General features: G+C 41.4%; 21 protein-coding genes, 1 long non-coding RNA gene and 3 other non-coding genes across 40 annotated transcripts; 9 read left to right on the top strand and 16 right to left on the bottom strand.

Annotated features, from left to right (window-relative positions):
• Positions 1-31,787: 31,787 nt before the first annotated feature.
• kiz (kizuna centrosomal protein) lies at positions 31,788-55,383 on the bottom strand. Of its 3 annotated transcripts, none has more exons than XM_022192471.2 (15): positions 55,215-55,381; positions 54,668-54,730; positions 53,949-54,111; positions 52,622-52,696; positions 50,643-51,258; positions 50,241-50,514; positions 47,072-47,191; positions 46,212-46,376; positions 44,911-45,061; positions 42,748-42,904; positions 42,226-42,288; positions 40,774-40,866; positions 40,218-40,287; positions 32,862-32,908; positions 31,788-32,101 (listed from the first exon to the last, which is right to left on the bottom strand). In XM_022192471.2, exons 1-15 carry the CDS (start codon positions 55,286-55,288, stop codon positions 31,998-32,000), a joined length of 2,235 nt encoding a protein of 744 aa, XP_022048163.1. In that variant the 5' UTR covers positions 55,289-55,381; the 3' UTR covers positions 31,788-31,997. The 3 variants fall into 3 exon arrangements, 2 of the variants coding, with proteins under 2 accessions (XP_022048163.1, XP_022048164.1); XM_022192472.2 differs by having other exon boundaries at positions 50,241-50,499; positions 55,215-55,380; XR_002595618.2 differs by having other exon boundaries at positions 32,083-32,101; positions 42,770-42,904; positions 55,215-55,383.
• LOC127534675 (uncharacterized) lies at positions 47,378-50,231 on the bottom strand. Its single transcript, XR_007942932.1, has 2 exons — positions 48,292-50,231; positions 47,378-48,198 (listed from the first exon to the last, which is right to left on the bottom strand). It is a non-coding gene; the product is annotated as an uncharacterized LOC127534675 (long non-coding RNA).
• Positions 55,384-123,832: 68,449 nt separating the features above from the next.
• ralgapa2 (Ral GTPase activating protein catalytic subunit alpha 2) lies at positions 123,833-233,146 on the top strand. Of its 6 annotated transcripts, XM_022192468.2 has the most exons (43): positions 123,833-124,122; positions 150,035-150,145; positions 150,552-150,601; positions 158,810-158,867; positions 160,321-160,364; positions 160,520-160,700; positions 160,908-161,023; positions 161,737-161,875; positions 165,708-165,916; positions 166,590-166,835; positions 167,093-167,275; positions 167,425-167,559; positions 167,727-167,875; positions 168,015-168,126; positions 168,498-168,735; positions 169,978-170,157; positions 172,611-172,757; positions 173,149-173,271; positions 175,301-175,386; positions 175,489-175,579; positions 175,708-175,881; positions 176,600-176,779; positions 177,545-177,738; positions 178,044-178,142; positions 179,431-179,586; positions 183,399-183,527; positions 184,806-184,934; positions 186,084-186,142; positions 186,446-186,554; positions 190,709-190,819; positions 191,058-191,126; positions 191,364-191,501; positions 193,806-193,983; positions 195,558-196,392; positions 197,051-197,122; positions 197,904-198,027; positions 198,152-198,307; positions 200,995-201,153; positions 204,645-204,772; positions 223,888-224,009; positions 227,246-227,305; positions 228,308-228,348; positions 230,442-230,570. In XM_022192468.2, the coding sequence occupies exons 1-42, from the start codon at positions 124,017-124,019 to the stop codon at positions 228,310-228,312; spliced, it is 6,090 nt and encodes a 2,029-aa protein (XP_022048160.2). In that variant the 5' UTR covers positions 123,833-124,016; the 3' UTR covers positions 228,313-228,348; positions 230,442-230,570. The 6 variants fall into 6 exon arrangements, with proteins under 6 accessions (XP_022048160.2, XP_051801746.1, XP_051801761.1 ...); XM_051945786.1 differs by lacking the exon at positions 228,308-228,348 and having other exon boundaries at positions 230,442-233,146; XM_051945801.1 differs by lacking the exon at positions 227,246-227,305.
• Positions 233,147-234,919: 1,773 nt separating this feature from the next.
• Positions 234,920-238,265, bottom strand: insm1b (insulinoma-associated 1b). The gene has a single exon (XM_022192465.2). The coding sequence runs from the start codon at positions 237,507-237,509 to the stop codon at positions 236,034-236,036; it is 1,476 nt and encodes a 491-aa protein (XP_022048157.1). The 5' UTR covers positions 237,510-238,265; the 3' UTR covers positions 234,920-236,033.
• A 12,736-nt stretch (positions 238,266-251,001) lies between these two features.
• Positions 251,002-256,571, bottom strand: LOC110950039 (kazal-type serine protease inhibitor domain-containing protein 1-like). The gene is made up of 4 exons (XM_022192422.2): positions 255,464-256,571; positions 255,180-255,340; positions 252,565-252,712; positions 251,002-252,435 (listed from the first exon to the last, which is right to left on the bottom strand). Exons 1-4 carry the CDS (start codon positions 255,942-255,944, stop codon positions 252,323-252,325), a joined length of 903 nt encoding a protein of 300 aa, XP_022048114.2. The 5' UTR covers positions 255,945-256,571; the 3' UTR covers positions 251,002-252,322.
• Positions 256,572-259,501: 2,930 nt separating this feature from the next.
• On the top strand, positions 259,502-265,674 carry gale (UDP-galactose-4-epimerase). Of its 3 annotated transcripts, none has more exons than XM_022192464.2 (11): positions 259,502-259,673; positions 261,604-261,733; positions 262,085-262,194; positions 263,473-263,586; positions 263,902-264,078; positions 264,152-264,265; positions 264,381-264,447; positions 264,570-264,655; positions 264,773-264,850; positions 265,067-265,181; positions 265,270-265,674. In XM_022192464.2, the coding sequence occupies exons 2-11, from the start codon at positions 261,613-261,615 to the stop codon at positions 265,332-265,334; spliced, it is 1,047 nt and encodes a 348-aa protein (XP_022048156.1). In that variant the 5' UTR covers positions 259,502-259,673; positions 261,604-261,612; the 3' UTR covers positions 265,335-265,674. The 3 variants fall into 3 exon arrangements, with proteins under 3 accessions (XP_022048156.1, XP_022048155.1, XP_022048154.1); XM_022192463.2 differs by having other exon boundaries at positions 262,082-262,194; XM_022192462.2 differs by having other exon boundaries at positions 262,079-262,194.
• A 571-nt stretch (positions 265,675-266,245) lies between these two features.
• On the top strand, positions 266,246-271,591 carry zbtb8a (zinc finger and BTB domain containing 8A). Of its 2 annotated transcripts, none has more exons than XM_022192461.2 (4): positions 266,246-266,497; positions 267,750-268,624; positions 268,794-268,963; positions 269,073-271,591. In XM_022192461.2, the coding sequence occupies exons 1-4, from the start codon at positions 266,433-266,435 to the stop codon at positions 269,388-269,390; spliced, it is 1,428 nt and encodes a 475-aa protein (XP_022048153.1). In that variant the 5' UTR covers positions 266,246-266,432; the 3' UTR covers positions 269,391-271,591. The 2 variants fall into 2 exon arrangements, with proteins under 2 accessions (XP_022048153.1, XP_051806420.1); XM_051950460.1 differs by lacking the exon at positions 266,246-266,497 and adding an exon at positions 266,520-267,094.
• A 3,895-nt stretch (positions 271,592-275,486) lies between these two features.
• hmgcl (3-hydroxy-3-methylglutaryl-CoA lyase) lies at positions 275,487-278,603 on the top strand. The gene is made up of 9 exons (XM_022192459.2): positions 275,487-275,622; positions 275,813-275,896; positions 276,115-276,222; positions 276,336-276,431; positions 276,590-276,738; positions 276,840-276,903; positions 277,000-277,188; positions 277,312-277,437; positions 277,818-278,603. Exons 1-9 carry the CDS (start codon positions 275,527-275,529, stop codon positions 277,917-277,919), a joined length of 1,014 nt encoding a protein of 337 aa, XP_022048151.1. The 5' UTR covers positions 275,487-275,526; the 3' UTR covers positions 277,920-278,603.
• A 689-nt stretch (positions 278,604-279,292) lies between these two features.
• Positions 279,293-282,127, bottom strand: gjb3 (gap junction protein beta 3). The gene is made up of 2 exons (XM_022192460.2): positions 281,984-282,127; positions 279,293-281,283 (listed from the first exon to the last, which is right to left on the bottom strand). Exon 2 carries the CDS (start codon positions 281,211-281,213, stop codon positions 280,350-280,352), a length of 864 nt encoding a protein of 287 aa, XP_022048152.1. The 5' UTR covers positions 281,214-281,283; positions 281,984-282,127; the 3' UTR covers positions 279,293-280,349.
• Positions 282,128-285,997: 3,870 nt separating this feature from the next.
• Positions 285,998-289,195, bottom strand: LOC110950065 (gap junction beta-4 protein-like). Its single transcript, XM_022192458.2, is given in 3 exon segments — positions 285,998-286,871; positions 286,874-287,512; positions 287,975-289,195. Coding segments are annotated over 2 exon segments (789 nt in total). The 5' UTR covers positions 287,478-287,512; positions 287,975-289,195; the 3' UTR covers positions 285,998-286,686.
• A 104-nt stretch (positions 289,196-289,299) lies between these two features.
• Positions 289,300-293,367, bottom strand: ppie (peptidylprolyl isomerase E (cyclophilin E)). Its single transcript, XM_022192457.2, is given in 11 exon segments — positions 289,300-289,514; positions 289,915-290,057; positions 290,198-290,353; positions 290,356-290,382; positions 290,533-290,656; positions 290,748-290,851; positions 290,935-291,016; positions 291,104-291,130; positions 291,522-291,565; positions 292,756-292,854; positions 293,295-293,367. Coding segments are annotated over 11 exon segments (906 nt in total). The 5' UTR covers positions 293,326-293,367; the 3' UTR covers positions 289,300-289,445.
• A 2,377-nt stretch (positions 293,368-295,744) lies between these two features.
• Positions 295,745-306,983, bottom strand: pabpc4 (poly(A) binding protein, cytoplasmic 4 (inducible form)). Its single transcript, XM_022192456.2, has 15 exons — positions 306,331-306,983; positions 303,782-303,975; positions 302,832-302,947; positions 301,680-301,819; positions 301,496-301,590; positions 301,278-301,415; positions 301,081-301,176; positions 300,686-300,955; positions 297,692-297,782; positions 297,472-297,564; positions 297,213-297,343; positions 297,036-297,126; positions 296,808-296,938; positions 296,228-296,352; positions 295,745-296,140 (listed from the first exon to the last, which is right to left on the bottom strand). The coding sequence occupies exons 1-14, from the start codon at positions 306,521-306,523 to the stop codon at positions 296,251-296,253; spliced, it is 1,881 nt and encodes a 626-aa protein (XP_022048148.1). The 5' UTR covers positions 306,524-306,983; the 3' UTR covers positions 295,745-296,140; positions 296,228-296,250.
• A 2,090-nt stretch (positions 306,984-309,073) lies between these two features.
• zpcx (zona pellucida protein C) lies at positions 309,074-310,992 on the bottom strand. The gene is made up of 6 exons (XM_051945510.1): positions 310,986-310,992; positions 310,739-310,910; positions 310,550-310,655; positions 310,390-310,461; positions 309,202-309,398; positions 309,074-309,095 (listed from the first exon to the last, which is right to left on the bottom strand). Exons 1-6 carry the CDS (start codon positions 310,990-310,992, stop codon positions 309,074-309,076), a joined length of 576 nt encoding a protein of 191 aa, XP_051801470.1.
• A 2,930-nt stretch (positions 310,993-313,922) lies between these two features.
• Positions 313,923-319,113, top strand: tmem54a (transmembrane protein 54a). Its single transcript, XM_022192455.2, has 6 exons — positions 313,923-314,068; positions 315,935-316,131; positions 316,396-316,455; positions 316,698-316,892; positions 316,986-317,126; positions 318,724-319,113. Exons 1-6 carry the CDS (start codon positions 314,056-314,058, stop codon positions 318,859-318,861), a joined length of 744 nt encoding a protein of 247 aa, XP_022048147.2. The 5' UTR covers positions 313,923-314,055; the 3' UTR covers positions 318,862-319,113.
• Positions 319,114-319,115: 2 nt separating this feature from the next.
• Positions 319,116-324,178, bottom strand: LOC110950061 (probable histone deacetylase 1-B). Of its 3 annotated transcripts, none has more exons than XM_022192452.2 (14): positions 324,040-324,178; positions 323,221-323,333; positions 323,019-323,136; positions 322,835-322,909; positions 322,562-322,700; positions 322,252-322,393; positions 322,083-322,175; positions 321,879-321,987; positions 321,612-321,752; positions 320,930-321,038; positions 320,638-320,768; positions 320,353-320,523; positions 320,173-320,224; positions 319,116-320,083 (listed from the first exon to the last, which is right to left on the bottom strand). In XM_022192452.2, the coding sequence occupies exons 1-14, from the start codon at positions 324,089-324,091 to the stop codon at positions 320,056-320,058; spliced, it is 1,473 nt and encodes a 490-aa protein (XP_022048144.1). In that variant the 5' UTR covers positions 324,092-324,178; the 3' UTR covers positions 319,116-320,055. The 3 variants fall into 3 exon arrangements, with proteins under 3 accessions (XP_022048144.1, XP_022048145.1, XP_051809536.1); XM_022192453.2 differs by having other exon boundaries at positions 320,371-320,523; XM_051953576.1 differs by lacking the exon at positions 324,040-324,178 and adding an exon at positions 323,798-323,910.
• A 1,763-nt stretch (positions 324,179-325,941) lies between these two features.
• lck (LCK proto-oncogene, Src family tyrosine kinase) lies at positions 325,942-342,977 on the bottom strand. Its single transcript, XM_022192451.2, has 13 exons — positions 342,699-342,977; positions 340,604-340,713; positions 339,926-339,986; positions 338,678-338,768; positions 337,170-337,268; positions 336,947-337,050; positions 335,247-335,396; positions 334,997-335,149; positions 332,643-332,822; positions 330,440-330,516; positions 327,523-327,676; positions 326,736-326,867; positions 325,942-326,648 (listed from the first exon to the last, which is right to left on the bottom strand). The coding sequence occupies exons 2-13, from the start codon at positions 340,706-340,708 to the stop codon at positions 326,452-326,454; spliced, it is 1,503 nt and encodes a 500-aa protein (XP_022048143.1). The 5' UTR covers positions 340,709-340,713; positions 342,699-342,977; the 3' UTR covers positions 325,942-326,451.
• Positions 342,978-344,880: 1,903 nt separating this feature from the next.
• fam167b (family with sequence similarity 167 member B) lies at positions 344,881-347,755 on the bottom strand. The gene is made up of 2 exons (XM_022192450.2): positions 347,374-347,755; positions 344,881-347,005 (listed from the first exon to the last, which is right to left on the bottom strand). The coding sequence occupies exons 1-2, from the start codon at positions 347,671-347,673 to the stop codon at positions 346,742-346,744; spliced, it is 564 nt and encodes a 187-aa protein (XP_022048142.1). The 5' UTR covers positions 347,674-347,755; the 3' UTR covers positions 344,881-346,741.
• Positions 347,756-349,746: 1,991 nt separating this feature from the next.
• On the top strand, positions 349,747-361,538 carry zgc:154055 (uncharacterized protein LOC556036 homolog). Its single transcript, XM_022192449.2, has 10 exons — positions 349,747-350,301; positions 351,065-351,173; positions 351,376-351,501; positions 354,195-354,368; positions 354,442-354,659; positions 356,351-356,512; positions 357,356-357,497; positions 360,710-360,930; positions 361,033-361,184; positions 361,297-361,538. Exons 1-10 carry the CDS (start codon positions 350,117-350,119, stop codon positions 361,395-361,397), a joined length of 1,590 nt encoding a protein of 529 aa, XP_022048141.1. The 5' UTR covers positions 349,747-350,116; the 3' UTR covers positions 361,398-361,538.
• A 943-nt stretch (positions 361,539-362,481) lies between these two features.
• Positions 362,482-368,499, top strand: tdh2 (L-threonine dehydrogenase 2). Its single transcript, XM_022192420.2, has 8 exons — positions 362,482-362,743; positions 363,342-363,384; positions 363,470-363,540; positions 363,663-363,812; positions 363,899-364,071; positions 364,156-364,246; positions 364,338-364,607; positions 367,567-368,499. The coding sequence occupies exons 1-8, from the start codon at positions 362,563-362,565 to the stop codon at positions 367,710-367,712; spliced, it is 1,125 nt and encodes a 374-aa protein (XP_022048112.2). The 5' UTR covers positions 362,482-362,562; the 3' UTR covers positions 367,713-368,499.
• Positions 368,500-372,127: 3,628 nt separating this feature from the next.
• On the bottom strand, positions 372,128-372,209 carry trnas-uga (transfer RNA serine (anticodon UGA)). Its single transcript has one exon. It is a non-coding gene; the product is annotated as a tRNA-Ser (tRNA).
• A 4,526-nt stretch (positions 372,210-376,735) lies between these two features.
• trnam-cau (transfer RNA methionine (anticodon CAU)) lies at positions 376,736-376,807 on the bottom strand. Its single transcript has one exon. It is a non-coding gene; the product is annotated as a tRNA-Met (tRNA).
• Positions 376,808-378,181: 1,374 nt separating this feature from the next.
• Positions 378,182-378,263, bottom strand: trnas-uga (transfer RNA serine (anticodon UGA)). The gene has a single exon. It is a non-coding gene; the product is annotated as a tRNA-Ser (tRNA).
• A 3,055-nt stretch (positions 378,264-381,318) lies between these two features.
• Positions 381,319-391,790, top strand: srrm1 (serine/arginine repetitive matrix 1). 4 transcript variants are annotated; one of them, XM_022192446.2, is made up of 17 exons: positions 381,319-381,459; positions 383,197-383,286; positions 383,446-383,568; positions 385,745-385,915; positions 386,219-386,319; positions 386,417-386,641; positions 386,742-386,927; positions 387,011-387,130; positions 387,293-387,501; positions 387,800-387,880; positions 388,700-388,786; positions 388,996-389,131; positions 389,242-389,331; positions 389,429-389,911; positions 390,032-390,218; positions 390,626-390,799; positions 390,940-391,790. In XM_022192446.2, the coding sequence occupies exons 1-17, from the start codon at positions 381,439-381,441 to the stop codon at positions 391,048-391,050; spliced, it is 2,595 nt and encodes an 864-aa protein (XP_022048138.1). In that variant the 5' UTR covers positions 381,319-381,438; the 3' UTR covers positions 391,051-391,790. The 4 variants fall into 4 exon arrangements, with proteins under 4 accessions (XP_022048138.1, XP_022048139.1, XP_051802513.1 ...); XM_022192447.2 differs by having other exon boundaries at positions 390,918-391,790; XM_051946553.1 differs by lacking the exon at positions 388,700-388,786.
• Positions 391,791-395,127: 3,337 nt separating this feature from the next.
• clic4 (chloride intracellular channel 4) lies at positions 395,128-414,441 on the top strand. Its single transcript, XM_022192444.2, has 6 exons — positions 395,128-395,502; positions 407,088-407,197; positions 409,202-409,327; positions 410,170-410,276; positions 411,372-411,553; positions 412,602-414,441. Exons 1-6 carry the CDS (start codon positions 395,434-395,436, stop codon positions 412,764-412,766), a joined length of 759 nt encoding a protein of 252 aa, XP_022048136.1. The 5' UTR covers positions 395,128-395,433; the 3' UTR covers positions 412,767-414,441.
• Positions 414,442-437,782: 23,341 nt separating this feature from the next.
• On the bottom strand, positions 437,783-467,138 carry runx3 (RUNX family transcription factor 3). The gene is made up of 6 exons (XM_022192443.2): positions 465,987-467,138; positions 465,170-465,326; positions 463,724-463,828; positions 451,241-451,387; positions 445,404-445,475; positions 437,783-440,994 (listed from the first exon to the last, which is right to left on the bottom strand). Exons 1-6 carry the CDS (start codon positions 466,242-466,244, stop codon positions 440,513-440,515), a joined length of 1,221 nt encoding a protein of 406 aa, XP_022048135.1. The 5' UTR covers positions 466,245-467,138; the 3' UTR covers positions 437,783-440,512.
• Between the last annotated feature and the right edge of the window lie 109,578 nt (positions 467,139-576,716).

Raw genomic sequence — 576,716 nt, 5'->3', positions numbered from 1 at the left:
AGTATGGATGAATTTTAATCCAAGTGCTGAACTGTGGAGAATGGATTAGGTAATTACCATACTTTCCAGTGATATAAGGCCATAAATTAAAATCTCCAACAACTTCTCAAGTGACAACTCATCTAATCAGGGGGACAATCATAAAGAGGCCTTGCTGTTTACTGATTGCTCTAATCAAAAATGGCTTCTTCAAACACAGCTAATTGGTCAGTTTACTCACGGAACGGGGAGGCAAATGTGGAGGGGCTACAGTCGTGATTTAAAGGACCCAAATATCTCCCATTTGCATTGAGTGCCACCAGAACACACTTGACTCCCACAAGTTATCAGCAAACCAGACAATTATTCATCAGGCACAAATTGGCACATCAAAGTCAAATCAGAGAATTACCGTCAGGAAGACCCCAAAGCAAGAGCTGAGAGAGGAAGGTGGTCTTTGATTGACCGCGTTGCCCTTCGCTCAGTCTACCAACCCTGCACTGTCAAGCTCAGTTCCTCCCAGAAAGCTTCACACTGCTTCACAAGTAAAACTACAAAACATTTAAAGTAAAAAAGGCTCTAAGATAATACTGCTTTCATTTTCAACAACAATTTAGGGAGAGGATCAGACAGGTCAATGTCCAGTGATGCTGAGATATACTGTCTTAGCATACCGAAATGATTATGATTTAAAGACATTTTTTTATGTGATAAAGTCATGAATGCAATATTTGTTTATTGGTTATTGATGATCCGAAATCACAGCACTATAGAATTTGGCCATTTAATGTAGACGTATCGACGAACAAAATGACCTTGACAGCACAGGCATGTGTTATGCATGTGTACATTTTGTACTGATATCGAATCGCATGACCTAAATATGTAGCGGGTGGTGGGAATTGATGGGACTTGGAAACACCCCCACAGTTTAATCAATTGTTCCTTGTATCATTTCCAACGGATAAGTCCTGATAAGTCCTCAGCGGTGGATTTTTAGTAGGATGGCATTCATGTGATTGTCAGCAGGCAAATGACGTAGTGTTCACTTGTAGTCATAGTTACAATGACGCCATGCCGCTATCACACAATGATACAGAAATCTTTAACAAGTCCGTGGATCGAGACTATAAGCCGTATCACTGCCAAAATCCAATGAGGACGTCCTTGTGCAATTTTTTACCTTCCCTAAAAATTTCACCCAAATCTGTTGCTCTATCTTTGAGTAATGTTGGGCACAGATGGAACAACAGATTCACAGATTTACAGACAAACGTACACCGATTGTCACATAACTCCACCACATTCCTTGGCGGAGTAATAAACACAACGGATAGAAGTTCTAAGGTTCCAGTCCTGTGTAACTGTTGGACAATCAAGGCTCATTATTGTACTCTGGGGTATAGACCACATTGATAAATTGGCCAATAAGTGCTGGGGAGAGCATCACTCGTTCTAGCCCACAGTTTTACAGCCAGGGCAGTTAATCAGCAGGCTTAGACTTCCTCATCTATAGGTTCTCACTGGTCTATAAACATGTGGGCTGCATCTCAACAAGATAGGAAACAGAAATTTGAACAAGAACCTCATCTGAGCAGCTTCTACCTCAAAACCAACTGCTATACTTTAACAGATTTTAAAGGACATGAGGCCACTGACTTATTGCACTTCTATAGCATTGTTGATGTTCAGATCTGTTTTGATACACCCGCTCTTTTTCCTTGTCAAAACCTGGGGCCTACATTACCCACAATTCAATTCAATGCTTCAATCCAAGTGTTATGCTAATAACAGCTAATGTAGCCTGCAGCCTGTAGCCTCAAACAGAGATGAGGAGCAGTCATAAAGGTCTGAAAAGCTCACTTCTCCTCTCCAAACGCTCAGATTTATTTCATTTTAACTTCTGCTCCAACAAAGGCTGAATCAAGATTACACAAAACAATACACTTCATTTAAAAAACACTAAAGGTAACAAGAAATTGTGCAAATGGAGCACAAAATGCAACCACAAATGTATAAATAAGTCACTAAATTACAACAATGAGTTGATAAACATGTAATCATGATGCAAGCATGGTGCAAGATTTAAACAGTGAGGACTTGTTTACTGTATAAATCTATCCTTAATAACTGAGAGAGTACCAAAAATGACTAAAATTGCTAAAATTCTCCCCATTTATAAATCTAGGGACAAAAATGATATTTACAACTATAGGCCAATTTCCATACTGCCTACACTCTCCAAGGTACTGGAAAGGATAGTGTACAATAGACTAAATGGTTACATTAAGAAGTTTAAGATCCTCACCTCCTCCCAGTATGGCTTCAGGAAACACAGTACTCCATGCATGGCAGTTTTAGATCTAATTGAAAAAAATGATGCTATTGATAATGGTGAACATGCCATTGAAAATTTCTTTGATCTGTCAAAGGCTTTTGAGACCACTGATTTTGAGATTCTGCTTGGCAAACTGCGCCACTATGGCATGAGAGGTATTGCTTTGAGCTGGTTCAGAAGCCACTTAAAGGACAGAGTGCAGTATGTTCATATAAATGGCCATGAATCCCAGGGAAAAATAATTAATCATTGGGGTTCCCCAGGGCTCCATTTTGAGACCTCTATTATTTATCTTATATATAAAATCTCTCCATCCGTCCATCCATCCATTTACTACCGCTTATCCGGGGCCGGGTCGCGGAGGCAGCAGGCGAAGCAGGTCGTTCCAGAGATCCCTCCCCCTAGCAACGCTTTCCAGCTCTTCCTGGGGGATCCTGAGGCATTCCCAGGCCAGACGAAATATATAATCCCTCCAGTGTGTTCTGGGTCTGCCCCGGGGTCTCCTCCCAGGTGGACGTGTTCAGAAAACCGTCAGAGGAAGTCTCCTCGGAGGCATCCGAATCAGGTGGCCAAACCACCTCAACTGGCTCCTTTCGACGCGAAGGAGCAGCGGCTCTACTCCGAGCTCCCTCCGGTTGTCTGAGCTCCTCACCCTATTTCTAAGGCTGAGCCCAGCCACCCTACGGAGGAAGCTCATTTCAGCCGCTTGTATCCGCGATCTTGTTCTTTCGGTCACTACCCAGAGCTCATGACCATAGGTGAGGGTTGGAGCAGAGATGGACTGGTAAATTGAGAGCTTTGCCTTACGGCTCAGCTCCCTCTTCACCACAACAGTCCAATACAATGTCTTCATTACTGCTGACGCTGCACCGATCCGCCTGTGCGAAGGAGTTCAAGTATCTTGTATATAAAATGATTTTGCTAATGTGTCTAACAATGTTCATAAAGTCCTGTTTGCGGACGACACAAACTTGCACGTCTCACAAAAGTCCAATTATGCTTCAGGCTCTAGCTAATATGGAATTGGAGAGAGCTGATTCTTGGTTGAAATGCAATAAATTTTCACTCAACATCAAGAAAACAAACTGCAAAGTATTTTATTCTATTAGAAATTCAAGTACCATCAATCACATCCCTCTCAATATAAGTGGGAAAACATTAACAGAGTAAATTCTACAAAATTTCTTGGTATCTACTTGGATGAATTTATTAATTTCAAGGTATCATATTGATGTGTTAATCAACAAACTATCAAAATATACTGGTTTATTCTTTAAACTAATACATTATCTCCCTCTCTCTGCTCTTCTTACTTTGTATAGATCCATCATTGAACCACATATCAACTATTGTAATATAATATGGTGTAACACTTTCCCAAGTCATCTCATCAAACTACACTCTTTACAAAAGAAAATAATTTGTGCTTTTACATGGTCTGCTTGTGCAGCTCCTTCTGGCCCTATTTTCCTCTCTGTTGATCTCCTGAGGCTTCCTGATTTTAACATCTATCACAATGCCTGCATTATGTATCAGGTTATGAACCAGCTCAATAAACGCTCGTGTGAGCTCATCCCAATCTACCGACCCCTGAAGACTCATAACATCAGGAAAAAAAAAAGTATTTTGGGGAAGAAGTGTAAGCTTAAATGTACCAGCCTGAGTGTTGTTGCAGAGGTCCACAGATCTGGAATGAGATAGATGTGTTCATTAAATTATCACAGTTCTTTTTGGTCTTCAAAAACAATGTTAGAAAAAAATTACTGTCTTCCTATGCATAATCTTCGACAAAATCATGTATTGTTTGGAAATGATGCTGTCTGTATATGTGTGTATGCATGATTATGTGTATGCTTGTGTGGGTGCTTGTGTGTGGTGTATGTTGATGGTGTGGGGAGTCGGGGGTGGGAGTTGAGGGGAAATGTGGGTGACAATGTTTTTGGTTGCTTGGGTCCCCTAATTATAAGCATGTATAAGCTTCCCTGGGGTTCCCTTTCATATACATCTGCTGTAAACTATTATGGGAGAATATATTTGTCTTTCTCTGTGCATAAATTAAAATATATCTGAATCTGAATCTGAACCTGAAGCAATAAACACTACATCCCTCAGTAGCATTGTCTGTTGAACAGTCTAAAAGAGTGCAGCTAGAAGCTTGAACAGAGTCCATCAGTCTGAGCTCTCGTGCTGCAGAAACGTCTGTCAAGCTCCAGCAGCTTAAGCAGTTTTTACTGAGGTGAGTAGCATCCCTGGAGATCCTGAGTGCTCTGGCCAGACATCGCCTGGAGTAGATGTCTTGTAGGGTGGGAAGCGTGGTTCCGATCAGGCATAAGACCTCAACTCTCTGCAGTAATTTGTGCTCCCGGGCAGAGCAGACTCTGGTGGCACAGCTTGAGGCAATCTGCAGAGCTCACTCTAGAACCACAAAATGCTTTTTCTCATATGTAATATAAGACATGTGAACTGAGTTTTGCAAAGCTGGCACAAGTGTATTTTAGTATTAAGTCAGTAAGTAGGATTGCAGGAGCATGCAGCACAACTGGACAACTACTATACTATAAGTAACCAGCCGAGTGCACCGAGGGAACAGTGCTGCTCTGCTGTACTGCTGTTCACCATGAAAGAGCAGCAACAATGACAACCACTATCTGGTTAACAGTATATCAGTGACGTTTGTAACAAAACAAGCTGTGATGATGCATTTAGTACGTATGATATGTCCTGCCGAGGAGGGGTTGCCTGGGAGACAGTTCCAGAGGGGGGAATGGGCAGTGGGTGGCAGAGAAACGAAGGTGACAGCTCTGGAGGGGAGGGGGAGATATTTCTCAATCTCAACACTCAATTGTTGTCTGGCCTGAAGCCTGACAGTGAAATGGGAAAGCAAAGGATGCTGCAAATGCTATTATAGTATAGGGGAAATTTGTGTGTGTGAGAAAAGCTTGTTCTGACTTTCATTTCATGATGTACAACACTATTTAGACTGAATTTAACAAACGAAATGAATGCCACTGTTGAAGTAATTAAAAGTGACTATTTAAAGGGAAGATCGACCCTTAACTTGTTCTTATGAATCTATGAAAGGAAAACGTTCTGAAAATTATTATGACTTTCATTTCTTTCAATCCACCTGCTGTTCCTGCACATTTTTAGATTAAGTTCACCTTTGCACTCATTTACAATTTTTGCAATTGAAGAACCAGTTTTGATTTTGCAGCTCTGTCAAATAAAAATTGCAGTCCTATACAGCTAATTCTCAAATACATTTCAAAGAGAACTTGTTTTCTCTCAGAATACGTTTTGTAACACATCACAAATGCATTTATAATTAACATACCTTTGCCACTTATTATATCACTACTTTTCAGCCAACCTATCATATATTAGACGTGAATTCATCACCCTGGTAACCCTGTAAATGGAGGAGAAGCCTCAGATATGTTGCAAAGGGGTTGTATTTTCACCCAAATCATGATATTTTCCTAGTTCTCACCCATAGACTGTATATAAAGATGGACGTAGCATCTGGCTCCAAAATTGAAGCACACCCGGAAGTGTCAAAAACTTGCAATATCACACCGTCCGCTAGGGTTGGCTCCAAAAAGCTTTTGCTCCATAGACCCCAATTCATTTTTGGAAAAATAAAATTTGATAGACTGATTTTCTACAGCTCAGGATTTTTTAAAAATAAATCAATACTGAATTTTAAATAAATCGTTAAAGTTGGCGGAGCCAGGGGGTGTGGCTATACTTGATTGACAGTCCCATATACTGGTCTTGCCCCTAGTTGCTCTCCGGTCCAGCCTGTTTGATGACGCTTTTTACGTCACTGGCTCCAAAAAATCCAAAATGGCGACCAGGAAGTAGCAAAATCCGGGCTTCATTTTCTCGGCGTTGAAACCAACGGGTGACGTCACGGTTAGTTCACGCCTGATCTCACCATGTAGTCTTGGTGCCTAAATCTATCCAAGCTTCTGACATGACTGTTTCAAACATATTTTACTATACCTCAGCAAACAGTGAGTTAAGACAAACTATATTTCCTTCAAAACATAACTGAAAATGCAGTGTCTCTAGATTGGACCATAACCTTTGCGAGACAGGGATGGTTACTGACATGTGTAATATTTAGTTGCAGAGTGCAAATATTAAGGTTTTCTAAACACATTTCTGTGAGCTTTAAGTTACATTGCTGTTAGCCCAAAGAACAGCTACTACCAGGTAAAAAACCTCATTCTTGAAACACTGAAACCTGCCTGCTGCATCTTGCTGCCTAATTAATCTGCAGTGACTGACGTTTCCTGTATTGTTGTGGAGCGTTTAATGCAGACAAAACCAAATAGGGCAGCAACAGACTGGAAAGACATTGTGGCCAACCATTTAAATTACTGCACTCCACAAACAATATTCTCATACAACTGCAAAGTTTATCACTAGACATATTTTTATCTGCTGGAATGTTTTCAGGTGGAATCTTGTGGCTACTTACAACCAAGGACTGCGATTCACTCACATACCTGTAAAGCTTTGGGTCTCGAATGCACACTGACACAAGCATCATCAGGCGCGACATCGCTGCACGAACTCAAAGAGGTGATTAAAGTATTTTCAAGGACTTTTCACTTTTCACTCTGTAAATTTAATTTTGCTTTTAACATATCTGACTTTTGGTTTCATTCCACACATCAAAGAAAGCCTCAAAACTTTTTTTTTTAAAACGTATATCTCTTCATCTGATGCTCCAATTGGAAGAGGATAACTGTATGTTTGGAATTTTTGTCTGTTTTTGAAAAGTTGCTAAATATTTTCTTTACGGTCAACGGAGCTTGTTCCCCAGAAAAATTGCGAGACAAATGTAATCTAAGATGTCTGTAGCAAGGAAAATGTGACCTTCTATAATACAGCTGGTAAAAGATCAAAGTTATTTTTAATTATTAGTAAAAGTATGTAGCAGCTCAGAGTCATTGCCTGTATTTTGAGTTACTTAAATCTAATTAGGACTGATTTACAGTAGCTTGTACCATCGGCAATGTAGCACAGGGCTTCCACAGGGGGAAAACATGCACAATGTAGAGAATAAAATACACATGGTGACATTAAAGCAACACGTTATTGACAGAAAAAGCACAAATTCTTTACATGACATGACCTGACGGTGGCGTCAGCTTGTAGCTGATGTCATGACAGTTGTAAGTGTATGCATGTCTGGTCGTTGTGCATGCATGTACATTTGGAGACATACTCAAATTGCACTTACACTGTGTAAACATAGAGAATGTTGTAAAAAGTAATTAGCTTAATGTTCAGAGAAGTAGAGAATGTTGTGTGTTTGTTTTGATAGATTTAAGTGGATCAAGTGCGTGCACACAGCACAAGTAGCATATAGACTGTAGATGATCTGTATGTACTGGAGAGTTCCTGCTGCTGCCTGGTATAGATTACATTACTGCTTAGCCTATTCTCCTTATCTTTGCTGCAACAGTATGGATTTACTATTCACAATTGGAAAAATGTATATGTGATGTTGAAAAATCCAAATTTTCTAAATTACTGTGGCCAATATAAAGTGTTTCATTTGGAAAAGGTATGACGGCTGAATCAAGTAAGTGCTCTTTTGTATATGTAATGCATGGAGTCTGGGTGAACAGAAATAAAAGTGCAGTTTTATCTTGCATAACCATAAGTGTAGCTACAACATTTTGCATCACACGTTGGTTTATTTGTAGCCTCAAATGACCACATTAACAGTAGCCGGGAAACTGTATTCTATTACATTATTCTTTTGCAACTTTGTAAAATGGAACTTTGTGAAATGTTCCACAAAATGGAAAACATTTAATTCCATGAAGAACTGATGTCCCTGACATTTTCTGATTTTATGCTGATTTACTCCTCCTCTACATTGGTAATTTGCCACAAATGCAATGCAATAAAATATCGCCATTTTGACTAAAGCAAAGCAAGAAAACTTCATTTGTTTGTTCAGCATTTCAAAATACACTTGCTTACAATTTCAAGGATGTAATTTAAAGGTCAGAAGTTATTAATAACAACATGAATATTCAATATATTTAATAATAACATAGACTTAGAAAGGTGGATGCCTCATTTTGGAGTGAGGCAACATTTGTCCCTTGGATTGCCTTGAAATTGCTTGTCAGCTTTTCAAACATTTCTCACTTAAACCATTGTATATAGCTGGCAAGGTTAACAAGGTGGCTTTCACAGAAAACAAAGAACAACTCTGGCAACCTATTTTGAACAAACCGGTAAGGGAAATTAACATTACATTTCCTTTTAAATTTGAATTTCTGAATCTAGAGAGGATACCCTTTATAATTTTAATAGCAGTACATTTTGATCCTTAGCCTTTATTAGGATCAGAGGGGCCATGTCTGGGACAATGTCTACAGTTGCTCAGACATTCTTTGACAAAATTACAAACAAGAATTTCACAACATGACTTTTACTTGATCAAGGAAAACATTTTCCACCGTTATAATAACATGTAATTGAATATTGACTAGCTCATCCTAGCTTACTTGACTGCATAAATTTTATCCATGCCAGCGGTGAGGATCTGCATTGGTTGGATGGAAGCATTTTGGTGATTTCAAATTTTTTACACATCCAGTGTACCATCTGAATATCTACTACAGAGGTTTGTGCAGACATTATTAGTTCCTACACAGTATATACCACTAAATTGTATATGTACACCGTAAAATATATATAGAGAGAGATCATTGACAAATTCAAAGAAAAAACTGATAAATGACTGTGGAAACACAATAAATGCAGGAGCTCTCAGTGCACTGCACAGTAAAATTAAGCAGTTAACATCCCATCACTCTCTGTGGCATATATAACAAGATGACATGGTCATCAATATCCCCCGACACATGTGATGCCTATGAGTCTATATCCAAAATAGTGATAAAGGGCCATAACTCTGTTAAATATTATCGCACAGGTCTCATTTTCGAACTCGATCAAGGTGTCCATGGTGTGAAGCTACACACTAAATTTCATAATCCTAGCTGTAATAGTTTCCGAGAAAAGCTGTCCCCTTCATCTCGGACGCACAGACGGACGCATGGACGGACGGACGGAGGCCAAACCTATATCCCCCTTTTCCACTTCGTGGAGGCGGGGGATAAAAATTATATAGTACAGCAAACATGATCTTAAAATGACCTGCCAACTCTGATTTTGCATCAAGACTCATAAAGGAAAAGATACAAGCAACTTTTAAAAAGGGTTCACTGCTGGGGAACGGATGGCAGGAGCTTCAGTCACAAAGTAAAGTTCTTATTTATTTAATCAGGGACCATGCAATTATTACAGAACTCATAGAACTGATGCGTTACATATAGAGTGTATAGCATTGAGCTAATTTTCAACTCCCATCCTTGGTTGGGTTTTTAAGTAACAGTAGTCAAAGGACCAGTGGTGGCTGGTGGTGAAATTTGTTGGGTGGGCTAATAAATGCATAATACCGATAAAATGGTTAACACAGCTGCAAAAGCAACATCACCTATGATACACAGTTACATCAATTACAGGTACACTATACTTTTTTAGTGCTCTACATCAACACTCTCTCTCTCTCTCACTCACTCACTCACTCACTCACTCACTCACTCACTCACTCACTCACTCACTCACACACACTCACACACACACACACACACACACACACACACACACACACACACACACACACACACACACACACACACACACACCACTACAAAACGTGTTCCAACTGCAACAACTGCCTACAGATAGCCTGCTGCAACTGTCTTATTACAACTGTTTGGCGACATGTAGTACAAAACACGCCTTCAGTACAACAGATGACCTCAGCAAAAACAAGGTGTCACAGTCCTTTAACAGGTCAACACGGGCCTACCTTATTTGAAAAGAAGTTCACATCAACCGCCGATGTGATCCCAGTGTCTTAACTTCCAGCTTTTCCTCCAAAGACATTGAGGAAAATGGACATGAAAACAAATAATCCACCTCGTTCATGCTAACGCTCGCCATAGCTTAACCTTTTCTTGCTGCGTCAAAGGCCTGTGGGCTGCCTGAAGTTAGCCCAAATGATCAGTAAATCACGGGGGCGGGACACGACACCTGTCAATCACTTGCAAGAATGAAATGAATGAAAGCGGACTGCATCTGCTGGGGCTGTAAAAAATAAGCCCATTTAGAGATATTCTATGTTTTTCTTTTGACTGATTGTTGCTGTTGCTACCTTTGTTTTCACCTAAACTTAAAACAATCTGTTGTAAGTTATTTTTAAAAAAAAATTTCTCATCTTTTTTGTGTTTGCTTGGGAGGGCTTAGCCCTGTTAGCCCATTTATACCAGCCGTCCCAGCAAAGGACCAACAACACAAATAAAAACAGCACAGACAACATGAAAAACCTATAACCCCCACCCACCCACATACACACAAACACGCACAATGACACAATCCACAGGCAGTGGGACCTTATAGATGTCATAGGTGGATACATTTTTGTTTTTCTTTCAGCCAATACTTAACTTTTCACTGAACTTCAACAACTCTTGTAGCCTGTTGCAGTTGTTATGCACAGTTTTTGTTGTTTTTTTGTCACACTTATAAAACCTATTTTGCCTTTCTTTGTCACATTGATTCTGATTGTGGACCTTTATCACAGCAGGAATTCGAACATGAGATTACATTACATCATTCCAGGCTCAGTGCCTAAATAGAACAGAGACATCGATTAGTGTCATTCGTAATCACTGTTTTTACCTGCCATTTTCTGTCAAAATGGCTGCTGTAAAAATGTTCTATTGCAGGTAACCTATTTGAGCTGTAACATCTCTGGACAAGTGTTTGTTTCCACTTTCTTTAAGTGGGGACTCTGTTGTATGGCCACAGCTGTATCTCCATTCTATCATCATGAACAATGTGAGATGACTGGACAAGGAGACAGACAACCTCACAGGCCCAGTGAGGAATGGATGGAATGTAAATGACAGTGCTCTTTCAATGCAAATGGTCCATCAAAACAATTCCCCTTATTGCAGGGGTACCATTGCTGAACCCTGGGCTTTGCCCCGCTCAGGACAACTGGAATTGGTTTCAAGAAATACAAACAGGCAAAGTGTTTTCCCCACAATAGCAAAAGAATAATGAGGTGTAGCCAGACCGTTGCCCAACAATGTCGCAGTGCTGTAGAGAAAGTTCTGGGTGAGTGCGACTACTATTGATGGCTTTCAGACAGGTCAGACTGACAGGAATGGATCCAAGAGTGTGTTGTGAGACAACTTCTAGTCTATGTAAGAGCTTTTAAATGCCTTTTTGGTTGTTGTTTACATCCCTTTCTGCATTAAGCTGGCAGTAATGTGTGACATCATGTCATTGTGTGACATCAGTAAATATGTTTGAAAGTTGTAGTTAACAAAGCACATTTGAAGACTGTGATGCTTGTACATGAGCACCATATGGAAGGGAAAACAAAGAGCAGTTCTTCCTCAGGTGACTGTGATTGTCAGCGCAGGACGTGATCTGACTGTCAGCAAAAGAGTCTGCCGACAATTACATAAAGAGGGGCATTATAGTAGGGTGGATGCACGTAAACCCCTCATCACGAAGTTGAAAGCACATTTGAGAGTTTAGTGGTGCCAAAATCATAGACACTGAGCTACAGAGATGAGTAAACAAGTCATATGGTCTGATGAGTCACACTATAATATTCTCCACAAGTGGGGGAGTGCATGTGTGCTGTACATCAAGAGAATGGTAGTGGCCTGAATGCTTGAATCCTGCAGTGAGGAGATCTGACAACTCCAGGGGTTAGGGTCACTGCAAATCAATACAAAGATGCTCTGAGTTAACACCTTATCTTATTATATCTATTAGATAATTCCCCTATATGGTATTGTCAGAAATGCAGCATATATTTGTAGAAATACAGCATTTTTTTAAATTATTGATGATCAGAAAACATGGCAACATAGAATGTGGCCATTTAATTTTTTTTTAAGGTACCCACAAACAAAATGATGTTGCACTGAGCACAGGCGTGTGTTATGCATGTGTGTATGTTATGTATTGCTACCAAATGGCGTGATCTAAATATGTAGCGTGATGAGCATTGATGGGACTTGGAAACACCCCCAACAAAATTTAATCAGTTGTTCCTTGTATCATTTCCACTGGATACGTCTTGATAAGGGTGCACAGTGACATGATGGTTAGCATTTTTGCCTTGCAGCTAAAAAGTCCACGGTTTGTGCCGTGGCCTGATTTATCTGCATGGAGTTTGCATGTTCTCCCTGTGCATGAATGGGTTTTCTCTGGTACTCCAGCTTCCTCCCGCAATCCAAAAATATGCTGAGGTTAATTGATTATTAATAGATTAAACTGCCCTTAAGTGTGAATGTGAGTGTGATTGTTTGTCTGTATATGTAGCCCTGCGACAGACTGGCGTAGCCCTGCCTTCACTCCAAGTTAGCTGGGATAGACTCCAGCCACCTGCGACCCTAATGAGGAAGAAGCGGTGTATAGAGAATGGATGGATGGATGAAAGTCCTGATAAGTCTGCAACGGTCGATTTGTGGTAGTATCGCAATCATATGATGGTCATAAGGCAACTGATGTAGCATTCACTTGTTGTAATAGTAACAGTGACGCTGTGGCGCTATCTCACAATGATGCAGAAATCTTTAACAAATCCGTGGATCCAGACTATAAGCCACATCACTGCAAAATGTAATGAGGTGGTCCTTGTGTCATTTCTGACCCTGACAATTTCATTGAAATCGGTATTTGAGTAATGTTGTGCACAGACAGATTCACAGAAGGACAAACATAAGTCGATTGTCACATAACTCCGCCACATTCCTTAGTGGAGAAATTATTTTTAATCCACATTCCATCAACATTTTAATCATTTATGTCATTATCATTGCTATTATGCAAGTTTGTCCCGGTAAAATCACTGATTAATTAGAATCTTTAATTACAGCTATACATTTTGTAACTCTCTATGGGTGAGTTGAAGGACCAGCTATTATTGAATTGATTATCATTGAAATTTGGTTCAGACATTTGTGTCATGCTGAGGATGAATGACTGTAACCTTGACTATCCACTGATGTTTTATCTATGGGCATTATAAGGGCAAATTTTTAATTTGGTTTACTCAATTAATGTGCTAGGTGTTAATTAGCAATTGGTGACATGCTAGCACAGTGTAGTAAGATTGTGAATTAGAATAATTTGTCGGTCACCAAGTATATTCACAAGCATAAGGAGCTTTCTTTAGTAGGATCCAAAATGTTTTCAAATACAAACTCTTGATTTGAAACAAAAGACAAATTTGTGATCCTGGCAGCCCCAAGAATAAACTACGATGAAAAACAAACCTTCTCTGTGTTGTATTTAGGAGTGTAACTCCCATTTGGGGGCATAGCTGCAAATTATAAAGCCTTTTTTCATAGTCCACAAAAACGCAAATGTTTGCCATTATTTCATTGCAGGTGACACTCTTTATAAAACAGTAATTTAGAGAGAAACCAAAAAAGCACAGCACAGGTGGCCGAAGCAGCCAAATATGGCCTTGAACTGTTGCTCCATGACTCTTACTCACCTGACCAGCACCGTCTATCTTCTTCCCAAATGGAAATCCTTCTTGCACAGTTGCAATTTGAGTGATGATGAAGTCGTACATGCTGTTGAGGAGAATCTGGAGCCTTAAGATATGACCTTCTTCAGCAAAGGGATAGCGAAGCTTGAACATTTGTGGACCTAGTGCATTGGAGGTGAAGGAGACTATGTTGAAAAATAATGCAAGAACAAGCTTTCTCCTGTGACATTCTTTTGGTGAGGCCAAGAACTTTTTAAAGTGCCCTCAAATGTTCTAAAATTCAAGTAGCACTAATTTGGACAGCCTTGATCGCTTGCCTTGTTACCTAAAAAAAAAGAACGCTGATGTCATTGCGAACTATGCTCTAGAGGTATATTTTAGAACGTCACCTTGAACATCATCTTATTTGAGAAAGAACAGTTTTTCAGGTCACCAGCACAGCATGTGAGGGATTCTGTGTACCTCTTTCCAGTTGACTGACAGAATTGGATAATGTGGGATACTTTAAATTAGGACTCATGGCAAACATGAACTCAATAAATAGTTCCAATGAAAAATTGCACAGGTGGAATTGGGTGCTTTTGACTGGGGTCCCACAGGACCCAAATACATTGGTGTTTTTAAAAGCACCAATTAAAGCAGAAAACAAAAAACAATGATGTGTAGTGATCAGGAACAAAATGATTGACATAGTCATGAAACATTGGAATAACAGTATTAAACAACCGTGAGATACAACAAAAATAAGTGGAGCTCTGGAGTCTGCAGGTATCCTTAAAAAGCTTCACAGAGCCACTAGCATGGTTGGAGACTCTTTGTTGTGTCAAGGACTTACTTGAAATTATCATTTTTTTCTTGCTGGTGGTGCTTTTACTGGATTTAAAATGTATTTGTTGGTTTTTGTTGACCCCTCACACAGTGCATATTCATCAAAGTGCATATTTATCTTGTTTTTACCTGGTTTTCATTGTTGATTGTGTGGTCAAAATGTGTCAGCAATCAAATGCGAAAATTTGGGTATTAATTACATGGAATTAACTGAAGAATAGTTTGGGGTTTTTCATGGATAGAAAATGTCGATCCCAGCTGTAGGACTTCGTGATTTTCTTCTTTACGCAAGGTACCGAATTCGTTAAAGCCAGCAGATTCACAGCTACCTCGGCTTATTCTGGTTTCCCTGCATACTAATTCCATTGTGATGAAACAGCCTCTGTAACATCATACTTCCAAAGACAGAAAATCCACACTGCCCTTCTTAACATAATGTATATGACTACCGGAGACTGATGAGTGAATTCACTGAAGGATTGAAGGATGAATATTCTATTTATGTGCCACATTACTAGAGGTCATGTGATGTAAGAGTCTTTGGTATGGATCTCTGTGAATACTGTAACGCCACAAATTAGCAACTGACTGTTGGAAATGTGTTGCTGTATTACACTGAGTAGCTGCAGGGCATTTAAAAAGGAAATATCTAAAGCAGAGTAGTAGTAAATGGTAAGGGAATTTATCTAAACCTCACATTTTACAGGTCACCACTAAGGTGACCCCTAAAAAAAACCTAAGTTTTGTTTTCCTGTGACGTAATCAATAGCACTAAAATTCCCAATTGCTTGTTCCCTGCTTTCCTTGCATAGACTGTATATAAAGTGGACGTAGCATCTGGCTCCAAAATTGAAGCACACCCAGAAGTGTCAAAAACTTGCAATATCACGCCGTCCGCGAGGGCTGGCTCCAAAAAGCTTTTGCTCCATAGAGCCCAATTCATTTTTGGAAAAATTAAAATTTGATAGACTGATGTTCTACAGCTCAGGATTTTTTTCCTGTTAGTTTTCATGGTCAAAATGAGACATCAGGTGGCCGATCTTAGAATAAATCAATCCTGAATTTTAAATAAATCGTTAAAGTTGGCGGAGCCAGGGGGCGTGGCTATACTTGATTGACAGTCTTGTCTGGAATGATTGACAGCAACAGAGGCCTCTGCGGTAAAATGTGGGCGGGATAAGAGAGTCTTCAGCTCTCAATCTGGCCTGCCCATATACTGGTCCTGCCCTTAGTTGCTCTCCGGTCCAGACTGTTTGATGACGCTTTTTACATCACTGGCTCCAAAAAATCCAAAATGGCGACCAGGAAGTAGCAAAATCCGGGCTTCATTTTCTCGGCGTTGAAACCAACAGGTGACATCACGGTTAGTTCACGCCTGTTTCCTTGTCATGTTTTCTTCCACTGCATGTACGTAAAATTACTAGCATGAGTTAAGCCATGTATCACAGTCCGCATTTGCACATCTCTGTGTATTTAAATAATTTTTTTTGCATACCTCACATTTAGACTTTAGAACATGCTAAAATTGCGGTCACATGCAAGTAAATTAATTTTTGATGAATAAAGTGGAAATGAGTGGATTCACGCTTGACTAACAAATCTAACAACACAAGGACTGTTTCAATATATGAATAGACAAAACTAGAAACACGTGGAAACATTCTTGCTTCACGTCAAACGCTGTAAAGTTTACATCTGCAGTCTTTACTCAAAGAACTCTGAATAGTTTGTTCATCACCAGATCTGGGCTACTTTTATTCCTACTGAATGATGAAGTAAATAGAGAAGAAAAAAAAAAAACATGTTTACCCATGGAAAATTATTTCTTGAAAAGCATTATCCCCATGCAATACTGAGCAAACACATATCAAAAGCAGGGGGACTAATGAATAGGCCTACTGCTTGGCCTTCCTTCACAGAATATGGAGCTTTTGAATAGAGAACTAACTGAATGTCATACATTGCTGCGCTCATGTCAGTGTTTGCATACAAAGAGCGAGGCTTATTTTCCTGCGCCTGACTGATGTGTGATACACCAAACAAATTTGGCTTGAGTCTGCATTTAGAGGCTGGCAATAAAAAGAGGTTTCAAAATTAATCCGACAACCTGGAGAGCTAAGCATCAGCTGAATAGATCTTTGAACCTGATATTACCTGTCCGGCCTGAATGGAAAATGTTGATACGATAAACATCATAAGATCAACATTTATGTGGGCTTTGCTTGTATTCGGTAGAAAAATGAACACGGCCACTGTGGTAGCTATCTTTCTGTTTATACACAGTGAAATCCAGTGGATGTTTATCTCACAACTTCTACAGTCGTTAATATTTTTGTTCATGTTTTCCTTCAGCTTTCAGTACATATTATATGTTGTCTGCACATGTTTAAACAGGCCGTTGCATATCCATGTAGCTACTATGTTTTTCCTATTCATATATTTTGTGCTATTGGCTGCGGCTACAGTGACCCGGTTGCGATCTCTTTGCCACCAGGTCAAGGCTGCTGTTTTTGTTGCTATTCTGCTTCTGCTCATCTCACTTAAAGTCAGTCTTTGTGTAATATCTGTATGTTTGAATGAGAGACAGGAAGACAAAAGAATGTTTTATGTATGCATTTGCAATTTGCCTGCTAGCACCTGAAAATGCGGCTGGTAATTCTTCCAGCAAAGGGCTTGTCGAATAAATGTGCACGTTTTCTGGATGTCAGATGTTTTACACATCTTGCAGTTACTGGTGATATGCTTATATGGGAGGCTGTTCATATTTTTTTATGATATAAAATATTCAAGTGCTCTGTTTTGTTGTTGTCAAGGCAAGGCTTTGATTATAATAAGTCTTGTTTTGAATGATTGATTGACATTTTGCAATGCTCTCTTCAAATGTTCACTTGTATTCTTTATTCCAGTACTGTACTTACAAAGATTTTATTTATTTAATCTTTATTTAACCAGGTAAGTTAGATGAGAACAGATTCTCATTTTCAATAACAACTTGGCCAAGAGGCAACACACAAACATGATCTGATTGTAAATATTATATTTCAGCCTGTGCAAACCTCCCCTCTAGATATAGTACTCTTATATGATGATTGCATGTTACACAGGTAATAAATACTAATAAAGCAGCACAAACACTATTGGCTGAATGATGCTGTACTCCTATAACGTGCCTCATAGCAAAAGCTATTCGAATATCTGCTATGATGGTAAAATATTGTCACTTGTCTGGGAAGACCATGTGCGTGTATTGTGTTGATAGCACTCATGTTTTGATGCCGAGGGAACCAAATTCATAGGGCTAATTGTCAAAATACCTCTTCCCACTCAAGCACTGCAAGACTTGAGGGTACTTGTTTGCCTCTTCTGCTCTGATGATACAATAACTCCAAACAAGTTTGCAGCCTCAGGAGTGATGGCTCTCATATGTGTGTTCCTGGGCTTGTACTTCCTTTTATCGCCGTGAGAGTCGAGGGCATGTATAAAGCTCTTAGCAAAACTACTATGATCTAATAGTACATTTTCACCTTCATGTCACACTCACAGCTTGCAATATTTGTTATGCTTTAGGTTAAAATGTGTCACATGAAAAGGCCAAGTGGTGCATGTGATGTTATGCTTCAGTCGTGCGTCTGTTTTCCAGACTATGACCCTCATGTCAAAAGGCCATTCCTTACTTGTGTTGTAAATGACCTTGTGTCCCCTTAAAGCAACAACTCGCAAAGCGTAGCAGAGCTGCAGTTCACCTGTTTGTGTCACTGGTTAATAACACCTTTGAAACCCCCAGCAGTAAATAAACAGTGGGAGGCAGTCAGGGGTCTGTTGATTCAAGTTGAGCATTAGCATTTCTCCTCCATGCTAATGGCTGACCCTGTATTCCCCCAGTGAGGACTAGCGCGTGTGTCGGCTCCTAGATAACAGCCCGTGTTAATGACAGGGAGTCCAACCAATCCCCCTGCTGTGTCTTGGGCTAATCTCCTTTGATCACCTTTGCTAACATCTCTATTATCAACAGATTTCAGTCATCAACAAGGAATTACATTAATGCCACTTCCTTTGACCCAGCTGCACCAAGCGTGGACATGTGTGCGCCGGTAAGTTTGTTAACATGTGCATTCCCCTGGGAGAAAGGGAGAGTGGGAGAGGTTGTGAGGGTGAAGATTTGTAAATGCAATAACACTCACTCGCCTGACATTATGCATTGTCTTCATTTCAGTGAATCATACATGGAGCAAAGGGAACTCACTCACCCAGAGATCACCGGGTCCCCAAATGCACAGGAATACAAGACATTGCAACAACTCCCTCAGATCATTTAGTATTATTTGTGCATTCAGGGAAAGATGCAGAGCAGGAAATCTGTGGATGTGTGGCAGGCGGGCACAGACACGTCTCTAGTGGCTATGGGAGAGCGTACCATGAATAAATTTAGCGCTGTCCCCAGGAGATTGCCTTCAATCACGAAGCATAAGGTGTCAATGCGGCGCCCTGTGTGCATGCACCAAATTACCTTCCAGCAGATTGCTGAGCTGGGTCTAATAGGAATGGGGAACGGACTGAAGAGGACGGACTGCTAATTAATCTGGCCCAAGTCTGAGCCCATGTTCTGGGCCTGCTGACAACCGGTCAAGTTGAGGCCAGGGATACATGTATGATCAGATAGCTTTATCTTGCAGAGACTGGAAAGATGAAAAATGTACATGTATTTAAACTTTCACGTCTACAAATCTTTGGGATAATTAATAATATGTGTATATTTTGTTTTGATTATGATGTCTGTATTAATAAATGGATGTATGATCGTATGAGCTGAAGTTATTTCTAGCAATAAACAACTACAAAAGTATGCAGTTTTCAAACCAATATTAGGAAATGAAGTTGACTTAATCACACATTTATGCCGTTGAGAAACTGACTAGCTATAATAATATGGATCCATAATCACCGGAGCATTTTCTGTAGCATAACAGCTTCAAATGTTTTCACTGAATTCTATGGTGTATGAACCATAACATTAAAGGCCATATCCAGTATTCCGCACAAGCTGAAATATTAACATCTCAATTTACATACAAATTTCCATGCATCTAAAAGCGAAAAACTCTTTACCAAGCCATTTTCCCATTTTGAATAATAGGTGGTTTTCTGAGATCCAGTTGATTGACTAAACAAAGACATGACTAGTGCATTAAAGCAATTGTTTATTGCCACTGAATCGTGGCGTATGTATAATTTTGCTGTAAATGGTTATTAACTGATACAGAAACCCTGGATTTGTATAATAGCTGGTAATCATTCTACCTCAGGATGTGTTTTCTCCCTCATACACAGGGTTAAAGAATTAGAGTGTAGTCAATTACATTTAACGGGTCACAGAAATTGATTTACTGCCGAAGGAATTTTCTTCTTTTTATTTTTTTCTGCTGGGCTGTGGCTCTGTGGTGGCATTCTGCTCACATAATCAAGGATGAGCGTTGCCTGTCTACCCAATCTACTACTTGGTCCCACAGGGAAAAATGACTTGCAACAGGAAAACCTGCATGAATACTAATTTGCCTACTTGGCTTTAACAGCTTTTGCAAGCCAATCTCATAGGAATTTTGTAGAATATGATGTCTTTCCATCTTTCCATATTAATTACCCCAACTGAAAATAGGGACAGCAAGAGATGGGGAGAGTGACAGAAGAAGAGTGTTTGAGGGAGAGAAAGAGGGATGGAATCATGGGAATAGCTCTAAGCAGGGACTCTCTGCTCTCCATCCTAAATGCGGTTAATTATAATGTGATTTGAAGCATCTCGAGCAGGAATCTGGCAATCTAGATTTGGAGCTCTCTGACCAGAGCTCCAGTTTGGGTCTCTTCATTATAGCTCAACATGGCCAGTCCTTCTCACCCCCTCAGCCTGAGGATCACAGAAATGGACTACATGTAAGAATAAAACTGGGACACGTTGGTAATGTTCACTCCAGTGTGTGATTCCTGAACTTTTACTCCTTTTCTTCATTCCTTAAAGGCAGGACAGACATTAAACCTGCATAAATGGCAATATCAATACATGGGAATATTTCATGTTCCTGTGATCTAATTACATCACACTTCTTAACACATATTTTTCTGATTTCTTATTTGTAACTAGAATTTTTTGACCACTGAAGTGTTGGTGTCTTTACACTGTTGGCTTAAATGTCCCTGGAAAAACCAAAAGCACAAACAGCATCATAGACAAACCTTTGTTTACAAGAACCGAATGCATCTTTTACAATTGTGGCAGCAACTTGAAGGCGATCGAACATGTCTGACCTGAAAGAGCAACAAAACTAGAAAATATCATATCTCTCAGTGTAAGAAGAGAAGGCTGAACAGCTGATGACTGTGGAACTGAAATGGATCGAAACTGTTTTTCAGAATAGGTACTGTGTAATTTTTAACACCTTTGTAAAAACTGACTGGAGACTGCATTTCACAATTGAGACGCTCACTGTTAACATGAATAGAATGGAGCTGGCGGGCAAATAGATGATATTTGTTGGGATTCTATAATGGTTGTTGGAAAGTGTTGGAAGTACTTTTCGTGTATTTAAGCTCACCTATGATTCTGCTCAAACTCTACTCTTCATTACACAGTGGCAAGTGGTAATACTGGAGAAAGTCAGCCATATATGCTGGAACTGCAAACTGATTCCGAAAATGAATAATGGTAGAAAAAAGCCCACCTTGCAAAGTGATGGAATTGGTTCCTCAGGTTTGTTATATATGAAACTCTGGTTGTCTGAATCTCAAGGCAGTCTTTTAAGGTGGCAATAGGTGGAAATACGACATAGCCATTTGACTGAAGACTTATGTTGCTCGTAATGTGTAATCCAACATATAAAAAACACCATTTAAACATGGTAACAAGGTAAAAAACAAAAACAAAAAAATACCCATCCATTCATCCATTCATTATCTATACATCACTTATTCACTTAATCACGTGGGGCGGCATGGCTCAGTGGGTAACCCTCTGTAGGGTTGTCAGGAGGCTGGAGTCTATCCCAGCTGACTTAGGGTGAAGATAGGGGACACTCTGGACAGGACACCAGTCTATCACAGGACTAAATAGATAAACAATCACACTCACATTCACACCTACGGATAATTTAGAATTATCAGTTAACCTCAGCATGTTTTTGTTTGTGGAAGGTGGAGAACTTGGAGACCACATATGCACAGGCAGAACATGCAAACTCCTGCAAAAAACTGCAGCGAGATCCCAGGCCTCTACAACTTGGAAATGTGAGTACAAGTATGTAATGCACAAAAGGTTTAGGTAGATGTGGATATTCATGCCTGACATGAAGTTACCCCACATTCATTTTGCAACTACTCAACAGCAACCACAGACATACAGCCAAAATCATAGAGAGCTGCCTTTTGTGACCAGAAGAACAAGGAGTCCTGCAAGAGACGGTGTTGCCCCACAGAGCCCTGATCTCAAAATATGCAGTTAGTCTGGGATTACACGAAGAGACAGACAGTGTGAGGGGCCGTTTACACGAGGACGCGTGCAGGTAAAAACGTCAAAATATTTCAACAAAACACCCTATCGTTTATACGAGGACGGCGTTTTGGGGGCTTAAAAACACAAAAATTTGAAACCGGCCTCCAGAGTGGAAAAGTTGAAAACTCTCCGCTGTTACGTTTCCGTCTAAACAGCAAAACGCAAAACTTTGCCGAGATCTGACCACGTCGCGTACGCGATTACGTCACATACGTGCGCCGGTGCTTTGGTTTGCCGGCCGGTACAAGGAAGTAAACAAAGATGTGTGATTATTTCCATCCTTCGTACCTTCAAGCAACTCTGGCAGCTCTATGTACGTTACAGGAGTCGTACCAACAAACGTACAGAATCTGTACAGATTCCATTCATGAACATTTACCGTGGCGGAGATTCGAAAAGGGAGATAGTATGCATGCGCGTAGACATGGCAGAGTTTTATCACAGCACCACCTAGCTGCCTGGCATGCATATCCAATCGAATTCCACACACTATAGAGTCACCGTATATACGCAGATTTCCTTCAAAACCGCTCGTCTTAACGTGAAATGACAAGACGCCACTTTTGCGTTTTCTGTTAAGATGGTCCTCGTATAAACGCAGCCTCAGATAGCACAAATTGCAGAACTGTGGCAAGTTTTTCAAGATGCTGGAAATATGTTCTTGCCACAAATTTTAAAAAAAACAAACTGTGTGCAAGTATACCAAAGAGAACTGGTGCTGTTTTAAACATGTATTAATTTGTGTTAGATGTTTTCTGTTCTACTTTATTTGTATGGATTGAGCTGATACCCGATGACAACGCCTGCCACTTCGGGCCTGTGCAATCTATTTATGACAGAACATCCAGAAATGCAGTTGAATCATGTTGACTCTATTAACCAACTCAAACAAAAAGCAACAAAGTTACCAGTGGAAGAAGTATACTGTCATATTTAAAATTTAAGTGAATTGGCTTTGGCTGTTAATATGTTTGTTTATGCTGACGCCTATCTTGTCATTTTATTGCCTTGTTCAATAATAAATGCTAAGAAATGGCAATAAGCGAATCAGAAGCTGATTTTTGGATCAAAATGCAAAAATATAACCTACTGTGAACAGTCTCAGCACAGAGGGACTTTGAGCTTTACCTTGGTTCACACTTAAATAGGGACTGTAATATATGTTGTGCAATACAATCTAGAAAAGATATAGGCATGTAATCAAAAGATGAAAGCCTTGTGGACATGTAATATCAGTCCATAAAGACATGGCATCCAGCTGTAGACGGGAGCAACTCGGTGCTTTTATATATGTCCACCGAAATCCTCCCTAAAGCATCATCATAATAAGGGTTTTAGGCGTCCATGTCGAACAGATTTTCACTTGGCCCTTTGTGTCAGAGAATCTCACCTGGCCTTTGGAGTGGGGGCAGAGGGGAGCAAACCTTCCTGGCCCAGCTATGGAGAGACAGCCTTCCTCTGTAACCCACTCTCATTCACAGACATCATTCATGTGCAAATCATCCTTGCACCTATTGTTCACCCACTGCGCTCTCAGATACTTGCTGAATCAAGTGATAAATGTAATGGCAGCGCTGGAGATATGTTCCATATTGTGAAAAGGAATAGAGAGACTTATCAGAGCACTTAGATTGGTTCAAAGGGGTAAAACTAACTTGATACAACTAGCTGGAACATCAGACAACTTCCATTTCTGAATAACAGTGCTTTTCTTCTCTGTTGTTTATGACACTATACTCTTTCCATATTTAATTTTTAGTTGGCACATTAAAGTCAGACTATATTGTAATATTTTCGCTGACAGGGTCAAGAATAACTATTTTTGTGCATAAATAGTGTTCTGCACAATAGCCGACTGAACACTTTATTTAATTTTTGACAAAGTTTATGAAGCAATTTGAAAATGCAATAAATAACAGAAAACAGAATTTCAAAGCCCCAATCTTGTTCTACAAAAGTGATGAATTATCTTTTTCACTATGATGCTTGAAAGCAATTTAAAGGTTAAGACTGGCAAATCTGTTGAGTAAATTAAAAAAACTATTGTTAAGACATGGCCACTGAAATGTTTAACACATAGTAAGAGCAGTACAGTAAAATGTATTTTTAGCCATAGTATTACTTGAATAACAGTCTAGAGTTTTGCCAGTGATGCTTAAATGCTATTGAGAAGAGAACAGACCTTTTCAAAGAAGATATTTTGACATGTCAGAGGAGAAAAAGCACAAGTGTAAATAAAGTCATTAAAGATGGCCAAATTTCATTTAGCTGCTTCAGTTTCAAGGTCCAGGACTGTGTGAAATCATTTCCTCATTCATTACTCCATATTCTGAGACACTAAGTTCACTAGATTTTTAGCAGAGAGCAGTGTGTATATTGTGTATTATACTTTTTTTTTTTTTGCTTAATTCCAGAAATATGTGAAAAAACTCAGACTCAGAAATCAGATTTTTAAATAAAGTAGGAATAATACTGTATATATTGTAACTCTGAACACAGCCCTGTTACAGATGTTTTTCAAAGCAGATGTTTTGGCATGTCACAATAGAAAAAACTGATGGAAACTGATAACATTAAACTGCTGCAGTCTGTTTAGGTGAGGCGCAGGTTACGGTAAATTTTTCATCTGTGCTTTTCCAACTACTGTATAACAAATTAAAATGTCCAAGAGGAAAAAAGTTTATTGTGGATGTTAACAGAGACAGAATTGAGTTAAGTGGGTCAGTATATAACATTTACTCTTTGATTGATTTTAATATTAACTGAATTTCAAAATGTACTGGGGAATGTGATCCATTATATTCTGATTGTATTTTGATAAAAAAGAACTGTTTGTCAAATGTTACAGGATCAGTTTTCTGGAGCTCTCTAACCAAGGTTTCCCAAATGTTAATTTTCCCTTTTAGCTTAAAATTTAGGTTTGATCTTACAATCAAAAAAGAGGGTTTTGTGAAGGAGAAATTACTCACATCAAGTGTAGGTACCAAGTCACACCAAATTACTCTACAGGATGTCACCCTTAACCTCTGTTTCTCCAAAATTGAGGATGCAAACATGTTTATGCTGTCTATGCCCCTAATATGACCCTGAGACAGACAGATGCTGATAGCATAGGAGTAAAAACAAGGTTATATTGTTATATTTTTGTCCAAATGGCTTCTGAACTAAGAGTCCTGTCACCATATTTGAATTGTAACATAAACATGGCATGCCTTCCAAATGGTATATAAACCCAAGGTCAGACAGACTCTCTAGAATTGGTGCTGACAATGCTAGCATGAATGCTACTTTGTTGTATCACTTCTCCTGACGTCAGTAAACTCTACTCTCAACACAAGCATCTGAGTCTCCAGAGTGTCTCTGAGCTTGCCTCCTGATTTCCTCTCCTGACATCGCAGAATTCTCCAACAGCGGGACGTTTTGTAATATAGCTGACAGGTATCATAGTTGATATTTTTGCTCTTTTCAGGCCTAAAATCAACATATAACAACCAGGGGCGGTTTTAGACTTTCAGCTCGAGGGGTGCTTAGCACCTGGTTGGGCGCACATCTGACCAATATTAAGCGACGGCTCACCCAGCTCTTCTGCATTCATAACAGAGCTCAGTCATTCTCTTAGATACTATTTGTTGGTTCAAGAAACAGTCAAAATAGTCCTTCTCAAAATGCTGACCGTTTGAAGTTTGATTTTTAAAATATGTCTGCTAGCAATTGAGTTAACGCCACAAAATAAACATCTGAACACATGCAGTAACGTCGCTCGTGTTCTGTGCTTTGCCCCCCAAACCTTACCTGAAGCTTTTGCTGGAGTTTTCTTGGAAAAAAATGCCCTAATATCCATTGTGACAGTCGGCCTACAAACAACACATTGATAAAACAATGATATGGCACCAGTGTGAAATTACAATAGCCTTTTTTTCACCTTCATGTTTGGCATAAGCATTGCTTGCTTCATTTTGTGATTTGCGAGGCTAAACGAGTAAAATTTGCTAGCTAGAAGGCAAGCTAGCTAGCTGGATTGTTTGTTTAGACAACTCAGGCTTATAAATGCAGATTTCATGGACAAACTTGTGAGTTCACTTCAGGGTATAAATACCAAGTAAATGTTGCAGTCACCTGCAGTTGCTGGCTCTGTTGGCTAGCCTGTCAATCTCTCTGCCCGATCCATCACACGCACACAGGGGTGGGAGCAGCATTCACCGCAGCGGCAGAGTAGAAGGGAACTTGCGCTCTCTTAATGGATCAAACCATTATCCAAAAGGGGGGTCAAATTAGGGAGAACTTTGCCAGATTTTACATTTGGTTTGAAACGGTAAAATAAATAACACTGTTAATAATTATTTCAGCATTTATTATAAACATAAATAAATAACGCCCAATAATTCTATGGGTGCTTAAAAAAATTAAGGGGTGCTCAAGCACCCCTGAAAATGGTCTAGCTCCGCCCCGAGAACAACTATAGCCAAACACCACAGGGCATTTTTAGAGAAAGATTCTCCTAAATATTATATATACAATCGAGTGAAATTGAAAGTTATTTCTAAAGATATTGTAGTAAACCTGTTGACATGCGATAAATCCACACTTGACTCACACACTACCTTATATTAAATAACTAAGAAAGCATTGGAGTCTTCCAAGTCTTTTCTTCAGAAGGAGATGACATCATGTGGAGCAGGTCATGTGATCTGGAATTACCATGTTTGTTGAGAGGTGTTTTTGTAATAGGTAGCTTAGTTGAAAGTGATTTCTCGGACACAGATACGAATTATTTTCCATATGAAATTTGATATATTGCCAAAAAAGAAATATCTGTCATGATTATCTTAACTTAACAAAACAAACACAATCAAAACAATTTTTGAATAAGCTCTTTTTTATTATTGTTTAGATCATTAGAAGGTGGCTGTTAATAAATGTGGACATTTCTTTAGTTGACATTTTAGTGATTTTCAGTCATTTTTATTAATAAGGGACTGCTCCCATAATTAGTAATTTTGGAATTTGTGAAGACATGATCATAATGAACATAAAAAACATTATATTTTCTATTTTTTAATAAAAATGTATGCAAGATATATCCCAAGGACTTCTAAAGTCTCTCAATTATATACTGACCGAAGTAACACCACTACTTATGGTAGATGTCCATACCATGTCATTGCCAAGCAAATCTGAAACAGATTTCTGAATTGTTGCAACAACAACAACAAAATTGAAATGGGAAACCATGAATTAGGGCAGCACGGCTCAGTGGGTAGAGTGGTCGTGTTGTAATCGGAGGGTTTCCGGTTTGATCCTGGCCTGGAGAGCTCATGTTGAGGTGTCCCTGAGCAAGACACCTAATTGCTCCTGATGGGTTGTGGTTAGCGCCTTGTGTGGCGGCTTCCGGAATGTGTGTGTGAATGGGTGAATGTGATGTATAATGCAAAGTGCTTTGGGTATCGTTTCAGGCATAGTAAAAGTGCTATATAAAGAACAGACCAGACCCCGAATTACGCTTATCACCATTTTCTGGCATGGAGCAAGAAATTAGCTTGCGTTGTCACGTTTCATGCCGTCTGCAGGCAAGACAACTAAAGAAGTAAAAATAGTGGTTTAGTTTTGTGACATAAATGTTTGGTACATCAGAACTCATTAATTAAAAAAAAAAAAGTGTCTCCATCTCCAATTATGCACATTAACTCCATTTAGAAAAAGTCCCAAGCCACCTCTGGAGAGTGTAACAACTGTTTTTGAATTTTGCCATTTCCAACAACTTTTTGTCCAAAGCAGTGTTTAAAAATGCATGTAAAACTACACTAAGTACAGTGGACTCTGTAGGCAATCTAAGACACACAGTCTGTCAGGTTAATTAATACAGAGTAAGGGATAAAATGGAAAGCTCTTTTTGAAGTCAATGATTTATCCTCTGCAGACTATGAATGTGTATGTCAAATGCTTTGCCAGTCCACCCAAAAGTTATTGATCAAAGTGTTGGATCAGTAGAATTCCTTCCCAGATTGTCATCCCAACACCTGTAACACTAACATGACCAAAAATCAATGGTGGTAAATAACATAGTGTACTCATTCAGGTTCTACTAGTATTTTAAATTATGGCAAACTATGTAAATCAATATACTTTAACTCCCAGAGTGAATATTTTTGTCTGCAGGCAACCAAATAAATCTGGATGTAGCTGCAGACAAACCGCTGAATTCAAGATGTAGCAGTGGAGCACAGAACATGAAACAAAGGCCTTGGAGACATAGCTTGATTAGGCTTTGCAAAGAGAATAAACTGTTTTTGTTTCAATATTCAAGGACAAAATCACTAATCCTGGCCAAAGTAAACATTTTACCAAAACGGTTGATCAGTGGAAAAGATTGTTTAACTCTATATAATGGTGCCGGATCTCTTTGAAAAAGCCCAAGCTTGTGTAATCAAAAGCAAAGCCTTTTGTCTCTTTAACACACATACCAAAGAAGCTGCCGAAGAGGCCACATCAGAATGAATGAATATTTAATTGAGGCCTATTGAGGCAGGAGATCAAAATGACCTTGCTTTAAATGATTATTCACTGATAAAAATAAAAGTAGGGTACGGTAGAATGGAAGCCACACACTTGAGAGGCTCGGTTTGTCCAGCCAGCAGAAAATATACTACACAAACATACGAGAAGCAAAACCACAGCAGTGTTGATGCACAATAAAAAATGAATAATAGTCATTTTAAAAGGACATAGAGGAAGAGAAGATCGACGAACTGTTCAAATGAACCACTGTTAACAATATGTTCTCATTCTTTCTACATGGTACACATTAAACCTGCAGTCATGGAGGGAGAAATCCACGATGCTTCAGTGTCTTGGACTGACAAGTTAAGCATGTGCATGACACGTAAATCCACGACGCCAATGGGAACAGTGACCCTTTGTTATTGGAAGCTGTCTTAACAAAAAACAGGCGAATCAGGCTTGTGTGGGTGCAAGACCTACAAGACTCACAATCTGGTGAGGAAAAAAGGGCTGGATATTCATATGGGCTCGACATGAATGGATTTAAACTCATTACGCCAAGCTAAGAGGAAGAACAGTTATTGTTGCATGTTCACATTCTCATGCACTGTGTTATTCTGTGCATTTTGCAACTTTGTGTCAGGTAAGTATTTGTGGCATCGTTGACCTATTTAGGACAACATGAAAACGACACTGTGGGCCACATTACTGTCAAAGCAGCATCTTGTGTAAAACATACTGTATGTACCGCACAACTGCAGCTGATCCAACATCGTCTCATATTTCATATGTAATTTAGGAAGCTGGAGCCTGGGAGATCTTGCCATTTCTGCTTTCAAAATTTTCTGTCAATCATTCAGCTTGTAAATCTATGCTTGCCATTTTGCAACACAGTTCAACAATCACCCATGAGAATCTATAGCACAGGCGACAATTTCTCTGCCAGTGGTGTGTTATAATGCAGTCACAAGGTATACTGTGTTGTGAATAACAGACTCAAGTACAATCACAAGACATTACAGTATGTCTCTGCGTTTTGGCTTTGTGCATTATTTTGTGTGAGAAAACTCACTACACTGGAGGCGAACTGCCATTACTCCCTGTTTTCTAATTGCTCTCTGGTAGATGGTTTGAGATGTGTAGCTCTCCTGTTATATCGGCACAGACATACTGCTGTGTTGTCAAACACAGCCAGCAGGTTTGCTTCTGTAGACACTACATTTAACAAAACTGCATCGTGTCAGACCTTGACCTTTGTTACATGGTGGATATGGACATCTATGGGAGCGTAAAGACTGAGTTGCAGCATTCAGGGAAAACAGAACATGTTTTCATTCGATAGATGTGGTTGTGTAGGTTATTGTTGTACTCCCTTATTTCTCCAAACTGTGTTGTCAACTGCTACTGAAGGCTAAATGATTTACAGAACATCATGTTCAGCACATTAAAAGTTCAGAAACAGTTCTTTGGCAGCGTTGCAACTGTTCTATAGTATCATTGTAAACTGTGAGTGATTTGATTTTCTTGCCAATAATGCAACAATTATAAATGATGTTCTGCTTAGGTTTTCCTTGTAGTGACAATTATACTTAGCTGACATGTCAATATTGTGATCAAGGACAATCTAGATTTGGCAGCTTTATGTTTGATTAAAAAAAAAAATCAATACCTCGAGTTTGTCATTTTATAGAAACATCCATCCATCCATGCATCCATCTATATCTATCTAATCACAAGTCTTGTAGCTGTTTTAAGAAAACATATTTTCATTTCTTCTGCATCCTTGAGACAATCTGTATCAGGAATAACATCAATGTACACATGGATCACCTCAACAAAAACAATACTGAAAGAGGAGAATTGTATCCATTGTATCAACCTGACTATGGGAGATAGAGTAATGGACAAAACGTATACAACAATTGTGTAAATGAAGATGTGAATAACATCTTGTCACTGCAAGATTAATCGTTACGCGTCCTCGCTGAACAGTATGACTGCACCGTCTAAAAAGAATGAGCTGAATATTAACACCACCATCGTCTCTCTGGCACAGACTCAGAGAAGTTCTTTTTTTTAAAAAATTGTTATTGTGTTAGTACACATTAGTACAATATAACTCCACTTCCACCATGAGCTATCTGTCGCACACAAGTATCTGTTGACATGCTCCTTAACATGGATATTATGTTAGGGAGCCTTTTAGCAAACTCCAAATTATTCTGCCACATTCCCTTTTCTGTGGTGGGTCAGGGCTGTCTGAAGCCATTATTGGTAATGAATGTGGAGTCCTACTTTAAAAGGTTCAGGCATGTAAAGTCACCTAAAGCTGACTAATGGAATCCTGCTGACACTAAATGCCAGGGGCTTTTACCACATCCCAGAATGGCAGTTTTGGAAATTTACACTACAGACATAATGAACTATAAATGTAAACCTTGGAATGTAGCCTCCCACACAGTAGCTGTGAGTTATTAATAGACAGAAGAACAGCCAATATGCTGGAAAATCACAAACTGCAGAGGACTCCATTGTGTGGTTTCTGTACCAATTCTGCTACTTGTGACTCATTTGCGCAATAGTACACAGGAATGTAAACACGTCTTTGTATTTCCGATGCATAGGCACGATTATTAAGGAAGCAGCTGTGAAAATATGTGGAGAGCATTTGCTGGAGGCTCTAAATATTCTGAGTTTGTTAGCGCTGCAACACTTTGTGCCCTGGGAGATGGGCCTCTTCAGCAGGTTCACAGGTCGCGCAGAAGCGTGCAGAGTGGCCATTGTGCTTTGTCATTTCACAGGTGACTCACATCACTACACTCGAGCATGCTGGAGGTAGAGCACTTGGAGATGCTTGCAGCATTCAAAATGCATGATTTTCAGCCTAGTGCAAACAAATCGCTTTAAAAGATCAGTTTAATCTATTTCGAGCTGTTATTATGAGCTGGGAGAGTTGTTCAGATAAAGAGACTGAAGCAGGGTTAACATCAGTGTGTTGGACAACTCTTCACATACTTTACCCAGCGTGAGAGCTGTCAACTTTATTATTTGTTTTTACGATACAGTGTGCATATGATTTACAATGCAGACCACTAAAATCATGGTCAGGGGTGAATTACCACGAGTCAAACTGCCTCAGATCTAGCAGTGATATAATGTAGTGCATTTCAAAAAATATCTCAGTGGAAACATCAGTCGTAGAAGTCATCGGTGTCTTTGCTGTTTGTGTTGAAAGGTCGAGGACGTAAGGCTGCTTCAATGTCTGAGTTGCTGTCATCCGATTCCTCCCAGAAAGCTATAAAGGCAGAGTGAACAAAACACAGTATTTCACTGTTACTGCAGAATGTTCACTCCATGCTTCAAATGGAGAGTTACCTCGTACATCTTCAGGATAATTTCCTTATTCAGCCACATCTACACTCTCTTTATAAGCATTCCAGCAGGGAGTGAATACACAGAAGCTTGAGCTTACCTTGAGTTCAGTCTGACAATGAAAATCTTAAGATTCTAACTTTTACACAGTCAAACAAGTGTTAAATGTGGATCTTCTGCACTGAAAGCCATATAATACATCTTCAGCAAACTGATCACAGCTAGAAAATTCTTATAAAAATCACAACCTTTGTCTGGCTTGCTTTACAATTAGAATTACCAATCTTCTTTTAACATATTTTCTACAACAACTAATAAAATGCCTTCATTGTCCTTAGATTTGGTTTACAGTTTGATAAGAAATGTAAACACTCAGTGTGTTTCATTTAGATAGGAGAGTCTTAGTTGTTTATTTGTAGTATTTGGTGCTTGCTTCAGACGAAGCTTTCAGTAACGTGGACTTGGTTTCAAGGTCATTTTTTTCATTTACACATCCTCAAAAGGTGCAGCTGCATTAACAGAGAAATTTAATCACACTGTTGGTATTTTTATGCAGCTTAAATTTTACCAAAACTTCATGCATGTTAACACACAGACAGCTTTTCAGTGATCTCTTTGGTGTAATTAACCTATTTTGACACCGTGTCTTTGCACCCAATTCAAATTACTTTGTCGATACTCACCTTTTGACTGCAGAGCAGAATGGAGCTTTGATTTAGTCTTCTCTCTCCTGGAAACACAAAGACAGTTAATAGCCTTGTAAAGTTATTACTTTAGGCCTTTCATTGAGAAAGGCCTAAAGGACTACTTTTTAAAAAAAACACTAAACAGCTAAAAGGTAGATTAGGAATTTTCCAAAATGCAAACCTACATACTAAAAAAATAATCTGAAATTCATCTATTGTATCCTGTTTATGCACTAAACACAAAATAACCAGAGTAACACAACTGAGAATAAGAAACAAAACAAAACAAAAAAATCAGCTTACGATGCAAAAACACTGCAGCTCTATGACAAAGGTGGCTTATGTGAAGACACCCATTTTAGACTGGAAGGCTGAGACTTACTGCGTACAATCAGACAGTGCAGCATAGGGAACTTCCTTGACTCCTGTTCTAATTGTGCCAAAGGACTTCCACAAGTCCCTCTTTATTCAAAAATAGTCTGAAGACAGGGTTGCCAGGTTCCCATAGCTCTGGTGATATCGCTATGTAAATGTGTGACCTCCGAAAAGGCTTTGATCTACCTCAATGCATATGCAATAAGGCCCCCCGTTCCACTTTTAAAGGCCTCCTCTTTAATTTACATCATCACAGAGCCTATTCAAAACCCCACAATATATCCTCATCATCTCCCAGGTTAGCATACATATCCATATGGCTTATTTGTTTGGATCGTCTACATCAGAGCTGTTTTGACACTTTTTTGGAAATGCTAAGAAATGATGCAGACTTTTCAGCCGATACGCACTACCAAAAAGCAGTCATGTGGCGTCTTCTTCCATCTGCATCAATTTAAACCCGTGACCTCTTTGATTGTCACCCTCTCAATCACCTTCATCTCCTCATCTCTCCCTCAGCTAAATCTTGGCACATGTGACTGTACATTGAGTGTAAGGACCAAATTACTCTGGCTGCGTTCCAGTTGCTATCTTCTAAACTATATATTGCTGCTTTGCACCACTTAAGACAGAATGAGAGAAAAAAAGATGCACCTCCCATTCCTAACTGTGAGCAGATTGCTCTGCGCTGTAAACAATGTCGCATAGAGCCGGTGTAATCATTACAACATAACCTTTAGATTCATATGCTGATAGGACAACCTACAGGACATTTGGATGATTCTTTCATCTGTTCAGACAGCATTCTGAACTTTGGGCACTTAAAATGCAACAAAATCAAAGCAGGGGATGAATCAGAAAAGCAGCAACAAAAAATAGAAACAAGAGACAAGAAAACACACAAGAGCAGAAAATCAGTCGGCTTACAAACTGAAGGTGCACTGCATATGACGGTGTTACTTTTAGTTGAAATGGAGGGTGCATATGTAATGTAAACATATATCATGAAATACACACATTTTGATAAATGGAGGGCAGTACAGATGGTAAAATCTCTCCGTGTAGCCTATTTTAAGTCCGAAAAAATAGTAGGTGATGTTTTTACCATAGGAGAGTGTCAAATGGTCATATATGCATTTTTAGATTTTATGAAATAATATTATAATCAGCACCCCCACGACCCTAATGAGGACTGAGCAGTGGAAAGATGATGGATGGATGGATGGATGGATGGATGGATGGATGGATGGATGGATGGAATATCATAATCATGTACTGGTTTTTGTGATTTTACTACTGGCAAAGGTGTCTTCATATACACATATCACATAGACAATTATTCTTACATAGCATATGAAGTTTAAAAATAAAATGATGGTATGTTCAGAAGTAACAATAGGAGTTATTTCCTGTCAAAAATGCAGCGCAAAAGTCTGGACATGTTGACAGATTTTGGGGCAATCTAACGTTGTGAACAAGAGGGAATAAATACATATCTACATTATTTTAAAGGCTGTGAATCCACCTGCTATCCACATTTAGCTTTTTAAACTGAATAAAATCTGAAACAGAGTAAAACTACAAACATCAAAGCACAACTAAACCACATGCTAGTGCCACGAGTGCATCCATTTACCAACTGATCTCAGCCACACCCTGCAGCAGCAAAAATACAGCAATAATCTATACGATTACTTCCTCTCCTTTCCCACAATAATAGCTGTTACAGAGAGTAAATTGGGCTTTTCTTTTCTCGAACTTCCCCCCCGGGATGGGAATGGTCTATCAGCTGTTCCACTTCAGCGAGGGACAGGACTGATTTCAAGACAGGGCTATTACCATAGAGAGCCCAGTCTGGATCTGACCCCACCAATCTAATATTCCGTTTCCATAAACATTTATGCCAGTTCATCTTCTGCTGAGTTTCCCTTAATTGAGGCAATGATCTGAATATGTAAGACTGGGCTGGCCAGTGTTTTACAAGCTGTGGTAGAGAGAGGTGAATGTAATGTGTAAAATGATGCAAATTACAGCTATTGTAATGTCCTTTTTTCACTGCCTCGCTCATTCGCTTTCACTGGCCTTTGCAATTGTTTCATATTGTTGTTTATCTCATGTTTTTAACAGTTTATGTCTGCTATGTGTAGCTGAGTTCACAATGACCTTTAAAATTGTATAGGCTTCATACACATTACACAGAGGTTGATAGAAAATATTGGCACTTCTATTGTTGACTGCCTACATCTACTCCTTTGATGAAACCTTGTTTAGTCAACAATGGTTTTCTATAAGCCGAGTTTAATGTCCTGAATTATTGCATGATTTCAGTCAGATTGTAAAAATACACATTGTACTGGTTGGTAATGTAGTGATGTATGATGTGAAAGCTCCAATGACAAGAACAAAAACACGGTATAGAATGGTGACAACTACTTCATATACAGAAACTGGTACTATTTCTACGGAATGGTGAAAAATAGACATGCTTCTGGAAGATGAACACAATGATCCATTTATGGAAGTTCAAGTCATCATGATGGAAGTGAAAAGTCCTGTTGAGACTACTCTCACTGTCAATGACATTTCGCTTTGTTTGAGTGTGCTATATTACTAGCTATTTCCTTATGAAACAAACAAAAACTCTTTCTGCAAATTTCTGATGCAAGTGTGCTAAATAAGTGTATTAGATCTGTTCAGCTGAAATGCGCTACATAAAACATTTTCATGTGCTACAGTTAAAGGAGCTCAGAAATGAATAAGTACACAAAGGCTGCAGTCACACATCTGACCGGGATTTATTATTTCAGTATGCACTTAAAAAGAATAAAATCAGTGTTATAATTATGCACCAACAAAACAGTTCTACTAGCACAAGGACAAAAGCATCTTCATACTGAACATACTGTCCTCTCAAGCTGCAGTTTAAGGTAATTGCAATGTAAGACTAGGTCAAGCTCCCTGGAATCACTGAAGATGTATTTCATTTATAATCCTGGAGTCACATTAGAAAATATGACAACTGTCAGAGGAAATAATGCTTACCAAGCATTTAATACTGCCTTGCCGATAGCTAGAAAACTGCTTTTATTTACCCTGGCTTTTTTTTAAGCTCCCGCCACCCACACACAAATGCTAATAGCACAATAGCACTTTTGCGCGGCTGTGCTTGTCTAAAGGTAAAGGGAGACCCATCACCTCATCATTCCCATCAACTCCTACTCCCATCCCAGCTATGACCCCGCAGAAACATTGTTTAGGCTCCGTTTAGATGTACTCTAACAGGCCTGAATGGTAGCAGGATATAGCCCTCAGTGGGGGCAAACAGTGAGAGGCAACTGTGAGTGCACTGTGAGTGGGCGCTCTCTAACATGTGAGTGCTCTCTGCTGGCAATGAGTAAGTACTGCAACTCAGAGGATGAGCTTCTGGGCCAATGAATTCAACACAGTGCGCTCTCTTCCTGACTGGTAGCAGTCTAGTGGAGACAGCCAGCAAGAGGGAAGGTTGAAGGACAGAAATTCATCTCATGTTGCAATTATTTGTTGAAGTCTATTTTAAAAATGTGGGGAAAATAATGTGAAGTTGCGGTATAAAACAATGCAAGAAAACATCACCACAAACTACAGACTAATAAATTAACCCAGATCTGAAAATTAAATATTTTAACAATGCTTAGTCTTTCTTTGCTTCAATCAGGCTCTAAACAGTAACGCATTGTATTTATATGAGAGATGTGATGTTTGCACAGTTGGGCTTGATTGGCCATGCACTGATTTGCAAATCAACATTAAAATTAGCACAAATGAAAGTGTCTAAATGGCCAAAAAAAATTTTTTAAGGGGGGCAATGAGATAGGCCATTATTCCTTTCAAACAACCAGTGTAGGACAGTGACCTCCTCTGGTTGGAGTCTCTCAATGCTGCCTTCATCTATGGTCAATTGTTGCCCTGTTTGGCAAGATGTCAATCTCTTTCTTTAGTATAAGATGAAGCTGTAGCTCAACTACTACAGTTAGACATTTGTTAAATGTTTAAAAAAAAAACAGAAAACAACAAAACACAAATGTGTTGGCTGTTTTCCCCCTAAAAGAAATAATCAGATACATATTCAAGTATATACTAAATGCTCCTGATGTGCATCTACTGCCTGAAACATCACTGCACTGCAACTAGTATATTTTCTGTTGAATTGTTTACATGTGTTCCTTAACTCACTGTTGGATTTTAAAACTAAACATTTTTAACCTTTCAATACTGCTTTGTCCGCTACTGTCTCTCTGTCTCCCTCTATCTCCTGCTTTCTCTTTTTCTCCCCTCCCCTCCACTCCTCTCCCTCAGCTCATGTCCCTCTAACCCCTCCATCTCTCCTCCCAGTGAGTCGTCAGATTCACACACATAGCCTCCCCATGAGGGGGAGGGAGAAAGAGAGGGAGAGGGAAGGAGAGGGAGAGAGCGCTTCTGATTTTGACACTCTGAGTGATTTGAGGTCGAATGCTTGAGCACATCCTGTTGTCCAAAGCAAAGCTGTAAACCACTAATTGTTGAGTCAAGGTTTTTGTCAAGCAGGCACTAGGCACAACAATCATCACACCGTCTGATGGCTCCAGGATTTTGCTTTGTGTGTCTGTGCACATGTGTTCAAGCATTTTTTTAGGATGAAAAACGGGGGAGGGAGAATAAAATGGTATTAAAAAATCCTAAATAAAAATAAGAAAGGAGTGGCATCTGAAATGCCTACAGTAGAAAGGAGCACAATGATTCTTTGCACGAGAGGAAGCAGTGGCATGCACTTGCATACAAAGGGGAACAAGTGGTCTTTACATGGAGTGCAGCTGCTTATTAAGACTCACTCCTTCGTGCATTATTCCTTTCATCCCCACTCAACCACAAAGTGATTTTACTTTGCTCCTCACAAAGACAGCAAAAGATTTCTAATGAACAAATCCTTAATAAATGTTGCAGATCAGTCGCTTCCCCACGAGTTACAATACAATAAACAGAACATTCCATAAAGTATCTAACTGAAAAACACTGTGTGGGAGAGAGCAAGGAAGAGAGAGAGACGGAGGAAAAAAAGAATATGAAAGACCCCAATTCTCTCAAACTCCATAATAGTGAAATGAGCACATATAAATGTGTTAAGAGTATCTCTTTGCATCTTGTATAGACTGCATGTATTTAATCTGTAAAGCTTATTAAGGCCCTAGTCATTGCTATGCAAAGCAGCACCCAGTGCTTTTCTCTCGCTTTTCAGCCGAGTGCAGTGTTTGGCCAATAGGACTGGCCCCCCGCCTCTCATTCTGCATTCATAACATGCAACATTTGCACAATGTATCTCTCAAAGGCCCTGAATAGAAGGCCTTAATACTCATGTAAACAACTGCAAACCAATTACTTAATGAATCGGGCCCACACATAATGAGGAGCCTCACAAAGGGCTATAAATGCATTTTTTGCACCAAAGCCTCTGCTTTAAACTACAATCCCTCTGCTGTAGTCTAGGCTTAACTGGCAAATCATAATTATTGTCTAAGACAACAGAGAGGAAGCCATTTTTGTATTTTGAGTCCAGCTCCATCCTCCTTTTGAAGTCACTCATCAGCTCGCTGACAAAATAAAGCAAATAATTAACAAGTAGGATGGAGAGGGGGGGAGAAGAAAATACAGGAAGACAGAGAGGAAGAGGGGCAAAGAGATGGAGAAAGGGCAAGAGAGCGAGAGAGAGTGAGATGCAGAGGGAAGAGAAAGGAGAGAAACAGGGCAAGAGCATGCTGCAGTGTTATGCTTCTGCTTAAGTGCAGGGCTTCCAGACCACTTGTGGAAGCAATAAAGCGCAAGAAGTGACTGTGGTAAGTGGAATGCTTAAATCTAAGCGTTGAGGAGAAACGGAGAAAAGACAGGGGAAATTGTTGTATGACCAAAGAGAAGATGATGATGGTGACTAGCTTTGGGCTGCTTCCGTCCTGACTTTAGTTAGATTACAGTGTCAGGAAAGCATTTCTACACATTTTACCAATCTCATTTACGTATTCAGCTTGTGTCCCATCACTGCTTGTGGCATTCTCTGTTTCGGTCTAATTTTTTCTGCAAATTTTGTTTAATCACATATATTGTGGGCTTCCCATGCACATCAATGACAGGGAGACAGGCACCATCTGAGAGGGTCTGGGCCCAAAATTGGCTCATGTTTATTAAAGAGGGTGGTCACTGGGGCTGGCAGTGGCAGACATCAGCAGCTATGAGGACCACAATAGAGCCAGGCCATTAGGCCCTTCCCTGGGCTAATAGGCAGACTGGGAGCGCCTGCTTGCTAGGCCAGGGAGATATAGACTTCAGCCCTTGTGTCAGCGTGGTGCCCAGTAATCACATGAAATCAGAAAAGATTATTCCTCATAACGTTTACCCAGCCATTACTACAACCCAAATGGGTTCGCAGTGAAGAGGTGCTCTGAGGACCTGACATCCAATTGCAGATTTGATGAAGTCGGGTTGATATTCAAATGTAACAGTGATGGTGTTAGCTTCCACCAAGCTATTTATCATTAGATGTTCTTTTCCCACCCACTTAGAGCTTTGATTTGAGCAGCCTAAATACGTTTCAAGGGTGAAAAATGAAAGGACATTTGTCCTTGTCAACACTTGAGTCCCCTTCTTCCAAAACAGTTGTCCCTGATTCTCTTCTTGATATGATCTGTTTGCATTCTGGCAACAAGCCTGAAGACAGTGAGATTATGGCTCCAATTTATTTTTGTGGTAGTTGATTTGCTTTTGAATTCTAAAACCTGGTTGAACCCAGCAAACAGTGAGTGAGAGGGGCTTTAGGGGCCTTTTGTCTTTGTAAGCGAGTTAATGGGTGGCGCCCCCTTGATCTTATGGAAATGAACAGGGAATTATGAGAGCAGCCATGCAAATGTACATCAACCACTTTGGTGTCTGGTGGCCCATTTCCTGTGGCCCGTTGAATAATAACAATGTTCTTACCGAGGGTAAGGGTCTTGATGTGAGGAGCGTTTGGCCCTCCCCAGGTCCTCTTCATGGCCATGATTTATTCCTTAAAAGAGCAAACAGAATCAGATAAAGACATTTGATTTCTTGATTGATCTCATCACAAGTGAACTTATCATGCATATTTATACAGAAACTTATGATGAAGCTCATGAGAAGCTGTGGGGGCATTTCTCCAATTTGGCACTGGGGCCTTGATATGCACACACGGTCATGGGAGTAGACTAATATTTTTATTGACATATTATTTTTGAATCCACTCTAACCATGCATCGTGAATTTGCCACACCCAAAATTAAATTATTACTGAGATGTTTGTTAGGCATTAAAAATTAGGCTATTGGCTGAAAATGGTTGCGAGAACTTGAACTAATTGCTTTGAGCTTTACTTTCATTTTGCATGTATTTGTGTATACAAGAAATACGGTTTGTCCATGGTGTCCTTGTGTTAAGAGGATATATGGCCCAGGTAACTAATGATTAAGCTTCAGTTGCTTAGTACTTGGCTGGTGGAGAGGACTGCATCTCTTACCTGAGAGGCCATCCTCCTCCTCCTCCTCCTCTTCAGAACTCTGCAGCTTTTCCTGCATGGCTGATTGTTTAAGTAACTGATATGCTTTTGTTTCTATTCAAGGACACACACCAACATACACACAGACACACACAAAGTCACCGTTAAATATTTGCTAAGAACCCAGGTTTCCAACTTTCAGAGGTTTCTGTGTTTGATGAGACAACACACCTCAGTAGCTGAGTTTTTTGGTGTAGGTGATGAACAGAGTGAGTGAAAACATCGCGCTCAATCAGCTAAGCTGTTGATTCAAGCCTACGGTATGTAGCAACAGTTTCCATGAGACAGCAATCAGAATCTCATATTATCTCAGCATTCCCTATCAGGTAGGCAATGATTGATTTTCTATTTGAAAAAAACAAACAAACAAAAAAAACACTTGTAATTACTTTCCAGCACACTAAAATAGATATCATATTTGAGTGGAGCACAGAGACTGCGCTGGCAGAAATCAATGGAGCAGAAGTACATAATAAATGGGCTGTTGTTTCAATGATGCAGTAAAAAGCACACATACCAGATCAAAGGACAGAGCAAAATTGTGACCAGGTCCTACCATTTTTTCCAACTTAATTTCAGAATAAAAATACTGCTTTTAATTATTTTTTCGAAAAAAAAAAACATATATTGTTTACAGTACACAGCAATCGCAATCTCCGATGATATTCCGCCCACAGCACTTTATACAGCCACTGTTTTTACATGTAGTCTAAAAAAACCCCCCACAAAGTCTACAGATGTGCATGTCTTGGCAATTACTATCAGTTCCAAGGTCATGGTATTTGATTGTAACATCGATGTCGCTCAGCACAGCGAAATCTTTTCCTTGCAAAATCTTTAGTCATGTTTTTTCAGCTGGTTATGGCTCTTTTGATTAAGTGTAGCAATTGGAAACTGGACTCATTTTGCTGGCTGTGCACCTGAGGGATGCGGACACATGAAACACCCAGTAGGAAATCTGATAGCCAAGGGTAATATAGGATTGCTTTACATTTCAGAGGTGAAGCTGAGGGATGGGCATACCAACTGCTTCCAGGATGCCGTCACATCTAGTATTTTTCAAGTCCAGCCTTGCCGGAGCATTGTTTAGAAGATAATGAGAACCGATGACAGATCTTTTGCGCTTCCCACCCTGGCGCCCTGACAATTAAAGCAGCCACATTATGCTGGGGCAGCGAATTATCAATTTTGCTAGAATGCCTCAGACCAGGCTGAAAACACAGCTAGTGTTTTCTCGGAGATAATTAGAGAGAACTAGCACAGCTCTTCAGGTGGGACTTTGACCCTGGATTCACCTTGATCATCCTGCCTCAGCCATTGTGTAAAAGAGCCCATTATTCACTGCAGTGGGAAGAAAACAAACCACAACATAAGGACAGTGTGAATGCTGGGGCACCGGCAATGCCTTTTTACCTCTAATAGGACCACTTTCCACAGGGCTTTCGTCCCGGCTGTCCTCTTCAGTACTTTGTAGTTCTGTAAGAAAGGGAAGCGCATAGTGAGAAGCAATGGCAGGGAGGAAGGGAGTCTAGGGATAGAAATGGGAATGGGGGGTCTTTCTTTAGCTCTGAATAGAAGGCTGTATGAAAACTGGGCTGTGAGGGATTCATAAAAAAGCTCTATGGTGAAATTGATTTCTTTCATAAAAGGGAAGTTTTAGTTCTCTGCAAAGGTGGTTTGCAAAAAATGGCAGAAATCTACATTTCTTCCTATTAATGGCCTTGCTACATACTATATAAATATTATAGAAAGACTGTGGAATGTGTTAGCTGTTTGTGAGAATCTACTGGCAACCATATTGAAACACTTCAGTTTTTGAATGCTACAAAATGCAGGCCTCCCTCTACATTTAATAACTAAATATTATTATTAGTATTATTCATGTAAAAATATTTAACTATGCCTTGTACAATCATACTAATAATCATCAGTAACCTTGGATCTGGTGTTTCTGTACCGGGCAGGCAGGCTTCACATCTCCATCAGCCAGGAGAGAAGAAGGACCACACAAAGAAGATAAGTCACTCTCGTCCTCTGCTGAGGGGCACTCCTCACTGGACCGGGACAGAAGTGTCCTCAGCAACACTTTGGCCTGCGAGCAGCACAAATTAAAACCACACTCTTAATTGTTCTCATTTTGTGAAGGAAGTGTCAAATTGAACTCTCGGCGATTAGGCAAGTCATTTACTTTGGCCATGGCTGCTGCACAGAGGTGCAGCTGTAATGCGTGTTCAAACGGCAAGCGAAAATAACTTCAAATTCTCTCACTCGTTTAACTAAAAAAAGATTATTTCGCACACTTTCGCTCCCGCTCTCCCTCTCAATCACACTTTTTTTCCCCCTCTCCCTCTCTTCTCATCCATGAGATTAGAGAACTGCCTAAAGAATGCAATCACCCTGGCGTTAATGTGCAACACGTTTCAGATATCTTCCCTCTTGGCTGAGAGGATTGAGACAAACTACTCTCTTCCTCCCTCTCCAGCTCATTTTTATCTCTGTGGAGATGAGGATACACAATTAAGAGGAGCTGTTCCGGGAGATGAGGAGCAGGGAGATGCCACACACCGATTTCCTTTCTCTGCTTTTTCCCTCCCCCATATCAAATCCTGCCATCATCATCTCTCTTTTGTGATCAAAGACTGCCTCTCAGCCTCAGATGGCCATTTGCAACTTTTAATGAGCGCTAATATGGAGGGGATGATCAGGAGGATTTTGACAGTGACAAACTTTAAGTACACTGTAAGTTGTTATCAGTAGGTCACAGTGAAGATTGACAATGTACATGCTTTCATTTTCTGAGAGGGGAAGAGACGAAAACACATGCCAATCTGAGTTTGCCACTTGGTATTTGATGCTGCTGCACAATAAAAACTGTCTTGATCCTTGTCCCCGATATCCCCCTTTGTTCCTTTTTTTAGATTTAGTCAAATGTACCGTGGGTTGAGGGCTCTCGCAGACCCACTGCATTTTAAATATCAATGAATGCAACTGTTAGCACTTGAATATTCAAAGGGCCTCTTTGAGTGTGTGCATGCGAGCTGCATGCTCCCATTTGTCGGAGTAGCCGGGCTGTGTGGCAAGACGTGAATGGAAATTTCTGTTTGCTCTTGTGTGTGGAGAGTAAGCTGTTGTATGAGAGGACAGAGAGGAGAGAGAGACATAAAGGGAGAGATAGAGAAATAGAGGAAAGGAGAGAGAAATAGATGGAGTGAGAGTGAGAAAGATAAAGAGAGAGAGAAACATTTTCACTCAGGCTTTTCCTGATGCACTTGGATACAATGATGTAGATGGCAGTACCCCTCTTCCCTTTGTCAGTTCATATTTTCAAGAGGCTCTACAGTCTCCCTCTTTGCCTCTCTCATTGCGTCGGGGACACTGCAGCAAGATCTCCAAGCCACAAGAACCCCATAAGATGAGTCCCCAAAAATTAATAACACAAAAACCTGCATATGTAGATGATCATTCCTGCAGATAAAATGGCCCATAGTGGCACTGCTGACATATCTCTTGACATCATCTTTGGACTCTGAGTGGGAATATTCTTTGCAATTTCTTTCTATGTTTAATTGAGCATGAGCTGGACAATGTCAATGAGTGGGAAATTTAAAATAATCCCATTGAGGAGAAGGTCCAAATGGCTCCCTCATTCAATCGGCCCCAGCTGATGCCGATACTTTTGGCTAATACTAAATTAAAAGCAAGTGTTTCTCTGATGAATGCGCCACATGAGATGAAAGAAGCCAAGCTGAGGCTGTAATTTGCGATTACTGCATGGGTCAGGGTTTCCCTTCTGTCTAGGTCAACGTGTGGAGCAATCTGATGAGCAGGAAACCAGGGCTTGGTTTCAAGCACAAGACACAAAGAGGGCATTCAGTACCAACTCCACCTCTCTTTTAAAAAACATGCAAAGAAACAAGTAAAGAAACAAGAGCAATAGTCTGTTTGGAAAGAGCACAAAAAAGAAGCCGTATCTCTCTTTCAGTCGTCGGGGTGTGTTAATATCTGCTTGCTTTTGGGACTGAGTGATGCAAGTGTGTGACCTTCTGTTTGTTTGTGTGTGTGTGTGTGTCGTGGCAGAGCATGTGCCTTCGACGCTACCTGGTGGCTGTAGGTGGCATGACGCTCCAGTAGCAGCGGCGTGAACAGTTGGACCAAGCGCTCAGTGCTGAGGACACGTCGCTCCTTGAGCACAAGGGCGTGCTTGAACCAGCGATCCCACAGCCGAGCAGCATTAGGAGGGAGGCTGGTGCTGCAATGAGGGAGGGTGATGGAGAAAAAGAGAGGCTTTCTTACTGAACACACTGTAGGAAACGTGAAAATAAGTCAGAATTATATCTACATACAGTGACAGATTCTGTGATTATCAAGAAAATGGATGAAGCTGAGGAGGTTGGCTAAAGCAATCAGAAATAATACATTTATGACACAATTTTTTTCAAGAAGCTTTCTAAAAAGAGTGCTCTCTGTACCTTCTTAAAACAACCGAGGAGATATGAATTACAAATGAATTTTAGTTAACGCTAAACAGACGCAGACAGCGACATAGCTTCAGGCTGAATAATGTAACAAAAATAAAAGGTCAAGGTCAGCCAATAGGCACCTCTGGAGGAAAGAGAGGGACAGCGCGAGATGTGTTTCTTTGAATTGAGTATATAGCAGGAAAGGTCTCAGTGAAATCAATAGAGTAGTGAAGCAGAGCATGGATTTGGCTCAGAGTATAACTACTCATTATCCAAAGGACTGGAAGTCGCAGATAGGGCATTTTAATTTACTCATGACATTCACCCATGCAGTGTTGCCGTACAAGGTGACACCAAAGATGACCTTTTACATTTGTGGACAAGGGAGACTGTATCAAACGGGAGAGTGCAATATTTCAGAGGCTGCTGAAAGTGCGTGACCCCTCCCCACGGTCTGGTAAAAAATAAAATAAAATAAAATGCACATGCAGCTCTCCAGACTCTTTTTGAAAAGTGGAATTCACCTTTACTGCAAATCTGCTCACTGATTTTTGTGCTCTGAATTACTCAATTGTAAAACCACTAAAGGTCAAACATGTCATTGTCCACACCAAACACATGCTGTATTACACAATACCTCAATATATTCCAAACAATATTTTATTATATAACTATATATAATAATTTATATACAGCATTTTTGCAGCATCTCAGCCATTGCAATGTTACAAAAGCAGCATAATTCAAAGGAATTATGAGGGGAAAAAACACTCTATTAAATGACTCACACAACTTCACAACATAACCAAACTAATTATATCATTGTGATTCTTTTTAAAATTCCACAATTACATTAAAAAACACACACACTCACGGAGAAAATTAAAACACTGACATGAGTTTTTGCCATTGGATTCCCAGAGAAACCAGGAGCCTTACCTTATTTCATTAGGCTCAGTGCTGGACTGATGAGCACTCACTAGATCCTGTGGTAGCAGGCAGCCCTTTTCTGTGCTCCATGACAACCTCTGAAGCTCATGAAGGACGACTGCTCCACACGCTTCAAGGTCCTCGTCATTCAAGCCCGCTCCATCGTCACAAAGGCTGCACAATATATAGAGAGCAGTCAGCTATTGCCATGGAGCCCTGGGCTTAGCCTGCAGGTCAGGAGTACAGCCAACAGCTGTTAACACTTCATACATGAACACACACAGACATACTATACCTCCTATAATCATAGATATTAATGCACATACACACAAGTGCACATAACATCACAGCAAGACTAAACATTATACTGGGGTTCATGACAAAAACATGACCACCGCTTTCATTTATGAAGATGTTATTAGCATGTACAACAAGTTATGTTAGCATGGATGGGAATAAGCAAATTTATAAGGCCTGAGAAAGCTTTCTTTTGCTAGACATTTATCCATATTTTATAACAGAAACTCCAATTATGATGAATTAGCCATGCTATGAAACATAAAAAGTGTATGAAAAATAAGCCCAGTTAAATGAAACACATTCTCATCCTCTGTCTCTCTGACTCCCAACAACAATTCAACAGGGTGGTTACCAAAACAATCCCATGTGTTTGAAAACCCCTCAGAAATAAAGACGCATGCATGGCGGTGATGACACTTCATCTAATGTGAGAGCCCTTGGCAGAAGGATATTATGTTTTCCTCATCTGCACAAACTGCTCCACGGCCATTAAATAAACAAATATATAGCATTTAATTTTGATGGAGGGCTAAGGCTGTAAAGTTTGAAGAAAGACACCAAGAGTATACCTGATAATTCTATTGAGTTGTCTTGCAGAAAATGAAGAACTGCCATACACACTGGTCTGTTGAATGTGGAGTCGTCCTTCAATGCTGTCTAGCAGATTAAAGAGCCCTTCCTGTGACAGACTAAAAAAATATTACCTTTTACTGTGAGGAAGGAAATAAAAATGAAGGAGGTCATGTGATCGATAGGCCTGCATTTTGTAAAAAAATAAAATAAAATAAATAAAACCATAATAAAAATCTGCAATACATTTTCCAGGCAATTTCCTTGAGGCACTCAAGGACTTCTGGAGAATCTGATCATTAAGATTTTGCTGTCACAATACAGGATTTCAGCAGTTCAGTGTGTCTGTTGATGGTGCCACAGGTAATTACAGGTTGCATGGGAAAGCTTTTGAAACCTGGCATTCAAAACAAGAACTTGCAGAATTAGCTGTCTGCTGCTAAACAAAAATGCGACTCCATATGTATGTATGTATATATATATATACAATTAAACTGCACAGAAATGTTCAATAAAGTCAGTAATATGATAATAAAACTGAACAGTAATGAAAATACTAATAACTCAGATTGCCAACACACTTAAAAGTGTCAGAAAAAAAAATGTTTCCAAAAAAAAAAAAAAAGAGGGGCTTCTGGATGATTTCTTTTGGTGAGAGATTTACACTTTAATCTGGTCCTGTGTGAGGCTGCAAAATGAGAAATGGATGCCTAATGCATGTGGACATTGAGAATCCATCTCTTTCTTGAGCATTAAGCTCTGGGTGGCCCTCATTGAATTCTCCCAGAAGCCCCAAGCCGAGAGATTCTGAGCCCCCTTACATAAAAAGAGGCCAAAAAGAATTTATGACAATCTGTAATGGGCTCTTGGGTTAGGGGTCAGCAAACAATTGCTCCTTCTTTTTTGCAGGTTGTTTCCTGGTAACATCCTGATTAAGCTGGCAGCTTGAATTATATCCATGACATTCTGTAGTGTGCAATCCATCTGTGCCAAGTCCTCTTCAGTGTGGCTGAAGTAGAATAGGCAAAAGCTCTGTCTTTTTTTCTTTCCCTTATCGTCAGTGTGGGCCTTGAAATAGTTATCTTTCTCTTTCCACTTTATTTATCACTGCTCTTCAAAAAGAGACCTTTAGAGGGGGAGAAAGTGAATTAGTTGTGTTTTTCTGCAAACGTCTCTCTCTGTTTGTATTGTTGCCAGCTTTCATGTCAAGGTTTCTAACCTCACTTTGGATGCTACTGTTGTCCGCATGTCGACATCATCAGGAGCGTATTGTTAGCCAGGAGGAAGAGGTCGTCCTCTCTGCAGCAATATTGCTCTACAGCGTACAGTAGTGACTCCGGGGTGATTTACCACATGGAATGGCCTCACTACTGAGTGATTGGTGTCAGAGGAATCTCACCGTGCTGGCACAGACAGCGAATATACCACACAAAGAAATTGAAAAATACAACCACAAGTAGCAACAAACTAAGTACAGTGGTGCCTGACTAAATTTGGGGTATCTCCCACCACACTGTCAGCATTCACTTTAGAAAGAACTGCTTGACAATCTGCGAGACCTTTACTCATGCTTGAATTTAAAGCAGAAAAAAGGGAACTGAGGTATGTTTTCAAAAAATTATGATGCCCTCACGACACTGCAACAACAGCATTTTTCAATCCTATAGTCTATGTGTTCTACCTCTAGACTTCAACTGTATGACATGTCACCAATTAAGCAGAACCTTCATTCAGACGAGAGACAACATATTCGAGAGCAGGACACGGTGAGGCCATTATGATACATCTCGAAGAAGAAACCTAGACAATTTTTCAGTCTCACTCACCCAAGCCATGCTGGAGGAGAAATATAATGGGATTATCTAATGAATTGCCCAGGCTTGTTTTTCCTGACTGTGAGCTGAATGGAAGGAGCGATATAAACTCTAACCTTAAGAGAGACAGAAAGAGAGAGGGAGACAGAAAGAGAGGGAGAGGATAGAGACTGGATGCTCTCTGAGTTTTACATCAAAGCCTCTGGTTTTCTCCTCATACACAGAAGCTCTCCGTGTTAACAATGAAAGCTGCAGCCCCCACCATCGTCTCCCCGGCACAGGCTAACTGCAGTTCCTCTTGGGGGTCACAGTATAAACATGATAGTAGACCACACATAAACACAGTCAGACACAAACACACATGCTGCCCTCTCCGGGAGAAAATATGATCCTTTACCGTACTTATGATACACACAGAGTGCAAACCAAATTTTAAAAATAGAACCTTTCACACTAGATAATGCTCAGAAACTTTTTTTCATGTTTGCAATTACAATAAAATGATGTATTAAATATTTTTTTCTCTACAAATGTAAAAAACTAAGCATATAATAGCAAACACAATATAACTCATAAAGTGACTCAAAGACAGAAAAAAAACACAAACAATAAACACTGGCTCTTTCCCCAAGAACATGATAAAGAAAATAATGTACACAAAATAAAGCTCTTCTTTCTAAAAAGAACATAAAAGGGCCTGTTCATAAAATACCATATAATGTGGGGTAAATGCAGAGGTTCTGGGTGCAAACATTCGCATGGGATTTTCTGTGGCTCTAACCCCATCCAAAATGATCCTTCAACTCAGAGGCCATCATCACGCTAAGGATTTGCGGCTGTAAGTGCCGTCCACATGCCCACCCTCCAGAACACTCTATGGTGCCACAAATTTCCTCCTCCACTGGGGACTTCCTGAGGTCTCTCAAGCAGAAAATTGCTCTGTTACAGCATTATCTTGGATTATGGCAATATTGTTGGTGACAGGTCCTGAGCTCTCCCTATAAGATGCATCACTGCCACCACTGCAGCTGCTGCTGAGCTACAGAGAGCAAGGTGGCATGGACCGTGACTCCCACAATCCTCTCTGTCAGCCTCAGATGTGATGGTGGCAAGTAAGACTGCACGGTGTCTTCACCCACTATCATTAACAGCCCTCTGTGGTTCAGCATGGCCGTGCAGAACATTCTCCTTTCTTAGCAGGCTTAGCTTTAAATCTTTGGGGAAAAATATAGACTGCATTGTGGACATTTTAAGAAGAGTATGTGCTATAAAACAATAAAAAAGGTTGTGTTTTCTCCACTGACCCACTCTGAAAATTCCAAACAACAAAGTATGCAAGTCAGACATACTGTACCTTTTCAAGGTCACAACTGGTGCTGAGGTTTCACTGTTTAGCTGGGGTGTGTTCTTGGATCCATCAGAGTGGACGGATGATTGCGGACTGTGCTGATTGGGATCATCACTCCCTCCATAAGAGCCATTCCTCTCAGGTGCCACACCCTCTGGTGGATCCTCCTCCAGCTCAGATTGTGTCAGAGAAATCGTCAGGTCACTAACACTGCTCTCTGACAACTGAACATCAGAACTCGGCGTGCTGATACTCTCAGATTTCCCTGAATGTAAAGACACTGTGAAGTATTACTAGTCTTATTTAAAATCTTTAAAAGGGCAAAATAGAGTGCTTTAAAATGTCAATTTGAGTAAAGATGATAAAAAAGAAATTAAAAGATAGTAAGCAAGAAATATCACTGCAAACCTTGAGTCTCTTGAGCTTCTTTTCCAAAAGTAGTTTCAGGCTTCAAATGGCCAAGACCTCTCTCTTCATCTTCCATTATGTGTGGCTCATGAGCCACCTCTTGGGAGTCAATATGTTCTGCGAGGGAATTCTCAGCCCTCATGGGACTACCGCTGCTAGGAGATGGATTCTTCTCAGGGCCCGTCAAGGTCACCAAAGGTGAAGCTTCTTGTTCATCATCACCTCCAAAAGCCACATTGCCAGCTGCGCCTGTTAAGGCACAACCAGATGGGAGCAGCCCCTTCGTTCTTTCATGTTTGTCACTCAAATTACAGCCGTCGGGGGAATCGTTTGAGCCTGAAATGTCATCTGATAAATGTGCTCGGTTGCTGGCGGCATGCTCTCCGCCAACTCTGAAGTCCTTCAAAAGGCCACTTGGTAGGCGTTCGCGGGAGTGCACGCTGCGATTGGGTGAACGATGCAATGCTTGGTGTGAGTGTACACTTGTGGTACCAGCTTCAGCGTCAGACCCTCTGGAGGTCTGGTGGACCATACAAATTTCCACCGGTGGTTGCGTACGATCCTTAGCAGGATGAGAAAGGTATCTGTTCTGGTATGGTTGATGCACAGCTTCAACCTGCACACATGAAAACAAAAAACAAAAAAACAGCATGACATTCATATTGGTAACTTTTTATTACTTCATTAGAAAGATTTTTTCTTGGCATGAGTATGATTTCTCTACAATCTCAAATTTCTTGCAAAAGTTAAATAAGTGCTATTTTGTTAAAAACAACAACAACAACAACAAACATTCAACTCAAGCATGCTAAATATCCACTTTACAATTTTGAATAAGTGTAGTTTATTTGGGCCAAGGTCAGAATTCTTTTCACAACATTTCTCAAAGGAATGTCTCAGGATCAATGTTTTAACTTTTAATCTTATTAGAAATCCTTTAGACAAGTTTTGATTCATGTCTGCAATGTCACCAAGGGGGGGAGAGAGAGAAGCAAAAAAGCCTCCCTCCAAACATAATAACAAAAAGCATAGCTTCTGTTTCTTTTCTGATAAGCGTCTTAAATACCAAACAGTTAGCTGCTTAATAACATTCACTGTAAACCATGCAGCCTGCCCAGCAGATCCACAAAGTAGGTAAAAAAAAGAGGAAAAGTTAATTTCTTGGCTGAGTGATTCCATCGGTAGCTGCAGGGCAAAGTAGAAAGTGTTTCACTAAAGTAGCAATTGATTCTTCTATCAATCTGCGGCACGCGTGTGCTCTTCCAAGGAATGTATTAAATATGAAAATCATATCCCGTTATCATCTGTCTCCAGCTTTCAGCCCGGTAAGCTTCCCTTAATGAATGCTGCAGCCTGAGGGACATGCACACTGCCAGCCAATGGCTTGTATGCATAATGGAGTGACGGTACCATTTTGCTCATTACAATATCGACAGGCTGAGGGGGGTTTTGCACACAGTTACAAGTGACTGCTCTAGACAGCATGCTCCAAGTTATTATGAGATGTCTTAGACATTTCATCTAAAAGAGCTTTAACTGCTTTAAGTGAAGGGAGAAAGCAGCTATGGGCTTGAACTACATCGCTTGTACAGATTCACCAGCTAGGATTAGACACCTGTGCTATTACAGATACACAGTTTAAATGTAGACTCCTCTACAGATTTACCAGGCATAATGTCTACTTCCCTTTGTTATTGTAAACCTGAAAACACAGCTTGATAGAAGTGAAATTTGCATAAACCTTGTAAACATTTCAAAAAAGAAGGCTCTAGCATGAAAAAGAAGCAAGTGCCATTTTTTAACCACACAAACAAATAGTGTAAAGAAATAAAACCAGTGCAGGTCACACAATACATGGAAGATGTAATGTGTGTAAAATATATTATATTGTTAGAATTCCAATTATGATATTTCCAAATAAGAATATTGTTTTCATTACCATGGGAGTATGCATTTTATACAGGTCATATTTGCATTACCTTTGCTGCTTTGTGCACCTGCTCCATTTTCTTGTTCGCTTCCATAAATCTGGAAATCTTTTTCGTAAAGTCAGCCTGCAGGAAATGTAAAGACTGAATTATCATTGTGAAAAAAATGCTTGACAACAGTCACAATATTGAACTGCAATGTGTCAGGTGAACTTAAACTCCATGCAAAGACTAGAGACTGTCTCCTATAATGCTGTGATAGCGCTGTTGAATACTATCTGTATCTGATATAAAAGCAAAAGGTATGAAACCAGTAAGTGGCAATGTCAATCATCAGTCAGGGCTTTCCCTAGTGAGCCTCCTTTTACTAGTCTGACCAGGCAGAGCGCCCTAATCCCAAATCTAACAAATAAAAACCTAATGACCTTCAGGTTTTAAAGCACTTGGATTTGCTCAAACATGCCGCCCTTTTTGTCGGGTTTACAGAAACAAACTCTCTTTATCTACTGTTGTATTTGAACACACCACATGATCAGAGCCAATGATGACTACACTCAAAATTGTATAAAAATGTATGCAACTCAAAGTATGAATATGTACTAACTGTCCATTTGAAAATGGATGTTTTTCATTGTACCAGCCAAACCAGAAAAACTGGGGTGATTTCACACAATGGAAGCAGAGTGCAACAGGGCAACCAAAATAACTGCAAACATGCAGGACTCATAAAGCATCAAGAGGAAATAAACCAACTGCTTGAGGGGAGAGAATGACTAAACCTCTGGAGCACTTCAGAGTCTCTATATTGGGCAATTAACTCAGTGAGTCATAATTAGCCAATTTTGTTAATTTGATATTAAGCTGTCAAGCACTGTCGTTGAGTTTTAAGTGATAATCTGACTGGCTCATTGTTTTCTCCCTCGTTCATTTGCCTGTCGTGATAAATTGCACAGTTTGAGTGTTTACTATTGTCACATCGAGCCATTGTAAGCAAATGTTACTGCTCAGTGTTAAAATAACAGCATGGCATTAAGGCAAATGTGTATTAACATTCTTCATCAATAAACGCCCAGTCCTTATAAAAAATGTACATAAGTATAAGACCACTGAGTCTTCCTATTCTAAAGTCACAGTACATTTGGGTAACTATGAGAACTGGTGCTTTTCTAAACATACAGTATTCAAAACAATAATTAGTGATTATCAAATCTGAATTTGAAATTTTTAATAAAATGTGCAACTATTTAAACCTGGAATATCATCAGTAGGCAGAGTGCTTGTTCATATGAAAAGCCTCCATATTAAGACAAACTACTTCACTGAGCAAATGAAATTGTGTGAGTGTATGTGTATGTGTGTGTGTGTGTGTGTGTTATACCTTTTGTTGTTGCAGGGGGCCATGGTCAGGACGATATTCCTTCATGCTAATTTCTATGCACTCCACATCTCTCAGAAGCTCAAGGTTTCTCATTTTCGCTCGTGCTTCCCTGTCACAGATTTCCTTGAGATAACTGTGCAGTTTGGAACACTTTATCTGTGAGCTGAAGGCAGTGGAGAAGTATTATTCAAAAGAAATATTATCTAAGAGCATTGTCAAAAAATAAGAGCCAGACTTCTCACAAGAAAAGGTTAAGCACAATATATTTTAAATTTAAATCTCATTCTCAACTCTCCTATCAACCTAAGCTTTGCTGTTTTGACCTGGCATGTTAATATTTATGAGAATCAATTTACAGTGGAAATGAAAACAGCTTGTTCTGCTCAGATCTAAAGAGGCAGCCTACTGAACATGCAACACATGAGTACATATTTCTATTGAATAGATATTTCAGATGAACACAAATATCAGGATTCTTCATCCAAATGAAAACATTAGTGTGGATCTGTAGTGATTAGTTATACTGGTTAACTTTGTGTATATATATATATATATATATATATATATATATATATATATATATATATACACACATACACACACACTCTACAGTTAATATAATATGAATGTCAAGGCGAACACTGCAAAAATCTTTCAACAGTAAGAGTACAGTAAATAAACAGTAAAGTAATTATCATACAGTAAGCAGTGTAACTCACATTCTTCTATCAGATCTGGAGTAAGCAAACAGTTCCCTCTCCAGCTCCATCCTCCGTTTCTCCCTGCATACACACATACGAAAATAAAACTGCTTACCCAAATAGAGCACTGTAGCTTCGCCGTGGGATTTTAGGCTAACTATTGGCGAATTATTAGCTTTATTAGCATTACTCGCCCACTCACTCATTGACGAACTGCTGTACTCACCGAACAGACGGCACTAACTTCTCGCGAACTTTAGCTAGCACTAATATCCGAACGTTAATTGTACACACTCATTAGTTTTTATCTTCCCGGTCTTCTAAACGCAAACACCGCTAAAGCATAGCTGTTATTAGCTTAAGGTAGTGTCCGAGGTAAATATGCTAACAAATTAGCTGTCTATAAGGCATCTCCATTGACCGGCACTTAGCTAACTAATTAGCCTGTTACTTCACTGCGGTAAGCGGCAGGAGGGGGCTCTCAGTCGGCAGAGACCGAAACTCGAGCCCGCGGTCTCAACCAGGCCGTTGTTCCTGTTAGTATAAAAAAACCGAAAAGTCTTACTTTTTGTACATGCTTTGCTGAATCGAGGTTATCGTTTCGTAATATCGGTCCTCGCTGCGGGGCAGTTCTGCCATTTTAGTGCCGCTGCAGAGACGAGCCGAGGAGGAGGAGGAAGAGAGGGAGGGCAGCCAGTGTTTACGTTGGTTACCATGAGCACCGCTTCCCAGAAGTCCCTGCTGATAAACACAGAGAACACGTGGTGTGACCATGGTCTCCCATGGATGTGCCTGTGTTTATGGTAACTACATAATATAACTGTGCAGTTTACAGCAACAAAGTCTATGTCAGGTAAGAAAAACTGGAGTATTTCTTCCAACAAACTCTTGAATGTTTACTTAACCAGAGAGCCCCCTTGTGTAGAAATACACACATAAAGGTGCCTAAATGTCAGTGTTGTTTATCAGTTTTTGCAAGCTGGCTGGGCTAAATACCAGCCATCAAACGTCTGGTTTTGTCATTTGCTTGATAAGCCTCCACCTTTCTGTCAGATGTAGTTTGATGTATCATCACCAGATCTTGTCTTGCATTATCAAAGTTCATCACTGACAGTTCTCATAATGTCATGTTTTGACTGTAGCAGCATGTCATTTTCTCAAAGCAACAACACTACATGTCCTTGCTGGGATTCTGGAATTGACAGCTCCTCCAAATGCACACCCTAATCAAGCAATTTCCCCCAATTCCAGTCCCATCAAATTGCTCTTTAGCTGTTGAACTGGGGAGTTTTGTTGTCCTTTTCTAATGCTAATCTACCCTATTCAGCATCTCTCTATGAGGCTATTTGTTGTGAAATAAATCCCCTTGTTTGCCTCCTGCATGTATAATTGATATTGTTGCCAGGCTTTTTGTTTGTGCCACAGAGAGCTGAAAGGCGGTACTTTGGAGGTGATAAAGAACATGAGACTTGCAGCATCGCCGTTCCAGCTGAGCTCAGCCAAGGTTGATGCTTGTGATCAACCTTTGTTAGATACCATACCGTGCATTCATGATTATTTTGTAGCAGATTGTGGTTGACAATATAGAAAACATTCCCAGCCACTGGTTTAACACATATAGGTTGCTCAACCCTGCTTTGTGTGTCATTCAGATGTATCCATCACATTGTTAATCCAATACATAACTTTTAGCTTCATGCATGCTGCTGAGTAAAGTTCCAGTCACTTAATAATAACATATAATAGACAGATGCTTACAAAAATCCACAATGCTGACATATTTACTTCCACTTGCACACTGCATTATTATCTTCATATCTCATAAACAGCATTAATTTTAACTTTGCACTGAATTATCTCCAGTATAGCGCCTTCCTAGTTAGAAAAACTTATACAGCCCAAAACAGTGCAAAACAAAAACAGTTCAGATGATATAGTAGGTATAGTCTTTAAAAGTGCTTATCGGTATAAACAAAAAAGTGCCATGCATACATTTTTAAAATCCTACTACATTAATGGCTGCACTGAAAATATATGTCTACATTTTGCTGTTTGTAGTTTTACACATTGTTTCTGCACTATTTTTCGGCGCCACTCCTCTGAAGACATACAATGTGTATGGCCATTGATATGCCCTCACAGAGGTCACAATTTGCATGAGAATTAACAGCTAGTAAATTAAATTGATATTCAGTGCACATCTCCGTTGAATCCTTCAGACCTTTGTTCCCCTGCCTGGCAGAGACCACGTTCAGCCCCTAGCTAGTCAGAAACATCTGTGCAGTTAATAATTTGATAAACAGCTTACACAAATGCTAAATTATCTTCTCCATCCCCTCCCCTTTTCTTCCTCCCCTTGTGCGAGACTTGGAACAGTTGGCTCACCTCTCTGTGGTGTTGGGTTTATCAGTCTTTTGTGACTGTTCTTCCACAGCTCTGGTTTTCATGGCTCTCCCTTCCCTCCATTCACTATCACTTAGATACTGAAGCAGTGTTTGGGGTTAATGCAAATCCTCAATGCTCATCTGTGAAGAAAAAAGGCGTGGGAGTTGCCTATTGTGGCAAGTTTAAAATGAACTTTGTCTGAACATTTGTTATTCATTCACTGTTCTGTCCGGGTAGCATTTAGAAAAATGTTGAAGAAGAACTGTGACATTTATCAACACATTTTAACATTTGCAGTGCCATTGTGCTTCCATTCAGTTAAAGCCCATTGTTTGCCCAGAACTCAGGTGACTCCCTGTGAAATTGCAAATTAAGGTCTGACATATTTTTTTCCAGAGAGCATTCTACATTAGAGTGCAAAAGCTTTCAAGTTCCATGTGTTAATTCAATGGTCACTTGTTTCTATAATTGGCTGATACCACTAGCGAAAGAGATTTGACCGGGCTTTTATAATCGTTTCAAAAAGTAGGCACTTGTAGTTGGCACAGGTATAGTTTGATTTTCACAAAGTTATATTAAAAAGATTAAATGTGTTCAGGCAATGATATTAGTAGTATCTGTTCAAAACCAGGTCTGATTCAATTTTAAAAAGGATTGAAAATATCAGTCAAGTCTTTCTGTGTTTGTGTGTGTGCACATGTGCCGGCGTACGGCTTATTTGTGTGTCCAAATTTTGTGAGTGCATTTTTGTCTATGAGAGGACAGCAATTAGTTAAGTGCTATCAAGGGGATGAAAAGCTGCAACAAATCCCCTTTATAATTTCATGGAAAAGAAAGCTGACAAAATAGGATGGGATGGAGGGGAACTAGTTTCCAATGCTTGCCTTTTCAGTTGCGACTTAAGAAGAAATTGGACACCAAGAGGTTGTGCTAAGCTGTGTAGAGACACATTGTGTAATGTTTTTTTTATTGTTTAATTTTTTAAAGATACACAGTTCTTTCTTTAAGCTTCAGTTCTGTAGATATTGTCTCTTCTGTTACTAACTTTGAATGAGGAGATCAGATTCACCGCGGTGCTGCACTTATTATTTGAATAAACATCAGGGCAGTCTCGAGTGCTGTCTGAGAGCACAATGCTTCAGTGTGGTTCTGAACAAAGAATCCCAGGTCTAATGACAGTGGCTTGTTGTTAGCACATGCACGCCTTGTGATGTCGCAGTTTGCAGAGTGGATTCATTCTCCATGCTGTTTACATTTTTTATTCGTTCCTTTTGGACGTCTGCCACTAGTGTCATCCAGACTCTTGCCAATCATTTTCACCTGCTTGTGGTCCATGGGCAGATCCTGTCAGAGAGACAGGAAGGAGAGGATCATCTCTCAGTCTGACAAGAGTTTTTGAGCCTGGAGTTTGACTGACGGCTGATAGGAGGGGCGGTGTGACACACAGCAGGAAATAAGGGCAGTGTGTGTGGTTGTCAGATGATGAGGTTCATGTGGGCTGGGCTGTTCGGGTCAGACATCTGACAGCCGGGGCTGGATGTTTGCTCTGGTGGTAGACCTGGTTGGTTACAGTGGTCTCTGGCCTCGTTAAGACGGTGCCCCCTCACCTCCGTGTTTAATAACTCAGGCTCGGTGGTAGAGGACCAGCTGTTGTGCAGAGGTTGACTCTTACTGAAATGAAGCCATTACTAATGCTGAAACAGACTGTAGCTTGTTCATGCTTTTTGTTCACGCTGTCTTTGTATGAATTAGATTTACTCAGTTTTGGAATGCATTACAGTTATTTTACACTTCGAGCTATGATATTGTGGAAAAAATTACATTGTGATGTTTTGTTTTTCTGTGATAAATATTGTGATTTGAAAATATATAGTCATTTTCACCAGATGACTTGAATATCTCTCTTTGGATAAAAATTACTCATTCTAGCATGATTAGGGTGAATTTGTAGAGCAGTGCATCTGCAAAGAAAAAAATGGTAAAATAACAGTTTGGAAACTTTCTCATATGATGTAACACTGGCAAAGGCATCCAAAATATATATATTTTTTTGCATTGGATTGCATTCAGATCTGGCTTTGCACTCATACAGAGCTTTGTGGTGCTGGTTTAAATGACCAATCAAATTAGCTGTGTTACAAGACACTGCGGACAGCATGCCTGTTTTTGGTCAGCATCATCCTTTCTGTAGCCGAAATATTTTCCATGTATCTGATGTTGCATTTGATTTTGCAACCAGATCTTCCGTTTTGGTGTTTTTCTCTCATTTCTTGTTCATTTTTGCTGTGCAGTGTGCACATGTGGAGCCTGAATATCAACAAACTCTGTGTGTGTAGTGAGTAAAGAAAAAAAGAAGTGTATCCAAGAACCCTTAAATCAGAATAAATAATCAGTTATAGCAGACAGAGTTCTTTTGTGGATTAGCCATGGAAAAGTTTTGTTTCGTATGAAGCAACATGTAACATGCATTGTGTGAGTTAAATCGCCTCACTTCACATTGAACATCCTACGTTATGGTTATTGCTCATGCTAACATTGCTATCTGAATACTGAATATATGTTGTGTAGCCCTAGTTACACTTATATAATCAAGTGCTGCACCTTGCATTGCAAAAACATTTTGTGTACAGTAAAACAATAATACATGTGGATGTAATGCAGTACCTTGGTTTTGATATGTATGCTGACAACATGTGTAACTTTGTACCTGAAGGCTCCATGGAGCTGAGAATAGACAACTTATTTAATGAACACCTCTTCCTACACCTAAAGAGCCAATCCAGCCCTGGATGGCCCATTTGACCCAATCCTCTAGGAGAGGCCCGCAGGGCACATGTCACATCCACGTTACGGCATTAGGGAATGCTTTATTTGTTTGCGTGAGGGGCATCCTTGCCTGTCTGTTCCATGGGTCACACTCAGTTGACACTGCTATTGGAAGTCATTGCCCTTATGTGGCTTTAGTCTTCCAGGTCAAATTATCCTTCAATTTGAGCTGAAATTGAGAATGGTAGAGGCAAGGATCAGCCCGGGCCCAGGCCCTCTCCTCAGTATTAAGCCATCACAGTGTTGTAAGGTGAGCTCCTGTAATGAACCCTGTCACCGCTACCACTGCACCAATATCCCCACAACACAGCATGCATATTGATTGCAGATTGTGAGTGCGAGAACATGTGTGCGTGGCTGCGCGCATGTAATGTATGTGTGCATGCTCACGCAAGCTCACCTTTTTCTAGCAAGAAGCAAGGGAATCGTCTTACTCTCTGACTGATTAGAAAGCTCATGCATAGGAAATCACGACAGAGACACTGCTCCCCATCTGCCCGCAGTGCAGGTGAAAACAATTTACACATCGCCGGGCTAATGGATACATTCATAGGGAGCACAGAGAGAGGGAAAGTGGGATTGAGGGGGAGAGGGAGAGAATAACAGAGAGCGAAAAAGAGAGGGGTTGTAATGGGTCCAGGCCAATGCAGGCCAGTGGCCCTGTTCATGCGGCCAAGCCAGATAGCAGCGTATCAGATAACACATAATCACCAGGGTCAGGGACTAATGAATGCGGTCATGGCCCACCAGAGCAGGCTTTTGCCCGCACTAAAGACACTTGTAAACAATTCGGCTGGGTGAAACATGGCAATAATATGTTGATTCAGCAGGTAATGAGGTTCTCCCTGAATCAATACCCCCAGCTAACCCCTCTCCCAGGTGGGCTAGTGAAGAGCAGCGTGCAAGGTTGGTGAGCGCACACCTCTGCCGATGACCTTTCCATGGCAGTAAGGACACGAGGCAGTCTGAAGAGGACTATTCTCGTATTGCACAAGGCTCTGAGTGTCAGAACTTTCATTCGCAGCAAGCAAATGAGCAGGCAGGCGCTGCATGCTAATGAGCGGCAGGCTATTTTCCACCTTTTTTATCTGCACATTATGCTCTTGACTTTGGAGAAGGTGGGAATTAGGTTGGACCTCAGTGTCAGGCTGCCTGATGGCTCCGCTCAGGAAAAACTGGTAATTGAAGCCGATGGCTGCCGCGGAGGAGGTCTGAATTTGGAAATAAACAGTTTCAAGCACTGCACGTCATTTCTAGAGAGATGACAGGGGGAATGGAAATGAGCTGTCTGGATCTAATGTGCTTTCGCAGCAGGGAAAAAGGGGGCCATCTTTCAGATAACAATTCCACTCATTAGGACTTCAGTGCCACTGTAATGACGAGAGACCAAGTTGCTAAATTCAGAGAGGACAATTAGGAAAAGCTGGCACCCAGACAAACCAAGTAAACAAGGACACATGGCTCTGAATTCTACATACGTATACTCTGGGTTGACATTGTGAGATACATCTAATAGCTTTCAAGGGGAGCTGAAAAAGGAAAAGCAATAAATGGTCTCCTACTGGGTAATTCCCATCGTAGCAGAGACTTCTTTATTTTTGCCTGTTCAGTAATATAATAGGCAAATTAATTCCCCTCATTGGTGAATTGAAGTGTTTACATGTGATTCTGCTTGTTAAAGGGGAGTGGCGATTTAGCATGGGTTTTTTTGTGCATTGCAGCTTGTATACTGAACTGTATCTTTTACTATAAAATATTGAATTATTATTTGGCTGTAAAGTAGTTTAAATCTTTTATAATATTTTTTTCTTTAAAAAAAATCATCATTCATAATCACAGATGCAAAGCTGTGATGGAGTTGTTATCAGAACAGCAGTTACAAGTAAACAGACTACATGAGGCGTTGCTAACCTGAATGAGTAATTTTTTTCTTCTACGACACAACTCTGCAGTTTTGGCAGATGTGGCCTATTCACCTTCCTCTCACTTGGCCCCAATCCACTGTACCCCCTGCGGCTACCACCGGCTCCTCAGGCGCCGCAATGCTCTACCATTTGTGTGTCCACTGCATCCCTCTCCCTATTTCAATTTCCAAAGGATTACCGACAACAATGCGTTTCCTTAACAGTTGTGCGAAGTTCCTCCACTCACCTCCTTCACCACGTCGTCTCCTGTTTGCCCAAACAAAGCCGTGAACCCCAAAATGTAACTTGTGGATATTTGGAGCAGGATTTCATGAGGTGAATGAAAGTTTGCTCATTAAAATCTTTCAACGTGGCTGCTTGGTTGAGCTCTTACTGCATTGGAGTGATGTTTATATACTTTCGACTGACATCAGCCGTTAATCTCTGATGCTTTTTAACGTGGCATCAGTATGGCATGCAAAAAAAAAAATGCAACCTTCCTTGGACGCGGCATGCAACCTTGATGTAGCGGGCGAGACCACAGGGGTTTCTTAGACTCCGATAGCCTTCATGCTCATGAATAAAACAGGGGTTTAGGGGGCTTCCTGTGCAGCTAATTCACAGTGCTGAGCTTCCAATCTGTTTTTATGGTACTTGGGTGGAACAATTTCTCTTCCCCTGCTTCAGGGCTGCATACAGCACGGAGAGCGGATTCTCGGGAGCTCGTACAGGGATAGTAATTTGCCATAATCAGTCATTGTGCACTGGTGAGTTTAGCACAAGCTGAGACACATGATACTTTGTGATGTTTCTTCAATTTTATGCAAATAAACAAAGCAGCACTGTTTGTAAAATTGCCCTTGGTTACTAACATGAAAATGTCTGTTGGTATGTAACTACCAACACAAATTCCATGTAGCTGTTGGATATGAGTGATTTATGCGTTGTCTAAGCTCTTGTGTTCTTTTACATGAGCCGTGTATTTGGCATTTGTTATGAAATGCAGTGGATTTTTTTCAGCACAAATGACAGATTGCATCACCACATCCTTTGAAACCGAGGCTCTTCCTAAAATACCAACTAACACATTGCTATCTCTCACTGCAATTAGCAATGAGGAACGTGGTTCTCTTCCTCGTGAGTCCTGTTTGCAGACTCATTACCAGGCCCTGCTGGTTTCTCCAGCACTGAGAGGAAGTTAAACAAAGCGCCACTCACACGCAGCCTCTCTGCGGTGACAACAGGCTCCAGACCCATCGCCGAGCGCTGAGAAGTGAAGGGTCTGCGAAAACAAACCACTATGACACCCTTCACTCTTTCTTCTACTCGACCGCACCCTGTCAATGTCCAAGCCGATCACTAGTACCGGGAGCCACGTTAATAACTGAGAAAACAAACCACCAGGCAATAAAGCTTCAAACCTCTCCATCTTCAATCTTCCATGCAGTTCATCGTATCAGGCTATGAAATAATGCACACCCCTGTTTTTTACTTTGTTTGATGTGAAATCACAATTGCACCTGCTTTCTGTGTTACTGCCAACAATAGATTATCATTTCTAATGGTACAAATACAAACAAGAACCCACGGACATGTAGAAGAGGCTGAAAACATTCAGTCAGATGTACATATCGATATACTGTGCGCACACACACACACAGACACACACACAGCCTACAGTACAGACACACAAGAGGCAGAGGGGACCTAATTAAATGCAGACAGCGGCTGTGTGGACTGGCGTACAGTGGAGCTGGGCCTCAAGCTGCCACAGCAACAGTTCATCTCGGCCAATTAGATGTTGCATCAAAGCTGGGGCGGCCATAAAGCAATGGGTTCACAGGCGATATTGTTGTGTGCGTGGTCAGCAATCAGCAATGCCCCCCACTGGGATCTGCCGCCACCGAAGCTGCAGAGAGTCACCTGACAACAGCCAGTATAGCAGAGGCCTGCCTGCCTGCTGTGTGATCTTCTCCTAATGTTTATGTGATGGAACCACAGGCCTCGGGGATGGAAGTAATGCGATGTTAGAAAAAAATACATATCTGAACCCCCAGCAAGTTTTCTGTTTGTCATTCCTCTTTGACACAGAATATGTGCCCTTGATCCTCACAGTACCTAAGTGTGATGTAACCGCTTCTGTGCGAATAATTAATGATACAAAGCAGCTGTGCTTTACCTTTTGTTTGCCCAGCTTACAAACAACATGTATAATGATTACTGTCTTGCCGTGAAGCTTGACATTCATATTTTCTGATTCCACAGAATCAAATTGTGTGGTTAGTCTTTTTGAGAATTTTTTTTCATCTGCTGTTGCATTGTTGCATATTCTGTCAACAAAGATGATTATTTCATGTGAGAAAGGAAGCAAAGATTTCTACTATCATTTTCATTGTATAGTGAAAAAGCTTTAGCAAAGATCTCTCTCATTCTCTGGTACTTATATCTCAGTAGTGACTCCTATCTAATGTAGATATGGTTGATCCTATAAGAGCTGTAGAGACAAGAGAATGACAGCAGATGGAGTGCAGTCAAGAGTAAGTCCAGTGTTTAACCTGTTGATAGGCTCAGGTACATCGTTTCTACTGGAAACTGAGCAGCAACAGTCACTCTGTTTCCCTCCTCAACCCTATAAAGCTGCAAGTGAGGCAAGAGTCGGCCAGGATGGGTTTCCCAGGATTAGGAGGGGGTCAGGGCTGGAGTGCTGCCACTCTCCCTCTCAGCAGCCGAGCCACAGCTCCCTCATTATACCTGAGGAGTCAAAACATTACCCATGGTGCACTGGGGCCTCTGGGACAGGCCCACCCCTTACACCACACAGGGCAGGGTGGATCCACTTCCGTAGCAGTGACAAGGAATAAGCAGAAATTTCTAGTTGTTCAATAATTCCAAAGAGCTGGAAATATTCTATTTGAAACAATTTTCCAGCATTTAAACTTACTGAGAGCACTTGAGAACACTCATTGTCTTCTGTCTAACATTCTCCTGAACGTGTCTATTGTAGGTCACAACGTGTGAGTTGGCTGTATACATGGCAAATAGACCTCGCCTTCACAACATGTAAAGGCATCCATTAACCAATCACATCAATAGGCTTTTGTTAATTTATGTCTCTTTATTTATTTATTTCTCCCTTCAGTGAAACATAATTACAGATTATGTAATGTTTAGGCCTGGCATGTTGATTATTGTCCAGTGTTTGAAAGGCTACAGTTCTTAGCGAATTAGAGAATGATTAGTGCATGGCAAATCTACTTCATTCTAAATATGTTAATTAACAGTCAGTGCAGTGGGTGCAGTAGTTAAAAGCACTAGTAACCTCAGACAAGCTTCAAATGTAACCACACTCTAAATTGCTTGCCGTGGATTTCTTTGAAAGGCTATATTTAATTAAATGCCATACAGTAGCCATTTCCGGACTAATGGAACTTATATTATATGTAAGAGATCTGGTGAGGAGTCACTTAACCGTCCATTACTACTGCGGTTTCAGTTCTAGACACGTGTAAATGATGGGGATTAAATCAACATTGCAGCACAATTTAGCCTCAGTATAAAAGATGTGCTCTCCAGCGAGGTGAATTTCATTGATAAATCCAATTTCGTACAGTCTGTTTCTTCTGCGTGAAGTGGCTGACAATGATTTACATTCATGATTACATATGAATATGATGCATTTTTCTTTGCATTTCACATTCAAAGTTAGGAGCTTTTGTGAAAATCGACAGTATGTAAACACGAGACCAATCCAGTATGACTGAGAGGCTCTTCAGGAGCACTAACAGAGCACAGAGCCACCTAGTGTTAGCACTCAACACACAATAGACTCATCTAGCGGGCTCACATCCTGCGCTGCTGTCACTGGACGGCCAGAAAACACACAGACTGATGTGTTTCAGCACATATTGGCTCACCTGTATGGGAAAAATCAGGAAATTCCAAACTGACATCTCAGTTTATTGTGGACATCATACAGGGAAATTTGCTCTTGATTCAAACAAATGTATATGTTTACATTTTCGGTGCCACATATGTTGTTTTGAATAGTTTTAAGCTGAGCCACAATCATTCCCAGTCCTCTACACATCCTTGTTTCCCCGTGGCAAGCTGCCCCCCTTGTGTAGCATGCTTTTTCATATCTTGGTTAAGGGTGCCCCCATCTGGCCAACAGCTCACTAAAGTGCTCACTGATTCTGTGAAGCAGTTTGGTTGTTCCTTTGGTTCCTGATACCCTACTGCTTGCTCTTTGCACCAGTTTGTACTATCAAGGCTAATTGTTTTATGATGTGGGTCGTCTAGGTGAACTAGCAGAGTTAATGTTGAATCAACATGGAGTAATTTTAATCATAGTGTTTATAGTGTGGTATTGAAGAGGGAAGAAAACACTCAATAGTTTGTGTTTCCTCCCATTCAGTTTCTTTCTCTCGCCGACAACCTCAGGATGCCTGCAGCAACAGTTGTTCTGGGGCAGTTCTCGGTGTATCGGGTGAAATAAGGGTGGCGGTGTGCAGCGGTGCAATTTACAGCCTTTGCCGGAGGAGCCCATTTTCTTGTGTGTGGTCACTGGGCGCTGGCTGCCATTCATCAGTATGGAAGTCTATGAGGTGAGGAGAAATTGTAATGATGGACACTGAGCGGCGAGAATCAGCGGCTCAATAAGCCCCCCTAATTGCTTAGCAACAGTGTTCCAGGGTCTCTCATTTGAGATCAAGAGTTTAGTGGACTGAAGACTCCGCTTTGGAGAAATAGAGCTTGTGCCATTCGATAAGACGACGGAGAAATGGGCTCTATCTTCTACTTCCTCCGTGCCCTCCCTCCCGTTCGTCCTCCCCCCCTCCATCCTCTCTCTCTCTCCCTCCCTTTCTCTCACACTCTTTCTCTCTCTGTCTCTCTCCCACCGACACCCCCCCAACCCTTTCCTACCAGGATGATTATGTTACCTTTCAACTGCATGATGTATTCAGTTCACTAGATTATTTTCTGTCATCTCAGTTAATTGAATTCTGTCCATCACATATAGATGTTTTCACATTTGCATAAAGGTTAGAGTGGTGAAGAGTGTCAAACTTCAATTTAGACAATGTCACTCAAATAAATATACTGGCCTCTTTCCCTCTGTCTCTCCCTCCCTCTCTCCTGGTTCTCTGGAGGTGGATATTTCTGGATTCTGTCTAAATTTAAATAGATCTGTATTCCTGGGATGTGCCGGCTCTCATATACATGTAAATATGAATATGAAAATGACCGGATGGCTCTCTGATATGGGGTGCATGACCAAGCGTGGTTGGGCGTTTGTGAATCTTTTCAACAATCTGGCACATGTTTGATTGTGTGTGTGTGTGTGTGTGTGTGTGTGTGTGTGTGTGTGTGTGTGTGTGTGTGTGTGTGTGTGTGTGTGTGTGTGTGTGTGTGTGTGTGTGTGTGTGTGTGTGTGTGTGTGTGTGTGTGTGTGTGCGCGTGCGCGCATCTGTCCGCATGGTCGCCCTCATGGCAGGTGTGTGACACAGACAGTATGTAGGCATCGCTATCCTCTACAGATGCTCTCAGTAAGCACTTCCTCCTACTCCCCTACTCACCGTCAAGTGCCTCTAACATCCAGCCTACAACTGTCATGTGAAAATGTAGGACCTTGGCGGGAGGGGTAAGAAAAGGACTTACCCGTGTATAATGGGTAAATGTATCTAAACAGATGCACATGCAGACTTAAATATACATACGTATTCATTTTACACACACTCTCCCCCATTGAGATTTTAAAGCAGTTTCCCCGTGGCAGGCAAGCAGTTAAATGGCTACAACTGACAGAGGGAAACAGAGCATAATAACATGTCACACAAGGAAACATAGCAAAGAGGAGGGAGAGAAGCAGACTTCTCTGACAGACAAGAAGACCCAGACCAATTCACATTTAATAAGTGTCTCAGAATATCCAATTATGTTTGGTTTTGAAAATTGATTCACGTGTCTTTAGCAGCAATTTTCATATTAGCCTCTTTCAAATAAACATCTATTAGGTTTATGTATCACATTGGCGTGTGGCGACAGCGTGCACCCAGAGCTAAAATAAGTCTGTGTCAGTTAGTCGATAAATGGGAGCACGAAGACGACGGACCGATTAGAGTGCTTATCTCTTTTCATCAACTCTGAATGCAGGCTGAATTGAAGGTCAATATCTGAGGATTCTCTGAGCCGAGCAGGTGTCTGGAGAGTATGGATTGGCTAGTGCTTGCAGCGCCTCTTTCCGTCTTTGTGGGCAGGCCAGGGCCAATTTCAAATGTGTCACAGCTGCATTTGAGCCAACAGTTACCTGGACAAAACCACTATGCATTATACTGCATTCCTCTTTAACACTCCTTCCCCCTCTCTGCTCTCTTCTTCATTCTCCTTTCTTCCGTCAGCGTCTCTGAGTTCTCTCCGTTGGTCTAGATATGTCACGCTGTGGGCTTTGTCACGCCTTGTGACACATGGTGTGAGTTATCTGTGGAGAAAATGTCTGCTGAGAGACAAGCGAAGGTGGGTTATTATTTATGATAACATGAAAGACAATTGTGCGGTGGCACTGACTAGAGCATTTGCAATCTCTTTTCAGGAACAGATGCGGTCAAAAGCTCAGCAATGGAGAAAACTTCTTTTCTTGATTGTAAATTAGAAAACACAAATATAGGGGGAAAGAAGGTGAAAGCCTCCCTCCTTTCAATGGGACATCTGTTTACAGCCATTTTCAAGGTTGTTCATTATTGATTACATCTCTATTTCTCCTTCCAGGAACGCAGTCGAAAAACACTGTAGATAAAGAACTATTTAAAACTTATTCAGGCAGTGTACAACTCTATCTGGCTTCTTTTCTCTCCCCTGGTTTGCGATGAATGCAGAGGTTTTCTTGTTGGAAATGGACAGTGAAAGCCTGATAGGCCGTGAACGGGGCAGATGGCCCTCTGCTCTTGCCTCCAGCTCCTATGTTTGTGTTTGAGTTTAGCACTCTGTTCAAACTCTAAAATCACACACAAAAAAAAACAGTAGATAAACATTGGCTCTCGTGTGGTGCCATACATGGGTGTATGCAGAATGCGTGCACGTGTGTGTGTGTGTGTGTGTGTGTGTGTGTGTGTGTGTGTGTGTGTGTGTGTGTGTGTGTGTGTGTGTGTGTGTGTGTGTGTGTGTGTGTGTGTGTGTGTGCATGCGCATGCAGTCGAGGTTGGTTACGAGGCTGTGGAGGTGGCGCTTGTATATTGAAGGCTCTTGTCCAGTGTGTCAGAGGGCCCTTTCGGCTACTCTCTTCTCAGACAAAGCTTTGGTGAAGGGGCTCACTCCAACAGGACATGGCTGCTGGGGGGAGAGAGCAGCAGCAGCACTCCAGACCTACTCGCCTGCAGGAGGAGGCTATCTCAGCCACCTAGTCCACTCCTCAGGCTGGCCGATACCCTCCACCTCCACCACCGCCACCACCCACGGGGAAGGCCATATCTGACCTTATCGCAGCATGTGCGCAGCTGTCTATCAACACACACTGGTAGAGCGGCGGAAAACAACCTTTCAGGGAGAGTGTAGGAAAATCAGAAAATCGGCAGCACTTAGAATGTATGCAGCCCAGCCAGTCTTGAAACTGGATATTACAGAGTGAGAAAATGGTATTAGACAGTCATTGGTCTCACAGAATCGCTGCTAACATTGAACACGAGCAGAATTATAGAGGACATGAATTTATTTTGGTACTTTGAATTGAACTGCACAAAAAAAATCATATACTTTTGCAGCACACTGAATAAAGAGAAAACGCCTGCTGAGTATTACAAGGAAATGAATGGCTGGCTTTATTTGTGTACGCATCTGTAATGTTATTGTGGCCATTTTTATTCATGCGGGCAAAGTTGTGAGCTCACCCTTGGCTTTTATTTACATGGTAGTCTTTCGTCTGCTCAACGGGAGAGCCTAGCAAGCTGTAGATAGGTCCTTTCAGATACTTACAAAGGCCGCTTCAGCGGCTTTTTGTTGCCGTAACTACCTCTTTCTTCCTCACATTCCAAATATCTTTGGTTCAAACCTGGTGGCCTTGATGAACAAGGTTCTATGGAATCAATCAACTGCTTCTCTCAGAAGATCTTAACATGGTTTAATGTTGGCCTTGCCACATTGTCCTTTTGAGATATAAACCTCATCCAACTTACGCCTGAGATCCAAGTTTCTTTTCTGAGGGGTCTTTTTGTGTAGAGTGGATTTCAGAGAGGCCTCAATGTGGGGAAAAAACACAACCAGAGAGAGACAAGCAAGGCTGAGGCATATTGTTCTCTTTAATAATGAATGACAGCATACCTCAAGTATTTTTTGTGACTCATTCATTCACCACAGTCAAAGAAACATCTTTAAATCAGTCATTTTTAAATTTATATTCAACTTTTCACACAAATAATATGAGTGCTGTATGAGTGCATGGCTATTATATTAAATTCATGCATTTCTTCCACTATTATGTATGTATGTATATATGTGTGTGTGTATATATATATATATATATATATATATATATATCGATTTGACAGCAATTCACTAAACTTTCACTTTTCCTTTAAAGTAATGTTATCAAGGCAGTTGTTACCAGCGGCCACATATTTTTAATAGAACACAAAAATATATATAAAACAGTGATGGACTGACTGCAAAAGACAAGCTAGTGTTTTAATATAAAAAAAAGCTTCTGCTGTATTTGAACAGATAACAAATACACCTGTAATTGTTTTTCTTTCTTTTTGTTACGTGCAGCAGGAAGCACTGGTTGTGAAACAGACAGCTATTCATGGTGGACATATGTGCGAAGCCCCATCAGCGTCTACAACCTCTCCCAGCTTCAGTAAAACAGCAACATCTGCCTTCAGTTTTTATAGCCCACAACATATGCCTCTTCTTTGGTGACAAAGCTGGCTAAGGCTCTCATGCTGTTCCTGTCCCCTAGTCCAAACATACATCTTTAGATACCTGTCAGCCTTTATTATTCCATCCTCTGTCGCCACAGATAAGGGAAGTTAAAGTTTAATGAAATGCAGGCCGGCTACAGAGGCCCGGCTTTTATAATTTGTCACAGGCTGTGTGCTGGGAGCCCACTCCTATGTAAACACGGAGGCAGTGGTCACGGCCATTACTTCTAAATGACGGAACATGGACGAAGTGGCAAAAATGTCACTCCGCACCAGCCATTTTCTCATCCTCCCATAAACCAAGCTGGAGACATGAAAATCAGAAAAACACAAACTCTAATAAAGCCCGTGGTAATGTTTTCTCAGCAAATTACCTACAAAAGCCGTATCCAAATGCAGTCATTTCCCGTCTGTATTTTCACATAAAATTGATAGCCAGCATGTTTCTCAGGCTGTGTTCTGGGCAAGAACAAATGTGATAGTTGTAGGTGTGATGAGAGCCCTGCAGCAATGGAACCACCAGCAGTGTCACTGACTATAGCTAACATACTGCACTGAGGGCCTGGGGTATAAGAGAGAACCTATTCCCTGTCTCACGCACAAGGGCCACAGCACTACTTACACTGTGTCCTTCTGTATAACCTTAATGACAAATGAAGATAGGAACGCGATGCCTGCAGCTACAATGGTCAAGGAGCTCTGATGCACTTTATATCATTGGTTTGAAGAATCTGAGCTAGCTGCCTTCAAGTATTAGTACATTAAATGTATTTCTATTTCTGAGTAACAGCCTTGTTTTTCTATCCTGTAAAGCTTTGTTACAGAAAAACATAAAACCAGATTGGTTAGTATAGAAATAAAACAATCCGTTTTTAGCATAATCTCTTATCAGAAACGCTGTAGTTGCAGTTTATTTGCTCTAAGACAATGAGCAGCACAGTGTGGCATATGCAAGGAGGACCGTCCCTCTTCACTGGTTTGTTCTGCACTAGACAGAACTCTAGGAAACAGCTTATTCTGCCACTTCAATTTTGAGCTCCATTTTAGCCTGGACTGCAGTCTCGCTGAGAGCAGAGGTCCACACACCGGAAAAGATACACACAGAGCACACACGCATGCACCACACACACACTTCAGCTGCAGTTGATGTCTTAATACAGGCAGGATCTAATTTAGCCGATCCTCTGACATTTATCCTTTAGGTAAACTCTAGCCCTCCCCTCTCGGTCCCAGTGGCACCCGTGCCAACAAAACGGAGCAGGCATATTTTAGAGCACCCGCTTCACACCTCAAAGTGCCCTCAGGGACACTCAGTGTCTCCTCTCTGGTTTCTAGTGAAATACTCCACATTTGATGTTATTTCTTGGGCCCTTTGTGATCAGACGCAGGAAGTTAACTGAGAGTACACCCTTGATGAAAGGAGGGGGGCTTTTATTTATTCTCAGCTTCAGCCATTTTCAGGTGGTGCAGTAACTGGCGGGCTGTGGCACACAATAACATAGGCGCTCACTTATGGCAAGGCACACACCAACAAAGCTGTTCAACAGACATGCGCAAATATACTCAGAGGTGGGCTGTGTGTGTGTGTGTCTGAGTGAGGACCGGTTGGGCTATAATCAGTAGCTCTGTGACAAGTAAGGGAGGTGGCGGCTGGCAGGAGGGACAGAGGGACAGGCATGATAACAGATTGAGCGACTCTGATAAACTCTCCTCTAATGGTTCTGCCTGTCCCTCTCCCCCTTCTCCGACGGCACCTATTTAGTGGACTCTTTCACTGGCGGCGGATTAGAAACCTGGATAAGGAGAAGCAAACACTGGCAGCTTCTCTGAGTAAGCAACAGAGAGAGGGAAGCAGAGGAAGATAGAGAGAATGAGGGAGAGAGATGGGAGGAGGAGAGACATGAGGAGAATGAAGGACAGAGGGAGAGAGGCAGAGTGGGAAGGGAGCCGGAGAGGATATTCAAGGAGTGGCACTTACCCGTAGCCATCCATCGTTTCTCCTTCCACACACCCCCCAATCCCCTTATAGCCTCCTGCTTTATTTTTGCTTTCTCGGCCCTTGACAATGCAGTAACTGCTTACGGAACACTGGAACAGCTCTTTGAGCCTGAAGTCGATGATGGGTTCAAGTGGCGGGTTGCAGGAGGTGTCAAACACGGTCTAATTCTGTGTGGTTAACGGCTAGGCATGACACAGGCAGGACAGTGTAAACATGGATTAGGTTGATGTCTCAATCACAGCATGGCAGGCTGACAGACAGGCTGCTGACAGAGGCAGCAACACCTGCTTTGAGTTCCTACGGGGGTTCACAGTGCACTGTCCTGCATCAAAACATACCATCACTGCTACACTGTTTCCAGTGTTTAAGTTGTATTTATGGTTATTTTTTACAATGAGAAACAATAATAATTTGAAATAATAATAATAGTAGTGTCAGTTGATTTGCTTGCATGAACGTAAGTAATTCTGAAACATTTAAACTGCAGGGCTTCAGATCAAGATGTATATACACACAAATGAGAGGAAAAGCCTGGAGATCCTTAGTTGTAAAATCAAGTATGGGTGTGTGCTTTGTTATATATCTGTTCTGATTACTTTCTAGTCCATAAGTCAGTGTGGAAAGAGTGACAAAAGTCAAAATAACAAATGACATGTTACATCATTTTTACTGTTGATTCATATTACTTGGATTAAGAAAAGCAATTTGCCATATAGGCTGAAAATATATTTGTGGTGGTTGAACCTGGTGGAGTTTGATGATACAAACGCACTGATTCCAGATAAACCCAAGATTCAAAAGATTGCACATTCATGCACCATTCTTGCAGAATTAGCAGTAAATCTTTACTTTCAGCTCCATTTCCATATAGAACATTGAGCAAAATAATAGGAAGTACAAAAAGAAACAACATAATAAGACATCTGTGATGGAAGGAAACAATGAATTCTGAAATATTTTTTCAAAAAAATGGATGAGGGCAAATGTATTTGAATGTGCCTCACAAATAAATTCTTTACACAATAAACAAAGTGTGAACCATGGCGTTAATTAACAGTTTGGTTTTTAGCAGTGACCAAAATGTGACCCTACAGAGCATCAGTAAAGAATTGGATTTTTATTTAGTGAGATGCTGTGTTTTATTGAATGTGAATGGATAGAACCCAAGACTGACTACTATTCAACTGAGAGAAGGCTCCAAATAAAGAGGGATAATGTAACCATGCAAAATGGAAAACAAATAATTATATCCAGCTTTAAAGCCTCTATTAGTGCATTCTGTACAGACAAATGGAAAATTGTACACTTAGCAATTTGTCCATTTGATTATGACTGCTGAGTATGTGCGATTAAAATAGTGTAATTATATCTACTGTATTGCCTTCATGCTCGGAATGAGACAGAAATATCTGACAACTGTATAACTGTAGTGACAGTTTGATTGACTGGACACAATACCATATACTGCCATAAATTAATAGAATGTTCCATTTTCTAAATTGATGCATGAAAAGGATTTACACAGTGGAGTTCAAACCACACATAGCTTATACGGTGCTGCCGGGGTTAAACCATTAAAAAGACAACTATTGACTTACACCACAATGTTTCTTTTCATATTGTGTGAATTTGAAGCAATAAAGCACCACTCCAGACAGCAGTTTAGAAAAAAAAAACACCGCCATTATTGAAATTCTGCCACAATGTCAAAGAAGAAATAACACAAATTGTCAAACACTGGTGGTAATTATGTTGAGTAGCATCCTAGTCGGCAGGGTCGTCTTTCTCCACACGCAAGACGACGTCACGCTTCTGAGGGCCAGTGAGCGGCTTCTCTCAGCCTCACGCTCTGGTGTCAAGTGCTGCAAACAATATGCACTCACAGCAAGCACTGCTCGACTCAGGAGACGACATGCTCCAATGATTGTGCCTTTGCCACAACTATTTGTGATTGACAAAGGCCCATGTAACTCACCATTGACTTTACCTCACAATCTGGTATCTCCGTGTATCTCGGTGCTAGAGCAAACAAACGAGCAGTAAATAACTCGCTTCCTCGGTCCCCGCAGGCCGTCAATCAGATGGACAAGTGTACACTATGCTGTGTTAGAGAGCTCAGAGCTGAACTAATCCAGTAAATACAACAAAAGCCCCGACCAGAGAAAAATCCTGTCAGAATATCCAGTCTCAAACCACAGGAGGAAATCTGGGAACACAGAAATCTAATGACTCCAAAGCAGGCATGAAGTGTGAAATCCTGCTCTTTCCTAGGAACAGCTGAGCCGGCTTGTAAGACGGAGCTCGTGACATTTGTTGCCGCGACAGATAATCATATTTATTGATTCACTGAGTAGAGTTATTAGCTGGTTAACAAGTCTCTAGCAGAAATATTAGCCATTATTGTGGAAAGCCATGTTGAAAAGAATGTCACTTGAAATTCATAATAGCCAAATGAATGCAACTGTTGGTGGGTATTGAAGTCTTTCAATAGCTGTCTTGCCATCATCGCACTCATCATACCAGTGCATTACACTAAACAAAAGAGCTAAAGACTAATTATTGAAAGATCCACACAAACTAGTGAGCTAGCTAAATATTGTCTACTCTAGCCAAATTCCCAATCTGCCTCTATTAATTAAGCCATTTAATCATCCACCACACTAATTGCATAATTAAATCACTGCCTCCTGGGTGCTACTGATGTGCAGTGGGTAATCTGGCGCAAAAATGCCACTCATCAACAATGTGGGCTGGTTGATAATGGTAATGGATGGCTAGGACCACAGCAACTCAGTGAGGACACTTGCTTTGTATACACAAATAGGTTATGGTCAGTTTTTTATTATTTGTGTTGAGTGGCATTAGAGAAAATATCTTGCATTAGTGCTATTACACATGCAAAAGAAGTTCCTTGAATTTAAATCCAATTTAAAGTAAGAACCAAGAAAAACGCTATAATTTATGATTAATAATTATGCAAATATGTCATTGATGGTGTGTATTTGACAATCAAATAAACACCATCTCAACTGGTTTAATTAGTAGGTTTCCTTATAGTATGTGCACACTGATCGGTGTAGATAACAATACTTGAAATAATGTAATCAGTATGTTTCAAATACCAAGCCTGAGCCAAATAGGACAACTGTGAACACCTTCTAAAGCGCAGATGCCATTTTGAATTTTGAAAGCTATTTCTTACATGATGGCACACTGTTTTATCTCATAATTATACAAAATTATGAACAGCAAAATTAGAAAACAATCAGTATCATTTAAAACAGATTCCAGTGCAGCGCCTTATCCAAATACGACAACAAGCTGCGGCCCTCCAATTCAGCACAATTATGGTCAGCGGACATGAGTGTGACCAGCACAAACACCTTGTGTGTTGGCATTGTCGGGTCTCCCCCGTCTCAGCACAAGACTCAGCAGCTCCAGCCAAGTGTTTAAATTCCTGAAGAGCCTCCAGAAGAAATTAGTATGTAATGGCCACACTCTGCAAGAAGAAAGACCCATTATGGCTTTCCACTGACTGTACTTGGCTTTCATTTGTGAGCTAAATGGATGCGCGTGAAGGTGAGAGTTCACTAGCCATTCAAGTATTTGGCTTTAACTGGCTCCAGCACTCTTGCTTTAATTCAAGCAGAAGGACAAGTATGAATAATCGCTCTGGATAAGACTCATCACAACCAGCAGCATGAGTTTCCCCCCACAACACACACCACCACCACCTCCTCCCATTTCCCGCCCTCAAAATGGCTGCTGAAGCTTAATGACAAAATACCATTTACATCATGCCTTTTAATTTGCAATTTGCCAGCTTTTGTTGCTGCTATCTGATTTTGGTTTGTTAGCTGCACACTGTATTATTTTGATGCAAATTTCCTCCCAGCTCATCTCAACTTGTTCTAATTTCACATTTGTTTATCAGAGCTAGAGAAAATAGCTAGGGAGAAATGGGTAACTCTAATCAATGTAAAATAGAACACAAAATATCCAATGATTACGAATCCACGAAGGCTGGCAGACTGTGCAGAGAATTGAGGCTGCAGGATGCAATAGCCCATGTGGTATGATGGAGACAAAGAGACCACACCCAGCTGACACTGTGGGGATGAGTTGTAAAAAAAAAAAAAAAAAAATTGAGGTTTTGAAGAGAAATGTGTGTTAGCGGGCCCATGGCAAAGGAGTGACTGCTTTATTCAAATACACAGAAGTGTACAGCCAAAACTGCTAATACGAGGCCCCAAGGGTGTTCGTCTCGTGTAATATATGCACAGGCTAATTTATTACACCAGGACTAATTTCCATTGCTTGTGCTTGGAGTTGCCTTGCTAATTATGGAATGTTTTTTTCTTTTAACCGTGTTTTTTTTCTCCCCGATTCATAATTGCACATCCACATTCAGGGCCAGCGTCTTTGCAAATGAGATGAGGCCTTGCCATTTGGCATTCACGGCCCCCCACACCCAGGTGAGCCCACAGCCCACACAGGGCAAATGCAAGGCTCCGTTCCCTTCCAAAAAACACCCACCCTCCCAATCACCAACGCTTGGATCTTTGATGGGCTCTGCCCCCAGAACTGCTATGACCATCTCAGAAATATCAGATAGGCTGGTGTGTAATTAGACTTGGGACTTTAATTAGGAAAAGTTAACTGTTAGATGAAAGCTGTCACATCTGTGATACGTACTGCTGGTTCAGTGGATGGATCCCAGGGGGGTCTGCATCAAAAGGCCCTTCCCTGCTGAGCGGGCCCACTCTAGCATGTTCTCATGCGCCAAATCAGGCCCTCTGAGTGGCAGCGGATGTGAGGGGATGGAAAAACAGAGGCGCAGACACAAGTTAACTGCAAAGGAGAGACGAAGAGGAGGAAGACGAAGAAGAAGGAAAAAGAAGCGGAGGAAAAAGAGAAGAGGGAGAGAGAAGAAAGGGGAAATATCGCAGAGCGCTCGGCTGCTTTTTGTGTGTGTGTGTGTGTGTGTGTGTGTGTGTGTGTGTGTGTGTGTGTGTGTGTGTGTGTGTCTCGTTAAATGGAGAACACGGCACAGACACAAAGGGATCTGAGGGAAAACAATGTCGCTTAACAAGACATCACTGGCTCATCATTAGCAATTTGTTGTGGGCATAATTTTCCCCTGCCCCTTGCATAATAGGTGCCCTGGGATATTGCCGACGCTTTTGTGTGCCCTCATTTGGCTATTTATTTACTTGGCTCATGTCACAAAAGAGATCTGGCCACCTCAAGCGAGAGCCAAGATAACGCTGTTATGGCTCCACATCACAGCCCTATTAAGATGGAGCTCCTTTAATTGACTCCCCTAGCTCATTGCCTGACCTGGAGTCCCACTGATCCCACCCAACCAATAAGAGGCTTCGTCTCGTAGGGTAAAGCTTAGTGCAATGTTTTTGTTCAACTTGTTTTGGATGTTGTCAGATAGTCTCGTTATTGGGTGCACTTGTTTGTTTTTATGCATCCAGCTCTGAGTTAAGGTGCTAAAAGAATAGGGCAGGAGTGATTAAACTGTATTTTGATTGAGCTGCTCTCTCTCTCTTTCCACTGTCTGTCTTGTGCTCTCTGCACTGAAAAAAATACAGCTGCAAACTGCTGGAGCAGTGTTAAATATGGTGAAACGGCTTGACAGATATCACTTCCATTAATCACAAAAGCGAGGGGGAGAGAGAGAAAGCCTTATAATTTCATTGTGTGCGTTTCCTGTTTACCCATCCCCACAGATGGTACTGCCAGTGCTCCATAGAGGAGCTCTCACACTGTTGTTCCATCGCCCCCGCTTTCTGTGGCCCTTTGTGACAGTATAGACATTGAGCTGTCATTTACATTCAGCAGACACATACACTGGGGATGGATGGATAGTGGAAAGGATGGATGACCCGAGTCATGGCAACAACGTAGCTATTTGGAAAAACAAAAAGCAGTTTTTCTGAAAATGGAAAGAAATTGATGAGGCTAGCTCGCTTCAGCTCTGACAGATTGTGATGAGTATAATGATGTGCATACACAATCCAAGCGCCCCCTGACTTCCTGTGACTTGCCCCTTTTTCCACCCATCGTTCTTGATGAATGACAGCATTCACATTAGTGTAACTGTAATACGATTGTATCTGTTGTTCAGGAAATGAAAATCAAGTATTTGACCTTTGTATCTTACAAGTGGCTTAGTGTTATGCTGTGGTGGCCTTCAAACTGATGGTGCTTTAGCATCCTTTCATGCCACCATACTTTCTTTATTTTTTTTATAATTGTTCAGCCTTCATATTAAGTCTAAACAGCTTTAATGTATTCTGTTCATAGCATGGCTGGAATTTGCATGAATTTATCGGGCTTAATGCCAGCCTGCCTGTTCTTAGTCCTTCATTGCATGAAGTGTGTTATATGCATGCACATACACACTTGCAGACCCATGTCTGCTGCTTTGACATAAAACTGTGCTTTGGCAAGGCCAAATGAGAAGATAGTGAAATCGATTTCCACATTGTATTTCACACCCTTTCATCAGGCCCAGCCCTCGTGGCTGGAACGCTTGTGATTTCAAAAGCACTTAACATACGCCAGCCCCTTTGTTCAAGAAGCAAACTACTTCTGAGGAGACATCAATGCAAATAAAACCAACTAGCAGAGCGAAGGGAAACTCGAGCTGAAGAACAACCAAATTACCCGTAGTTAATACGTCTTCATTACAATTTCTCTCTCTCTCTCCCTCCTTCCCCCTCTCTCTCTCTCTCCAGCATACCAAAGATTCTCAGAGCTAATGATTTTCTGGGTATTAAAGAGGCACCCACTGCTGTCACGCTGGATATGAAACAAGAAAACAGATTATTGTCGAGATCACCCACTGTGAACACCCAAATGATACTTAAAATATAATGATGTTCTTAACCATACTCATTAACAGCACAGTGCAGGAAAGAACAATACTCCTCCACGAAAGCCAAACAGATTTAAAATTAGAGCATAAAGCAGAGAGGCAAACTGTTTGGAAAAACTGAGGACAGAAACAAAGCAGACAGTGAATTGATATTCTGTTCCCACGCACAAGGATTTGTGCACACTAGCAGTGGTTTAAAGTTACTGAACATTTGGTCATGGTTATTCGTGTAAACCCTGCATCTTTTGTATTTTTCAGTCCTAGTTAACACATCAAAGCATCCACTGGGGAATATAATCCTGTCCCACAACTTTCTGAAACAAATGTTGACTGTCTGCTTGATCCGTATGTTGTTGATGCCAACATCAAATCATAATGATAATTATTGGTCCCCGACTGTTCTTCGCTTCACATATCTTCTGTATATATACTGTATATTAACATACTGTACATCTGTTAGGTTTTTCCTGCTGGAATAATTGACAGCATACGGTGAGAAAAAGAGAAATATCCGTTGGTATTTTTTTGTGTGGAAAAATGTTTTTTTTTTTTTAAATTTGGATCATTTAAAACTGTAAGTTTAGAGCTCACAGCTTGACACAAAGTCCATTTTAACAAGTTGCCAATGAATAACTAAGGCCTGATTTCCACTACATAGGAGAGCGATTCAAATGTTGGCCTATAAACAGACAGTAAAGGAAGTCCAATGCTCCATAACTCAACCCTTGTCATGGCGTACTTTACTGAATAGGACAACTAGGGACACAGTGGGATTGTTCGGTTCTCGCCAAGCCAAAACGATTCTTTGTCAGCCAGGCATAAATAACATAGTGTTGATTGTTCTGTCAAAGTTAATCTGACAGCTCGGGGAAGCAGTCATTTATCTAATGACAGAGTTTCTATGACGACAATCGATCCTTCTGCAGTCTTGTGGTGCGTGCGTGCGTGCGTGCGTGCGTGCGTGCGTGCGTGTGTGATGAGAGGGAGTGCCAAACATTTGCCAGTGGCTGTGTTAGTGGAAACACACTGAAACACATTGAGGAACAGGGGGCAGAGCTACTTAGTGGTGATGTGCAGCTTTGTTTGTAAAGGTATTACTTTAGTTAAGCTACCACAAAGTTTCAGTGTTCATTCTTCAGTCTACACTGAATACATAATATTTCACATTTTTGCAGGTAACCAAAAACTACCAACTTTGACACCATAACAATATCACAAATTGTTGTAGTTATATCATAACTGCAACTATGCCTACTTTCCACAAGGGAGGTTTACTTGTTATATTGTGATAGAATTTATTATCCAGGGCTACAATGTGTGAATTCTTTGGAGGAATTAACACTAATTTATTTAATTCAAGTGTAGAAAATTTACCTTGACATTACGTGGTCAAATATCTTCATTCTTGCAAGTTTCAATTCAATTTTAAAGCAAGGGGATCTTTTGAAGCGTCTGCAAAATGCTGTCGCACTGTGGCATCAAGGAAAAGAATTACTCGATAAAATAAACCTTTCACACATCAATTAAGCTTTGCTTTTGGTGATGCACTGAAAGTTCATACTGAAAAAAACACACTTTTAAAAATAATGAAATTATTAAAATAAATGTGTTAAATCTATGTTAAGTGTTTTCAGAACTGCTGCTTTATTCAATAACAATAAGCTGTATTTTATTTATGTCTGTATCACCAATGGGAAGTTTTTTTTTCCCCTTTCCCTCGAGATAGTCCTTTCTGTGTCCTTCTCTTTGCACGTTTTAATTTTTTTTTTTTTTGCATTTTTGAAAATTGAATTCCTGTGAATAAAGGAACAAAAGAAACAAAGTTAATGGTACTTTTTTTTTTTTTTTACTGTTCTGGGAGTGTTGTGTGCTGCTGGAAGGGAGAATATGTAGGAATAGTTAAGCAGCTCACATTATATGTAAGTACTCATGTGTAAATGGAGTCAGTAATATCTCCACTCTTGAACTCTCCAAAACACTTCTCAAACAAATTCTCGCTGTTGGGTTCTTGTTGCTCCAAACAGGTCACCGCTATGGGTGTCGGATGACCCTGATACCTCATAACAATGGCTCTGTGGTTTTAGCTAGTGAAGAACAGGCAGAGAATAGAGTGCAGTATTCTTGGAAAGGTGTCCTTGGATGCCTCTCTCATCAAAGAGTTGCATTTGATATACATTTGTATTTTCCTTGGACTTACCCCCTGGAATTATTGCTTGTCCCCAGAGAAAATTAATAACAGCCAGAGGAAGCACACATGCTTTTATGATGATATACATCCCTCGTAATAAAAATGCATTTCTATTGTGAGAATGCTGAACATTGTCAAATGTATTTTGGATTATAATGAGTTGAAGGACACTGTGGAGCGCTGAACGACCCGGTAGCAATGGGTAATAGCTAGCAGTGGAGAAATTAAAATATTTTCCTGTCAGAAGTCTGGTTGCATCTGCTTAGCTCTGTCAGTACTTTTAACATCCTATTACCCTGAGAAACATTCACAGTAGTATCCATTTAAATTCAAAAACGGCATCACTGTTGTTTCTTATACGAAATGAGAAAATTAAGAAAGACTTGCTATCTGTGCCTGCTTTAGCTAATGTCCAAGTGTCCTGATACCTTGACAGAATGTCTCAAATAGGGTACATGCTGGAAAAGGAAGAGGGTTGGAGAAAAAAAAGAGACGAAGACAGAACCTTGACAAATATCATCCATAACATTAAAATGCCCCCTATTGTCATTACGGACAGAAAGATTAAATTCATCTCATCAGACGTAAGTATGACAGGTGCCTCAATAGGCTGATGCCAAGCGGCAAGCCAAGAAGATTAGCAGGGCACTGATATCATTATTTCCGCCTATCAGGGATTCAGCAGGGAGGCAATTGTAATTTCTAGGCTTATTAGTCCACACTCGGAGGAGAGAAAGCCCAGTGATAAAGCCGACTGTGACAGTCGGGCATTCCAGCAGCAAGTGCTGTCACTGTGACACTGACCAAATGCCAGTGTGCCTCTGTCCCTGTAATCCTGCCTAATGGAGGTTAACACACAATACAAAGAGGTCCTCATCAATGATCACAACAATCCACACATTTGCATTTTTAAGTTATAAGAGCGGTCACAGAGAAAATAAAAATTAGAGAGGCGGTAACTTGTGGAAATGAAGAGGAGCAGGGAGGAGGGGGGAGGTGGGGGGGTGAGAGAGATTTATTGGGCGGCACACCGAGACACAAAGCGCACACATACACACATACAAGTGTATTTCAAAGTTGCGTGGAGAAGTGGAACAGCAATCTTGAGGGTGGCAGGCAGGCAGATCCTCTTGGCAATTTGAGACATCTGCCTCTCCTGCCTGGGCAGTCTGTGCCAACGCCAGCCCCTGGAGAGAACCCTGTTACCAGCACACTAAAGCCCAGAAGTGTTTGTCGAGCCTAATAAATATTGCACAGCGCTTCCTCTTAATCTCATTAATGTTTGTGCATGTCTGTTGGTGGCTGTAGATATAAACAAGGGATGAGCATTAAGCCCTTAAAAAAAAGAAGGGCGTCATCGACTCTACTGGCCTCCTCCCTAGATATACAACTTCGGTCGGCTTCCTTTAAGCCAGCGAGACACAGAGCGGCTGAAAGACTTAAAGCACACAGGCATTACTATCTGCTGCCTAACACCAGAGTTTATCCCCTGTTCGATTTGTCTCTGTAAATCCAGGCATAGGGTGCTGTCATATTTGGGCCAGATGAAGATATCTGCGTCTCTGTTTGGCAACATGTCTCCTTAATTATGCCTAATTTGTAGACCAAATAGCCGCTTATCACTCCCACTGTCTGTGACAGCTTAATAATCTCTAACCTCAGTGTGGGTGTGTGAAAAGAGAGAGCCGGGGAGCGTGACCGGGACCTTAATATGATTTGTGTGTTTTGGTGTCATGGTTTAACAGTTTTATAAGCCAGTCGGGTGATAAGTATCATGTTATTAGGGAGTTACATATTTGACTTTATTTTTCTCAAAGGAAGCCACATTGTGACCAATTGCATTACAATAATGACATTAATCAGGGTCCCTTGGGAGGAAGAGAAAGGTGATTTGCATTGCAGCAGCTAACAGTCTCCTATTAATAATGTTGTATGCATAGTAGACTCTCTGTGTTGGCTCTAGGAAAGGTTATTGTTAGAAAAACAGGAGCAAACTAAAGGCGTTTGAGCACTGTTCTAAAATTACAAACTGTCAGCGTAGTATGTGTGATGACAAATAGTCAAATGGGACTGGTGATTGCTTTTAAAATCATCAACATTTTCTTTCTCTCTCTTGATACATTCCTTCATTCGCCGCTGTTTCTAGTGTGATTTTGTGTGTGCGTGTGTGTGTCTGTGTGTGTGTAACATAAGGAGGGGGTATGGGAATGGAAGTAGAGGTGGGCGAGAGGGCCCTGATGGCCCTGCAATGAAATCTGCCTGAGCTTGCCTCTACCAGCTGCAATTATCATTAAGCCTCCAATGGAACTGGTCCACTCCAGAGACACCTAAAAGCCGCCGTAGACCCACACATAATATTGTATTAAATGGGACCAAAAAAATCAATACACAATGCAAATGAAAAGCAGGGGAGTAGGATCCACTCAGTATGCATATTTCCTGTCAAGTACACTTTCTGACCCGCTGAGCGCCGTTCGTGGCGGAACTCAGTACTTTTGAAAATTACTGATGATCTCTTGTTATGAGCCCCTATCTGCCTGCCTGGCACTATTTGTGATACGCTTGTCTAGCGGCGTGTGCTGAAAACCCGCTCGCTTCCTCGCGGAATTAAAAGAGTTTGTCCATGAACTGAGGAGAATGTGCTGCTTATGTCCTTTTAGTACACAGTAAATGGAAATGTTGATAAATACCTCCTCCCGTGAAGCACTTGTTTTGTGGCGGCTGTGTGCGACGCACAACGGCACACGAGAGCTAATTATGAGAAGGATGAGCCGGGGTGAGGAGCAGGGTGGGCAGCTACTTATTTTGCTGCCTTTCTTTCCATTGTATGGAGATATTATTTCCAGGATGTAAACATTTGCACTGCATTTGTGCGCGTATGCGTGTGCATCTTTGGACGGAGCATGCAGCACATGGAAGACACTCAAACAGGAGGGATGGAAGCCTCTGAATGCATGTGCTCCGTTAGTGCAAACAGATAAGTGCTTATCATATACCTGTAGCCACAAGGCCATATCCAATATAGCCATGCAATTCCTCCAAGCCCACTTCCCCAGGTTGAATTTGCAATCTTAACTGGTAGGGTGGTCCCTCTATTGTGAACACGGCACACACTGGGTTGTCAAGGTATTCTCTCAGAGGCCCACATTCACACCGTCCTGCAGAAGCTATTTATTCCCTCCCTCTCTCTCTCTCTCTCTCTCTCTCTCTCTCTCTCTTTCCCCGTCTGTCCATGTAGACACAAACACGCACATTTTATTTTTCCTCGACTTATTCTTAGATACTAGATTTTGATATCATCCACCATGATATTTGTTGCATGATGTAATATTATTTTCTGCGGTGTATTTTTTGGCGTCTGTGTAAAAAGAAAAAATCTCTTAGCTATAATGTAAAATGACACGACAGTTGGATAGAAGAGCTTTAGAATCTAGACAATCAATGATGAGAGTGACTATTTTGAATGTGTAAGTAGTGTTTTGTGTTGTTATATTCTGAAGTGAAATGAAATCTATTTAAGGGTTTCACAGTGAAGATCAAATCAGCATCACAAATATGGAAGAACTGGTTTTCAAACTCGTCTTTTATTCATTTCAGTATGTCAATACAGTAATTGTATCTTTAATGTCAGACTTTTTGAACTAGTGTTTCTATATCAGTGATGACAAGATAAATAATTTCTACATTATTTTGCCAACATTAATAGATTTTTTAAAAACCAATTAGAGCTGCAGCAATTATCAATTAATCGATAAGTTGTCAACTGTGAAATTAATTGCCAATGAGTTTGATAGTCGACTCATCGGCTTGAGTAATTTTTAAAGAAAAAAAGAGATTTTAAATTCTCTGGCTCCGGCATCTTACTTTACTTCTCTGTGAAAATAAACTGAATATGTGGGTTGTGGACAAAATAAGTCATCTAAGGAAGTCATTTTGGGCTTTTGGAAACATAGACTGACATTCTTCACAGTTTTCTCATATTTTATTTTATAGACCAAACAATGAATCAACTTGACAGTAAAAATGAAATTACATTAAATACACGATAGATAGATAGATAGATAGATAGATAGATAGATAGATGCATAAAAACTTTTCACTACCAAAGTTTACATTTCTTCTAGTCCACATGTACAGTAAAGATTACATTCATGTTTAAATGATTCTTATCAGTTTTATCATCACAGAGCACAGATAAAATCTAATTAGCTGATACCTAACATACTTAAAATGGGACTTCACACAGGAACGATGTTCGTCACACTCACTGATGGAATTCTCACTCCGTGTCTCTCTCTCTCCTGCTTTCTTTCTTTCTTTCTTTCTTTCTCACACTTTCTTTTCTTCAGCTGCACCTCAGCAGTGGAGAACATTTTGTTGAATTTGTTTTAGGTCAATGGTTATGATGTGAACTCATTATAGCAAAGGTCAGACCCATACATAAATGTATACCGGGCTACCGCGAGCGTGGCCGGTCTCAGAGAAGGATCTCAGGATACTTAAAGGACCTCGCCCTGGGAAGAGTGAAGGGCAGACCTCACAAGAGGTTCACAGGAGCTGACTGTCTGTCTCAACCAGTCAGCCAATCCCGAGTCTCACTTCACTGATTATGCACACTTCCCAGGCCGCACTGGAGATACTCCACAGGGAAAGGGCCGAAGAAGCAAGGTTTTCTGTACAACGCCGTTTCTAAATAATGATGTTGGAGCCATGAACAGGGGTACCCGCTATTCCCCTTGGAGTTTTGGTTCATGGCCTGTCGCATCTCTAGTTAAGGCTTCTGTCTCTAATGACCCATGTCAAAGACTACCCCGCACGGCTGTAATGACATATCATACCTCATCACTTAGACCCCACAGTGACAATTATAATCATATATATAGCTTTTGCCGCTGGATCAGGCCACTATTATGACAAATTGATATGGTGATGAGCAAGTCGGCGAGGGAGCCGGGGAGTGGAGGCGAAAAGGAGGGCATGAGCAGGGGAATATGTCCGAGCACAGAGCATAGCACTGAGAGATGACTGAAGACACCTAGTGAGGAATTGCAGTATCAGTGTTCCTGACACAGGGTTTCATTCTTCACGCAAGTTATTGTTCATTCACCCTGTTGCCCCTTAAAGAGTCATATCCTGCCCTGTTTGGCTAAAGAACACTTTCTGTCTGTATGGGCCCTGTCACTCCCCTCTTGTTTCCTACAATGGGGGGTTTAAGCTGCCTCACTAGATGTGTAAAACCCTTCCCTCTCTGATGGAGCTAGGGCAAGGACCACCAGCATACTTGGCCCCTCTGCCCCATGATGCACCCAAAACAAAAGTGCATTGAGAGCCCCCCAGTTTTTGTTCCCCGACCTTGAGGTACCAACACCCACAAGACACTGGACTCACTTCCTGTGCTTCACTTTGCTGTATATTTATTACCCTGTTCTGCCAATAACATGTCCTTCAAGCTGCAAGATGGATGTTTGCTGAATGAGTTAACCTTGTGTATATTTGACAGTAGCTATTGGTGGTCCACCTCTTTGAGGCTGACTTGGCACAAAGGGGCTTTTTGTTCGTGATTTTCTGTGTCTTTTCCTTGTGTTCTTCTTGTTGTCCATTGTACCCTGTTTCCCATCTCTTTTCCAAAAAAAAAGAAGTACCCTTAAGGGCAGGCTTTTCAATTCAGCATCTTTTTATTCCCTTTACTACACAATTTTTATGCTTTCACAATATCTGCCTCTAGTCCCAGCCCCCATTTTCTATCCTCAGCCCAGCCTCCATGCCACAGCCTTGCCTGTCCTGCAGCAGATTTAGCTTTTGTTGGCTAGTGTTAATAGGATTAAAATGGGTTACTAGCTCAATCACAGAGAGCTTCAAACCATCCCTAAATGTAAGTATCTCATGGGGGTCGCGGGCATTGTGGTTCTGTCTTTCCCCCTCTGGCAGCCCTCCTGATCGGAGGAGAAACCCCAGGCCTGATGGGGGTGGCAAAGGTTTGGCCTCCAGGAAAATCCGCAGGATTATGTCAGCACTCATTACAATGTACACAAAGACCACAGGATCAGTAGGAGCACAAACGGAGCAGTTAAGTCAAATAGGGTGGGCCAGGGGATTCTCCGCTTCCACATTGACATTGATTAGCCTTTGTGCTCTGCGACTCCCCACATTCAGGCTACAGCCACTGGGTTACTGATAGGCAATGTCTAAAGTTAGCGCTACATAGCTTTTATTCTGAGTAGTGCCTCTGTTTTGCTTGTTTGTCTTACATTTTAGCCTGGCCCTTACCGTGAACTGCAGAATTTAGGCTGCTATTGCATTCAGAGCACCAGATTTTACTAAACATGCAAAAACAGATAAAATCAATTCAGCCTTGGCAAGGTGGATATTGTGGGTATAGTGCACTGTGCCCAGCACCCATACATAATTAGACAGTGGATGAGAATAGTACAGGATCTATTGTGATAATGTGAGGTCACATCACTCTTCAACATCCATGATAATGACCATATCCAATGAAGTTGTATCCATTAGGCGAGCTGAAGTGTCCAGTACCACATTCACACAGCCCTGAGACTCACACATACACACACATGCATATGCTGCAATTTGCATAGCGCTTAAGCAAAAGTGAAAACAGGTAATTAAAAAAATAAAACCCTGTAAACAGCGAGATGGGATTAATATTCTGCTTGTCATTAAAGCACCACAGAAGCATCCTGGGTGGAGCATGTGCGTGACAGTGTCACCCTCCAAGGTTGGAAACATGAGGGGCTGGCCGGTGATTGATGTTTGTGTTCATTTGAATAGGTGCTCAGGGGCGGTGTTTCACCCCATGTTCAGCACACATTTTCATGAACACACTCATCTATTCGGAGACACATACACATTTGAGGACACAAATGCATTGTGTTCATGCACATACACACTCACCATGTTCTACCACACTCGAACGCTTTTGTCGATCAGTGTGCACACTTGTGTTAAGCTATGCAAAATGGCCACATCCACAATTCACTAGTGCTTGTGCTTGTTAAAAAGGGCTGATGTGCCAGCAGTGGTTGTGTTTGTCCACTATGGAGGCATCACGGCTGCACTGATGATACAAAATATGCACTGAAGCTGAATCTACAAAAAACATGGATTCATTTTACTGACCAACAAATATAATACAATTCCCATGTATTCTGCACTGAACCCATTGCACAGATGTTATATTGCCAATATGTCCTGGCTAAACAACAGGAGGCGATTGAAGGGATTTTGTTTCCATTTCTGCTGCATCAGGTTAGAAAACAATGCACTTGGTCTACACATAGAGTACACAGTGATTCCTGTTAAAGTAGCTTCTCAGTAGAGATTGCTGAGGTCCTTTAAGAATATTACAGCCATATGGCTTTTCCCTCCACACATATCTGTTTATTTATTTACCTAGATTAGATCATAAAATCATGAAATTACCCTAAAATTGCTTTTTCGAGAATGTGCACAGCATATATATATATATTTTGCCCCTATCCTCTCCTGTCAGCGCATTCATAAATGTTGCTGGAAAATTTCTTATTTTAGCAATCCTCCAGATAGCCAGAGCCCATTTCCATAGCTTTAAATAATGTCAATCTGGGCAAACCCTGGATTGAAGCCCCTGAGCCGGAAGGCACAATTTCTCTTTGCCTACAGTCTGATAATTTTCGGAGCTATTGGCAACTTGGGAATTTTGCAGCCTTATCACTTGGGCTCAGCGAAGTTCACTGGCACTAATCGGTCCAGGGATCACTCATTCAAGGATTGCATGATCATGTTTTTTTCCACAGCAGTGACAGCTGTCTGCACCGGGGCATTAGCAATGCAGATGAACCAGCCTAATAGGTTAATGTGTAACACATGAAAATTAGGTTTAATCCCCAAGCGAAATAATCTAACATTTTCAAATTCCTTGATGTGGGAATAGAGACATTGCCTGTGACTCAATTAGGTGCAATGCGGATCAAAGCAAATTTACCTAGAGCATGTGCCCTAGATCCCCAGCACGCAGGCATGTGTGTGTGTGTGCGTGTGCAAGTGTGTGTTTGTGTGCATGTGACAGTGAGGGATATGGCAGTGTGCCTGTCCTCATAATGCCGCAGGCAAACCCAGGGCGGCAATAACATCATCATGACAGGACCTCTGCCTGCTTATTTATTCCCTTTACTTACCTCACTGCTCAAATAATGTCAATGCACACAAGCACACGGACATACACACCCTGACATGCTGACGCACACACACACATTTGAAAATGAATAGCCCTAGCTGCGGAACCTGCAGAGAAGTGATAACTGAGATGGTGTGAGCAGCCTTCGTCACAGCAGCAGTGTTTTCAGCCTAATTGGAACTAAGTACCAGACACATGTGGGAGCAAATATATGTGGTGATTCATATGCATGTGGTCAGGTTGGGATATATTTCTTATTCAAATCTAAATTGAATGGGGGTTGGCTGAATCCATTCCAAATGTAGCACTAATGTTATATTCTATCCTGCATCATGCCCCATGATTACTAATAATAAACTCCTGCCATGTGTACATCGGGAGACCATATACAGTGCCCTGTAATGGAAATGGAGCTTTGGGGGTGTCTGTGTGTGCGCACGTGTGTGTGTGGTTATCATTAGCAGGGTGCAGCTGGCCATTAGGGTCCTAGGGTGGGTGTTGTTTTGCTCTTCTCCTAACTGTAGCCCTGTCAGTTATTCTCTAATGTGTTACTCTGACCACCGGCACTTTGTTAGAGGACAAAAACATTTCCTCATTGCCTCTCGCACAAGTGTGTGTGAGTGAGGTCGAGACTGATTTCTCAAAGCAGGTAGCGAGTAATGAAAGACACACTCTAAGCCTTCACGAATTGGCAATTGAGAGAGGAGAGAAGACTTCAGAAATAAGCACTGTTTGGGGATGGGAAGCGTCAAAATGCACCAATTACTATCCCCAGACAGTTACCCCTCCAAAAAAAAAAAAAAACAACAACCCACACACACTGAAATCAATGAGGACACAAACTGAACAATCAGCTGCAACTAGCTATCAACAATGGAGTGGAATATGCAAAAATGCCAATTAAATGTGTTAGCATACGCACAGGTTTTTTTTTTTGTATGATATCCCAACATCTGTGGCATTAGCCATGGCTCTCTTTATGTAAAATAGAGACAGGGAAATGAATACGCAATCTACCACTGTGTTTTCATCATTAGTGCGCTCCAACTCACGGCTCTGCTGCCTTCCAAGCTGCCTGAGTGGGGAGCGAGAGGAACATTTGTGTGCCCTCGCTTGCCAAATTAATTCTTGTCTTGACATCTTAATTCTCAGTTCTTGTGTGTGGTCAAATCAGCCTACTATAGAAAAGCAATCAAGCAATTATTCCCAAATTATATTTGCCCAACACACACTGATTGGTTATTCTTTTCTTATTGAGTAAGCTCATTAATTCTGAGCAGCTTGCTTGTTATGCCTCTGCCATTACTCCTTTCCCCTCTCATCCCCTCTCTCTCTCTCTCTCTCCCGCTCTCTCTCTCTCAGGCTCTCTCACCCCCTGCTCCTCATCATGCACACTCACTCCCAGCTCTCACTCCCACCAACCCCCCGTCTACACACACTCCTCTTTCCTCCTCTCTCCAGCAGATGCACCCTATCTTCCAGCCCCAGTCTGCTGATGTTTTGGAGATGACATACACTACAAAAGCCCCATGATCTGTGGCATTGTCTAGTCGACCAATTACTATTCCCATCTCTGATTAACTTTGATGTGGAACCTAATGAGATAAGGCAGCTTATCAAGGCAGCAGCTGATAGTGGTCTGATTTATTCCTGTGCCTGGCACCCAAGCAAGTGACAAAAACTAATGAGGAGGAGTTTGTATGTAAGCTCAGGTCTGAGAGAAGTGCAAAATTGTTCATCTGCAGTTCATCAGCTCCCGCCTGAAATGGCCTCGGCATCGTCAACGTGCAGCGCCGAGACACTCCACATAACAGCACTGTGGCTCACTGTAGAACAAGAGCCACCGAGTTTCTCTGTGTCTGACACTCTCTCTCCCTCTCTCCCCTCCTCTTTCCAGCATCTTTCTCTTAACAGCTCCTTTTCCCTTCTCCAGGCTCTAATGGTGCAGCTAATTGCTCAGGTTGTTTCGTTGTGAGGAATGCAGGAGTGTGTGTACAAAGCTATTCTCTTTGCCTGATCTCCAAGAGGTGAAACCTTAATTTTCCACTTCTGTCATCTGTGTCTGTTTTTTTTTTATTCGTTAGTATTTTTCTTGCGTGTGCCTGTGCGTGTTTATTTTTTAAATTTTTTTCCACACACTGAAAAACAGTGACAAGAAATAATAATTAAGGACCAATGCAGGAATTTGCTCTGCCGTTGATTGGATTTCTCAATTAATATTTAAAAAATAGTTTTAAGGATTCATTCAATGTTAAAACAATGTGCTTTTGAAATTTTAATGAAAAAATTGACAATGTCACACACACTGAATTATGGATGGCATTAAAATACTAATTTTCACATTGCACCAATTGCAGCATAAATCAGCTGAGGAGTGGTAAAAATAGTTACCGTTTCTTATTAAAATTGAAATGCGGTAGCTTCTCTATTTTCTGCGCCACCGCAAGGCAGTGTAATAATTATTGCCCTTTTAAAGGGTTGTTCTTATCAACAATACCATTACATTGTAATGAAACAGTCCTTTTAAATAATACTTTTGTTGTGAAGCAGCAGCACATTCTTATAATGCGGCTGATGAAGAAGGGGGGAAAAAAACACCCTGAAGTGAACTGAACTGTGAATTCTCCTGCACGGACTGTGTGTAGAGAGGCAGGAAGTGTGTGCCTTTTGATTTGGAGTATAAAAGTAAATAATATTTGTACATCTAACACATACTCGAAGTGAATGAGCAGCCCCTGAATGTGTTTCTATGAGCAAGTGGAGAGCTCTACAGACTTTAAAGCCGGAGCCCAATTAAGCCTCGCCTCATCGGGAGAGGGAGAGGAGCTGAAAGCTGAATACATAAGATAATGCAGCCGCACTAAAGCAGCCAGCTCGCTCAGTGTAAAATTAGAGAGGGAAGAAAAAATCTTGATAAAGAGAGAAGAAAAAGCAGGGACAGACAGTAGGGGGAAGAAGAGGAAAAGAAGTTCCTTTGGGCCAATTTCCTTTGAAACTGTTTAACCAAATACAGCTATTCATATTCAACACAATTAATAGTGTCTCTTTCTTGTTCAGACGGCACATCATAACGGGCAGAGGGGAAGAGAGAGAAGAGGATTTCTTTCTCCCTCCAAATTGTAGCCAATTTAAGGACAAAGCAGTACCCTCTAGTTCCCCAGAATAGGAGTCGCACTCATAAAGGAAGACTGACAGTCGACATCCAAATCTCATTCAAGGACGCAATTTCCAAATGCTAATCATAATCTGCAGATGTTGGCAACTGATACATCCATTTATTTATTTATTTTGGAAGCATGTCTGTGCCCATTTGGACAGCCTGTGAAATTTGAAACAAAGAGGGAAAATCCCTTCTTTTTGAGGCATGTTGAACAGTGTGTGGGACCAGCCACAGCATGGACATCTGCACCATCTTCAGATGGAGTGTGTTAGAAAACACGCACACACAAAAACAGTTGCGCACACACACACACGCGCGCACACACACACACACACACACACACACACACACACACACACACACATGGATGCCCAGTGAGGCAAAAGCACAGAGGGAAACGTACACACACGCAAGCTCACATACACACCCGTCTCGTTCCTCTTTTCTTTTTTTTTTACTTTTCTTGCTCTCCCTTTCTCTCCGGGTCGTTTTAGAGTACCTCAGATGTGTCATAAGACATTGGTTTCCATCAGAACCTGAGGGGAAAAAAAGAAATACTTGACAGAAAGGTATATGAAAAGAGGACACTCTGAATTTTTGACATTCTTTGCACAGCTGCTTCAAAATGAGTAGGATGGAGAGGCATGGAAAAGCAACTCCAAGATGCGTTTTTGTTTACTTGCTGCCTTTTCTCCCTTTCCCCTTTCAGGGAGATGGAGGCTAGCACGAGGCCACAACTCACTCATCCTTGTATAGAGGGACTCAGTGCGGGGCCGTGAAAGAGAAATAGGCATGGCTAAATGAATTCTGGGATCTGTTCTATTCAGCCAAACTCAAAAAGGATAACCCCTTTTTTCCATTTAGATAGCAAATGCAAGGTGAAACTCAGCTCAACTTGTCAGTTAAGTGACATTTAATATGCTGCTTCATTTAATAGGTAAATAGATACAGTTGTACAGTAGCTGCAGCTGAAAAGTAATAATTTGAATTTATTCAAATCATAACACAAAGTGTTGATTTAGCGGTGTGTTAATGTTTGTGTGTGCCTCGAATGTTAAATTGTCCCACCTCACCCTTCCCAACATTTCCAGCTTAATATATTGATAAATGTCCATGACAAAATAGCCATTTTTGATGCTTTACTATCATTCGATTTTGCTTTAAATACAAATATAGACAATAGAATTAAAAGCTGCAGGAGTGTGTTGACAACATAGTGAGCCTGCAGTCATGCAGCCCTCCATCATCACTGACTGGCTACCCTCTGCTTATGTAAGAATTAATATTCCTGCTTCTCTATGTGTGAGCTATCCTTCGATGGTTGCTAATGTTATGTAGCTCATTCTGGCTCAGTGGGGGTTAATACTTGACTACAAAAGCCATTGATTGAGGTGCCACTAGAGAGATGAGTATTCTGTTGCTATTTGTAATATTTCATGGTGGCTTGGAGCTGCTGTATAGATGCTTGTTTCCTTTGAAGACAGTCTCTGGACGTTTTCAGAGCCACTGTTGGCTCCTGGTTCTCTTTGTTGATTTTGTCCTGTCTCTACCCCAATAAACAATCCTCCCAGCTGATAGCATGCCAGGTTCTGTTTGAAACAATCAGCACTCGTGCCCTTCTCAAGCATGCCAGGCCAATCAGGAGGCGAGGGAAGACAAACAGAGCCGTGCAGCTGTCCTCCGAACAAAATGAAGCACTTCCGGGGCCAGTGAGAAGCACCGGAGCGCTGGGTGCACCCTAAATCAACCATTGTACTCTCCCAGAAAAACCTTCAGGATCACACAGCACCCAATTGTCAGCCGAGTGACACCCCTGCACACCCACTACCCATACCTACAAATCACACATTTACCTTCACCCACCCCTACCCTGCTTCTCCATTCATTCCCTACCTCCCTCTTCTGATCGGTGAGACTTGGTTGTATTCTTTGCCGGGGAAAGAAAAGACTCACCCTGCTCCAATGGATGGAATGGCTTCGGCACTCCCACCCACCTATTCTCCAGTCAGCAGCAGACTCTGAGCGAGGCAGACTCTGCATGTCTAGCCTCCAAAGCACTCAACATGCCACAGCAGTCTGACTGGGTTCTGAAAGCGGGTCTGCATTTTAATATTCAGTGCACCAATTCATTAACATTCTATTCGAGCCTACAATAGAGACTGGAGAGGCTCTGACCCTGCAGTTCCCCCGATCAAGGTCAGTAACTAAGAAAATAAAATCTGAATTGCATCCAAGCACACAATTGGATTCTCCAGCCCTGCCATATCCCCGCTTAAGAAAATAAAATTACCCCGCATTCACTATGTTCTTAATAGAGGCACTTTGGAATGAAAAGACAGTGCTTCAAAAGTAAAAATTATTATTTTGATCTTACAATATGAAAGGCAAATTCATCTTCAGGACAAGCATTTTGCGAAGTACTTCTGTCATCGCATTGACCCTTGTAAATTATGGATTTGTTAAAGTTTTTTTTTTTTCCTTTTTGTCCTCTTTTTTTTAGGCTCCATCGTGCCCGTGCACACAAATACACACACATTCAAAGAGCTGTTAAGGCACTCACAAAAGCTCCATAGGTTTTGTGCTTCACCCCAGCAGCTTTACAACCCGTGCCAGCTATGCAGCGCACTGTCTGTAAAAGGTCAGTCGTACTATTTACATCCCTGCACATATGGACACACACAGAGCCGAGAGAATAAATCTAACCAACCAGTCGATTATATGATTGGGTGCTGTGACAAGGGTGAGCATGTTGCTAACACGTTCCCTGTCAGTAGAGGGGCTATATGTGGGCAGACACAAAGCCTCATTAAAATACATACAGAGCCGGTGCTGCTCCAGTGGGTGGGAAAGATGCTCCATCAAGATGTCGTTACAACAAGGCTATCTCCACCCACTGGCATGTATCTCCCTCACACTGTCCTCCCCCATGCCTGGACAGCACAATGGCTGGCTCCTTTATAGCCAATGTGGGCCATTCCCTCCATTCCCTGCTAGGTCAGGGCCTAATCCTTAGGGAGTTCTCGCATTGTGTTTTACTGAACTGGGGTCAAACTGTTTGAAATGAGGGGGTTTAGTTAAACATCTATTAAGCAGGCCCAGTGTGTTAGGGTGCGCTTGATTTATGTGTAAAGCTGTTGTGCTCAGCTGTCCTCATACTCAGCAGCATGTTGGGCTGCGTGTTCCACAAGTCCTGAATGTGTCACCGTCAACAAAAGAAAAAGAGCCTCATATACGTGTACGTAAGTAATACGCACTGACCCGTTTGTTCACCTCAACACATGTCCACATACACGAGTGTGATGTGTCTTCCACAGGGTAAAGAGTTTTAAACAACTGTGCCAGCTTCACTCAGTGTGTCTGTCATCTTCGCTGCCACTGAGAGGCGCTGTGCTGGGCAAAAGAAGGGGGGAAAAAATTAAAGAATAAAAGTTGAAAGTGTAGCTGTGTTGTCAGCAGTGCCGTGTAGGCCAACTGCCCTGTTAGTGAGGCTGACATTCAAAGAGAGTTGGGATGCCGACAACAATCCCACAACCTCCTGCTGCGAGAAGACATTTCGCATGGTGGCCAAGTGCTTTGATACTGCTCTTGTGATCCTCACTGCCGTGGCTTTGAGAAGGCACACACACACACACACACACACAGCACAGAGCCCAGGCCATCACCATTATATACCATTTGAACACAGTGCTTTTTTATATATTCCAGAATTTTCCATTATTATTGTCATGAAACCACCCTCTTTCAGCTTGGCATTAAACATGTGTTTGTATGGAAATCTGGCTTATTTGGCACTCTGTGTTGCATTCTGCACACCAACATTTGGTTTCATCGCTCATGTGTCCATTTCTGAAATGACAAAAAAACGTAAAAATCAATCCAGAAAAAAGCAACTATTTTTATTGAAAGTGCCCTCTTGCCAGAACCAAAGAGAGAATAATTAAATGTGGCAATGTCCTCATGCTACCCATTAATAGCAAGTCTGTCTCTATAATAGCAAAATGTGACTGCGAGCAATAAGCAGTAATGCAGGTTACTGAATATACAGCCCACTTTCAAGACTAAAGGCAAACAAGCTCCGCTAATTACTGAGGCACTATGCAGTCATTTTTCTGAGCAAGGGTTACTGAATGGTTGCCTATTACTTCACTCTCCCTGAACCAAATGCTTAAGATAATGACCAGTTACTAATTGGTGCTTATACCTTATATCAGTTTGTGCAGAATATAATTGCAGCTATTATGGTACTAAATAATCATTGGAATTAGCATCTTTTAACCAAAAAAAAAAGGCGCTAAATAACAGTATGGAGCATTTTCCAGGAAGAGGTCTTAGTGTCGATGCACCACCGGTTGATTCATCATTAACTAGAGGGTTCAGGGCAGAGAGAATGCCTTTCCTATCATATTGTGGTGTCAGTGCATCTTCTGCACCAGCTAATGGAGGCACTGATGTAGCACATTCACATCTGTGTGAAGTCTTGTGTGCTGCTGAATGTGTGTACCTTCTTCAGAGGCACATCAGGTATGTTTATGTGTGCGTGCGTGTAGATATTTGCGTGTGCACGACATTATGTGCACAGTGCAGAGGGAGGGAGGTCTATATTCCATGCCGATCACGCTCCCCATGCTTCAGCAGCTCCTCCTTTGTGTTGGCCCTTCCGTCAGCTGTTGACTTCCTAAGTGTCTGAGACAGCCGTGTTTCTGTCTGCGCCTCTGTCCACTGCCTTGTCCTGCTCACATTTCTGAAGTCCACTGACTGCTAATGGCTGTGTCCAGACAAAGAGCCCACTCTGTGGCCACTCTGCATGGCCAGGCCAGGGGCCAGGGACAACCAGGGGGAGGGCGGGGGTGCATGGAGGTCGTGGGGGAGGAAATGCAGAGAGGGCCGGGTTTGGGAAAAGGGAGGGCTGAAGCTGGGGAAGAGCACCCGGCACTGCCTGCCACTCTACACTCATGTCACGCTTGTGTGACAACCACTCCTCTGTGCTTGTTTGAACTGTCATTCCCAATTAGCACTAATAAGTCACTCTGTAAGGATGAGCAAGCATAGTGTGCCCAATCACCCCCAGTTCACATATGCGTAAACAGATTTGTGCACAAAACACAAACACACACATTCTCTCTTCCCCCTAAGCTTAGCAGCCCATGAAAATCCCAGGAGCACAACCCCGCTAATAGACAGAGAAAGCCCAAAACGCATCTCGTTCCCAGCAAACAAGTGCCAGTAAAGAGGCAAATTAATGACAAGTCGTTTGAAGGGTTTGCCTAAGAATAATTTTACTCTGGCGTCTCACTACCACTGAAGAATTGATTAGATCCCTGCACAATCAAAGTGCCTGAATCAATAAAGAGCCGAGCAGGCATGCTCCAGTCCAATTTATTCACAGCATCACTCTAACATAAGAGTCACAGTGAAGCAGAGAGGGAGCATCTCTGACAGGTGACGGCGTGAAGGCCCAGCTGAAAGTGAAAGCTAGTGTCAGTAGCAGGAAGACAGGTGTGCTGCACTGCTGATTACATTAGCTCGAATGCTCACCATCTTCTACTCACGGAAGTGAAACACAACTTTGAGACCTCACAGATTGTTTCACTAATAAACACTATGTTCATAAAATACGAAACACCTCAGAAATAATTGCTGTAGTTTAGTTTCATGATGCAACGTTCGGTTGTAAGACTAGACATGCTGCATGGGGGAAGAAAGCTAAAGAACTCTAGAATAATGACTTCACTTGTGTTTTCTCAAAGTAGAGACTGGAGGACTTAGTCAAGCTCGGCTGTGCTCGGCTGTTTATTGTTGCCTGCTTGTTTATTGTCATGCAGAAAGCAGAGGAGGTATTAAAGGCAGATTTCGCCCTTATTTTAAAATGTGGTGCTGAAGATTAGAGCTCTTGCCAAACACTGTGGAAACACTTAATTGATTTCCTTTGGACTGTTTACCTCTACTGTAGCCCTCCTAGAGCCCAGCACTCGCTCGCACGCATGCACACACAAACACACGGACCCGCACACACGCATGGAGTACAACCCTGGCCCCATTTACGCCAACACAGGCCTGCCAAGAGCCTCATTAGTATTCACAGCAGTGGCATTTGCCAGCCTGAGCGTTGCCGTGGTGATGCTGCCCACACAAGTGATGATAAATGGTGCTTTCAGCTTCTCTGCCTTCCATAGAGCAGAGCAGGGAGCTGAGGAGTTGCTGGCTAGGACCCAGCTACAGCCACAGCTAGCAAGGCCTCATCCCCAGCGCCGGGCAACTGACGCATGACTACACAAGCCCAGGGCTGCTTGAAGGCTTTGGGGGCAGGGGAGTGGTGGGTAAGAGGGGTTTGGTGCCGTATGGGTTTTACTGTGTGTGTGTGTGCGCGTGCAGGGGTGTGTGTGCGTGCGGAAACGGGGCGAGGAGGGGGCATGTTGGGAAGAAGTGTGTGCTTGAACTTGTTATTGTTGGCTGAAAAAGTGATGTCAGCTTCAGTGTTTCTCGAGTGTGTTTTGTTCCCTGTATTTTGCAGTTATGCGATAATCTGATCACAAGTTGGTGATATAAAACATTTGACTTGGAAAATTCCTTCAAATTGTATCTTGGTATTGTTTACTTTGCTTTATGTAATTTAGAAAAACCTGAAGGAAAATTGAAGAAAAAAATCGCTTTGCACTGAAAAATTGAGCCATGGAGAAATTAAAAAATGCATATTTTATTTACAAAAATCTTTAAAAATGCCACAGCTCTTATTTAAAATCAGAAATCATATTTTGTTTGACAGCAGATACACAGACACACTATTATATTTTTTCCTGAAAGTAATATCTTTTAAAATTAAAGGCTTTTACGCAAAACTGTCATTTTTAGAGGGATGCATTTACATAAAAATGTTCTGTCATAAAAACAAAACCCTACAGAAAGTTCATAAATCCAATCTCCCACTTTTTCTCTTCTGGGTAATACGATTAAACCATGCCAGAAGGTAGACAGATCTGTTTCACACTTATTACACACTAAAGCACAAATAACAAATCGTTGTGTGGAAAATTCTTTTATAAACTACCTACTCGGTGTAACAAATAGAGCGTGAAATGATTGTTGAAGCAACTGCAGTCCCTCTCATGTTTCTTCTCCTGCAGGTGTCACAGCGAGGGCTGTTAGAGCCTTAAATCAGCGTAGACAAACAGAGGGTTAAGGTATCCAGATACTTGCTTTCCCCAGAGCCTGCACATACAGGTGTGTAAGCAATGAGGACGAGGAGGCTGGACCAAAATCCTCCTGATCCTTGTTAAACACAGAACGACGGTGTTATTCCCACATTATGGTGCGCCGATACGTAGCGCATTAAGGGCCTGGCTGATTTGAAATCACACAGCATCTTATTAAAAATAGTGTTACGACACAGGTGGAGAGAGTGTCTTTATTTGATGCACACTAGTGTCTGTTCATTATCGATAGCAGAATGTAAAATGTATTAGATTAATATGAAGTGCATTCTCTATTTGTGTCTGTGTGTTTTTTTCTTTTAAAAAATCAATTTTATTTTGAAAAGAAAAGAAAATATACGCAAAAACATGTGTTTGTAATTTGTCTAAGTGAAGATATTCACCGTGGAGAGAGGAGTTCTCACAGAAATATTTCATGTATTATGAAAAAGAAGCACACAGGCGATCACACTGTGCCATTAATATAGTCTTGAATATTTGTTTTATTTTATCTTTTTCAATGTCAGAACTCTTCTGCCAGCAGCTGTGTTAAACAGGAGCAAACACAATATTTCCACCTTACAGTTACCCCACAGCTGGCAAGGTTCATTATACAATCTTCTTACACAATCCTGCTACAATATTCATAGCACGAGCAGTCTTGGTCTGCTTTATTTTCTCTTAAATTCAAAATTGGGCAGTGAATATGTCTGATAAAATTACTGTAATTCTTCCACACACCATGAGCGCAGCCCTCCTTGGTTGAACTTGGGGATGACCGCCCCTTCAAAAGATGGCCTGACCCTTCCAAAATCAAGCCTGATTACCCATCTCTAGGACACTAAGAAGCGCCCAACTTCAAAAGGAGCAGAGACAATCACGGGTGGGGTGGCGTGGCACGGGGAGGGGGTGTTCAGAACCCTCAGCGCTGTGCTGCGGCGGTTTGGGCCAGACTGAACGGTCTCAGCCAGGGGGCCGGGGCTATTAAAAGATAAATGTATTTCTCTGTTGCATTATTCATGATGTGAGGAGGTGTGGAGGGAGCAGGGAGCCAGAGGCTTAGCGCAGCAGTGGCTCCCTTCTCGGCCTCATCAGGGCCAAGGCCCCCACTGCACCCGCTGCACCCGCACCGTGATGCAAGAGAAGGGTGAGCGGGGTGGGGGTGAGATGGGCGACAGCTGTGAGGACAGAGAGGGAAGTAGAGAGATAATGCAACAGTATGTATTCCCACACACACATATTAAATGCCATAATTGCATGCAAATCTAAATAAAATGGTAACAACTGCGCATACAATACATCTTTTTCCCATCCACATAATCATGTATTATTATTATTATTTAAAATCTGATTCATTTATGTTTTTAAAATCAGTTTTTGCACCATTTCAATTGCTGGAGGCGGTTTTGATTTTTGATTCTCACATTCATTTTATGCACACACACACACACACACACACACACACACACACACACACACACACACACACACACACACACACACACACACACACACACACACACACACACAAACATATCAGAAACCTAGGAGTATCAGACTGCGGTGCTGAATAACCTCTCAGCCGCTGATTAAGTAAAGGGTTTCAGCAAATATTTTGGAGACATATTGGACTGCTCTACCAGAGTGAATGGCGAAGTGAGCTTTTGTCCAGCTCATCTCTGATCTGTAAGAAAAGCAGATTAGGATGACCCCAGTGTCGCTCATTTGGAGATGAGTCACTGTTGAGAGAGGCCAAACAAACTGGAGAGAATGTCAAACAGCAGAAACGGTTAAGCCTCCTCTATTTGCTGCTTTTCTTTTATTATATGCAAATACTCATTTTCTTTCTCCCCGTGTAATGATAGATGTTTAAAAGTATATTTCTTATTCTAAATTTGGATGATTTACTTTACAGAATAATATTGTCACCAACTATGTTTTTGAGAGATTGAAGGAGAAAAACAATGGTTACATTGTGTTTTACAAAAACATTTATCTCACATGCGTCGTGATGGGAGAAACTACCTGTTCATGTTTTAATCAAATGCTTTCCAAATTGTTTCATAATTGCCTATAATTGAACACACACTGTGCAATTTTGCTGTTTCATGCCAGTATCTATTTTCTGCAGTAAAATCACACACTGACATTGTTTGTCTCAACAGTGACAATCACTCTGCTATTCATTTCCAAACAAACCATATTATTTTTTGAAAAAGATCGCAAATGGAGGAAAACATTTGAATTATATTTACGGAAATATGCTTTGAAGAACGTCTAACCAAAAAAACAGTTATTTTTAGCGATAATTTATTGAATCTTAAACAATCCAAAGTTCACATCCTTTCAACAGAAACACTGCTTACAAAACAAACCAATGTAGTTCTCATGTCTATTAAAAAGTGCGCTCAGCACAAGTCGTCCCCATTGCTTGTATTTACAAATCTGAGTTACATTATACCGGCATAAAATGCACACTAATGCTTGGGAGAAAAGACCAGCTCTGTGGCAGAGTGGAGGGTGGTCTGAACACATCAGTACTCATGATTCCATGCTGGGATCATTTGTTTCCAGACAAGAGGGCACAAGGGTGGGAAAAAAGGAATATAAGACGGCCAGGAGATGTGGGAAGTTGGTGTGTTGGGAGGAGGGGAGGTGAGGGGGGGGAGAGTAGGTGATGAAATGTGTGTTTGTGTGCACTTGGACAGATGAGTGTGTTTTATCTGTGTCTGTGTACTTGTTTATATGGATCACTATTCTTGCTTGGCCACTTTACACATTCTGTCTTGAATTAGACACAAGAGACAAAAGGCTTCATATTTGTGCTTGCATGTCAAGGATTACTTGTTCTATTGAATGTGCCCCCCCATTATCTGCTTATCACTCTCTGTGCTCTTTAATCTCTTTCTTGTCTCTGCTCAATGGCTTCCTCTCACTGTCTCCCCATCACAAATGTAGCCTTTCTCCACTTCTATTTTTTAACACTTACAAAACTGAAAAGGCCGAGCCTGGTGCGGGCCACCTGGAAGCACCAGTGAAGCTTTCTCCCAGGCCTGGCTCCCTGCCACTAGCCAGCTGTAGCATTGTGAGTGGCCCATCTCAGTTAATTCCATGCATTGCAATTGTTGCTGGGCACTGTTTACAGCCACCTCCTACTCCGCCTGGGTAGCCTCTCCGATTGTCCTGGGGCCTCCCTTGTTTAATACTGTTTTGCAAGTTATTAAGCCCTGGAAGTCCATTAATCACAGTTCACGGGCTGTGTAAGCCCACACAAGGCAGCCAGAGGTGGGGGATGGGGAGGCACACTCGCTATCCTCAATGGGCTTAGACGGTGGTCCATTCAGATCCCTAACGAGATCATTACCACTAACTAAATACAAACCTGACCCCACGACCTGCTGGGAAATTACGTAGGAGCTCCCTGGTGCAAGACATTAATATACACCCCCCCTCCATCTCCACCCCTCCCATTTTCCTGCAGCAGTGCGTAAACGCCCACCCCCAAAGTCTCCCAATGCAACCCAACCCCGCTCCCCAACACCCCCCCTCTTGTCCATTCTCACTTTCTTGCCAATGGACAGAAAACTAAACCTGTCATCAAAAGGGGCCTAATCACTGCTGTGATTGTGGTAAACCAAGCCTGACAGACATTTCACTGAGGCCTCAATGGCTACATCAGTGCCACCTCCCTAGCCAGCCCCCCTTCTTTCTCTCGCTTTCTCTCAGTCCCCCGCTCTCTCTTTTTACCAGGCCTCTGGCCAATGAGCAACAAACACCCGGGGGCTTTTCAGATTACTTGACACACTGTGTCCACTTTTGGGAGGGAGACCACCTGGTAAGCTCATTTTAATACAAAACCAGTTCAGTCTCCTCTCTCTTTTTCCCCTACTCCTCTAATTCCTCCTCTCAAGCCAAGCTACCACCATGAATTCTGTCTAATCCAGTGACCCCCACAGAACATTCCTGGTTTTACACTCCTCGGAAGAGGCTGGATTTGGGCGGATTACATGCTTCCAGTTCTGTTTGGAGACACCTGTGACTGGAAGTGGAAAGAAGGACCGACGATGACAGTGAAACACAGAAAAGAGAGGAGAAGAGGAAAGTTCTCTCCCTTACTATCAACTTTTCACCTTTTGTTTTTCCTCCTTGAACCAGGGATTGCCCTCGACGCTGTTGTCTAGCTGCAAGTTTTCTACTGCAGACGGCAGGTTGGATGTCCAAGCAGCCACAGCGTGGAAGGCCCAGGCATGGTGGTGGTGGTGGTGGTGGTGGTGGTGGGGGGTTAAGAGGGATGACAGAGCAGGAGTGTAAAGATGTGGGTGGAAGGAGAGGTTGGTTGGGGGTTCGCACTGACTTTCACTTTAGCCCCTCAGCTTATGTTAAGATGTTGTCACTTTCACCATCTCAAGTGTTGCCACTTCAGATGCCGGAGCTTAGTGTTCGCAATGGGCTCTCGGGGGGTGGAGGGAGGGAGCGAGGGCAAGAGGGAGGAAGTCTGGGAAGATTTCCATTTTAAACAAGCACAACTTTGTCACAGTGTCACCTGACTACCATGGCACCCCCTTTTCAATGTTTCCCAACTTCCCGTCTCCTCTTTGCTCCTTTCGTGTGTCCTTCTCTTTAGCTGCCTCTCTTCATCTTTCTCAAGAACTCTTTAAGGCAGCATTTCCGCCCTGAATTCTTCTGCCAATTTGATGAATTGTATCTCACAGCCTTTTGAGTTTTGTGGGCAAGGCACTTAATTGTTTCGCTCTTTTTTTCCCCCCACAATATCATGGCAGATGCTTAAGCTGTGCGTGCAGTCGTAGATGTGCATATTTTAAATTAGGTGTAATATCCCCCACTTTAATCCTTGATAAGATCTCAATTGTTCCATGATGTGAAATGGAGATGCAGCGACAACCAGGGCTGAATTAAATCGAAATCTTAATTTACCTGGATATTATCCTTCAGTGAAATATAATCACTGACTGAATAACTGGGCACACCAGCAAATTCTTAATTGACTCTTAATGAATGTCATGGAACATATGCTTCAGTGTAGATGCAGAGATTAGCAGAAGACAGTTCGGTTAGCGTAGAGAGCGTAAAAAAAGAAAAATGGGAGCCAAAACATGTGAGCATGACCACATATGTAAACACACTCATGTTATCAAATTATCCACTTTGGAAAACACAACTATAAATACAAAATTACACACAAAATCTCACAGCATAGGCTTGATGGTTGAGTGTCTACCTGGCGCTGCATTGATTGTTCCTCAACACTGACCAATTGTAAGCTCATAATGATGATCTCTGGCATGACAAGTGATTTTAACCTGCCTGTGGGCCGCCCCCGCACCGAGTCACAGATCAGCTGCCCCACGTAAACAAAAACATTAGGAGAGCGTTCCACATTTAAGAGCATGCTAATTACAGTCATTCCTATCTGAAGTACTTTCTGCTGCAATTTGCTCAGATCACCAAACCTCCAATCCCTCTCATGTAAACAAATAAACTCTCACGCAACAAAGAGATAAAGCAAATAATAAAATAGAAACGGGCACTATCGGAACTCGCTGGGGGCACTGTGTTTGAAGTAGGCTTCAAATAGTATCATACTACTCTACAGCGTTGAGTCCTAGTGTTGTGCAGATCCCCAGTGAGGAATAATTACAAGGGTTGTTGTTGATGTGCTCAGGAAAACACATCATTTATTTTGTAATGGCAGAACGGAGATGAATGCAACCCCCAATGAAAGGGAGAGAAGAAATTAAATCTTTTTATTTGCAAAATATTTCAAAAGCAAATTTCATCTGCGGTGATTTTTAATACTCCCTATTTACAGGTCATAATCCCATGTCTTTCTTGATATGCTGAAATAAGGGGGAACTGAGTTCAGCTATAGTTGATCCAAACCCAACAGGTGTCAAACAATTCAGCTCTCCCTCTGGTTGCTTCTCAACAACAATTATCTAATTACCAGTTCCTGCTCAGCATCCCTCCATTCATATTTGGTCTCAACCTCTCAACCTTGGCCCGTAGGCATCAGGGCTGATTCACAGCAACAGATATGGGGGGGTGAATGTCACCGCAGCCCTCTCCAGCCCTCCAGGTGAGTGTGTTCCTCCGGCGGTGGAGGAAATGAAGCAAAAATGATGGAGTGTTTGTTTTCTGACATTTTGTCATTCGGCGGCCTCATCAGGTCTGAGCCTCGGAGACGTCAAGTGTTAATTTAGGGCTCCTGCCGAGCGTGAGCCTGTCAGCGGCAAGGCTTGGAGGAGGGAGGTTAGCTCTTGCAGAAAATGACCCTTCTGGTCTGATTGTCTTCTGGTCCGCAGACTGGCACTGAGAGGAAAAACAAAGACACAGGGAGAGGGAGAGAGGTGGCTGAGTGTTAATGCACCTAGCAGCAATTAGAGAGGCTTACCTGACTGTGTGAGCACAGCACGCAAACACACACACACACACACACACACACACACACACACACACACACACACACACACACACACACACACACACACACACACACACACACACACACACACACGTACACACACTCACACACATAGAGGGTACACACTGTAAAGTAGCCCCCACCCCAACCCTTCACTTATATACGCCAGCTGATGTCAGCGCATACACACCAACAAAATGAAAGACTGGAGAAGTTATTTGCTCACACACACATGGACACACACTCTGAGCATGGCCTGTTCCCAGCGGATGGCTTCCTGCCACCTTTTAGCCCAGTGATTAATTGGCCTGAGCTCACGATAGTCCAACCCTTTATTCTGTGAAACTTAAACAAAAAAGACAGGCCTCTCTAAAGATTACAGCAGCACATTAACCACAGAGTGAACCATGAAATTGCTTTTTCCCCTCCTGCAGTGTTTTGACTCTATAGTGGTCACTGCCAGTCACAGGGAAGGTGCACGGACATTAGTGTTACATCACTGATAGAAAACAAAACATGACATCGGGGTGGAGCTCGGCCGAGCTATGCAGATCAGCAGACCGGCTCGGGCCAATGGTGGCACAGACACAGGTGTGAGGGGATAATAGGAAACACTCTTTTATTCGTCAGAAGAGTCAAGTTTGTTTCCAGCGGAGTCCAATACATCAACTTCATTGTGATAAAGAGGGTTTAGAGGGCTGTCACATGGGAAGGGAAGGTTAATTCTGTAATTATTTCAGTGTGAAAAATAAATAATATACCCTTTTCCGTTTCCATCATTTCCTAATTCACTTGGAAATTCATTTTCTTTCCTTTTTTTCACTCCACCTAGCCCAATTCAATCACTTGAGTTCATCTGTCTGTGTTATGCAAATCTGAGCGGCTGAGACTGAACCCATCAGCCCCTGCGCTCAACTCGTGAGCGCAGGGGCTGATAGAAAAGATGAATTCTTCCGTTTCAATGTGGCTCCCTTTTTCACCCAGTCGCGTTGTATCAAGGCTACCTTTTTACATGGTGCTCTCATTTATTTTAGCCCATTGCACAGTGCTGCTCTGGTAGTCAAATGTATGAATAAGGAGAGGGAGTCTGTCTCTCTCTCTCTGTCGCGCTCTACGCTGAGGCGAGGTCTGTTTCTAAGATCATGGACACTAGCGGTGGGGACTGGAGAAGATAATTTCGACAAAGTGAGGAGTGGGTTTGTTTAGAATTGAGGGCTCCAAAAATATCCTCAATATCCGTTGGTTACATTTTTTTTATATAAAAAGGGAAAGGAAGGCTGTTTCTGTGGCCTTTAGTCTTGGCAGATTTGCTAGCTGTGTGTCACCCTTCTCTCTGGTCAGGATTCTGATTGACAGCCAGCCCTGAGTATGAGCAGGCCTGGTGTCTTGGAGGCATGCAGACATAACACTATTATTCCAACTTATCCCTAGGAATAAGTCCAGGCAGCCAGGGGCACAGCGGGAGGCTAATAGACTAGCCCAGAGGAGCCCCCCTGAAGCTTGATGCATTGTGTCAAGGCCTTGTCTACTTCACGCACATTAAGGATCACATGCCACAATTTCACAGTACAGCAGGGGGACCGGCCCCCATCCCAGGCCCAGATTGGCCAGTGATGGATGGTGTTGACAGTTACAAGCCGAGTAGCAAGTGGAGCAACACAAAGGTCAAGGTTGAAGCTGCCAGTGTGGTCTGGTTAACAATGGAAGGTCTCCATGGCAGGAAAATGGTGTTTATACTTAACACTAACTATGCAGTGTGTTATTGGGCTTTAGTCATTTGAAGCCACAGTTTTTGTTAAGCTGCCAGAGCTGCTAACCACAGTATTTAACATTCAGATTCTAGACTACTTAAAATGCCCAAGAGAATCATTAAAAAGGCACTAGGGCTGCATGATTGTTGGAGAACGCTGACCTTGATATTTTCTTTTTTTCTGCGATATTACGATATGAGAAAATGCAGAAATTTGGAAGGAATTCCTCATTCTGGATGATTAGGGGAATGCTGTAGTGGAGTGCATCTACATAGAAAAGAAAAATAATTATATAAAAGCTTGGAACCTTTCTCATATGGTGTCACTCTGGCAAAGGCATCCGAAATAGTATTATTTTTTTCTTTGCTATGGATGGTATTCAGATCTGGCTTTGCACTCGATACACAGAGCTTTGAAGTGCTGGTTTAAATGATCAAACAAATTAGTTGTGCTGCCTCTACAGTGCAAATTTAATCCAACTACCATTCTCACTGAATTACTGCAATACAAAAATAGCATAACACATTTGAGAAAAGGGTTAAAAAGAAGCAGCAGAGTTGTTGATCCTGGGTCCATTCGTAGATTTGTTGTAAACTGAGCTGTCTCAAGGTAAAATAAAGTTGTCTTAGAAAGCATGAACTTAAACAATGTTTCTTTACCCAACATGCTTCATAGGTGTCCTCGCAGTTTGATCTTTATTTGATTCTCACTGCTCCCATGAAATCTTTGAGACTTGAGACGTCACAAAATGACCGTCTATTTTATGAGTTACAATATCTAACTGACCCATATTATCATGGTTTTGACTCTTCTAAATAATTACCATCATTATATTTCAGCTTCTATGATTGTGTATTTCAGCATATCTATTAAACATGTGCAAACACAGTTAAAGCCTGCTTAGATATACCGTACTTTTGTTTTTTCTGTCACCTCATGCAGTCGCAGCAATTGCAGGACACAGCTGGAAGAGTACCAGATTTTGGTCAACATCATCCTTTACATAGCTAAAATATTTCCGTACACCTGACAGGCAGTCAGTTTTCATTTTCCTGTGCACATGTGGAGCCTGCATGTCAATAAACTCAGCATCTTGAGAATAAAGTTGTTTTTTTAACTCGGCATATCCAAGAAGCCCTAAATTAAAGTAAATTGTGTTTTATCAGACAGACTTCTCTTGTAAATTAGTCATACAAAATGAGAACGGTGTGGGTGTTATTTGTATCAAGAAGTGGAAAAAAAAAAAGTTGATGTGTTTGAGTTGATTTGCTTACTTCACACATCACAACGTTGAAACAATATATTGTGCAGCCCTAAAAAGTACTATTTTGAAAAAGAAGAAACCTGTTCAGGAATGGGCATTTGCATAAGGAAATTACCTTGTTCCTATCACAGATATCAGTGGCCGTTGCACCCTGTGCCACATCACTCAGAGGTGCCGAAAAAACAGTTGTTCCCACTGCAGTGTCCTGCAGGAGTGAATTTTTTCAATATAGCACTTCAGGTTGAAGACATTTCTCCTGTCATTTTCCTCCAGTACTTCAGTGTAATTCTTTTTTTCTCTCCCCTCCATTTTTTCCCCGGCGACTGCAGTATGTGGCAGTCTGAATTGTGTGTTATTACCCAGCAGGAGACAATATCATTACCACATATTTGCTGTCAAGGGTCTGCAAAGAATGGTGCTGTCTTGGGCCTCAGTGATCTAACAACCTCACACAGGGCTCCAGAATTACCCACTCCTGGCTGGGGGAAGTCAAACACTACCAGTTAGAGAGGGGAGTGAACAAAAGAGAGGTACCCTCTCTCTCCCCCCCTCCTCTTTCTCTCTCCCCCTCTTGTGGAGATAGAAGGGGACACACCTCCTCTGCGCCAAACGGAGGATGCTATTCTCCCCACGCCTTGGTAGAAATATATGTTTGGTTCAAGTGCTGAATGATATGAGACTGCAAGGTAGATGTGGACGGGAAGTGTGTATGACAGTCTGTCATTTCAGATAAAGAGACAAATTGTAATCTCTGTGGTGTACTATTAGTGTTGGATGAGTAGCTCATAATTACCAGCATTTGAATCAAGTTTTTGCTTGATGCCACCGCTGAATTCTGCACACTCTGTGCACAAATAAGAGGACAATGTGTCGCACTGTGTTCAGTCAGTAATAGTGGGGGTGTATATGTACACAAAAAATGTCAAGCTACTTTTCCGTTTTCCTCTTAACATATCACATTGTGACAGGGGTTTCAGCATTTGAAAGGGTTCATGTAGATATGTCATATAATGTCTGAGGAAAATAACTTCAGAATGGACAAACAATCCCTTTCATGAAAACTACTATTCAGACTTTGTAACAATGTCTTTCTCATAAGACAAATAGAATTGCTATCATTTCCGTTGACAGCGTACAACAAACAGACCAACAGTTTATGCATACTGAGTGACAAAGCCATCTATTTTCTTTCCGGAAAAACAGGCAATACACACTCTGGCAATTGAACCACAAATGAGGAGTGAAAAATTCAAACTTCCTTTCCCATCACCATCATTTATACAAGTCATAGAAATATTTGATTGCTCTTGCATATCTCCTCGCGCTTAAGGAGGCAGCCAACCAATACACAGCCACAGTAAACAAAGTCTGGGACTCTATATGAGCCTATCATTTAAGAATCCAAGCGAATCAAGCTTGCAAACAATCAGGAGGGAGAGGAAAAGAAACTCTGTGAGAGCTTCTTCTTCCAGTGCTTTGAAGGTGTAAACAGAGACCCTTATTTAAGGTAAGATGTGGCTGTGCATCCTTGATACACCTCTGCACTGAAACAAGGCAAGAGTCCTTGATTTTTAACGACAATAGGGGCCTGCTCTTGAGGGAGACACATTCATATTCATGAATGAAGGATCTATAGTGGTGAATTATGAGCATGCAGCTACAACGTTCTCTAGGAAAGCTTGAATATTTGAAACTTGCAGACCTTTTTAATATCAAAACCATGTAGTGTATTCATGCTAGTTAGTAGAAAAAGACATATTCTAGACTGTACACTATAGATAAGGCAGAAATAGGTCTGATTAAATGTAGAGTCCTTATAGAAAGGTGGAGGAATGGGAATAAGAAATACAAAAACAAGGTATAGTGATATAAGAAGTATTCAGAGCTGGTAGGTAAAAGTAACAATACATCAGTGAAGAAATACTCCATTACAAGGAAAAGTCTCGCAATAAAAACTAGTAGCAAAATGTGTATTAAAGCAAAAGTACTGATTGGTGCCCTCTGATTTTTTTTTATTATATATGTCCTCATTACATTATTAATTCTGAAGCATCAGTGTGTCTGCAGCATGTTACTGTTGTAGCTGCTGCAGCTGGAACTGATTTGAATGACGTTATATATAGTTTTATATAGAGTGATAGTAGATAAATCTGAGAAGTCATGATATAATTAATGGGGGAGGATGAAAGAAAGGACAAAGTTGTGATACATATAACATTTCCGTTTTCTGACTTTCTCTCTCATCTTTGATTACTGTGACATATTGGATCATTTGTACATTTATTGAACTGAGCTTATGTGAGAAGTTTAGTGGGAGAAGAAGAAAAAAAAATCAGTGTTTGGAGGAGCTGTTAATAACTCATAGACATCTAAATGTGACCCTGATGACACGCCGCTTTATGTGAGATGTCAGAGGGCAGAAAGGTCGAAAAGCGCTGGTTTATTTTTTAACAATGTGTCATATTTTAAAACTTGTTATATTATTTATTGTGTAAAATCTTCATCTTACAAGTAAGCAAAGCTAAAGCTAGATGAATGTGTTGGTGTAGACAGTACAGTATTTCCCTTTAAAATGTAGTAGAATGGAAGTAAAAAGGAAATCCTCAAAGAAACGCCATAAGGTCAAGATGAAGTTTATGGCTTACTGACTGTAGTATGTGTGATCTTGAAAATATCCAATGCATATTGTGTATGGGAATATTTGGGTATGTGTGTATAAGCATATGTGAGTCTGTATGTGGGCTTCTTGTAAGGCTGGACTCTTGCAATGTCTACGGATGTGTGTTTACCTTCATTCTGCCTCTGTATGTTTTTTTGTAAAATGTGAAAAACAATGAAAAATAACAATCATAAAACACTGTATTTAACTGCACTACCTGAGTAAATGTATTTAGTCACTTTCTTCTACTTTGCAAGGACAAGCTGAGAGTTGGATGGTAAACTATTTGGCATTTTGTACTACCGTAAAATAAAGGGGTATCTTCTTGAATACAGCTACCTTCACTTAATTGAAGAGGAGAACCATATAGTAAGCTTGTTACTACTGAGAATTTAATTAATGTGGTCTCCCTGCATTCGCCATTCTGCAAGCGATATCCAAGATCATGCATCAGTCAGATGCGGTATCTGACATGATATTAAATGTGAACAGTTACACCTTACAAACAGAGAACACTCAAAGACATTACCTGATAGGACAGCATGATAACGTTTTGAAATCGTTGCCACTAAATTAACCTGATTCTAATAGGATCTGAGGTAGATAACATGGAAAATTACTGTTTTCTTTTCAAGGCAATATACAAAATGGAAGCGCTACAAATTGATTTCTATTTCCTCTCTAGATGCCCTCCCCCCCCATCCACACATTTTCATAATTTGAGATGAGGCGATATGGCATTAATATTCTGTATCTTATCTTGTCACATCCTGAAATTGTTGGAGAGGATATGATTAGCTGAACAATAGCATGAGAAATGCACTTTATGAAGGCTATCCAGGTTTTTATGACAGAGAGTGGAGAGGTGGAAAATGGGCCAGGAAGCAGACATGGTGGCAGTCAAATGCCCTCGTTTCTGGATCTTGATTTGTCGCAGCAGGCATTTAGAAGAGCCCAGGAATTGACGATACATGCATGCCCACCGGTGTTGGCCATTCACACATGATTAGCATTTTATTATTGTTTATGGGCCATTTAGGAAGCAGGAAGACAGCCTCGAGCCAATGGTGCAAGGAAGGCTCCAAAGCACAGTGTTCTGGACTGGTTAAATGCACCATTAAGCCTTTTAAAATGAGCTCCACCCGTCAGAGACTAAAAACAAACGTGGCTTTCTGGCTATCAATAGGCACCACTTAGAGGAAACAATGCCCTGTTGAGGCCCACCAGTTTCCTCATCAATGAACATCAAAGATGAATGAGCCCTGGCTGACAGCTTTGTTTTGACTTTGATACCCACAAAGCCCTGCTCAATATCATCCTGGTCCTGCTCCTCTGGGCTGCCCTAACAGGTGCGACCCCTCTTCTCAATGCACCATTTGACAAGACCACGGATGGGCAGGGGTGGTGGGGGGCTTTGGTCCACATCCTCCTTAATCCATCCTACTATAAAAACACTTTGAAAAACAAACGTTTGTTTGGCCAAAGTCAAAAGCCCTGGAGCCTGGGGCTCATCCGTCTGTCTGCCCAGGCTTTCTCGCCTTTATTCCTGCCAGTTTTTGTCAAAGCTTCAACTCTTCCCTGCTCATTTGGACAGGACATTAAACAAGACCCAAGAGGATCTGATTCCCAGCCATTTCCCACAAGAGGAATACATACAGTTACAACAGCCAATTGTTTGGATTATGATAACACTGCCTCAAGCTGAAGAAAGAGTGGAAAAGGAGGGTTGAAAAAAAGTCAGACCATCTCACAGAGAAAAACATTGTGTAAAGAAAAAAACAACAACTGCTAGCTTCAAAAGATGCAGAACGCAGATCAAACCTGATTATCATTCAAGTTACTCTTTAGGCAGGAAGCGTTTTTAGACGGTTAATTTCTGAGCTCACCCCTTTCTGCTGTAAGAACTGTGTGTTTTTCTGCCAGTGATAGGCTCCCACTACTTCATGGGGAGATTAGAGCTCCTCCACTCAGGGACATTGAAAGGCCTTCAGCCTGGCAGAGAGAGAGGGGGAGAGCCAATGTTGAGCATTTTAATCTAGAGTCACAAAGATAAGATGCAATGGCAGATCAATATGTGCTCTATGGTGGCAGCTCCCTGAGAACTTGTCTCTCTGCCTGTGTACTAAGAAGACTTTACCCTGTGTGCCCCATGGCTTCATTTCTCCACAGACCAGCTATCTGTAGTGACTGTCTCTCAGTGACATCTCACACCGGGGCATGTTTAACCCCAGACGCCACGCAAAACAGACGGTGAATATCTAAATAAGATCGCCTGTGAAATTTGCCATGATAAATCTCTCCAGGTATCATCCATTTTGAATATTTGATATCACATCTGTCCTTGGCTACCTCAGGGGGCGAGGCAGGTACGATAAGGGATATTCAGAGGTGTGATTAGATAAAAGAAAGCTAAATTCTTTTTTGATTGAGGGAGATGCATAGAAATGCTATTTGCACTCTGCCATGTCTGTGTGACTGAAGTAAAGTGTATAGGTAGCATTCAGGGTGTCATTTTTACTTAATTTGCTCTCCTTTGCATCATTGCGGCATTCCATCATTCCAACACCATCAGATGAACTGTCAGTGGTGAGGCATCATAAAAAACAGAGATAAAAATGAAAATTCTTCTGTGCTATTGAGAAAAATTGAGTAAAAACTGAGACACCTTGAACTCCTTTAATTTTCAGCCAGATAAACAGCTCTCTCCCCCAGCATGCCATTATGCTTTAAGGAGACACAAAACTCTCATCGACACGCACTCATACTGACATCATTAGCACACACAAGTGGGCTACGACGCGTCTCTTTCATGTTGATTTCCAGCAGCCCACATCCTCCTGTGCTGACCCCCGTCCTTCACATATCAGCATCATGCTTCCAGTGATGCCTTCGACATGTGTGGCTGTGTCATAAACAAAAACTGATCATTAAAGGAGAAAACGCAAAGCATTGTCACGATTGTTTGTTTTCATCCTGGGCAGCAGCTCAGATACAGTAGTGGCTCAGAGCCAGACTCGACCCTGACAGTTCACAGCAAATGACTGCATAAAAAGAAAAGCGATGAACCAAATCTGCATTTATGAGCACAAAACATGCACTGTAAAAGACAACTGCGGTGCTTTGGGTAAAGGGTGGATGCTGCAAGTTGTTTGTGCATATGTGCCTGCACGGATGTGTGAGTGTTTGTGTGTCTGTGTGTATGTGTGTGTGTGTTATGTGACAGCAGACCTCGCTAAGGACTAGCAATCACTCCATTCAGCATCTGCTGCCACACAGCTCATATTGTCATTCCCCAGTTTAAAGGAACCTTGAGCGGCTTCAAAGATCTTTTCAAAGCCTTAATCCTAATAGGTCGCGGTTTGTTCTGTCACATCAAAAGGGGGAGAGAGGCGGTGGGGGGAATAATGCATCGGGGCTGGCAGAGATTCTTAAGGGTGGAAGATTGGCAGAGGATTTGCAGTACGGGGAGGACCGAAATCTGAAATATCGGACACAGAATGCCTGCTGTAATAGATATGAAATAGGTCTTCTCAACAGCATGAAAGGCTGACATTTCCAGAAAGTTTGTCATGAGAAGGCCCTTTTATTCCCCTGCGTCTATCTGCGTTTGTGCTGCCACCATGTCCATAGTGGAAATTCGCAAGTGTCACTCTAACGGGTTATAGAATAAGATTGGACATTTAAGATTTTTTTTCCCCACCTCTTCCCTTTTTTTATTGAATGTTTAGAATTTCCACTGAGAGACCAATTGAGTCCGAGTCGTTTTAGAATACTGCCTTCTGCATGGCACTCAAGTTAAAAATCCGCCTCTTGCACTTGTTTCCTGGATTTGTGGTAGAACAGGTGAATGAAATCTGGTCCTAAAATAGATTCTTTATCATTTCCTGGCATTACAATATCTCATTGCGCATATATAGTGCATGCATTACAAATATCATTGGGGGAATTTCTGAGATAAGAATGCTTTCTTGATAAGCAGATATTGCCCTCAGCATGAAATGCTTCTGTGACATGGACGATAAAGTTCAAATCAAGTCTGCCAAAGCATATAGTGGGTGTGAGACGTGCTAGACCATAAGTGTCACTTATGTGTTTGCTCCTCACCTCTCTGACACTTTATCAGCCCTGAAGGTGTCTCTCATGCATTTCACCTGATCGACTTGGCAGACAAAGAGATGTGGCCCGTGTTTCAACAGTGCACAAGTGTCCAGCTAATTAGGTGCTCATGGGAAGCCGAGCATTGATTTTTTGTCGGCGTGTCTGCCCCCCCCCCCCCCCCAAAAAAAACAGGGCTGTTTGTCTTTTTCTAATGATGCACCGTGTGCCACTGATAACGGCGATAAAACAGGTCAGGGTTGTAGCATAAGCAAACCTGGACACATCATACCCGTGGGAACCCATATATAATGATGTGGTTTAATTGTATGGGCTTTTAGGAAATAGGTAGGCTGTGAGTAGTTGGAAGTAAACAAAGTTTGTCGGGGATGGAAATGGACGGAGTTGTCTGACAAAAACATATCTTTTCAGCTCTGCAAAGGCGTGAAATCCCTCTTGTGCTTGTTATTTCACACTCCTGTGGCTCCAACTTGGGCCAGCGGTGGCACTGTAAACAAACAAACACATGTGAATTCACGCATACCACACACACATGTACGCACACAGTATACTAAAGAGAAGGGATTTCAGCAGAGAACTTGCTAATGACCCCACATTTCCAGGCACCTCAGTCACACGAAATATCCTAGAATCACACTGACCATTTTTTTTACATTATTCCAAATACACTACAGCTCCAGCATATAAAAAGAGCTACAATCTATTTTTTCTAATATTATGAAATAAGCAAGGATGCTGCCTATCCTCCATACATTCTCACTGAGGTGGGAAATGTGGCTTTGCTGAGCACACGGTGAACTGCTATGTATAAATAATGGTTTCAGTATCACAGTGGACAGTGTGCCAGCCACCTGCTGATCCAACCACACACAGGTAGAGCCAGCCCGGGTGACTCGGGGCTATAGACATGGGCATTCAATCTGCCAGCAAACTAATCAGTGAAAGGGATGAACTCCAAGCTTATCAGAAGGGGTCATGGATGTAGGTGGAGGAGGCAGCAGTGGGAGAGCAGAGATGTTTTGCACAGCCACAGCAGGGTGACACCGGCCGTAGAATGGGAAAATTCACAAATCTCAGTGTGGGAGGTTGGAGGAGCGCAACCCTCAAGGAGGTGAAGGAAGCTTTGCCGTCTGCCACCCACACATTACCTGAACATGTCAGAGTCTGATGCTAACACCTTCAGCCCAACTATGATATCATGAAAGCCAGGTTCACTTGCGTCGCAATGGATATCTGGCAGCCACTATATTATTGGTAGTGGGCATTTGTGGGTGTAAATGCTGTATCATGATAAAGAGTAGAGTATACCATGTCTGTGAAATGTCAGTTTGATCAAGAAATCTTAGCAGAACTATTAGATGGTACCTTAAATCCCATGCGTGCTAATGCAGATGCTTAAGTATTGCATTGTCTCTCAAGCACTACCCTGTTAAAAACAACAATTCATTTCACTAGATAAATGCCTCTCTTTGAAATGCAAGGCCCCAGATTGAACAGTTTGTCTTTAATATTCAAGAATGTTCTTTTGCCTCGGCGCAGTGATGCACCGCTGAATGGAGGCATTATTTCAGCTCCTTAACTGATCACCGCTGGAAACCATTCTGTATCAGCATTTAAAGGTACAAGACTGTAATTCAGGAGGTAATTTCACATCTTAACAGAATCCAATTAAAAGCATGGACATTTCAATTAAACCTCCCCCTGGCTTGTCGCGACGATGTCACACCATAAGTGAAATTGGAATCAGATTACGGGGAGAATCTGAAGAAGTATTTTTCAGCGCAATAAGGATCACGCATTCCTGATAGAGACCCCTGTCATGCATACTGCAGGAAAAAAAATAGCCTTTCTTTGCCAACATTAGTCATTTAATTCTCCCTCCTTATTAATTTCACAGCAGATTACCTGAGAAGATACAAAATGCTGTCAGCAAAGAGTTTTAATTAAGTATGGGGTATGTTGCTATGAGTGCCTTATGTGAAACTGCTGCCTTATAATGCTCTTGTTTTAATTACTTCAGAGTGCCCCCTCATTAACCTCTATGGAGATGTGCTCCAAACTACAGTGTGCATTACAAACACTAGACTGGGAAATTGCTTATATCCATATTCAGATACTTATATCCATATTTGCACTGTTACAAAATAGTAAGTCTGTTTCTCATTTTAAAAATGTTGAATTTTTTTTCCGATTAAAGAAACCAGCAACACATTTAGGGATGTTTTGCTTTGAACTTGTGCATTATGATATAACCTTGGTAGCTAAGGGCACTGTGACGACCCCTGGTGGGAGCTGTAATTTCAAATTGCAGGCCCTTGTTTGTGCCTTATTTTCAAAAAAAATGCTGTCAACAAATAGCATGTAGGTTTCAAAAATAATATGTCTAATATAAGACCGAAATGTATTTAGGTTATTAAATATATTTCTTAGAATTTCATTAACATAGATTTCCAAATAAATTGTGGTTGTTAAAATTAAAGCTTGTACAAAAGAAACCTAAAATACAGATAGTGCCATTTTTTAGATATTATTATTCTTTGGTTGAGTCAAACACAGACTGGTTTTGTTTCATCATTTCATTGCTCCGTAGCTCATCTATGTCAAGCAGCTGTGGGTGGTCTCACAGTCTGAAAAATCAGCAGTCCTGTGGACATTTCCCTTTTGATCCTTTTCATCCTGAAGTTTCTGAATGGTCCGATATAGATTTCAAAAAAATGCTCCAAAAGTGGGCTCCTATTCAAAATATGCGGATGGGTAGCTGTGCCACTGTCCACCCTCACACCTTAATATGGTTTAACAGGATACATTAGCTTTTAATGGCACTTAATTGTACAAAAAGGAAATCCATAACCACATAAGGAGAAAAGTCAAGTATTTCCAAGCTCTTTATAAGAACAATTTAGAGCAGACAAGTGCTTTTCAAACCTTGGATTGGAATCAGTCCGACAGTCTGGCCATGAGAAGGCTGCACTTACATTTGTGAGCTTACAGTGCCACCATTTGGTCATGATGAGGCCTTCACTGCACTGCCACGTCCTGCCAATTGGCAGCACAGTGCCTAAATGCAAAATAATAAATTGCTTGATAATTCTGTGAAAATCTTATTTCAAGATTAATGATCTCATTCAAAATTAATGTCACAGTTTGTACTGTAATTGCTGTTATTCTGCACTGAACTAGCTTTAAGAAAGCAGTGCAGGGCTCTACAGCAGGCTATAAAGTTGAACTGCCTTAGCCTACGGTATATCATTTCAGAAATGAGCTGGACGCGAACTACTTCCAGGTGCAGAATTAGAGAGGGAAGAAAACATCCAGTCCCGTTGTTATTGTTGATAGATTATCGGAGGTCCATGCCATCTTAGATAATGAGCAATAACCTGCACTTCAAGAACAGGGGAGGTTTGCCAAGAAGGAATGGTGATTACAATCAATTAAGACTGATGACAAAGCACCAACAATAACCCAGTTTGGTGTGTGTGTGTGTGTGTGTGTGTGTGTGTGTGTGTGTGTGTGTGTGTGTGTGTGTGTGTGTGTGTGTGTGTGTGTGTGTGTGTGTGTGTGTGTGTGTGTGTGTGGGAGAGAGAGCTTGTGTTTTATTCACTCATCCTTCCAAACTACCCGGTTTTGTGTAATCAACATCTGTTGTGACAGGCAACCTCCTCCTTTCTCAGAATGGCCCACTTCAGATAATGAGTGTCATACCAAACTGCAGGGCAAAGGCTGATTTTACTCCTCTTTTTACTCCTCATCTCTGGCCTCCGCTCTCACTACCCTCTGTTCCCTCCTATCATTCAAGACATCCATTGTGGAGAACCTTGAAAAAGAGACACAAACGCTCTCACAACATTGTCAGTGCTCAGTATGTGGGGGTGGTAGATAAAATAGAACGCAGTCTTGTTTTCTTTATTGGACAGAATAGGATCCTTCACAGCTGACTCCAGAACACTGTCATTCTTGTGAATGCCTTTATTGTACTTTCAGAATTTTGTTACTCTAACAAAACATACTCTTTTATCAGACTTTCGACATTTGCTTTGGTTACAGCTTCTGTTTCTATCGTCATATTCTGTCTCGTTTGTCTGCACTGATACAGCCATACATGGAGGCCATTCATGGGGAATGTCTCTACGTATATATGTTATTTATGAAAGCGTAACATATTCTGTAATGTGTGTAGCTTAGTGTGTTTGTTTGCTTGAACTCACCACAGCAATGGTTTAGGCGCCATCTTCTGGTAAATTTAGTCCACTTGAAGTAGTCAACTGGGTCACTTGTGGTTTTTGAGAGTACAGCTCAAGCATTTTCTTGTTCCTCCATATTAGTAGACTTTCTCTAATAACACCAAGTATGGAAAGGTAGAATTGCTTCATAAGACATGTAAAAGGAGCACAATGGTACACTTAGGAATAGATTATATGTCTGTTTTTTTATGTTTGTAGACTTCATCTAACACTAACTCAGAAAATGATTTCTCCCTCGTGAACTTGAACGCCACATTCAATCGACAGTCTAAGCTCTGTTTTCAGTGAGATGTGTCTAAGATGTGTAAATAAAATAATTTTCCCAGCTTAGCCTCAAAATTAATTGCCTCCAAAATAAGACAGATAGGTTCAGACAAGCGAAAGTGTGAGATTGCGCAGAATGTCAGTTTAGTGGGGTTGATTAACGGATGCATCCAATTTCTTCAAACTTAAGATTCATCTCAGAACATAAACCCTTTTTTTTCATTTCCAAGATGGAATTTATTCCCTGCACAACCATGTAGAACAAATTATTTTGAAAACCCATTAATGCCATGAGCACACTGAACTCTGTTCAATTTAGCATAACCCTAAGTTTACTGAAAGTACGGGAGAGTTCTTCTTTTTTAAAAACTCCCCTGTATTCTTATATTCATTCATGAAAACCTCCAGTGTAGAGTGTGAAGAGGCAGCAGCTGGAATGAGCATTAAAGCTGTTATACCTTTATTCTCTTGAGTGTCACCATAGCGGGGTGTGAATATCAAAAAAAGTGCAGGTCTCTTTCATCTAAAAGTTCAGTTCCCTGGTTCATTCATAACTGTGTTGTAACAACTGCTGCATTCAGCTACGAGAATTAGCAGAAAGACAAGCAATATTTTTATACAGACTTTGACTTGTGACCAGGAGTTAATTACAATTAGACACAATGTCGCCATGAGAATAGATGTAGTACAAGGCTATATTGTTTGAGACAGAGCACTTACTGTAACTTAACTGCTGCAATGCCAAACAATAGTAGAAATACTAAGGCAGATCTCACTTTGATTTTCAACATCAAAAACTATGTCAAAATGTTTGGTATCCTTAAATTTGTAGACCAGGTAACAAGCAATAGTATCAGTTAAGTGCTTTACCTGTCATTCAGTACTCAAAAGACCTTAGATGGGTTCATCTAGTCACAGCAGGGGGACACAGATGTAATCAGTAACATCATTGATGACTCTATTACATGGAAGTGTCCGAGTAACCGTGTGTCTGAGAGGGCATGTAGTTGAATGCATGTGACTGAAAACTGAAACTCCAAAACAGAAAGCAGCCATTGTTAAAGTTATTAATTGGGTATGTACTCATCATGCAATGACATGTGCTTTTTGTATTGATACAAATCTAAAAATAAACTTGGTTTGAAGCACAGAAAAGCCACGTAAATGTACCCCCATAGGTGCCTCTGTAAGAGTGTGTTCATTTGACAGTAATCTAACCATTTAATGAAACCTTCTTTAAATGGTGCTATTCTAACTAACTCTGGAATATAGGAAATTAGCATATAATAAAATGATGTATGGCATTCATCCGTGTGTCATTATTTGCACTCAGTTTTCGATAATTTTTTTGCTTGCTAAAATTAAACCTTACTTAGGGTTACTGAGTTAGTTTGCATGCACAGTGTCTTGAATCACTCAAAGTTGATTTTTAAAAAATGTCAGAAACTGTGATAATCAAAAGATTGTTTAAGTCACCTTTTAAGCAAGAATGCTCAAAGAAATCAGTAGTTCCAAATTCTTGAAAGTGATAATTTGCTTCTTTTCTTTTGATTTAGATTGTTGGTTGGAGAAAGCATTCAGTCTGAATATGACAACCTGGTAATGGAGAGATCTCCATACATCAGATCGTTTAACTTAAAACATGTGCTATTTCCATTAAAGAGATTCACCTTTACAAGTCCTGTGTGAGCAGGAAGCGATGATGAGAGATGGGGTGCTGTGGAGGACCGGACAGGGGCTTCGGGGAATATAGTTGGCCTCCTTTCATTGCTCACTGTGTTTGGTCATTTTAAAGTAAATAAGTCCTAGTATCCATAGTATTAGTGAGAGAAAGATTAAGCCTTGATGAAAACTTTCATGATCTGTTTCTCTCATATGATGATTGGAAATTGCCAACCTTCTTACTGTATTTCCATTCATTAACCACACGTGACTGTGGTTGTAGCAGTGAAGTTGATGAGCTGCTTGATGTATGACTGCTTAACCTGTATCTTTGTATGAATTATCACGCGAAGTTTGCTGCACTCATTTCCCATATCATAAATAGATGAAATCATGTGGAGACTGTTGATGTAAAGACTACTTAGTCTACAAATATTTCTATAATTTCAGTACAGCAGTTGTATGAGTAAGACTTATTGTCATCTTGTTAACCTACCCTGTCCAAGATTTTCTCAGGGCCACTGTCTGTTGGACTGTAGAGAATGCTCTTATTGTGTGAAATTATCTATAGCTTTGTAATACCTGGGCCAGAAGTATGCTAAGCAAGTTTATTGAATCCAGTCAGAGCACTGGTGGTATTGTAGCTGAGAGGATAACGTATGGCCAGGGCTTTTTGAAAGAGTGACCTTGTGCTAGTTTTCTTTCTCTTGCTCTCCATTCATATATATAGCGGTTCCCAGTGAAAAGCATTAACAAATGCGGTATCAAAATGATGCATTCCCATCTGTACTGCACTATTAATTTCAGACACCAGAGGGCGCTTCGGTGCTTTGACAACAATCAAACCCCAACCTTCATTAAATTGCTGTCAAAGAAAGTACTATCTAATAGACCCTCATACTAACTACAGCTTGGTGCCAGTATTCAAACTTTACTAGTCTTAGAGAGGAGAGTCAGTGCATTCAAACCAGTTTTCTCAGGTTCTGAAAAGGTATGGAACCTAACCGAGACGCAACCTTTCTGTATAATGCAATAGGGTGTCCTTAAAGTGGAAAATGGAAATAAAGTAGGTTGTTTTGTGATGAACAAGGATGAAAACTCATTGGAAGTGCAAGGTGGAACTGTTATAAACAAGGAGGTGTATTCATGTAATGTAACCACTCCTCTCTGTCAGTCTGCGCTTCCGTGTTTACACACCCACAGAAAACAGGACACACCAGCGGCCGTCGGCCGAATGTTTACCGAGCAAGCATAGAGCGGTGGTGAGGAAAGTGACAGTCACACTGGAGGCTTGGTGTATGGTGAAACACAGGTGATTTCAGCTGCCACAGTTGCATTTTACAGCGGAATGTTCACTCGAAGGGGGCATGGAGACGTCAAGAAATCTACACAGAAAGTTCTGGACCCAAAGAAGGATGTACTGACCCGGCTCAAACACCTTCGGTCTCTGTTAGGTGAGTGAAATGTCACCGGGCTCTGGATGCTGCATCGCCGTTGCTTAGCTAGCAGTGCTAGCTAGCTGGCACCAGCCAGTGGCTAACGTCAAACAAGGCGTCAGGTTAGCTGGCAGGCTGCGGTTACTAGTCCGAGCTAGCTGACAGGTAGCATGCACCCCCACAGTGGCAAAAAACACCATTTTATATTTGAAGTGTTTGACACTCCCCACCAATTTTAATTATTTTGTAAAGAATACCAATATCAGACAAGCCGCACTGTTATGAGGCATGGATGCTAGCTAATGTAAGCTAGCTTCCTTGTGGCTAGCTAGCCAGCCAATAATGCTAACTGATGCTGCCTTGTCAGGGCATCAGTCGTTGGGAAGCAGATGCCCACCACAGTCTTTGTGTCATTTAGTTATGTGTAATAGTGATTGTTCTAAAAGCGTAGTTGCAACTCTTTATCTTATATAAGTCACTGTTGCTTCACTTCAGGGAGACCTGGACTGTCTTCTAGCAGGTTACCTGGTTGAGCTGCACTCAAGTTACCCTTTTCTTGAGATATTTGATATGAAAATGATAAAAAAAAAATGTAAATGTGCTACACTGGTGGAGTCCTTTGTTTCTCTCATAGGACAAGGAAGTGCTGTATTTATGTCAGTCATAAAACTGTTGTGTAGGTGTTGTTCCTATCTTCCCTCCCTGCACTATGATAATCAAAAATAGTAGTCTGACTGGTGTTACACATCAGAATTTTGCGTTATGGAACTTGTTTCCAATATGATGCAATGATTATTCGTCGATCAAGTATTCAAGTACCCAAGGATCCTATACAGTGGATTTCTTTGCCTCTTTGTGAGGCAGATTACTCAATCTTCTCTACAATTACTCTACGTTGCAGAACATGTAAGTCAAAGGCAGACAGCAAGCAAGTTTAGTATTCAAGTTAGTGTTGTTAAACCACATTACAGATGAACAAAAATTATTTAAACAATATGGATGTGTGTTTTGGGCTCAGTAGCATAGCTTCCACTGTATTTTAGGCATGCAGGTGTAACATTTTCATTGCATCCCACCAGAGTCGACTCATTCTGTCACAACCACCATGACTACTGTTGTATTGGGAACTATCGTACACTATACTGTGTCTTTCGTCGAACACTTCTGTTATTCTCACCGCATCACTGACAAATCGGGGTCAGTGAGTACTTTGGCAAAGTATGGAGAGGAACAAAGTTGTCAATAGGGGATTGTGAGATATGGAGAACAGCTGCAATGGATTCATTATAGGATTATATGGGCAACATATTATGTGATTTCTCTCCAGAATTTCAGCCAGAATAGGTCATTTACGCTTAGGTATTGCTCTGTAATGTGTAAGGGTGAATATCTAGGTAATGCAGTTTGATATGTTGTCTGATCCACTTATTATTTATTTGTACGTGATTATGAATGGTTATAAGTCCAAAATAATAGTTCAGGATTAATGAACAGTATTGTTTTTTTCTCTCTACATATATTTTTGTTTGTTTGTGTTTTACATTAAACAGAATCTGAAAGCTTTAAAGAGACAAAACTTCTTTCTTGTGTGAGTGTGCCTTAGAAAGGAAATTAGTGTGAAATAATGACAAATGACGAAAAATATTTATTATGTATTTGAAATGACAACTTAGTTATATTGCTACTTTCAAAAAACTTTCACATTATCTCGTCACATTATTACTTATTTTCACCATAGCGTTTGTTAATAGTGAGGTAAAGCTTGACATGTCTATAGTAGCAGTGGAAGTCAGTGAAATGGAAGGATTTCTCTGGGATGAGTCACATTCGAGAGAGTGAACCATTTGTTGACTGATGCATGCATGCCTGTAACCTTTTCGTAGTGACATGTTCTCTGTTTTATTGATCTCTTCTACAGTAGCACAAATGTGAAAGCCACTGTCAGTTTAATGGTATTTAGAAGCTTGAACAAAACTGTGGGGAGTAAGTGTGGTTAGATTTCTCTGCTATCATAGCACAATTTCAATGTCAAGAGTAGTCAAGCCAAGGTGGAGGTCAATACAGAGCTCTGCGTGTCCTCTGTGTTTTCCCTTCCCTCATGTGCAGCTAAAGATAAGGCTGGTCTGTTTGTGCAGCAGCTGATAGTTGGGCCTGCATGTTGATGTCCCCCCAACCTCCAGAATTTCATCGTGCTTTCAGCTGAGGAAGGATTTCCTTCTGGTGCTGCTGGTTCCTGTGTGGGCAGGAAACGATGTTGAGAGATGGGGTGCTGTGGAGGACAGTACAGGGACTTGGGGAAATAAAGCAGGCCTCATTTTATTGCTCACCGTGTTTTGTTTTTGCAAAGTAAGCATAGCCTAGTAATAGTAACATTCGCAAGAGAAAGGCCTACTCTAAATGAAAATTTGAAAAGGTCCATTTTGCTCACATGATGATTGTGAAATGTCAACAGTCCCACTAGATTATCAGTCTTTAAACATGACTGTAATAGCTTGTGTTGGTAGCAAATTTTGTAAGTCATTTGATGAGAAACTGTTAAATCCAAATGTTTTTCTGAAACAAGCATCAGCAATTGTAGTTTGCAGTATTCATTTACCACATCCTAAATCGATAATACAATTCAGGCATTGATAGTGTTAGCATTTTTACAAATTCAACATCTCAGACTTAAGATATTTCTATAATATCTGTACAAAAGTTGCACAACTGAGAGTTATTGGCAGCTTGTTAACTTGTCCAAGACTTTTCGCTGTTTCTTTGGCTACATGAATTGTTATTGTGTGTTACAACCCACTTGCTAGGGTCAGCTGGGTGTGACAAAAACAAGCAGATGTCATTAGTTAGGTAAAGCAATTCATTGCTCAGTGACAAATTTAACATGAAAGTGATCAAACAAAGGAAAACAGGGCTGGTGGATGTTGCTGAAGAACCAAATCAAAACAAAACAAAGGCTTACGATTTTCCAATCTAACTAAAGAAAAAGCAAAACAACTAAACTCCTTGTCCAAACCTAAACACAATGCCAACACCCTCACCAAACAACACAAACTAAGACAAATGAGGGCCGATTGCGCAAAATTAACTAAATAACTGATGCTTTAAAACACATATTTCCAACAAGACATAATATGTGAATCACCTTCCTTCAATGGCTACAGGACACGAGTAGCTACTCACCAAGTCAGTCAGCTGCTGCCAGACGCTACAGTCTTCACCAAGACACATGTAACTCCTCACCAAACCAGTAGCTGCTAACAGAAGCTATATTTTCCGAGTAGCCACCCCTCAGTGGCAACAGAACACACAAATACTTAAGAAGCACCAGGACAAACTGGTCACGTTTTATCCCAGTCACAGTGACTGATAGTTTAGTTGAGGATTTATACTCCCCAGGTGTGATGATGCCTGCGGATGGTTGGATAAAGGTGAAGTGAACTGGGTGGTGGCCCAGTCAGACGTATTGGGAGGTGGGGAGAACAAAGACTGGAGTGTAGGTCTTCAGTTTCAGACTCATTAGCTGAGATGACTGACAGCAGAGGTTCTGGAAAGGCTCTCAAACCAGCCACCTGGGCCTACAGGGGCCGTCTCCCTATACAAAGACCCAAAAAAGTCCACCACAGAAGCAAGACGGCATACAATCACCAGTGGCCGTAGCATTGTGTCTAATTATATCTATGGCTTTGTAGTACCTAGACCAGAAATTTGTTAAGCAAGCTTGTTGAATCCAGTTGTATCAGTGGTATTGTAGTTGAAAGGACAATCTGTGGTCTAGGCTATTTTCGGAGTGGCCCTGTATTGGTTTTCTGCTCACTGAGCAGATCTGTGGGATAGAGTGTGAAAGCTGCTGCATGTTAATTTGCTGGTCATGCCTGGCTGGATTTGGCTGAGGTTGTTAATTACAGGAACCCAGAAAACCACCTGATCACTCCGTGCTTCTCTCACTGGTGGTAACCAGCTATTCCTCTGAGCGCGTAGCCATTCTCATTCTTGGTTCTAACTCATTTTATATTCACTGTTGCATACCACTGCCCCAGTTCTTACAAAAATAACCCTGAAGATGATGGTCAAAGTGCTAGTGGTGCTGCTGACTGTGGGAAATCCTTCATTGATTTGACTGTACACAGGAGTGTTTGTCTAGAGGAGTACCCACTGAAACCCAAAGGCAATGTTTCTTTTTTCACTTACTCCCACTGCTGGGGGGTCAAAGTGCTCAGTCAGCTGTAGTCCAGTCATCGCTGTTGTCATACATTAGGCTTTTCTACTTGCCTACGTCATCTTATCAAGCGGAATAGAAAAAGCTGTATCCTAAGTAGATATTGTTTATTTGCTCTCTCGGCTGGGGCAACCATGCTCAGCTTGAACCTGCATGAAACAACAGTGAAAGTGTGCAAGTGTTGCTAGTAATAACAGTCAGGTGTGTTTGGGAGTGTAGGTATCTGACTTTGCAGCCAAAGGTAATGCTTTTTAAAAGAAGCTCTGTAGTCATCTTTCAGTAGAAATGAAATGTAGCGTCATTACACCCTACCTTTTTCAATGTGCCGGCTGTAAGCGTTGTATGGGTCAGGGTCAGCTGAAAGTGCTGCTGTTAGAAGAGGAAATCACAAGCTGAAGCACCAGGGGAAACAATGAGCACAACACTGGAAGGGCTCTCAAGAAGGTTCTCTGTGTGGCTGAAGTAAAGGCTGAGATCACTCGACTTCTGATTCTCCCCCTTTTGTAAAACACTCAGGTTAGACTTGTGAACAACTTCAGCCTCTTACCATCTTTTAGCTGACATTATGTAGACACAGTATCAACACTTTAAAAGTGTAGTGTAGTTCAATGTAGCTGTTGTAGTAAACAAACATTGAGAGCTTTTATTAACATTAACATCAAGGTTTTGAGGGTTTTTCTGTCATTTCTACACATGCTATCATACACTAAAGTTGTTTAAAGTTACACCACAGTAAGGTTTGTGACCCTAATTAGTAAAGTCAAGCAATAAATCAATTTCAAATCACAATGTCATTAGCAAATTGCAAAGGTTCCACTTTAGGATACACATCATGCAGCATGTGTGAACCAGGGTTTAAACTGACACGTTAAAGATTTTTTTAATTCATGTGGTCCTACTTGTATGACAGTCATGCTTTTGATGATAACTCATGTGGTAACGCTCCATCACATGTTTTAATTTTTTTAATTTACATTTTACAGTCCTCGATTTAGACGGTCGCCACATCACCGCGATGATAGGAGATTGATGACATCATACGAAGTGGCTGCCTCCATGAAGAAAACATGATACGCGGTTCAGCCTGCCCGAGCGCTCGACTTGGATGGTCGCCGCGACCGTCCAAGTCCAAGTCGACTAAAAACGTCGCAAATGGCGACCCGGCGACTGTCCAAGTCGAGCGCTCGGGCGGGCTGAACCGCGTATCATGTTTTCTTCATGGAGGCAGCCACTTCGTATGATGTCATCAATCTCCTATCATTCCTGGCGACACGCGGCGACCTGGCGACCGTCTAAATCGAACGCTGTTTTATTTAAGCAGGATAAGGGCTCATTGAGGTTAAGAATCTCCTACAAGAACATCCCAGCTAAGACAGGCAGCAGCACAATTTAAGAGTTGACAGACATTCACATATAAAATTATTTTAATCAGGTTTGCCTAAATACAAAGACTATATTACAGTATTCTACAATTGTAAAAGAATGTATAAATAGAACATGTGCCACAAGGCAATGGCAATAACCGAGCAGAGATAACGTAAGCCACCCATAACATGTACATTCAAATGTGTTTTCCCACTGTTACAATGTAATTATTATATGTAGGAATGACTAAAAAATTATACATTGAATAAAATCACAGCATCTATCAGAAACATCACTATTAGCTATTTGCCCCAATTCAATCAGCTGTATATCAACACGAGTAAACATTTAATCACACAGTTGAAACAAATTTGTCCGCATTTAAACTAAACCATTGGTTAAATTGTGAGTCAGTCTTGGTTAAAGATCACAGTAGATGGCCCTCAACAGGTCTTTGTCTGTTGGTGCTTATTATAGTTACAGCTTCAGTCATTATTGTCCTGACATTTACCATCTTGACCCTTTCATGAGATCTGCAGAGCTGCTGTAGAAAGAGGTTTGAAAGTAGAAATAAGCTACACAATCACCTGTTTAGAACATTTTGAACACTGGGTTAAGTAAGGCTGTGCGATTTTTAGCATAGATTGTGAAAACCTATGTAGAAGCTGAAATAACTGAACTCAGATTGACTGTAGTGCTGTAATATATGTTCCCTGGTGGAATTTATCTGTATCTGACTGTCTAAAACTATCTGGTAGGAAAGAACATCAAACAAAACGAACAGTACATTACCATAAATACAGAGACAGTACTAGGGAGCTGAAAGATCTGTCCTTTGTGCTACCTAGCCTTTAAAGGGATTAAATAGTATAATAGGATGCCTTCTACATTCTAAAGAGTCAAAATAATGTTTGCTTTGTCATCATACAAAACAACAGCTTTTTCATGAGGCTATTAAACTATGAAAATTACTACTGCTTAGGATTCGTTGTTGTTAAATGCTAATAACAATTGTTGGACTGAGTATCTGAAAATCTCAGCCACATATTTCAGTTTCAAAACCTTTTAGGAGAAAATTCTTGAGATATGCAGATGCTAGTGAGACAAAGGTGAGCTGGAAGAGTCAGGTGCCTCTCGTAAGACAGAACTATCAGACAACACTTAACAGAGAGCTGGTGTACGCAGAAACTGATGTTTTGCGAAACAGTTGTCAAAAGCCAGTTTTTGATAATTAATGACTTTTCAGTGTTTTTTCTTACAGTTAGACTTGGAACTGACAGAGTTTAGAAGTTTTAACTTTCGCCATTTTTGGCTATTTATTCAAGTTAGATTTTTTTTTAAATAACTGTTAACTGAACTAGTCAGGCAATGCAGAAATATTCAGGTATCAAGAACAAGGTCAGAAATTTGCTCTGCTACATAGTACTACACAGAACAACTTCTCTTTAAACCTACTTCTGCTGTGTGTCACTTCCAAACTGGCGGCAGTGTCAAGATAAGCATTTGGCAGTATAAAGAAGCCTTTTGCCACAATCCCTGGATCATTAGAATTGCAAATCATGTTAAGATAAAGCAGAGAAGCTAGCTATTGCACATTACAGTTATTACAAGTGCTAGATCACCACACCTCACAGTGTCTGAAGGGCTCTTACTTGTATTGCTTGGATGCAGTGCGTTAATACCACAGTAATGGCAGTTTGTTAAATTAGTAGCATGACTGGTCAATTACAAATTTTGCAGGGGTGCCACTGTGGGTTATGGGACTCTTGCGCACTTGTATTTGAAGCACCAGAAAACCAGCTGAATCATTTATTATCATTCCCATTTCCCATCAAAGAGCAGACTCTGCAGTGTTCTGGGCCTGTAAAACAAAAGAAGGTTGAAGCGTTTCACTGACCTATGTTTCAAGGTTGCATAACATAACTACGTATTTCATTTTCTTGTTTCCAATCTCATTTGAATTTGAAATATAAAAAGTCAACCTTTAATAACACTTTAAACACTTTTGTACCTAAATACTTTTAACACTGTTGGGTAACTTTTATGTTTCATATCTATAAGGGTTTCAGACTTAACTGAGTACTTGTGTTGTTGTGTTTTAACACATGACTTCTAAATATAACCGTATAATTGATGATGTATTCCACTTTTATAAACCTTGGCAGTGTTCTTAGCCTTGTTTTTCTCTTCTCAGTCGGTGGCATTACTGTCATGTGTTTTAGAGCTTCCTTAAAATCCAAATTTCAAAAATGATAAAAATCACATGGTGTTGCATGAATGCCTTTTTTCTTTTAGCCACTGGCCCGTGTGGGAGCTAGACATAATAAAATTCTACTGCCTCATGTTCTGCAGTGGATGATGTCTGTGTGACTTTACATAGCATATGCAAAACCAGTTTGGCCAGTTCCACTGTTTGCTTGTCCTTCTTATATTATAGCTAACCTACACTGAGAGCTGTTTACCAGAGCAGCACATGTTATCTAGACCTGATCTCAAAGCGGATTTACATATTTTGTTTCCTTTGTGAATGCCCAAGCTCCCACTAATCTTTGGTGGATTTAAAGCCCAAGCAAAACAAACACTTAACTTTGACTTGTTCTATTGCAATTTGCTACTTGAAGGTGTTAAATAGCAATTTTGAAACTATTAACCACTGACGTGAAAAAGAGATTTTTTCATGCATAGGGGAATTTTTGGCACCCCCTCAAAAAGGTTTTAGGTGCCCCTCAAAATATTTTTAACCTGGTGCCTAAGGAAAATCACTGGAGACAAAATGATAAGAATTGAGAATAATGCCTTTTAAGTTGTTTTATTTGATGTTTTATTTACTCTTGGAAAATAAAATTTATGTCTCTCATTTGGTCAGAAAGAATTGTAAAATGCACTAAATGCATCATTTAGTAGGTAGTGTTCCTTGGCATAACACAACTATACTATCCATGTAACCTTGCCCTGTGGTGTATTGTGTCATTTTCTACCTCTGCTTGAAGGAAGTATTACTATACTGGCTTAAATTCTGTTTTATATACAAAAATGAAATTAGTCTCATCCCTGTCTTCATAAAGGCAAAAAATTTAGGGCTGCCAGAAAAGGAAGTGTGAAAGTTGCCAGTTTAGCAGCTCCTCAGTGTTAAGCTGCTGAGATAAGCCGCTGTCTAATGTGTGGGCTCAGGCTGGGATAAGGTCAGACTTTGCCAGTTCTTCCATGACTGTTTCACACTGTGCTCTGTGTAGACCCATACGCCCCAATCTGTTACACAGCTAGACGCTGACTACAAGTCAAGAGGGATTCATGCAGTGTTTGGCACTGTGGCACCAGAATCAAATTACATGCACCAAAAGTGATATGATTGTAGGAAAGACCCTTTTAATAATCATTACATTCTTGTGTTTGTTTTAATGCAGCTTTACACTGATACTGCTGTTGTATTATCCAGAGCATCTTGTTACATATTTAGAGGCAGAACATGGGGAGCCTTAGGAGATTTCATTGTACAGACATTTTAGTTTTTATAGACAGGCATATATTGCCTTATATGAATTGTAGCTTGTGCTATGAGAGAGCAGTATGCTTGGCTTTTTTGTGTTAGCCTGCTAGTATGTTAATCATTCTCTGTGAATGCACTGGTCAGAGAGGACGATGCATGGCATCGCCAAGGCAGTTATCAATGTTTTCTCCTGATTAACTGTGGCAGCTCAAAAGCAGTTACCCTACTGTGGGTTTGCATGCTGCTATGCTGCCAACAGAAGGCTTTCTAAGATAAAACAGACCAATAGAAGATGAGTCTCTTGTCAATACTGATAGAGAAAACTAAGTCAATTGGCTGTAATTGACCCCCCCGGTAAGAAGCATCAATTTGTCCCAGTAAGGGATGAATTATGATTGACATCTCCACACTGGCACTGCTTGAAGAACATTCAGAGGTATTAGAGGCAGCTGTGTGTTATCAACACCTCAAATGAGGTTCATACTGACTGCTCCCTGTTGCATCAGACTCACCCTGCTCAGCTGGTTGCAACAGGTTTATGATTAACCTTGTTTGCTGAGTGGTCAAATATCAACCTTCCATGGGTCACAAAGCACTCTGCAGCTGATCTGTTTTTCCTCGTATAAATTGTCTTTTATAGAGAAGCACTGATGTGAAATTTCAGTGCTAACTGATAACTAGCGATTTGTTGTGGCCGTTGCATACACAATGGGCGATAATGAATTATCTTACGAAGGCTAAAATGTGAAGATGTTGATAGATATTTTATTTATTTATTTAGTCTTGTCCATCTCTAGAGTAAAGCATGCATTGACCTAACAGAAGCACATGCAGGGTACAGAAATATTAGAATAAATTGACATATTTTTGCTGCTGAGCTAAACTGTTTAGATAAGACTGCAGTTCTTTAACATTAAAGTGGCTAGCAGACATGGCAAGGCAAGGCAAGGCAAATTTATTTATATAGCACATTTCAACAACGAGGCGATTCAAAGTGCTTTACAAAGACATTAAGAACAGAGGATGACGATAATTAAAAGAAAAACAAAAGAAAACATTTATGAAATCATTAAAAAAAAGTCAGAACAGTAAAGAGATCAAAAACAGAAGTCAGAAAACAAGGGCAATTATTAAAAGAAAAACAGAACCGTAAAAAGATCAAAAACAAGAGTCAGAAAACAAGGGCTGTTTAAAAGATGTGTCATTATTATCTCCTCTGTGTGTTAATACTGTTTATTTTTATGTCATTCATAACTATTTGCTCTTACGGTGACAGTCTCCATATGGTTGTGCACAGCTTGTTGAATTTGTAAGTAGAAGAATAGTAAACAACATAAAACAAGAATAGTAACTCATTGCCGTCATCTTTTCACCATAGTACACAACTGACCAGCTCTACATTGTACAATACACCCATCCTCCTAGCACGGCTTCAGTAACTACTACGTCACCTTCCCTCTCCCTCCCTAGTAAACATTAAGTTTACTAGGGAAAAGGTGCTTAATGATATTGTATTTTTGTTTTTGCATGTTTATTATGCCCTGCTAGTTCAACTGGTATTTGATAAAATGCTTGTGCCATTTCCCTTACTGGCATATTTTGTTGCACCTATTTACAGTAAGGGGCTGCACAGTGGAAGAGTGGTTAGCACTTTCGCCTTGCAGCAAGAAGATCCCTGGTTCAAATCCTGGCCTGGGATCTTTCTGCATGGAGTTTGCATGTTCTCCCTGTGCATGCGTGGGTTTTCTCCGGGCACTCCGGCTTCCTCCCACAGTCCAAAAATATGCTGAGGTTAATTGATTACTCTAAATTGCCCGTAGGTGTGAATGTGAGTGTGATTGTTTGTCTGTATATGTAGCCCTGTGACAAACTGGCGACCTGTCCAGGGTGTCCCCTGCCTTCGCCCGAGTCAACTGAGATAGGCTTCAGCCCCCCCCGCGACCCGAGTGAGGATAAAGCGGTGTATAGAGAGAGGATGGATGGATATTTACAGTAAGCATTGTCATCATAAACTCACACAAACTGCAACACAGAGTCCATTTCATTAGTCATGCTGTCTGCTCTGTTTGTAGAAGAGCAAAATAGGCTGTGGCACAGAGCAGGAAAAGAGGCAAAATCACCACTCAAAAAACATGATTCACAGATTATCAGAAGTAATTAATGGTTCCATTTCTATGTTTGGATGACTAATCTTCTCACTTATTGGTCAATAGTATATCAGTCACTGATATGTTGTGCATCGCTATTCTTTTTTCTTGAGACATCACATAAAATACAATGTAGCCTTCTTAAGTGTGTCATGTACATTTTAAGTGGGAAAATTTTGTTGCTTGTATTAGATTTTTTTAATTTTTCTGGATAAGATATCAGCTTGAACCAAAGTAATGGTGGTGAAGAAAGTGTGGTATTAATACTAAAAATATATAATCAATGAAAAATGGTATTTTGGACTTGGTTAAAGTACTGCATACTCTGTGAAATGTGGGTGTCCCCCTCATTCATATCCTGAGATGACTGAAAAAACGTCTTTAATCGTTAAAATTATCATTCTTTTGCAGTCTCTTGAATTTTGTCATGGCCTTCTTTTGTGTTTATTTAGTATTTAGAGTGTCAAATGCCTTCTATGGTGCATCTTTATGCTTCAACATTAGCTGCTACCCAATGTCTCTTCTTCTATGTGTTGGCACCCTCCAGGCATCCCTCTGCTGGGGACCTTAAAGAGTCCTCTGTGTCTAATCTGAGCATACAGCCAAAGAAACATATCAGTCTTTTCTCTCTCCTTCTCTCCTTTCTGGCAAGAGTATCGTGCACCTGCAGTGTAAGCTAGCCCAAAGCTAATGCAAATGAGCGTGAGTCCGATCAAAGACTTGATTAGACTACTTTCCGTGTATGACCTGGCATATTAATGATTCAGCTTCAAGTGGTATAAACAGCATGTATTGGAAGTTGCCCAAGAGTTAAATATTGAATGTGAGTTCTTATTGTATATGTTGTGTGCTGATTAAGTTTGAACAGGGGCAGAGAAGCTTGACATTTGTTTAAATGTATCATAGGCTTCCGCTGGCTAGATGACCTTCACCTGTTTGCCTAACAAGCCCAGTGTGCTCACGACTGTGTGCACTTTCTTAATGCTTGCTGGTCAAACCCAGTTTAACGTCAGTTCATTAGAACAGTAGACCACCGAAAGACTCATTAATCATTCAGCTCAAGCTTAAAATTATGTTGGATGGTGCCCTTTTTTCCATTGTTAAGATATGCAAAGTTCTTATGCAACAAAGCCATACCACAGACTTCTATACAGTATGGGCCGGTTCAGTTCTCCCTTTCACTCTTTGCCCAAGATGTCACAGTGAAAAACTGTGAGACCTTACTGACATGACCTGAAATGGCACCACAGTGTTTATGCAGCCAGAGGTTGGGGAAAAACAGGATAATCATTCATGATGTTTTTTCTCTGACTTTTTTGGAAGTGACAGTGAACTGATATCTGCTTTCTTAGAACATTGTGAGAAGACGCTGTGTTGGTCTGCCCCCCGAAATATATAATTATGGCTCTCAGCTTTGCCTGCTGCACAATATTATTTTCCAGCTGGTCCTCTGACATGGAGGTGGAACATTCCCTGACAGCTAACAGGAAACGTATCACAATGGAGAAAACACTCATCCAACCCAAACCTGACATGGGTAGTCTGTTTGGCATGTTTTTAAGTCCACGATAGAAGATTACAAGTCTCTGGCCCATTAACTTTTCACTGTTATGTGTATCTGCAAAATTATTCAGACAGTTTTTAGTCAATTAACAGTGGTGTTGACTTAATGACCACCTTGCAAAATAGTCAGTTTTTGCTGAATTTTAATCAGCTAATGGGCACCAGCTTAGTATTGACACTTATTGAGCCCTTCATTCAGAACTAAGTCTGCAACTAACTACTACAACGTGAATTGGGATTTTTTAACAAAAATCCCAATTCACGATTTATTCAAATTTTTTTTACCCCTTACCTAAAATCAATTTGCAGATGACAAAGGAATTGTTCAAAACAAGTGATGCCACATAACTCAAACCAATTCCAAACAAGAAAAGCAATCAGAGAGCGCAGTACTCTGCCAAGGATGCTCACTTGACGTATCATTTCCGACAGATGAAATCTTCAATAAACAATTACCTTGTGCTAAGTACAGGCATGTGTTATGCATGTGCATGTCATGTATTTATACCAAATCACCTGTAAATTACTCTTTTAAAGGTCTGTTGATCAGTTCATCAATTTTGGCAAGCTCTTGTTTTGCTCCTGTTAAAATAAGTGTTCCCTCCAGGCCTTTATTTTGAAGGCGTATTTTGAATGCTACGGGATTTTATTTTGTAACCATTCCACTGGCACAGGAAGTGATTCTCTAAGAAGAGGTTTCTTGACATGACGAAGACGCAGCCGAAAAGTCCCGAAAAAGGATGTGTCTAAACTTAGAAGCATCTGGAATGAGGACAAGGTCTCACGGTGAAGAAATGAGGAAGGTGAATTTGTGTTCACAATAAGGCTGATGGCTGAGCTCAACGTGCCTGGCTGGGGTTTGCTACATCGTGACCTAAATATGTAGTGGGCAGCAGGAATTGATGGGACTCAGAAACACCCCACAGTTTAATCATTTGTTCCCTGTATGATTTCCAACTGATAACTCACAGTCAATTTGTAGTAGGATCACAATCATGTGATCTCAGAGCGTAACTGACAGTGTTCACTTCATGGTTACAGCAACGCCGTGTCTGCAGCTACATCTCCCAATTGGAAATCCCAAACAAAGCCATGGATCCAGATTATAAACCGCATCACTGCCAAAATCTAATCATTTGGTCCTTGTGCCATTTCTGAACTTCCTTGAAATTTCATCCAACTCTGTTAGTCCGTTTTTGAGTAATGTTTCACACAGACAGACAGTTTCACAGACAAATGCACGCCGATCGTCACATAACTCCGCTGTTCCTTGGCGTAGTAATAATGACTGAAGATACGTTTTCTTTCTTTGGAGTAAGATCTGCACCGCTCGCCGCCATGTTGGGGAGCGGGGCAGCACTCTGAACTATGGGTGCCCAGCAGGCAGGCGTTGGTGGCGGATGTTGATGAGAAAATCGATTTTCATGAAAACAAATCGACATTAAGTACAAACTCGAATTAATCGATAAAATCGATTTATCGCCCAGCCCTAGCTGCAACTAACAATTATTTTCATTGGTGATTAATGTGCAGACAATTTTGTTGATTAGCTGATTAGTTGTTTGACCAATAAAATTTCTGAGAACGATGAAAAATGTTGATCTGTCTCTCTGAAAGCTCACAATGGGCTCAATGGTCTTGTTTAGTCTGCAGTCACAGAGGAGTAAAGAAAAAAAGATGTACGCCTTTAAGAGGATGGATGCTTTAGAAGATGGTGATTTTTTTTTCTTAAAGGGTTAATCAAACTGATGAATCAATTATCAAAATAGTTGATGATTAATTTGATAATAGATTGATTAATCGTTAAAGGTCTATTAGGGTCACCATGTGAATACTAGTATTTGTTCTCAAAATGATTCTTTGTGACGTGGACTCCACTAGAAAGGCTGGATTGTTGACATAAGGCAGGTGGAATCTGTGGATGATACTAAATTGTGTGCCTCAGAAGAAATTGAGTTTAGAAAAGGTGTGGTCAAGACGCGGATGGAGTAGTCTGCAGCTCCGTCAACTCCGGTGAAAATTTTGCAAATTACTACTCATTTCTGCCTTTTACAACACAAAGTTTTCAGTAGTGTGCACGTCTGAAAGTATTTCCCTGCTTCTGGCGAGAGAAATATATCAATTACAACCTGTAAACAACAATGCCACCGCCAACCAGAACTAAATCGAAGCAGTCGCCTATGGAGGCGGGTGCTTCTGATTGTGAAGCTGCTGCTGAGGGCGGCTCATCGGCCATGATGGAAAAAATTATGGACAAGTTACTCGAAACGATGAATAAACGTTTTGATCTAATCGAGCAAAAGTTGGAATCAATTTCCCAGGGCCAGGCCGCACTCACAAAGAGAGTGGAGGAAGTGGAGAAGCAGGGCTTGGACCATGAACGCCGCATACACAGGCTGGAGCAGGAACTGGTCTCAACGCGCAGGATAAATGAAAAGCTTTCCGCTAAGATAGTGGACCTGGAAGGGAACTCAAGGCGCAACAACGTGAAAATTGTGGGAATACCAGAGGGAGTAGAAGGAGGAAGACCCACTGAGTTTGTTACACGTCTCATACCGAAGCTATTTGGGGAAAACAATTTCCCAAACACTGTGACAGTGGATCGTGCCCACAGAGTCCCTCTGCCACGCCGCAATGTAGATTCTGGGCGCCCCAGGACCATCATAGCCAGGATCCACTTCTACCAGGAGAAAGAGCTGCTCCTGCGACTAAGCCGAAACCAGGAGCTGACATACAACGGCCTGCGTGTGTTTATGTTTCCGGACTACACAGCAGAGGTGATGGCGCAAAGACGAGCTTTCCGAGAGGTAATGAAAACGCTACGTGACAAGGGGATGAAGTACACGTTGCGTTATCCAGCCAAACTGCATGTGCAGTATAACGATCAGGTAAAGATATTTACCTCTTTTACGGATACTGAAACTTTTATAAAGAATGAACTAGTCACATAGCCATGATACTTTTATGCAAAATACTCTACGGCTTGTGACTAGGGTTGAGTTAAAGGCAGTGTGAGAAAACATCAACAACTACTACTTTCACCGGGGGAACGAGGAGCGGAAAAGCACATCGTTGCTGGGTGTATTCCAGCAACTACAGCCTACTTCCATGTGCCCTGCGCCTTTGTTGAACGCTAGGGGCAGGAGACGGTTCAGGGATATGGACCTGTCTGTCAGAGAACTTTCCTATAATGATAATTGGACACATTTAGAACTGAGATTTTCTGGCAAACAATGTCTATTTTACTGTCCAGGTGGGAGGGTGTTACAATGGGCCGGGGTGTGGGTGAATGGTCGTATGTGTGTGTCTGAATGTCGTTTTGAGTGGTTGGATGTGGAGGAGCGAGATGTTTATTGCGAACTAATGGTACATGACTGCAGAATGGTTACCCATCCACTTACTTCGGAAATACTTCAATGGCTACTCATAAGAAGACACTTAATTTAGTGTCATGGAATATTAGGGGACTGGGGAACAATATTAAAAAGGAAAAGGTCTTTTCACACTTGAATTCCTTAAAAGCAAACATCATATTTTTGCAGGAAACCCATCTCTGTAAAGATAAAGAACATATCCTGAAGACTAACTGGATTTCTCAACTTTATCATGCGTCCTTTACTTCACAGGCCAGGGGTGTAGCGATTTTAATTCATAAAAATGTTCCCTTTACTCTCAAATCTAAAACAATTGATCCCAATGGAAGATTTGTTCTAGTATCTGGGCACATAGCTTCGTTTCCAATTACTTTATTAAATATATATGGGCCTAATATAGATGATTCTAATTTTTTTTATAGGATTTTTGATTTACTTCCAGATGATAAATCCTCTCACATTTATATTGGTGGTGACTTCAACTGTTATTTGGATCCTTTCCTAGATAGAACTTCAGTTAAGCCACCAGTGATTAAAAATTCATCAAAAACACTTAAAAATTTAATGAAATCAAGAAATATTATAGATATTTGGAGATTAAAGAATCCAGATAAAAAAGAGTTTTCATTCTATTCTCCGGTACATAATTCATATACAAGAATTGATTATTTTTTATTAGAGGCAGGAGACCTTTCCACTGTTCAGAAATCTGAATACCACCCTCGCGTTATATCTGATCATAGTCCTATTAGTTTGCAATTAAAAACAAATTTATCTAAAATAAAATACCAATGGAGATTTAATACACAATTATTGTTATCTTTAGATTTTAAAAACTATATGAATCAAACTATAGAAGTTTTTTTTGATTTGAATGACAACGGAGCGGTCTCCAACTCTACTCTTTGGGAGGCCTTTAAGGCTACTATGAGAGGATATATTATATCATATGAAAGCTCAAAAAGAAGGGAACAAACAAAAAAGAAGATAGATCTAGAAAGAGAGATTAAAAGGATGGAAGGGATCCATGTAAATTCACTTGCGCAGTCTGACTACAATAAAATTCTAAGATTAAAAAATGAGTATAACATTATTATTCAGGAGGAGATATGTAATTTTCTTCTAAAAAATAAACAAAAACATTTTGAAATAAGTGATAAACCGTTAAAACTTCTTTCAAGACAACTTAAAGGAGAACAATCTACAGCAGCAATTCATAAAATTCGATCAAAGACAGGAGAGATTTACACAGATCCTGAAGATATTAATAATGTTTTTAAGGATTTTTATGCAGAATTATATAAGTCAAAATCAGATTCTTCACTTTTCCACTTGAATGATTTTTTTGCCAAATTATCTTTACCTCAATTGAAAAAAGAACAGCAACACTTACTAGATAATGTTATCTCTACGGAAGAATTGACAAAAGCATTACTCTCATTTCCACCAAATAAGAGTCCGGGCCCGGATGGATTCGGAGCAGAGTTTTATCAAGCTTTTTCGGAAAAATTGACCCCTTTTTTACTTAGAATGCTTAATCATTCTTTTCATAAAAACAGGCTCCCTGAATCACTATATGAAGCCAACATATGTGTTATACCCAAAAAGGGAAAAGATCCTTTAGATCCAGCTAGTTACAGGCCTGTCTCACTTTTGAATTTGGACCATAAAATTCTTACAAAAATTCTTTCAATACGACTAAACAAGTTTATAACAGATATTATTCATCCGGATCAGACCGGATTTATACCAGGCAGGCCTGCTTTCGGTAATGTGCGAAGACTACTGAATCTGTTGTATTCAGATTGCAACGGAAATAATAAGGCAGCCATCTTGACTTTAGACGCCCATAAAGCCTTTGATTCAATTGAGTGGGAATATTTATTCATTGCTCTTAAACACTTTGGTTTTGGAGAAACCTTCATAAAATGGGTCAAAATGATTTATTTAATGCCAAAATCAAGTATCATATGTAATAATACATTATCAAAGAGCTTCCAATTATATCGCGGCGTAAGACAAGGCGACTGCCTTTCTCCTTTACTTTTTAATATAGCCTTAGAGCCATTAGCTATTGGCTTAAGAATGCATCCTGATATAGAGGGTTTTACAGTTGGTCAATCAGAGAGTTTGGTGTCACTCTACGCAGATGATCTTCTTTTGACTTTTGCTAAACCAGAAACTGGAATCCCAAACCTGCTAAAATATGTGGATGCTTTTGGTAAAATATCCGGTTACAACATAAATTGGTTAAAGAGCGAACTTATGTTCATTGGCGCTAATAGGACCATAGATAGCTGCCCAATTAAAGTGGTGGAAGATCATATAACATATCTTGGGATAAAAATATCTAAAAATTATGAATCCTTGTTAAAACTCAATTTTGAGGAAGGACTTGAAAAACTGAAACGATCTATTGACTACTGGAAGACCTTGCCTCTCTCCATGGTGGGCAGAGTGAATGCCATAAAAATGGTATCTCTGCCCAAGTTTATATACCTCTTTCAAAATTTGCCAATTATTATACCTGCGGATTACTTTAGAAAAGTTGAATCAATGATTTTGGACTTTGTATGGGGATATAAAAAACATAGAATATCTAAAAAACACATATTAAGATCCACAAAGGAGGGCGGTCTCGGTCTTCCGGTACTCAAAAACTACTACTGGGCAGCTAACATACAAGCATTGACCTATTGGAAAATTGGTGCTCCTAACGATGAATCACTTCCTTCTGCTCCATTATGGGTGAAAATTGAACTCCAGTCACTTATTAGACCTTACACCTCTTTGTCAGCTTTACTTTTTACTAGAACAATTTCCTCCGTAAAGTCAATAAGTCATAGTGTTATTGTTAGGAATTCAATCAAAATGTTAAGTCAAATTAGAAAAAATTTTGATGTTCCCGGTGTCTCTTTATATACACCTATATGTTATAATCATGCTTTCACGCCTGCTATTATGGATAAAACATTCTTTGATTGGTACTCTAAAGGTATCAAAAGTATAAAAGACGTCTGTCAGGAAGGCAGACTTTTTACATTCGAAGAATTAAAAACAAAGTACAGACTTCCTCAATCGGGTTCATACAGATATTTACAGTTAAGACACTTCATTAAAAGTAATCTAAATAATTATGAAAAGCACCCTGTTTTGGTAATACTTAATCAGGGCCTGTCTAGTAAAAAAATTATTGGTAAATTTCTAAAATGCTGTAGTTCGACACTGGAATCAACAAATGACGTTAAAATGGCATGGGAAGGGGAATTAAAAACTACAATATCCGAACAACAATGGAAACATTCCCTTTCCCAAATCCATAACTGTTCAATTAACAGTAGACACAGACTAACGCAGTTTAAAGTGATTCATCGTTTTTATTACTGTAAAGCATCACTTCATAGGTTCTATCCTGAGGTGTCTCCATTCTGTGACAAATGTAAAACAACTGAAGACTCACTGCTACATTCTTTTTGGGAATGTCCAATTATTCAACCGTTCTGGTCTAGTATTTTTTTTTCTTTTCCGGAGTATACCAAAGGAACTGTGCTCCGGATAGAGATATGGCATTGTTTGGATATTCAAAGGAAACACAAAACCTACCACAACATATAAAGGTTGCTATAGTTCTTGGGACAGTTTTGGCCAAAAGACTACTTCTTAAAGAGTGGAAATCATCTTGTGCACCGGGTTTTAGAACGTGGTTGTCTGAATTAGTCGATGTTATATCATTGGAAAAAGTACGTTATATAAAAACTGGAAATTTGAAGAAGTGGGAAGAAATATGGTCTCCGTTATTGAAATATTTCAATGAGTAAATGTGAATGTTAGACAGCTAGATTCAGTGTACTGTTGTGGGTATATAGATAAAAATGTATTGGGGTTTGACACAAAGTTTCTTCGCTGTTTGACAGGCTCCCTACCCTCGCCTGTTAAAAAAGAAGTTGACAGTTATCATGACAAATTTAAGAGAGAAAGAATTAGATCATGATAAATAAAAATAGCCATGTGTACACAATTGCAATCTTTAGGGTACACATACAAAACTTCTTCTGAAATCTTGATTGTGTCAAACCTCAATGAAGAAAGGAAAAAATAGTGTCCAAATTGTGCTATATGTGTAAAGTATATTTCGCTCCTCTGGTGTGTGCGGTCGGGTTTGAAAGTAGTATGAATGTGCAGATGTAAGTGGGGCCCATTCTGTTTTATCTTTGTTCTAAAATTAATAAAACATTAAAAAAAAAAAAAGAAGAAGAAATTGAGTTTCATAGGACCAATCTATGATTGTCAAGTCATTGGCTGTTCAGTTTCAGTGAGCCTGTCCCAACTGCAGCCCCAGATTTCTGTTATTGGCTTATAGGAGTGAAACCAAATGTAATCTTTTGGTGTTGTAGCCCATTTCCTTCAAGGTTTGACATGTTGTGTGATGCTTTTCTTACCATAAGTTAATACTGCCCAGCTGAAGGCAGTCTTCACTGAAGACTGGATTAAATTTTTCTCACTTTTCTAAGTAACCTCTAGAGACTGTTGTGTGTAAGAATCCTACGAGATCGGCTGTTTCGGAAATATACTGATCAACCAACAATGGAGCCAACAATCATACCATTGTCACAGACACTGAGATCATGTTTTGTCCCCCCTCTGATTTTTGTGGGAATTACTGAATGATGGCATTAATTTTGCTTCCTAACAGAGGGAGACTGAGTAAAAGAAAGCCAAATTATCATGTCATTCACCTGCAAGCACAAGGTTTCCTCTGACAATAACAGCCCACTGTGATCCCAGCTTTATACGGCTGCTGTTCATCCATGTCTGCATTTCCTTGACACGGGATTCTCATAGACAGAGGTTTGTCAATTGAAGGAAACTGTTATCTTGTTGAGCTCAGAGGATATAGTGTCATCCTAGGCATTCCCAGGACCTGGAGAACAGGTTCTGTCTCTTTTAGCCTGCATGCTGCAACCTGAGAAGTCAGCAAAGGCCATTTTGTGAAGGATCTCTCTGGATGGCTCACAGTGCTGACAACCATTGAAATCTTCATCCTTTTAGCCAGACATCTCTTTTGCCAAAAGCAAGACCTGAAACCGAGATGAGCTTCTTCTCATTCTTTAGATCATTACTGGTAGAGTCTGCCATTAGTGACTGATAATATCATCAGATCTCAGATGATTCTCATTACTGGCTTTTAATAGGTTTGCTATTAGGCCTGCGCAATATGATGAAAATCTGCTATGCGCATTATCATTGTTCAGTGCTGCAATGACTTATGTCCAATATGTATACTGAAGTGTATTTGCTGTACAATTCCTACGTTCTTTTTCAGTAGGCACTCCGCTAACACAGACATCAAACACTGAGCAGCCTATTCCCAATAATGAAAAAAAAGCTGAAAAAAATATTACACAGCTTTTATTGAACAAACTACACATAAATACCCAACCAGTTAAACAGAACAGTAATTTAAATAAGACATTATAATTATAGGAAATTAAAGGGGTATTATCCCTTGGTCCTTTTAAGATCTTTTCTCATAAATTTGATAATAACATCTCTTGACATTTTCCTCACACTTCTCTCCTCCTCTTCAGCCATCATACTAGCCAGCCTTGAAACTGCCGTCAAATTGACGCGAATTAATGTGAGGGTAACTTGACGGCTAGGTGAAGCTTCATTTGACTGGCCAATTGGTGTGACTGCATGGCTGATAAAATGAGGGCTCCATCTGATAAGTCAAATGTTTGCATGCTGAATATGAGTGCATGGCACATGTAACTACAGTTTATTTCTTATTCATCCCATTTCAGACAGTCTTATACAATGAGCTTACTGTGCATGTCCGTGTCGTGATGACCATGATAAAAACAACTTATCGGTCAGCTCTATTTGCTATATACGTGTATGTAGCCTTGGCAGTAGGTCTGTTACTCATAGCGATAATATATTCTCTGAATCACGTAACAGCCATGTCTGAACTTCACTACTGGAAGGCTGACTAGTGTTCTGTCAGCCTTCTCCAAGATGGGCAGTGTCCACCTGAGTACTTGTCAGAAGTCCTGTGATCTCCTTTAAAACATTTTTTTCTTCCTCTTAAGGCCTCTTCACCATCCGTCATGCTCCAGTGACTGGTTAGGGGCATTTAAGCAGATGGGGAGCAGTGAGTTTGAAGGCTGGAAAGCACAGGATGACAGGCTCTGATAGCTGTTTGACATGCAGCTTGATGCATGAAATTGACCCACCCCTTCAACCCAACAGTATTCAAATTAGAATCAGGAAAAAAATAATTATAGTAGAATTCCTTTCTTTCGTTCTCTGCCTCTCTCACATACAGATGCATCATTTTTACTGATCAGACCTTTTTGATAATCAGAAATTTTATTTTTTCAGTTCAGTTTTCATCATATGGAACCAAATCATAGCATATGTCATCTGGGCACACTTAACCCGACTATTCCTCCTTTGAGCAAGCACTTGGCTTCCTCGCTTGTGGTGAGAGAAGAGTGAAGAGAGAAAAGAGAAATGCTCACCAAAATTATATAGTTGTAGCATATGAAATAGCCTTAGCAAACACCAGTGAATAGACTTCTCTTTGTACAAAGTCCCCAAGTTAACCACACACTTTTCTGCTGTGATATTTGTAATGGACATGCTGCACTCTTTTCTGTGTTTACAAAAGCTGCGATGTGTTCTCACAACTCATACAGCTTCTCTTTTTGTACCAATGCTTCCTCATATGCACCTGTGGCTGCTTTTGTTGCTCCAACATTAGGCTGCTCATAGCCGAGTCACACAGGTGTAAATTGCTCGCTTCGAGCCAGGCATGAGCATGCCAGGTGCTTCTGTGAGTGTGAACATAATCTTGCAAGCTAGTGCTAACTGATAGCGGCTGAATTTTTTGTTTAGTTTGATATGCTTTGATTTGCTCTAGAAGTTACAGGCAAGTTAAAGTACTTCCAAAGCCTTAACTCTCTTATTTTTTTTACTGCAATATAACACCCCTCTATGGAAACGACACAGCCATGGCTAGAAGTAGAAAAAACTCAAAAATGCCTTTTGTGCAGTATAGCAAAGTTGTAATGCCATAAATAATAATACAAACAAAAAACACAATTTGAATTTATTTTATTATATATTTTACAGCATTTTTGAAAAAGCTGGAAGTACTCACAGGTGTTTGCAGTACTGGCCAAAAAATAGTGTTTCTTCATGCTATAGAGATTTTACAGATTACATTTTTGATTTCTTTCCATACTTGTCTCCTATCTGCTCTGTGTAAACAACGCACCTTGCAGTTCAGCCTAATTCAGCCAAACTGTCCTTGAGTTGTTGTCAACTTGTTGTCATTTGTGACTTTTCGGTTGTGCTTTTTACGGTATCTGGCTAGTGCAAACGATTTCTTTTTTGGCAATTTTTAAATGAGACATCTACATTAAAATTATTTTGATGAAATATTACGATTTTAATTTTTTTCCATATGTGATTAGTTCAAGAAGCAGCAGATAGTAGAAAATGTTTTATTCTTTGAGTTCTGATATTTTATTTTGCAATTTCTTATATATCATGCTTTTCAAACTGGCCAGCTGGTTTGAAGGTTCATAGGGTTAAGGGAAAACTGAAATGAGGTGATTACTATGTAGCACATACCTAAAAGTAGGCCAGTTACAACGTTATAGCATCTGTTCATCAATTTATTTGATTCATCGTCCAACCCCTACCTCTGAATTTGTTGAATTTTATTGCATTTAGGAAACATTAGTTATATTGTAGACCTTTTGTCTCTCAAACAGCCAAAATATTTCTGAAGTTTTCCCATATTATGCCTTGCTAATTTTTGCCTATATCGAGGCTGAAAACTCAGAACAGTCATGTCTTTGACTTGATTTTCCCATCATGCATCTTCATTATCCCTGCTTTAATCTCAGGGCAGAGATAAGTCATCTGAGTCTTTGTCACATAATACATCTTCATTCCAGCACTCCACAGGAGCTGGACAGCTTCTGGGACTCTTCCAGTTTGCCATGTGGTAAAGGGAGAATTGCAACAGAAGGTGAACCTTAATTGCTGTTATTTTGCCAGGACTCCTCCTGGCCTATATTTGATTATTTAGACCAGGCCCATCTCAAGTAATAAAAGTGTGGCACATTGTAGCAGTTCTTTGCATGGAGAATTGGGATTTTTGTTATTGCCATTTTGTGAAAAGTGGTTAATAAATCCATAGAAAAACAGATTTAGCATTGCTCTAAACAGAAATAAATATATAATAAAATAGATAAAAATATATAAATCAACTTGTTGCTTCAGAAAGGGCAAGCATATCCAACAGTCAAAAATTATTCAAACAACAGAAGTGGGATCCTTTAGTATCATAATGATCCAAAGCACCTGACTTTTTATCACTGTGTTTATGATACCCTGGTAGTCATGACTTAAATCTTAGACCTACCTATGCGATGCCATAGAGAACAAACGTGCCTGTTAATTGATGCTGCAGTGTAAATTTCCTGAACTCGTTGTTGGGTGAAAATGAAGGAAACTTTCATCACAGTTATTAGTAGCTGAATCCATGTCCACATAGTTCTGCAAGTTTAACGCTGGCAAACTGTTAACTTTGATCTTTAGTGATGCCTTTGTCGGGTGTCCAAGTATCTTTTTGTCTTCATTTTGATATGTGTGAGCTTTATTTTATTTCTGAAAACTTAAACTTGTTTTTGTAGAAACTTTTGCTTGGCAAGTGTGCTTGCACTTAGCTTTACATAACTTACAATACATGTAATTTGCTTTGACATTGTGTAACCTAATGCAGCGAAGGTCATGCATTAGGTGTCCAAATATTCCACTGTATCTTAGCCTGGCTTCAGACTGGAGCATTTGCATATGCGTACTTACAGCATTTCCTGTATTGCTTTAGCTTTTGTTAAAACACATCCTTGTAGTCAAAAGAAATCTACATATTCTGAAGCAGTGTATAGGCCTACAGCAGATACACATGTTGAGCCTACATTTAGTAGCAAATTTAGTTCTTGTTCATGGATGTGTGTCTTTAAGTAATAAATTATGCTACCTCAAACAGAAATCATTTGTACTGCATCACATCATATACAGAGAAGGAATACTTTGGAAATCTCTGCACTTTTAAAGGGATTGTGAAATGATCAGTTAGAAGTCAGAGCTGTTTCTCAACACTTCAAAAAACAAAACTAGCCATCATCCTGCTAATGGTTACAGGTGAGGCGTGGGTGAAGTTTCGTTGCGTAAGGAGTGAAGTAATTTGCCTTGATGTAAAACAGATGCAGTCTGCAAAATGGGGAACAAACAGGAAGTCAACTGTGCAACAGCAGTGATGTGAAACGGTCATTTATAAATTAAAGAGACAAAAAAAACATAATTGTAAGTGATAATTAAAGAGAGATGCTCACTATTTGAATGCATTCAAGTATGTCAAAATGGATAGATCAAATGTGTTGGTAGGTAGTTGGTTAGAAAAACTCTTCACTCACAAGCCTTGACACTTGGATACACACTGCTACCATTTAAGACATTCATATACAATTGATTGCACTAAAATTGTGTGGCAGTGAAGTAAATGCAAAAGATGTGCAGGAAATTCTTAGGACATTTTCAGCCAGTTGTTTCCACAACCAAACAAATAAAACCATTTATTTTTGCTTTAGATGAATTTGCATTCATTAACCATTATACTGTTTTATGACCGTTGGATCACAAATGTGAGCGAGTCCACAATATTGCAGTTTGCCATTCACTGACTGTTGTTCTTTTTTCGCAGATATCATTGACAAGAGTGAACTGAAGGCGTTCTTTGAGGGCAACTGTTCTCAGATTTATTTTATCTTCTATGAAAATTTCATTACACTGGAAAGCAACTTAAAACAAAAAGGTGAGTACAAGCTTTATTTTTGTAAACTACACGCTCACTAGTTAACCGTTAGTCTAAATGGTGGTTCAATAATTAACCCTCTCCCTGCTCCCTTTGGCACACATTATGGCAGAGGTTATTTTCCGTCTACCCCACATTTTCAGTACACTGAGCATAAGCCCTTAGAGAAGACATTGTGCGTATGTGCAGTATGACTGTGTGCATTGAACCCGCCTGCAGCACTTGGGGGTCGTGAATTCATTCCCACTGGGAGTATGTTCTCATGGTAACACAAATTTCGTTGAATAAGTGTTCACCAAATGACCCATATTATTGTTAAATTATTGATGAGCCTAATGCAGTGTAGCTGCAGGTTATGTGTTTAAAAACCTTCTGTAGTACTAAAAGTACTTTCTTTCCGTTTCAGGGAACAAATCTCAAAGGGAGGAGCTGGACTCTATCCTCTTTATTTTTGAAGTAAGTCATCTGTCATTTTGTTTGATGATCTCCATATCTGATTTCCACAGATAGCTAGTATAACCTCAGCCTGTTTACTGCTGAACTCAAGAGTGGGATCCTAGTTTTCATGGCGCCATACCGCAACCCTGAGTACTTCCTGATTTCTCTCAAATAGCCTGGAAATCAGTGGGAGATTGTGTAGATGAAGAAAAAGCCTAAGCTTACTGATTTCCTAGTCTTAGCCCAGCTCTCATTTCTTGTTTTTAAAACCCAGGTGTGTATGCAAATTGGAGAGTGTCTGTGTGTGTAACATGTTGTTGGCTCTATGGCCACTCCCTCTGTTTTTCCGAGCTCTTTAATGCTGAACAGGTTAATGTCTCCTACCTTGTTTTCCCACCTGACTGCGAAGGCAGCTTGAGTTTCCAACACAAACAGTCGGCTCTCCGGTTACATTTGCTCAGGGCAGGGCTGGAAGGATGGCAGCAGATCAAAATGTGGGGCAGTCTGGTTGTCCCTTTTTTTTTCTACAGTCTGTATTGTCCTACTTTTTCCAATCACCTGGGAGCAGTGTAAGAGTTTTCCTTGAATAATATCCAATACTGAGTAAGTTATTCCAGCAAAGAAAGAACAGAAGACAATCTTTAATTTTGCACTCAGACTCACTGACATGTTCATGAGTTTGTTAGCATCAAACCAGACATCAAATCAGATACTGCTGTCTGTCTTTAGCTATGGATTCTTAATTTGCTAGTCAAGCATATCTAATGCAACCTGCACTCCAATTATTTTCTTGTTATCACATTACATTTGTGGCCCTGTCTGGGTGATGCATCATGCACTTAGGAATGGATTTCAGAGCATGCATTATGTGCTTTGCTTGTTTGTCTGCTGATGTTGATTGAGGCTAGCAATCTTTTGTACAATATTGGCTTTATTAATGAAGCTGGTGTCTATGGCCCTCTGCTGCTGTTTGGATGTTAAGTTAGTTTCTAATAAGAAACAATGACATCGAGATTGGTGTACCTCATCGGTTTTAAAGGAAAGAAAACTAACTCACTAGATTTCCATTTAGTTTTCTCAACTGTTACATAAGAAAGCCACCCTGCCTGTCCACACACATCCAGTCATCTGACCTGTAAATAAAGCCTGGATTCATGCCTTCTACATATTTATGGAGTCATCTTTTCAGATAGAACTAATATTGAAAGCAGCTTAACCCTCATTTGTCCCCTTTTAGCCCCTGTCTGTGACAACGTGTGCTTTTACCCGTGCACTGAGAAGATAAGCTTGCTTTAAGTGGTGTGTACAGGACAGATACAGGGTGGCTTTGATCCTGAGCTCTGGTACACTGTGCAGACTTTCTCTTTACACAGTATTAGATTAGGTATGTTGGATCATATGTAGTCATAAATATGATATCAATGGATGCGTTGGTTCTCGCAAATATGCACTACTAATATTCATCATGTTATCCCAGAGGTTATATTATGTAATACAGGGACATGGCAGATGCAATGAAAGATAAACTAATAACAATATTTTGAGCAGATGTATTGTCTAACCTAATAATTCTCCTTTCTGCTGCCAGCACAGTTATGCATGTCGCTTATTTTAAATTTAAGTTTAAGTAAATGTATCACAAATCTAGTTGCTCAATGCAGAATAATGTGTTCTATAAATATGTATCATTAGTTTTAGTCACGGAATCAACCAACCAAAGCATAAGCCTGAGCAGTCTTTGTCCAGTGAACCTCAGAGCTGTGTGTAGAATAGCCTATAAATGGATGATGGCTGGGACAAAAGCCATTTTGTTGCACAGTGCGTTGCGACACACTTTAATGGTGTATGACAGGTTAAGAAGAACAACGCAGCCCGACATCGCCGCTCCTGTTATTCTTTGTAGGAGTTTTTCTGAAAAGCCACATTTATATCCTCATCACTCCAGGGAAATGAGAAACATGGTCCCTTGCACTCTTCATCACCTGAATCCCTCCTTGCATTCAAATCTGTCTGACATATACAGTACATGTCTCCATGTGTGTTTCTTTTGAGCTGGCTACGTAGGGATTACTTTGCTGTCATGATGAGGTATGTGACCCCTTTTTCGTGGGTAGCTGTGGGGGAGTATGATCTCCCATGCTGAGCCTGTTTGAGTAATGGATATCTAGAGGGGGTAATCTTTTGTCCCTCTCCCTAAACTCTGCTGAAGCACTCCACCCCCACCTCACCAGCAGCCATTCCCTTCCAGGATTTCTTTGTGTCTGCTGCACAGAGGCATCGTACCATGGCAGCTGTTGATGCTGCACAAGAACTGACAGATGAGAGACCTGATCTTTGTGAGAATGCAACAACACTGCTGAAGATACAGCATACAAGAGTCCTCTCTTATCTTGTGAAGCTCCTTTTATTTTTAGATACGTGTACTGTGGACTAAGGTTTTTAAAACATGAAACCTACTAAAAAATATTTGATGCCATTTTATGAAATTTGATTCAGTATTGACTTATTATCATTTAACTAGTATTATCACAATAAGCTCTATTTTGTTTTTAACCCTCTGGATCATTGGCCAGTGGTTTCATTGTAATGTTCCCTTAGATCTCTTACATTTTATGTAGAAATTCAGTGCAGTAGATTGAAAAAATTTTTTCAGTACAACCTGAACTATTTTATTTGTTTGCTTTTGTAATACTACACATTGTAATTATCCATATAGTAAAAACTAAAATTTCATTTTAGATGTATATCATTAGATTTAACACAAAAAACGATGTTTATTTGTAGTAGATTTCTTCCAGCCTGAAGCCTCGGGTAACAAACTCAAAAATCAACTGCCTGCATTTTCAGTTATTCTAGATTTGAGAGACCACAGAGGGTTCAATTAGAAGTGCTCTCTCATTAATACAAATCACTGCATTGCTTAAGCTTCCGCTGTGACACACTTAAATCATCATCTGCATCTGCACATAACAAATTCAGCAGAGAGGGTGTGTAATGAAGATGTGGTAAGTGATTGTAAGTTAAACACACTTCTTCATGCAACTGCTTGTTTGTCGGTACCCTGGCAATAACTGTCTCATGCAGGAACAAGCACATCAACAGCAAGGGCACAGGAAAGATACTTTACAAAGTAAATTCTATTGCTTCAACTGCTTGAGCTCATCATAGAAAACAGAGAGAATATTTTCAGACTGAAAAGCTGCTTCAAACAGACCATTCTTAAAGTGTTAAAGTGAAAAGGCTAATGGAGAGAGGGACCACAATGAAGCCTATGACACCTAAGGTCCTGCAGCTGACTCAATGGCTCAATCTGAATGAAGATTCTTTGGTCTGATAAAACTGAATTTTTTCAAATTAAGGCTTAATAATAATTATACTAAGTGCTACAATTAGAGTAATCCTAACATGACACATGAGCAGAAACACTTCATCCCCACCATGAATCAGCAGGGTGGTGGCAGCATCATGTTGCAAAGTTGCTTTCTTGTAACCGGCTCTGCAAAACATCAAATCCATCAGAAAAAGAAATGGCTACACTATCCAAGAGATCTTAGAAGACCTTGGAAGAAGATTTATTTTACAGCAAGGATCACAATGAACTCTAAGGTAAAGCCCAAGCTTAAAAACAAAAATTTGGTGAACGTTCTGAGTTGATATCTCAATCCAACTTAGAACTTTAGAATTTAAGGTTGGCTCGTGTCCCTCATGCAGTTTGAGTTCATGCAGTTTAGCAGAAATTATGGAAAAGCACAATCCAGATATGCAATGCTGTTAAAGACCTACGTACCTACAAAGACTCAGGACGGTGTTATGCTTTGCTGGTGAGTAAGTATGTGAGGTCCCACATCAATTTAGTCTTCTCACAGTCTACGAGAGCGCAATATTTGTGTCAGTGCTTGCAGTCTTTGCAGTGACTATGCTACAAATGATGTCAAATTGCGCTAAATGGTCTGGGCGCAACTTATTACCTTTCTTTTCGAATGGGGAAAAAAATGCTCTGGCTCGTTTGTATTTCTTTAAAGCAATCATAATCATCTTGTGTAGCGGTAAATATTACAGTAGTGAATTGCTCATTGTTTCAGTGGAGCACTGTCAGTAAAATGGCCATCTCATCGAAAGAACCAAGCAGACATGTCTGACTGCATGATCCTGATCTTCGGCATAACTTTGATAACACATACAGAGTGTAATACATACTAGGGGTGGGAATTTCGACTAATTTCCCCACCGACTAGTCTCAAATTTTATTTGCGACTAGTCGACTAGTCTATGAAGCCAGAAAACCTGCTTTACAACTACTGTAATTTCTGTCTCATTTTTATGCAACCACTTCTATATTATGTTGTCCAGATGTATTCTTTCAAATCGCTTCTTCTTTCGCCTCTTGCTGCTCTACAGCTGCACTGCAAGTATGTCTAGTACATAACAGGAAAGTTGCTGAAAATTTGTTGTAGACCAAGCCTATTTACACAGCAAGTGTGAGACCAGTTTCTGTTTTAGTAGACTGTTTTTGCTGTCACAAGATCAGAGTAAGCTTCTCAGACCTTCTGGGACTCCAGTTTGTTTATGCTCCCGTATGACCGTACATGACCTCTCATGGTCTGAAAGCAGTTCAGTCCTGGTGCCAGTGGGGTTGTGGGACAGGTTAAGGGACAGCCCTGGGACCAACAAAATTCAGAGGAAAGTCTGTGCATATCCCTTTTCTTTCCAGGATATGACCTCACCATGACCTATCGTCTGTCAACCGGACCTGACTCAGCATTTTAAATAAGTCTTTGTCATCCTCTCTGTAAAACCCCCCATCTATATTTGAGACTTGACTTGCTGAGTTCCCTTTTATGGGTAAATCTGCCCTTTTAAATCTACGTTTTGATTGTTTTCTTTATATACTTTATTTAAGAGTTTCTTTTCAGAACAGCTTTTGACTGATTCACCTTTATGTAACCAGGTTTGAGACTAAAATTTCATCACAGTACTTGCCAATATAGCAGCACAGTTACCTTACAGAAAAGTAAAATGGTGCCTGTGAGCAGAGGAAAATGGGACTTTTGAAAGGAAGATCATATAAGTAAGACTGAGGCTTGTTATTCTTTACTTCTCACAGCTTATGGAAAACATACGATTGATTGTGACTTATCTGGACTTAAATACCATGCTAAAATGCAACATGTAAGTACTGTGAATGTAAATGGTTGGTAATTAGTAATTATATAATTATTCACACTGCGTAGTCTTGTATAATGAACAGCCATCTATTATCCTGCCTGTTTCTGCCTTTTAGAGTAACTAAAGCATTCCTCGAAATATTGGCTGACATGTCTGAGAAATCTACCAGAAGACGTTTAATTCTCCTTCATGCATCCCTTGTCATAAATCACAGTTCACCAGAAAGGAAATATTGGTTAATGCTTAAATGCAAATGTACGAAATGTAACTTGGGTCTGCAACTGAAACTGGTTGAGTTGATGGCTCTTGACATTTCAACTTCTGCTGAACATGTCACTGTTAGAAAACATTTATTTTTTACTTTAACAAGAGCATTCACCTGCCAAATTTTGATAAATTAATTTGTTTAAAAGTGAACTATTTACAAATAATTATTTTAAAAAAATGGCATTAACATTAGCTTCCTAATCATCTAAATGCTCTCATGTCTGATCATGAAGAGAATTTCAAGATGGACCTGGGGGAAACATGCTGCAGCTTGGCTTTCACATAGACCAAAGAGGAACCTAAAGCTGATGGCTGAGCGAACTGGCTCTGAGAAGACAAGAGAGTCTGATTGCACTCTGCTGCTGCCATCCACTGGCCACAGAGGAGAATGAAAACATTTTAGTAACACTGTTCATGCTGTGGTATTTTGGTAATAACTGTAATGTAGAAGTGAGTGTTTTAGGTTTTCAGCTATAATTACTTGATGTTCCATTAGGTATATGCAACTAGTACTATTATTAATTTACTAAGGCCTATGTCAAAACCAATGAGGGCAAGTGAAGAAATTTAGTCAACATGTAAATAAGTAATCTTGCTGGGTCCACAAGCATTTTAAAGAAAAGCAGGTGTTCTACTACTGTAGACCCACAAATGATGGTAGTACCTGGGTCTCATGCAAACAATACTTTTCACTTTATTTCCTGCAGTATTTTCTGTGTTTTCCAGTCTATATTTTGGCTGTGTTTTGTAATAGGATTGTCACACTCATAAATTTCTCATTACTGCATTCACACCTATCTGTGTATGCATTTGTACTTCTGCGTTATCCTAGTACGTCAGTGCACTGTGTCTCCAGTGTTTTGGTGGAAATTTCTTCATCTTTCGTCTTTCATCTCCAAGTTGTGAAAAATCCTAAGCAATATGTAAATGGCTAAATATTTTAGTGTACTGCATGTCTACTGCTGCCATCAAAAAGCCCTTGTAGACCACCTCTGAGAGCAGTATATTCTGTGTCATGTTCAGGCTCTGCCACTGGAAACCTAAGTGCGGATCATGTAAATGTGTTAAGACTGCAGTTGTACCACAATAATGCCCCTATCTTTATGCTGGAGTATGGCTGCAGATTAGAGTAACTCCAACAACCTCCAGTCTGGCAGATTTTGCATTTGCCTCATATCTGTCAGTAAATTCCTCATTGTTGCGGCTGCTATTCCAGCTCCACAGGGAGTTTTTTCTGAGCTAGCTTCTCCATCTCATTCCCACTCTCCCTTCCTGGTGCTCTGTGAGGAGAGAGAATGACTATGGTATTGTGTCTTCATGTGCACATCTGCGCGCACACAGAGAAAGGCTTAAGCAGGCTACCCTGCTGTGTTACTGCCTAGCATAATGTCTCTGCTGGCCCAAGGAGATGGTGAAGGAAACCTGTACAGAGCCTGTACGGAGATGTAATAATCCCATGTGGGATCAATACCAAGGTGCAGCCACACGCTTGTACACGAATATCATCACGTCTGTGGATCAAAGAGAAGTTGAGCAGCACAGATAGTCCATCCAGCGCCCCCTTAAAGTGATGTATGCCTTTCAATATCTCCGCTGTCACTGATAATGACAGGGATTTAGTCTCAGAGGACAAGAAGGGAAAGTTAAAGATGGAGGATGATAAGGGAAGAAGGAAGTTGTTGACAAACTGAGACACTCCAATGATGGGATGACTTCTGGGCCAGCAGAGCTCTCAGCATAATGTGACAAAGCACAGGACACAATAATGATATCAGGCCACCTTTCAGAGTAATTTCACTCTGATCATATGACAATTTTAAACTAGAGCATAATCATTTGGTTCTTTAAAACAATAAAAACCAACAAAAAGGCATTAAAAATATTGTTAGGTCTACCATTTTACAGTTAATTTAAAAAAATCACTTACATGAATTTAAAAACTGTCGGCTTATTTTCATCATTGAATCTACCCATTGTTGTTTTAAATAGAAAAAAATATTGAGATTCCAAAAGTAAAATAAAGGCTTTCTTTCAAACTCTGTCATCTTTCTTTTTGTCTTTTTCCCCTCTCAGATGCTGCTGTAGCATTTTACATCTGTGGCTGGAGCGGACTTAACCTTAGTAGTTCTGTCATGCTCTGGATCCTTCTCTCAGCTGTGTTTCTCACTCTCCAGGGCAGATGAGCTTTTTATCATGCCGACCAGAGTTCGCTGTTTGGTGGAGTGGGTCAGAGCTGCATATGTAAAGCGGTAAAGGACAGGCTTGACCTCTACATTGCAATCATAAAATCTTACTGGGTCAGTGATTAGGATTTGATAAGTGAGCCATTGGGGCATCAGTTGCTCAAAGTGAACTGACTATTAACAAGCTGTGCGTGCACAGGCGCACACATCTGCTGTCACCCTGCCTTTTTTCATCTCTCCAGAGGGACCCAGTTAACCTGTCGCTGCATTCAAGAATAATGATAGGCTGCTGAAAGGTTAGAGCGCACTAATTGAGTTGTAAAGCGGTTGTTGGTGAGGTGATGAGTGCTGTCACCAGATTCTGTGGACATGCAGGGTGAAGTGGAGAGAAAGGGCAAGGATGGTGTATTCCTTGAATTTTGGTCAAGCAGCGCCACTTACCAAGGCAAAGTCAGTTGTGTCCTCCCCTTTAATTTCATTTTAGGATCATATAAAGAAGATGTTTTGCCTAATGCAGCCCTTACTCCTTTACGATTCCTGAATTTCACCAAGTTTTAATACCTGATACTTTAATAAACCTAATTATAACTTCTTCTATTATTTGTAACAGAAAATTCTACAGCATCTGCCGGAGAAAATCTACAACCGATGGCAGTTTCACAGCATAGGTATGTACTTGAAACATTTTTTAGCTCTATAAAATACTTTGCAAAACCACTGTTAACATTGTCTTTTGTAACACCTGATGGGAAGTTATGTACTGTGTATTTGGCTGTCTTTGTTGAGCTTCTGTAACCTCTGAGATACACTTCAGGACAAAAAATGTCACCACAACCATGCCTAAGCCTTCCATAATGAAGAGAAAATAATTAGTCTTAGAAGGGGATGTAAATGGAAAATGCAAATGAGCACTTCATTTGAAATGCAAATAAGTAATTGAATTATGCTTGCATGATTTCAGTCCTGCACAAAAAAGGAAAACCCTTGCAAGAAGCGATAACCCCAATTATGGCTGTTGTTTCTCAGCCTCTGGCAGCCAAACAGTCTAGGTCTAGATCGCTACTGCAGATTTGCCTTCCCCTCAGGCTTGTAATTTCAAATATCAAGTCTCATCTCTGGGTGGATGCCCCAGACAAATTCACCATTTTGTCCATCAGTGGACAACAAATCATCTCAGGTTTCAAGCTGCCTCTTAGCCTCTTGCTGCACTCGCATAGAATTTTCTTTAACACTCATCAGTTCAGGTGTCACTGGTCAAGATGCGGTGCTGTTATTTATGTAGTTCAGCCAAGATACCTTTTTCTTTGACGTAGCTTTTTTTTTATCACATTTTACGTCCAGTGCCATTACTGATAGATATTCAGTGTTTTGTGACAAATTCCTTGTGGAGGATGGAGCAGCTAGCGTATATAAATTGGTTGTTTTGTCATTTTGTTTGGGGATTGCAAAGTCACACACTTGTCACACAGACCATTACGATGCTAAAGAATATCCTGACATTTTTTATCATCCTTCTGTCCTGAGCCTCAAGGATTCCTTTACACTTTTATATGCCCATCATCTTGATGAGCGCACCACACAAACATGATCATAAACTCACAGGCTCAAATGCAAACACGTCAGCTTTGCTATACTTTACTCATTTAAGGGCCTTTTTGATTAGGACTTAAACACATCTGTGGAGTAGCTTGCCTTTTAATTTAACATAGCCCTGTTTTTAACCTTTTCCAAAAGTTAAAATCACTATTAGCACCTGTTAAAATGTCCTCCAGCCTGCAGTGTCCTCAGAAGAACAGTACTGACTGAAGCCTGTCAAGAGCTTGTTCTAACTCACACACACATAGACCTCTTCCGCCCAAGGTATTTAGCAATCAGAGTAGTGTCTCATTTGATTACAGTGGAACCAGATTGCCTTCATGAATGCATGTCGCCGCCAACTGATGTTAATTTTCATCAGGGAAATGTGAAGCCTTGCCACTCTATCCACTAGTTAGTCAGGACCACCCATCAAGGTCAATTTATCTCAGTGTAGATGACAGCTTTGTGCTGTTTGCTGCGTCGTTTTGTTCAATATTTGGATTGTAGAAATTCTTGACAATTGCCCTTCTTCCCTTTCTTTAGGATCTATTCTGAAAAAGCTTCTACACACTGGAAATTCCTTCAAAGTGAGTGCTGTGCTTTGCACTATGTCATTGCTTTGATCGGTAACATAAACAGAGTCTTAAATCAACATTTTATGTTTTTGTGTTAATTCAATTAAAAGAACAAAATTCACTTCTTTTCTGTACACTTGAATATGACCCCTTCTCCTGCTGTGTAGATCCGCTGTGAGGGGATCCGTCTCTTCCTGCTGTGGCTGCAGGCCCTGAGGGACAACTGTGCCGAGGAGCAGTTCCTTATCTTTGCCTGTCTGGTGCCAGGATTCCCTGCTGTGCCCTCCTCCAGAGGACCCTGCACCCTTGACACTATCATTTACAACCCCTTCTCCAACCCCCCTGATGGTGAGACAAGGCAGACACATATGACTATGCATGCTTCTGTGTAGTGTGCACGTTTGTAATGTTACATATTTTCTGAAATGTACATAGACTTATATTGTAAGGGTAATATTTCAGGTCATCTAAAACATACTTAAATGATGTTATATGGGTAGATTTTCTCTGGTTAATAACTTAACTCTGGTTTACTGTATCTGTCAATCTGAGCAGCCAAGGTGGTGCCTGAGGAGATTACCCCACTCGTTCCAGCTGTAGTGGGAGAAAAAACTGCAGATGACCCAACCTGTTACATCCTTGAAACACTGCTCAAGTACATGGTCATCCAGGTAATAGCTAACTTTGCAGGTAAAACTGATGGCAGATTCAGTACTCACAATTGAGGTTATCATAACTTTATGTTAAGTTTGGACTGATTCCTCTGTTAGCATGGGACTGTCACAGTGGGACAGGATGTTTTGTCTGACAGATTCATCTTAGATGGATTTCTGTTGGTCACAATTAGCACCAGTGAAACTAGATTCTCTTATATTTGCATCAGAATGATTCAATACATTGTTTTCTGTCACATGCCAACACTTTCAAAAATGTGCATAACAGACTTTATTGTTTATTCTAAAATGCCATGAGAATATGCCTTTAGCATTGCTTTTTGGATTATGTTGGTGCCTTTTTTTTCTCCATTGTTTAATGAACAGCTATGTTGGAAGTGATGAACACGGCAAATTGCAAACTGTGCTCTGGTTACACTGCATGTTTGTTTTCACACACATGATGTGAGTGCTCAGGTAGTTTGTAAACTACATATTGTACAACAATAAGATAACAACTAAATTCAGTATCGGTTGTGGAGTCTATTAAGTTGTCATTCTTATGTGTACCTAAGCCAAGCCATTTTACCACTGTAAACTGTTTCTTATCTTAAAGGAACCTTCAAACTATTGTGTTGCCAACAATACGCTGTCACTGTGTGAATGATGCTGGAACCATCTCGTCTCCCTGTAGCCTGACCTTGTCTGCCTTTGTGCTGTCTGTCTGCCAGGCATCCAGTTTAGAATGGAAGAATAAAGAGAACCAGGACACAGGCTTCAGGTTTCTCTTCAGCCTGTTCAAGAAGTACTACCTTCCACATCTATTCCCCTCCTTCACCAAGCTAACAAACCTTTACAAGCCTTTATTAGGTAAGTTGGCCGATAGAATGTAATGTGTATACAATTTCCTTTGTGCTGAAGTCTTTTCAAAAGGAATATTTTCTTATTGCAAAGGTACACACTCTCTACATGGACTCAGGAGCTTCTTTTTTTAGTTATTAAAAGCGGAATTTTGCTACTCAAAATTGGCTATTTAATACAACGATTTTACTGTTTGGTCCCTTTTTTTTTACATATAGACTATCTAGCAATCAGGAAATCCATTGCAGTGATTTTCAGTGATGCATTTGAACACATTACTTGTCATGGGAGTCATGCAAGCGTATTTTTGAGCATTTTGAAAGGCATGAAAAACATCTATATATGATGCAAATGTTGATGTGATGTTGCTGAATGAAGAGCAAATTCTGACATACAGAGTTTGCATTTAACTTTGCTGTGGTTGACATGATTATACCCTAGTTTTCCGACCACTCCGCCTCAGGTCTCAGCTTGTCATCAGTAACCACCAGAACATGAGCATAAAAACAGATTTATGATTTCCTTTATTTAAAATTCCTTATATTTTGCATAGGTCATTGCATATATAGTTAACCAAATCTGAAAAAAAAATTCCACTCAATCCCCTCAGAATCAACAGATTTTTTTGTACAGTCACTTTAATATCTTTAATGAAGCCATGCAAAAATCATACTATAAATATTTACAAACTTACAGACTTTGATGTACATAGGGGTGTCTCAAAATGTGCTGATTTTGTTAGCTTATCCAGCATTATTATGTCGTCATTACTTCAGACGCACAGGAGATAGCTACCTAAGCATTAATACTCTGAATGTGTTACCTGTTTTCTGATAATTCTAAACTTTAAACACACATTTTGGGTGAACTTTAACCCCTTAAGCTTCAGTGTACCTCCGGCGGTACACCTACTAATTTGCATAGGAATTTCAAGAATGTCCGACGGCTGCAAACACGATTATACAAACACTATACGCCGATGGAAAGCTTAGATTCTCATGAATCCGCCGGTATAAACCACTTTCAGATGTGATTACTACAGCGGGTGAGAAAAACACATTTGTCCGACAAAAACGAATATTCATCCATCCGTTCTCTATACACGGCTTCAACGCACACAGCGCGACTCACCTTTCCGGGTTTATTATTACACACACAAAAAAAGATTCCACAAAAAACGGCCATAATCCAACCTTTTACATCCAGATGACACAAGCCAGTAAACTATTTTGTCCAAAACATGTCCTGAAGTCGGTATAAAATCCCCGAATCGGTCATTTTCAAGGAAATGCACTTTGCGATGCCCTTCCAATATTCCCCGTATTTTTCGTAATTTTTTTTATTTAAAAATAGAATATTAGCGATTTTTTTGTACTGAAAACGGCTGGAATTGACTGAAGCTTAAAGCTGCTGTCCGGAGTTTCCGTTTGTTTTCAATCTATGTATCATTTTTTAACAAAGCTTAAATGTGTTAGTCTAGTTCGATACTATAATATAAAGTTAGTATAACGCGATATGAAAATTTATTCCTGAGCTCCGCCTTCCTCTCATAGACCCCCATGTTATTCCAAAAAGCGCCGGTTGCTGCCGACCAATCAAGTTCGAGCTTCAGCTTTGTCATGCTGTCAATCAACGGTTACGCGCACAGCAAGCAAGCCCTTGCAGAGGTGGGCGAGCTACGCACTACACAACCGCGCGCACATTTGTTTTGTTTGTGGAGGAGAGAGCATCAGGGATCAGCAACTTCCAGAAAAGTTACCAATCCCACGGCTTGTCAGGCCAAGAGACTGCAGGACGTTTTTTGGCTCGGGGTGCTCGCGTCGCTCTCCGACCACGGCCTCCATAGCCCGCCTGACGGCTTCGTTTAGATGCCCGACCTCTGGAGGAAGATGTTGGGGCGTCTGGGACATACTCTTCGTCAGAGGAGTCATGCAATTCTGAACTCTAGATAGAAATAAATAAACAATGTAACACATATACACGCGTAAATGCACTAAGTTTGATAAACAACGTCATCGAGAGGGATACACGAGTGTAATCACATATTGAAACTTTACTCGTTTGTCCTAGCAGATTCATGTTATTTTGGTATTAGGACAAGTTAGACTCAATACAGCATTCTAACGTAATTCCTTTATTATTTGCTAAATGTACTAAATGTAGAAGAGTGGAAAACGGCAAAACAGGCAAGATGCTGCAGCACTCCGGGCACTTCTGTCATGTACTGCGCGCGTGCACAAATAAAGGGGCGAAATCAGAGGGAGGGACCAACAGTGTTTTGGGAGACGCTGCGATTCAAACTCCGGACAGCAGCTTTAAAGGGTTAAGGGTCACCTTTGGTATAGACAGTTGATCAAAACAAGTCATAGCATACAAAAATTCAGATTTTTGGCTACATTTAAAGCCCATTCTCATATTCTAGCCTTCATTCCTTCTGCGTCAAAATCGATTTCTATTATATTTATTCTAACTTGTTGTAAAATTTTAGATTCTATTTACTCAATGAATAAAAACTATGATAATCCTGAGTGAGTGAACACTATACATATATAGAATGTATAAAAAAATGGTATCGATGTGTGGTTATTGAGCTTAACTTCCAACTCATGCTAATGTCCTAAGTAAGATGCTCAGTCTTGATAATCATGATGAAAATAATGTCCAAACTGATTATCAGTTGGTCGGGGAATCTAATTTGAAGAGTCGACACCCAACAAGCATCGTGATAAAACATCACCATTGTTCACAATCTGAGGACGGAATCAGGCCGACAGAACAACTTAACAGAACAAGAAGTTAACACTGTCTGAGTAGAATTTGAAAGGCTGTTATCTTCCTTTATTCAGTGTGATTTACCCAAACTATTGTATACAAAGTGTGAATGTCATTGTCGTTTCTCAATTTCACAGACATAAGCTATGTTATGTGTGTTAAAATGTGACTATTATAAGAAATGTTTTTTTTTTACACAGAAGAAATCATGACTGGAAGATGGTGTCTTTCATGTGCTCTAAAATGTTCTGACCAACCACCTAGCATGGTGATATGACCCTTGAAAATGTGCCCAGGGAATTGTCATAAAACAGCTTACATGTTCAGGTTATTAATACTGGTTTCTTTTAATCTGTTTCATAGACATTAAATTTGTGCAGTTTTTCTATGCCCTGAAAATTTTATGTGCTATCATCTTTACATATGAGGTTATGAGGATTACAATTATGAGTCACAAAATTTCAACTCAGACCTTGTATTTTATAGGACTGTAACTCAGAAAATCTTGACATTATGAAGGTAGAATTTTGCAAGGTTTTATTAAACGTATTAAAGGTATTCTTTTATTCTTTACTTCTGCAGGCTCTCATAGTTAACGTCTTTAAGCCCAGTAGCACTCAAGGTCACACAGCAATTAAATAATAAAATCACTGAAAATCAAATAATTGAAGTAAAGCAATGCTAGAAAGCTTTAATTTTTACTGCTGTTACTGAAGTACTTCTTAAAGTTATTAAATCCCAATTTAAACCTTGTTTACTTTGTTCATTCTATAGTGATAATTAAATGGGGTTTTTTTTAGAAGCACTTAATTTATTCCCTTGTGTGTTGCTGTGACATGAAATTCCAACAGTTTTGTTACATGTGTAACAAGTAGACTGTATAGATTTGGGTACAAAAACATTAGGCCTTGTGATTAAATTAACAATTCTGTCATGGATAGACATTTGGAGTTGATGTTTAACACCAGTCTGTTTTTGTTGCTCTCATGTTCTGTTCTCTTCCGGTTTTTTTTTTTCTCCTTTTTTTGTCACTGTCCTCTACTCTTCATCCACTGTCCTACTTGATCAGACCTCCCCCACCACAGACCAAAACCCTTGTATGTGCCAGTGACGCGGAACAATGAGAGCACCTTCTGCACTAGGGACCAGTACCTGGCACCTCGTGTGGCCTTTATCACCTGGCTGGTCACCTTCTTCCTGGAGAAGAAGTATGTCAGCAGTGCTGCAGCGGCGCAGAGCGCCAAGAACGGCACCGAGGTCATTCCCAAACTCATCCAGGTGAACATGACAGAAGTCCTGTGTTGATTTCTCATTCTGTCATTTGAGGTTGAGGGCTATTATGAAGGTAGTTTTTTATAGCAAAATCCCAGAGCACTTGTATCTGTATAATGATACCTTGGATGGAGGTTCCTGAAAAAAATACTCACACATTTAGTCATACACGTGTTTTCAAATTTCTGCTTTGTTGAAATCAGTTAATTTAGGCCAAGTAAAAGAAAACAACTCTCTAAGTAATATAGTATAGTTCAACAGCACCGCAAACATCTTTACCCATCATGAAGGCTGTGAGGAGTTATTGCTAGACTATTGTAGTGGAGTGCATTAGTTTTAGCTAGGTGTACCTAATACATTGGCATCTGATTGATATAGTGCTATGCCTATAGTATACTTTTCTTATTTTACTTTTTTTTTTTAGCATTTTGCATGAAATGGAGTTGTTGAAATCATAGGCAAAAGCTCAGTGGATATCCTCATGGTTAGACAGGAGTGAAAATAAATTATAACTTATACAGTAGCTCATCTCCCGTTAAAAATACTCATACAGCTAATCAGTTAAGGAATTTCTAGTAAATGAGGCTCCAGCAACCCATTATTTAACTGTGAGGAGGCCCCCTGTAGCACACTAAGGGATTCTCATTCCTCACTGATTCTGTCTCCCTGTGATGGCCAGACTGTCACTGCAGGCAGTAGCAGCCAGGAGAAGGAGAAGGATAAAGCTTCAGATGGGGATACAAACGGGCCGGTGGGGGAGCCTGAGAAGAGCCACTCCAACAGCAGCACGCTGTCAGATCGACGGCCCAGCGACTCCAGTTTGTGTAGCATAGAGGAGGAGCACCGTCATGTCTATGAGATGGTGCATTCCATTCTGCTGTCCACCAGGGACAATGTCAATTTTGTCAACGAAGTCTTCCACCAGGTACAATGAAGTCACCAGGCATTATTTCTTTCTTTGATGTTGCCAAAGTAAATTATATTGAAAGTGTTGTTTATTTTTCAAATTGATTCTCAGTACAGACTGGAAAGCTACACTGCTAAAACATGTACTGTGTCGCCCTCTGCTGGTTGTTTTTATGAACACAACTTCAATATCCTTCCATTTAACAGGTCACCCTTGAAAACTATTTAGAGCATCAAATTAGTTGATAATAAAAGTCCGTGTTTTTTGTCTTGAAGGCTTTCTTGTTGCCGTCCTGTGAGGCATCAGCAACCAGGAAGGTGATCAAAGTGTACAGAAAGTGGATCCTGCAGGACAAGCCCAGCTTCATGACAGAGCCTGAAAGAGCTAACCAGGAAGATGAAGTGGATGACAGCTCTGAGCAGATGCTCATCAAAGAGACAAACAGCATACATGCACAAGTAAAAACTACAGCCAGACAGTAAATTTATATTTTGTTTATTATACTATGAAAAGGTCAATGAAGAATTGATAGTGTAACGTAGACTGAATCTTAGTATCTTGCTGATTTCTACTAAACAATTGACTGACCTGCCTTTTCCTCTGCTAGACATTGGAGAGTCATGGTCACAGACGGTCGTCCAGCTGGGGGAGGACCTATTCGTTCAGCAGTGCCATCAGTCGTGGTTTTCTCACTGAGGAGCAGAACAGGGACGTCAAGGCTGGCATCCAGCCCACACTACAGGTCTGTTTCTATGTCCATGGGTGTGCTTTTATCCAGAGATCATGTAGTAAACACAATCAGTATTTCTTAAATATATTCTTTTTTTTTATATCACTGTTGTCTTAGTCAGTTTCTGTCTTACTATCTGCCCAACCTTACTGTGTGTCTTCCTATGCCTGTAATTGTAGGTGTTCCTGACCAACTCATCCAATGTGTTCCTGTTGGAGCCATGCCAGGATGTACCTAAACTCCTGGATAATCAGGTTGAAGTGTGCAAGGGTGTTCTCAGCATATACCGGCACATGATAATGGAGCACACCATGAATACAGAGACGTGGTCAGTATTTTCTTGTAATGGTTTTGTAGGATTTGTGTAGTGCTTTTCAACACTTGTGCTACTTATTTCTTCATGGTGGTCAAATGTTGTCATTTTGTGTGGGGTTCCTCACTGTTCTGCTTCACTGTCTGTTTTGCAGGGAGCAGATGCTGCAGGTACTACTGAGAATCACAGAGGCAGTGATGAAGAGGCCACAGGAAAACCAAAGAAAAGACAGCTTTGCTGAAAGTTTAGCATCTATCCTATTTAGGGTATGCCTTCATTTAGTTTGTTCCATATTAACTGATACACAAGGCATATCATGGATATGTGATCATACCTACTCTGAGTATTTTTACCTAGAGAACACTTAAATGTTTGAATATCGAAAGTATTAACAGATTGTTCTACAAAGTTTCTTTGAAGAGCAGCTAAGAAAATGTGTTGTTTCGGAACCAACTGTATATTGAGTGTGTTTGTCTTAGTTGACGTAATTTGTTGTGGAAAAGACAAGGAAACAATACACCAAATTAGATGTGTCAGGGTGAATTTCATGTTGCCACATTATATCAGAAGCTGGAATTTCTTGCTACTACCCTGTCTGTCAATGCTCATTTTTTTTCTTTTCTCCTCTTGCATTCAGACCATCATTGTGGCATGGGTGCGAGCCAACCTATGCGTATTTATCTCCCGGGAGCTATGGGACGAGCTGCTGGCAGTGCTGTCCTCTCTTACCTGCTGGGAGGAGCTGGTGACAGAGTGGGCCAGCATCATGGACTCGCTGACGGCTGTGCTGGCACGCTCTGTTTATGGTCTGGACATGGCCAACCTGCCTCTGGACAAGCTCAGTGAACAGAAGGAGAAGAAGCAGAGAGGACGTGGTAAGGGACAAAAATGGCAAAAGATGGGAAATGGGATGGCTATAATTTGATTGAATAAAAGGTTTGAAATGATTTTCGGAAAAAATAATTCTGGTTTCTTTCCATCTGTATACTTTTTCTTTTTACTGTATGATTTATAGTTGTATTAGCTTCTGTCACTTGGTCATTAAAAAGTCATTTTTGTTGATCAGTGTTTTGCAGCATTAAAATGTGAAAAGTGGAGATTTATGCTTTATGGACACCATTGTTGTTCTTCCAATCGAATAAGTGGCATTTGTGAAGCTTTTAAACTTAAAGTTGCCATAAACTACATCTACCTTACTTAAATTGATCAGGCTCCAATTTGTGAACATAGATCTGTGACATACTGCTCGATTTACATCCTTCAGTCACGCAGCTGTCTGCCAACCGGTTCGGTTTTTTTAGTGAAAATTTGAAATTCTGTCCACTGGAATTCTAAAGTGTGCACTTGTGCTTGCTCATGCTGGTTTAGGGAATTTATACACTACATGAACGTGTAACCCTTTAAGCTTCAGTGTACCGCCGGCGGTACACCTACTAATTTGCATAGGAATTTCAAGAATGTCCGACGGGTGCAAACGCGATTATACAAACACTATACACCGATGGAAAGCTTAGATTCTCATGAATCCGCCGGTATAAACCACTTTCAGATGCGATTACCACAGCGGGTGAGAAAAACACATTTGTCCGACAAAAACAAATATTCATCCATCCGTTCTCTATACACGGCTTCAACGCACACAGCGCGACTCACATTTCTGGGTTTATTATTACACACAAAAAAAAGATTCCACAAAAAACGGCCATAATCCAACCTTTTACATCAGATGACACAAGCCAGTAAACTATTTTGTCCAAAACATGTCCTGAAGTCGGTATAAAATCCCCGAATCGGTCGTTTTCAAGGAAATGCACCTCCCGATGCGCGTCCAATATTCCCCGTATTTTTCGTAATTTTTTTTATTTAAAAATAGAATATTAGCGATTTTTTGTACTGAAAACGGCTGGAATTGACTGAAGCTTAATGCATTCATCACCGACGTTGAAAGCCACTACTGTACTGTTTCCATAAAACTGAATGAAGTCAAAAAGTACCATTGTCTTGCTTGTCTTGCTTACTCACTCATCTGTGAGTTTGGTGCTGCTTTAGCTGATTTTTAATGGTAAAACGTGCACTGGCATTTCAGTACCAAGAAAGTGTTGCTCTGTGCTTGTCAGGAGTGATCCAGGACTCTCAAAAGGGGACAGCTGTCGCACGCTCATTCTCGCTCAGTTGGAGGAACCAAGGGGAACAAAGTGGGCCGGGAGTCCAGGAGCCCATGAGGATTCGCTCAGCCACTACTTCAGGAGCACCCGGTGTTGAAACAGCCCGTAACAACGTCCGACAGAAGGCATCTGGTAAGTACCTGTGATTTACTGGTACTATTGCAGTAGCCGTATGTTATTGTATTATAAAAACAAATATTAGAATGAAACAGTGTGACATTTAAAAAACAGTCTTCCTGTATGTAGTATTCTATACTTGCAGTACTGATACGCTTTTGAAGCACAACTTCAGGCCACAGGGTTTATCAGATATTTATTGCGTGTGAAGGTCTTCAGACAGGTCCATGTGTACACTAGCCCAGGTGCCATTGAAAGACCCAACACCAAAGACAAAGGAGCCAGCAGATGGCCCCCATTGTTCCCCTCAGATGTCACTAGCCAATGTCAACATGTTTCCATGTCAGCTCGATTGCAGGCATACAGCACAATCCCCTGACAGCATGTCAAAGGCCAGCTTTAGACGCTGCAAATACGCCTTATCTGATGGGAAAGTGGCAGGCTAATTATAAGTTGAGTCGGAAGGCAATGGAGTTATAAGTAGCTGCAGTGCCTGTCTTGCTTGTCTTAATTTTGTCTAGACAGAATCTTAATGTGGAGGATAAAAGAGACGATCCCTTTTTGTTTCTTGGCCTTCCGCCTCCCCAATTACCACCAATGTTCTGAAATGACGAGCTTGTTGAGCAAGGAGCAGATGTATTTGTGTCTGCAGGATGAAGTCTTAGAAGGTGTGTGTATGTGCGCATGTGCACACTTGTGTGTGTATATGTGGGCTGACACATCTATTATAAGTCTTGTGCATGTTTATGCACCTATTCTGTTAGTGTGTTTATTTGTGGTTGCGTGCATGCAAAAATGGGCATTAAACACTACCGCTTCAAATTCCCTTCCTTTTCTTTGGCCTAATTGGATTTCTCCCACATTGATCTTCAAAGGCCCAACAGCCCTCCTCCCCACTCCTCAAGAGAAGGCCCACACATCAATTGCACGGCAGTTTTTGATAGTTTCATTAAGAGTGTAATTAATGCTCATTAATATGCATAAATGGGAAGCAGTGGTGGGCTGTAGCAGAGACGATGTATCTCTCACACTAAAAGGCGTAATTAAAGTGTGCTGAAAGCAGAGAATAGAACTGTCCTCTTTCATTGCTCTCTTTCAGATTAAGCCTGAAGTGCTATCCAGACACAATGGCAATGCCTCAGCATTGACAACTGTCAAAACTTGGTTACACTTATGCATGCAAATTCAAACTAATATTGTTCTGAGATCATGTCTTGATAATAGAGGAAAAGGCTCAATATTTCATTATGGTGCTCATTAAGCTTCTACAGCTACAGAGGCCTAGTTGAACCATCCGCTCTCACTGCCATTGTGGTTATTATTATTTGGCTTAATTATACAAATTTATGTCAAGATTGTAATATAAGATAATGTAGTGGATAAGATCAAATGTAATAGAGTTGGTCTGTACACAGGTAATTTTTTTTTTCTCTTTTGGTCAACCACAAAATTCAGTATCTATTTAAATTACATACTCATATTTATCATGAATGCATAAGCACTGCATGTATTAGTCTAATAAACAAAAGCAGCTTTGGAAAAGGTGATAAGCAGCAAGAAACTGCATGGTATAGACATACCGTAGAATTGTACTTTGGTGATTTTTTTCTATTTTTTATTGACAATTGAAAATATTTTTTGTTCATTTAAACTTATCCACAGTATGCCATTATTGTTCTTGATAAATAGTTCACAGTCTTTTAGATCACATTTTGTTACATTTTGGTTTATCCAGAGCCGAACAAACTATCTCACTAATGAGTCCATACATATGACAGCTACTCTGCTTTTAATGTATAAATGATTTTAATAAAAAATGAAATTGATTAAGCTTTTCTTTTATTGAAAAGTTTTTATTATTGTTGTCCTTTTACCCATTTTGTTTCATGTGCATTTCTATTACTGTATTTAGGACATTTCATTATAGTGCGCTCTGTAATATTTATCTGCTGGATAGATGTGGTTCTAACTTTGTAAATTATGTTGTAATGTTGCTTTAAAAGATGTATAACTAAGCTTGTCAATATCATAAATTTTTAATCTCTCAAATGTTAACATCAGTCTCCAGTATTGGTCAAGCTTTCATATTGTGATGCTACACTACATTGGTTTACAACAACATTGTGGTCTCATTGTTCTGAATTTACAATTTCAGTAACTTCAATCGGATTTTTTTTCTTCTGATATAGGACATATTGCAGATCACTCTCAAAATCACAATTATTGTTTTGATGCATTTTTTTCTCTCGTTTCCAAATTCCACTCTGAATTTGGACATGTTATGGTCAAGCTCTTGTCTTGCTGTGCTTTATTTGCTTGGTGTTGCTGTTCAAATGTATTCAGTATTGAAAACTCCTTTGTAGCATTTCGTACTTTGCTGTTCCTGAATATTATCTTCTTCTCTTTACCTCTTTTCTGCCTCCACTGTCTCTTTCTGTTTTCTCTTCTTTCTCTTTCCCTGATGGAAGCTAAGCGAAGCCAGTCCATCAGCAACTGTGTTCATCTATACGAGGCTTTGCCCACTACTAAAAGTGTTCCTATGCTGCTCCACACTGTGAGCTCTTTCTTGCCTGGTATCTCTTCTGGTAACTCTACTTGCTCTCACAGACTCTCAGGTAAAGTGTATTCTGAGAGCTGCATCTGTTTGTGTTTGTGATCTCCGGCCTGCTTTTCCCACTCATCACTCACAATCTCTCATGTTTTCTGTTTGTTCTGACAGTATTACCATAGGCTGAACATACTTTTCAAAACTGCTCTGGACAGCCCGGCTGTAGTTTATTGTACAGCCAGTAACAAGAATATGTCAAGCGTATGCATCACCACTGCATGACTGCATGTCTTACTTTCTCTCCATGTCCTCATAAATGTCAAATCCTCACCTGTGCTGTTTCTAAAAATCCCTACAAATAACACATGACATATCCCAGTGTGTTCCAATTTTAATGTTTACCTTGTGTTTGGTCTCTTGGCTCTGTCGAATGATATCCTTTTCTCCTTAACTGTCAGATGTGGAGGAATGTCAGCTATCAGAATGTGGGGGAGAAGAGGAGCTGGGAGGCAGGGAGAGCCCCCTGCCACGTAGCAGCAGCACCTCGGACATCACCCAGCAGCTGTCTGACACTTTACCAGGTATGATTTTAGTTTCTGGTCAGTCTCTGTTTTGACTGGAAGTATGCCCTCAGTAAACACAGGTCGGCTGTGATACAAATTAGTCATTCAGTATACGTGAAAAGAAAGACAGTTTCAGTTCATTTTTAGTTTTGTTGTCACACCCTTTGAATTTTAATACAGTCTAAAGTAATTTAGTGGAAATCACTCTGTTATTCTTCATTGTTTTGTTGACACTGACAAATACTGTAGATGTTAAGCTAGTTAGTGGTACTGGAGTTGTATCATTGAACCCCACTGAGGCACTCCTTTGATGGATAAACATTTTCTCATATTGTACGAATGAATATAAACACTTGAAGGTTTCCTGTGAATTATTAGACCTTCATTAGCGCTTTGAAGGTGTTTTCTCCATTAGTGAGTTCTTGGTTAGTTCATCTTTGTTCATCTGCAATACAAAGTTTTACCAACAATGTCACCCTACTGCACTGAGCAACAGTTGTCAGTAACACATCAAGTTATGCTGCAATGGACCAACGAAGAAGTACCAGGAAATAAACATTGGGTTCTTTCCATTCTGCTAATGGATACTTAATTGTATATTTTCTCTTTATCACCTGACTGTGATTTCAATTTGCTCTATGACTGAGGACGACTAACTCCCGTTTAATGCATCAGTGAATAGTCAGGGCAAGAGGAGATTCATGAGCACAGGTGTATCCTATGCTGTGTTTTACTGCATGGTAGCACCCCTACAATCAGAACCTAATTATTGATAGGTTAGCTAATGTCTAAGCTAATTTGATGGGAGAGTCAAAGGCGGGAGTGGGCTGTTGTGGAATCAGTTTTACTGTAATTAAATATATTGCATGATTGCAAGACTAATTACACAAACTTCCTGTGGAAATATTGATGATGGCACCAATGGCAGCTTTGTGTAGTCATAAATTAACTACATGTGTGTAGAATATGAATCATACTTTGGCTTGTTGTCTTAAGTTACAAGCTCAAATACATTCAGAATTTTTCTGTTTTCTGATTTATTTATTTTTTTGTTCCAAAACTTGCAGCTACAGAGTCCTGAAGCTGAAAAGGACTTCATACCTTTTAGCCTGTAAATATAATTTAGAACACTTAAAGCTTTTTATTGCTACTTCTTGTCATCATATCTTCTGGTGTCACTGTAACTGAAGTCTCTACTCTTCACAGTTGAGATGCTGTACGTCTTGAGTATATCAACTCGAAAAATGAAATTGAGGTGAATGATTATATATAGTTGGGCAAATACAGTTTTTTGTGCTCACTGTTCATCCTTACATCTCTTTCTGTGCCTTCTCCCCACTGGGAAAAGCAAAGACACAAGCAACGGACACGAGTGAGAGAAGTGAAGAGCAATGTTAGCCAAATGGAAAGCACTGATAGAGCTAAACTATGCAGGGTGTCAATACTTAAAAATCAGCTTTTGTAAATGTTTAATGAGGAAGCAAATGCATTCAACATATTTAACCTAAATGGTTCACACAGAGGATTTGGGGGAGTACCACTGAATGTAAATCAAGAGAAATCCTCATGATCCTTTTAAAAGTCCTTCTACACTCAAAGATGTAACATTTCTAGTTTAATTCACAGGGTTGTCTGCTTTCTGGGACGTACATGCAGTGTTTGACACTCAAAAAACATTTATAATTTATCCACTGAAGGAAGAAAACTTCTCTAAGCTACCTTGAAACTGATTTTGAGACGTTCACATAGAAGCACATTTTGTGACTTCAGGTCAGCAGCAATTAGGAAGAATGTTGCATTTTGTGGAAAAGCCATATTAGACACAATTTACTATTAAAGAAGAATAATTCCAATGTCTTAATCCATAAATGTTCCTTTACTTTTTGACTATGCATCTCCTGGGTTGTGTTGAAGTAGTTTGCAAACAATTTGTTATCATCTGGGGAAACTTGGGATCTAGAGTGTATTATCATCCCAATTTTTAATGCATTTGAGGCAGTGGAATTAAGCCCAAGGGCTCTTTGCAACGTCTCATTTTGCCTTTCAGCCCAGAAGAGAGAGTACTCCCCTACTTCCTGTGGTTCTGACAGCAGGATGTCTGAAGGCAGGAGAGAGAGCAATGAGCCACCAGTGGTGAGAACATTGATCCTGTACTATACTGTTATGTTAAAGTAATGAAGCAAGAATCCCCCGTACAAATTTCTCCTCTTTTAATGTTTGTGCCTGTATTCCTAGATCCTCATCCGACAGAGCAGTAGTCCAGCTGAGACGGAGTGCAATGCTGAGGGACACGCAAACTACACAAGGCCCAAGCTCAGAGAGAAAAGTTAGAAATTACGCCACTGATTATTTCTTTAAAATGACAATTGTTGTGATCTTTATAGCTGTGTTTGTATGTATATATGCATGCTTGTCTGTAGTAGACTTCTTTTCTTTTTCTTTTTTTTTACTTAGGTGAGAGTGTGAGTAGTGAGACGTCCAACGGCTACCTCAATGAAGCTGAAGTTACCTGGCAGGCATTTGATGAGGAGGCTGACACACGGTCCACACAGTCAGCTCACATGGATGTCACAGCTGATCCTCAGAGCCAGGGGAGTCTGCTGCTCAGCCACAATGAGGCTCTAGCAGGTATAGGAGCTGGTAGAACTCACCCCATTCACCTAAAATCAGATTTTTCCCTGTAATTATTCAAGTTGTCAATGTATTTGAATGTTTTTGTACTTTCCCGCTAACAAATAATACAGATACCTTTCAGGGTGCATAAGATAATTCTGATCAAGTGTCTGTCTGTGGAATGAAAGCAGGTTTGATGCATACTAAGCAGCAGAACAAATTATACAAGTAGCTTCTTTGTAACCAAGAGTTAAGCAGTTTTATAGGTTCACCTGGGGTGTGTTGCATCTATATCAGGCTTTGATGCTTCCAAAATAACCTCACCCCTGATGGATGGATTAGTCATAGCTGGGTAAAGGGACCTGGTATCTGCTACTGTACTTCTTTGGCTAAGCAATTTAATCTTTTAAATCTGATCACAGCATGTGTTCTTGGTTATTTGGGAATCTTATGAAGGAAAAGTGACCTGTGGTTTGATAGAGACGAATCTGTAGTCTTTTAGCTGCACTTATCTATATTGTCATGGACAAAAAATCTAACCATCCCCTCAGCTTTAAACCATTCGACTTTTAGTCTACTCACTCCATCATTATTGATGGAGAAATTGTAGCCTCCCCTCTACCCTTCCCACCCTCGTATGTGAACTTCTGTCTGTTTCCTACATTGTGATCATAGTGTCCCTGTGCTCCCTTCCTCAAACCCAGTTTTATCCCTTTCCCCTTGTCGTTTTTAGGTCCCGAGTGTGCCTTCCCTCCCCACTCTGCACCCTCCTACCACCACCACCAAAACCACTACCACTATCCCCAGAACCCCCCCGCTTCACCAGCCCTGCTGGTGCACACAGAGTGCCCACGGGACTACCCCCTGGACGACACCATGCATCAGTCTGTCTTACACATGCCACACCACTTGGGTACTGCTCCCTAGCTGCTACTCATCATATGGACCATAGAGTCTTCATTTACCATTGACTCTCCCTGCTCTATATGTCAACCTTACCGTGACTTCTATTTCTCACATTACACTTTTCCGTTTTTTTGTGTTTCTTCTCTCTCACTTCGTGGCAGATCCTGTTCAATTACCTGACTACATTATAAATGAAACTAGTCTTTTGGTTCTTTGGAAACATACATGTAATTTTGTAAGTCTTGTGTTTGCGGGGCACCAGATTTTAGTCAAAGAGTTGAGAAAAGTTTCCTTTTAATATAACACCTCAGATCTGCTACATTTCTGTAATTTCCAGGCCTTAACTCCCTCCAATTCTTCTGCTGCCCACTAGGTGGCACTGTCCTTCCACACTTCATTTGGATGATGCATGTGATTTGTGCCTGTTTCCCAAAAGTGTTTCAGTGCATTAATCACATGAGTAGGACAAAAATCTTAATGCGCAAATGCATTTGGGAAAATGCACGAAAAACTAAGGATTTGGTCAACAGCTGCTCAAACAATGACAAGATGGCTTTGAGGATTTTTAGTCTTTAGTATATTTTAGCAAGTATTAAATCATAAATTGTTTAATCATGGTTCTTCTGCATTTGTTGACTGAATCCAATCTCCCCGATGAAATTTTATCTGGGGTACTTTGTATTGGGTACTAGCAAGTACAAGTATAGCTGTTGCCAAATAATCTATTGTGTAACCCAAACCATCCAAACCCTCTGTCTCTCTGGCCATGCAGATAGTAGTGAGTGTCTGGCTGATGATGTCAGCATCATAGCTGGTGGGACTCTGACTGGTTGGCATCCTGATTCTGCTTTCGTCCTGTGGAGGAGAATTTTGGGTATCCTGGGAGATGTCAACAGCATCCGCTGCCCCAAAATCCATGCCAAGGTCTTCTCCTGCCTCTATGAGCTCTGGCACAAGCTGGCCAAGGTACAGTTAAGAGACAACACCCCCCACCCTGTACAAAATTCAGAAGAAATATATACCCCTATTAAGATATACATACTTGGCATTATATTTTAGTGCACAGTGACAAAACGAGACTTACTGTTAAATGATGATGGCTTCCAAGTACTCATTGTATGAAAGACAGTGATGATCAAAGATTTAATTAGGTTGATGGATGAATGACATTTTAGCTAAGAGTTTATCCTTTCCTTTCTCACACAGAAATTCTTAGAAAGATTGCATATGATTGTTATGTTCATTTACTGAAGTTCAATGTGTGCTTACAGATCCGGGACAACCTTGGGATCAGTGTGGATAACCAGTCTTCTCCTCCCCAGCCTGCCTTCATTCCTCCTCTTCGAATGCTCGCATCCTGGCTCTTCAGGGTATAAACAGCAAGCACATAAGCACAGAAGACAACATTTAGAACACTCACAATAATCAACCCACTGAACCCCAAAGACGTTTGTGGCAGTTTCCTGCTCCTGTCACATTGTTACTTGGTGTGGGCTCATTTTCCACTGCCATGTAAAGTTGCGCACCTCTGTGGAAACAGCGCAGCCATGACTAGAGCTAGAAAAAAACAAATGTCTTTTGTGCCGTGTGTCATAGTTACACTTCCATAAATCATAAAACATAATTAACTGAAAGCTAATTTGTTGTTGTAGTTGTTTGAACTATAGCAACAACTTGGCAAATCCTGGAATCAACATATACAATATTTTTCCCAGTGTCCACAGCTGTTGACAATACAGAGAAATAAAAGGTGACTCTTCATACTATACTTACTACTTAAATTTTTAATGTATTCCTATTTCTTTCTCCTTTCCATGCTGTGGAAACACTGCCTGCAGTCTTGACTAGGTCACACAAAAATCATTTTTGTCACATAACTGTTCGTCACTAGTCACTGTTGGACATCTGAGTCATTAATGTGTCCTCAGTTTTTCACTGAGACTACGAATAAAGTGACTTTGATGAAATATCATGATACGAATTTTAGATTTGGTAAACATTTTTAGCGAGTGACAGGTACGAATAGTCGAAAATAAAAAGATATAAAGAAATAAAAAATAGGATTCTTTGTGTTTTAATGTTTAGTAGGTATACAAACTGCAGCTTAAATAATATATGAATAATTTCTGTCAAAATTTCAAGCAAATTCTTGCTTTAAAGCTCTAATATTCAGACCGGCTGAAATGTCCCAAAAGTAAAAATCCCAGCATTTTCATTAAATGCTGTTTATGTTGCTCCAACATCATTGTACACCTCCATCAGGTGTTTTAAGGTGTGGTCGATGTTTCTCTTGGAGAATCCTTTAATGCTCAGGAAGCAATAAAACTGCATTGCTATGAGCAAGTAAAAAACCCAACTGAATGGTTAGCTTTGGCAGCTACAGACAAATTAGCAGGAAGTTTGTTAAACAAAAGCTTTGCATTGTTAATTTAAATGAAGCAAATTTGTGGTTTTTGTCTCTGTTGGAGAACAGTGACAGTTGTCACAAAGAATTCACAGTGGTTACAAATGACTCCTGTGGTGGCAAGTTTATGCAGAATGAAAAATAAGAAAATACATCAACTTCTCAAACCATTTCTTCAGCATATAGTGGACATGTCAAAGTCTTCAGCACCTCACAGTCACACTGACCTGAGTGACTCGCTCTGTCCTCCACAGGCCACCATGCTACCAGCAGAGTACAAGGCTGGCAAGCTGCAGGCCTACAAGCTGATCTGTGAGATGATGACCAGGCACCAGGATGTGCTGCCTAACAGTGATTTCTTGGTGCACCTCTACCACATCATGCACAAGGGCTTCACCAGTGATGATCAGGTACAACCAGCAGATGGCTTATAATGTAAGGCTGCCAGTTTTTTTTCTTTTTTACCAATAGATGGCGCATCTGTCCAACTGATGTGCACTGGTCCTGATTAAAAACTGGAAAAAAGTCATTTGTAGTTGCCAATTTCCTTTTTATTTTTTAATGGAAAAATTCAGAACTACATAATGATTCTTATTCAACTAGTATTTTTTGCCATAATTCAGGTAAACAATTTTCGTTTTGTGTGTATGCTTAATGAAATGTACCAGTTAATGTATTTTTGATCAACTTGTGAATAGTTACTATCTGGAGTGAAGACACGTCCAATAGGTGCATTGCAATGTATGATTGTGGCTCAGTATTAAAAAACATCCCGCCAACCAGTGGTGATGAAGAATGCTACTGTGTTTTGGCATCCTCTGCCTCATTTTAGCCACACCCTTCCTCATATTTAAATCTGGCATAGCTCCATTGCTTCTATACAAAGCTGAGTGGAGATGAATGGAGGTCCCTAAAACAAAAGACAAGGATAAAAACGCACGCCTGTGTGTGTGTGTATGAATGTATGTACATGTGCTTGTGTTTGGGGAAAAAAAGAAATATATTTACATTATTGTATAATTTACAAACGTATACAAACGCATAGAAAAAATATGTGCCCTCCTGGCTGGGTTTCTGTTGCCGCTTGGCAGTGCGACAAGCTTATTAGAATGTTTTCCATGTCGTTAAATAATGTTTTGAGCCCCTGCCGTGTATACGTGATTAATTAAGGACTGACGTCTGTCGCGCTCCGTTAGACTGACACGTCGGCCAGGGGCCCAGAGTAGACTGGCCTGCCTGGCTGCTTGTGTGTACGCGCGTGTGTGAAGGAGTGGGAGGGGAGCCTAGGGAACGTAGAGTAGAGTAGAGCAATGAGGGGGGCACACTGAGGGACCAGGCAGCATTCTCAAGCTTTTGTTGTGGCTCTGTATAATGCGTTGGGGGGCCAGAGCCAGGCTGGCTACTGAAGCATGCTCAAATTGGCCGGAGAAAAGAGTCCTCACGCCACACAATAGAGGACAGCCGCACGCCTGCTTAACATAAGAAAGTGGCTCTTATTCTCCCCCTCCTCCTTCCTCTCTGCCTTCACCCCCACCCCCCACTGCACCTAAAAAAAGGGGGAAAAAATACTTTTTCTAATATTTTCAAATCACGCATGTGTATATTTAGGCATATTTTTTTAATCCACAATCTATCAATGAGACATAACATGATTAAAGTTACTATTCTTACAAGCCAGTGAGCAAGTCACCTTGCATGATTGTGCATGTGCTATTTGTGAGTTAGCATATTGTTTGTGTTTAGTTTAGTTTTTTCCCATATCGTTATTTCTCTGTATTTGTACCTTTAAATAGTCTCATTTAAATGTTAAGTGTTTTCTTCAGCCCACCTGTCTGTCAAGTAACAAAATCTGCCTTAAACAGCCATGTTTTATGGACTACTAGGGGAATCCCAGTGTAAATCCTCACCATTAAAATCAACTAAGCTAAGAGGGAAATGACAGTTCCCTTGGAGGGAATCTCCTTCCAACTGACAGAGTGCCAAGGTCAGGGCTGTTGTCCTGATTGCCTGTCATTCTCTGGTCACTGGTCTCACAAAGGCATGACCGTAGCACAATAGCAGTAATCTGTCTAATAGGTCTACAATCTGGACTGCAATAGTCAACAGCGTATTTTGTTAAATGTAGTGAAGTGCACACAAATCTTTATGTATTTATTCACTGTGCATTCTGTAGGTGAGAGAAAACATCAGTCATTTACTTAAAACGCCCATTAAAGTTGAAAGCACCTATACATAACACCATAGTAGATAAACAGTTTTTCCTGCCTTCACAAAACTAGTTACACCTTAGCTTTCTTTCTTTTGTCAACAAAAGAGAAAGGTGCTGTGTAAATTATATCCTGTCAGACTAAAATGTGAAGGTTGACCGCAAGATCACTGATGTGGCTTTTAATTAAACCTATGACCTTTTAATCATGCGCTCGGGTTATGTCCCTTCCCACCAACTTGTGAAGTGAAACAGGGTGTGAACTGCAACAGGAAATCTATCCCATACTAAACTGGAAATGACCATGTTTAGCAAATGAATGCAAAAAATGTCTTATACTGTGCAGAGTGATGAAATGCCAGAGTGAACCCCGTCACCCCAGAGGCCAGCAGGTGGAAAGCGTGTGCTTTCCTGGAGATGAGGCCACATAAAAAGGCCTGAGGTGGCTCTATTCAGAGTTAGGTTAATGCACCTTTTGTTGATGCGGGGGCCATTCCTACTGCCAACACAGCACCACATGCGGTTATTCCCATTCCACATTTCTCAATTCTGATTTCTATACACACACCTCAAATCATGTTCCCTGTACTTACACATACAATTGAAAGCACTTTGCATTCTACATTTGTGGCTTCCTCTAAAATGCTCATCTCAGGCAATCAAGAAACAGTTTGTTGCCTGCTAATTACCTCTGACTGCACTGCACATTATGCTTCAGAGGTCAATTACCAACAAAATGAAGGTAAAATGGGCCCTCAATCCTAAAGCTCTTCCCACCAATTTTCCACATGCAGTCCTGGTGTTGGTTTGGCTTCCTACTTATTGCCTCTGTGTGTTTATTCTATTCTTCTTTTGTTCGACTGCATTCCCTGTTTACCAAAGCTTTGGGTGATTAATGTCACAGATAGATAAGTGGTACACTGTGTGTGCGTGTCTTTGTGTGTGCGAGTGTGCGACTGAGAGAGAGAAATTGTGTACGTGTGGGTGTTTTTTTTTTGTTTGTATTTTTTGTGAAGTCGCCCTTTGGTTCGGCTAGAAACAGGCTGATGTTTGAACTGTATGATTTACACAAGTTTATGGCCAAGACGGCAGGTGTTTCTAGCTTGGACCTTGCCTTTGTACACAAATATGCACATGCATTTGTAAGATAAGAGGGTGAACAATCTTTCTGCTTTACTGCTGAGATGCTGAATTCTCATACCAATATTCTTTTGAATGAACAAAAGTATTTCCTCTGTCACTGGAGAGTGAATAAGAAAAAAACTCTTTGCTTCAGGTCTAAATATAGCGTAGACAACCTGTTGACATTGTTTATGCTTTTGTCTGGTGTGGTATTACACTGTACATACTTGAGCAGTTTGTGCTGAACCCTCTGCAGTACAGCATATGTCTGTATTGAAAGAGCACCCATCTGCCACTGAGCCGCCTGTGCCTCAGCAAAACAATGCCATGTCTCTGTCTTTAATTACAGGTTTGCTTGTGTGTGTACATACATGTGACTCATGAAAGTTGAGGTCTTTTGTCCTCTCCGTCTTATCCACTGTGAGCAATCCATCTGCTCTCTCTCTCTCTCTCTCTCTGTCTCTCTCTCTCTCTCTCTCTCTCTCTCTGTCTCTCTCTCTCTCTCTCTCTCTCTCTTTTTCTCGTTCTGTGTTTTTTTATGTCCTTTAGTGGCATGTACTGTTGAGTGCTTTACTCTCCTTTACACTTTTAAAAATGCTTACCCTACCTGGTGAAGTGAAAAGCCTTCTCTCTGCCACATCTCTTACATGGCAAAAAAATTTCTTACTACTTCATTCCACATTAACAAAACCCAAATGCTCATGCCAAATGCAAAAACCCCAGCTGTACCTGTAAACATACTGGGGAATTGCGAAGAAATTCACTTTTGGTTGAGTTGTAATTCAGTGTATTCCTGTATCAAGTCTGTCGTCTGTGTCTAATAACAGAGGCATCAATGCAGAAATGATTGTTTGCCTCCTATTAATATTTATGTGTGTCTGTTCTTGTTATCAGGATGTTTTGAACACCATCATCCGCTCCTGCTCTCCTCGATTTTTCTTCCTTGGCCTGCCAGGTTTCACTATGCTGGTTGGAGATTTCATCACTGCTGCTGCCTGCGTCCTCACCTCTGACTCCTTAGAGGTAAAACACTCAGATTTGTTACGTGACACACACACAAATTTATTACTCAAAAAGGAAGCTATAATATATTCCATATATTAAAAAGTTTTCAGGAATGTCACTGAAATGTTTTGAGTAATTCTGGTAGAACAGAAGGATAAAGGAATTCATGGTTACAAAGATCATTATAGGTAATGATCTACAGACCTGTTCCATCAATAACAAAGTACTCTGTAGTATTTTTTTTTTGCAATTATATCTATAAATAATTTTTACTAATATTACGTTTAATTATTCATCATTACTTTCCTCCATCTTTGGGACCGAATAAACTAAGCCTTTTGTGCTGTTAACAGAGAAACGTGAATATTATGCATATAAACAAAACTTGATGATATGAATCTGTAGTAAAAGCCTGCAGCTGTATTAGAGGAACGACCAGCAGTTAATTACAAATGAAACAAAGAGCTGTGATTCTAGAGACACCTTGAATAAAGACACATGAGCATTAAATGCAACGTGTTTATTTTTTAGCTAAGTATTATGATATTAAACTAAGTAGGTACCGTGATCTTTTTCTCAAAATGAATGCAAACAGTTGATGGCACAATCTCGTGTAATTATTTGATAATATACCTTCATGTGAACACACAGGCCTGCAGTGGACTGTGACCTGATTTGGAGCAATTAATTGAGATTATGTTGACAGACTAATACAATAACCACTCAGTGTTTACTTGCTTCCACTGTGCACAGATTCAAACCTAAGCATGGTTCAGGTAATGTAACCATCTCCAACTACACGATATATAAAGAACACTTTAGATGGACATTTATACGTGTTGTTTCTTCCTCTTTTGGTTGCCTGAAATCTTCAAATCTTCCAGCGTAGATTTATTACCTTTTTTTAGTTTCACAGCTGCTCATCAGGTGCAGTATGTTCCGTCTGCTTCAGAGCTGCATCCACCGTGCATGTAATCATTCATTTTGTTGTCCAACGCCTACCATGTGTCACGTCTCTCTGTTCAACACGAGCCGAATCATGAATAAAGATCAAATTAATTCTGCTAGATCCCTTCAATCCTTTTCCCTTGGACAGTGACCTTCCTGTTTCCTGGGAGTGGGTTGTTTTCATATTGGTTTAGGGAACTCATGATAGCTTGTTTTTTCTTTTGTGTGTGTGTGTGTGTGTGTGTGTGTGTGTGTGTGTGTGTGTGTGTGTGTGTGTGTGTGTGTGTGTGTGTGTGTGTGTGTGTGTGTGTGTGTGTGTGTGTGTGTGTGTGTTTTCATCTCTGCCAGGCTCCGAGGATGGAGGCTCAGACAATCCTGGGCTCCCTTGTGTGTTTCCCCAACCTTTACCTCCAGATTCCTGTACTGAAACATATGCGTGGCTCTGATGAAATCAATGTAGGCAATGAGGATATCAAGGTAAATAATCAAGATATGTGGTGCTTGGAGTACAGTGATGACTTTTAAAAGCAAACCTGCTTTATCTTTGCATATGAACTGCTCATCACCTGTATCAATATAATTCTATCCTAAACATTAACCCATTAACACATATGGGATATGTAACATTGCTGTTCAAGTGAGTGTATTCTGTCACTCAGACATGTGTTACTGATATGTTAATGTTGCTCATGGCTTAATTCCGCACATTATATATGCCATACGCAAGAGATTTCACATTAAGGGGCGTATAATGCATGAGATTGTGTTGCTCATTGTATGTACGAATATCCTACATCAGTAAGTCTCTGTAATCTTGTTGCGTGCCTACCTGTTATTGCGACCGTATGGGGTGGAAACTTGAAGCTTGTTGAAAATGATGCATAAATGTTGCTGGGTACTGATTGACCTAAGATTGCCCTCACAACTTCGTGAAAAGTGACTAAGGTGTTCATTCAGATGACAATGTTCAGATGTCATTAGTGGAAATAAGTGCATGGTCAATCTGCAGAGTGGAACTTTTGTCTACCTCTCTGGCAGTGAGAGTAATTAGAAAAACACTGCCAATGCATGCATATGACATAACCCTCATCTTCAGTCCCTTTCTATTCTAGACCTGTAATCCTTCCTTGAAAGATTGAAGTTTATTTTATTTTTATCTGAAACACCAGAAATCTCTTGGATGTTTTCTTAAACACTTTCCTGCAAGTCCTAGTTGCTGAATCATGACTTGTTTTGGTTGCTGCAGTTGTTGCCCTCTTCAGCTCTGGCAAACCAATCGTTGCTGTTTGATGACAAAGGCATTGCTAACATTGCATCAATGCTGGACTGTCACCACAGAAAGAGATTTAAAATTCCTGTATACTCTGAAAAATAGAGAAATTTACCTGGTGCTGATGGATTTGATCACAGCATTTCGAAAAACTCATTTGGTTAATGCTTGAATGTCAAAGATAGTCAGTTTTATGTAAAAATCTCATACTTCCGCATTAGGGGTAATTGAATTTGAATATGCAGTTGCATGTTACAGTGGATGACATCACATTCCTATGAACATTAAGTTGAGAATGGATTACATTGTTATTTGAGCATTAATAGCATACCTGTTGGGTTGTCTTTTCGATTTAGGATTATCTGGTCAACATCCTGCTAGAGACAGCAACGAAAGAACACTGTGAAGGGGCAAGGTATGATTGGCAATAGTTGTGATGCATTTACTCTTAGGTTGCATTGTCTATATTAGTTTGATATGGCTAGGTTTTTAAGTACACATATATACACATAAGGAAATTGAAATAGTTAATGAATACTGAGCATTTACTACCCATCATTTAAAAAATCTGTGCAAAGCTTTTGAAGCGTCTTGCCTTCAATAATATGTTTGTCCTTGATTTTACCTGTGGTCTAGTTTTCTGAATATATGTAGCACTATTCAAATTTTGTGTTATTCTTAAGTTAACACACGTTTGTACTCTGCTCCTGTCACTCAGGTGCATTGCTGTGTGCAGTCTGGGTCTGTGGGTGTGTGAGGAGCTCATGCAAAAGAACATTCACCACCAGGTTAAAGATGCCATCAATGTTCTGGGAGTAACACTAAAGGTTAGTGACCCCCTGATCCAAGAAGGTTTTATTGCATTGTATACACATTTACATAATATCTGCTGATTAGTGTGTGTAACGGGATTACTCTGTCAAGGAACAATCATGTGACGATCAGTGTACGTTTGTCGTTCTGTCTGTCTGTGCACAACATTACTCAAAAACAGACCAGCGGATTTGGATGAAATTTTCAGGGAAGCTCAGAAAATGACACAAGGACCACCTGATTAGATTTTGGCAGAGATACGGCTTATAGTGTGGATCTACGGATTTGTTAAAGATTTCTGTATCATTGCGAGATTGCGAGCTATTGACACAGTGGCATTGCAACTATGACAACAAGTGAGCGCTATGTCACCTGCCTGCTGACGATAACATGATTGCAATTCTAACACAAATCCACCGCTGCAGACTTATCGGGATTTAACCATCAGAAATTATACAACAACTGAGCGGTCTCTGAGAGCTTTTCTTGTTTACAGTATACAACAACACTCACACCATTGACAGTGTTAGCAAAAGTTCTTAATAGAATAAATTACTGGCCACAGTGTTTTAAAATGAATAGGTGCAGGAAGCTCTTTTTTGTTTTACCATACAAACCCTATACTGTTTAGCTCTAACACAAATGACAGTTGATTACATAAAAGGACTGCAGAACAATTTCAACATCGTGAGGCGAGAAAAAGTGTGAGAATAAAACATGTCCAGTGATGTGACTCAGGGGTGTATTTTGGAAGAGCCCTCTTTTCTCTCTGAGTGAAGAGATGCAGAGAACCAGTAGAGGCTGTGTGTGTGTGTGTTTTTTTTTTTCCAGGGAAAAGGGTTTGGGGCGGCGGCGTAATTTCCAGGCTGCTCGCTCTCAGTAGATGTGGGCCAATTTAAGCAGCTACATCTCCCAGCTTCCTGCTCGAGCAACCCCCTCTCCCCTCCTCCCCCCTTCTCTAATGGAGCAGTAATCACTTCCCCGTACAACTTGACACACAGACTCAGCCAGCCCCAAAATAGAGGGTATAGGCTGGGTGGGGGATCTAGGGGGAAGAGTGGCACTGAGAGTCTCTTTTCTAAAAGCAGGTGCTGAACTCTCAGGGCCCCTTTTTGTGTTTGGCCATTTCTGCACTCCCCACATTGTCTGCCCTTGTTACATGTTGAGAGGCATTCAGCTGGAAGAAATGGGAAATTCTATTTCTTCACAAAGAATTTCAAATCACTGAAGAAATCCACATTTGAAAGAAAATTGTCAATAGCTCAATTCTTTCCTCCAATGAGTCTGGAGAAAATGAGCCATGGTTTGAAGTGAAATAAAATTATGCTGATTATCTGCACAGTGAGTGAAAAACTAAATTTACGGAAAATTACCCTGAATTTTGTCACAGTCAGAGTGTTCCTAAACTTTTGTCACCATCTTCAAGCAGCAATTTTTCTCTGCTGTTTTAAAATTTAGCATTGAAGTAAAACAGATGCATCAACAGTAAGTGGAGAATGGGTGACCCTCCCAAGGTGTTTTTCTCATGAAACTTCGAAGTCTAGAAATTTGAAATTACTTAATGTACATAAGTAATACTTTGTACATATGTAAATAATGTGTACATGTGCTTATATGAAGATTGCCCAGTTTCGAAATATGTAAAAAAAAATTCTTCTGACTACACAAACAGCATTAAAATGATTTTGGTGCGTCAGCATTAGGCATGCCTTAGTGTGGATGTCAGTTGTCTACATATTGTTCCAATTTAATTCCAACTAAAGAACTCATTGTCTAGTAAAAAAATTTTAAACAGGCAAATCGTATATACTATAATGCTTTATTAATGCCTTTTTCCACATTGATTACAATTAAAATGAGTTGGCAGCCGAGCTGATTTTTCTTCACAGGTTTGCTTTTATTTTGTAACTAGGTGGATGCACTGTCAGTTAAACTTATATTTTTAGGAGAACAAGCAAGAAAGCAAAACTTCCTCAAGACTACACAGTAGGTTTCAAAAGTCTGAGGCCACTGGAGATACTTAAAGTTCACGTGCGGAGTCCTCAAGATGGACAGCACAAGTTTCTGTAAAACCTGATAACCTATCTTATCCCAGCATGACGTTACAATGTCCCTAAGAGCTTTTTGTGATGTTGACTTCCCATCTCTCAAAACACGTCATGACCCTACCAAAATGCATTACACAGATGTTTACATAGACGGTGAATTGGAAGCACTGAGCTGGCGGATCCTGTGGACACATATCATAAGGCGGAGTATCAGTACAGTGTTTTTTTTTCTTCAGATTGTCAGCAAAAGTAAAATCGCTGCACCAACTGTCTTTTTTCAGAGTGTTCTGCCTATTTTGTGCAGCCACTCTGGTAGAAAATCTGTGAACTTTTCAGAAAGGCACTGGTGTCCCCACTTGTGCTCCTTTTAAGACAACCAATCATATGGGTGGGACTCGTCACCCTGGTTAAAAAAAAAACAAAAATGGACAAGAAGCTTTTTTGCGTGTCTGTGTGTCCCAAACTGTGTGTTATGTCAGGCAGAAATTATCACAATGATGATGCTAGTCTACCATACAATGGCAGTTAGAGTGGTGATTTGTTGTCATAGAAACAAAACCTCTTCCTTCCAACATTTTTTTGATGAAGGGCTGGGATGAAGCGCTTCCCGGTTCTCTGCTATCACTTTTCTGATGGACAAAAAAAAACATATGGATACATGTCGTAACGCCACCCCAAGCATTTGTCCTTTCTTCCCCTCCTGAAAAGTGATTTTGAGACCACTACTTATCCTCAGAGACCACTGCTAGACAGCCTTCTGGACAGGACTTTTGCTGATTGAAGTCATACATTCTTTATGTGGAAAAGTCTGTATCTATGATGAAGTTGCCTTTCTAGCTCTCAGTAGGCAAAGCTTGCTGTACTGATCTTCACATGGTGTGCTTACTTTTAGTCTGCCTAATCCTGCTTTTGATGCAACTAATCCATTTTTTCAAAGCATTTCAGAATGCTATAGACCTTCCGAACCTTCTGCTAGCTCAACCTATGATTTGACACTAAGAAAGTCCCTCTTTGCCCCTCTCTGACACTTTGACTTCTTTCTGATGCCGTGTCTCCTACTATCACAAAGACATTAAATCATCATCGTTTTGCTAAAAAATTTGAAGCATAGCTGTATTTTCAACAGGGGAACAATGGTTTTGGATTAGTTTACTCTAACAAAGCCCCTGATGAGTCCATCAAATCTGGTGTCAAATGACCACTTGAACTCAAGGAAACAACTAAATCTGATGTCTTGTACAAAGGAGTTAACAGGGCTTTTGCTGCAAAGTTGTTGTACTGTTGTGATACTTTATCAACTAGACGAGCCCTCAGTAGAGGGCAGAACCACGCCCATGCATGATACTCTATCAATTTTGATCATCCTACGTATATCCCTTCCGACTTGATCTGCTGACCTCTAACTCCACAACAGAGCAGGGGACCTTAGACTGATCTTCAGTGCCAAGTTTGATTATCCTGACTTCAGCACTTGCAGAGATATCTGAACGGACATACACACACACCCACCCACTCACCCACATACATACTTACCCAGCCAGATACTGAAGCGAATGCAGTAACCCCGCTGACGTACGTCAGGCGTGGTTAATAATCTGGAACCAAATATCATCGTTTTATAAAAACATGCAGGCACTCTAGACAGATTCCTATTGCATGACTACCTGTGGTGGGGCTTTTTGGATGAATCAGGCTCAAGTGAACAGAATATAACTAACCTGTTGTGAAGAAGGAAAAGCTCACAAGGGGAAATTGGCAGCGGGAGAACGAAAATCAGAGACCTATTAACTGAAGTACCACATTATTACAATTAAATAATAATAACCATACAGAGACCATGGCACCACCATGCAGTGACTATATACATAGTTCCAAGTTGCTGCATTTTTAGGGCTGTTTTGTGTGAGTTACACAGATAATGTTCTCTGTCAAAGATGACTGTCCTGTATTGAGTATTGTAGAATTGTTTTATCAGGACACCAACATTATCAAGGGCAGTGTACAATGATGTGTTGTATCATAGGTTATTCTCTACTGCTAGTTGCTTTGTATTTTTTTAAACAATAATCCAAGTCTTCTAAATTATTTTCAGTTTTTACAGCATTCTCTTGTTTTTCCAGTTTGGGAACAAAGCAGTGGCTCAAGTGGCCTGTGACGTGTTTCAGCTGCTCATCGCTCACTGGGAACACCTCCAGAGGTTGGAGTCCAATCTCCCGAAGAAAATTATTGAGGTGACATACAAACACGTGCACCCATGCAGCTACGTTGCCGCTAACCTGTGTTAACATTGAAACATTTCCGTCAATTAATTTTACCTTTTACATGCAAATCTTACATAAGTTAGTAACTCGTACATATGTATACTCACATCCCATGGTTTTATATTGATTTCAGCACACAACCCTGACTCAACTAATGAATAGGAGTGTGTCATCCAATTATCTTTATCCTTGTTTTGTCCCAACACAGATCTTTGTGGCCACAATAGCCTTTTTGTTGCCAAGCGCAGAGCACTCAACGGTGGAAGCAGACAAAAAGGTACATGTTGGAAAGGAGGGGACATGAAATGGCTGAGATCTAAAGGCCCTTGATCTGTCATATTGGAATGGTGCATTTGCAGAGGAATGTTTCTACTGAAGCAATTTGTTGTCTTTTTTCATGTCTGGCTCTCGTCTTTTACCTGTTTCTAGCCTTTTTTCATAGTAATAATAAATATTTTTATTTTGATGTTGATCAACTGAACCGAATAAGCAGCCTCTTTTTTTCTGTGCTCAGTTGATGGTGTCGCTGCTGCTCTGCCTGCTGGACTGGTGCATGGCCGTACCCCTAAGTCTGCTGCTGGAGCCCATCACCATGCCCTCACTGGATGACCACACAACCCAAAAGGCCCCACTGCTGGACTACATCTACAGGGTGGGTTTCCTCATGGGGTGGGAGGTGGGAAACGCTGAAGGTCCTGAAAATGGCCGCTTTTTGCTGATTTATTTTTGTTGTCTTTTAAAGCATGCCGAACCTTTGCTTGCAGACACAACAACTTTAGCGTTGACACCTCCACCCCACCGTAACACATGGGCTTGCCACTTCAATTAGACTCACCTCCACCGTGACCTTATGACTATGCCTCATTTAACATTTTAGTGGTACAACAGCTTAGAAGCACCCTCCATGGCTGACACGTGTGATTGGTGGTCAGCATATGTAGGAGACCCTCACAGCATTCTTTGCATTTAGTCGCCCTTGTTTAAAACATGCAAAATATTCAGTATCTAATCTACGTCTGTTTTCGTCCCTCTCACTCTTTATTTTATGGTGTGACCCTGAGGATGAGGGCCAAGCTTCAGGCACAAATGAATGAGGTATTATTCATTCCCTCCTGTCTGGGCAGATGCGGTCAACGGCAGATCTTTGTAAGGATGTCACCCCTGATAAGAAATGGTCCAATTATTCAAACAGGACTCTTTGTCCATTTGATAAGCTCAGGCTATAAACGCTTGTCCTGGAGATTTGAATGGAATATGTCTTAATATGAGAGAGACTGCAGCTGCTATGAAAGCAAAGACAATTAGGCATGATTGGTTGTCTATCAGCACACAAAAGACATGGCCCCTCTCAGTTTCATTCAAGGCATCACAAGGTGTGATAATATTAATGTAATATCAAGACCCAAATCTGTACATTTGCACGGATCCGTTGGCTGCTAATTATTATGTGTACAAAGCAGAGAATATCTTCGTGTATAGAATGCATCTCACTTTTTGTCACCGGTGAGTGTTACTGATGGTTTTCTTATGCACCACCTTCCTTTAAGTACATTTTTAAGTTTTAAAAAGCTTGAAATAATCTTGTCTTTTTCAAATTATCAAGCTCAATGCAACTAATCAAAAGGCTGCTATGCTTCCTGAGGTACAGAGAAAAGTGAGAAAAGTTGGTTTTGGTGATTAACAGCATGCACATCATTGTAAAAAGCAACATTGCACTAGACCTTATTGGTTCACTGAGGTTCTGCTCCAGCTTCTCCATCTGCTCTCTGCCTGTCTCAGTAGCCAGCTGCACCACCCTTGTGTGTATACGTGTGCATGCATAGATGTTTATGTGTGTGAGAGAGAGAGAGAGCAAGGATACGTACATTTCTGCTTAGGCGTACATGTCTCTGTGTTTTTCATTTATGTGTGTACGTAGTGTACTCGCATCTCCATACAATATGTGCCCTTCTATCTACAGTATGCTTATTTCACTGTGTATTACCGTCCAGGAACTGTTGCTATGTGAAGTGAAGTCACTTAGTTGTCAAGCACAGCCGTGGGTTTTCCCCCCTCCCTTTCTACCTCTCCACAGAGGAAGCTCTTTGGGGCTTTGGTGTAGCAGCTGTTTGGTTCAGGTCTTTTCAGCATCAAGCCTCCAATCCCTCCCCCATGCACCCAGAGGTCTGCTCAGTGGAATCATCCACATACTGTCTACATTGCCCCACACAATACTGTTTCACATGGCAGAGCCAGCCTGCCTCTCTGAGTGTCTCTCAGCCAAATGTGAGCGTATGTGTGTATTGAATGGGATTAGCCTTTGCATGGCTTTACCCAAGTTGCTCCACTCTGAATGAGAGGCACCCTCATCTACATACATTAGGCATATGTCTTACTCCCTCAAATGGTATCGTTCCTTCCACTCATATACATAATACAGGTGTGTTTGCGCGTGTGTGTGCACACATGCATGTATATGTGGATAAGCGTGCATATTTGTGGTGGGAGTTGAGTGCAAGGATAAAGTCTTAATTAAATCAAACAGTGTAAACCTGTCCAATGACTGTAATCAACTGCCCCAGTGCGCCTTATCTAGCACTGCCAACGGATGCTCTGCCATCTGTTATGTAGATCGATACACTCACACATCACAGGAGAAATGGATTAGTGGCAATAAAGACCCTCTTTTCTTTCCCTCTCTCCCTCCATCTCACCATAGCCTTATGATGTAAATAGACCATATATTCCCCTTTCACATGCTCCTGGATCATGCCAATCAATAGCAGGCCTACAGCAACATCACTGTACTTGGTTTTATTAGACACCGCCATATCAAACAAGATCATGTTTTTACGTGTGACAGTTGAAGTTCAATCCTAAAAGTACCTCCCATGTCACTTTGTAGAAAGCTAGCCATTAGGCATTCTTTGTGTGGATATAATCGCTAAGTTCTACTTTATGTTTTACCGTTCCTCAGGTGCTGCACTGCTGTGTGTCCGGTTCCACCCTGCACACCCAGCAGAGCCACTATCTCCTCACTCTGTCAGATTTGTCCAGTGACTATGACCTCATGTTGGGTCAGGTTAAGAGCTTCGAGCCACCACCCTCGCAGACAACCAACACAGAGTTTGGCAACTTACTCACTGTGGCTGAAGGTAAGGTCACGTAATAGTGCCGTCTCTCTGTGATGTGTTTTGGGGGGCATCTGAATATCCTTTTCAATGAACTAGACTACAATTATGTTTGGTTTCTAGAGCTAACTCCAACACAACACTTTCTTAAAAAGCATTTCTATGTGCAGGTTTTGTATATGTTTAATTAAAGAACTTTTCAACATTTTTCTTTAGTGTTAATAGACTTTTGCGTGCGATGTGTAACCACTCAGATAGTGCTGTGGGTGGGACATTACTTAGCACCTACTGCAATATGTGTGCATGTGTACATATGTACAGACAGTTGTGTGCGAGAGTAAAAACTTGCAGTTAGTTGTTACTGCCATCTCATGATGACAATCCCTCTTCACACTTTGACAGACTACTCTCAGCTCCATACTATACTTCTTACAGTATGGAGCCCCCCCCCCCAAAAAAAAAAAAAAAAAACATCATCCAAAAGGTTACAGGTAAAAGCTATCTCTAAGTAGCCCATCCATTTGGAGCCTCTCCATTAAATGTCAATATCTTATTAAAAGTATAAAAAGGAAATCAACCATCACAGGGAATGGAATGTTCACATTAGTGCTCAGCCCTAAAGAGAAGACCCATTATGAGGTTTAGATAAAAATGTTGGGTTTTTTTCTTCTTTTTTGTGACCTTGTGATTCCATTAGGCAATATATTTGTCTCTCTCCCTCATGTCCTCAACTTCTAAAAAGTCCCCAAAGCCCAAATACACAGTACAGTGTGTAATGACACAATGTAAGAAATTTGAACAGTAGCTTTTGTCAGGGAAAATTTCATCACACTTTTGCTTTTTGGTGCAAAGCTGCACAGTGTCTTGGTCAAAATAACAAAACACTATCAAAAGGGCAAACCAAAGAGTGCCGGCCTTGTTATATTCATGCCCTCACCTCATATTGATCAAGTCACATCAAAGGGCCAGCACATCTCTAATGCAGCTTGGCCTGCTTTCTAAAGAGCTTTCTCCACTTTGATGGGGGATGATGGTATTGATAGCACTGTCACAATGCAAGAGTACATCTTCTTGTTTTTCCCACATCACTGCAGAATAAAGCATGCCACGTCTTTCACTTGGAAGTAAAAACATGTGCATTTACATAAATGCAATCCACAAAGTAGAGTTCTATTCAGTAGCCTGTAAAGATGGTGGTTCTCATTAGCACTTGGCCAGTCTCAACGCTTATCCATTGTAAGAAGACTCAATGGGCTTTTCAAAGTTGTCTCATGATTAGATGCTACCTACTTAGAGGTGTGCTGGCCATTCATTGTGAGAAATGAATAAAGTACCCCCATTAGTAATCATAAATGAGATTTGGCTTTGTGTAAAAAGAGCTAATAGAGATGATAGCATGTCTACACACAAATGTGGGGCTTTTTAAGTATGGTTAGCAAAGTCTTCGTTCAATATATTATAAAAGATAGCCACATGAGCAGCAGCATTCTAAATCCAACAGTAATTTTTGCTATTGATTACGTTTTACACTCTCACATGTGTTTTCCTGTAGAGGAGGTCTTCGTATTTTAATCTTCCTGCCCTCATTGTCCCACCAGAAAAGCGTCGCAGAAACATGGAGCTCATACCTCTGACAGCACGGATGGTCATGACACACCTGGTGAACCATCTAGGTCATCATCCTCTGATCGGTGGCCCTGCTCTTCTGCACAGCCTAGTGAGCGAAAATCATGACAACCCATACGTGGAGTCATCTGAGTTGTCTTCTGAGGTCTTTAAAAGCCCCAACCTGCAGCTGTTTGTCTTCAATGACAGCACGCTGGTGTCCTACCTTCAGATACCAGCCGAGACACCTACTGTTGGACAGCCGCCACATCCTTCCTCCCAAGTTCGTGTCATTGTCCGGGACATCTCGGGCAAGTACTCTTGGGATGGTGCAATCCTCTACTGCACCACACAGGAAGACTCTATTGATTTGGGTGTTTTTAGTGCAGTTGACCATCCTCTTTCAGTTACCACTACAGTTCCTCACAGCAGAAACCAGCCCAGTTCTCCAATAAAGGGGCCATACAAAGATCACTGCTCGGTCTCAGACTCTTTGTCTAACTGTTGTGAGGAAGATGAGATCGATGTCCTGGATACACTTTTGGAGGACCTCGGCCACAGCAGCCCAGAATGCTTGCCCCAGCCTCGACTCAGACTCAACCAGCCAGCCCCGTCACCCCACGGCATGAACCTGGAGCAAGAGAGCGCCATCCTGGAAGCCATTCTCCGGCAGACCCAGCAGGAGGAGGAGCAAGTGAGGAGATGGGATGCTGATGTCAGCTTTCGGGCTGCTTGCCAGAAGGAACCCTCCCACCAGGAACCAAAAGCTCCTTTTTACTTCTGCCGACTGCTGCTCAATGATCTTGGCATGAACTCATGGGATCGCAGGTATTAACAACTGAAATTGGCTACAATCATTAATCTGGTTTAGAGTGTACAAGAGAAAGAAAGTGACAGAGGAAGATGGAGTGTATGATGCAATTCAAGGATCTGTGGCCCATTTGTCACCTAGGTTAGTTTTTCATCATTCTGTCTACAAATAAGGGAAAAACATAAAACACAAAATTGTGTTATGGATAATCTTTCCAGTGTGATACTAAGGTTCTTCCGTCATCTTTAAAGTAAGTCAGTTGTTGGCTCGTTACTCAAACAGAGAAAGAGTGAAGGTAAGGACACATTGCAGTCTGGAGGAGTAATCTCCTCTCCACAGGATAAATGTTTCTAGCTGTTTTCACTAACATCTACCTTGCAGAGCTACGTCTTTGCAGTGCTACCCCGTAAATTAAAAGCTTGCACCTCTTAGTGGTGATGGTGCAAGACACACACAGCAAGTAGGAGATTGTGGTTTGCACCTGTGGCTTTTTGCCTTTGACAAACAAAACTGCAGCATAAAACTTAGGTGGAAAACTTCTTTTTTCAGCATTTCCTCCTGGTAAATTATTCCACAATTGGCTATTCATGCTGCTGGAGCAACAGATTCTTGAGTTGTGGTTTATATGCATGAGGGATATTATTAATTCTAATCACAAATGTTTTTGTCGAACAGGAAAAGCTTCCATTTGCTGAAGAAAAACTCTAAACTTTTAAGGGAACTGAAGAACTTGGATTCAAGGCAGTGGTAAGGCTCACTCTAATACTTCATATCACATTTGTCCTGTAGAAATGAGATTTGTCTGTCATATGAGCATGGAAATGTCTGTAATTTAGTGACCTTTGCTAATCCTTAAACTGCCACTGCAACCTACACACAAGCTTGTTTATATTCAATGAAAATTCTTTCTGCCTATAAGTCATGCAGTTACTCGAATAGCATTATGTTGCCCTCTTCCTCCCCCATGATTTTCCTAATCTGTTCCAGCCCCTGCTGGTCACAGCTCTGGAAGTGTCCCACTACCACTCTGGTTGTCTTTCTCTAACTGTCTCTCTTAGCCCAATCAATAAGTACTCCACACATTGGTAATGACAGCAGCTTATTAAAGAATGCCCCCAGGATTGAACCTTATTTTCCCAGATGGCCAGACTTGGTTGAGAAATAACCTGTGTGCAAGCATGCAGAGTGTCCTAAATCTACCCCAGCACAATGTACTACCATGGCAACAGGGAAAGTAGAGAGAGGGACTTTGCTTCCATTCTTTTTAAAATCATGTTAAAGTTGAAGAAATAGTGGACAAATTTTGCTGGGAACCATGTTTTTATCATATTCTGATTTTATTCAACAACACAACTGCACTTAGAGGCACGATTTACTTTGATTAGCAAGTTGTATCTGTTTGAGTTATTGGATTCCATATTACAGTATTTTCATCTGAAGTGGTTATAGATTTTCAAGTTTAGACATATTTATAAAATTTGCGCTTGTGTTGTTCTTTTAACGTTGATTGCTCTGTTTTGTTCTCCAGTCGAGAGACACACAAGATTGCTGTGTTCTACATTGGAGAAGGCCAAGAAGATAAGTGCTCCATCTTGTCTAACAGCGCAGGCAGCCAGGCCTTTGAAGACTTTGTATCTGGACTGGGATGGGAGGTGCAAACAACATCATCTTTAAAAACAACACACACTATACTCACAGTTGCAGCCTAAATATGCATATACTTCTTGTCTGCATAGGCACACTCAGAACACACTAAATTGTACATGCATCCTACAGGTGGACCTCGCCACTCACTGTGGCTTCATGGGGGGCCTCCAGAGGAATGGCAGCACAGGTCTAACTGCTCCTTACTATGCTACCTCCACTGTGGAAGCCATTTTCCATGTCTCCACGCGTATGCCATCTAATTCTGATGACTGCCTCACCAAAAAGGTAAAAAGTTCAGTTGATGTTTATGATTTGTTTTTAACCTGTATTACGATACATTTTGGCAGTGACATCTGGAATACTCTTCTGAGTATTGTAATTAAAAAGAAAAATAATGCTTTGTCCATTTAATGCAATGAAATGGCTACACAGCCATGCCTGTCCACAGCAGTATGTTGTTGTAGCCTTCAGCTCTGTGTTAAGCTGTGATCAGGAGGTGTGACTCCAGAGTGCGGGCATTGATTAGTGACCCTGGCCAGGAAGGCCTGAGGAGTAGAGAATCGCAGGCGCGTGAGTGAAGAGAGGGCATGTGCTGCTGTGGTAATGACTATGATTCTGCTAGCCCCTGCCCCCCTCCCTGTGTGCTGTGACCAGGGCCTGGATTCAGCCATTAGCTCTCCCTGCTAGGGCAGGCGCCGGCCGGATGCCGGCAGGATCCTTTTATCCAATTCCTGCTGCCGCCACAGGAGCGATCGATTGAGTTCTGCAGTGGGATTCTGAGCAGTAGTGCAGCAGTAGCAGTTAGCACGAAGAAATGAGCCGCAAGGCCCCTGCCCGTGCTGCCAATCTTCTCATACAGTACCCTACTGAGAAGGGAAATTCATCAGTCTCTCCTCATATCCAACCACACTGCAGCCCTCAACAGACTTCTCCCCCTTTCTTTATTTCACAAATAATCACCTACTCATTCCAAACCCATTCTGAACCTGTAATTAGTGGCCACGAAATTTAGTTAGACAGGAAAGATTTTCACTTAACTTGGCCAGAGTGAGGCGCTGGAGGGGTGACCATGCTCAGAGGGGAGAGTGCTGCCACTCCGCTTCCATTCATTTCACCAGGAACTTCTGTAATTGCTTGTGCGCACCTTGCAAAGATCTCCACACCAGCCACAGGTCCAACAGAAATTGGCAGGCTGGCTGGATGCTCAAATGCTTCAGAAAAGAATGGGAGGCAAAAGAGAGAAGAAAGTGGTATGAAGAATTGGAATGAGAAACAGGCTTTGTCTGTGCCCAAGTAGGATGTTTCTCTGTCAATTTAAAAATAACACTTTTAGTCCAGCAGTCACCCACTTTACTGCTGTAACCATAGAGGCATACTGTGGGGGAGAGATGGATGGGGTAGCTCTTGCTGAGCAGATTGCCTGTTTGAAGATGATGGAGGGGGGGAAACGGCTAAACCAAAAAGAAAAGAGGGAAAAACCATGAATTCCTCAATCCAATTGTGGGTTTTAGGGCAGTGCAGGCTGCAGCAGTAGCAGCTGGCTTCAGTAATGCGGTTATAGAAGCGACCTGCAGTGTTGGGGTCAGGCCATGTAGACTATGTGCATGTGTATGTGTGTGTGAAGGAGAGGCAGATAGACGGGTGCTGTAGCTATCACATTCACCCCCAGGCTGTACGGCTTAACTGGGTTGCTGCAGGTTGTTTTTTATAAGAAGCCTCTTGTGTTCTGGGGTCCTCTGGTGTGGTGTTTCTATGTGTGTGACGCCTATTGGCTGGGTAGGAGGTCAAAGAGGGCTAATTGGACAAGAGCCTTTGACTTGAATCACATTTTATTTAAGAAGTCTCAAACATTTGGATGTGATTAACAAGGGGGTAAATAGATTGGTGCAGAAGATGATTGACTAGAACATAAGCATCCTCATTAAACTTGTCATTCAGCTCATCCAAATGCTAATATCTTAACCCAAATTAACATCCCAGTGTTGATTGTCTACCACAAATGCATATTCAACATTTTCTCTGAAATTGTCCCAGTGACTGACCTGGTTGGTACCTGCTGATCCTTGGACAGACAGACTGAACTGGTGAGCTCCAGTAATCAGCATGCCGTGGATTTGTTTAAGATTACCGTATTACCATAATTAGGGGCTTATAATAGAATGTGCTAATTGCATTTTTGGTGGCGAGGGCATGTTTCTTAATGGCTCATTAGGCCAACAGTACATTGGCAGATGTTTTCTACTGAGTAGAGGCTCACTTTTCAGTGTCCATGATACCCCAGAAATGGAAAGACTGCTTGATCCAACATCACTGGACTACCAGCTCATAAGTGATCTGCACTTGTCAGAGAATATGATGTAGATGTGTTCATCGTTTTTGCCTTGGAAAGGGAAAAGCTGTTTACGATTTTTTTTTTAAACTAGCATCATTCAATTTCCTGTCATTTAAGTGTATCTTCTTGTCCTGCCCAGTTTCATTTGTGTTTGTGAATAGAGTGGAAATGGGAAGCAATTTAATCTCTGATGGGGAAGGTTAATTGGATTTAAATTATTTGGTTTTAAAATGTTCAATTTTGTCCATTTTCTGTTTTCTATTTGAATTTGTAATGAAAAACTATAAAAAGCCTAGAAACAAGAGCACACACCCCATTGTTTTCATACAAACTTTGTGATTTTCCTGTAGACAGTCACCTTGCTCTTGCACCTGCTGCATACTGTGATGAAAGCTAGTTCGCTTTTTTGCAGAACCTCTACTGGCTTGGCTCCACACTATGTAGTATTTTATTATCAGTCATCCCCTTCTACATACATCAGTTCACTCCTCAACATTCTGAAGGCGATGTGGGCCTAAGGTGCAGACTGTATAAACTCACTGATATGCCTTAACCACATAAAGTGTTTCTGTCAAAATCATCATTATGATGACAATTACATGCCCAGTCCTTGAATAAACTGATTTTCTTTGTTTGTCAGCTGCGTCACCTGGGAAATGATGAGGTGCACATAGTGTGGTCCGAACACACCAGAGACTACCGACGTGGCATCATCCCAACTGACTTTGGAGACGTGCTGATAATCATCTACCCAATGAAGAACCACATGTACTTCATCCAGATCATGAAGAAACCACAGGTAAACCACTGCACTTAGGGGACTTCAGACCTTTTTGCATTCTGACTTGTGACAGCAGGAAAATTACAGGTGTATTAATGGTGACTGCACTCCACTAAGGGAAGGTTCTGCTTTCATGCATGCCTGTTTACTGTCATGAATTACTTTTAGACATTCACTTATTTCCATTAATCTGACATCATCCAAGTGTCTCAGTTTTATGTCTGAATGAACACCTGCTTATCAATAGACGTCGCAGCAGACATCTTACCAGGTTGGTCAATAACATTTCTGTATCGCTTTCAGCACAGCACAAATCTGAGCTGCATGCTGTCGCATTAACTGAAAGGCACACACAAGAGACAGACTTCAAGTTGTGTGAAGCGATTTGGGCTTTTTCCACATTTCAGCATCAATATTGGTCCGAAAACATCACAGAGAGTGCAGATAACAGATTGCGTGCTGAAATCACACCTTTCTCATTCACTTTGCTCTACAATTTCACATCAATCCCAAGCTGAAAGGCCCTTAAAAATATAACTTTACTACAATGAAGACCAACTTTAACAGGTCAGAGTGATGAGACTCACCAATACTGAATGCAGCTTGGATTTGGCAAAGTGCCAACAGGAGCTTAGTTAAGTTTCTTGCTTCCAGTTGTTGATAGAAGTCTCTCCTTTGCTGCTTTATCAAACCACTGCAGGATGCACATAAGCGTCCCCAAAGAGAGAGTTGCACAAATTTATGTGCTGTAGTAACTTCATTAATTTCTTGTACTTATAAATTGTCTCCGAGAAGGAGACAAGTCACACAGTGGATCTTTCTTCCCATTAAACTAGTGAGCTGTGGCTGTTGTGAGTGTATCTGAATGAAGACATGAGGAACATTAACATAAATGTGACCTATGTCTGAATGACAAAATGTCACCACTTTAACAGATTCATGAAACAGCACAGTTTCATTGTTTATCAGACGTTGTTAGAAGGGGGTTTAATGAAAGTAAGCCATCATTAACTCCATCTATGCTGTCTTTTCAGTGGGAAATCAAAATATCTGTTGTGGCATATGCATGCATACAACATGTCTAGTCTCTGTTTAGAAGTTAATACAGTTCTTTTTCCTTGCTTTCTATTCAGACTTTGCTATGAATTTCATAGGTTATTTATCCTGTTGCAGTGCCTGTCTGAAGGCTCTCAGTTTCCCCTACTCCAACAGTGCATTATTACCCACACTGTGGGTATGTGCTCTCAGAGATGGTTACTGTCCTTTGTTTGCGAGCTTTCATCTTGGTTACTCCATAGTACTGCACTCCATGTGTGGCCTCCCTGAGGACAGTGAAATTTCTTTGTCCAAGAGAACTGGCTTCAGATCTTCAGATATATGCCTAGTGCTGTCTGCATGAACAATATTAATATAATTCCATAATGTAATTTGTGTTGTATTACTCACTGGTAAGGCACTGGTTGTCTTTATTTTAGTCGTTCTAAAAAATTTTAGGGAGATGACTGAGAAATAGATAATATAATTCAAGAAATTGTAGTCCCAGCTTATATTTATTCGCCAGATATAGCAGCAACCTCAGAAGACCTATCGCCTCTCTGAAGACACGGCTGTAATTTTCGTCTTGTCCTTCACTGTTTTTAATAGCAATGCTTTGTTTACCCACCTGTATTAGTATTGTGCTCTGATGATTGTGGACCTTCTGACAGTTCAAACTGATGTACTACTGTGGTGGACATTTGTTTTTAAGGTGTTGACTCAGTTAGTGTATTTCCTCTTCATGTATCTATCAGTAATTATCACCTTTACACATAGTCTTTTGTGCAAGTATATATGATCACAAAACCATTTTTGTCTCTGTTTGGATGAGAATTATCACAGTCAAAGTATTGTGTTTAAACTACAGCTAATAAACTTAACATGGCAGTGTGATTATACTTCCATTTCAATATTTTTCTCAAAGAAATGCAACAGCTTCCCCAACAATGCACAAATACAAGTGAGAATTAAGTTGTAAGCTACAGTGGTTGAAGATGGTTCGTGAGAAAAAAAAATATACAAGCCAAATAAAGTGTTAAGTACAGGGAGGAGAACAGAAGAAGAGCTGCTACTGTAGTGCCCTCCGGCCTTACCCTAGGCAAGCCAGCATGATTTTTTTCCAAAACTACCTCCTCCTTACAGAACCTGTAAAACCATCTACTCAGCTTTTTGATATTATTTATTCATTTTATTTTAATGTTTATTTGGCAGGGACAATACATACAACATTGCCACAAAAAAGAGAAAATGCGATTCATATAAGACATCTAGCTTCAGCTAATTTGCGGTCTTTGTCTCTGGTCAGGCATTTAAAATACAATGAAATATACTAAATACAATTTAAAAATACAATGACACAAATACAGTGAATAATACAATAAATAAAAACAGTTGCAGTTGGCAATTACTGATAAAAAGCTAAGTTGAATTTAACACTGAACATTAGTAAAATGCTGTTATGTTGACAGTGACTTGTAAGAAATTAATGTTCACAATTCTGCTGCTGCATGAGCCAGTATTTCACTCTAAACCTCTTCAATTCTATTTGGGATTTAATTTCTGATGGTAAGGAATTCCATAGGGGTGTACTTTGCACTGATAGAGATAATTGGCTAAATGTTGTTCTGCATCTTGGAATTTGGCGGTTCTGCTTGGTTCTGCTGCTTGTCATTGTGCTGGAGCTGTCTGTCGTTTTAAAGATCTGAAACATCACTTATGGGGCCAGTCTATTTAAACAATTAAAAATCAACTTTTAGGAAAGAGAACTTTAAACAATTGGAAAAAGTCAACATATTGTATTTTTCAATAGTGATAGATGATGGCATTTGATTAGTTTGCATAATATCACCACAGGTCTCTAGCACATGATTAAGTTAATTGGTATGTATCATTTCTTTTTAAAATGTATTATTGTTTAATTTGACTGGTCATTATTCTCACTGAACTGCCAAGTTGAAGACAGCAGGACCTTTTGGAGCGACTTTGACATTCACGTCAACTTCCAGGTCAATGACTATTGAGCTTCAGTGATTAAGGGCCCCCTTCCAACATGCATGAACAGACGCGTGTGCCCACACACACTCAGGCTGTTGCTAAAATTCATATTGCTCCTTTGTATTTGTTCAGTAGCTCAATATGAAGGCATTGTTTAGTATTGATTGTCATTTTAATTTCATTTGCCTAACATTGATTCACATTAGATATGTGTGCTTGTCATGCAGAGTTAGGTGAAATCCAATTTCAACTTGAACCCTTGCCCTAAACAGATGGAGGAACCGTTTTTAAAAAAAAAATGAGCAAAAAGATTTTAATTTAACCCTCTCTTGTTTTGAGGCACTCATATATATATATATATATATATATATATATAGACACACACACACACACACAACAATGGGATCCGTAATCTTGTATCAATGTGTTTTAATGGCAAATTTTCTAATTCTTCTTTTTTTCCCTCTTAACTTCCTCAGGTTCCTTTCTTTGGGCCTCTATTTAATGGCGCCATCGTCACAGGGACACTGCTGCCAAGCTTAGTACGGGCCACCTGTATCAATGCCAGCAGAGCTGTCAAGTCCCGGCTGACTCTCTACCAGAGCTTGTATCCTTTAGCCCTCGAGCCTTCTGCTTCATTTACGCTTCACCATTCTATACAGGGAAAGCTCATCAGAGAAATGCAACAATTAAAAAAGATCAACTACTCAAACAGCTGAGATCATTAAGGTTATGAGCATAGATTTAGCAATATTTTTGTGATTATTCCATTAGGTGTAAAACATCAGTAAGCTTAAGTTTTCAGTACCCCATTTGGGTAAATTCATTGAGACATGTGGCGTGCTTGTCACGTTAGCCAGTGTGCACAGCTGAGTGCTGACACTGATCTTTATGGGCTACCTGATTTACATACAACTATTAGACCCGGGCTGTTTCACAGCCTGGAGCAACATGGGAGGTTGTGGTGCTGTTTTGGGTATGAGCACAGATAATGTGTCATCATCTATCACTGCTGTTTTATGGAGGACAAGGAGAGCCAGAATAAAAGCACTATCAACAAATGCATACAAGTGCATACAGACACACACGCACTCACTCTCGTCCCTCCACCCATTCATCCAACAGTGTGCCGTTAAGAGCCTGACTCCAGCTGTAGTTGTCAGTTGGTTTAAAGAGAGTGTAATTACCAATGGAGATGAATTAGCATGTGAATGCCAGCAGCACAGAGTTGGGGGGTGAGATGGGGGGCAGAGTTGGGATGGCCCCTGGAGGGGGAAACCTGATCTCCCTTAACGCCCCGCTCCTCCTCGGACAGCATGTACGGCACAGCCTCACCAGAACCACGCTGCCCCTCTGGCGGTTGCTATAGAAACCTCCCCCAAGGAGGTTTCATTTGGGTGGAAGACTAGAATCTATTGGTTTTAATACACTGGCATATTTCAAAAACGTATTGTCTTTAAATTATTATCCATGTATTATAACTGTTTGCAACAAAGATTTTGGATCTTTAATTACACTGCAACACATACTGCATGGGGTATGTGTAAGTATGTGTCTGTATGCGTTTCACAGTGCATCACATCGCCTGGCCCCCCACCCCAATATCAGGCCTTGTCTGTCTGTCCCTCGGGGCATCCTGAGTGACAGATGTCTGTTACCCGACGCCAAGTGAATTAGCCCAGTGTGACTCTGAGTGCCAGAGGGGGGCCAGCCACAGGCCTGCCTGCCTCTGTGAGCCTCGGGGAGTGGGGGAGGCGAGGGGGGAGTTACAGGCCTATGCTGGGCCACAAAAGCCTCACCTGGCATTCCTTAGCAGAGGAGCAGTCGGCACAAAGGCATGATCTATGAGAGGAGATAAGCGCTGCCTCTGGAGTTCTGGCACTGATAGGTTGCCAGGCCTGACGCACTCCAAGAGAGTAGATGAATGAATGTGCCAGGCAAAGCTCCCTGCCAAAATAAATATCTGCATGTCTGTCTGCTGTGTGTCAGCCTAGCTAGAGAGCCTGCGAGGACAGAGGCAATGTATATACTTATGAGTAACACAAGTGTTTAGTGTTAAGTGGTAACTCAAGGTTTTATATTTCAGGAGAATTAGTCTCACTGACTGTCCTGAGTGACACAATGTCCAGCGGTGGCATGAACCAGACGAGTGCCAGGTGGAATTACTCTTTTAGATGCTTTGATCATTGAATTTGCTGTTGTATTACTTCAGCCTTTGCACTTCTCCCTCTTCATCTGTTTCAATTCTTCCATCTTCTTAGGATATGCAGCTCTTTACCTTTCACAGGTTGGAACAATGACCCAGCCTCTTTTTTTCAGGATGTGTGTTTTTTGTGTGAGATGAAAATCCTCATCCTTAGTTTACCCCTTCACAATGCCTTAACAATCCACAGGCTGCTCTCTGCCTGTGAGGCCACTCTCCAAGGTAATTAGTTGAATATTTCTTCAAAGAGAAGCTATATGACCCCTGTGTGTCCAGATAAAAGGCCAGTATGGCTCTGCAGCCCCCTCTCTCGCTCCGTCACAAGGCTCGAGAGGACTCCAGCAGTCTGCTGCAACGCTCACAGGATCTCTCAAGCTAATAGGATTTGATATTGAAAAATGACCACCAGCAGCATTTTCAGAAAATACACACAGATAGGCTATGAAAGTGTTTTTCAGATGGATACCACCCCTTGCTATCTTTCTCCCATCACATCCTGTGGCTCTCTCTCTCTCCTTTTCCTCTGTCTTTGATTTGTAAAATCTGCGCAGTTGCATATGCCTTCTTGTCTTGTGTACAGCTTTTAATGTCAGTTAGAATCTGTCTCTATCTCTTCTGTCAGGACACAACCTTGGCCACATAGGCACCATAACACAAGCCTCTCATAATGTGTCATTTATTATTTATATGCCTGATACAAAATGCAGCTGGTCTGGCTTTATGTTCTAAGTGTATTGTCTGCAACTTGTCTGCCCTTCACAGCTGCATAGTGAATACTTATGACCACAAAACATTCAGTCTAAAGCAACTTGGATTTTTATTAAACCACAATTGTTTTTATTGATTTATGAACAAAATAGTTGCATAAGTGAATATCATTTTGCACTTCTGTTATTGGAGCTTATCACTTTACACACAAAGTGTATGACGTTGGCTCGAAACAGATGACGGGTTTGTTTGTGTCACCTGAACCCACCCTGTACCTGGGTGGCTTTCCTGTCTGGTGCCATTTACGGTATGATGAAGATCCTTCATACTGTCACTATAGAATAATGTCTTCATCCAGAAGGTGGGATTCATTTCTCTCTTCAACAAGCACTTGAGTTTGATGTGCCATCCATCAGTCTTTGTGATGGGGTATTGTTAAAGGTAAAAACTGTGTGTGTGTGTTGGGGAGATGGCAAGTTACTAATAGGTGAGACAATGCGAAACTGACCTTGATTCAGAGACATAGCCTCCCTACTGGACAGAATCAATAGCTTTTGCACACTGCCCTTCGTCCCCATCCTCTGCTCTGACACACAAGTAAACACACACACCCACACACGCACAGATCCATCTCCAGGCAGCGATCAATAACCATAATCTGTTTCTGCCCATCGCCAGTCATGCGAGCCAGGCTTTTAGGTGGCGTGTGTGTGTGAGTGTGTGTGTGTGTCTGTGTGCAGTAGCAGAAAGAAGGGAGGGAGGCTTGATCCTTTCAGTGGAACCCAGAAAGCTGCTGAAGTCTGTCATGTTCCCTCACAGGCTCATGTGAGCATATCTGCAGTCCCCCAGCTCCCAGTGGCCAAAACTAGATGTACATAATTTCAAAGGATGTATACTGAAAACATAATGGATATGAAATCCTGTATGCACCCCTTTGTGTGCTGTTGCTGCATCTCCAGACGCCGTCATAATTATTACAGTCTCTGCATTGACAGTGACATATTCTCACACCCCTTCTGAGCAAGTCATTGTCCCACTCTCACCGTGTCTTTGTCTGACAGCAGCGTCTTCTTTTGTGTACTGTAAGATTCTTCACCTAGCGGAGATGAAAGTGCGCCTGTATGCATGATAGGGTGTCATGAATAGGATCTGCCATGTTAGTGTTGTCTCACATGAATTATTTAGCATCGTTGATAGGTCTAATTTGCCAGCTGTTGTGCCATAACTGTCGGCAGTCTCATGGATAATACTCAGCAGTCTATATCACTATGGAACACAGTGCTTGACTGGGCACAGTGAGACGCCAAGCTAGTCATTATATGCAGGGTTCGTGTGATGGTCTGAGCTGATGTGAGCATAACTAGCCAACTTCCTGTTCCTTTGGAGCAGGTCTGACCAACTAAAAGTAATTTGTGAATTAGTAGAGGGCGACACCTTGACTTGTTGCATGATTTTTAAAATTTCCAGATATGTGTTATATTAATGGCTGCAAGACCTTTAGCTGGAGGCTAAAAATGTTGGGTGAGTAGGTAGTTGGAGGGTAGGTTGAGGGCCAGTTCTGAGTTGAAGTGTCCCTGCTTGGAGTTGGCAAGAGGAACTTGGGCGGAGGCTGGCATTGGCTTTGATAGGAGTAGTTGAGAGTTTACGCAGTATTTGGGGGGGCTACAAAGAGAGGAGGGGTCTCTCTCCCACTGAATGTTTTAACCTAATCCCATTATCAGTGTAGCGCACTGCCTCCCATCTCGTCCCCCTCCTTGTCCCTGCCCCCTCCCACCCTTCTCTCCAGCTGACCAGCTGTTCCTGCCGGGACTCACGACAATGTTCGATGTGTTCAGATCACTGAGTACCCCCCCCCCCCCACACACACACACACACACACAAATGAACAGAGCGCAGTCCATGCACAAGCAAAGCAATTGCCAAGCCCATTGCTGGAGCCTAGGAAGGCCTAGAGGGAGGAGGGTGTTAGTTAGGCAAGAGTGGGGGTAGCTTTGGGGGTGTGGAGGGGGCAAGCACAGGCCTGTCAAACCAAGAGCCCTGACTCAGGAGGCAACCCAGCTCGGATGGCATATGGCGTCTAGCTTCATACAACATGCAAAAGTATTCTCTCCCTTCGCCCCCTCTCATCTACTCCCCCCTCTCCCTGTCTCCCTCTCCTGCTGCTAATGCAGAATGACTCATAGCATTACTCATTTTTTTCCTCCACTAGCCTCCCCCCACATTAGTTCCTCCTCCTCTTGCCACCCAGCCTGTAACAAAAGACGTACACTGCATGGCACCCACACCCTGAAAGCCCTGGGGGCCCAGCCCAGCCCAGCCTGCACTCTGGGGTCTGAGCTTCATGGGGGCCGCCCCTTTTAAACACAGGTAGAGCAAGCATGGAACCAGACGGCCAACAGCAGGGACCCAGAGCCCCGCCTGGGGTAGTGTACACACACTGCTGGTGTCAAACTGTTGTGCCTGTTGGTGTATGGCAGTTTTTGTTTGTATATATACTGAGCCGTGTTTATTTGTTGTGCCTCTGGTATTACAAACCCGCCGTACTACTTGTGCACCGATGTGCTTAATCGTTTGTGTGCACCAAGTGCCCTGTATGTGTAGAACTGCAGTGTTTCTGGCATGTAACTATTGTGTTTTTTATTCCTATTATTATTTTAGTCTGGTTCATCTCATTCATATTTATTCGTATGTTTACTTAAATTTGAACATTGACTATTATTGATGTATTGAATAATACCATGGAGCTTTTGAGTTCTTAAAATAATCTTGTTTTTATACAACGCGCAAAACAGTAAGAGACCATAGTTATCAGCTATCAGTAGTAAAAACTGCATAGCCTAGTGTAACCCAAAGAATTTCATGCTCTGTGTATTTTTAAACTTGAACCCCCACCCTCATGCCCCGCCTCTTCTCTCTCCGTCTGTTATGCATTCATGTCTGACATCTGTCTGTTTGTGAGCTGCAAAGTGAAAGCCAATTTTGTGTGAGATCACCTTCTCTGTCCCAACTAGGCATTGGTCTGTCGGGTAGAGATGCTTAAGAAAAAATATTACACTTGTGTATTGGATTTAATGTATTTTTGGCAATTGCATGACTTATCAATTATAGGAAATCTGAATAATTTTAAGTGTTTTGATATATATTTAAGTACAAATTATTTATAGATGATTTTCACTAAAATCAAAGTGGGTTCAAAGTTTTCTGAGCTTTGTTCTAATGGTCTGACAAAATATTTTAAGTGAAAGCAAATTATCATGTGTAAGGAATTTCTAAATTCCCAGGCAACTTTTTTTTCTATTGACAAACAAAAATACAGCACGGAATTTTCTGTTTGCTTGGAATTTTTAAATAATACTGCTTTGTCTGTTGCAAAAGAGAAAAAAAAGGTTTTAAATGTCATACTGCCTCTTCTAGAGAATAGTGTTCTGTTTGTCAAGTTTTTTTTTTTTGGCTTAATTTAGCACATTTCCACAGATTAAACAGTCAAATAAGATAGCTTAGTTCTTATTACATTGTTATTATTTGGACCAGTGAATTTCCTTTTCAAATAGGCCATTAATACGTTGGGGAATAGCTGTGACTGTGTTTAGCTGGATATCAACATTACTCTCCAAAAATTCGACAAATATCTTTAGTCAGTATCAACAAAAAATGTAATGGCTGTAATAACTGTCTTGCTGATAAGTGTTTGGACCCATGGCCAAGATACCCTGACCCCAGTGTCACCACTGAACCTCGCACTGACTGCTCTGCTGTTGAGAAGACATGTTCATTGTGATTGATGTGTGATGCTGCTGCTTCTAGCTCGGGTGTAAAAACCTGTCTGTCTGCTTTAAGTGATTAGCATCCAGCTAGCCATTCCATCTGTTACCCCTAGCCCTGTTTAATTAATGAACTTTCTTTTTCCACCCCACAGCCAGCCAGTGCAACACTAAAGCAAAAAAGCTGTTAGCCCTCTCAGGTTATCCAAATGGATGCGTGTTCTTACCCCCCCCCCCCCCCCCCCCCCCCCCAATGGGTGCGTTCTCATTGATTAGTTATGTTTTGTTTTCCCCTCTTTTGTCTCAGGGTTCTTGAAGGGAGGGTTAATGAGCTTTCCTGGCAAGCAGCAGAGCTTGGAATCTGGGGAAAAATGGGAATAATTTTGTTGTTTTTTTGTTTTGTTTTTTGTGATGGACTTGGCAGAGATGTGAAGCCTCGTGCCACTGTGTGTGTTTGTGTCTATGTGAATGATGATGTGTGTTTGTTTGGATTTGTATGAATGGCTTTGAGGCGGGGTATATTGCATTTCGTCCCTGCTGGTCCATTATTCCTCTTCAGAAGCAGGGAATCTGGAACACTCTTTAACAGTCGGGTCTGTCACTATTCATCCTTCAGCCATCTCAGAAAAACTCTTGTCCTGTCCTCTTTTTACCACCAAGTAGTTTCTCTTTCTCTTTATGTCCCCTCTTCCTTCCGTGTCTCTTGCTACAAGGCAGTGGACAGCCTTTTGTCCAGCTAAAGCTGCCCTCTTTTGTTTGTGCGGCCTTTTTTATCCTTGTGCTAATCGCCATGGTCGTGTGCCTGAGTTGGACCCCATATTTCACGCTCAGCTCTCCTTTGTTTGACACACCGCCCCTGATAAGAATCCCAATTCTAGGGCCTCTCTGATATTGAAATCCAACAGCGGCGTAGAAAGAGCCTTCAATCATCCATTATCTGTGCTTCAGTGATTACCATTCAATCTCGCGGGGTCCAGGCTCCTCATCACCGGCCCCAGAGCTGAGGCCGTCCCCTGAAAGAACCCGCATCCCTTAACGCCTGTGTCACATTCAGGCATATCCATAGATATTTCTGACGCCGTCTTGAGACAGCCCCACATTGAATGCTGCTGGGAAATGTCAGTGAAATGTCACTCGTCGTTCTCCGCTGGAATCTCTTGGTCTCTGATGTGGCCCTGGTTTTTGGAGACTCTTATGAAGACACCTTGTGACATTATTGGGTGTCTTTGTCCCCAAATGGCCATTAAATTTTCTACTCTCCTTTTTTGTTCAGAGTCTACGATTGCTCTTTTTTTAATCCATAAGGCTGCATGGCTTTTAATGTTGCAGACTTAATTGGCTGTTTTACGAAGGAATTAGTTGATTATTTATAAGTTGCACATTAATGCCTCTTTAAATGGTTCAAAGGCAGTGTCTGCTCTTCTGCTGGCCTGTGGCCATTGTTCTCTTTCAGAGGATGTCCTTGTGCCTCGCAGCATTTGCATTTTTGCACTAAATGGAATTTTCTGCATTGACAGACAGGCGAGACAAACAAAGCAATAACAAAAACAAAACATTTAAGTGTGCATCGCTGTGCATTGTCTGCCTCTTCTTACAGAGAGCAGCCTTTGATGTGTTAATACTGATAGTCTGTGTTTCATTGTCAAGTGGTGGCTGTGGCTGAAAGCGAAGCAGTGAGAAATACTGTTCAATTCTTCCTGTGTCTCTGCACTGCAACAGGCTGTAATAATATTGAGCTTAATGTCAAGCAAAGAAAAAGTATTTTTGGTTGTAGAAGCATGCCCAGCACCGTCTTACCTTCTTACCATAAAGCTTAGGCCTTTTGTCGCACAGTGTGTCATACATTCATACAGTATGTGAGTGTCATTTTTGTTTTCATCATTCCACCTGTGTATTCTTGTTGTTGTGTTTAAAATGTAAGAAAAGCTTTGTGCAACAGACGTCCACTTACCCAACGCTCAATGTTTTGATACACAATAGCTCTCAGTACCTTTGTTTAATGTAGCGTACACATCTTCATTAGTTATGTATAGCTTCTAATTACTATTGATGAGTCTCTAGCTGATTTGGGTACAAATCTATAGCTTTTGTTATTCTAATGAGTGTTATTTACCCTCAGATCTCCAAGCCAGGGGGCTTTGGAATGGGGCTTTGTGCAGGCAGATATAGCTGGGCCCGCTCAAGCTACACCCACTTGTTTTTGTATCTGCCGACTTTGACAAAATCCAGTTTCCCTCCCCCCACATCATCACCCGTCTGTGTGGATGTATAGCACTTCCCGCTCCTCCATCTGTTTTTGTCCACCCATGAAAAGGTCCATTATAATCTGCAGGATGCACAGTTGACGTGCTGCGAGCTATGCTTTAGCCAATCAAGGCAGTGCACCGAACTTAGGCCATGAATCCAAGGGGCCCGAACCCCTCCTCCAAGTTCATTTTGATTATGTGGGGTCTCTGTCAGAGATCTTCAGTTGAACAAGTTTTTATAACAACATTGTCTCCATCATCCCTTTTCCCAATAAAAGCATCCAATCTGAATGGGGCTCTATGCATGCCTACTGGATGATGGCAGGCTCCTGATTAACCCTGGAGTGACTAGCTAATGTCATTGAAGGAGGGCCACCTGGCTGTGAGACTGTACAGTCAGCTGCCACTGAAGGGCCAAAATAGGAGACGACCAGGTGTTGGGCTCCAGCCCCCCTAATTGTTACCATGTAATAGCCTGCTTGACTGCACAATATAGCCCAGGGGCGAGGATTAGGAAAAAGCTGTTGCCAACACAGAAGTCTATTTTCTTTTTTGCCCAAGGTTTTGTGTGTGGGTTTCTCTGTTTGTGCATGCTTATGTGCGTATACATATTTGCATCTTTCTTTACTATCCTCCACATTAAGTACAGTTAGAACAGGTATGAGGCTGGGCCTTGTTCAAGGCCATGTCCCAGCTACTTACTAACTCAGAATGTTAGTTCCAGGTGTACATTGCTATAAACTCAGAAAGTGAGCTCTTTAAAAGATGAACTGACAGAAACTCACTGCAAGGAGAAACTTAAAAAAACCTTATCATCTTGCAGAAATATTTGCATCACACCCTTGACCCTTCAACAACATTTTCATTCATCATTATTAACACCATTTTGACAAATTAGCATGAACAAATTGGCCTGATCATCTAGTATGTACATTTTAGATGAGTACAAATTTCATTGTAATAACAATGGCATGAATTAAAAAATGTCCAAAATGCAAATACGGGGGCAAATGAAACCACTTTTGCCCCCAAGTAACTAACCCTCTGTGTCCTGTGCATTCGCCACAGATGTGATCATATGTAACCTGGTGCTAATCATTATCATTCCCGCTAAATGTCTGGCATTTTGCACAAGGCCAGGCAGCCTAATTGATCCAATGATCCTTTCACAGAGGGGGCAATGGGAGAACAAAAGACTTTATGTTTAGTATGTCTTAGTGGTGAAGTAGGCAGAGATTCTTGGCGTTAATGCATCACGGTTATTCTGTTGCACATGCCACAAGCATCATTAAAATTGCAGAAGCCTCTGTTCATTTTGTTTTAATATTTCATCAGTACTTGTCTGAGCAGTGTTATCGTAGGGTTAAAATCAGAGTAATTTGGCATGACCCAGAGTTGGCAGACTACTCCTGCAATTTAAGTGCCAGGCTGTTTTTGCACATGTGTCAAATAGATTATAGAACATCAAGGTAGTTTGATTGCTGCCATGCTTTGAGGTGGGTACAGGTGGGCAAAACCTGCGTGTGAGTTCGTAAGCTGATAATAATTATCACGCTCTAAATTTCATCATAAGAGCAGGAAGAAAGAGAAGGTGAAATGCCTTATAAGTTGTCAGATTTCAATCACAGTCCAGGTTCGGCATGCCCTTCCCTGTTTCATCTTTGACTTTTTATTAAAAGTTCAAATTGAGATCAGATAGATGCTATTGCTCCCTGTCTCGACTCTAAACAATTCAAATTTCAGGAACTGGAGGAAAAATATGACACATTCACCCCAGATAACTCATAAGATGCCCACCTTTGTCCTGACCTAATAATGTTTCCAGAGGGCGCAGACATTCATGTCACTCTGGTCATCATCACTGACAAAGGAGACCTTCAGAGAGAACTCTCACCCAGCCCCTCACCGAACTGTATCTGTTAATCTTCATCCTATCAGCCTTTTGTAGCTCATCTTATTATGACTTTCTGTTAATACACAGTGGAGGCCTGTGTGACTGTCTGGCTATAATGGGTCTGTGTTTGATTAATCATGTCGATCTTTTGTGTTTCACATCTAAGGCTGCTGTGTTAGGACTCATCAATGGAGGCCAGAGTCCTTTGAAAAGGAGATTGGTTACAGACTCAGCTCATCTGAATACACAAGCCCGGGAGGCTTTGATGGCAGTCATGTTGTGTTGAGCAAACCATGCTTCAAAAAATTATGATGTCATCAGGTATCTTGCGTCTCTGGCGTGTAAGGATGACTTGTTGCTTCACCATTTATATTCTGTGAACCTCCAACAATCATGTGGTTGTAACATAGTTTAGGGGTCAACATTGACCTTGGTGTAGGTGCTGCACTTATGATTTGTTGTGAAGAAAAAAATCGATTTTTAGTGTCCCCCAGTGGAATGGTGGGCTGCCAGAGACTTGAGAAAATGGGTGACTACTTCCTCCAGTCACCTCATAAATAACCCGGTCATGCCAGCTAGCAGACATCAGATTTTGTCTGCAACTGTGGCAAACCTGTGTGAAATCACTGATGGGCAGTGATGATGTCACAGGTTAGGAGTGATGTCACAGCCATAACTCCCCATCCTGCTGTCTGAATGCCAGATGGACGGTAGAGAGGTGTGGAGGTTGGAGCTTAGAAAGCTCTTTCTGTAGGAAAAGTACCCCTCAGGAGATGTCATTAACCTGGGCTTACTGTTTGACCCAGCTCCTGAACTCCTTTATCCTGGACTCACTAATTAGACTACTTGTTAAAACTCTCTGAAACCTGCTATTCCTCAGGAGCATCTGATGTTGTGAGAGTCTATGCTCACCCAGAAAATGGACACACAAACACCTCCATTCAACTTAATGCATCTGTGACACATTCAGGCATTTTCTGTTCTGGTGTTACAGCTGTCTACAGCAAAGAAGCTGTTTAATGAGACACCAGAGTTTGAGTAGCTGCTATATAAAACAGGAGTGGGGCACACACACATATACACTATACATACACGCTCTCACTTTATCCATCTCAATCTGTTGTTCCTTCCCACTCTGCCATTATTCCTGCAGCCAGCTTTATTGCCACATTCACCCTCTCTGTCCCTCTCTCTTTCCCTCTCTGTCTCTCCATCTTAATGTCTTCCTCTCCGTTTTCCCATAATCACCTCACACCTCTGAGGGCCTTTGCTGAGACGAGCTTCACACCTCAACCCTCACTGTGACAACAGGTACCGCTGGCACTCACTGCCTGGCCTCTCTCCAATCAACACCTGCTCGGCTTTATCTCTCTTTCCTTCCTTCCTCTTTTCCATCTTTGTCCCCTCCCTCTTTTATATCTTCACCTTCTTCCTCCATAGTCATATCCCTTGCTTTGGTGGCTCCAACAGTCCTTTGCCCTGTGTATTCCAGTCCTTTTCCCTTGACAAATGATGCAATTTTTCTGCCCCTTATCTCCTTTTCTGCATTGAGTCACAGTTCATCCACATGCAATCTGATTTGTTTCTCCATACCAATACCTCGTGGAGATTGCACTCTGTTCTTGATTCACTAATCTGCATTCATTACTTCGTTTAAATCCCCAAACTAATGAGAATTAGCAATTGTTTATATGCAAGTAATTTTAAAGTGTACCTCCTTTTGCTACCAATCTTTTTTTAAGTTCACTTTTTCCTCTTAGCTCTCCACCTAAACATGAAACTTAACCTCCTAATGTATCCTTAGGGTTGGTTAGCATCTGTGTGATATGAGGCAGTACTGTTTAGAGTTTCCATTTGATATGGAGAGTCGGGGTACTCTGCCTTTAAACAAAAAGCCTAATGGCCACATCTTCTTTTTACCCTGTTTGCACCGGCACCCCGGCACAACCAAGCAGCCCCCCCAAACCTTTCCTCTTAACAGACCAATTATGTGACTGCTGGGAGTCAATGGCACTGTGAACTACTCCTGCGCTCCTCTCCTCACCAAGGTCAAGCTGATTGGCCCAGGTTAATGGGCAGATGTGGGGCTAAGAGAGGAGGGGGTCAAGCACCTAGAGGCACTCTCCACCTCATCTCTAAACTGTCCCTCTTCACTACAAGAGCCCCTTTTTCCACCACCGCTTCTACAAACAGGATTAACCTTGGCTGCTGCCATGGAGGCCCGAGGACCAGAGTAGTGGTTTTGTCCCTGTGCATGGCAAAGATGTTTTTAAGGGGCATTTAATATTTTTAGAATTTGTTTTTAAAATGTTTTTTTGCTAAAACTTCCAGAGTCATAGGATTAGATGGTCAGTTATGTACCCTCTCTGTGGAGACTCAAAACAAAGTATACACTGACTGTGGCTTGGTTGGGTACAGATAGTTATTTTTAACTTAATTGAAGTCCTTGTTAGACTAACATTCCTTCACAGACAGTGTTTCTTTGGGTATGCTCCAGAAAGGACAATTTCATTTAGTAGACACTTTTGTCATGCATACATACAACACGAGGTAGTCAGGCAAGACAGCACTAAGGACATAAGGATCCCCACTGGACAAGTGCACCTTGACCAGGATTCGAACCACCAATCTCTTGTATCAAAGTCAGGGATGCTATTCACTGAGCTACCCAGCTGTTCTTATAAACTGAAAAACTTCTATTGCCAACCATGTGAAAGCAGTATCTTGGCTTCACAGCTGATCTTGTGGCACTCTTTATTATTCTTTTTTCTGTCTTCCTATGCCTCGGGGCCAACAACCACTGTGGCTGAAGACATTAAGTTGTCTGTTCATCTGTACATCCATCTGTACATCCATCCGTCCATCCATCCCATTATTGTGAATGCAATAAATCATTCACGCCTTGAGGAAATTTCTTCATATTTAGGGCAAACTTTCGCTTGGAATCAACAATGAACTGATTAAAATTGTTGGTCAAAGGTCAAAGATTTATACACTAATTATGTGTACTGGGATCAAATGATGAAGTGATTACATTTTGTATCCAAAAGGTCAAAGATCAGCTTCACATGATGATGTTCTGCAAAAGCATTTTTCTGGCCATTATTCAACATCTGAACTCAGGCACAGAAGAGGAGATTGTGACCATATTTGTGATTGTGTAGATCTTGATAGGTGTGAGGCATCCTTGTTTTAGAATTTGTAGCTTTTTTTTTTTACAGCAACATCCCTAATCTCAAAAGGTGAAGACTGCATGTCTTTAACTGAAAGTAATTAACTGCAGTCATAAATGTCAATACAGTGATCATTTAAACTGTTAAAAAATACACTGTTATTAAATTCCTTCAAAGTCCTCAATATACGTATTTGGGCAAACATGGATGTTAACTGCATTCAGCAGGAGTAAACAATTACAAGGCCCGTATTGTAATTTTAAGCAAAGACATTGCAGCTTTAGGCAGTACTCAATATGAAACTCAACATGAAGAAGACATCTTTGACAAAGGAGGAGGAGGAGGCCACCCTCCCTACACACATCATCTGACTTCTGTGACTGAGAAGTGGATAGAAATAGGGCTTAAGAAGTGAAATGTCAGTATGGGGCATCTTAAGACCCCTTCTAATGCTCCTTTGCCTAATCTGGACCGTCACCCCCTACGCTGCCTTATCAACAGATTAGCAGTGTGTGGGAGTCTCTATCACTGTCTGGCTTATTCACGTTGTTCATTTGTGCAATCAGTGCACAAATCGTCTTTCATGGTCTTTAATATGAATGTGACTATGATCTTCCATTTTTCATAATAATAAAGCATAAAACAGTTTTCCGATCTCAGATTTTGGCAAGGCTACTCTTGGACTCAAGATCTGAAACCATCCTTGTCTCAACTAGTCCCGCTGCTCCAATATCTATACAATGATGCTGCAACCAACGCGATTCCCTGTTGGGATGGTATTCCTGAGGCGTCTAGCTTTATCTTGTCTTCACCAGATATAGCATGGATCTTCACTTGGTATTCACACTGAACAGTTTTTTTCCCCTCATTGTGGTCTCAGAATCACAGAACTAACATTGGCCAACTTCCAAAAGTTATTAGGTTTTCGGGTCATCTCCTCACCGCAACTCTTATTGTGTGATTGCTGAATTTGGATGCTAGTGATGCAAAGTTAAAGCTAATTCTAAAATCCAAAATTTTAGGGAAAAGAAAATGCATTTGTAGTTAATATGCTGAAGGATAAGCACAGTGTTGGTTGTAAGGAAACACTGGATGTAAAACATTCACTTTCAGGGCAACCTTTAGTAAAACAATGCTTTCTGATGCATAATCAGCCCTGTTGGCTGTGTGTGTTTAAAGGCTCTGTGTGTTTGAAGGATGTGTCAGAGGCCATTGGTGGTGTGAGGACTTTTGTCAGCGGGGAGTATGAGAACACAAAGACTGAGGCTAGATGGTCAGGATGCTGCTCTCCAGAGAGACACCAGTTCAGAGGTCAACTTAGGCTCTTTTGGGGAAACGCGAGTGTGGATGGAGGGTGTCAGTGTGTGTATTATGCACAAACGCCAATGTGAGAGCATGTGTATGTGTCCGGGTGTGCTGTATGGGGTTACACACAGCTCAAAATGGATCCCAGTGGACTGGCATTTTCAGGACAGGTCCCTGTGGATGGAGAGAGAAAAGGGAGCGAGATGATGATGAGGGTTGGTGGCGGTTGGCCGATGAGGTCCAGCAGGGATGCAGCAGCCTGCTAATGAAGAGCCATCTGAGGCTTCCATTCACCTTGAACATGGGCCACTGCAGCTGCCCTGACCTTGGCTTTGATCCACAAAGATGCTTGACCCCCACCATTCCCCCAGAGCTACCTCCCTGCCATCTGGACAGCACGCATGCATATGTATACATATGTGCGCACACCCACAGATGCATATGCATGCACACATATGTTGGTCCGTATATACATACACACGTCTACACAGGTAGCAGTAGTGGGACTCTGTGTCTCTGGTTGTCACACCTGCACTTACTTGCTACATGCAGCCATAAGTCACTGTCTTTGTCACCAGTAATGACAAAAGAAAGAGAGGGCAAGTCGGGGACAGGGTGAAAAGGGACCGTTTCCACTCAGACACATTATTGGATTGGATTTGTGCTCTTCTCTTTATAGCTACCACTCCCACCCCACCCTCATAACTCCATAACGACAACCTTCCAGCCTCCACATATCAGTCTCCTAACTAAAGTTGTTTTACATTAACTCAGAACTGGGAGGGTTCTTTTCTCATTACTATCCCAGTGGTTGCCACGCTCCATAGACATTACATTGGTTTCCCTCTCTTCTCCCTAATAAGAATGCAGCCGCTCGGAACATAGGGGTTCCTTGGAAATTCCCAAAGTGGTGCAACATGCCCTCCTCCCACACACTTGCTTGTCTTGCTTGTCCGCCCAGTTCAGCTGTAAATGACAGTTATGTCAAGGGTGACTTGAGTTGCAGTCCATCTGTGGAAATGTAGACCTGTCTGAATTTTCCTTTTTATATTCCATCCCTTGCTTTATGAGATTTTTTTATGGCACAAAATATAGTTGAGCCCTCTGTGATGCAGTAATACAGTTCATCAGGAAAGCTTTCATAGCAGGTAGCATTTTCAGAGAGTGTAATGTTTTATATGTTATCATCCACCTTTCTAGCCTCACAGACATAAAATGTTTTCCAGGCACTCATCAGCTGTAGCCTCAGCTTATTTTTTCCTCAGAAGTAGGTCAGTGTCAGCGGGTTTGGTGTCCGTGACATGGACATAGTCTTTGCGTCACTGTTCTGGACATGTCCCTTGATTAAGTTACTCCATGGAGGTAGCAGCATCTGTGCATATGCAGGGGAACAAGCTGTGCCCATGGCTTAGTAATTAGAGACAAGCATAAAAATGAGAGAGTGCCAGAGAGAAAGCAAGATCACCCCTCACTGTGCATCAGGTCTCATTTCTGTGCAGCAATTTTTTTACCCACAGATAGCATCGTACATTTACTTAAGTGAGCTGATTATGGCTCTCGCTTTCACTCATCTCCAAAATGCCTTTTATTAGTCTCCCTCCCTCACCACCTGTCTTTCACCACCGCTGCCTGTCATATTTTCTCTCGTCTCTTGATAATTCTACACTATCTCTCTTCATTTTATTCTTTGAAGTTTTTTTTCTCACCCACTATAATCCATTTGTCTAACTTGGATAGAGGGCAGCGGAAGGAAGTAGTGGAGGAGAGGCGTGTGTCAGAGTCGGGGAGAGCGTCTGCTCCAGCTGGAGTCAATATTTGCTTTAGGAATCTCAATAACAGGCCTGCAGTCATCTGCATCTCTGATAATGGACAGCCATATGGCTCTGTTGACCCACGCTGTGCCGAGGTTCTCTCTCCCTATCCTTCCTTGTTTTTCATTTATCGGCTTCTTTCTAAGTTGTCTCATTTCTTTTCATCAAGTCCTTCCTTCCCCTATATTTTGTCCTCTACTTATCAAGTCTTTGGGCACATTTTGTTCTTTTTACAAACATCCTTTCTCTCTATCTGTCATCCGCAAAAACCTGGATATGACCCACCTCACAGAGCTGTGACCCAAGTTTCCATGGCAGCAGAGCGCGGGATGCCCACTCTTTGTCCTACACTGTTTCCAGCAAGTGACAGAAAACAGTGACGTTGCATGTCTGGCTATGACTGGAAGACAGATATTGAGTTCCTGGGGAACAGCATTTACATGCTTAAAGTCAGTGCTGCTCTGCTTCTCTTAAATTGAAACGTTGCCACTGTGGAGAGTGATCAGTTAGATAACAGTTGACACATCTTACAGTCCACTTGCTTTGTCTAACTAATTTATTTTGTCCCCTTGTTCTCTCTTCTACCTGTGGTGGCAACCGTGAGCTTTTATTGAATGGATTTCTATGTGTTTTGTCCTGACAAATGTCCAAATCTTATGTGTTTATCCATGGCTCTCATTTTGCAGAAATGAAAATTCTAAAACAAATCACTGACCAGTGTGGACTGTTAATGTTTGCTTGTTCAGTGGAGTAGGTGAAGTCTTTGATTCTATAGAAAAATTGTTGATATTTAGCTTGTAGCACAATTCAATAGGCTGCAGATTTAGCCAGATTTAGCATTTCTGTAGCCCAAACTGTCCCCTTTAGCCCCATCCCACCCCTCCCCCTACTTTCTCCTCTGTCCTGTACACAAGCACAAACATGCATGAGCTCAAAAGGACACGAGACATGCTGGAAAAGTGCTGTGTGGATCAGTCTGAGTCACTCAGTTTGTTTCCCATTTACAGAGCCAGAACTGTGTGTGAACACCTGATTTTTTTTCAGCACATACAAATCACAAACAGCTAGTGGACTGAAAGGAGATATTCACTCTGTTTGACAAGAAACTGTATTAATTAGAATCACTGGATTTATGTTTTGACTTTTGATCCAGAATAAGTTGAGTATTTCTGTTTTTTTTATCAGTGGTATTTATCGTCTACATGTCAGAAGAATACTAATCAGGTTTTTTTTTTTTTAGTTCTTTGCTGTCAACAGACAAAACAAATTCATCCTTTTCTCTGTTTTCATGTTTTACTTTCCCCTTTGTGCTTTTTGTCTGAATCTGAAACTCTGAGCAGCTTGGCCATCGTACTCTCTGGTGTGTCCCGGCTCAGGTGCCCGTCATCCCCGCTTTGCCACGGTTCCCCTCAAAGCCATTGGTCATGGCTGCCTTGGCCCCTGCTGTGGCGGCATGTGCCCACGGCAGGCCCCCTGCCCAGTCACTGTCTCGTCCTATCTATCTAACCCAGACCAGAGCCACTCGGCCCAGTCCATCCTATCTCAGCTCAGCCTGGTACATCCTTGGCGGCAGCAACAGCCTAGTGTCACTCCACCCTGGCAATCAGAATGAGATGAGGGGGAGGTGGGCATCAGCGTTCAGTAGCCATAGCTGTGTGTGTTTTAGAGCGAGAGTGCATGTATTTGTCAAGCAATTTGTCAGTTGTCGCCTGTGACAGAAACATGGCCACAACAGACAGCTGAGAATAATCAGGCTCATTGTCAAACATGCGCTCACACACACTGCTAAATCTCAGAGTGCTTACTATCATTATGCCATCAGATAGACCTTTTTACTCCAGTAGTTCCGTCCACCATATTTTATCCCGTACTTGCCTCCATTCCACAACAGACTTAGCACGATATATCTATGATAATGATATGATAATGGCCATCAGAATGTTTTCCACCCTCACCCAGCAGCCATTTTGCAGGCCTATTTATTTATTTATTTATTGGAGCTTTCCCATTTCAAATCCAGCCATCCATCCTGCATGCTGGCTGCCCAGGCCCCAGTCACTGCTTGTCACTCTGAATTTCAAATGGCTCCAATTTTCCCCCTGATGGCACGGAGAAGTGGCAGGCAGCACATCGGGGAGGGTGGTCCTAGACATGCTGCCTGCAGCAGGGGTTCTATTAGAGAGAAGAGAGGGACGAGAGGCAGGAGAGAAGAGGTTTTGAGCATCACGCCAGTAGTGATGTATTCTGTCTTTCTTTTTTTTTTTATGATTATTTTGGAGACTGCGTTCTCATTTGGTGCTGTGTGGCATGGCTGATTGTTCCATCTTTGCTTCTGGCTGGGTTGCTGATGGTGGAGCTGTCCTGCCCTGGTGAAACCGGCTCTCACTCTCATAGCTCACTTTCACAGCGTGTGCAGTGCAGCACTGAAAAAATCTAACTGTTGTGATGATTTGTTCTAACTGTTGAACTGTGCAATGCGTAAATTGGTGTTTTTGTGTCTGAAATGTAATTACTTTGTTTGAAATCATCAGTTAAATTACAGGTAAAGGCTTTACCCATTGCCTTGTTGTTTTGTTCTCCCATATGCCATTATGTTTCCCTCTTTAACGAGACCTAACAAGCTATGAGGAGCGGGCACTCTACTTGGAGGCCATTGTTCAGAACCACAGAGAGGTCATGACCTTTGAAGACTTTGCCTCGCAGGTCTTCTCCCCCTCTCCTGGCTATCCGATAAGCGGGACAGGTGAGAAATGAACCACACTGCACCTCTATCCTCTTTCCACTCCATTTCTCTTTCTGTCTCTCTATTTCACTGCTGCTTCATTACTTTTTAGGCATTTTTCTCTTGTGCCTTCTCCTTTCTTCAGCATCTCTTTTCTTAACTCTCTTTAAATATCAGTCTATTCTCTTCCTTCACATCACACCTGTTTTCCCCATCCGCCTCCTCCTCCACCCCTCTCATTCTCTCCACTCTCCTTCCACGCCCACGCTCGCTGATGAATATCAAACGACGGGCCCTGGCTCTTCACGCTGTCCAACCGACTTCAAACACTCTGCTGTCTCCACTTCCCTAAGCCCCACTCTCACTACTTTGTTCATCTCTTCTTTATTCTAACTGCATCTTTCCATGCAATTACTGTCCTATGAATATAAGCAGCCTTTTTAAATGGCAGTTGCAGAGTGTGCGCATGTGTGTGTGTGTGTGTGTGTGTGTGTGTCTTCATGAGCTCATTCACCAACACTTAAGAGATCCGACCGACAAACAGCTCGCGGATGTCAGCACAGCACTCTTATCAGTCCATGATGAATAGAATGGAAAACGTGTCTTATCTTGTTCTTCCTACTTGTACCAGCTCTGATCGATCTGCAACAGCACTGAAATCAATACTGGATTGCACTTTTCCACTCTATTGGATCCCGACACACGTTCTGTTTTGACAAGGAAGGCACTCCACAATACCACACTGTAGATGCCTTGTCATTTTCAAATCTGTCAGGGCTTATATGTTTTGAAACTGGTTTTAGAGGGCATGCAGTATTTCTGTCGTGTTATGTGAGCATGTGAAAATTAACTGTCTACAATTTTTTATTTTCTTTTTTTTTTCTTGAGCGTGTGCCTGTCTGTGTGTGTGCTGGACTTCAGATACTCAGACAGCAGGTGTGATATTCAGGCAGGCAAGAGGATGTCAGCCACATTACCATACTGGTGGGCCATCTCTCCTGCAGAGGTGTAAAATCTCCCCGGTCTGACCTGTAGTCGCCTGCTCTCATCCTCAGCACAAAAACAGCACACAGCGAAGATACAGGGGAGGGGGAGTGGAAAGTCTTGTAACTGCCCAAAGCTCGGTCCTTCATGTCTGTTAGCTGATGCTGTGGAGTATTTCAACCACAGATTCCTTTGTTGTGGTTGCTCAGAAAAAAAAGGTTAGAGAGGTTAGCCAGAACTGAAAATGGAGCAGCATGGGACGCATGCTGCAGCTAATGTGAGAGGCCGTCACATAATGAAGTCTGTACAGTCGCTCATTCAATGCGAATGGCAGTTTGTATTTCTTCAGAATTGCTGCATGTTAACAGATTAATAGATTAATGTGAGGTTATGTGTATGTCTGTCCATTCACGTGCTATTCAGGACATACTTGACCCCGTGTAGCATGCTCAAATGCTCAAAACTGCTCTGCACGCCATTGTAACAGTGCTGTTGAGTGATTTAACAAATTATCTTCTTCTGGTCAATCCAATGTTTCTGAATACTCCTCGAGAGAAAATCTAGTCTTTTACCTTGTTGACATCGAATGTGTTTATATGCTAGAGGACACTTCATGGCTGAAATAAGCATTCAACTCCATAACTGAGCCTTTCTGCCTTAGAAACACAGCAGTCTCAAAAATATAGATTCAAGTTTGCACAGTTCTATATGTAGCAAACCTAAGGAGCCCATCTTGCCCCCGTCTTGCCCCACACAAGTTTACAGGATTGGTGGGACTTTCTGTATCACTATTTCACGTATAGCTGAAGTACATCACCAATCACCAATACAACTTGCCTTTGTGCAGCGTAGAGTAGTTTTACAATGAACAAAGATGTTCCAGTTGTCCTTAAGATACCGACTGTGACGGAGAAAGGGTGAGTGAAAATAGGAGGATGAACTTAAAAGATGTGCACACTCAAGGGGACACAATGGTGTAGAATTACATCTAAGCCATTTTAAGGTAGGAAGGGATTATTGTTACAGGAAAAAATAATATGTAACTGGGATACACAGTCATGAGTTTTAGAGGTTAAATCAACGAAGAAAAACTTTAAAACTTGGACAAGCATTATTCATACCCACAGAAATGTATGTCAGCTCTGCTAGATACCAAAGTATCCCAATATTTCAAATTTACAAGGATAAATTTTGTCATTGTAAATAAAAGTTTATGCTACGTGATCTAGAATCTCCTCTTTTATTTAGTTATATACATTTCAAGCAACATAGTTGTGCACACAAATTTTACTGTGTATTTGGACTGAAATGAATTAAAATAGGTCAGAAATCACAAAATGTGAAAGCGAAATATTTAAATTACATGAGCTGCAGTTTTCAATAAAGGTATAATGGGCCACAAAATATCAATATAAAAGAAATTTTGTGTGCAGATCAGAGTAAAAATCACAGATTTTTTTATTTGTTTCAGTGGAAAAATGATACAAACATGACCTTTCCCAATAATATTATTCAATGTGTATGTGAATCAGTCATATATTGTTTATTTCCTTCTAAATTTAAAGGAGTTTAAACCCCTCTGTGACTGTTGCTTCTGCCAGATAAAACAGAATAAATCTATCAGATCTGCAAAATGCTAAATAGCAAAGACATTTTTAAAAAAAATTCCTTCAGGACTTTTAATATTCAAAGTTGACATGTTCAGGTAGTTTTTTTTGCTTGTCACTGTCAAAAAAAAACCAAGGTATTTTCATTTGAGAAGATGGGACCAATGATAGTTTTGCATTTCTCTTCAAAAGCTTAAATTATTGTTTCATAATTAAAATGGTTGCAGGCTATTTGAACTTTTTTTTCAACCGTGGCAAATACTCAGTCCCTGCAGAATGCGTTTTTGTTTACTCTCTTTGCCGAGCAGTAAAGCTACTCCAGCCTTTCTAAAACCATAAGCATGATATGTGTACAGCTTCAGATCTCCTACACTGTATAGAATGCATCTCTTCTATTACTGTTGTCCATCATGACTCATCCACTCGTGTCTTATCAGGCATATAGCTTCCATGTGGTTGTGATGGCTGGCTGACATTGCTTCTCATTCTCACCTTCTCAAACACGCTGCAGCTCTCCCATGTCTGTTGTTTGTGCAGGAGTGTGTGTGTGTGTGTGTCTGTGTCTGTGTGCATTTATATGCGAGTTTGTCCATCCATCTGCCTATCTGTCCATCCTGCTCTGGCTCCCATTGCTGCCACTAACATGTCATCCATGCTCCATGACAGCGTGCAGGCGTTGGCCGGGGATGGTTTGGGACATGGAGTACCCCTGGGCCAAACTGGACTGTAAGACTCTGCCTGCTTCCTCCGCACTAGGCATGACGCCTCAACCACATCCCGCTAACGTCCATCCATTCATTTAGCTTCCTGTGAGCCCGACTGTCGTCAAATAACTAGAGGTTGCGCTTGATTTAGCCCTTTTGTAAATGCAGAAATGCAGAGCAGGTCTTGAATTTATGTAGAAATCCTGCATGCTAATTGCTAAATAAAGCGCTCCTGCAGTGTTTCACCAATGTGCTGTGAGGCATTTAGCCCTCTCTTGTGAATCATCCATCTCTTTACCCTCTTGGCTAACCCTCCATAGCCTCGTCCTCCATGACCGTGAATGTGCCGCCGTAGCCTCACTCTCACCCTGCAGCCTCAGTCCAGCATCAAGGCTTCCCTGCATGAGCTGGTCCATCTGTTGTATGGGCCAAAGCCTTCATCCTCACTGCTGTTACACCTTGCACTGCTTTGCTCAGTGTTTTGTTTTGTTTTTTATCATCATTCGCTGCACTTGTTGAAATAAGTAAGTGCACATGAAAAAAACCTCTCCTCTCTAGGTACAACTACATAAAAGCTCAACATGACCCCCTGAGGTGCCCCAGCATCTTTTACTCTCTCACCCTAACCCTCTCTACTCGTAACATCGGTGGTAAATGTTTCTCAGCCTGTTGTTTCCATGTGAACTGCCCACCATCCGTGCTTTGGATTTCAAAATGCTCTCACTTTTGAAATCTGTGAATGATGAATTCGTCAGGTAGAATCAGATATTGCGGTCGTCCAGGTATCTTCAGAGAAATAACACTTGTTGATTAACTCGTCACCCAAATCAGCTAACCTTCTCTGACTCTTAAACCTTTCCAGTGACGACTAAGCACAACGCCACACACGCTGTCTGAACGTTCCTCCATCCGCCCGTGGGACGTCAGGTGTCTCAGCAGCGTTGTGTTTAGTTCTGCTGCTCTGTCGTATGGTGTGTGTCCACTGCTTTCTCACATGATGCTCTACTCTGTTTTTCCCTTTTAGATTAAAAATACTTAAAGGTCCAAATACTGTATGTGGCGAAGGTAAGCCCCAAGTCAGACCGGAAGCTTGTTTTTGGTCCAGCAGCCTACCTACCCTTCGCTCAATCACTCATCCTGGCTGTGCCCCCCTCCCCTCCCCTCCAATCCCTCCTTTTTTTCATTGAGTACTAACCAAGCTTTATTTACTGAGCGCTGTGACAAAGGGAAAGGGACAGAGAAACCAGGCTGTTTATTTGGGGGGATGTCCTACTGTTTAGTCCAGGCTGGTAATTGAGAGTGATGCATGGTGGGGACAATTAGCACCTGACTAAGTAGCAGCATGAACAATACGGCTACACTTCTGGCCCTCGCTTTTGCATGTGGCGCGCCTTTATCTCTTCCCCCAGCAAACACTTTTCTCCTTTCTTTCTTTCTTTCCTTTTTTTTTCCCCCTCAATCCCTCCACCCTCCCCTCTCCTCATTTCCTCCTGTTGGAGTGTGCCTGTTTGCCTGGGGCAGACTCTGAGACTAACACCTGCCGCACTGGAAGACGTCTTTGTCATCTAAAGCCTTGTTTGAACTGCTGCGGTGGGGACCAATGGGATAGCAGGACCATTTAAAGACTCTCTTTGTTTTCTTTCTCCCTCCATCTCTCCGTTCTTCTTTCCATCAGAAATGAAACTCACCGTGAGGCAGTCTTGGCAGAGTAAGAAGCGGAAGTGCTGGGTTATAATGATGATATTAATGACACATTAGCCTCTTCTGGATCTGGGTTATTTTTTTCACTTAGTAACTTACTAGGAAAATTCATTCTTGCATAAGACCATACAGTGAAGAACATTATGTCAAAACAAATGCAACCACAGTCATTAAGTGCCTCAGTGGGAGCAATGACTGCGTAGTGCAGCATGCTCTAATAGCTGCTAAACGAAAAGGGAAGTCGGTTGTGTGGGAGGTGAACTTTACCACACTGTTTTCTGTGTATATTACCTTTAATAGGTGGTTGTCTCCCTTCAGGCCAACATTAGAGTGGATGTTTAATTTGTAACACAAAGCGTTTACTGTAGGAATGAGTAGAAGAATACGGGAATGCAGGATTTGTTCTGTCCAGAAGGCCGCCTACATTTTTAGCCAAGCCCGTCCCTTTTTCATATTCATATGCAGATTTGAGAATCCACGTTCAGACCCCCTCACCTCCCCTCTAGCCCGCTCACAATACACACACCGAGCGTTTCATCCACAGCCCAGCCTCCTCTCCCAGTGAGCCACGGCCCTGGATGCTGCCGGTGTCCACTGTGCTGCTGAGTGTCTGTTACTCCAGCCATCTGCCATTCCTTTTAGCCGCTGCAACTTGAGATGCCTCCGAAAAAATGGCAGGAAATAAAAGGATAGGAAAGAAAATAGGCAACCAGATGCCATCTCAACAAAGCAGAAAAGTTGTTTAAACTCAAAGCATGGGGCCGAGGTGGGCGGGTGGGTGGGGGGTGTAGTTGGGGTTTGGTCAGGGGCACAGTGAGGAAGTCAGCGTTCACAATACTTGATTGTCCTCGCCAGCATTTCATGCCCACCTCCCAGCTTATTGCTGTTTGCCATCCCGTAATCATTGATGTGAAGTTTTTGTGGAAAAGGACAATGTTTGACAATGGGACGGCTCCACATGTTCACAACAAGAGCGTAATGTGTAATTTTATTTTCATTCAAAGCATTCTGCTGTCACACTGTGAACTGAATACTTTTTTTAGCTACAAAGGTTGCCTCTCATTTTTTATATCATATAAGCATCTGGAAAAAATATTGGGAATACAGGTGGCTTCTCTTTTAACAAGCTTTGCTCCTCTACAGCATGTGAAAAAGGCATGTCATTTCTAAAATGCTGTGCTCAGCATCTCAATTCTAATGAATTGAGAACTAATTCAAATCCTAACACTTGTCTTTTTTTCTTTTTTTTTTACAGTTTTTATTGTAACTTTTGTGAATGTTGGTGAAAATCCTGTGAACTGGATAGTCTTGGTTTTGGGAGCAGGCACATGCATGACAAAGCATGCTGGGATATACAACAATCAAACAAAGCCCAGTGAACCCCTGCCACGTCTAACCATCTCTGTCTCTCTCCATCATGTTTATTTTTTCTGTCTCTCTGCCTCCATCTCTCTCAGGGTCCTTCACCGGCAGTGCGAGCACTGAAGCTGGAAACACAGCGACGGACTCAGCCGACCAGGTGTCTCCCACGATGCCCCGTGCCACAAAGAACAGAGTTTCCGGAAAACTCCGCCGATCAGCCAGCGCTATAAGCAAATCCTCCAACTGAGCTCTTCAACCCGTCCCCTTTTCCCAGAGTGCAGCCTTTAATCTCCTCTTGAAGAACCTCACACCCAGCCGTGACTGCAAGAGTTTTGTTTTTGCTGTGTTTTTTTTTTCTTCTGTGTTTTATTTTTCATCATAAAACAACATAACTGGAGCATATTGCAATTTTTAATTTAAGTGGCAATCGTTGATTTCTGTCAATACATTTCAGTTTGTTGTGGTGTTTAATTGCGTTAACTGAGATGGACAGGAGACTAAGCTATTTATGTTCATCCTGGTGGTTTCAGCGTAAGAATGAGCAGCATAGGCAGACTTGAATGAGAAGTCTTAAAGGAATCAGTGATGAAAATACAATTTTTATTCTCATTTTCTAGTGCACTCTCAACGCACTAGAAAAACACTTCATGTTCTTACTATAGTAAGGGAACTGTTTTACCCTGTTTCTGCATCTCATCCAGCTCCATGTTCATTACAACGAAGCACTGAATGGCACCGCTGTAAAAGACATGCTAAAACTGCACAAGAGTTTCGTTTCCATTTTTACATGTCTGCCTTTTCACTTCTTTTTGCATCTGCCACGGCCTTCCTGTGTCACAAATACCACTTCAGTTAGTGACAGAGCGATGAAGATCCTGGACAGTAGCACCAGTTTGGACTTTTCTTCTCACAGCGAAAAGGAGAAAACACTGAGAAGTAGAAAACACCTCTCCAGAATGATTCCTACTCACTGCACTACTGCACAGTCCATGTAGCAGTCGGAGGCTTTTTAATTGTTTTGAACCCAGAGTGGACAATCGATGACGTCTTTCTAACTTGAGCTGAAACTAAATTTGTTTTTTTTGTTTCTTTTACTGCTCTCATTTTCCTTTTTAAATGAATTCCAATGGATTGTGTCACGATTTGATTTATGCAACTCTGCTGGAATGAGAAAAGACTGCGTTTGTAATTGTTTTCTGATGTCGTTAACATAGGCTCATGTCCGGTAATTGAATAAGTTCCTCCTGTCTCTTTCCTCTGCGATCAGTTTCCCTGTCCTGTGAAGCGAAGACGTCGACATTCCAACGTTTCCAACCAACCATTGTTTTTGCACTCGCTCTCATCAGTTAGCATTGAATGTGTCTCTTTGTTCTTGGATGTAAATTGCTTTAAATTTTATTTGCGTTTGTCTGTTTGCTAGATGTATATAGAGAGGTCTATTTGATGAATTATTTTGCTGTTGTGTTGTACTATGTATTCATGTGCTGTTTAGAGGAAAAATACCGCCAGAGCCTCAGGTGAATCTTAACTTCATGCACTGGTGTGTGTGTGTCTGTGTGTGAGCGTTTGAGTGTGTGCATGTATGTGAGTTTGTGGGGGAGCTTCTCGTAGTGCCTGTCTGTCCTCTTAGATGATGTCCCACATCACCTCCCCACCCCGTAATCGCATTTACCTTCACTGTGTGAGACAAACCATGGCCACCCTGCATCTCACCTCCTCGTTAGCCATCTTAAACAAAGTGTTTCCCTCCCCTCCGCGTCTCTAAAGGTCAGTGTCTCGCACTTCCCACAAAAACATCAACAGATGGATTTAGAATTATGGAGTTCTTGTGTTCAGTCTTCACTCATTGGGGGTGCGCTGCCCCGTCTTTATCTGTGAATGGAATCGAGTGGCACCGACTCCTCCTCTTTCCCATGATCTTCTCCCCACGTCGCCTCCTGAGGCTGCAGGAGGGGAGGATGGCTTTAGGTGGCATGCCAGAGCTGAACTCTCAACAGCCCTCCTAGCAACAGCCAGGCCAGCGCTCTCACTCCTCTAACCTGCCCGCACGGGTTGTCATGGTAGCCAGGTGTCGTCCTAACCCCCCACCCCACCCCACCCCATCCCATCCCCTTCACACACACTCTATGGACTCACACCCTCAGAGGGCTCCACCCAAGCTGCAACACTATCCCCATCTGTTGCACTACTATGCCTTACTTTCCCCATGCTCCTCTGCCATTCTCTCTCACATCTCAGCTCCTTTTGTTTGTTCGTTCCCGAGCAGAATATGGGGAATCCAAACAGCAGGAGGATTGACAGATCTGATGTTGTGCTTTTTTTTTTTTTGAAGAATGTATAGATTTATAGGCCTGGATCACATCTATGGTTTTTATTTCCCCCCAAAGCCACTTGAAGGAACCACCCAGGATGTCGATCTTAAAGATTGTAGGTTATAGAAAAATGTCTGTTATAGGGGTTTGTGCTCCCCTTTTTGGTGGCTTAGGAGGTGTTAGTTTGGACCAAGACTGTATGTCTTACATGCGTGAAGAAAATGAGCTAGTCTTAGTATGTTATTTCTTTATTCTCGTTTTAGAAATCCTTGTAAATTGTGTCAAATTTGAGGGCGTCATTGCCCTCCGACTCTAAATATATTAATGCCTGTAATATAATCTTTGTATAAGAGAAAGAGGGGAAAAAAAGCTTGAAAATTTCATCATTACTTGTCAACATATCAAACTGTTTTTAATGACCGAAGTCCTGCTATCTTTATTAGAAATGTGAAAATTGAAACATTTCATTAAATCAATTTGAAATTCTACACTTGGTGTGTTGTTTTTCTGTCTCAGCAACACACCAGCTCTGTGATGTGTGAGAGATTTGAAGTTGTGAGTTTTGTCAGTGTGTGTGTGGGTGCTGTTACCATGGGCTGTCTGACCCTGGCCCAGCCATGCTAACAGCAGCAGCAGGGGTAACCTGACCCTCCTCCCATCTGTCTCCCCTGCTGCTCAGCCCTGCTTAGAGGAGGCCAGCATAATGGAGCCTCACCAGGAGGTACAGGTGCAATGGTTGCAGCACCTACGGGTGCCCTGCCTCTCCTTGGCCACATAAAGACGCCACAAAAGCACTTGACCATAATTGGAGCCTTAAAACTGAATGTGTGTGAGAAAGAAACCTAATGTTGCCTCATTTTCACTGTGGCTCAGCAGTGTTTGCCTCAGCCATTGACTCTGGGATAAGTTACTACAGAACAGGCTGACATTGTGATTACTGCCAAATAGTATTATTTCAGGTCTTACACTGCTGGCTGTAGTCAACTTTCACTCTTCAGATATCTCTCTTTCTTGATATTGTCACTGTTGCCTCAAGGAGGAGTGACACATTTAACAAAAACTTATTCTCTTTGACCTTGCAGAGATGTACAGCATTAATAAGCAGAAGAAGCAAGAAAACACACAAAAGTTTGTGTAAAGGTGAGATTTGTTTTACTGTTGCACCAGGTTGATTCAAACTTCAAGTTGGTCCACTGTTGATGGAGGTCAGCTCTGTACTGCCGATGTCTTTTACCCTCAAGTGACACAATGAGAGGCTGCCTGTTAAATTACAACTAACTCGATGCTTTATGGCTTCTTCAGGTCAGATATGAAGCCAGCTGTGCCCTGATGCGTCCTAAATCAGCTGAAAACCAACAAAAATCGAGCCGTGTGAGTTTCCCAAAGAAGGCAGATGTTTTACTGCTCCAGAGGTGAGCTCTGATCCACCACCTCTTTGTCCTCCTGTCATGTCCTGACATGGTATTAAGGAGGCAATTTATGATTAGGCCCTAAGTGCTTCTCTATGGCAGCGAAACGGCGTCTACTGAGCCACTGCAGCAATGATTTATGGAGGATGAGTTTGATAAACGGGGGATCGAAGGCAAAGGTTTGTCCAGGTGGGGGTTAGAAGGTCTCATGTTGGTGAGGACTTCATAGACTGGCATCATGTTGTGAATGTTGGCGTTGTTCAAACTTTTAGAGAAATTCAACCATTTCTAAGTTGCTCGGTAACATGAAATTAATTGATTTTAAAAAAGCCACATTCAAACTGCACTTTTTCTCCTGTTTTTGCTCACAATGGAAAGTAACAAAATGCATCTGTTTGAGTCGATCTTAAAATCATATAGTTTAACAGTAAATGTGCACTGATTCATTTTTATTTGACTTTTCGGATGTTTTGAGCTTTTTCTATGCGCAACAGATAATTATTTCTAATTGTGTTTTGAAAATAAAACTACACAATTAGAGGCCTTTCTGCAACGCCTTAGAGTAACTCAAATCAAACACACATTTCCTGTTTTTATTGTCGTCTCGGTGCGATTGTTATCTTAAGAAATAATTCGTCAGTCAGACTTTCCGATTAGAAAAACTTCCGAGAAACATATCAGCAGTAATAAAATCAGCGTATCGACACGCCTATCCTGTTCATTGAATAATAATCAATGAGGCCATTATACTTAAAAAATATCCATTATACAAGAGCCCTTAAAGAAATAAGGAGCTTTTTGTTCGTTCAGACAAAAAGTTGATTAATACTTGAAACACACTCAGACCATGTGTCCTTTTGAAAATATTTTTATTTCGATAGACAACAACGATATACACATACAATCAAAGCGCTATAAAAGCCAACATTTAAGAAAAATAACTTGTCCTTAAAAAAGATTGCATCTAAGTTAAGAGCTTTACGTTTTTTTTTTCTTTTTACAAGAGCTGTGGAGATTGAAGATTAAAACCCGACCCACGACACATAAAATCACAACTCAGAAATTTGACAACAAAATAAATCAAACAATAAAATAAAGAAAACAAAACAAATAACGTTTTGGCTATACGACATGTAAACTGCCAGACCGATTCACAGGAGAGAAAGTCACGACAAACACAACAATAAGTTACATTAAAATAATTCCAATAAATAAATAAATAAACATATGATGAAAAATATTGCAACAATCTTCAAGAATAATAATAATAATAATAACAATAATGATAATAAAATATGTGCCAGCATTCAAAATTAAAACAATCTATGTTGACTTTTTTTCTTTTTTAAATTAAGGCAGTTATACAGCGGGATTTGGATGTGTATGTAGGCTATTTCGGACTATCTGTATACTAAAGGCATTTGTGGTTTCTACTAAACAGGGAATTCTTCAGTCACTCTTTCTTTTTATCCCCATCAAGACAATGAAGTTCTGTCATTCACAAACTAGCGTAAAGCTACAGTGATGCAGCAATCACGGTCGGTGAATTGAAAAAAAGGCTTTGATGGGGGGTGAAGAGGATTTCTGAGAATTTTAAGACATTTCTTAGGTCTAGAAGCTATCATTGAGCATGTGCTGTCCTAGAAAAATACCCTTTAACAGTCAAACTAACGCTTTGTATTCTTTTTCTTTTACTTGATAAACTAATTTGAGAAAGCAAATCTCAAAATAGGCCTATATGTAGTTCAAATATAGAGAGAAGCATTCAACAATCACTGATTGGCATGGAAAAGACACCACTGAAACATCAAATCGCTCTGCCTTTCATTGGCCTAAAGTTATGGCAGCGAGCATCACAAACTCTTTGTTTTTTTTATTATTTTTTTTTAAACCTCAAAGCCACTTTTCTTTTTGTTTCTCCTCTTTTTTATTTCAACCCATCAAAGGCACAAGTTCTGTGTTGTCTTCAGCAGGCGGGGCGCACCGGCATTTGGAGCAGGATCACCTGCCTGTTCTCCGAGGGGTGGCACTTGTTTATGTGCCTGGTGAGCCCCGGCGAGCTGTACAGAGTGGCGGGGCAGTATTTGCACGGGTAAATTTGGGAGGAGTGCATGAGGCGCAGGTGTCTCTCCTGGCCGGCCCTGCTGGTGAAACTCTCCCCGCACACCGGGCACAGCAGGCAGTCCACCGGGCTCAGATTGAGGGGGCTTTGGTTTGACGCTTCCTCTGAGGATGATGAAGAAGATGATGCTGAGGAGGAGGAAGAGGAGGAGGTGGGGGTGGAGGTGGAGGAGGTCGACACCGGAGCCTGCTCTGCTGCGCGGTCGCCGGTTTGAAACCCGTGCTCCTCCAGCACTTTCTTTTGCAGGGCCTGGTGTCCCATGATGTGTTTTCTTAGGTATGCCTGTCGCTTAAACCTCTTCCCGCAGAACTGGCAGTCATATGAGCCGTCTTCAGAGCCCGACTCGGACAGACCTGGGCTCGGGGTGTCTCTGTCACTCATGTCTTTGGCTTCGTCGGAGACTGACTTGGCACCCAGCGGTGGTATTTTGGCCATTTCAGGTTTGATGCCCTGTGCTGGTGGCATCGCCGATGCGCCGGTGGTCCTCGGTTTGTGCCAGCGGCGGTGAGAGGCGAGGTTTGCCGGGCAGCTGAACATCTTGTCGCACTCAGGACACCGGTACTCGACCCTGACTATGCGGGAGCACTTGTGCTGCGCCAGGGAGAAGGGATCCGCGTACGCCTCCTTGCACAGCTGACACACAAACTCCCCCAAAGGCTTGTTTCCTCCGGAGGACTGCGTCCTCGGCTTCATCTCCACCGGCCCCTCTTTGATTTTGAGACCGAGCACCGGAGAAGTCGTCACCTCATCTTCAAAGTTGAGTTTTCTAATGGCTTTGGGTTTCTTGGAGGGGGGTTTCGATTTACGCTCTGCTCCATCAGCTGCGGGTCTTTTGGTGGCGACCCGGTTGCTTGGTCCCGGGAGGCTGCTGGTGGTGCCGCTACGGCTGCTGTTGCTGGTGCCGATTTTCAGGTCGACCGGAGCGTACAGGAGATGGTCCAGGCCGGAGAGGGAGGCGGGTGTTGGGAATGACTCGGCAGAAATAGGCGAGCCCAGATTGAAACTTCGCTCAAAATATCCCCTGTCGTGCTCCTTGCTGATGGGCCGGGTGGGGCTGTAGAGGGCTTGGCACACCGCTTCTGGGTTACCGAACTGTGCCGGCTTCTCCAGTCTTGGCACCGGCGCTTCAGCTGCGGTGAAATCTGGCGATGCTGAGGCGCGGTCCGGACTGGACGCCACGGACATCGGCGGGGAGGGGTCCGTCTGACTCGGCAAGGCAGCTGGGGTGGGTGGCTCCTGGAGGTCATCGTCGTCTGACCGAGTCCTGTAGGAAACATGTGCAGATTTCTTGTTTCTTTTTACCAGGAATCCTTTGGGCATCTTGGCGAGTAACAGCGGAAAGGCACTTCGGGGAGGTGGGTGAAGTCTGGAGTATCCAGGTTGGTTAAAAATATGGCAACACTAGAAGCTTATGGGACTTTATCTCCCCAGTATATCGATCCTTCTGTTGCTGAAATGTTTTCGTCTCCAAGGCATAGCTGCACTCTTTTTATGCCGGAATGATGCTATTGTTCTCGCCCCCCCTGTTGCAGCATCCCCGACCAATCGGATGAAACCAAGATCCCAGTGGATTTTATTGTGGGAGGGCTCAGAGCCTGGGTTTGGTGGATTTCGTTGGAGGATGTGCAGATAGCTTAGCAGATGTACTGGCGGTTTATTACATTAATGTGTGCGCTCAGCCCCTCCCCAGCAGAGGCACACGCCGGGACCCTCCTCTTTTTACGGTCTGATGGGCCCCTACACAAATGCACACGTGCCACTGCTTTGTGGTTCTCCTCTGGGGGCCACGGAGCTGCCAAAAGGAAATGTCCGTCACTGTCACACATCATCCCAGTTTAGAATTAAGATAGGGTGACACGAGTTTGGTAAAATCCAAACTCATAGCTCAGGTTCTTTCTATTTTCCATTTCTACTGTGATGCTGCTCAGAAGAGGCAGAATTGCTGAAACCATGTCTCTAGTGCACATTCTCCCCACATTGGTTGCTTATAACCTCGAAAACGGTTGTCTATCTTTTCTATCCATGCTCCAGGCACTTTTACGCACGACCTTTACGCACGTTACGCAAACAGCTTTTTATAGAACTTTATTTTATTGTGTCTTAAATAAACACTACAGAGGGAGTGTTTCTTTATTTTAGGGCACGTGTCTGTCTCGGTAGTTTAACTCGACATATAAATCAGACATCTCGCTGCATACATAAGTAATAAGAAGGCCCTCTGGTCTTTGTGCACAATAGCCACGTCTGCCCGTGCTTCGATATCCTGTCTTTTTTTTCGTTTGAAAGGCAAATTGACCTCTTAACTGTGAAACGGGACTCACGGCCAATCTGGCCCACAGCTAGACGCGTGCTGGGCGGAATCAGGACTCCAGACAAAGAAGGCCGCAGCCGAGGCTTGTGCTGGAAAATGCTGCGCAGATATTCAGAGCACAAATGTAGCCGATGTGCAGTTTTCATTTTTCTAAGAAATCCACCTGTCTGCGTTGTATTCAACCTGATAATTAAACAAGTCAAGATTAGAATTTCTTAAAACACAAGTTAATTTCATTGAAACAGTTAAAATGCAAGGCCTCCTTTGTTCCAACTTTTCCAACAGCTGTGACCTATTTTCTCTATCTGCTCTGGTTCCTGTGCATATCTCATATATTGTACATTTGTCTGCTTTTTCCCCTTTATGACTAAATGTATGCGGCGGTGCGACACTTGGCAGAGAGTGCATTCTTTTCCCTTTCAGTCCGCAGACCAGGGAGGAATTAATCTCCATCGTCGTACATTGTTCCCCTCATTTGCATAAAGCTGCAGTATGACCAAGTCAAATAATTACACAATCGGAGCTGAGCCGCAGGCCTGTGCCTTCCTTTCAATGGGCCTCTGTGTCCCGGTGCCTTCTCACCTGCCGCCAAACACACCGTTATGTTGCTTAAATGAAAGATTGGGTGAAATAAAAATAATAATACATACATTTGAAAGACATAAAAGTTGTTATTTGAGTTTAAACTAAATGAAAACTTTTTAAAAATTGAAGTTCATAATAATCACATTTTCTGTGAAGTTTAAAGTCACCTAATTTTAGTTTTATTAGTTTTAATGGCTTTCACTGACTTTCCTGGTGTGATTTCTACACTTCCTCTGAACTCAGACTGACTCGCTGTGGTTCCAGCGTGTTTGGCTCCTTGCTCTTCTTTCAGGCTGCGCTGCTATTAGTCGTGGTTTGTTGGGACGACAAGCTTTGATGGCATTTTAACGAGTTCCTCTTTCCCCCGACATTATTTCTGTGGGGCGCGTGGGCTGCTCTGCTGGCCTTGGCCACACTGACGCATGCGCGTGTTTGCTCAGTGGCGCGTGCTGCCCCGCGCGGACGGGAAGCATAGGCGCCTCATTAGCATACAGCTGCAGCAGCTTTAAGTCAGGCTGCTGCACATCCTCCTCAGGCCCAGCTCATGTATAGGATGGAAATGGTGCTCTCATTCTACTCCTGCATCTAGGTTATGTTGTCAGTACTTGTTTACACGCAAAATATGTAAACAAAAGAGTGTTTTTCAGTGATTTGAAACCATATGTCTTTACAATAGATTTAAACTTGTGGAGCTCTCTGCAAGCAGTGCACTTAAAGATGAAACCTGAACTGTTGCAGTTTATGGCTTAACTCTAGAACCACAAGTCTGAGCTGAAGACTACACTCTAAAAAGTCATTTAGGGCACCTACACTGTAAAAAATGTGTTAGAGCTGCATTAGAGTAAAGTAATGTGGTACTTTGGTGATGCAGGTTTGCTTTTGTGTATTCTATAAACTTGAAATTACACCTTGTAGCTCTAAACTGCTATTGTGATGTCAGCGAAGGTGTAAAAATTAGAACTGTGACCTCAGTTTTTTCTGCTGCTACTCAACTGTTGTTTCCTTGAACTTAGAATGAGAGAGTAAAGACAAAAAAAACCCACATTAAATCTAATGACAAAATCATGTTTTACTTGTGGGTAAAGCAAATACTTAAAAACTGGAAACTTCAAGTTGACTTTCCTTAACACTGAGTTGCAGCAAATCTAACTGTTCATTTGAGAGGAATCAAATTATTTAATATGTCTAACATAAACCAGCGGTGTTCATTTAACCTACTAACATAATTTGGATCAACCTAATTCAATTGTGTGTTTCCAGTTAAAGCAATTCATTTAAGTTGGTCTAACATTTATCTTCTTTCAGTGTATTCACATCACCTAATTTATTGCTTGATAAATAAATCTAATTTATAGCTTATTATATCAACTTTTAAGTTGCAAGCATTTCTTTAATGGGATTTGCTGACATTATATTGTTAGTAAGTAGTTAGTAGTTAAACTTAGATTTCTGCATTAGTTGATTTAAAACTAAATTAAATTTGGAGCAACTTCACCTTTTTTCACCTTGAGATCAGGATTTCTATTTTAATATACCTGGTCAGTTAAGACTGGTAATTAAAAATACATTTGATTGCAGAGGAAAAGCTAATTCCCCTAACTTAATGTAGTTTGTCAGCTGAACAGTTTTATACCTCATAAAAAATAATGTGTTGATTGTTTTTGTTTTGTATTATTATTTTTTAGAATAAAGTCCATTTGTGAGCTCATCAGAGTTCAGTTGTTACTTCATTGCACCACCTACAGGATAAAGGATTATTCCGGAGGACACAGGGAAAGTTTACCTCCAGCAACCAAAGCTTTCTACTCTTGTCCTTTTGCAGCCATCCCCGTGTTGTTTCTGTTAAATACTGGTTACCAGGGGAGCTGTGTAGCAGTTTGGTTATTTCACAAAGATTAGATTATAGTTATTCTCACGTAGTCGTACAGAAACCTCCAGTATTTCCCAGATGAGTGATTGCCTCCTTGTGCCGTGCCAACCTCAGCCAATTTGAAAGTGCAATAGGACATGACTGTAATTGGTGCTCATGACAGGACCACCTTCAATGCACTGTCAATCAATTATTGTAATGGATTAGCTGAGGTCCTATTCTGGCTGCTTGTAATCTGATAGAGGGCTCTTTCAGCACCATGGAGAGAGCCAGCGAGGGCTCCAGATTTAATCAGACTGGCTGCAGAACAGCACAGCCTCGGCTTCAGCCTTTGTCCCCAAAACTGAGAGCAGGCAGGAACCAAGAAGAGAACAAAGACACAGTAGAACAAAAGAGCCCGAGTTTAATGAAGTGATTGGTTTTTAAATATAGCTCTAAATGGGTTTGTTATTTTAAAAAAAACACATTTTAACTATTTCTACTTGGGGAGGACAGTTCAAAGCGGCTTCATTTTGGCTCAAATCTTTTTTTTTATCATTTTCAATCATATACTGTTTAATTCTTTTAATTGATATTTTGTTTTTGAGTCTATCTGTTATTGTGTTGCATAAAAATTAATGTATAATATAGTATTTTATGAGCCTTACTGTTTCTGCTCTTTGAAATGTAACTGTTCATTGCACTGCTTGACTTGGGAATGTGTAAATTTCCCCACAAAATAAAGTAATTTTTGCTACTTGTTGAAACATCCTTTTAGGATATGGATTGTTTCCAGTGAAGCCTCTGACAAAATAATGCTCAATATGATCCTTATAATGCATTAGACCAGAGTTTATGGAGCTTGGTTCACTGCTTTATTTTGAAGCTTGGGATCAAAACTGTAAATACAGCTCTCTGTTGTACTGTAAAAGAAATTTATGAAAGAAATACTAGCCTTTAAATTACTTTTTTTTTTTTTTTTTTGCAACTGTGCAGGTCATAGAAGCCACCTGTACATGCTTAAACCAGTTTATACATATGTTGAATGTAAGCAGATTTGGTTCAGATGATACCTGAAATGACTTAGTCTGCTGATCGTTGTCATAATTTTACCACAGTTAACCAGGAGCCACGGTTTGGCCCAAAAATCCTTTATTCTCTGGAAAACCATCCATAGGTAGTGCTAGAAAAAGTATTCAGATCTTTTAAGTAAACAAATCAATACAACAATTTAAAATCCAACATAAACCTACATTCAGCTTAAGTATCATCAACAAAATGCACTTTAAGTTCTCTATTTTTATATGTTATACTATAGGATTATTATCACTGATGCATGAAAACACAAGCAACATTTAAATCTAGTTGCTGACAGGGGCAGAACTGACACTGTTTATATAAATCATTACATCCTTGTAGGGTTTTCCTACAATATCCTAATGTGTTGTAAAGTAACTGTCAGATAAATTTAGTACAATAAGAAATACAATATTCCCTCTGAAATATGGTCGAGTCAAAGAAAGTGGCTTAAAATCAAACTAATCAAATGAAGTATAAGTACCTTAGAATTGCATAAACTTGAATAAATTGATTTACTTTCACCACAGTCTAAAGGCAATCTCTGGGAATTCAATATGTTACTGTGAAACCACAGTCAAACTGCACCTGTAAAGAGCCTCTGGAAAAGAAGTCAGACTGTAGCACCCAGAAGATCAATGGGGAAATTGCCTGTTTGGCCATGAGAGCAGCACAGAGGTCACTGTCTAGACTTTAAAGTGTACTTTAGAAGGATGCCCATGAGACCAGGTTGCTGTGAAAAGCCCTGTAAAGTGGTATAGCTCTGAGCATAAGACTAATGGACCTCATGGACTTGACTGGAACTGTCCCCAATGCCATCTGTACTTTTGACAATGATGCTGATGACTCGACAAGGACGAGGACAGATATTTTTGGGGGGGCTTTAATGACATTTCTGAAAAGGTTCTGCGGAGCTGGCTAGTAAAATGGTCATTTGGTGAGATATATCCCATAATGCAATGCATCATTAGAGTGGGATTATGATCAAATCCAAGGCTAATGAAGTATAAAAGGGGAAGTCATAGATTCTTTTAGTGGTTATATGTGATATTGTGAGTGCACAGATGTATGAACAAAGGCTTCAAAAGGGACAAAACCAGATTTTTTCTTGTAAAGAGCCTCTTATTAAAAAGAGATCTTCCTGCATATCAGTTGCTGGAGTCCCAGGGGTATGTTTAGCTCTAATTTACTCATCAAAAACATCCGAGTGTCTCTCAATAATCTCTGCAGTCCATTGGTTGTTGGGGTGGAGTCCCCTGTCAGAAAGCATGCCCTGGAATGTTAAACACTAATTCACCTCTGAGCTGTGGAGGTGGATAAAGTGATTGTTCTATCTGGGAGCTGATTAAAGCAGGCTCTGGCCTGTTTCTCCCCTCTGCGTTCACCTCTGACGTCCATCACATTCATTTCTGTATTCATGAGTGGATGAGAAAGCGCAGGCTGAGCGGCTGCCGTATTACAGATAATAAGTCCAGCGGGCACCACATTCACTGCCACAGGTTTCCCCCCTGCCCCAGCTCATTCAATTACTTCACAAGAGTTCTCTGAGGCACAGCTGCACTATGGGGGTAAAGAGGAGCAAATTGAGGTACATTCATGTAGACCCACACACACACTCACGCTCACACACCTCAGAGATACAAAGAAGTGCAGGAGGCTGAAGCACACTGTAGCAAGAGCAGCCAGCAGATAAAGGATCTTCCTGGCAGGCATTTGGCTGAGTAGTCAACACATTTCTCACAACACACGTGATAAAGGTCCATCCTATGTTGCTCACTGACTCCCTGAATATTGTAATTATATTGATAATGGCTCCTGTGTAAAAGAAATGAAATCAAGGCCATTGCTCATGGACTCCATATATGAGGTCGCCATTATCTTGATGAAAGTGTAGACAGCAGCTGTATCATCTGGGAGCATGAAAGATGGCCTGTGGCAGACCTAATGGGCCATATCCTTTATCTATTGACTATTATCCATTCATCTGAAGATGCATTAGACCCATGTGAAAATCCCTGTTTAACACATAACTGTCTTTTTCCTGAATTATTCGCAAAGTTGCGTTTTAAACAATTACTCTGAATGGGTTTGTGCACCTGGTGTTATGGCTGCAGAGGAGACCGGTTGTTGTCCATGGTACTGAACTTCTGTCCTTGAGTTTACAGTGGCAGCTGGTGGCTCTGTGAAACACAGCGGGCCGCTGGGAATATAAATTGGTGCCCCGTCAGTGGTTTTAAGCAGCTGGAGTGATGAAAGCCAAACTAAAGAACACTCAGGGTGTCATTTCTGCTCTCAGATGAGTGATACAGTACACTTTAAATAAGTTTATTTTGGCATGATGCTGATCAATGATTAGAGACTTATATTGCTAACATGTCCAAATGATGTATTTTATATGCTAGAAGAATTATCATGAGCAAAATAAACAGTGAGCACCACACCTGAGTATTTCCACCTTGAAGCTGCAGCGTACTGATGACACTCTCTAAAACACAGATTCAGACTTTAGTGGTTTCAAATGTAGCAACAATAAGAAATCAAATCCTGTCAGCTTGCAGGATGAGACTTTCTTTGTGATTATTCTTCTCCTGAATTGGTTCTTGGTTTGAACTCCACATGTGTATTTTGGATTACTTTATTATTTCTGTACTATTTTACAGTGTTTGTGCATACCTGTAGGTGAACTGTTGTGCTGAAGATGCAGCGATAGGTTGAGGTGACTGAAGACAGAAGTGGACTCTTCATAGATCTGCATATTCTAGAGGAAGCAACAATGCAGAGTTACATGCAAGTCATTTTAAGACAAGGATGAATAATTTTTATGGATAAAGGTCAAAAATATGTAACTCTAACACACAGCCATGAGTTCTTAGGGGTTTAATCAATGACTGGAGAGGGACCTAAAATTTACAGCATTATGAATCCTTTGTTTTGTTTTGAAAGTTGAAACGATAGTTTCCTTTTCAAACATCACAGCCTATAAACCATTTTGTTTCACCACATCTTAGCAAAGAGACAGAGAAACCAGGGAAATCAACAGTAGCAGTATAAAGCATCACTTTTTGGTTTTACTGGGGCAGTGGGACACTGGAGGGTTACTCTATCTGGTCTAGTCCAGCAAGTAAACAGTTGTAAAACCAAAACTTGTGCTGTCATTTGTGCATTTTGTTGCCTCTGGACTGTCAGAGCCAGACTAGCTGGACTAAGCTAAAGTCTCATATTTCCTTAAAACCATGACAACTAAAATGATTTTCTCTTAACACTTAACAAACTTGTATGACAAAATAGCAAAGCAAATATTTAATGTCAAGATTACGCTTTCATTTCAGCCTTCACCTTTTAGTTAGCCACTATATAATATGAGCTCTTTCATAACATATTTCACTGTTTTTTTCTTGTTGTTCTGTCTGTCTTTCATAGAGATTTGCGAGACTCTAATAAATGAAAAGCATTAGAAAGATGCAGGGCTCAGCCGTGTAAGTACATCCTTAACATATGTATGTCAAGAGAAGGACCTTTTCTTGACATTTGATTTGGGAATGCCACATTTTCCAAACAAAGAATTCCCAGAATTGGCACACTCTTCATTAGATGGCATAATTTGCATTCTCTTATAATTGTGCTGCTTCCTTGATTATTAAATGATCACCCCTAATTAGGGAGCATAATAAGGTTAATCAGACTCTGCTCATCACACTTATTATTATTCCTGCAAAAAATGAAGGAAAAAGATACAGTACTTGATTAATTATATCAGCCTTTTCATCAGCTGGGCTGCCATTCCCCCCTCTGAAATTAATATCATGTTGTAAATGGAAGGAAGGAGCTGGCCGGACACAGACAGATGAAAGATTTTACTCAAATTAATTAAGCACTAATTATGCGGCGGGAGTTGGGAGCAGTTTTGCATAATGAGCTCTATCAAAAGAGATCAGTCATGGAGAGTTTCTATACAGCCTTCAGATGATACACAGACACCACTGCACTGCATGAAGAGGGCTAACAGAGAAGTGGGAAGAGGGTTAAAGCACTCTGAGGCTTGAGTCGTGAGGTTGAGGAGTGTTTGTTTGGTTTGTCAGCATGCCTCGAATGTGACGCTTCCTCACTTGTACCACAAATGAGGATTATTCCATTGTCACTTAGAGATATCACGTTTGTCTTGGGGCTGTGGGTGGGTGTTTTTTTTCTCTCTCAGCTTAAGAATCAGATAATGAATTCCCTGGTCCAGAAAGAGGCAAGAAGAACAGAATGTACCTTTAAGTTCAAGCTAATCACGAACAACCTGCATGTGCACTCCAGGGAGCTTTAAAGACCTAATCACCTCCCACTCCAGTTCTTGTGGTGTTCAGTTATTGTAGATCAGGGACTACACTGTGGCTATCTGTTTAGACAATGGGAAAAGGGATTAAACAGACAAAAACTCTCTATGTCTTAATCGCCTTTTTAATCACTGCCACTGTGTAGCATATGGAGCTGAGTTACTTGAACTGATTTGTGCCGTTGCAGCAGCAATCATGCATTGGCTAATCAGGGTGCACAGCCCGGCACTGCCCTTCAAGGTCTCCGAGTGGAATTACAAAGACTATGATTAGTTAATCAATGAAGAACCCAATGTCCTTTCTTTATTTGTGTGTACACCTTATCTAAATGGAAATTGTATAGCTGAGGCACTTCCAGAAGGACACATCTACATGTGAATGATCCTCCTTGAGCCCTTGGCAGTGAATACAGAATAAGATCTTTCACTCCTAATCATCGTGTTATGGCATTGTGGAGACTTTTACATGTCTGAATGATATTTGTTGACAATGCCATGTGAATGATGCAATCACTCAGTCTGTTGTGAAGTAAATCAGGAAGCACTAGACCGCCACTCTTCAAATACACATGATGGTGTGCGGCAGAATGTCAAGACTATTTTTGAGAGAGCAGAAAGGGAAAGCAGACAGGCAGCTTAATGGTAGTACATAAATGAGTTAATCAGAGTGAAAAAGGCCGGCGTGCATGTGTCACAGCTCAAACAGCACAGATAGGATTTTCCTCTGTCAGCTTTACAGCAAGCGGCTCTATGCTGAATATTTCTAGGTCCAGTATCTTTGTATGGCATCACCAAACTGGACAATATGCCATTTTGCAGCTTCATTTGCTTACTAGGATTTGCTACATGTTTTAGGCTTTGTTAGAATGTTAGACTGCTCGCTGAAATAAAAAAATCTTTTATATAAACTAAAAGAAGGTAGACTTGTTGAGCTGTTTCTGCCTGATTCCACTCCAGCTGCTGCTTTGGTGACCCTTCAGCTGTTGATTAATGTTTTAAGTTGATCTAACAGGCTAACTAACAGATGCTAACTGACACCTGGGGGCTTAATTTGATTCCTGCATGTATCTTGCTCTTAAATGCTCATGCTGAACAGATAGGGATAGTTAAATTGCTACAGATAGTCTAAGTAAAAAAGAGTGCTGTTCACTGCGCTCTGCTTAGATGAAGCCCTGTAGCTCTCCTGTCTAAAAGAAAAAAAACATACAAGCTTCTGTTGTCTGCACAAATCTAATTCTGAACCTGGCAAAAGGTTATTTGATTTAAGTACTAAGCTCTTATGAGTGGTACAAACCAACAAATGCCTCAGAAGACCTGCAAATTCCACTGTTTATCACTCAAAATGTGCACTAAATTGCACATTGATATATTTTAAATCGAGTCATTTTTAGCATCAAAGCAACCCTTTCTCTACCTTCTGTCAGACGTGCTGTTAGACATTGAGACGGTTGTTCCTAAGAGAAAAGGATTTCCCTCCACCACTTTGTGATAACTTCCTTCCAGGGGCAGCAGATTTGACCTGCACACTCCTCCTCGAATCACCTCTATTATTTGTTAGTGACAGCGGCCCTTTGGAGGACGGGGGCCTCCCTGAAAGGTACAGGGTCGAGGACGTCCCAATCCATCTCTGTCTGCCAAGCGATTGATTGTGATTTAGTGCACGGGGCAGGAGATGGTGGGGTTCCATTCTGATGAGCGATAGGTGGGAACCCTTTGACTCCCAGCACATGGCAAGCAGAGGCAGCGCTATGATGAGGGGTCAGAGGCAGCTGGTGGGGTAACCGGGGTGGATCTGGGGGCTGGGTGGAGCTAATGTGGGGGTTGAATGGATCACAAGATAGAAAGTGTCAGAGATCCAGGACAAAGCCCTCCAACCGACCGCCTGAGTCTATCACTTAGCCCATCTATCACCCATCCAGCTTTGTGGTTGGCATAACAGTTGCTAGCTAATCGTTTCATCATCAGGGGATCCGTCATCAATTGAGATGACGGAGCAGCAGGGAGGCCGCACCGCAACTATAAGGGGCTCAATGCCAGCTGGATGAAATAAGCGGGTTTATCTGCTTCTAGAGTCCTGACTGGAAAATAAAAGATATTAGCATTTCAAATGGAGCTTTGCATTAAAGGTTACCTCCAGGGTGTGCAAGCCAGAAGATGTCTGTTTGAACATCACTTAATGGAGCTGACAAGATATTTCAGAATGATCAGCGTCTTCAGTTTTAATTCTGAGTGAAGATATTCCCAGTATTATGCTCTCAGACACTCAGAGGACATATCCGCCCTGATTAGGAGGCTCAAATTTGTCTACTGTGAAGAGGATATGCTTGACAACCTGTCAGATGCTGTAATTTCCCAGTTTTCTTCCAAATACCACCAGACCCCAGACAGATATGCATAAGGCACAATATCTGACTGGAAATCAGAGGGAAATGGCTGAGACTTTTTCCATTTAGTTTTAAAATCTCAATACTCAGGAGCAAAGTTCGACTAGAGTGTTCATCCCATTCTTGACTGAGCTTCGGTTCCCAGTTCAGGCCTGGTGTTAGATGCAAGCTGTCCTTGGGAGGATGCTAAGCCCAGCCACAGCCTCGCTTCACTGGGCCGCTCTGGCAGCTTAACCCCATAATCAACCTGAGGCCAGCCCTGTTAGGAAATACACTGTGATGTGCTGCATTTTTATGTAATGGGGGGTTATCTGCTGTTTACTTTATATGATCTATCCAGCCATCCATTAGCTCTACTCCCTTATCCTTTTAGAAGGTCGTGGGGGGGCTGAGCTCTTCATATAAAGGCCCCAACCAGCCAGCAGGTTCAAGCCCAGGGTCTTCTGCATAATCGAAAAGGATTTTTTGTTGCACAGATCATTTGCATTGTATCCAAAAGTATTCTAAAATCTCATGTTTGCTGAGTCGAATGTGTAAAGCAACTTTCATTATTCCACATGCGGCTGCAGTGAACAAAGGCCTGTGCATTGCCAATCACAGGAACTTGTGTTAGCCAGGTGACTGTGTAGTCAGTAACATGATCTGCTGTTGACAGAACAGGGACAGGTGCTCCAGCCAAACTAATCCATACATGCATGCTAGACACAGGTCATCCATTAAGGCAGATTGATTCAAAGCTTTAAAAGACTGTTCTTCAACAATCCCTGGCCCGGCATTACCTTTGCTGTTGCCATGATACCAAATTGCAGTAATTCAAGATGCCCTGAATTGGACGGGGGAAAGGAATGTTCAGTGTTTGCCCAGCTAATGCTGGAAACATTTTGTCACACAGGGAGATGAGGGAACATTTCTGGAAATAATGTCTGAACTTCATGAAATGAAAATTAACTGGCTGGGTGGTTGGTCATCTGAAGTATCAGATACTCAGAAAGATATTTTGGCTTGATTTAATCCAAGTTACTCGCTGCAAAAATATTGAGTATATAGGACTCATGTGCTCAGCAGTGGGTATGAAGTGGGTTAGTGTGAGGACTTATAGCCTGCATGAACATTTCACATAATAGCATTGAGTAAAAACAGAAAAACATATAAACCAGAACTCACTTTGATTCAGTGTCATTATTAAACCCACTCCCATAAGGCCCCAAATGCCAAATAAAGGTTTACAGGCAGAGGCCAGACATCTGCTGCGCTCTCATTGGTTGACAAGCCAGCAGTAGTCTCACCTGTTATCCACAGCCCAGTGCATGGTAAACACCCTCAGTCAGACCTGCAGGGGGAAGGAGCCCATCTGGTCCGCAGCATTAACAACCAGCTCTTTAACAATGGCTTCCAGGAAAAGGAGAAGGGCACAACAGGCCATATCAGCCAATAAAAACAGGCTATGCATGACATTTAGCGCCTGATGTGGGGCTTAGCTGTATACAGGTTACCTACTGTCCGCACCAGCCCCTGGCAATAAAACAAAAGGCAATCTCAGGGAGCGAGGTGGGGATGCTATGCATAAAGCTGCCTGTTTCAGCTGTTGATCTCATAATTTCTGTGTAAAGATGCAGACAGGGCGTAAAGTTAAAAAGCAAGCAGGGAATCATTTTCAAGGAGCCTCACATAAACCTCAAGTTGATTAACAGGCAAAATCTTTAGTTATGCAACACTATCATTTATTGTTTTCACAGGCAGCCCAATGTGGACATATGAATGTATCTATGGAGGAAGCATCATGATAGCAATTTTTTTGTGTGTGTTGTGAAGAATGGCTCGTTTGGAAGGATGCAAAACAGGAAAACGTGAGACTGATCAGAGCCATGTTAGAAGATCTACACATCAAACCTGAAGCACAATCAGTGGGGAGGTTATCTGACTAAACAGTGCCATCTTGTGTTCTAATGTCAAAGTTTAAAAAGTGCAAATATCAGATAGAAAAAACTAAACTGTTGAAATTTTCGTCCCAATGCCAACTTTGTATCTTTGCTTAATGACAGCAGATTATGAATTATCTCCTAATTATTGCACACTCTGGCTGTTTTCCTGACTTGGCTCCCTGTTCAGTCCTCTAGAGGATATTTCTATGGAGCAGAGCTGCAGAACAGTGCACATCACAAACCCTCATCTGCACCAAATGGGCTCTAACAGGTTAGGAGGAAGGGGCAACTCTGGTTTATTAGATATTTGATGGGCTCTATTTTTATAACTGGGATGCAAAGGATGGAGACAAAGTCTTCTAAATGAGATCTGGGGAATACAAAGAGCGATGTGAAGACAGAAAGGTTCGGGGTGGAGTTTGAACAGCATGCAATGGGTTCTCTACAGCTGCTGGCACTAATGAGGATAATTACCCCAGTAATAACATTAGCCTATCTGAGGGAATGGAGGGGAAGGACAAGTGGTTGTGTTTGTGTGTGTGGGTGGGTATGCAAGTGTGCACGTGGCTCCTGTATGTGTGTGTGTGTGCGTGCCTGGCGGTGCACATGCCTTTTCCTTCTATCTCGCTCGCGGTCTCTCCCTCATTCCCTGAATCTCAATATCTCTTTGTTAGCCCACAATAATTGTATTTGGGCCTCATATCCGCCATATCAGATTCGAGTTTGTACAAGGTAATTAGCAGAGGAAGGGAAGCCTCCACACCAGGAGGACAAATGCCCCCATGACATCATTCTGGCTCCACTCAGGAGGGGAGGCTTTTTTTTTCTCTCCCTCTCACCCTTACTCATCTTCATCTTTCTTGTCATTCAGCTGTCAAGAAAGAGGCAATGAATGGGGGCAAAAATGTAATAGCAAGCAAAAGTTGATGACATTGAAAAGGAGGAGATTGAGATTAAGAAGATAAAGAAGTGAAGAGAAGAAGGAGAGATAAAGGGGTGGAAGATGAGATGGAGGGCAGTGTGTTTTTTTCTTTTCTGTTTTTTCTGCAGCAGGCCTGTAATCTCCAATCAGCTTTTACTAACAGACAGCGGGGGAAAGTTCCTCGGCGTTAATGCAGCTTGCCATTCAGAAGGAGCCGGTGAATCCAGCTGGGAGTCGGGGGATGAGGGGAGGATTAACTGGCACTCAGGTGGAGAGAGATGAAGAGAATCAGACGGAGACCCCGCGGATGGTCACACCCTCTCTCGCCCCATCCATCACTCTCTTTTTTCCTCAGTGAATAAATGTACTGCGCTCTGGTGTTTTGTGGGTGGAGTGGTGAAAGCAGGAGGAAATGATAGAGGCTTTACTTTAGGGGTGACTTCTCTCTGTGTTTGCCATACCACAAATTTACTTTCCACTTGGTGTGAAATCGCTTGCAAATTTTCCTCACACTTTTTGACAGATTTAAACAGGCAGCAGTGTGTATCAAAATACTCAGCGTTGCCATTTAAAGTTGATTTATTCTTCTGCCGTGTTATAGCTAAAAGGTAGATATAAGCAGAGGCAATGTTAAATGACTTATTCATGTCATAATTCAGCTGAAAATCATCATGTCTTCTCATTTGAATAATATTAACTAATCCAATGTGTTAGCTGAAACATTATTTCCTGAGGCCTCCTTGTCGACTGCTCCTATAAACTGATTTAAATGAACAGCAGGTAATCTCCAGATGCCAGCTGTGCATCACCACTGCCTTCCTCTAAACGATCAAAGTGTTGCTCCTTCTCCTGTAAATGGCCTCTCCTCACCTTCACCCCTGCAGAGGAGATTAAACAGGAAATATTGAAGCACCAATATGTGTAGTGTCTTTAGAAATGACAGGTTTGGCAATTAGCTGAGCCAAAGGGAAATGTGATTCACCGCTGGCCTCAGTGTTGATGCTCACCTCGTCTTGACACTGTGAGCTGTGCCGAAGCAGACGTTTCTCCCAGAGAGTTGTGGGAGATGCAGGAGTAGACCCCCGTGTCAGAGACGAGGAGACCCTCTATCTGAAGCCACGTGGAGACAGAGTAGCGTTGGGGTCCACCTCGAAGCTGGAAAGAGATGAAACCTTCACATATCAATCTATTCAACTGTAAGAAAAACATGCATAAGACTGAGACTGTCATGTGGAGCTGTTAGAAATATAAAGAATCATTCTATTATGATCACTAGAACTGATACTGACTCCTTTTCTTTAGTGTTTATTAGCAACAGACTTGTGGCACAGACTCTACTGTAGCAAGTGCAAGTGAATGGCAACACAACACAATTCTGTACAGATTTTGTTTCATCTCAGTATTAATGCAGTTCTGTTAAAATAGAAGCATTTTCATGGGGAGTGATTCAATATATTACTAAACATCTACAATGCCATTTGTGTACGTATTTCTTTTCAGTTAGACGTCTTCATGTGTCCTGCAATTTATGATATATGACAGAATTTCTTACCACATAATATCATTGAAATCTTTGCAAATACACACTACCAATCAAAAGTTTGGACATATCTTCACATTCAATGCTTTTTATTTAATTATTTTATACAGTGTGGATTAATGCTGTAGATATCAAAACTATAAACATATGGAATTATATTGTAAACAAAAACATGTAAGTCTTCTGTATTAACCTACAATGTAAAAAATAATACAAATTTTAAAAAAGCACTGAATGAGAAAGTGTGTCCTAACTTTTGACAGGGAGTGTATTTCAATAACATTATGATTGATGATGAAAAAAAAAAAACTACTCCATCAGATTCAAGCTTAAAGGGTTATTCTGTGATTTAGTTTGTACTTTCACAAAGATGGAGGGTTTTATAAGAGGCAAAAGGAGAGTTCACTGACTTTTATGTAAGATTATTTCTAATCAGAGTTTAGCAAAGCTGAGCTTAAAACTAACTTAATGTTTACTACAAAATTGAGATGCTTGCTCACTGAAATCATAAGAGGTTGAAAAATAAACTCATTTGAGTGCTATCAAGTCCTAGTGAGTATAACAATCCCCATGACTGGTTCTTTCCAGTTGTAGTGCCTACAGACACTCTACCCTGATTATTCAGCAGTGGAATTGTGTCTGTCAAACAACCCAGTTAAGCCTCTGGAAACACTGGTTGGCATGAAGTCTCAGGGCAACCAGAAGAAGGAGTATCAGTGCCAGATCTGAATTTCTTTCACTGCCATGTTTGACAGGGGATCCAATCTTCTTCTTCTTCAGATCTGTAACAACTCCTCTGCTGAAACTGCAGCGTCATTGTACTTAACTGTCCCTTAGTTTTATCCAAGCAACTTAATTATTTTGCGAAATCCATCTCAACAGGCAGTCATTTTAAATGTTACGCCTCTTTAAGTTCAAACTTAATACTGGATCACAGTTTAAATTAGAGGTTAAAGCCGAAATGAGGTTTATAGAGAGGCTTAGATTTGATCTTTCTGAATTTAAAACTAGTTTTAAAATGTGATCTAACATAGTTTATCATTAGACTATGATTTAATTAGGCTTAAAAAATTAACCTATTTTGGTGCAACCGAAACTCACTTATACTAAACATGGTAAGAGCCAAGCTCCAAAAACAGTGCATTGATTCTCATTTTACAGCACTTCTCATGATAATATACTAAACTATACTCAGAATAACTTCCTTTTTCAGCCAAAGTGGGACTAAAGCAATCTAAAAATTCAAATTACACACCCAGCAGGACAGGATTTAATCCAGTGGTTGTCAGACTTTTTCTGGCAGGGGTCCTCCAAAGCCAAAAACAATTTAAACAATTTTATCGATCATTCACTGCAGTATTGGAGGCCACTACTAAAAAACAACACAAATTAATTTTTTCTCAAATAAGAGCCAGTATTTCCTTATTTTTCCAACACAAATCATATTCACTCAACCATATTTTCTCATCCATGCAGTGACTCTCTGCCCCTCCAGAGGGCCTCACCCCTCAGTTTGAAAACCATTCATTAAATCAATCATGAGTTCTTAACTCTCCTGTTATGTTAGTTTCTCAAGAACAGCAATGATGTTCTTGTGTCATGATTATCCAAAAAATCCCAATAAATACTGTTTATATCTCATTATTAAACATTTCTATCAGTATTTAGTGCAGTGGTGTTCTTTGCCTCTCACAGATCATGGTTCAATGAGGATAATTCACTCGTTTTCATTAAAATAATGCATGTTCAAACTTTTTCTAATGTACATTGGAATGACCTACATATAAAATACAATAGTTTTTCATGACATTGATTGTAAATAGTTTTTGAAATTTTGATAAACAAACACAAGATACCTCCTTGGTTCAGGGTGGATTTACAAATATGTGAAATGAACCATTTTCATTTTATATGTGGATTGCACTGACTAAGCCAAGCCGAAGAAATTTTATACCAAAAAACCTCTTAACTTTTTGTTTTTGATATTTTTTTTATTTTAAATTGGGACAATTTGACCCATAGCATAACAGGAGAGTTAATTAAACTTTCACTAATGCAGAATAACTAAAGCTTTGTTCCAACCTGGACAGAGATGTGAGGATCATCTCCTGGTAAGTACTGGTCACTGCCTGTCTTCCTCCAGTTCAGGACAGGAAGAGGATATGCTGACACCTCACAGCTGAAGATGATGTCATTTCCTGTGAAGTTGGACAGATTTCTGGGACCCCTGAGGACTCGGGGAGCTGAGGCAAACAGAAAGGAGCACACCAACGTTTAATGCTGGGCCCCCTAAAGTTCAAGACGTTGTGTATCAAGACAGTGAAGCGCATGCACTGATAAAATATGTAGGAAATGAGTGCGGTAACCAGAGTAGCAGGGTCCTCTCCCGGCGTGTGTTAGGTTTGTGTTACCACGGCTGGCAGCCTCTCTCAGCTGGCAAACATTTGTGTAGGTCCTCCCATCTGAGCCACACACAGGACCTTTCTCCTGACACACACATGTAGGCTCTGGATCAGCCCTGCGACTCTTCTTCTTCACTTTCCTCTGGCACACCAGGCCTTCCCCGCATTGTCCGTAGAACTTCTGTGCCCCGTCTGGGTCACACTGCTGCCCCTCCACGTTGGCACACTGGTCACAGCACCCACAGTTGTCCTGAACCCGGCCTGCGGGGCAGTTGTCCGGCACCGAGGGGCAGATGTGCTCGTCGCACTCCCCACAGCCCTCACCTTCCTCCCACAGCCGCAGCCACCCACGGTGCTGAGGAGGCAGCCCGAGGGAGCTGTGCAGCCAAACGCTCACACAGATACTCACACACATGCAGAGCTGGGCCATGCTGCTGGCCCACATCACAGCACAAAATCAGAAATCTGAAGCTCAAACGTGGCCACAAAATGAAACCGGTTACAAAATGAGACACAAAAAAAAGATGGAAGTCCTGTTTTTTCCCGTCCTCTCACAGTCAAACGGTCACATGGTGTTCCTCCTCTGAGTTTTAAATGTTTCCTTCTGTCTCCTCTCCTCTGTCCTCTTCTGAGTGGCTGGATTGGTTTTTGTTATTATTACCATGTACCCCTGCTGGATTATATTGCCATGTTGTTTCTCCCTCTTGAGTTTTCTTCATAAGCTCCAAGCCCTTTCTAACAAAGAGACAGCATTTGCAGTGAATGAATTGAGCAAACTTCATCTCTCAGGTATCCGTTTCATTTCATCTTTCTCTTCTCCCATTCTGCTGCCTTTCTTCGTGTGCCAGCCTTCTCTGGGCTGGGCAGGACTGGCAAACGGGCTTCAGAAATGGCACAGGATATAAAAGAATCCTCCTCAATCTGCAGGATTCTGTTAGCCCAGGATGAGTATTTGCCTGTAAATTGAAAAATATAGTCTGTGGGAGAGCAAGTGGGTCATTTTAGGAAAATCTGAAATAAAATGGGGATTTTAAATATGATGCTATTGTCTCACAGAACCAGGAATAAAACAAAACTGTGACAGTCTTTGGAGGTGTTTGGTTTTGTTCCAGCTATATTTGAGTAGTCCTAAAATACTTCTACTGTAGGTCATTATGTCTACACTATTAATTAATTAAGCCAATAGTACTAGTGGATTCGTTGCATAGGATATACATGGAAGGAAACTCTTGTCTTGCGTATTCATCAGCTTCAAATGTGCTGCGATTTTGTGTCAGCATTATTTTTTCTTTGTTTGTGGATGGCACTCAGGTCATAAGCACATTTACCATGAAGAAAATAGAGCATCTGTACTACATGTACATCGAATTTTATTAACTATGAACACTGCATTTTGCAAATCTCAGAACACAAACATGTTTATACAAAGCCCTCCACGGTCAGTGAAATTATAATCCGTTAAGTTAATTATGTTTTCATTTTAAACTTGTCTACATTGCAATTTGTATGTGGTTGATATGTTACAGTTTGTTGTCTTGTATTTTATTTCAGTTTTAGATCATTGCAGACACACTTTTTACATGTGTCCATCAAATGTGGGCCAAATAAAGTGAGTTTATTTACTGGTCAATAATGACAGTTGTGACTTACGTATTCGGGTTTAAGATGAGGGGCAAGGTGGAGGGGATTTTTTATCTACTTGTTTTAAAATTCTGTAGCTTATAGAACAACAACAAATATGTGATACTTCCTGTCCAACCAAGTCTCAAAGTTATTTTCTGCATAAAGATAGGTGAAAAATTGAAGGAAACCGCAAAATAAAATGTCTTAGTCCTTACTAAGACATTTTATTTTGGGTTTTATTTTAGGGACCACCAGAAGAGCTTCAGTACTCCTTGGCATTAGTTCTCCCAGTCTCTGGAAGAAGGAGAGGTAAACAGCGATTTTTTTCCCCAAAAGATACTGCCACATTTGGTGTTTTGATGATGGTGGTGGCAGAGAGAACTGTTCAAAATGACAGTCCAAAATCTCTCACAGGTGTTCAACTGGGTCAAGACGTAGCGACTGTTAGAGCCATGCAGAAATGATTCATGTTATTTCATTAATCCTTCCATTGACCTCTTGTGTCCTGTGGATGGGAGCATTGTCATCCTCAACCACTGCTATCAGGATAGAGATGTTTCATCATCATTTAAAGGTGATCACTCAGAACTAGTTTGCATTGATTTGCAGCAAGTCTTCCCTCAAAGGGGATGAGTAAATTCAATTTATTCCAGCAAATTGTCCCCCACAGCACAACAGAGCCACCAAAGTGTTTCACTGTCAGGGCCAAGAAGTCAGGCTTTTCCTTTAATTTGTCACCAGTCTGTATATGTACTGTATGTGTAACTGTGAATGACTGAAGGCATGATTACTTTCTATGTGAGAAAAGTCTAATCTTGGTAGACTGCAAAATATACTAGTATAGCTTCACTTACACTACTGTTCAAAAGTTTGGGGTCACTTAGAAACGTCCTGATTTTTGAAAGAAAAGAAGCTTTTTTCAGTGAAGAAAATGGTTGATTTTTAGTGGAATATCTACACAGCGGTACAGAGGAACATTTCCAGTAACCATCACTCCTGTGTTCTAATGCTACATTGTGTTAAGTAATGGCGTTGAAAGTCTAGTTGATGATTAGAAAACCGTTGTGCAATTATGCTAGCACAGTAATAAAAGTGGGAGTTAAAAGTACTGTAGCTGAAGCTGCACTTATTAGAATCAGAATCAGCTTTATTTATCAGACCTTTGTTCATCGGATATGACATGGCAGCTCGGCACACTGTCAAGGTAAAGCATAAAAGTAACAGTTTTGTTACAATATCAACAAATGGACAGGGAACAAAGAAAACCTAACAACACTGCCTTTGAAAAAAATTGTTGTAAGACATGCTCAGAGGATCCTGAAGGCGCAATCACATATTTAGTTTCAGACTATTACCTTCATTTAGATGCTACAGAGCCTGCAAATACAAGAACAGTAAACCGTCTTATATTTCCATTTCTGTCACACTGGTCAACAAACAGCTGCCGTTGTTAGTGCAATATGTACACAGGAGGGTGTGGTGTATGTTGTGTTTTAGATGGTAAAGTGTCATATATTATTCTACATATAAGCCTTAATCTGATCCTTTCTGTGTGTTTTATTTCTGTGCTCTCCGTTGTTACAGAGAGCTGTTAAAACTTGCTCCACTGCCACAGGGAAATGTCCTTTTGGGACCAATAAAGTATATCTTATAGTATCTTATAGGCAAAGTATGTGTACACAGAAAAGACATTATATTTTCTTTCCTACTCTGGTACATGAGGCTTTAGGATGTTTTAGGTAACGTGGCACTTTCTGCTTTGCTATCAAGTGTCCATGTCAAACTGTGGGCTCCACAGAGCTGGATGGATGCTCAGCACAAACACTCTCCTGTTTGAATGGAAGAGGGCGGGGCTTCATCATAGCGCTGTCCGACGTCACGGCATGTGAGCTGCTGACGTTGCACGGTTTTCTGATTGGAGGACTGTGAAAGTAGCGAAAATATGCACTGTGGATCCAGCTCAGGCTTCAAAATAAAACAAAAGTTGAAATCGTCTATATATTAACACAAGGCTATGTTATTTTACATGGTTTAACATAATAGACTGACAGGTCGGTTTAGGCTACTTGACACGATGATAAATTTACTGGTGTGTGTTGCAAATCAAATAATTTATTATCAAACTTTATCTGTGTAGCACCTTTCATCGAGGTTAGTGCAGTTTGAAGTGCTTCACAGGTGACTGAATAATGAGACAGAACAAGTAGAGGATGCAATGAAGATACATTTAAAAAGAAAACATCAAAAAGATTAACAATACAAAACATGAAAATAAAAAATAACTATTAAAAACTCAATAATAAATAGGCTTCTGCTTTTATTTTGAAGGAAGACGTACAGAAAGCCGTGCGTCCATCGGTGAATTCACTCTGTTCCACGTTTACCAGGAAGCAAGAAATGTCTAAAGGAAAGAAGGGAAGAGTTCAGAGAATGTACTGACAGAAAAAAAGCCTCATTCTGTTTCTTCTCTGACTCTAAGGGCTTCTTCTCACCGCATTTCTCAGGAAAACTTCGCCCGGAGCAACTATTTACACTCTTAAAGGGACACTCGGTGAGTGTTGTACACACCGCCTCAGGTATTCTCTAAGATGTAGTGTCATTTAGCAGTTTACCTGAGAAGTTGTGTCTTTGCTCCTTTAGCAAGACTTCAAGGTTTGGTTCTTTAGTCTGGAGTGGAACTAAAAACATGCAGTGATTACTGTACGTCTGGGTAATTATATAAAAACCGCCCGTAAAAGTGTGATTTTTGAATTTTTAAACGCATTATTTACCTATTAGATATCACTTTATAACCTGTTGTTAAGGTTGAGGTGTTTTTTATTTTTTATTTAAGTATTAAATCGCAGAGAGATGCTGAAATAAACTACAAATGTGAGGATGTAGTCTGAATCATATGAATAATTCTAATGTAAATCAGCACTAAATAACTACCAGTCCTGACATGACAATAGTTAGACTCTAATTTAATTTTAATTAACTAGACTGTAATGTTCAAGTAAGTTACAGCATTGTAGGATTGTAGTAGATATGTTCTCTCAAAAGCTAAAAATAGCGTATGACAATGGAAAGTTTCTCTTACTGATGACACAATCACAGTGACACTGGTGTCACTGCGATTGTTTCAGTGGGTTAGGCAGGTTTAAGCTTAAACTTGCTGACGTGGATCACAGGTGTGTCACATACCTGTCAAGTGGCCCGAAGAAACCTTTCAGGATGTCCTGGCTTTCCCCTGGAGGATGTGTTTTTTTTTTTTTGCTTTTGCTCAGATTAGAAATAACAGGGTTGGAGTGCAGCATGGGTCATTTTAGCATCTCGAGTGAACACATGAAGGGGGGTCCTCACCCAGCTTGACTGTCAAACACTTCATTTCCTGCATTCCGGCGAGTTTTTACGCATCAGTTTGTGTCTTTTCTGCATAAATTTAAGGTGGACATGCCTTAAAGCACCTGGAGACATCATGCAATAAGACACAGTGTATTGATTTCAAACTTTTATTCTTCTGTAGATCGGCTTTTCTTATGTGATATTATCCCTGCTGAGTCAACACATGCACAAGCATGATTTATCCTTTTGTCCTCTTTTGTGTCTTTTGTTTGAGGAAGTAGCTTTTTTAAATGTCCATGTGACACATCTTTCTGTCAGTGGACTTTAGTAGCTGCTCATGTTGAAAATATTCTTCACAAGCAAAAGATTTCACACATATCTGTGTTTTGTGAGAATCTTTAATTTTTTTAAGCAGACTGAAAACAAGAATGCACACATTGTGGCCATAACTGATTAAAAAACTGATCAGATTTAATAAGACCCGGTTTAAGCTGCTAAATAAGTCCAGAAAACAAAACCATTCTAGTAGTAAGCAAGTTAAACTTACAACTTACTTGGACACTCTAAAAAATCATCATATATTCTCTTCCTTTCCCTTCTCGAAATTGTGTCGCTGCATAATTTGTCCTGCAGAGCGCACTCTGACTCCATTGTGTTCAACATTCTCTGCAGCACATGTAGCAGAGCATGCATTGCAGCTGAGCAGACTGTGGTGCAGAGTCAAAGATGTCTTCACTGCTCAGTTGGTAACTAGTTTGTAAATGGCTTTGCTGAAGAGTACATTAACACTGGCCACGTTGTTTTTTCCTTTTCAATATAACTCTCTATATAAAGAATATCAGCTTGATTTTGAACTCCCTAAAATTAGCATGGGCAAAAATCCGGTATGGGTGGGACTCTACTGCTGAGTGAGATTGCAACACTGCGTGTCTGTGTGTGGGGGATATATTTATGTTTGCCACAAAAGATTAAGTGGTTGTATGAGCTGATGATTCACATTCATATTTTGGGACCCACCCCTGTCTGAGGGATGGTTGGTAAAGGTTTACACAACAAATGGGGAGACACGTGCATGTGCACTAACTATGGAGAGGTCCCAAAATGTCTGCCTGTAGGTGGTTGATTTCACTTCTTAGAATTTCTGTTGTATTTGACAGGCCTAAAGAATGGCAGAAAAGGTGCTGGTCACAGGTGGAGGGGGCTACATTGGGAGTCACTGTGTGCTGGAGCTTATTGAAGCAGGATACCAGCCAGTCGTAGTGGATAACTTCAGCAACGCTGTACGAGGTAAGTTCCATTAACCTGGGAATACAAGTTCTACAATATCATTTAGCAGATGCTTTTATCCAAAGCGACGTACATCTGAGAGTAGATACAACACAAGCTAGGGTCTGGTCAGGAGACAACAACCTGGATAAGTGCCATCAAACAAGTTGAAGTGTGATAATAAGACCTTAGTGTCTACAGGCAGTGTGGGAGGTAACAGGAAGTTTTATAAGTTAATGAGTAGGTTTGCTGATCACTATAAATGAGCAGTTTCCGAATGTGTTTGTTTAGTGCAAATGTAATTACATCTGGTGTTAATATGACTGTGTGTCTGTGTGTGTGTTTTAAATCCTGTTTTGGATGGAGGAGAAGGGGATGTACCAGAGAGCATACGTAGGATAGAGAAGCTCTTGAATACCAGCATTGAGTTTCATGAACTTGACCTCCTGGACCGACCTGGCTTAGAAAAACTTTTCAAAAAGGTAAGAAAGTTCCTACAATGTATTCTAAAAGAGCTGAGTCAGCTTCACTCTTGCAAATGCACCAGATATTTGCTGTTTACAGGTAGAGATTTTTTAGTGTAAGTTGAACATCTTTGGAATTTGAACTAATTAGAGTCTAAATATTGTTTTCACTGCTTTCTGACATGTCTACAGAATATTTGGCAAAAATATCTGTTAGCTACAGCCCAAATTCTGATTTCACCAAATGTGAAAATAGCATCTCCATTCAAATCAACTCTGATATATTTTTTAACTCATAAATCAGCCCTAAAATGTATGCAATTTAAAACATCTTAGTAGAGGAAAAGGAAAGGAAAAATGACTCTCTTTCCCCTTATTTAGGTATTTCCTCGCAGCTGTTAGCTGAAGACATCCCAGGATATCATGCAGGTTGCATCTGTCAACTACAGTCGCCTTAAATCAAGTTGTAGATCACCTCAAATTATCCTACAGGTTATCAGCTTTGACTCCTGTTCCTATTTGCTTCTCCCAAATTGAGGCTGGGAGCTCATTCAGGCCCTATCTGTCCCTAATAGGACCCTGAGAAAGACAGATGTTGCAAAAGAAGATACATGAGAGAGAGAGAGACAAAGGCTATAATAAAAACATGACTTAGTTAAGATTAGATATTGTTTAGTCTGACGTTACAAGGTAGGCAAGTTGCCTCCATATTGGACCGCAATCTAAACATGGCATTCCTCCTAACTCAATATATACCCATGGTTGAAGAGAATCACTTCTCCTGATATCAGTAAACCTTATTCTCAACCTAAGCCATCTGAGTCTCCAGAGTGTCTCTGAGTCTGCCTACTCATCCGTCTCTCGAAATCGCAGAATTCCCTAACACCAAACAATCAGTTCTTCAACTTCTGAGTGACACTTGAGCTGAAAATTCATAAAAGAAACACTTGCATGCAGAAGCAGGTCACAATAAAACTGACTATAGAGAGCATATTTTCATCTGTGAGTAAACACAAAGTACATTCTCGTGATCTGAAATGAGAATAACATGTTAAGCATTTAGTAAAAGCACAGGCTCTATAGAAACATGTGCATAGATGGTACAATATACTATGTAGTTTTCAAATATACACTTTTATACAGGTAAATCATTTTAAAAAAACTCAAATTCCTGAATAGCAGTTTAAATGGGTAGATGATATAGTATACAGTATATAATATTTACATACTGGTTATATGAACTCCCTCTGTGGTGCCAACGCCTGTCACATGTGTAACTGTATATCTGTGTTGCAGCATTCTTTCAGCGCTGTGATGCACTTTGCGGGCCTGAAAGCTGTCGGGGAGTCGGTGGAGCAGCCGCTCCGCTACTACAGAGTCAACCTCACCGCCTCCATGAACCTGCTCGAGGTCGGTTTCAGCTTGTCATCTGATCCGGCGCTGTCTGTCCTCCATTAAATCTCCTTCATTTCAGTGTCCACTCTGAACCTATATGCTCTGATCGTCACCCTTGTTTGCTGAACGCTGAATGTTCATTTGAAACTGAGTTGGCAAATTCTAACACTGCAACCTTCATGAGTCTGAATGTGTGCCTGCCTGCCAAAATCAGCCTTTCTGCTTCCTCTTCAGTTGCATATATGTGTGTGTGTGTGTGTGTGCTGTTGACTGCTGTCTCGCTGGCCGCTGACTGTGTGTGTGCCGTGTGTGCATCTGCATGTGTCCCAGGTGATGCAGGCTCACAAGGTGCACAATGTGGTCTTCAGCAGCTCAGCCACAGTGTACGGAGACCCCCAGCACCTCCCTATTGATGAGCAGCACCCAGTAGGGGGCTGCACCAACCCCTACGGCAAGACCAAGTTCTTCATCGAGGAGATGATCAAGGATCACTGTACAGCTGAGAAGGTGCCGATCAAAAACACATTTCGATTTTACTCACACTATACAAGTTGTCTCATCATTGCCTCTATGTGAGCAGGACTGGAATGCAGTGCTCCTGCGTTATTTCAACCCAATTGGAGCTCATTCCTCTGGTCTGATTGGAGAGGACCCTCAGGGTATCCCTAACAACCTGCTGCCATATGTTGCCCAGGTACACGAAATCTCTGCCAAACACATGGCCACATCAGAGGGGCTTGATGAATGCCGATTCCATTATGGCATCTAGTTGAATCTAGCTGATGATTTCAAATTTATCTCCCTCGCAGGTTGCAGTTGGGAGAAGAAAGTGTCTCAGTGTGTTTGGAAATGACTACGACACACCTGATGGCACCGGTAATGAAGAAGAGTTTCAAACTGCAGTGCACGGATTTCATTATGGTTTTAAAAAGCTTTACAAGAGCCCTCAGAGTAGAAGTCACATTTTCAGAATCATACAAACAAAACTCTCTTTCTAGGTGTGCGGGATTACATCCATGTCGTCGATCTAGCAAAGGGACACATAGCAGCTCTGAAGAAGCTGAAGGACGACTGCGGATGCAAGGTATGTTTAAGAACAGAACCCCAAAGCACTTTCTAGCACATTTTCCGACCATGTGTGCCAACCTGAGGTGTTTATTGCGGCTCTGGAATTTGTGCATTATCGTGTTTGTGTCTGCAGGTTTACAACCTTGGAACAGGAAGAGGCTACTCTGTGCTCCAGATGGTGAAAGCCATGGAGAAGGCATCAGGGAAAGAGGTGAGTCACTGAAGAGCTCTTCTCTCTGCAGATTAAATTTAGAATCACGGTTTGTATTGTATCCTCTGAGAGTCATGGAAGTGACTTGGAGCAGTAGCCACATGCAGTGACGTCATTCAGTGAGCAAGTTAGCACCGACAATGAAGATGTCCTTTGATTTAGGCTAAACCCCTCTGATTTTTTTGTTAATGTATTTGAAATATGTTTTCTGCATAGATCGCATACAAGATCGCCCCTCGTAGAGGCGGAGACATCGCATCCTGCTACGCTGACCCTCAGCTAGCCGAGAAGGAACTCGGCTGGAAGGCTCAGTTCGACTTGGAAAAAATGTGTAAGCAGCACAGTATTATAGATTTACGCAGAATTGTTGAACTACTTCCTCATAACAATCTGATGCTATCTTTTTTGCCTCCATGTAGGTGAGGATCTGTGGCGCTGGCAGTCCATGAACCCCACCGGCTTCACCAACGGCACGGCCTCTTGATGCAACTCCCGCGAGTCGTCGCCATTCTTAGATCCTCTTCTAAATCACCGGGCCAAAGCAAAACCATCAGCTTCCTCGTTTTTGCATTTCACATGAACACCTCAAGAGGAGCTGTAACTTTTACATTTTGTTCTGTTTAACTTTCTAATTGCTCTATTTTAATGGTCGGCTTGTTTTAAAATTATTTACATTAGAAGAAAATGTCTGAATATCTTTGTTTTGTTTTGTTTCTGTCTGTTTATTTCAGATTTAACTATGGGATATTTTTTCTATGAATGTATCGATCTGGGAGCCATAACAATGACAGAATAAATTAATTTTCTTACTGAAAAAACTGAAACTTGCATTTGCTCTGTTTCAAATCAAGGACTAAACAATTTGTTTTAAAAACACAATGCATTTATTTTGATTGATATTGCAATATGAATGTTTTTTTGCATTTATTTCAAGTGAAACAATAGAAAAATTATGGGATGTGTTGCTTTGTGTCTAGGGAATAGGATTTATTGACAGGGGCATGTATGTGGTACTAGGATGCTTTATTTATAATATCATGATGTCACAGATTTGTATTTATTAAAAAAAAATACCTATTTTAGTTTAGCCTGATTTAAAAAGATGGATTGAGTGTTTTAAAGAAGGCTGACTTCATCAATAAATTATAGAATAATCCTATAATGCAGAAAACCATGGGAATAATCTCAGTGCACTCTCAATTAAATATACTAAGGGTGCTGTAAAGTCACGGTAACAGCACAGGTGAAATTACAAGCCCCGTTAGGAACAGTCCAGTAATGCAATTGCAGATTAAAGGCTCTACCTGTGCTGTGTGGTCAGTGGAGCAGAATCCCTGCAGAAATACAGTCTAGATATTACCCAGTTTAAAGTGAGGCGCTCGGACTGTGCATAAAGGGGGCACTGGGGCTTTAAATGGCTCCTTGAACCCTCGGGCACCCAGTTAATAAACACCCACGTCAGCACAGCTCCGTCGCTCTAACCGGGTTTCGGTCTTTAGGGCTGAGCAGGAAGTGTCTGCCTGTGGACCCTGGACGAGAAAAAAGCGCAGAGGGGGAAAAGGCGAAAGGAATTGGAGAAAAAATGGATATGGTGGCTGACTTGGGGGCGAGTAGACTCTATCGGGCGCCGGGTGAATCAAGCCACCAGTGAGTATCGATGGATTTTGTCAGGGGGGTACCACGGAGTGGGGCGTAAGCGGGTCCTGCCGACACCTCTCGCCTGGGAAGGAGTCGCTCGGTTTGGGCAGCAGGCAAATCCTCCCCGCTGCTCGCTGCGCTCCGGACCTCCGGCGAGAAGTCGGGGTGGTCTGAGGAGGAAAACGGGCGTATTATTAGCGCGTCACACAGCCCACACTGATATACAATGTGAATGTATTTGTATTTGTCAGCTCGCAGCAGTTGCGGGAGGTTTGTGTCTGTTTTTCTATTGTGTAGCTGGCTGGAGCCTGAAGTGGGCGTCGCTCCAGGACAGACTGGGCTGCTCTGGTGCGCCGCTGCCCGCTTTTCTCTCGCAGGACTGCAGCACTCTCATGTCGGTTTTTGTAGGTCGAATGATGTCTGAATTTACAGGCAGTAGCTCGGTGAGGATCCTCCACTCTGGATCGTGTGCCATGAGGAGCACCGCGGAGCGTCGCGGGCGGGCGTTGCTCTGTGGGTTATCGGGCGCTGCGGAGCTTGTCACAGATGATCGCTTTACTAATTAAAAACGTGGAATTCACACGCCGCACAGCACGGCTGTATTAGGTCAGTGTAAAATAAGAATTATTCTGCAAATGAGGTTGCGGCAGATTTTTTTTCTTTTCTCTGGACAGAATGACCAGCTGCAGTGTTTTAATCTGTTCTCCCACCAGGCTGCTGCTTTTGGATCCGTCAGATATTTCTTGTGCGCTTTAGCCCTCAGGGATAGTTTAAGGTTTTGTCACCCGATGCTCTCTGACTGGAGTCGGGTGTAACCTATTAGAAGATTTTTGATTGAAGGCTCGTCCAGCAAATCACAATGCAGAAAGAAGTCAGGTGGGTGGGGCGTCTGCGCAGCTGGAGACAGTCCAGTGCAGAGACAAAGATGAGATAATTGACAGCTACTTCAATGAGGAGTTCCTCTGTGTTTGTAATGTGACCTGCAGTTAACATTTGAGGTCTGTAGAATCATTATTTACCTCAGAAATACATCACAGGAGCCAGTGTTTCCTCTCTGATATGTAAAATGCCACATTATATGAGCTTAAAGGTCCATACATACTGAGTCTTTGCTTATAAATTCAGAATCATGAAGATAGAAGTGACTCAGTCTCACTAATGAGTCTCCACAAGGCCTCTATGATTTTGCTATTTTCTTACAGAACAAGTCAGTGTATGCTGCACACAGCCAGTGAGCGTGCTGTCATGTTGTCTCCTGCAGGCAGCCCCAGAGGTGGTTCAACACGGCCGACATCACAGTGGCTCACCAAAGCAACCTGCTGAAGCAGCTCAACCACCAGCGCCGCCAGGAGCTCTTCTGTGACTGCAGTGTGCTGGTGGAGGGCCAGCTCTTCAGGGCCCACCGCAACGTCCTGTTCGCCAGCAGCGGTTACTTCCGCATGCTGCTGTCCCAGGGGCCTGACGGGCTCCCTGACTCCGTCAGTGCCACCTTCGACGTCTTCAGCCCAGAGACCTTCACCGTCATCCTGGATTTCATCTACTCCGGCCAGCTGGATCTCTCCAGTCACAATGTGATTGAGGTCATGTCTGCTGCCAGCTACTTGCAGATGAACAATGTCATCAACTACTGCAAAAACTTCATCAAATCCTCCCTGGACATCAGTGTGAAAGATGAAGAGAGCGAGCGCTGCCTCAGCTTGTCTGAGACCTGCAGCTTCACCAGTGGAGCTGGAGAAGATGCTTCAGAGCAGCAGCAGCAGGGCCCCTGTTCTGTCAGTCCACCACCTGCTCTGTGGACCAGGGACAACTCCAGATCCCAGTCCAGCTTCATGGGGAAAGACCCAGACCAGGATGCTTCGGCCTTAGCAATAAAGACTGATCCGAGCAGCCCTGCTAATGAGCTCAGTGCAGAGCCAGAGGACCTGCACGACCCTCAGGACCCTCTGTATACCCTCCCTGGGTCAGAGCGCCGGCGTGGAAAAGGGGGGACCAAGAGGAGAGCACCCAACAGCAGTCGCTCCAACCAGCATGACGATTTGGACATTCAGGAGGCGAGGACACAAAAGGCTGAAAAAGCAGAGGAGCTGTACGCCACTCTTCCACCGATTGTGGGTGTCATCGGGCACTTTAATAAAGGTGTGTTTGGCTCTGTGTGACAAAATGAGCAATCAGCTGCTGAGTTCTGTGTTAGAGAAGTGAGAATAGAACTAACTTACTTCCTCATAAACACCTCGGCACTGACAAAAAGCCAGTTTTGTGTTACGGAAATGCCAAGTGTCTGAACAGTTTCTCTTCCTCTTTGCAGATTCCAACCCTATCATGCGCTTCAAATGTCCCTTTTGTACACACACGGTGAAGAGGAAGGCGGACCTGAAGCGACACCTGCGCTGTCACACTGGGGAGAGACCGTATCCATGTCAGGCCTGCAATAAGCGCTTCACTCGCCTGGAGCACCTCCGTAGCCATTTTGAGACGGTAGGTTTATTCACAACAAGGAGAAGATACAACAAATACAACAAACCAGGCCAAAAAGAAATTAGATTCATATTTAATACATGATCTTATACTGTTTTTTACTCCACAGATCCATCAGGCCAGGAAGCTGGTGTGCAGGAAGTGCAAGTGTCAGGTGACGGAGGAGACGGGTCACGTGGTGTGTGAAGGGACACGGCGCTACCGCATGTGCACGGCCTGCATCCAAGAGGTGGGCTGCGACGACATCCCCATAGACGGTCTGGAGGGAACCAATGAGGAGCCGGCGCTGCTGCTGGGTGTGGACGGGGAGGAGGAGAGCGACACCAAGAGGAGCTGGATGGTGACCGATGACGATGACCTGGCCGAAGACTCGGGGGCCGACCTCATCATCCAGCAGGTGGACGACAGCGATGAGGAGCTGCAGTGAGACAGGACCAAAGTGTGTGTGTGTGTGTGTGTGTGCACAGATGCATGCCTAAATATTGACTGTGTGAGTGTGTGTGTGATAAAGCCATGAAAGAGAGTTTATGCATAAAATATGGGATCCACTGATGTAAATATACACATTTATGATATATTAGTTGTCTATTAGTTAAATGCATCTGGTTAATCTTTACTTTTAATGACCTTTGTGACACAATGGAAAGCTTTTTGCTCATGAAGATATACAGTATCCAAAGCATGCATATTCAGTGTTTCCTTTGCTTCAATTATAGTTCTATGATATCCCTTTCAATAAGTGTTTTTATGTGCATGAAGGAACACCACTTCTTCACTACTTTTTGGAACTTTCTACCACCATTTACAGTGGGTACGGAAAGTATTCAGATCCCTTGAAATTTTTCACTCTCTGTGTCATTGCAGCCATTTGCCAAAATCAAAAAAGTTCATTTTATTTCTCATTAATGTACACTCAGAAAAACAGAAATGTAGAATTTTTTGCAAATTTATTAAAAAAGAAAAACTGAAATATCACATGGTCATAAGTATTCAGACCCTGTGCTCAGTATTGAGTAGAAGCACCCTTTTCAGCTAGTACAGCCATGGGTCTTCTTGGGAATGACGCAACAAGTTTTTCACACCTGGATTTAAGGATCCTCTGCCAGTCTTCCTTGCAGATCCTCTCCAGTTCTGTCAGGTTGGATGGTGAACGTTGGTGGACAACCATTTTGAGGTCTCTCCAGAGATGCTCAATTGGGTTTAGGTCAGGGCTCTGGCTGGGCCAGTCAAGAACGGTCACAGAGTTGTTGTGAAGCCACTCCTTTGTTATTTTAGCTGTGTGCTTAGGGTCATTGTCCTGTTGAAAGGTGAACCTTCGGCCCAGTCTGAGGTCCTGAGCCCTCTGGAAGAGGTTTTCCTCCAGGATATCTCTGTACTTGGCCGCATTCATCCTTCCTTCAATTGCAACCAGTCGTCCTGTCCCTGCAGCTGAAAAACACCCCCACAACACGATGCTCCCACCACCATGTTTCACTGTAGGAATTGTATTGGGCAGGTGATGAGCAGTGCCTGGTTTTCTCCACACATACCGCTTAGAATTAACACCAAAAAGTTCAATTTTGGTCTCATCAGACCAGAGAATCTTATTTCTCATAGTCTGGGAGTCCTTCATGTGTTTTTTGGCAAACTCTATGCGGGCTTTCATGTGTCTTGCACTGAGGAGAGGCTTCCGTCGGGCCACTCTGCCATAAAGCCCCGACTGGTGGAGGGCTGCAGTGATAGTTGACTTTGTGGAACTTTCTCCTATCTCCCGACTGCATCTCTGGAGCTCAGCCACAGTGATCTTTGGGTTCTTCTTTACCTCTCTCACCAAGGCTCTTCTCCCACCATTGCTCAGTTTGGCTGGACGGCCAGGTCTAGGAAGAGTTGTGGTCGTCCTAAACTTCTTCCATTTGAGGATTATGGAGGCCACTGTGCTCTTAGGAACCTTGAGTTCTGCAGAAATTCTTTTGTAACCTTGGCCAGATCTGTGCCTTGCCACAATTCTGTCTCTGAGCTCCTTGGGCAGTTCCTTCCACCTCATGATTCTCATTTGCTCTGACATGCACTGTGAGCTGTAAGGTCTTATATAGACAGGTGTGTGCCTTTCCTAATCAAGTCCAATCAGTTTAATTAAACACAGCTGGACTCCAATAAAGAAGCAGAACCATCTTGAGGAGGATCAGAAGAAATGGACAGCATGTGAGTTAAATATGGAAGTCGCTGCAAAGGGTCTGAATACTTCTGACCATGTGATATTTTAGTTTTTCTTTTTTAATAAATTTGCAAAAATTTCTACATTTCTGTTTTTTTCTGTCAAGATGGGGTGCTGAGTGTACATTAATGAGAAATAATATGAACTTTTTTGATTTTGGCAAATATTTGCAATGACACAGAGAATGAAAAATTTCAAGGGATCTGAATACTTTCCGTACCCACTGTAGGCAAAACATGGTGACAAAGACAGACTGATGGCTCTACCAGTCACTTAAGGGAAACTTCAGAGCTAATTTTTTTATGTTTCACAGTTGCTGTGCTGGTAATGTCTGATTATGATATGCACTATGATATAAACACAAAATTTAATTTATTAGTTTTTTTTTTTGAGTTTTTACTTTTTTGACACATTAAAGATATTTTTATACATTTGTTTCTGGGTCTTTGTCATGAACAGGGAAATTGCAGATCTCATCTCCTCATCCAGAAGAAGTTTCTGTGTTTCATCTATTAAAAAAATTATTAAATAGTGCAAAGGGTAGGAATAATATATTTTCTTTAAATATAAAGCATAAAGGAAAGAAAAAATATCATTCTTGTGAAACAACAATGGTCCTGTTGTTCTAATAATATTAGCAGTAAAGTTGCTTTTCAGTTTATTACATTTAAAATATGGCAATATGACTTCTGTAGCGCATCATTTTAAATGCTGACTTTAACTCCTAAAGATAGACCCAAATCAAGCTGCAAGATTTCAGTTGTAGATTGAAGTGAAGTGAGTTTCAAGTGTATGGAAGACCTCCCCTCCTGCAAACTGTGTTCTTTTTCTTATCCACCAGAGGCTCTGTAACACACAGACCAGCACACAACAAGAACTTCTTCCCTCAGGCTGTCAGGTTCCTTCACACCCTAAGGAGACAGACTTGACTACTAAAACTACAGAACCATCTGGAGACATCCATCTGGCTCCCCAGTTCTTATTCATTTTTATTCTATACCTTTGATGACCTTTGTACAATACTGTATTTATAACGGTACTACAATGTTGCAGTATATTGAAATTTGGGAAAATATGAACTTATTATTATTGTGTTATTATTATTATTATTATTATTATATTTATAACTAACCCTAACCCACACTGTATCAGTAACTACAGCTGCTTGTACATTTTAAAACCTCTGGGTTTCTTACCGCAGTGCTGCTACCTCATGTACCACTTTTGACTTGCCACTTTACATTATTACTGTAATGTACTGTTGTTGGGTTTTTTTTGCATTTTGAACCCTGCATGCACTATATTTGTGAAATCTGTCCCAATCCCTACAGTTTCCTTTCTATGTTTGTATGTCTTCTATTTAAGTGTGGTGTTTACAGAGTAATGTTTACTCAGTGTCTGTTGTACTTAGAAAAAAAACTGCACTGCAGACCTAAAATAACATTTCATTCTCACTGGAATGAAAACAACTTCACTCAACTTCACATTAACATTAGCAACATTAGAGGTCTGTCAGTTTCTCAAAGGAATGTCAACACAACTACAAAATACACTGCCTGTCCAACAAAAAAAGTCGCCACCTGGATTTAGCTAAGCAAATAGGTAAGAGCCTTCCATTGGATAATTATTGCAATGATTTCTATGTTTCAGCTGCAACAACCTATTTAATCCTAGCTGATGCAGTGAGGAGCTTCTCATTTCTTAAACAACGGTGTTTGAAGAAGTTTCCTGTGGTAGTAGAAAGGATGTTAAGGGTCAAGTTATTAGCCTGCATCAAGCAAAAAAAAACAAAACTAAGGATATAGCTGAAACTATTAAAATCAGGTTAAGAACCGTCCAACGCATTATTGAAACCTGGAAGGATAGTGATGAACCATCATCCTGGAGGAACAAATGTGGTTGGTCATGTGGTCTGATGAGTCCAGATTTATCTTGTTCCAAAGTGATGGGGGCATCACAGTGAGAAGAGAGGCAGATGAAGTGATGCACTCATCATGGCCAGTGCCTACAAGCCTGTGGGGGTTAGTTTTATGATCTGGTGTTGGTCAGGTTCAGCACCGTTATGTGTCCAAAGAATGAGGTCAGCTGACTACCTGAATGTACTGAATGACCAGGTCTTTCTATCAGTGGAGTTTTTCTTCATTGATGGAAAGGCCTGATGGCATGGGCATAATCCAAGATGACAATGCCAGGATTCATGGGGCTCACATTGAGAATGAGTGGTTCAGGGAGCATGAGACATTATTTTCGCACATGGATTGGCCTCCACAGAGTCCAGAACTCATCCCCACTGAGATTGTTGTGATGTACTAGAGAACACTTTGTCCGAATCTCCCATCATCAATACAACATCATGACATCTTGCTGTGACTTTGTAGAAGCTTATCGCAACGATGCCACAGTGAATGTGTGTTGTTCTCAAAGCTAAAGGTGGTCCAACGAAATATTAGAGTGAGCCACTTTTTTTGGACGGGCAGTGTAATTTGACAAGATCATAGCTATACCCAGTATTTTTAACTGTGAGATTTCTGCTTGTGTTTTTGTTTGTTTCTCTTCTAACTGATCTGAAGAGGGTGGACCTCAGTGCTAAAAAGGTGATGCCACCCATAGCTGTGCACCAGTCTTGCTTTAGTCACACATAACATGATCTGAAAGGAGCCTTTTTCGAGGGAAACATTTTAGCATGCCACGCTAGGAAAAATAAATAGTAAAAGATGCTGACCTCAAAAAAATGTAGCTGGTTCAGTTTCAGGTCGTGGTCATGCACAGCTACAATCTCATTACAGATTCAAAAGTTACATCTATTTGTACAGATATTTGTCACGTAGTCAAACATTCACACATTCGCATATGGTGATGCACAGATTTAATATTTTAATTCTATAAAGTTGAATTATTGTATTCTAGGAGGCAATTCAGAAAAACATTTTAATGGACTGATTTAGATAAATCTTTAAAACTGCAAACATTATTTTAATGAGTTGTGTCAGCATAATAATACTGGTAATTGTGTCAATGTAGCATTGTGTGAGATTAGAAATTACATTTCTGCGTAAGATGAGTTATAATTAAATACAAATTTAGATAATTTTATACAAATGACTTAACTAATTTTTTCTTCACCTTGAGATGAGGACTTCAAGTCTCCTAGCTACTTAACAATACAGAAACTTAGTTTTCCAACTTCAAAGAAATGTGCTCATAGTGTTGGTGATTAATTACATAACACTTAAAATTCATTTTAAATAACATACTACTTCAACTAGTACAGCTTGTCTTTCTGAAAAATCCACTTAGAAAGTTTTTTTTTATGCTGTCAATCATTAGGTAAGTAATAATTAACTAATTCCTCTAACCCAACGTAGTTAGTTGGTTGAACATAGTTTCATTAGAAGTTATTATAACTAATTAAAATTGATGCAAGCTGTTGCATACATTTTTCTTGAGTGTGGCTTACTGTCATGTACAAAATAATTAGTAGCACCTTTTGATTGACTCTGTTTGTTCTGTAGCTTTCGTTATTGTTTTTTCAGTTATCAACACTATAATTCTAATTTGAAAAGGATCATTACTAGCATTTAATCATAGTAATAATATAGCATTTCAAAAATGATTTCCAAAGGCTGCGAGTAACTTTTCACACATTATTGTACATGCAGAATTGATACGGTAATTTTGTATTTAAATCTTTTTTTTTTTTCAACATACACAAACATGTATGGTACATCTTCCTGATTAGAGAAAAAATCCGTGCAATGGTGTTATTTCCCACACTCAGTGGAATCTGTGCAATATCATGATTTTCACCTATTGTAGAATCTGTAGAAAGTCAACAGTACTTATTTATATTCCCTATTTATTTTAACTTTATGCGATGAATGTCGCTACATTTTTGCAATAGCCTCTTCACTGCTGTAACACTGCAAATCTTCCTGCAGTGGGATTAATAATATGAAGGGATTAATGATTTGAACAGAAATGTGTTACTCAAAACTAAATTTTATGACATATTAAGAATTTATATTATTTTATTTGGATAATTGCAATAACATTTTGAATTAAAATCTTGTAAATTGAAATTGAATTTATTAAGTTGATCTCATTTGAAAAAAAAACTTGAAACATAGTTGAATACTTTGAAATTGAGTTGAGTTGCTCTGAAAGTGCACTTTATCCTCGCCAACAGTTTAGCTCTTGAAATTCAGGTTCTTAAAATTCAAACTATTATTTCTGCCCACATTCTAATGTATAAAACAGTGAACAATATAATTCCACTCTCCGGCCTGTAGGTGGCGCCCGCGCGGTGCAGTTAATCAGCAGCGACGCTCCTGTGAAGAAGACGTGACGTCAGGCTGAAGGCTAGACCAACATGGCGGCAGTTATGAGGCTGGTCAAGAGAAGCACTTTAAGTTCAGTGATGGGGCAGCACTACCTGGCTTTCAGCTCCTCAGCGAAGCTCACAGCGGTGAGTTTTCTTTTGCTTTTACCCCCCAGCTGCTCACTCTGTGGGGCTTTTGCTGTCACCGAGGACCGCGGTGTTTCTCCGACAGCTGTTGGCGTCCTCTAGGGTCGAGCTAGTAGGCTAGCTGTCAAGCTTGTTAACTTTTACTAATTAAACACTCCTTTTTACCTTTGTGTGTCTGTGTGTGTTTTAGGCTGGTGTCAATACAGGGCAGGCTCTTCCAGAAAAGGTGAAAATAGTGGAGGTGGGACCCAGAGATGGACTCCAAAATGAGAAGGTAATGTTATATAACAATAAATGGTTCATTAAGTACATATGAGACACATAGGAGTTATTCAGTCTAATGTTGTTAAGAGACAATTTCATCCATCAGTGTTGAGGCAGATCAGGTGCATAGTTCATGTGTTTGGTAACCAGAGGAAACATATGAGTCATGCAGTATCAGTGTTATTCCAGGTGTTCCTCATTTTATTGTGTCATTTTTTTCTCTCTCAGGCTATTGTTCCAACGGAGGCAAAGATTAATCTGATTGACATGTTATCAGAGTGTGGGTTGTCTGTTATTGAAGCCACCAGCTTTGTTTCCCCAAAATGGGTTCCACAGGTGAGTATGTTCACCCACAGCAATACATATGGAAACGGTGACACACCCCTCTCAGAACCGTAAAGGAATAAATGGACTGTGTTTGGTAACTGTTTCTGTCATCCAAATGTCAGATGGCGGATCAGGTGGAGGTGATGAAGGGCATCAGTAGGAAACCTGGAGTGTCTTATCCAGTCCTCACCCCTAATCTCAAGGGTTTCCAGGCTGCTGTGAGTGTCACATCACAACACATTTTCTCCATTGGCTGCATAAAAGCAGTTCATATCCAGCATGCTACACTTTAGGATATATGTCTATAAGTTTCACAAATTAGACAAATTTTCACTAAAAGTGCTTTTCCCTGCTTTTTTTTTTTTTTTTGCTGCAGGTGAAGGCAGGAGCTTCAGAGGTAGCCATATTTGGTGCTGCATCTGAGCTGTTCAGTAGGAAGAACATAAACTGCTCAGTGGATGAGAGTTTACAGCGCTTTGACGAGGTCATGAAAGCAGCGAAGGAGGCTGGTGTGCCAGTTAGAGGGTAAGATGGCTGGTTCCTCTCAACTGTCAGCAAACCTTTAAATCAGTTAAACTACTGTTTAATTCTTGCACGAGCTTCATCTGTGTTTAATGTCTCCCCAGTTACGTCTCGTGTGTCGTTGGATGCCCATATGAAGGCAAAGTGGCACCTGAGAAAGTTGCTCATGTGGGTTCAGCTGTCACATATGCTACTTTATTTAAATGAGCAAAAATGACAAAACAACAGTAACATAACCACTCAATCTTTGTTTCTGTCTCACAGGTAGCCAAGCGTCTGTATTCTATGGGCTGCTATGAGATCTCTCTGGGTGACACCATCGGAGTGGGGACTCCAGGCAGTATGACTACAATGCTGGAGGCAGTGAGCAAAGAGGTGCCAATCAGTGCGTTGGCAGTGCACTGCCATGACACCTACGGTCAGGCTCTGGCCAACATCCTTGTAGCTTTACAGGTCAGGCTCTGTTCTGGTTATTTTACTCAGAACATATCTTTGAATAATACAAAGAGTTCAATAGGATGACCTCATAGATGATCTGATTGTGTAGTTGACTTCTGTTGCTTCTGTGTTTTTCAGATGGGAATCAGTGTGGTAGACTCATCAGTAGCTGGACTGGGCGGCTGTCCGTATGCACAGGGGGCTTCTGGGAACGTTGCAACTGAAGATGTAGTTTATATGCTGCATGGACTTGGGATTCAAACAGTAAGAATCCACCCTTTATCTTTCTGAAGATGCTGCACTTATGTATTACCAATGTATTTACCTCTGTTTTAAAAAAAAGAATTCATTTACTTTAATTTTTTTAATGAGAAACTGCCCTCCCGTGGATTTAATGAATCAGTCTTTGCAGAAGGCAGACATTCCAACAAAGTAAATACTAAACTGTGGACACAGATGTTGATGATTCTATTGCTCTAATTTTAAAAAAAACTGTGCTGCTAAAGAATGCAAAAGTTGTCCTTGTTGCTGTGAAATAATTCCTTTAACAAAATGCAGAACCCGTCACCAGTAGGAAATGATTTTGTACAATCTGAATTTGAAATGCTCAGGTTTGACCCTTTTCCTTTCTGTCCTCACCTCAGGGAGTGGACCTCTCAAAGCTGATGGATGCTGGAGCTTTCATCTGCCGAACCCTCAACAGAAAGACCAGCTCTAAAGTAGCACAAGCCACCTGCAAGCTGTAGGCCAAGCTTTGGGCTCTTTCACAGACTCTATACTGCAGCAGCCATGTTACTGAGAGCCATCCTCTTCTGCACTTTATCAGTTCTTCCCACTTCAATTCCACTTTGATTTATCCTCTGTCACGGTTTGTGATTACTTTAACGTTCACATGGTACTGACACCTCTCTGTTTAGAAAAAAAATCTGATCAGATGTTCATTACTGGAATGGTGCCTTATGTGGTGTCTGTAATTACACAGATACTGTCAGAAGCCTTCACCTGTTTTTAATGATGTGCTTACGTTACACTTCCAGCAGTGGGTAAGCCAAAATGAAACATAGACTTTGTTTCTAATAGTAAAATTATCCAGTTAAAATGTCCTAGGAAGGGATAAACTTACTGTTGATGTCAGAAAAGACAGAAGTGTTGTTTTGATATTGTTTTGTAATCCTGTGTATGCAGTGATCACTATTTTCAAATGAAATGTCTTCATAGGGAGCATCTGTAGAAACCATTAGTCCTTATGAACACGGGCACTGAACGGGATCATGAAAAGCTATGGAAAAATATTCCATAGATTCTTTATTTGGGTAGGATTTCTAATTTTAGTATAAGTGTATTTATTTTGAAATACGTCTCTTCAAATTCAACATGTACATATCCCTCTCTTGACGGAGAGTTTTAAAAATAAAAATAATTTAATTCAACGTGTCTTCACTGTTGATTATACAGCAGTGTAAAGAATCTACAAGGACTGAAGTATAGTCGGAGAAGCTGTTTCCTTCAACTTCCAGCTTTCATATGATGCCACTTGTACAGACTTTCAATTCAAGAAAAACGAGTTGAAACCATTATTGATTATAGAAGGTATCTGAAGTGAGACGATCTTTTGAATCTATAGTTATTTTAAAGTTTGCGGAAATGATTCAGAATAAACGAAAACTATTGCCTTTGCTGCACCCCTTTAAAACCAGACTGACAAGTCTGACAAGCAGACTGAGATTCTTCGTGCAGTCCTCCACTACACCTAGAAACACATGTATCTGAGACGAGAAAACAGCACGTCATGATGACTCACAGCAAGCTGAAATGAATAATTTCTAACTGCTGTTCAAGCCTGGTATTGGTTCTTGTATTAAATTTAGGCATGAGTCAGTTGCAATGGAAAAATTCAGTTGCTTAAATGATAGGCAGGATAACAATCAGATAGTACTGTGGGAGTCAAAATATATTTAGATGGTTGGTTTTGTCTTTAGAAAGGTAGCAAGTGTAATGGTAAGTCTTAAATCATTTTCTAAACTAAATCTGAGCTACTTCTCCAAATGGAAGCCATGTTTTAAAAATAAGATAAACATAAGATATCACGACTGTCACTGTTAAAACACCAGACACAAACTCGTATTCAATAGGTTTATTATATTTACATGTATAAAAAATGGCACGTCAAATATTAATTACAAGTGCAGAAAATGCATTTCCATCTGATGTCCGCAGTGGATGATCATAAAAATAGGAAAATAGTTAAATGAAACATCTGTTTGTCCAGCCTGCCTCCCAGTTCCTCCACTGTGCTCCAGCTCTACCAACACAGAATTAAACAGCAGCATTCCTTTGGTCTCATTTAAATCAACAGTGGTCCTGGATCAGGCAAGGTTGTGTACAAGCACGTCAAAACACACACAGTCTATTTACAATGTGTGGCTGTGCAGCATAAACCTGAGACCAGCAAAACACCTACCAAGGATGTGGATGAACGAATAAAGCAACAGTATATGCATTTTGTTACTGTAATTAATATTACCTCACTGATAAATGGCATAAGGTCATTTTGGGCTGATTTGCACACCTTCAAGTATTGCTCAGCCATAGCTCTGGAGCATCCTCGCTCTAGTGCATTATTCACCATACTTCATGAACTTGGGATCAGCAGGACATCACATTGTTAAGACGAAACAATGATTTGAGTTTAAATTAAATAAAAGGGATCACTGCAGAACTCAACAACTCTGACACACCACTGTAGCCACCGGCAGAGAGGCTGAATACCTTTGCCAGGTGTGTCCTGCCTCCTTTCCCTCTCGTCTCAAAACTCCAGTGACAAGGAAGACTGAGTGAACCTTTACTGGAATGCTGTAATAGTGGTGAAACTAAGAAGGCACACAGAGTCTTACTGTATTCAAAAAGGAAAACCAAATATCATTAACAAATCAGTTTGACTTTAGTGGACTTGTGATGTGGGTGTTGACTTGGAAACCAAAGTTCACATGCTCAGTAAGAGTCTTAGAAGTGGACACAAGGGCACACAGGATGAATCCAGTTCTGATGATTCAGCATCCAGGCTCTGACACACTGTAGTCTGGCTCATAGTTCTGAGTCTGTTTTTTGAGATTTGTCACTGGGATCTCAACCAAGCACTGCTGAGCTCTTGAGTCTTGGCTCGATTTCAGCTATGATCATGAAGTTGTGGACAGGTTAGGAGCGGAGGCTCGTATCTTGCCATCAAGCTTGAGTGCAGACGGCCTGTAGGAAGATTTGTTTGCTGTCTCGAAGGATGGAGGCTTGTCCTTCAGGTCCTGCCTTGAGACAGGCAGCTTACAGCTGTTAAACGGGTCGTCATTGTAGCCTTCCCGATGCATGGGAATGTTGCGGTTGCGCCTGTTGATCTTGTTTGCACACCGTACGATACGCTTGGAGATGAGATAGATGATCTCGCATATGTTGAGGACAATGCAGAGGGCCGAGGCTCCTACCATGAAGTATGTGAACACCTTCTTCTCAGTGGGGTGACCAATGTAGCAGTCCACCTGGTTGGGACACGGAGCCACCTCACACTTGACCAGCCTTGGCAGGTAGAAGCTGTCGTAGACTCGGTGGAGGATGTAGAGGAAGGAGACCTCGATGCCTGTCTTGACGAAGAGGCTGATCAAGTAGGTCCACCACAGGCCACCGTGTTTCTTTCCCGTGTTGTTGTACAGCTTGCTGCTGTCACCGTGCTTGGCCTTGTGCTTGCGCTCGCGGTCATCACGGTACGCCACGTGCATGACCACCATGAAGGACGGGCACGTGACGAAGATGAGCTGCAGGGCCCACAGGCGGATGTGGGAGATGGGGAAGAAGTAGTCGTAGCAGACGTTGGCACAGCCGGGCTGCTTGGTGTTGCAGTCAAAGTCCTTCTGCTCGTCTCCCCAGACTCTCTCTGCTGCCACCACGTACACCATCACCCTGAACACAAACACCACAGACAGCCATACTCGCCCGAATGCTGTGGAGTATTTGTTCACCCCACTGAGGAGAGCTTGGAAGGTCTTCCAGTCCATGTCTTTGGCTGGCAGTCAAATCTTGCTTCTGTGGAAATCTTCTGTTACTGGTAGCGGTTTATCTTCTGTCCTGAATGTGGCAGAATGAAGAATAGGTGAACAAATTTTCACTTCCATGTCTGAACAAATGTGGCAGCCTCTCCTGTTTGTCACCTAATTAAGAATAACCCATTATTCTAAATGGTACAGTCAGTAATCTATATTAAAAAGCCGAGTTAATGTGAAAACTTTTCCAATATCTTATTTATCAAACTCAAAAGAAACAACCACAGACAATAACACAGTTATGAGCAGGCCTCAAGCCAAACTGCTCGCAAAGGAAACAAGCTGGACCAACGTTCCTAACACACCCAGGACTTTTAGGTATATAATGAAAAAGAAAAGTGAAAAGTGTATTTATTTCAGAATCTTCACGTCAATAATTATTGTCAAAACTAAGTAAAATCATCAGTCTTCTGCTGTGTATCTATTGACTTGGAAAGCAGAACTCAGTCACTTGAATTCTAAGTGTCTGTAACAAATAAAACTGCCTTTTACGCACAGTGTTTGCGTTATTTGGACATATTTGCGTGGTTTTCTGTCGATATGTGGTCGTTCTAAGTCATCACTAATCATACTTATAATACACATAGTTTCATTAACTGCTTTAGGAAAGTCAGCGAGTCAACACGCAGACTGCATTCAGTGCCAATTGGCTAAAACGCGCAGTTAGAACGTTTAACTCGTATGAGACCGGCCAAAAGTTTCTTCAAAGTGAGTTTTTTACTTACCAAAAGCGAATTAATCCATAATTAGCAACAAGAGGCGTTAGTGTGTGTAAATATCCAGCAGATTTCTTGTTGTTTTGATGCTGTTTGAATCCTTTAGCGCACAGATTTGGCTCCCCTCGACAGGTAGAGGAGCGCAGTGTTGAGAAATGCGGCTGTGGGTGTGGTTAAAGAAGAAAGACTGGAGCTTCCCCAGATGTTCCTCTCTCTCTCCCTCCCTCGCGCTGCCTCTCTCTCGCCTACTCACACGCCAGTGACAATTCAAATATATTTTTGCACAACAGTTATCACAGTTCATAAACACCATTTCATTGAATTGAATTTGTAGAGAGGCCTGCACATGAACAAGCAAATTTGGAACCAAGAAACCAAACCAGGCATTTCAGATCACATGTGGTTTAGGCCTGAGGTTGGCAAAATGAGGACCGACCAGGAGTCCCTGTGAGGCTCTTCAACAAACTGAAGGACAGATTGTTTAGAACTATTTTACTATGAACAGGTGAATTGAAAAGGCTGAACATTTACTATTTCCGCACATACAAGTCTGAAGCATTCAACTCTGTAATAAGATTGTCTTTTCAGACAGAGACAAATGGAACAAGACATCCTCATACAGGGTCATTGTGCCCTTTTTTAAGTTTTAGGGGCAAAATAGCTTCATTGTTTTCATGTTCCATGTTTCCAGAAACAGGACTGACTCCTTGTCTCAACTTGTCGCCTAACGTAAGAGGCAGGCACACCCTAAGGTGAATGCATTTTTTTCTTGTTGTGCATGTCCTCGATCTTTTTTGTTGCAAGTTGCCAAAAGCATGACAAGAGCGAGGCAGCATTTTTTCTGATATGCTCAGAAAGAAGGAAGGTTAATGAGGTGATAGGTGATAGGTAGGGAGATTTGTTACCAAGGAACCAAAAAATATTCAGGTTCCTTGTTCCTCTTCTTCTAGTTTTAATAGCATCTACTATTAAATTTTCCCCCACTTTTTGTGACTCAAGACTTTAAGGAAAGAGTATTGTATTTCCTTCATCCTTTTCAAACTTGAGCTGTACTCAGATAACACTGTCACAATTCATGAACTCCCAGCGCTCTCAAGCTCATCCTCATTGTCACATCATAGACTATAGCTTTTGTCTCCACTCCACCTCCTACTTTTATAACCGGTCTTATTGTTCTTACTTACAGTGGTGTGTATCTGTTTAAAAACAGTTCATAATAAACAGCATTTGTGGATGAACTGAAGCCACCAGATGCTTTGAGGGATATCAGATGTCTGCTTTTGTAAAATGTCTGGGCAGAACTTGCCAGTTCTTGCAGACCACTGCAGTCAGAGCTATTGAATCCAGTGTTTACATAATATGACTGCAAATAAAACCCATGTATCTTTAGTTCAAGTCAAGTCAAGTTTATTTGCACTGTTCAGTCTAACACAATGTCTCGGTGGGCTTATTTCAGGCTGACATAAGCAAAGCCTCCTGAAGAAGACCAAAATCTCTAAGAAGACCTGCTAATGAAGCTAAAATACTGTTTTATTTTCCACTCTGCTAACTTCTCTGACACAAATGAGATGAGAAACAGATGTGGATAGAATTCAGTTGTCTGGAGCCAGGCTATAATGTAACCAGCTTAGATCTCTGTTTGCAAATGTTAAACGAAAGCCTGAACATTGTTTTTCCTGTTATAAAAGGAGGATTTTGTCTGCTGCTGAAACAAATTAACACTAAAAGCAGATCGCTCTCTCTGTGTTTGAAACACGACACTGTGAAGTCTTTAACTCTGCACTTCAGGAAAATCATCTGTGGCCTTAAGTTCAGGCACATCAACACAACATCTGTATTTGAAGGACAACAATTGCCTTCGATGGTGGTGGAGGGTTAAAAATGTTCCTTCTTGGCTAGAGATGAAGAACTGGTCCTGGCAGTCCGCTGCAGACACGCCTGCAGAAATGCACACTGTGACTCAACCTCTGTCAGCTACAAGTCCCAACAAGACGGCCCAACACAACAGGACAAACACATGGCTTTTTCACTGTTGCCACTGTGAAAGGAAGGAAATACACCAGAACAGAGGAAGCTTGGAAAAGATGAGAAACGATACCCCTGACGAAGTGGGAGGGTCTCCTAATGAGAGGGATTACTGGCTCATTTACAAAACCACACAGTCAGGCTGGAGGGAAAAGACAGATAGAACTGCACATACTCAGGTTTTTTAAAATTATTTTAATTATTATAATAATTACAGAAATATTATTATAATAATTACATAAATAATAATTTGTAATAACAATAAACTTGGATAAAGTTGTAACCTTCCATCACAGGACAGCTGTAAAGCAGCAACCAAGCATCTGTCAGTTGTTTTCTTATAAAAGCAAGTCATTATTCTGTGTATAAAATCTCAGCAAATAAAGGGAAAATAAAATATTTGAATAGCTTTTGTTTTATGACCAACAGTGCAGAACCCAAACATACTATAAAACATATATGAATATATAAAACTAGGGACATTATTATATATTAACATGAGAAACAGGTACCTGTGAATTTGGGGTATTTTTTCTTTACCTCATCCTTTCATGTACATATTTGGTATTGCAGGATTCAAGAAGTCTGTGTCTTTGCAAAATAAAATGCATTTTTCTTATATTTCCCATGTATTTTGCACAAGAGCCGCCTAAACACACTGTCTAATGTCGTGATGACCAGTGTAAATCTGGTCTTGCAGCATATTGATAGGGAAAGTTGCAGGATTACAAAAGGTTAAAGAATGACTCAAACGATTAATCAAAATGATTGCCAGTAAACTTTCTCTCAATTAAGTAATTAATGCATGAGTTATTCAGTTAATCTCTAAAGTGCTGGCTGGTTATTGGGTGGTGGATTAAATATTGGCACTAACATGTACAGTGGTGGGTCAGTGGGGGCCCACAGACTAATTGTTGCCCTGAGTCCCTCCAACAGTTTCATCCAGCCATGAATATAACAGTCTAGTGCTTAGATCCTGTTCAGATAATTCCACTCATGCAAAGGATGATCTAAAAGTGATTATTCACTGAAATTCTGAAGGATCACTTGACCTAATTTGCACACACTACGCCCATTTTTCCATTCAGTCATTGTGGTATCTTGACCTCCATCTGAAAATGGATTGAGATATTTATCTGTCACATTTCTGCTGCTCTACCATATAAAAAGTGAAAAAATACATTTCAAGAGCAACCTGCCTTTCCAAAAAGGATGATAATCAACAGACCTCACTTGTTACTAGATTTCATAGGAAGCACCATCAGCTGAACAGCTTTAATACTTCCACTGAACTGTTAGTGCTGCCTGCAGATTATCCTGTCAGTGTTTGTAGAAAGACATTTTTCTGCTTGAGTGTTGTAAATATCATTCTACACTGCAAGGTGGCGTCAAGGTAGACGCAGATATTTCAAACCTTCAGCTGTGCCAACTGGAAAAAAAAGTCTGTTTGGCTCGATACTAGAGGGAGAGAGTGAGAAAATATGGCTTTCTTTACTCTCACTACATCTCTTCTATGGCACTTTGCAGAGTAAATACTGGAACTATCCATTGAGAGGCTGCCCGGGCGAAAAAAATTCCTGTGCTGGGTGGATCCACACGTCAGCACAGATGAATCAAACCGAGGAGTGGGAGACTCCTCCTCTGTCTTTCTCAAAGTACCAATCAAGCTAAACAATGAGGGCGCTGCTCATGGCAACAGAGCGATCTGTGCAGCCAGTGGGAAAGAAGGGTTTTACTACACACATGGAAAATAGTTAAAGAATAAAGAAAGTCGGACATCTTTGTCAAACCACAGTACTTGTGCAGAGCCAGCAAATCCTGTTCTATAGACAGGATGGCTGGTTTACATTGTTCTTTAGTGCATTGCCCAAGTTGAGACTTGCCTGCAGACGGTTAGTTGTGTTTACTACAATTAGAATTATTTTTCTTTAGTTAATACAGGATGTACTACTGTGTATGGAGCTGTTGTATCAAAAAGAAAAACACTTTTTCAAAACGTAAAAATAACGATCTTTAATGAAAAATATTAACAAATATACAACCATGTTGCACCTCAGTGCTGTGCACATCCTCATATTATTAACAACTGTGTTTGCAAAACTGCATTTCTTTGCACTCTACTGCCGATATGCAGAAAGTAGTTTAACAAATAAGGACAGTAACATACACAACAGCACAACCTCTTAAACCTTTTGATAAATTATAAAAAGTACAAAGCTCACAGAGAGTCCAATATGAACATCTGAGTGATGGGAAAAGACTCAGTACGGTCTGAAGTAAACATTCTGAGGCTGGGCTTGAGCAGAGGGAAAATCTTACACAGAAAACCACGTGTTCGTAAAACCATACACTCTAAACCACGGAGTGACTCATGTAGTTGAAATCAAGGCTGAATCTGGCACTGCAGCAGCAAACTTGTCTTTAATGTTTGTAAAGAACTTCATCTGTAAATCTCTGTTATAAAAAAAACACAACAGTGCACACATTCCTGATCAATGACACATGTATCCTGTAGTCCAGGGCTTTAAATTCTTAAACATTAAGGAACTAACTCCTTAGTTCAGTCTCTGAGTAGATATTTTTCTGCTTACAAGTCTTTAAGGAAGCGTCTGTGGAGTGAGGAGAGACATCTTTCCTTTCCTCATACCTTTGTTTGTTATTAAGTTCTTACTTAAATTCTCAGTATCTCAAGATATGGCAACACTGTATGAGGGTGCAGGTGTTTCCGGGGTGTTTTTGCCTGCCAGCTTCATAGTGTTGGACTCCATCAGGTTGCTCCCACTGGACATTGTGTTGGTGTCGATGTGGCGAGAGTGATGGACTGCAGTGAAACATTCGCGGCAGCGTTTGCCGACCAGGTAGAGAATTTCAAAATGGAGAGGAGGATGCAGGCCAAGCTGGTGACCACCATGAAGATCGTGAAGATCCTCTTCTCAGTAGGCCGAGCGATGAAGCAGTCCACCTTGTTGGGACACGGCTTCTGCTCGCACTTGACGAGCGATGGGAAGTCATAGCCCTCATAGATGTGGTACAGCAGGTAGACAAAGGTGGCATCCACGCCTATTTTAAAGACCAGAGTGAGGACGTACGTCCACCACAGGCCTCCTCGCTTCTTGCCAGTGTTTTGGTAGAGACGGCGGCAGTTCTCGCCATACTTGAGCTTGTTTTTCCGTTCACGGTCCTCCCTGTAGGCTACATGCATCACCACCAGCAGTGAGGGGCAGGTGACGAAGATGAGCTGCAAGGCCCAGAGCCGCACATGGGAGACTGGGAAGAAGTGGTCATAGCAGACGTTGTGGCACCCAGGTTGAGCCGTGTTGCATTTGAAGTCTTTCTGTTCGTCTCCCCATACCTTCTCCGCTGCCACCACAAACACCATGACCCTGAAGAGGAACACAATAGAGAGCCATACTCTGCCAAAGGCTGTGGAGTACTTGTTCACCCCGCTGAGGAGGCCCTGGAGGAATGCCCAGTTCATGACGAGGTTTGTTCACAGTCTGTCCTCTCTTCCTGCTGATAGAAGACAGACAAGCTGTTTTCAGCTGAAAAGCCACAGGCAAACTTCAGGTATCTACCAGCATGAAACACAAAGAAAATACAGAGTACACATATTTAAAGAGGGCAAGACAACGAAGAAACAAAGTGAGGTGGAGCTGGGTCATTACCATATAAATCAGCGCGTTTGCAAAGCTTTATGGCAAAAATTAAAGAAGCGTTAAAGAGAGAAAACAAGTGAATATAGCCGTTTAAGTTGTGAGTTTTCACTTTTATAAGCAGTAACTTTCACCGTCCTCGCCTTGCGGAGATAAAATCTTGTTCAAAACTTCACTTAAACGAAGCCACTTACTTCCAAAGTATTCAGATTTATACGCTCCGTGCGTAATTACGCGTATCCAAAAGCCCCGAAGTCTAAAAACTAGTAAAACAACAACACGACCCGATTCCTTATCTGCACATAAAGATTTGAATACTCACAGTTTTAATGTCGTTCTTTTTCGGTCAGATTTCGGAGCGGAGGAGCAGTCGTTGGATGAAGCTCGCCGATGACAATCTCAGTAGATTTCTCAACGGAACGGGACAGGAGTGGAGAGGGGGTGGAGTTGTTTGCCTGCCATTTCTTCTCTCCACTCAACCTGCTCAGGTGTGGCAGCTCCACTCCACCTAAGACCTGTTTGACCAATTAAGTGCAGTAATATAGCAACGTTTGATAAGTCATTCAACGAGTTTTGATCAGTTGAAAATGGATGTAATATATGACCAAAACAAGTTCTCTACACTTAAAAAGTTGGAATTTAGCTTATATTTCCGCATATAACCAACAGAATGAGCAATACAGTTGTTTGACACTTACTAAAGGGTTGTTTAAAAAAAATCTGAGATTGCTTTGTTACTGTTTTGTAGATTTGGGATACTTGTGATTCAAAACAATCAGGTTTATCCTGATCCCAGCAGAAGGCTGAATTCAGAGCAGATTTTAAAAAGAAAATGTAATAAATTTAAAAAAATGCAAAAGTAATTCAACATTTGTATCATGAAGTGCATACACATTTATCTATATTTTGCACTTGATTTGTTTTTACTGTTCAGGTAGACATTAGGAAGCCTATTAAGCCTACCAGTAAATACAAGTCAGTAGAGATAAAAATTATTATAAGATAATTTTGTCCCCATAGAAATACTCCCCCAAACAACTGTCAATGTCAAACAAAAACAATGTATTTAATTTTGTCATTAATCACTGTATATTTGCAATGACACAACATAGACTGGATGTGACACAATCATCACAATATTGCGTTATACGTGATTGTGTCATTGTGCGTGTGGACTCCCAACAAACAAGCCTGTTTTCTGTTGGACATTTATCCTTTCTCTGCTTGAGAAAACATGTTCAGAATATCCAGTGTGCTTGTGAATAGTGTATGTTAGTTTATATTCACTGTTCTGTTAAAATTAAAGTGGATGTTTGTGTTCTTTTATTGTACTGTTTTCTGTCCCTATAAATAAAAACAGCTAAATTGTCCCCTCATTGGAAGTTCTGTTGTTATTTACACAGCTAGTAGCCTACATTGTCATATGTGCTCCAAATTAAAGCACAGACAACTCAGAGTTAGTTTTCATGACAAACTTGTATCTGATTCACGATGACGAGTCCAATCTGGCTTTGAACAACCAGCCCAAGAGTAAACTAGATAACCTGATACTGGATAGAAATACAAATCAGGATCATTCTGGTTTTTAACTACTGAACAATGGAGATTATTTTGACATCATGTCCTCAAAGAAACAAGAAACGTACATCAAGTTATGCTTTCTTTATAAAAATGTGTTTACTGAAATATTTACATGGCAGAAGATGTACAAAAGACCATGAACACACTCTTGCTCTCAGACGCACTCTGCCTTCATACACGCATACAAAACAAGCACACACTTTGTTTTTCATTCACACATATTCTCCACAGTCGGAGATGATCACTTTCTGCTTCGGCTTGCCGTCTTTTGATCCCTGCGCCTGCAGAAAGAAAACAGATTTAAATGACGCGGAAAGTACTCGACATGACAAAAATTCAGCCTAGATACCCTTAAAATCTAAATGTTTATATTACAATATGGTCAACAACCATGTTTCAATTCCATGCTCATGGGTAAAATTATAATCCAGAACCATTTCAGTTTTCACTTGATCTTAAAAATTTTTCTAATTTACAAAATGCCTAAAAATGAAGAGAAGTAAGAAACAAAAGTATAGCTGAAGAACACATTGCATAATAACTAAGGTTTGCTATTCAGAGCATGGTCTTAGTGTGAGCGATGTTAGAGGTTTGTAATCACTGACTTCACCTTTTTTTATATTGGAATAGAAACCTACAATTTCATGACATAAGAAATCATATTTCAGCTTCATCTCTTACCTCCATTGCTCGGAGCACATCCATTCCTTCCACCATCTCTCCAAACACCACATGTTTGCCGTCCAGCCAGTCTGTTTTGTCAGTGGTGATGAAGAACTGAGAGCCATTAGTGTTTGACCCAGAGTTGGCCATAGACAGCTGTCCTGTGTGCACGAGACAAGGAATAGTCAGTTACACACAGGATTTGCTAGTAAACACACAGGACCTGCGGGTAAACACACAGCAGGAACTTCAATCTCAGACTTCAGCACACACTGTGAGGGCTGCCTGTACAACTGTTCACCTGGAGCGGTGTGTTTGAGGACAAAGTTTTCATCATCAAACTTCCGGCCGTAGATGGACTTGCCGCCGGTGCCGTTGTGGTTGGTGAAGTCTCCTCCTTGGCACATGAACTGAGGGATGATGCGGTGGAAGCTGCTGCCCTTGTAGCCAAAACCCTTTCATGTGTGCACAAGCAGCGGAAGTTTTCTACTCAAAACGCGACAAAAGACAGGTTTTTATTTATTTAGCCACTAGCGGTTTCTTTTGACACTTTTAGCGATCAATTTATTGAATTTCCCTCTTTCTTTATGAAGGAATACACAGTGATGTGCAGCATGTATGTATGTATACACAGACCTGCAGTCATGGGAACTATATCCGCCCGGAGGAGGAAGCGCAGTCTTCCTGCCGGCTTGTTGCCGATCTTAATGTCCATGTAGACCTGTGGATTTACTCTGCCTTTTTTCGCTGGGGGCTCAGCCTGCCAAAACAAACCATACTCCACCTAGTATCTTAATATGTTTAGAGCTAAGACTCCACAACAACATGGGCTTAAAAGAAAGCCACCTCACCTCTTGTGCTGCAGTGTTGGTAGTTTCTCCAGCTGCTGTCTCTCCCTCAGCTTCCTCTGCAGTCTTTCCCGAGAACTTCTTCAGCCAGTCATCGTCCGACCACACTGAGAAAAAAGGCAGACTTACGGTCAGAATTTTGGAAAAAAGAGTGTACACGAGGCATTCATGAGCGAGTTTTATAAATCACCTGGTCGAGAGGAACCTTCTTTGATTCTCATGGGCTTGGCAATGTTGACACGGATAGTCCGTCCAAAAAGTTCAGACTCATTCTAGTATTGAAAAAGAAAAGAAAAAACAATATTAAACTTCAAACAGGAATAAACTTCACTGGAATTGCAGTAAAATGAGTCTCTTACCATGTTATCAATAGCTGCTGCAGCATCCTGCAGAGAAGTCATAAATAAGTTAAAATACAGAAATCTTTACAGCAAAAGTCCCACTATTTGACATTAAACAACTATATTTATGCCGAATCCACTACCATAAACATTATTCTAAATGACACACCATTCTGTCAACATTATCCCAAACAATTTACAATGGCATACACGTATTTACATTTTTTATGTTCCATGGCTGCACATTTCAGACAGAACTTGGACTACTATGTGTTGAAAAATGTAGCTGAACTATGATCGTCTTCATTCATACAGATTGAAGCAATGAAAATGTGCTGTTTTGGTGTCGGTTCATTCAATATCTCATTCAGAATGTGGTCATGTATGTGTTAATATCATATATTAGAAGCCCTGCAGCAGTAAAACATAAACATACCTCTGCCAGCTCAAATTCAATGAAAGCAAATCCTCTGTGCTTTTCTGAAAATTGAACACAAGACACACGCAAAAAAATACATCTTGGTTATCCACAGTGTTTAATGCAATTAAGAATCATCCACAACTGTGTAACAAATAACAGCAAAACTGTTGATCTCAGTGGTGGACATATATTCAGATCCTTTACTTTATTAAAAGCACCGATACAAACGTGTGTCTTTACATGTAAAAGCACATACGTATAAGCAGAAAAATGTCTTTATAGGTATTCAAGTGAACAATGGTTTAGCCCCTCTGTCTGATGTATGACATCATATCAGTGTTTCTAGCAAAGCGTCAGTGTGCCAGCAGCATTTTACAGTGCAGTTTGAACTACTTTAAATATAGTTTTATATGCAGGGACAACGGTTAAATTTGAGGAGGGCTCAGATGATTGATTGGAGAAGAAAGAATAAAAAATAAAGTAATGATACACAGATCTGTTGTCATTTATTCTCTGCTCCTTGACTTTGACAAGATACTTGCATGTGCTTACATGTGAGAAGTTTAGAGGGAAAAATCACTGTATGGCAGAGCAGTTAACAGATTCTGTAATGTGGCCCTGACTACGCAGTGCTTTTCTTTAAGATGCCAGAGGATAAGAAGTTGGGGAATCTGTAGCTTTATCCTCAACTATGTGTTGTATTTTAAAGGTTTGTTATATTATCCATTGTGGTGCAGTGGTTAGCCTCGCAGCAAGAAGGTTCTGGGTATGAACCTGCTGGTTGGCGTGTGGAGTTTAAATGTTCACCCTGTGTCTGTGTGGGTTTTCTGTGAGTAGTCTGGTCTGTCTCACCGTCCAAAGACAATTCTGCTGACATGCATTTTAATTTGGCTGTTTGTGTTTGTCCTGGGATGGACTGGTGACCTGTCTAACATGTACTATGTCTCTCACCCAATCTGAGCTGGGATAAACTCCAGCACCTTGCAACCCTCTACAGGAAGAAGTGAGTAAAGTTGATTGATAAATATTGTGCAATGTGCTAAATTTAGACCTTTAAAATAACTAAACCTGTTAAATAGATGTGTTGTAGTAGAAATATATGTAGAATATGTAGAATATTTTCTTCTGATATGTAGTTAAGTGGAATCATAAAGGAGCATGAATGAAACTACTGAAGGTAAGCACCTTAAATAAATATCATACTTGAGTAAATGTATTTTAACTACTTTCAACAACTGACTCATCTCACCTGTTTCATAGTCGAGAGGTATCTGGATGTCTGTGATGTCTCCAAACGGAATAAAAGCAGCATGTAACACCTTCTCATCCACTTCTTCTGCCAGACCACCTGACAGAAACACACAGAGCTGATATTGAGCAAATAAACACTGGAAATATGAACTTTATTGTTCACATGTAAACACGCTGTATATGTGCAGACTCAGAGAATAACGGAGCATGTTTACGTGCTGTGTTCAAGGCACAGAAACAACTCGGAAGATTGAACTTTACAGGTTAATTAAGGTTGTATTTTAATTTGATCAATTCCACTATACATCGTGATGTAACATACTTTTGAGAAAGAGTCGGAAATCTGTATGAAATCAGCAAAAACTTGACAATTACTTTTTACCGGCTAATTCTCGCTCTAATATTCGTTACATGCACCTAGTTCTTGTTTGGGAACGCCTGCCTTTATTATTCTACAACAATGTCATGAACACGCTAGTTAGATATACATAAAAAGCACCACTTTAACGTACTTTAGTGAAAAATACAGCAACTCACCGACATACAGCACTCGTTTGTTAGCCGCCATGTTGGATTTAACCCTTCAACTCTGACCTCGGCGGTCTGTGATTGGTTGAGAGGAGCTGATCCCGCCTCCTTGCTGCTGCAGCACAGTGCCCCCTGTCGGAGCACAGCCTCCCCATTACAGGCTGTCCTGTTCAACAGAGCTCCCACACAAGGTCTGGTGTCAGCGTTTTGTAGGTGTACACTGTACATTTGGCTTAAATTATTAAGATTTCAAAACAATCAATGTGTCAGCCGCACTTTAATACAGAATGCACTGATGTATCAATATTTGAACTCGAACTCTGTGTAGGCAGATGTGTGGTTGGATATTGTAACATGGGGAGTGAGGCTACAAATCTTTGAGTTTTCAGCTGATCGCTGGACCATTCTCAAGTTATTTTAGAGAGAAATGCATATAAAATGTGAGACCCTGTGCTCAAAGGAAAGTAATGTCATCCTGGTTCTTTCTATGCTATCTCAGCGAGTTTCTATCACAGTGAGTTCTCTCTGGTTATTGCAGTGACTTTCAAACTGTGTGTTTTGGAATTAGCCTGATTTATAGTGATTTACAGAGGTATAATCATATGCTAAAATGTGCATTGGAAATGCATCTTTTCATAAATAGTGGTGCCTTGTGGCCAAAACATTTGAGAACCACAGATCTAGACCAGAGTTGCCAATTTTACCCACCAGCATGTGTGAGGTTGGTATTTCTTATAGGTTATTAATTCTCAATTTAAGTTTTAGTAATAGGAATATTTACTAGTAATTTGGGTGACTCTTAAAGTAGATGAGAAAAAGAGATGCAGGTGCTGGTAAAGAGAATAAGTTCACCCATAAAGTCCCATAACACACTAAATGAAATAATTAATTAGTAACAGTCAAAGCACATCAGCTGCCTGTGTTGCTATTAATTTTTTTAAACCATGAAAACTCTTCTGTCCCTGACAGCTCTTCTTCCTTCTCCCCTAGCTTTACCTGCACCTCTCTGCCTTCATCCTTTTTCTTTCTGACAGTGCTTGTTATATCTTTAGCCTTTAAGTCTTGCCTTAGTGACTTACCTAGCAAGCTACTGCCAGGTACCGACAAGAACAACCTTGTAACTGCTGATGCCCTGACACAAAATGTGCAAATGCCAAGTAGAGTCAAGTTGATGGTACACAGATGACCCTAGACACAGGCTGTTGCTGTTTTTGATCAGCATTTGTCTTTTATTTTGGAGGGGTTTATTGTCGGATTGGATGCGAAATTAACACATTTGGGGCTGTATTTTCCTTATTTGAATTTTAAAGATCTCGAGCTATTCATGAAACATTTGTTGCTATAGCTTCAGATGCCCAGGCCTCACAATGCCACTGGGCAATAGTGTAAGTGATATCACTAACAATAACTCTGTTCTTTGTGCCACCAAATCATAACATGGTGACAGTAGGCCACATTGTTAGGACCTTGAAATAGAATTCAGCCATTATTATTTTCAATATTTACACATTACTACTGTGACTTGCTTAAATGTCTACAGTGAATTTGTGACTCACTGAAGCACTTTTATATAGATGAAATATGTAGGTCATCTGTAACACCTTTGTCTTTGTTTCAAATATTTCACCTTTTGTTCACACCTTAAGGAGCCTCCTCCTTCCAACTGACAGAATGCAATCAGAAAGTTGTTTGTCATCCACCTCGTTGACATTGTACTTCTACTATTGTGTGTTTGCTCCTTTATCTGCAATCAATGTGACAGTGGCCCTTGAGGAATTTGCTCTAAATCTGGGCAAGTTGCACCTTTCTCTCCTGCCCATGAACAAAAAAAGAAAATCTGCTTTTGTTCATCTACTCAAAACTAAAGAACAGACAGCAGAATCACATTTGTGCCCCAGATTTTGTAGTGATAGTCTCAGGCTGCAACATTTTTGTAGAATTTAATTAACAACAACAAGAAAACGAATGACAATCGAATTTCCAATGTCAGGAAGGTATGCTATTTGGACAGCTTTTTAAAAAAATGTGATCAAAAAACTTTTTTCACTTCAACACATTGCTTATATTACAAATCATATAAAATTAGCTATTTAGAATTTATCCGAGCATGATATCAAAGCATGCAAAAAGTAAGAGCTTAAAGTAATGGCAATGATATTAATGTGATGTTTCTATTCAAGGCTCAGTGAAAAAATCTCAAACTGATCACTTACACATGAGAAGTCCACCTTCATTTTCATCTTTAGTGTAAAAACAAAATATTTTTTCATTTCTTATGTTGCTTTATCAGTCATCTATCCAGAGACGGAATACCTTAAATGATATCAGTTAAGCATTACTGATAATTAGCATTACATATGTTTTGCTGTTTCTTTGTCACACACCTGGCTACCCCTGACATACCCCTTAAACTAGAATAAAGTAAGTTAGATATGACAATTAAAGTAACAAAACACTGGTAACCTTGATATATCATCCCTTTATTGACAATACCACACACCCATGATAACATGATAGGATGGAGGAGTCCATCATTTCAAATCAAACATAAAGCTTTCAAGCAAAGATAAAGAACAAGGCTCATCTTCCTTTTAGAAAAAACTTTCTCTTCGTTGCCTCAAAATGAAGGGTCTTCAGTCAGGATTCTTTGCATTATTGTTTTTGGCATTCAATTTAAAAGTATTACAGAACTAGAAAATTATGAACTGTAATATTTTTCAAAATATTCAAGTACATTTTAAAATTACATTTTCTATTTTTTTCTGGATTTTTGTTTTGTGTAATTGCTTAGAGAACTCTGGTGTTTTAGAGCAGTGTAGTGTTTCTCTCCCCATCTCTGCCTGTTTTTCTGTGCCCTGAAACAACACAATGACTTCTCATTAGTACCACAACATTAAGAACAGTCAAATCAGCAAGTATGAACAGCTTATGTATCTTCATACCTAGTTAATATTTTGCGCAGCCTTCAGGATGTGGCAGCAGCAGCGGTAGTAGTCAAGCCGCCCACTTTCTGGGTGGCGTCTTTCTTTGCCTGGTGGGCCTGTAGCACTGCAACAGCTTCTTCTACCTGTACATACAAAACATCAAGCATGAGTAACTAGATGAGCCCTCAGTAGAGGGCAGACCACGCCCTCTGCTGGCAAAAACCCTGTCCTCCCTATACAACTGATGCAATATGTATCAATTTTGATCATCGTACGTATATCCCTCCCTACTTGATCTCCTGTAACTCCACAACTGAGCAGGGGACCTTAGACTGATCTTCAGTGCCAAGTTTGATTATCCTGACTTCAGCGGTTGCAGAGATATCGGACCAGACATAGCCGCATACATACATACATACATACATACATACATACATACATACATACATACATACATACATACATACATACATACATACATACCCAGCCAGATACCGCACCGAATGCAATAACCCCGCCAACGTACCCGTCGGGCGTGGTTAATGACACAACGCAGTATATGACAGACATTTCAGATGCATGGCAAAGACTGAGGTACCTTTGAACGCAAGGATTCATGAGACTCCAGCATGTGGAGCAATTCAGAGTTGTCGATCTCCAGCAGCATGCCAGTAATCTTTCCAGCCAGGTTGGCATGCATGGCCTGAATCAATGGGAACAGACGCTCCCCTATTTACAAAAAAACAAAACAAAAGAGTGATAAACCTAATAAATATGGTAAAACATCCACCATCACAGCCCTTTCATTGTGACATGGGAGTCTTACCTAGCATCTGTTTCTGCTCCTGAGGCGGTGCAGCAGCCAGCATGGAGGCTGTGAGAGGCTCCTGGCCCTGAACGTGCACAGCTGGCTGAGCCTGGAAGAACAAATAAAAGACATGGTGTTATATTTACATACATTTATGGATCTGATTGCTTACTGTGAAAAAGATAATATCCATACCTGTTGTAAGGCAATGGGCTGAACCACCTGGGGGTTGGGGTTGCGGACACCACTGGCGTATTTGTAGGGAGGCATGGCCCGGGGGCCGGGGACCCCCATCGAGGGACGAGGACCCATGGCCTGGCCAGCAGCTAGCAGCAAAGAGGAAAATCAGAGCAGAATTTACTGGATACTGAACAAAAAGAGCATCTCTACATAGCATCATATGATTTCAAAGCCAGAAGCAGGCAGTTGAGGTCTTTTATTGTGGTAAACGCACCTCGTGGGCCCTGAGTGTTGCTAGGAGTCATGTGTCTCAGGTTGGATCGGGGTCCTGGCTGACGCAGTGAGCCGGGGATTCCCTGGAAACCACCTGGGAATGAAAAAAGCAGAGATAAAAACAATGTAAATGAATGAAAATGTTGTCCATTTCAGCATCTTTGTAATGGTTTTGTTTACTATATTACAGACAGATGCACCATCATGTGCCACATGCGCACCTTGACCTCTTCCACCTTGTTGCTGCCATCGTGGGTTGGGACGCATTTGGGCCAGCTGATTAGGTGCATAGTATGTCGTCCTGTTCTGGGCCTGATGGGCACAAAAAAAAGTAAAATCACTTAATTTAGAGAAAAAGAAAAATATCATACTAAAACTGCTGATGTTACTTGGACAAACTAGAAACTGCCCATTTTAGCTAGCATTCACATTTTTGCTTAACTTCACTTGGCAGATATAAGAGATATTGTATGTATATTATGCTACATTAGAAGGACATATTTTAAACCTGCAATAAATTTTGGGACATTTGGAGGGAACAACTTGTAACACAACACTGACTTAATATCCAATTTTAAGTTGACAAAGTTGTTAGCAAACAGTCCCTTATTATACATCACACGCACACCACACAGTATTGACATTGATTTCAAGTACTGATCCTTTCTACCTGAAGAATGTAAGACAAATATTACATTCCTTTTAAGCTCTATTTTTAGTTTTGACCAAATTCCATAGGAAATATATGTTCTCTCGCTTGTAAATGACTTCGTCAGTTTGCATTTTGATGCTTGCTTGGTAGTAGGCTTGACTAATCTGGGGAAAATATCTAACTGCAGTTCTTTTTAACAGATATTGACATGTGATTTGCAATATGTATGTTTTTTAAGTCAAGAATCAATTCCATATTTACTGTGTAATCGATTTAAAATATGTGATGAAGCATTGCCACGAGACAGCAATAAAGGCACGACTGTCACACAGGGATGAAGGCATGAAAGTTGTGGAAACTACTGACACCACAGTTTAAACCCTGTGTCAGATGTGTTGCATATGTACGAGGTCTGGCTAATAAATATCAGCACTAGGTCTGTGTCGGTCCAACCACAATGTACATGCTGAACCACACAGTATGTATTGATCAATGGCAATAGTAAACAACCTCGAAGTTTCAGTGTGCTTAAATTGAATAAAATTGAAATGCAACATTAGTCTTCTTAAGACTAACAGCCACATCTTCTACACACGTGGACAAATTGTTGGTACCCCTCAGTTAAAGAAGGAAAACCCACAATTCTCACTGAATCACTTGAAACTCACAAAAGTAACAATAAATAAAATTTATTGAAATTAAATATCAAAAACAGCCATTACTTTTGAATTGTTGATTAACATAATTATTTAAAAAACAAACTAATGAAACAGGCCTGGACAAAAATGATGGTACCTCTATAAAGATTGAAACTATTTGACCAGAGTGACATGATTAACTCAGGTGTGTCATTTAATTGACATCACAGGTGTTTCCAAACTCATAATCAGTCAGTCTGCCTATTTAAAGGGAGACAAGTAGTCACCCTGCTGTTTGGTGAAAAGGTGTGTACCACACTGAACATGGACAACAGAAAGCGAAGGAGAGAATTGTCCCAGGACATCCGAAAAAAAATTATAGACAAACATCTTAAAGGTAAAGGCTATAAGACCATCTCTAAACAGCTTGAAGTTCCTGTGACAACAGTGGCTCATATTATTCAGAAGTTCAAGACCTACGGGACAGTAGCCAACCTCCCTAGACGTGGCCGCAAGAGGAAAATTGATGACAAATTGAAGAGACGGATCGTTGGAATTGTATCCAAAGAGCCCAGAGCAACCTCCAAAGAAATTAAAGGTGAACTCCAAGGCCAAGGTACATCAGTGTCAGATCGCACCATTCGTCGTTGTTTGAGCCAAAGTGGACTTCATGGGAGACGACCAAGGAGGACACCACTGCTAAAAAAAAATTTAAATAAAAAAGCGAGACTGGAATTTGCAAAATGCATGTTGACAAGCCACAAAGCTTCTGGGAGAATGTCCTTTGGACAGATGAGACCAAACTGGAGCTTTTGGTAAGGCACATCAACTCTATGTTCATAGACTCAAAAACCAAGCATACGAAGAAAAGAACACTGTCCCTCCGGTGAAACATGGAGGAGGCTCAGTAATGTTTTGGGGCTGCTTTGCTGCATCTGGCACAGGGTGTCTTGAAAGTGTGCAAGGTACGATGAAATCTGAAGACTATCAAGGCATTCTGGAGAGAAATGTGCTGCCTAGTGTCAGAAAGCTTGGTCTCAGTCGCAGGTCATGGGTCTTCCAACAGGACAACGATCCAAAACACACAGCCAAAACACCCAAGAATGGCTGAGAGAAAAGCGTTGGACTATTCTAAAGTGGCCTTCTATGAGCCCAGATCTGAATCCCATTGAACATATGTGGAAGGAGCTGAAACATGCCATTTGGAGAAGACACCCATCAAACCTGAGACAACTGGAGCTGTTTGCTCATGAGGAGTGGGCCAAAATACCTGTTGACAGCTGCAGAACGCTCATTGACAAATACAGAAATCATTTAATTGCAGTGATGCCTCAAAAGGTTGTGCAACAAAATATTAAGTTATGGGTACCATCATTTTGTCCAGCCCTATTTCATTAGTTTGTTTTTTTAAATAATTATGTTAATCAACAATTCAAAAGTGATGGCTGATTTTGATTATTTAATTTTCAATAAATTTTTATTTATTGTTACTCTTGTGAGTTTCAAGTGATTTCAGTGAGAATTGTGGGTTTTCCTTCTTTAACTGAGGGGTACCAACAATTTTGTCCACGTGTGTATGTAACATGCAGTCTTTGCAATGTGCTAACTGTGTTGTTTTAAATTAAATTTCAATTTAAAATTGATTCATTGTTTGACCCTAGCTAGTAGTGTTGTCAAGCTTTTCACTAAAAAGACCTACCCTCTGAGACTAAATGAAATAAATAAAACAGTAACATTTGGAGTCATTAAACCAAATTAATGGGCCAACATGCTAAAAAGCTCCACAGAGCTGAAGGGAACTGCAGAGTAAAGAGATAATTATATGTGGCTTTGTCACTACAAAAGATCCCTTTCATATTCATTTTTTAATATAAAATACTGATTACAGACTCATTAAAATACAACTGTGAATTTGATTCTCACACCTGTGGCACGGCTGGCATGAAGTAGCCGCTGGTGGGCTGGAACTGATTAATGATGGCGTTAGCTGGCATAGCCCTCATGCCTGCTATACGCTGCATGTACTGGTTGGTGAGGTGGGCTTTGCGCTCCTCTTTGCGCTGAGCAAGAGCCACATAGAGCGGTTTGGAGCCGACGATACGTCCGTTCATCTCCGTAACGGCCTTGGTGGCCTCTTCGGGTGACGAGAAGCAGACGAAGCCAAAGCCCTTGGAACGGCCCTCCTCCAGCATCACCTAAAATACACAAACATCGTATCTGGGTAACTTCAAGCATACAAGTTTTGTTGCCATTTTAGCAATGCAGAGATGTGTTTTATTTTATAGTAGTGTATTTGAGCCATCGGTCTGATTTGTCTCACCTTAGCACTTGTAATGGATCCGAATGGAGAGAACTCCTTACGCAGTTTCTCATCATCAATGGTGTCATCCAGGTTTTTGATGTAAAGATTAACTCCCTGACACAAAAACAATCACAAATAGCAACTTCTTTAATATCATTAAATTTAAAAAGTGAATTATTTGGAACAATACGATAGAAGACCAGACTTCTGCAGACCTGATAACGACTGATCCGTTCCTGCTTCAGCAGCTCAAACTTTCTCTTCAGCTCCGCCTGTCGCTCCATTTTCTTCTGAGCTCTGCCCACAAACACAGTCTTGCCATTGAGTTCAGTGCCATTCATGTCCTCTACAGCCTTTGGATGAAACCATAGTTATCAGCAAAAATTCAAAGAAATAAGGATACACTTGGCACATTTCCATAAGTCCAAAGTACCTTGTTAGCATCCTCGTGTTTCTCATAACTAACAAATCCAAAGCCTCTGGATTTGCCGGAGGGATCTGTCATCACCTTCACGCTGAGTGTTTTACCTGCAAAGGCCCAAAATCTGGATGTAAGATGGCAGAACTTGACAAAACCAGGATTTGGAGGAACACGTATGAACCAGGCTTTAATTTACCATATTTGTCGAAAAGCTCCTTCAGCCGATCATCATCCATATCATCCCCAAAGTTCTTGATGTAGACGTTGGTGAACTCCTTGGCTTTGGCGCCAAGTTCAGCCTCCCGTTCTTTGCGAGATTTGAAACGACCCACAAACCTGAAGATAGGAGGGAGAGCATCGAAACACACTCTTGTAAAACAGTCTTGGCAAAGCTGAGAAAGCAAACCAGGCTCCATCTCTTTTGACTTCCTTTTTCCGATCTAAAATCACTGCTTATCCAGGTTTCCAGGGACAGAACGTTCCGCAAAAACCTGACCCCACAAGCACAAAAACAACGACAACATCCACAAGACAAGTTCACAGCTACATTTCATCATCATCATCATTCCTTGAGGTAACCAATAATCAAAAAAAACCAAAAAACATCCAACTGCTGTTAACATCACCAGAGGCAGGCAGATATGTTGGCATGCTAGACAACACAGTGACAACCATCTTAATTCTTGGTCCAAAACTTGATGAGGAGGTGGATGGAGAGGGATGGGTGGAACAGAGTCTCACAGTACAAAGGAAAGCTGAGGAGGACCAAATGATCTTATATACCTTGCTACGATGACCTCTCCCCTTCCGCCATCCAGTATTGCATTCCTGCATTCGATCCATCACTAAAACACACAAGCTTGGTCATACACACACACACAAACACTCTAAGATGGGTGACCAGCGAGTGAGCAAATGAGGCAACAGAAAATGCGTCTGGTAGGAAAGAGAATGTAAAGAGGTTTTAGTTGGTTATCTCTTAGTTCAGAGGTTGTCTTCAGACTGGCAGTAGTAGGAGATGAGCATATTAGTCATATTATTCACACACAAACTCACCAACTGAAAAAAGACACGAGAAGTCAGTTCACTCAACACAAATGCAGAACAGTCAAGTCAGGTTTATACATTCGGCACAAAATACATCAGTATTTGATGCACATAAGCTATTAATATTATTGCGATAAGCTCAACATCCTGTGTATTGCAGCTTCTACATCTGAACTCATCACGATAACTTTCATATAATGTCAAAGTCAGTCTAAAGTTTAGGCAAACCCTTTAAAAGCCTTCCAAAAACACTACCCACAGTGAACACCCCATTTCTATTCAAAGATGATCAGACACTCACACCTTGCGGTCATTCAGAAGCATGCCGTTCATCTTCTCAATAGCACGATCAGCTGCATCCTGGGTCTCGAAATGGACGAATGCGTAGCCCTTGGAGCCGTTTTCATCACACACCACCTAGAGGAGTTGAAGACATGCCTATAAACGCAGGCAGTTCCCGAAATGTAGCGCAGCAGTTGAATATGTTGGGAAAAATGTAGATTTGATTTGTTTATGAGAGTGAGCTAAGATGACAGATACCACTTTTGAAACCGTCCACAAAAATTAAAGCTACAACCAGCAGTCAGTTAGCGTAGCACAAAAGAATGGAAACTGAAGGGAAAAAGCATGCCAGGTTCTGTCCAAATTAACATGTTTTATTGCGTTACACGTTGTAGTACAGTACATTTAAGGCAGTCTTAATATCACATTTTTCACTACAAAATTACTGCCACAATTAAAGAATTCATGACATTATTGTAATATTTTTGAAAGTAAATATTTTTGATTTTGTTTATTGTGTGTTTTATCTCTTTTGTGGCAAATTAATTACAAATGTAAGAAGGTAGAAAGAAGACAGACGGTAACCATAACTCTGGGTTACTATTGCTGTTTCTATGTGTGTATGTCAAACAAATACTTATTGGTACTGGACTTATTAAACAAATAGTAAATGTGACATTTTGTGGGCTTACAGATGTCATTTATGGTTTATAGCTTTTCAAATGACAAATGTCTGCCCTTCTATACTTTCTACTTACTACAGAAAGTGAGATAAACAGAAGTACTCATATTGTGTTGTTGCTAATGAAAAATCTAATCAATATTTTTTCTCCCTGCAAGATGCAATGACTATCTTCTTTAATTTGAACTATGATGCGAGAAGGTGTATGTTATGCAAGTTGTTTTCAGGATTAAAATTTCTATATCCAAACAATATTCACAATTTCTGACCATTTATGACAACTGTACCTTGCAGGAGAGGATGTTGCCGAAGGCAGAGAAGGTGTCGTACAGGGCTTTGTTGTCAATGGACTTGTCGAGGTTCTTGATAAACACGTTGCCTACGCCCGACTTCCTGAGGGAGGGGTCTCTTTGGGACCACATGATTCTGATTGGCTTCCCTTTGACCACGTCAAAGTTCATGGTGTCCAGGGCTCTCTCGGCTGCAGGGGGGGAGGAACACATAGGTGAAGGGAAAGGTCACAGGTGGTTGTTTACACGGAGTCTCATGTCTGAAAAAACACCAGTCACTAGCATGTGTGGTGCTTCTGTCACGTACAGTATTCTCTGTATTCTAACAACACGGTGCAGCAGTGATTCTAATGCAGCTTGTACAGCAACAACACCTGCACTGCATTAACAACAGAGGAACAGCATGGAGCTACAGTTGATTAAATTCAAACAGTTTGTCCTTCTATGCAGTGTGTGACACAATGGAGAATTCCTGCCGCCAGGCCGTTAACAAAGCACGTGTTACACTGTTAAGATACCGCAGTAGAGCATGTGGCTGATGAGCTGTCTGCGAGCAGCTGGGGCAAGTGTGGGGGGCAGCTGCAGTGGGCAAGCTGGGAGCACATGTCTCCCCCTTTTTGAATAACCACATGCTGCTGGGCCACCAAGGCCAGTTGCAGTAACGGTGCAGCAGGCCCTCGCATACATATTTTCAGAATAGAGCTTTAAATGGTTGAGTTAAGGAGCAATACATCTGCAGTGAACTTTGCTTTGCATGTGCTCAAATGATCCAGCGCTCCGTCAGCCCAGTTAAATCCCCCTATACCATTTTTCTCTCTGGCTATTGCTTTAACTCTCACTGTGGGCACACATGCCAAACATCCTTTTGTTCGGTCACTCCACAGTAGCCGACACACACACACTCACTCGCACACAGGCCGGGCTTTCCAGCTAAAAGTGTCCGGTAAACAAAACGGAGCTGCCTTGCGTCTGCTGGCATCAGCAGTTTGGCTCGCAATTGTACTTCACAACCCGTGTGCTCAGAGAAGGTGTGTGACCACTGTCAAATATGTGGACTTCTGGAAGGTTAACAGCAGGAATCTTCATTTAAAGCTGATCTCTGTAGTACATTTGTTCATGAAGTCATTTAGGAAGACAAATAGTGAAATAGTCAGTGCAGTGGTGTCAGTCTTGAAATACCTTTTATTGTTAATCATTTGTCATTTAATGGAGCAGGCAAATTTTGGGCTGCTCAGAGGGAAGTTCTATATTTAGAGAGGGGTCCTGAGAGGTATGTGCTGGCATGGAGTGTGAGTAGAGCATTCTCTGCCATTGATGGGGAGGAGACACATTCAACAAGAATGCTCAGATGAGTAACACCAGATCTCGTGAGTGTTTACACGCATAACCGTGACATGAAGAAATCCAACAGGGCTGAATAACAACATGAAATCTTACTTACTAATCTCTCATCCTTCTGCTTCAGTATATTTTTCACTACTATCAGTATTGTTCTAGCAGCAGGCTGTTGCCCCACAGACACGTGTTAGAACTCCATTTAATTACCCCACAGCTACTATCCCCCCTCCAAACATCTACACCTCCAGTAACAAATGGTGTCTTCTCACTTCGCGTGTAGATCTTCTCACATTCAGACGTAAATGATTGTACCTTCCAGGAAGCCATCCAGCTGTAACCTATCACTACTTTGGGCTTTTGACTGGAGCACAGATAAGTTGTGACAGGTGTTTTCTGTTGATACGACGGGAAGAAAAGTTCACACAATGTAAACATTGTCACCAGAGCCCTAAAAGACGACCACAACACCTGCTACCTTTCCTCAAGGCTTTGAAACCGCCGAGTGTGAATGGAAGCCACTTACAGCAAAGACCCTAAACAACATTGCTGTTGCATTTGTATACATGTTTGCACAGATATTCACTTTTGCACATCATGACAGGAAAATGGCCCAATAACCAATATGACCCCCAACTGTTGAAACTGCATTAAATCCAAATAGAAATAAGATCAAGTCTTTAATATTGTGAATATATCGGATTATACAGATAAATGGAGTGTGCAGGGTTTCAGCTCTTTTCTTGCTTTCAGTGAATATGGCAGCAGAGGGCAGTGGGAATTCTTACACTCATTGGCCCTTAAAATAGGAGCAGAAATGGGTCATTTTGGCTTTAAGATGAGGAAAAGGGCTTTATATTCCAGAATTTGGTGTTACAATTAATGCCAATAAGGGGACATTTTTGGCAGCTTTTAAGGGTAATTTACATGTGCTGATGGCTCTAATTATGTTAGAGACATATATTAACAAGAACTGGGACATTGTTATGTAGGTCAAATGACTGATCATGCAAATCTGGAGAGCTGCCAGTGGTTATTACAGGCTGTAAGAATAGCATAATGCTCCACCAGTTATGAATCTTTGTATTTTATTACATAGGCAGCATAAGGGCTGACATTGAGAGCATATGGTGACATTGGCAGCTTGCAGGATGCACGCTTTCTGGCTGTTAAAGTGGCACACAGACGGCATGAGTCCACTCATCTCTTACCGTCAGCCGGCTGGGAGAAGTTCACATAAGCGTATCCGAGGGAGCGCCGGGTGATCATGTCTCTGCAGACCCGAATGGAGAGCACCGGTCCGGCGGGGCTGAATTTCTCGTACAGCATCGCCTCGGTGATGTCTGGGTGCAGGTCGCCAACGTAGAGAGAAGCCATCGGATAACTCCCCGTCGCTGTGTTCATATCTCGGACTTCACAGAATGAATAAACGCAAAGCTTCCCCTCCGAAAAATATGAGAAAAATAAAAATAAAAACAGCCGATATGAAGTGTAATCCGGGTCCGAACTGCGCTAATAAAGACAGCTGGCTCTGTGGTCCAGCTATGTTGAGAGAAAAAATGTCAAACCTGAAGAAAAAAAATACCACGCTGAAGATCGATGTCTTGTCAAGTATTTCTTCCTTTAAAGACGCCAACTTCGGGTTAAGCCCGAGGCCTCTTGTTTAGTGTTTTTTTTTTAAAAATTAAGAATTTTTGCGATTTTTTTTGTATTTCTTTAAAGTATTGCGGTGCTTGTTTTTATGAAGATTTTGTAGATTTTATATTTTTTATATAATTTTTATTTTAAGTTTTTCAAGAACAGTGAGTTAGACACTCACGGTTGTTTTGTGGCCGGGGAAAGAGACTGCGTGAGGAAAGCATGGGCACTTTATAGAGAGTGTCGGTGCGGAGGAAATAGTGGCCAGGGTCAAACTCGGGCTAGAAAAAAACACCGAGCATGAGGCGTAAAAGGGAGAGCGCACACTGAGCTGTCCCAACTACAGAGCCCAGCTCCCCACAGCGACATCTGGGTGGGAATATACAAAGCTCAGAAAGCACAGAGAGATTTTCTCTTAAGGCTCAAAAATATTATCAGTAACCTTTATTTGTGGGGGAAAAAACATCTAAATCCAAGTTACAAAGTTCTCAAGGCAGAAAAACAGACAAAACCAGATCTGAAAAGACACAAAAACACAATCTGGTGTATAAAATCTAACATATTGTTCGGAATAGTAGGGAAAAGAAATAAAAGGCTGTAGACAGGCGATTAAAACTCAAGTATAATCAGGAAAGGCTCTGATAAAAGTAAGAAATTTAAAAGAAATCACTTTATACAAAGTAATTTAACATATGCAATCACACCACTTAATTAAATCTCAGGTTGTAAAACAGGAATCCTACTATAATGATTTGAATGCATATTTTAGGTTGCAGATAATATTTTGATGAGTCCTTTTGAAGTAATTACAGTAATCACAGCAAATTACATTTAGTGCAACTGTTTTTTTTTTAAATTTTTGTTACTTTGCATTAGTTGATTTAAAATTAAATTCAAATTGGGGCAACCTGATAATTTCTAATTAAATAATCTATTTTTTTATTTGCCAACATTAAATCTTGTGTTCATTACTATGGTAATTAAGTCTACTCACTTGAAAATTCCTTTCAAATTACATGGAAATACTAATGGGAACAACTTATTTTTTTATAAGTATTCAGCTTAAAAATTGCTTATGCTACCAATTATTAAGCAATTAATGAGTTTTATTGTGAAAGAAAGCCTAATTACATCATAAGATGTTGTCATTTAAAAACTGGTGCAAATTGTGTTTTTTACTGTCCAAATACGCTTTAGAGACCACTGACACAACCTGATTTCACCAGACTGATTTTTCCAGGGCCTTGACCCCCTGAAACAGACAAAAGGCCTAAAAGATTAGAAACAAACAAAATCCATCCTGAACACACCAGTGTAAAGAGGCTAGAACAGGAGTGATATTCTTATGTTTCCTGGTTCTGGTTGAAAGACTGGCAACTGAGTCCTGTAGTTTAGTCTGGAGCTTTCTGGCTAAGGCATGTAAAAAGGCTGTGGTCAGTGTGTCTGTAAAAGCTAAGAATGTTTTTTTTCCATACATTTCAAAAATAACATGATTTGATTGAGGCTTGGCATAATTTAAAGGAAATGGCTGTGCCATTTCTGTCCTGTGAGCCAGCAAGAATCTGTTCTGTGCAAGTTTAACAAAGCCATGGAGAGGAGCTCCTCTCCGCTCCGACTTCCTCTTAAATTTAAAAAAAACAAAACAAAAAGCAAGAGACAGCATATTCTTGAATATGGGCTGCACAGTCACCTCCCTGTTCACATCCTGGCCTGGGATCTTTCTGCATGGAGTTTGCATGTCGTCCCTGTTCAAGCATGGGTTTTCTCCTCGTGCTCCAGCTTTCTCCCACAGTCCAAAAACACACTGAGGTTAATTGGCAGCTCTAAACTGCCTGTAGGTTTGAATATGATGCTTGTCTCTATATGTAAGCATGTGATAGACTGGTGACCTGCCCAGGATGTCCCCTGCCTTCACTGCAAGTCAGCTGGGATAGACTCCAGCTCCCCCCCCCCACAACCCTTATGAGGATTAAGTGGTGTATAGATGATATTTATGAATACTGTTCACCTGTGGAAACAATAAGGAAATTGACTCAAACTAACCCCTGTGGTAAACCTAGCAGAAGAAAACAAAGATGCATTGTTGTTCAGAGACACAGAACCTCCCATTACACAAATATGAAATTATTCTGGAAGCTGTCACATGAAACAGATTTATTTTTTCAATGAGGGTGGCAGTTTTGGTTCACAACTTCCTTTATTTCTTGGGGAAAACTTGTGAATCTCATTCAAATGTTAAAACAAACCAACAGCTTGATAATGAGTAACTTTATTAAATTAAAGTATCATTTTGAAAAAATTCTCCTAAAGCTGCAGTTACTCTGCTTTGTCCATCCTCCTGATAAGAGAACAAGAAACAAAATTAGTTCACAAAGATGAAATATTTTGACAGACTGGAAACAATGGGGAGGGAAAAAAAAAAAAAAAAAAAAAAGATTGTATACCTCAACAATTGCAGGAAAGTTGAACGCATCCCCTTTAGTCCATGCTTCGGTTTTCTCTTGGTCTCCTCTTGTTGCTTCACCACTTCTTCCTCATAACTGAGCGACTGCGACCCATCCGAACCTTTGGAGAACTCAAGTTTTGAGCGAATTATTGGTCGGTCATTTGCTCCTCGTTCTGTCATCACATCTGCATCCAGCTGCATTTCAGCCAGCTCATCTCTCATTTGGTCAAGATAATTTACAACAGTTTCAGCTGGAAACCATCTTTTCCTTTGAGATTCTTCTGCAATAGCTGCATTTTCTGCTTCTGCTGGATTCGGCTTTTCAATCACCATAAGGTAATTTACACTAATCTCAGCTGGCAGTGACAAGTCCACTTGCGCTGCTTTTGTGCCAAACTTCCCAGATGCTTCAAGTCTTTTTTTCCTTCTGAACTCCTCTGAGCTGACTGTCTTGTCTAGCTGTGGAGGAACTGGCCATCCCTCAACCATTGTAAGCAAGTTCAGGCCTGACACAGAAGCTTTGTTTAGATTTTCACCTTCCTTCTCATTTGTGGATTGTTTCAGATTGGACTTTTGATCTGTGGTTGAAGGCTGCATCTTAGGATCATCATCCAATATGTCGGCACTTGGTTGCAACTCAACTGTCAAACTTTGAGAACCAGTTTCGTATTCATTATCCTGCAGCTCTTCAGGTAGCCAGAGCGTCAGCCTGGAAGCTGGGTCCTGACTCACAACCACTACACCCTGTGGGAGGCTTCTAGATACGGAACTACCAGCAGCGATCACATCTTCAGTCACATCAGGAACATTCGACCGCACGGGGATGGAAGCAGGGTTGCTGGAGGTTTCTTTTGGTTCATTGACTGGAGGTGCAGAACTCCTCCTGTCTCTGTCCACAATGACAAAGGGACCAGTGCTGACTATAGCCTTGGCACCTGCAATGACAAACTCAATGAGTCACTGTCAGAGATTAGAGAGTGATTTTCTGTTGAATCTGTTTTTATTTTTCTTACCATTAGGAAGGTTGTTGACTGACAAGCCTTTACACTTGGATTTACAGCAATCGCACACCGCTACATCACCACTTAGTTCTTCCCATCTGAAATTGAAGTCTTAGTGTTACTCAGGATTTATATTTAAAAATACACGTGCAGTTGTGTGTAGGCAAATACCTCGATTGGATCACATTGTAGTTGCAGGATTTAGAGCCAGAGGTGACGCCCTGGTCTGAGATGAGCACACTGCAGTGGATGTACAGCTTCAGAGCAGAAGAGATTTCATAAGGTCACAGTGCTGAACAGCAGAAGTCAGAAACATGCCAGGGAAACCAGTTTATAGAAACTCACCTCAGAAATAAGATTAGATGTGTTCAGAATAAAATTAACCACGTCTGCTTTGTTGGAGACCACGAATTGGACAACAGCATGGGGAGACCCTAAAGGGGATGTGCACCTGGCAGAGAGCGACGATATTTCAGGCGACTGGAAATTAAGCACAAGAAAATAGTGAAGATAAATACCTGACTGATCGCTCACCCTTTGTTCATTATGACTGCATGCCTGGGTCTTGTTTGGGGCTCAGGGGATGCAGAGACAAAGCAGGACTGGATGAAAAGCTGTTCATCTGGCCTCATTTCAGCAGAAACCTGGAGGTTGACAACCTGACCTCTTTTGTAGATATTCGAGTCTGCTGTGCTGGTCCAGGATGCTGCAGGAAATACATCAGTGTCACATGAAAATAATCCAGCCAAACGGCATCTCGTTGAATTGTGGCTTCACTCACAAGTCATGGCCTTCATACGAAAGCTCTTCTCATTGGCACGAGACGTTGAAACCAAGGAATTTGGATTATAATATGATCTGAAACAACACAAGACTTATAGTATGATTGGCGATGAGGCTGTAGATGTTATTTTAATGAATGAACACACCTTGTTGGGATGCAGGAGACGTAAATTGTGGACGGAATTTGCCACCAGGAGGGAAACGTATTTTTTAAATTCAAGTGCAGAGAGTTGCTGAACACCTCAAAGCCATTCTGCATCTGTGAGGCAGCATGTTGTCAGAAAAATCTTTAACAAATATGTGGAAATATAACCAGGGAAGAGTTTGGTGCACTCACCACCTGTGTTGTTCCACACTGATCAAAATCGTAAGTGAAGACAAACTGGTGTGGCAGCTCTCTGTTGCTATAGCACCTATCACCCAACTGTATTTCCTCTCCATTCAATTTGAAACCATTGGCTTTCTTATCAACCAGCACAGTTAACTTTGATTCATCACAAAACACCTGTACTCTAGGAGCCTTCATGAAGGGAGGGAATCCAGAGAGCATGTTAAAGTCAGGGGTCCAGGTCCGCCAGGAGCTGAAGAAGGTGTCATAAGGAGGGATGTCAAAATTTCTTTCAAATGGAAAAGGCATGAAATTGTCAAAAAATCCTGAAAAATCCTGGGAAATTGTGGCATCCTGAAATGTTATTGCAGACTGGGCAGAAATAAAATGTCCAAGAAGCACGCAGATGCATATAAGTATTGTCCCCATTGTGAGCCTCACACAGGACCAACAACTGTGATTACCCTCCTGCCACAAGTGTGTCAATAAGAAGCTTCACAACCAGAGTGACATGTGTTGGCAATCACGCTGATGAGGCTGTCAGACAACTGTTCTACATCCTGATTGGGAAACCAGTGCAGCTCGTAGTATTATGTCTTTTATTTAAGTATTTAAAATCAGTGATTTGAAGCTACAAAGAATGTTGTGTGTTTTGTTCATGCGATCTTTGACTCTGTCTGTGCTCAATCTGAGCTGCAGCAAAAGCAGCATTAGTCACTTGAAGAAAATGTGCATCGTTCATGATGAAAAGTCTGAATTATATTGCCTATTGTGCTGAAGTTAGCATTACATTTGTTGTGACTTTATTTTGGTATCATCAAAAAAGCATCTTTAGAAATTAAACTTTGTGTATAAATAATGTGTTCCTTTCAAAAGTAACTTTTTTCAGTGTGATGATTTTAATCTCACACCCTAAAAGAACTATAAAAAAGTGGATAAGTAACTCTTTTGAATTATCACAAAAAGTTTTGATACACTGGTTCATATTCTTGTTAAACAACAGAAGAAGTTATTCATACAGCACATTTTAAAACAAACCCGAGTTGCTGTATATGGTATAAGACAACCAACAACAAATATATGTGCAATAAGTACAACAGGCAACAGGTGAAGACTAACATTTATGAAAAATCAGAAGAAATTCAAAATACTAAAATGAAACAAAACTGGATAACAGCTTGTAAGATTAAACTCTTTTCTAAAGACTTTTCTAAAGCTTCGGAGCGAACGCAGGATCTTCTTTACTCACCACCTTCAATCTGAAACAGTTTACAGCAGGTTTGGGGATATAAGAGGTCTGGAGGTATAGTAGAGACACAGAAGTTCTAAAATGTACCCTTCTGCCAGCCCATGCAGAGCCTCATAAACAAAAAAGAAAACCTTAAAATCAATACTATATTTAACAAGAAGCCAGTGCAGGGAGTACAGGTGTAATGATTTCCTTTTTGATACCAGTTATGAGAGCAGCAGTATTTATCGTAAGTTTTAATCAATAATTGCCCGCGGTAAAGTAATAAAATCTTCCTGCTTGGCAGTGAAACATCAGTTCTCAGACAATTAAAACATTATAGCCTCAAAATGTGGAACAATAAGACTCCCATACGAATTGAAATTTTCCTTTGTGAACTCTTCATCATTTTGTTTAACTTTTAAATTTCTAATAATTTAAGATCAAATCAGATCAAATTTATGGATATAGCCTGTTTAGAAACAACCCAAGTAGACCAAAGTGGTGTTTTCAGACCGGCATCAAAGAATTATGTGCCTATATCAAAACAATATAAAACTTTTCAAATCTATTTGTAAAGCAATGCAGAAAATTACAAAATACTAAAACAGGCACAAGAGTATAGCAACTTGTAAAATCAGTTTCTAAAATAAAAACAAATATGAAATAGGATTATTATTTATTCACTTACTTATTAACTTTTATTTAACCAGGAGAAATCCCACTGAGATTAAAAACCTCTTTTTCAAGGGAGTCCTGGCCAAGATAGGCAGCAGCAAGTACAAAACACAGATACAAAATTACAGTTAAAACACAATTAAGACACTAGCAAAAAACAAATAAAAAGATTAAATTTACAAGAAGTGCATGTTGTGGAGTCAGTCCCAAGAACTCGTAGTTTGGATTTTAAAGCGCTCAATGAAACTAACTGAGTTAGTTTCCAGTCCTTCTGCAAAATATTCCGTGCAAAAAAGTGCAGAGTAAACAAAAGCCCTTTTTCCCAATTCTGTATAGGCATATGAATCAGAAAGCAACAAATGATCTTGTTAACAGAGAGAGTGAAGATCAGAACTTTTCTGTGCAGTTAGAGAACAAATGTAGGTGGGCAGTAGTCCAAGTATTGCCTTGTATATGAAAGTATACCAGTGACAGATCCTACTGGTGGCTAGCAGCCAAAGCCATTGAAAACATGTACATCTTGAAGTTTTTCAATAAAACATCAATAGAGGAGCAACATTTGAATGATATAGAACTTGTTTTTGATATACCATGAACTTTGAATCCTCATTGGAATAGATGGCTTGAATAAAGCTGCATTATTAACAGCTGATGTACCTCCTCCTGCCGCAGGGGCGGCGCTGTTGGGGGCGGAGCCTCCACTCAGGTAGCTCCCGTCTGTCAGCAGGTGAGGAAGGACAACGAGCTAGAAACAGAACAGTGCCAAAAACCTGACAACAATGACTTTACTATTTCTGTAGCAGTAATATGATCTGAGGGGACATAGAAGGCACCATGGTGAACTTAGGTGAGTGAACTTTCATGTGTTTTTCCTGAACTCACAGTCAGCATGGCTGTTGTGTCCTCAACTTTTAGGCGTGGTCAGAACGGTTGCAAATGGAATGAAGAAGACACGGAGAGTTTTGGCGCATTTAGCTTATTATAACTTATTTTTCTCGTGTTTGTTCTACTTTTTATCATTGGAGACTTATCTGAGTACCTCTGTCGGTAAACTTAATAATGAGTGGACTTTTCTTGAGATTTATCTGGTAAAAGAGAAGTCTGGGGGTGGCAGTTGATTATGAGATGCAAATAGCTCAGAGATACACTCATATGGGGACTGTACTGAACATCCTGTCATTACTATGAACCTAAACAAGGTAAAATTATAGACATTACCAAACAGAATGAAAAAAATAATCTCAAAGTTATAACAGCACAATATCATATGGAATATGACCATATAATAAACATTTTAGTCAAGTTAAAATAATATTATAGCACATTTAAAACAACAGATGCTTTACAACAGAGAAATAGGATTAATATAAGACCCTGCAAAGTTATATATAACAAGCTAATTTACCTCACTAATTTCAGAATTAGGGCTTAGACCCTTAATGTTAAATATAAGGAAAATTTAAATGACTGATTTAAATATTAATGTGAATAGCCTACAATATTATTTATTACACAGTTTTGTCAAAGTTAAATATTAAGGCTTAAACCCTACAGTATTATATGAAATGCTAGTCTAGCCTAAGATAGATAGATAGATAGATAGATAGATAGATAGATAGATAGATAGATAGATAGATAGATAGATAGATAGAAAGCACAAAAACACACATGCACTGTTTTAAAAAAATATGATCAATGAAAAATTCTAATAAAATAAAACTGAATAATATAAAGGAGTTAAATAACTAAAGATACATGGTTAAAAGGTTACCATCCAAATTACCTGACTAGAAAAAAAATTAAAATTAAGTTATTTTTCTTCACAAAATTATACATGGAAACCCAGTAAATCCATAGATTCCATGCAAGCAAACATGGTGACATTATCACTACATTAAGTTACATAAATATATGAAAATCATGTATTATATCCTAGACTTTCTGTTGGGGTTTGTACACTACAGTGACACTGTGTAATACTGTGTACGTGAGTAGCAACAAACATGAGACTCACAATATTTTGACCAACAACAGCACCCACCAGTAGAATGAATGACAGTCCAGCAGCAGAGATCAGTCTCTACCTGACCCTCAGGCAGGATGAATGAAGGAGGGGGAAGTGTTTGAACACCCCACCCAAAGCTTTGTGTTATTTGGTTAAGGATTGGCTTACAAGGCCTCCGTAGGTGCTTCACTTTGCCCCAGAGGGAGGAACAAAACAGTGCAACACAATCCCCCACAGACCAGAATTGTCACCATAGCTGCAGCAGCATTTTACTGCATGCTGTGGATGAGATTTTCAGCCATCTCTGCAGGCATCATTGCGGTAACTGACTTGTTCTCAAGTACTGTCGCAGTGTTTTAACCGCTGTCCCGCTTCCTTTTTACTTTGCTGAAACCACAATAGACTGCAGTAAATTCACACAAGTTCCCAGGGCTCTGCACTCTCAGTTTGTTCTATATTTTAGACCACATTTGTTAAAATAGTGTGCATGCTGACTACTTTTCTGTCAGCAACACATAATGGTGTGCACACAGCTCATATTTACATACTCTAATTTGGGATTATTTCAACACCAGTCTGACAGTATGGAGCATTGAACTCACAGTGTAATGACGACTTGGTTTTATCTTTTAGATTCTAGCAGATGTCACAATGCTCAAAGCTACTGTAAGTTTATGAGGTCAAATAACACGATTCTACCTCTTCTAGGAGTATGTTGTGCCAGCCTCAAGGACAACAAAGCCTTGATGAAAATGGGGCTGGGGCTGGTACTGGTGGGCCACGTCAACTTTCTTCTCGGAGCGCTGGTGCACGGTGCTGTGCTCAGACACATCAATGTGCACGCTCAGGCCCGGACTATGGTGTACGCCATCTCCAATGTCATTGCCATTGTGGCAGGCCTGGTGGTAAGTGGTGGGAAATATGCAAAAAGCGCTTTCAGTGTAAATGGATATTAGTTTAAAACAAATATTCACTATACAAAAGAAGTAGAAATAAAATACATATTTACAGGTGTGCTACTGGAAATCCACAATGTGATGATAGTGAAGTGTGTAAATTGGGTCAGTGTATGTAAATCCTTAAACTGCCATTTTTAGTCAGAATATTGTATCATGTGTCCGTGATGGATAATCTGTCCCTCTTGTTGAAGTGTTATCTTGTCCTTTCAGGGAATTATTAGTGGAATAACGGGCATCATCCTCTCCAAAAACAAGAAAAGCAGGATCCTGGTAAACAGTGCTCCCCTGTCTTTGGCACAGCTTCTCCCTCTTCCATTCAGCACTCGTCTGCTATTTGCTGGAGCCTGTCAGAACTTGCCATTTGTTTTTGACTGAAATTACACATTTGTGAAATACGGAATGCAGACTAACCTGTGATTCCTGCCCCACTTTCCTTATTCCCTCTTACATCTTTTCTTGAGAATAAAACAACTTTCACTTTCTAACATTCTTGTGTCACGTTGTTCTTGCAGCAGTGGGTCCTGTTGGTCTTCAGCTTCTTTTCTGGTCTCCTGGCAGTTGCCTCCACTTTAGGCTTGTCAGTGTCTATGGTGAAAGCCATATTAAATAAAGGATGGGGCCTGCTAACGCACTGCAAGTTTTCTGACAGTGATGTTGGCTCTTCGAGCGTCACCTACGAGTGTCCCTTTGACCCCACCCGCATCTATGTAAGTTGGATATAAATATTTTTCCTTCAGCCTGTTTTGATATTAATGTGGATTGTGTTCAGTGATCAGCTACGTGTCTTTATTTTCACTCAGGGGACAACAATCATTCTGTGGGTGCCGCTCATCTTGATGTCTATTGTGGAAACAGTGTTTTCCTTCCGCTGCTTTGCTGCCAGCACTTCATTCCTCTACCTCTGCCCGTGCGTTAGGAGGAGGCCGATCCGGCCTAAGAGGGTGAGCAGCCGTCAGATCAGTGACTCTGTAGACAGTTTCATCCTTAGTTTGGCTGGTGTTATTTCTCACAAGCAGTGTCTTTGTTTGTAGTGTGCAAAAGTATCGACTCATATGCTGTATTACCTTTAATCTCCACATAATAGCGAACCATTTCAGAGCATTGAAATGGAAAATATAACTAGGTCAGTAATGATTAAATGAAAAAAGACAAACTCTAGATTTCAGAAAAATTCTTACAAAAAACAGAAATGCCATAGGCTGCTGTAACCTCGACTAACCTACAAGTGAAATGTGTACTTTGACAGCAATAATTAGCACTTTTGCTGCCTGACGCTGATGTTGTTACTCAGAATGTCATGCAGTCATGTTTGAGGTCGCGTAGGAATGTCTTAAAATGACTAACAGCATTGCACTAAAAAACTGATAATTATTAGGTAACGCTTCAGTTTGTTTACTGTATCATACCAGATATCACAAAATGTAAGATATGGCAGCCATGAAAAAATCATAATATCAAGTCAAAGTTTCAACAGTGAACTGACTTGGTATCATTGCATCCACAAATAGCAATGAGACAGTGATTTTAATACAGACAAATGGAAGTCGGTGGCGTAGACTTGCTGATGGGGCAAACTTGAGCAGGGCCGTGTGGTAACTGTGACTGTCTCAGTCTACCATCACACAGTTTCATGTTGGAAGTGAAATCAAAGCAGTAAACTGAAAAAAGACCACATTATTGACACTAAGTTTATTGTCTGTAACTTTGCACATTGAGAAGCTCATCAAATTGTTTTCTTAACTGATGTATATTACTACCACAAACTGTTTCCAACCTGCTATGATCTTAATTAAAGGAATGTTTTAATTTCAATCTAAAACATGCTAACACAATGTATTGTCTAATATATTCTAATTCAGCTCAAACTGTATTGTAAACATTTTGCATGTGTTGTGAGGTCTGACAACTTTTACTGCAGCCCATGATACAAGTCACTCACTGCTTAATTTTTTAACATTCGTTTGTGGTCACAAGTCTTGCAGGGTCGTGTAACAGAACAATAAGAGCCAGACATGTTTTGACGGGGTATCTCTGAAAAGAAAAACAGTTGTGCCATGTTGTTTACTCTTCGTGCCCTTGTGTGTGTCATGTTCTAATACAGATAGGTGATCATTTACAGAACAGCCGTGCTCCTTAGCATTGATTCTGCAAGTGTCTACATAGAACTCTACTTCAGAGATGAATGCTATTCTTCCCAAGTATATCCCCTTATTTAGTGTTTTGATAAAGAAGGTACAGCATTGTCGAGCACATCGGTCCAAAATCTTTCATAGGTGTTCAGTTGGGTTGACATCTGGTAACTACCGGCAGTATCATATAATTCTATTTTTGTAGTTTTCTCATTTCAAAAAAGCAAGTGTAGACAGACATTTGGTGCTTCACAGTAAAATCTTGTTACTGCTTCATACAATTAAATGTGTTGAAGAAAACATGCAAGAGAAATATATGAATGTACTCAGCTGGTTCATTCAGGTAATAAATGTGTCATCTTGGCTTAACTGCTCTTTAATGAAAATACACTTTATTGTAATGTTTCAGGTGCGTATCAAGAGAAGCGTTGAAACCCCGACACCACTTCCAGCACGAGATCCAGAGACTGATGCTGAAGCCGAGCCTGTAGAGCAGGACGGCCTGCTGGACAGCAGCACTGCGGTGGAGCAGAGTGAATGGCTGTGAAGCGGCTAAGCCTAATTAGATTGGTTGCAAAGTGCTGAGCTCAGCTGGATAAAATGCAATGTCATCTTTGTGTTATAGTAGTCTGTTACACCTTAAATGTCCAAAGAAGGCATTTGTTGGACTTCAGCTAGCAAAGGGAAAGACCTTTTATTTCCCTCTGTCAAAATGTATCTGATAAATATGCTGGTTTGGTTTGAAATTTTCTGACTTTGTTTGTATTGATGTCTTGAAAATACAGAGCTGCCTCTTGTATCTTGAGTTTAAAAGTTATTTCAATTATGAATTTATTCATTATTCCATCAGACCAGACATGAAATTGCACATTCTTATTTAAAAAAAATACTTAACTGAACATAGTTACAACTTTTCATTATGTTCAAAACACTGCGATCTGTCAGATTTCAATGCCATTTGGAAGCTTTTTTGTGGAACACTTTTACTGATGTTTTCAGAATACAAATATATACAACAATGAATTTTGACATTTGTCTTGCCTCCCATTGGACATTCAAGTCCAAATTTCAAGGGAATCCAAGCCCATCAGGCATCATTTCACATGACTTGAGTCTCACAAATTAGCAAAATACGTCCATGTGTCTGTAAAGGGTACATGCCAAATTATACCTAAAATAAAAGAGTGCAATTTGCTTACACTGTGCCATGAAAAAGCTGTTCAAAAATGAAACCCTCTCACTGACCTTGGCAGGCAAGACCACAAATATATTACAGAAAAGGATCTACTGTACCAACATGCTTCAACTACGTATTCAAAGACACAGGACAAAAGTGGGACAGAAAGACATAAAACAAAGTAGCCAAAATATCTATGATTTAAATAAATTAAATCCATCAGATATATAAAAGCAGACATGTGCTAAGCCATTTTTACAGTTGTCCACATGGAGAAAGCAAGTCTCGTAGCATAAAAAGAGTCGGCACAAAAAAAGAGAACGTATACAAAACCAATATTCAAAAACACTCAGTTTGACTTCAGTCCATAAACTGCAAGGTTGAAAAGGTGTCCTAGAAAAACACAAACCCTAAAATGTTTGGATCCCCATCCCGTTTTGAGGGAATTGGATCTCATTTTACATGTACAGTCCTTCACTGAGTTCCACTGCAGCAGCTTGGAAAGACAATGTATCCAAAATATGTTGCTTTAAGATCCGTGTTGGTTTGTCCGTGCAGAGGACTTCAGGGTGTCTTGGATTCCTCTTTTGGCCTAAAAGACCCAGAGAAAGAAATCATTGATGCTACCAATTAGCCACTTCCTGAACAAAGTCAATATGCATATGTGCAGTGTTTTCTCACTTGGACGTGTCCATTTTCTCCTCCTCTGGGACCTTCTCTTCTTCTTTTACTTCTATAACCCAGAAAAAAATACATTCATAGCCATCACAGTAATATACAATTTGTTTTTTAAGATTTTACTTCAAATAAAATCTGACAAAATATCTTGCAAAGGATGAGAATAATCAAAAAAACAGATACCTTTTGTTTCCTCCTCACCTTTCTTCTCCTTTTCTTCTCCCTCTTTCTCTCCTTCGGTTTTGGCTCGCTTGGCTTTCTTGAAGCTGGCTGCATTTCTGCGGCCACCTTCACCCTCATCCTCTGAGTCAGAGAACTCCTCCTCACATGCTATCCTCTTGTCGTGAGCACGGACTGAATGTTGCCAGATGATAACTTAATTAATGCACTGTTTTCCAGCATGAACGGCAAGACATCTGATCTGTGGTCAGTGTGGAAGTAAACTGTGACTAAGTCAGAAGTTCTTACTTGATATGCGTTTGTTGGGGTCATCCTCCTCCTCATCTCCACTGTCCTCCTGCACAGCATCCTCTGGAATGGCCTGCATCTGAACTCCAGGGGCATGAGGCAACATGCGCAGGTTCTCAAACAAGCGCTGCCTAGAGGACAGAATGCAGATTTAATATACAAACCGCTAACAAAGACAAAACTACACACAAGACATAAAAGCTTCCCAAACTAACGAATCAGGACTCAGGTGATGCAACTTGGCATTTCATAACACATATTCAGACTAAGTAATGTAATTTCATGGGCTCACTTGATCTTCTCCAGGTAGTCATTGGTGTTCTGATTGGTCATGTTGGAGGGGCTGATGTGAAGCTTGAAGTCTGGTCCAAAGTACTCGAAGTAGTCATTGTATGGGAGCTCTGTGGAGTGGAGAGGAATTGTAAAGCTAAGTACACATTTTTAAAATTGGTTCAATTCTTCTAAGCTGCTGCTGCTTCATATGTTTAAAGTTAGGTTCCTTTTTTCTCCCGCTATGACACTTTTATATTACAATTACAGTTTTGGGCCAATAAACTCAAATGTCAAATTCAAATAATCTACTAAGTAATGTTAATTTTTGTACTGCTTAATATACTGCTGGTGCATACAATGTCAAGTCGGACACACCTTGACAAGTTAGCGCATCCAAAACATAGGTGCTGTTGTGTTAAGTTACATGACAATAAAAAAGAAAAGATATTTAACTTACATGACAAAAAAAAAAAATAGCGGTGTAAGCTAATCATTACATTTAGTAAGCTCTCTAATGGATAATTTAAAAAATGTATTTGTATCAATTGAAAAATTATTTGTTTAAACTATAATATCTCTGATGTTTAGTATCTACGTGTATCTATATATGAATTGTACAAAACAAAGAAAGTTTTCTTTTCCTACCATTTCAAATGAAAATAAGAAAAATTAATCAGTGCAACCAGGGCATAAATACGCACCATTAGGGATGGAGCTATCGAGGGCTACGGCAGTCTCATAAGTCCAGCAGCGCGCCACATTACGGATAGTATAGCCTCCTCCACCCAGCATTAGCAGCGGCAGGTTGAAGCTCTTCATGTACTCCACACATTTGGCATGGCCTAAACACAATGTGGAAAAATAATTAAAAACTGGGAGCAAACTCTTTGACTTCACAGGCAAATGTAATTTCAGACACTTTCAAACCAATCTGCTTCATGGGGAAAGAAATGTTTCAGTTGTCTTACCTTTAATGGTGAGGTTAAAGCAGCCAAGTCTGTCTCCTGACAGAGAATCGGCTCCACACTGGAGAACCACTGCACTGGGCTGGTACATCTCCATTACTTTGGCCATGATCTACACAAACAAACAAACATCATCAGCTCTCAAGAACACTTCTGTACAACAAACGAGGTCCCAACTATCAAGGCACAACAATATTATTTACTCACAGGTTTGAATATGGCCTCATATGACTCATCGTCAATTCCATCCCTTAGTGGGTAATTCACAGCGTAATATTTACCCTTTCCAGCACCAATGTCCTACAGAGAACAAGACATGAGTCAACTCATTGTACTACTGCTTTAAAATGTCAATTTGTATTTACTAAAGACGTACCCTAAGGTCCCCAGTACCAGGGAAGTACTCTCCGTATTTGTGGAAGGACACAGTCATGACTCGGTCTGTGGTGTAAAAGGCCTCTTCAACACCGTCTCCATGATGGATGTCAATATCTATGTACAGAACTCTCTGGTGGTATCTGTAAAAAGAAAAAAATCTTATAGTCCAGATATGTTTCATCCCCAGACTCGTGGTCCTTAAATATTTCAAAACTAGATATTCATCATTTATTGAGAGAAACTCAATCCATCATCCATGTCGAGAAACAAAACTGTTTTTGAGCTGCTGAGAAGGGCTCTGCACTCACTTCAGTAACTCCAGAATAGCCAGTACAATGTCGTTGACGTAGCAAAACCCAGAGGCTTCTGACTTCTTGGCGTGATGCAGGCCTCCAGCCCAGTTGATGGCAATGTCTGTCTGCTGTTTGTTTAACTTCACAGCACCAGCTGGAGCACAGTGAGGAGGCAAGAATTAGTAGTCTGCTTCTACTGAACTTAACAGACTACTGGGGCAATGACGGCATGATTACAGTCCAACGCAGCATGTCTGTATGAGAAATATTTAAATAAAGACAACTTACCAACAGAGCCCCCTGCTGAGAGCTGGCAGAACTCAAACAAGCCATCAAAAACTGGGCAGTCCTCTCCCACATTAACTGCAAAGCAACAGGACAAAATTAACCATAGCTTCACTGTTGCTCTTGTCAAATTATAGTTGAGCTGATTAACTTTAGCTACATAACTGATCTCTGTGATCACACTTACATCTCTGCATTTGCTTGCTGTACTCCGACATGTTGTCTGGTCGGATTGAACGCAGGAATTTGATGTAATCATCGCTGTGATACTTGGTCATCTCCTCTCCGCTGGCTTTGTGTGGACGCTGAAACACAGAGCAAAAATTAGGTCCACAACTAATTCTCTTTAAGTCTGGTTATTTAACTAAGCAATCTGTAATTTTACATACATATATCTCCATCTTTCTGTAGAGGCCATAGTTGAGCAACAGGTTGTGTGTCATACGGATCCTGTGGGGCTTCATGGGATGCCCCTGTCCATAGTAATAATTTCCAACATCACCTGTGAAGAGGACAAAAACAAAACGAAGCAGAGAATTATTCGTTGATTTTACTTTCACAATCTCAACAAAGCAATGCAAAACTAAAGTAAACATGGATTACTCCTCTGCGCAGAAGACAATAAAGCACTGGAAAGGTAGTGGAGGAATTCCTCAATACTATCATGCACGTCTGGCAGGGACTTCTCGCTCTCGTCTCATTGAAAATACTGAAAATAATTTAAACTAACTGCCTAGGTACAGTAGCACTTCGATACACGTCAATAAGTGTCGATTTCTCACCCCAACTACCGACATTTTAAGGCTGCACGGTGGGCTATTTCACTGTTAGCTCGGTGTTGACGTTAACTAATTGCGGCGATAATAAAGAACTCATATACCCATTGTTAGCTCGCTAGCTAGTAACGTTAACTAACCTAGTTAAAGTACTAACGTCTGGTTAAAATGGCTCAAAACAGTAATTTACCGGTAAGCTACGCATTTAGGGAAAGTGGACGCGCATTATTAGGCATTAACTCTGTGTGTGGACCCGTCGACATTGTGTCAGGCTGAGATGATGAGAGCCGCCTGCGACTCAAGCTAGCAGCGTTAGCTAACGTGCCAGGTTAGCAAGAGGTGAAACAAACTGTAACCTTTTGTTGGTGCAAAGTGGCGGATTTCATTCACCGGTGCGTCCGCTGTGCGGGGTGCAGAAGCGTCAGTACTCACCGTCATAGTAGTAGCAAACTTTTTTCTTTGTTCCTTGGGAAGTAAGCGCCATTTTTAGTCCTTTTTGGCTGGCTTTCTCCGCACGCGCACACACACACGGCAGGAGACAACAGCGACAAGAGGCGGAGAGTTTGTATCGCGGACCGTCTGTGGAGACAATGATACCGGCTGTCAACAGGGGGCGACAGAGAGACACTGTCTGTTCTATAGTAGTTTTATTAAGTGTACTGCGTGTTTGTCTTTAAACTGAAAATCTGTTGCATTCACGATTTATCAGCTTTACTACCTACTCTGTGGTTATGGTATTTAGAGGTCTTAATTAATTAAAGATAAAAATTCACAATTTAAAAATTCAATTAAAAGAAAAAGCACTGCATTCAAATTCAATATTAAAGTCCCTCCCTGGTCATCGACTACACCCTTAAAAATAATTTCTGTGTATCAAACTTAAATATTTAGATTTTTTTCCATGACAGCAATTCTTTTCATAAAATGTATTTTCAAAACGATGGATGTAGTAACCAGCTCTCAAATGGGAAGCCAATGCAAAATACTTTAACGTGCAATACCACTGACTGCCACTTGGCGCTGGCTCTAATTCAAAAAATCATCACGAAGAGCCAAAAAATCACATTCACATTCATACCTATGAAAAAGTTTGAATCATCAATTAACCTTGCCATGTTGTTGGACTATGGGAGGAAACAGAAGTACCAGGTGAACACCCATGCATGCACAGGAAGAACATGAAAACACCACAACAGAAAAATCCCAGGCCGGGACACGAGCCGGAGATCTTCAATCTGTGACACGATTGAAGATCTGTGCAGCCCCACAAGTAATTGTGATTTACTTATTTTTTGTTAAATTCCTTCCTTCTTATTTCCATAATTAAATTGAAGTAAGGCCTCAAAGTGTGAGATGTTTGGCTCCCTTGATTGATATGTCTGCTTAAAAATGATCAGATGCTTCACACATTTTCCAGTATAGGTCAACAGACAGAATGTCCTCCAGTTCTCAGTTAGTCCCACTCCTCTGTCCTCTCCACTTCAGCCTCTAAAAACTCCAACTGGAGGCTGCAAATTGAGAGTCCACAAACCAGTGGGTGACATTACAATGCATCCATCTTTTTTGCAGTCTATGATCCCTTCCTACCTTCAAATGACTAAAGCCTTGATTTTGCTTCCTTGTGGATGAATGCATAGACTGCTAGTTGTTGCTATTATACTGCTCTTCTAGTCCACTTGGATTCTGCTGGGAAGACTCAGCTCCATACATATGCAGCATATTGTATATTCCTCTGTACAACTGCATAAAGTTTTCATTTTATTCATGCCTTGAGGTGACATACTATGATATGAACTTAAAGCTGATTGAGGAAGTATATGATTAGTTCCTTAGGTATGTTACATATTAAACCTCAGAGGTCTGAATCTATGTTTTTGAGACTGTCATCGGTACTCTGCAGTTGCAAAGCATGATGTTTAGCTATGACATTGCTCTTTAAGTGTCTCCTAGCTTAGTAACAGCATTTAAAGGATGCAGCCAGCCAAAGAGGAGCTAATGTGAATTACTTTATGCACGTGCACATTATATAATTCTACTATGGCAAGGCATTACATTTAAGTTGAGAGGTTTTGCATGTAAAATCTTATATGTAATTAACTGTGGCTGTCAAATAGGTATATGACTCCCAGATGAAGTGCAGTAAAAGTTTGGAGCAGAATGGGGTAAATGGAGGTACTCATGAACAGCAGAGGTACCTTAAAATTGTACACAAGTTGAGTACTTCAGCAACTGGTCCCAGACATATTAGAAATGTATATTTTTGGTGCCTCTTTTTTAGTTGCACCTTCAAGCCCAAATAACCTTCAGAGAGTTCATCAGTAATGAAACAAAGCATCAATAAGAGTGGTTTATTTTATGTGGTGTTGATTTGTCTGAATGTAATGTGACATCAATAACATCAATATAAAGCTTTTTTTTACTGTAAGGAAAACAGTTTGAACACATTTTTAGAATGCAGAGGTAAAACACAGCTGAAGCAGTTGACAGTATTTACATGTTAATAATGAGCACCAGGAGAACGGCTGCTTATCCAGCTACACCAGACAGTCCCCAGTTTATTCAAGCAGCATGGCGATCACTCTCCTCTCTGCTGTTGGCTGTGATCCAGTTGTTTCTGGTTCATCACTTCACAGGCAACTGTATCATATCTAAGAAGCCACTTCAGAATAAATCTGATGCAGAAACAAAGTACTCTTACTTGAAAAATCTTAGTTTGTAACCTATCAGTAGAAAGGCATGCATTCTTCAACGAACAAAACAAATTCCAGCGTCCACTTTCACGGGCTGGGCCTTTAGTTTGAATATATTTAATGTATGTCTTTATGTCTCTCTGCTCCATCACAGTTATTCCTGGTACTGCCTCTCTGTGGCAGTGAAGAAATCCTCCAGAACACTCCTCAAGTACTCGAAAGTAGGTCTGTTTTCCGGTTCCTCGGTCCAGCACTGACACATGACGTTATAAAGGCTTTCGGGGCAGTTTTCTGGCATCGGCATTCTGTAGCCCCGCTCCAGGTTCTGGATCACCTCTGGGTTGGACATACCTGAACACAAGGTAAAATATTTTCAGCAATTTGAATACATGCTACACCAGGAAAAGATTTTTGTGATTAATTAGAGTGAGTATTCACCAGGGTAAGGAATGCGTCCATATGTCACTATTTCTGTGAGGAGGATCCCAAATGACCACACATCAGATTTTATGGAGAAGGTGCCGTAGTTGATGGCTTCAGGAGCTGTCCACTTAATGGGGAATTTTGCCCCTGGAAAAAAAGGAGGAAACAATTTCTCAATGAAGACACTTGGCGGAGCTAAAGCACCGATTTTGTCTCACTTCACTGTAGTGTGATTGAAAATATTTCAGTGGAAATGCACTTCAGATAAACTCATAAAAGCAGATGGAATATTTTGTTTGATTTAAACTGATAAAATGGTTCTGAGGTTAAGGGTTGAAAAGATTATATGTGACATGCCCTGCAAAACGAGAAATGTTGGACCAACTTCAACTGGTAACACACAACAACTGAATTAATTTTAGTGGAATTATGTCAGAAAGTATCAATTATTTGATTCCTCTCAAATATACAATTTCAATTTTTGCAACTTAAGTGTTCGGAAAGTCGACTTCAAGTTTCCCGTTTTTCTAAATTAAAGTTTTTACTTTATCCAAAAGTGGGCAAAGCAAAAAAACATGGATCTGGGTCGTAATATTAAAGAGGTAGAGAAACTAATAGTTGCACTCTTTCTGAAATTGGAATATTAGTTTAGACAGACAAAATGTAATTTCAAGTTAACAGAATCCACAAAAAATACCACCTTTGCTGAAGCAGAAAGATAAGTGAGATTCATCCGAAACAGCATTTTATTGAAGGTACAGCTCAAATACACTTTCCACGGTGTAAGTAAATGCCTCCTTACCCTCTCTGGCTGTGTATTCATTGTCTTCAATGAGTCTTGCAAGTCCAAAGTCAGCGATTTTACAGATGAGCTCGTGAGAAACCAAAATATTGGCAGCTCGCAGGTCTCGATGGATGTAATTTTTCTGCTCGATGAAGGCCATGCCATCAGCCACCTGCAGGGGACAGCACATCGTCAAGCAAGCCAACAGTTTGTGTGCGTGCGATCAAACCTGAAATCTAGAGCTGTGAAGGGACGTCTGTGTGTTTAACCACTGTGTAATGTTTGTGTATATTGGACAGATGAACAGATAGATTCCCAAACGAGGGAGTTTACCACTTCCCCAGGTCAGTTCCTTATACCTCTGTGTGGTACTCCACCCAGGTACACAGCTGTGCTCTACACCAGCTCTACTTCCTGATATAAAAAACGCTGCAGTCCTGCCTTTGCCTTAACACAGACTAGCTGATTATTTCAGTGACTGTGTTTCTGATTCAAATACTAATAACTCAGTTCCACATAAATGAACCTTAGAGGTAATCTGATACTGCACCTAATGAATGAGGAAATTGGTGCGCAAAGTATCCGAGCTGAGAAAACAACAAAGGTTTCCACAGAATTTACCTCCCACAGGTTAAAAAAAAGTATCTGAATAATTTGTGACTCTGACTTCCGCAATCTAAATATGTAGTTTGTAGGAGGAGTGGTGCATGTTTCAGGCATCAGAATCTTTCACATAGGTGTCACTGGCCCTGTAGTTCTTTTCAGAAACCTGACATGTACGCATGTTTGTGTATTTCACAAACTTCTACAGTCGTCATGACATCCATCTCCTGTCACCACCTCCATACTCTCAGTTTTATTCATATGCTGGTGGTAGGAAGGAACCAATCTGAACATTTAAGACATTATAGTGCATTAATATCTGCTCTGCACTTCTGTAGTTAAAAACAATCTGATAAAAATCCTGTGATTATATAAATGTACTTCTAATTTAAGCTCACGGATGTGGTCAGAGTTTCCAATACTGCAGCAAGAGCAAAGCCCTTAATCATTTGAAATTTTATGGTCCATCACGGGGCGGTTAGAGTTACTTTTACCACAAATTCTATCAGTGCATGACGACTGGCTCTGAAAGAGTTCTTTCTGTAAAACACGTTCACTACACAGCCCTGTATAGAGTCTACCTCTCTGCACCGAGCTCTGAGGCGTCAGAGAATTTGTCTACTGCAAATGAAGAACCTTTTGTCATGTTAGACTTTGAAATTTGAGTCTGTCTTCCTGTGGTTGTGTTTTCCATTCCCACACCCACAATACATCTAAGTCAAAGTTCTTTCACTGACAAGTAACATCTCAGGATGTAGATGTGACCATGATTTGAAATTCTTCGTGAACAGCACGGTAAACCTTAAATAAAAAGCTTGACGTTTTGAGGAAATTGGACACCCACGTCTGCATGAAGCCAGCAGCTAAACTCAGCACAGTGGTGGAGCATCAGGTTCTTCATCTAAGTACGAGTACCAATACAGCTATTTAAAATAGACAGAAGTCCTGCGTGAAAAATCCTACTCAACTGAAAGTAATATTTTGGTCATCAATATTAGCAGTAAAATGTGCTTAAGGTATTAAAGTAAAAATACTAGTTTGCTGCATCTGAGTACTGTATTATGATATGCTACATAATTACATTATTAGTAATGAAACACCAGTGTGTCAGCAGCATGTTATTGCTGTAGATGCTGCAGATGGAGGCAGATTAAACTACTTTATATCCAGTTTTACCCACAGGGACAGCAGATAAAATGTTATTTATTTTTTTAATCAAATTATTGGTGAGATACTGCGTCATTTGAACGTTTGTTGAAGTGAAGTTTAGAGGAAAAAAATCCCTATTTGGTGGAGCTGTGAAAAACTTACAGACGTCTGACCCTGTAAACCCGACTACACACTGCTTTTTGTGAGATGCTATAAGACATACAGACTAGGAATCACTGGTCTGTTCTCTAATGTGTTGTATTGAATAATCTTGTTATCTATCATGTAAAATCTTCATTCTAAAAGTATCTAGAGCTTTCAGATAAACGTAGTGGACTAGAAAGTGCAATGTTTGCTCCTGAAATGTGGTGAAGTATAAAATAGCATAAAATGGAAATACTGAAGTAAATAACAAATATCTCAAATTTGTACTGAAGTAGGAGTACTTGAGTAAATGTACTTAGATACTTTCCGCTACTGGCTTAGCATTAAGACTGGAAACACACGGAACAGCTTGAAAACATTCCAACCACCAGCTCTGCTAAAGCTCTCTATTTAACACACCCTGCTTTCAGTTTTTGCCCTGAGCTTATTACAATACTATAACTTTGATTTGCATTCCGTGACAAATCTGCCTTTTTATCCACCTGGTTTAACTGACCAAGTGAGTCATTTCACAACGCAGTAACCCTTTGTAGACTAACATACTAGTTATCACTTTGGCAAATTTGTGACAGAGCGTCTTACAGTACGCGGATGAGAGACATGAAGACTAATTCAGACTAATTATTCCCCATCGTACATTTGGTTTAGAGGTCTGTTATCATGCCCTGATTTTGACATTTTAGCTGAGCTGGCACATTTGTGAGAGGATTTAAAAAAAAAAGTAGTTCAAGTTAAAAAAAAAAAAAGCTGTTGGGGAATTTGTCCCTTCTAAGACTTGTCTGGTAATAAGTAATGCGGTTTAATTTGTGCCATTGTGTCTCTATGCTGACATTCATTTATGCCTGCCCACATACACACCCAGGTCTTTTGTTGCTGCAAGATTAGTGCTGAATGTAAGCCACAGTACTACAGCTGCCAGTTTGTTGCTTGTCAGGGTCACGGTGAGAGAATAAGAAGTGAAAGAAGGAATGAATGGAGTGAAAAGAGTGTGTACAGATGGTAGAAAGAGATATCTTGCCTGGGATGCCATGTCTATCAGGGTGTTCATGTTCAAACTGCTTCCCTCCGTTGTTTTTAGGTAATCCACAAGGCTACCTGTAGGAAAGTACATGCAAATTAAGTGAGACATCAGTTCATGTTTTTAACTTCTAAAGAAAAAACTAGGTTACTACCGCCATGCATTTTGATTATTATAGATGCATATACACATTATGTACAAAAGATTAAGCAATGTTCTAATTGCAGATGAGAACACATGTAAAATCATGCTTTGTGCAGAAGATGACTGATATTTTCCTTGACCAAAAAAAGATTCCATGATTTCCCACAGTAAAAAATACACCGAGATAGACCAGAATAGCAGCTCAGATCAGTGAACATAACACTTTGAGGAAGTCCACAGAGCATCAGTCAAGCTGATGCATACTTTCTGACAGCTGACTTTGTGTTGGGTTTGATTAGCACAGAACAATACCTCTGTCTGCCTCGCAACCAAGTCAGACCAAAGGAAATACTTTAAGAGGACGGACTGTGCCAGGAAAGAGGAGGCATTAACTCCTCTGATTAAGTCCGGAAGACTGCTTTTTGATGTGTGAGGGCCTGAGCTCTTTGTCAAGGTCTCAAAGGGAAGCTGGGATGACACGCCTGTTATTTTCCATCTTTGTTGTCTTTGATAATAATAAAAAAGACAGAGACAAACTGAAAAGATGGGAACTCCATGCCATCCTTTCTCTTGACAACAGAAGCCACAATTGTGTCCTGTCCACACATGAATCGCAGACAAAGAGGCAGCCTCATGTAGAATCACTGCTGGTGGTTTACAAGCTGCACACAGAAGAGTGTACAAAGGCACGGCATTCAATTCAGCTGTAAGGCTGTTGTTGTGTTTGTGACAGCATCTCTCTGTGCATTTTGTTATTGCTCCTCCCAGCGAAAAAGAATTACAAAGAGTTTTGAGGTTAAAGTGAAACAGATACAGGATCACTTTCAGATCAGTGCAGGATCTGGGTGTAATAAACCTTTACTGAGTGTCAACATATGAAAAGTTTCTACTACAGCTGCCTGAATGACACCAGTTTACTACTATTTGTTTTTCGCAGCCATTTCTCATATAGTTTGTTATGTAAGAGGAAAAAGAGGAAGATCCAGTCGTGAGACGCTAAACAAACTGCCATTGTAAAAGTTACAGTATGTTTGTTTACTGCCGCAGCAGCACAGTGTGCCAATATTTGTGTACATGTGTCTGAGGATGTGTGTTGTGCAGACTCTGGAAAGGAGCCAGCCATCGCCAGGGGTCTCTGTGAACAATAACGTGGCCATTCAGACTCTTCTATTTTAACACCATTAGTCTCAGACCAGCCAGAAGAAACTTCCCCTTTGGTGTGTAAACATCAGTCACCTGTCTGGAGGGGCCCGGAAAAGAAGTGAAAGTTCATGTTTGCTTTGAAACATTTTAGCACATGGCAGTGAATACAGGAGAGTCATGTGGAGAAGCTGAAAATAGCCTATCAGAGGCCACTTCAATATAGCAGCATGCTTTTAGGGGAAAGGCTCACGACTTACTGTAGCCCCCTTAGTTAGGTTTGCTAACACGGCTGCATTCACGTCCAATCATAGATGATTAATATACTCAGTAGTTCCAGTAATGTGCATCTCAAATCAAATCCATATACATAAGAAACCAGCTGTGTGGTTAAACCGCATTAAACTTTTTCAAGAGAGTCACTGGGGCATACATGTGAAAACATAATGACTCACAAAAAGGGTGAAACCCATGAGGCAACCCAGTCTTTTGTTCAAGCATGTGCTCCCACCCAGAGTCTGATAACAGATCAACATGTTTAATCCTGAATATCTCGAACCTTGTGCTCACTCTAACACCGTTTCATTGCCTTTGCTCCAGGCACAGAGCTCACCCTAACAACACTGTGTTTGGTGTTCAGGGTAAAAGAGCAGTAGATTAAGGAAATGATCGTTTTAGACAGGCTTAGACATATTTTAGTTGACTAAAGTGAACCAAAAAGAGCCAGTGTGATTACAGAAGGATATCTTCAAAAGAGTCATCATTTAATGGAAATACCCTGGGAGCAGGTTTAACTTTTCTTTTGTCTATCTTTTGTTGCTTCCACTGAAATCTGGAATTCCCTCTTTAGGGTTGAATGTTATTAACCTATTAGTAATATGCCCCAGGTTGTGACACATACAGTTTCATTTTTGCATACCATTTTCCATATACTCTGTGACAATATAGATCGGCTCCTGGGTAACCACAGCGAAGAGGCGGACGAGACGAGGATGCTGCAGGTTCTTCATCATATTGGCCTCCGCCAAGAAGGCCTCCACCGACATAGTGCCCATCTTCAGGTTCTTGATAGCCACGCTCCTGTCATTGTTGTAGACACCTAAAAGCAGAAATGATGTAATTATTGGGCTTCTGAAAGGCATTGATTAAAACATGACAAAACAGAGTCTATAGGTGTTTTGGAGAAGCTGCTTTGAAAACATAGCTTCAATTCCTTCATACCACAGGAAGGCGCATTACAGAAAAGCTACCCATGAGAGAAATTTAGTTTGGTTAAAGAAAACTGGAAAAAGTTGACAATGAACATGTGAAACAAAGTTATGACAAAAAATAAATCACACTGATTGTTAGGTGGAGATTTCAAGGGTTTCCCCAGGATGATGTTGTCACTGTGTGAGCTTAAGCAATGCCCGGCCTTTGATACATGCACTACCCAAAGGTCAAGTGTGCTGTGGTGACTGCCTGCTGAGTGCATTAACTGAGCGTGTCTTTACAGAGGATAGATGAAAGAAAACAAGTGTGGGACTGGTCAAAGAAGGCACGACTACAGCGAAGACACAATTAGTCTTGTTACCCAAAGTTGTTTGTAGTTTAAAAAGATGGTGAAAAGATATGTGAACTTCGCAAATATGAATGCAGTTAAACTAGAACAAATTATTAATTTAACAGGCGCCTAGTGGTGGTCAGTGGTATTGCACTATAAGTCACTATTGCATTTGTCAGAGCCAGTTTCAAGGTCCATCTTTTTTCCACAGTGTGTGGTATTCGCTCATGAACTAAAACACCAGGCAAATTTTCACATTACTGGTTAACTTTGAGGAAGAAATAAGTTGAGTCAAATCTCTTTGATGTACTAAAAGAAAAGCCAGGGAGTCAACAAAATCTTAAAGCGGTGGACTGATCGTCTAGTATTGACCTCAGTAGAGTTGTGCCACTAATGTCCTTTGTATACACATTTGTTTTTGTTTATATTTTACTTTGTTTTTTATAAATCTGTTCAATTTTTAAAACAAAAAAATTATATTATATTCTATCAGTCAAAAATTTGGACACACCTTTTCATTCAGTGTTTTTTAAAATTAATTATTTTTTTACATTGTAGATTAATACTGAAGACGTCAAAACTATAAAAGAATACATGTGGAATTATGTTGTAAACAAAAAATGTTAATCTTCAGTGTTAATCTACAATGTAGAAAGTAATACAAATAAATAAAAAGCATTGAATAAGAGGGTGTGTCCAAACTTTTGACTGGTTGTGTACATCTATGTAAGATTTTTGTCTGTTTAATTTTAAGGCTTTGTTCAACACTTTGAAGCCTAGTTTTAGGACTATAGCTGCAGTGCTCCTGTGACCAAATACTGTATGCATCAAACTAACAACAGTTCCTCATAAATCCCATGCAAGCAAGATATCATTCCTGCTCTGGTACACTAACATTCATTCACATCATGCCAATTAAATCCAACATCAACCAGTTTCACCTTTAGTAGCATAAAGAACTGAACATCTCACCACATGCATGAAGTGTAGTAATGCTGGCAGCAAGTTAGATTTACAATTCAAAACATTTCTCCCTCTCTTTCATCTGCAGTGGAAATCTTCCTTTCATAATCGATGGTTATCACTTTGCTATTTTCATGTTCACTAACGTGAATAAACATTTCATATCCAATGACTGTCACTCCCATAATTCCAGTACGTCATAGAGCCAATGTTTGGATGAGGATAGATAAACAAACACAGTGCCCAGGCTGACAAGATTGTAAATAGAAAGTGGCTGTGAAATAAGTTCCATGGTTGGTAATGTTTAGCTCTTGTGTAGTGGTTTGTTTGGGATGTTAAATGGTGCTGGCAAATGAAGATGGAAAATAGAGGGGAAATTACGCCTCCAAATGAATAATAATGGGGATGTGGCACAGATTAGTTGAACTGATACCCTTGTGATCAAACATTTTGCTTTTTGTTTAATTTCATACTCCACAATCACAATAGAAATTTATGGAAGCATTGTTGGAGAATAATTCTTCCAATCCATGAGCTCAGAGGGAAGCTAGTTTCATGTAGCTTGAGTGATGTTGCGTAACAGAGTTAATACCTCACATCATTCTTCAGTGTACCGGCTTAAACAAGCCTACAATTAAGACTGCACTGAGGAAACTGTTCTGCATGCACTGCAGAAAACACGGGCTATAACTTTCCAGCAGACACATAGTCAAGTCCACCACCAGATTGAGTAACAGGGTTTTGTACAAGCCATGAAAACAACTCACCCTTCCAGACTTCTCCAAACTGTCCAGCTCCCAGTCTGCGCTCCAGCTTCAGGGACTCGCGAGGAATCTCCCACTCATCCTGCCACCACGGCTTCTGTGGGGCCTTCGACTGACATGGCTTCATAAGCTTTGTGCACAACCCATCTGCTTCACCTGCATGACACAGAGAAGAAACAAGTATATGAAAAAAGAAATATTCGGATAAAGAGTCCACAGTAATCAGGAGTATTGATATAGAGGGTGCACATACGTGAGTGATGCTGGACAAGCTCCTTCAGAGAGTTAAAGGAGATCTTTGCCGTGATGTAGAAGCCACCATTGTCCATGTTGCGGATTCTGTAGTGCTTCACTCCTTCGCCTGTGTTGTGGTCCAAATCCCTGATTGATAGGGAGTATGATCCTGGAACAAACAGAGAGCAGAGGACATGCAGATTTCAGAGAAAGTGGAATTTTTTTGTGGGTTTCCACTTGGGCAAAATCAAGACGAGTGCACCTTCTACTCTAATGTCAAAAATTTGATAGTTTAACATCAAAAATATCATTTTTTCTGGATTTTGTAACTGATCTCATGGTGGTAGAGCGGTTAACACTGTTGCCCAAGTGGGTTCTGGGTTCAAACCTGTGGTTGCACTTGTTCAGACTTAACTTGATCTCAGTGTCTATGTTGTACTGTTTTCTGTTTTCTCTTCCCACAATCCAAAGACATGCATTGTAGGTGATTCTAAATTGACTGCATTATGGGCATTTTCATGCATGGTTGCCTGTTAGCTCTGTAATGTAGGGGTGGCCTGTCTGGAATGTATCCAACTCCGGCCCCCTGCAAATGAATGGATGGATGTTTTTTCTCTCTCTCATCAAGTTTAAAAGTTTTACTTTTCTTGTAATGCTTTGTAAGATGTAAACAGGAGGTATATATGTGTCATGGAGTCAGGTTAGTTACCTGTGGGCTACAACTTGAACCCTGTTGGGCAAACTGCCAGGATCAAAAGTATGTCAAATGAGTTCCTGTCTGAAGTTACCTCTGGGTGTACAGACACCGTCACCACATTACTTTGATACTGAAGGAAACACGATGATGATTCTCCTGCGAGTTTAGAAGTTATAAGAAGCACTGTTTGCTTCTGTTTTTAGATATTTATGGGAATTTATTTACAATAGACATCTGAGTCAATGATATTCCCGGAAACTATAAGTCACACCACAAAATCATGTCTGCATATTCAGGTTTAACTGAGTTATGATTCCAAGAAAGAGTATTAATTTTCATCTTATTGTTAATGGCTTAACACTCTTGAAATAGAGCCAAAACTGTGCAACTTTGTTAGTTTTTCTGAGGCTGAAGTTGGACACTTGGAGCTTAGTACTTTTTCACAATGTTAATGTTAACTTGGTAATTTTAAACAACTACAGTCAAGTGGGCCATACAGTCAAAATACTGATTTGTTTACTTCTATTAAAGTTAACATTCCACAGTTTGTGCTGCATTTTTGACATAAATAGTAAAAGTAACAGTGAAGTCTACAATTCTGGAGAAAATAAAAGAATTTGTTAATATTTAGATAGATTGACCATCCCTGTGACTCCTACTGCCCCGCCAAAATCTCTGCCCAAACATGCACAGGAAATACTGAAATAATGCCATGTGGATCATTCTGACTCAGTGAGTCTACCACTCAAAGTGACAAAGCCAAAATACAAGTCTCCACCAGTATGTTTTATCAATACCGGGAAAGCAAAACTGAAATCAAACTGATGAAACTAATTGAGAAACAGAAAGGGGGTTTATAGGAAATGGATCTTCTTTTAGAAACACTGCCAGTAATAGCAAGACTAAATGATACAGAGGATATCAGTCATATCATTTAAGCTAAGGCCAGGTTTAGATGCACTAAGAGAAAGACAGACTTTGACCACTGAATGTGATACAAAATGTTGTGAAGATGGTTTCACCTTTGGTTGTCTCGCTCTCTCGAATCAGGAAGGAGCCCTGTGTATTCCCAGGAGCGAGGAGGAGCCTCATGGCATCGTTTCTAGAAATGTTCTTAAAGAACCACCTGCAGCAGAAACACACGATATGCTTCACACTTTGAGCTAACCACTTCCCTTCCCTCAGAAACATAGTATGCACTTTATAAGATAAGATGGTGTTAAGGTTGCTTCCTGTGTGACGTACGGTTCAGTCTCCACTGTGGTCATTGCAACAAAGTTGTGTGGGATGTAGCCTCGCTGGCCTGTGGTGAGAGACTCTGCCAGATACCATTCTGAGTCATCCCTGGATGTCAAAGGAGATAGCAATAATACCACGAGTTAGTTTACATGTCTGTGATGAAGGCTGGTTTGGGATGAATGGGCACAGCTTCAGAAAGCAGTTTCAATTAACCTCCACAGGCGAAAGGCCTCTTTGCAGTGTAAATGATCAGTGCATGAAATGAAGCGCATCACACTCAGCCGGAACAGAAATGTCTTGTGTTGCACATCCACAGAAGGGACAGCAGCGAAAAGAGACAGTCTCGCCACAGGGTTTTAAACTTCCCTGTGTCATGTGCATCTTCTTCAACTAGAATAATTAAAGGAATGATTATCACAAGTAATTTATCTTATTATAGGTTCAGAATAGTGCAGAATTTACCTGGTGTAGTCTTGAACCAGGAAAGAAGAAGCCTTGCATATTTTAATACCTCATATTTATTTATTTAACATTGAAATTGCATTTTTTGTACACTTTTTCTTACAGTTTTATTGCCCATTGCTGGGTATGTAGAACTGTACATTTCTTTTATTTTAACAAATTGTATCTGACCTATATGTTTTGAAAAAACTTGGTTGAAATTTTGTTTTAAATTGTTATAAGCTTCAAAAACTACCATGCGCAATTTGTTCACAGTCATAGAATGTAAACTCATGTCATCATTATACACACTCCAAAATTTCCAGACATTTAAAAAAAAAGGCATTTCTCAGTATTCTCATAGTATCTGCAACACATATGTCTGTCAAAACTCCGTAAGAATTTGCTGGACGTGAAATAAATGAGTCCTATTCAGTTTTTCGAGATTGTGTTAGATAGTCACAGGATGGGAAATTTCGTATTCGTAAACTGTGCATGTTTGCGTAAATAGGAAAGAAAAACATACATGAGCCGGAACCATATAGAGAGCCGGAACCATAAATGACAGACGCATATATGTCTTTCTCACACATCTTTTTTCTCTCCAAAAATATAAACAGCTAAATAAATATACAACAGATGTGGTAATCTGTGCTTTCCTTCACAGTTATTGATATGTATATACCCCTGAGTTTGGACTTCCTCTCTTGAACCAGCAATTTAAGCACATGGCTCTACTTTTTAGTGTTTTTGCTTCGCTATTTTTGGCAGCACATAGAGTTAGGAGACCCTGAACTTTCCCAATGACCCCAAAATGAACCAGGGACCTTGTAAATGCCGTAGACCACCTTTTCTTCAAAATAAGCCACATTTTTTATAAATATAAACATCATAAATGTATCTATTTTTAATATACCGTATATATTAGCTGTGAATTAACTGTAGCTGATATAGATGCACAGGTGGTCTGAAACACTTTAAATTTGTGCTGCAGTCGGGGTTGAGAAGATAGTGAAGGACTTGTCAGAGTCTCAAATATTTTTCTATTTTTTATGTGTTTGTTAGCAGCTTACTTGTTGATGATCTTGAGCTTGTCTCCCTTTTCGAAGCCCAGGTCACCTTCATGGTTGGGTTCATAGCTGTAAATAGCCACCACGAGGTTGTCTGCAAGAAAAACATTGTAAACTTTAGTTAGTTGGGATATTTATGATTTTTTTTTTTACATTATACTTGTATTGTTTGAAATGCAATAAAGCTTGTGAGTGCTTGATGTCTGAATTACCTTGATATTTATAGTTTTGACAAGTGGCGACGTAATGATTGCTCATTATCCATATGTAGTTGAGTTGCAGAATTTTGAGTAGAAATTTACGATTGACTAAAATATGTGTCTGTTTATGAAGACAAAGCGTTCTTGAGGTTTGTTTTATTTTGTGCTTTGAGCTGTTTCTTTTTGTTTTCTTTGATTACTGCAGAAACCAGATTTTGTTTCCAAAGTGACTCCAACCACACAAGAAACTACAAAAAATTTCAGCTTACCATAATTACTTTTTATACTTTTAAACAGAAATATAATACAGTAAATACAGGAGGCTAATATGGGACAAAGGGGATGCAAAGCCCCAGAAGGCCACCCTTGCTTTATGAGTATATGACTATTATGTGTATATTTTTGCATACACAGTCACTAGTCATTACATTAATTTCATTTTATGCACCAATAATTTGCAGCACCCATTTTCAGGCTGCCAAAGACTTTGTGGGTCCCAGATTGGACTCAATATTGCCCAGGAAACGTGATCCAAAGTGAGACGTAGTACTTCAGTATCAATGACATACTGCAGCGTTTCAGACACACTGCTCTCCTTTTCATGCAAGCAACAAAGGAAACTGGTACGGAAAATCGAAAATGGGACGAAAATGGAAAGTTGTATGCAAGCAAATTGTGAAATGGAAGGTTAAGTCAGAATGAGTTAATATGTACAAGAAAAAGTGCAGATGAATTCAATTGGTGGTAATAAAAAAAATAAACCACTTCCATTGTATCATTTCCTCCTGTATTTAATTATGTCTCCAATTTTGCTCTTACAGTCTGCCAAACCGTATCTTCCTAGGAAAGGCTTTTTTTGTGGAGTTTCCCTGATCCAATTCAAAGTGTCAGGATGTTCTTCTTGTAAAGCCCTTTAATGCAAATGTGTTATTTTGGCCATCTAATTAAAAATCAGTTTAATTTGACTTTTTTCCCCACAAATTTCTTACTAATAAAATTATAAATACATGCACCTGTAGACACACAGAGAAAAACCCATCTATGTTGTTACCTGGTAAAGGTGATGTGGGAGGTGAATGCTGTGATGGGTATGGAATCAGCTGATCTGTGTACTGGTGAGAAAAAAGCAAGATTAGACCTGCAGTCAATGTTTAGCTTTCTGAAGAACTAGTGTAAGATTATTGTTAGGAAACAAGAGACTAACACAGAACCCGTTCTTAGAAAAAAATGGTACGTTTCTGACTTGATAAGCAATTCTTGACGGTAAATAGTAGGCGGTGTTCTTCCAGGCAAACTGTCTCAGTTTGCCTGTATGTGCGCCACATACAGGTGGTTCTCTCCTTTATTTCTAATCTAATGGGAAATCTAACTCACAGAGAGGAAACAAACAGCATTGAAGGAATAGTTGTGCTCCCCTTTAATCACACAAACAAAGATGACTTCCTTCGCAGTTGCGTAAGTTCTAAAATTCTACTTTAAGTGAAACATACCGTCACAGGTTGTACTTTCTAATGGTCACTGAACAATACACAGCATAAAATGTAATGTGTTGGCTCATGTGATGTTCACACCTTCTCACTGGTGCCACAGTCGATTTATGCCCACGGCGTGCAAGTGGTCATTTACATTCAACCGCACAAACAACCACATTTTATTCATGCCAACCGTACTCATATATATACACTCATTAATGTCGTAACGCAAACACACGTCCACATCGCACACTTACTGGGTTGCATGATGCTGGAGGGATGGGGCAGTTGCACTGTTCACAGATTTCATCGAAGTTCTCAATCCAGTCGTCTGAATAGTCCGAACTGCAGTTACAGCCCATCTTTTCTGCAATTTGAAAGTTAAAATTATATTACTTATTTACTATTAAAGTTTTTGTATGAGCATCATACATTCATAAATAATAATATCTGATTTTTAATAGGAGAAATTCTCTGATGAAAATGATTTTAACAAATGACATCCTATATCTTAAATTTAATATGAGAGTTTTCACAAATTATGTGCTGAACTGTTAATTAGACATATCAGATATTTTCTGTTAGGTTTCGAAAAATGTGTATTTAATGGTTGAATTTTAAGGTTGGTAAGAGAATGAAACATTTTCATTTCCGAAAACTGCTTTAGTCGGATGTGACTGAGAGTCTCAAAATGGCGGATCCGAGACGAAACAGGCCCAAAGCTAAAATTTGAAGACATGCACGAGCTTGACATTTAGGCAAACTTTTCACTACATGCTACCATACACACAGTAATATAATAAAATCACATTAAGAACTGACAACTACAATTTTCAATGCTACAAATCAGAGGGCTTCATATGCTCTAAATCTAAATCAGACTCGAATACTGGCCGATGCAAAACTGCACCAATGTTGATCTTGTACAATCGAACGTCTGCACATGCTCTCTGTTGTGTTTTACACTGCTGCACTGTATGAACCAGCTTTCTCAAGCTCACTTGGCTCCCATTGGACCAGTCGTGGAACAGGGTCAGTGGGCTAATCGCAGCAGCGAGTCTGTCCCAAAGGCTCAAAGCCGTGAGAAAAATCTGGTGAGGCCCGACCCGGCAATAACAACCAAGCACTGCTGAGACCCCAAGGAAGAAATCACAGGGCTACGCAGAAGTTAAATTATCAGAACTCCTACGCTTACTGGCCTGCACTCAGAGTTATACAAGTCAGCATTTTCCATTGAGAGGCTGCCCTCTTCTTTTTATGATCTGCAGCTGAAGGCCTTTCCAAACAAATACTGTAGATTGTTATTGTTTGCAGAGTCCTATGGGTATGCAGATGGGAAATCTACTCAGAGAGTGAGCTCAGAACCTTTAGCTTATGATCCTGTCCTTGTCAACAAAAACCTATTTTTATGTAGATTGCTGGAGAAGCAGTATTAGACTAGAAACAGGCTGTCAGAGGGTTGACTCTGAACTCATTATATTTCATCTGCAAGCAGTTAACTAACATTCACTTCTTGAATTAGCACTCAATAATGTCTCTGTGCAACAACACACATATAACCCCATTACTATTTCTTACACCGTATAATTCCATTTTTATTTTCTCACAACTATGCACATTTTACATCTTATGCTTATAATTTTGTACTTAAGTTTGTATCTTTAGGAAATATTTTTCGATTTATTTTTATCTTATATTGTTTTGTTCCGCTTGAATTTCTAAGACTTCGAATGAGAGCAACTGCCACATCAGCAATTTGTCCCTGTAGAGCAATAAAGTGTTTCTGATTCTAAAACAGATACTGCACAATCGTTTCTGAATTATGCCTCACGCCCAGTTGTCATTTTTCCCCAGTTGTAGACATCTCGATGTTATAGATCGAAATTTACAAGCACATAAATGTCCCTAAATTCCATCTGGTTTTAATAAATGCAGAAAGTGGGTTATTAAGCCACAATGCCTCTTTTAATTACCATGGGGAATATATTTGTGTTCTTATGTGGGTACATCTTCTTTGTGATACTTATATATATCAACAATGATGATCACACAGTCAGTATTTAAATATGTTATTACCAGCCTTTATGTTAAACCAAATGGAAACAAATAATGAATTTCAGCCATGTGGATGATACTTTTGTTAGCCGCTGTTCTTCGTCTCCATATGCGATATCCAGAATACAAAAGTCAAAAGATCAAAACAGCCTCTCTGATTTACGTAACATATTTGATATAGCACGTTGTAATGAAAAATTTAAATGTTTGACTTCATACCTTTGTCATCGTTCTAATTTATCTATATTATAAAGTCTAACTTGTAAAGTGGAAAGAATCACAAGTTTTAAAACTCACCTTTTGAACTTTGAAATGTCTCTTCAAGTGTCCAGTACTGTCAAACTTCAGGAGCCGCCATAGAGATTATTCTTTATTAAATGGTTATATCTTCCCTTTGAAAGTTGCTTCCATTTAGCACAAAGTGAGTTATTCGCCACCGGAGTTTAGGTGTGAAGATGTCATCATCATCCGCTTCTCTTATAACTCTGAGCTACAGGAGTGGTGATGTGGTGTCTGTTCGCACACATGCACGCACTCGGGTGAAGACGTGGAGGAGAGAGTTTCCTGTCGTTGAAAAGTTGAGGGTTGCTCTGCAGGCTTTTTAACAGGTGCTTACTGTGCAGCTGTGTGTGAGCAGGGGGGAAACGTTATAGTCTCCATGATAAAGGGGTCAGGACAGCACCTCAACCAATACAGCTTACAAAAGGAGACTTTGGTGGGAGGTTATATTTGTATGTTTTTGGGTTGCTTACTGTACTCTATATATATGACGTGACCTTTAAGGTGAAAAACATCATTGCTGTGCAGCTGAGGTGGTGGTTGGGTTTATTCAAGGAGATGTAAATCGCATCACATGAATGGAAGCAGTACTCTAATATTGAGTTATATTGTGTGTGCAGTGGTTGTGTTTGTTGTTCAGAGGTTTCATGCGTCAGGTTGAGTTCAAGACAACAAGGTTTTTATCATCCACTATGTGGTTTTAGTTTGTGGCCAGAAGGGCTTTTAAAAATAGCCTTTGGCCTTTGTTTACATAACTTAAAATATCAAAATAGCCACAACTAGTCACAAGTGTCTGGCTCACACATGGGAGACAAATGTCCATCACTAATCATTATTGTAGCTGTTTAAAGAGCCACACTATGATCACATTTAGCCATTATGAGAGGCATGAAGTTTCAAGTTTCTCAGATTGTTAACACGCTATGTGCCTGTGCTGCTACATGTCAGACAACTCTAGCTGCGGACCGCATCGCTTGTCTTGTGGTGAACGACTGCTGCTACAGAGCATGCACTAGCAGGAAATGAGTCCAAACCTTACAGGATGTGCACAGAAATATGTGCTTAGAAGACTGCCACAGCTTAGATTAAGCCTCACTCGCGACGAAACCACCTGAGTTCACTCTTTTTCCGTTAAAATAGAGATGGTAAATCTACGAAGATGTGCCAAGTTGTTTTAGCTCTGACATTTTAGTAATATATGTTGAAAATTTTTATTTTAATACACAACTAGCAAATAAGAAGCTCATAGTGTGAGTTACTGAGCGTAGAATCTAATGGTAGAAGATGAATGATGAATAACAGTGTGATTCAATAGGCACATACCAAGAAGAGCCTTGCCATCTTTGGAGATTAGCATTTGGCAGGCCCTGTGAGGCTTTAAGGGTATTCCTATTTTCCCCTCGACCACAGTTGTCACTGCTTCCAAATGTGGTTGGAAATCACATTCTGTTACGCAATCAAACTGAGATGCTATCAATATACAGTAAGTTTTCCAACCCTCCTCCTCACCGTGCAGGTGCTGGCCTCGTTCGTGATTGTGAGTGAAACTTTGCATTCGCTGCGGATGCTTACTCATGTGCTAAGAATGTTTAGGTTCATAATAAATGGATACAAGCATACTTTATTTACGCTTCAGCTCGTAGGATGACATGTGGTATGATACGGGGAAGAGGTCAAGGGAAACTATCCGCAGGGCAAAGCTGAGTAGCATGAGAAACACAAGTATGCAGCACTTTGTTGTAAAAACTTTCACTACATGATAAGGCCTCAGGGTGCAATACTTACACCTCTGTGCATTTTCCATGTGATACGCATTACCATGTTGTCTCACGTCACGCATGTGGTCATACGAATCTTGAAGTATTCCACATTATCATCAGTTCCACAGTTCTGGTTGTGCTCTCATTTCACACAGAGAGCACTCTCTGGCAACACATATTTGGTGTCTTGTTTGACTAATTATGTCCAACAAGATGCCTCTAGGGCCCCATTCATATGTTTGGATACTACACCGGGTCATGAATGTCTCGAGGAAGGAAAGAAGACTCTATTGTGCATGAAATGAAGACGTTATATGTTGTGACATTTAGCATAGATCGCACGGAAAAATGCACAGAACTACTTTAAAGTCAACTCATGTAATAATCAGCATTTTAAACTTTATCTAACAAACTTTATCTTAAGAAAGTGAAAAAGGCAATTTAGATTTTACGGCATTTTGCATTTATATTCGTCAGGTTGGTACATTCATATTCATATTACAGTAGCACGATTTAACAATCTGCATACAGTCATAAAAATTTCATTAAAACTTTTATACATTTATATATCCAAATGTAAAAAAGAAAACATTCATTCTTCTTACTTGTTTTTACTGAGCTACATATCATTTATCTTGTACTGCATTTTCCACTGAGCAACAACATACACTTGGTCTCTGTCCAGCCATATATAGCTTGTAATCTGTTCTCTGCAGCATCTGGACATGGTAATGGAAAATGCAAAATGCATGAGGCACACAGCCTGCTGGGTCCTGTCACTACGTCGGAGAGGCTGCAGGGAAATTTTAGGTTTGTGAATAAGAGGTGTAAAAATGCTGGAGTGTGACCTCCTGCTTCCTGTGAGGTCACTGCTAGAGACAATGGTTTGATGAGGGCTTGGAGCATGTTTTTGTTTTAAAAGTCACTGTTTACTCTAAAGTGCTGCTGAACATTTCAGAAGCACTGCCGTCATACTTTTTGATTTCATCATAGCAGTGGCTCCCAACTTTTACACTTTTGACCTCTTAAACTGAAGCAATGCCTGTCTGAGTGTGGCTTTCCATCATTGCATGGAACCACTGCAGCCAGAGTTTTGAAGTGAAATGATTTGAAAGGAAAAATCTGGGGTTTTTGTAGTTCCTATCCGTTAATTGCCTCAAGGCCTCCCAGATCAGCATTATGACTTCTAAGTTATAGTTAGAGCTGCTCAGGTGACTTTGATCCATCACTTAGTTTTGCTGCTATAGGCCCAGACTGCCGGCAGACTTCCCATGATGCACTGAGCACCTCTTCTCTACTCTCATCTCCTTCGCTCTCTGACCATAGGATAAGCCACCACTGAATATCACTAACTTTATCTTTCCTCTCTTCTTTAGATGTTTAATTTTGTCCTCCTTGCAGGTATCTTCTGCTTTTGTTACTGGCCTCACTAACCTCCCCAGTGTCCATTGTTCTCTTATGTGCTATTTGTTTCTGCTTTCCTTATTTCTCTCCTGTTTAGCGTCACGCTAAACAGGTGATCAGTTCAGGTCACCTGAACCGGTCGAGGCAGATGGCTGTCCTCCTCAAGCCTGCTTCTGCTGGAGGTTTTTACTAGCTGAAGGGCATTTTATTTTGCTTCCTGCTGTTGCTAAAGAGCTGCTCAAAGGGAACTGTTGGCTTTCTTTTCATTGCATATTGTCGTAAAGTCTTGACCTTACCATGAGAAATGCCCTGAGATGACTGAAGTTAAAGTAGCACTGCTTGAATAAAAAAAAAATCATTGAATAAAATTGGGAACCACTGATGTAAAGAAATGCGAATGATCTGAAAAATCTCTATTTTGTGTCCCAAAATTAAGATTTCTTCTTCTCCTATGACACTATTTCATCAAAACATTTCTACTCTCCCTGTGCACTTCTTTGACACACCGGAAACTTTGTTTTGGCAACACCAAATGACCTTGATGCTATCTGATATCTGACACAGTGCTCATTCCACCTCACATTTCAGTCTAGTCTTCTCTCATTCTCTCTGTACTGTGTGAAGATGAGTCAACAGCAGAGCAGCCAGACTCTGTCCAGCAGGAAGCTGTGTTGGTAGTAAAGGTGTGTGCCCCTACAGGCCTACACTCTGAGGCTTCCTCATGCATATCAAGCCAAGGCACACATTAAATTTTTACTCTTGGCACCAGTATCTGGCAGCCACTCTTCACTCTGACCCTGCAACACCTCCCAAAGAGGAAACAACCCTAATTACATGTCTACACAAACACAGAGGAGGCACATCCTCAGTAGTGTGAGTAAGGCTTGTGGTTTTTTTTTAACACAGTGAGAAACGTCTGGAGTTGATGTTCATCTTGGTGAGGCCCAGGTGTTTGAGAGGGGTGGACAATGCGAAGGCAGCCTTCATGGGGATGTCACACAGCAGGTCTGACTCCTCTCCGCACTCCTCCAGCTCGTACGTGGCATCGTCCAGCATCTCTTTGTGACGGTCGCACACCTGCTCCACCTTCAGCCGGTGGATCTCCCCTCGCAGACGGATGAGCTGGCGGGCCAGACGGTTGTCCTGAACTTGCATCTCCCTCTGAGGGGAGAAGAAAATGAGATTGAGTGTGATATATCAGAGCATGTGTGAACGTTTGGATATGAATGATAGTTTCTATCTTCTCATCGGACTGTGCAAATTATTGGCATGTGAAATATCAGGGTTAGAGGCTGAGACTATGAGGAAAGAGCCGTCTTATTGTTTTGCTGTCTTTTGGATCAAGGGAAGCACTCATGCAAAGCAGATCACTGACACCTGAGGAGATGAATATCTATCTGAGAGGTGAAGAAATAAAGTGGATTCTCAGTGAATGGATCTGTTGTCTAAAGAGATCCTCTGCACTAAAATAGTTATTATCCCACTTCTTTATTATATATCATTAGGTAATAATGAGATAAAATACTCACCAGCTCTTTCCTCAGAAACTCCAACGCATCATCAATAGTATCAAAGCCACAGATGTTGCGCACAACCAGCTCTGACTTCTCATTTTTCAGGAGTGCAGGCATGGAGACGACTTGCTCTCCAGAGTCCGGGCTCTCTGCTGAATTCCTTTCCTTCCACGGTCCACTCTGGACCCGCTCCTGCCACTCCAGATAAGATGGTCTGCGGGTCTGTAACTTCAGCTTCTCCGTCAGCGCTTTCAGGCTGTCCAGATCCTCCGTGTCTCCCTCGGAAGACTCGTCTCCGAACTCTTTAATATCCATCCGCGCAGAAGTGGCTAAACCTCGGGGATTCACGTCAGACTTTCTCCTTCTGCTGCGGCAGTTTGGCGATTGGAGCGCAACAGGTCCATTCCTCCTTTATAGGGAGAAATGAAACAGTGACCGCCCATCCAGAGGACAGAGAGGCTGGCTGATTAATGCGCCTTTCTGTGTGAGAAAGGCAAACATTAAGAGCTTACAGCAAAGGTTGGGTTTCACAGAATGACGGAAAATCATTTATAATTTCGACGAGTTAAAGTTATTTGGAGATTTTCGTGTCTAAGTGCGTCTTCTGTACTGTTTCTGTTAATCCGCTGAGTGCTTTTTTTTGCGTATTATGTTGTCAGCAAAGGTGGCAGAATGAACGGAAAGAAATACTGTAGTCACTCATTTCAGTGTGTACTTATGAAAAAAAGGATAAAAGTGCAGCTACTCATGATCCAGACTGGCAAATTTCACAATACTGGATTATAATTTTCCATGCATTACACCACTGTAATGTTGAAACTGAAAATGATTTAACTACTTTGTGTCGTTCATCTGCTGGGTAGCTTGTTAATTTAACCTCATTTAAGTTTTATCCTAACCTGTCATTTTACATCGTAATTTATTTCTTGACTTTATTTTGTATTAATAGACTAAACATACAAAGTAATTTAAGTTATCGGGACTAAGAACTGCAACATTTGTCTTTGAAATATAGTGAAATGGAAGTATAAAGTATCAGAAAATGGAAATACTCCAGTAAAATACAAGTAACTTAAAATTGTATCTAATTAAAATGTATGAGTAAATGTGCTTACTTACTTGTGAAGTCATCACTCACCAAAATAAATAACCACAGTTGTCAAACAGCCACATATGGTCAATTAAAGATTAGATTTTCCTCTTTAAAATGAAGCAGCAAAACACTGAAATACTCAAGTGAAGTACAAAAAAGGCAGAATTATTCTGTACAGTATGTAACTGCACTCCACGACATTACAGGGAAAACTACTGCTCTTTTTCAAACTTTTTTTTTACAAGGAATGCACAAAAATTTCAGCATCATCACTGGTATCTGATAAAGGCTTAAAAATGAAACACTGCATCGGCCCTGAATAAACACTGACAGGCAGACTGACAGCTTGTCAGGCTAAATGTTGTCAGCTTTATTTAAAAATGTTACATAAGTCTAAATATAGCTATATTATATGGGAGTTGAAGATCTTTTTTTTTTAGTGTTTTGTCCAGTGAAGGCATACTTTTACAGCACTGTATTTTATGTCTGCATCTGTCTGTGGGCCATCAGGGGAAGAGTTGTCATAAAAATATCAAAGTCCTTATAGGAAAAGCTTGCCACTTGACGGCTAAGTAGATAACACTCCAGTCAGTTATTCTGGGCTCACAAGTCCCTTCTATCTAAATGAATGAATGACAAGGGGTCACAGGGTCATAAGAACTGCATATATTGATCACAAGTCAAATTTGATCTAAAAAAAAGCTTGAAAGGTTTGTCGACTTTAATAAGATATAAAATGAGGCAAGTGATTTTGGGAGAAACACCAGGACATTTGTCAGAAATCCACTATCATCTGAATTCTTCCACAGATCATTTAGATTATTTATGTGGCAAATCTGTCCCCTATGTTGTCTCTGATAATATGTCACTTCCATTACAGGAGAGGCTTGATGTTCTGTGCAATTTGGTGGGAAAAAACTGTGCATATATCAGTATCTTTGTGAGAAATTTGCTAAAATGAGTCTGAAAATATGAGTTTACTGAATATCCCCCCAAAAAACAACACTGTTATTTTCAGGTGGACATACAAAATTATGATCTTATAAAATATGACTAAGCCATTCACCAGCTCAATGAATGTGAATCTAATTTCATCAACACTAAGAAGTCCACTACAGAAGCCAAACTGTCAGCTGGGTCGTGATTTAGGTTTTGTAGCTTTACGCATGGCTCCATCTGGTGGTCATTTATGATATTACAGGCACACCTCTATTTGTTTGCTTCTCTCCCCCCATACAGTGTGCACAAGTTTCACCAGCAACATATGTGACACATTTCACTGTTTCTGCTTCACAGGAAACGTTCAGTTCCGTCGTTTGTCGCTTCAAGCAACACATTTTCCATTTCCAGCGCCGCCTCCTGCTCACCGAGCTGTGTGCGTAAGAAGGTGTAAGGCCACACGAGGGGATGGTAGCGTTCAGGGTGAAAAAACGAAGTCTTTTTCTATTTATAGATTTATTATCGTCAAACAAACAGTGCGCAACTGCAGCGCTGCTCAGCCAGCTGTGCGTTAAGAGGAGGAAGCTTGCTTTCAGTTTCTAACGAGAGAGGCGTGGAAGTGATTTGGAGTAAAGGCGACGGGTACTTGTTGAAATAAAAAAAGAAAAGAAAAGAAAAGAAAAAAGTTGTGTAGTGGAGGTGTTTTTGACGTTTGAAGGGGAGCTCATGGAGTTTTCTGAGCACATCAAGACGGCCAATGTGGAGGATGTTGTGCTCCGGCAGCCGCTCCACCCGCCGAGCAGAGGAACCCTGTGCATCACCGGCCACCACCTGCTCTTCTCGGACAGGGAGGAGGGCAGCTCCCGGCAGGTCCTGCTGCTGCTCAGGAACATAGATGCCATTGAGAAAAGGTGAGTGGCTGAAGGGGAAAGAAAAGTGATTGACCACTGCCTTAATCTAAACCAAGAAGTTTAGTTTTGTGTCATAACATGAAGATAACTCCAGCTTCTAGTTACATTTGCTGCCAAATTGCCCAAACTTGACACTTAATTCAATTAACACTCTCAATGATGTGTTAGCTTGCTCAAAAAAATCTAATTATAATGTTTAATGGTGCTCTTATGGATCATTTTTGCATGATCAACCTGATAATCACACTAATAAACACTGTGTAATCCATTGTCTAATTACCCCCTCACATCTTTTTTTAACCAGTGTGGAAAACCTTTTGGGCTATTCGGGCTTCTTCTCTAATGCAGGTCTCAGTGAAAGGTTGGAAATTACCAGTGTTGCCTTGTGTCTGTTGTCCTTCTCACGCTGCCAGAGAAGGAAATTTCCTAACAAGATTACCGCAGCTCCTCTTTTTCTCTTCGCTCATGTTGCGTGTCGCTTGCTACTAACAGGTTTTTCTCAGCTTTGTGAAAGTGCTGCTGGAACCAATTGATGCTATTTTTGAGAGAAGGTGTCAAACGCCCATTTATAAGGAAGAGAAACCCAACTCCCACACACATACTCAGATCCTAGCTGACTGGGTTTGCCTTCCTTTTCTGCTGCAAGTCGTGCCTCCTGCACTGCTAAAGTCTAAATATGGAGTGTTGAGGGCTGAGGTGGGCATTGTTTTTATTGTTTGTGCGTGAATCATTGTGTCTTGTGTATGTGTGTGTGTGATTCTAGGATGTCTGGATCATCAGGAACAATTACCATCAAGTGTAAAGATCTGCAAGTGCTCCAGCTCGACATCCCAGGCATGGAGCAGTGTCTCAATATTGCACACTCTATTGAGGTATATTGAATAATAACACAACACAGCTGAGCCCTGGAGCCCAGCACACAGAGATAAGGAAATTAGTATTTACTTTTCTATCTGATAGGATTATATTCTTGCATTTCCTGTCATTTCTTGAATGACTATTTCCTTTTTTATCTTGGCTTTTTGTCTCATCTGTTTTGATGTCTTATTCCAGTCTCTGTTCCTCTCTCTGCAGACCCTGTCTTGTCTGGACTGTGTGTCGGAGATGTATCCTTTCTTTTACAGGCCTGCTGATCTCAGCCTACAGGACCAATGGGGTCTCTCATCCCCTGAAAGCTACTACAGTCAAATGAAAGAGCTTGTAAGCATCATAAAAAACTCTGTTTCTCTTCATACTTTTATAGAACATATTGAAGAAAAAGTCCCAAAGGCAACATTTTCCAACAATGATCTGAAAGCCACATGACAGGAAAATACCAGCGAAGCTGAATGCAAAGGTCGAGATTCAGGATATCCCTGTTGCTTAGCTTTCATTTGTTTTCTCTTAGCTCCAGAATGTGCTGCATACAGCTTGAATTGGTGCTTAACACATAAGCATCTTCCTCTGGGAATAGCATGTTGCCATGGTGACGGGTGGGCCCTGAAGGCAGCATTGTTGCATGTGTTTTTTGGGCACAAAATTCCCAGAGAATGTCAGATATTCTGGAGAGTGTCCTGACTCCTGCCACTTCTACAGGAGCTGAGCTGTTCTGTGTTGTTGGCAGCTGCAAAGGGAAACTCTAACTTTTAAGTGGATTTAAAGGAATTAGTTGGCAGTTGGGGGAATTTTCTCCTTGACTTTCTTTATGACTCTTCGATGAGAAGATTAATAGCGCTCTCATGTCTGAATGATAAACATGAAGGTGCAGCCAGTTTATTTAGCTGAAACAAGGTTAAACAGCTAGTCTGGCTCCGTCCAAAGGTTAGAAATCCACCTGCACTGAAAGTAATTACCTTTTTTTTGAACATTTTACTGTTATTTTACAGATTTTCTCTGCTTTGTTAAAATACAGCTAGTTATCAATAAAGTCACACAAAGAAAGTATAAATCTACATCCATCATTACCTAAAAAACTCAAGTCAAAACTATCCCCATTCAAAAATCATTATTTTTATAAAGGTAATTCTGACTCAACTGCAATTCTGTTTGAGTTTAAAATGAAAATAAAAAACAATAGGACTGAAAAGTGGCACATATTTTTCAAATGTAATTTCACAGATTTTCCTTGTAATGATAAATTACAGACAATGACTAGCAAAATCTGACAAAAAAGCATTAGTTACATGAAAACAAAAAGCCAAAATTGTGCATCATGTACATCAAAAAATCTAGATTTGATTCAGCACATTTTGTACACAGAGACAGGTCAGTGTGCTTTAAATAATTATTAGCAAAAGAACATTCAAAGGAGAAATAATTATTTTCTAACAAATGCTTTTAAAAATCAAATACACAGTTTTAAACAAAGAAGTCTAAAGAAAAGATTACATAGTAACACTAGTAATAAAAGTATTACACATTGCTACTACAGTTATAAAGTAGCCGTAAAATATTAATAAAAGATAAACAATAATAAATTTCACAGTGCATGTGGATGGAAGTTTTAAAGTTTAATCATAGGCACATTATATGGGGAACATTTTTGGCCTTGATTTAAAAACTGCACAAGTATGATGCTGCTTCTATATGTTTATTTTGGACCCAGGTTCTACTGGACAGCCCGAGTCTCTAGATTTAAGCCACGCCCTGCTTGTTTTATATTCTTTAAACATCTCAGAGAAGTGTTCTAGGCCTAAACCATTCAGTGATTTATACACCAATAGCAACATAAATCTGTTCTGTTTGTCAGTGGGAGTAATGTGCTCTGTTCTCTTAGTGCTGGATAACATAATAGCAGCACTATTAGGAACAAGCTGCTGCTGTTTACTTATCTTCTTAGGAAGTCCTGTTAAAAGAACATTTTAGTAGTCAGCCCAAGAAAAGATAAACGCAGGAGTGAGCTTAACAAAACCTTTAACTCTTTCTGTATTTTTTTTAGAGGTTGTTATCTCAAACTTCAGAATTGAGGTTTTTGCTAAAACGTATTGTCCTTTCCTTGTCATCAAACACATTAATTTCAGTTTTATCCTAATTTAATAATAATTTTAAAAAATGTAATTTGTTTTGAACATTGCCGCAGTGATTCCATGGGGATGTGGTCATCTGGTTAGAGAGAAAGATATATTTGTAGATAGTCTGTATAACGCTGGTAGTCAAAGTTTCAATTCTGTAGAATTTGGCCAAAAGCAGAAACACTGGCAGACCGTGGTGACAAACCACCAGGAACATGTTTGGCACTAATAACAAACTTGTCATTATTAGTGTTGGAAGTGTACTACTTGTGGCCCACCTTGGCAGATTTGTTGGCAAAATAATGTCTTTTCTGCAGATTTCTCGCAAACATTTTGCTTTTGTAAGTGATCATTTCTGTCTTTTTCCCATTCAAATGTCAAAGTCTAGAAACAGTCATTTGTGGGGGTTTTTTGGGGGAGGATCTTGCTTACAGAAAGACATTTTTATACTAAAACTCGACTAATGTGACTGAGCTTTAGAGGCCCTGGTAGTGAGGTTATCTGCCCCCCTGTTTACAGTTTCTGTACTATTATAAACTAACTGGCTTCTGACTGTAGCTTTGTATTTATCATAGAGTAGTGTTAGTAATGACTTTTTTCTATATAACAAATCAAATAAGTGCATTTCCCAAAAGTGTTTGCTCCTTGAAACATTAATAATGTGTCTAGACACACTGAAAGATCCACTAAGGATTAACCTAAAGTGCAAAGCACATGCTATGGATTCATTGCTTAACCCCCAAAATTTAGTTGGACTTTTCTACCCCTACATGAGGTCAAGAGTCAAATCAAAGTGCAGAACCAAACTGAATTATCCCCGTTAGAGAGTTTCCTGTGACGTAAATATCCAGCTGCCACCCCTTGCGACTGTCCTTCACCACTGACTCTCTCCTGTGTTTGCAGCATGGCCGGTGGAGGCTGAGTAGTGTGAACAGAGACTACTCAGTGTGTCCCTCCTACCCTCCAGCAGTCATCGTCCCAAACAATATCGATGACGACACACTGAGGAAAGTGGCCAAATTCAGACAGGGAGGACGTTTTCCTGTCCTCTGCTACCACCACAGGAAGAATGGCATGGTGAGGTGTTATAGTGCTCACTGCTAACCTAAACATATAACTGATCTTTGCTAACCGGGCAAATGCTTTTCAGGTAATCATGCGCAGTAGCCAGCCACTGACGGGAGCCAATAGGAAGCGCTGCAGGGAAGACGAGCTCCTCCTCCAGGCTGTGATTGACGGCTCAGACAAAGGTTACATTATTGACACCCGCTCCAGTCAGCAGGCTCAACAGGCCCGCATGACAGGTGGAGGGTTTGAGTCCAAATCCTGCTATAGCCACTGGAAGAGACTGCACAGACAGATGGAAAGGTGTGTATGCAGGGAAATATACACTGCTCAAAAAAATTAAAGGAACACTTTGAAAATACGTCATATTTCAATACGGGGGAAAAACAAACTGGATATTAGCACTGATATGGACTGGATAATGTGTTAGGAATGAAAAGTGCCACATTGTTTGATGGGAATGAAAATTATCAACCCCCCAGGAGGGCTAAATTCAAGACACCCCAAAATCAAAGTGAAAAACTGATGTGGCAGGCTAGTCCATCTTTCTGAAATTCCTTGGCAGCAACTCAAAATGGTGTTCAGTAGTTTGTATGGCCTCCATGTGCTTGTATGCATGACTGACGATGCCGGGACAAGCTCTGAATGAGACGACAGATGGTGTCCTGGGGTATCTCCTCCCAGAACTGGACCAGGACATCGCTGAGCTCCTGGACAGTCTGAGGAGCAACCTGATGGTGTCGGATGGAACAAAACATAATGTTCCAAAGGTGTTCTATTGGATTCAGGTCAGGTGAGCATGGGGGCCAGCTAATGGTATCAGTTCCTTCATCCTCCAGGAACTGCATAAGTTCTCTTACCACATAAGACTGGGCATTGTCGTGCACCAGAAGGAATCCAGGACCACTGCACCAATGTAGGGTCTGACAATGGGTCAAAGGATTTCATCCTGATACCTAAAGGCAGTCAGAATGCCATTGTCCAGCCTGTAGAGGTCTGTGTGTCCCTCCATGGATATGCCTCCCCACACCATCACTGACCCACCACCAAACCAGTCATGCTGAACAATGTTACAGGCAGCATAATGTTCTCCACGGCTTCTCCAGACCCTTTCATGTCTGTCACATGTGCTCAGGGTGAACCTGCTCTCATCTGTGAAAAGCACAGGGCACCAGTGGTGGACTTGCAAATTCATGTGTTCTATGGCAAATGCCAGCCGAGCTCCACGGTGCCAGTCAGCGAGAACAGTGGGCACGAGAGGACGCTGGGCCCTCAGACCACTCTCATTAAATCTCTTTCTGATTGTTTGATCAGAGACATTCACACCAGTGGTCTGCTGGAGGTCATTTTGTAGGGCTATTGCAGTGCTCATCCTGTTCCTCCTTGCACAAAGGAGCAGATACCTGTCCTGCTGATTGGTTTAGGACCTTCGACAGCCCTGTCAAGTTCTCCCAGACTAACTGCCTGTCTCCTGGAATCTACTCCATGCGCTTGAGAATGTGCTGGGAGACACAGCAAACCTTCTGGCAATGGCACGCATTGATGTGGCATCCTGTAGGAGTTGGACTGTCTGTGGAACCTCTGTAGGGTCCAGGTATCGCCTCATGCTACCAGAAGTGACTGTGACCCTAGCCAAATGCAAAACTAGTGAAAAACAGTAGGTAAACATTAGGAAGGAAAAAAAATGTCAGTGGCCTTCACCTGTAAACTCATTCCTGTTTTGGGGGTAGTCTCATTGTTACCCCTCTAGTGCATCTGTTGTTGATTTTATGAACACCAAAGCAGCTGAAACTGACTAAAAAGCCCCTCAGTTACTTACTTGACCAGATCAGTATCGCACATGTTTCACTGATTTGATGCAATACTTAGATTAAAAAGTGTTCCTTTAATTTTTTTGAGCAGTGTATAATGGAGGAGGGTGCTGTCGTCATTTGATGATGCATCACCTGAAACTAACCTCTTTATGTTTACTGTGATCATGTGTGTGTGGGCAGAGGTAAAGCTCTCCAGGAGAGTCTGATTAAACTGGTGGAGGCCTGTGGTGACGAGTCAAATAACATGGACCGCTGGCTCAGTAAGCTGGAGAATTCAAAGTGGCTTTCTTATGTCCAGACTGCTCTGTCGACCGCCGGCCTTCTGGCTGAGTGTGTGGAGAGGTAAGAACTACAAGGAATGATATTTCTTTCTTTCTTATCTTATTGGTATTCAAACTTTTTAACCAATTGCTATACAAAATATGCATTTAAAAATGTGTTACTTTGGTTCTGGTGCTGCTACTTCTCTGTATCGATCAATATCCCACCTATCTGACTGGCTACACGTCATGAGTTTTAGAATTTTAACATTGAAGACTAAGTGTTGAAAAGTTGTTTTTTAATTAAGCATGTGTAAAACATAAATAAGCAAAGACATTTTAACAATCCTGGTGTCAAAATTTTGACACCGTGATTTTTACTGCAAATGTAGACTGGTTCTAAATATCAGTTATTGGTTTACTTGATCAATAACTGTAGTAGGATAGGATATACATGGTAGATAACTGTATTGTTATTTATCAAGAAAAAACAACGTATCCATTTACTCCTGTTGTTCATTTATCACGTTTGTATAGTTACATCGATGTGTTTTTCTGAGGATATGTTCTCACTTTGAAAAATTCATTGGAGGGAAACTGTCTAAAGAATATTTTAATATTATGTTATCAATTTATTCTATTCACAATACAGTATTGATTTTGCAAATGTAGCCTGTGTGAGGTTTATCACCTCTATCTAGCCAGGACCTTCAGAAAAATACCACAGGTGAAGGCTAGACAAAGAAATCAGGATTGCGTAACAAATACCTCCAGCACCAACAGACACCTCTAAAACATTTCAATCCTTTCAGCAGTGTGAACAGGAGGTTTCTGTTGTCGTTTTGCTCAGGAATAAACGCATGTGAGCCTTTCATTGTGCATGAAAAGGAACATGACTGTAGAGTATGTATTGTTTTTTGTGCAGGGACGGTCATTCTGTTCTGGTTCACGGCTCTGAAGGGACAGACTCCTCTTTGCTCATCAGCACTCTAGCTCAGCTCATCATGGACCCCTGCTGCCGCACACTGGACGGATTCCTGGCTCTGCTGGAGAGGGAGTGGCTGCAGGTATAAATGCAGTGCTTAAATGAAAGCATTGACAAAAAATTGCAACAGAAAGCTTGCTTCAGGTAAAAAAAAAATATGACAAAATAAAATAACAAAACCTAAAACAAGAAAAGCACTCAGAGAGTGCAGTACTGCGCCAAGGCTACTCATTGCTTGCATCATTTCCGACGGCTGACGTCTAAAAAATCCATGGATCCAGACTATAAGTTGCATCACTGCCGAAATCTAATCACTTGGTTCTTGTGACATTTCTGACCTTCCCTGAAAATATCATCTAAATCCATTAATCCATTTTGTATGTAATGTTGGTAACAGACAGACAGACAGACAAGCCTCCTTTGCAGAGTAATGAATAACCTATTAGTCAGAGTACAACAGAAGCTCTATATCAAGCCAACTGAGGGTGAGTGCTAAAATGTTTCTTTTTTTAAAAGCATCAGACAGACAAATATCATTACAGAATGAGAAAAGCACTCAGAGAGCATTGTACTCCGTCAAGACGGTTCATACCCTGACTTTACGCTGAGCACAGGCGTGTGTTATGCATGTGTATGCTATGTACGGATACTGAATTGCCTGACCTAAATATGTAATGGGTGGCAGGAATTGATGGGACTCCCCCCCACAGTTTAATTAATTGTTCATTATATCTTTTCCGACAAGACAACAGCGGTGCATTTGTAGTAGGATTGCAATCATGTGATCATCAGCAGGCAGCTGAAGTAGTGTTCACTTGTTGTCATAGTTACAGTGACTCTGCGATGCTATCAGATGCTGTGTCACTATCTCAATGGGAAATCTTTAAGAAATCCACGGATCTAGACTATGAGCTGCATTACTGCCAAAATCTAATGAGGTGGTCCTTGTGTCATTTCTGACCTTCCCTGAAAATTTCATCTAAATCCGTTTGTCTGTTTTTGAGTAGTGTTGTGCACAGACGGAAGGAAGGAAGGATTCACGTATACTATCATCACATAACTCTGCCACGTTCCTTGGCGGAGTAATTATGTATTGTAGGACGGAGGTGCAACATTACATGAGGAAATAGTGCAAATCTCTCTACCTTTCATCTTCATTTCATTGGATACAATAATTTTCTGGGCTTGCATAGTGCATTAGTGATTAGCACCGTTGCCTTGCAGCAAGAAGGTCCCTGGTTCACATCCCAGTCTGGGCCTGTAATCTTTCTGCATGGAGTTTGCATGTTCTCCCAGTCCTCAGTTCACCCACCGGGTACTCCACCTTTCTCCCACAGTCAAAACAGATGCTGAGGTTAATTGATAATTGTGATAATTGTGAATTTCTCTTTGGAGATTAATAAAGTATCTATCTATCTATCTATCTATCTATCTATCTATCTATCTATCTATCTATCTATCTATCTATCTATCTATCTATCTATCTATCTATCTATCTATCTATCTATCTATCTATCTATCTAATTTGAAATTGTCCACAGGTGTAAATGTGAGTGTTCTTGTTTGTCTCTATGTGTAGCCCTGTAATAGACTTACGACCTGTACAGGGTGTCCCTTGCCTTTGTCCTGTCAGCTGGGATAGACTCCAGCCCCCGTGCAACCCTAATGAGGATTAAGTGGTGTATAGATAATGGGTGGATGGATAGATAATAATAAATATTATAAACTGTCTAAATCATCTGGGTATGCAAAACATTCATAACGTTTAATACATTTAAATAGTTGAATAATTTAAATGAAGATCAAATATTCCAATAAATAAAATCCAGTTCATGAACTCTGAGTAAAGCAGTTATAACCAATGTAAAAACATGTTGCAATATTTTGTTTAGTTTCACATTTTCAGCTAACCGTTGAGCTCACATGTCTATATGAGCAAATCTCTTTCTTAAAGGATATTGCTCCACAGCCCAACTCTGCCAGGAAATGCCTTGACAAAAAAAGGTCATATTGAGTCTGCTGCATGCAGCGAGCACACATTTAATAAAATGTGGTTCCCAGTGTTTCAGAAGGAAATTGTTTTCTTTTTCAAACATTAGGACTCCTTTTCACAGACCAACTTTCAGTATGTTGGTAAATGAAAGATGTGTTATGTCACCTTTCTGTTTTTTTTATTCCACGTTTTTCACCTGTCTTCAGCTAGTACGAACAGATGGTTGTGCTTTACACAGTCTGACTTGTCTCTTACCTTGTACAACAACAATTTACTGTTAAAGAATGCAACATTTTAGATGTGATCATACAAGATAAGCCAAGAATGATGCATACTCGAGATTCATATTTACACTACAGGTACCACATATGGAGCAGATGTTCTAATTAGGTTTTGGAGCATCTTGCTGCATAGATTTGCATTTGAATGAGGTAGCACTTATTTCACAGAAATAACTCCTTAACACTCTGAGCTCTCGAGTTTGAATTGATACCAGACATATAACATACAAAGACAGACAGGCTGCTGTAAAAATCTTTGCCAATTAGTCTTTCCTACTTAAATATGCAGAAAACTGATTGTTCTGTAATTCAAGAGCAATACATGGGAGAGATTTAACACATAAAACACAGGTACCTTTTATGGATTAGATCATTGGGACCCGAAGTGATCTGAGATGCAGGATGATTTCTATTTTTAGAGACTAAGAAAAAGTAGATTTTTGACATAACGCATAAGCGTCATATAGTGACACACACACACTTCTACATGCTGTATGTTGACTCAGTACTACAGTTTATACATGGAGGTTACTTTGACCAATGTACTAGCTTATATTAAATTCCAATTAAATAATATTATTTTTGTCAAGCTCTTGTGTTCCTTTGTGTTGCCTGTGTTTGTATAGGCCTATTAGTGCATGTGCACGACTGGGCACAACCTCTGAGGATAGTGGGGGTTGAAAGTATCTGTAACTGTTATTTCAGGAGATGGGGGATTGAACAGTTTGGGAGCCCCTGGATTAGAGGATGTGGATAGATTCTGTGCATCATCATTTTACTTGACTGCATCCACATAAACATCATTACATGCCATATCCCATTGAAACAGGTTTAAAAAAGAGATGGGAATGTATTTTCTAATACTTTAAAGGCACTTTAGAGTTGAAACCAAGACAAATATAATGGGCATAATACTGTCTTGCACAAAGTACAATAAACATCTGAAGTTGACATGACATAGAACAGTGTGTTTGTTGTGGCTATATGAATGTTTATATGATTGAGTGTTCTTGTCTGCAGGCAGGACACCCGTTCCAGCAGCGATGTGCCCACTCAGCCTACTCCCACGCTCGCCTCCAGCAGGAGTCTCCGGTCTTCCTGCTTCTGCTGGACTGTGTGTGGCAGCTGTGGCGTCAGTTCCCTCTGGCTCTGGGCTTCTCCGAGGCGCTGCTCCTCAGACTGGCAACTGAAGTCTACGCCTCTGACTATGGCACCTTTCTGTGTAACAGCGATCACGAAAGGTCAGGCTCATTTTACAGTGTTAGTCGTCATTACAGACAGGAATTGTCGTGTACAGCTTTCTTTGGAACTTTCACCCTTTCTCCTCACCCTTTGCCATTCAGGTGTGCCATGGGAGTGAAGGATAAGACACACTGTTTGTTCCAAGCCTTGCTTAGGCCCAGGGAGAAAGATTACTACTCTAACCCCCTGTACGAGCCCACTGAGCTGGCAATCTGGCCCTCAGTTCACCCTCAGTCCCTGCAGCTCTGGAGAGGTGAGCTTCGATTGGCACAACTCCATCTTTCTGACCCATATTCAGAATCAGCAGTGGAATCACAGTGTTGTTGATGTGTTAGTGTTTACTTGGACCCTTGTCTGTCCTTCAGGCTTCTTTCTGAGGTGGACCCAGCAGACTCGTCACCTTGAGGAGGCTCAGGAGGAAATAAGGAACATGGTGATCGAGTGGAGCAAGTTGGCACTCAGCTGATGGCCTTCCAGTGTGTATGAATAAGTGAAGATGATCATCCTGAACATGTCTGAAGGAGAAATCCTACCAATGTGCAATGCCTTAACAATCTGCTGTGTTTCAATGTACAGTATTTTTTACTCTTTTATAAAAATTGTAATACCAAAATAGCATTCATGTCATCATTTAAAAGGGTATTTTGGGAAATATACTGTTCAGTAACTGTCAGAGAAATCTCTCGGTGAGGCACAAATTTTAGTTTTTTCACTCATATTTTAGTATGGATTTAGAGAACTGCATTAGTGAGGTTTGTTACCTTTAGACATAGCTAGCTGATCAGCCTAATTTCATCATTTTCAACGGTCTACTGGCTGCAGAGTCACATATAGAGCATGAATGTAGACAAAAATGACAAAACATTATCATTGACTTTTTCATACTGCTGTGAAGAAGCATTTATACCCCCAAAATGTCTCATAAAGCCATTGTTGAGCTCTCTGTGTTGTATCATAATTGTACTGCATTACAGCCAGCTTACTAAGTCTTTAATAACAGCTTGTGTAGTCATAATTACAGTGGTGTAATTACTTTTAGACATGTACTCACTCATAAATATTATCAATAGAAGAAGACTGTATGACTGACACACCTCCCAGTCCTGTTAAGCTCAGCTAAACACTCTTTACAATACAAATCCCCGTGCACAGCAAGTCAGCATGTTTGCACACATGGAGCTTTGCAAGCTGGAGACTGTAGTCCTGTTCAGTGAAGAGCCACAAGCCCCGGTGATTACACACAACGTGGACAGGAACCACATAGCCCAGCATGACTTTCTACACCTGCTTATTTAACCAGTGGTTACTGGGTGAACTGAAACGGTGACCAAATGGGATGGTAATCTTTTAATTCTGACACTTAAATGCTGTCTTATCGGCTCTTATTTCATAGTTTAGTTAAGAGGAATAGTTGTGGATTTGCTAAGTTGCATCTGCTGGCTTTGGATCAAGAATCACTTATCTGGGATTTCTGAATTCGTCAGCACACAGGTAATATATTATTTCCTTCTTTTTCATTTATGTTTTAAAAGTACTTGTTGTGGCACAGTTATCATTGCCAAGATGTATAAGTTCAATGTGATCACTTTGGTCTGATTTTCTAAGGACTGCTGCTGGACATACAACCGAGTATGCGGCTCTGTGTGCCCAATGCGGCTGTGCTGGGCCTGTTTTGTCGAGGCTGCCTCAGCAGGACGGGGAATTGGACCAGTCGCAGCTTCAATTCTTTGCCCAGGAAGATGAGCAGGTGGAACAGTGAGGAGCCCTGTAGCCCCCAGCCTCCTCAGGAAAACCCCCGTGTCCTCATCACAGGTGATTAAAACAAATTCCCATCTGTCATTAGCACAGAGGGACAAAATAACTTTCCCACAGCTACCCAAACACTGAACCTGTGAAGCTGCCATTGTTTTCTACCACTTTCACTGTGCAGCCGCTGCTTTATATTGTTGCCCACTCTTCTAATAGAGGCTGAGTTTCTTGCTCAGTGAGAGAGACTCAAACCATTACCAAGAAAATTCCTGGTTTGAAAGAGAATAAAATGTAGGAGTGTTACAGTGAAGAATTCCTGTCGTTGTAGCATCAGTGGTGTGGATGGAATAGTACAGACATGTGCTGCCTTTTTGGAGTTGTTTTCACTGTGCACTAGTGGAAGGACCCTGTATTGATTCATCACAATAGGGTGCGTACAGACAGTACTAGCGACATAAAAGGGCCAGTGAGTGACTGCGAGGAGAATAATAGGCTGCTATCACTTTTTGTCCTGGGATAAAGCTTTGGAACAAACAAAAGCTTTTTGTTTCAGCTGAAACATGGCGTACCAAAAACATGGATTTCATTTCCATCAATTTGCAAATCCCAAAACATTTAAATAACATTGATCTACAATATTGAACATTGCCTTTGTGTGCAGGTGGTCTGGGGCAGTTAGGTGTGGGACTTGCACAGATGCTGAGGTGAGATGTGTAGAAATCGCTGTGACTTTAAAGTTTGTCACAATGCTTGAAGTTTGAATGTCATACTGTCTTTATTAATGTCTAGGAAACAGTACGGAACAGAAAATGTAATCCTGTCAGACATCAAGAAGCCTCCACCTCATGTTTTCACCAGTGGTATGCAGAATTTTCTACTTTTCATGCTCTTTCATTTTGGACAATTGCCTTTTTTCTCACTATGTAAAAGGTGCAACTATTGTTTTTAATGATATCCCCAACTCACTCTCTTTCCTCTTTAGGCCCGTTTGTATATGCTGATGTGTTGGACTACAAACATCTCCGAGAGCTGATTGTAAATAATCGTATCACTTGGCTGGTCCACTACAGCGCTCTGCTTAGTGCTGTTGGTGAGGCCAATGTGGCTTTGGCACGGAAGATCAACATCACGGGTCTGCTTGAAATGACTACCCTTGACATGAACCAAGTGTTAAAGGGTCATCAGATTTTGAACTGATCCTCTCTGCTGCTCTTGTAGGCCTACATAATGTGCTGGACTTGGCCTTAGAGAACTGCCTGCGCCTCTTTGTTCCCAGCACCATCGGAGCTTTCGGTCCCTCTTCTCCACGTGACCCGGCCCCTGACCTCTGTGTCCAAAGACCTCGAACCATCTATGGCGTGTCTAAAGTGCATGGTGAACTGATGGGGGAGGTAAAATCTTCAAATGCTTATAGAAACATCGATGATGACATATATTTGTCAAATCTCAATAGCAGTCAGTTTCTCTTTCTTTAGTATCTCCATCATAAATACGGCTTGGACTTCCGCTGCCTACGTTACCCCGGTGTGATATCAGTTAACACACCTCCTGGTGGAGGAACAACAGGTATTTCTTCACCCCACATCTGCATATGTTGTGTAAGTACAAATCAGGTGGGTGTTTTGGACTAAGAACTCCCGACTTCTATCTTTCACAGACTATGCAGTTCAAATCTTCCACGATGCTCTTAGCACAGGTCACCATGAGTGCTACCTGCGACCTGACACCCGTCTTCCCATGATGCATATCTCTGACTGCCACCGTGCCACAGTGGAGTTCATGCAGGCTCCAGAGTGCCAGCTGTCACTGCGCACCTACAACATAGCTGCCATGAGCTTCACTCCAGAGGAGGTGGCCCAAGAAATACGCAAGCACCTCCCTCACCTCAAGGTCACCTACAATCCCGACTCTATTCGCCAGACTATCGGTACGACTTATGGTGCACTCATGGATATAGGTTTTGGAAACAAATTAAGTGGGGGGTCTAATGGTCCACCCCTGCAAAATTTTGTGTCATATCCTGCATTCTAATGAATTCTTGTGCACCAAATTGTGCCTTTTCTGCATCAGTTTGTGATGTACATATCTTTATTTGGGCTCTGTAAAGGAAAGCAGAAAATTCAAGTATCAGCATTCAAAATACGAAGGAATACACTTTAATGAGGCTCTCAGGAACTTCATGTTGATTACAAATATTGATTTCACTTGTAGATCAACTCTTTTCCTTTAAAATGATCTCTGCTGTGTGAATACACACATAGTCATAAGTGACTTGTCTGTACTCTTTGGGACAGTAACCTCTTTAAAAACAACTCTTGATTTGGTGTCAATATTCATTAATGATAGATTGTCTCATTTTGATTATTCAATAAAACCCTAGACTTTAATAGCCCATTTCCAATATATGTGGTAGCGTATATGTGTGCCCAAATGTCACACATACACTCTACCAATCAAAAGTATAGACACGCCTTCTCATTTAATGTTTTTTCTTTATTTTCATGACTATCTCCATTGTAGAGTCTCACTGAAGGCATCAAAACTAGGAATGAACACACATGGAATTATGTAGTATACAAAAATGTGTGAAAAACGTCCAAATATGATTTATAATACAGATTCTTCAAAATAGACAACTTTTGTTCTGATTACTGCTTTGTGCACTCTTGGCATTCTCTCAGTGAACTTCACTAGGTAATCACCTGGAATGATATTCACTTCATAGGTGTGCCTTATCAAGGTTAATTTGTGGAATTTCTTGCCTTGTTAATGGGATTGGGAGCATCAGTTGTGTTGTGCAGAATTCAGGTTGGTACACAGTTGACAGCCCTATTTGACACCTGTTAGAATTCATATTATGGCAAGAACCAATCAGCTAAGTAAAGAGAAACAACAGTCCATCATTACTTTAAGAACTCAAGGTCAGTCAGTCCGGACAATTGCAAAAACTTTCAATGTATCCCCAAGTGCAGAAGCAAAAACCATCTAGCGCTCTAACGAAATTGGCTCACATGAGGACCGCCCCAGGAGTCACCAAGAGTCACCTCTGCTGCTGAGGAAACGTTCATATGAGTCACCAGCCTCAGAAATCGCAAGTTAACATCTCCTCAAAAATGCCACAGTGTTCTAGTAGCAGACACATCTCTACATCAACTGTTCAAAGGGGACTGCGCAAATCAGGCCGTTATGGTCAAATAGCTGCTAAGAAACCGCTATTAAAGAAACACCAAAAGCAGAAGAGATTTATTTGGACCAACAATCACAAGGAATGGACATTAGACCAGTGGAACACTGTGATTTGGTCTGATGAGTCCAAATCTGAGATCTGTAGTTTCACTTGCCATTATCTTTGTGCAATGCAGAACGGATGATCTCTACATGAATGGTTCCCGCCGTGAAGCATGTAGGAGGAGGTATAACGGTGTGGGGGTGCTTTGCTGGTGACACTGTTGGGGATCTATTCAAAACTGATGGCACATTGAACCAGCATGGCTACCACAGCATCCTGGAGCAACATGCCATCCCATCCAGTTTGTGTTCAGTTGGACCATCATTTATTTTTCAAGAAAACAATGACCTCAAACACACCTCCAGGCTGTGTAAGGGCTATCTGACCAAGAAGAAGACAGTGCTGCATCAGATGACCTGGCCTCCACCATCACCTGACCTAAACCCAATCCAGATGATTTGGGATGAGATGGACCGCAGAGTGAAGGCAAAAGGGCCAATAAGTGCTCAGCATCTCTGGAAACTCCTTCAAGACTGTTGGAAAACCATTTGGGTGACTACCTCATGAAACTCATGGAGAGAATGCCAAGAGTGTGCAAAGCAGTAATCAAAGCAAAGGGTGGCTGTTTTGAAGAATCTAAAATACAAAATAGGTTTTGACTTAGAACTTTTTTGTTGACTACATAATTCCATGTGTGTTCATTCCTAGTTTTGATGCCTTCAGTGAGAATCTACAATGTAAATAGTCATGAAAATAAAGAAAAACAATTAAATGAGAAGGTGTGTTCAAACTTTTGACTTGTAGTGTATGTGTTTTGGGCTATTAGATGGACACTGAATATTAAAATTGAAATATCTGCCTGATTGTTTCTTTTGTGGACCTACAGTGTAGCAATGCCAGTCTCAAAAACCACAGATTCCCACTTCTGGGGTTTCATATATTACAAATATAAGGAACCAATCCTGTCAAAGCAGCCTTCTGTCTTGCTGTTATTCTTCAGAATCAGTTTCTGGTTAAAACATTCAATTATCCATTATCTATTCATCGCTTAATCCTCGTTAGGGTCGTGGAGGGGCTGGAGCCTATCCCAGCTGACTTGGGGCGTGGTTCAAACATCCATCCATCCTCCATACACCGCTTTATCCTCACTAGGGTCGCGGGGGGTGCTGGAGCCTATCCCAGCTGACTCGGGCGAAGGCAGGGGACACCCTGGACAGGTCGCCAGTCTGTCGCAGGGCTGGTTCAAACATGCATGGCTGAATTACTCCAATATTGAAACTTGCTCTTGTGTAGTGCAGAATGCTTTTGCAGTGTTGGACTTTTCAGTGAGGTGATGTGCTGCAGCGACAGGTGATTGTAGAGAGAGGCAGGGACTTCATAAATTTGTACGTCCTCAGAAGCAAAGATGTAGAGTCACTTCTAAACCATTTTAAGGCGGGAAGGGATTATTTTCACGACAAAGCTAAATATGTAACAGAGTTTAATGGGTCAACTCAGTGACTGGAGAGCAGCTGAAAAGTGTGTGACATTTTAAAGATCAGTGAGGTTTTTAGGTGTCTTCTGTGAGATTGACTTTTTACTTTGAGTTTTTGCTTGTTTTTTGTTTGTTTTTTTAACCACTGGTAGTAATGTGGTCTTCTTGTCTGTCACTTTGCAGCAGACAGCTGGCCTGTTAGGTTTGATGACTCCAACGCCAGGAGAGACTGGGGCTGGGCACCCGCCTTCGGGATTGAGGAGCTGGTGGCAGACATGCTGCGCTCTGTTCGAGACAAGAGGACCAATGAGGGTTTGCCAGTCAGCTAGCAAAACCTGCTCCACAAAGACTCCACAATGCCCTCCTGTTGTCTTTTCTACTGCCTGCATTTACCAACAACACATTCTGTTTCACTTCACTCTTACAAACTGTCAACTAGTATACTCTGTTTCTCTGGTACATTACAGCAATGTGTCAGGCACTGATTGTAAATTAGGAACCCTCCATCAGAGCCTCTTAATATACAGTGGAAAATGAGATGTCACACACGTGCGCAAACACACTCATTTCAGTCTCTTTCAGGAAATCATATACTGTCAAACCTTTTTTTCATCCTTGTTGTTTTTAATTGTTATCATGGTATAAGCATCACTTTAAACATGGGTACGTTTCCTCAGATTGAACAGAAAAATAGTAATTTCTTAAGCTCCAGAGATTTCCAAATGTCATGTTAATCTCATGCATGGACACTACAGTCAGTTACAATGTTTATTACAATGTCTAAAACTACATGGACCAGTTACACATTTAGAGTAACGAATCTGTTGTATGCTTTGATTCGAGGATCATCTGGAATACTTTGCTCCGTTAACTCTGGACTTTAATAATGCATCACATATTCTGGCTGTTTTATGAAGCAGTCTTTTATGATGTCGTCTATCAAATGATAAATACACAATTTATGCAACCCCGCTACCCTTGCTGTGGCATCTAAGAGGAAGCCTTTATTTTACTTTTTTGCCAGCAGTGTGACTTTGGTTATGAATGAGTACCACTATCAAATGAAGCCTTATATACTCTGGAAAACAATGTATAAAAAATGCAGTGTACTTTGAATCAGACATTGAATAATAAAAAAATGTTATTTACCCAAACAACACTGATTATTGCAGACTGATGAACTTTGTGCACAAATAAGAAACAGCTGCAATTGACAACTGTTTTTAACAAATGGAAGCAGCCCATCCATCCATCCATCCATTCTCTATACACCGCTTTATCCTCACTCGGGCTGCGGGGGGTGCTGGAGCATATGGAAGTAGCCCAGTTAGTCAAAATTTAAGCTTCATGCAGCAACGAGTCTTTGTGTCTAGTGAGTGCAAAAGATTGTGCAAGATACACACGTGGACAAAATTGTTGGTACCCCTCAGTTAAAGAAGGAAAAACCCACAATTCTCACTGAAATCACTTGAAACTCACAAAAGTAACAATAAATAAAAATTTATTGAAAATTAAATAATCAAAAACAGCCATTACTTTTGAATTGTTGATTAACATAATTATTTAAAAAAACAAACTAATGAAACAGGGCTGGACAAAAATGATGGTACCTCTATAAAAGATTGAAAACTATTTGACCAGAGTGACATGATTAACTCAGGTGTGTCATTTAATTGACATCACAGGTGTTTCCAAACTCATAATCAGTCAGTCTGCCTATTTAAAGGGAGACAAGTAGTCACCCTGCTGTTTGGTGAAAAGGTGTGTACCACACTGAACATGGACAACAGAAAGCGAAGGAGAGAATTGTCCCAGGACATCCGAAAAAAAATTATAGACAAACATCTTAAAGGTAAAGGCTATAAGACCATCTCTAAACAGCTTGAAGTTCCTGTGACAACAGTGGCTCATATTATTCAGAAGTTCAAGACCCACGGGACAGTAGCCAACCTCCCTGGACGTGGCCGCAAGAGGAAAATTGATGACAAATTGAAGAGACGGATCGTTGGAATTGTATCCAAAGAGCCCAGAGCAACCTCCAAAGAAATTAAAGGTGAACTCCAAGGCCAAGGTACATCAGTGTCAGATCGCACCATTCCTCGTTGTTTGAGCCAAAGTGGACTTCATGGGAGACGACCAAGGAGGACACCACTGCTGAAAAAAACTCATAAAAAAGCCAGACTGGAATTTGCAAAAATGCATGTTGACAAGCCACAAAGCTTCTGGGAGAATGTCCTTTGGACAGATGAGACCAAACTGGAGCTTTTTGGTAAGGCGCATCAACTCTATGTTCATAGACTCAAAAACCAAGCATACGAAGAAAAGAACACTGTCCCTCCGGTGAAACATGGAGGAGGCTCAGTAATGTTTTGGGGCTGCTTTGCTGCATCTGGCACAGGGTGTCTTGAAAGTGTGCAAGGTACGATGAAATCTGAAGACTATCAAGGCATTCTGGAGAGAAATGTGCTGCCTAGTGTCAGAAAGCTTGGTCTCAGTCGCAGGTCATGGGTCTTCCAACAGGACAACGATCCAAAACACACAGCCAAAAACACCCAAGAATGGCTGAGAGAAAAGCGTTGGACTATTCTAAAGTGGCCTTCTATGAGCCCAGATCTGAATCCCATTGAACATATGTGGAAGGAGCTGAAACATGCCATTTGGAGAAGACACCCATCAAACCTGAGACAACTGGAGCTGTTTGCTCATGAGGAGTGGGCCAAAATACCTGTTGACAGCTGCAGAACGCTCATTGACAAATACAGAAATCGTTTAATTGCAGTGATTGCCTCAAAAGGTTGTGCAACAAAATATTAAGTTATGGGTACCATCATTTTTGTCCAGCCCTATTACATTAGTTTGTTTTTTTAAATAATTATGTTAATCAACAATTCAAAAGTGATGGCTGATTTTGATTACTTAATTTTCAATAAATTTTTATTTATTGTTACTTTTGTGAGTTTCAAGTGATTTCAGTGAGAATTGTGGGTTTTTCCTTCTTTAACTGAGGGGTACCAACAATTTTGTCCACGTGTGTATATCCAGTGGGTCTTATTGGGATTGCTCCCCAGGTAATGATGAAAAGAACACGCCCATGTGAACCAATCAATATGACACTTCAGTTTGGAATGAATCTTGCCCCCAGATCATGTGTATCATAATCAGCAAACTTCTGCATATCTGGTTTTGATCTACACATTTATGATATTTATTGCACTTTTCTTGGGTTGGACTCAAAATGCTTTGGTGGATCTATTTAAAACACTGCCTGAAGATATCTACCAAGATTGATGATGCCTGGACAAATGGTCAATGAGTTAAGGAAATTTTTTGCTCAGCCCTGCAGATTGTTAAAATTTGTGAAGATTGATGATGGCCATGTTTATGGTAGATCTTACCTGTTCACAGTAGAAACATGTAGCTCAGTCCTAAAAGCTGTATTCCAAATTTGGTGTCAATACAGTCAAATCTATTAGATGTTACCTAATATTTTCACATGGCACAAATCAACAAAAACTCCATCATGGCATAGCATTACGGTCCAAGCATATACTACATCTAAAAGATTGATAGTGACCATCACATCACCCACTGCTTTGTGGAATCCTAAATAGAGAAAGTAGCAGCAGAATAATAAAATTAAAAAATATAAATATGTAAAAAATAGACCTCTCTTGAAGGCTTCAAGTTTGGGATTTAGGTGTCAAATTGTTTTTCCTCTGGAACCAGATGCAATGAACAAAATGATGATGCAGTAGCAACCTGTCAACCATAAGGTAATTCTACCCTAAAACATACCCTGATTCTTAGTCTATTTTCCTTTAAATTGGAACATAATTTACAAAATGAACATCATGCTGTGTTTAAGTAGATGCAGAAACAGTGACCAAGACCATGAACTCATTAAGAAATTGTTTACTGAGGTAATAGATCTAGTACAAAGTAGATACATTCTTTCATAGATTTCTCTATAGTCAGAATGCAGGTTTAAGACACTTTTGGAATGGCTTCGCTTTCTAGACCACAGGGCTAAGTCAGTCTTTTAGATATACTCTATGTGTCCAAGATGCTTTTTTGTAAAACACAATGAATGTAGGAATATAGTGTTACATTGGCAGTCAGCTGGACATAAAAGTGTAAGTGGTGGCTTTCATAACTTTGCATTTTAGGCCTTAAATACAGCGCCGCCATGTGGTCGATTGGGCTCAAATTTCTCAGGAAGCAGCTTCCCATCATTTCCATGCACTGGGTGAAGTTTCACGTTTCCAGCTCATTCGAGATCACTAATTTCAGTCAAACTCCTGGTGCAGAGTTTGTAATGAAAATGTTGGTCTAGAAGAGGATAGTTTTGATCCATTGACCTCAGCACACTTCCGCCGCACCACTCTGCGGATTCCAATCAGAGATCTCCTGATGATCAGCTCATGTTTGAAGTAGTTGGTCTACCACTAATACCAACATTCAGTCAGAGAAAGAGGGAAAATTAAGTAAAACTGAGTTTGTCTGCAGTCTCCAAATTACAAAATCCTCTCTGCTCTGTAAAGAGGGCAGATTTGTAGACTGCTGCTGTTTAGCAAAGAAACGACCTACAAGTTCAGCAATCACACTGTTCCTTTCTCTGTCTGAATGTGATCAACTTTTGCTGAGTGATTCAATGGATTGTGGGTGTTTCTGCTCTCACACGTAAATGATTTATTTCTTCTGCAGTTTTATTCTGATCATCCTCATCTAAAAGGATGAACTCATGCGCTGCAAGCAGGGTTCGAACCTGCGTGGGGAAACCCCATTGGATTTCAAGTCCAACACCTTAACCACTCAGCCATCGCAGCTCGCTGTTTGGTTGCCCTGTGATGGATTGGTTACATGTCCAGGTGAACTCTGCCTTCACCCTAAGTTGAGATAGACTCCAGCACCCCACAGAGCTACAGTGGATAAAATGGTGTATAGATGATGGATGGCCCCCTTTCGAATCACCACCTTATTGCGGTGGAGGGGGGCCCGTGGGGCTCGGTCGGGCACAGCCCGAAGAAGTAACACGGGGCCACCACCCAGTAGGCCCACCACCTACAGGGCAGGAAGTCTGGGTCTATGTCCATCGGGCAGTAGGCAGGAGCGGGCGCCTGGGCGTGCCATCCCCTGGTGGCGTAGACTAGCTCTGGGGAAGTGGAATGTCACCTCACTGGTGGGGAAGGAACCTGAGCTGGTGCGGGAGGTGGAGCGATACCGGCTGGATATAGTTGGGCTCACCTCGACGCACAGCAAGGGTTCTGGAACCAGAATCCTGGAGATGGGTTGGACTCTCTCCTACTCCGGAGTTGCTCAAAGTGAGACACGCCGGGCGGGTGTGGGGATACGCTCACGCCCCCGGCTGAGCGCCGCTTTGTTGGAGTTCTCCCCCGGAGAACGAGAGGGTCGCCTCTCTGCGACTTCGTGTTGCAGAGGGGAAAACTCTGACTGTTGTCTGTGCTTATGCGCCGAACAGCAGTTCAGAGTATTCGGCCTTCTTGGAGTCTCTGGGTAGTGTCCTGGAAGGGGTACCGCCCGGGGATTCCATAGTTCTCCTGGGAGACTTCAACGCTCACGTGGGCAACGATGGAGAAACCTGGAGGGGAGTGATTGGGAGGAACGGCCTGCCCGATCTGAACCCGAGTGGTGTTTTGTTATTGGACTTCTGTGCTAGTCATAGATTGTCCATAACGAACACCATGTTCGAGCATAAGGTTGCTCATAAGTGTACTTGGTACCAGAGCACCTTAGGCCAAAGGTGGATGATCGACTTTATAGTCGTATCGTCAGACCTGCGGCCATATGTCTTGGACACTCGGGTGAAGAGAGGTGCAGAGCTGTCAACTGATCACCACCTGATGGTGAGTTGGATCCGATGGTGGGGAAGACTGCCGGACAGACCTGGTAAACCCAAAGGTGTAATGCGGGTCAACTGGGAACGTCTGGCGGAGGACCCTGTCCGTAGGGTTTTCAACTCCCACCTCCGGAAGAGTTTCTCCTGCATCCCGAGGGAGGTTGGGGACATGGATTCTGAGTGGTCCATGTTCAAAGCCTCCATTGCAGAAGCGGCTGCTAGGAGCTGTGGTCTGAAGGTACCGGGTGGCCAAAAGGGCGGCAGCTGTGGCGGTTGTGGAAGCTAAAAATCGAGTGTAGGAGTAGTTCGGGGAGGCCATGGAGAAGGACTTTCGGTTGGCCTCGGGGAAGTTCTGGCAAACCGCTAGACGCCTCAGGAAGGGGAGGCAGGGCTTCACTCAGGCTGTGTACAGTCGAGGTGGAGAACTGTTGACCCGTACTGGGGATATCGTTGAGTGGTGGAAAGAGCACTTCGAGGAACTCCTGAACCCGGTAAACACGTCCTCTATGGAGGAGGCAGAGCGTGAAGACTCGGGGGGGATCTTCGTCCATATCAGAGGTCGCCGAGGTAGTTAAGAAGCTCCTCGGTGGTAAGGCACCAGGTGTGGATGAGATTCGCCTTGAGATGCTGAAGGCTCTGGACATTGTTGGACTGTCTTGGTTGACACGTCTATACAATGTCGCGTGGGCATCGGTTACAGTACCTGTGGAGTGGCAGACCGGGGTGGTGGTCCCTATTTTCAAAAAGGGGGATTGGAGAGTGTGTGCCAACTACCGCGGTATCACACTTCTCAGCCTCCCCGGGAAAGTTTACTCTAGGGTGCTGGAAGGGAGGATCCGACCGATAGTCGAACCTCGGATTCAGGAGGAGCAATGCGGATTCCGTCCTGGTCGTGGAACAGTGGACCAGCTCTTTACCCTTGCGGAGTTGCTGAGGGGGTCATGGGAGTATGACCTGCCAGTCTAGATGTGTTTTGTGGATCTGGAGAAGGTCTATGACCGAGTCCCCCGAGGGGCTTTGTGGGGGGCACTGCGGGAGTATGGGGTCCCGGGCTCGTTGTCACGAGCCGTTCGGTCCCTGCACGACCAAAGTGAGAGCTGTGTCCGCATACTCGGCACTAAGTCAGACACGTTCCCGGTGGGTGTTGGACTCCGCCAGGGCTGCCCCTTTTCTCCAATCCTGTTTGTGGTTTTCATGGACAGGATTTCAAGGCGCAGTCGTGGTGGGGAGGGTTTTCGGTTTGGGAGCCTCAGGATCGCATCTCTGCTTTTTGCGGATGATGTGGTTTTGTTGGCGTCCTCAGACCGTGACCTCCAGCACGCACTGGAGCGGTTTGCAACCGAGTGTGAAGCAGCAGGGATGCGAATTAGCACCTCCAAGTCCGAGGCCATGGTTCTCTGCCGGAAACCGGTGGATTGCTCCCTCCGGGTTGGGAGGGAGTTGCTTCCCCAAGCGAAGGAGTTTAAGTATCTCAGGATCTTGTTCACGAAAATGGAGCGAGAGATGGACAGGCGGATTGGTGTGGCGTCAGCAGTAATGTGGGTGTTGTACCAAACCGTCGTGGTGAAGAGGTAGCTGAGCTGTAAAGCGAAGCTCTCGATTTACCAGTCCATCTACGTTCCAACCCTCACCTATGGTCATGAGCTTTGGGTAGTGACCGAAAGAACAAGATCGCGGATACAAGCGGCCGAAATGAGCTTCCTCCGTAGGGTGGCTGGACTCAGCCTTAGAGATAGGTTGAGGAGCTCAGACATCCGGAGGGAGCTCGGAGTAAACCCGCTGCTCCTTCGCATCAAAAGGAGCCAGTTGAGGTGGTTTGGCCATCTTATTCGGATGCTTCCAAGGAGACTTCCTTTGGAGGTTTTCCGAGCACGTCTGTCTGGGAGGAGACCCCGGGGTAGACCCAGAACTCGCTGGAGGGATTATATATCTTGTCTGGCCTGGGAACGCCTCGGGATCCCCCAGGAAGAGCTGGAAAGCGTCGCTGGGAAGAGGGACATCTGGAACGACCTGCTTCGCCTGCTGCCTCCGCGACCTGGCCCTGGATAAGCGGAAGAAAATGGACGGATTTGATTCATACATTTCAAGAAACTTTGTGGACTGAGTCTTATTTTATGTGACAATTCCAATCAAACTCCTGGTGCAGTTTGTAGTGAACATATTGGTCTAGTAGAGGACAGTTTCAATCAATCAACCTCTGGGTTATGGTCCCAGCACACTTCCGCGGCACCACTCTGCTCTTTTTTGTTCCGTTTTGTAGCACACTCCTCTGATGAGGCAGTTGGTGTTTTCGCTGAACAACAAAGTCAAGCTAATGTTAATTTTGTAGTTGACTTAGCATGGGACTCAATTTTGGCCAAATCAAAGTAAAATTACTGCTATTGATTATCTTTGTGGATTCTTAGTCATCCAGATCATGGTAATTGTAGAAGCTTCAGTAAATTCAGCGGTGCTCTTCAATGCTAAAATACCTCCATCTAACACAACATCCCAGGAATGGAAGGTAGTAGCATCACCAGGCAGAGACAAGAGTATGACCATTGACTTTAAGGAGGTCAAAAAACATTGACTTGCTGTCTGAGGTTTGGATTTTCTATTATTTTGTAGCATTTTTTTTCTTTCTTTTTCAATGAAAGTTAATTATTCTCGATTCCTTCAGTCTTGTGTTCTTTCTGTCTGCTGTTTTTTTTTTTTGTCTTCGTCAGCGCTGAAAATAGCCTGGAGGGGGAAAAGCAACAAGAAGCAGCATGAAGGTGTGACAACAACTAACAAGGTGAGTTCCTTCATACAGGTGTGAGGTCTGACAGAGCAGAATGCTAATGGGGGATGACAAAATGACAACAAGAACACCAGAAAACTGAAAACCAAAACACAATACAACAAAAATGTACAGAATAAACACCAAAGTTGTGTATTGATAATAAATCAGATTGTGTAGTCGCTGGAAGGTGGAAACTTTAGATGTTTCTGATTTTGAGGGACACCAGAGGAACAATCAATTAAACTCCATACAGTTAAAGCAACATAAAGTACTTTACAACATTTAAAACAAGAAAGCCCATCCCTCCCTCCATATAGGCACACACACCACTGATAGTAAAGTGACATGGCATGGCACTGAGAATCGTGGAAAACACCTCTATTGGGGTCCATCCATCATCTACACACTGCCTAATCCTCATTAGGGTCGCCTGGGGACTGGCCTCTATCCCAGCTGACTTGGGCCAGGCAGAGGACACCCTGGACAAGTCGCCAGTCTATGGCAGGGCTACATATGATGACAAACAATCACACTCATGCAAACTCCATGCAGAAAGACCACAGGACAAACCAGGGATCTTCTCGCTGTAGCCCTCCACTGGTGACGTGTTTTATTCTTACTTAGTGTCACATCCTATTATGTAAGCATTCCTGATAAGTTTGTTGGACTGAGTCTTGTTTTATGAGATAACTGCAATCAAACATTTGGTCGAGTTTGTAGTGGAAATGCTGGTCTAGCAGAGGATGGTTTCGATCCATCGACCTCTGGGTTATGGGCCCAGCACGCTTCCACTGCGCCACTCTGCTCCTCTGGACTCTGGGGTCCAATCAGAGATCTACTGATGATCAGATCATGTTTGAAGCAGTTGTTCTACCACTAAAGCCCTATTCGCATGGCATTAGTATTAACTGGGGACTTCTGATGATTTGTAATAACTGCGGAGAATGACGGTGATCTTAATCCCATGCGAATGCGCTATGTCGGTAATTGGTAAAGTAATAATTCCCCCGCAAATTACCTACTATATTTCCTCAAACACCGATGTCATGGGATAATACTAGCCCCATGCGAATCTGCATCTCGGTGATTGGGGGGTATTTTATTTGTTTTCTTTTTTTATTGCGCGTCTTTTTCTACATCTTTCTCATTTGAAATATGGAGGCTGTGGTGGAAATGACTGACATCACTTTAGGTGCAAATGCAAGAGTAGGTCTATACACAACAGGCCTATGGACCATTCACAGAAACAGCGAAATTAAATCAACAAGAAGAGGGAAATTTGGAAGGATATTGCAATGGATGACATGTGTAGCAGCATCCATTAAGCATATCTTTCAGCAGGCTGAATACAAATACCCTGACAGCCCGTTATCCCTACAGCGCTGTCCGCTGTTCAAAAGTCACGTTGCTGCTTTGACATGTTTACTGTTGCCATGACGACTACATACCATGTTAAAAGTGATCATTTTAACCCAAACCACAAGCTTTCCATGAACCTAACCAAGAGGTTTTTCTGTCCAAACCTAAACCTATCCTATAACTTTCTTACAATGCAGGCTTTTAATGTTTTTAATGTTTATTCGTGCAACCGGTGTCTGTATTTTTTTTTTTTTTAATTTTTGCGAGTAGTGGCTATAGCGGCCGGCCACTTTGCACATGGACATTATGTATCTATCATGGACGTGACAATAGCGAATGTTGCAATCTGCACAGATTTGACAGCATATCCGGGCTGTAATGTCAGTAAATTCGAGTAAAATACAGACTTCACTTATCCCGTGTGAATGCACTGCAAGAAACACGGAAGTCCTGGGGTAATTCACAAATTACCAGAGGTCCCCAGGTAGTAGGCTACTAATCCCATACGATAAGTGGGCCTACATAATACCAACATTCAGTCAGAGAAAGGGGGAATATAAAGTAAAACTGAGTTTGTGTGCAGCCTCCAAATCACTAAATCCTCTCTGCTCTGTAAAGAGGGCAGATTTGTAGACTGCTGCTGTTTAGCAAAGAAACGACCTACAAGTTCAGCAATCAAGCTGTTCCTTTCTCTGTCTGAATGTGATCAACTTTTGCTGAGTGATTCAACAGATTGTGGGTGTTTCTGCTCTCACACGTAAATGATTTATTTCTTCTGCAGTTTTATTCTTATCATCCTCATCTTAAAGGATGAACTCATGCGCTGCGAGCAGGGTTCGAACCTGCGCGGGGAAACCCCATTGGATTTCAAGTCCAACGCCTTAACCACTCAGCCATCGCAGCTCGCTGTTTGGTTGCCCTGTGATGGACTGGTTACATGTCCAGGTGAACTCTGCCTTCACCCTAAGTTGAGATAGACTCCAGCACCCCACAGAGCTACAGTGGATAAAATGGTGTATAGATGATGGATGGCCCCCCGTCGAATCGCCACCTTATCGAGGTGGAGGGGTTTGAGTGTCTCGGTGATCTATGTTGTCCGGGGCATAAGCCCCTGGTAGGGTCTAAAATAGTGTATAGATGATGGATGGATGGATTTTCTTAATATATTTCAAGAGACAGTTGAGCAGAAACTATTCCTTTAAATTTGATGATATAAGATGGAATGACCTGACTGCGTTTTAATGTAAGAGCGGCAAAATCAATCAATCAATGGATGGATTTTATTCATGTGTTTCTGTGACAGATGACAGGTTATTTCACTCTACAGATTTTGGTCAAAGTATAGAGGTGATATAATATCAAACTGGTATATCCCAGTTGCATGCGTACTTCATGAAACTGTACGTATTTTGTAAGGTCAGCTGTCTCTTTTGACAATCTGCATGTTACCTTTTTGAAGACAGAAGGACTGAGAGAAGAGTGGAGGAAGCCACATGTGTCAGACTTGGTCAGTCATCTGTAAACAGAGGAGGGAACTACGACATTTCTTATCAGACACCTGGACCTCAGTGCTGAGGTCTATCACCAGAAAGTTTCACCATCATCAACATCTGGAGTCACTCCAGCTGTTGTAGATTCATATCTTTTGTTGTGTTAACCGGCAGCTCCACAGTCATTATTGTTGTTGGTTTCACAACTGTTCACACCAAGCGTTCCATCTCATGGAACTTCTTGGTAATTAGCAAATTGCCAAGAGGTCCCATGAGGTGCCATATGTGAAACTGTTGCAGAGTTGCAGTTCAGAGGAGAAGGGTTCAGAGTGTGGGGTGCTGGGATATGTGGTATTTGTCAGATCTTTTCCTATTACTTCTGTTGCACGGATCCATATTTTTTAATGATAATTTTACATTTTTAGACTACTGCACAGAAAAAAATGTCATAATGCCACTGGGTGCTAACGTTGCATTTGATCCATTGGCTACAGCAGAGGTCCAGATATTCCAGCTGAGAAAATTTGGAGGTTGTCACTTCTTGCATTCCCAATATAATGGGGGAGTCAGATTTTGTTATGTGACCCAACAAAATCTGACTCCAGATTTTATTATTCCATATCATACAACCTACACAGTTAACTCAACCTCCATATTTCTGTTAAAATCACAGTTTTGAAATAGTCATTCTGCTCTTAATCTGCCACACTGTGATAACTTTAGCCCCTTATTATATTATTCTGTTTTTACAGACTGTAATTTGCTATGTTATTTTTTTTTACATGTCGTGATTTGGTGTTTTGCTGTTGTAGCAAATAATTTTCCAGAAGTGGAATAAATAAATAAATTTCTATTCTATTCTATTGTTAAATGGTCCAATAAAATAACAACAATAATAAATGACGTTATACATAAATAGGCCTACTATTAAACACTTTATAGCTACATAAGTACCAGACATATTTTGGTACCACGTCTTGCATTCTTAATGGGAGTCCGATTTTAAATAAGGAGATGGAAAGTTTTCTCAGTGAAAAATTATTTTACGAACACGTGTACAACACTGATGCAATATGAAAAATCTTGGGCGATTACACTCTGTCCTGACGTCCGAGTGAAGCTGAGAGTAGCGTAGGATGTCACCATACTGGTGGTGCGGACATATGGACCAGAAGAGGAGAAGAAACATGTCACCTAATCATATTTAACAGGAAAACATGTCTACAGTTCGCTACTTAATCACATTAACCTGAAAACCAGTAGAAAACAACAGCAAAGAATAGTAAACGTACACCAGAAAACCCGTTAAGTGACCACAGAGTGAAACGTAAGCCGTGCGCGTTCACGCGAAGTTGCAGTCAGATTTTGCCGTGGAATAGGAAAAAACTACAACACCTGTATAAGATGGATAATGAGAAGAAAAGAAGAAGTAGTAGTAGTCAGTGGCGGCTGGTGGTGAAATTTGTTGGGTGGGCTAATAAATGCATAATACCGATTAAATGGTTAACACAGCTGCAAAAGCAACATCACCTATGATACACACAGTTACATCAATTACAGGTACACTATACTTTTTTAATGCTCTACATCAACACTCTCTCTCACTCACTCACTCACTCTCACTCACACACATACACACACCACTACAAAACGTGTTCCAACTGCAACGACCGCCCACAGATAGCCTGCTGCAACTGTCTTATTACAACTGTTTGGTGACATGTAGTGCAAAACACGCCTTCAGTACAACAGATGACCTCAGCAAAAACAAGGTGTCACAGTCCTTTAACAGGTCAACATGGGCCTACCTTATTTGAAAAGAAGCTCACATCCACGGCCGATGTGATCCCAGTCTCTTAACTTCCAGCTTTTCCTCCAAAGACATTGAGGAAAATGGACATGAAAGTAAATAATTCACCTCGTTCATGCTAACACCCGCCATAGCGTAACCTTTTCTCGCTGTGTCAAAGGTGGGCTGCCTGAAGTTAGCCCAAATGATCAGTAAATCACGGGGACGGGACACGACACCTGTCAATCACTTGCAAGAATGAAATGAATGAAAGCGGACTACATCTGCTGGGGCTGTAAAAAATAAGCCCATTTAGAGATATTCTATGTTTTTCTTTTGACTGATTGGCGCTGTTGCTACCTTTGTTTTCACCTAAACTTAAAACAATCTGTTGTAAGTTATTTGAAAAAACATGTTCTCATCTTTTTTGTGTTGGCCTGGGAGGGCTTAGCCCTGTTAGCCCATTTATACCAACCGTCCCTGGTAGGAGCAGTAGTCGTAGAAGAAGAAGAATCTCAAACCTACAAGATGTATAATATTTTTAGATCCGGACATGAACCATTTCGCATTGTTAATTATTTCAGAGACATTTTGTTGATGGTGGAAATCCAACCATACTTTTCTTGTGTTATTTGACTCCGTCTGGCCTGTCTCCCCCTTTGGCGCTCTCATTACAGCAGCTGTAGTGCTCGTTGCTCCCTGCAGAGGCGCTCCCTCCATCCGGCTCTACACTCAGATTCTCACCGGAGCTGCACACATCTTTCTCGACAGCGCCTGTTACCATTCATTTTCACCGATAATGGACGCGGGATTTTTCCGCGTAAGATCTTTAACTTTTTTTTCTAAATGTTGGTGGCTTTGCTGCTGAGTTGAATGACGCTATGGCGACGCTTTCTAGCATTAACGTCCCGTATGTTTTCAGCTGGAAGGCCATACAGTCAGGAACGGCACGGTCAGGGCTTCGTCTATTGCCTGATAGAAGACACACTCGTGTCCTGCCATCAGTCCTTTTTGTTTATGAAATGAACGTTTGTTATCATATAGCGTCATGTAACCCCATATTACCTATGTACTATAATCTGCAGACATTTTGTGGCAGACACGTTTGCAGAAAACAGACGCACTAGCCTAGCTAGCTAACTACAGCTAACTTATTAGCATAGGCTAAAGATGGCGCCCGGGCGGTGCATTGCTTCAACTTCAGCCGAGCTAGTCACGACTACTGTTGCGCTGATGCTAGCTTGAATAAACAGACTTTAAGGCTCATTCAGTCACATAATGTATGCATATTTTACGCTTCTGTCTACGTCAACACTGTTGCCGGTCAAAATAGCTTTCAGACTGCGGCTAATATTACTCCGTAAGTTTTCCTCGGAGGATTAAGCAGGTGGTTAGCTCGACTAATGTTAGCTTAATGGTATCAATGTCATATCTGACTCAGTTTGTCTAAACACAGCATGATACTGTGGTCTCTAGAGCTTGCGTGTTTATTTTTTTAAAGGTTACTACATGATAACACAAGCAACGAGATATTCTCTAACTAAGCTTAAACTCTACTTTGGTTTTGATGTCAGTAAGCTATGTTGTTCCAAAAAGTGTTGATCTGCCAAAAACTGGTCCGTGGGAGCATTCATCCTTATGTCTCTGTATAATTTTACCTACTCTCTGCATTAGATTATGACCAATATAGTTCTTTCTCCTTTAAAGAGCTTTTATGGACCATCTTGACATAGTACAGGTTTCCATTTGCCAAGAAATGCCTGCAGCCCCTACATCGAGAATGAAATTTGATTAGTGCGTCGAAATTACTTGATATAATTCATGGGAATAATACATTAAAGGTGTGTGTATGTATATATATATATATATATATATATATATATATATATATAGTGTGTGTGTATATATACAACCTTTCTTTAGAATATTGCAATTACAGTACAACCAAGGACTTTTGACATTATAAACAATTTGCACTGTCGAATAATCGATTGATTATTTTACGGATTTATTGATGAATTATTTGGTTTTTAAAATGTCAGAAAGTGAAGATACACACTGATCACTGTTTCCAAGAGCTCTAAATGATGCCCTCAAATGTCTTTGTGTTTGGTCTACAACCCACGTTAGAGTCAGAGAGTTTGGAATTTTCGAAACCAATTAACATATTATTGAAGTAGTTTGCTTTTTATTGGTTATAGCTGATATATACCATAGCTGATAGCTTGTAATTAATTAATAGTTGCAGCTTTGCTACAGTCTCAAATAGCATGCCTTATTACAGCAGAAACGGTAGGCATTCCTTTGGTCACAATTATTTTGTGTATTCTGCACTCAATATGACTGTTTGATCCAGATAAAAGTAGCTGTACAGTTCTGTAAACTGGATGACACTTAGTTTTGTGGCACAACGGTGAACTAGACTCCAGTAATGTTGGGAAAATAAGGAAGCTGTCTTAAATAATGTGCAAAACATGTATCAGTCATTCTTTATTTTGTGTGTACTTGTGATTATCAACTGAACAATTCAACTAATATTTGATTGTTGACTTTCCAGGGTACAAGTGCGGAGCAAGACAACCGTTTCAGCAACAAGCAGAAAAAACTGCTGAAACAGCTGAAATTTGCAGAATGTCTGGACAAGAAGGTATGATCCTTGAGATTGATACGATTTTTTTTGACACCATAAATTTTCTCTTAATTGTTCCAAATAGTTTTTTTTATTATTTTTTTATTTTGTAGCCACTAGATGTTTAGTCATTGTCTTTACTAACTGGGTGCTATCGACTGCTTGTTTCACCATCAGGTGGACATGACCAAAGTGAACCTAGAAGTCATCAAACCTTGGATTACTCAGCGAGTGACAGAGATTCTGGGGTTCGAGGATGACGTCGTCATAGAGTTCATATTTAACCAGCTTGAGGAGAAGGTAATGTCTTAAATTGTTTTTGTTGTCGTTCTTTCAGAACTGTCATAATTTTGAGGACATTGCTTGTCAATAAGAAGGGATATATAAGCAAATAATTACACATCCTAGTCAAACTGAAATTGAATGGGAAAGTAACAATTGGTGTAAAACTGATTTATAATGACATTACCATGTTTTGCTGTTATGTGACAAAGTGCCTTTATTCAGCAGTCTTCTAATGATGATGTGATTTATGATTTAAAAGGCCTGAACCAATATGGATGTTATACCTTGCATCAGAAGTATAGCACCAACACCTAATTAGCTCTCTCCTGAGCCCAAAGTCACTGAGCCCAACTCTCCCTTCATGATGCAGTGTGTGGTTTGAGGTGAGTTATATGCAGGGATCACCTATATCATGTCAGTGAAAGACACACCTAAACAATGCCATAATCATATTCTTTGTAGGTTCTTGCAGTGCATCAATAAACTTCCCAGGTCCCTTTAAATGTAACTGGATTAATAGGCTCAAAACAGGAAAAGTTGAAGTATCTATGACAGCCTTTTTAAAGTATCTCCATCTTTACCTTCTTTGAAATGTTTTTTTTTAACACCAAACTGAAACGTGTTGTCTCACTGACCACCCCTGATTGCAAGTTTCAAGTCTTTTGTACCTCTGTTGGGTGTGGTCAAAAGTGTTTCGTGTTGCACTTCTAACCACCACCTTACAGTGACATGAGGTTGTCAAGAACACAATTCGAATGCATCTTTAAATCACTGTAACAAATTGAGAACTTCAACCACTGGAGGTCAGCAAAACAAGAGGTTTCACAAGAAACACTACTTTTCAGCTTACTGTTACATTAGTGTAAGTTCACTGAAATATTTGTATTAGTCATATTTTTGATCTTAAACAGAGTGCTTCTTTGACAATTAAGTTATAATGCTGAGCCCGACTGATATTCTATATTTCATTTCTGAAGGCTAAATTGTGCATGTTCTTGGCCCGCATAGGGTGTTTTATTTAAATTAAGTCATTAAGGCCTAAAGTTTCCTTTTCCTTAAAACATACTCTGTGCTCCGTTAACGCATCAAACCGCTTGGGATGTCTGGATAATGGGTAATTTCCATTGCACAGACGTACTTTTTGCAGTAGGTAAAAGGTTAATGTGAATGAAGAAACCAAAGTAATTTACATACACAGTATTTTTCAGTTCATGTGCTAGTAACCCTCTTAATGAGCTTATCTTACAGTATGTTTAAGTTTGTCTGTTTTTTTAAAATATGATATTGCATACGTCACACCAACATCACACTTGAATATATTATTTCGTTCTCTTTATTTAATCTTTTGCTTGCCATAGCTTTTGGTGGGTGGGATGGGCTGTTAAAGCTAAGTTTAAAGGGTACTGTTGCATAATGGAAAGAACTGGTAATAGAACTGAGATTACGGTATCTCTCAATAAGTTGTTGAAATAAAACTCAGTTTTTGTGTAACTGTGTACTCATTATTGCTTGTTCGTCTCTTGCAATTTAGATAAATGATATAACATTAAGCTCAAGGTGGTTGAGTCTCAAGCAGTAGGGAGGCGGAAGCAAGCCAAGGGAGCTCCGTGCCCACTGATCCCACGGGACTCACTGAAGACACCGGAACTGTTCTTGCAGTGTTGGGTTTTAATGCACTCTGTACTGTGGCTATTTGTTTAACTCCTGAAGTGTAGACTGTGGGGAGACTGGAAAACAAGGGGTGGGTAGTGACACAGAATGTAATGTAGTGGGTTAGCTCTGACGAAATCAAATAATGGCAAAATTCTTGTGTGTTATGGGAGTTTCAGTGGTAGATAGTATACTTAGGGATTAACAACAGAAGTATTGCATGCCATTTTTACATCACTAGATATGTCTCCCCTCAGCTAGCTTACATTCTCAGTTTCCTGAGTTTGTGAGTGCAATTTAATTTAGTGACACTTTATTTTGTTTGGTAATTGATTCCAATATTGGACCCAGGGATGTTAAATGTACTTGTCAGTGTCTTACATGTTTTTAATCTGGTTAACTAATAGTCTCAGGTATAGTTTAGAGGAGTAGAAGGTAGGAATCCCCCTTTGTGGGACCCTACCTCCCCCAAATATTTGATTTCAATTATTTCAACGACCATATGGTTTTTTTCTCTCCCCCCTTCGTGTGTGTGTTGCAGCACCCGGATAGCAAGATGATGCAGATCAACCTGACAGGCTTTCTGAATGGGAAGAATGCCCGGGAGTTCATGAAGGATCTGTGGCCCCTGCTGCTGAGTGCCCAGGAGAACATTGCTGGCATCCCCTCTGCTTTTCTGGAACAGAAGAAAGAGGAAATCAAACAGAGACAGGTGAGCTCCTTTAGAAGTTAGGGAAATGGCACATGGATGTTTAGTTGCTGATGGTGTTTACTGGGGTGTAGTTGGACAAGAAAAGACAATTGTGTAAATACGTCTTACAGCCTTAGTGTCTAATTTTGGAGATGCATTTTTGTACAATACTATTTTGAAGAGGTAAATAATGTATTAAAATGGAATAGTAATGCTGTAATGTAACTGTTCTGCACCACAGAAGACTGTACATGAATGCTGCAAGTTAGAAGATGTGTATTTTGTGATTGTAACATTATTCCCCCATTATTTCATTTCTGACAGATTGAGCAGGAGAAGCTTGCTTCTCTGAAGAAGATAGATGAAGACAAGAAGGAAAAGGACAAGGACATCAGAGAGAGGGCTCAGTCAAAGAGCCCAAGAAGGTCAGACTTTTTTATATAATGACAGCAGTCAATGAAAGCTGAGTTAGAGAATTCACTGCAGAATGTAGAAACTTCCCATGTTTGATTCTTTGTACAGGCGGAAGACAAGGTCACCATCACCACGGCGAAGGTCGCCAGTGAAGCGGGAAAGAAAGCGCAGCCCCTCACGCTCTCCAAGACGTAAAGCCAGTCCAATTAGTAGCAGTTCACCACCTCCACCGCTGATGCAGTTGCCCACAAAACCTTTGGAGCAGCTTGTAGAAACTGATACATCAGGAAGAGCAATGCCAGAACCAATTGTCCAAGAAGCTTCTTCCACCTGGTTAGCAGAATACTTGCTTTACTTGGACTATTTACTTTAGTTTAACTGGTAATATTTAGAACTTACATTTCCTTCCTTTAAATGTCTCTTTGTTTTGTAGTGATGCAGTTGTGGAAGTGGTAAAAGCAGACTCAGTGACTGAAGTCAAAGAACCCTCTCCAGAAAGAAGTCATAAAAAAGAGGACAGACCGAGGTCTCGTGAAAAAGAGAAGGACACCAGGAGGGAAAGACCTCACCACCGCTCCCGTTCTCACTCCCGCTCTCGCAGACGACGCTCTCGTTCAAGGTAGTTTCTTGGTATTAATTGTGTTAACTCACAGGTCTTATTGTCAAAATAGTGTGATTGAATTGTCTTTTATATCCTGTCAGATCTTACTCCCCTCGTCGAAGACAAAGTCCCAGAAGGAGAATGTCTCCTCGTCGAAGGAGTCCCCCAAGACGTGGCCCCACCAGCTCTAGACACAGACACCGGCGCTCCCCTGTCCGCAGGTCAGTGAAGTTGTGGGCAGAATAGTTTTGGAGATTCTGGTGTGTTTTGGTCTTTTTTTTTCTTACAAGTAAATGTTTTATATCACTACTCAGTACTACTGTCTACATTATCTGTGACAAGCAGATTTTAAAAATAGCTGTTACTGTTTGTGTGTCCTGCAGGAGGCGTTCTCGCTCTGCTTCATCCTCTGGCAGCAGCTCTTCAGGCTCTCGCTCACCCAAAAAAGCAATGAAAAGGATATCTAGCACACCACCTCGAAAACAGGCCCATCATCTTGACACTTCCATTAGCCCCGCAGGGAAAGAGAGACGATCACCGTCTCCACGGGGCAGAAGGGGCCGGGGCTCTGCTTCCCCACCAAGATCAGCAGGTATGATCTTTACTGATTTTGTTTTTCCCCCAGTCCACTTCACAATATATTTGTCCTGAACTCACAGCCACATGGCACTTTCAGCTCCCTGACTCCTTCTGCGTGTCAGAAATTTCATCTTAATTGTTGAATAGATAGCTTTGTGATAGCTAAACTCTTGTGTGAATGAAGTTATAGAAGTACAATCATTTCTATGCATTTTAAATGTTTAAGGACTGAAATGGTTATTTCAAGTGCTTTAATAGAAAAGAATGATTATCATAAATGCATATAAATCTTTCTGCATCTTGTTATTCAGGTTTAAAGCGAAAACAAGGAGGAAGGGGTGATTCTCCATCTGATAATGCCAAGGCCAGACCCTCTGAAGGGTCAGAGTCAGGTAAGCGGTAAATGTAGTCTGTTTTAAAGAGCCAAACTAGTGTTTCACCTCACAGGTCACATTGTGATGACTGATCATATGGAGTTCCCAGCCTCTTCATAAAATTCCCCTGGTTTCCGGCAGGTAGGGGCAGGATACAGATTCTCACTTGTTTGGAGTCATTTTACGCCTTGACTTACCACACTTGCTGTGTAGAAAATGTCCCTTTACAAAAGCATAATTTGTCAAAATGCTTCACAAGTTGCAGTTGGTAAACTGATTTTAAAAGCTTGTTCGACCTCTGCAGAACATCTGCTCAAAGACTGCAGATGAAAATGAGCTAATAGCTAAATCTTGGACAAATGCATCTCAGTCCTCTGAGAAGTTTTTGCACACGGTCTATGACAAATACACAATACCAGGAGTTTGTGTGAAAGCTTTCATCTTTAAAAATGAATACTTACACTTTTACTTGCCACTACAGTTTTGTTTTATTTGTTTACACTGTAGCAAATTGTAGAAGGTAGAGTAAATCCAAAAGGATCTAAAGGATCCTTTATGGTGTTTCCATTGGTTAATCTCCTGTGATCATTTTGTATGATATTTATGTATTCATCCCACTTATAGCATCACTACAAACAGTGAACAAAAATATGATAAAACACACCATACCAACAAAAGTGTGACTAGTATTAGAAATAAATGGTCACATTATTCAAATCTGAAAACTCAAGCAACAGGCATATAGATTTGTTTACTGTATGATCTGTAACATTTCCATGGCAGTCTGTTTCTCGGCTTTGCTAACACTGACGAGACACTCAATGCTCTACATTTCAGAGGAGGATAAAAATGAGAAAGGGGCAACAGCAGATTCGGTGCAGCAGCGACGTCAGTATCGCAGGCAGAATCGACAGTCGTCCTCAGGTTAAAAGTGTTTTTATCCCCGTTCTTTCTTTACCCATACCCAACCCCCTCTCTCTCTAACCAAGTTTCTGTCCATGTCATCTTGCACTCATCGTCTCATGGACTTTTGAAGCTGTGTCCTAACCCCAACCTTGGTGTTTTTTCCTGACCGCATACAGTCAAGGTTACTTCAGAACAGTTGTTGATGTCTTCTGTCTCTGTGGTTTCAGATACAGGGTCTTCCTCCTCAGAAGATGAGGGGCCAAAGAGACCAACCGCAGGACCTGGGGCCAGAAATGGTGAAGTCAGGAGGAGACGAAGTCGTACACCCTCGCCTAGGAGGCGACACAGGGACGCCTCACCAAGGTCAGATACCTTACACAGTATTTGCACATTATTATGTCAATGATTGACCCTCCAGAATCCCAGTTCTGTATACTGTTAACATGTTGTTGGTTTTTTTGATACCTTTTCAGGAAAAGGCGCTCTCCATCTCCTCCACGCAGACGTCGCTCTCCCTCTCCCCCACGACGCCGCAGATCTCCCTCTCCTCCTCCTAGACGCAGGTACAAGAGTATTAATATGTATCAAGGTCTTTGTAAAAAAATGAAAAATATTACTTATCAGCAATTTTTTTTCACAATTCACTTTGGGGCTTCCCAGGTCTCCTTCCCCTCCACCCCGCCGTAGATCACCATCCCCCAGGCGATATTCTCCCCCCATCCAGCGACGTTACAGCCCTTCACCTTTGCCACCCCCGAAGAGGAAGCTGTCGAATTCACCCCCGAAACGTTCTTCTCCGGGGGCCAAACGACGCCCCTCCAGGTCTCCGAAGCGCAGGAGCTCTCCAGCTCCAAGGAGACGCTCACCTCCCTCCTCCACATCTCCACCCAGACACAGGAGGAGCCCCATGTTGCCTTCTGTCAGGCCAAGCAGGGACACACGATCACCTGTCGGATCAGCCAGACGCCTCTCCCCGTCCCCTGTGAACCGCGGGCGCACTGTTAGGGGTTCCTCCAGTCCTCAGGGACGCTTTGAAACCTCCAGTACATCTCCATCGAACCAGCGGAGACAGCAGTCCCCTTCACACAGTAGTAAACTCATCCGCAGAGTGTCCCGCACACCAGAGCCACGCAACAACCAGAGGTAATTGAGGAGCAAGCGATTAGCAGACAGTCAGAATGATGTAGTTGGTCTTTTTGCAGTTTGTTTATGTTCCAGCTTGCTATAGTTGTCCTCCTGATGTCGCCTGTATCTTCTTCACAGACCATCTCCAAGCCCCCAGCCTATGAGGAGAGTGTCCTCCAGATCCAGATCGATGTCCCCTCAACCAGCAGCTCAAAAACGTCCAGCCCCTGCATCTGCCTCCCCCTCACCATCTCGCTCTGTCAGTGCTTCTCCACCACCAACCAAAAAGGCCAACAGTGGTTCTGTCAGTCAATCTCCAAGCAAGGTTTGAGTTTTTTGACATCGATAAGATGCATTACATTGCACTTTTTTAACTGGAGGAAAATATAATGCATCAATAGACTGAAGCAAAATTATGATGTAAAATATTTCATATTAGTTGATTAGCCAAAATTACAGCAGCAGAAAATTGGAAAACTACAGCTCTATTAACTGTTAAAACAAATGTACAGTCTTGTCACATTTTGTCAACACTTTTAATGAGCTTTACCACTGAGATTCCGTAATTTCCTCCTGAAAACACAAAGTCAAAAGATGGCAAAGTGGGAACCTGGTTGTATTCTAATCACTGTTTGACGCTAATGCTACCAGTATCGTTCATTGATATGATGGTGAATAGTTGTTATTTAGTGGCCCTTTTCGTCTGGTCTTCACAAATCTTTTTCATTGCAGACATCAGATGTTGATGTCAGTGGAAAGAAAAAGAAAAAGAAGAAGGAAAAGAAACATAAGAAAGAGAAGAAACACAAAAAGCACAAGAAACATAAGAAGGAGAAGAGTGGTGCAGCTGTATCTATGGATGGACCAGAGCACCAGGGTGTGGAAGAAGATGGAGATTCGAGAAAGGTAAAGTCTGTTTCTGAGGTGTTAACAACTAAGGCATTGTTATTTCTGTTCAGTAAAGTATATTATATTTGCTGTGTGCCAACTGTGTTTCTATTCAGGTGTTTAAATTGAATTAAAGATATGTCATGCTTTTGGTTCAGGAATCGGAGAGTGAAGTTGATGACAGCTTGGATGATCTGGAAAAGCACCTTAGAGAGAAGGCCCTGCGCTCCATGAGAAAAGCCCAGTTGTCTCCATCACAGATGTCCTGAAAACGAGAGGCTTTCTCCCTCTTATATTTTCCACTCACTTTTGATGTTTGTCATCAACCTGGTTCAGCTTTAGAATGTACAAATTGTTAAATCTTGAGTCTTGTTTTCTTTTTACTGGTTTGGTACATTCTGAAAAGTGTGTTTCTTTAAGAGCTTGATTTGTCGGTTAGTGTGTTATCTAAACTGTAAAGAAACTTGTGTTGTCCATAATTTTAAATTGTTGAGCAGGGAATGAGTTGATTGAAGCCCTGAGGTTTGAGTTGGGCAGGTTTGATATTTTCCACAACCTACAGTAGATTCCATTGAGAAATGATTGCATGTGCAGTGATTGTCTCTGATGTGCATGAACCACTGACCTTATGAAGTGTAGGGAAAAACCACCATACAGTAACATACTGTTATTATTGCCTTTTAGTAGTGGAAGCGGGGACACTGCTGTGTGCGCCGTCAAGAGGCCGTAACAGAATGTCTAATCCCATATTGTAACTTGTAATAGAAGTGTTTTGGCATCATTTAACCTGCTTTTTTCTGACTCCTGAATTGTCTTGTTTGAAGACTAAAACAATCCGACGTGATAAATGCTTTAAGTTTTTTTCCAAACAGGTTGATATGCAATTTATGTTCACACCCTTGTATCAAGCTAATCTCTGTGGGACTGCTCTAGTATATGATTTGTATTTAGTAACATTGGCTCCTGTCATCTTGTCATCCTTTCAGAATTAAAACCTTTTTATATAGGATCTGTTTGTTTCTGTTTTTTCAAAGCACAGTAAGATTATCATTCACGCCTGTCACCTGACAATTTAGATTCAGATGAACGTAGAAAAAAGGCCATCGGTAATAAAACTGCAAACTCGAAAGAGTTGTAGGTTATAACACTTGCTGTGTAGCCATTCAAAAAGGGGGATGAGCGTCTAGTTTTATAAATATGCGAAGTGATACTCTGCAGTGACAGTATTGTTCAGCAGCTACCAGGAAAGTGTGTTCTTGGAGGCAAATTAGTTATTTGTGTAGGGTTTAACCTTTTTAATATTTTATTGTCTTAAATATAACTGAAGTTTTATCAACAAAATATTTAGTTTATTAAGATAAATTCACAGAGTATAGAATACTGTAGGGTCTTGATCCTCATTTAAGGTTGATTGGTAAATTCACAGCACCAGTTTTATTTCTACATTGGAAAGCACTTCTGCTCAACACCCAGTTTTTCACATGTACTATATAACTAATGGTTACTTCACTTGGAAGCTTATGCCCAAATGTCGTTTTTTCTTTATATAAAATGTTCCAACATGAACTGACAAAAGACAAATTGGTGCATTAAAATGAACCAGGATGTAGGAAATTAAGCGTTTGATAGTTAAAATTTCCTGGGTGACACCCCTAAAGCCCCTGCTTGAGGGTTCCTTATTGCACCTCTTTTTAACAAATGAATCCATGTCTGACAGGTCCCCGGATGTGTATTTCAAGTTTCAACACATCTTGTTTATTCTACCATGCCTATAATGCCTCTGGTGTTAGATGTGTTACAAAACACTGTGTCAGTGTCTGTCGTTTTAAATGCAACTGAACTGTTGCTGCCTTCACACCAGTCAGGAAGAAGAGCACAGGCACACCTCTCTGGGTGTGTTCCAATATCCTTACTGCTATTCTTGTAATACACCATAAATCCATTTAGTATGTCCCAATATGTAGAATGTAAAATGTAATATGACAAGACAGCATGCTTTTCAGGCCATTCTGACATGTATTACCAGCTCCAACAGTGCCACAGACTGATGACAGCTGATTTTGCACAACAGACTGCTTTGGTCAAAGTTTAAGGCACAATTTTCTGACAAAGTAGTGTATCCCAGTTGTATGCATACAGCATGAAATAGCACATATTTTGTAACAGCAGCTGTAGAGAGCACTGAAAGTAAAAGCAGAAAGTATGTGAATGGGAATCAGCCTTCACATCTATTCTGTTCAGTGTGTGGAATAAAGAGCCCAGTGGAGGAGAAGCCAGTCACAATGATTATCCCTTAGTGACATCACAACAGGCTGCGAACCTGAACACCTTATTCAGAGAAGAACTTTCTGATTAACAAGAAAGGGAAGAAACAAGAGGCTGATCTTATCTAATATTTTGTGGGTCTTTTGACTCACTGGGTACATAATTATTTTTTTAAAAACATTGATATACTGGGGCTGCACAGTGGATTGGTGGTTAGCACTTTCGCCTTGAAGCTAGAAGATCCCCGGTTCATGTTCCCAGGCTTCCCAGGATCTTCTTGTGCATGCGTGGGTTTTCGCCAGGTACTCTAGCTTCCTCCCACAGTCCAAAAACATGCTCAAGTCAATTGGTAACTGTCCGTAGGTGTGAATGTGATTGTGATTGTTTGTCTCTCTGTGTAGCCCTGCGACAGACTGGCGACCTGTCCAGGGTGTCCCCTGCCCTCGCCCCAAGTCAGCTGGGATAGACTCCAGCCCCCCAGCGACGCTAATGAGGGTTAAGAGGTGTATGGATTTTGGTTTTGTGTGATGTGGCTTCTTTAATATGCTTCTTGAAAATATTCAGTAACTCACTACATCATTAGGAATAATCCATTTGCCATTTTCAACACATTTTTGTTTTCTTCTGAAAAGAGAAATATAAATCCAACCAACATCCATTCTCTATACACCACTTTATCCTCACTAGGGTCGCAGGGGGTGCTGGAGCCTGGGAGACAGGTCGCCAGTCTGTCACAGGGCTACATATACAGACAAACAATTACACACACACATCTACGGGCAGTTTAGAGTGATCAGTTAACCTCAGCCTATTTTTGGACTGTGGGAGGAAGCCGGAGTAAACCCACGTATGCACAGGGAGAACATGCAAACTCCATGCAGAAAGATCCTAGGCCCACCCTGGGATTTGAACTGGGGATCTTCTTGCTAGCTCAATCCAACCAACATCAACAAATAATATTTGTTGTTTTAAAAATGCTCGAACTTTCATTAATTGTACCAACATTTTGGGCACAATTAATGAAAGTTAGAGCATTTTGTCTTTATCTGGGAATTTTCCTTTTCACAACTAAAGACAATTCCACCATAACTTAATTCAAAAAGTCACAAGTTGTTCCAAAAAACTTACAAAGATGCCGGAAATTAGGAGTTTGAAGCTCAAAATATCCCTTTCCTATGTTCAGATGAAATGTACAACCAGACCAAAAACGATTTGTAATTTCCTAAAACAACTGGTCACTGCAGTTTTGGCAAATGACAGAAGTAACAGAAGAAAACAGTGCATTTGTTGGGGACTGTTTTCAGCTGCAGGTTAATCCACATTTAGTACTCTTGTGAGTGTTTGAAGCAGTACAATGGGATTTAATCAAAAACTACAGTGTCTGTTCATGGTAATAGTAGTTTTTAACATCAGTGGAGCTATGAGGCACAGAAGAAGTAAGATAAAGAGGTTGATAAGCTAAATTCATTGTAGATTTTTGGTCTTTTCACAGGGTTCGGTGACGAAGAAATATAGAAAATCCCTAAATTTAACCTTTGAATTTCAAAATGTATTCATACAATGCAGACTGTTTATGAATTTATTGGTTCATTACAAACCGAATGAATTTAATTGTGCTTGTAGAGAATTTTCTTTTCTTGTATGTGATCTTTGTGTTACTGGTCGTATTATGATATCATTGCTTTGGGATTCCAGGACTTAAACTTTTACATAAAAGTAAACCTCTGACTTATTTGCTTAAAAAGTGAATCCCCCTTTGATGACCGAATTTGTTTAAGACACAAAGGAAATATAACTGGACACAGCACAGTAAGGGGACATGGGGAGATGCAATAAATACATGTGTAGAAAAATAGAGAGCTATTATCTTTGGGACTTTTGCTTTTATTTCTAAAGGAAAAGTGAAAGAGTGGTGAATGATTTAATCCAACAGCAAAAATAAAAGTGTGCCCCGGGACAGTCCTCTGGTAATAAAGCTGTGATCTCCTGATCCTCACCCAGATGACTCCCTCCTCAGACCCTCCCACATTTTTGTATGTTTGCGCTGCTGGTGACATCACGCCTTTAAATATTCCCGTTGCTTCTTCCCAGCGTCCACTCTTCCTCACCAGCCTCCTCATCCTCCTCACCACTCCAGCAGCTCCACAGCGATGCTCGTGTAGCTCGGCTCGCTTCAAGTGACAGAGCGGCGTCGTACCAACAATAGTCTCCAGCAGACCCTCCGCTGCCTGCCAGTCTGTTCCCGGATCCTCCTGCGGGGAAAAAAAAAGCGCCTTCTGGGCTTCAGTGCGGGGAAAAAAACAGAGGTGGTGGAGAGGACTAAAGCTAAGTCGGGCGTGGTAGCAAGGAAAAAAACTCATCTTTGTGAGAAAAACTTCAAAGTCACAATGTCGCTGTCGGTGCCGCAGAACGGAGTAAAGGCGGATAACGAGCCCGTTATCGAACTGTTTGTGAAGGTAAGACTAAAAGCACATGTGCTGGAAGTTTGTCATTTTCAGGACACTTTGCTAAATCAGCTCTCTGTGATGGTAAACGCTTTATTTCTCTCTTACGCCCGCTGCTCTTTATGCGAAATTTAACATTATAGTTTAGCTAAGAGCGCGTGAGCTAGCTAAATGTGTGTGTTTCTACGTTTTCTGCTCGCTTGAATTAGGTTTCTCGTCGCATTTAGTTTGATTTCTAGCTTTTACATCCAAAACCTTCTCTGCCATTGTGGCCATGTGGAGCCTGCAGTGTCACAGGCAGGGTGGACTGCAGCTTCTCCCCCACCGTGAGGGAAACACAAGCCTGCCATGCTGGAAACTGGGCGCTAATTCGTGAACAAAAGCTCAGGATTTGTGGTCCATAAGAGCCAGCTGAACAATGTAGCATCTGCTGCAGTTGCATTTTCTTGAATGTAAGTTGATTCATAAAATATATAGTCTCCCAAAGTGATGGATTGTGTTCTCTCTATTCTGCCATTATTGGATACTGGAACAAACCGCTCATATGAATGCAAATCTGATGTTTGGGTCACCTTCCCATCATCTGGACGGCAATCAAAGGACAGAATACTTTGATTCTTTGATTGCGAAAAACCGCTTTGCTCATTTACTTTATGTACATAATTGGAGGATTTGTATAGCTGCTGATTGTCACAAGTGGTGGTTCTGACAATGCCATCAAACTAGTACTATTGTTTCCTAGTGATAGACTTGGCAGCTTGGTGAATGATCTACATATATTTTTGCGAAAGCTCTGCCTTCCCGCAAACTGTAATCCTACATCACTGCCTAAGTAGTGACCATTATGACGATGGAGGCTAGTGAATGGCTGTTTTCTTTCTTCAGCCTGTTGCTTTCCAGGGCGGGAAAATGGCATTGGAAAGAAAAGGGGGAGATGCACGCTGGGACGGGGAGACTGGGGTAGTGGGAGGAGGCTACGGGGTCCTGAATTGAGAAGTTGTGCGTGATGGGTTGCACTGGTCAGAACAGTAAACACTTAAGGGTGGTGGTGGAAGGTTGAAACTCTGAAAAACATTTATAAATACCACATTTGAGAGTTTAAGTGAGACTAGTAAAAAAAAAATCCCTCTTTTGCAGATCTAACTGATTCAAGATTAATTACATCAGCTTCTCAGATTCCGAAGAAATACAAAAAAAACCTTTGTTCCACTTGTATTGTTCCTGTTGATTCTTTTAAAGAGGCCCCTCAGTGTAGAGGCACAGCAGATGGAATCAAACTAGCCAGCACCATTTCTATAACTACCTTTCACTGCCTACAGGAGAGGTTACATCATCCTGAGGCCTGGAAGGTTTACACTTGTGGCCAGCTCTTCCCTCTCAACCCCTCCCTCTCTGGACTGTGCAGCCAGAAGTTTCTTCCATTGTGTGTTTTCTCGACATGTCCGTGCAGAGGTGTGATAGCCTTTCTTTCAGTTGCCCTCACATGACTCTGTTATGTACCAGCAGCGGACATGTCCACATCTATAATTAATGCCGTTCTTCACTGTGCTGCATTAAACACAGTCATGAGAGACAATGGCAGGCATGCAGGTTGCCATAGGCACATTGCTGTGAGCCAGGCCTCTGGGAACAGCTGATAACAAACTGTGTGTGCTCCCCACACACAGCGGTGTCAGATCTGTTTGGGTACTGTCACATATCTGAACTGACTAATTATACCTCCGGAGCATGAGTTGCCACAGTCTCTCTCTCTGTAGGTCAAGCTGAGACAGCACAGTTTACCCATTAAAAATAGCTAACTGTCCCAAGTTAGAGATGCTTTAATGATGATCTTGCAGTCATTCTACGAGAAGTGTTTATAGCAACAGTTGTCACATTGCTGTAGGAACACGCAACATTATGCTCATTGTGGAGGGTGTGGAAGTGAAGATGGTAATTGTCTATGTTTATTGCTCTTAGTTTCATATGAACGCAATATAATGACTTTGTAAGAGGGAGGATCAACCCTTGACCTCATTACAGCACAGCAGATAAGATATCATTTTGCTCCTGAGTAGGAGTCAGTGCCAGTGTCTAAGAAGGGTGACTTCCTAACATCCACCTATGTCTGTTTCACTTGGTACTTCCACTCATAGGTGGGCTAAAGTGGGAATATGAAACCCTAAATCTGACATATGGATGTGCTGTGATCGTCAGTAAATGCACATGACGATGCACATAACCCTCACATGACGGATAAAAAGAAGTGCAACTCTGTATAATTACATTGCTGTTCTGATTTTAGTTATGTGGTTGTCTTCTGTTACTCTTCCAGGATGGTAAAGAGGATGTGTTGTTGTTTTCTGTGCATCATTCTCCTCATTAAATCAGTACAATTTGGTATGTTTTCATTTTGTTTTTACAGCCTTACAAAGGTTTACTGTATTAATTTGCATGCAAGTGAGTCATTTTCCACCAGCGTATGACCTGACTGTATGACAGTGTGCAGAATATAGATGAGTCGAGAGAAACAGACTGGCTTTATCTCTACTTGTGTATGCGGCTCTTGGCTGAGACTGTGCCAGGGTCACACGTCTGTTTGCAAAGCCTTCTGCTTCTTCCAGGCCTCAATACTCTTGCCAGCAGTGACAGCAGAGCCAGAAACCATGTTTAAGAAGTGCTTTTAAGTCTGGATGGCATGAGAGCCCATCTGTGTTTGTGTATGTCCTTCAAGACGGTCCCATGGGAACCGTGGAGATGGCTGCCTGCAACAGGCCAGTGGGTGCTCACAACAATGCAGCACTTTCAGGGGGTTGATGAGGACGAAGTACTGTCAGCGTTTTCTAGAAGGAATTACTGAATAACACCGCTCCATGCCCCCTCAGATTTAAGTTTATTGCTGTGCTGTATGTGTGATACTAAATTCATAAAGTTTGGTTATATTATCTCCCTTGCGAATGCGCACACAAATAGCTGCAAACACTACAGATGTATAGGTGTTTTAAATTATTCTTCTTTACAGTTCGAACTCTGCTTGGAGAATCCGTTGTCATACGTACAGCAGACCTGTGTCTACCTACAACACTGGCCTTAGTAGACAGGAGGACTTACAAGTTATATTGTGCTACAACATGTGACCTATGTCATGTGATGTGCCATTTTTAAAGACACACAATGACCTTTTTCAGCTGTAACTTTGCTACAGTTCATGTTGTGTGCAATTACATGCAAGGCCAAGTGTGGCTTGTATAGATTTTAACAGTGCACAGTTCTATCAGAGGAACAATAATAATACCAAACCTTTAACCAATAAATTTCAGGCATGGTTTTCTTATTTGCATGTTTCTTTTCAGCTTAAAATAAACAATTCCTCTCTCCACTGGGTGGTGTTTTAGGCAACTGAGTGAGCTGTTTTTATTGGAAAATCAATAGAGCGCTTTATTTTTCCCAAGTATAGTGCAGTGCTGCAGTCAGCATCATGAGTTAGGGGACAAAGATTAATGGCTTGTTCCTGCTGTAGAGTTGTGCTTTTGCTGTGTACTGTTTTTTCTGCACTGTGAATTTGCATTTGCAGCACCTGGCCTGTAACTGCTTCTGGTTGACTGACTCATTGGCCACTGGCCTAATCGATTTGGCATTGTGTGATTATTCCAATCTGGGGGCAGGCTTTGTGATCACTCCTTGCATTTTAGTGGGACAGATGTTAATTTATGTTCATGTCAGTAGAACAACCTGTCCAGGGTGTCCCCTGCCTTCACCCGAGTCAGCTGGAATAGGCTCCAGAACCCCCCTCGACCCTAGTGAGGCTAAAGCGGTGTATAGAGAATGGATGGATGGATGTCAGTAGAACATAATGTGGATTGTTGCAACACCTATTGCCTGACTAAATGACAGATATAAAATCACGTTGTGCCTTTATATCCACAGTAAAAATGGAATTCAGTGTGTTAAGAGGAGGAAGAGCTTGTCTCGTTTGTGCTGCCCAGCCAGGAAGCTGATGGCTAATGAGACATTTTTCCTGTGAACTCAAGGACAGGATGTGAGGCCAGCCTAGGGCAACCTAGAGTGCAGACTTTGAGGACTGGATCCTACCAGAGTCAGTGAGTTCAGGGACTGATGTGTTTTACTTGTTAAGTAAAAGGGTTCTGCAGTAATCATAACCTGCCAGATCAGGATACAGAGGGAAAACAAACCTCTGACTCTACTTGTGTGATGTCATCTTAACTGTCAGATGAGGTATGTGACCCCTTAAATGTGAAGAATGTGCCTCGCTTGCTACACGTGTAACTCAATCATGTCTCAACATGATCCAGTCTGCTTGTGTTTCACGAGCAGAGTTCTTCATATTAGAGGCTGCTAAAGTGTAGGTAACCCAAAGTGAAGTGCCTGAACACAGAGGATAGGATGACGAGAGGCTTCTTTCTTGGCTCATCATCTCTCCATTAAGGTGTATTAAGGGTCCAAGTTAGCCATCTATCATTTCTTTGTCTTTTTATGAAGGCTTACAGAAACTTCACTTGTCAATATTAAGATCGCAATTGCAGTTTAATAAACTTAGAAGTTGATGAAAATAAAATGTATGTTGATTTTTTTTTTTTTTTAAACCATAACTGCACAATTATACTAAAGCAATATTTGTGCAATTTTCTTTCATTATTTTTGGTGCTGTGTTGATGTTGTGGAAAAACAGTGCATAAGTACACAGTCTACACTCATACAAAATTATTGTGCATGAGCTATTCCAGTGTTTTGCATATTTAATTTTTATGACATGCAAATCAAGGCAGCTTGTCACTAGACTGGTACTGAAAGACAAGTCATTGGCAGGTCAAAGTGGATGCTCTGTCTGACCAGAATTACTGATGAAGTCAGTGTTTGGGTGGCCATGGTGCAGGCTTTTGCTGCCATGCATATCTGGCATGTATGGTAAGGGCATGGTGACACTGTGTTGGCGCCAGACGGTGGTTCACAGCTGTCTAGACGAGACATTTGTTCAGAAGGAATTGCTAGTTCAGGGTTTAATTGAGTTATTATCAGATTGTATGACTACATTTGCTTTTAAATATGTTTAAGATACTTTTAGATACACAGTTGGCCAGTTTTCCGTGCTATTTCCATGGAAATTGGGAGGAAACGGGCAGAAACAAAACAGATGTTTGGATTGTGTGTGTGGGAGAGCAAGTGTGAATGCATGAGCCTGCCCTGGGGTCTATGAATCTGTATGTGGGTAGGGAGGTGGAGCTGGGACCATCTTTAGTATGTAGCTTGTTGTTTGTGTTAGAGACAGCTGAGAGCGAGGATGGTTGCTGGTTAATGCTAGTCTCCCACATGGCATGTCTGTCTGTTTTTCCCTCATTCTGGATCAGCATTACTCATCACCAACCCTCATCCTGTGCCTTGGGAAAGCAGAACTGGCAGTTTGTCTTATCTATTTTGCACCGAGCCTAAATACAGTGGTTATCACATTATTGACATAACTTACATCATTGCCTAGCATGCTTATGCAGTAAGCCTCTTTCAGATGTCAGCCTCCAACTTTCCAGAGAGTGTGATGGTTCTTAGATAGCAGTTCTGTGCTCCAGCACAGTAGGCCTCTGTCTGCCTGGAAGTCTGAAGGTTTCCACTGAGTGACGTCAGCCTGAGTCAGAGCCACACCAAGGATGTGATGGCGTTTCCATGTTCCAGCAGAATGTGACTCCTATGTACACTCATCTTTCAGACGGTGGTCAAAGCACACACATCACCCACCCAGTCCTACCCAATTCATTTAAACACGTGACCAAACCTCTCAATGCTAGCACTTAGTAGTATTAAGTAATGAAAGGTGGCCTTAGATTCCTGGTTCAGTTTTAAGCTTTATTTATTGTTTGATCACACTTTTCTTAAAATTTAAGTCATAATGTTTCCACTTTCAGACTTTAGATGCTTAAACAAACTCCTTGAAAGGCTGCTTCTGTTTGGAGCATAAATATTTGAGAAATTTGACACCTTGTCATCATCCAAAAATTTCATAGAAGAAACATAATTGTATTCATCAAAATTTGGAGAAAAAAGTACTTTGCTATTGGGACTGAAAAAGTTATTCAACTGAGACTACAGTTAAACATTTTATAAGCCAGGTCTGCTATTCAAAACAGTTGTCTATCATCTGCTGATTGTTTTCACACTTTATTGGTAATTCACTTCATCTATAAAATGTCCAAGATAAATGCCATTAAAATAGCATGTTGTCCCACAAACAGTCCAAAGATATTTAATTTAATAACCGCATTAGCAGTTTACCAAATGTTGTTCTTGTTAACCCTTTACAAATACTGCAGTGTCTACTTGCAACCCCTTATCACAGACATCTGAGGTCTCTTCATTACTAGCTATAACCTGCAATCATGTAAGATTTTTTTTTTAAGTTTTGTATATGTTTTTAAGGATATAAATAGGAAAACAATCTGATATTTCATGTTGATGAGAATAATGGACAGAAGACTTTGAATTCGTATATCAGACACCCTTTTCTTCCTTTATAGTACAATATGCATCTCATGAACTCTTCTGATTTCTTATGTGACCAGCTGATCCCATCCACCATAGAAGTCAGAGCCCTGCAAAAGACGGGAGTTTTGTTTAAAATACTTAAAAGTTGACATTTTTTTCTGCCATTGTTCCACCTTTATATGGTCTTCTACTATGATGGCTCATCTGTACCCTGGCTTTTTTTTCCTGATGGGTGAAATCTGCAATGCTTTCTTTCTAAACCTTAAAATGTTGCTGACAGCCTTGAGAAGCTCTTGTATTTTGCTATGTCAGTTTGTAATTCAGGCTGGACTCAATCTCTGTCTTGGCAAAAATTTGCCCTTGAGCAAGTCAGTGTGTATTTAAGCCAATAACTAACAAGAAATTGCAGCACAGGATTTCCAAACTACGTTAAAGGTAATTTAGAAACCGTGTCATCTTTACATACCATAGTTTGCTCAGGAAAGAACACTGACATGTTTATTGTGTAACTGTAAGTGTCCCAGAGAGTGTATCTTGGTCAAAATACTTAAAAAAACAAATCGAAGGGATCTGTATTGATCGTACTGTATGTGGAGCAGCCTGGTATCTGAGTGGACATCACATGGATGCAGATGTCATCAGCAGTGTGTCTCTAGTTCAGTTACCAACCAGCCTGAGCGTAATAACTTTCAAGCAGAACATATGACAGAGTATGGTTCCTGAATGTAAAGTATCACTCAACCTGGCATTATTCTGCAAAGTCAGCCAAGACCACCATAAGCTGACATACCAGGTCCAAAAAATAGCTTTTGGGTCCAACTCCCCAGTCTAGACACACTTTACCCCATCCCAGCCTGTGTACTTGTCCAGCAAACGGAGAGAGGCGTTACCATGGCTGCCTGCTCTCTAACAGACATTCCGGCTGTGTGTCAGCGCAGGACGAAGAAAGCTGCAGCGCTCGTTACATTGTCAGTTCCTTATTCGGTCAAGTGTGGCTTGAACTTGCTGAGCAGCCCAACCAATTTAGAATATGAAGTGTGCAGGGGAGGGGAAGGCATGGGCTGCCATGTAACTAAAATTAGGCAGTGAGCAGAGACTGGGAGGTCTGTACTCAGCATGAACAAGATCCATTGTCCCCAGACGGCTGACTATTGTAACTGTGATATCACATCGCCGGTCTAGAAAAAGAATGTGTGTCTTAGATAATGATGAGAGAGCTCTTCGCTCAGTGAGAGCGGGGGAGTGCTCATGTTGAACGGCTCGTTTTATGTGCTTGCTTGTAAAATGTTATAGGACTGGACTTGAGAAGAAGCTGCCGTTTGTGCCTCTTAAATGAGCGCATACTTTGAAGTGCATATGTGGCCATATTATGTTTAAGATAATTAGCTAAGGCCTACAACCATGCTCATTACTGCTAAGATTTTGTGGTTGTTGCATCAGCAGCCATAGGAGGAAAGTCATAGAGGAAGTGATAAGAGGATGACCTCACTGTATTGGAGATGAGATGGTGTGCCTCCCCTGACTCACTGAGTCTTATTGTACGCTAGATGGGACACACTGTCCTGGACACTAACTCCTAGATAACATCTGATGTGGAACGTGAGTCACCCTCCATTGGGCAGCTGTGTGTGTTTGACATTAAATAAACTAGCATCTGTTCAATCAGCATCCACTGAGCCTAAATAAAGCTTGAGAGTCTGTTAGCAGCAGTCAGCTGTTACTGCTTCAGTGCCTCAGACGTTATTATAGCCGACTCACATCAGGGGGAAATCTCTGTCAAACATGGTGCAACTGTCTGCTGAATGTGACTCACTTTAACTGAAGCGAAACGACAGACAGGCTACACACTGGGCAGTGCAAAGTGTTGCTATGCTTCTTGCATTTGGAAATGACTCATTTAACTTGGAAAATCTGCATCGCCTTTTGTGGACCTGCTCCAAAATAATTTCGTCCTCCACTTGTGTGTTTTATTGGGGTGTTTTTTTTTCTCCTTGCGACCAGATGACGTGCCTAAAACTCTACAAACAAAAAGTGCTTTGTGTTGTTGCTTTATAGAAGGTTCTCCAGAAGCCCTTTTCTGAATGTCACAGTATAATTGAGGCATTCTGGAAAGTGTTAGCCGGGAGAAAGAGGACCATGTTTAGAGGGGTCTCCTGAACCTTGTCTTGGATCATAGGTTTCATATAAAAATCTAGCTGTTCTTAAGAATATTTTTATGGACTCAATGGGGACATCCTCTTAAAAAATGTAAATAATTTGGATTCTACTTAGAAATGTTATTAATCTCAGCTTTAGCTGATCACTTCATTTTAGTCTGTACAGTGAAAATTAGGCAGCTGTTCCTTAAGTGTACGACGGAAATGCAGCTCCACCAGCATCATCACTTAAACTAAACAAAGCGCCCTCTTCGGCGGGAGTAACAGGACATTTCTGGAATAGTTTCTCCCTCCTCTCTAAATGCCCCCCCCCCCAACTCCACAAAGGGGCCCAGGAAAAGGGGAGAGGGATAAAGGCGCAGAAGGCGGAGGAGGAAGAAACAAGCAGTATGCCAAAGTGCTCAGTGCTCTAAAGCTTGCTATCTTTCTCCTCTTCAAATATAAAGCACCTATCACTGCTTGTTCTCCTTCATGATGATTTGCACTTCATGCGATCCTTCATTTCCTTTCCATTTCCAGTAATACCTCTGCCTCTCTTACCGTCTCTCCTTGTGCAACAGAGATCTCTGCTGTCAGTGTCTTGGCAGAGGACTGCAGTCTGCTGTGCTGCTGACTCCAGAGGGTAGGAGCCCTGCCATGACTCTGAAACAGACTAGAGAGGAAGGGAAGTGTGAAATGTCTTTCTCAGCTGCCGTGGCCTTCTTCTTGGCCACTTGAGACCCAGATGAACTTGGCCTAATAGCGGCACACTGTGTGGAAGTACAGTAAACGTCTTTTGGTTTACAAATGACATTCCGCCATGTGCTTTGCATCTTTATCACTACCAAACGAGAGCTCACATCAGACAGTTCACCTGTGAATCGGTAATCCCCTCTGCTCTGCGTGCTCTGCTTTCCATGTCATATGCTCTGGCCATTGCCATGGGAACAGTTGCTGTGCTGCATTACCACCCTTGATCGACAACTGAATGGTTCTCTGTCGGTGTAGCGCTGTGGGGAAAGTGGAGTAATCACCTCATTGATGTCTTTCTGATCCCCTAAGGATCAGTTAATGCTGGTCCAGTCTAGAGTTGGCCATGAACCATGATACCCCCAAGACTTCAAGGCCAAAACTTTATTGTGGAATTGAATCATGTAATGTGAAAAAGGACTTTCATTTGCTGAACAATGGCAGTGATCTAATCCAAGCTTTTCAGATATTGAATTCAGAGGGGGAGAGGGAGAGGACAGTTGCAGTACAATGGGAGCCAGCAGGCAGATCAAACAGAGCCATCCCACTGGGCGTCACACTGAGGACAACAGCAGACAGCCTGTCCACGCCAGCAAGGAAGGAGCTGCTGGACTAACTGAACTCTTTATTCAAAGTTTTCTATTGAGGACAGATCAGAACCTGAATCTCTGACATAAAAAGTACTTATATAAGATTTTAAGTTAAAACAGATATTAGTCATTTTTTCAGCTCTGTTTGCAAATCTGCTGGCAACGTAACAGTATTTGTGCAAAAACATTGTTGATTTGTGTGTCTATCGCATGACACATATAGAGAGACTCTTTAGTAGCCACAAAGAGTGAAAAGTCGGAATATTGCAAGGGCGAGAAGTGCAGTGAATGGGGAGTGAGCAGTGACTGACAACACAAGAGGCAGAAAAAAGAAATGACATTCAACCGTTTCACAGAGGCTCTGCTACAGTAATACCCTGAATGAAGATTGCATTCCAGAGCACCAATACTTGAATGACCTCCATGCTTGTCCTTGTGAATAGAATGGCATACCTCCACAGGCTTGGTATCCACAGAGTTACGCAGCCCCTCAGTCTGTATCAAATCTATGACAAGTGCTTTAATATAGGTTTTGTGGCTTAAGTGTTTAAAACCGAATGAAATTGCGATTTTTGTGAATGCACCATGAATTAAAAAGAGCAAATGAGAACAATATCTGATCAGTTTCACAGTCACAGCTCTGTTTGGCCACAATGTGGTTTAAATGAAGTTAGATGGTTGGCTTGGAGGGGACATAACTGCACCAGTCAGCACAGCAGATTTCATTAAGATACCTCGCAAAGTTCTGTTAATAAAGGGAAATGCTTATTCTGCCCTCTGACATGGAATCTAGATGATTTTTGTCCCTACTTGGCAATGAATTGAGTGGAGCAAAGGATAATGTAGAGAATTAAAGGGGAGCACAGAACAAAGAGATGGATAGCTGCTGGGTAGAGAGCAGATATCTCTGACAATTTTCAGCACCCTCTAATAGTCTGTCTGATTTCTGCTAAATGAGACAAAATGATTGCTACTGTTTTTCTTCTCTCATTTCCATTTCTGATTTTCTTTATAACACAGAGTGATTTTGATTTAAATCTTGTCTTCTCAAAGCTTGTTGGTCTGTTGCTCCAAGTTGAGCGTTTGCCATCAATTTGGAAGGCACACGCCACTTCCCTTGATCTCCTTCCCACCGCTGCTCAGCCTTGTGTTTGTGCACTCTAGTAAAAGAGGAAACAAGGGCCCATCTGAGTCTTAATCACTGCATAAGTTTCCTGTTACTCATAGGCAGTGGTCTGCAGACTAATGGAGGGGAAGCGAGCTGAAGCCTTTAAGACAAGGGGGCCGGTTCTCCACTCTTTTCCTCATACTTAAGTATTTTCGAGGGCAGCCAGAAAGAGTCATTGTCTATAACAGACCCTATTCTGGGTGAGTGCAGTAAAACGCCCTGAGCCAGAAAGGTTGTGCAACATAGATGTGATCTTTATCAAGATATAAAAAACCTTTTTCCAGTTTGGGCCTAATCAATAAGTGCTATCAGTGATAGAAACCAGCTGCAGATATATTAAGATACGTGTCTGCTACATTGTGTTTTAGGCTTGCAGTAATTAAATCTGGAATGTTTCCATCCATCTTTTGTGTCGTCAGTGTAACATATTGCAGATAGGTAATCTGCTTCTGTTCTAACTCTCTATTTGTTTGTTTATTAAAGGCGGGAAGTGATGGTGAGAGCATCGGAAACTGCCCCTTCTCTCAGAGGCTCTTCATGATACTTTGGCTTAAGGGAGTTGTCTTCAATGTCACCACAGTGGACCTGAAGAGGTGAGCCTTGCTCCTAATCTTCTCTTTCCTCCTCATCCTTATCTTCCCTTCTGTTGTTTGTCTTATTTTCATTGGCTTTTCAACCAGCATAAAGAAATCATCACTTTTTCCCTCCTTTGATAGCCTCTCTCAGCTTTTCTGGGCGTTTCCACACAAGCTTCATCTTCTCTGTAATGCTTTGATCCTGCCCCACCTCTAACACGCTCACTGCTTCCCCACTGCTTATTTGGTTTTCCCATGACCCCTTCCCAGACTGGAGAAAATGAGAGAAAAATAAACATTCAGACTCTGGAGAGGCTATTTTAAGGTTCCCGAGTCGACTCACTTCCTGCCTAAATTTTGCTGGGCAACATGCTGGTTTTTTTTTCTTTTTTACCACTGAGATCAGAAAACAGTGATCCTCTGCAATTTTATTTTTCTTCCCATCTGCAAGGGAACATGCTTTCACATGTGGATTCCAGCACCAGAAGCTCTTTACCCCAAACCCACTGTGTTTCTGCCTGTATGATTCATCTAAATGCACTCTTAATGTTTTTCCACTTGTTAAACCAGGCAAGTGCCTTATTATTTTCAGCCTCGTCCAATGGTCAGATGTACTTCTGGTTTCCGTAGGCTTTCCTCATCCTGTGTTTCTGACTCAGAGATTGAAGGTTATTGACACTTTGTTCATATGGCAACAGGTTCATTGCTGGGCATCTCCTCTGGGACATGGAGACCACAGCTTGCTGAATACACAACAAAGATGTGCTTGTTAGGTGCCTGGACTTTTTTTTAGTTCAGAGAAGGAAAGCAATGGCAGTATTTGACTAGTCCTTTGGTTTTCACGAGTTCCTGCACATTCACAATGAATGCATAACTTTGGGTATTTTTGCATTATTTTTCTCTTGCCTTGCAGAGGGACTGAAAAGCTATGGATGATGTCCACTACCATTTGGCTGTGTCTTCATACCACTTGCTCTACAAACAACCCTATGTTTAGCAAAAAGATTTACTTGCAGCTTTTTTAAATTTCTTTTTAGAGATGGCTGATTCTCGCTTTGTTCATTCCATGCTATATAGCATGTATGTTATCTTGGGTCAACATAATACAACTGCATTGGAAAAGGCGGCATGTGTTTGCTATATTTATGACTCTTTATTACACTATTTAAATGGAGGAACTGTACATGTTGTTAAACCTGAAGGACATGAATGTCACTGCTGTAAAGCAACATTTTTAAAATGTTTTCTGAGACCACATCTTGTCTTGGGTCAAGGCTGCCATGTTAATATTTGTTGCTGTGACTCCCAGCGCAGTTACTTCTCAGTGATATCACGGGATCACTTCCCCTTTGCATGCCAAAGAGTTGAAGTCATTTCCCCTTTTTTATGCCCTTAAATGGTTTGTCCCAAAACACTGCCATCTGTGGATAGAACTTGTTGCCAGTTATATTAATATTGACTATTAAATATTGTTCACACCGTTTCCCGGCATACACCCAGCTATGAGCTGTTGAGTCACTGTTGTGTGCTATGTTGGTTTTATCCTGATGGGATTTAAGAGTCTGGTCTCTGTTGATTTCACAAGTCAGTTGTCTTCACACTACTCATTCAACACATGCTCATTTCTGTTTATGTGTGTCAGTGTCATCTGCCTGCCAGAGACATCTGGTACAAAGTGTGCTGGTTTGAAGGCCGCAGAGAGAGGACGACACAAGCACACTCATGGAGACAGACAAGCACACACACACAGTTAAAGACACAGCAGCTCAAGCTGGAAAAGGAAAATGGCTGGATAGCTCTCAAAAAAGTGTGTGTGTTAACAGAGTACTTTCAAATACTTGAACTAGACAAATGTAAATGTATTCATGTGTTTAATAGGACCAGTCATGAACCATGTTTTTCATTTACAGCACTTTCGTTGCTTACTTATATGTGGGGAATAAAAGCTAAGTTTACTTGTTAGATCCATATGCCGACATTGCTTGTTTCTTCAGTCTGATGTTTTTCCACTCCGTCTCCCAGGAAGCCTGCTGACCTCCAGAATCTGGCCCCTGGAACACACCCGCCTTTCATCACGTTCAATGGTGAGGTCAAAACTGATGTCAACAAGATCGAGGAGTTTCTTGAGGATATCCTCTGCCCACCCAAGTGAGTGGATTGTCATTACTGCCACACCTATACACCATACATGCTGCATGACTGTCATAAGCTCAGCTTTGAAATGTTGTGATTATAAAATAGGGAGCAGTGGGGCTTTGGAGCTTTTAAATTTAGATAAATGCTTTACTTATGGTTGGCAATATTCTGTATTTTTCTTCTTGTCAGTAAATCTCATGAAAACACCAAAACCACATTTCAGTCTGTTTCACAAATGTATACAGAGTTGGACAAAGATACAGATTTTATATGGACAATTCATTTTAGAGGAGACATGGATGAGTACACACTACATTTCTGATTTGTGAAAACGCATAACGACATTAATAACAATCACTGAGCAGCAGTGTTCTACTTTCATTAAACTCTCCCGCAATCAAAACAGTCCATCAGAAAATATTGTCCCCCGGTTCTTCTGGCCGCTGTACATTTCCGTTGTGAGTTTTGCATTCGTGTGTTGTACTTTTCTGTTGTGTTGTGAGTTTTGCATTCGTGTGTTGTACTTTTCTGTTGTGTTTGGCCTTCTGGGCCACCGTAAAATGGTGCATTTGTGAGGATTATTTTCAGAAGCAGCTCAAGACTTATTGTTCCTTACAATGTATATTTATGGTTGTAGGATGATGCATGTGCCAATGGCTGACAGTGCACATGTTTTTTTTTATTACTGGATAATCAAGGAACACAGAGGAATAAAGGGCAACCTAAGTGAGATCATTTCTTTTAGCTATTATCTGTTTTTAATGGTGTCGACGCTGAGAAAAATACAGAATATCATTAGACTGATGCTTTCACCGCTTCATGCACATATGTGTGTTTACTTGTGTTGTGTGTAGATACATCAAGCTTGGTGCAAGACATCCTGAGTCAAACACAGCTGGTATGGACATCTTTGCCAAGTTTTCTGCTTACATCAAGAACTCCAAACCAGATGCAAATGAGGGTAAGTTACCTGTATCTATCCTGGGCAACACACACACACACACACACACTTACACACACACACACACACACACACACACACACACACGCGCACACGCACTCAGGCTGATGGTAGCTGCACTGAGCAGAGATCCAGAAACCTTCCAATTGTGTAGGGAGTGCTCTCTGGTTGCTAGGTGATGTTGGTAGCCCTGCCCTGATTGGTGGATAACGGCCTGACTCAGGAACACAGGGCTTTTGTTCTGCTGCCGCCTCCTGTCCCTTTGCTCCTCATCTCACCTGGAGCTTTCCTGAAAATCACACAGCGGCTATCCTCAGAATGAACTCGCGCTCACAATCTCATTCTCCCTGTTTCCATTTTTATGTCACCCAGACCCTGTAAAAGAAAAGGCCAAATCAGAAATAGAACCGATAAGATTATTGGAGTTATATGAAAAATATGTAGTCTTTTATTTTCGAGGTGAAAAAATAGAGTCATTTCCCTGGAAGGATGTTTATAGTATTAAAAAGGGAAAAAAAGAAGAATTTTATGTCATGTTTTAGTTGGCTGCCTTCCGCCTTGGGAAAATATTGAACCATGGTGAGCTGGATGTGAAAGCCAAGGCTATGTCAACAGAGTTGAGACAGAATCTCATGGGTCAATGATAAGTGCTCTGCAAAGTAACAGGTTAAGTCTCCTGTTTTACTACTGAATCTAGTTTGTGTTCACATTCATATCATATTTTCTAACAATGGAATGAATTGTTAATGAATAATCTCTAAACAGATGAATTGATGATGGGTGAAGACAAAATATCACCTGTTCAGTCAAATGCATTCCTTTGAAATGTGTATGTAGGAAGCTTTTCAGCAGCAAGCCATTGTTTTACACCATTCTTATCATAAATGGGGTTAGAATGTACAGGTGATCAAGATGTGATACAAAATGTGCACATTGTGGATGTCTTGTCATGAAATGCTGCCCCCATGTGGCTGATCCTCATATGGGCGAGGCTCCAGTAAAATGCTTCAAGAAGCTAAAAGTTGATTACTTTCTAATACATTAACCTTAAACTAGTTTTAGTGGTTCTTGTAATATCTTTGTACGTGTTTGCAGCTCTGGAGCGTGGGCTGCTGAAGACACTGCAGAAGCTGGATGAGTACCTTCGCTCACCACTGCCTGACGAGATCGACCACAACAGCATAGAGGATGTCAAAGTCTCCACCCGCAAATTCTTGGACGGAGAGGAAATGACCTTGGCTGACTGCAACCTTCTGCCCAAGCTGCACATAGTCAAGGTGAGCATGCTCGTGTTTTAAGCATCACTCAGTCATGCTGGTCATGTTAAACATCTAGGTACAGTGTAGCACACGAACAGGAGTTTTCACATAATTAACCTAATTAGACATATTCTCAAGACTGTGTGGGAGCGGACAGACCGTACTGGACAGAAATCTCATCTCCTGTTAGACTGGAATTACAGCTATTCACACTACTCATGGTTTACTGCTCTGATTGTTGATGTTTGTGTTTCTTCAGATTTAATAAACTCACCCACTGCTCCCATGTGCTACATTTTCTGTCATTTCAAGGACATTTATACAACTCTGTGGAGCTGCAACTACTCATTGTTTCCATTATTAATTATTTGGCTACCATAATATCAGAAAATGGTGTTCATGCTGGAAAACAGAAAAACAACAGCTTTTCCATCTTGGGCTTTTGCTGACATTTTACAGACCAAACAACCTTCCATTATTCGAGACAATGAAAATAATCATTAGTTGCAGCCCTATCAAACTGTCTTGTTTTGTCACACTAATAGACCAAAATCTAAAAAAATCTATTTCACCACATGGAAAAGATAATTGATTTTAGCAATTAATCGACTATCAAAGGTGTTTGCGGATCGGTTATGCATCAGTGAACTAATCACTGAGTTGACGTATTTAACTGTTTTAACTGCATGGTCACACTACAGAATACTTTTTATTGTACTGTAAGTAAGTAGCTTACATTGCCCTAGCAACAATAGCTGACTATTAAACAAGACAAAGAAAAGCAGCAATCCCTCATTATTATGAAGGTGGACGTGGGGGATATTAGAATGACCTCTTTAGATTCATTTCCTTTTGATTGACTACATGATTGACCACACACTTTGCTTAATTCTTTAAGACATTTTATTCTGAACAGATTGTTGTTGTATTTTGGTAGTTCTGAGTTTTTCCTAATACTAACTAAATGTAATCTACTTTCTTGTTGCTGTACTGCGTTTGTAACGGTTCACAGCTGAGTTGGTGGAGGTTGCTCCATATGATTAGTGATCTCCAACTATTCCTCCAGGTGGTGGCTAAGAAGTACAGAGGTTTCGACATTCCCAAAGAGATGACGGCTATCTGGAAGTATCTGAACAACGCCTACACCCGCGAAGAGTTCACCAACACCTGCCCCAGTGACAAGGAGATTGAGATCGCCTACGCAGACGTAGCCAAGAGGCTGGTCAAATAAGCTTCTCTCCCTCCATCCATCACTCCCATACCCCCCTCTATACACTCCCCTCCACAGCACCTGGACTGATGTGCTCATTTACGAGAAAGAGAAAAAAACAAACAAACTCTGGACTTCTTTTCCTTCTCTCCTCATCTAGAGCGACACCCCAATGCATGAACCGTTCTTTGTCATTATTTTTTTTCCTCTCCGGTTTTTACAAAGGTTTCTTTAGTTGAATCAGCCAAGGTCACCATCGTTACACCTTTTATCATTAATCGCTTTTGTCTTTCATTTGCCGATGAATGTTGTGAGGCGCTGTGAGATGGTGATGAAGAAGCAGCCAGACGCGTGTATCAGTGCTCATCAATGTCGGGAGCCTCGTCAAACGCGCTCCCTGATAAGTGACCTTCAAGCTGCCTTTCTCTCTGCACGCGGGGGAAAGGTCATGAGCTGTTGTTATTTTTCTGTTGTCTGTTTAAAATTGAAATAGCTCTTTCTTGGATTGCTATAAAGTGAACACTGAGAAGCTTTTTTTTCTGTCTTTGAGCTTATTAAGAGATGTTGTAAACAGTGTTTGAAGCTTCAGTGTTTTTTTTTTTTGGCTCAAGTACTTGATAGGTTTAAGTAGAAACTGAAGGTAATCCAAACCTGAGTGATGGACATATCAAGTGAGAGATGCTTTATTTTAATGTTGAGGCGTTTAAAATAAATCAAAATAATTGCAACTGCAGGTAAAGCTACCTGGTATTCATGCTCTGATTTCCTCATTGCCTCAAACGAGCAACAGTCTTGTAGCTCAGCTCAGTAGAATTGTAGGAAATTTCCTGTACCGACTGCAGATGTAACAACTCAGGAAAAATACAACCTGAGGTCCAAGAAACGGTCAACCATATGTAGCTTAAAGACGTGTTCAAGGATGTGTAGATTGGCCTTTTGTTAATCACCACATTGCCATAAATATGTCCATTTAAACAATGGCAGTGTGACTCTTCTCACGAGGGAAAGTCTTTGCTGACTGTAGCCGTAGTTTGGATTGTACATCGTGGACCAAAAGAGGGCACATTATTCTGGTTTCACTGTGGATTGGAAAAGACGCATTCCCTTACTGTCTCTTACTCCATAACATGCATAGGGAAGGACGCTAAAATGTGCAACAGGAGAAGCGACACTAAAGATATTTATGACAAAGGAATCAAGAGTAGCAATGAACCAATACCTGATCAAATTTCACCTTTCTGTTCAGTATGTAGATCGATCTCTGAGGTAGCGAATGTATATGCTATGATACAGTAGCTTCCAAAAAGTGCTTTAGTGTGGATAAAGCAAAACCTGTTTTGTTTTCTCCCATTTGCCATGTTTTTCAGACATTTGTTATGAAACAAATCTGATACAAAGGAATTGTAAATATTTGTTTTTCATCGCTCAGATTTCAGTGTGTAAATTTAATGCATTTCATCTGAATTTTGAGGAAAAATGGGCCATTTCTTGCCTGCTTGGATTTGAATTCTAGGTAAACCATCTCCTCTTTGCCTTACTTGTTTTCTCTCTGCAGATGTTTTGCAGGAAGGTAGTTTTTGTTTTAGAGATCATTTCATTACGTGTGTGGCATTGTAAGAAGAAATATCCAAGCTATGACATGGCTTTTTTTAACAATATTGACTGAACTGAAATAAACTTCGTATTGGCACTCAGACTTGTGTTTTTTGTATAATCTTTCATTGTTGTACATCTGTCTTGTGATTTACATAAGGAGACTAGGTTGCCTACCTTTTTAGATTACTGTTAATGGGCCAAAAACAATGTTCCACATCAGAATATACCTGAGAAAAATAAACAGGAGCTGTAGGCAAATAAAAGAAAATTTAGAACACTATTAAGATGAAATAAATATATACTTTATACTATAAATATATACAAATAAATATATACTATTACTATTTATAATAAAGATTCAACTAGACCAAAAATAGCTGTGAGCAAAAGTAAAAAACCTGAATTGCTTTAAAGATAAAAATAAGGGAATGTTTACATTATTCTACGTGTTACTCCATGCAGGTTACAGGTGAACACATAATTTAAGCTGGATTTTCCCAGTATACAAGAAAAGTACTGAGTGCAGTACTCCACCAAGGCTGCTCAGTCATATCATTTCCGACAACTGAAATCTTGCAAAAAATTTGAGGCAGAAATAGCATAGAATGTGGCCATTTAATATAGATCTACCCACAAAAGAATGATGTTGCACTGAGCATGTGAATGTTACATACGGATACTGAATCCATCCATCCATTCTCTATACACCGCTTTAGCCTCACTAGGGTCGCGGGGGGTGCTGGAGCCTATCCCAGCTGACTCGAGCGAAGGCAGGGGACACCCTGGACAGGTCGCCAGTCTGTTGCAGGGCTACATATACACACAATCACTCTCACATTCACACCTACGGACAATTTAGAGTAACCAGTTAACCTCAGCATATTTTTGTACTGTGGGAGGAAGCCGGAGTACCAGGAGAAAACCCACGCATGCACAGGGAGAACATGCAAACTCCATGCAGAAAGATCCCAGACCCACCCCTGGATTTGAACTGGGGATCTTCTTGCTGCAAGGCGAAAGTGCTAACCACTACGGCACTGTGCAGCCCGTGGATACCGAATCATGTCACTTAAATTTGTAGCAGGCAGCGGGAATAGATGGAACTCGGAAATACCTCCAGAATTTAATCAGTTGTTCCTTGTATCAGTCTCAATAAGTTCCCAACAGTCAATTTGTAGTAGGATCACAATCATGTGATCGTCAGCAGGCAGCTGATGTAGTGTTCACTTGTTGTCATGTGACGCTGTGATGCTATCTTGCAATGATACATAAATCTTTAACAAATCCATGAATACAGACTATTACTGCCTATTACTGTCCATCACTGACAAAATCGAATTACTTGGTACTTGTGTCATTTCTGACCTTCCCTGAAAATTTCATCCAAATCTGTTATTCCTTTTTTGAGTAATGTTGCTAAAAGACAAACACACAGACAAACCAATGCCCATCATTACGTAACTCCGCAGAGGCTCCGCCTCCTTGGCAGAGTAATAATCCAGTCATTTAAGTGTGTTCAGGATAAAGTCACAAAGAAGCAGCAAACCTATATAAGGGTGTAAAAAAATGAGGGCCTTACAAATAAAACTGAAAGCAGAAGGACCACTCAACCTCAACATACAGCTCACAATGGTGGTATTATAACTATCACCAGTGATAATTCTTAGTCCAGAGCGGTAAACATGCATGTGTACAATGTCATCATGTTCCCTCACTATGTGTCTTTCACCAATCCAGAGAAAAATATGATTTATTCCAATGAAAAACCAATTTTTTATGTCTTAATTTCTTCACCTCATCAATCCCAAATCCAAGGCTCCTGTACTCAAAGACTCTTTCAGTATTTATACTATTCTTGGTAGAGATAAAAAGATTATCATACTTAATATTTTTAGCTCTGGTGAAAATCATGACTTTAGTTGTTTTGTGTGTATCAAGAACTAATTTACAGTTACTGTTTCTTGACCTCCGAAAGGCTTTTGACACCGTTAGTCATGATCTGCTCCTGAATAGGCTTGCACATTTTCGTCTGTCGAGCCAGACTTTGGGCTGGCTTCAGTCATATCTCACTGGCAGACAACAGAGTGTGCGGATCAATGATACAATTTCTTCTCCTAGAAATTACACTACAGGAGTGCCTCAGGGTTCCATTTTGGGGCCCTTACTCTTTAGTATTTACATCAATGACCTACCATCTGTTTGTACTGCCAATGTTATTATGTACGCTGATGACACTGTGGTGTTTGTTCATGGACAAAATGAAACAGACGTAGCCATAACATTAACAAACCAAATGCAAAAAGTTGCTGACTGGCTGCGTCAAAGTTGCCTGACAATAAACACAGACAAAACAGTGACAATGTATTTCACAATCAGAAGCAAACCGCTAAATTACCCAAATATATTCATTGAAGGTAAGGAGATAAAAAAGGTAGATAAATTCATATATCTAGGTTTAGCCTTGGACTCTAACCTCACTTTTAAAAAACATGTTAAAAAATTAAGAAACAAGCTCAAATTTAATCTAGCAAACTTTAAGTACATTAGGGGGTCTTTGACTATAGAGGCATCCCATTTGTACCTGCACTCTATGATTTTTTCCCATTTTTCATACTGTATGACGAGTTGGTCTCAGGGCTGCAAAACTGCTCTGAGGCCTCTCGAGTCTGTATACAAACAGGCACTTAAGATCCATGATAAAAAGTTCAGGAAACATCATTATTGTGCTATTCTTAAAAAATATGACATGTTAAACTTTGAAAATTTCATCTTTTACAATAATGTTTGCTTTCTATTTAAAATAATACATAACATTGCTGCCCCCCCTCTTAGGCAGTTTATTACTTTATGTACAGATAGAATGACTCGATCCACTCGTTCGACATCTAGAGGAGAGTGCAGTCTCCCAAAATGTAAAACTGCGTTTGCGCGATCAGCTTTTTCTGTAATCTCAATGAGGCAGTGGAACACGCTATCATCTGAGATTATTGCTACAACAACATTTAAATTGTTTGCGCGGTTAACAAAAACATGGCTTTTAGAAAAGCAAACATGCTCACATTTTTAATTTTCAATGAAAGATATTGTTCGATTGTTTCTGTTATTTTATTACTTTTAAAGGATATAAATAAATATGAATTTAATTTCTTTTTTTTTTTTCTTTCTTTTCTTTTTGTTTTGATTGCTGATGGTGTGGACTTATGGTCATATGTGTCCATTTACATTTGTATCAGTTTTTTAATGATTGTAACATCAACCTGCCCAGGGACTACTGGTGGAAATTAGCATTTTTGCTATAACCAGGTACATTGCATCTTTCCTTTTGGTCAATGTAAAATTGTACGCTGTCCCTGTATAAATAAATGCATACCATACCATACCATACTGAATGCAACTTGTGACTTGTAGCTTGTGATCAGTATAGGAATACAGAAGAGGCCACTTGTCTTTAACTTCCATCAGCATTCTGAACGTTAAGTCAACCTTTCAGAGATTTTAAGTTACAATCTCCATGATACATCCATTAGCTGAGAAAGTTCATGGCAGTAACTTTGGATTAACTTGTCTGCTGTTTTTTTTAAAAGAACTATGTTGATTGGTACTGAAAAACCTGCAGGGTGGCACAACGCTGCAGTGGTTTGGACTGTTGCCTCAAAGCAAGAAGGCTCTAGGTTCAAACCTGCCAGGGCCTTGCTGTGTAGATTTGCATGTTCTCCCCGAGTCTGTCTGGGTGTTCTCTGGGGCTCCAGCCTCCTTCCACACTCTAAATACATACATGGTAGGTGAATTTATACGGGCCTTAGGTGTGAGTGTGCATTGTTGACTGTCTCTTTGTGCTAGCCCTGTGATGGACTGGCAACCTGTTCAGGTGATGCCCTGCCTCTGGCCCAGGGTCAGCCGGGACAGGGTTCAACCCCATGAGACCTTCTGCAGGATAAAGCAGGTATAGCTAATGGGTAGATAGATGAAAACCTGCAACAACACACTTTTTCTGTCATATGATCCTTAAGATTCGGTTTCTACAAGTTGTGGCCCATCTTTCTCTGTATGTTCACATGTTTATTACACATTTGCTATTAACAACATTACCAATGCTTCTGTATTTTAAAAGGATCTGCCACTACAGTGTAACACTGAGCCAAGATACACAATAACAGAACCCTGAAATATTGGTGGAAAAATTAAATTCAACTATATTTCATCTTTTGATTCATATTTTCCTACTGAGACAAATGTCTTCTATGAATGTATCATTTATGATAGTGGCTTAATTAATATTAAAAGTGTAAATTTTAACTGTGTTCACCTTATAGAAGGAAAATCTAGATTTAAATGACGTGTTCCAGTAGCACAAACTCAGCCTCCCACAAAGGGGCTCTGGGGCCTCCAGCTGCCCAGTAAAAATAATGAAGGTTAAATTAGTTTTTATTTCCCAATTAAAAGTGGTAATGCCTGAAGGAAATGTCTCATATCATCCATGCTATAAAATTACCCATTGAGCTTCTTTCTTTACACTCTGTTGTTGATCTATTTGGAGATCACGCATACCGAGATGCAGAAAAGTTTGGGAGCCCTCGGGCAAAAGCATGTTTGTTTACAGCTCTCTTTGTACAAGGAATGTCTCATGTGGCTGTCCACCCACTGTGGGTTCCACCTCCCTCCGAAGACACCCTCTTACAGTAAGCTTGATGATGTTTTTCAGCCAAATTCCCTACTGTTCTGAAGCACAAACAAGTCTATTCTGCAGGGCTGATTGCAGCCAAAGTTTCGCAAGAGAAGGAGAACAAAAAAGGTGTGGGGGCGTATGGTTTTTGGATGCTCTCCAGATCATTAAAGTGTCATGTTTCAGCCTCAGACATTCTCTACTCCCTGCTTACTGTTGAGCACTGAGGCTCCACTAGTAACTCACAGAGAGGAAATCCACCCAGACGCAAACAGACAGACGTGAGTGTGTATGTGTGTGTGTGAGTGTGTCAATGTGAGGTAAGAATCAACACAACAGGGCTGGATATCATTCAGACCACACAATCATTACAAGCAGGGCCAGTATATTAGTGTAATTGGGTAATGAAGGTGAGGCCAGGAGCGACTGACTGTTGTTTCTCAAACATGTTGACTTTATTTGTGTGTGTGTGTGTGTGTGTGTGTGTGTGTGTGTGTGTGTGTGTGTGTGTGTGTGTGTGTGTGTGTGTGTGTGTGTCTCTTTTTAGATCCTGGAACTGGACGCATTTTTGGAAAGTGAGGAAATATTGGCTGATTCTCACTTTTGGACAGAACTTCAAAGGACTGATTGAGGGTTAAGACTTGGTTTTAGAGTTAAGGTTAGAATTAGGTTGAGGTCAGGGTGTGTGTTTATGCATGTGTGGAAATAGCAGGGCTATATTGCACACCATGAGAGGGAGCCAAGAAGTCAGATAAGCTACGAAGACACATAGGTTACATTTACAGTCATTTCATTGGCTCTCTTTGCTATGATGTGGAAAGCTCCTCTATAACGTTTCTTTAATCTTAATATACACTGTACTGTTTGCCAATATGCTTTCATTTTTAACAAGTAATTCAATCTGCTGTGTATTTTCACTCCTTGATAGCTCAGTGGAGCCATTTCTTTTTGGCATTGACTCTCCACTGCCGCTTCAGTTTGTAGGTTTTACACAACACCCATTTATACAGCTGACTAAATATTTACACTGGTAAAGTAGCTCACTCAAGGGTACACAGTGATATCCCAACTGGGTTTTGGACCTACAATGTGTGAAAACCCTTCTTTGCATATGGACTCTGTGCACTTGACATTTGATGTGGCAATAGGTCTGCTTGTACTTGATTACACTGCTGATTGACAGCACACAGGCCTATGTAGAAGGTTTCCGGCTACAGGAATATTGGGATTTTCCCAGTTTTAAAACAGTAATCTATGATTGTTTTCAGATTATTATAAAAACCCTGTAATAAAAACAATATTAACATCATTCATGGATATAATATTCCATTCATACACAGTATCTGGTCTCTATCATGACAGCTTAAATGAAAGGAAAAGATTAATGTTGTTTTTTCACTGCCAATTTCCAGTATGAAGAGTTCACTGAGTGCATTCAGACACTCAAGAAACACCCATGAGCCACAACAATAAAACCACCAACGTGAGTGATTGACAATAATCATATCGTTACAATTCAATGTTCTGCTGGAAAACCTTGCGTCCTGGCATTTTTGTGGATGTCCTTTTGACATATACAAACTTCTGCAGACCGCTCCCCCAGCAAGACAACGTACCATGTCACATCACAAAAACTGCTCAGGAACAGCTCGAGTAACACAACAAAGAGCCCAAGGTATTGACCCTTTCAAACTCCCCAGATCCAAATGCGACTGAGGATCCAAAGGGATGCACTTGGACAATCCCAATGTCTGTAGCTCCACCATAGAACCAAAGCAATAGGCCACTAACACCCCAGTGCCAGACACAGTAAGATAACCACAGAGGTCCCAAGTCCATTCCCAATTGGTTAGAGTTTTGACAGCATGAAAGGGTCCTACACAATGTTATGGTGATGTTTTCGAGTTCTGGTTGATCTGTTTATAAGTAGGCTCTGGGTTTGGATTTATCATTGTTTTAACATTGTAGAGGACTCTCATTGAAATTCTTTGAAATTCAAAATTTCAGCCCAAGAGTGATATTGGAGGATATAAGACTTTTTTATTTTTGTGAAATTTTTCAAAATGTTTTCTTTTCATGCTGAAATTCAAGGTTAGTAAAGTTACCATATCTGGTTCCTTGCCCATTAGTGGTAAATAAACCATTCCAAGAAATGTATACATCATCACTTAGCACAACTACTCAACCGTAAAATGTGTGATTTCCGTCAACTAACCATGGTTAGTTTGACATTTCGACTGCAAATATGGAACAGGACTGAGCTGCAATTCTGTCTTTTTACAACTTCGGAGAAAAGATAAAGTTTGATACTTTCCAGGCCTCTGCTGATTGGTCAAATGTCATGATGTAGTGTGCTGTAATGTAAAGTTATCTTTGCTGATTGGCCACATGCTTCTCGACCTCACTGAGAGGCGGGAGCAACCCCATATTTAATGTGTGCAGAAATGACCAAATAGGATTACTTGCCCGATGAAGGGCGAAAGGCAGGCAGACAATAGCCAGTTTTAAACAGTACCCATGCTGCTAGTAGGTTGTGCAGATATTTATGCCCAAGCTTCTTGGCCTGTGACCTGTCAAAGCTACATGTCACCCATACCACCAGTAACATCTGTAGACAGACTATGTATTGTTTGTCTGTTCTCCATCTGCTATCCTGCTACCCCCTCATCCCCACTCTCACCCCAACTGCTCAAGGCAGATGGCCGCCTTCCCCAAGCCTGGTTCTGTCTGAAGTTGTTTTGTCACCATTAATGGGGTATTTTTTGGTTGTTTTTTCCTTCCCATCGTTGCCGACTGCTTGGTCAAAGGGAATCCAATAGTAGCTTTGGACTGTTGGGTTCTCTGTTTAGAATTTGTACAGTTTTCACCCAACTATGTTAAGTGAAATGAGATGACATATGTTGTTAATTCAGGAAACAAAGAGTGATTTTGTGTTATATTCACTAATTCAGAAGAAAAACACAAACATTAGAGGGATACGTGAAAAGAAGAAATCCAATTTTTTTTCCCCCTTGGGACCACTTGTGGGGTCCAGATCTCCCAGGTTTGGAGCAAAACTGAGAGTACAGTATGTAGTGATTACCATAAAGATAATTATGTGGTCATGGAAGAATGCATTTCCTATTTTGAGTTACAACACACCTAAATAAAACGTCTCAGCAGTCTAGACAAACTGTAAAACCATTTGCTTGTACGACTTGTAAGTGGACCAATAACATAGTGGCTGTGTTCCACTCAGGTGTGTCAGTGTAGGAGCTGCTAGCTAATAGAAGGATCCTGACACACATAAATGGGATGCAGTCATTAATTCAGGTCATTAGTTCCACCTGCGATGAAAAGTAGAAACCACCAGTGACAAATGGCTATAAAAGCTATTTGAATGGGACTGATATGACGCCATTATAAGTGAGTACATGACCAGAATTAGCATAAATGTGGCTTAAAGTGTGAGCAGAGCAGCTAATGACCTGCTCCTTTGGCTCAGGCCTCACTGTTGTTGTTGTTGTTGGACTGCACTGAAGTTCAGGCATTTCTGTCAAACTAAAGCACTGCAGACCTCACAGACCCCTTAATGCTTTCCATGGCCTTTATCAGCTCCTTACATCTACACTAATGTTGGCAAAATATGTTGGCACCAGCTCACCTCCTTCCAAATGCTTGTCGTCTGCGGCTGGTTAGCAGGAGCACCGACGGTATGTGGATCCTCCGACAAGGTAGGTTTTTCTTGCCAAACGTCCTCTAGTCGTACGAGCTGTCACCGAGCCATCATCTTATGTGTCTTTCTTGGCAGCAGTTCAAGCCTTTCTGTCTGGTGGCAGCTTTACTTACATGTCTACAGACTGTGATAGTCCAGAACAAACCTCAGAATGCTAACAGTGATGCAGGGAGGCAAGCTGGAGGGAAGCGTGAAACTCGAGAGAAGTCCTAATATTTGACTTTCAAATGCAATAAATATCAATAGTTTGACGTTTTATCCGCTGAGAAGACTTTAATAAATGGTTCTCTTGTTTTTGGGAGGTGTGTTTTGGAGGTTTAGTTCACCCAAATGACATTTCTCAAGCGTAGACGTCTGTCATGAGATTTATGCTAGCAAACAACAAATACCAGTCAAGTTAAGTCACATATTTTCCAGCACATTTAAAACAACAGAGGACGAGCCAAAGGGAATTCCAACAGAACAAGTACAATAACGATGACTTTGCAAATTTTTCTAACGTGTTTAAATATTAAGAAGTTGCAATATTTTATGTACAATACAAATTTAACTGAGTAATTTAAATGTGAAGGTGGCACAGTGTTGGATATGTGACACAAATTTACCTGACTGATTTCACTATCAAAGTTAAGACCCAACAATAGCATTTTTATCTAACCAGTTTAATTATACATGTTATGACCCCTCAATATAATATATATTTCAAATTAACTTAGTTTAAGTTTTGAGACCCCATTATTGTTTATTATATAAATCTACCTGACTTATTTCCGTATAAAGCTAAAGACTCTACAATACCACATAAAATGGGGTAATTTACATATTAACCCTAAGATAGTACAATATTATTTATTGTACAAATTCACCTAAACAATTTACATAGGGGGCTGCACAGTGTAGTAGTGGTTAGCACTTTCGCCTTGCAGCAAGAAGATTCCGGTTCTTTCTGCATGGAGTTTGCATGTTCTCCATGTGCATGCGTGGGTTTTCTCCGGGTACTCCGGCTTCCTCCCACAGTCCAAAAATATGCCGAGGTTAATTGATAACTCTAAATTACTCGTAGGTGTGAACGTGAGTGTGATTATTCGTCTGTATATGTAGCCCTGCGACAGACTGGCGACCTGTCCAGGGCGTCCCCTGCCTTCGCCGAGTCAGCTGGGATAGGCTCCAGCACCCCCCGCGACCCTAGTGAGGATAAAGCGGTGTATAGAGGATGGATGGATGGAATTTACATAGGGAAGTTTGGACCCCACAATATTATACAAGTATACCAGACTAATTTAAATGTTATGTTTAATACCCTACAATATTATTTTTATACTAATTTGCCTGACTTATTGGTATATTAAGACTAAGGCCCAACAATATTATACACGTTTGCCTGAACAGTTTATATATTAAGTTGTTTATGCCTTTCCAATGGTATTTATTATATGAATTAAATTGACTGCATTATATATTGTTTTAATTACAATATTAAGGTTAAGACTGGGACCGAACAATTAATCTAACACTGATTTTAAATAGTGCAATTAGCAAATCACTAAGGCTGTAATTTAGACTATATGTTTTGTAACATGTTTGAAACAGGGTTTAAACTGTTGTGTCAATGGTTTGTCAAATTCATGCCCTTTAAATGCTCTCTCATGTAGTAATATTCCATCACATGTCAAGTTTATTACACAGTGAATATCGAACTAAAGGTTGATAGTTTTTTAATTGCAAATGAATTGCAATTTGATGTTTTCCTTAAATCGTTCACCCCTAGTTCAGACCATACAATATTATACTAAATAGCTTCATTTAAAAATTAATGTCAATACTCTTCAAAATGATCCAAACCAGAACTGATTGAGACTCTTTAAACGGGTGTAGACCTCCAGTGGAACCAGGCTCAGGGAGGGCAGTCATTTTCCTCCACAGGTTGGGGTGAGGGTAAAAGGGAGAGAGGAGAAAAAAGGAGAGCAGACACAAATAGACAACATGAGAGAACATAAACACGAAACGGGTTGATGGAACCGGACACCACAGCTCAGACAAGACTATTGTATACAGCAAACCTATGTAAACATATCTTCAATAAATGGTATCTCTTTTCACACTGTAAAACTAGTCTGCAGTCTTACATTTAAAATGTTGCAATAAATCTTTTGAATATAAATTATTTCTGAAATGTATTGAAATCTGTTGAAGTCAATTTTTACTATGTGGTACATGGCCCTTGCAAGTGTCATGCTATTGCATATGATTGGACTATTATTACTGTTGCCAAAAGATGTGAGCAACATGTTGTTGTTGTTCTTGGTCCAGATAGAGCTCATTTTAAATGTTGCGTATACTTCTGTGTAATGTAATCTATTAAAATGTGTCAGATTTTATAAGTTCATCATATATCTTGTGTTGAAAACTACTCAAAGCAAGTTCAGTTGATTTTCCAGAAAATCATGGGCTTCATTTCTGGAACATCTAAGTGTTGTTGTGTTTACATGTAATTTGTACATAGGCAGCATATTTAACATTCCACTCACCTCCTTTGTTTAAACAGAAATCCTCACGCAGATATCTCAAAACATGGCCTAAGAAAACCTCAAGTATGCACAGCTAGATACTGCCACAGTTATGTGAGGAAAATCTGGGTGGACTGACCCTTTTTTAAAGTTTCTAGATTGTTTTTTTTTTTTTTTAGAAGCTGCCTTCCACTGGGTGTCAAAAACTGTCACTCCTTATTTTGGCAGTGTGAGGGTCCAAAGTTACACAAGTGGAGCTCATAGTGGAGTTCATTGTGGCATCGGCCTCCCAATCAACTCCCAGACCAACGAGTAACCCAGCTTATCCCATCCGCTCCAGTGCCTGCAGTCAACCAGTCAGGGTGGATTTTGTGTGGCTCACATTGTTTATGTTAGCCCTCATTAAAATGTGGTAGTTTGGCTTTCTCTCTCCGGGGCTCGGTGGCTACTGTGGTGGGGAGATAGGGGACTGTGGTGGACCCCCTTGGGCGACCCACAAAAAGCTGCCTCACCCCCTTTCCCTACTTGCCACTCACCCCATCTGGGTCCTGCAGTCACACCCTGTGGCAGAGCTGCGGTTAACTGCAGCTGCTGGCTGGTAAAGAGGCACACTGAGGGTTCAAGGATGCAAATTGATGGAGAAGTGCCGTTCAACACAACCACCACTAGAGGGTACTCAGTCACAGTAAGCCAGAAGAGGGGGACCGTTCTACGCTGGCAGCAGCTCTCCTCCTGGGGTTTTGTTCTTATCTTCTTTACATGGTCAGCACTTTTTCGCAGGAAGCATGAGAGGTGATGAGTGTGTGTGTGTGTGTGTGTGTGTGAGAGAGAGAGGAGAGGGGAGGATAAAGAGAGATGTGGGTCTTAAAGTGAGTACTTTTGTAGAGAAAAAGGGGGGCAGTGATGTGTCTGTGTCAGCTGTGTACTTGAAAGACAACTTGTGACGTCAGGTTTTCATGCCTCCAGCAGCCTTTGTCCAGGTTGTTTAGTCTCTTTATAAGACTACAATAGTGGCCTGTTTTAATTTGTCTGTGACGGAAAAAACTATTAGACATAAAAGACTCTGCTCTGTCAGCAGCCACACCCCAACTTGAGCTCCACACGGAGCAAAATTTACCTTGCAGTTTATGTTACGTTAGTGTGTCAGAGCCTGCGGCAAATATCTGTCTGGTATGTGGTGAATTATTGTTGTCTGTGCAGTTGTGCATGTGTGTAATGCAATGTGTCCATATGTGTGTATTTTCATAATGCGCCAATATACTGTTGTTCTTTTTTTTTTTAAAGGAATCAGGAAACGTCTGTTGGGTGTCTTGATAATCGCAGGTGTGTGAGCGTAACAGACAGTCTGTGTGTGTATGCTTGTGTGTACAAGCGTGCATGTCTTTGTGCTAAAGTGAACTAGCAGGTTCCCTTTCAGAGCTATATAGCACATCTAGGGGGAGAGAGAAGAGGTCTTTGAAGTTTTGGTTCTGCCATCCGTCTCCAGCTCACTTGGCTTTCTTTTCATGCCAACCACTGCAGAGGCCAGGCCTGTTAAGGAGAAACACCCCAGCTGCCTCCTCCCTGCCATGTCGCCATGGTAAAATGACAACAGACTACAGTCCCGTGCCCCTTACTGACAGTAAAGCCCCTCTCTGTTTAGACTCTGGCCGTCAGAAGCAGCTGAAGTGCAAACCAAGATGCTAGACGTACAATAGAAACAACTGAGCCTAGAGCGAGAGGCAATTAACTTGCAGCCAATGTTAATGGACATATGTGATCTGCCCACGCTGCAGGTGCTGGCTCTCCATCCCTGGTTTCTCTCTGCTCTAAACCAGAGTGTCTCCTTTACTCGCCAGCAGCAATGGAGGATGCTATGACATTTAGCTTTACCACTGGAAGAGGAAAGCAGGAGGTGGATGAGGGGAGATATATTGATTGCCCTTTACTGCTCTTTCATAGTCTGTGTGCATGGTTTGTGTTGGCTAAGCCCTCTAGCCTAATGGCTTTTAGACTTCCATTAGGTTGTTGCAGGCAGTGTGGTTTAAGTAAGTAACAAAAGGCTCTGTCAGAATGCTTTAAGCATTAATAAGACAGTCAGTGTTACTTCTCCAGCCTGCCAGCTCATCAGGAACGCACAAGTCGAGATCTTGAAGCCAGAAGGCTGGTTTACTGTCGTCAACTTGAGCGTTTCTTTGGCTACGCTGTTCCTGGTAAGCCCCAAGAAGGATTAACTTTTAGACTTCAGGGAATTTGTTTGATTGAGCAGTGAAAGCTGCGGCTCACTCACCCCTTAAACTTGCGGTGTCCTGGACATTTGTGCAGTAAAAGTCCTGTCTTGCACTGACAAATGTGAAGAAGTGCCAGGAGCTCTGAACATTCCCTTAATGAGGAGAGACCTATGGCTCGATACTGGGAAAGAGGCTCAATAGGAATGGGGTTAGAAGTGCATTGTTTGGTGTTGTATGGCAACAGACCCTGCAGGCCTCGACCGCCATGAAAGGCAGAGTCAGTTGGGTTTGGGGAGATTTTTTTTGTATTGTTGAGCTGTTTTCTGGTTCTGCTTTTAAAGCCATCTTGTTTTTATAAAAGTTGTTTATTAGGAGCAAGGTCCTTCTATTTGCGGAGAAAGGCGCTGTGGCCCACACTGTTTCAAATCACTATATTTATTGAGAAGGTCTGGCTTTGATGGTACACACTGGCTTTATGATATGCAGAGATACTCGACACAGGTACACAGGTTGCCAGGTACACTGACATACATGGGTACATGTTACTTTGATTCTTTGGCAGCAATCTCTGGGCGTATGCCGCTGCACTGACCCGTCAAGCCCAACAAAGTCCTCTGCTTTCTGGATATTGTGTGGCGTGTTTACCCCTGGTCTGTCTGTCTTTTGCGCCACAGTGGTCCTGCAATCCCTCAAGGTCCTGGGCTTTAATGCATCGGTTACCATATTTTTCCACCAAGATGACTGTCGCTTGCCGGGAAAGCTGCGCATGATGTGCGTGCATGCACTTGTGCCATTTTTGGCCCCTGTGTTCTCTCTGCACCAGCGCTACGGAAGCCTCCTGGGTCCATTTCTTCTGCGGCTGGACTGCATAGCTCAAAATCTTGCTTTGGTTGGAAATGTGTCTGTTTTTTTCCAGCCATCGTAAAGAAGACAAACTCCCCCGCTGTCTCCCCATCCTATATTAACAGGCTGTGTTTGGCTGTGGACTCACCATAACGGGTGCTTTCTGGGTTGCTGCTGGGTACAGTAAAAATCAACACCTCTTCTACCCCAGACTGAGGCTTGTCGATGTGCAGATCCAGTTTCTCCTACATCCATTTGGCCTGCTCAGTCATCAGGAGGTGTATGTGTGTAGTGCCTGTAAGGACTTCTATCTGTCACCTCCAAGGGCAGTTAATTAGCTTGAAATGTTAAGGGCTTTGTTTTTAGTTAATTGTTGGTAGACAAAGTGTAATTTGACTCTTAAATTCTGCAGTGTTAAAGTTTTTGATACTTGTAAAGCTTCTTTAAATTCTCCCCTTTCATCTTTATTCGCTGTTATACCTATGAATTGTTTGACAGTGATTATCTGAAATACCCTCTTCACCAACCATGCCACTTGAGGCATATTTCAGGGGTGCAAAAAGACAAGGGCATATCTAGCATGGATTCTTGTCTGCTTGCTGCTCTCTGGTCTGCCAACCAAGCAAAGAAACAATAGAAGGCCTGAACAATGAGCTGGCTGCAGATCAGTAGGGGCCCACTTGGCCTCTCCGAGACGCTACGTCTTATTTCCTTTTTGATTACTCACGCCTGCCTGATGAGCGCTGCACTCACACTCCTCTCCGCCTGCCTGACTATAAGAGAATTCACAAAGAAAAGACTTTTTGTAGGAGACTGGTTTTGATTTGGAGGCTGGAATGCCTTCGTGATAATGTTGCAAGAGTTGTTGGCAGGGGTGTGATGGATATGTGTGAGACAAAAGGAGAAAAGTTGTGCTGTTATGATGCGTACATTGTCCAAATATAGTCAAATTCAGGTATCAGAAAATTCAGAGTGTTGATTGGTTGTGTGTTGGAGTGTTTTCCTTTTGCTGATTTATGTCAGTTTCCACTGATGGGCCTCCAGGATATGCTCATAAACAGCCTTTAAACGAGGGAATAGTGGTGCTGGTCAAACTGTATTGCCACCCAAGCGTGCGGCTCGCCTGCTGTAGGCTGGATTCCCGCTACCTTGGCCCTCACTAGCTCCTGCCACTGCTTGTCCCCCACCCCTCATCACCAGGCCGGAGGTAGGAAATCAAACCAATTACGGGCTGTATTTAAAGAAAATTGGAGCAGGGCCGGAAAAGTGGGGGCATTTCCAAAAACCACAAAAGAAAACTGCAGGGCCACTCTTTGGTAAAATATAGGGTGGCTGGAGCCGAGTGAAATTCAGAAAACTCAAGGAGAAATCTATTGTTAGACTCTTTATTGTATTGATGCTGTTTATGTTCTTTATCAATAAAACATTTTGACCCAGTCATTTATCTTACCAGCCAAACATGTGCCAAAAAACTCTAGAAATCCTTTCAATGTCTATCTGTTTCTGTGTCCATCTCGGTGAGCGAGATTGATGGATTTTGCTCCCTGGTGGAAGTGTTTGATGGATGGTTTTTAAGGACCAACTGTGTTTATGCTCAGGTCTGCTGTGCCCTGCTGTGAGTGCCATGCCAGAAAGCCGCACCTCATAATGTGGATGAATCTGCCAAGACGTCCCAGAACCCAAATCCTCCTTGGCGTGCTCCGCTGCTGCAGCCCCTGCTGAGGTGCAGTACATGGTCTCATAAAGCACAAACACCTGTAGACTTCACGAATATACTACATATGTGCACAATCCTTTGGCCAGAGTGTGTCACAGTCTGAAGACAACTTTACAGGCCCAGAGCCGGTCTGGGATCAGTTGTGTAATTGCCACCTCCTGATCTGATGTGTTCTCTCTGTTTTACCTCTCTCTCCATCTCTCTGATCCTCCTCCTCACTGTCATCTCTCAGGAAAACCCCCTCATTACCAGGCCCCAAATGTAAATGCTTGATTTTCCATCACCCCACAATCCCTCTTTGTTTCATGGCCCATTTGGCTGTTACATCTCAGCAATTATTCCTAAATGTGAATGCTCCTTAACAGACTTCTCCAGATACTTGAAAGATATTTTTCTTCCTTCATCTTCCTTTGTGCCTCATGGGCAGAAACAAAAGCAAAAGAAATCAAGGTGTCTGGTGTCTGCAGGCAGACATACATGCAGCATTTCATTGTATGTGTGTAAAACACACACACACAAGAACACACACAGACACACTACAAACACTCACTCATACACCCTCATACCCAATGCCATGCCTTTTCTTTTTTTACAGGTGCATGCATAGAAAGCAAGAAAAGCACACCCACATGCGCACAAACAGTTTACTTCACATGCACAGACCATAAAGAGTGTAAGATGATCTCCCATTAAGGATGAAAACAAACCAGCGAGTGGGAGGTGTCCCCTGAGGAAGTCCACAGTCGCTATAGTGGAATCATGGAAGCATGGGAACTGGTTAGCAGAGGCCTGCAGGGAAGCCACGTCCAGACACGGGGGTGTGTAACGCTGCCACACACACTGTGCAGGCTGGAGACAGAAACACCAAAACAATGGCTTCAGTCGCCTCACCTGTTACACAGTAACAATAGCTCACACTTTATTGGGTGTCAGCAGTAGCTTGATTTATTCATAGCTCTAATTGATATGATGATGTTTGACAATGAAGGTGCCAACACAGACACAACAATCGAACTGACTGCTAATGGAAAAAATGATGATATAAGAAATGCGATGACAGACTCATTTTGTGAAGCTCTTGATTTTAGCGAGACAAATGATGCTGTAATTCTGTCGCTCTGACTGCAAGCTGACAGTTTATAGATTGGAGGGCGGCTGCAGGATTGTGGCGCTTCAGTGGTTTTCTGTGATTTCTTTACAGGCCTCACTGGCGAAAGGATCTTAGTCATGTAGATTGGTGGTCCGTGCCAGAATGACACTGAGTTTCACTGCAGTATCAAAGAGTTGAAGGGGTACATTTATCTGACTTTTCTGCCTCTGTATCAGACAGTGGGAACAAGAAGAGAAGGGACAGTGCAGCTTTTTATGACCATTTGCATTCCCACGTGATCCAAAACAGACTTGAGCAATTTTACTCATTTTACTCTCTGCTGGCGCACATGGATGAAAAAAGTAAGGGAGATAGAAAGATAGAAAGTGTGTATGTGAACCACCAATTTAGTGAGTTCCCCTGCTCAAGTGAACAGAGACCTGGTCCACAGGGATCCTTGTTTCCCTTTCTCGCCTTCTTGTTTCCCCCCACCCAGGACCCCACCATGACTGAGGGGGGTTGGTGCCTGGCAGAGAGCTACAGTGTGTGTGTGTGTGTGTGTGTGTGTGTGTGTGTGTGCTCTCTGTGAGTGTATGTGTGTATGTTAATTTCCTGTTTTATAGAGGAAGCAGTGTTCGCATGTACTGATCGTTATTCTGATTTTCTCTGTGAGAAAAAAGGACAGAAAAAAAGGATTGTGTCAATTCTCATGAATCTTTATGGGAAACAACTAGCATTGTTGCTGGAAAGCTGCCCTACTCTCTTAGTAAAAACATATTCTGGTTCATGTCCACAGTGCAAATGCGATGTCAAAATCAAACTTTGAAAGGCATGTCATTTCATTATTTCAGTCTGCGAAAAATCCTAAAACACTACAAGCTATTATCCTCTCATATCAAGTGTTCAGCTTTTCTCCTTAACAAACAAATCAAATTAAAGCCATATTGGTTAGACACAGAACGCTGTGGTTATTATGCAATGAGAAGAATGTAAATCCACGCCATTAGAACATCTAAATGAAAGTTAGCTGCTGTGGTCTTAGTCAGAATACCCTCTAACCATGGTCTGGGCCACAGGTCCACCATGCAGTGGTCTGCTGGGTTTCTATAAAGGCCTTCTTCTGGTTTTGACTCATTTACATGTCTTGGTTTCCGACGATGAGAAAAGTGAGGAAGGACGACTCAGCCCAAGCTTAGTCAGAAGACTGTTTGGAGCTCAGCTGTCTTATCAGTATCACCAGGATCCTTTTTTTGTGAGTACATCTAAGTAAATGACTGTGTTAAGTTCTTTGAATAGTCGTAGCAAGAAAAACATCACAGAGCTGTATATGCTCATCAGCTGCTTCTTCAGAATCCAATGCTGTCAAATACAACAGCTCTGCCCTAAGTTCTCCTTTTACAAAGCTTTTGGATTTTTAGTTTTGGTTGAAGTTGTCACAAAGATGATTATTCTACTCTTCTGCTATTACTGAGGTTATGGTGGTGGTGTACTGGACTGTTACTTTTAGAGGTGTACCTACATGAATTGAAAACTGAAAATGTTGAAGTTACCAAAAATATAACTTATAGTATGGCAGAGCTGTTGGATTGTATTGTATAAGAATTCCCAAATGCAACTAATGAAGTGACTGGTGTGTGCTTTCTTAAATGACAACAGCAATTGGAGGATGTCATTTTTTGTTGCCAATGTTTTGGGGGGGGTTTTAAAGATTTTTTTGGCTTTCGTTGGCTTTATTAGACAAATTAGTGTAGAAAGGCAGACAGGAAAGTAGAATGTGTGGAAGACCTGCAGTAAAGGGACATCAGCTGGAATCGAGCCCAGGTCACTGCGTCGGGGACTAGAGCCCCTGTGTATGCTCTCTCAACCAAATACATGAAATTGCTTTAAAAGAAAGGTGGAAATACCTGTATCAAATATATTAACTTTCACTTTCTCTGCATTTATTAAACTTACTAAAAACTCTTCTCTGGTGATCTGGTAAAGTTACATATTCAATAGAGCTGGGACTTTAACACATGAATTTCGATTAATTAATTACAGAAAAATAACATGTTAAAAAATAACACATTTAACTGCCCCTTTCTCAGTTCCCTTATTTCTGGTATACCAGTAACTCTGATGAATTCTCAAGCCCAGTATGTGGCAGTAATGAACCTAAAGTCCGTTCGCAGCCCGAAGAAGATATAGAGGAGTGACATCAGCGCACAAGAATGTCTGTTGAATGAAGGAAGATGAGACCACACCGAGCTTGTTGGACAGAAAGTTTTTAAAAAAAAAAATTTCCCGATGTCAGCTTGAATAGAAGCGTGGTTTTGTGCAGATTGTGCTACAAAGAGTTTTCTTATCACAGCAGCACTTCAAGCGACGGTATCACCTCAATGTAAAACATGTTGCTGTCAGCACCAGACCTAATGTTAGCTACAACACTCCTGCTAGCGGTGTAGCCATCACATAGTAGACCACTTTAGAAGACAATGAAAGTGCTTGAGTTTACAAAAAGTCTTAAAATGTTGAATACAATAGCTATAATTGCACTTTGAGTGTGCAGTAATCAGTGAATGTAGCAGATAGATGAAAACGCAGATAAATTTAAATGAAAAAAACATTTTTGTGGTTTAAGTTATTACCCTGTCAAGGAGGCAGCATCTCGGTGGAGTAAGCCTAATAACTGAAACCACTATAATGTCTGTCTTTTAATAACTTCATTTTAAACTTGTAGTTTATGAAAAATATTTTTGTTTATAAATACAAATTTGTATTTCAAAAAAGAACCATCAAAATGACACCATTTATCAGATTCAGAAACAATGAAAACAGAATAAATCTGTGGATTTTCAACGTTCTGAAGGTCCTTGAACTGGAAAAACTTACCTAAATTTAGGCTTTTAATAATCAGAATCACTTTTTTCTACATGTCCCATTTTAAAATTGTATTACTCTTGTGAATTTTACGTTCTGAACATGTATATGTCTATTCATTGTTTCACCTGTCAACCAACATTTATTTGAATTGAAAAACTTCACTTATTGTATCAGATATTGCTATTTGACAATGCGATATTGCGATTAATTAATTACAACACCTGTAGTTTATTAGATTAATTCTTTTAATCTCGTCCCACCACTAATGTTTAAGTTTTTTTAACCATAAATATAATCCCTAGGGCATAAAATAATTGCTTAAAATGACTTGGAAGTAAATCTGCTTCTTCCTATGAGCATCTCTCTCTACTCACTCCTCTCCACTTGCTGCAACTGAAGCACACCAGCACACCTGTGGCTCTGCTTTAACACTTTAAAACTATGGTGCTTTACGCAATGGCTAGTTCTAATATTTGTAATATTGGAGTAATTTAGCCATTCAAGGTTGAACCAGGACCCAATTCTGAAGAAGAAGAATGATAAAGAAAGTCCCACCCTGTAAGTTGACTGGGTTGGTTCCTTAACTTTGCTACATATGAAATCTTGGAAGTCTGAAACACTGTTTTTGAGACTGTCATCAGTATGGTGCAGCTTCTCGGTGGAAATACTCATCCGTGGTTGTCAGTGCTTATTTTGCTCATGATTCTAACGTTTAAAAAAATCATATGGACATGTTAACAAACTCAAAAAATAAATAAATAAAATTCACCAAAGAGTATAAAAATCAAATACTAATTTTTATAAAAGAAATATTGTGAAAATGTCAGTCACAGTTTTTCTGAAATCCAACGTTAAAAGTTCCTTGTTTTGTTCAAGCAACAGTCCAGTACCCAGAAATATTTAGTTTACTAAAAAAGCAAAAAGAAAACAAAGAAAACACAAAACATCCTTTGATGGAAACATGAAATATTTGGCATCTTTCCTGGAAACCTGACATAAATGATCGAATTATTATCATATATATCATATTTGCAAGTTATATTTAAGCAACTAGGCCAGTTGTTCCATTAGACATTTAAGAGCGCTGCATCTTGCAGTTCTGCTGAGAAGGAACAGCTGAAATGTAGTTTAACATTTGTTTTTTTGAGATCTGATCACTTAAAGGTCACACAGCAAGCCACACAGTCATGACCTTTATTTTATGGTGGCAGTTCTGTGGATTGACGTGATAGCGAGTCGGTTCCTCTGGGTCTGAGCGGGAACCCACTCCTAGGCCCATGGAGAGGTGTTCCACTGTGGGAACTGGGAGCTGCCTGCTGTATCGTAACACAGAGCGGTCTCTGAAGACCCAGCATGGATGAGAAACTACCTTCACTGGGATCCCTCTGAACTGGGAGAACCCTCCTTCTATCTTTCTTCATTTCTCCCTCCATATCCCACTCTGTTTCAGCAAAGCAGCGCGAGTCATCTGTGTGAGAACTGTTGCATCACAGCTCTCGCGGTTTCTTAGCCCCTGGCCCCTGTGTTTCTCGGTCAATCTGTGGGAACCCTGATCTTGGACGGTCGCCTCTGTTCCCACCACCAGGCTGGTTAGAAAATAGACTTCTGGTCATGTACCAGGCACCCAAACCAAGCCGGTTCTAACCCGCTCCTTCTCACGGGTTCGGAGGAGAAGAGGTCAGTGGCTGCAGAAGAGGCCCTAATGGGTTTCGTATGCAGGTACCACAGAAGCGACACAGGATACTGTGTTCATGAGAAATGAGAGGGTTTTAATGATTGTGTGCTCTTTCCAAAACACTCGTTTCTCGCCGTCTCCTGCATGTCTTTTTCTGTCTGCCTCTCGTATGAATTTCTAAATACCGCTTTAATCTCTCAGCTTTCTGATTGATTAAAGATAAGTGAGGGATGAAGCTTGATTTTTGTCAGATCTAAAGACAATGCGCTGTTCTTCATAACAAACAATTGTCAAAGTATTTTCCCTTCAGTGATTCCATTGTTTTAGTTTTTCTTTCCTATGACTTTGACCATGTAGGCCTCCAGTTTCTTTTTATATTTCATCCACTTAAAAAGCAATTTTGTATGTCATCCTATAAACCAATTCATCATGCCTTTGACTGCAATTACATCCAGACAAGCAGCCCCATTCGAGCAAACATTTCCCCTCTTTCCTGGAGAGTTACAATTTTCGGAAGAAGGAAGTCATAGCGGGGAACAGAGGGAAGATGAAAAAAGCAGCTCTGCTCGAGTACGTCCGTGGCAAAGACGGAGCCAGATGAGAGCTCCTCTGCTCCCCACATGTGGACAAGAAAGTTGGGTCTCAGAGAGTGTGTGAAGACAGCTGGAAAATTCCCCTGAGCCTGGCCTAATTGAAAGCTTATCATCTTCTCTTTGTGCTTCCTGAGCGGTGGGGGTGGGTGGGGGGAGATCAGCGAGGGGCTATGCCGAGAGTAAACTCTGTGATGAGACCTGGAGGAAATACTGTCACACAGTCGCACCGTAAAGTGGAGCTCAGACTGTCTGGGGTGAAGGCTGGTGTGAGATCTGTCAGCAGGGGATTTTGTGTGTGTGTGTGTGTGTGTGTCTGTGTGTGTGTGTATGTGTGTAAATGCTTTGAGTGTAGAGTTAATTGAATACAGTGTGTATCAAGGCAGCGTGTGTGCGTCCTGAGGCTTTGTTGTTCTGCCAACTCTGCCCCCATGGAAGGCCTGACGCAGACACACAGCAGAAGCCATACAGAAGGAAAGAAAGGAGGGAGCTGAATGGGAGGAAAAGATAAAAGAGACAAAGGAGGCATAGATGCAAGAGAGTATAAACAGGGAAAATAAAAGAGTGAAAAATTAGCAAAAAACAAAGTGAAAGCCCTTTCATGGTACATCAACAGGTGGCATTAGTTTAAGAGTCAGGAATCGTGGGTATTGTATTTCGGGTTAACCACATCTGAAATAAGACCACCCCACAAGGTAGCATCTCAAGTGTTTAATCTTGTGGCTCGCCTTCAAATGGGCCAAGCAGATGCCATCAGTGCAGCATAAATTAACAACTACGTAGCTGGTAAAAAAAAAAAAAAAAGGCAGCCGACATTCCAAGCTTCTCCTGTATTGTTTTTAACAAGTGACAACTTGCCGACGTGCACTAACACGGAGGCTGCCAGGGCGGTGTTGGATTCCTGAGCAGTGCTTTATTTACGCTTTGGGTACCACCGTGTTGACAGCCGAGGCATTTTCAAACCTCTGAGAAGTGTGGGTAATTGCCAGCGAGAGTCTCACTAATGGGAGAGAAGAGGATGATTATTAGGGGGTTATTGGGAGCAAACTACCATTGAACTGCAAGGGTTAGGAGATCGCGGCGCTGGCATGTGTGGTATTTTCTGTATGAAGATGTTAGAAGAACAGAATTTGCTGGATCAGAATGTGCTGGCATTAAATTGGGTCCCATGAATGTTTATAGGTTTTTTTTTTCCCTGCTCTGTTCATTTCTCAGCTGATGTGGTGGTGTCTGGGTTCCTGGACGTGAATTATACACTGTGTCTCCATGTTTTCACTGTCAACACCTCCCCCTGTTAAACTAAAAAAGACCTCATGATCCAGACTTTTGAGCATTAAATTTCAAAATTATAGAACTAGTATTGTTTTTATAGTATGGCGAATAATTTTGAAGGATGTGGCTGTAAATACTCCACCTAAATCTAACCAAGGTGTGATGTTTCTCAGAAGGGACCTTTTTGAGCTGAAAGGAAAATGGTGTGTTTTCATAACTCCCTCCTGGAGTTCCTTCACTTACGATAGAAAATGTCATGATTTTTGTGAAATAAAACACCAACTATAAAGACAGTAGTGAGACACATGTTTTTTAATTAAAATGATTAAAAACTACGTTATCCGCAAACTTTACAAGCACTCAGTATGGAAGCATTAATGATATTATTACATACATAGATGAGATTTTTAAATTAACATATCAGTTTCAGATGTACATGCTTTGAGCATAAAAGAGAAATGAAGACGGCAAGATGAATTAACATTTTGGTATTTGAAAATGAGAAAGGGATTCTTTTAGAAAGAAACAAAATTAAATGTAACATTGTGCTCTTTCATCAAATACACAATAAAATACAATTCACTCTTACATTTTGGCTTCCTAGTTTTGCATTAACTATGATATTAAAGAATCAAAACATGATTGATCTTTAGCCATCATTAATGTCCAAACAGTATCACAGGCAGTTGTGAAGATCTTTGGTTTTTTTTCTTTGAAGGAACCACATAAATATCTGAACACGTGGCTTCTCTAGCTGCATGATTTTTGCCCATAATAAAGTCAGGTTTCAACCATATACAGGTTTCAGAGGCATGAGCAAGGAAATTTAATATGCTTTCCTCGAAACCAAAGGCAGATAGGAATGAAACATTGTCAAGGCAGACGGTCAACAAAACACCTTGCATAACTTTTTTTTGTTTGTTACCTGAGCTGCAGAAACTAGCCTCTTTGGATCATTTTTACTTTGAAATTAAACCTCACTTGTGTAGCAACTAAACAGCCATCTTTCAGAGTCATGAATGCTAATCATCTTCCTTCTTGTGAAAGTTTTTCCTTGTAAATATCAGACACCTGACACCTGTTGTAAATACCTTGGCGCAGCTCACGCCGAGAGGATGTGTGCAGGCGTATGAACTATCGGCAGAGCCACGAGCCCCTGGCGCTGGAGATCGCTAAATTAGAAAAAGAGTCAGGGCCACAAAGGCTTCAAAGCGCTCATTGATTATTCAGAACAAAGGGACCTGTGCACAACAAGGGAAGGTTTTTTTTTGCACAACTGCCCTTGGTGTTGTAAGAAGACACCATTCTGACCCTACCTCCTCCCTCTATCCCTTCATCCTCACCCTCCTCATCCTCCAGGGATCACAAATGTAACTGCAGGGGGAAGGCTCTCCGGACAGGGGGGAATGTGCACACACACCTGTGGAGCAGGAATGTGTGTGTGTGTGTGTGTGTCTAATCATGAAATCAATTCTTTGGTAACAGGACACTTATAAGTGTGTTTACCAAACATATGTGCAGGGATATTTAATATTTAGTTCTGCACACACAGATATCTGTAAATACATAACCAAAAAAAAAAAAAAGAGAGAAATGAAAGTTCAAACATAGTGCAAAAAATTTAAGCAAATGGCTTTTTTTTCTTCTTTTTTAGCGCAGGAAGGCAATTTGGAAATGGTTTAAAAGATTACAGCTCTGGATATACCATAACAGAATCTGCTGGACATGGTTCATTCGGAATAAAGGTTTTTAGTGCATCAAAGCTACATTGGAAGGCAAAATAATTACATTAAAGGTTTGTTTTTTTTATAATTTAGTAGCAATATATTACACAAATTCCAAATTTATACTTAACAACAAAACATGGTATATATACTGTATATATATTTATATAAAAAAGGAAAGGCAGAGAGAAATGCTTAAGGATTCGGGGTATATGCATACATTTCCTCAAAATTTGGCTCAAATAAATATCAAAAGTAAACCGTGTCATCCAGTTCAAAAATACGAGACTAGGACTTTTTTTTTCTTTAGAAAAGGGTTTGAATAAGAAATTTAAGGAAAAAGTAAAGAGTAGACACAACAGGACTCCAACATTCCTGCAGAAAACAAAACCAATAAACCCCCCTTCTGCTTTAGTCTTTTACATTCCTCAAAATATCAGCCATTGTCCCGTCGAAACGCGATACACCGATGACACAGCAGAGGAGAATTCATTTCTTAAACATGTGACAGATAAAATGCTTTTCACTCGATGATGCAGTGTTGCAACATCCACCGCATACCGTAGCACCAAAGGCTAATGTGTCCATTTTGGATAATAAATTAGGCAATAAGGTACTGCATAAGTATTGTGAGCACGTGAAACAGCCCTGGATGCAACTGACAATGTTTTCACAACAATATTTTTTGCAATGTTCAGATTTTTTTCCCCAGACATTAAAGCTTAAAAGGACCGATTGCTACAGCAGTGCAGCCATGCCTCTTGATGTCGGCGTCACTCATCCAGCCTGACGTCTCCTCTCCACTTACCGAGTGAGTTGGATCAGTTTGAACAGTCTGTTTGATGAATGTCTGCTGTGGTTTTTCAGTTCATCAGCTGTACTGATTGATCATACCTGCGTTGTCTTTTGTTCGTTTGTCTTTGATGAGTACGTGTTTATACCAGACAAGTGATCCTGAAACATTACTATGGCTTCTCTTGTTTTAACCCTCAGTTCTATTTACAGTCTCCGCTGATCATTATCTCAACTCTTATGGCTTTTGTAGTTCTTTAGGCGTACATGTTTCAGCACAGTGCAGGAGTTCACTAAAAAATTTACAAAATACATGGAAGTCTTGAGAGAGTCGGCAAAAGCAGAAAGTCTTTAAAGCGAGTGCCGGAGAAATAAAAGACAAACATGCAGCATTTCTCTTTTTTTGTTAGTTTTTTCTTTTCTTTCAGTGTTCAGCTTTTTTTTTGTTCATCATCCTCTTTACTTTTCCTGCCTCTCTCCTGCACCTTCTGATTGTCTAGCTGTCTGTCAGTCAGTAAGGCCTCCAGACGGATTCATCCAAGCGGCCCGACGCACCTATGGCCGTGGGGGAATTGCTGTGGCTGCCGTCGGCCTCCACGCCATCGCTCTGGGTGTTCAGGCCTGGATTCATCAGGCTGTTGGTCCCTCCGGTGCCCGCGGCCCCCGAGCAGGACAGCAGGCGGGTTGGGGAGCGCTCACCCCCGGTATTCCCTGGTGCCACCATGGAGAACTGGTAGGATCCAGAGCCTGTGCCGTAATACAGGTAAGAGTTGGGCTGGAAGTTTTGGGACTGGTTGTTTGAGTAGGGCGGCGGCAGGTAGGTGTGGTATCTAGAGGAGGCTGACATGCTGAGGCCGCTGATGCCAGTGCTGGAGGTGTTGGTGGAGTAGGGGAATGCCCCGGGGTAGTGCATCCGGGGGTCTGAGAAGCGAGGGTCTGTCAGCGGGGACAGAGACGGGAAGGTGTTCCTCTGTGGGAACAGATCCGTAGTTCCTGTTGGAAAAAAACAAGAAACAAAAGGTTGGAAAGAGTCAACAAACATTTCAAACATGAATGAAAACTGCTGTTGCAATTATGAAACAAGGGACTCAGAGATTTCTCATTTTCTATTATTCTTAAAAAAAACAAAAAAAAAACAACCCACATTTCCAGAACAACCAACCCTCCCAAACCCCCAATTCTGAGCTCAGATTTCTTGTGATATACCGGCCCATGGAAATGTTTGCTCAAAGTAATGAACTGAGACATTTTTTTGCTTAATAACAGTCATCAAGCACTGACAGCACATCATCCCACAGCCCCATGCACAAGACTGAAGTTATGAAAAGGCCCCCTTGCCACAGCCCTCCTACCACTGCTTCAAAAGGAGAGCAACGTACAGTTTTTCTGTCTTTCTCGGGGCAATGAAAAGAGGCATTGTCAGTCCTGAGGGGTGCTTTGTATAAACACCGCCGGCTTGTTGCGCTGTTGTGCAACTCATCATAAATCATAGGCGACTGAGGCAGACGGTCACAATCAGAGACAGTCAGAGACAGAGCAGGGAAAAGAAGGGGGGAAACAATGGAGGAGAAAAGAGAAAGTGTGTTTCTGTTGTAACATCTAAACTAATGAGTATCACAGTCCAGGACCTGTCAGAGTTAACTGCAAAGTGTAATCTCACCGGTAACAGAGCATGGTTGAACCCAGCTGCTAGGACTTCAGTTTCACTGCACACTTTCTAATTTATTCAGCTGACAAAAGAAAAATAGAAATATTGCTCAAGGGTCTGACTTGGCAGTTTGCTTCTCTGAGATTTGAGGCCGTTACTGTCACCAACTACATTTCTTAACTCGAGCACCACATTGTTGCGCTCCCTTAACTGAGGAGTGTTATTGGCTGAAGGTGTTGTAGCAGTTTTGTAAGTATAAAACCATTTAGCCTATGCATAGTAAACCTATATTTTATTTACCCTCCTGATTGATTTCTTAGGCCAGTTTGTAGTTATTATATATACATATATGGCTTTATTGTCTCCAAATACTTCATAATAATTCTCATGTAAATGGGTGAAAAATTAAGTCTCATCTGGCAAGTTGAGCATGTTGAGTCTTTGCGCTCATGACACTCACATATTTTTGGAAGAAAGTGAGGTGGCCAGCAGCCAGGCCAAAATATTCTGAAACTGTAAACGCCCTTAATCTGGTTGTATGCCACAAGGGCTAAGGAGAGTTCCTCATACCTGATGTCAACATGCAGCATACTCCATCCACACCTGCCATTGGTACACACACTCATAGACTCACACACACCTCAGTCTATGGTTATTTGTTTGTCCGCATGTGGCTTTCATGGGTCCAATGTGGCCACATGACTGCAAGTGTAAAATGTGGATTTGGATGGCAGAGAAAAGAGAGCTTGTATTTGTGAAATAGCAAGCGCTTGCACGCCACAGCCCTGAGGGGGGAGAATGCCAAACTTGCGTGCCATAGTCTTGTTGAAATGTCTTTTCCCTATGTCTGGAGAACTGGGTCCATTTTCAGCTTCAAAAAAAAAAAATCTGTTCCTTCGCAATTTCCATGGCCCCTGCTATACTCTTTGTTCAACAACACATTTCTGCAGTTGAATTTCCTCTTCTTTTTGGGATGAGGGAGTTTGGTGGTGGTGGGGGGGCTGTTTCTTTTTCCAGACTCTACCAAGCACTGGAGTCAGGCTCCATATCTGATTTCACGCGAGGAAAATCCAAGCCTTCAGCTGCTGTTGATTCGGGTGAAGTGGAGTCAGCCTACTAATTCCTGCCGGACTCCCAAAAAGCTTTTGCTCTCTCTCGCCTTCTTTTTCTTTCTCTCTCTCTGTCTGTCTGTCTGCCTGTCCTTTCAGCTCTCTCCGTCTGTGCTAAATTTAGGCTTTGGGGCGAAGCTGAGGAGGGGATCTGTGGTGTGGGGACATGATGGCTCTGGTTGCTGTGGCCCACCCTGCACATGATCTCCATTTAATTGGAGTTGGAGAAACGTGTTGGCTAAACTGCGGTGGGGATCGACTCCTGTGTTCCGTCAGGGGAAACTGAACTGGACACTTATCACAACACCTTAATAGGCTTGTGCAGTCTCAGGGTTTTGGACTTGAGCCAGTAGTCTGCTACCACCTGAAACTCTCCACAGTACAGTAGCTCCCTCTGGAGGAGAGGGCTAAACAAACTGTCTTGTAATTGAGAAGTTTTGCTGTCTGCTTTTTCTCCCTCTTAACTAGGTTGCATACCTTACTGTGTACCCACCCTCCCTCACCCAGGATAAGTACAGGCTTCACTGTTGTGGCTGTGGTAACGGTGGTGTATCTTTGGCAGAGAGGGTCTTCCTAACTGAGCCTTGTAGTAGCTGCCTGTAACCTCTGCGGCACAAAACCACACATGATCTCCATTAGGCTCATCTGAAACGTGTTGACTAAATTGCAGGGACAGGAGAAGGGATGGACCCCAGAGGGCTAGCTGGCACAGTGCGCTGTCTGTGATATTCCCGGTCTATGAAGCGGGTAGCTGGGAATCGGGGCTTTTATAGAGAACATAGTGTTCCAGGGCTCTCTCTTTCCTCTTCTAGCTCTAAAGCATAGCACCAAGCACTTTTTAAGTCCTGCAGCACTGAGGGCGAGTCCTCCTCCTTTCTTTTCTACTTAACTCAAGAAGTCCACTAGTCCACACTCAAGCGTGTAACCCAGATATGGCAGGAGGTTTGTCTCATTTGTTTATGGGAGAAACTGATTTTGGTTGTTAACATAAGGCCAGGTTTGAGGCGGTCATGTCGCCGTGTGTAAATGTGTGCCGGGTTATGTGTGTGTACGCATGTGTGTCCAAATGTGGTGGCTGGCAATGTGGAGATGCAAATCCAAGCGCTCACCTGTGAAATGTTTACTCAAGCTTGATGCAAACTGTGACGGCCAGCGCCCAGGGAATGGTGTCTCAGGCAAATAAGTGGAGGGGAGGAAAAGGGAAAGAGAAAACCCCAGGATGATCCAGCTACGTGGAGGGACCCACTGTGCTGTGAGATTCTTTTCTAGTGTTCTCCTTAATATCATCCGTGAAGAGGCACTGCTACACTGCATGATGGATTTTTCAGAAAAACCCCTTTCAGAAGTAGACAGCAGCTTGCTAATTTACTGACTGTTTTGGGTGGATGCCTTTTCGATGAGTAGTCACGTTTGATAACAGAGCAATGATGACAAGGCAACGTAATGCCAGGGCCGAGCTGCTGCTGCGCATGACAAAGAATAGGAGACCCAAATGAACACAAATAATCTCCAGGTGTTTATTTAAGCAGCAAGGCTTTGAGGCCAGAGCATCATGTCCGATGCAAATGATAATCACCTCTGGACTGTGGCACCATGGTCAACAGCCCCAAAGCCTCATCCACGTTAGCACTTTATCATGTGAGCGCAGAGGATTTTGCATGTTCCCAACTTGTGACATGTGATACAGGCAGGGGTAAAGGATGTTTGTGATTACAAAAAACCTGAGATTTTCCTAATGCATCAGCAAGCAAGGCGACATCATTAATATTTTTGTTTGTTAAGGAAATCCTTTTCTATGAGCGACATGATACTTCTTTGTAAAGCCACTGGTGTGAAGTATGCAGGCCAAGCCTGAGCGATAAAGGCATATGAGTAAGTGCAGCATATATAGATATTTAATTCCACTATTTTAGTGCTTAAACAGTCATATATCTGGTTTCTGCTTTAGCCATTATGATATATCATTTTTCTTTTTAAAGTAAAAAAGAGAGCAAGAGCCAAATCTAAAAGTCTTTATTCTTTGTGTCTGAATGTGGGTCCTCATCACAGTGTGAGTGGATGAGTCAGCACGTCTGCTGTGGTGTGGTGGTTTCTGGGTAGGGGACGGATGAGAGACTGAGGGGGCTGTTAGACAGCATCAAAGATCCAAATCTCCAAGAAACAAATGAAGAAAAGAGAGAGTGGAAGTGAGGGAAGGAGGGAAGAAGAAGAAGGCAGGGTGGTGGCGTTCTAGGAATGTTCTGGGATGTAGTAGGGCCCTACGGGCAAAACGAAACAGACTCCAGAAGTGTCACAACAAATGGCATATCCCGCATTGGGCCTGCCTTTCCAGCTTCTCCACCTCAGTAATGTTTGCTTCAATTTGAAAAAGCTGTTTGCTCATGCTTAGTAATTATGGTCATTGCTTACCAGTGACCTCACCCCTCATGCTGCTTGTTGATTGGACCTCACACTATGATTTTGGCTTAACAACTAACAAACACGCTTGAAAACAATTTTCTCATTAGCACATTCAAAAAGCACAGACATGCATACACTTTTGTTAAACTCAAATTTGGGGTCAAATTGGGAGACTCGCGCAAACAAGAGCAGGGCTGCTGAAAAGTCTAAAAACATTTAGGAAGACGGGTTTTGTAATGTCTCACCTGGCCATGGTCTCAGGTCCTCTTCCACCTTGCAGGTCTTGAGAGGGGTGTCCATTTGTTCTGGCCAAAGACCTAAAGTAGCACACAATGTGAACAGTAGGTAAGCACTGGGATGTGCATATTACAAACAAGTCAATAGAGAAATCATGTTTATACAGGACTGCAAAGTTTTAGAACAGAGAGAAATGTGTGAGTTGTGTGTATGTGCATTATGAGGATGCCCGTTTCAGAGGAATCTGAAACGCTATCCTAAAAAACTCTTCATGACAGACGGGTCAAAACTGTCCTGACATCTGGCAGTTTGGAGATGTGTCTATCTGTCACAGGTTGGCCTCTGCTGACTGAGCAGTGAGGACTGGGAAGAGGAGGGGTGGTTTTCTCACCACAGTGAGACCAGGCTTGGAAAAACATGCTTGATGGGTGCATATGAGATATTTTTGGGCCTTTCAGACGAGACACTGGAGGGGCAGCGGAGATCTGTGAAGCCCAGGATACTTGGTAGCCTGTCCAGCAGAGCTGTCAGGAAGCGAAGGAGGGTCGAGGACCTACTGGCCCAACGCGTGGGACCCTGCTTCACACTTACCGGTCACACCGCAGCAGGTCTGACACAAACAGCTGGCTGTTTGCTTTAGGTCTGAGACGGTACAGTTGTTACAAGACAACTTGCACGGAGCTCTGTGGACATGTGTTGTACAGAAATATAGTCTGGATGCCTCCGAACAGTTGTTTACAACTTATTTTTATCATATAGACAGACTGCTGCATAATAAATATTCACATATTCTCATGCTGTTCTACCTTTTAATGGCAGCAGTAATCAGCCACATAACCCCACTATGACTCTGCTCTCCGCTGCTGAGATACCGCAATATAGTAAACTCCCAACCTCCTGTAGTGGCAATTAGGATGGAGAATGATGCCAAAAGCAGAGAGGGGGTGGCGCTGGGCTGCTCGCATATAGCCACAGTGGACTCAGCATGTGTAAGATCTGTGCTTCCCCTGGAGCTCCTCCACTTCCTTTGCAAAGGCCCAAATCAGCACTCAGTCACTGAGAGGTCCTGCACTATGCTTCACAATGGCAAATTCTTACACATAAATGGTCTTATTCAGAAAGGCTTGCAAGCAGCTGGTGCGATTCGCTCAAGAAAATAAACATTTCCTTCAAATATTTTGATTGGCTGGCAGACAACGTCAATACCAGAGGCACAGATTACCCCTGTTAATAGGAGGACCGGCCTCCTAGGCGGAGCCGGGCAGCGAGGAAGGCCGCGGCTGAGATGGGAAGAAGCGGCGACTGCGTCACTAATAAGCAGCTTTGGGGTGGTGCCAGTGTAGTTTTCGGGAGAACACAAATAAACACATGTGCCGCTTTTGAAGTACACGTGTAGAAGAAAGGGGTGGCTGAGAAGATGTTTGAACCAAAATGGCGTTCATCCTCGTGACTCTGGATCCAGCAACGCCTCTGAGACATGTAATGCGCCTGCCGTAATGAAGCGTGTCATTGAGACAGTGAATGCTGGTCCTTGTGCTGGCTTCCTGTTTCGCTTAGGCCTTAGGCGTCGCAACGGGCAGAGAATGTGAGAGAGCAAGCAAGACAGAAAGAAAGACGCCAGCGAGGGAAGGAGAGAGAAAGAGAGCGTGTTAGAGAGGGGAGGAACATGGCCTTGGCTCAGCTATGTGGGACATTTGATATGTCTTTTGAGCCCTCACTTATAACGTGAGCAAAAACAAACACATGGGCTGAAAAATCCTATGTTCTCTTTGAGAGCTCGTCGCCCGCCCGCCCTTCCCCTCTCCCCAGACTCAATAGAGACTGTTCATGGCACACATGTAGTTTCTGTAATTGCTGAAATGTAAAACTCAGCCTGACTCTGATGTGAAATTATAACTTACACAAACAGTTGAGTCTGGTTAAAAAAAAATTGCTCTCACTTCTCTTTTTCTTTGTTTTTTTCACCAAAGGAGGCAGCTTCAAAAGATTTTTCTTCTTTTTTGTTGGAGAACAGAAACATTTTCAGTTTGAATTATTCATCTCAGGGTCACAAAAAGAGAGTAACCACAAGTGAAGCTTTCAGGCACCATAACAAATAAACTCTGTGGCGGCCATTGACATATTATGTAAATATCAGAGTAGAGAAGTAAAACAGAGTGTCTAAAGGACTGGTCCAGATTCCTGCTCATTTCAGTTGTATTTGTATCAGAGAGCCAGCTTCCTGCTTGGGTTTGGCAGAAATCAGCATGAAACCCAACTAGCATGATGGCTATACTCAAAAGTCCACACCACAGCTACCTGACGGTGCTCATTTCCTGCCACGCTCTTGCTTCTAATTGGCTGATCATGTCATTTTGGATGTGTGAATTAGTGTGAGCCTCTCAGTTGCGGCGGTAGCAGAGTGCCGCCTCGAACCTGGGGGGCCGGCCAGCTTGTTTATGTGGAGTAAACAGTGTGGTCACTGTGGACAAGACGGGAGGGGCATGGCCGCAACTGGGCTGTTCCTCCATCAAACAGGACTTTCTCAAGTTAAGTCCAGTCCAGAGGCCACAACCTGAACACAGGATTGCCAAAGCACAGCTGCAGCCGGCGTGTGCCAGTTTTGCAGGACGAAGTTAGAGGGAGCAACATTCGCAGAAGTGCCATTAATAGGAGATGTTTACGCCTTTATAAATATAATTTCTGGTTAAAATCTGAACAGTTAAAGTGTGCAGTTTATTTTTCCTGCAAGATCCTGCTATTCTTTTAAAATCGCTACATGGGTCACACACACAGGCGCTCACATCACAAAAGCACACACACTCTTTTGGGCCCTCATCAAAGCACTGAAGCACTTGACTTGATGGTGGAACGTTATGCTAGTACCTGATATTCATCTTCAGAGAAGAACACACAGGTGTTGGAACAAATAACATGTTAAATGATACCACCTGAAATGTGCCAGGACTTTCTTTTTGGATGATTAAATTGGTGCTGCCTTTCTTTTCCTCCACCTCTCTCACAGTTAAAACACATTTAAGTTAAAAGAGCGTCTTTCTTCTCGGCCATCTGTTAGAGGCCGTGCCAGAGGCTTGTTGATTTTTGTCTGCTTTTAAAATGGATTAAGGTAAAACTGGAATCCTGCTTTTTACTTTCAGATAAATCTTCACTCAGCTGTTTGCCTCCGTCAAGCCTGGAAATACCTGTTTTGTACATTTTAAAATGCAATGTCATAGTGAGATGTTCAACTACATTTAGTATCAGAGGAAGGAAAAAACTGCCACCCACAGATACACATAGTATACACATGTACCTCACTTGAGGTTTTGAAAACCAGAATAACAATTTAGTACTTGATTGTCTGAGTGTCAGATTTGCTTGACTGTACTAGCTGAACCATGCACTTTCAAACATACACACACAGACACACACACTCCCTCCGCCCTAGTTGAGAATCATTCCACATGTCTAGCAGGCTTACCTGTGGCCACAGAAGAACAAAAACAAGCAGCGAATGTAGTGTCTGCCAGCGTGCAGGATTCCTGTCACTGCATGCACTGTAATGAGCTCTTAATTACCCTGTCTGTCTGGGGCACTAGCGGAGAACTTGCAACACTAGCACGGAAGTGTATGTCTATGTGTGTGTGTGTGTGTGTGTGTGCGCATGTTTTTTATTTTCAATGCGCCTATGGTGCAATCATCTGTGTGTGTGATTTAAGAATCCATGGGTAGCAGATGTCTGGAGACGTGTCCTGTTGACAACAAAACTGAGACAGTATTTCATTGCTCAGACAACAAAATGAAGCAAGGAGGCTTTAGGAGGAGGTGACACTGTATTTTCTTTTTTTAGCCATCTTCAAGGAGGAAAATGCACAGTTCCAGCCCCGCATAGTGGAAAACATCTTTTGTAACAGCAAGACGGGAATCCATTTAATTATAATGTGTTGATGGGCGATCTATCACCCGGCAATTCTCAAACAAACAGGCCCCAGGATTTAAAGTATCTGCAAAGTACAACAGCGTCTGGCAGAGGCTGTCGAAAGCAGAGAAGTGTATGCTGTTGATATGTAAACACCTCCTTGTGTCTCTGAATGGGATTTATTACAACAAGTCTATTTTCATTCGAGCTTTGCTTGTAATACTGATGTGTTGTTGTCTGTGTATGATTCCTACATGTACAGGAGTGCTCTGTGTGAGCTGCTCCGTGACGTATATCCACAGGCGGCTGCTCAGACACTCCAGCAGATAGACAAGGTGGGAGGGAGAAAGGCCCTCTGCTCTGTTATTTAATTATTTTACCACTCTTGCCCTGCGGTATGCCGTCATAATGGTAATACCACAGATTAAGGTGTGTGGTTTTTACAGCCCTTCCCCTCCTCTGTCTCACTCACACACACTTCTTATAGACAGCCTCCAGTCACTGGCAGCTGTAATGTGAAGCTCAAGGCCTTTAAACATCTCTGACACTTCCAACTGATGTTGTGTCTGCTCTCTGTGTATGCTCTATACATGTGTGTGTTGCGACATCGCAGCCCTTTGAAGCCTGGCAAGTCTATGATGCTCTAAGTCCCACCCTAATCCTGTGCGAGGCAGACGGGAGCAGACCTCCTCGTCTGCTGTCTGGACCATGTCTGTACACCTCTCTCTGCTGATGGGAGCGCGCGCCTACCCCTCCCGCCGCCGCCCCGCGTTCAAGTCAGCCCTCAGAAACTTAAAGCTCCCAGTATAAGCTTCGCCGCAGGGGGCTTTTTATTGGCAGACAACCTCCGGAGCCCACGCCAAACTCTGAACCGTCAGAAAATTATCATCACACTGACTGTATTGTGTTGAAGTGCCGCACTGTTTATTCTGAGCATAACTGGTTGTTGGTGTTTCCAAAATGGCTGACATGTTTTCAGCTCAGTACAGGCTGTGCAAAGGGAGCAAAATCAATATCAACAGTAGGTAAGGACATGGGGGTAGAAGACCCTGTGTTCTCGGCAGTCAGCTGTTAGATAGGCCCATTCTGGTGATTCAGCGCTGGCTAAGCTAAGCACAAGGCCAAACAGTGTATGGCTGTGATACACACTGATAGACTTCCACCCACACACAGCTCAGCACTCCCAAACAAGCCCTCCTGTACACAGCAACATGCTGATACAAAGGTAATGAGATTCATTAGCTGGCTTGAGAACTGGAGAGTGGGCGGGAGCAGAGGGCATGTGTGTTCAGTCTGCATGCTCCCAGACATGGCATCCTGTTAGAGAGGCTCTGACATATGACGGAGAGTGAAGACTCATCCTTCTCCAGCCATCACCCACGCAGCTGTCCACAGCGCTAACACACACATACACACACACATTTGAAAACCCCCCTCCCCTCAATCGCACCACCTCTGTCTGAGTCTTGACCCTCCCTCCCCTCCCACCCCCGCACATTCGACCGGTCTGAGAGTGACGTGATTGCCAAGGTAGCGGACGGCTGTTACATTCCTAAGGCTGTAGTGTGTGGTGTGCGGACGCCAGCCTCGGCACCCAGGCCAAACTGGGCTGGCAGCACCCGCCATGCCACCTGGCCGCAGGCTCGGCCCTACATGCTGTGGGGCCCAGACCCACCAACACAGGGCATCCAGGGACAGAGCTGACATGAGCTTCCCCTGTGACGGCCAACACATGTAAGAGCTTTCAGATTAGTGGAACAGAACTCAAAACCTCACCATGGAGAAAACTAACATGAAGGGGACTTGGCTGAGCTTAAAGCAGAGAGAACTGCTTGTACTGTGTTGATGTGTAACAGAGTTGTATTGGATTACTTACCCTCTGGTCAATTAAAACAAATTATTTAGTTGTGTGGAAGGTGGCTGGTTGCATATGTCAGTGATCCTCACCTTGTGTGGTGCTGAGGTGGGTTTGGTGGATGGGGCGAGGATTATTGTTCACTGGGCCTATCCGCATAGTCCGCTGGTAGCGCTCAATCTCCGAGAGCCTGTCAGAGAACTGCATCTTCTGGGGGTCTTCTATCTTCACTCTGTGCCCTGAAAGAGCGACGAGGAGAGGAATTAAGAACTTGCCAATTTTACCTCCTACACAGCCAGGAAAATGGCACAAAATGGCACTTTATATTTCCAGAGTTGTACAAATATAGCAACAACAATAATAAGAGTCCTATTAGAAAACTTCTTCTCCCCTATTTCTTAATACAGCTCGGCAGTTTGACACATCCTGGCAAACAACTTCTCTTTGCCTGTTTAAACTGTAATTAGTGTAAAATTGGCTTGGACTCAGAAGAACATCAACATCCTCCATTGTAATACACATGCACTTTTACAGGATGGAGTTATATAAAGGGACAGAGAGACACTGTCACCATGTTTTCAGCTTCCAAACACAAAAATATTATTAGAATGTCACCAGACCTTGAAATACATTGGCCAGACAGAAAATGTTGCTCAAGCTGCACCTGCTGCCACGTCACTAGCAGATAACGATAAGTGGTTGAAAATAATTGCTTGAGGAATGTTGTTTTCCCTAAACCTAAAGTCCAAGAAATATTAAACTGTGAATTGCTGCATTAGGCATTTCTATGAAGTGATGAAGTCAAGTGATCTTTATCTTGCCAACTTAAAAAGCAAGAAGGAACGAGTATATCTGCCCCCAATTACCACCTCTCTCACACACCCACGCACAAATTCAGGTCTGACTGACACAGCACTTAGTCAGAAGGAAACACCCAGACAAAGCTACCAGACCATATAGTCATCAGTCTTAAACTTAACATAGAGAAGAGAAAGAAAAAGAGCCTTTTGTGTGTGTGAAATAGAGAAAGTAGGTGAGAATTTACTGAGAGGTGAAGCATTTCTGCTGCATCTCTTTTATCCAGACCTAGAAAACTAACCAACACACTTAGCACCCCTTTATCACTTTGATGTCCCGTTCAGGGAAATGGTAAGAAAAAAAAAACGTGATCATGGCTTTTATGTAGACACACTCATGTCCAAATACACATGTGTATTTGGACATACTCTACATGTGAACACACCTTAAATGTCAGACGTGAGTCCGGATGAGGGCTCTAATGGGAGGAAGAGATTTTAATGTAACTATCAATGCACCAAAACTGTGTGTGAACCAGCATGTATACATTCTGTGGTTTTCTCCCTGGCATCTCTACAGAGTAGCCTAATGTGAAGTAATGGCTGGATTTGAATATTTTATCACTATATAAAGGGGGCAAGGCAGACGGACCAATATGGATTTTGCCCGTCCTTTCTCTCCACTGACCCATGGGCAATATATCTTCCCTCTGAGGCTGACCCATGGGTAAAGTTTCCTCTCGTTTACCGCTCTGTCCATTTGTTTGTGCCCACCATCTCCCTTCCATCCTCTCTTTACGAACTATATAGAAATATCCAGCTTTGACGCCCCTCAACACACATGCGTACAGAAGCATGCAGGGTCACGCAGTGATGCACAGACACAATGTCTGATAGCAGGCGAGCACTCAGATCAAAACCGCTACTGTCTAAAGTCAAACTGCAGCACAGAATACTTCAGTACCTCTTTATTCACGCTCAGTGATCACCAGTTACTTTGAAGTTTATGTGTGTGAGAAAGAGAAAGACTCAGTCATGACTAATCTGTCTGAGCAGAGACAGCAGTTCTGCTGCTGCTCTGCAGCTGTTTGTTTTCCTGAGCATTAGGACGCCAGAGGAAAAGACTGTGTGTGTGTGTGCATGTGTGATTCCACCCACCGGCCGACCAGTTTGCTCCGTGCCGTTACTCAGGAACATATCCTGGGCGGACTCACGCCCCCTTGCAGACTCTGTAATATCTTTTTTATTCATATGCGGCCAGTCTGCCTTTTCTTTAAACCATGGAAGGAATGGAGGCTCTCGCTCACACACACACTCACACAGCGCCTGGTCCAGGCTCCAACACCCACATAGACACTGTGGCTACTGTCTGTTCCAGGCCAGAGCAGGGGCGGCCAGGGGAAGCGGCCCTCCAAATATAGCCCCTATATGTGTCCTTGTGTAGTTATTAAGAGATTTACACCACCTCAAACGGCTGAGGTCAGGGAAATGATACATCCCACTGCTCTGTGGTTGGAAAAAAGACAGACAGCAAGTGGAAAAAAATGATAATTGGTCAGTTTTTCTGTGGCCAGTGGTGGTCTAAGATGAATTGGCTGGCTCTTTAGGGATGAAAGTGATCATTCAGCTGCCCACAAATACACACACACACACACACACACACACACACACACACACACACACACACACACACTTGAGCTGTGGATCCTGTGGCCCAGTTCCAGCTGGCAGCGACATGCAGCGTTTAGCGACACACTGTTCACAGCTTCCAGTAGGGGGTTTAGTGGGCTGAGAGAGGGTGATTTTTTTTGAGGGGAGAGCAGAAGCATCATTACAACACGAACTGGAGCTCATTAACCCGAGGCTCACAGTTGCTATTAACACTGTTAATCAACTGGGTGGTGGCTTGAAACTTTCTTACTCTACTTCTTTTCTGTTTTCTTTCTCTTCTCACTGCGTCTCTTGGATACTTAAGCCTGTAAGCTATCAGGAGTGCAGCACACTTGCATAATGTCCTTTCATCTCTTAAATACACATTGATTTTTAAGTGCAACTATTAAAAAAAAACTCTACTTTATTCCTTTTAGTATGCAGATGTGTGTAATTTCCAAGGAACTTTGTGACTAACACATGGACTGTGATAAGCGCCTTCTACTGCATGTGCTGCCCATAAAGGTCAAGCTTATATGTGACTTAGATTTTTTAAAAGATGAATCGTGTCACAGCCCTGCCTTAAATGTCTTGCTTCTTTATTTCTCTCCTGCACATTGTTCGAAACTTTGCAGGAAAGTTTTATAAACTGCCTAAATCCTTCAGTTAAACTTCATGATAATACGCACTCTTTGGTCAGTTGACCCTGACTGTAGCCGCAGTATGTTGGGCCCGACCGTCAACATTTGACTTCTACCCTGCAGGGCTGGGGGCCAGAGGGGTACCGGTGCTCCACACCAGCCCTATTTCAGAGGGGTTTCTGTGGTCAGATGAATTTTTAATGTGTCAGGGTGCACTTAGGAGAGAATGCCCTTGTTTTTCTCTCTATGATATCATAACCACAAGATAGAGCTGGGAGATGGGAGCCAATGCACACATGAGGCCTAAACAGCAGCGCTCAATATGCATCCAGAGCTGAAAATGGACGCTAAAGGTTGTAGATTTACTAGCCTCCTCTCAGAGTAGTGGTCGCATCATCTGAAAGCATTATGGAAGTCTATGAAGAACAAATAAAATGGTTGATATAAAATGTCTGGTATTAACGATGTACTGAAAGGCGATGGCTGTGCTTTGCAGAAATGGGTGTGCCGCTCCCAGCCCTGCTTTGTTTTGTGTGTGTCTGTCTGTCTTTTTATTTCCTGATAGTGTTTTATTTTCACTGCAGAATAATTTGAGATGTTGCTTTGCTCTTTGCTTCGCCCCCCTGTGCTTTGAAGTGCTTGGAGTTTATGTGATGTGAAAAGTGTGAAGTTGTTTTTCATCGGATTGCACGTGGTGCTCTAGAACCAGACCAGACCACATGAACAGCACAGAACTACAGCAAGTTTTGCCCAGCCTTCCCTCCACAAAGCCCGTATCAGCTCAACACGGAGACGGTGTTTGCTCTGTGAGGTGACTGCCAGGACTTAAACACGATGCCGCAGCTGAATGATCACCCAATACAACATGCTTCCTTCCTTCATCCCCCAATATTTTTTCTCTGCTTCTCCTCTCTTTCTCTGTCTGTTTGTCTCCGTCTCCGTTGCAAGAAAGAAACATATGTTCCAGTCTGAAGGGAGACGCATTAAACACAAGCTCTTTTTAGTAAAGGGCTGGGTGCTTTTTCAGGGGCAAAGTGAAACTCTATCTGAACGGCAAAGGGCAATACGTGCTTTGGCCCAGACCCAAGTCTGCACTGAATATATTTGAAGTGTAAATATTTGTATTCAACGTATAAATGGACTTGATAGGCCCCTGATAACAGACTAGAATTAATGCGGAGTGCATGTATCACACTTAACACTGAAAACTATGTCTGGACTGTAAAGTCTATGGTATAGGATTACATACAAAAATGTTTGGGCAGTGCAGGGAGCATTTCTGCGTCTAATGTGAAGACTACAAAATGGCAACTGACTGTGATATTTTTCTGTTTAAGTCAGTTAAAATATGTTTGCATGAGCATTTTTTTATTGCATAGATGAGTCATCTCAATATTACTGCACATACTCTCAGGCAGGGAATCCTCTGCTGTATGTGCTGAAGAACTGAAAGTTAAGTGTTGTAAAGAAACACAAAAGCTGCATCCTTATCTACATTTTCAAACCCGGCATTCGATATGGGGCGACAGTTGAACACACGCTGCAGTGGGGCCTACTTGCCTGCATGCAAGCTTCCGTTTGCCCTCAACAGACACTGAGGACGTTTCAACATCTGTTGAGCAAAGTCTTGTACACCTGTCTTCCTCTTCCTCCTCTCTAGCGAACCTGAACCCCATACGTTCTGGTTCCCACCCTGCCTCTTTCCGCCACCCTTTTCTTAAACTTCCCTTTTCGTTCTGTTACGAGCATCATCGCGCAGCTCCAAAAGCATCTCTGCAGCAGTGAATTTGGCACCGGGCTTCCCAAGGCCACCAATCACACCATTGGGTAGTTACAGTGGGGTGAAATCTAAGTTCTTGTTTTGAGGCTGACCCTGAAGGATGTGGGTTTTACCCTTGGCTGGTGATTGCGGCTGTCTCGTCTGGGCCTAAATGAGTCGATGCTAGCCACACACAGACATTACACTGCTTTAAATTCATTTACATAATACTCTCGTAACACTTTCAGAATGAATGCATTAAGTTTTACGACTATATCATTATCATGGATTGAAGGGTATTTATTTCTCCAGACATGAACTAAGTGTGAGCTGAAGTCTCACTCTCTGAATGCAGTGGCGAGGTTTTTTTTTTCTTTTTCTTTGTGGAAACATTATTTAGGCTGACAGTAGGAGGTCAACAAAAGTTTTGGCAGGCTTTTATCTGTAGTTCACCCTCTATGGTCACAGCTGGGAGATCATCTGGTCCCTCAGGCAGATGCATCAGCTTCTCTCTGGGGACATCAGCAGTGTGAAAATCCCCCTCACAGGCCTGAAAACAAGCTGCTCGCAGCGGAAGTTGCTACATGAGACTGTTTGAGCAAAGAGCACAGCCTTCCTTTTCTGATAAGGGGATAAAGTGCTTTGCGTATGTGTGTGTGTGTGCACGTGTGTGTGTGCGTGTAACAGAGCAGTGCCACACAAGGCCAGCCCTACAGCGAGGCAGGTTGAGGCAGGCCAGGAGGGTGAAGGGGTGCCAAAATAAGGCCCAGTGCACCCGGATTCTCTAACAATACAACGAGACCCGTAGCACATTGAGAGCAATCATCCCTCCTTTGTCTCACCATTCTGTACTTCGTGTGTGTGTAACTGTCTTCTAAAGTGAAGCCGATCTGAGTTTGTGCGCAGACTTCACAGATTCCCCAGTGCTCCTGCACAGAAGGCCTATTTGGCTCCAGTGACGGATCATATTAAAGCAATAAGCTGCTTTGAGTGTGTTATTTTAGCCCTATTGGTGAATGAGGTTGTTGTGCGTGTCCGTGTGTGCGTGTTCATGTTTGTGCGTACGTGGTAGTCAGGTTGTTCGAAGCAGCGAGGTGCCGGGGGAAAGGTGGGGGCCTCGCAGAGCTGTGGGAAAGGAAAGCAAGCTGCCGCTGTCACATACATCAATGCAACGCTAGCAGATGTGTCAAACGGCTTTGCGTTCACACCTCCGTGCATACTAGCTCACACACAATAATGTGCAACAAGTGAGCATTTGCCCCTGAATACACACTCACGCAGTTCCACAGAATGACAATTGATATTCCAGGTGGGTCAAAGTAAATGTGTGAAATTTGAAATGTGTGAATTTTCCACTGTGTAGGCACGCACATGTTTCACTTTCAGTACTTTCTCTGAGGTTATCGTGCTTGTCATTGGACTGCTGCAGTAGTGTTGAGGTTACAAGACTGACCTCTCCTTTTCTGTGATGATTTCAGGCTGTTTTAAAGAGCCAAGGCTGCATGTTTACCCAGAGGATTACAACCTTCTCCGCTCCTGGAAGCAAGAGAAAGATTTCGCTACACCTATTATTTGCTCGCTGGTCCTAACCATTAAGCCCTGAAGAAATAAATATCCAAACCGCAGGGTGGTGGTACACAGCGTCTTTTCCAGTAACCAGCAGGTGCCTTCTTCCCACAAACCACCCTCCCTCCTCGCCGCAATCCCCGTACCCGCTGCCCCAACACAGAAAAGCAGTTTATTGTCATAATGCAGCAGGGGAGAAAAATATTCCTCCACTCATGGGCCATTTATTTTTCTAAATGCAGATCGGAACTTTTATTGAATTACAGCTGAAAGGTCGTAATGGCTCCCTCCTGTATGGGTCAGTGTAAATAAGGAAGAGTGAGCACACACAGAGTGGGCATTTTACTTCCCTTCATAGGTAAGTAAACAGGAAAGACGCTTGGCCGGTGAGTTTAGAGGGGAGTGGGTAGGTGGAGGGGGAAGAGAGCCGAGTGGAGATGTTGTAAGCTTCTCATTTGATACTGAGAAAGTGTCTTCTACTTTCATCAATGGAGTGAGTTAAAAATGCTCTCTGGCAGTTGTGTGAATAATTCGGTAATTTCTGCTGATTTATCTGCTGTCAGTAAATATGGGCTGGAAATTTTTTTGTCTGACTGGAAAAAGAAAGGGCATTTCACCCCCGTGTGTGTGTGTGTGTGTGTGTGTGTGTGTGTGTGTGTGTGTGTGTGTGTGTGTGTGTGTGTGTGTGTGTCTGACTGATCGTCATCTGCTGGCCTGAAGAGACACTGCGCTGTTTCAAAACATTAGACAATGTTCTTCTTTTTTCCTGTTTTTAGCTGAGACTTGTGCATTGACGCTGCAGCAACATGCCAAACGGCAAACAGAGTCAGCACGGGGCAGAAGAGGAGAAAAGTGCCAGTAATAGACTAAAGGCTACATTTTCTTTGTGTATGTCGCAGTTTAGTTGGGGTATTTAGACTAATTAGCTCTGCTTTCACAGGAAAGCCTAAGTACAAAAACTGAAGCAGGATTAGCAACAGCTGTGTGTGATTGTGTGTGTGTGTGTAGCCCTGAAAGGGAGTTGGCCTCAGAGTTTCTAGATGTGGTTAAGGTGGCAACAGTGGTCATAGAGCTTCCATCTCAGGCCTTTATTTACCCTCCCACGACAAAATGTAATCACATTACTGATGCTTTCATGTCTGTCCTGTCATACTTTAATGACTCTGACAGCAACGTGCCTGCAGTCACTCATTCCGAACAGAAAAAGACATTATAAAATAATTAACAGTGGGGTGCGGTTGGTTGCCTCTAATGCCAAGACATCCTGCAGGACTACTGTCCTCATTTGCCACCCAGCACAAGCCTCAAACCTTAAAATGCGGTGAATTATTTGTCACAACACACAGGCTTTTCTCTGAAATCAGTCCAAAACTATTCATGATACGCCACTGCATTCCAGTGGATTTATCAGTTGGCCAATATTTGCTCTACTTCTAATCACTGAGGCCAAGTATGACGCGTCTGGAGTGACCCCAGGGTGGAGGAACGCCACAGTCGGCGGCCCCAAGTCACTGCAGACGCCAGACGCACTGTTGTTCCTTTGAAGAAGACATAAAATCTGCCATTTAGCTCTACCCATCTGTCTGTAAGTGATGTTCAGGCAGACAATCTTAACCACTGTATCATAAATTAGTTGGTCATGAGTTTGGTTGTTGAGGCTAGCCACTGTTTATCTGTGTATGTGTATGTGAAGGCCACTACTGTATGTCTTTAGGCTTAGGCTATACGTTTGGAAGTTATGGTGAGCCATCAGTAGTCAGGAAAGCACCCAGCGTCACACATGTCACTGTTTCTCCCCTCCCTTGGCACTAATACACCTGTAGGCCTTTCTTTCAAAGACACCCATCTCCATTTCCAAACATCAAAGTTGCCTTTGAGAGAGCAATTCGCACTGAGGGTGAGCCTTTCATGTGATTTGTGGAGCATGGGCGTGGCCCTGGTGGGGCCTGACTTAAAGAGATGCACCTGGCAGGTGCATGAGCTGAGTACACGCAAATATATACGCAACAACATTTATGCTATCTTATTGTTTACTTTACAGAGAGACTGCAATATCACAGGAAAAATAACACAGCAAATGTCATTGTTTGTCTATTTGCATACTTTGTACAGTCTGTGTGCCAAATGCAAATAGAATCAACCCGCCAACTCCAACATGTGCCCCCGCTGCCCCGACTCTCTCCCCACGCCCGTCATTCTGCTCCTGGAGCTGCGTGAACACACCCAGCCGAGTAAATAGAGGCAACAAAACACGACAATACTTGTGTGATTTTGGTGGATATGAGGGCCCATGGGTGGGAAAGTGTGTCAGCACTGCCTGAATGTATGCAGGTATTGCATGTACACTGTATAATTATGTTAGCGGTTAGGATGTATTCATGTGTATCATTTTCAAGTATCACCAGACAAATTGCCACGGTGACCTCATTGAGGTAGAACAGGTTCCAACATCCTCAGCATTTGGCAAACAACTCTCTCTTTACTGCTGGTTTTCTTATCAGCATATAAACAACAAAGCTATAAAAAGTTTGGTTTTCAGAAAAAAATGCAAAATTATTTGAGAATTTTTTTCTCAAATATGGGTTCTGATATTTTGCTTTCTGACAGACCAATCAGATTCTGCTGAAATATAGTTTGTTCATAGGAACTACTGACTAATTCCAGTAATAGTGACTCTGTGCTACGCACACTGACTTAACTAAAAGCATAGATTTTCACACACAGATAACAGCCACAAATCTACTCTTCCTTTTTCAGCCCAATTTCGAAGTTATTCATGCACATTTTTTTTCCACGTTCTTTTCCTAATCTTAAACTCTTTTCTGCACATTTGTAAATTATATGTTGGTAGTAATTGTGAAAATATTATATTGAGATGTCCACACAATCAAATGCTTTCATACTAATTATTTTTTTAGACTTAAGAATAGTGACACTCACACCACCAAGCTGTGAAGAATTTCTGACCATCATTTTACATGCTAAAAATATTTGTGACTCTGTTTTGATTACTGCCTGACCCACAATAACATCTTCTAAGAGATACAAAAATACACACGGCCTTTCCCCTGTGATTGAGTACGCAGAAGCTGATGTGAGGGATCGAGAATTACAATGAAAATAGAATCGAGGTATAAATTGGTGAGAATAACCCCGCGCAATTGTATGAGCTGTTGTTTGGAGGCATCTGATAGCAGTAAAAAAAACAGGGAGGGACTTGACACTTCAGTCATCTGTTATTCCTTTTTTTTGCTTTTCTCTCTTTTTCAAGCTCAGCATGCCCTCTCTTGTTGTCGGATGTTATTCTTATAAAAGCTGCTTCACAGACAGAAGTGCAGAGAGAAAACTCATCAGGAGTTGTGCTTCCAGTTTGGGCTCAGCAGAAGTTTGATAATGAAGTATGGCAGATAGATCAGAGGTGGGGGGGAATGGGTACGATGACGAATGCCGGATGTGTGATGAGGAAATCGGCAGCAAGGGAGACAAAAATACTTAACTGAACATACTTTCTGTTCAGGAACAGAAAACTGTCTGGGCATGAGGAAATATATTAGTATACACAACTGTGCCCGTGCAGTAAATGTCTGTTTTACTGCTGAAGCGTTTTCACCAGGCATGGAGTTCTTTGTTACACTGCCGCAGGCAAACCACCGCTGCAGTCCTGTCCATCAGGTTCTCTCGACTGGATCAGTAAACATTAATAAAAACCTCCTCCCCCTCGGTGCCAGCTCCTACCGTGGCTCGGCTAGCAGCCATGCAAATGCAGGCCCTGCACAAACAGCCCGTAAAGCCCTGTACAGGCCGACCCCGCAGCCTGCCAGTCTGCAGACAGGTGAGCACAGTGCCGGCCAATTGTGGCTTCGGGCTGTCTGCACTCAAACGCACAGGCCGCATTGTGTGGCATTGTTGATGAAAAATAGAAAAGCAGGATCAAAGCGGCACTGGAACATTTAACTGTCTCGGAGGATGACATTTATAATGAAAAAATGCTGTTAGTTTTATATGTTGGCAATAGTGACTCCCTGCATTGGCTAGAAACGTTGTGCAGCCGATATAATGTGGTGCCTTGTGGTCAGAGAAGAATCTGATTATGTTTATGGTCCTAATAATGTTTGAATGGTAGTGTGTGTTCTTGCTCTTTGACTGTGCCGGGACATGACTGACATTATGCTCTCAGAATGTGCTTCTTGTTTATATATGAGAGATCTTTCATCTCGTGTGATTTCTATTTTGAGGCTATGAGCTCTTCAATGCACTAAACAGAACTAAAACTCATCTCAGCTTCAAATCTGACAACTCATTCAAACCAGTGTAAGCAACAATATAAATACGCTGCATTTCAAAATGTTTCTTTTATGAGCTGGCTGATGCTGAAACTACTTTCTCTGCACTTTAACTGGATATATTATTCTAATTCACATTTTTACATTTCCACAAATCTAACAATCTCTGCTTCCATTTGTTTCCAGAAGCTTAAACTGAATGAGGTTCTAGTTTATACATATTGAAATCATATTCTGATGTATTGGAAAAAAAAGTCAGCCTTTGCAGAGGTTTATTTTCTGTCATTCTGTGAATTCCCTCTCAGCACCGTGTAACAGAGTTTAATGGAGCCCTAAATTCCTCCTGCCCTATATTAAACACTGTCACTTTATAGCACCCAGCGCCAGTGTAAAAGTAGCACGGCCTCTCTGACGCCTCAGCTGGGGCCGTAACATGTTGACAGACAGACAGGAGACAACCTTAACGTACACAGTTATTTCAAGCCAAGACACTTGCAGATGCGCATGAGAATGCATTTATGCACAGACACACAGCCTTTTTTTTCTTTAAACAAAAGACCGTCAAATTGAAACCATTCACACACACACACACACACACACACACACACACGTACACAGGGTTTATTATTATCTAGTCCCACCCTTCTTTGCAGTCACTGTTCTCTTTTATACCTCTGCAAATAGCATCCAGCTTGGCAGGTGGGGGTGATGCCCCTCTGCTGGTGCCCCTCTGCTCCCTGTGCCAGCCATATCTCCCCCTCTCATGTGGCATTTGCTATCACTCTCCATGTCCCTTCTGTAGTCTGTTTTGACTGTGCTAACCTCCCCCCCCCGTCTCAGAAATCCACGTCCACAGACCTGAGCACGAGCCACAGCTCTAAAACCCTCTCTAAAACCCTACACTCTAGAGCCATTACAAGCACGATCCCACCATAGAAATGATCATGAAATCCTACCCATCGCGTCTATCCCACCTTGAGCTCAAGAGAAATTTATGCGCGCGCACACACACACACACGCAGCTCTCAGCAACTGACTCATCTGAGTAACACTACTCTCCGCCATCCCTCATTCCAGCAGCATTAAACCACATGTGAATGTAGCTGTGGCTGAACGATGGCGCTAACAGCTTTAGCACGCCGGGCCTGCCTGCCAGGGCTAACAGTGGCCGGAGTCTGCCCTGTGTTAAATCAACGAGCCACTTATGTGGTCGGGCAGGTACGACCCCTCTGACCAGCGCTGAGAAGAGGTAGGGGTGAGGAGGAAGAGGAGGAGGAGGGTTCCACTGAGCTGAGCCACCTGCGGCTTGGAGACTCACTCAGCTCCTCTTAGTGGTCTCGGGTTATGCCTTAATATGCTTTACAGTTTCCTCTGACTGGTCCTTTCCCTGTGCCCCTGCCACACACACACACACACACACACACACACACACACACACACACACACACACACACACACACACACACACACACACACACACACACACACAGATATGCTCTTCTATTCTAGTGAGGACAATATACTGCACTGTATTCATTCTGTAGAGGTTTACCATAACCACTGTGTGCCTAACCTAAACTTAATTCAGATCCTAACCCCAAAAACCAAGTCTTAACCCCTGAATAAGTGGGGTTTTGCACATCTGTACACACATGCACATGTACTATGAGATTTGCTCTGTTAGATTTTCATATGTGACCTGCATGTGACTCATGCAGTCCTTTTAGCATAGAGATCCTGACACCCACACTGCACAGGAATAGCTGCTCTAACTGGGTGGCTCTGCAGCATCACGCCACAGTGCACTACAGCAATAACAATAGTAGTGTTGGTGGCTCTGTGAGTATGTGGGGGTGTGAGAGAGACAGTGTGTACTCACTGCGTGGCTCCCGTGGTCCATCCACAGTGACTTTGATGGCGCGGTGGTAGGTGGCCACTTGTGGCGGTCCGGTGAACACGGTGATGGTGAGAGTGAAGCTCTTCCCTGCAGCACAGCAACATGTCCATGAGATTTATGAGACGCATTTCCTTTTAGAATTATCTATAAACGTTTTTTTCATCTTGTTTGCAACAATACACTGCTTGTTCAACTTCAAGTCATCACAGGCCTGCCGCAGTCTTTGAATTAAAATTGGAAGAAGGAAAAAAAAAGCCAAGGGCCAGTTCTTTTGACGGCCTGGCTGCGGGTATGATTTAGATTATTGAGCGAATGTCTTCCAGATTGTCTCAAAGAGCTTACAGCAATAGTTTATTGTTCAACAAGGCAGGATCTTGCTCCCATCTGCATCAAAGTCCGTGCAGGGGGAGGAAGGCTACGCCATGCAGCGGGTCCGGTGCGCGTCCCCGGCTCTGAGAAAGGCATCTCTTGTTAAAAAGAAACTGCGTAGGAGGATAAAGGAAGGAAAAAAAACGAATCCTCGGGTGGGGTAATTAAGCTCAGATATGAAAGGTATGGGCTACTTTTTAAATTCGGTTTGGAGAGCGTTTTTTCCATTCATCCAAACCACATAGTGATGGGTAATAAAAAAAGGAAACTCCGAATAATGCCTCCACCACTGGAAGATATTTTTTTTTGGTGAACAATCAAGGTTTTTTATTTTAATTTTATCTAGCTTGAGATTTATGAATGAACACTGAAATGCTTGGATTTACTCGATATAAATTTGCTCAGTAGACTTCTGGCTTCAACCACAACATCCTGCAAACAGGCCTGCTGGTGTTGTGGATTTTTCTACATCAACCAACTCACGATAAAATATATTTATACATCAAAGAAGGAGGTGTCCTAGGATTATTTGACAAATCTCCCTGGACATGGATTGTGAGGTGGTTTTTCATCCGACTTACCCCACGTGGATAATTATTTGTATTCCCGTGGATTAAGAAAATTACACAGTCACATTTCAACGGTGCGCTGTGACGCAGGCCAGATGTTTCGGAGGACACCCGTGGACGTCAGCTGTGGCCACCGGTCGTACCCGCATCGAAACGGTTCCACACTTTAACATTTAACAAAAATACCCCCAAAGCTGACAGAGAATTATTTAAAAGCTATAATTTAAGGAGCATCGTCTATCGGGATTTTTATATTTTTTAGCATTCTCTCAAAAATAATAACATGCTGTCATCTGTCGGTGGTTGTTCCACTTAGAGCCAGAAATATGATCCATTATTTAAAGTGCGTTCCCAAACGTTGCAGCAAATGGCATCACAGGCAGTGCAGTTCTCTGGTTGTTGGTGTCCAGGCCTCAATGTGTGTATGCGTGCGTGTGTGTGCGTGTGTGTGCGTGTGTGTGTCAGAGAGAGTTTCAGAGGTTGAGCTCACCTCGTCCGCTCCTGCCCACGAAGCGCAGGTCGTTGAAGCGGGCCACCTGGTTCTTCATGACGGCGGAGGCGTTCCTCAGCTCGGCCGAGTAGTTCTCATCGTTCCCGGCCATCACAGTGACCAGAGTCCCGTCAGGAACATCACCGAGAGCCACGACCTGCGCGCAGGAGAGAGCAGGGGCGGTCAGTCTGGGTCACCAAAACCAAATGTACACAGTGCGCGCGTAAAACCCGCATCCGGCTCTCATAATATTAAGCACCGATATCTTTACAATTTCACCACAGTGTCAACAAAGGAGAGATTTCCCTAAAGTAGACATCCTCCCGATTGATATTAAAATAAAAACCATGTGAATTGTGTATGACATGCATTTTATTGCCCACTTTGTTGCTTTATTTATTTAGGGTTAAAATAGTGCGTTAAAATACTGCAGCTGCAAGTATTCATTCAAATAATTTATAACACAAAAAAAATCTACTAATAAAAAATTAGCCCAGCCTTGTTTTCTTTTTGTACTTTCAGGTCTGATATCTGCAATTATTCCTAATCCGTTATTGTTCCGGATGGAGCAGCTTTAAGCCAATAAAAGCAAAGCGTATTTTTACGTTTTCAATAATTTAATTTGCTGCACAAATGCAGAATCAAACAGGCACAACTTGCGAAGCCCGCTCTATAAATAAATCCAATTGAATTAGCTCGTAAATTCCATCAAGTTGGGTTTAAATCTGTCTCTTTACTCTGCGTTTCCCACAGTGAGAGAGTCACAGAGCGCATCATTAAAATGAAAATAGAATAAAAGGAAAGCCATGTGTCTTGCCTTGAAAGCCACGGGGAGCGTCTTGTTGCACCTCCAGTGAGACGGCAGGACGGAGCAGAGGAAGTTGGGACTGTCGGTCCGCACCAGCTCGCCGGCGTGGTCCGCCAGGACGTCCACCACGTTCCTGGTGTCCGGTCTTGACCTGAGGGGCCCCGGGGTGGCCATGGCCCCGTTGCCGTCTCCAATCTTACTGCAGGGGAAGGACGTGGAGGGCGGCGTGAACCGTCTGGTGGTGGGCGGCTCTACGGGAATATGCATCACAACAGCTTGGGTCAGTGCCACCTGACTGGGTCGTATCAGAAGAGCAGAGGTCTTTTGGAGCAGAAACTGTTATTTTTCTCAGTTTTTTTTCTCCAGACGCCGATGGTCTCAAAAGTCCACTGAGCGCAAAGGATGGAGGCGAGAGCCTTGCTGCCTTCACAGAAAACAGTAAACTCTGATGACTGCGTTGCTAGATCATCTGCACATGATGTGTCAGCTTGAGGAACATCAGGGCCGTTCTGGTTTTCACTAACTTCAGCAAAAATTGTACAAAACAAAAAGCTCTCCAAAGTCTCTGACTGTGCTGAACTTGTCTCGTATCTGCGCTCTTATCTGCGCACACTTGGTGGGTAACTTCAGCCGCGTGAAAACACTTTATCAACACCACAAAACTACTCGAGCTCTCGCTTGCAAATCAGTGAATGAATCCCCTAAACGATCTACTGCCGATCAGTGACAATCTGTGGTCAGCAAGCAGGTAATCCAGCCGCGATATAAAAAGTGACTCAATCCAGCTGACTGACTTTATCGCCTAAACTTGAAAAAAAAAAAAAAGTCGACTAAACGGCGAAATTTTATCAGACGCCTCCTCGGATCTCACCAGAAAACCGCTTTCACCGCTGAAAAAATTCTCAACCACGACTATCTACAGTGAACTGTAGTTAAAACAGCACTGTCCTTTCTCGTGCCCAAAAGTTCTTGCAGCTTTATCCCGCTCGGATCTTCCCACAGAAAAGAGCGCGGTTGTGGAATAAGAGGAACGCTCCCGTCGCTCCACTTGGATCTCCTTTGAAAGTTATCCTTTTGCGCAAGAAGGAGCCGTGAGGCTGAACAGAGTGCAGAGTGCCGCGATATTATTTTACCCTAGTCATTTTAGTGTTTAGTGGTTGGGAGTGCGGAGATGATTTCCACCAATGAGTCTGCTGGGTTGGGCTTTCATCAGACCAATCAAACTCTCCGCTGCTCCTTCTGCAATTTCTGCGCTGTTGTCACACACGATCTGAATTATTGATACATATCTGTGCTTTTCTCTTTGCTTGCGTGTTTTGTGTGCTGTACACGTTAACGTGCTACAGAGAGAAATTAGGAGACAGTATGAGTTAAACGTATGTTAATGTAGAGCAGCTTAAAGATCAATTATTTGGACAGAAAATTGGATTTTTTAAATGTTTCCAACTATCTTTAGGCACTGTTTGCGACAAGAAGCATCTATATCAATGTGTCTGACATTAAATTTAATGGACTTTAACGTGTAAGATTGAATCCTTGTGTTAAGCAAAACCTCTTCTAAGTAGAGATGATAAATTATTTGTCTCATAGTGCACTGCTTAAATCATCTAATAATTACAGATAAAAGATCTGCTGCTTTTATCTCCCACACTGGTTTATCGCGCCACCGTTTCTGGTCTTATTTTCATTGGAGCTGATTTTAATTTATCAGAAGAAGCACAGAGACTGCACAGTCTTGTGGTTTAAATCTTATTTATTCATTTCGAATTCATATTATGCCTGGCGTCTTCAATAAAAATTTCATAAAGGGAAATTATGGGTTTTAGACAGATCCGTATCACTTTAATTGACTGAACTGGATTAAATAACAAAATTAAAGCAAACAAGCAAATGTCTTCTTTTTTATTCCACATCAAACGACACAGCAGACTAATCAGTTTTTGTGCCAGGGGCGGAATTCATTAGAAATGTTGGGGGTTACATCAAATGACGGCGCACCCTGCACAGCCGCGTCATGCAGCTTTCCGACACTAGTTGGCGCATTTGGCTTTTCAATCGCCATCAGCTCAGACGGTCTGAGGCAGACATTTCACATCTGCAGAGGAAAGGAAACTTTTATCTGTGCTCTAAGATAGTCGGAAATCTGAATTAAATTCCACTTTAGCCAAAGCAGTTAAACGAATTCCATTAGTGAGGTCTATTTTTTTATTACTGGAAGACGCACAGGCGGCTTTTGTCTCATTTACTTTTTTTTTTAATTTTACCTGAGTCCCAATAATATTTATCATTGCTGAAAATTACAATTATTAAGAAAGTACTTGCATTTATTCGTTCAATAACTGCACGTTAAAGCTATTTGATGACTTAAATGTATCATTTCTGCCTCTAATTACAGCATTTGCAGAATTAATTGCTCCACTGTTTTATGTCCTTTACTGTAAATGGATGAGCAATTTCTCACACGTCGCTTAAAATAACCCACTTTACCTTGATGGATCTGCTAAGCACTGATGGAGTTTTATTATTGATTAGAATATAATTTTGGAGTCTTGTTTGGTGCAGAAATTAATTGAGAAATTTCTGGCAGCGTTTGAAAAAAAAAAAAGGCACCAAAAACAACCCATCAAAATCATTTATAATTGACAATAAAATAAATGTCGAACAAGTCATTTGGATTTTCACTGCAGCGCGTTTTAGATCACTCGAGGATTTATTTGTAATAATAATATAATAACAGGCTGCGATTTTGTTTTCGTGCTGGCGCGGCTCTGCTGTGTGTGTGGCGCTTTTTAAGTTGTTTACTCGCATGAGAATAAATTAAGTGCAGTTAAGTGGTGCGAGGAGTCATCGGAGTGGCTTCAGATTTTCCTTTAATTTCCACAGTCACACTGATCAGAGTCAAAGGGAGGAAAAAGGATGCAGAGGGAGAGCAAAAAAAAAATTAGACAATTCCTCATTTAAAGAGTCTAAATACCGCCTGAACATTAAATTTTATTTCGCAGTGGCTGTTTATGTGGTCACAAACACCACCATGTCAGTGCAGCTAAACATTTAGGCAGAAAAACAGCCTATAGTTTATACACAGTCTGTATGTAGACTGTCTGTTCAGAGGGAAAATTGTGAAGCAGTTATTCTATAAATCAAGTCATTATCTAATTTAATCTGTGCTTTATCTCTTTGTCGTTGGTTTTTTCGAATGGATTTTTGTGTTCCAGAGAAATATTAAGCTGCTTGTTCAACACTCAGACACTCCTTGTTTGTGGGTTTTTGTTATTTTCATGATGTAGTTCGAAGGGTTGTTATGACTCATTGGATAACAGCATTTTAAAAACAAAATCTTACTCTTGAACTCATAGAAGTGACGCCAAACGTGGGAAAAAAGTCATGATAGTAAAGCCATCAGTATCACCCCTAACACTAGCACATATCTTCCTTTATAAGAGTCCACGTGTGACATTTTGGGTGTTTTTGATGTGAAAATCCCCCCAAATCACAGGAGCTGATGCTGCTTGTGGTGTATAACAGCAGCAGCTTAATCCTCACAACCCTAACTGCAAAAAAACAAAAAACAAAACATCATCTCTGATCAGATCACCTATCATGCAGCCTCTATTTCGAGTGCAGCCCGACTGGGACAATGACAATGCCGTGATATTTTAGTCGTCCTCCTGCCCCGGTTCATTATTAATATGTGACCACACGCCCCAGCTATACCCTGCCCAGCCGTAATGTGGGCTTCGGGCGCCTGTCACATTTAGACCTCCACATCTCAACATGCAGTTTCTACAGTTTCAGCCGCACAAGCATTGAGGACAGAGCCCGCCGTGCCCCTGAACGATTTTTAATGATCCAAGTGGGTTGAGCCTGAAATCAAGACAGAACTCCTGGAGGACATGTGAAACCTCGGACCCACCTCAAAAAGGCCTCAGCATGTATGGTTCTTACCATACAGGGATAAAAAGAAAGCAGATCCTGCAGATATAAATCACGAAATCACATCATTGTTTACTGATGGTTACTCTGCGAAAACCTGTGACTAAGAAGTTCCTATCATCTGTGTGTTCCTGACCTGAATCATAATGCAGGCTCATAACAAGAAAGGATTCCCTGTGGTGTCAGAAAGCAGTTTGTTGGTTACAAAGACAGCATGAAGTGCTTCTTCTAAAGCACCACAGTTCTAAAGAGGTCATTTACGACGCTTTGGAGAAATCTAAGTAAAAATCAAAAATGAACTTTAACTAATTATAAGATTCCTTGGAGTCCTTACAAAGAAATGCATCTTCTGCTCCGTGTTTAAAAGCAAAGGAAACCCCACTTGCTTTGGGTTTTGAGCGTAATGAGTCAGATTGCAAAGACTAATATGAGTATGATCCCCATTAGCAGAGAAACCAGTGGAAGCCTTTGGGGTTTGTAAACGTATACCTGCCTCTAAATGCCACCCACACTGCTTTCAGTGCCACTTAAAAGTCACTTTGAAGACGGGGACAGTGTCAGATATGTGGAGATCCCTTTAAAGTTTTTCTTTTTTTTTTCTGAATATGATCTATTAGCCTGTGTAAACTCCCCGGCTATTTTCAGACATGCACACATAAGCCTTTGGATGGGTAGCTATTCATTTGGAAAAGGGGGCTATGGGGGCAATTAGAAATAGTTTGAGGTTCGGCAATGACATAAGACAAAGATTTCTATCTTTAGAGGAGCTGTGGCGGTCACACATTTCTGTACATTCACAAATTACAGGGCAAGCTTTGGCCCTCAACCCACTGAATGCATTCCTTCCGAAAAGTGTCTGCTCGAATTTCAGCCGGGGGTTTCTGCTCAGTGGAAATATGAGTGTTCTGAATGGACGACTCCTATGAAATGGAGTTTTATTCCTCTCGGATTAAATTAGCTCTACTTTGGGGCTTGGGGTATTTTTTTGTATGAATGATGAATTCTGTGGTGGCTGTGGAACGCCGGGCTTGTTTACCCTTCCCTCCTTTTTTCTTTCTGTTTTTTTTTTCTTTTTTGAAATGTAGCTTGCAATGAAATGGACTTTCTGCTTGATATGACAAGAGTGTCTGTGATTAGACTTCCAAGCATGATGTAAGTCACCAATGCCATTTGTGCCAGTCCCCTCAAAGCCAAATCATATTCTAGCGTCGGAGTGTTTATATACACAAGTATATGGAGAAACTTTTAAACAACAGTGAGTGGGTACAGACTGTTTGGGTTTGGAGCTCTTGCTGCTCTGATGGCTGATTCTCTCTCAAATTTTGATTACATAATGTGTCAGCACATCACAATTGGCGGTCATTTTTGTCCATTTTGATGTTCAGACAAGAAAATCGGAAACACATTGAACAATTTTCAATCATATAAATTTGTATGTTACTTTTTCTCCACCAAGGCCGTCTGTGTTAGTTTTAATGATGACTGGAATGCATTTGTATACTTAAACTTTGTTATAGCTCTTAATGACTCTAAAATTCTTTATTTTTAGTTTCATTGCTATAGTTTTTGTCAGTCTTTTACTCTTTGTGGTATGCTCGTATGAGTGTCAGGCCCCAAATCCAGATCCTTGAAGGCATTTAGAGTATATTTTATTCCAGTGATGATGAAGAGGATGGTGACATTTCCAAACCCAGCAGCTAATTACTATGTAAGCGTGATGAGCCGAGATGCGGCAGTCACCAGAGGAGACAATGAGTACATTCATGCATCTTTAATACACTGCTTAGATTTTATAAAAGGTGCAGAGCAGAGCCAAGGGCTTATTAAAGCCTTCTGAATCAATTGAACAGCATAATGACTGTTGGGGGACGACTCCAACTGTGTTTTTATTTCTGTCTGCTGAATGTAAATGGGCTTCTTAAGAACTACATTCATTTTCAAACATACCAGGCATGTATTTGTCTGTCTCACTATTCATTCCATATTGAATACATGATGAGTTTGTTAGTCTTTGATGTTCCTCAGTCTTCTAGAGCAATGAGGAAAAATCTAAGTACCTTTACTAAGGTACTGTGCTCAGTTACAGTTTTAAAGAACCTTATGCAAGGAACTTCACCTGTGTATTTATAGCTAAAAGGAAAATATTGTAGATTTTGTTCCACTGCTATATCTGACTACATTTATTTGTCGGATGTATCTACTCGCTACAGTTTAAATTATGATTTTGCATCAAATAAGTCTAAAAAATACAATTCCTAATTTTTATGTCTTCGAATTCTGATGTCTTGATATTTTACTTTCCACCAAAGTGACAGGTCTCCTCTACATTTCTTAGATGGCTTTATTTCACTAAGTTCTTGAGGCCCAAAGAAATCAAATTCTGAAATATTTTGTGGTGACCCAATAACAGAGTGGTTCGGGACCATGCCACGAGGGTACAGATGCTTTGAGTAGTGAGGTTCAACCATTTGCTGCGTGTCATTTCCCCACTCTTTTCCTCACATTTTGTGTCTTTTTCCACTGCCACTATGAAACAAAGGCACAAGAATTCTACTAAAAGTCCTCTTTCAAAAACTTATACTACAAAAAGTGCAGACAAAAATACTAATTTGTATAGTAGAATGCAGATATTTGTTACGTTCTATACATTATCATCCATCCATCCATCCATCCATCCATTCTCTATACACCGCTTTATCCTCACTAGGGTTGCAGGGGGTGCTGGAGCCTATCTCAGCTGACTCGGGCGAAGGCAGGGGACACCCTGGACAGGTCGCCAGTCTGTCACAGGGCTACATATACAGACACACAATCACTCTCGCATTCACACCTACGGGCAATTTAGAGTAACCAATTAACCTCAGCATATTTTTGGACTGTGGGAGGAAGCCGGAGTGCCCAGAGAAAACCCACGCATGCACAGGGAGAACATGCAAACTCCATGCAGAAAGATCCCAGGCCCACCCCGGGATTTGAACCAGGGATCTTCTTGCTGCAAGGCGAAAGTGCTAACCACCCCATCACTGTGCAGCCCCCTACATTATCATCCTCAGATTAATTTTGTCACACTCTGGATAAACTAGTTGACTTAACTAACTGTATTTCAAGTAGTTTCATCCACCTCTCTCTAGTCTTATAGAATCATATATATCTTATATTTGAATATTTTACAGAGACCCTATTATGCTCATGTACATATTCCTAATTTTATTGTTTTAGCCCACTAGAATATGTTTACATGTTTTAATGTTTAAAAAAAACATGTTTTTTTTTTGTTTTTTTTGCATTTTGTTCTCGACTGCATTACCTCTGCTGGCATGCTGTCAGAAACGCTCTGGTTTAGCTCCTGTCTCTTTAAGGCCCTCTTCCTAAAAAGCCCAGTCTGCTCTAATTGGTCAGCTAGCCTAACAAATGCAAGGTTGCATATCTCTGAGTATAGAGATGTAGCCCTAGCATATATAATGGCTCTAGTCAGGAAACAATAGCCGTTCATTCTTTGTTTGAGAGCTAAACTAGGCAAGAGGCATGGTGCAAAAGTGATATATAGTGATGTAGTGAGGGAAGAAAAGCCTGGATTTCATGTTTCAGGCAGGTAAGGAGCAAAGTTTTCTGTGGGAGTAAATACCTCTCTTTAGTCTGGAATTTGGGCTACATGCACAAAAAGCTATAGCACTATGAAGGAAATGGGAAACCCCCCAGTGACACTATGGAATTTAGAAATAAGACAATGATCCTATTTCAAACGACAATTTGCATTCATCATCAACACAGCAGAGTATTTCTCAGTTAGGGTATGTATCTATACAGTGCATTTCTGTGGCAGGGCACTTCATCAAACAAACAGATCCACACGGTAGCGGGGCTTGGTGTCTATGAGAACATATCACCTCTCTGACCGCTGTTGTATGGTAGACTAGCGTTGCACGTTGTCATGATAATTTCTATCTGAGTCATCACACAGCTCAGGAGAGAAAACCACAACCAGAACAAGTTTCTCCTCCATTTTCGTAGTTACCAGGGTTACAGCTCCTACCTATATGATTGAAATGGAGCAACAATGATGGCGGAGATTTTCCACTCAACCACTCGGAGCACATTGGAAACAAAAAACTGGGGGCAGGTGTCCGCTTGCAGGCGCATAGAGTCTCACCCAATTGGGAACAATTGAAAAATATAAATTTTGCAGCCTTATTTGTCAGGTCTTTTCCTGAGATCATGGTGGCTATTCATAGTTAAAGTACACATAGTCACTTTGAGGAATTTTTTGGACTCTTCTCACTTACACTAGGCTTCATCTTTTAGTATTGTCATAGGGTGTGATTTTCCAAATAAACAAGCTGTACAAAGGCAACTATTCATATGTTGCATAGACATACGTTTGTGCTTCTACTTAAGTGGGATAATAAATGCAGGACTTTTGCATGTCATGGAGTATTTTCAGATTGTGGTATTGGTGCTTTTAAGGATCTAAAGATTTCTTTCACCACTGTTCTGGGGGGCAGCTGCAGATCAAATTGGATGACTGCATGACCAAGCATACCTCTGTTTTAAAAACTCCTTTCTACCCTGTTCTGAGCAGAGGTCATGACAAGCACAGTGAAATACAACGATGGGTTCACTGTGATCGAGGGGTGGTTAGGCCCCCTCCCTGTCCTTTCAGTGGCACTTCAATGGCACACCCCACACCCAAGGCAGGCAGGGGGGAAACTCGCCGTAAACCTCGGTGTCACGGTTGCTCCGCCCTCACATCATCCGTCGGGTACACTCACCCAACGATGACAGTCAGCAGCCTGTGATGTGGTTTGCAAGCCTGTTTATTCTTTGGAAACCCACTAAAAGTAGCATTGGATGGTAAGCTCAGCAAAAGGCCCCAGTGCTATTATAAGAGCACTTTGGGTTGAGTTTTGATCTGGTGGGTTTGTAAATAGGGCCCTGCCTTGCTGCGGGGCACCACTTTTGGGCTATATTGTTTAGCATGACCTGAAGGAAACTTTTTGATATTCAGGGTGATTTGTAACCTGGAACAAAACGTAAAGTCCAAAAGTGATATAACTTGTGGCATTTAGGCTTGTATACCCAATGAGGACATCAGTGTACGCTGTTCATAATGTTGATGTTGATGGACAAAGGCCTACAAAATGTACCCAGCTCTCCTTTTTCTTCATTTATACTGAAAGGACAGATTGTATTTTTTTCTTCCTTTATTTACCCCTGAAAGTCAGTATAACTTTTAAATCTAAATGAGTCCCATAAATACGTCAACTCTCCCATTTTTTTCAGTTGTGGTTTTTAGTGTGAGCTATAATCATTTCTCATCTTTCTTTGTCTCTGTGTCTCTGTCTATTTGTGTGTAACGATGCACACACAACTCCACATACACACACACAAACGCACAGTGTTTCTCCTTTTCTGGCGAGAGCTTCTGATGCAAGGACGGCAATCTGTAATCTGTAGTAATTGCATGTTGCAGAAAAACATTTTTCCGCTGTGGTAATCGCTGCAATATGTGCAGTTGCGTTGCCAAAGTGACAGCACCCCCACCCCCTACAGACACACACATAACCAAACACACACTCACACACATAGAGACTATCCTGACTCACTCTGACTTTGCCAAACGTGCCCTGCTGAAATAGTGTGGACTGCTTCTAAGGATGGCTGGGAGGCAGACAGAAAGAGAAAATGCTATAATGTGACAATTTTTCTGACTGGTAAGCAAACACACCCGCATTGAAACACACACCTGTGGTGCTGCCATGCTGCATTCACCTTCTCCAAAAAAATGTACAGTTCATGCCACTGACAGTTTAACTGCCATGCAGCCCTGCTGCCAGAGCCCAGCTGCCACACACACATCAGCAGACAAATCTCTCACAGGAGCCACATCAAATCACTCTCCCTTCTCCTTTTAACGGCTATCACACGCGCAGGTGATGATATTAACCTGAGTCTCATTCTAATCCCTTAATATCACTTGTAAGCACTTGTAAAGAGAATTGAGTCACTTGTCAGAGTTCCTCCTGATTAGTGGAAGTTGCAGCCACATTAAATGTAGGGAGTGTAGTGACGGTCTGTGGCTGAACCATTGATGCATATTTATCAAACCATCTGCTACCATTTCATCACTCTCACACCAGCAAATACTCAACTCGGGTGGACTGCGGCGTGGGTTTATGAGGTCATCGCCACCGTGAGACTGAGGGCAAACTGCGTGTTGAAGAAGACAGCGCTTCTCGCCGCCTCAGCAGATAATCTCTCTCTCTCTCAGTGGCAGCGCCGCGCATTTATGATATCATTACCCACTGCGTCATCAGCCCTTTGCCCAGCAGAGCCCCAAAATATGTCAGCCCAGTTGGGCTGTGTAACCACACACACCTACTAGAAAGACAAGTAATACTCAGAGACATTTATAGATACACAGCACAGACACCAAGATTGCAACCAGACTGTGTGCAAACCTTTTCCTCTCTGGGCTGCTACTCTGACTGCTGAAGCCATCCAACCTCCCAGCAGTTGAACTTCCCTGTGTCTCTAATGGAGTCTCTCTGTCAGATCAAACAGCTCCCACTGACGAGGAGAGGAGACAGATCGCAGTGCTGGAAGCCGTTCAGTCTGACAGCCCAAACACGTTTGACTGGCAATGCAGCCTGTGCCGGCTCTTCCATCGTTAGAGATCCCACACAAATATAGTAGCGCCACCAGAGAGGGGAAGAGGGGGTAAAGAGCGGGGAGGGGGTAAAGGAGCCCAAGCTTGTCAGCTCAGAAAATAAGTTGTGAGGCGTCCCTCTCACACAAAGGCAAAGCCCCATAGCTCAGTCTTTTCCTAAAATGAAATCGCATGTGAGCCGAATATTAGGAAGTGCGCATGGCTTCCAGCAACCACCAAGCCATTATAGCAGAGCCTGTAAACCACATTTTCACCAGCAGACAATGCCTCTTTGTGCGTGTTGTGTGGCTGTCCCCACTCGATGGAACCCAAAAATAAGCCCTATATTTTTAAATACTGTGGAGATTAGCATTAGGGGAAGAAAACTGATAAAGATGAAGTGTCACTTTTCAAATCAGGTTAATTAGTGGCAGCAATGTCAGGAGGGACAAGCAGGACAGTCTGCCCTCATTTAGCCCCATGGCGAGGCAGAGCTTTGATGTGGTTGCACATGGAATGCTGTTGTTCATTCCTCTCTGCAACAAAAGCCACATGTTTTTACTTTTTGAGACTAGGTCCCTGTTACTTTGAACTGTGAAACTAACATGGTGAGGTATGTAACGTATGACATGAATGGCATGAATGGTAAGCAACAAAGTGCCAGCAAGGCACTGGGCCAAATGTTCTGAGCTGCACTGTGTATTCAAATGGCTTTAAACAGCAAAGTTCCTTCATCATTGCAGCTTTCTGTGCATGTATGACACTGCTGCACACACACATTCAAGCATAGAGTCCCAGGGATACCACAAATGCACACCATGGACACGTCTCCAACTTTTCAACCATTGTCATCAGTGTTTGTGCCTTTCCTTTCATCGCTGTTAAGGCTCTCTTTCAATGGGGTCATTCCAGGTTCTGTCACACTCATTCAAGTGCAAATGCACTTCAAAGAACCCCCAAATATTGAATTTGCATTTATTTCCCTCTTCAGAGGGTCAGCCTCCCGAGCACCATCTGACTCACCGCAGAATCCATCCAGATTTGAGCAGGAACCCGGCGCTGGTTTCCTGACAAGTGTCCGTGCCACTTTCCTCTGCAGACGTGAGACAACTCTTGGAAAGTACTTGACTGGCCCTCTGGGCTTTTCAGCGTAAGGAAACAAGGGTGTGGTGGCTCTCAGCCTGCAAGCCAAGGCGCTCTGGAAAGCACTTAGACACATAATATTGTCATCCCTCATAAATCTAGTGTTTTGCACAGTAAGTGATTATTGTCAATCATTCCAATTGATAACAAATTAAATCAAAAGGAAATTAATCATCTCAAAATGTCACTCAGGCTCTCTGCAGTGGCTGCAGAAGGTCTCTGGATTGCATGCAACGCAGTGTCTGTGTTGTTTTTGGGCTTGATTCCCAGTTCTAGATTAAGAAAACCTAATTGGAGGCTAAAATGTATTTTCAATGGAGTCCCTCCATTTAAATCACTGCTGCAGTCAGAGACTTGGCTTAATTGGAGTCCGGGAAACCACCCGTGTGTCCGAAGTGACTGAATGTTTCCTCTCATCATCTCCATTGTTAATCAGCAGTGGCGTTGCCCATGTACAGTTAGCACCCTGGCCACGTGGAGCTCACATTGTAAGGCAGGACTTTCCTTTCTTTGACTCAGAGCCTGAGGCGTCCATTGAGGCTTTGCTGTAACTGCACTCTAATCCCCTGATTGCTGTGTTTAGGCCCGGCATGTCACTGCTCCACGTCAAGGCGGCCACAGCTAACGACGAGCTAATGACACAACGATGACAAGGAACGTTTGTAAACCCAATCAGTAGCCTCGAGTCTGGCTGCCTGGTGATTAGGTTAATCAAACTCTATACTGACTGAATGACTGGCTCACTGTCTGCCTCTTATGTCATCACACTGATTAAAGGGGAAACGTTGTGCTCAAGTCCGTCAGGCTCTCCTGACACCATCGTCTATCTGCCAGGTTGACAGTGTTAGCACTTCGAGCTGTCATACATAAAGTAGAGCGCAGAACGGCTCCCAGTGTATTTCAGGTCGAATGTATTTTGCTCATTTAGAATGTGTGCAGATATTACCGAGCAAGGATTGCAACAGCTGTATGATTCTGTAACTTTTATGACTAATAGCAAAATATCAAGGTTCTCGGAGAAATGGATCCTTTAACATGCAAAAGTTTATGAGTCCCCGTCTGGGTCACACTGGTGGACAGTGAAGGTCAACGAGGTTGTATTTCACAGTTGGAGCTCACTGGTTAGAGACTTGTGCAGGAGTAACCACAGTACACAGCCATCAGTTAAATATTTTTTTGAGACACAATATCAAGAAAGATGATATTTTTCAGTGAAGTCCTCTGCTGTTTAGTCACCATGTGGGTAATTCTGCTAGACTAAGGCATTGGGAGACCATATGTTAGTCCTGACCAGCTATTATGGTGAGGTCAGACAGCATTTAGAGGGGGAAAACGTCACGGTCATCATGTTGACATGCACTGCTCCTCTCTGACTCAGCACAGGGAAAACTCAGGCGGCTGACTTCTTGTGTGCGTATGCAGCCTAAACATGCCAGTAGCAGTTTGCGTGCGTGTGCCATAAAGTTCCCTGTACATTGGTGTTCGAGACGGCTGAAGCCGTGAGAACAGCATAAGCACTAGACGGAGTGACCTCACTGCAGACAGACTATGGAGAAGAAATGGAGGGGCCGCTTCTGCTGCACAGCCGAGGGGGAATCCCTGGCATGGTGTTTCCTACTGAGTCCATACAGAAGTGAGCAGCTGCAGAGAAAGTACGAGCGCTCTCAAGTTTACTTTAGGGCAAAAACTGCTGCAGTGCAGGAATAACGGAACATTTTGTAAATTTTGCGTGAAGGTTTATGATGTAAAACAGACCTACAGAATGCGCATTTGTAAATTTGGGCAACATTAGAGGAGGAAGTAGATTCGAATTTCTATTTCGTTTATTTTAAAAAGTGGTTTAACGTTAACCATTTAATACTTGGGGCATTAAATGTGAGACTGTTTCTCATCCAGATACCGGGAATTTCTGTGATCTTGTTGTCATTGTGTGGTAAAAAAAGACACTGCATCTGGACACAGAATAGTCCCATGAAAACTGTCATTTTTACTCTTCAGTTTTTGTATGTATGAAACAAATGGGACAGGACATATTAACTTATTTTTAGGAGTAAGGGGAGATCGATAGGCCTTTTTCGGTGGCAATTTTATGCAGATTTTTAGTTCTCATGGATAACCAATGTATATTTGGAATAAAATGGCTAATCTGGTGTTAAATTTTACAATAACACAATCTACAACACAAAACTGTGTTGAAATGCCTTTGTTTATTATTGTTTTACATGTTTCATTAAAAAATAAATTTTCACATTTATGTCTCAGTGCTGAAAGAGTTTTAGTAGTGACATGTAACCAAATAGTGCTGTAGGTAGGATGTTGCTTGTGATTAAAGCATGATAACTAACCAGCTAAACTACAGCAAATTTGAATTAATTTGTTTTTTAAGAAATCATTTTTAAAAGACAACAAAACAGATAAAAAAAATGGATAAGTGCTGAATATTGTGTCTGATTATTGGGCAAGCTGGTCAATATTTGGAAGCCGGAAGATTACTTAACTTTGTCCTCTTGTTGCTAGTCTTTGTTCTAAGCTACATTTAGTAACAAGTTGGTGTTTCCAATTTAGCTGCAGATGCCATACAAGAACCAGCATCAGTCTTCCCAACTACCTCTCAGCAAGAAAGCAAATATGCTTATTATCCACAAAGTTTAATGAATTCTACAATGATCCTTTGATCATAACATAAATAATAACGATAAATGCTCAGATTTTCATCCTCTTCTCTGCAGTGCTGAGGAGAAAGCACAATTAGGTGGCCCATTACTGATGCCGTCTGTAACACTGTCAGTTATTTGTTCCCCCCAATGAGTAGTCCAAGAGAAAAGTAAAATCCCATTTTTGAAATGCTGTCTCCACAAAAATCAATTCCCTGTGGTTAAAATTATGTTTGAGGGGAGGGAAGAAGCAACCCAAAAACATGTTTTATTGCTGCAGTGACAATTAGCTGTATGTAAACAAGTTGAGAAAAAAAAAATTCTGGGAAAATAGCGAATCAGAAAACATTTCATAGCCTGCAGCATCTCACATCCTATCATTATCTGCATTTTTCCTCCACCGTAATTAAGTTTTTTCTTTATTGCTTATGGGAAGAAGGGTAGGCTATAAGGATGTTTTGAGCATGATTAAAGTTGCTCGTATTAAAGTGAAGATTCAGTCTGGAGGAAGGACTTTTGCCTGTGAAAAACATTCCTTTTAATCCTTTGATGGTGACAGACTGAGTTCCCCTGGGCCTTAGATCTTTACTAAACTTTCACACATGATAAAGTAAAACCCTCCGTTCCTCCTGTTGTCCGTCTCATTTAAAAAAGAAGTTAGTGTGTGCTGATATGTTTCTGCACATGTGGGATCTCCATAAGTTTGAGTCATTTTATGTGCTGCCGACCAGACTCATGCCCGCCCATTAAAGTAATTTGTGGGTTAGAATGCAACTGTAATGTTAAAAACAAAAGTGCACAGCAATCGACGTTGTGCTTAGTCACAGGCAGTTTTTTCCTTTTCCTCCTCCTTACTGCAGCAGAAAGGATGTTGTTGACAACATCTGGTTGACGGTACAGGGAGGGGTCTAAACAATAAGTCTTCTTCATCTGAGTCAAGCTCAGGTCACAGCTCTCTAATTGTAGTTACTGAAAACAAACTAAACCTGAGATGAAACAAATGCTTATTTCAGGTCTTACGTGGAATTGTTTACATTATTCCCAGCTTTGCTGACAATTGCAAACAAATTCCATACGCCAGAATAATTTGCTGCATAAATTTAGGTTTGTAATATATAAATTAGTTTACAAGAGCCCTCCTGTTTTTTTCTACAATCCCAGCCTCACCATGTAATAAGCTGTGGGGCCGGCCTGTGGTTTAGGGCGTAGGTTTAAAACAAAATTAAGAATCAGAAAATTGCGAGAAAAGCCTTTCCTTAATTTAGTCGTCCGCCGTGCAGGACGAATGAGATCATGAAGAGTCTAATAACAGTGATGTGGATTTAATCATTTTAAAGGTTTATATGAAATATTATCAGCTCGTAAGGGAAGCAAATTAACCATAAAGAGGTGACTCACGGAGATTGAATAGCCCTCATCCGGAATGGGCATTACTTTTTAGAAATCAAGATCAAGAATTTTATATTTTGATCATTTCCACCTCGTTATCCAATTATACAAGCGTTTTCAAAGTCTGCATATTTTCCTCCCGACATATAGTTTGTTCCAGTTAAAGAAGCTGGTCTAGACATTATAAATTCCACGGACATCACTTGCATCCTATCAGGACATTTTCCTGTCCCTCGTACCCATTATTTCTGACCGCCGCTCTTTAATTATCATGTAAGACTATAGTACATATTCAGTCCTTTTTGTGTTTCATCTGAGAGTAACCTCAGATTGAATGCATTCAGCATACATGCACTGAGTTCAGGGCTCTCACAGCTGCCAGGCGCAATCAGATCACAGAGTTTAACATGCAGACCAACTCTGGGTGAACTGTGTTCAGGGGGCTGAGACACCGAGCTGCAGTATTCTTCCTGCCTTCTTGGCCCGGCACCAGCCTCAGATCACGTCCACTCCTCACTGGATGCTGCTTCAGTGTCGACACACCTCCATTTAATTTCAGCAGAATTACAAAAGCATGCCCCCCTGCTGGAATGTTTATTGAAAGAAGTTGCTCAACCTTTTTTTAGCCCTATAAACCTTTACAACACAAATCTATATTATCAGATTGGCTGCAGAGAAACCTGGCCCCTGTGGTTTCTTGCCAACCACCAGAAAATTGTATTTACTACTACACTTAGCACAACTTTAACCTTGACCGAAGCAGGGGCCGAGCATCGGTGTTTTGAGCCAAAAGTGTACAAGGGCGGAGACAGGTTTAGGATTAGTCGACCACATAATCAGCTCGCCCCTTCGAAAACTCTACCTGGAAGCCATCTTACTGGCAACCCTTGAAAGTGTTCCCCATAAAGTCGTGTTGACAGACGGTGAAAGCGTCTTGACGGACCAAAAAGTAAATAACTACCTCCAAAAACGTTTACAGCCCTAATCAAGTCCAGAACGTTTCTTCTATCCAATATGCCTTCAGAGTTTTATAAATAGATATTATACTCGGCTAAATTGGAGACAGGATTTCGCTGCTCTGTGGCTGTCATGCGTTTTCTATTATTTGCTTTCACTTCAAAATATTGAAACTCTTAATATCTGGTTACAGATTTCAACTCCGCTCAGCCGGTCTTCATGTTTTGGCGTCACTCAGGGGCCTCACACTCAGCAGGACTTTGAATGTGCTCCAATCAGGCATGTTAATTTAAGAGAGAGGGGAAAAAATCTTCACCATATGACTTTGTTATTAATAAATTCACCAGAGGCCGGCCATGTGTTCTGTTAAATTTATAGCCGTTTTCTTTGTTGAGCTACTGTATAATCTTATTTTATTTGTCAGTTACTCTAAGGTAGAAATTCATCTGGCATTTTTATGTCCTGCGAATCATGCATTTTGATGCATATAAAGTGTGTTTTTGTCACTCTGTGCATGTGCCTCTCAGGAGTTTCCCTCCCTAAACACTTGTAGCACAAACCAGACCACCTCCCAGAATCCTCCAAAATAACCTTCCTACAACTGTGGTGAGGCACGACGCGTTTCTCACACACAAGCCCTCACTTCCATTCATGCAGTGCAATAAGCCAAACGTATAAAACCATTCCCACCCTAATAAACCGAGGCCTTTTTCTCTGCCACAAAGGGAGCTGGCTCTCAAAAGCGTAACACTCTAAAAAACGGACCCTTGAATATAAAACACCCTGCAAGGGGAACACAGCGGCCCTTCCAAGTGGAGATGGGAAATGCGGTGACAGAAACTGAGCCAAGGATATGACCCACCACAGATGCTATAAACCAGGTACCCCACCTGATGCAAACACTGTAAAACATGTCAGGATCGGAAAACTCAGTAAAGTTTATACAATTCTGCTTCACAGGGGGAAAGTCCGGTGCTTTTTTTAGAGCTTGCAGCATTTTTTTTTTCGAAAGAAAGTGTCTCAGAAATGCTGCTTTCTGACTGAACAGTGGTGCTTCTGCATGAGGGTTAGCAGGTGTAGCCTCATTGTGGTTATTATCAGTAAACTGCAGCAGCTCAGTGAGTCTGCATCAGATTAACACAGCGTTGATGCAAAGCTCTGCAACTTTCTTTCTTTTTCTTTCCCTCACATCGTAATTATTGTCTATTAGCTTTATCTTATGCTTTATGCTAAGTTAAACGGCATGTGAACAACCCTGTCTGTTCCCTTTGTGACTTGATGTGTGTGTGCATGCATGTGTGTGTGTGTGTGTCTCATTGAACTTCAGCAGAGGGCTGAGGTTTCTGAGGTGAGGCGTCCTCTCGCTTCTCACGCGAAGTGCATCTGATGTTGCACATCACATGCTTACATGTGTTCTTTGTCTGCTCTATGAGATAAGTTGAAATATATATAAATTACCGATAAAACACCTTCACATTGATATGTTTGTGTCGTACTGACATATTTGTCAGACTTTTTTTTCCCTTTAGCTAATGAAATTACAAGGTGAGGCGACTTCAAAGAAACACGTTAGAGATCAAAATCATTTTCAGTGACTGTGTTTTCGTAAATGAACAAGATGTTGCTAACAGCAGTATTTCCTGACTTCCGAGGAGCTGAAAACAGTATTTCCATAAGCTGCATGTCACATTGTATTAAAGTCAGAGCTTGGGAAGCCAGACGTTTAACAGTCTCCTTGATTCTTTCAAACCTTTCCTCTCAATTTCAACCTGATTCGAGTCTAAAAAGGAGAACTTTAGCCAAATTGCTTCGCCTGTGTAATGCAAGTTGTTAAACTAACCACTGGGGTATTTTGCTTACATGAGGTAGTCACAAATTGAAATGCTTTCACATTGAATGGGGAGATTTAATGACTCTTGGTCTTTGTTCTAGTCCAGTTCGGTTTCACTCTCCTGACAGAGCGAATTGTAAAAGGATATTGCAAATTCGCTAATGATTTCCAATGGATGATTCCAGTTTCTCTCCTTCCATTCTTGACCTACTGTCTCCCATCTCACCTCATTGCTCTGGTGGGGTTGAAAATTAAAATCGGGTTCCCTAAAGCACATTACGTTAGAGCTTAAAATGGATCGAAAAGCCTGATGCATGAAACCTGAAGTTGGTGACACACTGATCTGTAAACAGAGATGAGATAGAGCGATGCAGATCCGGCGGTTTTTGAGAAGAAAAGGGGGGCCTGAGCCATGTCATGAGGAAACTATAAATGCCTGAGTGTCTGTAGACGCTGTGAGAACATTGGAACATCATCTCCTGTCACTGCGGTTCCACTGAGGATATCAGAGGATTGTTCTCATGTGAGACACAGATGTACAGTGTGTGTCTGACTGTATGTGTGAGGCTCCAGAGATTTTAAGAAATACTCTGCAAACAATTACAAACTGGTAGTACTTCTCCTGTGGCTGTCTCTAATTAACACTGCAACAAGGCCTTAATTGGGAAGGGGGTTTTGTTTTTTTCTGCTGCCTTTCAGTGGCTGTCTCAGTGGTTATGTGAGGAACACTGGGAACAACTGAGTCCCCGGCCGCCATCAGATTAACGACTTCTTTTCATTTTTGTGTTTGTCATCGCTGACAGAAATAAACTCAACAAGTGTTCTTATTAAAATCAGGAAAAAGTTTCAATCTTTTCTTCTTTCTTCTCGTACGCACAAGAGCCGAACTGTTTGCAAGGAAAAGCCGCCTGATTGGAATTACCATGGCAACAAATGGCTTCTTCATTGAGGCTAGCGTTTAGCGTCGCCAAGTATAGTGCACTCACCTCACCACACAGACCAAAAGTACCTCCTGGAAGTAAAGCAGAGTGAGAGAGCCTAATATGTTTTTTTTTTCCTCTTCGCTCCTTTATTGTATTGCCATGTTCCAGTAAAGGGCCCAGTCACATGGAGCCTCTGAGCTCGTATTCTCACAGAGAGCCGCCGAGTTTCACTTGATAATGAATGTCTGTGGTGAGTTTCCCATTATGGCGCTACTCCATCAAGCCTACAGAAAACACAGCAGCAGAGAGGCGAAGGCCTTTATGGGCTCATATCAGTCAACTAGATGAGGGCTACTGTGCAGATCCTTCTTTGTGAAACTATCTGAGCACATGTGTGAATGTGTGCGGACAGATAAATGCATTCACACAACAGAAGAAGCACCCGGCTCCCACATATCAACATGTTAATTCCTCTTTTTTGTCAAAAGAAACAAGTTGTCAAAGCTGCACTTTCAAAACAAGTGGACAGAGGGTGGGATAGTGTTGGGAGGGAGAAGGGGTAAGTGGAGTGGAGAGGGGAGGATCAGCACTCACCTCTTAGTAGACTGCTGCTGTAGTTGGAGAAGGAGTCAAAGATGCTGTTGGATGCCATGACAGGGAAGCCAGAACGGTGTGGAGCCCTCGTTGTAGTCAATCCCCACCGACCTCAGAGAGAGAAAAAGGTGGATTGAAACCCAGAAATGAAAGAGTACCATAGAGAGAAACGAGAGAAGGAAGGAGAGTACAAGAGGACGAAACTCCTGAAGCTCGGAGCCTGTTTGCAACCAAGAATCTCGGGTTTGTGACTACCACAGGAATCCCAAGCCACAAGCTTGCAGAGAGAGCAGCAGCATGTGTTAGCAGCAGCACCAGAAGACGTTTGAGAGAGAAAAGACGGTCCAAGAGAGAAAGAAAAGAAGAAACAGAGATCGTGGTGCAGATAAAAGCAGTTCAAAACTAAAGCAACAACAACATTGGTGTCTCTAGGTGTGCAGGTGAACTTACCAGGGCTGGAGATGAGAGGGGGCCCACCTAACGGAGCCCGGGTGGTGGAAGCGGGTGGACGTGGAGGGCTGGGTTTGTGGTGGTCTGTCCTGCAGCGGGCTGAGGGTCTGAGGTTAGCCAGCTAGCCTGACAGCGTGGTCTGTCTCTTTGTTTCTCTTCCACGATGGTGGCGGCCTCACTGGAGCGTCAGTGCTAGTAAAAGGCTAAAAGCCACAGTCTATCTGCATCCTCCTCGCCATCCACACACACACACACACACACACACATACACACACACAGACAAACACACAAACACACACTCCCCTCCGTGAGTGGTGGAGCCCACGTCACATGTCACGTGAGGTCACCGGGCCTCTCCCTCCGTCCCTCCTTCCCCTCCCTCCCCTTCTTCTCCTATCGTCTTTGCCTTTTCTCGGGTTTCTTCTGTTTCGGGTTGTACTTTCCAAGCTTCTTCTCTGACTTGCCGTCTTCACTCTCACTTTTCATTGGCCATCTGAGTTTTGGAAACATTCTATTTTCTTTTGAGTTCAAACCAGGCAGCGGCCTGAGGCTCACTGAGGTTTGCAGAGAGCGCTGAAACCACTGTAGAGGAGCTGGAGAGACATTAAAATGTATTAAGCCCAACACAAACACAGGGGAGAGAAAGACACGAATGAATCAGATGAAGAGAAAGAGAAAATGAGAGATAGCTGTGGCTTCAAGTAGACAGGAAAGCGTTGAGTCTGTAACTGCCGAACAACACTGAGCATGTTGTTCTTGACTGTGTATGTATGTCCTGTGCTAGTTTTATGTTCGTCTGACTCACAGCACATCTGTGTTTGTAAGAACCAGTGGTTTTGGGCCTGCAAAACCTCCACCCTCACTTACCACTTGATAGTATCATAATCTTAGTCTCATCAGAAGCAGTGCTGCCAGTTGCTTGGCTCTGAATGGGTCCTCAACCCTTTCAAGTTATACCTTCAGCTCCTTTTTTCTCTTTACGCTACCCTTTTTCACCTTTTTTATATTCAATGCAGCCACATCTTTACATGAATCTCCTTAATGAGAATATTTCAGTTCAAGTTCACTCACATTTGCCTGAAAGTCTCTACAGTTGCACTACTTATACACTATATGTTTCTGCTTTTCTAAATTTGAGCTTCCTTATGCAATATGCCAGATAATTTTAAAAAGCGTTAGTATTTGTGGGCTGCTGTAGTCTTTTCTTTCCCCCTTCTCTGAAAGCGCAAAGCGATTTAACCTGATTGTGGTTTTCACACTTTTTCATTTTCTAGGCTGAATTTAAGAACGGAACAGTTTTCACTGATGTGGCTACTTGTGCTGCTTGTGCAGTGTCTGCCAGAGATGTGATGCCAATATTACCTTTTCTTTTGCTGTTGATTTCAAAACATTTATTTACTAGTTAGTTTAGTAGTTACGAGAAAAACAGGAAATGATTCACATTCACACAGAAATTGAAGTTTCTGCTTCAAGTATATATCACGGTGAGCGACTCTCTGTTTATTGCGGTGCTGTAAAGCAGACAGTTCTGCAGTACTGCATGTACGCATTCATGCCTGTTTGTGTGTGAGCGCATAAATCACTGGCATTTGCAAACCTGTGGTATCCACACTTCCTCTCTCCTTTCTCCTGTCTCTGAGTGACACACTGACCATGTCTGGCCACGGGACAACAGACCCAAACCACTGTCTGGTCATTCATGTGACCCAATAGCTTTCCCTGGAAACCTGTGTGTGTGTGTGTGAAGCTGTGTGCGCATTTCAGTTCTGTTTCATTTTCACACTGCTTTGTGTATGGATGTCAGCCCACGGTGTCCTCTGCTAATTGCTGGACAAAACTGCTGCATGGACCACAGCATGTGTTTGCATGTGTATATACAGTACCATGTTCTGAGTGTGTGTGTATGTGAGAGAGAGGGAGCTTGCCGCTCTTCCTGGTAGCCCGCACTGCCCTGTAAATGAGCAGTTGCCGTTGAGTTAGGCGGCAGCGCGGGCTAAATGACACGGCGTGTCAGCGAGTGTGGCCGAATGCTGAGGCCACAGCCGCGGCCCCAGGGCTTTTATCAGTCCGTCCACGCGGCCACTACAGGCCTCTGACTTAACCTCACACACAGCGAGGCTTCCTCTTCTAACACCTCTGTTGCCTCCCGACATGGCCTCGGCCCCGGCCTGCCAGCCCGGGGACAGATTACAGCTCTATGTCTCTGCAGTACTAGAGGTAGTGCTGTCACACGGGCCCGGAGGGAAACTCTGCTCCCTGCACAGCCACAAATACAGGGACTTCACCTTTGAGCTGGATAGTATTTTACTTACATGAGCTTAACAGGAAGCTGTAAACATTTGCAGCTTTGTTTTTTGCATTTTTCCTCAGGTCTGGTACATTTGGATCAGAGGGTCTGGTGTGGTCTCATCTGTCTTTGTTTTGAAAAGGGAGATGCTTCACGGCGCAGGTTTTACAGCACAGGCCTTGTGGTTGTTTCCATTTCTCATCATTATACGTGCGTGTATTTGTGAAGTGAGACATGTTGCTGGTAATAAGTCATGTTGTTTTGTTTTTCAGATTTCATATAAGTGAGGAATATATTTTTCTGCTAGTTGTTACCACAAAGGCAGACTGTTTCAGATTATTGTCAATTTCCTTATTTTTGTCCACTTGTGGAAACAAAGACTTTGCATCTGGATTTTCAATGAGGAATAGAGAAAAGCTAAACAAATATAGGACCGTCCCACAGCATTGTGCAAGAATGGGAACTGGCTCCATTGTAGTGTCGTCCAAACTTGACATTTGAAGAAAGCACTGGAGTCAAGGCCTTTTCCTCAGTCCTCAGTGTGTTTTTTCTTCTTTGTCTAGGTAAACATCTGCTTCATGTTTTGAAATGTATCTCATGGCTTTGCACTGCCCATGACCGTGAGGGGAAAATAGTCTGAAGATCATTGTGGCCGTCTTTCACTCAATTCTTTTTTTCCCCTGCCCAGGCCTTGTTTATCAAGCCCCTGTATTTAAGCTTAATATAACTCCTGTTTTGCTGAGAAAACTGTGGTGGTTTAATCACTGTCAGTGGTCCTACGCCTCTCGGGTGTGGCTCGTGAGGCAAAAAGGACCCAGTGCGGTCGTGCGTCCAGCTGCAAAGGGGCTTATTTTGTGGTCTAAAAATTGCAGGCTTCCCCATATGTTCCCCATAAACGTGGAATGCAGCGTGGGACTTGAGGAGGCTTTTATAATGAAGTGGCCGTCATTGCATCAAACACCATGCTCCTGCCTGCCTTGAGGATAGGCCATGGGAGCCCGTTTCTGGGTCCAACGTCCTGACTTCTCACTCGCACCTCATACTGGCGATTTTCTTCTCATTATATTACTCTGCTCATTCTGCTGACCAGTGTTCCTGTTGACTTTCACAGCATTCTCATAGTCTATTTTTATGATTTATTAAATTGAACACATTTGGTGTATAAACAGACCGAAACAGTGTGCTGAGAGATGTCTTGTGGAAACTCACAAGCATTGGCATGAGAAATTTAGTACAAGGCAATGCGGGTAACAAAAATAAAAGACATGCAAAAACTTTTCACATTTTAACCCTTTAAACCTCAAGCATTTTTACATTTTTATGCACTGTGGGCTGATTTTTCACTGCAATATAAAGTTCTACCCCTTTATGGCGATTGCACAAACGTGTCTTTTGTGAAAGATAGCAGATTTCTAATGCGATAAATCATAAAAAAAGAAAAAACTGAAGTTGAATTTCTTTGATTGTGTAGTATCCAAAAAAATTAAAAACTGGAATCAACATAACCAACAGTTGTCTAAGTGCCTCCAGGTGTTGCCAATACTGGAAAATGGTGACTCATACATAATATAGATATTTTACTGTTAACATTTTTGATTTGTTTTCATACTTTTGACTGCTCTGTGTAAGCATAGGCTGCGGTTCAGCCAAGTTCAGCGGAATAGTCCCTGAATTTTTCTCATTTGAATATTGGTTGTAACAGAGTCACATGTGATTTCTCAAGTACGACGCAAAAGCAAACAAAAAACCGCCATCATAAATGGCTTCAAATGCCTCTGAAATTCAATGAGAATATGCAAATATGGAACATAATAGATCCTGGATATGCTGTAAATCGGAAATGTACATAATATGAATTTGTTCAAGGGCACCATTTTTAGTTTTGTTCAAACAAATCAGTTGTTTTTGGCAATGTTTAAAATGAGACATAATAAAGATTTTGACAAAATATCCCTGTTTCAAGCTTAGATTTGGTTAATTGTTCAGACGAGAAAAAGGAAATTGAAAATCCAGCAATTCCTTCTCTCTCTCTCTCTCTCTCTCTTTTTTTTTTTTTTTTTACAGTTTCTTGCTTTGATAAATGGTGTAATTTGGTGATTTCCTAAAGATAACATGACCTTTTAACATGCCTGAAGGTTCTGAGGTTCAGAGGGTTAAATAAACTGATTTAAAGCACAGCAGCAGCGGAGCAATCCAAGCCATTACTCCAGAGAGACTCGAGTTCTTAGAAAAGAAAGTTGCAGCTGTATGAGAAGTTAGTTGAGTGTTACCAGCTCAGCATTAATCTGTGTGGTGTGTCTGTGTGTGTCCACATGTGTGTGCTTGTGTTGTTGTTTTCATTGTCAGTGAGGCACTCCCAGATGCGGTGGTTTTAGTGTGCAGTATCACCGTTGGAAGTGATCACCGGGCCCATTATTTATTTATTGGCTCCAGCAGACATGGAGACTGTGGTAACAACACTGAGAGGAGGGGAGCGGAGTGTCGCCACACACTGAGCAGGCGGCATCCCAGAGAAGCAACGCTACATGCATACAGTGACCTGTGGCAGTGAAGAAAATGTACGATCTGCTGCAGCAGAGAAAGCTGACACGCCACAGATCACTGTCGGCGTCAATTATCACTCAAATGAGCCGCACGAAGACAGATTAGATTAAAACTCAAGATTCGATGCACAGCTTCGTGACAGCTGCCGGGTGAAGGATGTAGCTGTACTCCTTCACTGCAGTTTTGTACCTCTGCCACCTGCTGCGACTCTTTAGGACAAATGTTTACATGCAGTAAACTCTCCATCAGACCCCCTTCACCCAAGCTCTTCCTGTTATTCAGAAAACTGTGCCAACACAAAGAACGAGCATCCAGCTTCCTTTACAGCAGGTTGATTCAAAACTCTCACACGACTATTGGCAGTGAGCTATGTGGGCTAACTTGACCATTTCTGGCTGTCATTCTGGAAGTTCCTCCTGTGTATTTATTGAAACACAGTACAAAGTAAATAAACCAGAAGTCACATGACATGACATGATAATGATTTAAATATTCAGATCAAGAGGAACAAGTTACTTTGAAGTTATAATCTGCACTCGCTTGATTAGAATTTATATTTTACAGCAATGTAGAAGTAGCTCCAAAATGAATCTACTATAACTACTATGTCTTTTCAAAAAAGTTGGGCAAATTTTGTTTATCAGTGAGACGGCTTAAAAGCAGAAAAGGTGTCAGATTTTCACCTTTTTTTGAACTACTCCATCTTTACTTGCTGTTCCATCAGAAAAATTAACTACATCTAAGTTATAAATCGCAATATTTAATCAAAATGACTTTATTCTGCATGTAAAAAAATAAAATAAAATAAATAAATAAATAAATTGTGGGGGTGTTTCCGAGTCCCATCAATTCCCGCTGCCTGCTACATGATAAGGTCACGCAATGCGCTATCCATACATAACGTACACATGCATAACACACGCCTGTGCTCTGCACCAGGTCATTTTGTTTGTGGGTACATCTACATTAAATGGCTATATTCTATGGTGCCGTGATTTCTGCCACAAATTTTTTCAAGATTTCAAGACTGAGCAGCCTTGGCAGAGTACTGCACTCTCTGAGTGCTTTTCTTGTGTTGCAAAAAAATGAACAGTCTTCTCCCAACATTTTCTATAACAATCTATACATTCTGTTCTCTTTGAGGCCACTGTAAAGCTATTTGTAATGCAGGTTCAACTGGCAGTCATGTGACAAAAATTCAGGGACTCTTAGGCTAAACTAGATTAAACTGTAGGCTGTGTTTACACATAGAAGATAGGAGACAAGTATCGAAATAAATGTAAAATGATAGTAGTAAAATATCTGTAGTATGTAGAGCCAACTTTTTTTCAGTATTGGTAACACCTGTGGGAAAAATGTTGTACATGTTAATTAGATGTTTTCTCAATTTTTGTAAAATAAGTCATCAGAGAATTGTAGCTTTTTTCTTTTTGTATAATTTATGACATAACAGTGTCATGCTGCACAAAAGACGTTTTTGAGTTCTATTTGTAGCCATTGTTTTGCCATTTACACAATGGTGCAGGACTTTATATTACACAAAAAATTATGCTACAGTGAGCAAAAAATGTGATAAAATGAATGCCTATGAACTGTTTGGGGTTCCGAGAGTTAAAAGGTGAGAATCTGTACAGAACTACATTTGTCATATGAGGTACACTGTAAAAAATGTGCAAGCTAAAAATTGTACTTAATCTATTGCTTTCAAAACTTAAAAAAAAGTCTATCTAAGGTTATACATGTTTTTATGTACATATATTGTTTTGTGATAGTAATGGAGCTGATGCTGAGAAACCACAGTTTCACAAACATAAAAAAGTTTCAGCTTTACTTTTTTCAGTGTAAGAGTCTACAGTTAAAGGTTCAATCAATCACATAACTTAATACATCCATGTATTTTGTTTATTTATTCAAAGCAAGTGTGCTGAAAGAAATTATAATGCTAATTTAAATTAAATTTAAACATAACAAGAGCAACACAAATATTTTTTATATGCTTAGATTTATATACATATGTTTATATTGCCCTAAGCAGGTGTTTGTTTTAGAACGGTATTTTTGAATTTGGTTTATTTGTAGTTTTAATAGTCTGGAAACTGTTTCCTTTGTCTGGTGTTTATAAGCCGATGCTGCTTTCAAGTGACACATGTGACATGCTGGCTGTTAAATGTGCACCGTAGTCATTTGCTGTTACTTTGAAAATCAAATCAGGAAGAGGAGTGATAAACAAAACTCAACACTCCTCCGAGCGTCTTCTAGTTTTATTATGTTTTGGTTCGCAGTGCTTATCACATTGTGCCTGTGTGTTTTGTGAACCGCTTGTCTTCACCAGAGTGGTAAATTTACACTCAGCTTTGAGGTACACAGAGGCACCACATCATGGCAACGGAGCAGCTGGAGGGTGAAGTGCTGCAGCCTCACATAAAAGCACCCGTAAACCCGAGACCTCAGTTACCCCAAATGCCCCAATGCTCAGCGCACACACACATCTCAGTCCCAGCCAGACCAGAATAGAGCAGACCATGGTCTTGCCACAAACCCAACTGATCCCATTGACCTCGATGCATCATGAGGATCTTCTGAGCTAACACAGGTGGAATGCTGCAGCATTCTTTCTTTTTCGTGTTACTTTTCGATTGTTACCACTGAAATATCACTGCAGTGAAAATGCACATTTTATACATAGCTGAGGGTTCCACTTTGCAGAGCTGCAGTTAATATGTCAGAATGCTCCCACCATGTTTTATTACCTGTGCATGTGTACATGCATGTGTTTGTGTCTATGTGTGTGCGCACACGTATTTCCTGTGGTTCAGACAAGGGTTTTGGATGTGACAGACGAGCTTGCAAGCAGGCTGTAGTCTGTGTGGGGCAGGATGTTCCTCTACAGCAGATGCACAGTGGTTTAGTTTGCCTCGGTGTGCGTGTGAGCACGAGTCCCTGCACTGCTGCATGAAACAGCCTCTTCAATACTACGACTTGTTTGAGAAAAGTTCAAAGCAAATAGGTCCGGTGTGGATGCAAAAGCCTTTCTTCACACTGTAAAATGTGACACTGAGTTTTATCTCAATTAAAATAGTTTAAAGTGTAAGATGTACATGAAGCTTTTGGTTCTCTTGTTACAAAATGGCGGAAGAAGAATTGAACTCGTTTGCTGAAGTAGAAATTGCAGCAGCACAGTGTTAAACACAGTGTTGCTCCAGTCAGTTCCAGCTCTTCATTTAGAAAATGTAAGCATAGAAGTATTATCAGCAAAGTGTAATTAAAGTGGTATTGTTTTATGTTTATTATATACGTGTTATTACATGTATGTGTAAGAAGCATGTTAATGTCCTTACATGTAACAACTGGACTATGTGAATCTTAAGCTTAGCATCTAATACACTGTGAAAGTTTTGGATTTTATAAGCTGATCATATATTTTGTTTTCAAAATATTCATTTATTCGTAACTGTAGCTGTCAAATAAATGCAGTTGAAAAGGTGTGATATTTCCCAGTAGCATACATTCAGGCATACTCAAGTACAGAATCAGTAAACGTGATGTTTATTTGTACCTGATGGAGTGTTTGTTGTTCAGTAACTGGAGCATGTGAGAGATAACATGAGGATCTGCAGCATGATGACACATGACCTACCGTCTGTTTATAAGTGATGGTTTAACCAATTTAGTGTGATTTATTATTTGCCTACATGTGAAACTAAAAGCAAATCCTTTTTAATGTTGTGTTTTAAGGTTATTCAAAGTCACCCTGTTCTCAAAATCCTGTTGCAGTTCATGTTAATTCTCTTGACCGTCACTCTACAGAATGATACATGCACTTGGACACCAAGTATCTGTTTTTCAAATTCATCTGATCAACGTAGTTTGTCTGAGCTGCCTCCAAATCTTTATTCAGTTAAATTTAAGACGTATTGACCTGCATACATGATTTATGACATCACAACTAATTTAAAAGTCAACAGCCAACTTACACAAATTAAAGATCCCTTATGATGAAAATCCATTTTATCTTATTTTGTGGTTGTTATAAACTTGGAGGTGTAAAATAAGTTGACAGTTTGTTTTTCCTGAAGGTCGTGGGAACAACAGCGTATTGGTTTTCGGAGTGAAATAGATGATTTATACCAGCATTAAAATCAGAGGTTATACAGTTGTGGTGAAATGAACCGTCTGTGCAGTATTTTGATCTGAAAACATACTGAAAAACAACACAATAGGGGACATCTAAAACCTGCACTGTACATACTGTATAATGAGAATGACCCTTCAGTGATCATACACGCCAATGATGACAATCACTGTTTTTAATGCCAACCAGGTCATTCATATGAAATTTGCAGCGTTTGCTGTCGATTGCTGTCTTCGCTATGCGCTGAGATCGTCTTTCCCCTCGTTCCAGGCTAACTTTAACCTTATTAAATTGACCATTTCTATGGCTTTTAAATGAGCAAATCAGAATGTGGCATGATGGCATCTGCTAAAATGTCACATACCCCTGAAGAAACTTGCAGGAACGTTACGCTTCTATTTTTGTGGTGAACATTAATGTGTATTGTTACTTTTGGCATGTTTAGAGTTACTTGTCATCGTATTTGAGAAATATATACATTTTTTTGCTCAGGCTAAAGTAAATTACACACGTGGACAAAATTGTTGGTACCCCTCAGTTAAAGAAGGAAAAACCCACAATTCTCACTGAAATCACTTGAAACTCACAAAAGTAACAATAAATAAAAATTTATTGAAAATTAAATAATCAAAAACAGCCATTACTTTTGAATTGTTGATTAACGTAATTATTTAAAAAAACAAACTAATGAAACAGGCCGGGACAAAAATGATGGTACCTCTATAAAAGATTGAAAACTATTTGACCAGAGTGACATGATTAACTCAGGTGTGTCATTTAATTGACATCACAGGTGTTTCCAAACTCATAATCAGTCAGTCTGCCTATTTAAAGGGAGACAAGTAGTCACCCTGCTGTTTGGTGAAAAGGTGTGTACCACACTGAACATGGACAACAGAAAGCGAAGGAGAGAATTGTCCCAGGACATCCGAAAAAAAATGATAGACAAACATCTTAAAGGTAAAGGCTATAAGACCATCTCTAAACAGCTTGAAGTTCCTGTGACAACAGTGGCTCATATTATTCAGAAGTTCAAGACCCACGGGACAGTAGCCAACCTCCCTGGACGTGGCTGCAAGAGGAAAATTGATGACAAATTGAAGAGACGGATCGTTGGAATTGTATCCAAAGAGCCCAGAGCAACCTCCAAAGAAATTAAAGGTGAACTCCAAGGCCAAGGTACATCAGTGTCAGATCGCACCATTCGTCGTTGTTTGAGCCAAAGTGGACTTCATGGGAGACAACCAAGGAGGACACCACTGCTGAAAAAAACTCATAAAAAGCGAGACTGGAATTTGCAAAAATGCATGTTGACAAGCCACAAAGCTTCTGGGAGAATGTCCTTTGGACAGATGAGACCAAACTGGAGCTTTTTGGTAAGGCACATCAACTCTATGTTCATAGACTCAAAAACCAAGCATACGAAGAAAAGAACACTGTCCCTACGGTGAAACATGGAGGAGGCTCAGTAATGTTTTGGGGCTGCTTTGCTGCATCTGGCACAGGGTGTCTTGAAAGTGTGCAAGGTACGATGAAATCTGAAGACTATCAAGGCATTCTGGAGAGAAATGTGCTGCCTCGTGTCAGAAAGCTTGGTCTCAGTCGCAGGTCATGGGTCTTCCAACAGGACAACGATCCAAAACACACAGCCAAAAACACCCAAGAATGGCTGAGAGAAAAGCGTTGGACTATTCTAAAGTGGCCTTCTATGAGCCCAGATCTGAATCCCATTGAACATATGTGGAAGGAGCTGAAACATGCCATTTGGAGAAGACACCCATCAAACCTGAGACAACTGGAGCTGTTTGCTCATGAGGAGTGGGCCAAATACCTGTTGACAGCTGCAGAACGCTCATTGACAAATACAGGAATCGTTTAATTGCAGTGATTGCCTCAAAAGGTTGTGCAACAAAATATTAAGTTATGGGTACCATCATTTTTGTCCAGCCCTATTTCATTAGTTTGTTTTTTTAAATAATTATGTTAATCAACAATTCAAAAGTGATGGCTGATTTTGATTATTTAATTTTCAATCAATTTTTATTTATTGTTACTTTTGTGAGTTTCAAGTGATTTCAGTGAGAATTGTGGGTTTTTCCTTCTTTAACTGAGGGGTACCAACAATTTTGTCCACGTGTGTATGTGGAAATGTCTGTATTTCTGTCCCTAGCATGTAAAAGTTCACTGTAAGGTGTCAGTAACAGCACAGGAGCTGCATTCTTACAGAACAACTGTATGGAACCATTTTCCTGATTTGTAATGTCAGCTTAACCGGCTAACATTAGCTGACCTTATGACATTTGACACCACTACTGGAAAATAACTAAGCATTCAGGATGTACAGAGTACTGTATTTCTGTACTCAGAATTTTGTCACGTTCTTTAACAAGATTTGGTCAACTTCTTTATTTCTCTGCAAACTTACGCAATGATAAATACATTTCTACAATCTAAAAAAAGTTGGTAAAACGGTGGGGTCAAAATAATGTAATGATGTTTGATTTGATTAAAAAAATCTTCAAAGGCTCCAAAAGGCTTAATTTGTGGATGAAAATTCTCCAAATTTTCTTCTGGGGGGGTATTAAGTGAACTTACCTGCTAAATTGAGACTACTCTTTTGTAGGTCTCCGTGATGTTTGAGAAGTTATATTCTATTTTTTTCCTTGAGCTAGCATTGCTGAATTTAATCTATGTTTTTCATACAAACTACACAGACACGTGACAATCATTGACATACTGGTGTACATACACATTCACATGCTATTATCACCGTTTCCATTCTCTATACACCGCTTAATCCTCACTAGGGTCGTGTGGGGGCTGGAGCCTATCCCAGCTGACATGGGGTGAAGGCAGGAGACACCCTGGACAGGTCACCAGTCTGTCACAGGGCTACATATACAGACAAACAATCACACTCGCATTCACACCTGCTAGCAATTTTAGAATAAAATGAACCTCAGCATGTTTTTGAACAGTGGGAGGAAGCCGGAGTGCCCACACATGCACAGGGAGAACATGCAAATTCCATGCAGAAAGATCCTGGGAAGGCGAACCAGGGATTTTCTAGCTGCAAGGTGAAAGTGCTAACCACCACTCCACTGTGCAGCCCCTCAACATCATATATTGTAGTAAATCATAAGGCGTGTATTGCACATATTGCATGACTTAGATCAACATTGTACAACTTAGCAACAACTTGTAGCTCAGTTGTCCAACTTAACAAGGTTCCTTTAAGGACTGTGACCCAGTCAGCTAAAACAGTGACTTTATTGTTTATCATTTAAACAGAAGAAGGGAAAAAGTGTTTTAAAGGGATAAAACTGGCACTTAAGAACTCCTAATGTCTGCAACAGGGTAGAAGCTCATACTAAGTGAAGGACAGCTGCCAGTATTCACTGCTCATATAAAATTTGAAAGGACTGCTATTCCTTCTTCCCAATGGCAGTCTGAACAAAACAGATCAGCTTTGGTATTGAACTTACTGTAAGGTCAGTATACATGTATCTGAATTCTGTCGCTGATTAGGTTTTTCAAGGCTTCCTGAAAGAACAGATACATATGTTTTGGATCAATCTCAAACAATTGACAGTCAGCTGTAGCACAGGCTCTCAACATGAATTTTGCAGGTAAATATATTGTTGTCATATTTGTATTTATTTTCAAGCATGTCTAGAGTGGACCTCATGATGCCACAAATGTACATATTATGTAACATAACCCATTTAAAAAAATAAAAATACTGCTTTGCTTGATATGCAATTTCTTTTTCATCATAGTGAAATGCATTTGTTCTGCTATTTGAAGTGATATAGTGTTTAGAATTCTGTTACACAAAAATCTTATGTTGTTCAACATATTAAAAATCTACTTTATTTCAGAGTTACAGCAAAGCGTTTGTTATCACATTTGGCCAAGTGTTTATGCGTTATAAGAAGCAGACAACCAGGTTCATACACCAAAACGTTGATCTATATCATTATCTTTGCATTAGAAGAAACTCTTCTCATGCTCATATTAAAAAGGGCATGTTTTTCTGATTAACAACTGTGTGACTCAGTATATTGGGCGTCAGGTACACCATGCTCTTCCCATCACTCTGCCACTGATTTTGTGTGCTTGCGTGTGTTTTTGTCTATATTTGCAGCAGTGACCTCTTTCTTGTAGCAGCCCACACGTTTTAGAAACTTAGTGGCTTTTACTGACCTAGAACAAGGGGAGGGGGCTCAGGAAATCCGCGGCTGTGTGCGTGCTTGTATCTATGTGTGTGTCTGTGTAACTGTAAATGCAGTCATATGTGCATAAGCCTTTTATAGTCCTTTTGAAAGCCAGTAACATAATAGCGCACACCATTTTTCTCCAAAATGTCATTCTCACTTTCTCTTTCTCCCCTCCCTCACGCTGCCTCTCTTTCATTTGTCTCTTGCTTTGACAAATAGGGCCAACGTCCATTAGGATGCTTTATGAGGTGATGGTGACACAGGGCACTCTTGACGGCCCCATAACACCGTCTCAACTCCCCAAACACACACACATATACACACATGCACACTCCCTCTCGAGTCTCCTGTCTCCCTCTACCTCCTCGTTCATCCTTTGTGCTCTTTAATATCGGAGCTCATTGCTCTTTGTCATCTGCTGCAATGCATCCCTGTGCTGTCTCCCTGTGTGTAGATGTGTGTGTGGCTGAATCCCTTGGCTCTAGCCCTCCTCACTAGTCGAGAACCAGGCGCTACACATGACTGATCTATGATCCAGGGCTGGCTTTTATTCTGAGAGTACAGTGTTTCCTCTGTGGGTGGGGAGAGTGTGTGTGTGTGTGTGTGTGTGTGTGTGTGTGTGTGTGTGTGTGTGTGTGTGTGTGTGTGTGTGTGTGTGTGTGTGTGTGTGTGTGTGTGTGCGCGTGTGTGTGTGTGTGTGTGTGTGTGCGTGCGAGGGGGGCGTCCTAATGAAGCCCACTCAGGGCGGCCTCTCTCCCGTCCTCTAATGCATCCCAGGCCCCCCGGACTGACTGGCAGGCTGGATGACTGGTAGGGCTCAAGGGTGCACAACAGGAAAGTAGGTGTACTGCATAAACCTGCTTCACTCGACCCACCCCCACATATAGTGCCTGTGGTGTCAAAGAGCACCTTGAGACTGCCTCTAATGAATCTCCTGTTCAGAGTGACGTTTGCTATGGAGGGGGCACCTCAGGCGTTTGCAAAGTGTGCTACTATTCACAGGAGGTAAAGCTGATCGAAATTTCTTGCCTCACAGACACCATACATTCAAAACCGCCGCTGCAGACTGGTTGTGATTTACATGAAGAAAAGCCTCCCTTTTAAGGTCACACACTTCCCACTTAAAAGAAAATGTCACTTATTGTACTCCTGCCTTTCAGCTTGGAGAAGAACTGTTGCACTCTGGGAGTTGACTCAACTTCTGTCACCACAGATACAACCTACACACCCACAGCACAGGCTCAAGAGGGAACTTTGTGATCTTCTGGGTTCTTATTATTGTGGAAAAAAGCCCATGAAAAGACCAAAAACGTGGGTGAATTGATCCTCGTAACAAGTATTACGTGTATCAGACATGATAGTTTATTTATCTGTGCTACTGAGCTCCATTGTTGTCCAACAGCTTTAAAAATCATAGCAATGAGCCACATTGTTGCACTTAACAATGTTTTTTAATTGTCATGCATATTACTGTAGTTACTTTTAGGTAAAACCCATGCTGGTGCTGTAAATATTCACTGATGGTATAACTCTGCACTTGGAAATAGTTGCAAACCAATGCAAAAGAAAACAAAAGTGGAGTCTGTGATTTTGGGTAAAGATTGTGAATATTTAGCTCTAACTAGAGATTCACTGAATTTGACCAAATGTGTAGAGTCACAAACCCAAAACACTCCAAGGCATGCTCCTTTTTCATGGCTCCATTTGATCTATTTGATGTTTAAATCTATTGTTTTTGGACTTTAACATGTCGTGCTGCTGTGACAAAGTGAGTGAAGTGGAGTTTTGGTATATTTTTGAGTTTACATGTATCCTATTAAAACAGCACTGCAAACATACTAATTTTGAATCCAGGTAGGACTCAAGCGTTTTTAATTTGACATAATAATTAGTGGATCATTCCACTCATTCTGTCTTCAATCTGGATACATGTTGCATTTTTTCCAAAATAATTTCAGACTTTAGTCTTCACAAACAAGAGATGATGACATTGGCATTATGTGGAGCTGAGAAGAAGAACATATTTATGAGCGTTTTTTTTTTTAACCAGAAAGACTCATTTTATTATGAAAGTGATGCATTTGAAATACATACACGACCGGTCAAAAGTTTGGGCACGCCTTCTTAGCCAATGCTTTTTATATATTTATTTTCCACATTGTAGATTAATACTGAAGATTAACACATTTTTGTTTACAACACACTTCCACATGCATTCTTTTATAGTTTTGATGTCTTCAGTATTAATCTCCACTGTAGAAAAGAATTAAATGAAAACCACTGAATGAGAAGGTGTGTCCAAACTTCTGACTGGTAGTGTAAATGCACTTTGTAATACCAATAGCTACAAATTTTATGTAATGAAATCATAATTTTCTCGGTTTGTCTCCTGCAAGTAACGAAACATGAACAAAGAAACTGTATAATTAAAAACTAATGAACACCAGCTGTATGTGCAGAGGACTCCGTTTGTTCAGAGAAAGTTGGTTATCTGGGTTTCATTGCCTGGCTGGTGCAGACCAACGTGGAGAAAAGAAACTTGTGAATATCCACGCTGGCCGTGTGGTTTTAACACCTTGTACCTCGAATATAAATTGTACACAGCAATAATGAACAATATGATGATGCAATAAAGTTACAGAGACAGCTGAGTCAAATCCAGATGTATTTTTAAATTTTAGGTATCTTGACAGTGAGAGAGAAGTCATCTGTGATGTGCTGGTTTTAGTGTGGGTGGGTGTGTGTCTGCTCATCTACTCTATCATTGTTTTTTTCTGCAGACGTCTAAGAATGTCATGTGCTTGTCCATATATGAATACATGCATATGGACACCTGCCTTTATAGCAGTGTATAGCACCCTTAGTAGCTTAGAAAGGACTTTAATTCTTCAAATACATATATTCTGGTGTGTGTGTGTGTGTGTGTGTGTGTGTGTGTGTGTGTGTGTGTGTGTGTGTGTGTGTGTGTGTGTGTGTGTGTGTGTGTGTGTGTCCTCTCAAGCCGTGATTTGTGGGGACCAAATGTCCCCACAACTGTAGGAAAACCGGAAACTATGTCACCTGTGGGGACCTCATTCGGTCCCCACAAGTTTAAACTGTGTTTTCTTGGCCATGTTGTTGTTACTGAAAAAAGTAAAAGTGCAAAAACGTTTCTTTAGGGTTAGGCATTGTTTTGGTGTTGGTTAAGGTTAGGATTAGGGTAAGGGTTAGGGGTTAGATGTGAATGGGAGTCAATGGTATGTCCCCACAAGTTATGGCGTGTGTGTGTGTGTGTGTGTGTGTGTGTGTGTGTGTGTGTGTGTGTGTGTGTGTGTGTGTGTGTGTGTGTGTGTGTGTGTGTGTGTGTGTGTGTGTGTGTGTAAAATATATATATATATATATATATATACATACATATAATGCTAATAAGACAAAATATGACGCTACAGAAAAAGAAGTGTAAATTACACAATAGAGAGGCATATGTTTATATAATATATATGAGTAGTATATTGATGTTTACGTTTCATGTATATGTATCACATCGTAGTGCTGTAGTACAAGCTCTGTTTTGAAGACAACACTTGCGATGATGTTTCCCACGCTCATCGCTGTAAATAGGTCTAGAGGCTGTGGGGTTCATTTGTAAAACACACGCACACACACATACAGAAATTGTGTGACTCCCACTGTGATCTATGCATAGCTTCACCTGCTATATACATTTTTTGGCACAGATTTCAAAGAAGCAGGTGCTTTTTGCATCGTCTTCCTTAGAAGGCATAAGAAAAGCCAAAGTGTGCATCTTTCAGTGCTCATATGCAAATTGTTGCATGTACGTGTGTGTGTGTTTGTGTGTGTTTGTGTGTGTGCGTCTGCTGTCTGCTGTCTGGGAGCGGGTGTATAGCCAGGTGCTTGCTGACATACTGGGGCTTTGTGGTTGTGGTTGGTGGCTTGCTTGCTGTGCAGACAACCGAGAAGGAACTGTCTATTTTTTTTCTGTATTTCTATCTGCTTGTGTGTATGTGTGTCTGTGTTTGAATATAGCTTGAATATAGATTCTGTTCTATACTGCTCACAGACTGTTTCGTGACAAGACTAGGGGGATTTGGTTTCCGCTGCAGTGCTACTTGAGTGCATGTGAGTGTGTACGTGTTCGCTGCAGTCTGCCTGTCTGCAGTCATGTCAACTTCTCTTTATTCTTCAGTTTCCTAATACATTTTTGAACTGTTAAATGCAACAGTACATGCTGCAGAGGCAACATAGCATCATCTTTCCTGTTGTTTTGTCTACTGTCTCCACAGTGAACCTCTGTGTTTGTCAGTTTCTAGTGTAGCCGTACTGTATAAACACACCAGCAGGCAGCTTTTAGAGGCAGCAGGTGATAGATCAGAGGATATAGTAGCATTGGCTTTATCAAAGGCCCTGCTCCAACCCACATGGGGAGTTCATTGCGGGCTCACTACAAAGGGAAACAATGGTTGGAGTGGGAGTAGATAGCACACTGCCATTCCCGCAACCTTGGCTCGGGACCTGTGGTGGCACAGTGTCACATGATGCCCGAGGTGAATATGACTGTGGCCCATAGGCTTGAAGCAGCAGCACAGGTCTGTGGGCACATGACATGGGTGCAGTTTGGCAGTATGCTTGGCTAACCATATCTGTGCTTTTATCATGCGGTAAAACAGCAGACTGGTTAACGAGATAATATTGATTTTTAAGCTCATAATGATAAATCATCCATTAGTCAGGGATCGTTTTGAGTCACATGTGTCTGATTATTGGCTCCAACTGAGATAATTATCTCCTTTTTTATTTGGTCCTTTAGTAAATTTAGGCTTTCTGCCGATGAGTGATGCACCACCACACCCAGGAAAACATGTAATTAAGTCTTGCTTCATTCTTTTGATTAAATACGAGGCAGATCATATATAATATGACTCAAACAACTTTGATCTTTGAATGTTCTTAAATACTTTCTAAAAAAAAGTCTTACACCTTTATACAAGGAGAGAAAAAGAACAAGGCTGATGTTGCCACAGAACAGGACATATGTTGCCGCATTCTCACGGTGTTGGTTAGCCAAACCTCCTTACCCAGAACTCTTGGCTAGGTTCTGCTAAGTTGAGTCATCTCGACACAGCTAAAGGCTTCACCCACACACAAACCACTGCATACAATCTGAGTCACAGAGATGAAGTACTTAAACCTGTGCACATACACATTACATACACAGATTTAGCCATTGTCCATGTCCCTATTTAATCTTGTTCAGTTTGGACTGGTTGATTGGAAAATTTAATTTTCCTTCCTCTTTGAACCATCAGAGGCACAAGAGAAACTACTGAGAAAATGTCATTTGAGAAAAATATATTAGCGTGTAACAGCCCACATCTGCTGTTCGGTTGAACCTCACAATTTAGCAAAGGGCTAAATGCAAGTGGTTTCTACAAACCCACACACATACACTATTTTCCACTGCACTGTCAACATATTCTACATCACCTGGTATTGCAATGAGCTGTCAGTGTTGTGATTAATGTGTGTATGAGAATGACTTATTCTGTTACATCACTGTGAATCATTGTTCCACAGAAAATGCTGTTAAATTTTGGGTTCTTTGGCACACATCAAAAGCATTGCTTTGAGTGACAGCTACTATAATTTCTTTTTCAAGGGAATAAATAAATGTTTAATAAACATTCTGGAACCAACACAGAAAGTGTTTTATGAAACGTGATTGTTTTGGAACAATAATCATTTTAGTTTTTGTGTTGCAGCTCATCTAACTGTATGCTAACTGCAATAAGTTGTCAAAGCTGGTGATGGTGGCCAGTATGGTGGCTTCCTCGGGACAAATAAAGTTTTCTGAATCTGAAACAGGGATTGGACTTCACACAGAATAGAATAGAAGAACTGAATAGAATAGAGTTTACAGAATAGAATCTGCTGAATTACTTTAAGCAACTAGTTAAAACAGAACTGATCGCCTACTACCATCCACAATAAGATCTTCTTTCTCTCAGTAGACTCAGCCTTCTTAGAACTTTGTACTTTACAATATGTCTAAGAACTGTTTCTTAAAATTAGCAAAAATAAAGTCCGCATCAAATTAAATAATGTTGAGATAATGTTTTTCCTAGTGGTTTAATTTTGTGATGTTTTATTTAAGTCAAGGTGCCGGACAAGATACAGGAAGGTGCCAAATTAAAAGAAATGTGTCTTAGTATGGTGTTGAGTACTAAGGAGCATTGAAGCTGTTGATGGAAATGCCACCAGAGCAGCTTCAATGCTTCAAACATTATTCTTATACTATTTTTTGATGTTGTTGGTGAGGAGCACTGTCTAACACGCTGGTCTAAACTCTTCCATAAGCGTTTGCTTTGGTTCTGATGATTGCAAAGGCAATAGCATACCATGACACCTCCTAACTCCTGGCTGATCCTGGGACATGCAAGCATCTCTGGGCAATAGACTGTCTTATGATGGTACCCACCTGTCATTCAGAGTGGCCATACCCATACAAATTATGCACAATTTAAAGCTGTAATACAATTTAAATGGGTAAGTAAAGTAAAAATTAAACCCTGTACAGTTGTCATGAATAGTAAAATTAGCTATCGAGACCAAAGCCATTTTTGTACCAGCCTGAAAGCATGTTCATTTCTGCAGTAAAGTTGGGCATTTTTACAGTGGAGGTCTATGGAGAATGACTCACTTTAGGATACAGCCTCATGTGGCCATTCAAGGAACTGCACAATTTTGGCACTTTTACGCTGGATTCAGTGTACAGCCACAGAAGTTGCAGCTTGCTAAGAACAACTTCATATTGATTTTCTGTCACTCATTCTTCTAAAAGCACACGTGGATCCAAAGTATGGCAGCAAAATCCGCCTTACAACATAACAGATTCCTAAGGGTAACGGTGTCAGATTTTTCCTTTTAATTTGTCACCTGTCTATATGTGCCCGTAATATTCGTGTCTTTAGATGCTTTTGCACTAGTGATACAGCTGTCTGATGCAAGAGCATTTCAAAAAATGAAACAAAACACAGGCCGTATAGAAAACAAAGAAATACGCAGTTAAAGCTTCAGTTTGACTGAGAAATTCATCATTTGAAACTTAAACCCTCAATCAAAATAAGCAATGCTAGGCAAATACGTTGGAATGTCGGCTGACTCTCAAAACTTGAACCTTTTGCTTATAAAACAGAAATATGTTGAAGGTTACACTTTATTTTCTGAAGTGATTTTAAAGTTTGCTGAAAGGTTTCAGTGGGTGTGAATGTGCTTTTGGTTTGTTTGTTATGTGCAGAGAGCAGACCTGCCTGCTGAAGTTGAGTGAAATCAGAGACAGGTTGGCATGGGTAAGACTTGCCTTGGCACAGCTCAGGCCGCAGACGGGTTCCGGTATGAGTTTACAGTATAGTTTGCCTCTCTGTGGCTTGACAACTCTGTGCTCTGAGAAAGACTTAACCATGCGACAGACATGCTATGCACTTTCCCACAGCCACTGAGCAACTAAGGCTACTCTTATGGTTGCTTAACATTTACACTTGGCTACCTACTTGGCACTCTGATATTGCAGTAGCTTCTTTTTTTTTTCTTCTTCCTCTTAAAAGAAACACAAACTTCGTTGTGGGCACTAACAAGAGAGATGTGGTTGTCTCTCATCGTGTTAGCAGCAAGTTTTGACTCTTGAAGTGACTAAAGGTCAAAGTTAATCTGTGTGCTTTGTGATAATCCCATGGTGCCCTATAAGAAAGAAGAAGATGAATAATTTTAATTGCTGTTTCCTTCATGCTGCAAAAGTATAGTTGGGTGACTCATGGTTTACATAACCAATTTAAAGCCAACGGTCAACAGCCTAAAAATGTGCGGCAAATATGAATCACCTCATCCAGCGCTTGCGGTTGCCATAAACGTCTCACTTGTTAACTGGATATTTCCATTATGCTAATGAGGAGAGCAGACGTGCCTCCAAACCCACATCTGTGTTTAGATCAATCTCAGCGACGAGCTCCCACGTACCTGCCGATTCAGAGCAGTTTTGGCGACAGCACAAAAGTAGATACTAAGACAATAATTGATGCATTTATGTGCATTTTCAAACACTGAAATTTCTGCAGTTTAATGCATTTTTCCTGCACACTAGCACACAGTTGTTACTTTCAGTTTGGTCAGAAATGCTGAGGAGAATGAATCATCACACTTACACATTATACACGCTGCATCAGCATTAATATCATTTTTCTAGACAGGTTTTTTTTTTCCCTTTGAGGGGGTGGGGGTATGTGGGAGGTGGGGGGGCGGGGGTGTCACTGTGGGAAGATCGGCTGCGTGTTGTGTCTGCGCATCTCCCCCAGCCTTCCCTAAATCAAGAAGGCAGAAGTGAGAAACGGTTGAGAAGTACGACCAGTGTCTTCCTGTTATGTGTGCGTGAAACCCCAGACGGCTGTCTGAGTTGCTTGCACGCAAAAGCCGGCCCGGAACCATGGCAACGGCAGGTCCTCACATGCAGAAGGCGGAAGTGAGCCGACGCGCTGAGGAAGTTATTGGTTTTTTGATGGCCATCGGCGTGGTTTCATGAGAAAGACCGTGACTCGGCCCCTTGTGCTGCGCCGACGGTGAGCCGGCGTGGGAATGTAATCTACAGGATGATGACAGTGATGACACTTCTGTCCAGACACCCAGTCTGTCAGAATGATCCTCAAACATGTGCACAAGAACAGGAGTCTGCATGGATGGCATGTCAGATTGTAATAGATTAGTCAGACAGCAGCAAAGAGATGCCATTTGATAAAACTCAAGCAGAAGCCTGCGATCTACAGCACTTACCTCACCAACATGCACGTTCTCAGAAACATACTTTTCCTGCAAACTGCTCGCAGTCCTGTATTGTGTGACATTTCTCTAGAAACACAAGTTCGCAGGCATCTTTCCATGACGCGTGGAGAGTCGCCCACCATCTCTGCCGTCACCTTGTCCGTCTGCTGCTGTGGAAACAGTGGCGTAAGTCTCACCTGGTCTTAACAAACCACAGCAACCTCACCCTGTCTTTACTTCTGAAATTCTCTCCCTGGAGCTGTTTGTATCTGTGTAAAAGAGATTAAAGGTGTGGGTGGCACAAGTCATCAACCACATGTATTCAGCCAAAGCATTTCTTTAATAAATTAAGTAAAACTTTCTTCAGAAAGACACCGCCACAAAGGTTTAACGCTGTCTGTGAGGCCTCTCAGAGTAGCCTCTCAGCTTGAGTGGAGTCACACCACAATGATTTGATGCCTCCTGATCTCCTGTTAGTCAGACCCTCATTGAGGTTTTAAAGGTCAATTTTCACTCTCTTACCCAAAGGCCGACTGATGACTAATCATCATTATCAGATATTGGGCAAATAAGCTCAGAGTAAACGCAAACTCACTCCTGTGAGTTCTTGTGGTTGTCTGGCTCATGCAGTGTCTCCAACAAAGAAAATCTTACAACACAGATGAAATTTCATCCTCATCTCTGCATTTATGTATTGCAAATATTCAGACACTTTGCTTTCTGTTTCAGTTTATATCTGCAGGCTATGAATAAAGTGAGTAATGAATCCACCATATATGTCCTTCACTGACATTTATGCAGCAACACTGTAGGCCCGGCCTTGTTTTCTGTAACACTAATTACATTTATTTCCAAGCCTGAACTGTGCACAAGCTGAGATATTTGACCGACTTGTACATTAGTCTTTTCTGGTATTTGCAGTGGTGCATTTCAGTGTTACATCTGTGTACCTGTATGGCAGTAAATGGGTTTCCTTACATACTGTATTCCATTTTTATATGTTTACGAATTATTGCAGTGTATAACAGTATTAACTTGCAATGTAAAGGAGGCCTTTTATCGTGCAGGAATAATGTGTGGCTATGCATGTGACTGTCTCCTGTCATATCCCATAGCCACACCTGCCACAGCCAGGCTTCTGCTTGCCCTCAAGCCTCCTAGGGGTGCCTAGGTTGACCAAACATGCCACCAAGCACTCACGGGGGAAGGACTCCCCTCAGCCAGAACCCCGCAACCCCCCAGCCCTCAGCCTACCCAAAAGTCAGAGAGGGAGTCGGTCTGAGGCGACTAGGGAGTGAAACCACCTTTGCCTCTAACTCGGTTCTGTGGTGCTCAGACACCAGCGACTGACAACCAAACTGGGATGAAGGCAAAGCTGGGAACAGATCATACTGAAACAAGCACCTGATACTAACTGTAGTGCATCTGTGTGCACATAGCTGAGAGAGAGTGAAAGAGAGGGGAGTGGAAGAAGGGGGAGAAGTTTATGGGCTGCTAAATGCCAGACTCACCACAGGTGGGAGCTCCACTGCCGACCCCATTAAAAACAAGCAAAATGGAGGGTCTGTTCAACTACTCTGTGACTTGACGTCCAACAATGCTGCAGGCAGTGGTCTCAGCAGATACAGAAAAAACAGATTGACAATAAGAAAGTACACTTGATCACTTTTCTCAGCATGTTGACACACTTGTAAAGGCCATGTGGTTTGGTTAGAGGGGGGGGCAGGCTGCTAGGGTCTTCTGGGAAGTCCCCCATTGTCAGAGATGAAGGTTGCAGCAGCATCTTCCAAATGCAAGTGGAGGTGAATCACTCGTTAGCTGTGAAAAGGAAAACCAAATGTTGTTGACCTAAAAATGAAATATAGGCTTTATTGGAGTTTTGGAGTTTGAAAATCCCCCTAAAAAGTACATCTCTTCTTTAGCCTAAAGGGCAGCCCTGCCCACTGTGTTCTTACATCTGACAGTTTATTGCAAACAAAAAGTGAATAAATTGTCAAATTCACTAAAGATGTTGCCTATTACATCCAATAAAATTTCATTTTTAAAAAATGATAATTTTCTTAATTACCATTCTTTTTATATCTATTCACTGCCTGCAATTTTGTGGTAAGGTAAGCAGATCCTATTGAGGTCCATTAAATTGTCCAGTAAAAGGCTACTCCTATGCGGCCTGGTTTTAGGGCCCTGGTTAAAAACACAAAACCAAGCCAGGCTTTTAGGGTTGGTGCAAAGGAAAACCACCACTCCACGACAATGAATATTTTACCTTGCTACCGGCAGTCCAGCAGCATTTAGTGACCACAGGCAACATTAAGTGTTCCTGACCAGAGGCGAAGGGGGCACTTAACAAATGATAATGCCCACTATCTGTCAGTGCTCTCGGCTGCCACTGCTGCCTGAGAGCTCAATGGTGGCTGGAGCCAGACCACTCTACGCCCACCGCTGACCTGCCAGCTAACCACACACTCCACAGCCTTCAGCACACACACCTCTACTTCCTGGTGGGAAGACGGACTCTGGTCAGCAGCACAATGACAGCTGCCACTCTGGTGGCTGGCTGACCCTCTGACCCCAGCCATCAGTACGGAATGACACCAGCCTGACCTCCTTAAGAGGCCTTTTTACAATAACAACAGATAACCACGACTGCATTCAAGTAAATGGAGGTTGAGTGAAGGTTTTGAAGGGGGTTACTTTAATTTAGTTAGATCACAAAATACAAAAGATGTATAAGATTTTGGAACCAAACCCGCTTTACACTGCCACACCAAATGCACTGTGTAGTTAAGGTATTTATTTATATCAGGTCTGTGAAAAAGCCTCTCACGCCAATGTGATTAACAAATCAGATCCAGCTCAAAGTGTAATTCAGAGGTGGTTGGGATGTACAATATTTTGTACTGTGTGATGCTGGTCAGAGACAGGACAGCCACTGATAACTCTTGTCTGATTGGATTTGCCACCCAGGGGGACCTCCAATGTGAGCTAATTGTTGACAGGCAGTGTGCTAGATGCCTTCGGCCCACTCTGATGGTTTCACATGACATGATAACAGCGGAGGGTCTCCGGGGGAAGCTGAGGTGTGGCGGGCAGAGAGGACATGTGAAATGATGCTTATCATCTGTAGGTTGGCTCAGAAGTCGCTGTAAACATGAAGCCCTGAGTGAGCCAGTAGTCAAGGTCTATGTGGTATGTTTTTTGAGTGCACCAGTTTTTTTAATAACTTTACTGCAACAGCACCCAGCATCACATGTGCTGTTTAATCCACTGACTCTAAAATTGAATGAAACCAAGATGTTCTGCTTGCAGTAAAATAAAAGTGAAAAGGGAGGAAGACATTAGCTTCACATCTCACTTTCCCCTAAACTTGGCCTGAAGAGCAGCCAAAGAAACAGCGACAGCAGCCCAAGTAGTGAGTGAGGGGGAAAGAGAGAGAAAAAAGGCGAAAGAGTAGCCAGTGGGCCCTCTGTGTGGTCCTCCTTGAGAGCGTGTTCTGTTAAACTCTTGCCAAAGTGTTTTAAAGTGTTACAAGTGCATTAGTGCTGTGGGTCACGCCTTTGCTTGGCTAACCTTTGACCTCCAGCCCCTCCAGCAGCTCAGGGCCTGAGAGTGAGCTCATGTTGAGGAGGTTAGGCCCCACTGTTTGGAGAGGGAGTCGCCCCAGGGAAGTGGAGGGGCGGCTGCAGAGGAGAGGGCCGGGCGGTGGCCTGTAATGATCTCCTCATGGATCTTTAATGGCTCCCCTCCGTTCGTGTTAGTGTTCGCACTGGGGGGACACTGAATTATTCAGCAGGCTAAAACTGTGATCACACAGACATGCTCACAGATTTATATTCCTACACACACACAAAGCCTTGCACAAACTTGCACACCCACACTCATATACACTACAATAATTTCTCACTCAGTGGACCTTTATCTTATTTATCATTCTTCCACTCAGTGATTTCATACGACTCGAGAATAACATCTGCCAGTTTTTCTGAGAACTGTTAACACAATGACTTTGCTGAATGTGAAGTCCCCCTGTGAGCATGCTGAAGACACAACATCCTTTGACAACATCACATTGCTTGTAAAAGGCCAAAGATAGTGAAGGTGCTTATCTGCATGGTATTTTTCAAATATCTCATTGATCAGCAGTTACTTTCCACATTATGCTCTAGAACTTCAGTTTCTGTGCTGATGTTTTTGTACATCTCATGCACATCAGTTATCTCCTTATCAGCTGTGTAGCAAAGCATCTTACTCATCAAGCTGTGAAAATGTCACAATGCTGTGCCTCAAGAATGTCTGTGGTTTTTATTTTTCATTTGTTTTCTTTGTGTGTGTGTGTGTGTGTGTGTGTGTGTGTGTGTGTGTGTGTGTGTGTGTGTGTGTGTGTGTGTGTGTGTGTGTGTGTGTGTGTGTGTGTGTGTGTGAGTGTTCAAAGTGACCATGCCACCTAGTGGTGCTCCAGCCACAGGTTTTTTTTTCCATCGCACTAACTTCACTATCAAACTGCACAACACATTTACTAAACATGAAGGTAAAGATCTCTGACAGGCTGCAGAGTTGATAGTGTGGCTTCAGGTCTAGACTGAAGTTTACAACCTGAGCGATCACTCCTGTTTCCTCCTTCTACAATTTCATTTTTTTTCATCTCCTTGATCACTAGACCCAAAACCTCTCGGTATATGAAAATGCTATCAGAACCAGACTGTAAGCACTCTTGTAAAACATAAACATTCTCTGACCCCTGTGTCATTAGAAACAGTGTTATGGAGAGGCTTCCACTCAGAGCAGCCGTGAGTCTTGAGGCCTGCAGCCTCTTAAGCAGCTCTGGGCTGCCTGGACTAATTGCCAGCAGTAGGGGCACAGTTCAGTGCACTGTCTGGGCCTTACAACCTGCACCAGAGGCCTGACCTTCATTAGTCAGGCCACAGCGGGCTCACTGGAGGGGACCCGCCGCGGATTTTAATGACTGAGCTGTCGCAATATTGAGAGCCCTAAATATTTCACTCGCTCTTCTCACTCAGCGTGGTTCCTGCTGTAGCTACACAAGACCTGAACACATCCACTGTTGTGTCGCTTGATATGTGTCAGAGTCATATTAAAAACTCGTTACATATCTTGTAGGTTAATATCGGTGGAAAAGCCTCGAGTGTACACATCAGGGTTTAATATAAGGCTGCTTTCATGATGCTGCTCACTGTAGCATAAACGCTGCATTGTCTCCCTACAGTGCTGCACTCACTGTTCAGTATCAGCAGCAGGGAGGAAGCATGTGTTTTTCTGTGTATAACACTATAAACCCTGATTGAACATGTCACTGATGGCTGATGGGGGGTCCCTGGGTAGTAAATGACCCATCGCCTCTCTGGGCGAGCTTCATCTGTCTCCCTCTCTCTCTCCCTTTCTCTCTCTCCCGCTTCTCCTTCAGCCCCTTAAGAGGCCGGCTGCAGTTTTCACTGTAGACCCAGGGGTCAGATGGAAAACATACACTCATAAACAGCATCTATTATTCATGCTTTCAGCCCGGTGATCCACTCACAGCACGTACTGGCTACAACAGCTGTCCAGCCACTCCAGGCACTGACAGACAGATCGGATCAGTCTAACAGTAACATCTATACGAGTTAATATATGGCTGCCTTAACGAACTGTAGTTATCGCCGCAGCTTACTGACATAAACACATCTGCATTGCATCTGTGTTCAAAATAAGGCAGCCGCACACACTTTTGACAGCCCGTACACTTTTATGAAGCTGATGATGATCACTTGTTGTAGATACACTGTTTGTATTGTTGCCTTTTTCTAATCAACTGGCTCAAAACATTGGGCACAAAAAAATGAGTCATTTGAGTATTATGAAGTCCTCTGTTGATGTCTAACAGGAGCAATTAGGACTTTTCCAGCACAGTGATTGTGTCATTTGACAATGTTAGTAGTTTTGTGTGTAAGTGTGGGCCCAGCTTGGCCCAGATTTGACAGTGTGTTAGTGTACTAATCCATTAGGGTCCCCAAAGGCCTTGTGATTATACACACAGCTAATACACACATTGGCGCTTTTCTTCTAAGACCTTTTGCTGATGGTATCAGCGGCTGCTTGGGTGGTTTTGGTGTGTATGTGTGACCATTGGAGGTGGACGGGTGGGGCAGATGGATATGTGCGTCTGTGTGTGCGTTTGGGGCCTGGTAGCTCGTAATGCTTTAGGTCAGAGGACCTGAGAGAGCGATGCTCGTCTCCCCTTTGACAACCCCGCCCTCACCCACCCCTCCGAGCTCCTGCAAGCTCCCCCATTTTCCTCCCAACCCCACCCAACCTTCACAGCGAGCTCAGCAGTAAGTGACTCCCGCTAACGACCTCTAATGATTTTAATCATCTGCAATCAGGAGCAGGAGTCATGAATCTCTGAACCAAAGACAGAGAGACAAGACAGACAGGGAGAGAGGGAGTGCGTTTTCTTTGGCGGGGGCAGCCGAGCAACAGAAGGGTGGTCATATGGAGTGTAGGAGCCTGGCACAATTACCTCCAGAGCTCTATGGGAACATGATTCCCAACTCCGGAGCAGGAGATGAAGAAAGAGAGCGCCGTTCTGGCTCAGGCAGGCTTGATTTGTTGGCTGGCTGTTGTGATATCAGTAACAGAAGAATCTTAAGTCTTCATCATGTAATTTGACAGTCGGTTTCCAACTCATCACTGTAACGCTGCAAAGCAACCATCCCAGTGGATGATTTCAGTGCTCTGTCTTAATGACTTCAACTTTTGGTTATGGTTCATTGAATGAGGGAGAAAATGAGGGATAGATACAGTGGCATAGATAGACAGGGTGGATGAAAAAAAAGGAGATGCACAGACTCGGTAGACGGAACAAGAAAACAGTCATTTTGACTGAACCATCAGTAGCACCTTCATCCAAAAAAGGCATGCAAATATATAAACACAAACTCATAGACTGCAGACTAAATATAAATGCCCCTGCCTACAGACATTCTTTTCTCACTTTTCACTTCTCCAAAACCCTCAAAAATACAGTACATCCACATCCTGACTTATGACAAAAATATAACTTGCAACATTTACTGACTCTCAGTGGAGCTCCACATTGGGAACACAGCGAGGTTGTTTGCGGCTGCCGGGGGAGCCAGAGAGGAGGGGAGGCGGGGGGCGATTTGAGCAGGGCCCTGCCAGAGCCGCATGAAGCAGGACCACCCAGGGTGGCGTCAGGAGCTTGGCAGGGGTTCAGGGAAGTTGGTCGGCGGGCCGGCTGGCAGCCCGTGCCCGGGGCTGAGGCAGCAGGCGGCAGCAGGCACTCTGAGGTCCTGCCAGAGTGGACAGAGATATTCAGCTCAGCCCACAAAGGCCACTTCAGCCTCCCACAGCATAACACAGCAGAGCCACAGTGATAGAGGGAGAGTGTGTGTACGCAGGAAGGATTGTGTGTGTTTGTCCGTCCGTCCATGTAGGTCGGGTAGAGTTTGGGGAAAGTTGAAGGAGATATTTTTAGGATCTCGTTTCCCCAGATATAAGAGACCTCCCATATGGAAATTAAGAGGTTAAACCAGAAAATGTTTATTCATGAGAACTCCATACATCAGCAGTGTGGCGTCTATCTTAAGACGTTCTTGCTCTGCTGCACTAGACATAACAGAGCAGTAGATTACTTATATATAAAGCACTGTCCATCACCTCTGTGTACAGCTATATGAACAGTAAATGTTAACCAGTTCTATTCTGCCTGCCTTCACAGTAGTCGATCAGGCTGCAAAACAAAGACTTTCCTTCGTGTTTATCTCTTCCAGTGGGGCCAGTCATTTCATCGCAGCACTTACAGCTTATAAACTCCTTGACAAATCACATTAGTATTTAGCTTCTCTCAGCAGTTTACTGCCTTGCTGCCAAAGTATCGTTTATCACCCTGTAATTCACTTTACTAGGTAAATTCACTTTGGCAGGTCTGTTGGGTCTGTCTGCAGTAGAGGATGTCGGAGGAGAGGAGATGCTGTTTGAATTTAAAACACCTTGAATGATGTTTTTGAAAATCAAATGTGAAAATAATGTGGGTAACATCATGTGTTTAGGGTTTCCTGGCATCAAACAAACAGCGACAGCGAACAGTGGTGCTGTTGTCGAGTCATCTCGACACTAATACTGTGTGTTTTCATCTCCTCCTGTTCTCTTCCTGTGTCTGTCCCATGAGAGGACCAGCGTGCAGAACTCTCAGGCCTGATTCCATTTAAGGCTTATAAAACTTTCTCGAACAGAAACAATATTTGCTGTCAAGCTTTTATTGAATTATGCCAGCAGAGGAAAAAACAAAGATGGATGTGTAGGCTCCAGGAGGACAGATTACTATAAGTTTACTAGATTCACTTCTGGGTGTATGATGCCCAGTGTTTTAGTCGAATATTGACTTATTTCTGCTGCTCATGGATACAACTGCCGTTCTTCTGACATCAATATAACCAGTCATTCTCCCATGTCATCACGTTTTTGTTAATCTTGCCTGTGTTATTTGTATTTCTAACACAGACTTTTTGAAAAATCCTTTTTGGTCCATTGAGATCTATAAATCCTATGGAATCTGAGTAAATGTCTCTCAAATAAAACTGTTGGTGCCATTTCTCCCACACAAACACTTGTGTGAAGTGATCCCTTATTGGTATATATTTTTAGAAAATGTCCAGTATGTTTTGCACAATTTATATTGTTGACTCTATTATTTATTGTGAGGATTTTTATGAACGACACATAATTCAATGGACAGATCTGAAGGTGCAGATGTGTTTTGTGTTTTTGTCTGACTGCACGCAACTTACTGTGTAGCTCATTTGCATTCACTGTGCATGGACAGGAAGAGCAATGAGCCAAGAACAAGACAAAAGTAATACGAAACGCAATGTTCCAGTCATTTACTAAACAGATTAAACAGTAGAAATGATTTCACACTTTAATCTCAGCTATTAAAAAATAGAATAAGGCACAACCTTTAATTATTAAAAGTGAATATATGAAGAAAAGATACATAATCATTCAGATAAATTATTTTGTAGCATTTAATTTTTTGTTCATAAAAATTAATATACAGAAATTTATCAGACATGCCTAAATGTCCTTAAGTGTAAATGGCAGTAATATACTTTCAGCATACATTTACTTAATAAATGTACTTTGATATTTTACATCACATTTTACTGCAATCTATTGTCTTGCTGTTATGTGTTGTTGTTGTTGTTTCTTTTTCTCGCTTTATAACCTAAATGTACCAGTTATTTCCAGTACTTAAAATTTTCAGTTACTGGGTGCTGCAGGGCCCACTGACATAATATATTGAGAGTGAAAGTAAAACTGTTCTTTATTTGCTTTTTCTCTATTTTTAAAAAAATCTTTCTGCAACATTAAAGCGTGGACTACCATAGCTCTGCTAAATTAATCAAATCTTCTTACTTATTTTTTCTCATAAATGTGTTGATACTGGACGTGTCAATGGTCTGCACCATTTAAAGCAGCTTAACTGAGGGAGTAAGTTTTTGACAATATTAAAGGTTGTATAGCTTACATTTTTACAGCTGGACGTTACTTCTAAATAGGCGGAAGAACAGCACTTAACTACCAGTCAAAAGCTTGGACACACCATCTCATTCAATGCTTTTTATTTATTTGTATTATCTTCTACATTGTAGATTGATACAGAAGATTAGCACTTTTTTGTTTACAACACACTTCCACATATATTCATTTATAGTTTTGATGTCTTCAGTATTAATCTCCAATGTAGAAAAGTATTAAATGAAAACCACTGAATGAGAAGGTGTGTCCAAACTTTTGACTGGTAGTGTATGTTTTGTCAAACCGTACAGTGTGAGCATGTGGCTATTTCCTGGAGGCAGTATGTGTCAGTGTAATTTTCACAAATACCAACAACACTGCTACCATCCCACTTTGTTCTTTGAAGTGCATAATATTAGATTAAGATTTTCAAAAAGCCACTAAACCTGCTCCTCTTTTCTCACTGATGAATCATGTTGCAACTTTAAAACAACAAAGGGTGAGGTGGCACACTGCCTGCCCCTCTTGCTCCCGCATCTTGTTTGAGTTGAGTGGAGCTCATGCCGGGGCAGGACAGGTGTTTGACTGATCTCCACAGCCTATTTCCCCAGGCCGTTTATCACTGTCACAGCCACAGCCCGAATCAAACTCTCCCCCTCTCAGCCTCCCGCCTCCAGCAGCCAGCGCTCTTAAAGCTTAACAGACTGCTGCGGCTTCCTGATGCACTCAGATGTAACTGCCTGAGTAGCTCCCCACCGCTCCGCCGTTCATCCTCTGCTCGTCTTTCACCTGGTTGAGTCTGTGCATCTCATCACCTATGTTGCCTTCAGGCTGCCTCATGCTGTTCTCCATTCTCTCAGCGTCAGCTCGCTGGTCTTATCCCCGTCCATCAGCGCAGATAAATTGCCCCAATCTTTCCCCTTTGCCCCCCTCCACGATACATTTGCAATTAATTTATTTTGCCTTGGTTTCTTCTCCCCGTGCCTCTCCTTCCCCTTGATCCATAGTGCAGCAGTCTGGAAATGATTTTGACGCTTTAGCTGTAGCGTGCAGCTGCCTGTTGGGGACATTTTGCACTCCCTGACTTTTTATTACGAGAGAAGTTTGGTTGTGAGGGAAAGATCGTTTAATAAAAAATTGCAACGGGTTTTATTTTTTTTCCATAACTGTGCAGCTTTTAAGAATTGTTGTAAACACTGCAGCTGTTTTCAGAGGGAGTTTTGTTCCGTTTATTTATCTTAATTGGTGATATAATCAAGGAGTGGGCACATGTGAAAGCAGCCTCAAAGCACATCACAAAAGTGTATATCTTTGCTTCCTACACATGGCGGAAGTGGTTGGTTAAGGTAGTTGTGAAGCTGCGAAGGCGTGAGCTCTGAGGTTTGGTGCTCTACAGGCCCTCCACCCTAACACCTCTCTCCACCCTGCTTATCTCCTGCTCCCACTTCTGCTGAACCACCCACTGACCCTCAAGCTCTACCAACGTGCAGCTGACCGGGCAAATCACTACTGGCGCTAAAATATTTGTGTCAACCACAGGGCGGAGATAATATAGCACATCTCTACTTCCATCATCATGTTTTCTCACCTGATAATTCTGTATGTGTGTGATGAAGTGTTTCGTGTCACATGAACATCACTTTTGTGGGCAAAATCTTGACAGCTGTATTTTCTAACTGTCATGTAGAAATCCTGCGTTAGCCTGGGGAAATCAGATAATGTAAGATGGCGCTGGGTCTTGTGATATCAGTCAATTCTCCAGCTTTCTGTTTCGCCCCAAAACCACATTAAAAACTGAGAGTTGTGATGCATTGTGAAAATGCAGAGTCAGAAAAGTCCCCAATTTACCTGTCAGGAATTTTCATTATTTTTCATCCAGGTTCTTTGCAACTCCCTTTATGAAAATTAGAACAATCTGACTTTGAGAAAACCTACAAAAGTCTTGCTATATAGGTGTATTTTTTTGTAGGACAGCAACAATAGAAAAGCACTTTGGTCACTTTTGCATGCAGTAGAGTGGAATGGAGTGGCAAAATGCAGCATCAAAAATTTCTTTTATTATTACCCCATTAGGACCTTCAGCAGTAATGTCAGTGAAGATTGTTAAGTGTGTCACTTTTTTTTTTTTTTTTCAAAATTGCAACACCTTTTATGGAGAAGGTAGGCGTGGATGAATGGTCAGTGAAGCACTTAACTGTTTTTTCTGCTGAACAACTGGCATTATTGTGTTTGAACTATGACTGAGAATAGAAGTGTCATGATATATTGCTATTGATGAAAACCACAATATTTAAAACATAAATAAATATTAATATGTTGCTAATCATATACATAAATAATTTGGTGCCGTGAGTAAGTTGGTTGACACTCCAGTATAGAAAGTGGTAGTAATGCACCTTAGCATAGGCTGATATCAGCCACACAAGAGACAAAAGAAGAGGGAGATTTGGCAACTAGTTAGTTAACTTTTGTCACAGTGTGGGGCTGCAACTGCTGCACAATATCATATCAGAGGAGATGACAGACAACAGCAAGCTCTCTTTTGTTTCATTTGACATTGTATTGATGGCAGATGTTCAGCTTTGTGGATGTTCATCCCGTTGCCTTTTCACTGTCTATGAAGCATAATTGTTATTTTTCTGCATTTTAGTACAGATACAGAATCTATCTCCACCTCCCTACACTCATGTTTTGTGCGTGATTCATTTGTCAAAAGAGATAAAACGGATAATAATCTAAGTTGAAGACAAAGTTGTTTTTCTATAGATGTGGCAGTAACATTGTCATTATGAAATTTGTATCAACGATAGTTGTGCGGTGAAAGTCTGATACTGTTACACCTAAATGAGAGCTTTCCCAAATCGTAACCATGTGGTTCATCTTTTATCCATGATGGCAGTTGTGAAATTGAATGTTCATTCCTTAAACTGGAAACAGCAGGTGAAAAAAATTCTGCCAAACAATCAGCATATGAAGACAAGTTTAAATTCGATTTTTTTTATAGCTCCATATAAAGTTACAGGTTGCGCGTGGAAGTTCATCCTTGACACTTGAAACAGTACATGAAAAAATCTAGATGAAAAGTTAAGGATGATTTCAAAAAGCTGCTTTTGAACATTAAATAGAGTGGGATTGTTTCGTAAATGTGATTATCTGACAATTTTGCAACAAATTAAGAAAACAACATTGTTTCATTTAGTTTGGAGGAGTTGTTCTGCATTCAAGAATTCCTGTTGGCACCTTACCTAAGATCTACCTATTCCTGTCAGTACTAAGCTCTGTTCTGTGACCCTGTGGGTTGGTTTTGCCCTGCAGATGTTTAATCTGAACTGTGAAGCAGCACCTTAGCCGTTAGCTGGTCATCAATCAAACCAAGTCAAGGTATAATTAACCTTCAGAAAGACTTGCTAACACATTGATATCGGGTTTCACAGCCTCCACTCTGGCATGCTCTACTCTGCTGCTGACTGTTTTAAAAATATTACTGAATAATAGATTTTAATTTATGGCAATGGCTTATTAAAACCTTGTCTTTCCTTGTCTTTCCTTACCTTGTATTTGCCTAATTCTTGGCAAATACAACCGTATTTTCTCAGCGGGACAAAAGCTGTGGTGGGTGTAATACCACGGAGAGAACTCCCTACAGATAGTGAGAACTTGTTTTACAGCCAATTATGTGGCCACTGGTCAAACAGTTGTTTATATTACCACCACTATGGTCGATTTGTTACCCTCCCTCAATATTTCAGTTGCATGTGTGTGTATTGGGAGTTTTTGTGCACCATCCCACCGTCCCGCAGCCCAGTGGTCGTCTGGCGGTTTTAGGGGGAGAATCTCCACCCCAAGCACAAAGTTGGCTAATTGCCCCCCACAGTCACACCACACACTCGTACAGAAACACACAAACACACACATACACATCAGTGTTCTCTGTTGTTCTGCCGCACGGAGGGAGGAGGGGAGGATTATTCCTAATTGCGATGTGTGGGAGCCTGGAGAGAGGCCAGGATTACTGGAGGCTTCTCCTTGATCCATAGAGATGCTGATGGTAATGCTCCCTGCCCATCCCCTGGCAGCTGCCTGTGTTATATACGCATATGTATTGGACACACGCCACTCCCACGCACACATGCAGCGGAGTACAGTTTCATGGACACAGCAGCCCATAAGTATAGGTTGTGTGTCCTGAATCACCGGGGTTGGTGATTCACTTCTCCCAGTGCAACCTTAGCCTCTGTGCGAGTGTGTGTGAGGCTGTGGCCTTGCGTCAGGGCTGCTGCGCTGCTGTTTATGTCTGCTGTCGTGTACGCAGGCTGCACCCCCAGCTGACGCACTACCACCTCAGCGGGGTTAACCCAGTCTACAGTGAGACACGGATTTAGCTTTTAGTGCACTGTTTGCGCATTCATAGTGACTTTCTGCACTATTTCCTATATTTAACTTTGTAAGTAGCCAAATAGTTGCTGTATTTGTACAAAGACAAGTAGCACATAAGGTGGTTCATTGGCTGAGCCTCTGTAGTTTTAATAAATGTGATAAATTTGACTGTCCCAGATCCTTGTTTCACCAGCATTTAGCCTATTTATCATTTTTTAAGTTCTGCAATATTCAAAATTTAAAATGTAAAAATGTGCATAATCCTAAATAATATAATCCTCCTAAACCACTTGGAATACTAGTCCTATCATGGGGTTTAAAATAGTTTCATAATCATCATCTTGAAGGCAGTGTGTATAAATAAAAGCACCTCATGTGAGATTTCTCCCTTTCAGCATGGAAGCTCCAAGCTGGGCCCTTTCTGCCCCGTCAGGCCTCTCTACCGTGTACTAGCCATTGTGTGAGAAGCCGCAGGCCTGCCCTCCTCCCTTAACAAAATCATGTCAAAAAGCAATTAATATCTTTATACCTCCATCAGCGCCAACCGCCAAGCCGCCAAAAGGCCCGACTCTTTGTTTTTTCCGCCATGAAGTCGGCTGCCGTGCTGCTCTCGCCTGGCCCGTGGTTTCCTCGGTTTCATTTCCCTGTGCCCCGGTGGTCAGCTGTGGTTTTCCAGGGGGCATGGGGTAGGACGTTGTGGGCAGGAAGGTCCTCCACTCCGTTCGAGCATTAAGTAGTACTCTTCAGACCTAAGAGCTCGAGTGGCCGCAGCCCTGGCCCCATCTAATGCAGCGGCCTACAGATCAGACCTGACCAAAGACACTCATCCACTCTGCACGCTTTCCATCCATTAAGAACACACCAGGATAATGTTGACACCTCTGATTCCTTCAAGGGATTTGATCTCTGGGGGAGTTTACTGCACAGAACTGGGTGTTTTCTCATCTATTTGAATGTTGATCCAGTTTTGGAGGACTTTGCTGAACATAATTGCCCTATTTGTAGATGTTGTGTCTCGTATGAGAATTATCTTTGCATGTTTCACTCTTACATATCAAGGCTTGTTGGAGAGAGATTAATGATGGTGTCTCTTCTGTTCTTAAGGCACATAGGATGGAATAAGAAAACGCTGACATTTCCATTTGTTTTGTCTTTGCACAGCTTATGTGAGCTTATGTTGCACAAGCATTAGCCAGGTAATATTAACCACACAAATTCACACAATACCTGGCTCCAGTTAGGTGTTTCTTTTAGAGCTTAGCTCTTCAAAGGGGAGAAAAAGATGGGTTTTGACTTCTGAGCCATGGTTCCACAATATTTGGTTTCTCTACATTTTCATTCATTTCTCTTGGCAGGCACGGCCAGCAACTGGTGGAAGGTCTTGGCAGGACATGCGATAAAAGCTCATGATTAAAGGGACTAAAATAAGTACTGTATATAACTCATGTGTCCATTAACCACTGAGAAGAGAGACAGAAAGAGCAAAAAATTGTTTTTCTTTTCTACCCTTGCCTTGCCAGTTACTCTATATTATAAATGTAAATTATATTCATCCGCATCTCCTGTTCCTACTTCTCTCTGTTCAGCTCTATTTTGGTATTGCACCTATTCATTGGGAGGTTTATATGTGTCTTCTCTGGCTTATGAACTTTTGTGATGCATGTACTATATGATCAGTATGGTTGACTGGCTTCTTTTGTCAGCTTTTGTTCACACACAATATACTGTGCATGCACATTTACACACCGACTGTCCACGGTCATCTGATCCCAGCCAGCAGGCCCACACACCTTGGCCGGCTTGGGTGGTGGTGCCTTACAGTACACTGTCGTGGTTTGGCCCCGGGCCCCTGCCTGGCTCGCCTGCCTGCATCTGTACTTTAGCTCCTCTGGACAGTCCGTCTGCCTCTGCTTTTGGAGACCTGGCTGCACAGCTTTCCTTTACCTTCAGACGGCAGCTAAATAGCAGCTGTACAAACACATATACATTAAACCGGGCCTGTATTAATGACTTTATGTTGGAGCCTCTCTGCGGCAGCGGTTCTGATATTCTAAGAAGTTGTAGCGGTTGTTGTAGTGGTGGTGGTCTTTATGCATAGAAGTGCTGATGTCGGCTGACTTTTTCAAGGGCTCACAGACGCTGGTGGGGAGTGATGGCGCGGAACCAGCTGGACCCGGCTGGACTTCAGGAAGTGGATTTTGAAGTGTGTAGCATAAGCGTGATTGACCTGACGTGGACAGTGTAATAAACTATTGGGTTACAAGTGCTTTGGCTATAGTGAGCACATTGTCTTTTTATAATGACAGGTTTTATGATTATGGGCTTTGAATACCACATCTGCCTCGGGCCGCAGCATTTTCCAGAACTTTGATTTATCTTCGAAAGGATGAGACGGTGAACCAATTGAACAGCTTCAGTAGTGATTGTTGATGGTTTAAGACAGAGAGAGGTTGTTACGATCTATCCTGCACAAACTCTGAGTGGAGCCCATTGTAGAAAAGATTGATTTACTATTCATCCCTCTGACAGCGCAGATAGGGAAGAGTCATAATTCTGTGCACTGGGGAGATTAAATTCCTGTATCGCTGTCAGCTACATTAACTGACTTCCTGGATCTCAATTCAATTAGCGCAGCAGCATTCTCTAGCATTAATAAATCAATAGTGATGGCCTGCAGATAGGCATGCTGCGTACAGTATGTTGAAGATGCTTTCAATGCACATACATACACACATACAAAAACGCTCAAAACGCTTGCCTGTTACAGTATGTCTCTGCGCTGTTCATTACTGTTCAATAATGACTCCCAGCCCTGCTGCAGTCAGGAACAGCCAACTAGCACATTAGCGAATGTTTAACTACACGGCAAAGTGTTCTTTTAATATAGATGCATGTTTTAAACACACAAACAACACACATCTATTCACATCATGTCTGGGAATACGGAGAAGCACGACTTTATAGAAATATTTATCCTCTTGATCGGCTTACTGCTCCTGTTCAGCCCTGTAATTGCAGACCGATCGTCCCTCAAGGCCCCTAACTCCTCGTTTACTGCTTTTGCAAGGACTCGAGCCAAAAAGACGCTTGTGTCTGTGAGAGAAGAAAAGACACAAGCTATTGTTTTCCAGCCGTTAAGCCTCCGCAACTGTTTGGAAACTTCTGTGACAGCCAGCCGAGAAGCGGAACCAGATCCTGGGTGCCACTGACAATGAGGGAGGAGGAGAAAAGACATGCTATTGCAGTTGACCCCTAAACACTTTTCAATATTTGCAAAAAATTCAGGACGTGTGGAATAAAAGTCACACGTATGCTTACGTTACCTCAGCAGTGTCATCATTGATTTACCAGTTAATTGTTTTTGGGGGGCTTTTGACATGCGAACGCACATGTGTGGCACTTAGATTTGAGACAGTGTCCTGCGAGTGTGCCAGGATGATCTAACTGTGTGGAGGAGAAAGTATCCAGACTGTCTGGAGTTGCATCAGCTGTCTGGAGTTTAAATATTGTTTCTGTTATATTAGTTTTTTGAAGTTCATCTACGAATACATCTGCTTTTTTTTTTCCCTACACCACAAGTCAATGTAAGGGGCATCCTGGGTAGAAGGCATCTTCCAGTACCTTTGTACCTTTATCATCATCTTCATCTGCTTCTGTCACTGGCCATAGTTAACTTTTCTGCTCACTGTTTTTCCAGTGGATACTCCCCTTTCTTAGATGTTGATTTCTCCCTGATTACACAAACTATGCGTCACTCTGTGAATTGCCAGAGGCTAATTTGGCCAGTCGGCCTGATGAGACAGTTGATAAGGGCATTGATTGGCTCTCCCGCTGAAGGAGGGAAGGATTTCATTGGGACAAAGATATGGGGGCAACACGGCATTCATTTCAGCAATCAGCCCACCATCCTCCCTCCTTCCTTTCCTTTCTCCATTTGGCCAAACTCTTCCCAGAAGTCTTTCAATATGGATTACATTGCATGGTTCGTGCAGTGGTAATTCAAGGTGAAATAAAACTCTTTTAATCCTATTGGCTGCGGTAGTGAGAGAGAATCAGAAAGTGTAGAGGGACATGCATCAAGCTAGAGGTGATTAGATGTATTTGGTCTTTCCTTTGATGCCCATAGCCGCCTATTTCTACCTCTGGAAGCTGATTTGGTAGTAACGGTCTAGTGAGCACATCCTCAGTCGAGTCCCTGTCTCCTCCTCTTTCTGGATGTGATCGCTGCTCCAAAAAATCATAGGCCTTCATTATCTCCAGTCAGGCAATTTTGGGAACATAATACTGTCTCAGGATTGGAGAGCTTGCCCCCATCAGGGCTGGGGCCTGATCAAACCGCTTGCACTGGGAAGGGGAGTTAAAGAGAAGCATGCCCGGCAGTCGGTTCATCTCCCTTCAAAGGCATATGGTGCAAATTTCATCAAAAGTGTAAGGGGGAGGGTTTGAAGGGGCATTCACGTCGCTGATGTGAAAAATAAGGCTGGGCTGTAAAAAACCAAATCAAACCCTAGTCTCTGGGAGTGATTAGAGCCAAAGAAGAACCAGCTGCCGCATCGTCAGCCGCATCTCAATCTCTCCAACACGCTGGCAGTCTGCTGGCTGGGCAGGAGAGAGGGAAGAAGGGGGAAAGACAAGTGCTCATCCCTTCATCTGTCTCAGTGGCTCCTGAAGAAGAAAAGACGACAGGCAAGCATGAGACAAGAGGGTAAAGAAAACCAGGATTTCGATAGTGTGGTAGTTGGAGAAAAAAAGAGGAAAAATGGAAGGAAAAATAAGTAAAGGAAAGGATGAAAGGGAAGTGCAAAAGGGTGACAGAGGTCAGAGTTAGGAGAAAGTGCAGTGAGGCTGGAGCATAGATATATGGGCCTGCGTCTTTCCCTTTGGGATGTCAAATGGAAGAGTCCCAGTGTGTCCTTAAATATTGATGTGTAGTGTGAGTTGCAGGCCTCTCTAATGTTCACTAGTGGCCCTCGGAGACCAGGACCTCTGTAGATGAGTATACACTTCATTTCAAATTACAGTCTATCGTTCAGACAAACACTTACACATAATTGTTTTATAGTCATGCAAACCTGTGTTAATGAACCTCAGAATTTAGGAATCCTGAACCTTTAGTGTCAGGAGAAGGTCAGTATATTATCTCCTGTTGTATGGTCTAGATATGACAAGTGACCAATATGTGCTTTATCGTTCAAGTTGGAAAGAGTTTCTTTTTTATTTAGGTAATTGAAAACACTCATGCACTTGGCCTTCTTGGGTTTTTTTTAAATGAAACCTGCATTTCAATCGCTGGGGAAGCATCTCCACTCCCAAAGGTTAAGTGTTCTATAAGTGTCACTCTGGACTGCCTCCTTAGCCAAATCCTTTCTGCCTTAATGACAGCCGTAATTGAGATGAGATAGAGAGAACTCATCACTCTGTGACTCCGACTGCAACCTCATCAGGGCCCTAAAAGCCCCTTTTGTCCTCCACAAGGGAGAGGTGTGAGATGGAGCTGAGAGGGTGTATGCACCAAAGGGACTGTAGACTGAGGTAGTACCATGAATCATTAAAAATACTCAACAGAGCCATACAACATGCATCTTGCCTCCATAATTCAAAATCATCAGTTTGTTTTGTTTATTAGCAACTGTCCTAATGTGCACGCACTCACAAGTCCTCGAGTCCAGGAGCAGTAATCAATGCCATTACCAACAGAGTCACAGGAGTCAGTACAGGGCACGACTCCTTCTCTGTCCTGCAAAGCTACGATCGGGTCCAGAGGTGAAGGTCAGGTTGCCAGAGTGACTGTCCCAGCTGTAGTTCGACCACAGAGCAGAAGGCTCAACCTCGTACTCCGTCTGTTTGTGCATTTTGCCCTGACCAGGGCTTTTGTTGAGGCTGTGGACCCCCAGATTGTGAATGGCCTTTCCTGGTGGCCATTGTGGTCACGGTCAGCAAAGACTGTGTTTTTGGAGAGAGAGTGGGTCGCAGTACAACAAAGACCTCTCCTGTTAGCTGCAGGGGTGGTGAGGGTTGGCAGGAGGGCAGGGAGAATGGTGAGGATATCGATTAGTTATCTTCGAGTCCAAAAGGAAACCATAACACACTCCTGTGGTGAAGTTCATGGCCTCCCTGTATCCTGGCAATGATTGATCAGTTGAACATTGTCAGATCAAGTTTGAGATACAACAATTGTGAGCTTCGATTTTACCAGTTTTTTATTTTCTTCTTATTGCACAAAAATACATTTCATTTGAAACACAAAATAATGTGGATAAAAGCATTCCACAGTTCCATCCTTGTTGTTCTTTTGTCTCAGCACTATTGTGCTTGCTGTCTGTATTATTGTTGTGTCGCCATGGTGGTGTCTATGTTTGTGTCTGTCTGTTCACTGACACAATCTGCAAACAGAGGAATGATGACTCATGGTGTAAACTTCATACTTGCACCACAGGTTTCTTGTGAACACAAACACAGTATGTTGCTGTTGAAATATTTTTCAAATAATGTGTTCAGTCAGTTAATTTTCCTTAGTTAGTTTTCCTTATTATTCTGTAATAAAGCATTTTAAAGCATATTTTTGAGTTGTTTGAACCGTATGACACATTTGAATTAACATTTTCATTTGTTAATGTCTAAAAGTCAAATAGATTTTGATAATTGTGTGGAGAAAGTTGACAAATCATTACTGATTGTGCTCCTTAAATTGTATAGTTGGAGCAACATAGTGGCTGATAGTCTAAGATTCATCACTCTGTACTGTGATCACACCGCCATCAGTTTCAACAAAGGTGGGAGCCTTTATTGTATGTTCTTTTTGAAACCTACAGCTTTTTTTTTAGACCACAATCACCACTGTTGTCCTTCTTTGCTGTTTAATGGTGGAGCCATACTGTTTTTTTGAACAGCTGTTTTTCTGATTTTAAACCAGCTACCAATGGTTCTCTCAGAGAATCGCTCTTTGTTTTGGACCAAGATGGCTGTCCTTTTGTCAAATGTTCTTTGTGGCATTGCCAAGTGATGATTTAGTTTGGACTATCTGGTAACTTACATGTACAGCTTATGCACAAAATAGTGATGTGCCAAAAATCTGTTTTATTGCTTTTATTAAATTATTACAAAACTTTTATCTTGTCCTTTTGAAGATGCTGTAATTATTTATCCACGACAATAAACTTGTAACTGAATTATCGGTGTTGAAGGCCTGTTGTGTAGACCCGGCCTCCAAACTCCCCAAGTCCTAATCTGATTGAGCATCCGCGGGATGCACTGGAATGTGTCCAGTCCACAGAGGCGCCACACCACAACCCACAGCACCCAAATGATCCTGACACTGCCAGCATCCTGGTGCCAGACACAATAGGTCACCTCCAGAGGACCTGAGGTCTGACGTTTCAGAACTGTTTGGCGAGTGGTTTCGATGTCGTGTATCTATTGTGTTGCATATTACATTTAAGGCAAGTAAGACACTTGAGCAACACTGGCTTGCAGCTCAAAATCTGGCAAGATTCCTACACCTGCACTGAAATAAAGGAATGAGCTGCACTCGTAAAACGTCTGAATGCGCTGACATATGGAGAAATAAAAAAAAGTTTGACAACCCTCCCCTCCCCCAGTCTATGAGTTTCAGTCATTTTTCTTCCCCTGTGCTGGTAAGTATGGATGTATTCAATCAGAAGCCATTCCCACTGTAACATGCTCTTACACAGCGAGTGAGTAAACCTTTATGTAACCACCAGTCGAGTGGGGAGTTCATTTGATGGAGAGCCCTGCTTGATTTGTTTGTGGCTCCAAAGAGGCTTACGACACGCAAGCTGCCCCTGTTCTGCTCTGATAAATGATTCTGGTGAGAGGAAGGAAGAAGAAAAAGTGTGTGTGAGACCTCGCCAAAGACTTTGGGGTTTCTCACAGCTTAACTATATTAAGAGACAATCCCCCACAGACACGCACTCACACACACACACACACACACACACACACACACACGCACACACACACACACGCACACACACACACACACACACGCACACACACACACACACACACACACACACACACAAGGTACACACATACATATTCCACTGTTAAACATGACTACACGCACATAAACGTTGAGTCATGTGTGAATATCCGTGAACATTCTTGCAGGCAGGTTTTTCACGCAGACACTGGGTGGTATTCATTGAAGTAAAACAGCACAGCAATGAGGTGTCCAAAGAAAAAGGGTGGCACTTTCTTTCCTCCTGCGGTGTGTCTGTGTCGTGTGTTTTCTTAGTAACGCTCCGCTGCTGTCTTTTTGTCCTCTCCATGCCGACCAGGCTGAGCTGTAATTGAATGTTACCTGTCCCACCCAGCCAGTCCCCGGCAAAACACTGCCACAGCCGATTAGCTCACACTGCATCTATGCTAATGGTCCATGAGCACACAGGGGCCCACGTGGAACGTCTGTTCATGACAGTGTGTGTGTGTGAGTCCCTTTACATCTGCCGGCCTCTTTGTCTCTGTGACTATTATGTGTAATGAGTGAGTATTACTATAGCGACCGGCTGCTGACAGGCCACACAGAACGGAACACAGTGGTCATGCAGTTGTCCTACCGACTCCCCCACTCTCCCCACAACACACACACAGTCCTCATGTCAGGACTGGGCAGAGAGTGTGCCACTGGAACACACAGATTTGCTCCGGCTGATGGCAAACCACAGCAGTGGAGTCTGTGGCGGCCAGCATTTCCTTTAATATCCTGGCTAATGTACAGAGAGAAGCCAGGGCCTCTAGAAAGCCAATGGATCCCAGCCAGACTTCCTAACCTACCGCCACACCAGCCTTATGTAATGTTTTCATCAGTACAGTAGGCAGTGTTTAGTGTGGGAGATGTAAATAGGACTTATATCTGGACATGGCAGCGTCTCTGCTTGTGTGACAGGGCTCCATGTGAGTGCAGATTTTCCTTACTACTATTAGCTGAGTATTGCATAGTGTCATTTTTGTAAAATGTTTCTGCCAAAATAAAGGCTTGTACAGTCCATTTTCGTGACAGTCAAGAAATATAAATGACTGTATTCACTCCAACACTATCAGGCCATTCCTGCAGGGACGAGTTCCTCTGAGATCGCTTTATAAACAGAAATATCTGTCAAAGCCTTGTGAGCATTTGTGTTGCTAATTCTTCCTGTTTGTCAGTTGCATACTGTAAGTAGCAGAATTACTTGTTTAGCTGCATATCTCAGTAGCGTGGTGTTAACAACGCTGTTAATTAAATATTTTGTCTGTGATGATGATCATTTACTGATCGAGTTATTAATTTGCTTTGCATTTCTGAAGTCTGCGGTCTGCAAACACCAGCTGACAGCTTGTCAACTACCTATTTCATTGTCTATCGGCTGCAAATACATGAAATTAAGCACTAGGAAAATAGTGTCCAACGTAAATAAACAACATTTGATGATGACTATGGCGTAGCTTAGCTTTATGCATTTCTGTTCACTTCTTTCTGCAGTTTAGCTTCATTTAAGGTAGACGAGGTGGGTCACAATATACCGGTATTAATGTGATATGATGACGTCATAAATTACCATCTGGTTGATGCACAACATAGGGACAACAGAATCTCTCTTGTATCCATATTGTCTCTGTATTTTGTTGTCAGTTCAATACTATTACATGACAGACTGCGAATCAATCTAACCTTACACCCTAACACCGAATGACTTGAGCAGTAATGGCAATCAGTGGCATCTACAGGCATAAATTTAAGGCTTCAAATAGGTTTGAGGTTATTTTATTTTATCATTGTTACTTTTGGATTTGTTTCACAAAGTTTCCGTGTATTTAAGAGAAAAAGATATTTAATTTACTGTGCTGCTCAGAGTCAGCCAGCTGCTGCAGGAAACTTTGAAAATGGAATGTTTTTTTGCATGAGGTATAATGCCTTTTGTGAATTAATTGGCACACCTTAAATGTCAATGTGACAACTCTGAGCCTTTGTTTTTATTGGCTCTCATGCATGACAGTCTAATAATGACTGGATCTTCCTACACTTAAAAACATGCTCATGAATTCAACCAGATGATAGAAATGATCTATCAATGTCACAATAATATCCCTTTCACGAATTCTTCTGACCACAATAATTGTGTAGTGAAAACCATAAGTCATGACAGCCCAAAGGTAGAGTAACTGGCAAAGAGTACTTTTAGCCTGGTAACGACTAATGCTTACACAGGTAGTCAAACATGAAATAACACATTAATTGGTGGCTTCTGGAGTTGACAATACGCTACTAAAAGCATTTCAAATGACCTATTTTCACCATTTGATTAAATGCATGGTTGCAAGATAAACAATCGAATTTAATGATATAAATAAACCTCTTAATTTGTGATCATTATTTAGATGGATCGGGTTGGCACAAAAATGTTGATAAATGCATCAACCTAATATTTCATCTATCCTCTGGCTAATTTCAGATGGTTAAGGCTGGAGGTTAAAAATCCCTTTGATTGCAGAGGAAAAGCATAGTCGTAGTTTGTTGGTTGATCATAATTTCATTAGAAATGGTCATAACTCAAAAAGACTGTTGCAGATTGTTGCGTAACTTAAGCCTCAACATTATTTTTAGAGTGTAGGTGGATTTGTTACTGTTTTAAAAAGCCAAGTTGGCTTCCAGCATTGTCTGAGATAAGCTGCCAATAAATGATTGCCAACAAACTCCTTGATTAAAGACCCCCCCCCAAAAAAAAAGTGAATAAGCATCTTTTAAATTTACAACCCACAATCTAGCACACTTTTAAAGTGATATAATCCATCCCCCAGTAATCTGTGGTTGTAGCGAGAACATCCATTGTTACAAAGTAAATGTTTTGACCTTAAATATATTATGAGCCACACTTTTGCATCAAGGTGTGTTGGTTCATAATAAAAAGAGAGAAATGAAGATAAACTAGAGGCTGAATTCACCAAAAGAGAGTAGACTTCAAACTGATCATACATGGAAATGATGGGGAGTACTGAGAAACACGGTGGAGTGAAGTGGTGGTGGGGGCGTATCGTAGCTTCGACCGCGCAAATTAAGCATGGCTTCATGAGCAGAATTTCATTGCAGGATTCGCAGCAGCTGGAGAAACCACATCTCCTCCCATGGAACGAGGCCAGGGCCACAGCCAGACCCGAATAAGCATCATCTCTTCTATACCACAAAAGAAAAAGAAAGAAAAAGCGATTGGAAGAGGGCGAGAAAGGGGGGAGGGGACGGTTTAGAGGGCAGCAGTTAAAGGGAGGCTGTCTGCATGGGGGTCTGGGGCTGTGGAGCTGAGGAAGGAAACCACAGCAGGATTACAAGCGAGGGTCTCTGCGTTTCAGTTAAACTTTTCTCTCTCTCAGAAACCGTTATATAGACTTGCTGACCTTCTCTCCCTCAGTGAGAGCTTCCTGCCTCTGTCTACCATGCAGAACCCCTCACCCATTTTGAGCCAAATCACACCTCTCAGCCAGACCGTGGCAGTTCATGAATTACTCCACAGAGAGGTGTTCTTGCCCAGACTCACTTCCTTGCTTCCTACTTACGGTTGGGGGCGGCCACAGTTTTCTACATTGTGAGCTTGAAACTGGCAACTTTTTGGCCGGCTGTCACCAGGTTGCTGAGTAGGCACACCTGAGGTTTGCCTGTCAGACAAGCAGCAACGTAACAGCTGCTTCTGGCTCTTGATGAATAGTGAGCGAAATGAGAGTGGGAATAGGAGAGGACGGCTCACTCACTGCAGTCCTAAACCTGCAGAACGCCGTGTTATTTCTCCCGCTTTGAAACTTCCTGTTGACCTTGGTCATGTGACCGGGATGGTTGCGGGCGCTCGCTATTGGGTGTTCCGGCCTCGTCTGGTCAGGTCTGGTTTCTCTCCTCACGTGGGAGGAGCTGTGCTTGGCCCGGATCTACTCGCCTTCCCACTGAGGTTGGTGTTAACAATGGGTGAATGTTACGGCTAGTGTTTTTGTGTCAACGCAGGATAATTGCAGCCTGTCCGATGGTCATCCTTGGACCGGGCCTATATGCAGTGTGTGTGTGGTGGCTTTACTTCTTGGATACTTTTCCTATTTGACATTTTTCCACTGGCTAGGCCTTTTTGTTGTTTTGACGATTGAGTTCTGAGCTGACAGAAGTGGTTTTGAACTGCTTTGCTTGTTGATATCTCCTTACTTTGAGTAGTTTAAAAGCACACAGCTCTTGTTAATGCAGACTGATGAAGAACTGTCTGTTCACGGTGCTTTGTGTATAAGATCCTGACCACCTACATTGTACAGTAGAAGCCCGAGAAGTCATTCCAGCTGTGGCAGCCTTTGTAATACAGCAGCTGATAAATGCAATTAGCATGTCGTATCCTGTTGCTTTTTGCATTTGGTAGTGGTATTTCCATGTATTTATTTATTATTTACTGTTTCTTTGCAATTTATCAGAGAAGTCAGTTTGAGCAGCCCGACTACAGTTCAGAATTACTGCATCCGTCTCCTCGGTTGGTGTAACATCACATTTCTACTCATCTCCACAAATCTGGAAGTCGTGAAAAAGCGAAGATGAGGAACATCTGCAAAGAGACTTCATAATTATATCTGAAGATGTGGAGAAACAGAAGGGGGGCTATAAAGGAATAAAATGAGGGGGGTGAATGGAGTGAAGGGGAAAGAAGAGACAAAAAAATGTTCTGACTGTGAAATGACTGCCAGATTCCTATTTGTGTGTCTTGAAAGGCCCGTGTCTCTGCCGCTGCATATGGGATGTGGGATGAGAGCTCTGGCAAATCAAAGGCTCACTGGATAAAGATCTCTGGAAGCCCATGCTAGTAAACAGGCCCATAAAAGCGGCTTGAGGGGTGGAGCGTCAAAGAAAAACTTGAACATCTGCCCACCTCCAATAAAGCCAGAGCTTCTGCAGGCGTCGGTTCCAGCACTGCGCACAGCCAGGCGCGCGGGGCTGACGGTGGTTTGGAGCTTCATCACTGTATCATATCCTCTGATTAAGGGCTATCAGTCATGCAGAGTACTACTGTGCCTCAGATGGATTTTCCAACTCCTCCTGTGGTGTTTGTTTTTTCAGATTTCGCTCCCTTTTTTGTCATTTTGTACACCACTCCGCATGCCAGCTCTTCTTCAGTTGTCAGCATCGCCTTTCAACCTATATCTTATACATTTTGAACATTTCCTCATCCATGTTGTCGTTCTCTGATATTAATAACCACAAGTTCTCTTTCATTTAATTCCACTTAAATCCTTTTCCAGCAAACAAGGCTCTTTCTTGCAATAACACTTGTAGCTTTAGTGCTAGCAGTTCAAAGCCCTGACTCAGCAGAACTGTGCTCTGTGTCTGCAGCTGCTTGGCATTCTTTTTTTTCTTTTGCACTTTACCACTGCCAACCGTCGCTGCATACTGTGCTTTTTTTCTCTACCATCGAACATGTACCGGTAAGTGTTTGTGACATTGTGGCAAGCGGGGTGGGGTGGGGGGGGTGAAGGTGTTGAGGCCAAAATATTTCATTTTAGACAACTCAAACCCGGTAGCATTCCAGCCCTCCTGCTGTTTGCCTGAGAAGGAGAAAAAAAAGGAAATAGAAAAACATGGCTGCCAGCTTTGTGGTACAGAAGGCTTCATGCTGTGTGGCATTTGTGTGTTGTTGTTTTCCATTTTGGTAAGCAAAGTACTTCACACCACAGAGTCACTCTTTAGTTTTTGCACTGATAACGGCATGCACAACACATATTGTTTTCTTCTTTATCACCAGCCTAATGTACATAAAGTTGTACCAATACATAAAAGCTGTGCGTGTTTTGAATTGAATTTACACTGGTAACACATTGTGTATTCAAATTTATAACACACATGATGCAAAATATGGCAAATATTTAACATAGCCTGACTTTGTCGCTATTAATTTTCCCATGTGTCTGTGGCAAAAGCGTCTCCCAACAAAGAGCGCTCTGTGTGAAGGCAGTCCAAGCAGTGCCCTCCAGTGGTGCAGTAGCTAAAAAAGGGCCCTTCAGAGCCACACAGCCTTACATGCATTCCTCCTCGGCTGTAGTCAAGGGCTCCTGGCTGACAAAGACGCACACAGCAGCTTTTTTTAAGAAACTGTTTCCACCACAGTCTGAGGAATGTTTATCAGTGGTAAGCACACTGCCCTGGAAGCATATGGTGTGGTTTCATTGCTTTGGGTGCACGAGAGGTGAACTTCAGGAAAAGTCGTATGATCATAAGAGACCTAACGGATGGTTGAACATGTGAGTTTCTAGTAGTAAAACCTGCTCTGTGTTTTCCACCTATTTATTTGATAAAATTGTGGTCAAAATAAGTGCAGCATTATTTATTTGTTTTGTTTTTCTTTTCATTTTGAAATGCACTTAAAACAAAACTACAGCTGATGTGTACACACACACAGATATGATACACACACACACACACACACACACACACACACACACACACACACACACACACACACACACACACACACACACACACACACACAGTATGCTTTCTCGCGTGTATAGTTTATGTAGCTGCCAAATTAAGTACCAGTAATTCACCACCACAACCAACCAGATCCTCGAGCTCCAACCCAGTTTGAGGGAAGAATTCCTGAAACACAATGGGAGACTAATTGGCATATTATCTGTGGAGTCACACCTGCTTTGACACAGTTGTGTTTTTTATTTCCACACAATACAGCCTGACTGGTGTAATGTAAGTACACACATTTATTGAAGTGCCATACTCACAGTTTATCGTGCTGCATTTCAGATTAAGATTTTTCATTCAAAACCTATAATCGTGGGCGCCCAGATAGTTCAACTCGTTGACTGAGCGCGACCCATAAACAGGGGTCAGATTCCCCGATGCGGCGACCCGGGATCGATTCTGGCTCACGGCCCTTTGCTGCAGGTCTTCCCCTCCTTCTTCTCCCTACCTTCCTGTCTGCCTCTCAACTTAACCTGTTAAATAAAGAAAAAAATGCCCCCCCCCCCCAAAAAAAAAAAAAAAAAAGCAAAACATATAATTGTTTTATATAACGTGATAATAATGAACCACTGATGTACTAATATTGCTTAAAATTATCCGGAATACAAGTTTTTTGTTTGTTTGTTTTTTTGGTGTGTCTAGATATTGAAATTCTACTTTTACTTAGAAATAATTTTTTAACCCTGCACACATGATGAATATACAAGAGGTGGACACTAAAACATGAACACCTGCAGATTACAGTCTACACTAACCCAGCAATACCCATTAATTTTTCTCAGCTGGTCATTTTCATTTTTTTTCAGCCTTGCCTTTAAGGGTTTTCACACCTTCACACTGTAGGTATATCACGTTTTGCCATAATTAACCAACGTTTAAAAAACCATAAATTACCACTGAATGTCTTTTAAAGAGACTCTGAACTCTACAAACTCATCATACATATACACAGCCTCCTTGTCTCTGTCAACAGGACTTCCAGTGCCCTATACTTTAATGACCCTCTCCCCAGTAGGCCTCGTTAACTTCTCCTCAGAACAAATTAGGAGGTGTTACACGTGTCAGAGGTCACTCTGCTGCTCCGAAGGCAGCATGCAGTTCTCCTAAACTCACAACACATGTTCACATCATCTGTAACCCTAAGAGGTGTTAACTCAAAGTTCACCACCTCCTTTAAATCCCTGGTTACTACCATGGCTCAGTCTAGCAGAGCCACTGACAAACAGTGACAGTTTCATCAAAAATCAACCAACAGGGGTTTCAGCAATGTGTTATTTTTTTCTGGTGTTTTTCCACATGCTGCTAGTTTCTATTTTATTTATTTGCAATATTTTTTGCTCAAAGACATTTTGCTCTGAGCAATGTGGTATTAAAATAGTATGTGTGTGACTTTTTTCAGTACTAAGTTGGATGTCAGGTAAATTTGATTCGCAGTATCACAAAGCGGATCAAGCAAACAGTGCGTTTGTTGCCTTATACTCAGTAAAGCAGTAGCTCAGAGACAAGTGTTTTATTAGAAGCTGTATTGTGAATGAAATGAATGTTCCACTGTTGTGTATTTCAGCATTGCCGAAAGGGCCAGCTGATAAATGGTCTTTTAATTCTTTTTGGTCCAAAATTTTTCCGATATGAATCAAATGGAACACAGAACTGCAGCTATGCAGTGCAGATTATTAGTGAAATCAGAACCCACCGGATAGGATTCAGATAACACCCTCTGCACTCTTTGGAACAAATACACTTGTTTATTTTGGTCTGTACCCCATGATTTCTCGAGTGTAAGTGTAAATTACATGTCGCCACCATTAAATATTAAACCCAATGGAGCATGAATAATTGATGGCATCACTTCTTATGCAATGGTGGCTGAGGAACTGGTCCAGAAAGGCCCCTTGCATTAGGCTGTTCTTGAGGTTAGAGACTGTGGCCACCATACCCACCCATTTCTTTTTAGCAGGCTGATGGATGATTGCAGGAAGTTCGTAAAAGAAGATCTCCCCCACCAGAACGGCAGCATCTTGGGCAGGGAATGACTGCGTGCTGAGTGGATGTAAGTGCTTCTTCAACCACAACTAAGTATGTTCTGTGGACCTGAGGACTCTCAAGCTGTGGGCACGATGGGTATAATGATTGGTTTGACAGAATAGCGTGTGTAAGTGTGTTTTTGCCTCCGAGTGTGTGCGTGGACAAAGTGGTGTAGAGTAGGTTACCCGCATGGCTCCCAGAGCCTGTAAGCGCTTCCCTCTGCCCCCAAAAGTGGTGTGTTTGGGGTGGCTCTGGCATCTCAAAATGCTACCGCTTCAAAAGTTTATTCAACAAATGGACGGCCATAATTATTGTGACGATAAAAGCTCAAAACCACTGATCGAATTTGATGGTAAACTCGACTTCCTTGACATGTTTCCAGGGAGAAGATGTGTATTATAATATATGGCTAAACAAAGTATGATAGTAAACACAGTGTTTAAACCATCCAGTGATACACATTACTGCAGTACAGTGTATTTTAGTGCAGGGAGCTGTAAAAGTCTCTCCCTATAAGTTCCAACAGTCTCTCTCCAGCACTCTCAGCTCCTCCTGGCAGTAATCAATACAGCTTAATAATAACCTATAATCAGTCTCGTCACTTTGCGAGTGATGGTGACTGATAGATCTCAGCTGTCCGCCTGGCGCTCCTGCTGACACTAATGCACTGACTGTCTATGAACGACTGTTTATTACTCAATAAGGACATTTGGAAATAGCCTGATCAATAATGAATGGTGCTTCCTTAACTCTGCCTGCATGCATGAAGGAGGCAGAGGAACAATATGTAAACAGCAAAGTGTCTTATGTACTGTTTTACAACAGTTAGAAGGAGGAAACATGCTTCAGAGAAAATACTGAAGCCACCTGTCGGGCTGATCTGCATATTTAACCAACAAGCAGTAGTAATTTTTAATTGTCAACCTTTACTTTAAAGCTGTACTAATGAACATTTAAATGAACGAATGACTTTTTGTAGTGTGTGGTGAATCCTACAGAGAATTACCTCCCAGTTCTGCAGTTTCTATGAGCTTTATGGAGCTTTCTATTTATTCAATGTCACCTCTCTCATTTATGTCACTTCCAGTCACAGGTAGGCAACTGTTTTCAGTGAAAAAGCTCAGACAAACTCACTGTATGCTACCTGCCCAGCAGCAAACAACACACAGACAAAGTTAGCAGCTTGTCCACATGGTGGGGAATTAAAGAAGGAATCACTTGAGACCAAAATAGAGCTGAAAGGTAAATTACTCCTGTGGAAATCTTGTCCTCTTTCAGAATGTTATGGTATTAAACTGTATTTTTTGTGTTCTATGGGAAATTATTTATTAACAGCAAATTAGCATAAGTACATAATCAGCATTTCAGTGTAAGAACCTCAACTCCTTCATCTGATTTTATACAACCATCTCCCAAAAATTACTTTACTATACAATTAAACTGCATTCTCGTTTACATTTTATTATATGTATTTTTCACTTAAAGGTAGGATAGCCACATTGTATTAAATGCTTCCAGTGAAGCTGGCAACAGGATCCTCACCCAAGACAGTAGGGATGATGTCCTACTTGGGATATTTGGTTAGGTTTTGGCATCAAAGCTACCTTTTCTAGTCTGGGAAAATATCTTGTTTTGGATGGCACCTTAACAACGTTAACAGCATAGTAGGAGCTTTGCTAGATTTACGCATCAAAACTATTAATATGGTTTAGGTAAATGGTTTGAAAAATGATTTGAGTTAAATATGAACCTTTTACAAGATGCTTCAAGCTTCTTCATTTTCTGGGTTGCCACGGTGACAGGTCTCACCCCTTCTAATATATATGCCCATTTGGCTGAAAAGGACCGACAGTAAATAAATAGTCAATAATATGTCACAAGCAAACATAATCCATTACAAACATAGAATGCATTTTATTTCTGTAGAAACATGATTCTTGAGAGACAAGGCTGTTTTATACACTGTGTTTATTTATAAGAAGGTAGAAATAGGTTAGTTCTGTGTTAAACATTTGCAAATCTACAAAGTAACTAGACCTGTTAAATAGTTATGGTGAAACCCAAAGTACAGTTTTTACATTTAAACTGGACTGGAGATGAAGACTCCACAGAATCAAATGGAAATACTGATCTTTTAAGTGTATCTTCATGAATGAGGCTGATAGAAGGCTGCAGAAAACTGCTTAGAGCAACACTTACCTTGTTTTACAGAAATATTTTAAATATGACCAGCAATGTCTAAGGTAACAGACATTGCTGTGAAGCTATAATTTTGCTCTGTGGACTGAGGTGGCCTTCCCGCCCAATAAAGGACCATTTCACATGGTCAGAACACTTTGATTCTGGTCAGTGAATGGTCCTTTTCAGCTGACACTCTCGCTTTCAAACAGCAAGGGCGACAGATATATAAAAGCAGCTCTTCAGGCCTTAGAAAATATTTTGGGAAACCAAAATAGCCTGGCACTTATGAGAGAGAGAGAGAGAGAAAGAGAGAGAGAGAGAGAATGACACTTTTTTTCTCAATGTAACTGGAAGGGCAACAGGCAGTATATCTGCCTGTTGAAATCTCATTGGAAGGAGAAAATGTTTATTTTTTTCCTCTTGGCCACAACTTAGAAACCCAAGGAATCTGCTGTCCTCCTCGCTCCATCATCTGATGTTTCAGTGTGAGTGTTTGCCTCCAGAGTCGTCGGGGCGGGACTGGGGGGTTGGTGGCGGGCTGATTGACTCTAAAAGTGGCTGAGGTTTCTTCAGGTCCTGTTTGGGCAAAGCGAGACCATCCTTTGCTGATCCCGGCATAACACCAGAAGTTACCCAGTTAGAAAGAGAGGAGACGCCCCATCGTCTGACCGTCTCTGTCAAAATATTTGTTCCGCATGGATGGGAGCTGGATGTGTGTGTGTGTTTCTGTGTGTGTTTAATAGGACGGTCAGTGGGACTTGTGGCACTCCATGTGTGGGCACTAACCTGGCTGTCTTGCCGCCCTTTGCCACCACACACATTCACTCATCTCACCTTTGCAGGACGAGTGTATGTCCGTCCCTGTCCACACACACCAACACCACAGTCAGACCACCCAAGCAAGAGGGTTACCATGAGAAGGCCACTTTATGCTCCCAGACAGCCCAGTCCGACCACAGTGGCGCCCCTCTAACACCCATCCAGCCGCTATTACCCACAAAGTTTGTGTGTGTGTGTGTGTGTGTGTGTGTGTGTGTGTGTGTGTGTGTGTGTGTGTGTGTGTGTGTGTGTGTGTGTGTGTGTGTGTGTGTGTGTGTGTGTGTGTGTGTGTGTGTGCCTCCAGGTCTGTCAGTCCATCCGCCTGCATTGACAAATCTGTGTGGACAAAATAGTGACTCTTCTCCTTATATTCTGCCAACCACAGGCTCCAGCACATTTAACTGGGTTAATTTAGCTAAACAACTCCAGTGCAGCATCAGACGGTTTGCGTTTTCTACCTGGCAAACTCCTACATGTTAACATCGAGTCCAGCCCAAGTCATCACTCCTCGGCTTTCTCTTGCACAACCATTTTCCTTGTTATCGAGCTGATGTGTGTTGATAGAAGCAGAATTGGAGACTAGATTGGTCAAAGTGCTGACATTTATCCTGTGTGTTTGTGGCTGCGATGGTTTGGTCGGGGCTTGTCATGTGACCGCCTCGGCTTTGTTCTATCTCTCTCTCTAGACCATCACCCAACCATGATGGAAATTGCCAGAGACAAATTAGCCACATATGTTGAATAACGGTTACAACAATTGATTGGGCGCAGCTTGCCTGAGGGGAGTTTCAATGTGCATGTGTGTTGTTGTGATTTAGCATTTGCATCTGTGCCTGTGGATTTCTGAATTATCGTACTCATGAAATAAGGCTTGCGTGTGTGCAGGGTGGTGTGTCATTCATTACATGTCTCAACTCACCAGCTGATGCAGTATTTGCACAGTGCAACATTTGCATTTGTTTGTGTTCATCTTCATATCAGTGATCAACAGTGAGCCACTGACATTTTCAGTGATTGCTGTGACATTCCTGATGAGGGAGGAGGAGACACGAGGGAACTGCACCGACAATTCTGGAGAAGCATCAGTCATGTGTTTCTGTGATGCTTTTCCAGTGAGGCCTCCCACCATGTCACGCACGCCATGGCAGCCACTCCACCTTTGATTGATGACTCGTCCTATTGTCGGATCTCATGCCTGTGATCTTTTAATAAAGTTTGTTTTTGCACCCAGAGAGCTGATTGGACTCGCTGCAGTGCTGGAATGTTGCTCAGTCGTAAACAGTGCAGAGTAAAATCTTCAGCTTCTGTTTCTGTTTGAGACATAATATATTTATGTACTCTGCTCTGAGAGTGTCTTATAAAGATACTGGGAATACTGTGCCAACTTTACACTTTAAGTTCAGTTTGCTCACTAAGACAATTATATTCAGCTTATAAAAACAATTGCGTGTTTTGTAACCCTGATGACGGTGAGCCTTTTTTGAGCTTGACCCATATTAGAGAAAAAGTCAAGATATTTTTGTCTCCACTGCTTTATCACTTCAGCACATCTCTGCTGATCTTTAGTTTTAATCATTTTCATCAGACCAAAATGACATTTCATGGTCTGTATTTGTGGCACTGGAAAAAATGAGCACGATGGAACAGAAGAGGAAAAATGCAAAGTAAAAACATTCTAAGAAGCACTGCCGCCATCGGCCCAACGCGGCAGGAGGATGATGAAACCGCTGGTGTTAGTTGTCCATTCAGGGACAGAGCCTCCTATTTATTTTCCTTTCCTGCCCTCTGATTGGTCGGTGGAGGTGTGCGGCCAGCACGCAGTGAGCTTCCCCTCCAGAGCCTGATGACAGATCTAAAGGATAGTTCCCTATCCCCCTTGTTACAAATAACTTCCTTTGACATGCTTGGGCATGCTGACAATGTTTTGAGTGAAAACAGCTTTCAGGGTTGGATGGGATACAAGCTTTCAACCCCTAGGGTGGGCTACTTCTTCAACTGCTGCTTTATCCCTCTCTGAAGAGAGAAAGCAAGAGGGACCACAGAAAGAGAGAAAGAAGAGACAGACAGACCCCAAGCAAAGCTGGGATTATGGACTGTAGAAGACATTGAGGCATCATGAATAAAAGCAGTCTGAACTGTAAGCGTTTTGGCTGTACAGTGTGACACAGGCCTGTGTTTTCTCTCTTGCTCTCTGTCAGTGCTTTAAAGACATGCAGGAGGAGGGAGGGGGCACGCCGGAGCAGAGGTGTGTCATTGTTGACACAGACAGGGAAGAATGCCTGGACAGTTTTCCTCTGTTTCTGTGACTGGATCCACTTCTGCGGTCTGTACTGTGTGTTTAGGAGTCGTTTCAGGTCGTTGCATGTGATCTGTGTCGAGGGTCTAGACAGGCTTTGTGTCTGTTCTCTGTCCTCCAGGTCTGAAATCATTGAGCAGAACACATCCTATTGCTTTGTGTATTCCACTAATCATTTGTTTTGAGTCAATGTAGCATACAAGCTTTGCTGTTGTGCCTTCTTTTTGTGACTGTTTCAACAAAAGGCCGTTGCTAAATCCCTCCCCTGAGCAGCAGTTGTCCAATCACAGTTTAGCAACTGTAACTGCTGCAGTTACAGTGATACACTGCATGCAAAGAGATTCAAGGGTGGTGTCTTTCTTAGACTTTTCAATACACAAGAGCAAAACAGTCAGGATAAGATTAATGCATGGGTTCATCTACTCTAACACACACTGCTAATGTTAGCATGTAGCTGTAACCAAGCAGCCAAGAAGCACACCACTAACTAACTTCATGTGTTCATGAGGTTGCCGGTTACATTAAAATCTGTGTAGTACTTCAGCACATGGACGTGGGTTCTGGATGCTATTAAAGTATAGGCTAATGTTACCAACTATCGATTGGTTTTGGATAAGCTTGAACTCCAGCAACAATAACCAGTGTTACCAGTTATGCCAAAGACATCAGTTAGTTCTCATCCAGAAATCTTTTTTTCTCTCAACATTAAATATAAAAAGATACTGTTTGAAACCATAATCAGTCTGTCCATCCAGCTGTCTGTCTTTCCGCATATTCAGAGTCAGGTGAAGTACAGATGCCCCTGGCCTCACAAATGTTTTCCATCCCCAGGCCAGATCAGTTATGTAATCCTCCAGAAAGTTATGGGTCTACCCTGGTGTCTCTTCCCAGTTGAACACGCCTGGAAAACCTACAGAGGCAGGCAGCCATGAGACATCTTAATCAGATGCCCAAACCGCCTCAGTTCGCTCCTTTGGTTTTGAAGGAGCAGTAATTTTACTCTATCCAAATTCCCAATCTGTAAGACTGAGATTGTAGATGTTAGTGGCTATAAATGGTTTCCTCCGTAAGGTATTATCTACAAACTCATTCTTACATTCACTGCACAGAGCAATGGATCAACTTGCCTTCTGGCTCAGCTGCACGTTCACCATAACAGTCAGGTACAACACCTATATTACTGCCAATTCTGCACCAGTCTGTCTCTACATCTCATGAACAAGATCCCAGTACACTTAAACTCCTTTGCACTAGAGGAAGCAACCCAACCCCAACCTTGAGACAGCAATCCAGATTGTTCTGGCAGAGAACCATGGTGTTAGACTTGGAGGTGCTGACAACAAGATTTATATCTACTAAAGTTTGGGATTATGTTTCCTTATCAGTGTGAAAACACTTTCTCTTTTACATAGTCCATCACCTGTGGGAATGGGGAAGTTTTTCCTGGATCATGTAACTTTAGCCTTTAGTGTTTTAGCGTGATAATATGTATAAAATTTTATACTCAAGACACCGTTTACAAGATTCCTATTTTCACATTAGAATTTTGCAGAACGCTGGCTAAAAGCAGTGTTTTCTAAGAGTCTTTTCATTTTCAGCTCATGAAGCTAGCAATTGAAGCTAACTGCAACTGATAAAACCTTGTATCAACAAACTGACAATCATGGGTCTGAAATGAGAAGCCAGCTTTTGTCAGGAATGTTGAGATAAATCTGGCAACATCATCATTGTGAACTACATGCGTAACTAAGAGAACTGGGGTTTAGTTATGAGGTCAGTTCTGGCCTCAACCACATTTTGTCCCTGTGTCTTTTACACTTTTCCCTTCTCTTTTTATCAGCTGTCCATTGGGACAAGTCTTCCTGATCAGGCCCATCGGAACACTGGTATGTTGCCCTCAATTGCCTAATCAGAGGAGATGGTGAAATCAATGAGGTGGATGGATCCTAACAGGAATCTGAAATGAACACCAACCAGTAGGATCAATGCGTGTCTTCATCTGTGTGCATTTGTATCCAAGTGTGAGGGCCTGAAGAGGTTCGACCTTCGCCAGGTCATCAACACTTACTGCTGGGGCTGTATTGAATCGCTTTTGGGAAATGATGAGGAGGGGGTGTTAATTAGAGACTGAAGGTCTGCAGAAGGTTTCAGCTACCACAAGGCACTTTACTAAAATCAGAGCATAATCTGTTGAGGTCGAATTAATCTACCTATTGTATGAAAAGACAACTGATCCTGTAGGTTCAATCATAGCCGCTATGAGGGATGTGTGAAGTGAAATGAAGGCACATTGATTTAGTCTACAGCAATCGTATTGGAAACCTAAGGCAATAAAAATATTTTGATGGTGACAGCACAGGAGGATGAATCCCAACAAGATGCCAGATAAGATAAGCAAAAGACTGAAACAAAACCACATGGATGAGAGGTGATGAGAAGAGAGACTCAGGACTACTTGTCACCATTTCTGTACCATCTGGTCCCCATCACTTCTGCCATGACTCCAGTGATGTCACTCTCAGGGAAGATGGTACCAATTAGAAACCAGATTAGAGGTATCTCCTGAACTGGGAAAGTGGGCTCAGTTCCAGGCCTCTGTATCAGTAGTCTGCTCCACAATGAGTTGGTGAAGGACTTAGAAGGTTACCAACTTTGCCACGAAGGTCAAGCATTTTATGGCCATAAGTCAGTATTGATCTTACATTACCTTAAAAGATCACTGCAAAGCAAATCAAATTACTTACATTATTGTGACTCCGCTTTGTACATAATGACTGTATGGTTGGGAAAATTCATCACATTTTAAAGCTCCTCTGTCACCTCAGGAGCAAGACGAGCAGTGCTGGCGCTCCTTTTATTTCTTTATCAGAGTCGGAGACGGCTCAGGCACTTTCCCAGAACCTGTCAGGCCCGGGCGAGCGCAACGCTTCATCCATCACAGGAGCCAGCTCCACAGGCTTTTCATTTTACCGGGGAGGCCCACTTCAGAGGCCAGGCCCATTAAGTCTTCACATTCATGTCCCAACGCCTGTCATTTGGCTCACATCAACCAAAACCCTCTTTCATTCTCGCTGTTTCTCTCTTTTCCTCTCGTCTCATTTATCTTTATTTCTCAGTTTCTCCCTCTTTGGCCCCTGTCCCTCTATCACTTTTCTCACTTCTAATGAGGAGTGAACTCATTTTGAAAATTATGATGTGATCTCAAGGTCAAAGTTGGAAATCCAACACACATTTAGGAGTTTGCCCAAGACAAAGCAAGAGAGGATGTGCAGAGCTTCCAACATAAAGCAGGTTCGGTGTGTGCATACATGCTCCTTCCAAGGTGTGACTATTAGATCCCATTCAACTCAAACAAACCAGAACATTTCACTGTAATTGCCAGTTTAGCATAGCAATCTGCTTTAATCCTTAAGTCATGTGTCTACTAAGAAAAGGAGCAAAAATGATTCTGTCTTCCTCAGCAGCTAAACAGAACATTTCTGGATCTGTTGAATAGCTGACTTGACCATCTAAACACTATCAGGTTCCTGCTATTACTCTATTTCCCCTCCTAAAAGCATGGCGTGCCGCATGTGTCGTTCTGGATGGCCCGATCACAGGCTAACACTGTTGACAGTCAGATTAAGTCTTGGAATAGACCTGATGCCTCAATCGCTTTTCCCCCTTCATCTTCTCTGACCATTTAAAAAGTGGTTCTGGTACTGTTGCCAATCATTCCGCAAACATTTTCCCTAATAGGAATCTGATGACTCAAGGCAATTTATCCCTCATTCTGGCGCTGCCTGAAATTGTTGTGAGGCCACAAATCTGGCATGATAACATTTCGTCTCAAAGGAGGCGCTATGGTGTCTCTGAACTATCCTTGTTATGATTTTAGATGTAACAGTGATGCAACACAAACCATGAAATGTTCACTTTCAGACTGATGTCTGGCATGAGCTATATACAGTAAAAGCTACTTTTGCACTTACGGTGAACTTGCCAAAACCTAAATGACATACCCTGCATTTAAAGAGACTATGTGCAACATTTGACAAAGTAACTTCAAAGGCTATGACTCTTCCCTAAATGTGCTATTGGCACCATTGATGTATTAAGAAGAACTGGATACCCTTTTCAAAGATGGGGCCTGATTCTGTCAGATGAAAGTCACTTACTGGGTGCATATCCTGAAAAAGCTTCTACAAGCTTATGCTTTTTTTTAATTTAGGCCAACAGAGCATGTTTACAAGAGTGTTTCTCCAGCTAAGCCAGATCAGCGCAGGCATGTCCAAGATTTGCACTGACTGAAGAAGCTAACCCTCATTTGGCTACCAGCACATACAAGTGGAATAAAATGATTGAACCTTACAGCTCTTCTAGACATTCCAAATGCTATTGTCCTGAGTGGATCAGCTTCTAATCATAAAAAGAGTCATCTCAGGATGCTCCACGAATGTATTCACCATTTTACAGCAGTGCCTTCCCAGTGACTGTGTATGAGATGTGGTGAGGATGTGATGAATATGGAAGCTGCAATACTCTTACACCAGAAATGCCTTTTGTGTTATTCCCTCTGCTGTCACACTGTTGAACATTTACCAATATACTGTCAATGAAGCCTGTTGTGAAATGCATATTGTTCAGCAAATATAGCAGACTTACTAGTCTAACATGGTCAGACCACACTGAGGAATGGTCTGACTGCACCTCATTGAGTTCAACGGGGGGAAAAAACATTCTAACTTGTTTGTAATTTTTGTCAACCAATCACAACTGTCTTGGGTGCTGCTGAGCCCAGGATGCAGTACCATTGTCCTTGTCATTGAGGAATTGCTTTGGTAGAACATTTGCACACCAAAAAAAGCTAATTCACCAGAAGAACCAACAAAGCTTCCACTTTGAATGGTTTAAGTCTTCTGAAAATCTTGCCATTCTCATTGTGTAGGTTGCTGCTTGGAAATTGTTCTTGTTGTTGTTGTCTATAATGGCAGGGATTTTGACTATGGTAACACATAGATTGTCGAATGGGGGGAGAAGGTCATGTATCAAAAGTGACAGACCTGTATCTAGTCCATTTAAAACCTGGTGAATCAGACTCACGAACTCAACGATGTCCACTTAATTTAGACATTATCAGAGCATTAAATGGTTGTTATAGTTGCACATTATTCTAGTATGTATGATGCAGCAGCGACCGCCTAAACTTTCTAGAAGACCAGAAAACTGGAAATGTACAAAATGGAGCTTTGTTGTGTGAAAGATGTAACAGGGTGTATCTCAACCTAAGCTTTCCTTTCTGTAAACATATTCAAGTAGTTTTGGAGCCTAAACTTAACCAAACACGAAGTGAAAATGCAAGTAAAGAATAAAGCTGAAGCCTACAAATAGAACTTTAGTGATGGTCTGAAGTGTGATTCAAACACCTCCAACCTCAAAATGCGGACTTTTTTCCCTCTTCTCAGTACAAAATCACAGTTCTGCCACCGTTATCCATCCATTCGCTATGCACCGCTTTATCCTCACTAGGGTCGCGGGGGGTGCTGGAGCCTATGCCAGCTGACTCGGGCGAAGACGGGGGACACCCTGGACAGATCGCCAGTCTGTCGCAGGGCTGTCACCATTATATGGAGTGATAACAGACTATACCTAGTCTACTAGAAGGTGGAAGATGTCAATGCTGGCCCCTATAAATGGAAATCCTGTGCAATGATAATGATTATTAAATGGTATAACAATATCCAAAACTGGTTCTCTGAATCGCTACATTGTGATTCCTCCATTCATATACTGTATTGTCAATGTTGTCAACTGTGGCTTTCAGGTGTGTTTTATCTCACAAGTCATGTGAGTGATTTTATACCCACATGGCCTGTGAGGTAAAGCACAATTGAAAGCTACAGTTGTTGTTTTTTTAATAACCAGCTGGTTCAGCCCGATCTCACGAGGATTCGTGAAACTGTCACGTAAGTTTTAGTTTCGGTTTCGTGCGCACCAACACGATTTCGTCATGTTTTTCGTGCCGCTCACCACGAAATGCGCACCAATGTATTTTAAACGGCGGACTTTTCGTGCCACCCAGAACGTATTTCAAACGAATGTGTGTATTTTATTTTTAATGTAAAACCATGGCGAATCCAACGCTATATTTTGCATGACATCGTCCCTAACCATAACCCTAACCATAACCATAACCCGGTGGTACACTTACCTTTTTTTTTTTTTTTTTTTTTTTTTTTTTTTTCCCAATTTGCATAGGAATTTCAAGAATGTCCGGCGGCCGGCGGCCGCAAACGCGATCACACAAGCAGTATACGCCGATGGACAGCTTAGATCGTCATGAATCCGCTGGTATAAACCACTTTCAGCTGTGATTACCACAGCGGGTTTCGTTGTGAGCAACACGAAAAACATTTCGTGGTGAGCGGCACGAAAAACATGACGAAATCGTGTTGGTGCGCACGAAAAAGAAACAAAAAATTTACGTAACAGTTTCACGAATCCCCGTGAGACCGTGTTGGCTGGTTTCTTGGAGTTGTAAAACCATTAACATAGAAATAATAATACATGTTCTTAGTTGATTTGAAAAGATGTCCTTTCTGCTGTAACATTTAATTCCCTGCAGCTCTTCATTACAAAACAGGCCACACACTGTAGTTAAATACATGTAGTATTTCTGTAATAGGTGTTCTGATTGTAACCACAGCTCCCAATTCATTAGACATGAGCAGACACGACTGGGGATGGGTTTTGCTTTCTCATTTGCATTGTTTTATTGTCGCTGTGCCAAGCAAAGATTTGTGGCAATCCACATCAGACTGCCAATAAGACAGCATTTAAAGTAAACATGCTGAACATTCCTGTGTGTTGTGATTGTGGTACAATGTGTTCTCACACGTTTCTCGTGCAGTGTCTGAAGCATTAATTGCCCTCTGCACGTCAGTACTCTACAGTTCGGTTCCAGAGAGTGAGTATTGATTAGGGGTCAGCGGTCTGCAGGCGGTTTATTTACTCTCCTCCGCAGCTTGCAATTTGAAGGGAGGAGCTGACAAATTTTCTTGAACGGCCTTTTTGACGGTTTTGACCTGATCTCTTCTCTTGTCCCTCTCTGCCACTCGTACCTCCATGCAGGAAGGAAGCAGTTGTTGTGAAACACTCGACTAGTTCTCTCTGTACATCATCTGTCAGCTCTCTCTGAAAAACAGCAACAAAGACAGAAGTGGATTTGGATGGCGTTTTATCCATCTGTCAGTGTGTTTGGGTTATCTTGCAAAGCACCAAACATTTAGCTTTGAGTCTTTCTGCATATGTGCCAAATTTCACTGAAAACTCTTTAATTTAATCTCCACATTTTCACCAGTTCACCCTCCTCCCGCTCCCTTCAGCTCTTTAAGGTGTTTACATACTGAACATATTGAATTTGTTACCGGGCCCTAGTCTTATTTCCACTTCGCTCTGGGTAAATAAAAGGATAGGCCCTATATTAAAACATATTTTTAAAATTATATGATAATTAAACCAATTAGAAGTTGTTTATGGGCCAGTGCTTGGGTTATGGCCACTTTGGGCATGCCATTGAACAATGTGGATCTTGTTTGGCTGATGTTTGAAGCGGTTTGGCTGTTTGGAGGGTCCTGTTAACTGGGACTTTTAAATAGCTGCTTTTTGAAGCTCTGTCGTGCGCTCTGCACTGAGTCCAATCCGTGGGCTCCTGGAAACCCGAGGGGAACATTATCAAATTTAACACAAAAACACACATTCTGTTTTATATTTTGTCAGCCATATCCCTTCTACCAGCTCGCCCCCAGTAAAAACATACTGATGCCTTTTTTCTACAAGAGCTCCACCTACTGTATTCCAGCGTCTTTGTGCTTACTAGTGACTTTTCATTTATATCTACACTTCAGATTCCCTGGAAAGGTGCTGGTGTGTTTCATGTTGGTGAATCATGTGACAGCGGGTCCTTAAATGACCTTCGTACAGGCTATATTACCACCTTCTTACTCAAGCTAATTCATACATCAAAAACTTGTTTTAATCAAAATTCACTTAATGTTGCTGTAAAAACAAGAACTTAAAAGAAAACTTTGAAAATGTTCATGTTTCTGTCAATTGAACATTCAAAAGAACTGATTTAATTTCAATCACTCTCACTGTCTTGCTGCCCAGAGTTGAGCAAAGACGGGCAAGAAACCACGCTCCGGTGCCTTTCCTCTCGTACATTTCAGGGAAGGCTTTCACAAACCACTGGTAAAAATGTTTGTCTCAAGTTAATGGTCCTCTCCTCACACTTGAGACCAAACAGAACAAACAAAAAGCACTTATGTCAAACAGCATCCTTCATTACATAGGAAAGAGAATGTTTTATTAACTCTAAATAAGCCCCACACCTATCGTAAACACCTATATTACTGTAATGCTATCATTAAATGAGCAAGAGAAAGCCTTTCAGCCTGATAAACAGCAAACAGCTCTCCATTTGCCTCTGACTAAAATGATTTAATGGCCAGATTGGATCGGTGAAATTAAGCTGTTGTTTCAGTTCCAATGTATAAGCAGCCTAGCCTGAGCCAATGGGAACTTACAGTATAGTCTTCTAACCCCATGTAGCCATACCTTCTGAAAATTAGCAGCTTTTTACAGACTAGTACAGTATGAATCCTGAAAACAAATGCAATATTGAAAAATTAAAAAAAATATATGAATAAATAAAAATAAATGAATTTTATCGTAATGGACTGATTCCTGACCAAACATGGACACATTAGTCTTATTATCATATATATATTAGGAAAATTGCAAATGTAGTGCGGAAAATGGGTGATTCACTAAAAGTGCCAGGACCTAAATAAACATTATTGATCCCCATATTATGTTTTTGGGGTTTTCCCTTTTCCTATAGTGTGTCATAACCTTTTTGTGCAGGGAAAAGATCTGCACACTTATGAAGCCTAAAGTCCAAAGCGGGTTATTCCCTCCGATAGAATACTGGCCCTCGCCTGCTTGAAACTGCCCTTTTGAAGTGCAGACTTTTCTTCTGTTGCCTGTCTATACAACTGTGCACATTTGCTTAATGGCTGCCAAACAGCAAGTATGGCACAAAGAATGAGTAGCTTCCTTGCAGTCCACCATTATTTCCTCACTGCTATTGCTTCCAGACGGCTACATCTCTCTGGCTACTCTCATTGATCTGAGGTCAAGGTATAGGTACCATCATTGCATTGCTTTTGCTTGGACAGCTGACCAATCAGAGCAGGATCAGGACCTTAAAGACACAGGAGCTAAAACAGAGCATGTCAGAGGGGAAAAGAGGTGCTGCAGACTTGTACGTATCTGAAAAATATTGTATTTTTAAACATTAAATCATGTAAGTATGTTCAAGTACACCCCCCAAAAATCTAATTAAAAACCTTTAAAGGTGCATAATATGGCATCTTTAATACTAAGTAAAATCAGTGTAAGACAAGTGTGAAATGATTTATGCTTTAATATAATTTAACAACTGATTGGTGGTCAAAGGAGAAGTATAAATCTTAATATTTCTTAATTTATTTCTTTGTTTTAAAACTATTGGAATCATGATTGGCATATACCGTGTGATTCATTCACAGAGTTCAGGTTTTATCAAGTTTTTCTCCTGCACCCATAAATCTGTCGACTGGCTCTAATATAACTGAGAGTAGTTAGACATAACTTTATTGCATAATCACACTGCACGGTAAAGCCTTGTTTAATTCCGAATATCAAACGAATTGCTTTGTGCCAATAAAGAACCCACAGGCCTTCATGTGTGGGAGGACTCCCAGGCCTGCGCTCATACCTCTGGTTAACCATTATCTTACATCAGGTTTAGTATGCTAGGCCGCAACCCAGATCAGGCCTGAAATAGGCAGTTGAGGAGTGAGTTGGGGGGTGCGAGTGGATCAGCATCAGCTGCAGCAGTAGTGCTAGTGCTGCTCCGAGTATTTTTAACTGTCAGCACTAAATGCCTCATTCAGCCCCAGCATACCCCCCCACCCACCTCGTAACCTCAGCCAGAATACCTTCACTTCTGTGTACACAGCACCGCAGGCAGGCTTGCCAGCTGTTTACACATCCACACACATACTCAGACATACACACACACTTTTACATACACGTAAAAAACACAACTATGCAGCAGAGTGTCTCTGCTACACACACTGACTGACACTCAGATACAGAGCACATCTATATAAACTCAGTCTCCATGAAAACATATTCATATTTGCAAATGTGGTCACACAAATAGACTCCTCTACTCAGGCTTTACACGCATACACTCACATCATGTGACTTGGCCCGGGCCTGTCGCGTCTGTTGGCGAGTTCAAGGAATGGAATGTGTAAGAAACAGTGCCCACACATCGAGCAGCCGCCCAACGCTTGGGCTGGCATCGCACACAGTGGGGAAGTGTACCGACTGAGCAGCAGGGGAGGAATGCAGAAAAATAACCTGTCTTTAATAAACAATACCAGAGCAATTAAGCACACTCTTTCTCACCTTCTGTCTCACTCTCCCTGTCATTAGATCACAGAGATAATGGGTGGCACTATTTGACGAGACGATGGTTATCTATGAGAGGCAGCCAGAGGGCAATCAATCATTTTGGTGAGACAGCTTTATGAGTTGTAATGAATTTCTCCCACGCCACCACCAGTGCTGGATATTCAATCACAGCCAGGAGAAGTTTTTGTCTCCAGGCTAAAATCTGAAGGCGTTTGTCTGCCGCTTAACTCTAGTTAACTCAAGTCTAGCTCTTTTGGAAATATAGCTTTTTCTTGGGCGTGGATGGGATCTGAAGTTGTCTCCCATAGTAGACAGCCATTGTTGTTCCACACCTACTGTCAGAGATGTTTCAACATTGCATCACTTGGTGTGCGCAGGCGTCTCGCTCTGCTTTTCCTCTGTTAGCCGTTCAGTGCTAATGAATGAACGAGGGGAGCTGTGGCTGAGCTGCTCTGTATTTTTAGGGCTGTGTGCCTGTGGTCTGTGTGGCCTGTCCCATTCAGGGGAGCCATGGGGGGATATTTTTGGCCACAGGCTGAGTTGAGTCCAGGCCCACACAGAATCGCTGACAGGCGCAGGCTAGGAGGAAAAGAGGGATGTTTTCCTATTGGGAGGAAACCAGGCCTGATTATGGAGGGGAGAAAGAAACCAAGAGAAAAGGCAGATGACTGTGTGTTTGTCTGTAACAGAGATGAGATTTCTTTTTTTCTGATTGCCACACCCTTCCTCTTTGCAACCCACATATTCAGAAGGTCTTTAATTTGACATTTACGTCTAATGAAGAAAATGCTTTATAACAGTATTTTATGTTTGATTGTTAATTTTGGCCAAAGACACACACACACACACACACACACACACACAACACACTCAAGGGTCAAATCAACTATACACCACAGTGTGTTCACATGCAAAATAATGATAATTACAGTAATTGCTTCCCAGTTTTGTATTATTTTTTCTCTCTGCAGTTGGTTTAGTCCATATTAATGATATTAAAGATAACGATAGTCTTATTTATACAACTCTCCAGATGCTATTTCAGTTGGCTCGCTGATTGGAGCGATTTGCATGCTCCATGTAATGTGGATACAGCTCTCAGGCTATGATTCCCCATATTAATATTTAATTGCCATGAAAGTGTGTTTTCAAAGTATAGGGTGACGCTCCGGTCTCTCAGCCCAGTCACGATAGAGCTGATTCCAGAGCGGGGTGAGGAGCGTAGTGCGGTTCCAAAGAGACGAGTTTTCGGTCATCTTATCCCCCTCTCCTCGTGTGCTGGCACCTGTAGCGCCTCTCCAGCAACAGTAAATCACGTGATCATTTCCTCGCGAAGAAATCCTAATCCTTGTGCCAGATCCGTCCGGACGCAAGCATCTGCCTCGGCCCAAGACATGCTGAAACCCGAGGCAACAGCATTAAGAATTAAAAACGCTAGAAAGTGGTCCCTGTGCGCGCCTTGTTTTGTCATCAATGTTCCATTAGTGTCACTTTATTCTGCGCCTCCCCTCCTTCTCCCCTTTGTGTGTTTGAGCCAATATCGGGAAAGCCTGCCCGTTTCTCCCCAAATGGTTACAATATACCTTGTTCACGCCTAAAGATCTGACAAAGGTTATTAAGCTGGCCTGCATTCTGAGTAAGGGCCAAACAGATAAATCAGAGCTGCAACAGAAGCTCTGGGAATTTGCACAGAGAGTGAAAGTGTGAGGGGGCACGTGGAAGTCCATTAATTATTATGAAGCTGCAAGTGAAACCATGTGAAAGCCAAACCCACACTGAGACTCTTCTCTCAGTTGTTTGTTCCTCTTGAATGTCTTGGGGTACCTGACTTCCTTGACAGTGGCCTTGGTGTTTAGAGGCTCATCCTACAGTAGGAAACCTCATGGATATAATACCTATGTGTGGCTCCAACCAGTGGCCAGTGTGGTGATGTTGATACAGAAGCAGGCCTGACACACAGCTGTTGTTTATGATGTGGCTAGCCCAGGTGGACGGGCCACGGCCACAAGCCAACCTAACCTCGAATCCACAGATCTATAGTCCTGACCAGAGTTGTTTGGGGGGAAGTTGGGTCTGGTCTGTCCCAGCAAGCCTCAAGTAAAATACTTGCTCCTTTCGAGCAAGTCCAAGATACATCTTTATCAGCCTTATTGCAAATTGCAAGGTTTTTAAAGAAGCCCTTCAAATAGTGCAGACAGATAGAATCTAGTCCCTGAATGTCATCAAAATGAATGCCAGAAATGTGTTAGAAAAAAAGAAGAAATAGTATTGCACTTTATTCTTACAGAGATGAATAGATAGGCTCCAAAAAAATGTAGTTATTATGGTGATTTCAAACGAAGTGGTGTGGTTCAGGCACATATAAACAGACATATACACAAATGTAGACATTCAGAAGTAAATCCAGAATGCACATTAAAATACAGTATTTGAGCTGCATAAAGAGCATGAATGCAATCTCAAACTGCTCATGACAAAATTAGGTAAATCTTCCATTTCCATATTCTGTTTTTATATTTAACCAGTAATTTGCTAAGATAGTTCCTGGAACCATTATTATATATTCATTATGCTGAAAATGGAGTAATAGCGCCCTAAGCACTGTCGGTAAAGGCCTCTCAGTTTATTTAGCTTTCTAAGAAAAAGTCCTGTAATTATATAGTAGCTACATACTAATAAAAGGGGTCAGTTTGACTGAGTTCATAAGAAGCTGTTAATGTCTGAAAATATTTTCCTGGAAAGAACTGTCAGGATGCTGGATTCATATTTGGAAAAATTTAGACTGCCTAAACCTCCATCTACTGGGTCACCCATATAAGGGAGTAAAGTTTATTTAATTACTGTAGCACCTTTCTCAAGTGAACATCACATGTCAATAACAAAAATAAAGCGAATGACAGATAGTCCTGAGACACAGAACAGGCCCTGAGTAGACTGCTGTTGTACGTACAGACCAGGCTGTTGTCTGTCAACTGTCTATAGAAAAGCTGAGCAACAGCTACAACCAAACATACTTTGATAATCCAAATGCTGAGTTTTAACCAAGGGGCTACATTAGAGTTCTTTTTGTACTGTAAAATGTACATTTTGCAAATGGCTGATACCCTTCTTTTGCAGGTATGAACCTGCCATTTCCACTACACATTTTATGCAGCATTCATTTAAAAATCATTTTGTGTATGGAAACAACAACCTACACATTAAAAATGCAGTATGTTCAGTGATTTACCCTGTTTAATGACGGTGCTTGCTTCCTCTGGGAAAAGATTGTACTACAACAATTCCCCCAACACTATTTTGCAAAGACACCAAAACTGCATCCTGGGCTTGTGTGATTTTGACTGGTTCAAAGGAATACAACCAAGCCAGTGCGTCTTTCCTTCATAGGTGTTACGGTGAATGTCAACCCAAAGTGAAAAAGACAGAGTAGGTGGCAGACAGATCAAAATTAAACAGACTTTTATTGAATAATAATACAAAAAAACAACTACTAAGGCCCAAACCCACTAGACACACGCTGATGCTCATGGCGTTCTGTGGAGTGCGGCAGCGGCCGCCAGGGATGACGCGCAATCCTCTTCAGGGAGCTTGGCCAGGTAGATTGGGGCAGTCCGGGGTCCATGTCCTCACTCCTGGAGGACAACCGGGTACAAGTCCTCACTCCAGAGGACTGCAGGGTTCAGGTTTTCAATCTGGAGGAATCCTCCTGGGTGGGAAGATGGGCTGCTCTAGCGGTTACAATGAATAGGGCTTGCACCATCGTCAGCTTGCAACTGAACAATCAGTATGATCCGACGCTGCCTGCAGTGCAGCACCGGTCTTTGAAGTGAATTCATGAAGAGATGAGCTGCAGGTGTGCTGTTCCCACAGCTGCTCTCCATTCATGCTAATCACCTGCAGCAGCCATGACAATAGTAGCATAATAATTGTTGCAGTCACACCATCCTTCGGAACCGACACAGTGCTGTGAAGACGGGTCTGGCTGCATGAGACTGTCTGTAAATACAAAGCTTGAGCTAAGAGATAGTTAGCTTAGCGTACATTTAAAGACAAAAAACTGAAGGAAACAGCGAGCCAAAGTCCCTAAACATTTTGGTTCCTGTACAAATTAAACAGTCTAAATTTAACAGGTTCCTGATTTTTTCAGTTTTTGTTTCTGACTGTATCTTCAACATAGAGTACAGAAATTAGAGCCGATTTTCTCATCTAATTTTCAACAACAAGGTAAATGAGCTGAATTCCAAAAATTGTAACCTATTCTTGAGAAATGAAAGTTAAAAATTAATTTTCAATAAATCACTAATTGTGTTCCCATTTAGTGACAGAAAATACAGCTTGCTGGAAAACAAGAAAAACTAAATTCCTTGTTGTCAAGCTTACTTAACTGTCCACTAACCAAAAATCGTCATAAAGACCAAACAGTAATTACACTGACCGCACCCTGCAGTTCCTTCAGCAAAAACTAAAAAGGTCTGTATATTTACATACTGTACATTTTAATCCTTATGTAATTATACTTCCAAAAATAACTTTTGAATTATTAATTCATTTTCTCACAACCTATTTAAACCTACCAGTTCCATTTTCTCTCCTAATACGATTACATCTCATGGCTGTTTATAAAAACTTATCAAGTTAGAAATAATTTTTTGTGCTGTATTTTTTGTCTGTAATCAGTATAATTAGGATCTAATACTAAGAAATTTCTTAAGTCATTACTATTAAAAATAAGCTTCATTCTAAGTACTTACCAAGAAAAAAGGAACAGAGAAAATTAAGATGGTTATCTGTTGTTTTGGGGCAGCTAAAGAATTACTGTCCGTGAAGCTTTCCACGTTGTGTAATTCAGAAAATATGACTGTTCAGGATATTTTTTCTTGATTATAAAATCTGTGAGCCCCCAAGCAGCAAACATCCTAAAAGACTGTTGAAGACTGATGGCTGCTTGTGCTTTTCGTGCAGTGAGTCGTACTGATATGCATCTACACACAAACACAAAGGCAGTAACAGAACTCTTTGCTCCCTGGCCTTCGAGTCATCTCGCTACATCAATAAATACAGCAAAATAGCATTAGCAATAACTTCAACTATATGACCAGGCTCTAATATGATAGAATTAGTATCAGTGTTTTAAGGTTTGGCCATTTAGGTGAAATTCTAAGCCGGGCAGGGAGTAATTTGGACACAGGGAAAATTGATTTTGACCATCAGCACTTTCTCATTTTCAAACAGCGCCTGCGGCTAAATGGGTTAGCCTGTTAAGCACATTACACAGGTAGCTTCTCCTTTCCTCCCCAATGATTATGTGTCCGCCTTGAGCAATTGATATTTCTTGCAAATAAGAAAATTATCATATTCCATGACTGGAAAGAGAAATTAGGGCCTGCTGTTATGGAGTGGAGTCTCTGGACTGAGAGAGGGAGGCAGAGATACATTTTTCCTTTTTTTTTTTGTGTGTGTAAGGGTGGGGTGTGTGTATCAAATGTCGAAAGCTATATTGGAATTGGGGCGCTGTCAGCCCTCATCAATAAAAATATACAGTGATAGACTGTAAGTGGTGGAGGGGGGACATGGAGGAATGGAGGGGTGCTGAGACAGAAGGACTGGCTTTGGCTCTGAGGCAGAAAGAGCTGGGAACATATACAGTAGGGTGTGTCTTAAGAAAGCTGTAATTTCACCACCAAACTGTGCATTGCTCTCGTAAATCATAACTCTAGCAAAATTTCTCCACTGAGTTTTTATTTTGCTGCTGTGTGTGGCTAAAGCTCCATCCTCATCATCTGCAGTTATTTTATCATTTAATTGATTCATTCATCTTAAAATGAGCTGATTTTGTGTTGTGTCTGGTAAAATGTGACCTATCAGAGAAGCCCAGCAATCATCATGTGACAGTAATACATTGACTCAAAGCACCAAAGAGGCCACGAGGCATTGGTTGCCTGCAATGAGGTGTGTGCCATGATGTGGGTTATTGAGCCTGCTACATCTCCAGCGATTGGGGCCTTCCCTTGCTCTGTTCCCGCCCTGTGGCCTGGGAGGCTGTCTGCAAACTGGAGCTGGAGCCCCTGGCAGTAAAGTAGAACCACATGGGGGAACCTGATAGTGGCGCTTGGCCAGAGGAGAAGTTAACCTGGGCAGTGTGGCAGGCGGCTTGTGAGATGGATGGTCAGTCCTGCTGGGGCCTGACCCTCAGCATACAGTCTGACACAATATCATCATGTAACGTCATTATACATGCAAACATATGTGCATGTATATATATATGTGTGTGTGTACTTGCAGGCGTACCTGAACAGACATACACTTTCTCTCACTTGCCCTGATGTACACACCTCATCCATCCTATGCTCTCTCAGGGGTTTCTGCGGCTGCAGTGCCCTCAAGAGTGGCCGACCGATAAGGAGCATTTACCGGAGGGCCAGTCGGCATGTGAACAACACCAAACACACTAATGGGAGGGAAACAAAGCCACAGGCCACAGACATCCAGTAAACAGCAGACCACAGTCCGCGAGATGTATGCTCTCTCCTCCATTTGACCATGCAGGTACACCAAACAGAGTTGTGACTTCCTAAAGTCTTGTGTGTGTTACCACTTGCTGTGTGGCCAGGGTAACTTGAGTAACTGTCAACAGTAGGCTTGTATATACCAGTAGAAGGACTAGCTACTGTGGAATAGCAGTGCCATTTGTTTGGTTTCTGTATTTCACCTTTGTATTATGAAGGATATTTAATTGTTGGGTCAGTTAATAGGGATAATCAGTCTCTCCTTGTCTCACTCAGTCTATCTAATGTGCTCTGCAGTCATGTGCTTCCAGTTAAGTTGGCGCTCAGCCCTGAGCAGAGGTTAAGTGAAACTACCTGCTCCTCTGTGTCTGGCGATTATTTGCTTTGTCCGTGGCGCTGCCAGATCATAAAACACTTGCGTCTACTTTCCTGGTGCTCTCAAAGTCCCTGAGGTTCATTACTGTTACGCCTGGATGTGTGGCTATACAAGCCTGCCTTTTTAATGTCACACTGCGACAGCCCACTGAGGGCCTCACCAACAACACTTCCCACACGCCAATATTTCAACAGCAAACTCCAAAAAGATCTTGCTCCCCTTCATTTACACAACATTGATTATCTTCAGTCTGGAAGTGATACAGTAAATAATGAAAAATGAGGTTTCTGCAGGCAAATGGGATGAGACATGAAAGCGGACTGAAGTGCTGGCTCTGGTTTCCTGTCTGAATGGCTGTTAATTAATGGAGCAGACGAAGGCCATAATTCTTCACTGGCCCCGAGACTGCCACAGTGCCAGGCAGTTCAGCGATCACAGTCATCCGCATGCTGCCGGCCTGATGCTTACATTGTTTGAGTTCAGTGCATTTTTTTCAGTTTGAAAGAGTTTGTGGCTGTTAGTCTGTAGGGAAACCCAAGCCAGCCTCTTTTTCTTTTCAGCCCACACACACTTGCAGAAACAAGAAGATAGGGAATCTAAAGCAGTACAGATCTAACAAAGATCAAACCTTTTTCACCCCCTATCAGTATGAGAGCCAGTCCGTTCTAAATGATTTCCAAAACCGCAAGTGATTTGTCTCTGTCTCTCCCCTTGAATTCATTTGCAGGATTCAAAGATCAAAGGACCTGCTGCTCTTCTAAGATGAGCTCTAACTGCTCGAACTCCAGTGCAGTCATTAAATACAGTAGTATGAATGTCTCTGCCCCAGTGCCAGCTGAAAACGGTCAGCTCTAAAGTTCTGCTCTCTTTAGCAGACGCTATTCATGGAGGATCATTGGCGCCTCCCATAGACTGTGATTAAAGTAAATGAATGAAATAAGATACAAGGAAATTGAAATGATTAGTTTTAGAACAGGAACGACTGAGCCAATAAAGCGATTGCATTCAACTGTAAATGACGGGGTGAGCAGGCAGGCACGGATGGTAGAGGAGCAACATAGCAGAGTAAGACAAAAATTGCATTGATTATATATTCCAACCCATGGATTTCTCTATGAAATATGGCCAGGTTTCAAACACGGTAGAATTTCAGAGGTATAGTTAGAACTCAACTGAGCAATGTCTGGTTTCGATCACAGACTTATACTGACATTTCTGTCATGCAAGAATGTAATTCCCACCAAAGTACGACTTTAACTGCCATTTCACTGGTAAGTGAAACTGAGTGTTTTGTGGAAGGTAATTCTGCAATTACCAAAGCAGCAGAAACAAGCTTTGAATACACTGTTGTCATTATTATCACTTTTCATGCAAGAGGCAACCTCCAGCACTGAAAAATGAAACCAAGCACAAATACCAGAAACTGCAGTTTTTCAAATGGCCACTTGAGGCTGGTGACAAAAGTGAGTCAATCCCCATAGATCAAGAGTATAAAATGCTCAACTTTAGAGCAGAAATCAACATGTTTACAGCCTCGTACCAAAAGTCTTTATAGACAATTTCACTGTTCCGGGCAGCTGCACGGAGGGTACATTTTTTCATATAACTCTCCCTTTTAAATTGTTTTAAGACTTTAATTCATGCTGGGCGCCCGTATAGCTCAACAGGTTAAGTGGGCGACCCATGTACAGGGGCTGGTCTCTGACGCAGCGGCCCGGGTTTGATTACTGCTCGCTGCCCTTTGCTGCATGTCTTCCCCATACTCTTCTCCCCCATAACCTGTCTGCCTTCACTGTAACTATCAAAATAAAGCCAAAAATGGCAAAAACAAAATATTTTAAAAAAGACTTTAATTCATGCTTAATCCCAATCTGGTCTCTTTGAGTGACAGATAGGTGCAGTCATAGGACAGTCCATGGGCCAGAGACGCTCCACCCCTTTGCTTATTTTTTGATTAACTGCGAGCTAAAATAAGTCAGGCACTGCAATGACTAGAGCAGGGGTCGGTAACCCGCGGCTCCGGAGCATGCGGCTCTTTCAGCCCTCTGTTGTGGCTCCTTGTAACTTTGGAAAATACATTGTTCTGCCTTTCAGGGGCGTTTCAATGCATTTTAATATAGAGAGTTTTATTGTGAAATTACTGCTCTTATTTTGACGTGTCACTCCACTGGATGTGCTGCTGGGGTTTTCCCCTGGCTGGGACATGAGAGCGCAAAGAAGATGGAGAAGCAACACCGGTAGTTTCACATAGTTTTGTACTCAAGAATGGCAAGCCTGTATATTAAAGCTCCACTCCAAGAAAGACACGTCTTGTCTTTGAGTCAAAAGTACTCATGATAGGGTAATACACGTTACTCGCAAGAACACCGCTCGATGTCCAGGCCGCAGGTCAGAGAGTCAGAGGACTGTACTTGGAAAATAGGGCAGCGACTTACTGGAGAAAAGTTATTAGCTTAAGATAAATCGATAAATAGATTTTACAAGTTAAATAGACATTCGCAAAATATTGATTTCCAGCTAACATTATGTAACATATGAGGTCCAGGAGCAAAAATGACATTAACCAAGTAAGATAAATATTAGTGGTAGGACACAATTTAAAAAATGAATCTATCTAATTAGAGGCTTTGTAATTAATTAATCACGACTGATTAACAATGGCATAGAGGTAAAAAAGCGATATATGCAGTGTTGTCTTCATTTTAAATGCCAAAAGGATTTTGCGGCTCCCGGTGTTTTCTTTTCTGTGGGAAACGGGTTGAAATGGCTCTTTGAGTGTTAAAGGTTGCCGACCCCTGGACTAGAGCCTCTGAACTGTGCCTTAAAACTGCTCCTCAGGAGAACTATGCGCACCTTCACAAAGGGTTTTTCCATCTTTACATATAGCCATTTTAATGTACTATTGCCAGTTGTTACATTCAGCAGCTGCCTGGTCAATGTTCAACATTTTTCTTGAAATCCACCATTGACTGTATGTAAAAACTGATGAAACCTCCATGGAATCAGCCATAGGTTTCCTGAAGAGCAGTTGTTAAGACCATCACCATCTTGACTCCACCCAACTCAGACTAATCCAAAAATGAGCAGACCCTCAACTGAAGGCAATGGAGAATAAAAACTGAGACCTGCTGAGGCTTTCATCAACTCGACTCATGAGAAAAGCCTCTCGCTGTCCAATGACATTGACCGATCTCTAAATTCATCCCCTATACAGTTGTCATGAACCATTTAAAAAGTTGTAGGAATGTTTAGTACTGCTGTAAAGTTGGGCATTTTACCACAGGGGTCTATGGGGATTGACTCACTTTTAGTGCCAGTCTCAAGTGGCCATTCGAGGAACTGCTGTTTTTGGCGCTTCTGCATTGGCTTCATTTTTTAGCCCCGGATGTTGCCCAGTCCGGAGGTCTCCACTAGCTGCAGTTGGTTTTGGAGCTTTTTGATTGGAAACAGTTGCTTATTGTGGCCAAAAAACACTAAAGTTGCAGACTGGAACACCTAAACAGGGAGCTGAAAGATGATGCTATAAATTTCTGAATAGCTAATGGAAATTTCAGAAACAAGATGATTGTCGATGGGTTCATCATGTGAACAAACTCCTTGTGTTGTCATTTGATAAACTGTTCTTGTAAAAATATGTCACAGCTGTTTTAATTGTATACAAAATTCTGACTAAAACCTTTGATATCAGCTATGATCTGAACAAAATGAAAACATCTTAATTGTTCATTGAATATGTTTATATTAGTTGAATATGTAAAGAAAAACCTACATTCCTCCCCACCATAATGAGTAGCCTGTCATAAACCATTCCCACATTATAATGTATGTCTCTTTTTATAGATTGAATTCTACATATTTTGTTCATGCTGTTTTTGTTTGTTGACTCAGTGACCCTGTTTTGCACTGTCAGCTTCAGTCTTCATGGCTGTATTTCGTACTTATTTGTGTATTTTTACACCTCATTTTCCCTCTCTGTGTCCCTAGGCGTGGGTGTAAAAGGGACCGCATTCCCAGCAGGGACAGTTAAGTCCCTCACAAGGGGAAGCAATCAGACCCAAACCTCCAAATGATGAGTGTCGTCTTCTTCCTTCCCCATCCGACCAGAGCCTGTGAGTGGTGGTTGGTTTGTCCCATCCTCGCCACCACACTCTGGGCTGGGGTTCTCCGCTGAGAACCCACACGCCTGAGCTGGAAGGGCTGGGATAATGAGACGCTATGGGGACAACAAAGGCATCTGCCCGGGATCTTAGTCACATTGCAAGTATGTATGTGAAATTCCCAACCTCAAATACAGTATGCAGAATCAGAGTTTGGACAGTGACGCCGTTGACTGGCAAATTACAGACATTGGTCATGGTAAAAAAAATTAAAAAGAAAGAAATGGTACATTTCATAGAATATGCTTTGCACACATGAAGTATCAATTCAAAACATGACTGAAACTATAAATACCTCACATTAACAACAGTTTCTCTTCTAGTTGGGCTGTTTGTCTGAAGGATAAACGGTGCACAATCCATTTTCACTTGAATGTTCTGTGACATTTTGTGGGGTTTTAGAAAAAAGAAATGAATCACAGCTAACAGCTAATGAATGGGTTGTTAATGGTCTCAGTAATATTCCAATAGCAGGGATCATGACGCCTCATAAATACTAACAGAAAATAAAATCCATAGGACGATTTGTGCAATAATTAATCACATATGAATTAAAAACAGTCAATTCACCACTCATCACCCAACCACCACCCCGCACCACCACCATCCTCCACTGCCTCTCTGCTGTTTGATCCAGGGCCTGTGTCCACTCACCCGCCCCCCCAGTGCCCTCTTTCATCCCCCGCCCACCTGGCGCGAGAAGAAAGGCTGCCTCTAAACACAGTGCAGAGTGGGCCAGGCCCAGCGGGCATCTTGCCATGCGTACATTTCCACGTTCTCTCATCGCCAGTGCTGTGTTTCCTCTCCAGAAGCCATACATCAGACAGTGCTGGGCCTGCGCCTTGCCCTGCCCAGCTTCTTTCCGCCTCACAACACGACTACAAAGCCATGGGATAAATGACAGGAGTGGAGACGATGCACAGCGTGACGGGAAAAATAGAGAGCGAGTGGGGGGCGATGGATGTTTAACATGGCAGCATTAAAGTGATCATGTAGAAATGAGGGCACGGTCAAAAGTGTTCTGGTGAATTAAGACATTCAGCTGCATCAATGGGTGTCTTGCTATGAACTGGGTGGGGGTGTGGATGTCATGGCCGGCTGCCAAGTTGGAAGCTTCAGGCCTTCCTAGTAGGGCACAAATTGTCACATGCACCGGTGGCCAAACCCAAACCACCATGACCGAGGGTGGAAGTGACATCATCCTCTATGGCTTGGCAGGCAGGGATGATGGCATTATAATAGCGATGGCGTCGCGCTGGAGGGACGTGCCAAGAAGTGGTTAACCTCTGAGGAAAAGACATGGGGGCGCAATGAAGGACATGAAAGGAAAAGGAGGATATGTCCTGTGTATCAGGTGAAGTTTAAATCGGTCATGTTTTTAAACCATAATAGTGACACGTCTCTAGGGATGGGGCTGTCTGTCTGACTGAAATATCTGAACAGATGTTTGTTTTCATTGTATTTAAATCAATTATTGCTCTCAAAACTGCATGTGAGTATACTGAAAGCAACCAAAAGCTGAAGTTAAATCCTTTGCAAGTGTCTTAACTTGGCCAGAAAAGCTGAAAAAATCGAACAGATAAGTCAGATGTGAATCAACCCAATACCAGTTCATTCAAAGTCTTATCAAATGGGACAGTTCACACCTCTTCCTGGCTTTGCTCTCAGGGCACTGAGCTTCTCCAACGAATGATACTCCCGCAGCATCCTGAATGTGTGTTTATAAACAAGACTCAATATTATTGTGATGTCTGAGCTGAATTCGATAGATTCCTCCTCTGTCAGTTGTGCTTCCGCTGCAACACGATCCGAAATTACATTCAACAGCAACAGGAGACGGGCGCAGCTCATTCCCTCTCTTAGCCATAGCACTCCTGCTGCCTCTCTAACTTCATCACAGGGGCTCACCGGGGCTCACGAGGGGCCATGGGAATCTGAAAACACCCCGTTCCATTACTCAGAGCGAGAGGCTAACCTGGATTTAGAGTGTCTTGGCTATCTCCATCAGGAGTCCCATGTCTGGCTAAAAGCGTTCCCTCTGAGGCTTTTGGCTTTAATGGACTCTGCTAAACGCATTCTCTCTGTATATTACCTTTTGGATTGGCCCATATCTGGTTGCTATATGGTCTGTTTACACATAGCAAATGCATGTTCTGCTTACTGCTCACATTTTTTCTCCTTTTCATCCCTCCATTTCTGCAAATATTCCCTTTCTACTCTGTGAATTTCTGTGTTTGTTGTTGGTCAACACTAGTCCTTCGTTCCTTGTACAGGTACAAGCTTCAAAAATGGACCCCCAGTCCAGAATATTTTCCACAGCGCTCCATCTGCGCCTCCCAAGAGGGTCAGATAATAGCCTACATTAGGGGAGACACCTCATTCATTCACACACATAACTCTACATCACTGCACATTGGCTGGCTGAGACAGTTCATTGACTCTGGAATATCTGTCATTGTTTTCTCTCACTCTCCTGTTCAGTGCTCCCACGTGTGCGTCTGGTTTTAATGACTGCGAGTCACCCGCAGACCCGTTTTAAGTGAGCAGACCAAACAGTGCCAATACCACACTGGAAATTTTTACACTTTAAAAATGCATTTTTTCATCCTGTTCTAACAGCAGCAATTGCTTTTGTCATTAATTGTATTTGGTTGTCACGGTTTGGTTGCATGCCACGGCGCTGTCCTGCTCTCTTTCCTCTTCTGCTTCTAGTTCTGCTTCATCGCTTTATTTTGAATCCTGTATGGATCTATCCTGTTGTCTCTCACCTTCCATTCCTTACCTGCCCACCGACCCACCAACCATCACCCTGCAGCTTAGTCACTTTCCTGCCCAGCTACTCTTTGTCAACAAACCTTTTTTTATATCCAGAATTTACCAAAATGTCCTCGGTGCATTGTTCTGTGATTTCTGTCTATCTATCTTTCATCGACTGTTTTAATACCCACTCACTGACAGATTTCATAGTGTTGTAGGCTGACAGGTTGTGTGACAGAACTAATGTGCAAGGTTCCTTTATTTCACAGGAGAAAGATCAGCATTGCCAGGATGGTTTATTGTTAGTCAGCAGCAATAATTTGTGTGAATTTTTTTAAATGAACAAACATATGAGTACCATAATTTATCGCACGGCAAAATCTTACAGGAAATCATTGAAGAACCTTCATGAACAAATCTTAACACATCAACTCATCTCACACCTACGGGCAATTTAGAATCACTAACTAACCTCAGCATGTTTTTGGATTGTGGGAGAAGCCAGAGTACCTAGAGAAAACCCACACATGCACAGGAAGAACATGCCAACTCCATGCAGAAAGATCCCGGGAAGGCTGGGACGTGAAGCGTGGATCTTCTAGCTGCAAGGTGAAAATTCTAACCACTATTCCACTGTGCAGCCCAAAGACCAACCAATGAACAAATAAGTCCATAATTAAAGTACACCAAAAATGAAGCTGAGACCAAATTTCACAGATAAATATTCAAAATATTCAAAAAATGGTCCATCATTGACTGTAACCACTCAGCATTTCTGACTTACTGACTAAACCTGCCACTGGCCTTCTCCTCTTCTTCTACTATCTGTGTTTAAGCGTTTACAAAATCCCCTTCTCTACAGGAAGCAACGACTTTTGAACAGCAACCTGCTACATTTTAGATTTCAGGTTTATAGAAGACTTGAACTGTGCAAAAAAGTTTTTTGTTTGTTTGTGAATTATCCATTTTATTCACAGTCAACACCACTGTGCATGCAACTGTTCGACTAAAACAATTCTGTGACTGTTTTTAGTGAACACCATGGACGAGCCCTGTTCTTAGGCCTATCCAGGTTATTGTGATTGGTTAAAGAAATACCAATATGCCAGTGCTTTTCCCCCCGATGGCAGAATGATAATGAGGTGCAGTCAGACCATTCTCCATAGCACTGTGCTCGCATTAGAGAATGGTCTGGTTATACAAGACTCCCACTCAGTAAACCCAAACTTCATTTGATTTGTCATGTGTCAGAAGACCGTCCTTGAAGCACCAACCAAGCCTGCTAATGCCTTGTTTGGATATCAGTGTAAGTACGTGCGATCTGTCTCTTATTAATCACTGCTGGGGAGGCTCTGTCAGTGCTATGTGTAGTTTCTCACCATTAATTTTGATTGCTAAAATTTGTGTGTAAATAAAATTTGGGATTTTTGCATAAAAACTAAGTCCACACAGCATTTTCATTGCAAACAGCATTTTAAAATGAGCGTTTATGCACCATTTTAGAAACGATTTCCATGCACACTGACATGTCTGAAACACGTATCATATGACCATTCCTGCACACTGGGTGAGAGGTTGCTGGTGTGAACATAAAGCAAGAGATCATAATGTTTGGTTGTAGAATATATTTCAGAAGAAATGCAATGGAGAAAAGTAACAACAAAGATTTTCTTAACTGCATGGCAAGGTCATGAGTCACTATCTATGTTGAATAACTACTGGTAGTCAAGGCTTCTGTGTTACTTTTCTATCAGAAAACAGACGCATTTTGGGAGCATGGCAAGTCCTGGAATTTACTTATGACAGTCTGGCCTGAATCAGCAAATGTGGGTGTCTGCATCATCAGTTCCAAAACTTTCTGTTATTGCCCATTGAAATGAGATGATTTCAAACTAAAACAGGGTCAGCTGTAAAAGTCTTTCCTTTAAGCATCCTAAAATGTCAGAACAGTGTGGACATGAGATGTAACATTAGCAGAAGTTCTGTATTTTAAAATGGAAACTTATTTGCGTGAATATAGCCTAAATAGATTTCCCTTCCCACAATAATATAATCCATTTTAATAAAATTACAATTACAGTGTCTGACTCCCTGTTTTTTTTTTAAAAAAAAAAGTCAAATGAAAATGTTCAGTGACTGCACAGTTGTCATAAATCTGCAAATATACACATTTAATTTTTTTTGAAAAGTACTCATTATCTTTGTTTATGATTGAAATCAGAAGAACATTTACTAAATAGTTTTAATCGCAGGTTTTTCTAGAACTTTTAAGTTTCTTTGATCCCCATTTTGCCCCATTTTTCTGACTTTGCAGATTTTACTTTTACAGTATTCCCAGGGGAAACAAGTCGGCACCTTGAAGATGACTAAATTCAAATGTTCTGCTTTACAAGATAGGTTTGTTCATGAATATAAAAGATCTCTTTAATCCCTAAATAGTTCAGAGAATAAGACATATTGTCCATGAAGAAAGAGCTCATTTATCGCTCAGCAGTTCACAGTGGTGTTGTTGTTGACACTTGTTTTAGTTATTTGGCACTGGCTTGTTCATCATCAGATTTGGAATTAGATCATTGGCGCCTTGAACCTGAGATGAAAGGGGCCACTGCAGTTTTTGCACTAAACAGATTGTTAGTTCTCAGAGACTAAAATTGGGTGGGAATGGGATCCACTTTTTGTGTGTTTGTGCAGCCACATGCATTTTGACACGTGTGTGTGTGTGCGTCTGTGCGAAGTTATTTGATCTGGCAGCTGATTTTGCGTGTCATGCCGGGGACAGACGGGGAAAACTGTTCGCCTGCACAGCTGCATGTCCGGAGGCAGTTGACTGGCCACCTCTTATCACAGCCCTCTACAACAGCGTATTGTGTGGCCAAGTGAGAACTTTACTCTCTCATTAAGGTCACTGGGTAAGAGGATGGGAACTCAGAAGCGGAAACCCATGACACTTTTGGGGCCTGCTCAAGGGAAGATACTCGTGTTGAACTTGCATGTGGGTATGTTGGTGAATGGATCTTTCACAGGACATATTGAGCCCAGTGCTTTAATCTGGGGTGAGAACTCAAATCTACTGATGATTGTGGCTTTGGGAAACACGAATGCAAGAGCTTTAGTAAAATAAGCCTGAAAGTGTGGCCTTTTATGTTTAATATTACCACTCAGATTTAATAGCACTGTCAGTTCTGGTAAAATATCAGGGGAATGGCTCCCTCTTGTGGGAGTTTAATGAGCTCGAGAAGAAAGTAGTTTCAGTCGCTGCTTGTCATCACGTCAGTACATTCTCCTCAGGATGAACATCACACAAACACTTCTCTCTGATAGTCCCACTTGGCCCCACTTACCGGAATCGCTCAAACTTTTTTATTGCCATCTTCGGAGATTATATTGTTGTTGCACTTTAATTTTGATCAGTAATTATGATCATAAAGTTTGTGGATCAGTCTGAGTTCCTTTGGATGTCAACACAGGAGACATCTGTGAGCCCGCAATGTACGGGCCGTGGAGCTGCTCTCCCTGTGGTTGCTGCTAGTGGAAAACCCATAATGGCCTTTAATTGGGACTTTAATTGTGTGTGGTGGAGCAAAAGCATCGACTACAAAACTGGTGGTATTTGAGTGCATACATGCATCTTTTGTGTAAGTATATGTATCGCTCACCAAGTCCTCTTCCTCTCTTGGCCTGTGAATGGCTTCAGTTGGATCACTGCAGCTCACACCGTGTCAAATTCTGTACGTCATGACATACATGATGTTTGCAAAATTCTGCCTGCGGGGGAGGGTGGTGATTGATGAGTCAAGCTCTGAAAGGACACACTGTCATTTGTGAGGGCCATTTTAAAAAGATCTCCCATCTAAATAGCTCTATGTTCGCTGCAGCTACACAGTCAGTGGGAAGCATTTAATTCCTAGTGATGTCTGATCATGATGCTCTGGGAGAAATGTCTCCATTGAAAAATCCCCTGACAACATATGACTTTGTGAAAAGATTGCAATGTTTCACTTACAACATGTGTTATTTGAGTCATTTTGGCAACATTACAAATGGATACTCTCTGACTCCAAGGTTTTATTATCACTATTTGCGTTCTGCTAACAAGGCTGCTGTCCAACATGACTGGACTGTATTGGGAGAAAGATGCAGAATGGATGCAGGGGGAAAGCTGGTGCATATGGGGTGGAGAAAAGAGTTGCGGGGCATGTGTTGAACACACAGAGAAACAGCAAAAAACAAGAGCAGGAGTGTGGAGGGGGGACAGAGATGAAACACGACGGGTTTCGCCTGGCACCAGTGGGAACATTTGGATGAGATGGAAAACAAGACGCCATCTTGTGTTCCATTCATGTCTGCAGCACTTTGGCCTCAGTTCCCTGTACATATACACACTAACGCACACTGGCAGAGCAAGGCAGCAGCTTGTGGTTCCAGTCCAGTGACAGCGGCCTGTAGTCAGGGTGGCGACGCTTCAGGAGTAGCTCCTCGTATTGGAGAAGCATGTTTGTGTTGGCCCTGAATTAATAACTTTTCATTTAGTGCGGAAATGACAGGAATAGTAATTAAGGAAATGGAATGATTTTATTGGCCATGATGTTTATATTAAGTTCCAGATGTGAAACAGCTGCCTGCCCAGCAAGAGGCCCTGCCCCCCATGTGCTATCTGGAAGAACTCTTATTTAGAGCAAGACAGTAGTAGTAGTGGTGGTCATATTGATGTCCGTGCACACAAAACACATAGTATCTCATTCACAGTGTGGAGCAAACGGAACTAAAATCACATCTCTTTTGATTAATGGGAGGTCGCTGTAGCGCACCACAAGACCAGCTCTGCATGTATAAATGTGCCCCCAAAGTGCAATTTATTTGCAGATATAATGTTACTCTATTTCAGGCCTGATTTGCCTGAGTGGAAAAGTTAATATTAAGGAGTGGCTGTTCAGCATTTTTGGGTGGCCCCAGCACATGTGAATTCCACGTTGCGCTGCACTAAAGCTCAGTATCCGTTAAAATGGTAATGACAGAATGCTGAGATCCTCACATTGGCTGTCACACAGCCAGTATGGATGTCATATTAAGATCAGACTGGTCTCTGCGTCAACATGTGAAACTGTTGTCAGCTTGTGACAGGTGTTGGCACAGGAATGAACAGAAAAACCTCTTTTCCTCCCACTATACCCTACCGTACGTGGAGCATTGCATATATACCTGCTTTAAACAGTAATACTCACACATACCAAAACTGCACATGTTCATGTTGTGCAAATGTTATATTCTCCCCATTTAACATTCTTTAAGGATTTACATCTGCACTAAATGTTACTAAAAGTATATATATAACACTTTTGGGTATGTCTGGGATGTTAAACATTAAGGTCACAAGTGCATTTTTATACAATCTGTGGCTACTACACAAGTTCTGGCTGGTGAGTTGTTTTCTTATTCTTTCCATTTCAAACAGACAGAAAGCACAACATGTGGAGAAGCCAATCAGTGCACCCAGAAGAAACCTTAATTAACATATGAGAATACTTGAGGCTCGTGTGGACGACATAAACAAAGAGATTAACAGCTATTGAAGAATAACAACACTCCTGTAAGACATATTATAAACTCTCACGCTTGTTTTGTGTTTATGTGAGGAAATTTAAATTTTAAATCAGCATAATACATGTTGTTTTGCAACTGACCTGCTGACCATGTTTTTTTTTTTTCCTTCATTCTCTCTGGGGTTTTTTTTTTTTAACTGGTTTCTTCTTTCTTACTCATTTGAGAGTGAGTCATTATGAAGATGTTTTCTCTTTTGCATGGCAATAGTAGGGTGCTGCCCAGTACTGTAGCCAATGATGTTTTGTTCTGTTGTGATGTTCTCCCATCTGGTTTCCAGTGAAAATGCATCACTCCATTAACATTGCCTGTGATCTAGAGGGTGCTTTAATCTAAGACTATAAACTCCACTTAATTACATCCTCCAAAAGAGCTCTATTAGTATAATGCAATCAAACAGGGAGCACATCCATTTTGGCAAGTCAAACATGTTCAAATGGCTTTTGAAAGTGTTTACTTTTGTCTCCTGATCAGATCATAGAATCATATTTGGAGCTCCTCTGTTCGTTCCAAGGCCTTGATTGATACTTACGCTTTTGTAGGAAAGATTTAAGTGCACTGATAATTCAAATAAGCTTTCATTTCTCTGCAGTAAAAATTACCATAACGATTGATCCTAAACAGGCTCTCTGTGCGATACACTGATGACTTTATGCTCGACCTTTCATGCCTCTCACTACATAACCTCTGATCATGTTCATAATTACCTTCTGTGTGTGTCATGCCAGTATTTTCCAATGAATTTATACTTCAAAAGGAAGCAAGATGGCCTGATTAAAATTCAGGCACAAAGATATTCCTGTAAAACACAAGACGCCTGGCAATTAGTTTTGTCACGGCCCTATGACAGAAACATTTAATATGCACGCAACTGATGCAGCACTGAGGCAAATGATTATTTTTTCTTGTGGTGATACAAGAGGTTTGACGTAAGTTTTATGTTTGATAACTTTGCTCCGATTGCACAAACTGTCAGCTGTCAGACAGAGAAGCTCCAAATAGTGTCAGTAAGATCCTAAAAAGTCTGCTCTAAAATTAGATCATGTTTGTCTACAAGAGATGTGGTTAAAAAAAAAAAAAAAACACAATCAAGGAACAGCTTCCGTCTTATTAACGTAATAAAATCCTTCACATTACACAATTTTCACAAAGACTCATCAGTGTTTATTAGTGTGTAGGCTGTAGATTGTTGGAGACAGTGATTTTTCAGCTGTATTCCAGTTGGTCCAGTCTGAGAGTAAATGTAATGAAAATCACAGCTACCTGACCATCTTATATTTGTCTGATTTTTTTTCCCCTGTGCATATTTATGTTATTAAGTAAAACATGTCAATTTTTTGGTCACAGGTGTTGCAACTTGTTGAGTGAAAACTGTCTAAAGAGTTGCAATGACAAATAACAAATAAAAGCCTCTGTCAAGAGAGTGGTGCTTTCGTCATGGCAATCTCTGGATCAGTGTTAGAAGAACCATAACTTGAGAAATAATGTAGCTAGAGTCCTGATATTTTGTAGGCTCATTGGTGTGTAAGTTATGGTGTTTTATGATCTGACCCTGGTTTGGAAGAATGCTATTAAAAACGTTTATATGATGGCGCAGATTTGGTCAAAAGTTAAAACAAACAAACAAAACAACTACTAACATTAAAATCTGTATTTTTTACCCTAAGAGGCTGATGTGTTTTCCTGTGACTGACACAAATAGTCCCTTTTAAATTTTGAGTATAAAGCCAGTCAGAGGCATACTTTATGAGAAAATAATATAGAAAAAATCATTGCATTTTTCAAATACAAAAATCTAAATGTACATTTATGGCTGACATTTGAACATGCATTGAGCAGGTGTGATCAGTGAAACCACTCCAGTAGTGTCTCAACTGGGAGAATTATATAATATTATCGTTGCTGGATTAAAAGTAAAATCTGGGATTTCCAACTTATAGTCCTTCATATAATTCGATGAAAAGTGGTTTCATAAGCAATTTCATCAACGCTTATTATGATTTCTTTACCACGATCTGTTTTAATTCATTTTAACCTTGTTAGTAAAGAGTTAGTCACAGAGACACTGTGTTGGGAAAGTTGGTATCAGCATTACATGGTGTACTGATGTCCCTGTTAAAAAGTAGTTCATGCCTAATTGTTTGTGGAAAATGGGTTTCCCAGTTCACTGCCTCTTTATGTATTATTGATCACCTCCCAGAACTGGACCAGGGCATCGCTGAACTCCTGGACTCTGAGGAGCAACCTGATGGTGTCGGATGGAACAAAACATAATGTTCCAAAGGTGTTCTATTGGATTCAGGTCAGGTGAGCATGGGGGCCAGCTAATGGTATCAGTTCCTTCATCCTCCAGGAACTGCATAAGTTCTCTTGCCACATAAGACTGGCTATTGTCGTCCACCAGAAGGAATCCAGGACCACTGCACCAATGTAGGGTCTGACAATGGGTCAAAGGATTTCATCCTACCTAAAGGCAGTCAGAATGCCATTGTCCAGCCTGTAGAGGTCTGTGCGTCCCTCCATGGATATGCCTCCCCACACCATCATTGACCCACCACCAAACCAGTCATGCTGAACAATGTTACAGGCAGCATAACGTTCTCCACGGCTTCTC

This window comes from Acanthochromis polyacanthus, chromosome 1 (genome assembly GCF_021347895.1).
Source record: "Acanthochromis polyacanthus isolate Apoly-LR-REF ecotype Palm Island chromosome 1, KAUST_Apoly_ChrSc, whole genome shotgun sequence".
In the NCBI taxonomy this organism is placed as follows: Eukaryota; Metazoa; Chordata; class Actinopteri; family Pomacentridae; genus Acanthochromis; species Acanthochromis polyacanthus.
This window is presented reverse-complemented; position numbering and strand designations above follow the sequence as displayed.

What these genes read in the sequence shown, in the direction of transcription:
- tdh2 (XM_022192420.2), top strand. Translation starts at nt 362,563, where the DNA reads ATGCGGCTCTGTGTGCCCAATGCGGCTGTGCTGGGCCTGTTTTGTCGA. An exon ending in GGACTTGCACAGATGCTGAG is followed by an intron (nt 363,385 to 363,469) that starts GTGAGATGTGTA and finishes ATTAATGTCTAG; the next exon opens with GAAACAGTACGGAACAGAAA. An exon ending in ACGGAAGATCAACATCACGG is followed by an intron (nt 363,813 to 363,898) that starts GTCTGCTTGAAA and finishes CTGCTCTTGTAG; the next exon opens with GCCTACATAATGTGCTGGAC.
- lck (XM_022192451.2), bottom strand. Translation starts at nt 340,708, where the DNA reads ATGGGCTGTAACTGCAGTTCGGACTATTCAGACGACTGGATTGAGAAC. An exon ending in AAGCTCAAGATCATCAACAA is followed by an intron (nt 337,269 to 338,677) that starts GTAAGCTGCTAA and finishes TTTGACATCCAG; the next exon opens with GGATGACTCAGAATGGTATC. An exon ending in ACCACAGTGGAGACTGAACC is followed by an intron (nt 337,051 to 337,169) that starts GTACGTCACACA and finishes TTTCTGCTGCAG; the next exon opens with GTGGTTCTTTAAGAACATTT.
- LOC110950061 (XM_022192452.2), bottom strand. Translation starts at nt 324,091, where the DNA reads ATGGCGCTTACTTCCCAAGGAACAAAGAAAAAAGTTTGCTACTACTAT. An exon ending in GCTATTCTGGAGTTACTGAA is followed by an intron (nt 322,394 to 322,561) that starts GTGAGTGCAGAG and finishes TTCTTTTTACAG; the next exon opens with ATACCACCAGAGAGTTCTGT. An exon ending in ATGAGGCCATATTCAAACCT is followed by an intron (nt 321,988 to 322,082) that starts GTGAGTAAATAA and finishes TTGTTTGTGTAG; the next exon opens with ATCATGGCCAAAGTAATGGA.
- runx3 (XM_022192443.2), bottom strand. Translation starts at nt 466,244, where the DNA reads ATGCATATTCCCGTAGAGCCGCCCACCACCAGACGGTTCACGCCGCCC. An exon ending in TGGACCACGGGAGCCACGCA is followed by an intron (nt 451,388 to 463,723) that starts GTGAGTACACAC and finishes TCGCTCTTTCAG; the next exon opens with GGCACAGAGTGAAGATAGAA. An exon ending in CCACCTCAGCACCACACAAG is followed by an intron (nt 445,476 to 451,240) that starts GTGAGGATCACT and finishes GTGCTACTTTAG; the next exon opens with GTCTTTGGCCAGAACAAATG.
- gjb3 (XM_022192460.2), bottom strand. Translation starts at nt 281,213, where the DNA reads ATGGACTGGAAGACCTTCCAAGCTCTCCTCAGTGGGGTGAACAAATAC.
- hmgcl (XM_022192459.2), top strand. Translation starts at nt 275,527, where the DNA reads ATGGCGGCAGTTATGAGGCTGGTCAAGAGAAGCACTTTAAGTTCAGTG. An exon ending in ATGGACTCCAAAATGAGAAG is followed by an intron (nt 275,897 to 276,114) that starts GTAATGTTATAT and finishes TTTCTCTCTCAG; the next exon opens with GCTATTGTTCCAACGGAGGC. An exon ending in CCCCAAAATGGGTTCCACAG is followed by an intron (nt 276,223 to 276,335) that starts GTGAGTATGTTC and finishes TCCAAATGTCAG; the next exon opens with ATGGCGGATCAGGTGGAGGT.
- fam167b (XM_022192450.2), bottom strand. Translation starts at nt 347,673, where the DNA reads ATGGATATTAAAGAGTTCGGAGACGAGTCTTCCGAGGGAGACACGGAG. An exon ending in AGTTTCTGAGGAAAGAGCTG is followed by an intron (nt 347,006 to 347,373) that starts GTGAGTATTTTA and finishes TTCTCCCCTCAG; the next exon opens with AGGGAGATGCAAGTTCAGGA.
- zgc:154055 (XM_022192449.2), top strand. Translation starts at nt 350,117, where the DNA reads ATGGAGTTTTCTGAGCACATCAAGACGGCCAATGTGGAGGATGTTGTG. An exon ending in ACAGTCAAATGAAAGAGCTT is followed by an intron (nt 351,502 to 354,194) that starts GTAAGCATCATA and finishes CTGTGTTTGCAG; the next exon opens with CATGGCCGGTGGAGGCTGAG. An exon ending in TGTAACAGCGATCACGAAAG is followed by an intron (nt 360,931 to 361,032) that starts GTCAGGCTCATT and finishes TTTGCCATTCAG; the next exon opens with GTGTGCCATGGGAGTGAAGG.
- gale (XM_022192462.2), top strand. Translation starts at nt 261,613, where the DNA reads ATGGCAGAAAAGGTGCTGGTCACAGGTGGAGGGGGCTACATTGGGAGT. An exon ending in TAGAAAAACTTTTCAAAAAG is followed by an intron (nt 262,195 to 263,472) that starts GTAAGAAAGTTC and finishes TCTGTGTTGCAG; the next exon opens with CATTCTTTCAGCGCTGTGAT. An exon ending in AGAAGGCATCAGGGAAAGAG is followed by an intron (nt 264,851 to 265,066) that starts GTGAGTCACTGA and finishes TTTTCTGCATAG; the next exon opens with ATCGCATACAAGATCGCCCC.
- zbtb8a (XM_022192461.2), top strand. Translation starts at nt 266,433, where the DNA reads ATGGATATGGTGGCTGACTTGGGGGCGAGTAGACTCTATCGGGCGCCG. An exon ending in CCGGGTGAATCAAGCCACCA is followed by an intron (nt 266,498 to 267,749) that starts GTGAGTATCGAT and finishes TGTCTCCTGCAG; the next exon opens with GCAGCCCCAGAGGTGGTTCA. An exon ending in TCCGTAGCCATTTTGAGACG is followed by an intron (nt 268,964 to 269,072) that starts GTAGGTTTATTC and finishes TTTACTCCACAG; the next exon opens with ATCCATCAGGCCAGGAAGCT.
- tmem54a (XM_022192455.2), top strand. An exon ending in ACAAGAAAAGCAGGATCCTG is followed by an intron (nt 316,456 to 316,697) that starts GTAAACAGTGCT and finishes TTGTTCTTGCAG; the next exon opens with CAGTGGGTCCTGTTGGTCTT. An exon ending in GGCCGATCCGGCCTAAGAGG is followed by an intron (nt 317,127 to 318,723) that starts GTGAGCAGCCGT and finishes GTAATGTTTCAG; the next exon opens with GTGCGTATCAAGAGAAGCGT.
- insm1b (XM_022192465.2), bottom strand. Translation starts at nt 237,509, where the DNA reads ATGCCCAAAGGATTCCTGGTAAAAAGAAACAAGAAATCTGCACATGTT.
- srrm1 (XM_022192446.2), top strand. Translation starts at nt 381,439, where the DNA reads ATGGACGCGGGATTTTTCCGC. An exon ending in TGGACGCGGGATTTTTCCGC is followed by an intron (nt 381,460 to 383,196) that starts GTAAGATCTTTA and finishes TTGACTTTCCAG; the next exon opens with GGTACAAGTGCGGAGCAAGA. An exon ending in CTCTGAAGGGTCAGAGTCAG is followed by an intron (nt 387,881 to 388,699) that starts GTAAGCGGTAAA and finishes TCTACATTTCAG; the next exon opens with AGGAGGATAAAAATGAGAAA.
- pabpc4 (XM_022192456.2), bottom strand. Translation starts at nt 306,523, where the DNA reads ATGAACACAGCGACGGGGAGTTATCCGATGGCTTCTCTCTACGTTGGC. An exon ending in CTTCTGAATGACCGCAAGGT is followed by an intron (nt 301,820 to 302,831) that starts GTGAGTGTCTGA and finishes TCCTATCTTCAG; the next exon opens with GTTTGTGGGTCGTTTCAAAT. An exon ending in AACGGATCAGTCGTTATCAG is followed by an intron (nt 301,177 to 301,277) that starts GTCTGCAGAAGT and finishes TTTTTGTGTCAG; the next exon opens with GGAGTTAATCTTTACATCAA.
- kiz (XM_022192471.2), bottom strand. Translation starts at nt 55,288, where the DNA reads ATGGCAGAACTGCCCCGCAGCGAGGACCGATATTACGAAACGATAACC. An exon ending in AGGTGCACAAAGCAGCAAAG is followed by an intron (nt 51,259 to 52,621) that starts GTAATGCAAATA and finishes TCATGTGTGCAG; the next exon opens with GTTGAAGCTGTGCATCAACC. An exon ending in CAACTCAATAGAATTATCAG is followed by an intron (nt 46,377 to 47,071) that starts GTATACTCTTGG and finishes TATATTGTGCAG; the next exon opens with CCTTTGTGACGATGGAGCGG.
- ralgapa2 (XM_051945786.1), top strand. Translation starts at nt 124,017, where the DNA reads ATGTTCACTCGAAGGGGGCATGGAGACGTCAAGAAATCTACACAGAAA. An exon ending in ACACATGCCACACCACTTGG is followed by an intron (nt 176,780 to 177,544) that starts GTACTGCTCCCT and finishes CTGGCCATGCAG; the next exon opens with ATAGTAGTGAGTGTCTGGCT. An exon ending in GAACACTGTGAAGGGGCAAG is followed by an intron (nt 186,143 to 186,445) that starts GTATGATTGGCA and finishes CCTGTCACTCAG; the next exon opens with GTGCATTGCTGTGTGCAGTC.
- zpcx (XM_051945510.1), bottom strand. An exon ending in CTAAATCCTGCAACTACAAT is followed by an intron (nt 309,399 to 310,389) that starts GTGATCCAATCG and finishes GCTGAAATGCAG; the next exon opens with CTGGATGCAGATGTGATGAC. An exon ending in ACTTTCCTGCAATTGTTGAG is followed by an intron (nt 309,096 to 309,201) that starts GTATACAATCTT and finishes TTCTCTTATCAG; the next exon opens with GAGGATGGACAAAGCAGAGT.
- LOC110950039 (XM_022192422.2), bottom strand. Translation starts at nt 255,944, where the DNA reads ATGTGGGCCAGCAGCATGGCCCAGCTCTGCATGTGTGTGAGTATCTGT. An exon ending in ATCCTCACATCTCTGTCCAG is followed by an intron (nt 252,713 to 255,179) that starts GTTGGAACAAAG and finishes ATCTCTTTCCAG; the next exon opens with CTTCGAGGTGGACCCCAACG. An exon ending in GCTCACAGTGTCAAGACGAG is followed by an intron (nt 252,436 to 252,564) that starts GTGAGCATCAAC and finishes TCTCCTCTGCAG; the next exon opens with GGGTGAAGGTGAGGAGAGGC.
- clic4 (XM_022192444.2), top strand. Translation starts at nt 395,434, where the DNA reads ATGTCGCTGTCGGTGCCGCAGAACGGAGTAAAGGCGGATAACGAGCCC. An exon ending in TTATCGAACTGTTTGTGAAG is followed by an intron (nt 395,503 to 407,087) that starts GTAAGACTAAAA and finishes TGTTTATTAAAG; the next exon opens with GCGGGAAGTGATGGTGAGAG. An exon ending in CCAAGCTGCACATAGTCAAG is followed by an intron (nt 411,554 to 412,601) that starts GTGAGCATGCTC and finishes CTATTCCTCCAG; the next exon opens with GTGGTGGCTAAGAAGTACAG.